Below are 576,716 nucleotides of genomic sequence, written 5' to 3'. Positions count from 1 at the left end.
AGATCAGCTCGTTTCCGGATAAGTTCCTGAGAATCTGGAGAAATCCAAGGTTTGTTCACTCGCTTGGCCGGAAGGAGGCATTTCACTGCTGCTTGGTTCAGGGCTTTTCGAAAATTGTCCCAAGACTGCTCTGTATTCTCGAAATCGCCGCTCTTATCAAGATGTAACTTGACCTCCTGCGTGAATAAGTCACGCGTTGTTTCATCTTGCAGCTTTGCAGAACTGATTCTGGGCGTGAAACATGGCTTTTTAGACAAAAGTTTCATAGATACTTCCGCAATGACCAGTTCAAGATCGGTAATTGTGGTTTTCCCTCTTCTGGTCCTCACCTTCGTCAGACATCCTCTGTATCTCTCTGCAAACAGAATGTGATCCAGCATCTTTTTTCGACAACTCGGATCGGGAGGGTTGTAGGTGTACCGATGCACTTGTCGATGCTGGAACCATGTACCACCTACGAGCAATTTGTGTGAAGTGCAAAATGATAACAACTTTTCCGAGTTTTCATTTTCTTCACCCATTCCAAACGGGCCTCTGCAGCTCATGGTGTCATTCAACTGGTATCCAGGATCTGCATTGTGGTCACCGATGACACAAATACGCTCCCTATGTTTGAAGCTGTAAACTAGGTCTGAAAGTTGACTCCAAAACAAATCCTTCTCTTGGAGACTAGCTTCATTCGTAGGTGCGTAGCAGACAACAACAGCTAGATTGGCTCTCCTCCGAGCCGCGAACTTGACGTAGCAAATACGTTCACTTAGAGCCACTTGTTCTACGATGCTGTTTATCAATGACTTCTTTACAGCAACGCCCACTCCTCCTTGTCTCGACTCTACACCAGACAACCACGAGTCAGACAGGTAGAGCTTGTGGTCTCCGAGATCAATTTCTTGCTCCTGCAATCTCGTCTCCTGCACTCCCAGAATATCCAACTTGTATTGCGCCAGATCCATTTTCAAAGCCTCTAAAGATCCGGCTTGGGTCAGTGTTCTGACGTTTAAAGTACTACTACTACTACTACTACTACTACTACTACTACTACTACTACTACTACTACTACTACTACTACTACTGCTACTACTACTACTACTACTACTACTACTACTACTACTACTACTACTACTACTACTACTACTACTACTACTACTACTACTACTACTTCTACTACTACTACTACTACTACTACTACTACTACTACTACTACTACTACTACTACTACTACTACTACTACTACTACTACTACTTGATAGCAAGGCCAAATGAAAATAAAAATCCCTTATCTCAGGCCACTTGAAAAATTTTTTTTTGTCAAAAATCCGTTTTACAATTGGTAGTAAAGCCGGTAGTAGTAACTTTCAAATGGCTTTTGAGATTAATTTTTTTCAAGTGGCATTGAGATATTTTTTTTCTAACAAAAAATTTTCCAATTTTTTTCACCTTCTCTCCGAAACAAAATTTTTGGTTTTTGCATATTCTCTGAGACCATTCATTATTTTTTGAGTTTAAAGTGCTTACTACTCTTATATAAGATAGTGACTATCTAAAATGTATAGTGACGAAGTTTTAAATTACGAAATGACAACAACAAAATGAAACTTAACAGTGCACAACTAAACATTATTTAAAACTTAACAGAAACCAAACAAAGTGAAACTAAACAGTTTTTTATACAGTTCTTTATTTTTCGCTCAAAATTCGGACTGCGGCTTTCATTTTATTGTAGATTCTAAAATAAGATGCCGAGCTCAAATTAATACCACATTCGATGCATCTGGCTTTGACATCTGCTAGTGACACTGTGCTTCGAACATCCTTGAACAGCATGCATGCTTTTTTTTCTTCCACCGTCCAAGGTGCTGTTCCGGCTTTTGTTCGGAACGTGCTCAACGACTTCACGTATTTAGCTCTTGCATCGGAATTGTCTCCCCCCGTGTTGAATTGAGGGAAGCTCTGTTCTGTATCTCTTGATCAACTCTCTGTTCTGTATCTCTGTTCTGTCTCGTCTCCTCTGTAACCTCCTCTTGTCTCATTGGTGTGTTGCTGTTTGAACAGTTCAAGGAGTTTCGTATCAAGTTGAACCGTCTAACGAATGGCGACTCCTGAACAGAATTGTTTAATGGCGTCTCATTGGATTCTTCTTCCGGTTCACTGTCCGAGTCAACAGCTTCAGCCTCTTCTTCGTCGTCTGATTCGGTTTGAGTCGTACTGAAAAGGTCCTGATCATATATTTTCAAAAGTTCTTCCCTGTCTTTCTCAGATCCTTCTTTCCCAATATAAATATCTTCGGCAGTTTTTTCGCCATGGGCTGTTTGAGCTAAATGAGCTTTGTTCACTCCATCTGATATATCCGCCGAATTCTTAATTTTTTTCCATCGCCTCTCCCAAAACTTTCTTATGGAATTGGCATTAAACCTAACTTGTTTGGGGTTGTCATTGAACGTGTTCTGGAACGCTTCCTGTAGATGCCGGCACATCGATCTTTCAGTCTTATTTTTTTTGAGGCGAATACAAAAACTGGTTCAATCAAGTTCTCCTCTATAAACTTTTCTCGCATATTCCTCAATAAAGGCCTTTGGTCTGGCTGGATGAACAAATGTACCGCCGAGTGTTTACCGGTTTTGTGCCTATCTGTATGAAGACATTTGTTTGTCTTGTCTATTATTCCAAACTCCTCCCAAGTGAGCTGCAGCAGAGGTCCAGATTGAGTGTTCAGCCGAACTTGGAGTATAAAGAAGTTAAAGGCCTGCTGGTCTTTGTAGCTCATACTTTTATTTTTCTGCAGGTTTTCTTTAAGGAGATCAAATATGCTCCTGAATCGGGACCGAACTAAAGCCGGGCTTGGGACTTTAGCCCGCATTTCTTGAGCCACTCCTCTGTAGTCTTTTACTGCTGCAGTTGAGTAGGCCTTTCGGGCAGTTTTAATTGCCGTCTTCATATTCAACTGCTCGTTCTGCATACTAGGAGAAACTCCGTCATTATAGAGATAGTAATAATCGACAAAGTTACTAAACGCTGCCAGGTAATTGAGCATAGTTTGGGGCTTCCATCCTCTACGCTTTTGGAGGTCCAAGGATGCGTCAATTAGGAGTTTTGGATTCTTTAATCCATGTGTCTCACTGTAAAGTATACCCAAAACTTGCTGAAGACCATTTTTGGTTTGCTCACAGTCATTGCCTGCACACTTGGCGAGGCTGTTTTGATGCTCAATAAATTTTCGAACAACTGCCGCATCCTTGTGGCGAACAAGTACGGAAGATTTCAATTTCGCTCGCAAGTCGTCGGGCAAAGAACTAAAACGTACAACAATGTTTAAATTATAACTTATAAATTATAAATTTAAATTATAAATTATGTGTAGGTAAAAAGATATATTTCTTGTTTGTTTTTCTTTTTAAAATAGCAACCTATGTTAAAATTGTTTGATGTGAGTATTTTTACCTTCTACTCGAACAGTTGTCAACCTTCGTCACGCTATTGCAAGCACAGTTTGATTTTTATTTGTGGGTCACAACAGACACAAATCTCCTTTTACAGTCGTGACAGTCGAACGCTCGCTTTGCGTTCCTCGTTCGATAAAAATCCACTAACAGCTGAACGTCTGCATCATCAATATTCTGATGGATTGCCAGGTGACGTTTGATCCGCTTAACATGGGTGAAGCAAATCAAACATTCCACCATGGCATCCATCTTCACTTCTTTTACCCGCTTGCCTGACTTACTTGCTGTCTGAATGTCTCTGTTGTATTCGGATTCAGCGGTTCCAACAACTGGCTCTGTATCCGCTTCGTCACATTCTCCGTCAACTCCATCTACTTGCTCGCCATCCGACTGAAGTTCGCCATCCAACTGTAACTCATGTTCGCCATCGTCATGCACAATAATATTTTCTACACCTGGGTCTGCATCCACAATAATATTGTCTACAACTGGCTCTGCATCCACAATAATATTGTCTACAACTGGCTCTGCATCCACAATAATACTTTCTACAACTGGCTCTGCATCCACAATATTATTTTCTACCACTGGCTCTGCATCCACAATAATATTTTCTACAACTGGCTCCGCATCCACTTCATCACATTCTCATTCGACACTCTGACAGCAGGTAGAACAGAGACATTGTTCGTTTCTGTTGCCAAAATAATCATCCCCATACGACACTGTTATCTCTTCACCTGGAGCAATGCTGGTGATTGTTTCAATTCCAATCACTGTTAGGTTTTTTTCACCCTCCGCTTTGTATCTGGAGTTTGGGTTGCAATCGTGATTGACAAACGAGGCAGGTCCCAACATGATTCTCGAATGTTTGCAATTGGTGGTGGGAGCGAAGACAGAGAAGGTCATATCATCAAGTAAATCGCGTTCATCAATTTTCGCCGTGTAGCCTCTAAGACCAGTAATCAGAACTTTTGGTTTGAACGCATTTCTGGATATAACCGCCATTTCTGTAAACTTGACATTTTGACCAAATTTATTTGTTGGTACAATATCTAAATTCTGGAATGATTCTATATAGGCATCTCTAATCATTGTATGAAGTTTCTGGTTCCTTGGTAGCTTCAGGAAACTTTTGATGTTGTGATGTTCAACTAATTTGTGAGTTTTAATTTCCAAGCTGTCAATGAATGTCTCGGTAATATGTGCGTCGATGTAACCTAATACTTGCCAGAAATGGGGGGAAACGTTTGGTGGAAGGCAATTTTGTGGAGCTTTTCTAACATCAACAATTTTCAACTGAACCAAACCAAAGCTATCGAAATGATTCAGAACAATATTTTGCTCAGCCGATATTTCCACATAGTTTTCGTCCATTTCGTTCAATACTTCTGCTGTTTCCTCCTCATGTAATTGGCATACGTAATCGTTGCTCTGATGTATAATAAAGATATCGGGATTTGTTCGGGCCGATATTTTAGATCGGGTAACCACAACTTTGTCCGGGCGAAACAAATCGTCTGGTTGTGTTTCGTTAGTCCGCTTGCGTTTAGGTGGCTTACCCTTTAAAGATTGGAGTGCAGATTCGTCTTGAATTTTCAAATCTCGGCTCCGCAAGCTTTTAATTAGCTGTGGTTCATCCGTTTTTTTTAGTCTTCTGTTGCGGGTTGACATAACTCAGTTCAAAATTTCAATTAAATTAACGATGAATTTCTCAAGAGTCAATGATGAATTTCTTTATTTTGATTTTAGATGAAGTTTAATGTAGTAGAAACGAAGCTAGAATGATAGAAAAGTTGGCCAGAATAGAGTCAAATTTAGTGAGTTCATCACCTGTTTATTGGTTTAAGTGAGTCTCTGACGCTTTTAAAACAAAATTGACTCATTATCAAACTGAGTCAATTTTTGAATGCCCCTGCACTTATCAATCGTTTTCAATCGGTGATCAATTTCAATCGGTACTTAAAATAAGGGAATGGCTTAAATGAATTTGCAAGTTAATCGAACTTTACAAGGAATAATGTATGCACAATTTTAGAAGTTTTTTTTCATGGTGTGCTTATGAAACTCGAAACTTTTTCCGCCAGATTTTTGAGACGAACACATAGTAGTACCATGACAAGTTTCAATAAAATAGATTAGATTTTGCAGAAGGGAGCTGAGAAACTTTTTTATATCTTTTAAAATGATAGAAATTGATAATAAATATAAAGATATAAATTTATAAAAATTTAATACACAATTTAAAAGTTTTTTGATGGTCTTACTTCTGAAATTCACAAATTTTTTTCCGCCAGATTTTAAAGACGAACACATAGAAGTACCATGACAAGTTTCAATAAAATAGAACAATTTTTGCGGAAGGGAGCTGAGAAACTTTTTTATATCTTTTAAAATGATAGAAATTAATAATAATTATAAGGATAGAAATTTATTCAAATTTACTGCACAGTTTAAAGGTTTTTTGATGGTCTTACTTTCGAAATTCAAAAGTTTTTTTCCGCCAGATTTTAAAGGCGAACACATAGTCGTACCATGACAAGTTTCAATAAAATAGAATAATTTTTGCGGAAAGGAGCTGAGAAACTTTTTTGTATATTTAGATTTAAAATGATAGAAATTAATAATATTTTACAAGGTATATTCTAGAAACCGAATTAACAATTTACATTCGCATTGACGAAAACAGCCTTTTTAGTGATTGCTTTGTTGGCTCGAAACATTGGTTCCAGATTAGAGGACTATTATTGTTGAGATTCATATGTTTCGCATTGTTCTGTTTGATATGTAAGTCATGAGTGTGGGACACTATTACAAATCTCTCTTAATTTGTACATAATCTCCTTTAATCCGCTCGACTGCAATGCTTACTTGTTGCACACGCATTGTTCTAATTGAAACATTGTTGTGGTTTACCAAGTATTAGTCATGGGTGACTTAAATTATAAAACTCTTTTGGCCGACAAAAGCATATATATAAATCATCGTTGTAAAAGCACATATATAAATCATCAGAATACTATTTGTTACTACCTCCTGGAGGATACCACTGATGCATTACAAAACAAGCATTGATAGTTCTTTCGGCTAAATTGTTTATCGTCTACGTGCCTAAACGTTATCGTCTACGTGGTATTTTTGTTCTGCGCTGCCACTTTTCTTTACCGCCATTTTGGTGTCACTAGTTGTTTCATAGTATTAGTGTATGTGTTGCTCAACGCATTTGACTTTTGTGCTCGTCAACAAATCGTTTGAAATTGTTTTGATTTTTGTGTTTCTTTCATTTTCGTTTGTTATTTTCAGATTGATTGATTTGCTATAATGGATACTATCGATGTGACGGAGATATTTACAATGGCGGAGAGTGGTGCTCTGGAGGCCGCGGGATTGCAAAAGGTGCCATTGAGAGAAGATTGGATATTTGAAGACTGCTTCCCCGATGAGCCGTTTGTGCTTAGAGGGGCGGCTGCGAGCGAAATCTTCTCGTGGTCCGACCGTTTAACCCGCGAGTGGAAAGGTGGGGCTTGTGATGGAGATGAGTTTGTTCGAAGGCAGAACGCTTCGAGGGTAACGTTCACATCTGGTGAACAAATTCCTGGGTTCTCTAATTCTCGTACAATATCTTTCGAGCTTGGTACGTCTGTTCTGAAGAAGTTTGCACCCCATCCAAGTTTATATGTTCACAGTACAGCAAGCATTGCCGCGTTGGGAGCTTGGTTCACTCCTCCCCATATCGAGTGGAGCGGTGGCGAATCAGTAGCCGCTCTGATTTCGGGAAAGAAACTTTGGATCTTTTCGACAACACCCCAGTCGACGAAGGAATTTTTTCTGTGGGACAGTTATTCAACGCTATTGTCGAATTTGCGAAGAAGTTTATCGTCACGAACAAAGAGAAGAAAAGGGTTTAATACGAATGAGAATTTATTGTATCATATCGGACAGCCAGGAGATCTTATTGTTCAGCCCGCTTTCGCCATGCACTGTGTGGTAACGAAGCCTCTGATCGATGGAGATCAACCGTTGTGGGCGTTGGTCACAGGATATGAAGGCATTGACATTCGTCTGGAAAACCGTGCTCGTCGTGTGTTTTTCCATTTCGTCCTGGAGAAGAAGCGTTCAGATTTGTTGGCTGAAGCAAAGTATCACAAGTTTGTAGCCCTCGTCAGATTACTGAAAGTTGACGTATATCGAAAAGCTGAAGACAAGTGCAGGAATTCTGGTGACAGTTTAGAGAATATGCTTGATTATTATGAAGAACCGAACTACTTGACGCACATGAGAAAGCTTCTTGAAGCAGGCGACGATGTTGATTCAAGTTTGGAGAATTCAACAGAGACGAACTTCCAGATTGCGAAAGAAAGGAAGAGAGCGAAACTTGACAACTTTGGGCCGCGGGCAAGTAGTTCTACTGACTCAGTTTGGAGTTCTTCTTTGACAGAAATGACACCGACAGAGCGAGAAAGGTGGTCTAGGCTGTCTGGAGTTGTGCAAGACATTGAAAACATTTGACTGTAAAGAACATATAACTTGATGTTGTCGAGGGGACATAGCTGCTTTAGAATTTGTACGAGGTTAGAGTTTGTATGAGGTTGATGGGGTAACATATCTCCAATGTTAACCCATCAACATATGTTACCCCATCTTTTATGATGGGGTAACATATCAGAATTAGAATTTGTATTAGTTTGATGGGGTAACATATCTCTTATGTTAACCCGTCAACTTATCTTAACCCAGGGGACCAATTCAGACTGAACAGACTTAGTTGTGAAAAAAAAATTTTGTATTCTTCAAACGAATACAATTTATCTTAATATATTTGTGTATAAATTTATATTTCAGACTGAACAGACCTAGTTGGGGGTGCTACTACCATTATAGCACCCCCATGTATATATATATATATATATATATATATATATATATATATATATATATATATATATATATATATACATGTGTATATATAGATATATACCCCACAAAGGCTCTTGGAGTTATAACGAGGAATTACAGGAATCCCCCATAAAAATTAGGAAAACGACTGATAGTTCTTAATCTAATACAGTTATTCTAACTAAGAGAATATTATGATATTAGATATTGAATTCAATGAATGACTTTTGGAGTCTAATACAAAAACTCGGAAGGTGCTTTTTCAAAGTTATGTCATCTTTTTACGGATTTTTATCTTTTTTAACATTTTTTACCTTTGAATGCCATCAACAAGAAAACACCAGATGAGCTTTGGAAACACTGTTGAAAACAATTGTTTCCTAGTCAGAGTCCAATGAAAAGGATAAATTATAACAGAATTAAATCATTTCTAGTGTGTCAGTAACAAAAGTAGTGGTACTAAATTGGTATCAGTAACTATTTGTATCAGTCTTTGTTACGCTGTTCATAACTCAATTCATAACTTTTATTCATAATTCAGTTCACACATTTGTGAACTAATGTCAGGGACCACTATACGTGGTCGCAACAATTAGTTAGTCGCAACAACTAGTTAGTCATTCGCACCGCAAAAGTGCATCTAAATCTGCAATTTATACCTGCAATTTCAATTGGTTGAAATAGTGGGTCTACAGAGACATTGCTCCACTGAAATACAATTCGAAAGAGACGGATATTCCACAAACTATGTAATACATAGTTTGTTAATCATGTAAACTTAGAATTGCCTGATTTCATTATTTGACTCTTCTAAACAGTCTCAAATCAGTTTTTTTTGTTACCAATGAGCTAAATTTGGCTCTACCGGACAGAATATTTGATGAAATTGTCATTTTTGGAAAATAAAAAAATTGCTACTACTGAAAAAATTTGATGCCATTTGAAAATTAGAAATTGTAAAATGGATTTTTCACCGAAAAAAAATTTTTTTGAGGCCAAAATAATCATGTTACTACTTTTCCAAAGAATTTCGGGAATCAGAATTTTTTTTGCTCAATGGGCCCAAAAAAAAGAAAAAATTTCATTTTGGCCTCTAGACAAAAATTTATGGCGATGTCCATTTTAAAAGCCATTTTACATCTAAGTAATTTCCCAAATGGCCTGAGATTAATTTTTTTTCTTACTGCAAAATGGCCTTGCGCTCAATACTACTACTACTACTACTACTACTACTACTACTACTACTACTACTACTACTACTACTACTACTACTACTACTACTACTACTACTACTACTACTACTACTACTACCACTACTACTACTACTACTACTCTTACTACTACTACTACTACTAATCTAATCACAATTAAAGTGATTTCACTTTGTATAAGAAGCAAAACATTAAAAAAGATGTTCCGGAATATTGTTTATCGGTAAAACAAAAATTTTTTTCCAATTGGTTTCGATTTTTTTTCCAAATCGTCCAATTCAGAATTTTGAAGTTCTTAGCGGCTTTCTATCGTTTCAGTTACTTTTTGGAACATTTCAATGTTTTGATTCGCTAAAATATAATTTAAGAAATTAGCAACATGACAACTATTGGCTAGTGTTTCAATGTCAACTCCTGGCTACGTTACTGATCGCGGGTGTTCAGCAACGGTTCCTTTGTTCTATATGCAAGGCTTCGAGAGTCATCGGCTTTTCTGTCAAATTGCACTAATCCTTTATATGCCATTCAAGCACGCGTGACGTGCACAACGTTCGCTGACTTGCTGACGTACAAATGAGCCTTTTTTTGATGCTCTGCCATCCGCGTGGTTATATGCCTGCAATTTTGCCCGACATAGGTCGAATTGCATCCACTACATGTTGGTTCGTTAACCACGTTCGATTTTAGATGCTGGTCACAACTAGAGTTTAAATATGGTAAAAAGCATTTTAGTTTCCGTGTTGTGTAGATCACTGCAAGATGCGTTATCTTTTGCAGCTTTTCCCTAAGTCAAATGCTTAATTGGCATCCATATTGTAGGAAAAGTGTGGGTATCTCCTTCTGATTTAGCTTATCGTTTGACCTGCAATCCGCTGTTGTTTTTGCGGGCTTTTTAAAGTCACCTAAAATGTGTGATCAACAATGTTTGACAACCAGTTTTAAAGATATTGATTTGTTTGCCATACTTTTCCATTGATTTTTAGGGCTTCGTCAAATTGATGTAAGTTGCCTGCTGATCAAAGCAAATCTATGGATAGTACCCTCTAAAATACTTCTGTTATGCTGGAGGGAAGCGCAGGTTCGGAAGTGTATAATTGTTCCAGCGTCTGTTGGCGTATGCTACCATTTACAAGAAACTTTTTTGTTTATCAACGTAAGCTGCCGTATCAGGGAAACTGGTATTGTAGTTCAAATTTGTCCTCCTCTTTTCCATGGTGAATGACAAATTTTTATGCAAAATGTTTCCTATTTGAGGCAAATTATTGGGGTTGTCTTTTAATGTGTAAAATATGTCATCTACATATCGTTCAAATAGTTTTGATTTCTAGTTTGTTTATCAATTGGTGAGTTTTCACATTCAAAAATTTTCCAAACAACATCGCCTATTTTTTCTCATTGCTCCTTACTTGTTTTATGACATACTACGTGATACCACTTCTCTCATTTTTCGAACCCGAGGGCTTTGCTATTTCAAACCAATTTTTTTGACAGATGGGACAATTTTGTTTTGATTTTTTTTGTTTCTCCAAAGCTTATCTCATACTCAGTACTAAGTCTTTCTCCAAAAATGTTGTCAGAATTTTGGCCAAAATACTTGACAAAATAACTGCCGTAGAAGTCTCCATTGTCAAACCGTCTCTTTGACACTACCCGTTTCATTTTTTTTAAAATAAACCTTTGTGAGAGCTAGTTTGAGTAGGAGCTTAAGTGTCGATCTTTCAATATCGGGTGGGGTGTTGCTGGAGTAAAGACATCGTAGAGCACTTTCGATGGCCTCCGAGACGGGGACAATGGTGTATAAACTTTTGACATCTAAGGATACAGTTTGCGCATTTGCCTCAAGTGTTTCATATTTTTATCTAGCTATAAGGCTCCAAGTTTCGATAATAGCTCCCGGCACTTTTTCAAAAAGTGGAGTTGAAAAAGTGTTTAAATTGCTGTAAGAGCTTCCAGGAATAGATAAAACAGAGCGCATGGGTGTGTTTTCTTTGTGAATTTTGCCCACTCATAGAGTCGCGCTGGTTGTGCATATTTTTTCCGTAAGATCTTGTTTGTTCATTTCAAGTAAAATTCCGGTAATGTCTTTTTCTATTTTGAGGATAATCTCGTCATTTACTATATTTATCCTCAAAAATTGGGCGCCGTCTGGTATTTTGTTCATTTTAGATTGATTTGTTGTTTTCTTCAAGGCAAAAGAAATCCATTATCCTTATCAAAAGATAAAACTCAAAGTCATTTCTCTTTAACATACTTTGCTATGCGTGATAGTCTTCTATCGGCTGGTGTCTCTTTTAAATTTTCAGCGTACCATTTGGCAGATGCCTCTACCTCACAAAGCTTTTCAACGCAAACACCATATCCTGGCATACTACTCACTGACTTGTTAATGTCTGCCAAAAATGGATTCCACTAACTTTTTCCTTAAATAGGTGTTCTGGCCCGTAAGATAGAAGTTCTTTGACAGATAATTGTAGCTCTATTCCGTCTAAGGTTTTGGACTGCGTCGTCATTTTCTCTTAACGGTCTATCTTGACGATGCGCCAATTTTCCAAGCTTTTGATTCACTCTTTTTGACTTGTTTCTAGTCTCAGGCACGTGCCTCTGGGGGTGCTAATAATATGCGCCCGCTTAGCTGGGGGCACAAACGGAATAGTTCTGAAAAGTTCAATCACTTTCCTCGAGATTGATTTAAATTTTTCTGATTATATTTACTAGTATACTGGCTTTTACCCAGAATTTTTTTTTATCTTCCTTCATTTTCTCAGTTTTTAAGCTCTTATGAGCTCCATTTGACGTCTGTTAGTGAATTCGATGATCTTAATTCGTACTCAGATATAGTTGATTTTAAGCGGGTCTACAATTAGCAAAAGCTCGTGTAATTCGAAATATTAAAGGTAATAATAATGATAATGGTAGTAGTTTTAGTTTAGTAAGCGTTTACTTGTAGACTTCCCTACTTTCTAAAGTCCAAATAGCTCTTTTTTTTGCGTGCGCTCAGTTTTTATAATTTATGTTTTGTTGGCATACAAGTCTGGACCTGGGCCGAGGAATTTGGCCAAAATTATGTAAGATCAGCGGCAACTAGCGTTGACAAGTCGGAAAATTCACTGCAATTTTCTTACATAATTTTGCGTTGAATGCGTTGAATTTAAAGACAAAAATTCAACGCATTCAACGCAAAATTATGTAAGAAAATTGCGGTGATTTTTCCGAATTGTCAACGCTAGTTGCCGCTGATCTTACACATTTAGCGTTGAATTTAGCGTAGATTTTACATATTTACCGTTGAATTTAGCGTAGATCTTACAAATTTAGCGTTGAATTTTGCGTAGATCTTACATATTTAGCGTTGAATTTAGCGTAGATCTTACACATTTAGCGTTGAAATTAGCGTAGATCTTACACATTTAGCCTTGAATTTAGCGTAGATCTTACATATTCAGCATTGAATTTAGCGTAGATCTTACACATTTAGCGTTGAATTTAGCGCAGATCTTACACATTTAGCGTTGAATTTAGCGTAGATCTTACACATTTAGCGTTGAATTTAGCGTAAATCTTACACATTTAGCGTTGAATTTAGCGTAGATCTTACATATTTAGCGTTGAATTTAGCGTAGATCTTACATATTTAGCGTTGAATTTAGCGTAGATCTTACACATTTAGCGTTGAATTTAGCGTAGATCTTACACATTTAGCGTTGAATTTAGCGTAGACTAAGGTCTACGCTAAATTCAACCCGAAATATGTAAGATCTACGCTAGATTCAACGCTAAATATGTAAGATCTACGCTAAAACTCAACGCTAAATATGTAAGGTCTACGCCAAAATTCAACGCAGAATTATGTAAGATCTACGCTAAAATTCAACGCAGAATTATGTAAGATTGGCGTTGAATGCGTTGAATTTATGTAAGATCTACGCTAAATTCAACGCTAAATATGTAAGATCTACGCTAAAAATCAACGCTAAATATGTAAGATCTACGCCAAAACTCAACGCGAAACTATTTAAGTTTAGCGTTGAATGCGTTGAATTTATGTAAGATCTACGCTAAATTCAACGCTAAATATGTAAGATCTACGCTAAAATTCAACGCTAAATATGTAAGATCTACGCCAAAACTCAACGCGAAACTATTTAAGTTTAGCGTTGAATGCGTTGAATTTATGTAAGATCTACGCTAAATTCAACGCTAAATATGTAAGATCTACGCTAAAATTCAACGCTAAATATGTAAGATTAGCGTTGAATGCGTTGAATTTTTGTAAGATCTACGCTCAAGCGTAGATCTTCATAAATTCTACGCATTCAACGCCAATCTTACATAATTTTGCGTTGTTTAGCGTTGACACCTCGGCCCGGGGACTTGCATAGCTATATACTGGGATAACTTAATCAATTTTTCCCGTTTGTGCCCCATTAATTTTGTTAATAGACCAATTGTGGGGCTATGTCAATTTTTGACTCCGGACGATCACTATATTATGTGGACCATTTTCAATGAAGTTGACTGAGCTTCACAATTTGGAATTACTTTTAGGCCAGCTATTTATTGTCCTTTCTTTTTGTTTTTGCATGCTCTAGAATTGCTCCCGGGTAGAATGAGTTAATTATTATGATTTTTCCTCTTTCTAGAGTTAAAAAAAGGCAATTTTAGTAACCATTTTGTTTGTCCTAGTTACATTGTAATTGTTTCACCAGCTAAAAGTTAATATTAACTCACATATCTGTTACCATTTAGACCGATGGACTTGTTCCCCTAATTTTTGAGGAGCTCACCCGATGCAGTTTTAAGTTCTTTTTTATTTTTTTTCTTTTTGCAACATTTTCACGCACCAATTTTTGTCAATCAGTTGTGTCGATGTTGAACTGAAAAACACGCGAGACCTTATGTTCGGAATGCCCTGATGTGAATGTGCTGGACAGGTTCTTTTACCCAACACTCAACTCTCGGTATCAATGAGTGTAAAATTATACTCTGGGTATCAATGAGTGGATTTTTTCGTTTGTGTCCTCCACCCGGCAGACTAGTGCTTGCTATTCACTACGTAAAGGCACGTGCTGCTTAACAAAGGGCTGCGTAATGTAATAGTGGGCACAAACGAAAAAGAACCAAAATCCTAAATAGGCGGGGAATTTGATGCATTAGTGTGGGATTGGAGCCATATTTCCCACAAGAAAAAAACTTTCCGGTCTTTTGTAGAACGCTTGGGAGCGTTTGGCTTACAATCCCGGTTGGACGCTGTTATCATGGCAAGATTTTTCTGTTCACATTAATTCTCCAGAACTTCTGAGTTTAAAGTCAACTGGTGTTTGCTATCTTTTTGCTTAACGAGCAGTACATAGCATTTACTTTCGTTCATTTTCCTCAAAATTTTGCTACATCAATTTTTAGTGGACGCCAGATAGTTTGGCGTTCTTTTGGTTTTGAAGCTACTAATCTGAACTCACCCAGGTTACCCACCTTAGACGAAACTTTGAAAACTTACTAAGACTTATAAGCTGCCGTATAAAACTTACAAAACTTTGTACGGCACCGTATAAGGCCGTAATAAGTTTTCTACGGCACCGTAACCAATTGATGTAATAACTGATTTTTAAATTCTAAATCCCTAAAATCGACTTTAAATCTATCGCTTATCTAATACAACTCACTTTTTCATCACTTTATGACTCTGGGTATAACTTTTTAAATCTCTGAAAAATTACAAAACTTAGTACGGTGCCTTATATGGCCCTATCAAATTTTGTAATTTTTCTAAGGTAAAGTTTTCGAACTTTAATTTGCTCTGCATGTAGCCCTTGTGGTCAAAAAATATACCTCGAAACAGTTCGAAGTTGCAAAAACTTCTTACGCCTCTTCTAAGGTCGTACCGAACACTTTGGAAGTCTAATGATATCTTTTGCAGTTTATGTCATTGATCAAGCAAAAAAAAACGTTCAAATATCCATCAAAAGCGTCAAAACTGAGATTTCGTTCCAAAGAAGACCAATGCTTACGTATTATGTCTCAAAGAAATGATTAGCTGTAAAATGAAGTTCGAAAAAAAAAATTTGCGGTTTAAGTGAATCAGATAAAAGTAGCATTTTTTTAACATGAAACTGTCAGTACCACTTACATAGCTGGTGAATAATTCCCCAACTACAAGCGCAGGGTTTACTAGAAGGAATTGAAAAAATATGTGTTTGATTCGCGTTCTGTTCAATTAAATCTGTTCTGGTCTCAGAAAAAAATTTTTTACTCAAAGTTTGGCTCATTTGAAAGTTCATTTTCGAGTTTTTTGAGCATTCACAACAACTAAAGTCCTCTTGCAGATCTACAGTCAGATTACTTAAACTATAAATACATTTGATCGCTTTAAAAAAGTAAATCAAAATTTTCTTTTTTTCGAAAGTTCTCTATAGTTTTGGCATCTAAATGGCTAATCAACAGTGCAATTTCTGGCCGCTAGGCTTTCACTGCTTGCAATTGAATTTGTTTGTCCTGAAACTTTTTTGTTGAACGGTTATTCAGGATGGATTCCTGAAAAGAATGTCCAATCTCAGATTTTATTGGCTGAGGTGTGCTTTTTGTAATTGAACAGGTTTTTCTGCGTACAATTTGTAGACGTTTTTCCAGACAATTCTCAAGTCCCTTAAGCTAACTATATCACTGATTGCTGGTAATTCAACGTTTTTTCCAATTTATTATTTTTGTCAAATTTCTGTGTATGTTGTTTTGTATCAAAACTGATAAAACACCATAACCTTCATGGTGAGGTTTGAAAGTTTTTTCATCTCATCATGAAGGTTTTACTTAACATGAAACAAAAAAATGGACTGAATTGCCTCGCAGAAACACGCCAGAGGCACCGTTTAACGCCGTCAAGAATGTTTTTCGGCATTTTTAAGCTTTAAAAAAAGCTGAAAAAATGTGGTATAATTGAGGTGTTTGTTAATATCTCTCGAAGTACTGTACAAAATTATTTTGGCAATGTCGCGTTTCGTTGGTCTCTGCTAACTGCAATGAAGCTGGTAGAGAGGTATTCAACTCCAAATTTGAAAAAAGTCAACATTTTTATTTTCATATAGACTTTATCGTCGATAACGTGTTTCAAATACTCGTTTTCGCAAAAATAATTCAACGACCGTTTGAATAGTTCATTTTTAACCCAACAAAAGTGAGTGAACTGGTAAGCACTGAAAAAAGTAAATTAAAAGCATCCAGAGCGTTCTAAATCATGATATATATTATTTTTTTTTGAATTTTAAAACTGTAAAAAATATTTTTCTTAGAGTCCCTTCATTATGAATCATTATTAGGTAGCAAGTACTATAAAAACCAAACTGTTTTAGTTTGTTGAGAATGATAAAACACATAGTTGCTGCAAAATAGTCAATCATTCGTTTTGTGTTCCGATAACAACGTTTTTCACTGATAAAATAGACACCTGACGAAAATCCTAAATGGTCAAATTGCTGAACCTTGTAATCCCTTCTAAACTCATTTTGTAACAGAATGTGACATATGTCGAAAGTTACACAAGCTTGAAGCGCGAAATAGAGCTCAAAATTTGGGAAAAAATGAAATCAGAATGAAAATTTTGTGATTTGTAAAAGTTGCAAACAAGTGAAGGTAAGGTTGATTAAGGATAGTTTTTGAAACTTTTTCAATAGAATCTCGATCCTTATTAAACGCACAAGCAAAACAAATCCAACAGTGCACATATCTTACCATTTAGGACCTCGTTTCGTTGTTTTTTTAATTATAAAACTGGTAAGATATGAAGCAACTTTTTTTCATCCTTAATAATCCAAACAAAAATTTGTATTGCAAGGGAACTCAAACACCAAATTTTCATTTCAGAGCAGTCCTCATAGTGTCAATCAACGTCATACAACTTCATTTTTTGCAGGAACGCAGCACTTGAACTATGCTGCACTTTAAGAACTAAAAAAAATAAGTGAAGATTTAAAAAAAATCCCGTTTTGTTTTTCAATTTGAAATGATGTAGTCGTTCTCGTAATGAGCGTTGTTATTACTTAAAAATTGTGTTATTCACCCGTCTGTTGGGTCCCTGAAGCTATCTCAATCATAGAACAGGTTTTATTATGTTTTTGATGGACATTTTGCATTGCTTCTCTTTAAATTTTTGTCTTTTCAGGTACCGAAAGTCAGGTTACAGTTTATTGTTTCATCGATATCTCCTAAAGTATTGAATCAAATTCAACAAACGAGTTGGCATTTTGTTTCTTTTGATCTGTTCCGGCTAGCCTATTTGTAGTCTTTTTCTTGCGTCTGCTTGTGCAAACAACAATTAGGGTAGAAACTTAAAAAAATATATCATTTTAAGCGTTATTATGATTTTAAGTGGTTTCTATTGTAATGAGGGTTGTTGTTACTTGCAAATTGTGTTATTTAGGCTAGTGTCGGGTCCATGAAGCTATTTGAGTCAATAGTTTTTAGCAATTCAACAATTTTTCTGTTTTCACGATTTCATCAAATTTCTGTGGATGTTGTTTTATGTCAAAACACACAAAACATCATAACCTTCACGGTGAGGTGGGAAATTTTTTCCCACATCACGATGAAGGTTTGCAGTGAACTAGAACGTGGAAGTGGACCAGAATTGCACCCACAAATACGCCGGGAACGCTGTTTCACGTTGTTTTACGTCGGTTCCGGAGATCTTGGGCTTCGATTTTAGCCCAAAAAATGGGGTACAGAACAGTTTTTTGTTAATATCTTCTAAAGTACTGAACCAAATTAAACGGGAGTGGTCGCTCTTTGTTGACACTGAAACCTTCTTGCTTGCAGTGTTTGGTTGGTTTCCCAAATCGGCCTAATCAAAAAGATTAATGTTCAAATTTGAAATAGTTCGAATTTTCGGGCTATTCTGGGTGACCCAAATTTCGGTACAACAAAAAACGCGATTTACCCAACAAGTGTTAGTGTTTTAGAATTCCCAGTTAGTGGGGAGTCTCCCCATATATATTTTGTATGCAGTTTTATGTAGTCCAGATGGTCAATTTTAGCGTTACATGAGAAGTACCTGTCCTATTTGCTCATTTGGTACGGCACATTTATGTTGGAATATCTCCTCGTAGAGTGAACCGATTTTTGATCTGTTTGTTGATTTGAACTCAACTTGAGCCGTACTTGAATCCCTGTAAATAGCGTTTTGTTTCTTTCAGCCGTTTTCGAGAAATTGGCCAGGACACATACCTCCATTTTGAGCTATTCGTGTCCGGTACTTTTGCTGGACCTACATGTTAGACCACTAAAACTAGCTCATTTAGACTCGATAGTTAGTTCGTTAGACTCGTTCGATAATGCTGACCGTCGCCATATATATTTTACACCCCATTTTATGTAGTTCAGAAGGTCAATTTTAGCTCTGAAAGTGGTGTTTCTCTCCTCTATGGTTATTTGGTACGGTACCTTATTTTTGCTATAACTCCTTGAAGAATGCACCGGTTGGGCTCATTTTTTAATATAATATGTATCTCAAGCAGTGCTACAAACGGTATTAAGGGCGTTTGTTTTTGTTCAGTCGTTTTTGAGAAATTACCTTGTAAACTTGACCCCATTTTGAACCCCAGAAGAGCATGACTGCCAGGTCTGATCACCTGGTGACCTCTGAATATCGTCATTAAACTGTCCGAGAATTGGCTGTTTAGACTCCCCTGATAATGGGGATTCTCCCCATATGTGTTTGGTTGTTTTAATCATAATCGTTGATGAAGGTGTTGGGCATTTTGGGTCATCCAAGTCCTTTTTTGGTGCATTTGGCACCAACGGCTCGATCGTTAATAACTCTGCCTACACGAATTTTTTTCCCATTGAGTTGCATAATCAGAGAGCTCGTTATGCGTGCTTTCTTTTGATATAATGAAACCTGAAAAAATATTCACCAGAAGTTGTAAATTTGAGTACGAGCATGGGAAACGTCCCTATTTTCGATCGGACTCGGTCGATTTTTGCTAATAACTCTGTGTATAGAGGGAACTTTTTCTTTTTGTTTAGTGATATGAACAGCTTAGTTCAAGACGGTTTCAATGGTATACATTTCACATAGTGTTGTTTTCAAAAAGTAGTGAAATTAGCCCGCGAGTCGACCGTAATTTGGGTCATTTTGGACGTTTCTGACGTCCGTTCGTGACGTAACTTCATCGTAACTGATTCTCGTATCCATTGCAAAATGCATTTCCATGCTCTCTGAGTTCCATGGCATTGTTCCAGAACTCATGCCAAAATTTGGCGTTGGTCGGTTGGTGTTTTTTGGGGGGGGGTCGTTTAGGGGGTGGCGGTTTGGCGCCGGGGTGGGGGGGGGGGGGAGCGGTCGCTTGGTGGGGGTGGCCGTGCGTCTCGTGTGTTGTCTTTGATGTTCTTTTATGTGTACTAAACAAATGTTTTTTCAGAGTTTGTTTTTGCTTTGCTTCTCTTCTGCTGTCGTCTCCTGCCAGGTGAGTTCTTCCCGCTTCTTTGCTCGCTAGCTTGGCTAGCTGTTGCTTTCTTTCGGTCTGGTTTGCTCTGCACCGCAGAGCTGCGGTTTTCGGACCGGTTTTTTCGGTCCGTGTTCCCACATCGTGGGAATGTGTTCTTGCAAAGCAAGAAGGTTCCTTGAAGCTTTGCGCTCTTCTTGGATTTTCAGTTTTGCGCTTTTTTTGTTTGCTTCCGCTTTTTTTTGGTCTGGTTTGCTGTGCATCGCACAGCTTCGGTTTTTACAGCTTAGGACTTGTTCAAAGTTTTGATATTCTACCTAGGAGTGCAATAGTTCTAGTAGGCTCCGAAAAAGGGCTAATTGTTGATCTAGCTGTTCTGAGAAAAAAGTACTTAATACGTTGTCAAATTTTGAGCTCAAAAGTTATTCTTGTGCGTTTTCATAAAAAGTCTCTTTCCGTATAGTGAAGGACTTGTTCAAATAATTTGAGGGTCCTTGTAGGAGTGTCATAGTCCTAGTAGGTACTGATAGAGGGATAATTGTTGATCTAGCTGGTCTGAGAAAAAAGTACTTAATACGTTGTCAAATTTCGAGCTCAAAAGTTATTCTTGTGGGTTTTCATAAAAAGTCTCTTTCCGTATAGTGAAGGACTTGTTCAAATAATTTGACGGTCTATGTAGGAGTGTCATAGTCCTAGTAGGTTCTGATAGAGGGCTAATTGTTGATCTAGCTGGTCTGAGAAAAAAGTACTTAATACGTTGTCAAATTTCGAGCTCAAAAATTACTCTTGTGCGTTTTCATAAAAAGTCTCTTTCAGTATAAGGAAGGACTTGTTCAAATAATTTGAGGGTCTATGTAGGAGTGTCATAGTCCTAGTAGGTTCTGATAGAGGGATAATTGTTGATCTAGCTGGTCTGAGAAAAAAGTACTTAATACGTTGTCAAATTTCGAGCTCAAAAATTACTCTTGTGCGTTTTCATAAAAAGTCTCTTTCAGTATAGTGATGGACTTGTTCAAATAATTTGAGGGTCTTTGTAGGAGTGTTATAGTCCTAGTAGTTTCTGATAGAGGGCTAATTGTTGATCTAGCTGGTCTGAGAAAAAAGTACTTAATACGTTGTCAGATTTCGAGCTCAAAAATTACTCTTGCGCGTTTTCATAAAAAGTCTCTTTCAGTATAGTGAAGGACTTGTTCAAATGATTTGAGGTTCTATGTAGGAGTGTAATAGTCCTAGTAGGTTCTGATAGATAGATAATTGTTGATCTAGCTGGTCTGAGAAAAAAGTACTTAATACGTTGTCAAATTTCGAGCTCAAAAATTACTCTTGTGCGTTTTCATAAAAAGTCTCTTTCAGTATAGGGAAGGACCTGTTCAAATAATTTGAGGGTCTATGTAGCAGTGTCATAATCCTAGTACGTTCTGATAGAGGGATAATTGTTGATCTAGCTGGTCTGAGAAAAAAGTACTTAATACGTTGTCAAATTTCGAGCTCAAAAATTACTCTTGTGGGTTTTCATAAAGGTCTCTTTCCGTATAGTGAAGGACTTGTTCAAATAATTTGAGGGTCTATGTAGGAGTGTCATAGTCCTAGTAGGTTCTGATAGAGGGCTAATTGTTGATCTAGCTGGTCTGAGAAAAAAGTACTTAATACGTTGTCAAATTTCGAGCTCAAAAATTACTCTTGTGCGTTTTCATAAAAAGTCTCTTTCAGTATAAGGAAGGACTTGTTCAAATAATTTGAGGGTCTATGTAGGAGTGTCATAGTCCTGGTAGGTTCTGATAGAGGGCTAATTGTTGATCTAGGTGGTCTGAGAAAAAAGTACTTAATACGTTGTCAAATTTCGAGCTCAAAAGTTATTCTTGTGCGTTTTCATAAAAAGTCTCTTTTCGTATAGTGAAGGACTTGTTCAATTAGTTTGAGGGTCCATGTAGGAGTGTCATAGTCCTAGTAGGTTCTGATAGAGGGCTAATTGTTGATCTAGCTGGTCTGAGAAAAAAGTACTTAATACGTTGTCAAATTTCGAGCTCAAAAATTACTCTTGTGCGTTTTCATAAAAAGTCTCTTTCAGTATAGTGAAGGACTTGTTCAAATAATTTGAGGGTCTATGTAGGAGTGTCATAGTCCTAGTAGGTTCTGATAGAGGGCTAATTGTTGATCTAGCTGGTCTGAGAAAAAAGTACTTAATACGTTGTCAAATTTCGAGCTCAAAAATTACTCTTGTGCGTTTTCATAAAAAGTCTCTTTCAGTATAGTGAAGGACTTGTTCAAATAATTTGAGGGTCTATGTAGGAGTGTCATAGTCCTAGTAGGTTCTGATAGAGGGCTAATTGTTGATCTAGCTGGTCTGAGAAAAAAGTACTTAATACGTTGTCAAATTTCGAGCTCAAAAGTTATTCTTGTGCGTTTTCATAAAAAGTCTCTTTCCGTATAGTGAAGGACTTGTTCAAATAATTTGAGGGTCTATGTAGGAGTGTCATAGTCCTAGTAGGTTTTGATAGAGGGCTAATTGTTGATCTAGCTGGTCTGAGAAAAAAACACTTAATACGTTGTCAAATTTCCAGCTCAAAAATTACTCTTGTGCGTTTTCATAAATTCATAAAAAGTCTCTTTCAGTATAGTGAAGGACTTGTTCAAATAATTTGAGGGTCTATGTAGGAGTGTCATAGTCCTAGTAGGTTCTGATAGAGGGCTAATTGTTGATCTAGCTGGTCTGAGAAAAAAGTACTTAATACGTTGTCAAATTTCGAGCTCAAAAGTTATTCTTGTGCGTTTTCATAAAAAGTCTCTTTCCGTATAGTGAAGGACTTGTTCAAATAATTTGAGGGTCTATGTAGGAGTGTCATAGTCCTAGTAGGTTCTGATAGAGGGCTAATTGTTGATCTAGCTGGTCTGAGAAAAAAGTACTTAATACGTTGTCAAATTTCGAGCTCAAAAGTTATTCTTGTGCGTTTTCATAAAAAGTCTCTTTCCGTATAGTGAAGGACTTGTTCAAATAATTTGAGGGTCTATGTAGGAGTGTCATAGTCCTAGTAGGTTCTGATAGAGGGCTAATTGTTGATCTAGATGGTCGGAGAAAAAAGTACTTAATACGTTGTCAAATTTCGAGCTCAAAAGTTATTCTTGTGCGTTTTCATAAAAAGTCTCTTTCCGTATAGTGAAGGACTTGTTCAAACAGTTTGAGGGTCCATGTAGGAGTGTCATAGTCCTAGTAGGTTCTGATAGAGGGATAATTGTTGATCTAGCTGGTCTGAGAAAAAAGAACTTAATACGTTGTCAAATTTCGAGCTCAAAAGTTATTCTTGTGCGTTTTCATAAAAAGTCTCTTTCCGTATAGTGAAGGACTTGTTCAAATAGTTTGAGGGTCCATGTAGGAGTGTCATAGTCCTAGTAGGTTCTGATAGAGGGCTAATGGTTGATCTAGGTGGTCTGAGAAAAAAGTACTTAATACGTTGTCAAATTTCGAGCTCAAAAATTACTCTTGTGCGTTTTCATAAATTCATAAAAAGTCTCTTCCAGTATAGTGAAGGACTTGTTCAAATAATTTGAGGGTCTATGTAGGAGTGTCATAGTCCTAGTAGGTTCTGATAGAGGGCTAATTGTTGATCTAGCTGGTCTGAGAAAAAAGTACTTAATACGTTGTCAAATTTCGAGCCCAGAAAAATTACTCTTGTGCGTTTTCATAAAAAGTCTCTTTCAGTATAGTGAAGGACTTGTTCAAATAATTTGAGGGTCTATGTAGGAGTGTCATAGTCCTAGTAGGTTCTGATAGAGGGCTAATTGTTGATCTAGCTGGTCTGAGAAAAAAGTACTTAATACGTTGTCAAATTTCGAGCTCAAAAATTACTCTTGTCCGTTTTCATAAAAAGTCTCTTTCAGTATAGTGAAGGACTTGTTCAAATAATTTGAGGGTCTATGTAGGAGTGTCATAGTCCTAGTAGATTTTGATAGAGGGCTAATTGTTGATCTAGCTGGTCTGAGAAAAAAGTACTTAATACGTTGTCAAATTTCGAGCTCAAAAGTTATTCTTGTGCGTTTTCATAAAAAGTCTCTTTCCGTATAGTGAAAGACTTGTTCAAATAGTTTGAGGGTCCATGTAGGAGTGTCATAGTCCTAGTAGGTTCTGATAGAGGGCTAATTGTTTATCTAGCTGATCTGAGAAAAAAGTACTTAATACGTTGTCAAATTTCGAGCTCAAAAGTTATTCTTGTGCGTTTTCATAAAAAGTCTCTTTCCGTATAGTGAAGGACTTGTTCAAATAATTTGAGGGTCTATGTAGGAGTGTCATAGTCCTAGTAGGTTCTGATAGAGGGCTAATTGTTGATCTAGCTGGTCTGAGAAAAAAGTACTTAATACGTTGTCAAATTTCGAGCTCAAAAGTTATTCTTGTGCGTTTTCATAAAAAGTCTCTTTCCGTATAGTGAAGGACTTGTTCAAATAATTTGAGGGTCTATGTAGGAGTGTCATAGTCCTAGTAGGTTCTGATAGAGGGCTAATTGTTGATCTAGCTGGTCTGAGAAAAAAGTACTTAATACGTTGTCAAATTTCGAGCTCAAAAATTACTCTTGTGCGTTTTCATAAATTCATAAAAAGTCTCTTTCAGTATAGTGAAGGACTTGTTCAAATAATTTGAGGGTCTATGTAGGAGTGTCATAGTTCTAGTAGGTTCTGATAGAGGGCTAATTGTTGATCTAGGTGATCTGAGAAAAAAGTACTTAATACGTTGTCAAATTTCGAGCTCAAAAGTTATTCTTGTGCGTTTTCATAAAAAGTCTCTTTCCGTATAGTGAAGGACTTGTTCAAATAATTTGAGGGTCTATGTAGGAGTGTCATAGTCCTAGTAGGTTCTGATAGAAGGCTAATTGTTGATCTAGCTGGTCTGAAAAAAAAGTACTTAATACGTTGTCAAATTTCGTGCTCAAAAATTACTCTTGTGCGTTTTCATAAATTCATAAAAAGTCTCTTTCAGTATAGTGAAGGACTTGTTCAAATAATTTGAGGGTCTATGTAGGAGTGTCATAGTCCTAGTAGGTTCTGATAGAGGGCTAATTGTTGATCTAGCTGGTCTGAGAAAAAAGTACTTAATACGTTGTCAAATTTCGAGCTCAAAAATTACTCTTGTGCGTTTTCATAAATTCATAAAAAGTCTCTTTCAGTATAGTGAAGGACTTGTTCAAATAATTTGAGGGTCTATGTAGGAGTGTCATAGTTCTAGTAGGTTCTGATAGAGGGCTAATTGTTGATCTAGCTGGTCTGAGAAAAAAGTACTTAATACGTTGTCAAATTTCGAGCTCAAAAATTACTCTTGTCCGTTTTCATAAAAAGTCTCTTTCAGTATAGTGAAGGACTTGTTCAAATAATTTGAGGGTCTATGTAGGAGTGTCATAGTCCTAGTAGATTTTGATAGAGGGCTAATTGTTGATCTAGCTGGTCTGAGAAAAAAGTACGTAATACGTTGTCAAATTTCGACCTCAAAAATTACTCTTGTGCGTTTTCATAAAAAGTCTCTTTCAGTATAGTGAAGGACTTGTTCAAATAGTTTGAGGGTCTATGTAGGAGTGTCATAGTCCTATTAGGTTCTGATAGAGGGCTAATTGTTGATCTAGGTGGTCTGAGAAAAAAATACTTAATACGTTGTCAAATTTCGAGCTCAAAAGTTACTCTTGTGCGTTTTCATAAATTCATAAAAAGTCTCTTTCAGTATAGTGAAGGACTTGTTCAAATAATTTGAGGGTCTATGTAGGAGTGTCATAGTCCTAGTAGGTTCTGATAGAGGGCTAATTGTTGATCTAGGTGGTCTGAGAAAAAAGTACTTAATACGTTGTCAAATTTCGAGCTCAAAAGTTATTCTTGTGCGTTTTCATAAAAAGTCTCTTTCCGTATAGTGAAGGACTTGTTCAAATAGTTTGAGGGTCCATGTAGGAGTGTCATAGTCCTAGTAGGTTCTGATAGAGGGCTAATTGTTGATCTAGCTGGTCTGAGAAAAAAGTACTTAATACGTTGTCAAACTTCGAGCTCAAAAATTACTCTTGTGCGTTTTCATAAAAAGTCTCTTTCAGTATAGTGAAGGACTTGTTCAAATAAATTGAGGGTCTATGTAGGAGTGTCATAGTCCTAGTAGGTTCTGATAGAAGGCTAGTTGTTGATCTAGCTGGTCTGAGAAAAAAGTACTTAATACGTTGTCAAATTTCGAGCTCAAAAATTACTCTTGTGCGTTTTCATAAAAAGTCTCTTTCAGTATAGTGAAGGACTTGTTCAAATAGTTTGAGGGTCTATGTAGGAGTGTCATAGTCCTAGTAGGTTCTGATAGAGGGCTAATTGTTGATCTAGGTGGTCTGAGAAAAAAATACTTAATACGTTGTCAAATTTCGAGCTCAAAAGTTACTCTTGTGCGTTTTCATAAATTCATAAAAAGTCTCTTTCAGTATAGTGAAGGACTTGTTCAAATAATTTGAGGGTCTATGTAGGAGTGTCATAGTCCTAGTAGGTTCTGATAGAGGGCTAATTGTTGATCTAGGTGGTCTGAGAAAAAAGTACTTAATACGTTGTCAAATTTCGAGCTCAAAAGTTATTCTTGTGCGTTTTCATAAAAAGTCTCTTTCCGTATAGTGAAGGACTTGTTCAAATAGTTTGAGGGTCCATGTAGGAGTGTCATAGTCCTAGTAGGTTCTGATAGAGGGCTAATTGTTGATCTAGCTGGTCTGAGAAAAAAGTACTTAATACGTTGTCAAATTTCGAGCTCAAAAATTACTCTTGTGCGTTTTCATAAAAAGTCTCTTTCAGTATAGTGAAGGACTTGTTCAAATAAATTGAGGGTCTATGTAGGAGTGTCATAGTCCTAGTAGGTTCTGATGGAGGGCTAATTGTTGATCTAGCTGGTCTGAGAAAAAAGTACTTAAAACGTTGTCAAATTTCGAGCTCAAAAATTACTCTTGTGCGTTTTCATAAAAAGTCTCTTTCAGTATAGTGAAGGACTTGTTCAAATAATTTGAGGGTCTATGTAGGAGTGTCATAGTCCTAGTAGGTTCTGATAGAGTGCTAATTGTTGATCTAGCTGGTCGGAGAAAAAAGTACTTAATACGTTGTCAAATTTCGAGCTCAAAAGTTATTCTTGTGCGTTTTCATAAAAAGTCTCTTCCAGTATAGTGAAGGACTTGTTCAAATAATTTGAGGGTCTATGTAGAAGTGTCATAGTCCTAGTAGTTTCTGATAGAGGGCTAATTGTTGATCTAGCTGGTCTGAAAAAAAAGTACTTAATACGTTGTCAAATTTCGTGCTCAAAAATTACTCTTGTGCGTTTTCATAAATTCATAAAAAGTCTCTTTCAGTATAGTGAAGGACTTGTTCAAATATTTTGAGGGTCTACGTAGGAGTGTCATAGTCCTAGTAGGTTCTGATAGAGGGCTAATTGTTGATCTAGCTGGTCTGAGAAAAAAGTACGTAATACGTTGTCAAATTTCGACCTCAAAAATTACTCTTGTGCGTTTTCATAAAAAGTCTCTTTCAGTATAGTGAAGGACTTGTTCAAATAGTTTGAGGGTCTATGTAGGAGTGTCATAGTCCTAGTAGGTTCTGATAGAGGGCTAATTGTTGATCTAGGTGGTCTGAGAAAAAAATACTTAATACGTTGTCAAATTTCGAGCTCAAAAGTTACTCTTGTGCGTTTTCATAAATTCATAAAAAGTCTCTTTCAGTATAGTGAAGGACTTGTTCAAATAATTTGAGGGTCTATGTAGGAGTGTCATAGTCCTAGTAGGTTCTGATAGAGGGCTAATTGTTGATCTAGGTGGTTTGAGAAAAAAGTACTTAATACGTTGTCAAATTTCGAGCTCAAAAGTTATTCTTGTGCGTTTTCATAAAAAGTCTCTTTCCGTATAGTGAAGGACTTGTTCAAATAGTTTGAGGGTCCATGTAGGAGTGTCATAGTCCTAATAGGTTCTGATAGAGGGCTAATTGTTGATCTAGCTGGTCTGAGAAAAAAGTACTTAATACGTTGTCAAATTTCGAGCTCAAAAATACTCTTGTGCGTTTTCATAAAAAGTCTCCTTCAGTATAGTGAAGGACTTGTTCAAATAAATTGAGGGTCTATGTAGGAGTGTCATAGTCCTAGTAGGTTCTGATGGAGGGCTAATTGTTGATCTAGCTGGTCTGAGAAAAAAGTACTTAATACGTTGTCAAATTTCGAGCTCAAAAATTACTCTTGTGCGTTTTCATAAAAAGTCTCTTTCAGTATAGTGAAGGACTTGTTCAAATAATTTGAGGGTCTATGTAGGAGTGTCATAGTCCTAGTAGGTTCTGATAGAGTGCTAATTGTTGATCTAGCTGGTCGGAGAAAAAAGTACTTAATACGTTGTCAAATTTCGAGCTCAAAAGTTATTCTTGTGCGTTTTCATAAAAAGTCTCTTCCAGTATAGTGAAGGACTTGTTCAAATAATTTGAGGGTCTATGTAGAAGTGTCATAGTCCTAGTAGTTTCTGATAAAGGGATAATTGTTGATCTAGCTGGTCTGAGAAAAAAGTACTTAATACGTTGTCAAATTTCGAGCTCAAAAATTACTCTTGTGCGTTTTCATAAAAAGTCTCTTTCAGTATAGTGAAGGACTTGTTCAAATATTTTGAGGGTCTATGTAGGAGTGTCATAGTCCTAGTAGGTTCTGATAGAGCGCTAATTGTTGATCTAGCTGGTCTGAGAAAAAGTACTTAATACGTTGTCAAATTTCGAGCTCAAAAATTACACTTGTGCGTTTTCATAAAAAGTCTCTTTCCGTATAGTGAAGGACCTGTTCAAATAAATTGAGGGTCTATGTAGGAGTCTCATAGTCCTAGTAGGTTCTGATAGAGGGCTAATTGTTGATCTAGCTGGTCTGAGAAAAAAGTACTAAATACGTTGTCAAATTTCGAGCTCAAAAATTACTTTTGTGCGTTTTCATAAAAAGTCTCTTTCAGTACAGTGAAGGACTTGTTCAAATAATTTGAGGGTCTATGTAGGAGTGTCATAGTCCTAGTAGGTTCTGATAGAGGGATAATTGTTGATCTAGCTGGTCTGAGAAAAAAGTGCTTAATACGTTGTCAAAATTCGAGCTCAAAAGTTATTCTTGTGCGTTTTCATAAAAAGTCTCTTCCAGTATAGTGAAGGACTTGTTCAAATAATTTGAGGGTCTATGTAGGAGTGTCATAGTCTTAGTAGGTTCTGATAGAGGGATAATTGTTGATCTAGCTGGTCTGAGAAAAAAGTACTTAATACGTTGTCAAATTTCGAGCTCAAAAATTACTCTTGTGCGTTTTCATAAAAAGTCTCTTTCAGTATAGTGAAGGACTTGTTCAAATAATTTGAGGGTCTATGTAGGAGTGTCATAGTCTTAGTAGGTTCTGATAGAGGGATAATTGTTGATCTAGCTGGTCTGAGAAAAAAGTACTTAATACGTTGTCAAATTTCGAGCTCAAAAATTACTCTTGTGCGTTTTCATAAAAAGTCTCTTTCCGTATAGTGAAGGACCTGTTCAAATAAATTGAGGGCCTATGTAGGAGTGTCAAAGTCCTAGTAGGTTCTGATAGAGGGATAATTGTTGATCTAGCTGGTCTGAGAAAAAAGTGCTTAATACGTTGTCAAATTTCGAGCTCAAAAATTACTCTTGTGCGTTTTCATAAAAAGTCTCTTTCAGTATAGTGAAGGACTTAATCAAATAATTTGAGGGTCTATGTAGGAGTGTCATAGTTCTAGTAGGTTCTGATAGAGGGCTAATTGTTGATCTAGCTGGTCTGAGAAAAAAGAACTTAATACGTTGTCAAATTTCGAGCTCAAAAGTTATTCTTGTGCGTTTTCATAAAAAGTCTCTTCCAGTATAGTGAAGGACTTGTTCAAATAATTTGAGGGTCTATGTAGGAGTGTCATAGTTTTAGTAGGTTCTGATAGAGGGATAATTGTTGATCTAGCTGGTCTGAGAAAAAAGTACTTAATACGTTGTCAAATTTCGAGCTCAAAAATTACTCTTGTGCGTTTTCATAAAAAGTCTCTTTCCGTATAGTGAAGGACTTGTTCAAATAAATTGAGGGTCTATGTAGGAGTGTCATAGTTCTAGTAGGTTCTGATAGAGGGCTAATTGTTGATCTAGCTGGTCTGAGAAAAAAGAACTTAATACGTTGTCAAATTTCGAGCTCAAAAGTTATTCTTGTGCGTTTTCATAAAAAGTCTCTTCCAGTATAGTGAAGGACTTGTTCAAATAATTTGAGGGTCTATGTAGGAGTGTCATAGTCTTAGTAGGTTCTGATAGAGGGATAATTGTTGATCTAGCTGGTCTGAGAAAAAAGTACTTAATACGTTTTCAAATTTCGAGCTCAAAAATTACTCTTGTGCGTTTTCATAAAAAGTCTCTTTCCGTATAGTGAAGGACTTGTTCAAATAAATTGAGGGTCTATGTAGGAGTGTCATAGTCCTAGTAGGTTCTGATAGAGGGATAATTGTTGATCTAGCTGGTCTGAGAAAAAAGTGCTTAATACGTTGTCAAATTTCGAGCTCAAAAATTACTCTTGTGCGTTTTCATAAAAAGTCTCTTTCAGTATAGTGAAGGACTTGTTCAAATAATTTGAGGGTCTATGTAGGAGTGTCATAGTCCTAGTAGGTTCTGATAGAGGGCTAATTGTTGATCTAGCTGGTCTGAGAAAAAAGTACTCAATACGTTGTCAAATTTCGAGCTCAAAAATTACTCTTGTGCGTTTTCATAAAAAGTTTCTTTCAGTATAGTGAAGGACTTGTTCAAATAATTTGAGGGTCTTTGTAGGAGTGTCATAGTCCTAGTAGGTTGTGATAGAGGGCTAATTGTTAATCTAGCTGGTCTGAGAAAAAAGAACTTAATACGTTGTCAAATTTCGAGCTCAAAAATTACTCTTGTGCGTTTTCATAAAAAGTCTCTTTCAGTATAGTGAAGGACTTGTTCAAATAATTTCAGGGTCTATGTAGGAGTGTCATAGTCCTAGTAGGTTCTCATAGAGGGCTAATTGTTGATCTAGCTGGTCTGAGAAAAAAGAACTTAATACGTTGTCAAATTTCGAGCTCAAAAGTTATTCTTGTGCGTTTTCATAAAAAGTCTCTTCCAGTATAGTGAAGGACTTGTTCAAATAGTTTGAGGGTCTATGTAGGAGTGTCATAGTCTTAGTAGGTTCTGATAGAGGGATAATTGTTGATCTAGCTGGTCTGAGAAAAAAGTACTTAATACGTTGTCAAATTTCGAGCTCAAAAATTACTCTTGTGCGTTTTCATAAAAAGTCTCTTTCCGTATAGTGAAGGACTTGTTCAAATAAATTGAGGGTCTATGTAGGAGTGTCATAGTCCTAGTAGGTTCTGATAGAGGGATAATTGTTGATCTAGCTGGTCTGAGAAAAAAGTGCTTAATACGTTGTCAAATTTCGAGCTCAAAAATTACTCTTGTGCGTTTTCATAAAAAGTCTCTTTCAGTATAGTGAAGGACTTGTTCAAATAATTTGAGGGTCTATGTAGGAGTGTCATAGTCCTAGTAGGTTCTGATAGAGGGCTAATTGTTGATCTAGCTGGTCTGAGAAAAAAGTACTTAATACGTTGTCAAATTTCGAGCTCAAAAATTACTCTTGTGCGTTTTCATAAAAAGTTTCTTTCAGTATAGTGAAGGACTTGTTCAAATAATTTGAGGGTCTATGTAGGAGTGTCATAGTCCTAGTAGGTTGTGATAGAGGGCTAATTGTTGATCTAGCTGGTCTGAGAAAAAAGAACTTAATACGTTGTCAAATTTCGAGCTCAAAAATTACTCTTGTGCGTTTTCATAAAAAGTCTCTTTCAGTATAGTGAAGGACTTGTTCAAATAATTTCAGGGTCTATGTAGGAGTGTCATAGTCCTAGTAGGTTCTCATAGAGGGATAATTGTTGATCTAGCTGGTCTGAGAAAAAAAGTACTTAATACGTTGTCAAATTTCGAGCTCAAAAATTACTCTTGTGCGTTTTCATAAAAAGTCTCTTTCAGTATAGTGAAGGACTTGTTCAAATAATTTGAGGGTCTATGTAGGAGTGTCATAGTTCTAGTAGGTTCTGATAGAGGGCTAATTGTTGATCTAGCTGATCTGAGAAAAAAGTACTTAATACGTTGTCAACTTTCGAGCTCAAAAATTACTCTTGTGCGTTTTCATAAAAAGTCTCTTTCCGTATAGTGAAGGACTTGTTCAAATAATTTGAGGGCCTATGTAGGAGTGTCATAGTCCTAGTAGGTTCTGATAGAGGGCTAATTGTTGATCTAGCTGGTCTGAGAAAAAAGTACTTAATACGTTGTCAAATTTCGAGCTCAAAAATTACTCTTGTGCGTTTTCATAAAAAGTCTCTTTCAGTATAGTGAAGGACTTGATCAAATAATTTCAGGGTCTATGTAGGAGTGTCATAGTCCTAGTAGGTTCTCATAGAGGGATAATTGTTGATCTAGCTGGTCTGAGAAAAAAGTACTTAATACGTTGTCAAATTTCGAGCTCAAAAATTACTCTTGTGCGTTTTCATAAAAAGTCTTTCAGTATAGTGAAGGACTTGTTCAAATAATTTGAGGGTCTGTGTAGGAGTGTCATAGTCCTAGTAGGTTCTGATAGAGGGCTAATTGTTGATCTAGCTGGTCTGAGAAAAAAGTACTTAATACGTTGTCAAATTTCGAGCTCAAAAATTACTCTTGTGCGTTTTCATAAAGTCTCTTTCAGTATAGTGAAGGACTTGTTCAAATAATTTGAGGGTCTATGTAGGAGTGTTATAGCCCTAGTAGGTTCTGATAGAGGGCTAATTGTTGATCTAGCTGGTCTGAGAAAAAGTACCTAATACGTTGTCAAATTTCGAGCTCCAAAATTACTCTTGTGCGTTTTCATAAAAAGTCTCTTTCCGTATAGTGAAGGACTTGTTCAAATAATTTGAGGGTCTATGTAGGAGTGTCATAGTCCTAGTAGGTTCTGATAGAGGGCTAGTTGTTGATCTAGCTGGTCTGAGAAAAAAGTACTTAATACGTTGTCAAATTTCGAGCTCAAAAATTACTCTTGTGCGTTTTCATAAAAAGTCTCTTTCAGTATAGTGAAGGACTTGTTCAAATAATTTGAGGGTCTATGTAGGAGTGTCATAGTTCTAGTAGGTTCTGATAGAGGGCTAATTGTTGATCTAGCTGATCTGAGAAAAAAGTACTTAATACGTTGTCAAATTTCGAGCTCAAAAATTACTCTTGTGCGTTTTCATAAAAAGTCTCTTTCCGTATAGTGAAGGACTTGTTCAAATAATTTGAGGGTCTGTGTAGGAGTGTCATAGTCCTAGTAGGTTCTGATAGAGGGCTAATTGTTGATCTAGCTGGTCTGAGAAAAAAGTACTTAATACGTTGTCAAATTTCGAGCTCAAAAATTACTCTTGTGCGTTTTCATAAAGTCTCTTTCAGTATAGTGAAGGACTTGTTCAAATAATTTGAGGGTCTATGTAGGAGTGTTATAGCCCTAGTAGGTTCTGATAGAGGGCTAATTGTTGATCTAGCTGGTCTGAGAAAAAGTACCTAATACGTTGTCAAATTTCGAGCTCCAAAATTACTCTTGTGCTTTTTCATAAAAAGTCTCTTTCCGTATAGTGAAGGACTTGTTCAAATAATTTGAGGGTCTATGTAGGAGTGTCATAGTCCTAGTAGGTTCTGATAGAGGGCTAGTTGTTGATCTAGCTGGTCTGAGAAAAAAGTACTTAATACGTTGTCAAATTTCGAGCTCAAAAATTACTCTTGTGCGTTTTCATAAAAAGTCTCTTTCAGTATAGTGAAGGACTTGTTCAAATAATTTGAGGGTCTATGTAGGAGTGTCATAGTTCTAGTAGGTTCTGATAGAGGGCTAATTGTTGATCTAGCTGATCTGAGAAAAAAGTACTTAATACGTTGTCAAATTTCGAGCTCAAAAATTACTCTTGTGCGTTTTCATAAAAAGTCTCTTTCCGTATAGTGAAGGACTTGTTCAAATAATTTGAGGGTCTGTGTAGGAGTGTCATAGTCCTAGTAGGTTCTGATAGAGGGCTAATTGTTGATCTAGCTGGTCTGAGAAAAAAGTACTTAATACGTTGTCAAATTTCGAGCTCAAAAATTACTCTTGTGCGTTTTCATAAAGTCTCTTTCAGTATAGTGAAGGACTTGTTCAAATAATTTGAGGGTCTATGTAGGAGTGTTATAGCCCTAGTAGGTTCTGATAGAGGGCTAATTGTTGATCTAGCTGGTCTGAGAAAAAGTACCTAATACGTTGTCAAATTTCGAGCTCCAAAATTACTCTTGTGCGTTTTCATAAAAAGTCTCTTTCCGTATAGTGAAGGACTTGTTCAAATAATTTGAGGGTCTATGTAGGAGTGTCATAGTCCTAGTAGGTTCTGATAGAGGGCTAGTTGTTGATCTAGCTGGTCTGAGAAAAAAGTACTTAATACGTTGTCAAATTTCGAGCTCAAAAATTACTCTTGTGCGTTTTCATAAAAAGTCTCTTTCAGTATAGTGAAGGACTTGTTCAAATAATTTGAGGGTCTATGTAGGAGTGTCATAGTCCTAGTAGGTTCTGATAGAGGGCTAATTGTTGATCTAGCTGGTCTGAGAAAAAAGTACTTAATACGTTGTCAAATTTCGAGCTCAAAAATTACTCTTGTGCGTTTTCATAAAAAGTCTCTTTCCGTATAGTGAAGGACTTGTTCAAATAATTTGAGGGTCTATGTAGGAGTGTCATAGTCCTAGTAGGTTCTGATAGAGGGCTAATTGTTGATCTAGCTGGTCTGAGAAAAAAGTACTTAATACGTTGTCAAATTTCGAGCTCAAAAATTACTCTTGTGCGTTTTCATAAAGTCTCTTTCAGTATAGTGAAGGACTTGTTCAAATAATTTGAGGGTCTATGTAGGAGTGTTATAGTCCTAGTAGGTTCTGATAGAGGGCTAATTGTTGATCTAGCTGGTCTGAGAAAAAAGTACCTAATACGTTGTCAAATTTCGAGCTCCAAAATTACTCTTGTGCGTTTTCATAAAAAGTCTCTTTCCGTATAGTGAAGGACTTGTTCAAATAATTTGAGGGTCTATGTAGGAGTGTCATAGTCCCAGTAGGTTCTGATAGGGGGCTAATTGTTGATCTAGCTGGTCTGAGAAAAAAGTACTTAATACGTTGTCAAATTTCGAGCTCAAAAATTACTCTTGTGCGTTTTCATAAAAAGTCTCTTTCAGTATAGTGAAGGACTTGTTCAAATAATTTGAGGGTCTATGTAGGAGTGTCATAGTCCTAGTAGGTTCTGATAGAGGGCTAATTGTTGATCTAGCTGGTCTGAGAAAAAAGTACTTAATACGTTGTCAAATTTCGAGCTCAAAAATTACTCTTGTGCGTTTTCATAAAAAGTCTCTTTCCGTATAGTGAAGGACTTGTTCAAATAATTTGAGGGTCTATGTAGGAGTGTCATAGTCCTAGTAGGTTCTGATAGAGGGCTAATTGTTGATCTAGCTGGTCTGAGAAAAAAGTACTTAATACGTTGTCAAATTTCGAGCTCAAAAATTACTCTTGTGCGTTTTCATAAAGTCTCTTTCAGTATAGTGAAGGACTTGTTCAAATAATTTGAGGGTCTATGTAGGAGTGTTATAGTCCTAGTTGTTTCTGATAGAGGGCTAATTGTTGATCTAGCTGGTCTGAGAAAAAAGTACCTAATACGTTGTCAAATTTCGAGCTCCAAAATTACTCTTGTGCGTTTTCATAAAAAGTCTCTTTCCGTATAGTGAAGGACTTGTTCAAATAATTTGAGGGTCTATGTAGGAGTGTCATAGTCCCAGTAGGTTCTGATAGGGGGCTAATTGTTGATCTAGCTGGTCTGAGAAAAAAGTACTTAATACGTTGTCAAATTTCGAGCTCAAAAATTACTCTTGTGCGTTTTCATAAAAAGTCTCTTTCAGTATAGTGAAGGACTTGTTCAAATAATTTGAGGGTCTATGTAGGAGTGTCATAGTCCTAGTAGGTTCTGATAGAGGGCTAGTTGTTGATCTAGCTGGTCTGAGAAAAAAGTACTTAATACGTTGTCAAATTTCGAGCTCAAAAATTACTCTTGTGCGTTTTCATAAAAAGTCTCTTTCAGTATAGTGAAGGACTTGTTCGAATAATTTGAGGGTCTATGTAGGAGTGTCATAGTCCTAGTAGGTTCTGATAGAGGGCTAATTGTTGATCTAGCTGGTCTGAGAAAAAGTACTTAATACGTTGTCAAATTTCGAGCTCAAAAATTACTCTTGTGCGTTTTCATAAAAAGTCTCTTTCAGTATAGTGAAGGACTTGTTCAAATAATTTGAGGGTCTATGTAGGAGTGTCATAGTCCTAGTAGGTTCTGATAGAGGGCTAATTGTAGATCTAGCTGGGCTGAGAAAAAAGTACTTAATACGTTGTCAAATTTCGAGCTCAAAAATTACTCTTGTGCGTTTTCATAAAAAGTCTCTTTCAGTATAGTGAAGGACTTGTTCAAATAATTTGAGGGTCTATGTAGGAGTGTCATAGTCCTAGTAGGTTCTGATAGAGGGCTAATTGTTGATCTAGCTGGTCTGAGAAAAAAGTACTTAATACGTTGTCAAATTTCGAGCTCAAAAGTTATTCTTGTGCGTTTTCATAAAAAGTCTCTTTCAGTATAGTGAAGGACTTGTTCAAATAATTTGAGGGTCTATGTAGGAGTTTCATAGTCCTAGTAGGTTCTGATAGAGGGATAATTGTTGATCTAGCTGGTTTGAGAAAAAGTACTTAATACCTTGTCAAATTTCGAGCTCAAAAATTACTCTTGTGCGTTTTCATAAAAAGTCTCTTTCAGTATAGTGAAGGACTTGTTCAAATAATTTGAGGGTCTATTTAGGAGTGTCATAGTCCTAGTAGGTTCTGATAGAGGGCTAATTGTTGATCTAGCTGGTCTGAGAAAAAAGTACTTAAGACGTTGTGAAATTTCGAGCTCAAAAGTTATTCTTGTGCGTTTTCTTAAAAAGTCTCTTCCAGTATAGTGAAGGACTTGTTCAAATAATTTGAGGGTCTATGTAGGAGTGTCATAGTCCTAGTAGGTTCTGATAGAGGGCTAATTGTTGATCTAGCTGGTCTGAGAAAAAAGTACTTAATACGTTGTCAAATTTCGAGCTCAAAAGTTATTCTTGTGCGTTTTCATAAAAAGTCTCTTTCAGTATAGTGAAGGACTTGTTCAAATAATTTGAGGGTCTATGTAGGAGTTTCATAGTCCTAGTAGGTTCTGATAGAGGGATAATTGTTGATCTAGCTGGTCTGAGAAAAAGTACTTAATACCTTGTCAAATTTCGAGCTCAAAAATTACTCTTGTGCGTTTTCATAAAAAGTCTCTTTCAGTATAGTGAAGGACTTGTTCAAATAATTTGAGGGTCTATTTAGGAATGTCATAGTCCTAGTAGGTTCTGATAGAGGGCTAATTGTTGATCTAGCTGGTCTGAGAAAAAAGTACTTAAGACGTTGTCAAATTTCGAGCTCAAAAGTTATTCTTGTGCGTTTTCTTGAAAAGTCTCTTCCAGTATAGTGAAGGACTTGTTCAAATAATTTGAGGTTCTATGTAGGAGTGTCATAGTCCTAGTAGGTTCTGATAGAGGGATAATTGTTGAATTAGCTGGTCTGAGAAAAAAGTACTTAATACGTTGCCAAATTTCGAGCTAAAAAATTACTCTTGTGCGTTTTCATAAAGTCTCTTTCAGTATAGTGAACGACTTGTTCAAATAATTTGAGGGTCTATGTAGGAGTGTCATAGTCCTAGTAGGTTCTGATAGAGGGATAATTGTTGATCTAGCTGGTCTGAGAAAAAGTACTTAATACCTTGTCAAATTTCGAGCTCAAAAATTACTCTTTGCGTTTTCATAAAAAGTCTCTTTCAGTATAGTGAAGGACTTGTTCAAATAATTTGAGGGTCTATTTAGGAGTGTGATAGTCCTAGTAGGTTCTGATAGAGGGCTAATTGTTGATCTAGCTGGTCTGAGAAAAAAAGTACTTAAGACGTTGTCAAATTTCGAGCTCAAAAGTTATTCTTGTGCGTTTTCTTAAAAAGTCTCTTCCAGTATAGTGAAGGACTTGTTCAAATAATTTGAGGGTCTATGTAGGAGTGTCATAGTCCTAGTAGGTTCTGATAGAGGGATAATTGTTGAATTAGCTGGTCTGAGAAAAAAGTACTTAATACGTTGCCAAATTTCGAGCTCAAAAATTACTCTTGTGCGTTTTCATAAAAAGTCTCTTTCAGTATAGTGAACGACTTGTTCAAATAATTTGAGGGTCTATGTAGTAGTGTCATAGTCCTAGTAGGTTCTGATAGAGGGCTAATTGTTGATCTAGCTGGTCTGAGAAAAAAGTACTTAATACGTTGTCAAATTTCGAGCTCAAAAATTACTCTTGTGCGTTTTCATAAAAAGTCTCTTTCAGTATAGTGAAGGACTTGTTCAAATAATTTGAGGGTCTATGTAGGAGTGTCATAGTCCTAGTAGGTTCTGATAGAGGGCTAATTGTTGATCTAGCTGGTCTGAGAAAAAAGTACTTAATACCTTGTCAAATTTCGAGCTCAAAAATTACTCTTGTGCGTTTTCATAAAAAGTCTCTTTCAGTATAGTGGAGGACTTGTTCAAATAATTTGAGGGTCTATGTAGGAGTGTCATAGTCCTAGTAAGTTCTGATAGAGGGATAATTGTTGATCTAGCTGGTCTGAGAAAAAAGTACTTAATACGTTGTCAAATTTCGAGCTCAAAAATTACTCTTGTGCGTTTTCATAAAGTCTCTTTCAGTATAGTGAAGGACTTGTTCAAATAATTTGAGGGTCTATGTAGTAGTGTCATAGTCCTAGTAGGTTCTGATAGAGGGCTAATTGTTGATCTAGCTGGTCTGAGAAAAAAGTACTTAATACGTTGTCAAATTTCGAGCTCAAAAATTACTCTTGTGCGTTTTCATAAAAAGTCTCTTTCAGTATAGTGAAGGACTTGTTCAAATAATTTGAGGGTCTATGTAGGAGTGTCATAGTCCTAGTAGGTTCTGATAGAGGGCTAATTGTTGATCTAGCTGGTCTGAGAAAAAAGTACTCAATACCTTGTCAAATTTCGAGCTCAAAAATTACTCTTGTGCGTTTTCATAAAAAGTCTCTTTCAGTATAGTGAAGGACTTGTTCAAATAATTTGAGGGTCTATGTAGGAGTGTCATAGTCCTAGTAAGTTCTGATAGAGGGATAATTGTTGATCTAGCTGGTCTGAGAAAAAAGTACTTAATACGTTGTCAAATTTCGAGCTCAAAAATTACTCTTGTGCGTTTTCATAAAGTCTCTTTCAGTATAGTGAAGGACTTGTTCAAATAATTTGAGGGTCTATGTAGGAGTGTAATAGTCCTAGTAGGTTTTGATAGAGGGCTAATTGTTGATCTAGCTGGTCTGAGAAAAAAGTACTTAATACGTTGTCAACTTTCGAGCTCAAAAGTTATTCTTGTGCGTTTTCATAAAGTCTCTTCCAGTATAGTGAAGGACTTGTTCAAATAATTTGAGGGTCTATGTAGGAGTGTCATAGTCCTAGTAGGTTCTGATAGAGGGATAATTGTTGATCTAGCTGGTCTGAGAAAAAAGTACTTAATACGTTGTCAAATTTCGAGCTCAAAAATTACTCTTGTGCGTTTTCATAAAAAGTCTCTTTCAGTATAGGGAAGGACCTGTTCAAATAATTTGAGGGTCTATGTAGCAGTGTCATAGTCCTAGTAGGTTCTGATAGAGGGATAGTTGTTAATCTAGCTGGTCTGAGAAAAAAGTACTTAATACGTTGTCAAATTTCGAGCTCAAAAATTACTCTTGTGCGTTTTCATAAAGTCTCTTTCAGTATAGTGAAGGAGTTGTTCAAATAATTTGAGGGTCTATGTAGGAGTGTCATAGTCCTAGTAGGTTTTGATAGAGGGCTAATTGTTGATCTAGCTGGTCTGAGAAAAAAGTACTTAATACGTTGTCAGATTTCGAGCTCAAAAGTTATTCTTGTGCGTTTTCATAAAGTCTCTTCCAGTATAGTGAAGGACTTGTTCAAATAATTTGAGGGTCTATGTAGGAGTGTCATAGTCCTAGTAGGTTCTGATAGAGGGATAATTGTTGATCTAGCTGGTCTGAGAAAAAAGTACTTAATACGTTGTCAAATTTCGAGCTCAAAAATTACTCTTGTGCGTTTTCATAAAAAGTCTCTTTCAGTATAGTGAAGGACTTGTTCAAATAATTTGAGGGTCTATGTAGGAGAGTCATAGTCCTAGTAAGTTCTGATAGAGGGCTAATTGTTGATATAGCTGGTCTGAGAAAAAAGTACTTAATACGTTGTCACATTTCGAGCTCAAAAATTACTCTTGCGCGTTTTCATAAAAAGTCTCTTTCAGTATAGTGAAGGACTTGTTCAAATAATTTGAGGGTCTATGTAGGAGTGTAATAGTCCTAGTAGGTTCTGATAGAGGGATAATTGTTGATCTAGCTGGTCTGAGAAAAAAGTACTTAATACGTTGTCAAATTTCGCGCTCAAACATTACTCTTGTGCGTTTTCATAAAAAGTCTCTTTCAGTATAGTGAAGGACTTGTTCAAATAATTTGAGGGTCTATGTAGGAGTGTCATTGTCCTAGTAGGTTCTGATAGAGGGCTAATTGTTGATCTAGCTGGTCTGAGAAAAAAGTACTTAATACGTTGTCAGATTTCGAGCTCAAAAATTACTCTTGCGCGTTTTCATAAAAAGTCTCTTTCAGTATAGTGAAGGACTTGTTCAAATAATTTGAGGGTCTATGTAGGAGTGTCATGGTCCTAGTAGGTTCTGATAGAGGGATAATTGTTGATCTAGCTGGTCTGAGAAAAAAGTACTTAATACGTTGTCAAATTTCGAGCTCAAAAATTACTCTTGTGCGTTTTCATAAAAAGTCTCTTTCAGTATAGTGAAGGACTTGTTCAAATAATTTGAGGTTCTATGTAGGAGTGTCATAGTCCTAGTAGGTTCTGATAGAGGGCTATTTGTTGATCTAGCTGGTCTGAGAAAGAAGTACTTAATACGTTGTCAGATTTCGAGCTCAAAAATTACTCTTGCGCGTTTTCATAAAAAGTCTCTTTCAGTATAGTGAAGGACTTGTTCAAATAATTTGAGGGTCTATGTAGGAGTGTAATAGTACTAGTAGGTTCTGACAGAGGGATAATTGTTGATATAGCTGGTCTCAGAAAAAAGTACTTAATACGTCAAATTTCGAGCTCAAAAATTACTCTTGTGCGTTTTCATAAAAAGTCTCTTTCAGTATAGTGAAGGACTTGTTCAAATAATTTGAGGGTCTATGTAGGAGTGTCATAGTCCTAGTAGGTTCTGATAGAGGGATAATTGTTGATATAGCTGGTCTGAGAAAAAAGTACTTAATACGTTGTCAAATTTCGAGCTCAAAAATTACTCTTGTGCGTTTTCATAAAAAGTCTCTTTCAGTATAGTTAAGGACTTGTTCAAATAATTTGAGGGTCTATGTAGGAGTTTCATAGTCCTAGTAGGTTCTGATAGAGGGATAATTGTTGATCTAGGTGGTCTGAGAAAAAATTACTTAATACCTTGTCAAATTTCGAGCTCAAAAATTACTCTTGTGCGTTTTCTTAAAAAGTCTCTTTCAGTATAGTGAAGGACTTGTTCAAATAATTTGAGGGTCTATGTAGGAGTGTCATAGTCCTAGTAGGTTCTGATAGAGGGCTAATTGTTGATCTAGCTGGTCTGAGAAAAAAGTACTTAATACGTTGTCAGATTTCGAGCTCAAAAATTACTCTTGCGCGTTTTCATAAAAAGTCTCTTTCAGTATAGTGAAGGACTTGTTCAAATAATTTGAGGGTCTATGTAGGAGTGTCATAGTCCTAGTAGGTTCTGATAGAGGGATAATTGTTGATCTAGCTGGTCTGAGAAAAAAGTACTTAATACGTTGTCAAATTTCGAGCTCAAAAATTACTCTTGTGCGTTTTCATAAAAAGTCTCTTTCAGTATAGTGAAGGACCTGTTCAAATAATTTGAGGGTCTATGTAGGAGTGTCATAGTCCTAGTAGATTCTGATAGAGGGCTAATTGTTGATCTAGCTGGTCTGAGAAAAAAGTACTTAATACGTTGTCAGATTTCGAGCTCAAAAATTACTCTTGCGCGTTTTCATAAAAAGTCTCTTTCAGTATAGTGAAGGACTTGTTCAAATAATTTGAGGGTCTATGTAGGAGTGTAATAGTCCTAGTAGGTTCTGATAGAGGGATAATTGTTGATATAGCTGGTCTGAGAAAAAAGTACTTAATACGTCAAATTTCGAGCTCAAAAATTACTCTTGTGCGTTTTCATAAAAAGTCTCTTTCAGTATAGTGAAGGACTTGTTCAAATAATTTGAGGGTCTATTTAGGAGTGTCATAGTCCTAGTAGGTTCTGATAGAGGGCTAATTGTTGATCTAGCTGGTCTGAGAAAAAAGTACTTAAGACGTTGTCAAATTTCGAGCTCAAAAGTTATTCTTGTGCGTTTTCTTAAAAAGTCTCTTCCAGTATAGTGAAGGACTTGTTCAAATAATTTGAGGGTCTATGTAGGAGTGTCATAGTCCTAGTAGGTTCTGATAGAGGGATAATTGTTGATCTAGCTGGTCTGAGAAAAAAGTACTTAATACGTTGTCAAATTTCGAGCTCAAAAATTACTCTTGTGCGTTTTCATAAAAAGTCTCTTTCAGTATAGTGAAGGACTTGTTCAAATAATTTGAGGGTCTATGTAGGAGTGTCATAGTCCTATTAGGTTCTGATAGAGGGCTAATTGTTGATCTAGCTGGTCTGAGAAAAAAGTACTTAATACGTTGTCAGATTTCGAGCTCAAAAATTACTCTTGCGCGTTTTCATAAAAAGTCTCTTTCAGTATAGTGAAGGACTTGTTCAAATAATTTGAGGGTCTATGTAGGAGTGTCATAGTCCTAGTAGGTTCTGATAGAGGGCTAATTGTTGATCTAGCTGGTCTGAGAAAAAAGTACTTAATACGTTGTCAAATTTCGAGCTCAAAAATTACTCTTGCGCGTTTTCATAAAAAGTCTCTTTCAGTATAGTGAAGGACTTGTTCAAATAATTTGAGGGTCTATGTAGGAGTGTCATAGTCCTAGTAGGTTCTGATAGAGGGCTAATTGTTGATCTAGCTGGTCTGAGAAAAAAGTACTTAATACGTTGTCAGATTTCGAGCTCAAAAATTACTCTTGCGCGTTTTCATAAAAAGTCTCTTTCAGTATAGTGAAGGACTTGTTCAAATAATTTGAGGGTCTATGTAGGAGTGTAATAGTCCTAGTAGGTTCTGATAGAGAGATAATTGTTGATATAGCTGGTCTGAGAAAAAAGTACTTAATACGTCAAATTTCGAGCTCAAAAATTACTCTTGTGCGTTTTCATAAAAAGTCTCTTTCAGTATAGTGAAGGACTTGTTCAAATAATTTGAGGGTCTATGTAGGAGTGTCATAGTCCTAGTAGGTTCTGATAGAGGGCTAATTGTTGATCTAGCTGGTCTGAGAAAAAAGTACTTAATACGTTGTCAAATTTCGAGCTCAAAAATTACTCTTGTGCGTTTTCATAAAAAGTCTCTTTCAGTATAGTGAAGGACTTGTTCAAATAATTTGAGGGTCTATGTAGGAGTTTCAAAGTCCTAGTAGGTTCTGATAGAGGGATAATTGTTGATCTAGGTGGTCTGAGAAAAAAGTACTTAATACCTTGTCAAATTTCGAGCTCAAAAATTACTCTTGTGCGTTTTCTTAAAAAGTCTCTTTCAGTATAGTGAAGGACTTGTTCAAATAATTTGAGGGTCTATGTAGGAGTGTCATAGTCCTAGTAGGTTCTGATAGAGGGCTAATTGTTGATCTAGCTGTACTGAGAAAAAAGTACTTAATACGTTGTCAGATTTGGAGCTCAAAAATTACTCTTGCGCGTTTTCATAAAAAGTCTCTTTCAGTATAGTGAAGGACTTGTTCAAATAATTTGAGGGTCTATGTAGGAGTGTCATAGTCCTAGTAGGTTCTGATAGAGGGATAATTGTTGATCTAGCTGGTCTGAGAAAAAAGTACTTAATACGTTGTCAAATTTCGAGCTCAAAAATTACTCTTGTGCGTTTTCATAAAAAGTCTCTTTCAGTATAGTGAAGGACTTGTTCAAATAATTTGAGGGTCTATGTAGGAGTGTCATAGTCCTAGTAGGTTCTGATAGAGGGCTAATTGTTGATCTAGCTGGTCTGAGAAAAAAGTACTTAATACGTTGTCAGATTTCGAGCTCAAAAATTACTCTTGCGCGTTTTCATAAAAAGTCTCTTTCAGTATAGTGAAGGACTTGTTCAAATAATTTGAGGGTCTATGTAGGAGTGTAATAGTCCTAGTAGGTTCTGATAGAGGGATAATTGTTGATATAGCTGGTCTGAGAAAAAAGTACTTAATACGTCAAATTTCGAGCTCAAAAATTACTCTTGTGCGTTTTCATAAAAAGTCTCTTTCAGTATAGTGAAGGACTTGTTCAAATAATTTGAGGGTCTATGTAGGAGTGTCATAGTCCTAGTAGGTTCTGATAGAGGGATAATTGTTGATATAGCTGGTCTGAGAAAAAAGTACTTAATACGTTGTCAAATTTCGAGCTCAAAAATTACTCTTGTGCGTTTTCATAAAAAGTCTCTTTCAGTATAGTGAAGGACTTGTTCAAATAATTTGAGGGTCTATGTAGGAGTGTAATAGTCCTAGTAGGTTCTGATAGAGGGATAATTGTTGATCTAGCTGGTCTGAGAAAAAAATACTTAATACGTTGTCAAATTTCGAGCTCAAAAATTACTCTTGTGCGTTTTCATAAAAAGTCTCTTTCAGTATAGTGAAGGACTTGTTCAAATAATTTGAGGGTCTATGTAGGAGTGTCACAGTCCTAGTAGGTTCTGATAGAGGGATAATTGTTGATCTAGCTGGTCTGAGAAAAAAGTACTTAATATGTTGTCAAATTTCGAGCTCAAAAATTACTCTTGTGCGTTTTCATAAAAAGTCTCTTTCAGTATAGTGAAGGACTTGTTCAAATAATTTGAGGGTCTATGTAGGAGTGTCATAGTTCTAGTAGGTTCTGATAGAGGGCTAATTGTTGATCTAGCTGGTCTGAGAAAAAAGTACTTAATACGTTGTCAGATTTCGGCGCGTTTTCATAAAAAGTCTCTTTCAGTATAGTGAAGGACTTGTTCAAATAATTTTAGGGTCTATGTAGGAGTGTCATAGTCCTAGTAGGTTCTGATAGAGGGATAATTGTTGATCTAGCTGGTCTGATAAAAAAGTACTTAATACGTTGTCAAATTTCGAGCTCAAAAATTACTCTTGTGCGTTTTCATAAAAAGTCTTTCAGTATAGTGAAGGACTTGTTCAATTAATTTGAGGGTCTATGTAGGAGTGTCATAGTCCTAGTAGGTTCTGATAGAGGGATAATTGTTGATCTAGCTGGTCTGAGAAAAAGGTACTTAATACGTTGTCCGATTTCGAGCTCAAAAATTACTCTTGCGCGTTTTCATAAAAAGTCTCTTTCAGTATAGTGAAGGACTTGTTCAAATAATTTGAGGGTCTATGTAGGATTGTAATAGTCCTAGTAGGTTCTGATAGAGGGATAATTGTTGATCTAGCTGGTCTGAGAAAAAAAGTACTTAATACGTTGTCAAATTTCGAGCTCAAAAATTACTCTTGTGCGTTTTCATAAAAAGTCTCTTTCAGTATAGTGAAGGACTTGTTCAAATAATTTGAGGGTCTATGTAGGAGTGTCATAGTCCTAGTAGGTTCTGATAAAGGGCTAATTGTTGATCTAGCTGGTCTGAGAAAAAAGTACTTAATACGTTGTCAAATTTCGAGCTCAAAAGTTATTCTTGTGCGTTTTCATAAAAAGTCTCTTCCAGTATAGTGAAGGACTTGTTCAAATAATTTGAGGGTCTATGTAGGAGTGTCATAGTCCTAGTAGGTTCTGATAGAGGGATAATTGTTGATCTAGCTGGTCTGAGAAAAAAGTACTTAATACGTTGTCAAATTTCGAGCTCAAAAATTACTCTTGTGCGTTTTCATAAAAAGTCTCTTTCAGTATAGTGAAGGACTTGTTCAAATAATTTGAGGGTCTATGTAGGAGTGTCATAGTCCTAGTAGGTTCTGATAGAGGGATAATTGTTGATCTAGCTGGTCTGAGAAAAAAGTACTTATTACGTTGTCAAATTTCGAGCTCAAAAATTACTCTTGTGCGTTTTCATAAAAAAGTCTCTTTCAGTATAGTGAAGGACTTGTTCAAATAATTTGAGGGTCTATGTAGGAGTGTCATAGTCCTAGTAGGTTCTGATAGAGGGCTAATTGTTGATCTAGCTGGTCTGAGAAAAAAGTACTTAATACGTTGTCAAATTTCGAGCTCAAAAATTACTCTTGTGCGTTTTCATAAAAAAGTCTCTTTCAGTATAGTGAAGGACTTGTTCAAATAATTTGAGGGTCTATGTAGGAGTGTCGTAGTCCTAGTAGGTTCTGATAGAGGGCTAATTGTTGATCTAGCTGGTCTGAGAAAAAAGTACTTAATACGTTGTCAAATTTCGAGCTCAAAAATTACTCTTGTGCGTTTTAATAAAAAGTCTCTTTCAGTATAGTGAAGGACTTGTTCAAATAATTTGAGGGTCTATGTAGGAGTGACATAGTCCTAGTAGGTTCTGATAGAGGGCTAATTGTTGATCTAGCTGCTCTGAGAAAAAAGTACTTAATACGTTGCCAAATTTCGAGCTCAAAAATTACTCTTGTGCGTTTTAATAAAAAGTCTCCTTCAGTATAGTGAAGGACTTGTTCAAATAATTTGAGGGTCTATGTAGGAGTGACATAGTCCTAGTAGGTTCTGATAGAGGGCTAATTGTTGATCTAGCTGCTCTGAGAAAAAAGTACTTAATACGTTGTCAAATTTCGAGCTCAAAAATTACTCTTGTGCGTTTTAATAAAAAGTCTCTTTCAGTATAGTGAAGGACTTGTTCAAATAATTTGAGGGTCTATGTAGGAGTGACATAGTCCTAGTAGGTTCTGATAGAGGGTTAATTGTTGATCTAGCTGCTCTGAGAAAAAAGTACTTAATACGTTGTCAAATTTCGAGCTCAAAAATTACTCTTGTGCGTTTTCATAAAAAGTCTCTTTCAGCATAATGAAGGACTTGTTCAAAAAATTTGAGGGTCTATGTAGGAGTGTCATAGTCCTAGTAGGTTCTGATGGAGGGATAATTGTTGATCTAGCTGGTCTGAGAAAAAAGTACTTAAAACGTTGTCATATTTCGAGCTCAAAAGTTATTCTTGTGCGTTTTCATAAAGAGTCTCTTTCAGTATAGTGAAGGACTAGTTCAAATAATTTGAGGGTCTATGTAGGAGTGTCATAGTCCTAGTAGGTTCTGATAGAGGGATAATTGTTGTTCTAGCTGGTCTGAGAAAAAAGTACTTAATACGTTGTCAATTTTCGAGCTCAAAAATTACTCTTGTACGTTTTCATAAAAAGTCTCTTTCAGTATAGTGAAAGACTTGTTCAAATAATTTGAGGGTCTATGTAGGAGTGTCATAGTCCTGGTAGGTTCTGATAGAGGGCTAATTGTTGATCTAGCTGGTCTGAGAAAAAAGTACTTAATACGTTGTCAAATTTCGAGCTCAAAAATTACTCTTGTGCGTTTTTATAAAAAGTCTCTTTCAGTATAGTGAAGGATTTGTTCAAATAATTTGAGGGTCTATGTAGGAGTGACATAGTCCTAGTAGGTTCTGATAGAGGGCTAATTGTTGATCTAGCTGCTCTGAGAAAAAAGTACTTAATACGTTGTCAAAGTTCGAGCTCAAAAATTACTCTTGTGCGTTTTCATGAAAGGTCTCTTTCAGTATAGTGAAGGACTTGTCCAAATAATTTGAGGTTCTATGTAGGAGTGTCATAGTCCTAGTAGATTCTGATGGAGGGATAATTGTTGATCTAGCTGGTCTGAGAAAAAAGTACTTAATACGTTGTCAAATTTCGAGCTCAAAAATTACTCTTGTGCGTTTTCATAAAAAGTCTCTTTCAGCATAATGAAGGACTTGTTCAAAAAATTTGAGGGTCTATGTAGGAGTGTCATAGTCCTAGTAGGTTCTGATGGAGGGATAATTGTTGATCTAGCTGGTCTGAGAAAAAAGTACTTAAAACGTTGTCATATTTCGAGCTCAAAAGTTATTCTTGTGCGTTTTCATAAAGAGTCTCTTTCAGTATAGTGAAGGACTAGTTCAAATAATTTGAGGGTCTATGTAGGAGTGTCATAGTCCTAGTAGGTTCTGATAGAGGGATAATTGTTGTTCTAGCTGGTCTGAGAAAAAAGTACTTAATACGTTGTCAATTTTCGAGCTCAAAAATTACTCTTGTACGTTTTCATAAAAAGTCTCTTTCAGTATAGTGAAAGACTTGTTCAAATAATTTGAGGGTCTATGTAGGAGTGTCATAGTCCTGGTAGGTTCTGATAGAGGGCTAATTGTTGATCTAGCTGGTCTGAGAAAAAAGTACTTAATACGTTGTCAAATTTCGAGCTCAAAAATTACTCTTGTGCGTTTTTATAAAAAGTCTCTTTCAGTATAGTGAAGGATTTGTTCAAATAATTTGAGGGTCTATGTAGGAGTGACATAGTCCTAGTAGGTTCTGATAGAGGGCTAATTGTTGATCTAGCTGCTCTGAGAAAAAAGTACTTAATACGTTGTCAAAGTTCGAGCTCAAAAATTACTCTTGTGCGTTTTCATGAAAGGTCTCTTTCAGTATAGTGAAGGACTTGTCCAAATAATTTGAGGTTCTATGTAGGAGTGTCATAGTCCTAGTAGATTGTGATGGAGGGATAATTGTTGATCTAGCTGGTCTGAGAAAAAAGTACTTAATACGTTGTCAAATTTCGAGCTCAAAAGTTATTCTTGTGCGTTTTCATAAAGAGTCTCTTTCAGTATAGTGAAGGACTAGTTCAAATAATTTGAGGGTCTATGTAGGAGTGTCATAGTCCTAGTAGGTTCTGATAGAGGGATAATTGTTGATCTAGCTGGTCTGAGAAAAAAGTACTTAATACGTTGTCAAATTTCGAGCTCAAAAATTACTCTTGTGCGTTTTCATAAAAAGTCTCTTTCAGTACAGTGAAGGACTTGTTCAAATAATTTGAGGGTCTATGTAGGAGTGTCAAAGTCCTAGTAGGTTCTGATGGAGGGATAAATCTTGATCTAGCTGCTCTGAGAAAAAAGTACTTAATACGTTGTCAAATTTCGAGCTCAAAAATTACTCTTGTGCGTTTTCATAAAAAGTCTCTTTCAGTATAGTGAAGGACTTGTTCAAATAATTTGAGGGTCTATGTAGGAGTGTCATAGTCCTAGTAGGTTCTGATGGAGGGATAATTGTTGATCTAGTTGGTCTGAGAAAAAAGTACTTAATACGTTGTCAAATTTCGAGCTCAAAAATTACTCTTGTGCGTTTTCATAAAAAGTCTCTTTCAGTATAGTGCAGGACTTGTTCAAATAATTTGAGGGTCTATGTGGGAGTGACATAGTCCTAGTAGGTTCTGATAGAGGGCTAATTGTTGATCTAGCTGCTCTGAGAAAAAAGTACTTAATACGTTGTCAAATTTCGAGCTCAAAAATTACTCTTGTGCGTTTTCATAAAAAGTCTCTTTCAGTATAGTGAAGGACTTGTCCAAATAATTTGAGGGTCTATGTAGGAGTGTCATAGTCCTAGTAGATTCTGATGGAGGGATAATTGTTGATCTAGCTGGTCTGAGAAAAAGTACTTAATACGTTGTCAAATTTCGAGCTCAAAAGTTATTCATGTGCGTTTTCATAAAGAGTCTCTTTCAGTATAGTGAAGGACTAGTTCAAATAAATTGAGGGTCTATGTAGGAGTGTCATTGTCCTAGTAGGTTCTGATGGAGGGATAATTGTTGATCTAGCTGCTCTGAGAAAAAAGAACTTAATACGTTGTCAAATTTCGAGCTCAAAAATTACTCTTGTGCGTTTTCATAAAAAGTCTCTTTCAGTATAGTGAAGGACTTGTTCAAATAATTTGAGGGTCTATGTAGGAGTGTCATATTCCTAGTAGGTTCTGATGGAGGGATAATTGTTGATCTAGCTGGTCTGAGAAAAAAGTACTTAATACGTTGTCAAATTTCGAGCTCAAAAGTTATTCTTGTACGTTTTCATAAAGAGTCTCTTTCAGTATAGTGAAGGACTAGTTCAAATAATTTGAGGGTCTATGTAGGAGTGTCATAGTCCTAGTAGGTTCTGATAGAGGGATAATTGTTGATCTAGCTGGTCTGAGAAAAAAGTACTTAATACGTTGTCAAATTTCGAGCTCAAAAGTTATTCTTGTGCGTTTTCATAAAAAGTCTCTTTCAGTATAGTGAAGGACTTGTTCAAATAATTTGAGGGTCTATGTAGGAGTGTCATAGTCCTAGTAGGTTCTGATAGAGGGCTAATTGTTGATCTAGCTGGTCTGAGAAAAAAGTACTGAATACGTTGTCTAATTTCGAGCTCAAAAATTACTCTTGTGCTTTTTCATAAAAAGTCTCTTTCAGTATAGTGAAGGACTTGTTCAAATAATTTGAGGTTCTATGTAGGAGTGTCATAGTCCTAGTAGGTTTTGATAGAGGGGTAATTGTTGATCTAGCTGGTCTGAGAAAAAAGTACTTAATACGTTGTCAAATTTCGAGCTCAAAAGTTATTCTTGTGCGTTTTCATAAAGAGTCTCTTTCAGTATAGTGAAGGATTAGTTCAAATAATTTGAGGTTCTATGTAGGAGTGTCAAAGTCCTAGTAGGTTCTGATAGAGGGATAATTGTTGATCTAGCTGGTCTGAGAAAAAAGTACTTCATACGTTGTCAAATTTCGAGCTCAAAAGTTATTCTTGTGCGTTTTCATAAAAAGTCTCTTTCAGTATAGTGAAGGACTTGTGCAAATAATTTGAGGGTCTATGTAGGAGTGTCATAGTCCTAGTAGGTTCTGATAGAGGGCTAATTGTTGATCTAGCTGGTCTGAGAAAAAAGTACTGAATACGTTGTCAAATTTCGAGCTCAAAAATTACTCTTGTGCGTTTTCATAAAAAGTCTCTTTCAGTATAGTGAAGGACTTGTTCAAATAATTTGAGGGTCTATGTAGGAGTGTCATAGTCCTAGTAGGTTCTGATAGAGGGATAATTGTTGATCTAGCTGGTCTGAGAAAAAAGTACTTAATACGTTGTCAAATTTCGAGTTCAAAAGTTATTCTTGTGCGTTTTCATAAAAAGTCTCTTCCAGTATAGTGAAGGACTTGTTCAAATAATTTGAGGGTCTATTTAGGAGTGTCATAGTCCTAGTAGGTTCTGATAGAGGGGTAATTGTTGATCTAGCTGGTCTGAGAAAAAAGTACTTAATACGTTGTCAAATTTCGAGCTCAAAAATTACTCTTGTGCGTTTTCATAAAAAGTCTCTTTCAGTATAGTGAAGGACTTGTTCAAATAATTTGAGGGTCTATGTAGGAGTCATAGTCCTGGTAGGTTCTGATGGAGGGATAATTGTTGATCTAGCTGGTCTGAGAAAAAAGTACTTAATACGTTGTCAGATTTCGAGCTCAAAAATTACTCTTGCGCGTTTTCATAAAAAGTCTCTTCCAGTATAGTGAAGGACTTGTTCAAATAATTTGAGGGTCTATTTAGGAGTGTCATAGTCCTAGTAGGTTCTGATAGAGGGGTAATTGTTGATCTAGCTGGTCTGAGAAAAAAGTACTTAATACGTTGTCAAATTTCGAGCTCAAAAATTACTCTTGTGCGTTTTCATAAAAAGTCTCTTTCAGTATAGTGAAGGACTTGTTCAAATAATTTGAGGGTCTATGTAGGAGTCATAGTCCTGGTAGGTTCTGATGCAGGGATAATTGTTGATCTAGCTGGTCTGAGAAAAAAGTACTTAATACGTTGTCAAATTTCGAGCTCAAAAGTTATTCTTGTACGTTTTCATAAAGAGTCTCTTCCAGTATAGTGAAGGACTAGTTCAAATAATTTGAGGGTCTATGTAGGAGTGTCATAGTCCTAGTAGGTTCTGATAGAGGGATAATTGTTGATCTAGATGGTCTGAGAAAAAAGTACTTAATACGTTGTCAAATTTCGAGCTCAAAAGTTTTTCTTGTGCGTTTTCATAAAAAGTCTCTTTCAGTATAGTGAAGGACTTGTTCAAATAATTCGAGGGTCTATGTAGGAGTGTCATAGTCCTAGTAGGTTCTGATAGAGGGCTAATTGTTGATCTAGCTGGTCTGAGAAAAAAGTACTGAATACGTTGTCAAATTTCGAGCTCAAAAATTACTCTTGTGCGTTTTCATAGAGAGTCTCTTCCAGTATAGTGAAGGACTAGTTCAAATAATTTGAGGGTCTATGTAGGAGTGTCGTAGTCCTAGTAGGTTCTGATAGAGGGATAATTGTTGATCTAGCTGGTCTGAGAAAAAAGTACTTAATACGTTGTCAAATTTCGAGCTCAAAAGTTATTCTTGTGCGTTTTCATAAAAAGTCTCTTTCAGTATAGTGAAGGACTTGTTCAAATAATTTGAGGGTCTATGTAGGAGTGTCATAGTCCTAGTAGGTTCTGATAGAGGGCTAATTGTTGATCTAGCTGGTCTGAGAAAAAAGTACTGAATACGTTGTCAAATTTCGAGCTCAAAAATTACTCTTGTGCGTTTTCATAAAAAGTCTCTTTCAGTATAGTGAAGGACTTGTTCAAATAATTTGAGGTTCTATGTAGGAGTGTCATAGTCCTAGTAGGTTCTGATGGAGGGGTAATTGTTGATCTAGCTGGTCTGAGAAAAAAGTACTTAATACGTTGTCAAATTTCGAGCTCAAAAGTTATTCTTGTGCGTTTTCATAAAGAGTCTCTTTCAGTATAGTGAAGGACTAGTTTAAATAATTTGAGGTTCTATGTAGGAGTGTCATAGTCCTAGTAGGTTCGGATAGAGGGATAATTGTTGATCTAGCTGGTCTGAGAAAAAAGTACTTTATACGTTGTCAAATTTCGAGCTCAAAAGTTATTCTTGTGCGTTTTCATAAAAAGTCTCTTTCAGTATAGTGAAGGACTTGTTCAAATAATTTGAGGGTCTATGTAGGAGTGTCATAGTCCTAGTAGGTTCTGATAGAGGGCTAATTGTTGATCTAGCTGGTCTGAGAAAAAAGTACTGAATACGTTGTCAAATTTCGAGCTCAAAAATTACTCTTGTGCGTTTTCATAAAAAGTCTCTTTCAGTATAGTGAAGGACTTGTTCAAATAATTTGAGGGTCTATGTAGGAGTGTCATAGTCCTAGTAGGTTCTGATAGAGGGATAATTGTTGATCTAGCTGGTCTGAGAAAAAAGTACTTAATACGTTGTCAAATTTCGAGCTCAAAAATTACTCTTGTGCGTTTTCATAAAAAGTCTCTTTCAGTATAGTGAAGGACTTGTTCAAATAATTTGAGGGTCTATGTAGGAGTGTCATAGTCCTAGTAGGTTCTGATGGAGGGATATTTGTTGATCTAGCTGGTCTGAGAAAAAAGTACTTAATACGTTGTCATATTTCGAGCTCAAAAGTTATTCTTGTACGTTTTCATAAAGAGTCTCTTTCAGTATAGTGAAGGACTAGTTCAAATAATTTGAGGGTCTATGTAGGAGTGTCATAGTCCTAGTAGGTTCTGATAGAGGGATAATTGTTGATCTAGCGTGTCTGAGAAAAAAGTACTTAATACGTTGTCAAATTTCGAGCTCAAAAGTTATTCTTGTGCGTTTTCATAAAAAGTCTCTTTCAGTATAGTGAAGGACTTGTTCAAATAATTTGAGGGTCTATGTAGGAGTGTCATAGTCCTAGTAGGTTTTGATAGAGGGCTAATTGTTGATCTAGCTGGTCTGAGAAAAAAGTACTGAATACGTTGTCAAATTTCGAGCTCAAAAATTACTCTTGTGCGTTTTCATAAAAAGTCTCTTTCAGTATAGTGAAGGACTTGTTCAAAAAATTTGAGGGTCTATGTAGGAGTGTCATAGTCCTAGTAGGTTCTGATAGAGGGCTAATTGTTGATCTAGCTGGTCTGAGAAAAAAGTACTTAATACGTTGTCAAATTTCGAGCTCAAAAGTTATTCTTGTGCGTTTTCATAAAAAGTCTCTTCCAGTATAGTGAAGGACATGTTCAAATAATTTGAGGGTCTATGTAGGAGTGTCATAGTCCTAGTAGGTTCTGATAGAGGGTTAATTGTTGATCTAGCTGGTCTGAGAAAAAAGTACTTAATACGTTGTCAAATTTCGAGCTAAAAAATTACTCTTGTGCGTTTTCATAAAAAGTCTCTTTCAGTATAGTGAAGGACTTGTTCAAATAATTTGAGGGTCTATGTAGGAGTGTTATAGTCCTAGTAGGTTCTGATAGAGGGCTAATTGTTGATCTAGCTGGTCTGAGAAGAAAGTACTGAATACGTTGTCAAATTTCGAGCTCAAAAATTACTCTTGTGCGTTTTCATAAAAAGTCTCTTTCAGTATAGTGAAGGACTTGTTCAAATAATTTGAGGGTCTATGTAGGAGTGTCATAGTCCTAGTAGGTTCTGATAGAGGGATAATTGTTGATCTAGCTGGTCTGAGAAAAAAGTACTTAATACGTTGTCAAATTTCGAGCTCAAAAATTACTCTTGTGCGTTTTCATAAAAAGTCTCTTTCAGTATAGTGAAGGACTTGTTCAAATAATTTGAGGGTCTATGTAGGAGTGTCATAGTCCTAGTAGGTTCTGATGGAGGGATATTTGTTGATCTAGCTGGTCTGAGAAAAAAGTACTTAATACGTTGTCATATTTCGAGCTCAAAAGTTATTCTTGTACGTTTTCATAAAGAGTCTCTTTCAGTATAGTGAAGGACTAGTTCAAATAATTTGAGGGTCTATGTAGGAGTGTCATAGTCCTAGTAGGTTCTGATAGAGGGATAATTGTTGATCTAGCGTGTCTGAGAAAAAAGTACTTAATACGTTGTCAAATTTCGAGCTCAAAAGTTATTCTTGTGCGTTTTCATAAAAAGTCTCTTTCAGTATAGTGAAGGACTTGTTCAAATAATTTGAGGGTCTATGTAGGAGTGTCATAGTCCTAGTAGGTTTTGATAGAGGGCTAATTGTTGATCTAGCTGGTCTGAGAAAAAAGTACTGAATACGTTGTCAAATTTCGAGCTCAAAAATTACTCTTGTGCGTTTTCATAAAAAGTCTCTTTCAGTATAGTGAAGGACTTGTTCAAAAAATTTGAGGGTCTATGTAGGAGTGTCATAGTCCTAGTAGGTTCTGATAGAGGGGTAATTGTTGATCTAGCTGGTCTGAGAAAAAAGTACTTAATACGTTGTCAAATTTCGAGCTCAAAAGTTATTCTTGTGCGTTTTCATAAAGAGTCTCTTTCAGTATAGTGAAGGACTAGTTCAAATAATTTGAGGTTCTATGCAGGAGTGTCATAGTCTTAGTAGGTTCTGATAGAGGGATAATTGTTGATCTAGCTGGTCTGAGAAAAAAGTTTTTTATACGTTGTCAAATTTCGAGCTCAAAAGTTATTCTTGTGTGTTTTCATAAAAAGTCTCTTTCAGTATAGTGAAGGACTTGTTCAAATAATTTGAGGGTCTATGCAGGAGTGTCATAATCCTAGTAAATTCTGATAGAGGGCTAATTGTTGATCTAGCTGGTCTGAGAAAAAAGTACTGAATACGTTGTCAAATTTCGAGCTCAAAAATTACTCTTGTGCGTTTTCATAAAAAGTCTCTTTCAGTATAGTGAAGGACTTGTTCAAATAAATTGAGGGTCTATGTAGGAGTGTCATAGTCCTAGTAGGTTCTGATGGAGGGATATTTGTTGATCTAGCTGGTCTGAGAAAAAAGTACTTAATACGTTGTCATATTTCGAGCTCAAAAGTTATTCTTGTACGTTTTCATAAAGAGTCTCTTTCAGTATAGTGAAGGACTAGTTCAAATAATTTGAGGGTCTATGTAGGAGTGTCATAGTCCTAGTAGGTTCTGATAGAGGGATAATTGTTGATATAGCGTGTCTGAGAAAAAAGTACTTAATACTTTGTCATATTTCGAGCTCAAAAGTTATTCTTGTACGTTTTCATAAAGAGTCTCTTTCAGTATAGTGAAGGACTAGTTCAAATAATTTGAGGTTCTATGCAGGAGTGTCATAGTCTTAGTAGGTTCTGATAGAGGGATAATTGTTGATCTAGCTGGTCTGAGAAAAAAGTTTTCTATACGTTGTCAAATTTCGAGCTCAAAAGTTATTCTTGTGTGTTTTCATATAAAGTCTCTTTCAGTATAGTGAAGGACTTGTTCAAATAATTTGAGGGTCTATGCAGGAGTGTCATAATCCTAGTAAATTCTGATAGAGGGCTAATTGTTGATCTAGCTGGTCTGAGAAAAAAGTACTGAATACGTTGTCAAATTTCGAGCTCAAAAATTACTCTTGTGCGTTTTCATAAAAAGTCTCTTTCAGTATAGTGAAGGACTTGTTCAAATAATTTGAGGGTCTATGTAGGAGTGTCATAGTCCTAGTAGGTTCTGATGGAGGGATATTTGTTGATCTAGCTGGTCTGAGAAAAAAGTACTTAATACGTTGTCATATTTCGAGCTCAAAAGTTATTCTTGTACGTTTTCATAAAGAGTCTCTTTCTGTATAATGAAGGACTAGTTCAAATAATTTGAGGGTCTATGTAGGAGTGTCATAGTCCTAGTAGGTTCTGATAGAGGGATAATTGTTGATCTAGCGTGTCTGAGAAAAAAGTACTTAATACGTTGTCAAATTTCGAGCTCAAAAGTTATTCTTGTGCGTTTTCATAAAAAGTCTCTTTCAGTATAGTGAAGGATTTGTTCAAATAATTTGAGGGTCTATGTAGGAGTGTCATAGTCCTAGTAGGTTCTGATAGAGGGCTAATTGTTGATCTAGCTGGTCTGAGAAAAAAGTACTGAATACGTTGTCAAATTTCGAGCTCAAAAATTACTCTTGTGCGTTTTCATAAAAAGTCTCTTTCAGTATAGTGAAGGACTTGTTCAAATAATTTGAGGGTCTATGTAGGAGTGTCATAGTCCTAGTAGGTTCTGATAGAGGGGTATTTGTTGATCTAGCTGGTCTGAGAAAAAAGTACTTAATATGTTGTCAAATTTCGAGCTCAAAAGTTATTCTTGTGCGTTTTCATAAAGAGTCTCTTTCAGTATAGTGAAGGACTAGTTCAAATAATTTGAGGTTCTATGTAGGAGTGTCATAGTCTTAGTAGGTTCTGATAGAGGGATAATTGTTGATCTAGCTGGTCTGAGAAAAAAGTATTTTATACGTTGTCAAATTTCGAGCTCAAAAGTTATTCTTGTGCGTTTTCATAAAAAGTCTCTTTCAGTATAGTGAAGGACTTGTTCAAATAATTTGAGGGTCTATGCAGGAGTGTCATAATCCTAGTAAATTCTGATAGAGGGCTAATTGTTGATCTAGCTGGTCTGAGAAAAAAGTACTGAATACGTTGTCAAATTTCGAGCTCAAAAATTACTCTTGTGCGTTTTCATAAAAAGTCTCTTTCAGTATAGTGAAGGACTTGTTCAAATAATTTGAGGGTCTATGTAGGAGTGTCATAGTCTTAGATAGAGGAATAATTGTTGATCTAGCTGGTCTGAGAAAAAAGTACTTAATACGTTGTCAAATTTCGAGCTCAAAAGTTATTCTTGTGCGTTTTCATAAAAAGTCTCTTCCAGTATAGTGAAGGACTTGTTCAAATAATTTGAGGGTCTATGTAGGAGTGTCATAGTCCTAGTAGGTTCTGATAGAGGGGTAATTGTTGATCTAGCTGGTCTGAGAAAAAAGTACCTAATACGTTGTCAAATTTCGAGCTCAAAAATTACTCTTGTGCGTTTTCATAAAAAGTCTCTTTCAGTATAGTGAAGGACTTGTTCAAATAATTTGAGGGTCTATGTAGGAGTGTCATAGTCCTAGTAGGTTCTGATAGAGGGCTAATTGTTGATCTAGCTGCTCTGGGAAAAAAGAACTTAATACGTTGTCAAATTTCGAGCTCAAAAATTACTCCTGTGCGTTTTCATAAAAAGTCTCTTTCAGTATAATGATGGACTTGTTCAAATAATTTGAGGGTCTATGTAGGAGTCTCATAGTCCTAGTAGGTTCTGATAGAGGGATAATTGTTGATCTAGCTGGTCTGAGAAAAAAGTACTTAATACGTTGTCAAATTTCGAGCTCAAAAATTACTCTTGTGCGTTTTCATAAAAAAGTCTCTTTCAGTATAGTGAAGGACTTGTTCAAATAATTTGAAGGTCTATCTAGGAGCGTCATAGTCCTAGTAGGTTCTGATAGAGGGCTAATTGTTGATCTAGCTGGTCTGAGAAAAAAGTACTTAATACGTTGTCAAATTTCGAGCTCAAAAATTACTCTTGTGCGTTTTCATAAAAAGTCTCTTTCAGTATAGTGAAGGACTTGTTCAAATAATTTGAGGGTCTATGTAGGAGTCATAGTCCTGGTAGGTTCTGATGAAGGGATAATTGTTGATCTAGCTGGTCTGAGAGAAAAGTACTTAATACGTTGTCAAATTTCGAGCTCAAAAGTTATTCTTGTGCGTTTTCATAAAAAGTCTCTTTCAGTATAGTGAAGGACTTGATCAAATAATTTGAGGGTCTATTATGGAGTGTCATAGTCCTAGTAGGTTCTGATGGAGGGATAATTGTTGATCTAGCTGGTCTGAGAGAAAAGTACTTAATACGTTGTCAAATTTCGAGCTCAAAAGTTATTCTTGTGCGTTTTCATAAAAAGTCTCTTTCAGTATAGTGAAGGACTTGATCAAATAATTTGAGGGTCTATTATGGAGTGTCATAGTCCTAGTAGGTTCTGAGAGAGGGATAATTGTTGATCTAGCTGGTCTGAGAAAAAAGTACTTAATACGTTGTCAAATTTCGAGCTCAAAAATTACTCTTGTGCGTTTTCATAAAAAAGTCTCTTTCAGTATAGTGAAGGACTTGTTCAAATAATTTGAAGGTCTATCTAGGAGTGTCATAGTCCTAGTAGGTTCTGATAGAGGGCTAATTGTTGATCTAGCTGGTCTGAGAAAAAAGTACTTAATACGTTGTCAAATTTCGAGCTCAAAAATTACTCTTGTGCGTTTTCATAAAAAGTCTCTTTCAGTATAGTGAAGGACTTGTTCAAATAATTTGAGGGTCTATGTAGGAGTCATAGTCCTGGTAGGTTCTGATGAAGGGATAATTGTTGATCTAGCTGGTCTGAGAGAAAAGTACTTAATACGTTGTCAAATTTCGAGCTCAAAAGTTATTCTTGTGCGTTTTCATAAAAAGTCTCTTTCAGTATAGTGAAGGACTTGATCAAATAATTTGAGGGTCTATTATGGAGTGTCATAGTCCTAGTAGGTTCTGATGGAGGGATAATTGTTGATCAAGCTGGTCTGAGAAAAAAGAACTTAATAGTGTGTCAAATTTTTTAGTTGACCGAACCAGCGGTAAATCTGGGACCACCCAGCCCCGGGTATCAGGGGACACCACCAAGTGTAAACTGGGAACACCACCACAGGTCGAAGTGGGACCTCCCAGCCCCGGGTATCAGGGGTATAGGCTTTAGGGGTTAATTTAGGTTCCAGGTCAAATTAGTTTTTTTTTTGCTTTAGATGTGGAAACGAGTTGGTGTTCCTTTTGCGAGTGACCCGGAGGCTGTTCGACGTAAGAAATTCAAAGAGACGTTTTCGCCAGCACAAATTCAGGGAAAGATTGTTAAAGCCAAAGCTGGTGGTCGCTCTCTAGAATTCATCTACTGCAATTTCTCAAACGAGAAAGAGGTGCACACTGCCATTATAGGTGACTCTATTGTAAATGGAGTTTGTATCGATAGTTGTTCTGTATTCTCCTTGTCTGGAGGAAAAGTCAATGACTTCTACGAACTTTTGCCCACCACGAAGAGCTACAGGAATGTGATTGTTGCCGTTGGAAGCAACAATTTATCTTTGTGGGGTGAAGCTGGGGAAGATCCACATCTTGTGTTGGAGCAAGTTAAAGACCTACTTTCCTCAATTGCGTCACTGGAGCATCGGCCAAACGTTGTCATCTGTACAGTTCTCAAGCGTTTACATGCAAAGCATAGCAATATCAGTGATTTCAATGCCTTAGTTGTGAACTCAAATATGAGGTATCTGAAGCTTCATAGAGAAGTCCAGAGTTCTACTTGTTTTAAAGACGACGGCGTACACTTAAACGACAGAGGCTTGCAGCAGCTAGCATGTGCCTTTAATAAGGGACTGAGAGATCATAAGTTGAAATAAAGCGTCTGTTTTGCCCTTATTATTTGATGTTTGATGCTTCTTTGTTGTTTGAATATTTTTTGATCAATTGAAGCTAAGCACTTTCTCTTAAACCAAACATTTATTTTAAATTTTTTTAGTTCCAAAATTTACTGAAACATAAGTGTTTAAAAAGGTGCATCTCTTGGGAAAGATTGTGGGTCTTGAACCATTTGTAAGTGATCACCTCCGTATCATGAGATTCATTTTTTGGGAGCAAATATTTTATCGGTTCTATTTATCTTCTAATGGAAACAGTTAGAGGGCGGTTTGCCTTCTTCTGTATCCTCTGAACCTCTAAATTTTGGGAGCAAATATTTTATAGGTTCTATTTATCTTCTAATGGAAACAGTTAGAGGGCGGTTTGCCTTTTTCTGTATCCTCTGAACCTATAAATTTTGGGAGCAAATATTTTATAGGTTCTATTTATTTTCTAATGGAAACAGTTAGAGGGCGGTTTGCCTTCTTCTGTATCCTCTGAACCTCTAAATTGAATTAACAATAACTGAATCACATGGATCTGAAGCACCAACTTTAATACTTGTTAATCCTTGATTTTCATAATTCTCCACATGCCCGTCGTGTTTAATAGTCTATCGAAGCTTTCCTTGTGCGCTTTCAATATTTTGAATATTTTAGAGTCAGTATTATTTCTAAATAATACTAATGCTTTGCTGTGACTTTTTATCATATTGGAAATTTGAGGACAGTTTGTCTGCACAACGTAATTCTTTAAGAGACTGCTTTTCGGTTTTTGCATTGAAAGTTGACTTTTGTCAGGCAATTGTTTGATAGAGAAAATCAGTTTGAGGGCGGTTTGCCTTCCTCTGATTTTTTCTAAGTGTTAAGTTAAATCTTTTGTGTGAGCGGGTTGCTCGCACCTGGTACTCAAACTTTTTACGGGTGGTTTGTCTGCACACAGTGTGTCTTAAGGGTAGTCACTCTCATGTTTGTCTGATTTCTCAAAGTGCCAATTTCAATGTTTTGGGTATAAGAAAACAGTAAGAGGGCGGTTTGCCTCCTTCTGGATTCCCTAAAGAGTTAAGTTTAATGTTCTGTGTGAGCGGGTTGCTCGCACACTTTAGTTAGAAAAAAAATATGCAGGCTGTTTGTCTGCGGAAAGTAGTTCTTTAAGGGAATGCTTTGCGATTTGTTTTGTATATTGGGATTTTTTAGACAATTGTGTGCTAGTGAAAAGACGTTTTACCGCTTTCTTTTATCCTCGAAGTGATGAATGTATCTAATTTTTAGTTATCCAGTAGTTTGTCTCCATATTCTGGGCTTAGTTTCCTTTTGCATTGACGTTTCAGTTACTCGAAATGCCAGCATCTTTTTCGCAACCAGCACTTAATCCAAAAAATAGAGAAAACAGGGGCCTAAAAACACGAGATTACGAAGCGTTGGTTCCCGACGGGGATCTACGACGTGCTCTGAAGCTAAGCTGGATTTTCTTTGTAGGTACGATTAGTCCGTGTTCGGGTTAAATCTGAACCACCGTTCATGGCCTCAGGCTTGGGGTTTTTATGATAAAATGAACATAAATAAGCGCACAGTGATCAATATGAAAACTGAGATTGGCTTGCATGATTGCCAGTTCGTGGAGATGTGCCTGGAGAGAGATTACAAAGTACGTTCACTCAGGGCTCTAGATATCATTAACGAGGCGAAGATGAGAAACGAATCAATTGCTGAAATCACCTTATCACTTGAGTTAGTGTTTTTAATTTTACTACTTTGTGGCTCTTTTCCACACTCACAAGTGATAAGTGATGTCATTTTTTGTTTTTGCCACAGAGAGAAGATTGATGAAAACATCCCATCAGAGCGGTCGGTCGGTGATCTGTTTGAGAAGGATCTTGCTAATAGCCAGAATGATCTTACTAGTACTCAAAAGAAGAAGACTAAAGCGGTGACAGAAGTGCCTCAAAATTCTACGTTAAAACGATTCGTTGCGGAACCCGTAGTTCAACTTGGTGTAGAGGAAAGCATTGAGCGAGTTCGGGAGAAAAATGGGGACCTTGCCCTGGAGGAGAATAGTAAAGCATCGGAAAAAATAAATGAGGTTTTATAGATTGTTCTCTCCTTTTTTAAAACTTTTTTTGTGAGCAGCACTTTAATTCATAGCCTTTTCTTTCTTCTGTTCCCTGCTATTTTTCTTGCTGTCAACCATCCATGCTTTTAAGTAACAAAATTTAAAGTGAATATATGCGCAAATTTAGTTCGTAAGCCTATTTCGTTTAGAGTCTTCTTTCGGGTATAAGAGAGATAGTTGAGAACCAAAAGAAATACATGGAGGAGATGGCTGCGAACCAAAAGAGGTTACAGGATCAAATGCTTAAGATTAGGAAAGCTGAAAAACGGGAGTTTCTGAATATATTAGCGGTTCACCTAAAGGTTGACACGTCGGATCAAAAAGAACCTTGCAACAGTTCAAGTGATCCGTCTCTGCCTCCACTGATTTACAAAGGCTTTGATCTAATGTCCATTTACGCTTCTGAGAAGTCTAGTATCTTCGGACGTGAGCTGGCCCGTCGACTTTTTGGCCATGGAAAACAATGCGAGCTAATTCGACTGATCATTGGCAAGCAAACGACCCGAGAATCTTGCCGAATTCCTTGCGATGAGGAAAGATTCAACCTTTTCAAAGGTACCTTTATTTTTGATCCATTAAAATTTACTGTTGAGCTTAACATTTTCAAATGCTCCCAAACATAGTCTAGCAATTATATTAGTCGTGTTGCTCCTTTTGCGATTTTTTGCTTGACCGATTTTTGTCTGACCCATTTGGCTTTCGTCCTCAAAAACGAGATAAACAGTTGGCGGGCATTATGTGCTCTTATAGCTTTTCAGCTCATTACCCTGTAGCCACGCGATTCACAGCAAGTGTTTTTGAGACTTACTTATGGTGCGAAGGGTGATTCTTAGAAGTTAAAGACCCCCCCCAACCACCGTTGCCCACAAGCCCCCCCCCCCGCGGTTGCCTGCTCAGCAGCCCCCAGTACACCCCCATGGCTAGCTACTGAAAAAATCAACCGCTCGCAGGTCATTTGAGAGCATTTCTGCTGACGTTCTTCTGTTTAGAATGTGTCACGAGAAAATATCCGCGGGCTCCCGAGGCGGCTTTTGCTAGTGCACGTGATGCAGCTAATCAGTACGGACTCGATCAAAAAGGAAAGCATGGCATGGAGTTCATAAATGAGATGATAACACAACCCAGAGTTCAAGACACTGACGACGAGCAAGAATCTGAATAGCCACTTCCCCTTTGGCCACTTTCTATGTTCTAACGGCCATCTTTGTACTTTCAAAAACTCTTGTCTTTAAAACTGTCTACATAGAGCGCTAACTGATTAACATGGTTCTGAAGCTTCAACTAATGTTTATTCTTGATTTTCACTAAATGAGTTTTACAATATTCCACATATTATTGCTCGTCTTGTCTAATAGTCTATTGGAGCTTTCCTTTCGCGCTTTCAATGTACTTTAAGTTTTGGAGCAGTAATGCATTGCTGTGACTTTTTAGTTTTGAAAATCTTGTTTCTGCGAAGTGCTTTCATACGTTATGGACTGTTATTGCTTTATTCTGTTATTTGTAAACTTAAAAATTTCTTGTTTCCTTTCGTCCTTGTTCTTCTTAATAGTGATCGCTTAAAAAGTGCTTTGTAAGTCTTGGGTTTACCTTGGCTCAAGTGTTATAGGCCACTGTTTGCTATGGGAGAACAGTTAGGGGGCGGTTTGCCTCCTTCTGTATCCTCTGAAAAGCTAAATTTAACTAACGTTAGCCGATTCACATGGTTCTGAAGCAGCAACTATTTTGTTCATTCTTTATTTTCAATATAATTTTCACAATATTCCACATCTTATTGCTTGACTTGTCTAATAGTCCACCGGAGCATTTCTTTTGCGCTTTCAATATTTTATATATGTTAAAAGCAGTATTATTTCTGAAGAATAGTAATTATCTGCTGTGACTTCTTAGTTCTGGAAACCTGTTGTTTCCCCGAAGCAATTTAAACAATGGAAAGATTTTGCGTTATTCTGATATTTGTAAACTCAAAAAGTTCTTGTTTACTTTTATGTTCGTCGTTATAGTGTGTACCTAATAAAATACTTTGCAAGCCTTTATTTTTTCATCAACTCGAATACTCTGACCTTTACTGCGGAAAATATTCTTTAGATCAAGCGTTATTGGCAACTGTTTGCTTTTGGAAAATAGTTAGAGGGTGGTTTGTTTCCTGAAATTCCTGAATAGTTAATTCTAATGTTCTGTGGGAACAGGTTGCTCGCACTTTGTTATCATATTAGAAATGTGAGGACAGTGTGTCTGCACAAAGTAGTTCTTTAGGAGATTGCTTTTTGGTTTTTGCATTGAAATTTGACTTTTGTCAGGCAATTGTTTGATAGAGAAAATCAGTTTGAGGGCTCGCATCTGGTACTCAAACTTTTTTGCGGTTGGTTTGTCTGCACGCAGTGTGTCTTAAGGGTAGTCACTCTAATGTTTGTCTGATTTCTCAAAGTGCCAATTTCAATATTTTGGGTATAAGAAAACAGTAAGGGGGCGGTTTGCCTCCTTCTGGATTCGTTAAAGAGTTAAATTTAAAGTTCTGTGTTTGTTTTCAAGTTTGAGTTTTTAGCCCACTGTCGTTCCTAGGAAAAATAAGAGGACGGTTTGCCATCTTTTGGACTCCTCAACGTTCTGAGTTTAATAATTTTGTGAGCGGTTTGGTTGCATTTGTTAATCAAACGTTTGTGCGGGCGGTTTGTCTGCACACAGTAGGTCTTTAAGTAGCCCTTTTTATGCTTGTTTTCAAGTTTGAGTATTTAGGCAATTGTGTTCCGCACGTGAGAAAACAATTAGAGGGCGGTTTGCCTTCTTTTGGATTCCTCAACGTGTTAGGTTTAATATTTTGTTTCAGCAGGATGCTAACACCTTGTAATCAAAATCTGCTTGCACCTGTAATCAAAAATTTGTGCGGGCGGTTTGTCTGCACACATTAGGTTTTCAAAGTATTCACTGTCCATTGTGTATTCATGTTTGAGTATTTAGAACATTGTTTGCTCGTGGTAAAACAAATAGAAGGCGGTTTGCTTTGTTTTTGTCTGTGCTAAAGTAAGTATTTTGTGTGAGCGGGTTGCTTGCACCAGGTAATCAAACATTTGTGCGGGCGGTTTGTCTAGCAACAGTAGGTCTTTAGTTTAGTCCTTTTCGTGTTTGTATTCAGCTTTGAGTTTTTAGGCCATTCTGTGCTCTTGGGAAAAAAATTAGAGGGCGGTTTGCCTTCTTTTGGGTTTCTCAATGTATTAGTGTTAATAATTTGATCCTCAAATAGAGCCTCTTCTACATCAATGTTTGCGAATGTTATAAACTTAGAAAAATTGAACTTTTCACCTTGCTTCCTTAACGATTTGAGAAAAATTCGTGTTTCTCAAAATTGTTCTCTACCGTGAACTTTTAAACTTCAATCTAGAAATAGTTTCGTCTGAACGCTTTAAAGTAGGGTTAAAATTTTTCTTTTCTGCCGGTAGAATTTGGGATAAAATGTATCTTGTTTTATACGCAGGCGTTAAATTTCTGGCACCCAAAAGGCCGTAGTTGATTCGTTTTTGTTTTAAGATTGATGAGCGTCTTGAGTAATCACAAAAGGCATCTTCAGCTTTGCCAGATAGATGGTCAGATCTGTCGGCGTTTTGGGTTCTCTAGTCCTGAAATTCAAAATTTCGTTGACCTGATTCCAGACGAATTGTATTGCGAACAGAAAAGAGAAGATCGACATTTAACAAAAATTTTGGTGGTTATGGGCTATGTTACTACGGCAGCGCTTCAATTTCAAAAGGTCAACGACTTAATGTGTATGGCTATTTAGAGTTCATTCCTGAAGCCGAAGAGAGAACTTTTTCTAATTTGTCTGTAATGGCTCCTCGTGAAGGCTCCAAACGTAGCCGAGTAATGGTAGGACCCGCTAGGTTTGTTAATCACTGCTGCAGCTCAAATTGTGAGTACTTGGCAGTTGAGTTAAATGGAAGAAAGGCTGTGCAGATTTCAGCCATTACCGAAATTTTATATGGGACAACTTTGTCGACGTATTATGTTGAGAATTTTTTTTTGGCAAATGCAACAAAGACTGCAAATGTCCTCATGTAGATTTGCATCCTGTTGAAAGTCCTGTTTTGCCATCTGAAATGGAATCAGAAAAACCTTCATTTGAGTTGAGAACACCAGCTCCACGGATTCAGGCAGCAACGGTTCTCAAAATGCGAAATGTTAAGCGCAGGTTGAACCTAAAATATCCTTTAGCGACGGCAAAAACCTGTTATTGCTGATCTCAGGTATTTAAGCGATGAAAACAGTGAAAGTGAAGCAAGTGAAGTGTCAATAATAGAACATCCTACAAGAAGTTCTCCATGTCCCAGTGCCGCTGAAAATGCAGAAAATATCCAGAACAGTCCTCAATTATTTGACAGTGGCGATGATGTGGACGAGGATATAGCGGAAGAGTATATGTCGGACGATAGTTCGGAACAAAACAAGGATTATGAGGAGAAAGAGGTTTATGAAGCATTGGGTGCTGGATCTCAATCTTCATGCGAAAACTTTGTTCACTGTGTGGAGAGTATTATAACCAAGCATGGAACATCTGACAAAGAGGATGTTGAATGGCTGCAGTTAACTCGCTTGGCTTTTCCCAATTTAAGGTACCAGCTTTCAAAACTCTCAAAAGAAGAAACCTTTTGCGTATGGAAAATCACATTGTGAAGAAGAAAAAATGTGCAAACGGGGAATGGCATGTGCTCAATTTCCAAAGCGAGCTCCAGGAAGTTCTGCGTCGCAATATCGTGCATATCGAAAAGTACGAAAACGAAAAGAAGGAAGGTAGTGATTTAATTCTACCAAGAGCACTAAGCAGGGACAATCGAAAACTAATGGTGTTTCTGGTTCTGAACACAGATGGTGTCAAAATTATCAAATCAAAAAATAATTCTCTTTGGCCTATATGGTGCGCTGTTGCAAATCTTCCGCCAATTTTGCGTTCCTCTTTCAACAACATTTTACTCTGCGGTCTGTGGTTTGGTACAGAGAAGCCAGACTGGCCTGATTTTTTGCAGGTAATGCTTTTTTAATGTTTGTTTCATATGCCTTTCATCAAGTAAAACTAGTTGCTTTTCACGGGTTTTGGTATCGTGTTGAAGAGGCAGCAAAATTTGTCGCTCTAATTTTCTCTGATGAAATTTTCACTTGTCATTCAGGCTTTTTCCAAGCTTCAGAATGATCTCATTTTCATATCTGAAAGTCTTTTAATTTTCCATTGCAGGCTGTTGGTGAGCAACTGGCGCAGTTCGAGCTTAAACTGTCTGATGAGACGTTTGTTGTCATTCCAAAGCCAATTCTTATAGTGGCTGATACTCGTGCTAGATATTCTGTACTGAACTGGATATCTTTTAATGGTTATTACGGTTGCTGTTACTGCTATAATTCTGGTACACGAATTGGTAAAACACACTATTATCCCCATCAACCCTATGGTATGCGTTCTATAGAAGATTACAACGCAGATTTGCGAGCTGTTACCACTAATCCGTCACTGAAATCATCACGAGGTGTTAAGGGCCCGAGCTCGTTGTCAAAATTTGTGCCCAATTTACCGTTATCTGCTCCGATAGATTATATGCATCAGGTTGCGCTAGGAGTTGCGCGCGTTGTCCTTGACTTACTTAGAAAAGAGATTAAAGTTCAGATGCGAGAGGAATTGAAAAGAATCGTTAGCAAAATAAAGGTGAGTATCTTTGATAGAACGTTGGAAGTCTTTTAAACAGTAGTGTTCTGTTCAAAAACGTCTTTTGAGAATTGCAGCTTTTAAAATTGTAACTTTGGTTTTTTGGTTTGGAATTTTTAAACATATATATACGCGGATTGTGAATTTTGTTTAGGTTCCGTTTGAAATAAGAAGATGTCCACGATTGCTTACTGACCTGCAAAACTTCAAAGCAAGCGAGTGCAAGGACTGGCTCCTCTACCTTGGTCCTCCTATTTTATACGGTAAAGTGAGCAAGGAGGCCTACACTCGCTTTATGTTGTTGAGTTACTCAATTCGCTTGCTGCTTACGAATTCTTGTTTTTGCGATGAAGCGGAACCTCTGATTAAGAAGTTTCTCAACCTAACTGTGGCCCAATACGATGAATATTGTTTTACAATAAATGTTCACTTCTTGAACCATTTATGCTGGCAAGTCCGGAATTACGGACCTTTGTGGTGCACATCTGCATTCATGTTTGAATCCGCCAACCATCTTCTTAGTAGACCCCTTACTGGTACTGTCAATCACCTGGATCTCATAACTGAACGATATTTAAGGCGAAAAAAATTTCTTTCAACCAAGCTAAAGAAGGATAATTTGGTTGGATTTGCTCAAACATTAGGGAATACAAGCAAAGAATTTATTGAGCGACGCGTTGTGGATGAAACTGCTTTACCTTTGCATTACAACCCTGATGATGACTGTCTTCGATCAACAATGCAAGTAAACTGTTTGAAGTTGGACTCGCTAACGTACTCAACCAATGCAAATGCCTATATAAGCTTTGAGGACTGTTCAGTTCTGAAGTTTGGTGAAATCGTTGTTTTCGAAAAGTCCGAAAACTCTACTTGTCTTGTGAATTTGTTCAATGTAAAGCAAACTATCGGCGTTGAAAAATGTTCAGCTCCACCTGACGTCATTAGCTTTGTCATTGTTGAGTACTCGGGTTATCAACAAGAAGTGTTTGTAAACTCAATAAAAAAACAAATTGGTAAGAATTGATGTCGATGATAAAGTTTGTCTGTCTGTTTTATTGGACCACTTTGAGCATGATTAATTTTGATGTTATCTTTGAATCAATGTTAATTGCGTTCTCTTCTCAATTCAGCAGTTCTTTTAAAGTGAATTTAGGATGTATTTAGGATGAATTTAGGATTATATGCGTAAGGATGTAATGCAAAACTTTGATGGAATCAATGATTTTTTGTACAATTAAGCTTTTCAATTATTATTTTCTCCCGGATCACTTAAGAAAAATCTTTGTTTTTGACGTGTCAATGTTTCCCTTATTCAGTTTGTGGGAAAAAAAGCTTGTTCAGTGCGAAAATTAAGGACCATAATCTATGTAGAATAGGCTCCAGTAAAAGAAAGGCTTCATCTGTCTTTTAAAAAAGTCTTCTCCCGAAACTCTTATAAATTTAGAGGTCTGTTGAATCTTGGATATTTTAGTTTTTTGGCCATTTATGGTGTTCCCTCAACTGTACGGACGTTTTGAATTGCATTTAACGTAAAAGTTCCGTCAATTATCAAATTTTGCAAAAAATGTTAAGATTTTTGAAGAAAAATCGTTTTTTGAAAAAGTGGATTCATTTTTATTTTTTCTCGGTCAAATAGATCAAAATTTTGTAGCCTTTGACCGTTGATCATTAGTCTACCCAGTCTCTACACCTATGAGCTCGACGAAATTGGGTCACAAAGTTGTATTGTATCTTTTTTCTTTGTTTTCATGTTTGCTTTGTTAGGTGTACTGACTCCTCTAATATATAGCCTCTTTTTTGCAAATATATCTCTAAGTTGGGTTTATATCGGCCCCATGACGTTGGTAACCTGTTAGTTATCACTAGTAGACGTGTCTAAGTTTAAAAAGAACCATAATTGGTTTAGAAAAGGCTCCAGTAAAAGAAAGACTCTCTCTATGTTTTGAAAAAGTCTTCACTCGAAAGTCTTCTAAATTTAGAGGCCTGTTGAATCATGGATGTTTTATTTTTTTCGGCGATTTTTGGTGTTCCCTCGACTTTACCCACTATTTGAATTGCAATTAACGTATAAATTCCGTCAATTTTCAAATTTTGCAAATATGTCAGGATTTTTGAAGAGAAATTCTTTTTTGAACAATTTGATTCATTTTTACTCTTTCTCGGTCACCTAGAGTAAAATTTCGTAGTCTTTGACCGTTTATCATTAGTCCACCCGGTCTTTACACCTATGAACACGATGAAAATGGGTCACAAATTTGTATTTTATCTTTTTTCTTTGTTTTAATGTTTGCTTTGTTAGGTGTACTGACTCCTCTAATATATAGCCTCTTTTTTGCAAATATTTGCAGTTGAGTTTATTTGGGCCCTATGACGTTCGGAACCTGTTAGTTATCAATAGTAGACGTGTCTAAGTTGAGAAAGGACCATAATTATTGTAGAAAAGTCTCCAGTAAAAAAAGGCCTTCTCTATGTTTTAAAAAAGTCTTCTCTCGAAATTCTTCTAAATTTAGAATCTTCTTGAATCTGAGATATTTTAGTTTTTTGGCCAATTATGGTGTTCCTTCAACTGTACCCACTATTTGCGCTGCAAATAGCTTAAAAATTCCGCGGAATTTCACAATTTCTGTAAAATGTTAAGATTTTTTAAGGAAAAGTCGATTTTTGAAAAAAAAGTGGTCATTTTTAATTTTTCTCGGCCCCCTATAGCCAAATTTGGGAATGTAAATCTTTAGATGTTTAATCTACTCATTCTTAAAACTAACGGACACCACAGGATTTGATTTTCTAAATAGTATGGTATTTTTTTTTTTTTTGGATTTCCATCTTAGCTTTATTAGGTTTATTGACTCCTCTAAAATATAGCCTCTTTTTTCGCAATTATCTCTCTAAGTGGGACTTATTTCGGCCCTTTGAGGTTCGGAACCTGTTAGTTATCACTAGTAGACGTGTGTTAGTCGAAAAAGGGCCATAATTTATGTAGAAAAGGCTCCAGTAGAAGAAAGGCCTTCTCAATGTTTTAAAAAAAGTCTTCTCTCGAAAGTCTTCTAAATTTAGAGGCCTGTTGAATCTTGGATGTTTTAGTGTTTTCGGCCATTTATGGTGTTCCCTCGACTGTACCCACTATTTGAATTGCATTCAACGTAAAAATTCCGTCAATTTTCAGATTTTGCAAAAAATGTTATGATTTTTGAAGAAAAATCGTTTTTTGAAAAAGTGGAGTCATTTTTACTTTTTCTCGGTCACCTAGAGCAAAATTGCATAACGTTGACCGTTGACCATTAGTCTACCCTGTCTGTACACCTATTAAGACGACGAAAAACGGTCACCAAGTGGTATTACATCTTTGTTCTTTGTTTTCATGTTTGCTTTGTTAGGTGTACTGACTCCTCTAATATATAGCCTCTTTTTTTGCAAATATATCTCTAAGTTGGGTTTATTTTGGCCCTATGACGTTCGGAACCTGTTAGTTATTACTAGTAGATCTGTCTAGTTGAGAAAGGACACTAATTGAGGTTGAAAAGGCTCCAGTAAAAGAAAGGCTTTCTCTATGTTTTAAAAAAGTCTTCTCTCGAAACTCTTCTAAACTTAGAGGTCTGTTGAATCTTGGTTGTTTTACATTTTTTGGCCATTTATGGTGTTCCCTCGACTGTACGGACGTTTTGAATTGCATTTAACGTAAAAGTTCCGTCAATTTTCAAATTTTGCAAAAAATGTTAAGATTTTTGAAGAAAAATCGTTTTTTGAAAAAGCGGATGCATTTTTACTTTTTCTCGGTCACCTAGAGCAAAATCGCGTTACGTTTGACCCTTGATCATTAGTCTACCCAGTCTGTACGCTCAATAGCACGAAGAAATTTGGTCACAAAGTGGTATTATATCTTTTTTCTTTGTTTTCATGTTTGCTTTGTTAGGTGTTTTGACTCCTCTAATATATAGCCCATTATTTTGCGAATATATCTCTAAGTTGAGTTTATTTCGGCCCTTTGACGTTCGGAACCTGTTGGTTGTCACTAGTATACGTGTCTAAGTCGAAAAAACTCATAATTTGTGTAGAAAAGGCTCCAGTAAAAGAAAGACTTCCTCTGTGTTTTAAAAAAGTCTTCTCTCGAAAGTCTTCTAAATTTAGAGGTCTGTTGAATCTTGGATATTTTAATTTTTTCGGCCTTTTATTGTTTTCCCTCGACTGTACCCACTATTTGCATTGCATATAACGAAAAATTTCCGTCAATTTTTAAATTTTGCAAAAAATGTTAGGATTTTTGAAGAAAAATCGTTTTTTGAAAAAGTGAATTCATTTTTATTTTCTTGGTCACCTAGAGCAAAACTCCGTAGCCTTTGACCGTTGACCATTAGTCTACCCAGTCTGTACGCTCAATAGCACGAAGAATTTTGGTCACAAAGTGGTATTATATCTTTTTTGTTTGTTTTTATGTTTACTTTGTTAGGTGCACTGACTCCTCTAATATATAGCCTCTTTTTTTGCAAATATATCTAAGTTGGGTTTATTTCGGCCCCATGACGTTGGTAATCTGTTAGTTATCACTAGTAGACGTTTTTTAGTCGAAAAAAGACCATAATTTGTGTAGAAAAGGCTCCAGTGAAAGAAAGGGTCTCTCTATGTTTTAAAAAAGTCTTCTCTCGAAAGTCTTCTAAATTTAGAGGCCTGTTGAATCTTGGATGTTTTAGTTTTTTTGGCCATTTATGGTGTTCCCTCGACTGTACCCACTATTTGAATTGCATTCAACGTAAAAATTCCGTCAATTTTCAGATTTTGCAAAAAATGTTATGATTTTTGAAGAAAAATCGTTTTTTGAAAAAGTGGATTCATTTTTATTTTTTCTCGGTCAACTAGAGCAAAATTTTGTAGCCTTTGACCGTTGATTATTAGTCTACCCAGTCTCTACACCTATGAGCTCGACGAAATTGGGTCACAAAGTTGTATTATATCTTTTTTCTTTGTTTTCATGTTTGCTTTGTTAGGTGTACTGACTCCTCTAATATATAGCCTCTTTTTTGCAAATTTATCTCTAAGTTGGGTTTATTTTGGCCCTATGACGTTGGGAACCTGTTAGTTATCACTAGTATACGTGTCTAAGTCGAACAAGAACCATAATTTGTGTAGAAAAGGCTCCAGTAAAAGAAAGACTTTCTCTAGGTTTTAAAAAGTCTTCTCTCGAAAATCTTCTTAAATTTAGAGTTATGTTGAATCTCGGATTTTTTCGTTTTTTTGGCCATTTATGGTTTTCCCTTGATTGTATCGAATATTTGAACTTAATTAACGTAAAAATACCGGACATTTTCATATATTGCGAAAAAATGTTAGGATTTTTGAAGATTTTGTTTTATTTTAAATTTGTCTGTTTTGGAGAGAGCTTTTCGAGCCTAGTATTTTTTTAGCTAGTGCTCTGCTCAATTCTCCTATAGCTTTAGTTTGTAACTCCGCCGTAGCCGGTCCCCAGCCCGGATGAGAAAGGAGGAGGGAAACACACCCAGAACATACTGGAAAAGTCTCAAAAGTCGTATTATTCAACTTGACTGGATCCTTTTCCGACAATTTTACAGGTTTTATTTTATATTATAGTTGTCTGTTTTGGAGAGGGCTTTTCGCGCCTAGTTTTTTTAGCTAGTGCTCTGCTCAATTCTCCTATAGCTTTAGTTTGTAACTCCGCCGTAGCCGGTCCCCAGCCCGGGTGAGAAAGGAGGAGGGAAACACACCCAGAACATACTGGAAAAGTCTCAAAAGTCGGGTTATTCAACTTGACTAGAGCCTTTTCCGACAATTTTCCAGCTATTATTTTACCTTAAAAACCTTATTAATCTTGCTACGGCCTTGCTACGGCACCTTATTAGTCTTGATATGGCATTAGCACGGCACCTTATAAATCTTAGTACGGCCGTAGTACGGTGCCGTAGGAAACTTGACAAGACTTAGTAGGTTTTTTTTTCTAAGACTTATACGGTGCCGTAGTAAGGCCTTAGTAAGTTTTCCAAGTCTGGTCAACCTGGGCATCTGCATATCTGAATGCATTACATTGTGTTAAGGTTGTTGTGTAAAGATCTTAAGAGTGAGCCTTAAAAGACACCACCGGTTACTGTGTGTGTGAGAGAGAGAGAGAGAGAGAGAGCGACAGACCACTAATCGCTAGAGTAGTTTCATATATGTAACTATTAACCTTAAAGTATCGTTTTCGCAGCTAAGATAGCTCGCAATTTATTCTAGGAAATTAACTCCAAGTCCTAAATTTTCGACAGTTTTCAAAAGTCTTTTATGTGGTATACTATTGAAAGTTTTATCGAGATTGAGATCTATGTCTCCAGACAGCGTGTTGAGCATTGTGTAAAACTATCTTTAATGTCTCGTATAATTCGTGAATTTTTGATATCTCAAGAAGTTTTGACACATTGTTGAGTAGGATTTTCGGCGATACTCTCCAATCAATGTTTCGTTTTTATCCTTAATTAGCGTATGACCTCAAACATTTTCCAGTGATTCTGCAAAAAATCTTTCATCAAGGCAGACCTAAATTTCAAAATCAACGATTTAGATAATGCTGCCAAATTCGTCAATATTGTGTTGTCTATAATATCAGGATCACATGCCTTATTTGTTAAAGGCTTTCTTCGAAAGTACCTTAGGCAGGGATGACGTTGTAGGCGTTTTCACATGTGCTCAGGGTAGCAATAAGATATTGAATTTGCCAACGTCCAGATTGAACGGATGCGAGTCCGACAAAATAAGAACTTTGTCGGCGCTCGCTTGAAGATATGAAATCACAATCTCCTCAAAAATGACAAAACTTGCCTCTGAAATCATCTATTGGAGGCCCTCCATACAAGTTTTGAATCATCACAAACATTAAACTATTTATGAGTCCGAAAAATTCCAGTTTTCCTTTCCTAGGCAATCGGTCGGTTGAACAGACTTTAACTAAGAACGAGAGAAATTTTCATCACTCAAAAATGCAGACTTTAAGTCATTCCAATTTTCCATAACAAAAGCGCAAAAACAGTCAAGCAACATTTTTTCGTAAACAAAATTTTGTTGCTTCAAACTTATTGCTTCAAACTGCATCAGATCAATGAAAGTGATACCTAAGCATCCCACGCGCTCCTATTAAAATTAGCGTGATATATTATGAGATGTAGGTGGGCCCATAGGCTGGTATTGGGTGCGGTTAGGGGAAACAAAACAAGATAAAGTTTCTAACCTCTAAAAGAATTCGAAATATTGATTCTATGGAGGCAAAGCAATCGATATTGCTGAACCCGTCCGAAAGATCAAAGCACACAATATAGATTTCTTGTTTGTCAATAGGAGAAGGCACTCTTATAAAGTTCGCTGTTTCTTCCAAAACCATTCAGCTCAGAGTGAACGACAATCCGAGCATTTTAATGAAAACATCTTTTGAAAGGAGATCTAGTTTCATCTGGACATCCTTCGTTACGTCGCGTTCTCCAGCGAGACCAAATATTTGATTAACTCCAGCTCTGTTTATGGCACTTAAAATCGAACTGAGCAAGGTTGTAATTTCTGCAGTGGCTCCGGAAAATCCCCTTATGTTGTTCAATGATAAAACGACAGGCTGTCATGCAGCTTGTATTCATTTTGACAATTATGTCTGATCGAAATAGGACTTCTGATCAAAGAAACTGATACTTTAGCACACCACGCGCTATTTCTAAGTAATTACGTGCTAGAATTAGGCAAGTAATTTGAGCCTTAATGTGGTATTGGCTGCGGTGAGTAAAAAACAAACAAATTTTTAATTTTTTCGGGAAAACCAATTATAAAATAGCATTTTCACTGCCAGGACTACCATGTGTCATGGTTGCCACTCTGATGTTTCCGAGTACAAATGCTAATCGGTTGAGAGTTTCTTTGCTTAAGAACTTAGCCAGGCGATGGCACATGCAGGCTTTCTGATGCGTCCACAATTAAAGGCATCTCATTTTTTTCACCTTTCTGAAGTGTTTTTATCAGTGCTGCTTTCAGGTACACTTGATGAATCTTGTATCTCCAAAGGGCTCCTTGCGTTCTCAATTTTGTTCATATTAGTTCGGACTGTCACCAGAAGTTGGCTCACGGGAACACTCAACGGAGCAAAAAATACAATCAGCTCAAATAGTGAAGACGCGGGAGACAGAATCTTCCTCTGGGTTATGAGCGTCTGAACATCTTCGTTGGTGCTTCCACCAATCTAAAGATTTTTGTCAGCAAAATTTCAATGGAGCCCAATTCGATGGTCCCATCTACGTGCCTAAACATCAATTCGATTGGTTTCTCAGACCGATTAGAAGTTGTCCCGTATTGCTGTGTTCAATTTATCGTTTTTGCTCCTCCATTTAAAAAGCATAAAAAAAGTGTTCTGAGAGATGTTGTAGCTGATTGAATATACAACAGCTTATTCAGGTGATTCTAAAGATTTGTTTAAGGTTTGCACATACTTAACTGTGGGGCACGAACGAAATAGATGTGAAAAATGTCATCAATTTCCTCGAGATTGATTTCAAACTTTCTGATTATATTGAATTGTTTACTGGCTTTTACCCAGAAATTTTCATCATCCTTCATGTTCTGTTTTTCAGCTCTTATGAGCACATTTTGACGTCTGATACTGCATTCGGTGATTTTTATTGGATATTATAATTGATTTTTAGCAGGTGTTCAATCATCAGTAGGTCCTGTAATTCGAAATAATACGATAAAGATAGTAGTTGCAGTTTAGTGTTTCCTTACTTTCCGTTGCGTGCGTTCAATTTTTGCACTTTCTGTTGTGTTCCAAAACAAGGCTTGAGATGCATAGCTAATTATTTGCATAACATAACCGATTATTTGCGTTTGTGCCCAATTGATTCTGTCCATAGACCAATTTCGTGGCTATGCCATTTTTAGGCTTCCGACCATCTGTATTCTATGTGGGCCATTTTCAAAAAAGTTGATTGAGCCTTCACTATTTGGTATTCCTTTTGTGCCAGTTGTTTATTGTCATTTCTTTGGTCTTTGCATGCTCTAGAATTGCTACCAGGTAGAATGGGTTTATTATTTTGATTTTTCTTCTTTCTAGAATTAAAAGAGCCTTGTTTAGAATTTTTTTCATTTGTCCTGGTTGACTTGTAACTGTTTAACTACCTAAAAGTTAATATTTACTCACAATTATATTCGCAATGAGACCAATGGACATGTACCCCTAGTTTTTGAGGAGCTCACCGGATACAGTTTTAAGTTGTTTATTATTTTTAACTTTTGCAACATTCTCACCCACCAATTTTCGTCAATCAGTTATTTCGTCAATCGGTTTTCAACTGAAAAGCACGCGTGACGTTATGTTCGGAATGCCTTGATGTGAATATGTAGGACAGGTTCCCGATTAGTATTTTCTTTTATCCAACACTCAACTCTGTGGAAAAATGTACTCTCGGTATCAATGAGTGCATTTTCTTTGTTTGTGTCCTTCTCCCCCCGCAACTTAGGGGGTGCATATCATTTTAACCCCCCGACGAAATTGGAATATTTTTACAATAAGATTCACTACTTAATGGCACGTGCTCTGTAACAAGGGGCTGCATAATGTATTAGTGGGTACAAACGGAAGAGATCCCAAATCCTACGTAGGGCGTTTGGCTGACGTTTGGCTTACAATCCCGGTTGGACGCCATTATCAGGGTTAGATTTTTCAGTACACATTAATTCTCCGGAAGTTTTGAGTTCGACGTCAACTGGTGTTTGCTATCTTTTTGCTTAACGAGCAGAACTTAGCATTTACTTCCGTTCATTTTCCTTGAATTTTTGCGACATCAATTTTCAATGTTCATCAGATAGTTTTGCATTTTTTTTTATTTTGAAGCAATTAATCTGAAATCATCTGCATATCCGAATGCATTACATTATGCTAACGTTGTTTTGTAAAGATATTAAGAGTGAGCCTGAAAAGACACCACTGGTTACGGTGAGGGAGAGAGAGAGAGAGAGAGAGAGAGAGAGAGAGAGAGCGGCACACCACTGGTTACTGTAACAGTTTCATAGATGCAACTATTAACCTTAAAGTAATGTTTTCGTCCGCTACGATAGCTAGCAATTTCTTTTAGGAAGTTGACTCCAATTCCTAAATTTTAGACAGTTTTCAAAACTATTTTATGAGGCTTTATCGAAGTTACATATTGAAAGCTTTATCGAAGTCGAGATCTATGCCTCCTGACACAGTGTTAAGCATTGTGTAAAGTTGTCTTTACCATCTCGCATGGTTCGTGAATTTTTAACTTCTCAAGAAGTTTTGACACATTGCTGAGTAAGATTTTTGGCGATACTATACAATCAGTGTTTCGTTTTTATCCTTAAGTAGCGTATGACCTAAAATACTTTCCAGTGATATGGCAAAAATCTTTCATCAAGGCAGACCTGAATTTCAAAAAACAACGATTCAGATAGTGCTGCCAAATTCTTCAACATTGTAATGCCTTTAATATAAGAACCACATACCTTATTTGTTTCAAGGCTTTCTTCGAAAGTACTTTAGGCAGCGATTGAGTTGTAGGCGTGTTTATTTTGTTCTCCGAGTAGCGACAAGATGTTGAATTTCCCCAAGTCCACATTCCATGTACGGGAGTCCGCCAAATTAGGAATTTGTCGGCACTTACTTGACGAAGTGAAATCACAATCTCCACAAAAATTGCAAAAAAACTTGCCTCTGAAATCTTCGATTGGAGACCCTCCATACAACTTTGAATCATCACAAACATTAAACTATTTATGGGTCGAAAAAATTCCAGTTTTCCTTTCCTAGGCAATTGCTCGGATGAACAGACTTTAATTCAGAACGAGAGCAACTTTGGTCGCTCAAGAATGCAGAATTAAATTCATTCTAATTCTCCAGAACAAAAGCGCAAAAAAAATTCAAGCAACATTTTCTCATAAACAAAACTTCGTTGCTTCAAAATTATTGCTTCAAACTGCATGAGATCAATGAAAGTGAACCTTAAGCATCCGACGCGCTGCTTTTAAAAATTAACTTGATATATTATGAGATATAAGTGGCCCCTAGATTGGTATTGGGTGCGGTTAGGGGAAATGAAACAGGATGAAATTTCTAATTTTTTTGAGAATTCGAAATATTGATCCTATAGAGGAAAAGCAATTGATATTGTTGAACCCATCTTTTAAAACAAATCCGCTCAGAGTTTTTTTTGCATAAAATCCGAGCTCAGGAATGCCGTTTAAGTACTGAGTTAGGTGAAATTGCGAACTGAACCAGACACAATGGTACGTCTTCTCGGTACCCGGGATTTTTTTTGGCACGCTTGACAGATTTGTCCCATGACTGATTGAACTGTAGCACCTCAGGGTACCTATCCCCAATCAATACAGGAATCGAAAGAGCTGGGATAATTTGTGCAATGGCACCTTAGGATACCTTTGCACAAAAGTTCGGTGGCGGGGGTTGAAACAGGTTAATGACCTTACGGTGGCACCTGAAGGTACCTTTTTGCAATCAATGAGGAGTTGAAATAGCAGCATACCAATGATTACCAGGAGCGAGCAGCACATTGGAAGTCCTTTTTTTTGGCACGTTGTCACCTTGGTGTTTCCGGCGTCGTTCAGTTCCTTTATGTAGTTGTTATACACAACTCTACCTTTCAATAGATTCTTGATATTCAGACTGTTGTAATTGAAGTATGTCTTGTCACTGCAGAAATAGCGCTTTCCCGTCACTAAACTGCTGACACCTCGGTATTTCCACTCGACAACTGGCTTAACCTTTGGCAATTTTCTCTCCATTTTCGCTTGCAGAATGTCGTTGACTTCTTTCGCTCCTATTTATTTTCGTCTCTTTCGGGTATTCCCTTGACAAGAACGCTGCTCTTTGTTCTCTTACCAAGAAAGTCAGCTAAATCAATAACTTCTTGGTCAATCTTCTGTTGTGACAAGACGCCTTGGGAATTGGTGGACGGTTTCAACCGATCGAGAAGCTCGCTACTACTTTTGTACGCGTGTTTAAACTGTGTTCCGGGTACGACAAGATGTCGAAGTTCATCGCCTCCAAATTCCGCTAAAAAAACTTCGTCGGCGCTGATTTGAAGCAAAGGAATTGTGATTTCCTCACAAATCACAAAAAAATTGACTCAAATCCTTCCATTTGAGGCCTCCACACAAGTTCTGAATCATCAGAAACATAAAATTATTTGTGGGTGCAAAAACTCCAACCCACAATGTGTTCGAACTAAGTATCTCCAGGTTGACAGTCTGACATCTTAACAACTCAGCTACAGAGGTTCAAGTTGCTTTCGCTAGCAATCGCTTTTTAGAACGAACTTTAATTCAGAAGGAGAGCAACCTAGTTCACTCAAAAATACCGAGCAAGAGTGAGAAAAAGTCCAACACTCTAGAACAAAAGCGAAAACGGTTAAGCAAAAGTTATTTATGAAGGACACATTTACAATAATTGCTTCAAACTTCGTTCAAGGGCAATTGATAATGCCTATCCGAAATGATCTTTTTCGGAAAATTTGTCACCAGTGAAAGTTTCGGAGAATTTTAAGTGGGGCCAATAGAGCGGTATTGGGGGTTGCGGGGAGGGGGCGGGGGGACAAAACAAAATACAATTTCTAAGCTTTTCGACAATTCCAAATATTGAAGCTATTGATGCAAGGCATTCGATATTGCTGGACTCGTCCTAGGGATCAAAGCACAGAATATATTTCTTTGTTTTTCATTAGGAGCTGGTACTTTTATAACCTTCTCATTTTCTTCCGAAACCATTCCGCACACAGTGAACGATGCTCCAAGCATTTTAACGAACACATCGTTTAAAAGGTCATCCAGTTCCTTCTGGTGATGCTCGGTTAGGTTGATTTCTCCAGCCAGGCGGCCATATTTTTAATAAACTCCAGCTCTCTGTGCTGCACTTGCACTTAAATTGCTTTGAACGATGTAAACTCGAACTGAGCAAAGTTGTAAATTCTCCAATGGCTCTGGGAAATCCCGTTGTCGTTCAATGATAAAAGGACAGACTGTCATAGAATTTATATCCGTTTTTACGATTGTGTCTGTTCGAAAAAGGACTTCTGATCAAGGAATGTGATACTTTAACACAGCGGGCGCTATTTCTAAATAATAACGTGCTAGAATTAGGCAATCAAGTTGGCTCCTAATGCAATATTGGGTGCGGTGAGGGGAGACCAAACAAGAAAAGAATTTTGAATTTTTTGAGAATTTCAGATATTAAATTGAACTGCCAGGACTACCATTTCAAGAGAGGTATTCAAAAAATTTTGACTTCATTGCCACTCTGCTTTTTACGAATACAAATGTTAATGGGTTGACAGTTTCGTTGCTTATGCACTAAGCCGGGTGATGGCTCACATAATGTTTTCTGCTGCATCCATAATTAAAGGAATCTCAATTTTTTCACTTTTCTGAAAGGCTTCTATCACTGCAGCTTTGCGGTACACTTGATGAATCTTTTACCTCAAACGGCTCATTGTGATTTCAATTTTGTTTATATTAGTTCAGATTGTCACCAGAAGTTGGCTCAGAGGAACAGTTGGTCCCTTCTAAGTGTCTAAACATCAAATCGATTGGTTTCTCAGATCGATTTGAAGTTGTCCCGTATTGCTGTATTCAAGTTATCGTTTTGCTACTCCGTTTACCAAGCAAAAAAAGTGTTTTTGGAGACAGTGTAGCTGATTGAACATACAATAGCTTCCTCTGGTGTTTCTAAAGATTTGGTAAAAATCGTCCATGTAGAAAAAGATGTGGATTAAATTCAAGGAATAGATTATGCACTATGATTATGCACTATGGCGCTATTGGCTAACAGTGCTATTGGTTTTTCAGAAATTCTGAAAAATGTGCAAGACAACTCATGCCGTAAATCAAGTTCGGCTAGTAGATAGCCGTTCAGGCATACGACTTTATATTACAATGCTGAGTTGCATTTACGGCGGCTTTGTTCCTGTTTGGTTTTTCAGTCTTGCAGTCCAATAATTTTTGCTGATCGTTATCTTTGCACAAAACAAATTCAACTTTCATCAAATTGAAGTTTTTGGTAGGGGAACAGTAATGATGATTTAGTTTCAGTTCGTTTGGTGATCGTTTTTATTGTCTCCATTATTTTTGGTCATTGTTTTTTGTCTACAGCAAAGGTTGCTAACCGAACGTCCAATGTTTAGTCGCGCACCAGCTTCCGCAAAAACGTCTTGTTCAATTTAAAATGAACGATGATAAAAGTTTAGGACTCGAGACATGTCTCTTCTTAGAAACTCAGTTGAAGGGTTGTATAATTGCCTCAAACAAGTGTATCACTTAAACTGGTGCTTTTAATTTCATAAAAACCTATATTGTTTTTAGCTCCATTTTTCTGGATATATTAAGTGTCACACCAGTGTCTTGATTTTAAATGTGCTATTGAACACATTGATCATTGATTGATCCTGTTGCTTCAATAGAGTAATTTAAAAATATCAAGTTCGTTGCCACTGCTCCGAAATGAGATACAAAGTGTTTGACAGGAGCTCGTAAAATCGTTGTTGTTTGTTACTTTTTCTCCGCTTCCTTTGACTGCGTGATTTCCCTCGTTCATTTGATTTTCATAGAGCAGCAACCGTTTGGACCCACTTTTTTGTGCATCCATTGGTATTACACGGTTTGACTTTCAGTTCAGCACATTGATCAATGACATTCATGTTGTTAAATAATTAGCACGTTCGAAACCTATGCATATCATTAGCTAGCGGAAATGAACCGCATAATGTTTGTTTTGTCCAATTGATATCAGCTAGCATTGAAGTTTGATGTTTTTGAAAAGAATCCTTTTTATATCTTTGAGTTACGTTGCTCTTCCTCTTTGCTTTCCCCTTTAAACGCCAATAGCATATCAAATGCCTTGTGCAATGGTGAAGATGTTTCTAGATCATCAATTTGTTTGCGTTCTTTAATTGCTTTCACAAATTTAGGTACAATAACAGAAGATTAAATGAGACTTGCTGAGTTTTGAGGCTTCACTTGATTTGCCATTCAAAAGTTTTCGAGCAGCGCATCTATAATAATATGCGTCTTTCAAATTTACTCTATGGGATGCTCCTGGCAGCACAATAAAGTTTTCTTATCCCATCCCTAAACTTGCAAATTTGGCATTGCCTGTTGAGAGAGAGCTGAATAGGCTTATTTTCGTTTAATTCGGAATCATGAATTCATCAACAGTTGCGATAATCTTGCTAGACTAATTATGCCGCTCTTGCAGGCTTGAAAACTTAGTTCAGTCCAGCGGTTTGGCAAACTGTTGTTGCTCGAATGTCCAATGTTTAGTCGCACACCAGCTTCCGCAAAAACGTCTTGGTCAAATTAAAGTGAACGATGACAAAAGATTAGGACTAGAGACTTGTCTATGTTAGAAACCCAAATGAAGGGTAAGTGAATGAGGACGTTTGAAGACAGAGAATGTAATTCATAGACTAAGAACTCTCCAATGTTGTTATTTTCAACATGTGTTTTAAATCCTGGTCTTTATTAACGAAGCTGATGCTGCATTTCCAGTTCTTTCATGTCCATTGCCGGCTACATATTCTTTCGATCAGAATGTGACAAATCGAAAATTATCGTTGCTTCGATATCGATTTTAAATTTTTCAATTCTTTTTTGAACTCTTTGTTTTGTTGACGATTTTGTTCGGTTTCCCGGTATCTTGATCAGTTGTTTCCACCTTAGGCGAAAGCATTTTTTTGTATGGCTAGAGATATTCATGTCAATGCTACAATTTTCAAATGAAGAGAAATGTTTTGATCTGAGAAATGCTTTGGTTGTGAATTATTTGCAATGGTTCAGTTGTCTGAAGAGTCTACTAACTTCTTTGATAAGTCCTAATTTCTTTTACCGTAGATAGATGGTAATCAGTCATGGTTTCAGTCATTGCAAAATTTGCATTATTCGCTTCTATGATTAAATAACGAGTCCAAGTAATTCATCTACTAAAGAGGTGTCAAAAACCGTTGTAAATATCTTGTACCTGTTGATGGACCCTTTTCAGTTTGCTGGGCCTATCATAGTTTTGAATAATACAATACCCTTCTCGGACGTTTACTCGAGTTTGTTCTGAGGAGGTCTGGAATTGCGTATTCAGATTGCTGCAACTTCCTGATTGAATCACGTTGCTTCATAATATAGGCAGCAGCTTCGAACTTCACTGGTAGCCTTGTTTATCACAAAGTTTGCCTTGTGATTTCATTGCTAACGTTTCGGTTATTCAACTGAGAGCTACTTTGTTTTTTGACATTTTCAATCTGCTCAATAAACTAACTGGACGGTAGTTTACATCCCACGTCTGGCTTAGTGAACGAATGTAACGGCTGCTCTTACTCACTCTTATGACCCAAGTAAGCTTTACAACGCCCCTGCTCGTTTAAGAGATTCAATATGTCCGAAAAATTCTTTCGTGCGCTGTGTAACGATTCATCCTCAATTTCTTCCACTGTTGCATTATGAGTTCGGTTTAAAACTATTTTCTCAGATCAGTTTTTTCAATAACAAATTGAATTTGATTTGCTACAGATCAGACAATGACGGATTTTTATATGTAAAACAGTTTTTTGCTTGTTTTTTGCTGTTTTTTACTCCAATTGTCCTTTTATCCATGTGAATTTAATAAATGTTATAAATCCAGCCATAACTATAATTATGCAAAAAATATAAATGTGACGCACGAGGTAAATGGTTGCTTTAGTACTAAAGAAATTGGAGAGTGTTATTCAAAACTCTCAGTATAGGGTGTTCTTGTTTTTGATTAGATTTTTGGTATTTGTGTAGGACTTTTTTGGTTTTTTTTGGTGCAAAAACAGCAAAAACCGAAGTCAAACCATTACTCTCTTTGTTAGAATCGGACTGTTTTTTTACACATACGCTCTATGAGGAAAATCCTAATTAATATTCAAAATCAAAAACTCAAGGTTCGAGTACTCAAAAAATAGATCATATACACTTGGCACTAGTTAGATAAACACTATTGACCTTTCAGTAGTAAATTTTCAGAAAATTTAGAGTTCATTAAACAAGTTCAGAAGTCATTTTTTGAGTTAGTGAGGTGAGTCACGCCAATGGGTTGAAACCAAAACAAATGATGGAAGTCACCCACACAAATTTTAACGTCAAAGCAATAGAAATAACTGAAATTGAAAAAGTCAATTGCACGAAGTCAGGTGGCAAGAATCTTCGATAGAGACGACGATTTAAAAAAAACACAGCAGTCCAAGTCCTGAAAGACAATCCAAAAAAATGAAACAAAAACTTTGAATTATTGTTCGTGACAGCCAAATCAATTGAACAATGCCAGCCAAAACACAAACAAAATCATCTCAAAAACTTGAGAAGCTAAAGCAATCAAACAGACTAAACCAAAATATACTCAATACTATAACTCTTGAAGCTTTTAGCTTTTACCCCGAAGGCCAAATTCGGTCCTTCTAGATATACCTATTTCAAAAACATGTTCAAAACCAACCTATTCAAGACCTGAAAAAATTCATTTGCGCTTGAAGATTGATTAACTCAGAAATTGACAGAATATTTTTTTAAAAAGAAGCCAACTGCAAATTTTAATTAACTGTTGCTAAAATTTGTGATATTAATATCTTAAGAATTATTTCTCATCTCTGGAGGATATCCAGTAACCCAAATCCACATAAATTATTTCATTAAAATGGAAATTCATTAATTAAATTGTTGAGACCCATTCCATTGCCCCCTAGCAACTATTTAATAGCATACTATCAAACTCTGGATGAGGTTACCTGGCTACTGAGGCAAGAAAAATTGAATAAAGACGAATTTCTTCTCAAAACAAGAAATTTCCAAATTTTATTTAAAAAATTTCTAAAATTCGAAATGTTGAATTGTTGAAAACAATTCCGTTGACACAAACAACTATGCAGTAACTTTTTATCAGAAGATTGAAATATATTGCATGTTTGTGTTTGTAGCACCAAAACATATAGTTCATAAGATGGTCATAACAAGGAATTTTTTCTCGGAGAAGACCTTTATCAAACAAAAATCACAAAAACATAAAAAACTGCACTGTTTTGAGCCCAAAACTCCTGAAAATGACCTTTTAACCTTAAACTAAGGCAATCGCAGCAGGTACACCACTCTAAGCAGTTGAAGGGCAACTAAAGACCACTTTGGGCCTCTACAGAAACTTAATGCCCGCTGGGCTTTACCTATTTATCCCGTTTTGAAAGATCAAAGTCATTCAAAAATTTACGAAAACATCTTAAAAAAACAACGATTTGAATTGCAAAAAAACACGGTGTCCCCAGTAAAAACCGCTATCACTTTATCGCTTCAAAACTTTGAATTACCTACTCTTGTTGTTTTACCCGCTCCAGTATCTTTGTACTCGCGGGTTGAATTACCAGAAGCTGGTACCTTAGCAGTTGAATTGCAGCTCAAGTAATTTGTAGATATACTGTATATTAAAAAAAAAATTACCCTTCACTGGTAATTGCGATACCTTACACAATAACAATTCATTAATCAAGAATAATTACAAAACAAGACACAATAACACGTTATTTACTGCTCAAATGAGTCCAGTTTCGCAAAATTTATAGGAAGAAAGCTGCGGTGTGCGGCTGCTGTTATGGAGTTCGTGTTTTGGTGCTGTTCCAGTCCCCGTTTTTATCTTTTTCCCCACGTGATAATTATAACTGTAATTCCAGCAATTACGTTAAATATGAATATTACAATGACGTAAACAGGCTATGACAAAAATAATGCCCAGGATGAAGTCCGCGACCCAAGGCAGGTATTGGTGATGACCATACCCAAAACAGGCATTGGCCAGACCGACAATACCCAAAGATAGGTATTGGCCAGACCGAGCAGACTTTGGCCACCATTGGCCAGACTGAACAGACATTGGACACCATTGGCCAGACTGACCAGACGTTGTCCAGACCATTGGGCAGACCGAACAGACCTTAGGCCAGACCGTTGTCCAGACCATCGGCCAGACCGTTGTCCAGACCATCGGCCAGACCGTTGTCCAGACCAATGGCCATACCGAACAGACCTAAGGCCAGACCATTGTCCAGACCGTAGGCCAGACAATCCGCCAGACCGTTGTCCAGACCATTGGCCAGACCGAACAGATCCTAGGCCAGACTATTAGCCAGACTCATTTAAACGTGTATAAGCATCCAAAGCATCCAATAAAATTTATAATTTATTCGTTTCATTTTTTGAATGACAAATGAATATGAGATTTTAAAAAGAAACTATTGAAAAAAAACCGTCGATTTAAAGACAAATGCAAATTTCAAAAGAAGGTTAATGAAGTATTCTAATCATCTAGAAGTAGATGTCGTTTACCATTTATGGGCTGCTATTTTGAAAAACAGTCAATACAGCACGCATTTATACAATTTGGCTCTTATTTGGCTGGACCTCTAGGCCTTGAAATTAGGTATTGGCCAGACCGAACAGACCGAAATATGGGTATTGGCCAGACCGAACAGACAGAAATATGGGTATTGGCCAGACCGAACAGACCGAAATATGGGTATTGGCCTGACCGAACAGACCGAAATATGGGTATTGGCCAGACCGAAATATGGGTACTCGCCAGACCGAACAGACTAAAATTGCCATTGGCCAGACGGAAGGCGCGACCCAATTTTTTCCCAGACCATTGTGGACGGTCGCACCGGACCCCCCTGTCCGCGACCCAAGTCGGTCTGGCCAATACCTGTCTTGGGTCGCGGACTTCATCCTGGGTGATAAAGAAGATCTGTTAGATCTGTTTTTTCCTTCTCCAACGCAAGCTCAGCTACAACAGCTTTTGTTATTATATGGTTGATTGAACTTGTAAAGATATGAGAGATAACAGATGTGAAAATACTTAAATAAAGACAACCCTCATTTTACTTTAATACTTAGATGGTAATGTTCAGACCTGCAGTCGGGTAACCGGTAAGTTACCATTTTTGGTGTTGTCTGGTCTTCATTTGTACGCAAAACCACTACTTTAAGGCATCAATAGAGTCCACGCTGTTTTCAAAACTTCAAAAAAGTTAGTTTGATATGTCGAAAAAGGGTTTTTACTTCAAAAAATTGGAGGGTGCTAATTAAATTTCGACATTCAGTATAAAAGAAGCATTGAATGTCAAGTCAACCAAAAATTCACTGGACACAAATTTTCAGATGCAGCACGCAGACTGAACAAAGAACAGCGAGAGAACTATGTTGGCACCAGATTGGCATACAAAATCAAACGCTTTTTTTCAACAACAACTTACGCCAATTTTTTTCAAAGCTGCTTCGGCACACTTTATTAACTACTCTTGCTTAACCTGCGCCTTAGTTTGAGCATATACTCATTCCTCACTCACCAGACATTCCAATATCAAGCGGGTGAAGAATCTTGCCAAGAATAAAGTTTTGAATATGAATTACTGAAAAGAAATTTAATCAATACATGCTCGAATAAAATTTTTAACAGAAATCTTGCAAGGATTTAGAGCTTATATCCTTCTTGTTTGGCATCTTTTGTAATCTCGGCTTGTACCTCCTGCGTGCCGCTTGGTCCTGGCTCCGGGGACTGATGTCCGGATTTATCCAGGCCCGCTAATTGTTCAGATGACTCTTTACTATTGTTGGAGCCACTCGGGTTCTTATTCTTTTTCTTCTTTTTCTTAGGAGATTTTTCTGGCTTTGGTTGCAAATCTTCTGTTGACGGGTTGACTAACTGTCCTTTCTCCCCTCCCACTTCGACATCTGGGAAGTTCTTGGAATAGGCTCCCATGACATCTTTTGCGGCGCTCCGTCTCATTTGCTCACTATTATTTGCACTTGTAACACTATCATGTCGTTTCCTCTTCAGACAACACCACACGACCAGAAGGATTGTAAAGGTGAGCAGAACTGATGATCCAATCACAGCCAGCACTAATATCCCTGCTTTGGCCATACTTTCCGCAAGTGGTGAGTAACAACTCTTATTTTCAGTTGCAACACTTCTATACACTCTTCTGCTAACCAATCGTTCAAACTTTTTTCGGCCAACCGGCTGCCTAATTTCAACAAAATCTTAAAACGTTAAAAAGGAAAAGAGCATAGTTAATATTAAACTGAATCCTTTCGCTATATGAAATGTATGACGACCCTACGTTCAGAAAACCGAGTGAAAAATTTGAACGTTTGCTTCTGTTGGTGTGTTTTTCGAGCGATAATTTTCTGCCGTGTCACAGACTGTTTGAGCCCTTGAATATGTTTCAAAGAGCGGTCATTGTCGAACTGCAATAAAGCAGAGTTTTCTGAGAAAAAATGCGGTTGAAGAAGTGATTGAGTATGTAACTACGTGAAGAAGTTATGATTAATTATCTGTATCGTGTGAAAAACTTGTGAATGGTTTTGACGCTCGCCATTAACAACGTTTACGGCATACAATTCAAAGGATAGTTTGCTTTAGTATATAACTTTCAAGACACACCATCCACCAATCACTCCCTTAAATTAAGAGCCTCCGTAAGTTAATGTTTCTGAAAAGTCTTCTTTCTTGGCGATGCCAAAATGACCATTCAATGGTTATACAAAACATTTTCAATGTCAAAACAAACACTATTTCTTTCGACATGGTATACGGGGGGGGGGGGGTATTAAAAAATTTAATACGGGGGGGGGGGTACTAGAATAATTTGTATGAGATATATCGCAATTTTTTAGGCACCCAAAACGAATATCTCAAATCCCTCAACATTTTTTTTTGGGGGGGGGGGGTTAGAAACGATGGGTGGCAGGGTTGGGTTGGGAGCTCTGGACGTGAGTGGGTCCAAATCGCCAGGTTGAGGACCGTGAATGGCGGGAGGGGGTGGTTGAGGGGTCAAAGTATTAAGATTATGTCTCTTCAAGAGTTTCGGTGAATCGTATACTTAGAGGCTAGTAAGGCAAAAAGTTTAAAGGGCAAGCCAAAGAATTGTTCAAGCGCAAGATTGCATAGAAAAGACGACTCGAGTAGTAAAACTTCGTTTGAGAGCAAATAAAAATTGGGATAACTCTATTCTTCTATAAAACCTGAAAATATTTGCAATTTCAGCCCCTAGCAGTTAGTTAAAGATAATTTCTTAGTTAAAAAGTGAGTCAGCTAACTACACTACAATATACTCCGATTTATAGGACGCCCGACCAAAATTCTAGTTTTAAAATTTTGAACTTCCCCAAAAAAAATTTTGAAAAATTAAACGTTTGCAGAAACAACAATCGTAAAATGAAAATGAATTTTTTTATTGGGTCATCGGCCAGTGTAGTACTTATAATATTCCCGCCAAAAATTGTATAGTTCAGTTTTCTAATAATATCTTTAAGCACAATAGTGGAGCGGAGGAAAAATTCACTTTCGTTATTTTTATATCTCAAAGTAAACTCTTCCCGCAAACAACGGGAGAGGGAGTTAACATATAGATAAAAAAATTAAAAACAAAAGCCTTAGAAGTTTGAAAAATCATCCTTCCTGCTTCTTAATATAAATTAGTAACAGCAAAGATTATATCAATTTTTTTTACTTATTTTGTGGTAACTTTATGATAAAACGGACAATAATAAGTCAATTATCGGTTTATCCGATTTCTCTTCTGGATTTTCACTATCGATCTTTTTAATTTTCGCATTTTTCTTATTTCAGCTATTGCTCAGAAAATCTACTGATTTATCTGAGACAAAAAAATACAACGCCGAAGAGGTACACCCAAATCGTTACAGGCAAATTTGCCCGGTCTGTGTATCTCTTGTTCGTTTTCCCATGTTAATATTTTGAAAGTGCAACAAAATTGCAAAAAACAGATATTTGAAAATATAGATACTTGCGCAACCCGTGTTCGCAAAAGACTCCAAAATTCAAAAAGTGTCCCAAATTGTGCTACAAACTAAGCTGTGCAACCATCTTTTTGCGCCCTATGTATCACGAAACTGTTCGGATCAAGTATCTTTTTTTCGCACACAACAAAACTCGATTTTGCACTGAAGGTGTCTATTTTTCGCACTGAATGTATCCATAATCCGGAATTAAGCCTAATTAAATGCGCATTTTTGAGCATATAAATCTGGTTTAAAACTTTATTTATTGATAGCAATTAGGTGATTAAAAGTTGCTTACAGATTAATAATATGTCATATCGTACAATCGTACAAGGTGCTGAAAAATTATTTACAGTTTAATAAAATACAATATCGTACAATATCGTATTGCACAGCAATCGCGAAACCTGTACGCCAGAGAAGACATGCGACACTTCCTGTTGATGTCATCAAATACTTCATCCGACACCTTGACAATGCTATTCAAGCACGGGCGACTGTAAAGGGAGTTGGTCTCTATTCAAATGGTAAGCTTCTGAGGAAACTATCAATTTGGATTGAGTGGAGCAAGGTAGTGCTCTGCTTGAGACAATTGAACATAATAATTACCAGCTGTTTTAACTTCTGAAAAATTCCTCAGTTATAATTTAGCTGACTGAATTTTCACCTTATGGTTTTTTAATTACCGCACTGACTTTTCAGACTCATCTTTATATTTAAGCATCATTGTTTTGAGATAATTTATTTAAAATACTTTATTTTCTGAAAATCACCGTCTGAATTTGGTGTTATGGAAAAACAAATAACTATCAAATAATATTCTTGATCGTCGCCTAACTACTCCTCATGGAATTTCAGGTTTTTATTTGTATTCAAGCATCATCCTTTTGAGGATATCTTATAGAATTTTGAAAAAAAAATAATTTCTTAAAAATCGCTTAATTTCTATTTAGGGTAAAAGAAAATAAAAATATCATCAAATGAGATTTTTGACCGTCGTCTCTCAACTTAAACGTAAATTTTTCTATCTATATAACGAGAGGTGTGCCTGCAGAAGTCTACCAACTTTTCTTGTTCGTCAATAACAGGATAAGATTGGATAGAGGGAAATTTCGGTCAAAAACAACACGTCAATTGATTTCTGTTTGTTTCTAGCTAAATTTGATTTAGTGAGTGATTTCTGATTGCATTCAACATTTGAAATAGTTAAATTGTGTTTAAACATTTTTTTCGTTTATTTACAGATCTAGAGGTGTTTAATGGTTTGTTTTTGAAAAATCAATCAGTTCCACGTCTGTTTCAGATTTTTATTATTATTTCTGAAAAGTCACTGCATTCCGCAACTTTTGCTTCTTTTTAGAGCCTTGGAGGTGTCCATTAATTCTTGACTTAACAAAATGTTGCGTCCATTTATAAATTTTTAGGTGTCTGTCAATTTCTTTGCGGAAAAATCCCGCCATTCTGTTCTCTCCCTCTCTATATATATAACTCTCACAGATGACAATTTCAGAAGCACTTATTGGAACAGAAACAGATCGATGGCAGTTTATAAACATTAGCAGTTCAACAAAAACATATTATTGGCAGTTTTATTTGATACGCAGGATTTAAATTTTTAAATTTTTAATAACAATTTTAGTTTTAAATAGTTCTGTGCTTTTCCATGAGTTGCCTCACTTCATTTGTTTTGTCCTAAAAATTCCGTCCTGATAATGTATCTGCTGCATTGGCACTTGAAAGGAAAATGGTGTATATCATATATGAAATGACCTGTGAGTAGTCTGAGAAGTCAGTCTAAGTAGTACTGAGAGTATTAGTCACGACGCACTGAGTGAGTAGTAATAATGGCGCATTGTTTGAGTAGTTTGTGCACTGGGAGGTTTCCCTCACTAAAGCAGACTGCATCTCCAGGGGTATCTATTCACTGAACAACGAAAGCAACCCCAATTCAAAACAAATAGGTCTTGTCGTGTCAATAATTCTACCTTTAAATCAATTTCAGAGCTTTAAAGAACTTTTGCATGCTCAATTTATAAAATTTGAAATCACTTCTGCCTGCGCATTCATTAAAGCTTTAAATCAGTGTTACTTGCACAATATCGCGCGTTTATATAGGTTCATTTGCGGATGAGAGATACATTTAATGTGAAAAACAGACACCTAAAATGAGCGAAAACTTCCCACAAGACTTTTCACCTATCTGACTTTCACCGTTCCAATGTATCTCAAGTTTGCAAAAATGGCGAAACCACTTTTGCTAAAAATGAGATACAAAGCTTTTCTCCTAATTTCGATCATTTTGTTCATATATTTTTCAAGCGATTTTGACTAAAGCAGAAAGTTTGGGATATACCTCTGCGGCGTTAGGAAGCTAACTTACAGAAAAGAGTTTTTATGTAAGTTCACAAAATGTAAATAATGGAAAGAGATAGAAAAAATTTGCTTTGTGCAAAAAGTGCGAAAGATAAATAGCGTCAAACAAAAAAGTGTCCTTGGAGTACCATGAATAGTCTGTGGACATAACAGTTTTTAAGATGTACAACCAAGTGTTGCGAAAACCTTTTGCTTCACCATATTGGAATATGGTCCAAAACAATTTATTGGATAAAAAGATAAATAATTTATGGATGGAAAAAAATAACAGTAAGATGCAAACTGACTGTTATTTCAAACAGTAAGATAACATTAAGATGCAAACTGATAGTAAGCTAGATAAAATAACAGGGAGAATGAATGTCGCCCACGAACAAAAAAATTTCATTATAACAATTGACGTTATCAACAACCAAAAGTTCTCGGTATAGTAAGAAAAACATGGGAGGGATTACACATAATTCCTGTCTTAAAAATTTGCACTTAAAAAGGGAATTGAAAAAATGCCTGAAGTTTTAATCGTATCACACTTCCTAGAAGGCAATTTCTAAACAAATTGTAGTTCTTAATTTTTTCATCAACTAATTTAACTAATTTAAACAATAATTACTTAAAAACAAGTTTCGGCTAATATTTCTTTCTCAAATCAAAACAAATTTTTTCTCAGGAACTAAATTGTGCTAACCTGCTAATTTTTAAAAACATTAAACTTGTTCAAAATCTCTGATAAATTGGCTTATACGATTTTTGACGATACCTAAGGAAAACGAATTGACAATAACCAGCTTTGCCGTTCCAAAATTTCAAAAAAGTGCTGCGACATAATAAGTTCCCACAGTGTTATAAAATAAGGTATCAGTAAAAAAATAATTATTGCAGCAATTTCTCTGTCACTGTGAAATGTTTGTTTGCTGTCATTCAGAAGTTCAATTATCCAGAGAACGCATATAACAGGCAAAAAATGAAGTGTGAATTTGCGGCTGAGATCAGCAGTCACAATAAACACAAAAACTGATAGTTTGAACTTGAGAACCTTGAATGACTTGAAAAAGTGGCGAAATGCCTCTCTCTCAATCCAAAAAGGGGTGAGATACAGTTCTCAGTACAATTAGGAAAGATTATTGCAAAAGTATATTAGAACCTACCGAGTATAGTTAAAAAATGTCGAATTAAATGTTGGTAAGTGTTCATGCTAGTCGCCAATTGGCCTTGCGGACCTAGAATATTTTCAGAAAATCTTTAAGTTTCTGACATTCTCAAAGTAGAATAGCAAAACAATCATATTTTGTATACTGATATATGGTAAGACAAGATATAGATGATGAAAGACTCGCGAAAATATTCGATAACCAGTGGTTAAAAATCGCTCAGTTTTAAATAGTCCTGTGTTTGCCCATGAGTTGTCTCACTCCCTTTGGTTTGTCCTAAAGTTTTGGTCCTGATGATGTATCTAGTGCACTGGCACTTGAAAGGAAAAAGGTATATATCATATATGAAATGACCTGTGAGTAGCCTGAGAAGTCAGTCTAAGTAGTACTGAGAGTAGTAGTCATGACGCACTGTGTGAGTAGTAATCATAGCGCACTGTTTGAGTAGTCTGTGCACTGGCAGGTTTCCCTCACTACAGCAGAATGCATCTCCAGGGGTATCCATTCACTGAACAACAAAAACAACTACAATTCAAAACAAATAGGTCTTGTCGTGTCGTTAATTCTACTTTTAAATCAATTTCAGAGCTCTAAAGAACTTTTGCATGCTCAATTTAAAAAACTTGAAATCATTTCTGCCTGCGCATTTATTAAAGCTCTAACATGCACAATATTGCATGCACAATATTGCGCGTTTATTTAGGGTCATTTGCTGATTAGAGATACATTTAATGTGAAAAACAGACACCTAAAATGAGCGAAAACTTCCTTCAAGACTTTTCACTTATTTGAAAGTTTTAATGTATCTCAAGTTCGCAAAAATGGCGCAACCACTTTTGCTAAAAATGAGATACAAAGCTTTTCTCCTAATTTCGATCATTTTGTTCATATATTTTTCGAGCGATTTTGACTAAAGCAGAAAGTTTGGGATATACCTCTGCGGCGTTAAGAAGCTAACTTACAGAAAAGAGTTTTTTATGTAAGTTCACAAAATGTAAATACTGGAAAAAGTGCGAAAGATAAATAGCGTAAAACAAAGAATTGTCCTTGGAGTACCATGAATAGTCACCATGAACTGTGGACATAACAGTTTTTAAGATGTACAACCAAGTTTTGCGACAACCTTTTGCTTCACCATATTGGAATATGGTCCAAAACAATTCACTGGATAAGTAATTTATGGATGGAAAAAAATAACAGTAAGATGCAAAATTTTCGATAGTAAGCTAGATAAAATAACAGGGAGAATGAAAGACGCCCACAAACAAAAAAATTTCATTATAACAATTGACGGGGTATCAACAATCAAGAGTTCTCGATATAGTAAGAAAAACATGGGAGGGATTACAGATGTTTCCCGTTTAAAAAATTTACATTTTTTCAAGGAAATCAAAAAAAGCCTGCAGTTTTAATCATATCAGACTTCCTAGAAGGTAATTTCTAAACACATTGTAGTTCTTATTTTTTTCAGCAACTAATTTAAACAATAATTACATTAAAAAAAATTCGGCTAATATTTGTTTTTCAAATCAAAGTAAGTTTTTCCCAGGAACTAAATTGTGCTATGCTGCTACCTTTTAAAAACAGCAAACTTGTTCAAAATTTCTGATAAATTGGCTTACACGATTTTTGACGATATCTAAGGAAAACGAATTGACAATAACCAGCTATGCCGTTCCAAAATTTCAAAAAGGTGCTGAGACATAATAAGTTCCCACAGTGTTATAAAATAAGGTATCAGTAAAAAAATAATTATTGCAGCAATTTCTCTGTCACTGTGAAATGTTTGTTTGCTGTCATTCAGAAGTTCAATTATCCAGAGAACGCATATAACAGGCAAAAAATGAAGTGTGAATTTGCGGCTGAGATCAGCAGTCACAATAAACACAAAAACTGATAGTTTGAACTTGAGAAACTTGAATGACTTGAAACAGTGGCGAAATGCCTCTCTCTCAATCCAAAAAGGGGTGAGATACAGTTCTCAGTACAATTAGGAAAGATGATTGCAAAAGTATATTAGAACCTACCGAATATAGTTAAAGAATGTCGAATTAAATGTTGGTAAGTGTTCATGCTAGTCGCCAATTGACCTTGCGGACCTAGACTAATTTCAGAAAATCTTTATGTTTCTGACATTCTCAAAGTTGAATAGCAAAACAATCATATTTTATATACTGACATGTGGTGAAACAAGATATAGATGGTGAAAGACTCGCGCAATTATCTGATAACCTGTGGTTAAAAACGGAAAACTCCCTGCTACAAATAATACAAAAGAAACAAGGTAAAACATTAGGTCAAATCTTCAGAAAAAATCTGAAGACTTATATATATATATATATATACATATATATACATATAATTATATATATATATATATATATATATATATATACATATATATATATATACTTTTATAAATATAAATATATATATAAATATATATATATATATATATATATACATATATATATATATATATATATATATATATATATATATATATGTGTGTGTGTGTGTGCGTGTGTGTGTGTGTGTGTGTGTAAATATAAAGAATAAATATATAAGCATAATTATATAATTATAATATAATATACATATAAATTTATAAGTATATTTTAATATAAGTAAAATATACAAATATAGGTATAAATATAAAATTTTGTTGAGTTTTTTGTTCCGACCCCTCTTGAGGAGGGGGAGGAACTATATACTCAACTGGTTTTTTTTGTTCAGTCAATTTTGGCCGATCGATATATTCATCGTAGAGAGTTGAGACTGGTATCATTAGAAAGCTTGTCCACCGTAGAATATGGACTTAAAAAGATTTTTTTGATTTTCGTTTTCAACAGGGAGATATCGAGGTTTAAACTTTTGAGAAAACAGAGTGAATTCCGTTGATTTCATTCACCTTTTTTTGGAATTTTTGACTAAAATTTCGCCAATTTTGATAAAATTTAATAAACTTTTTCATGAAAATGTTGTTGATTTTACGGTTTAAGACAAAATGCATTGTCGATTTCGATCATTTTGTTCATATATTTTTCGAGCGATTTTGACTAAAGCAGAAAGTTTGGGATATACCTCTGCGGCGTTAAGAAGCTAACTTACAGAAAAGAGTTTTTTATGTAAGTTCACAAAATGTAAATACTGGAAAAAGTGCGAAAGATAAATAGCGTAAAACAAAGAATTGTCCTTGGAGTACCATGAATAGTCACCATGAACTGTGGACATAACAGTTTTTAAGATGTACAACCAAGTTTTGCGACAACCTTTTGCTTCACCATATTGGAATATGGTCCAAAACAATTCACTGGATAAGTAATTTATGGATGGAAAAAAATAACAGTAAGATGCAAAATTTTCGATAGTAAGCTAGATAAAATAACAGGGAGAATGAAAGACGCCCACAAACAAAAAAATTTCATTATAACAATTGACGTGGTATCAACAATCAAGAGTTCTCGATATAGTAAGAAAAACATGGGAGGGATTACAGATGTTTCCTGTTTAAAAAATTTACATTTTTTCAAGGAAATCAAAAAAAGCCTGAAGTTTTAATCATATCAGACTTCCTAGAAGGTAATTTCTAAACACATTGTAGTTCTTATTTTTTTCAGCAACTAATTTAAACAATAATTACATTAAAAAAAATTCGGCTAATATTTGTTTTTCAAATCAAAGTAAGTTTTTCCCAGGAACTAAATTGTGCTATGCTGCTACCTTTTAAAAACAGCAAACTTGTTCAAAATTTCTGATAAATTGGCTTACACGATTTTTGACGATATCTAAGGAAAACGAATTGACAATAACCAGCTATGCCGTTCCAAAATTTCAAAAAGGTGCTGAGACATAATAAGTTCCCACAGTGTTATAAAATAAGGTATCAGTAAAAGAATAATTATTGCAGCAATTTATCTGTCACTGTGAAATGTTTGTTTGCTGTCATTCAGAAGTTCAATTATCCAGAGAACGCATATAACAGGCAAAAAATGAAGTGTGAATTTGCGGCTGAGATCAGCAGTCACAATAAACACAAAAACTGATAGTTTGAACTTGAGAAACTTGAATGACTTGAAACAGTGGCGAAATGCCTCTCTCTCAATCCAAAAAGGGGTGAGATACAGTTCTCAGTACAATTAGGAAAGATGATTGCAAAAGTATATTAGAACCTACCGAATATAGTTAAAGAATGTCGAATTAAATGTTGGTAAGTGTTCATGCTAGTCGCCAATTGACCTTGCGGACCTAGACTAATTTCAGAAAATCTTTAAGTTTCTGACATTCTCAAAGTTGAATAGCAAAACAATCATATTTTATATACTGACATGTGGTGAAACAAGATATAGATGGTGAAAGACTCGCGCAATTATCTGATAACCTGTGGTTAAAAACGGAAAACTCCCTGCTACAAATAATACAAAAGAAACAAGGTAAAACATTAGGTCAAATCTTCAGAAAAAATCTGAAGACTTATATATATATATATATATATATATATATATATATATATATACATATATATACATATAATTATATATATATATATATATATATATACATATATATATATATATATATACTTTTATAAATATAAATATATATATAAATATATATATATATATGTGTGTGTGTGTGTGCGTGTGTGTGTGTGTGTGTGTGTGTGTGTGTGTGTGTGTGTGTGTGTGTGTAAATATAAAGAATAAATATATAAGCATAATTATATAATTATAATATAATATACATATAAATTTATAAGTATATTTTAATATAAGTAAAATATACAAATATAGGTATAAATATAAAATTTTGTTGAGTTTTTTGTTCTGACCCCTCTTGAGGAGGGGGAGGAACTATATACTCAACTGGTTTTTTTTGTTCAGTCAATTTTGGCCGATCGATATATTCATCGTAGAGAGTTGAGACTGGTATCATTAGAAAGCTTGTCCACCGTAGAATATGGACTTAAAAAGATTTTTTTGATTTTCGTTTTCGACAGGGAGATATCGAGGTTTAAACTTTTGAGAAAATAGAGTGAATTCCGTTGATTTCATTCACCTTTTTTTGGAATTTTTGACTAAAATTTCGCCAATTTTGATAAAAATTAATAAACTTTTTCATGAAAATGTTGTTGATTTTACGGTTTAAGACAAAATGCATTGTCGATTTTTTTTCATTGCCAATTTTTTATCACAAATTCCGGCTAAAAATTTCACAAAATTCAGACTTTTTCATCAAAAACAGCACGAAATAAGTTCCTTTAGACCACTCTGGTTAAATTTGCAGGAAAAGCACACCCACACACCACTAAAACAACCTTTGTAGACTGAAAAAGGGGCTAATTCCACTTCAACTTCCGCTGAGAGTGCTCTGTAAATGAAACTTTGCCGTTTTTTGCTAACTTTATTGGTTGATTATTAAAAACGCAGCATTTACTTTTGATTTTTTAACAAACAAAATATCTATATCGATGAAATTCCCAAAATTAAAAATTCCTAATGGACAATCAACATTATCAGGACTAGTTCTGTACCAATCTTCGACCGTTACAATCCAAAAATAATTCGGATTGCCATCAGTCGGTTTTTTATAAAAAAAAAGTCGATCTTTTTTATATTAATTAAATAACAGAACATTTCAAATCAAAGCTCACTAGTGATAGGTCCTATTGGCTTCCTAATTAGCTCAAAATTAATTTATCTAGTTGGTTGCTTGAATGCTTTTGGTCGTTTTGACTTTTAAAATACTTGATTTTTAAATAAGAAATGGCTTATTGAACTTTGCCTCCATTTTTCTCTTACTTCGGTCTACTTGTAGCTTAGCGTCAGCAATCAGAGAGTACTCCTTCTTTCTGCTGAATTCAAATTTAGTCTTTATTGCGGTTTTACGCCTTTAAATATGGTGTTCTGGCTTTGATAAAACTAGATTTCACAAATTCTTTTAATCTATAGGTATTTGCCCATTTTTCATGTTTTCTAATTTTGTCATATTATCACGTTATTGTCAGTCCATATATCACATTTTTGCGTTAAAAATAACCCAAATTCATAATATTGAAATCGTTACAGACATAGATTGTGGTTCTTTACCGCTACGACAACACTTTCTCGAAGAATTTAATTGAATTTTTTAATTTTTTTCTTTAACTTTTGTTTTTACTTTCTCTTTTTAGTCGAATTTAATTTCCTGTACAATTACCCGGTTTGATTGGCTTCTGCTGGAAAAGTAGATGAGTCGATGTTCTGATATTAGGAGATACATTATGGCTGTCATGACTTTGAAAACAATTGTTTTCCAAAATTAAAAAAAAAACATTTCAAATTCCTAATTTTGTTCCTTTTATTGTCTGTTTGTTACCTGGTCTCTTTAATTAAAGGTTAAAGATGACATTATTTTTGTCAAGGGAAGGTGTCAAAAGGGATTGGTGTCACAAAATCTAATGTTTTTAAAGAATTCGTTATGAATTTACAGTCTTCGACACGGGTTTTTCACAAAAAAAAAGTAATCTAATTTTTGATTTTTGTCATATTTGACATTCTTTTTATGGACGAAAGACATGTTCTGGATAATTGCAGGTCTCGAGGGCTTCCTTCGGAAGAATAAACGAACCTTTTCAATTTTTTCATTTTGTAATTAACGGCTTTCATGTCTTTGGAAATAAATTTTTTTGATAAAAACAAGTTTTACATAATCTTGCTTTTTTTCCATCTGGTCTAATTGTTACCTAGTTTCATTAATGAGAAGTCACATAATACATTTCAAGGGAAGGTGTAAAAAGGGACTGGTGTCACAAAATCTAATATTTTAAGAGAATTCGTTATGATTTTACTGGCTTCAGCACAGGTTTTTCACAAAAAAAGGAAATTAATTTTTGATTTTTGTCATACTTGACGTTCTTTTTGTAGACGTAAGACATATTCTGGATAATTTTAGGTATCAAGGGCTTCCTTTGGAAGATTGGACGAACTAATTCAACTTTTTCATTTTGTAATTAATGGCTTTCCAGTCTTTGGAAATAAATTTTTTTCGAAAAAAAAACAAGTATTACATAATTTTGCATTTTGTTCTATTTTTTTCCAATTGTTACTTATTTTCATTAATGAGCAGCCACTTAATACATTATCGGTGTTCGACGAAGGTGCAATCGAACATATTTTGGGGGCCAAAGTATGGCTTTAAGGCTTCCAAAGCTTTTTCTGGCAAGTTTTAATTGATTTTTAGTTTGTTTAGTTTGTTGTCTGTTTGTTGCTCTTTTTGTAACTGCATAAAAAATTGAATACCAAGAGTTCTTATTTCCGTTCTATAGAAATATTAGTAATTGTAAACCTATGGGAGATTTTAGTTGATTCCTAATGGTTTTCATTGCTTTGAAATTAATTGTTTTTTTAAAAAAAAATTCACCGACCTAATTAGTTAAATTTAAAGTTTCTGTTCTTTTTTGTCTAATTGTTACCAAGCTTTATTATGAGTTGGTGAATAACCATTGTTTTCTGGTGAATTACAAGTTATTTTGTTTATGTTCAGTTTTATCTGACGCTAATTTGACTTTGTGATTAAGTTTTGTTTTTTAAAACGGACATAAATTTGTTGATGTAATTAATGTTTGTTGTTGTTGTTTGATTTTGCCGTTCGTCTTCGCTCGCTTTCCTAATATCGGCATATCTCATCAATCTAATGCATCATTTTTTACTCCACTGAGTTATTGCTTTGGAGGCCATCTTTTCGTTCATACATTCGTTATTTGAAAAATACTTGAATTTTTGTGTTTTTTTATCTGTTCCTCATTTGGTAAACAATTATGCCAAAATTGTGGATGAGCGGGGTCGGAACATTATGTGCGATCGCACATTACCGAGCCGCCTTGTTTGTACAACAGTTTTATTTCTTTTTCATTTAAACTCTAATATATCTTCGAAGTCAGTGAATATGGTCGATTGAACCTCCGGAGCACCTGACGAAAATTGTGGAAAAATTCAACTCGACGTCACTGCTGGTCTCAGAGCCAAACTGTAGCCACCTTGATGTCAACGATTCTGGCTATGTTGCCCGGAAACCCGTGAGCTTTTTTTCATTTTTTTCCTGTAGCCAGATGCCTCGTGGAGTAAAGACCTTCAGCACACAAATAATGTCGTCCTGACACATGTCCCCAACGCTGCGATGTAATTTTGACCTCATCGTAAGTCCTGGAACGCGCCTTCAACAGTCGGCTCTAGTAGTGGTCAAGCAGTGCCTTCGTCAGCTTGAAGTCTTTGGTAAAGAACCGCTACTGTGTGTTCACAATTAAACTTAGACAGACTTTCTACACAATTTTGGCGCAGAAAGCGACTCAATATGATTAACCATTGGTCAGAGAGGCGACAACCCACTTGGGTCAGTGGGTTTGTACTCATCATAGCGTTCACTTCTGAAACCAATGGCGGGAAAATTGCTGAAGTGAGTTGTCGACTTCCGGTCTCTATGCCGAGGCATCTTTTTAGTGGCTTCATTAATCTCTCCTTGTAGCGGCTGCTCAAGAATCTCAGCAAAACTGATATATCACAGCCCGGTTATCGAGTTTTACGCCAGCCTGGTTCCTCAAAGGGTTCGATTGACTATCAATCTTGTTGAAACAATTAGTCGCTCGGACGTATTAAAGGACTGCAACTTTAACTTGATCGAAGTTAAGAAAATCCTTAGTGAAAATCTATCTTCAATCTCGTGCTGAAGATTGTAAGGCTTCAGCCATTAGCTAGTATTGTTGCTAACGTTTTATGAGAAAGCTCAACTAACTTAGAGCTCGCGAGATCTTAAGATCTAGCAAAGATAAGCAAAAAGACTAAAGCCCAATCTGAGAGCCAACTGCTCTGTATAACAGTTTCTAATGGTTCTAAACACAATTCGGTTTCACTATTCAAAAAATTGGGTTAAACTAAATAATCAAATATTTATCATTCATAACATCATCGCTACTTGGTTCTGATTGGTTAATTTAGATCGTTCCGATTTAGGTCATTGTTTACATAATAAATGTCAAACGGGGCAATATTTCCCTTTATTAATATAAGCACAGAGGGTTATTACGTGGCTCTAAATGCCTCAATGGTACGGTATTTGACCTTTAATGGTCACCTAAAGTATAATAAAAAACAAATTAAGAAATTTAACAAAAAATAACAAAATACCAAAAATTGCCATTTTTGCACCATATAAGTGCTTACAGCCACACTTGTGGGTGTGATGCGATAACGTTCGTTGGGTCTATGAGTAATTTAGAGGCAAGCCTAACTGTAAGCCATAATCTCGGGTTGCTCAGGATTTCGCTTCCAAAAATCGGGGGTGTACAAAACTTCGGTCCCAACTTGTAAAAATTTTCAGTTTTGACCATTTTTAAATTTTGACAAATTCTAAACTTTTTCGGTTTCAAAATTTTTATCGTGCTGTCTGATGGCTTTTGTAGCTGATTTGAATTGGCGCCAACATTGCCGGCCCTGTTTTCGATCTCGGAAACACCATCGTAGAATACTGACGCTAACTTCACGACTGGCCGGTTTAGCTCTCCATGTGCCAATTTGACTCTCGCTGATCTCACAACACAGTCGTTGCCAGTGAAGATCTCAACGATTCGTCCCAGATTATACTCACCGCGTTTCACAGAGTCATCTACTAGCCATACTAAATCTCCTTCTTTCAGATTTCGCACATGTTCTTTTGACCACTTCGATCTCTGGTTCCATTGTGGAAGATACTCACGAGTCCATCTTTTCCAGATCATGTCGGCATATGCTTGAGCCATTTTGAATGATTTTTTTAGGTCGTGGTAGCGTTCACTAGATGGCACGAATGGTGCACTCGCGTTCTCTCGTCCTAGCAAGAAATGATTTGTAGTAAGTGCCGTCAAATCTTCAGGGTGGTCACTTACTGCTGTAAGGGGTCTTGCGTTGAGTGTTTGCTCTACAAGACACATTATTGTGCTTAGTACCTCGTCGTTGGGGCGTCGGTTGTTCACAATTGCAATCACGACCTTCTTGCAACATTGAACCAGTCTTTCTCAGATTCCACCAAAGTGTTGAGCTCCTGGTGGATTGAATTTCCAAACAATCTTTTTCTCTGCTAAGTCACTTTCAATCATAGTTTTGTCCTACTCGTTCATGAATGCTTTCAACTCATTGGCTGCTCCAACCAAGTTCATTCCGTTGTCACTGATGATGGTTTTCGGGTAGCCATGCCTTCCAATGAATCTTGTCACTGCAGCCAGACATGACTCGGTGTCCAGTGACAAGTGAAGAGGCAGCACCATCTCTTCAAATTACGTCGTAGGAACTTAAATTCGAAGGGTTCGAAGTAGTCGACGCCAGTATGGGTGAATGCAAACACATGTTCATCAAGTTGTTCTAGGGCTATGTCTGCCATCGGTGGTTGAATCGTTTTGGCGTTTCTGTGTCTGCATTTGATACATCTAGACTTGATTTTCCTTACGTTTCTCGCCTATTCTGTGCCCTCATGTAGGTTGTCACGATGTGTTTTCTGCAACATAAGTTGTACAACTGATTGTTATGCTGTCAACAAAAATAGTATGTTTTCCATTGTAAATGAGATTCGAATGTTTCCGTCGACCTTTCACTCTAATTGTTCCATCTTCTTCTATGAAGGCTGACAGTTTAGCGATGTTCAATGTTTTCGAGACTTCGTTACTGTTTGCTATTGACTTTGAAACATTCGGGAAGCTTTCTTTTGGACAAATCGAAACAGTATTTGATCGGCTTGATGAGTTTCGTCTGCTTTAAGAGGTCCCCTCTGTTTCGTCTTGAAAATCATGCAGTAGGCAATGAATTTTCTTATTTTGTTGAAAATACTATATCGTCTCCAGTCTAATAGTGGGTCTAAATTGGTTTCTGTAGCTACAGTACTGTTGACTTGCTCAGCTTCAGCTTCGTTCACTTGTCATCACGGCTTTGGCCACTTTTCTTTAACTGTCTGGAGCCATGCCGGCCCCTGTAGCCACCCAGAGTTTTTGAGGATTTCGATGAAAATCCTTCTTGTGCCAATACCTGCTGGGTTTTCGATGCCTTTAACAAGTCTCCATTGATCCATGGAAGAGTTTTCCAATATTTCTGCTGCCCTGTTGGCAACAAACACTTGCTGTTTCTTGTGAGCTGATTGTAATCACTGTAAGACTGTAGATGAAACTGTCCAATGATAGATTTTGTCAATTCTAACATCATGTTCTCTCAATATCTGCCTCCTGAGACGAACTCCGTAAACTGCAGCTTGAAGTTCTAACTTCGGAATCGTCGTGTGTCTGATAGGAGCCACACGGCATTTTCCTATCACATAGGTGAGTTTCAACGTTGCTTCGTCTTGCAGATATGCCACGATGAACATTTTTCTGATGCATCTGTGAAAATGTGTAGTCTCAAGTTTGTAAATCCGTTTTCGAAATAAAGTCGATTTATTGACATCGTCCTTTTTTCTCTCAACTCAGAGCACCAATCACTGAATAGTTTTGAGTGTTCAACTGACAACTCTTTGTCCCATGCTTGTTCCATTGCTGCCCAAATGCTTTTTAGTAGAAACTGTATTCTTATCGTGAAGGTTGAGCATATCCCAACTGGGTGGAACACTGCTGAGACAAAGGATAGGACAATTCTCTGAGTTATTTTTGCTGGAACTTCTTGCTCAGTTCCACAACAGACTATTAGACTGTCCGTGTCTACATTCCAGTTCAGTCCAAGGATTGATGATAATTGCGGCTCGTTCTCGAAAGTTTTCGCAACTTTTGTTGATCTGTCTGCTTCTGGGATTTGCAACTTGACTTCTTTGTCACTCGTTATCCATTTCGTCAAATTGAATCCAACCTTGCTAAGGAGATTTTGAACTTTTTGGCTGATTTGAATTGCTTTTTGGGTGTTGTGACTGACTTGAAGGAGTCGTCCATGTATAGGTTTTGATGAACAGATTTGACAAGATTTTCGTCGTCTTTCGCGTCATCTTTCGCCACTTGATACAAAGCGTAACTTGCACAAGTCGGCAAGCTCTTTGCCCCAAAAAAGTGTCGTGTATACTCGTAGACTTCTATCCTCTGCTCTGGATCTTCTCGCCAGGGAATTGTAAGCATCGGCGGCCATCGCTTGGGACAGCAACTTGAAGAGACATCACTTCTATGTCGGCTGAAAGTGCTATTTGTTGTTCTCGGAAGCAAAAAATAATTCCGATCAGACTCTGCAACAGGTCTGGTCCCCAAAAAAATTGGCCGTTGAGGAATACACCTTATTTGCTGCTATGCATTTTGCTGAGGTATTTTGCTGCTATGCACACACTTCTGAGTTTCTTGGGTTTGTGAGGGTTGATGACAGGATGATGTGGCAAGTACCATTGAAGCCTGTTTCTGGTTTCGTTCAGATCAACCTGTTGAACTCTGCGTACATAACCGATTTTGACGTCAGTGTCGAAAATTTCCTGAAAACGCTGTCGCATCACATCGTCTTTTGTAGGCGTCGTTCTAGGGACTTGAGTTGTCCCAGAGCAGATTAGAAGTTATTTCGTAACTTCACTTCCTCTTTCGCCACAGAAGTCCAAATTCGTATCTTTCCCGTTTAATCGAGTTGTTTACTCCAAAGATTTGATTGCTCTCTGCTCATCTTTCGAATAACCGGTAACATCACAGGTTGAGGCGTAGGATTTGATGTCCCACCATTTACTCAACTGGTTTGCTAACTTGTCCTCTGAGACTGAGGTTGCTGTTGTAGCAAGAGTTGCTGCTTGTTTCACTGGTAGGGGACCACCTATGGCCCATCCTATTTTCAATTTTACTACCCATTGTGAAGTTTTGTTGTCTGAAATTTTGGATTCTAATGGGTGATGGATGTCACAGCAGTCTTGTCCAAGAATTACTTCAACTTCGTTTAGGTTGTAGCTCTGATTTGGCAAGTTCCTCAGGTGTGGGTAGCGATCTTTCAACCCCTGAAGATCTACAATATGGTCACTCATATTCATTCAACAGTTTTTTACACACTACAGGGAGTTCTCCTTGTGTGATCGTTGTTGCTACTGCTGTCGTAGCTCTGAGGCACTTGTTGTAGCCTCTTTCTTTGGGAAGTCACTGTGCAAAAATTTGTTTTGTCGTCGTCCACAATTGGGCACACTGCATGTTCTACATTTGCAATCCTTCGACCGATGGCCAGGTCTCAGGTAGTTGAAAAACAGTCTGATCTTCAGCAAATGTTCGCGTCGTTCATTCAGCATCATTGATTTTAAATTCTCGCAACTCCAGATAGCATGCTGTCCACCATTGAACGGACAATCTGAATTCTTTGGTTTTGTAGAATGATCAGCGTTGGATGCGAAAGTACTGGTTTTTGGTCCCTTGTGGTTTTGACACTTGGAGTTGGTCTGGACGAACAAGACTTCATGTATGAAAGCAGTTGTTTCTAACTAGTCTTTGAAAACAATCATTTTCGCTGCTCGTAGTCGATGGTCCTGTAGATGTGGTAGCCACTGCTCTTTAAGCTACTGGAATCATCGTGTCTAACTGGCGGGTGTTTGTATATGTTCTTGAATTGAAATTCAACAATGACTTTTGGTCTGCCAAAATTTTTTCACAGAATATCACAGGCTTGATAATATGCCTGTGAGCTTAAACACAATCTAGAAATCGCAGCTTTTGCCTGAACAGTGAGGCTAACCTTCAGTATCGCTCAGCCGCTATTGATGCACAATGACATCGAAAAGTTCTCCCCACCCGGGCCACTCTAAGGGGTCACCTGAGAATTCCGTTAGCTTGAGTTTTGGTAATTCTCTGGAAACACCAATCGGTTGGTAAATTACTTGTCGGGTAGCTTGGCTCACTGTTGTTTGGTTTTGACTTTCTGTTGAGAGAGTTGAGCTTGGGACTCTGGCCTCTTTGCCTGTTTTGGAACGTTGACGGTCTTTGTTGCCGGAACGTCGTCTTGGGCAACAGCGTCTGTAGTTCTCTTGCCCTAATTGATTTAGGGATTTCAGGTTTCTTGAGAATACTCGAATCTTGCAGTTGCTTTGAAAAGAGTCCTGCACCCAGCAGGAACAACGGGGTATTTTTTTGGGGTAGGCCCTGAAGAGTTTTTCACCTCTCTCCTGTATGACATTCTTGGGATGGTTGATGACAACATTGGGAGATATTGGTCGACTAGGGCCAACCTGTTGGGCCACTGAATTTACCAAGCCTGCAGTTCTTTCTAGATTGTGTCTTGGTCCAACACTTTCTATGTTGTCTGCTTGTGATCCAGTTGCTTGTGAACTTCCTTTTGTCAATTCAATTTCCATGTGCATTTGCTCTTTGTCGGCTTCAGCTTTCTTTCTTTCGTTTTAAAGCTCTCGTTCATGTTGTCGCAAACGCTGCTCGTCTTCTTGTTGTTGCAACTGACGTAATTATTGTTCATGTTGTTCCTTTCGTCGACATAGTTCAACTTTCTCACGCGCCTGGTCTAACTCAAACCGCCACTCTCGCAGTCATAGCTCTGTTTCTTTCTTAGATCTTAGGTTTTCGAGCTCCATTTCGTCGATCCGTCGCCTTCTCGATGATCGAGAGTTGGCAATACTGGGTTCTTTTTTCTGCTTCCGTGTGTAGCAGAATGCCTTGAAGAGACCTCGACGTTCTCTTCAGCGTTTTCTATTGCTCCATTTCTAGTATCAATTACAGTTCCATTTGGATCTTTATCACCAGCGGATGTGGATGACACTAAGGACGTTTGGTTCCCACAATCCTTGCTGCGCCCGTACAGCTTGATCAGGCCTAGATAGTAACTTCTGCTATCACTCAGATTCACAAACAATTTGTTGCAGTCTTCTTGCTTTGTTTTTTGAATCATTTCTGCGTAATTCTCATTTTGTTTTTTTTAGCTCTTCCATTTGATTACACAATGTCTGATTTTTGGAGTCGTTTAAGTTTTCTGCCGTCAACTTCATTTCCAAAATTGGTAGTTCTTTAAAATTGTTATAGTAGCTTTTACTTATTGGTATGCTCGTAGTGTGTCTTTGCGACAGTCGACGGATTCTGTGCGGAAACGTTCAATGTTTCAACTACCCATCGCAAAATTTTACTATTTTCTTCTATGATACGCTTGGTGTCACTGTCGAAATTTTTGAAATACTTTGGTTTTAATAGTAACCTCTGCTGTTGTCTGTTGTCCTAAAGTTCATCGTAAGTTTCGAAGAAAGATTGATATGCTTTATCTGCAGATACTGCTTTCTTCTGAGCCAAGTGACCTTTCACATCAGCAAGTTGTCCCTCAAATGTTTTGAGTAATTCAATTGCTCACTTTCTAGTCTCTTCAGTTGGCCTGACATATTGTAGTCATCCATTTCCAAGGTCTATCGGGGTTCTTTCCAGCCATCGTAAAGATTTCGTTCTGGTCCACAAATTGAGTCGAAGATTCGTCACTGTTCGTGTTGTTGTCCGGGTCGGCGGACCAAAGGTTGCGGCTGCTAAAAAAAACTCAGCAAAACCGATGTATCACAGCCTGGTTCTCGAATTTTACGCCAGCCTGGTTCTTCACAGGGTTCGATGGTTGACTATCAATCTTGTTGAAACAATTAGTCGCTCGGACGTACTAAATGACTGTAATTTTGATTTTGTTGATTGATGTTAAGGAAATCCTTGGTGATAATCTATCTTCAATCTCGTGCTGAAGTTTGTAAGGCTTCAGCCAGTAGCTATTATTTTTGCTACTTTCTTATGAGAACACTCAACTAACTTAGAACTCGCAAGATCTCAAGATCTAGCAAAGATAAGCAAAAAGATTAAAGTTGTTAAAGAATCAAATTTTAAAGAATCAAATCAGTATAACAGTTTCTAATGGTTCCAAAAATAATTCGGTTTCATTATTCAAATTGGGTTAAAGTAAAAAAATCAAATCAAATATTTATCATCTATAACATAATCGCTACTTGCATCTGATTGGTTAAACAAGAAAGTGATTTAGGTCATTGTTGACATAGTAAATGTCAAATTATGGCAAAATTTACGTTTGTTGACATAAGCAGGGATGGTTATTAATCGGCTCTAAATGCTTCAAAGGTACGGTATTTGACATTTAATGGTCACCTAGAGTATCATAAAATAAATTTTTAATGGTCACCTAAAGTATCACAAAATAAATTTAACAATAAATAACAAATTATCAAAAAATGCCAATTTTGCACCATATAAGTTCTAAGAGCCACACTGTGGGTGTGATGCGATAACGTTCGTTGGGTCCATGACTAGCTAAGAGGTAAACCTAACCGTGTGCCATAACCTCGGGTTGCTCAGGTTTCCCTTTCCAAAAATCGGGGGGTGTACAAAATTTCGGTCCCAACTTGTAAAAATGTTCAGTTTTGACCATTTTTGAGTTTTGACAAATTCTAAGTTTTTTCAGTTTCAAAGGTTATATCTTGCTGTCTGATGACTTTTGTAGCTGATTGGAAGTGGCGCCAACACTCCTGGACTAATCCAAAGTGTGGTACCATTGTGGGAATGAATCTCCAAAGATTTTTTGGACCCATTCTGTTTTGGCCCCAAAGTTTTTTTATGGCCCCCCGTTACAAATTATTTTTTCCAATTAGCACGTTATTATGTAGGAAAATAGCACTTGCGACTTGGGGTTATAAAAAATTTATGCTCACTAAGCTGGGGTGAGCTCAATGAGGAAGTGCCCAAGCATGACTGCTTTGGATCCCTTGGAAAGCTGAGCTTCTGCGATAGGGCAATTTTTGATCTCAGAATGTCCGCTCTCCGGATGCAATTGAAGCAGTACTGCCTCAGGCTCCTGAGGACTCTTCGAGCTCCAATGATGAGGAATGTCTCTTGCAGATGAGCCCTCACCTGTTGCACTCCTCGATGCCCCAGTCCTGGTGTGTTTTTTCAATCGGTGACATTGTGATTTTGTTCCTGCTATGAGGAGCTAAAGAAAATTTGGTGTTCTCGGCCAGTGGTCCTTCGACTAGACTTCCGTCAGTTCTCTGATTGAATCACTGACCAGGAAGGCTGTTATCGGCATGAGTTTGTCCCGGGTCGAGAAAAAATTGGAAAAATATGTAAGATAAGCTGTGAAAAGTTAGTTTTTTCACCGCAAATTTCGTACATAATTTTGCGGTGAAATGCGGTGAAATTATGTAAGTTCACCGCTAGAGTAAGCGGTGATCTTTCAAAAATTCACCTCAATTCACCGCTAAAAAATGTAATTGCACCACCCATACAAGGGTTCGAACCTCGCACCTCCTGCATGTCATCCACTTCTTCTTCCACTACGCCATCTCTCACTAACTGCTAATAGTTTTGTTTTGAATATAAATCAAATTCATTCTACTGGCTGTAAAACATGCGTGGTGAATTTTTGTAACATTTGCGACTTTTAGCGGTGAAATTACATATTTTAGCGGTGAAAAGTGGCAATTTTTTGTACGTTAACCACTTACTCTAGTGGTGAAATTACATAATTTCACCGCTTAGAAAAAAGAGTCAAAAATGAAAGATTAAGGGGTAGTTTTAGTGGCAGGGTAAATCTAACAATTCCTCCCTTACTCCCCATTAATTTCACCGCATTTTTGCTGGTCTCACAAAAATTTAATAATTTTTTCCAAGCGGTGAATTTATGTAAGTTCACCACTAAGTTGAGCGGTGAATTTTTCTAATTTCACCGCATTCACCACTTATCTTACATAGTTTGGACACTTTTTTTCGAAGCGGTGAATTCATGTAATTTCACCGCTAAATTCAGCGGAGAAGTTATGTAATTTCACCGCTACAAGGCGACAAATGTTTTTTTCACCGCATTCACCGCCTGATTTATGTAATTTCACTGCATTCACCGCTTATATTATAAAAATTTCCGCATTCACCGTTTATCTTACATAACTTTTTGTTGAATGGCGGTGACACCTCGACCCGGGGTCTCTTCTGTCCAGACACTGGTCTCTCGATAGTCAGGAAGTAGTCTAAATGGAGAACCTGCTGCTGTGACCACGCGATGAGGGAAGTTTTTGAATCTTTCACATGTTGAATAGTTTGGTTGAGCCAGTTGGTCTTGTTATTTGAGTGCTACTCTTGAATCTGGTGCCAAAGTAAAAATACTTTTCCACATCATTCAGAGGAGATTGCAGCAGTTGAACTGTCGTCTGAGTTTCACAAACAAACAGAGAACGTTTTCTATGATGACATCCATGAGTCCTTGAGTGTCCGTAGTAAGCTGGGTGGTGTGAGCCAGACATTAGTTATTTGCGTTGGGATTAAAGCTTTTGACCCATGATCAGCTGATTTGAGCCTTCCAGTTATGGCAATTCAAGTTATCAGATCTTGAGATCTCGCGAATTTTTGACAAAGGATTCGCAAAATTTATTTTTTACTGTTGTTTGAATTGAGCCCATCAAAATGTGGACGTACTGTCAACCTAAGTTTATATTGAACTTAGCTTAACGGTCTTTTTTTGCAGAAATCACTGCAAGCGCATTTCCAACAATGCTGTCGCCAGTTCAAGCTTTGCGATGCAAAGTTTATTGGTTTGGGCTACTTTTACCCTGCTGATGACGCATTTTGTGTTGATGGTTCCTTTGGGTTGGTTGTTCTGATGTAGGCAATCGCAGCAACGGCCCTATTTGATGCGTCAATGAGCGTTTTGAGAAGATGTTTCCCAATTGCATCTGTAATCAATCACTTGGAAATCTGGAAATATAGCGTGCTATCATGATCATTCAACCTTTGTTCCGCTTCCTGTTGGTAGCTTCTCTTCAATCTTCAAAAATATTCTCTTCCCTCCTTAGTTATTGTTAACAAAAAACAGTGATTTTTGTGTCCATTACTCGATGCGCCCCCGATCGGTGAACTTTGATTAGAGCTACTAAAGTTCATATAACAGTGAATTTGAGATATTGTATGGTACAGCACGTTAGAAGAACCCTAACTAATTGAGTTTCTTTTTTGCCTGGAGTTGTATCCCCAGACAAAATAGGGGAAGATAGCTTCACGTGGCTACAAACCTTATTCTAGCAAGCGCATACCTAGCTTTCCTCTAACTCAATATTTTTTTGTGGCTAGAGCATTGAATTTCAAACTAGCAGGGAGGAGCTAATCTTTCAATTAAATCAAAGGCAGAAAAAAATGATATATATATACATATATATATATATATATATATATATATATATAAATATATATGTGTGATATATATACATATATATATATATATATATATATATATATATATATAAATATATATATATATATATATAATCGTTTAGGTATCGTCGGTATTAATATACATATATTAATATAAAACTGCTGAAAAACTCATTTAAATCTGGGCTTCGAAGTGTGTCATGAAAGTCCCTTAGCAGCACTACACACAATTTTAAATCTAGATTTCGCTGGCAAGCATTCTTCTCAAAAAATCTCTCATTAAAAATGACAGATTAACAATGGGATGGAACTTTTGTGACTGTGGTGTTGCAAACTTAAAAAACTTGAAGATTCAAATGCGGGCATGACAAATGGTTTAAGCTATCAAAAAGATAGGTGCCCCGATGCCTGCAGAAAAACTCCCAATTTTTTTGCGCAATTTTGAGGAAAATGCTGCAAAGATATAAAAGGCTGAACATTTTGCAACTCGATAGTCAGAAAGTGGCCTAAACGGAGAACCTCTTGATGTGACCACGTGATGAGGTAACTATTTGAGTCTTTCATATGTTGAATAGTTTGGTTGAGCCAGTTGTTCTTGTTACTTGAGTGCTACTCTTGACTTTGGTGCCAAAGTAAAAATACTTCTCCACGTCATTCAGAGGATATTGCAGCAGTTCAACTGTCGTCTGAGTTTCATAAACAAACACAGAGAGGAAATTTTCTAGATGACATCCAGGAGTCCTTGAGTATCCGTAGTAAGGTGGGTGGTGTGAGCCAGACATTAGTTATTTGCGTTGGGATTAAATTTTTTATCTTTTGCGCCATGATCAGCTGATTTGAGCCTTCCTGTTATGGCTTTTCAGCTATCAGATCTTGAGATCTCGCGAATTGTGGACAAAGGATTTGCAATATTTATTTTTTTTACTGTTGTTTGAATTGAGCCCATCAAAATGTGGACGTACTGTCAATCTAAGTTTATATTGAACTTAGCTTAACGGTCTTTTTTTGCAGAACACACTGCAAGCTCATTTCCAACAATGCTGTCGCCAGTTCAAGCTTTGTAATGCAAAGTATATTGATTTGGGCTATCTTTACCTAGCTGATGACGTTTCCCAGGCCTAGACCTCGACTTATGAAAAGACTTTAAAAGTCTAGTAGGGGGGGGGGAAATATTGACTATAATTACACGGTCGAGGTTCCTAGTTAAAGTCGAGCTAATATCTTTTCATGGGTCGAGCTTAAGTCTTTTCATAACGAAGAAAGTCCAGCTAAGGTCTTCTCATGGGTCCAGCATTAGTCTTTTAATAACCAGCGAAGTCGAGTTAAGGTCTTTTCATGGGTCCACCATTAGTCTTTTCATTAGTCTGTTTTATTTCAAAATTCAAAACTTTTTAAATTTTTTTCCTGCCTCTGTACATACAGAAGCACAACCGGAGCAAGACTAAATAGTTTTGCACCAGAGCAGTCCAACTTAAGAATCAGTTGGAAATCTGCCAAAAGCCTTAAGAATTTTGTCAAATCTTAAGATAAAGAGTTATAGCAGATCGAGTATATTACCACATTACTTGATTCTATGAAACCAGCTAGCTTATGAGTACTGGTCCTAGTCCCATTAGCCATAGAAAAGTTTCGGCGTTATTCAGTTTGTTTTCCTTCCGAAGATTATGAGCTCTCTTTTTAAAAAAACTAATGAAGGTTTTTGAGGTATTTGTCGTTCTTTTGAATCGTAAAAGGTGCAGGGTCATATATGCTGACTACGTTATATGCAATATTGCACGTAAAACGTTAATGGCAAAAAAGCAGACTTATGAAAAGACTAATGATGGACCCATGAAAAGACTTAAACTCGACTTTGTTTGCAAACATTGTGTCGAGCTTAAGTCCAGCACAAACTTTGGGTCGAGCCAAAGTCTTTTGTAAAATTTTGGGTCCAGCTAAAGTCTTTTGCGAAAAATCTGAGTCGAGCTAAAGTCCAGAATGTCTTTAAGTCCAGCTAAAGTCTTTTCAGAGCTCAAATGAGTCCAGTATGGTCTTTTCATAGCACATTTTGGTCGAGCATTGTCTTTTCATGGGTCGAGGTCTAGACCTGGGTTGTGTGCTGATGGTTCCTTTGGGTTGGTTGTTCTGATGTATACAATCGCAGCAACGGCCCTATTTGATGCGTCAGTGAGCGTTTTGATACGATGTTTCCCAATTGCATCTGTAATCAATCAGTTGGAAATCTGTATATTTAGCGTGCTATCATAATCATTCACCCTTTGTTCGGCTTCTTGTTGGTAGCCTCCCTTCAATCTTCAATAGTATATTCTTCCCTCCTTAACAAAAACATCCAATTCTGATTTGAAAGGTTGGAATCAGTCCAACGGGATGCAGCAAGGATATCGCAATTAACATTACTTGCCTTTGCGTGGAGTCTTTGTCCTTGACATCGCACAGCAAAAACAATGTGTTAGAATCCTATCAGATTTCCACATCTGTTCAAGAATTATATGTCGTTTCATCTCGGATTCGTCACTATGTATGAGCATTTTGAAGATATCAGTCTTAGTACATAAAAATTTGGCTAAGCTTAAACCTCCTGACCCAAGACAATTTCAATGTGATTTGCAAGTTTGCAGGCTTCTTCTCCACTGGGTTTGTCGTTCTGAAATAATGAATTTAGAACTGTTGCATGATTGCCATGGGAATCCTTCTTTGTTGTCACCTGCACATTTTTGGAGGGCACAGATTGTAAATAAGGTTGAACATATTCCTCCAAAGACGAAACGTCTGTTTTTGACTATTTCCAGGCCATTCTTTACAACCGAAAGGGCAGTCAGCCTTGATCATTGGGTTGGACTCCAACTTGCACGGATATTGCTTCAATGTCTGTAGTGAACGCCATTGGGTTTTGTCTTATTAAATGTATAATATTAAATGTCTGAATATGAAGGAATATACTCACTTGCTGATTTACATCTTTGTTGTCGAGAAAACAATGCTAATTTCACGTGCAGTTTATAATGATGTTTTCCAGAACTATTTCGTTTTATACGTGAAAACTTGATGTTGACGTTTGATTGATACCTATGATAAAATGCTAGTAAACATCACATGTCACCGAAAATCACTTATATGTAATGTAAAAGGGCGGTAATAACTGGGTATATAATTCGATCAAGATTTGTGCCTATTGCCACAGTTGTCACACATCAATTTTGATTGAATTATTTGATTACAAGAATTGTCTCTGCGTTCCCATTAACCAATAGGTTATGGGCCCAGAGCTTTTCTGAGATAAGTAATCAGCCCACCCTAAAAATGACACTATGCTGTTTTGTCTCTGTGCTGCATTAGAGGATTGCTGACGCCAATTGGCAAGCGAACGAGAGGACAAGGAGAGACAAGATTTGTTGTCAAGCAGTGGTCAAGAGTCAGAAGGAAAACAAGTGGGTCTGAAGCTCTAGTGTGCTCTAACTACGTTGGAGGACGAGTTTGTGTAGCTGATTAGAGGACTCTGTTTGTGGAGAGCAAGCATCTGTAGCTGATTGTGGACTCTGTTTGTGTGGAGGAGATTGTGTAACTGATTAGAAGACTCCGTTTAAGGAGAGTGAGCTTCTGTAGCTTATTGTAGACTCTGTTTGTGTGGAGGAGATTGTGTAGCTTGTTAGAGGACTCTGTTTGAGGAGAGGGATCATCTGTAGCTGTTTGTGGATTCTGTTTGTGTGGCGAAGCTTGTGTAGCTGACTGAGGGACTCTGTGTGTGGGGCTTTGTCTGTGGAAGCGTGTGGGGCTGTCTTGTGTCGGGTAGATGTTTGTGTAGCAGAACTTTCTACAAGGACTTCTCCGGCTTACTTAGTATTGCTGAAAACAGCTCAGTTTAATTTATTTTTTTTTACCCTCATTTCTCATTGTGCTATCCTCACTGTGCTCATAGTGCTATCTTGTTGCATTTTCAATGTGCTAAAGCTTTTTTCGACTTACACAACGACACACCGATTTGTCGCTTAATAACAAGGCCACCAACAGGCAACACATTTATCTAAACGCTAAAAAAACGGCTAGGAGTTTTGCTCTAAGTGCGAATAAATTTTCACCTTAAACTATAACAAAAGAGCAAATTCTTACGTAGATCAGTACTACCTTTCATTAAAGCAAAGTAACTCAGAGAACATAGGTTAAACTGCTAAAGTTTGGGTTATAACTAGGTAAAAAGGGAAAAACTATAAAAAAAAGAATTTAGAACAAACAGACACGTTAAAATTGAGGTCAGGGATGAGTTCAAAGTCAGAAAGAATAACTTTTAGTGGACTTCGGGATGATTTCGTATATTTTACAGAACAGTTTGAAGCTCGTATGCACTCGTTGAAATTAGAAAAAGTCTCAACTGGCGATGCCACACATGAAGATTATATGCCTAGTCTTAGGAGTGGCGCATCAGAGGAACAAAGAGCACAAGCTGTAAATAAAGGAAGGGAAGAACTAGAGGAGAGGAAAAGGGCATTATGGTACGAACCTGTTCAAGCTTTGGATAAAAAGTCAGTTCTGTTTCTGAGACCACATAAAGGTGATGTTACTAAAGCTTGGGATATACTTTGCAAAAGGTTTAAGAGTTTCGAGAGGCCGCAATTACATAAACTAATATCAGAATTAACTAGCCTTAAGAAGAACTCAAATGAAAGCAAAGTAGACTACTTAACAAGAGCAGAGGACATGAATTACATCTTGACACTGGTGAATGAAGGCTTGAGCGAGAAAATGTTTATTTGAATAATTATGAAGGGACTACCTAAAGAATATGAGAGCTTCACAACACTCGTAAAATTTAGTGAAGTAAAGAAAGTTTTAGAAGAAATTAATCGGGAACCTCTCAACTTTGATAACGAGAATGTTCAAAAGAAAAGTGAGAGTATATTCTAAAATAAGGAACGAAAATGCTTCTATTGTCAAAAGGTCGGACACATAGCTAAGGATTGCCGACTTAAGAGGGCAAATGCAGAACAAATAAGGGGGCAGCCAATAAAGTGTTTTAAATGTGGTGAGCACGGTCACATCTCCAAGTTTTGTAAGAAGCAGGAGCCAGAGAAAAAGTTTGTAAGCAAGAGCAGAAAGTTTAGTAATCAGTCGGGGTCTCAGAGTTTAGCTGAAGATACAAAAGCTGATTGCGAAGAATACTTCTCATTCTTTCAAACCAAAAGTAATAATCCTGCTTGTGAACTAGTGTTAGACTCTGGAGGAATAAGTCATATGATTAAGGATGAAAGTTTATTTTTTGAGATTGACAAAGAATTTACCGGGATAATAACTAACGCAAATAGTAGCACGAGTTCAATTGAAGGACGGGGGACAATTGAGATAGAACAGAGGACTCAAAAGGGTGTGATCGGAAAATAAGAATGTCAAATGCATTACTTGTACCTGATAACTCCAAAAATTTGGTCTCGGTGTCGTAACATAGAACGGCTGATAACGAGGTTTTGTTCGGTAAGGAATTAGAAATAAGAACTAAAAACGGAACAAATTTCCCGTTTGAGGAACATGACAATCTTTTCCTTTGGAAAACAGTCAATTCGACAGGTTCAGAAAACTGTAACTTAGCCAGTGGAGACCGGTTAAGTTTATGGCACAAACGTCTAGGACATAATAATATTGAAGATCTCTTGAAATTAAAGGATCATGCAATAGCACCTAAAATAAGTGAACATGACCTAGGGAATTGTAAGACATGTCAACTGGATAAGTCAAGGAAGCTTCCCGTTCCAAAAGATTCTAGAACAAAAGCCAAAGATGTCTTAAAAAAAGTCAATACTGATATATTAGGGCCTATCAGTCAAGAAGCTGTAGATGGCCATCGATATGCAATCGGTTTCGTAGACAGCTTTAGCAGGTATCCGAAAGTGTACTTCTTAAAGACAAGGGATGATGCAATAGAAAAGGTCAGGCAATTCTTTGCGGATATAGGAAAGCCAGGAACGTTGGTGTACGATGGTGCGGGCGAATTCTATTCGAACGAGATTAAGAAATTATGTATAAAGCAAGGCGTAAGATTAGAGTTTTCAGCACCTTATACACCTGAAGAAAATGGTAAAGTTGAACGTAATTGGGAAACAACAACACCAGTGGCGAGATGCCTAATTGAGCAATCAGGACTTGATAAGACATACTGGCCTTCTGCAATAAACATGTCAAGTGACAATAAAAACTTTTGTTACCATTCGGGGATCAAAAGAACACCATTTGAAGCAATGTATGGACAAAAACCAAACTTAGAATCTTTAAAAAATTTTGGTTGTACTGCTTACGTTCATATTGAGAAATCATTCCGAGGAAAACTAGATAGGGTTTCACAAAAAGTATATTCTTGGGATCATCAGATAACAGCAAAACATATCTTATAGGAGTAAAGGATGAAAAAGGCACATTTAAAGTTAGAAAGTCTAGAAACGTAACTCTCAACGAACAGAAAATGTTCAATAACAACTCATTGAGTGCAGGTTAAACACTTTTAGAACAGGAAGCAGATCTGAATCTAGTAGCATTCTTAAATGAATTAATAAATGATAATGCGTTACCCAAATCAACAGAAGAAGCAATAAAAGACAAAAATTGGTATAAAGACAAAAATTAACAGAGTTTAATTCATTAGTTGAAAACAACGTCTGGGAACTTGTAGATAACCAGGAAACCAAACCTATTGGTAGTCGTTGGCATTTTGCTCTAAAGTCGTTGGCGCGGTCCTAGCGGAGAAATAGTGAGATATAAAGCAAGATTGGTAGCTAAGTGTTTTAGTCAAGTACCAGGCAGAGACTACAACAAGACCTATTCACCGACAATGCGCCTCTCAACTATCAGGATACTTTTAAGTTATGCACTCTGCAATGATTCTGAGCTAAAACAAATGGACATTAAAACTGCATACTTAAATGCCGACATTGATGAGGAGATCTTTATGCAGCAACCCGAAGGTTTTGAAAAACACAATGACCAAGGAAGTCCATTAGTATGTAAGCTAAATAAAAGTTTATATGGATTAAAACAATCTGGTAGGAGTTTTTACCTAACAAAAAACGTTTTCTTGGTGGTTTGGGTTTTGTTCCATCTATTCAAGATGAGTGCCTCTTTATAAAAAAGGACAAAGGAGAAATAGAGGGAATGATCTGTCTTTTGGTAGATGATATGGTTATATTATGAACGCGACAAAACTTTTGCGAAAATTTCAAAAACAAAGTTAGTGGGAAGTTCAAAATAAGTAACCTTGGTGACTTGAGATGGTTCTTAAACATTAAAACAGAAAAGACAGAAAACAAAGTAATGCTAAGTCAAGAGGCTTATATAGACAAACTAATAGAGAAATATAAAATGAGTGACTGTAGGACACCGGAAACACCTCTAGATGTTAGTTCAAAGCTTTCAAAACTTGATTCACCAGAAATAGGAAGCAAAGAATATCAAGAAATGCAGTGTTGTGATTATAGGGGGATAGTAGGAGGTTTAAATTATTTAGCATTGACTACCATACCTGATATTGCACATACAGCTAATATTTTGAGTTTATTTGTAGAAAATCTGGGGAACAAGCATTGGAACGCCGCAAAAGCATGTCTACGCTACTTGAAGGGTACAAAATCTGAAAAACTTATTTAAAGGAAGTGTGATAAATTAGATCTAAAAGGTTTTTCGGATTCGGACTGGGCTGGTAACTTAGATAGCAGAAAAAGTACGAGTGGTTATTGTTTCAAGCTTAACAGTAGCTCAGGAGCAATAAGCGGGGCTAGTAAGTTACAAAAGTGCGTATCGACCTCCACAGCTGAAGCTGAACTCAATGCAGTAGTAGAGGCAAGTAAAGAGGCTGTACACTTAGCAAACCTTTTGAAGGGAATGAATATAGATGTTGAGCAACCTTTACAAGTGTTTGTAGATAATCAAGCATGTATTGCTCTTAGTAAGAATTCCATGAACCACGGCAAGACTAAGCACTTTGCGTTTAAAGTACACTTCATTCGGAACTTAGTCGAGACTAGACTATTAGAGCTCAACTACTTGCCTACCGATCGCATGCCCGCAGACACCCTAACAAAAGCTTTGGGGAAAAAAATTTTTCACTTTTCCGTGATGTTCTCTTAGGTTCTAACACTTAATATGATAGGAGGGCTATTAAATGTATAATATTAATTGTCTGAATATGAAGGAATATACTCACATGCTGATTTACATCTTTGTTGTCGAGAAAACAATGCTAGTTTCACGTGCAGTTTATACTGATGTTTTCCAGAACTTTTTCATTTTATACGTGAATACTTGATGTTGACGTTTGATTGATACCTGTGATAAAATGCTAGTAAACATCACATGTCACCGAAAGTCACTTATATGTAATGTAAAAGGGCGGTAATTACTGGGTATATAATTCGATCAAGATTTGTGCCTATTGCCACAGTTGTCACACATCAATTCTAATTGAATTATTTGATTACAAGATTTGTGTCTGCGTTCCCATTAACCAATATGTCTGAAGCAGAGGAGAAAGCCATGCATGTTGCAGTGAAGTACAGTTCAGCGATGTTTCAGCACGGGTCGTCATGCTCCAGCGATGCTTCATTGAAAGATATGTGCTGGTATATAAAAGCTGCATTTGTCAACCTTAGATTTTTGTCCAGCTCTTGCATGTTGATCATTGGATGCGGAGAAAGTTACCAGACAGGATTTGTTGATAAGGGTCGACAAGGCGGTTGGTCTTTGCTATGAAAATTTTTTCTAGTTCCTTCCTGACTGTCTCAGTGTAGAGTTGGTTCAGATTGTTGTCCCACATCAACCTCTCCTGCAGTTCTTCCCTTTTCTTCATCCCACTCAAGTTCTGCCGTGATCAGTTATTCGGAAGAATGATACATCTCATCCATGGCATGCCTATCTCCTATCTGACCCCCTGTGTATTTCGACATCTTCAAAACCCAGACAGCTTCGTTGTCTTCTGAAGATTTTCTTTTTCAGGAACTTTGGCAGAAGTTTACTCGCTCAAAGGTGCAACACAGTTATAGCAAAGGTTCATCTCGAATCAGCGTGTGTTTATTATGTGATTGAAGAATTTGACTTAACATGTTACTCGACTTCTGATCTCCATTCTGCAAGTACTTTAGGGTATGAGGCCGTTAGTGTCCATCCAAGCGGACTCTTAATCGAGCACCAGTTGGACCTGTTGTGAACTCCAAGAGTTTTTGTTGATTCCCGGTTCTGTTATCTCTTGTGTTCAGGTCTGGAATTTTGGCACTAATGTGCAGCTGCTCGCCACGAAACCATGCCAGTCATGACCTTTACTGTATTCACAGTATGCTCACTGCAAAGAGAAGCTAATGGAGTAGCATCTCTGTTTTTATTTTTTTGTTTGTTTTCACTCGCAAAATCTGAAAAACCATATATTTTCATGGTAAAATGTTTGCTCTAAAGTATGACTGGTAGGGCCTGCAACTGAAATTGAGGTCTAATCCGAGATGAATTTGGCTGACTTCCGAAGGTGTGGGACTGGTGTTGGTCTGTGTTGGGTTGTGGGGCTATCGTTCACTGACTGTTTGACTGTTACATGTTTGTTTTTCTGCTCTGTCAATTGTTGACGATTCTGTTCTGATTCCTGTTGCTTCTTCGTGAATTGTTGTTTGTGCAGTTTTTGGGTTGACAGTTTTAGTTTCCGTAAATTTGATTTTATTTTGAATTGTTTTGTTGCCTCTAGATATGTTTCTGCTGGTTTTAGGTACGACCCCCTGGTTCTTGTTTGTATTCTTTGAGACATGATGCTGTTGCTGCTTTCAATAATTTGATCGACGAAGAAATGAGTCGTGGAGGCCATTGCAACAAACCACGAGACGTCTCATCTTTGACGAACGGGAGGAAACTTTGTTGTGTTTTCGTGCAAGCAGTTAGAGCTGAGATTGAACCTATGCACGCATTTTTGCAGGTCATACAAAGAATTCTGATGGTAGACGGGACATCTGCCAATGTTGTTATTTTTAGTGCACAGTTGGCAGCCCAAGTCCGATGTTTCCTTTCGCAGAGTGATGATCATTGTAGGACTCTGACTTCGTTCAAGAGGATGTCTTCCAAATCTCTTGCATATGAGTCAATCCAATCAGCTAAATAGATATGGTTTGGCTCAGAATGTCGCTAGAGTCCTGTTTGCTCGTTCTTTCTTATAATCTTGGTTGCATTCAGCTTAACGCGGGTAATTTTCAGCACTGCTGATGACCTAAGATCTGCCTCAAATCAATGGAGACGGAAAATCTGAACAACCTCCTCAGAAAAAAAAGCGCTCTCAAATTTATGTGGTTCCTCAAATCGTCGTTTTGTTCACTTCACTAAATGATCAATATACTCTGACTCTCTGTGCTTTAGTCGACCGTGTTAACTCGTTGCCTGCTTCTCTGTGACTGCTGGTGGGTGCCAATGTCATATCCTCTTACTTTTCACATTTGCTCGAGGTCTACCGCTACATTCACATGCTTCCCTAAAACCATTTCTATTGTCTATACTTCCGTTTGAGTCCTCTTGACGACTCTGGAACGGATCTGTAGTGCAGCCATCACTGCCATTTAGTCCAAAACGATGACTCAACCAGTTTGTTGAGAGTTTGTTGAGAACGAAGACAAGTTTGTTGAAGACAACAAGGCTGGAGGCTGCTCATTTGAGTGGTGTCTGGACTTTTTAGTTAGGGGTTGTGTGTTTTTCTTGTTTCAAGGCTACAGTCAGATATTAGTTCTCTGTTTCTACAACTCTGTTCAAAATTGAGAAGCTCCTGAAGTTTATCGGGGCCATCAAAGACAATGTTAACCTGCTGCCTTAGTTGTTGGGTACTCGCCCAGACATGATTGTTCGCAGTTCTATGTCATGGCTAGTACTGTTTCATGAGTGGGCTTGGAGCAGCCCGTTGATGTGTTTAACACAGATTCATAGTCACTTTCTTCCAATCCTAGTGGCATTTATTTCGGCTTGTAATTAATTGTTGCAGTTTTTCTGTGGGTAATGTCTTCGGCAAGGGCTCTCAGTACGTCGGTCTTCATTTGAATGCTTGATGTAGTATTCTAGGTTTCGTTAATATTACTGTTGCTCCATTATTTCTTCTATTGCGTTCCATTCGGCAGTTGTTTGTTTAGAGTTCTTGGTTGAGGGCGTTCTTTTGCTGTTGAAAAGGCGTTAGACTCGATCGCCATTTCGATTTTGTTTGGTCTTTGAGGTTTACAAAACTAATTTACAAACTGCTACTGCACGACAACTGCACTTTTTGAAAGACTTATTTTATTAGGTCAGAGCCTATCCATTTAATGAGGCTGTTTTTATTTGTATTTGGTTTGCCTAATGCTCATGCTAAAGTATCCTTTTTTATACAAAACTCCCACTAAACAGTGATGTTCGTGTCCATTACGCACGATGCGCCCCTTATCGGTGAACTTTGATTAGGGCTACTGAAGTTCACCTATCAGTGAATGTGAAATACTGTATGGTTGAGCGCGTTAGAAGAACCCTAACTAAATGAGGTTCTTTTTTTGTCTGGAACTGTATCCCTTAACAAAATAGGAGAAGATAGCCTCACGTGCCTACAAACCTTATTCTAGCAAGCGCATACCTAGTTTTTCATTAGCTCATTATTGTTTTTGTGGCTTCTGCCTTGAATTTCAAACTAGCCGGGAGGAACTATTCTTTCAATTAAGTCAAAGGCGGAAAAAAATTATATATATATATATATATATATATATATATATATATACCCGGGCTGACCAAAAGTTATAATCATAGAATTTTCATATTATGGACCATTGACTTCATAATTCAAAAAAGTTTTAAAAGATTGGTAAAATTATAACTTTGCCATAAATGAAAGTTCTATGACTAAACTTTTTCATAAATGGAAATTTTATGATTACAACTTTTCCATAACATGGAAGTTCTATGGTTACTACTCTTCCATAACAACAGAAAGGAGGCATTTAAAGAGTCTTGGTTTTTTCGTGAGTCCTCATGAGCTTGTTAAACTACAAGGGAAAACAGTTTTGACTGTTTTTCTTGCAGAATAAGCAAAAATGGAGGCTCTTTTTTTCCAAGACATATAGCTAAAATCTAAAATCCCGGATAAGCCAGGAACATTATAGCACATCATAGAAGAAAGAAACAACGCACAATTAAAATACAGCACATGGGAGAAGGTGCCTGTAAGGGCACAAAGGGATGGATATTTAACAAAAAATCGGTTTTTTTTTAAAAAAATAAAAATTTTAGCCCCCAAAACTTAAACGAAAACGCCAAACAAAAAAAGCTGGTGCCTTACAATCCTTATTGATAGAAGGCACTGCCAAAACAATATGGGTAACATTGAACAACTAATTGACCCAGAAGGTCCCATTATATTTTTTAAATAAAATTGACTTTTTGAGAAACTCTTGACGAAATTGCAGAACTTGAACTTATACATCAATTATGGGAAATTTTCTTATTCCATAGCCAACGTTAGCCTAACACACGATTGTTATGTCAATTTGAGCAACCAAAGCCCAGTAGTAAAGAAATGAGAACAATTTTTACATAAAAAACGGTCGAAAAATCTGCGTTTCCGAACTACACAATTTTTTATGTATGAAAATTTAGGCTTTGACCCAGAAGAAAAATCTCTGGGTGTTTTACCATCCTTATGGATAGGAGGCATCGCCAAAATAGTATGGGTAGTATTGAACAACTAATTGACCCAGAAGGTCCCATTATATTTTTTAAATAAAATTGACTTTTTGAGAAACTCTTGACGAAATTGCAGAACTTGAACTTATACATCAATTATGGGAAATTTTCTTATTCCATAGCCAACGTTAGCCTAACACACGATTGTTATGTCAATTTGAGCAACCAAAGCCCAGTAGTAAAGAAATGAGAGCAATTTTTACATAAAAAAACGGTCGAAAACTCTGCGTGTCCGAACTACACACTACACACTTTTTTATGTATCAAATTTTAAGCATTGACCCAGAAGAAAAATCTCTGGGTGCTTTACCATCCTTATGGATAGGAGGCATCGCCTAAATAGTATGGGTAGTATTGAACAACTAATTGACCCAGAAGGTCCCATTATATTTTTTAAATAAAATTGACTTTTTGAGAAACTCTTGACGAAATTGCAGAACTTGTACTTATACATCAATTATGGGAAATTTTCTTATTCCATAGCCAACGTTAGCCTAACACACGATTGTTATGTCAATTTGAGCAACCAAAGCCCAGTAGTAAAGAAATGAGAGAAATTTTTACATAAAAAACGGTCGAAAAATCTGCGTTTCCGAACTACACACTTTTTTATGTATCAAATTTTAAGCATTGACCCAGAAGAAAAATCTCTGGGTGTTTTACCATCCTTATGGATAGGAGACATCTCCAAAATAGTATGGGTAGTATTGAACAACTAATTGACCCAGAAGGTCCCATTATTTTTTTTAAATAAAATTGACTTTTTGAGAAACTCTTGACGAAATTGCAGAACTTGGACTTATACATCAATTATGGAAAATTTTCTTATTCCACATCCAACGTTAGCCTAACAAACGATTGTCATGTCAATTTCAGCAACCAAAGCCCAGTAGTAAAGAAATGAGAACAATTTTTACATAAAAAACGGTCGAAAAATCTGCGTTTCCGAACTACACAATTTTTTATGTATGAAAATTTAGGCTTTGACCCAGAAGAAAAATCTCTGGGTGTTTTACCATCCTTATGGATAGGAGGCATCGCCAAAATAGTATGGGTAGTATTGAACAGCTCATTGAGACGAAAGGTCCCATTATATTTTTTAAATCAGATTGACTTTTTGAAAAACATTTGACGAAATCGCAAAACTTGATGTTATATACCTTTTCTGGAAAATTTTCTCAATTCATGGCCAGCGTTAGCCTAACGCACGCTTGTTATATCAATTTGAATAGCCTAGACTCCGTAGTAAAGAAATGAGACTACTTTTTACATAAAAAAGTTAGAAAAATTAGCGTTTCCGACCTTCACATGTTTTATGTAAGGATTTTTGAAATATTGACCCAAAAGAGAAATCTTGGGTAGTTATAACATCTGTATGGATAGGATGCACTACCGAAACAGTATGGGAAACATTGAACAACTAATTGACCCAGAAGGTCTTATTACATTTTTTAAATACGATTGACTTTTTGAGAAACAACTGACGAAATCGCAAAACTTGACTTTATAAATTATTCAAAATTTTCTCGATTCATGGCCAACGATAGCCTAACGCACGCTTGTTATATCAATTTTAATAGCCTAGACTCAGTAGTAAAGAAATGAGACTTCTTTTTACATAAAAAACGTTAGAAAAATTAGCGTTTCCGACCTTCACCTGTTTTATGTAAGAATTTTTGAAATATTGACCCGAAAGAAAAATCTCGGGTAGTTATAACATTTGTATGGATAGGGGAAACTACCGAAACACTATGGGGAACATTGAACAACTAATTGACTCAGAAGCTCCTATTACATTTTTTAAATACGATTGGCTTTTTGAGAAACATTTGACGAAATCGCAAAACTTGATGTTATATACCACGTCTGTCAATTTTCTTGATTCATGGCCAACGTTAGCCTAACGCACGCTTGTTATATCAATTTGAGTAGCCTAGACTCAGTAGTAAAGAAATGAGACTACTTTTTACATAAAAAACGTTAGAAAAATTAGCGTTACCGACTTTCACCTGTTTTATGTAAGAATTTTTTAGGTATTGACCCAAAAGCAAAATCTCGGGTAGTTATAACATCTGTATGCATAGGAGGCACTATCAAAACAGTATGGGAATCATTGAACAACTAATTGACTCAGAAGCTCCTATTACATTTTTTAAATAGGATTGGCTTTTTGAGAAACATTTGACGAAATTGCAAAACCTGACTTTATATATAAATTATTCAAAATTTTCTTGATTCATGGCCAACGTTAGCCTAACGCACGCTTGTTCTATCTATTTGATTAGCCTAGACTCAGTAGTAAAGAAATGAGACTACTTTTTACATAAAAAACGACCGAAAAATTAGCGTTTCCGAACTTCACCTGTTTTCTGTAACAATTTTTGAAGTATTGACCCAAAAGAAAAATCTCGGTTTGTAAAACCATTCTCATGGATAGGAAACACTACAAAAACAATATGGGTAACACTGCAAAACTCCTTGACACAGAAGGTCTTATAACATTTTCGAAATACGATTAACTTTTCGAGAAACATTTGACGAAACCGCAAAACTTGACGTTATGTATTACTTAAGAGAAATTTTCTTGATTCATGCTGAACCCTAGCCTAATGCAAGGTCGTCATGTCAGTTTGAGCAGCCTAGACATATCAGAAAAGGAATAAGACTAATTTTCACAAAAAATCCAATTGGAAAATTAGCGTTTCCGACCTACAACTGTTTTATGTACCAATTTTCTAAGCCTTGAAGTAAAAAAAAATCTCGGGTTGTTATACCATCCTTATGGATGGGAGGCCTTATCAAAACACTATGAGTAACAATGAACAACTCTTTGACACAGAAGGTCCTTTTGAATTTTTAAATAAGATTGAATTTTTGAGAAACATTTGACGAAACCACAAGACTTGACGTTATGTATCCCTCATGGGAATTTTTTTTATTAATAACCAACATTAGCAAACGCACGCTTGTCATTCCACTTTGAGCAGCTTAGACTCAGTAGTAAAGAATTGAGTCTCATTTTTACATAAAAAACAATCGAAAAAATCGCGTTATCAGACCTATACCTGTTTTATATTTTACCTGTGTTAACATTTTTTATGCATTGAGCCAACAGAAAAATCTCGTGTTGTTATACCATCCTTATGGATAGGATTCACTGCGAAAAGAGTATGGGTCACATTGCACAACAACTTGACGTAGAAGCTCCTATTATATTTTTTAAATACGGTTGACTTTTAGAGGAAAAATTTGACGAAATCGCAAAAATTGACGTTATATATCTATTATGGAAAAATTCCCCACATCATGGGCAACATTAGCTTAAAGCAAGCTTGTTAAACAAGTTTGGCCAGCATAGACTTAGAAGTGAAGAAATGAGACTAAATTTTACTATAAAAACTAAACAAATTCGCGTTTCCGATCTTCACCTGTTTTAAAAAACAATTTTGAAACTAAAAAATTTCATTGAAACTAAAAGCATTGAAACTAAAAAATTTCGGGTTTTTTAACATCCTTTTGGATAGAACGCACTACCCAAATACGTTGAGTTACATTGAACAAAAAATTGATCAGAAGGCCCATAATATTTTTTAAATATAATTGAATTTTGAGAAACAATTGACGAAATTGCAAATTCTGACGTTATATATCACTTATGGGGAATAAAACTATTCTAAGGCCAACGTTAGCCTAAGATACTCTTTACTTATCACTTTAAGCAGCCTAGATCTATCAGTAAAAAAAGAATAATCATTTTTTACATAAAAGACTGGCGAAAATTTTGCGTTTCTGAATAACAGGTTTCTTATTTACCACTTCTCATTTACCGTTTCTCATTTACCATTTTCTCATTTGCCACTTCTCGAAGTTTTGATCAAACACCAAAACATTCCAAAACCTTTGGATGGAAGATAATAAAAAACCAGAATGTGTTACATTCAACAATTCCCTCAACCAGAGGGCCACATCAGATTTTATATACAATACAAATTTGAGAAAAATTTTAGGAAATTGCAAAACATGACGTTATATATCACTTTTTTTCTATCATAGCCAAATTTATCCTAACGTACGTTTGTGTTATCGCTTGAACCCACCTAGACTCAATGATATATAAATGAGAAGCACTTCTAGATACAAAACGAAGGGCTTCTAGACAAAATTTGCGTTTCTGTACTACACTGTTCTCATTTACCTTTTTAGAGTAGTGACCCCAAATGAAAACTTTCCGGTGTTTTAAAAACAATTGTGGATATTAGAAACTACGAAAACAGTGTGGGTAACATTAAACAACGCCCTCAACCAGAGGGTCACATTACATTTTTCAAATCGGACACGAATTTTGAGGATTATTTGTTGACATTGCAAAGTTAGACGTTGTATCAATTTCTTTCTGTTATAACCCACGTTAACCTAAAGCACGCTTCCGTTATCACTTTGACCCACATAAACTCAATAATACAAAAATGAGAAACGCTTTTACATACAAAACCGACGAAAAGTTTGCGTTTCTGACATACACTTTCTCATTTACCACTTTCAAGTATTGACCTCAAAGCAAAAATTTTCAGTGATTTGCAAATCATATGCATAGAAGGTACATCTAGAACAGCAGGGTCAACATTGAACAACTTTGTCCTGCATCAACCAATACTGAATAAAAAAGAACTTATGACATTTTTTGCGATTAATAACAAAAAAGCGCACAACTAGCTAAAATATTGCGTCAATTATCCTAGACTGAAAACTTAGTTGAAAATTATTTTTGAGAATAATCAATTTCTAAAATTTCATCTCAGAAAATCTTAGTTATTTGCCACAGTCACAAAAAAGTTGTCAATCACTCATGACTTCTACCAAATCTTCGCAATCACAACACACTGACTTTTCACCATTGATGAAAAACTTGGGGACATGACTTCGACATACAGAACACATTGCAAAAACGTTAAATGACAACACTTCGTCAACATCCTGACGGCAAATAGGGCATGTCGGTGTCTGATTGAACAAAAACTGAGTGAAATTTTCGAGCCACTCCTTTATACATCTCTTGCAGGCAGCATGCTCAATGAGGTTATCTTTGTGTAGAGGAAAAACCTCAACTCCAAATTCTTCCAAACAGAATGGGCAGTCGGTGTTACTTGGTGGCATTATGTCTTTCTATGGATCATATGATACTTCCAGTAGTCTGAAAAAAATTGAACGCTGTTTTCACAAGCGTTTAGGATTTTTTGCAATTTTTTTCGAGACAGTAGTAGAGTAGTAGTTCTAATATAACGGATCTTCCAGTAGATAATGAACAAGCCGTGAAGTATTCATAAAAGCCCTTTGACTTCTCATATCTCAAGAAAAACTGTTTGCACAGCTGTGTAACAGGACATGAGAGAAAAATTTATCAAACTTTACAAGGAGAACAATTCCTTTTAAAAAATTTCTAAATTTTACAAATTCCGAACTTTGTCAATATCTCAAAAATTCAATTGAAGGGTTCAAATGTCCATTGTAAGACCTCATGCCACGCTAAATAGACAGCGATTTGAGCACAAAGAGCAAATCAAGAATCTCAACATTGACGAAAGCACATACAACAGCTGCTTTTCAAGAAATTGCACTTTATCCAAAAGAAGAATGAGCACTTAGGTATTTTAATTGTAGATATCTCAAAGTACATCAAACAAAGATAACACCTATAGCTTGAATCTATTTAATCAACTGAACAAAGAGAACAGCAATTTGCAGTATTTTCGTTTCTACATTCGTCGCATATTACTTCACAACAACGGTTGCAGAACGAAAAACCCATATCTCTCGAATGCGGCCAGCGGCAATTTCCACAAGCCACTGTGAGACAGGGTTTTCGGGCATCAGAATTTGCTGCCAGAAAATGCAGTATAAACCATTTTTTTGAATTAATCTGAGCCACCATTCATTCCCAGCAGCTTTGTTCTTTCTCCAAGATTCAGGCATTAGTATTCCGGACTTTACAGCAACACTGTGCGCAGCTTCTCTGACTTCTCGAGGAGTTTTCGCGTACAGAGCAGCAGCAATTATCACCTTGTTTAGTAGGCCGGCAGACAGCACGCACGGTCTCCCCTGTTCTACGTCTGACAAAACATGACGTCTTAAAGTGGATATTGGAACTCCATACATTTTAGATGCCCGTTGTATTGCAACGTTCTTGCGTCTAACGTCGCGGACCGCCAACTTTGAATCCTCGCCTGACTATTTTGCGTGGGTCTTACGAACGTAATCTCGCGGCATATAAAACTGAAAAATGACCGTTTGACAAATTATTTACTAGTCCTATATTCTATGAACCAGAGAAACATCATTATGAAAACTAAGAAAATATAATCCCAAAAAAAGTGTTTGGCTATAACAGAAACACCATTTCAATTAATCACAAGCACACTAGTCGTGTTGGAAGATAGTCAAAAGAGGTACAAAGAAAAGTTTTTCATCTAATTGAATCGGAAGAATTTTTTCAGACACAGAGTCTTGCGGAATATTTAAGATATTCCTTGTTTTCTTGACTTCATAAAATCTGCAAATTTCAGAGCTGCTTTGAGGAGGTTTAAAACTCTTTATCACATCGAAGACATACACAGAAACAAAATCCTGCTTATCGAGTGAATAGAACACGCGAACTTGACCGAAGCATTTTCTTCTATTGGAGATAAAAGAAACAAAGGAGTTCTTAGAGGAGACACAGTACGCGGAGTCAACTGTGAAGAATTCAAACTTTTGGCATGAGTAAAACTCTGCAGCAATATTTTGAAGATCTGTCGGAACTTCATGTACTGGGACTCTGCGTCGCTGGAGCGTTTTTTTTTCTCGAAATTGTCGACAGAGATCATATAACCTGTCTCTTTGAGGGCTCATTTGACATGAGTTTTTATTTCTGATATATCGTTCCACTAATACTTTGAGGTGACTGACGGTTCCAGTACACTTGCATCGCAGAAGATAATTGGCGGATTCGAACATGATAGCCGACGTACACCATAGTGGACCACAGCATTTGACTTGCCAAGCTAAATGGTTCAAGGAGTGAATGTTGGCAGAAAAAACCTTGTCTGTGTAGGCCTCATACGTACAAAAATGGAACTGTTTTATCAACTCATCTGTCAAATCGCAATTTTCCGAGGACAACAACAGCAAACGAATGCAAAACTCAATAGATGAAACCTTTTAAAAATTTTATTCAATGCTCGCATAAAAAACAACTGGTCCAACGTATAAAAGCAAAACTTTTAACTCATTAGCTTTGAAAAACTCCAAATCGTCCAGACTGCGAAGCACTCGTTTGAAATCTGAAGTCAACTGAATTGACGAAACGCAATCGCGGATTTTAACCAGTCCCGACCTGCATGTGTTGTTCCTTACAACGAACAAGAGAGCACGCGTAACACCAAGCAAAACTTGGTGCATATAATCAATTGGGGCCGTTAGGGGTATATCTTCCAACAGATCGGATACTGCACAAGGTCCTTTTATACCTCTAAACGATTCTAGCCCATCTTCTTCCATCAAATACAAATAAGATCTGTATTGTGAAGGTGTACGCATTTTAATTCGTTGATTTGAATAATAACGCCCCTTTTTTCCGTCTCCGATTTGTTTAGTCTCTATCAAACATAAAGTAAAGCCAAAGTACGCATTGAATTGGTTCATGTTTAGTATTGCCGCTTTTGCTGGCAAGTCGACAACTAGAAGCTTGATCTCAAAATTAACCTGCCAAAAACAATTATTCCAATCAAATGTTGAGGTCTCGCAGAATCTTTCCTTGATTTGACCAAAAAAGATCTCCCAATTAGGTTTTCCTCGTCCTAGCCATAATTTTGCCAAAACGATATTCACAAATGTGCAGCGCAAAATTGGTGGTAGATTGAGAACACTGAACCAGAGCGGCCATAGCGAACGCTTTTGGGAGTTTATTATTCTCACGCCGTCTGCATTCATAGCTAAAGCGATTGTAATGACATTGCTTTCACCAAAAGTGGGTGCAATCTTTATGTCTTTGTGAGGATTTCGGGTATTGGAATATTCTATAATTGCACTCATTTTGTTTTTGAGGACCGCTAACAAATCTGATACATAATTCATCGTTAAGACCTCGCCTTCCCCACACGAAGCACCGTTTTTAAAATAGGTGCTACCTTATTAGTTGTCTCTTGTTTGATCGATTTAAATGAGCGCAGTTTGTATTCTGGAAACGCTTTTTGCATAAACTTAAGCCAGTCAGCAAAAGCTGCATCTGACTCACCATGTTGAGCAGCTATTTCATTGACGCAGTAACAAAATTCTCCTGTGACAAAGTGCAGCTTGCTGCAGCAGAAGCATCCAAGTTTTTGTCCGACGACGAATCATCAACACGATCAGGAATGGTGCTGGGAGAGAAACACGGAGGTACGTGATTCAGCTCCCGAACGGGAGAAGACACCAGATTTGGCTCTTGAACATCTTCCGAAAAACTTGTTTCTTCTGAACTACTGGCATGATCTGAGGTATTATCTCCAGAGCTGCTATTGGCAGCAAAGCTACGCATCTCAATGTTGCGCTTTGGTGAAATCTTTCTTCGCTTGACTCGGAGAAAATGTTGCCGCCTTCGGCGAAAACTTGAAGAAATCAAAATAATTCGTTGTCTGAAAACCTCAGTTGGACGCGACGAACAAACTTTAACTTGGTGACTATCTACATGCGCACAAAAGCAACCCTGGTTACCTTCTCCGAAGAAGTGAGGCCCATAGCTGACAGTTATCTCCTCGTTTTTGTTGATAGGCTCTAGTATTTCCAAATGAATGCAACGTCGTGAACTAATTTCTTTCACAGAATACCGACAGTTAGGACGTCAGGAATGATTTGCGAAGCGAGTCAGGCGCAGCATAACACGATCAAACTTGCAAGCGTCCGTTTTCTTAAATATTGAGATATCTTTGAAGCTTGACGATGCATCAGGTGGTATTTTTCCGACAAACCCAACCACTGATGGCAGAAATTTTAATTGATCTCAATTGATCTGATTGAGCATTAATTTGATCTTCTCCCACGTAAAAAAGACCATAACCACCGTATAAATCGCGTTTGAATACAAACTTCTTTTCAATGGCAACACGATATGATTCCCGTATCAGAGAATCGAACTCCATAAGACAAGAGTCAGTCGACAGTGCATCGCGATATTCAGCAGAGGATAACATTTCCACAACGCGCTCAAAAGGATAGCCATCAATTTCAATAATTTCCGTTGTAAATTCTGCATCGGCTTGGGCTAGACTGAAGCATTTCAACATTTCTTAAAAAATGATATGATTAAAGCAACTGCTCGCAAAACCAAAATAACCATTTATTTGTCCCACTAACTACGGTAAAGCACTACACATTTTTAAACATCACGAATACAATCATCATCCGTAAACAGATGTGACAACTTTCGAAACCAATGAACGTTATTAACCAAAACCGACACCTTCCATCACTATGACGAATCATTATTTGGAAAGAAAAGTCAGCATAAAACTGAATTGCATGAAAACTGATTCGCCATTGCTCATAAAACCCAAATCCAAATTTATTGAACAAAATGTATAACTTTAAGCTATAAGATGATAAAAAAGATTGGGGGCGTATCAACCAAACAATAGCAAAGTTGTCACTGTATCGCATTTCCATTCAAAACCTTCAGCTTTATATCAAGGCCCATCTGATTCGCAGCATGCTGTGCATCTTTGTACGCAGCTTCCGGGAATTTAGGGTATTTCCGCCAAACTACCAACTCAAATTTAGCTCTTTCCTCTTCGGGCACTGGAGTCCGGGTATCCTTACGCCGACGATGCGAACCAAGCATCAATTTTTGCAGCATGAACTCGTCACCATTCCCATACATAGCGCAGCCGAGATGTCGCTCAAATTTAGCCGCACTGTGTCCTGCAGATATCTGCATCAGATTTATTCCCTCGTGAATTACTGGCAGATAAACTGTGGTGTTGTCAGCAGAAGGCAGCTCCCCTGTCTTCTGATAAGTAACCAGAGCAAAGAACTCCTAGTTGTTCGCTCTCTACTCTTGTCTTAACTTCTTGAGGCATGACTTATGTTCAGCAACCATTCCTGATAACATCTTTTCAAAGGCTTCAAAGCTACTTTTTCCCAAATGGCGTGCCGTCTGAACAGACGAACTTGATGAAGAGGGCACAAGAGTGCATTCAGCTTCGCAGCTTGAATCTGACTGAACTTCCGATTCTGTCTCATTGTCGGAGGGCCGGTTGTTAAGTTTTTGGGGCCCACTTCTTTTGCAGACAATTTCTTCGTCACTATCCGGGGAAAAAAGACTCGTATTAGCAGACATTGCTTACATGAAAAAGAACAATTACGAATAGAAATAGGATTTTGAGAAAATAAATCACTAACTAAGGTCTTGCTGCTCAAACTCCTGCGTGCTAAATTCTCAAAGGAGAACAATTTGAGCGCTAGATACAATTAGTATTCAACTTAAGACATCAAAACAGTCCCGGATGGAACGCAGAAGTAATAATTAGAACAGAAAAAGATGCATTAGGATAAGAAGCACAAAATTTATGAGCTGAAACACAGATGGAAAAACAAGAAAAGGATATTGAACAATGGCATTAGAGGAAACAGAATAAATGAACCCAACTTCAAGTGTCTGACAGGGAATAGATTTAACACTAAAGGAGACAGCATATGGAGAACAGCAAGTTCAAACAGCGTCAGGAAAATGCTTTTGTTTCATTTCAGTGCCAAACTGGTTGGCCCCAGCTATCGCGCGACTCAAAGTTTCGTCTGTGTCATTGATATAGTTTCTGTTCACGCACTGTATGAAGATGTCTTCAAATTCGCTGTCGCATGCACCCCGGGTGTTTTCTCTATGAACTTTTGGTGCAAGACGTCGATTGATAAACTTGCATTCCTTCTCATTGCCGAAAAGCTCTGCAGCTATGGTCCTTCCGAAAACAGATGGTCCTTCATCCGTCGGTATGAAACGCATCAAATCCTTCCCATTAAACATAAGTGGTTCGGGGTCCGCGCGATTCGCCTTTATGGCTTTCTTCAATTTTTTCAATGATTGCGGCTTACCACCGTCTCCCAGAACCTCCAGCACCCTTTTTCTCAACATCGTATTTTCTTTCATTATTTTCCGCATGTTATCTTCTTGAGCGTCCAGCACTTCTTTGAATTTGCTGGTTACCAGGTCCATAACGTCCGCTATCGTGTAGGTCTCAATGCCTTTGTTCTCATTGGCTGTTGTTTTGATAACATTGCTTGGTGTTGAGCATCTTGACTTTGCGAGGTCGATATGTGGGCTTTGGTAGTCATCTCCGGCCACCCCGATGTCATTGGCGAACTGGATCTTCCTCTTTGCAGCCTTTTGGCCTACCCGTTGTTTAGTTTGGGCAGTTGGATCCTCGTTCTCTTTGTCCCTGTGAAAAAATCGTCATCGAAACCAATGCAATTTTGTCGGTTTATTTTTATTTTTAGCAAAGAAATTTTGAGTACACATGTGCAAAAAAGACTCGGAACAATTTAAAAACCTGCATTTAAATTTTGTTTAGAAAAAATATTTTTAACAACTCACACAGCAGATTTGGATGCCAGCTTTGGCGCATTTTGGACGTCTTCGAGTTCCACGTTCTTAGAGCTTGTTTCACTAAAGAGAAAACAGACCTGCCGTAAGTCAGTTTAAGACCGTTAAACATTTGAAACCCTCCCTAAGATTGACATTACATACTGATAAGTTGGCTTCCAATTGGAAGCAAATTAAAGGTACAAACAGGCAATCAGACAATAACTTCAGCCCTAATACTACAGCTTATTTTTTTGCTTCATAATAGATAAATTGGAAGCAAATTGAAGGTAGAAACAGGCAATCAGAGAATAAGTTTATCCCTAATGCTACAAATCAATTTGGTGGAGAATTTGTGGACTAACGCTATTGAGCTAATGTCTGACAGGCTCTTGTTTGAATTGGCGATTTTCAAAGAGACATCTGCAACAAACTGTTGAACTTCTGCTGCGGGCACCATCTTGACGAAGGAAGCCCTGAACATTCCTGTGTCAGTCGATTTGAAATTAATTTTATGGCCTTTGATCAACGACAGCTTGTCGGCAAGAGAAATCTCTCTCCAAGGATAGTATGAACCATTATGAGCAAGCACGAAGGGATTCGGAACATATTTGTGATAGAAGATCCACCGCAGACCCTGTGCTTTATTTAAAGCACTCGGCGATTCTATAAAATTTCTGATGGGCCTGCAGCCCTTTGTTGAGCGCGGTCCCTCATCAATTAGATCGGCGTTGGTCTTAGAAAGCGACATTATTCCTCTAAAAACGAATATTGATGAAGCAAGAGGTACATCTGATTGAAAATGTGACCATCGAGACTATCGACAATTTATCTAGCTTCAGATGATATTTTTTCATGTAAGTTTTACCTGTCGGTGGAGACAGATGCCAAATCCAAAAAAATAAATACTGTCACTTTGACGAACGATTAACCCTTCAAGTACATCATTTTTTATTTATTAGTCACCTCTCAGACCATCAACTGTTTACCATTAAACTTTCAACACGTTGAATATCAATCAGATAAGATTAACCCGAGGAATCAAATCGAAATAGCCAACAACCGTTTAGCAAAAAGTTGTAAGCCGGTTGAATGACAATCGGATAAGATTTCCTCGAAGAGTCAAATTGAAATCGCTTGCAATTAATTAGAAAACATGGCTATGGATTATGGAGTCAAATTAGTGATTTGAACCTCCAACTATCGGATGGAACAAATGGAGAATTGAACTTAACCTTCGGATAATTTTAAATTGGTGTCATTTCTAAAGTTATATTATAAGGACGGAGCAATACAAGTTTTTGTTTGTTTATAATTCTCTCCAGCTATCAGATGAGACAGTATTACTAATGATTTGAACCTCCAACTATCGGATGGAACAAATAAAGTGTTAGACTTAACCTTTGGGAGAATTTCAAACCGAATGTCATTTCCAAAGTCAATCGCAATATTATCAATGGACGGAGCAACACAAGGTTTTGTTTGTTTATACTTCTCACCAGCTATCGGATGAGACAGTCTTACTAATGATTTGATACTCCAACTATTGGATGGAACAAATAAAGACTTAAACATAACCTTCGCATAATTTTAAATTAGTGTCATTTCTAAAGTTAGTCGCAATATTGTCTATGAACGGAGCAATACGGACGGAGCGATACAAATTTCTGTTTGTTTATACTTCTCTCCAGCTATCGGATGAGACAGTTTTATATATAATTTGAACTTCCAACTATCGGATGGAACAAATAGAGTGTTAAAATTAAACTTTGGGAGAATTTTAAATCGAATGCCATTTGTAAAGTAATTCGCAATATTATCTATGGACGGAGCAATACAAGTTTTTGTTTGTTCATACTTCTCTCCAGCTATCGGATGAGACAGTATTACTAATGTTTTGGACCTCCAACTATCGGATGAAACAAATAAAGAATTAAACTTAACCTTCGGATAATATTAAATTGGTGTCATTTCTAAAGTTAGTCGCAATATTGTCTATGAACGGAGCGATACGGACGGAGCGAAACAAGTTTCTGTTTGTTTATACTTCTCTCCAGCTATCGGATGAGACAGTATTACTAATGATTTGAACCTCCAACTATCGGATGGAATAAATAGAGTGTTAAACTTAACCTTTGGAAGAATTTTAAATCGAATGTCATTTGTAAAATCAGTCGCAATATTACCTATGGACGAAGCAATACAAGTTTTTGTTTGTTTATACTTCTCTCCAGCTATCAGATAAGACAGTATTACTAATGATTTGAACCTCCAACTATCGGATGGAACAAATAGGGTGTTAATCTTTACCTTTGGGAGAATTTTAAATCGAATGTCATTTATAAAGTCAGTCGCAATATTATCTATGGAGGGAGAAATACAAGTTTTCAAATTTTTGTTTGTTCACACTTCTCTCCAGCTATCGGATGAGACAGTATTACTTATGATTTGAACCTCCAACTATCGGATGGAACACAAAAAGAATTAAACTTAACCTTCGGATAATTTTATTTTGGTGTCATTTCTAAAGTCAGTCGCAATATTATCTATGGACGGAGCAATACAAGTTTTTGGTTGTTTATACTTCTTTCCAGCTATCGAATGAGACGGTATTACTAATGATTTGCACCTCCAACTATCGGATAAAACGAATAGAGTGTCAAATTTAACCTTTGGAGAATTTTAAATCGGATTGTTATTTCTAAAATTCTGTCGGAACATTATCTATGAATGGAGCGATGCAAGCTTTTGTTTGTACATACGGCTCTCTGGCTATCGGATGAGACAGTATTTCTACTGATTTTAATTCAAAACTATCGGATGGAACAAATAAAGAATTAAATTCAACCTTTGGATAATTTTAATTTAGAGAGCCATTTTAAAAGCCAGTCACAAATTTATCAATGAACGCAGCGAAACAGGATTTTTTTGCACAAATGTCTCATCAAATACAGGAAGAGACCGTTAGTTGACTGATCTAAACTACTTGTTCAAGAAAACATCTTGGTTGAAAACAGCAAATAAGAAAAGGGTCACAAAAGAAAAACTTCAAAATGAATTAATTTCAATCATAGGAGCTAAATTAATTAACATTTTGCAAATCAAATTTAACCAGATCAGGTCTAGCAACTGGAGCAGTATTGTAATTATTTCCAAGGTCGATTGAAGCTTCTTGGTACCACCATTCTTTCATATGCACACCATCACTAATAAAATCTTCACTATAAGAGAATGTCCGAAAATGCAATTTGAGTTTATTGTCAGCAAGACGGTTGTTTAGAGCTCGGATAACATCAAAACCAGCATCTACTGAGGCAACACGGTTAATGGCTTGCCAGAAAATTAGGCGTATCGAATGCTGGTTACAGAAATTCCTCAACTGTGTAAGCTGGCCTAAGACATTTTTGATCTCCTCTTTGTACGCAATGGGGTCACCAGGCTTGGGCAACAGATTGTTCCCCCCCAACATTACCATGCAGATGTCATGCTTTTTGATCTCCTCCTTTCTTTCAGTCCGCACTCGCACATGCTCGCCACCTTGCGCCAGAATAGTGAAGTTTGGGGGAAATACGAAAACGTCCTCCATTCGCCTTAGGTGTGAATCTCCAATAACAATCACATTCGACATCTTAAAGAAAAAGTTTTATCATAAAAAGTTCTAGCCTACCTAATTTAGAGCCCGAAGGCGCCACCACGACCCGTGTGGCTGGGAGCTTGCTAAGCTCTAAAAATTTACAAATAAAACATACATCAACGGTACATAAAACATCATTGGGGGTTCATCTGCAGACCCAAAATAGACCCCGTGAAGCCCTAAAAACCCTATATAAACTATACATGGGGAGCTTTACCGTTACAAAAGGAGTTCAACACGCCTAATAAGGCACTCAAAATCAGCAATTTTCATCATTTTACAACTAGAAACGCGAAACGTGCCGGTCACAAAAACGTCAAAATGACCGTATGTTTCTAGGCCAATTTCTCGAAAACGACTGAAAGAAACAAAACGCCGTTTACATGGATTAAAGTACAGCTCAGGATGAGTTCAAATCAACAAACAGATCCAAAATTGGTTAACTCTACGACAAGTTATTATCAAAACTAATTACGGTACCAAAGTCCAAAATTGACCTACGCCGACTGACGTTTCGCTAAAATACACACTTATTTCTCAATAACGCCTGAAGGAAACAACACCAAATTTACAAGGATGAAAATACGGCTCATGGTGAACTCAAATCAACAAACAGATCCAAAATCGGTTCACTCTACGAGGAGATATTTCAAAATTAAGGTACCGTACCAATGACCGAAATTGACCCTGTACGACTGACTAATACTACTATATCTACTACTAGTGCAACTGAACTATGCAACAAATATATATGGGGATACTCCCCACTAACTGGACAATCTGAAACACTACAATTAACTGTCGAATGCTGGCATGTGGAAGATTAAAGTGGTCATCAATGTAGTGTTTCTCTCCCCAGGAGGTCAATCTGGGGTCAAGTTTCCCGGTCAATTTCTCAAAAACGGCTGAACAAAAACAAACGCCCTTAGTACCGTTTGTAGCACTGCTTGAGATACGCATCATATTAAAAAATGAGCTCAATCGGTGCACTCGTCAAGGAGTTATAGCAAAAATAATGTACCGTACCAAATCACCCCAGACGAGAGATACAGCACATTCAGAGCTAAAATTGACATTCTGAACTGCACAAAACGACATGTAAAACATATATGGTAACAATTCACATTATCAGGCAAATCTAACGCGCCAACAAACAAGCTTTAAATCGCATTATAGGTGATATGACAGAGCTCTGTATGTACCGGTACCCTGCTTCAGCAGGTAAAAAATTGGGTACCTGTCCTGGCCAATTTCTCGAAAACGGCTGATCGAAACGAAACGAAACCTATATCAAGACAAAGCTTAGCTCAAGCTGGGTTTAACGAAAAATTTTCGTCAAAATTGGTTCATTCTACAACGAGTTATTCCAAAGCAAAGGTACAGTACCAAATGACCAAAAAAGCAGAGTACTCCGGCTGCTGAGCCAAAATTGAAGATCTAAACCTGCGAAAGCGCTATATAAAGTATACATATTCGGAATCTACGTTAGACGGGCTATTCAAAACACTATTTTTGTCACCAGAAGTAACAAATTTCAAAGCTTCAAGGTGGTGTCGGATGGTGTCAACTGCTTCTGGGGCTAAAACTGAAGGCAAGTTTACTGGCTATTTTCCCTAAAACGGCCTAACAAAAATAAACCCCCTTAAAACAGTTTGTAGGACCGCTTGAGATACGCATCATATTAACAAATCGGTGCACTCTAGAAGAAGTTATAGCAAAAAGTAGGTACCCTGACAAATGTCCAAAAAAGCGCGGTGACCTGATTTCAGAGCCAAATTTGACTATCTCAATTCCGTAAAATTCTATAGAAAATATATATGGGGATACTCCCCACTAACTGAGTATTCTGAAACACTAACATTTGTAGGGTAAATGGCGTGCTTTGTTGTACCGAAATTTGGGTCATCCCGAATAGCCCAAAAATTCTACCTATTTCAACTTTGAACATTATTAACTCTTTGATTAGGCCAATTTGGGAAACCAACCGAACACTGCAAGCAAGAGGCGTTCAGTGCTAACAAAATGCGACCACTCCCATTAAATTTGGTCCAGTACTTTAGCAGATATTAACAAAATACTGTTCTGTACCCCATTTTTTGGGCTAAAATCGAAGCCCAAGATCTCCGGAACCGATGTAAAAGAACGTGAAACAGTGTTCCCCGAGCTAATCGAGGTTCGGCGCCAATAGAGCAAAAAATGACCCACTCCAATCCATAAAACCAGATACAAAATATGTATGGGCACACTCCTCAATACAATTAAAATCCAACGAACCCATATATGTAGGGATACTATGTTATTTTGGGGTACGCATATTTGGTGAACACAAAATTGACAAAAAAGCAACACCAACAAGAAATTCCTTAATTCAAAAAAATTGAAAAATTACTATAAACCATTGGTTCAAATAGCTTCATGGACTAAACAGAAGAGTAAATACTACACAATGCAAGTCACAATAACACTGAAGGCAAGAGAAATAACATCTAATCAGGATAACGCAAAGTTCATAAACAAAATCAACACATAAAATTATTAAATTGACGAAAAAAGAAAAATGTAGAATTGCTTGAAACTGTTAGTTCAAATAGCCTCAAAAGTTTCTTCAACTTTCTTCAGGGGAGACTGAATAGCAGCATTTGTATGCATCTGTAGCACCCTGAATTAGTAAAACATCAGACATGCTTCGAAATCACGGATGACATTTTTTGAAAGCTAAAAGTCGAACTAAGCATTTTGTCGGCGCAATAAGTAACGCAAACCAATTAGACAAGCTGGTCCAGCTACTAGTTCTAAAGCACGACCTTTTTAAACCATTTTGGTGACAAAGTTGAGAGAAAACTATCAAAATTGACTCCTAAAATTTTCATTACTCTGAACTTTTGCTCGAACAAATTAATCTGAAAATGCTTCTGTAAAGATCTTCACACGTGTTTTTAACGGTTAATTAGATGCATTGTTTGACGAAGTAGATATACCAGCGTTTAAAATGAATTGGATGGCCACTTTTCACATCCACAGAAGTGTCAGACTATTTGAAAGGAAAAAAAATTTACATAAAAACTCCGAATTTCATAATGAGAAAAGTGATGAAAATCCAGATTAAGGAAAGAAAATAGAAAAAAAGAATTAGAAAATTTAGTGAGCTTTGTGATTAACTCCATAAAGATTTTTTTACTTCCCGGAAACTCTCAGAAACAAAGAAAAATCAAATTATCTACAAAAAATATTCGAAACATTTTTTTTGCCTTTTGAAGTCGAATAAAGTTTCTTCCTCAGCCTAATAGACAAAATTCCGTTTTTCCTAATTCTTTCTAAACTAGTGCTCTTAGGTTGTATTACATGGAGATCATGACGAACATTTTGAATCCATAGTTGAAAAAAAATCATTACAGCATTAAAAACAGATCTACTTTTTTCAATTGTTTGGGACGCGTTCTCGTACAAATTCATTTGAAATGGAATCCAAAAAAACTTTCAGAAGTAATCCTGAATTTTATTTGGCTGTGATTTGAAGCGAGGCAGACAACAATGTTTTTAATATAAATGGGTGTGCTTTTCTTACATCGACAAACCTGTCAGACCACTTGCAGTCCAACGCAAAAAAAAACAAATAAGAAGTTCCAAAGTTCTTCGTGGTAAAATTTGATCCAAAAGCCCACTTTTGAACTAAAACGCAGATTGTGGAGTGGGGCACTGTTACTCTTGATGGTTAATTATTTGCGCGAGACGCTCAGAATTGATTAAAACAAAAACTTAAACAAAACTTGCTGAAGTTTTTTTTTGCAATTGTGAAGTCCATTGAAATTGATATCAGCTTAAAACCAAGAATATGCTTCAAAAACGTCTCATATCTTGACAAAATCTAAGTTTAATAGCAATCAGTCTATTCAAGTAGGAATTTGCTACATTAACTGAAAATTTTGGTGTCCGATTTACCCCCAAAAATTCTTTTTTGGGAGGAAAATTTTTTTCTATATTCCCTCGAGTTTTCATTTTCCCATAAATCTTTTGTGCTATGAGCTAATTGTACACTCCTGGAGATGAACTTGAGTTGAGGATCACGAGTAAAGTGTTTTTGATGGTGACAAAAATAAATGTTCTTATATGGATAAATTTTGTAGGCCAAAACATTGAGATGGTGTGGTTTAATTCTCGATGAGGTGAAACTTTGCTTGATATCAGCTGAAAAACACAAAAATGTGCTTCGAAGAAGTTTGATTCCTCGAAAAAACTCATCGTCAATATCAATTGGTCATTTCAAAAAGGAATTAGCTACATTAACCAAAATTTCGGGTGTCCGATTTACACCAAAAATTCTTTTTGGGAGGTAAATTATTCTTTATTCTATCGAGTTTTCATTTTCCCATAGTTCTTTTGCAGCCAACCAAACAAAAGCAAAGTTGTCACTGTATCGCATTTCCATTCAAAACCTTCAGCTTTATATCAAGGCCCATCTGATTCGCAGCATGCCGTGCATCTTTGTACGCAGCTTCCGGGAATTTAGGGTATTTCCGCCAAACTACCAACTCAAATTTAGCTCTTTCCTCTTCGGGCACTGGAGTCCGGGTATCCTTACGCCGCCGATGCGAACCAAGCATCAATTTTTGCAGCATGAACTCGTCAACATTCCCATACATAGCGCAGCCAAGATGTCGCTCAAATTTAGCCGCACTGTGTCCTGCAGATATCTGCATCAGATTTATTACCTCGTGAATTACCGGCAGATAAACTGTGGTGTTGTCAGCAGAAGGCAGCTCCCCTGTCTTCTGATAAGTAACCAGAGCAAAGAACTCCTAGTTGTTCGCTCTCTACTCTTGTCTTAACTTCTTGAGGCATGACTTATGTTCAGCAACCATTCCTGATAACATCTTTTCAAAGGCTTCAAAGCTACTCTTTCCCAAATGGCGTGCCGTCTGAACAGACGAACTTGATGAAGAGGGCACAAGAGTGCATTCAGCTTCGCAGCTTGAATCTGACTGAGCTTCCGATTCTGTCTCACTGTCGGAGGGCCGGTTGTTAAGTTTTTGGGGCCCACTTCTTTTGCAGACAATTTCTTCGTCACTATCCGGGGAAAAAAGACTCGTATTAGCAGACATTGCTTACATGAAAAAGAACAATTACGAATAGAAACAGGATTTTGGGAAAATAAATCACTAACTAAGGTCTTGCTGCTCAAACTCCTGCGTGCTAAATTCTCAAAGGAGAACAATTTGAGCGCTAGATACAATTAGTATTCAACTTAAGACATCAAAACAATCACGGATGGAACGCAGAAGCAATAATTAGAACAGAAAAAGATGCATTAGGATAAGAAGCACAAAATTTATGAGCTGAAACACAGATGGAAAAACAAGAAAAGAATATTGAACAATGGCATTAGAGGAAACAGAATAAATGAACCCAACTTCAAGTGTCTGACAGGGAATAGATTTAACACTAAAGGAGACAGCATATGGAGAACAGCAAGTTCAAACAGCGTCAGGAAAATGCTTTTGTTTCATTTCAGTGCCAAACTGGTTGGCCCCAGCTATCGCGCGACTCAAAGTTTCGTCTGTGTCATTGATATAGTTTCTGTTCACGCACTGTATGAAGATGTCTTCAAATTCGCTGTCGCATGCACCCCGGGTGTTTTCTCTATGAACTTTTGGTGCAAGACGTCGATTGATAAGCTTGCATTCCTTCTCATTGCCGAAAAGCTCTGCAGCTATGGTCCTTCCGAAAACAGATGGTCCTTCATCCGTCGGTATGAAACGCATCAAATCCTTCCCATTAAACATAAGTGGTTCGGGGTCCGCGCGATTCGCCTTTATGGCTTTCTTCAATTTTTTCAATGATTGCGGCTTATCACCGTCTCCCAGAACCTCCAGCACTCTTTTTCTCAACATCGTATTTTCTTTCATTATTTTCCGCATGTTCTTCTTGAGCGTCCAGCACTTCGTTGAATTTGCTGTTTACCAGGTCCATAACGTCCGTTATCGTGTAGGTCTCAATGCCTTTGTTCTCATTGGCTGTTGTTTTGATAACATTGCTTGGTGTTGAGCATCTTGACTTTGCGAGGTCGATATGTGGGCTTTGGTAGTCATCTCCGGCCACCCCGATGTCATTGGCGAACTGGATCTTCCTCTTTGCAGCCTTTTGGCCTACCCGTTGTTTAGTTTGGGCAGTTGGATCCTCGTTCTTTTTGTCCATGTGAAAAAATCGTCATCGAAACCAATGCAATTTTGTCGGTTTACTTTTATTTTTAGCAAAAAAATTTTGAGTACACATGTGCAAAAAAGACTCGGAACAATTTAAAAACCTGCATTTAAATTTTTTTTAGAAAAAATATTTTTAACAACTCACACAGCAGATTTGGATGCCAGCTTTGGTGCATTTTGGACGTCTTCGAGTTCCACGTTCTTAGAGCTTGTTTCACTAAAGAGAAAACAGACCTGCCGTAAGTCAGTTTAAGACCGTTAAACATTTGAAACCCTCCCTAAGATTGACATTACATACTGATAAGTTGGCTTCCACTTGGAAGCAAATTAAAGGTACAAACAGGCAATCAGACAATAACTTCAGCCCTAATACTACAGCTTATTTTTTTGCTTCATAATAGATAAATTGGAAGCAAATTGAAGGTAGAAACAGGCAATCAGAGAATAGGTTTATCCCTAATGCTACAAATCAATTTGGTGGAGAATTTGTGGACTAACGCTATTGAGCTAATGTCTGACAGGCTCTTGTTTGAATTGGCGATTTTCAAAGAGACATCTGCAACAAACTGTTGAACTTCTGCTGCGGGCACCATCTTGACGAAGGAAGCCCTGAACATTCCTGTGTCAGTCGATTTGAAATTAATTTTATGGCCTTTGATCAACGACAGCTTGTCGGCAAGAGAAATCTCTCTCCAAGGATAGTATGAACCATTATGAGCAAGCACGAAGGGATTCGGAACATATTTGTGATAGAAGATCCACCGCAGACCCTGTGCTTTATTTAAAGCACTCGGCGATTCTATAAAATTTCTGATGGGCCTGCAGCCCTTTATTGAGCGCGGTCCCTCATCAATTAGATCGGCGTTGGTCTTAGAAAGCGACATTATTCCTCTAAAAACGAAGATTGATGAAGCAAGAGGTACATCTGATTGAAAATGTGACCATCGAGACTATCGACAATTTATCTAGCTTCAGATGATATTTTTTCATGTAAGTTTTACCTGTCGGTGGAGACAGATGCCAAATCCAAAAAAATAAATACTGTCACTTTGACGAACGATTAACCCTTCAAGTACATCATTTTTTATTTATTAGTCACCTCTCAGACCATCAACTGTTTACCATTAAACTTTCAACACGTTGAATATCAATCAGATAAGATTAACCCGAGGAATCAAATCGAAATAGCCAACAACCGTTTAGCAAAAAGTTGTAAGCCGGTTGAATGACAATCGGATAAGATTTCCTCGAAGAGTCAAATTGAAATCGCTTGCAATTAATTAGAAAACATGGCTATGGAATTTGGAGTCAAATTAGTGATTTGAACCTCCAACTATCGGATGGAACAAATAGAGAATTGAACTTAACCTTCGGATAATTTTAAATTGGTGTCATTTCTAAAGTTATATTATAAGGACGGAGCAATACAAGTTTCTGTTTGTTTATAATTCTCTCCAGCTATCGGATGAGACAGTATTACTAATGATTTGAACCTCCAACTATCGGATGGAACAAATAGAGTGTTAGACTTAACCTTTGGGAGAATTTCAAACCGAATGTCATTTCCAAAGTCAGTCGTAATATTATCTATGGACGGAACAACACAAGGTTTTGTTTGTTTATACTTCTCACCAGCTATCGGATGAGACAGTATTACTAATGATTTGATACTCCAACTATTGGATGGAACAAATGAAGACTTAAACATAACCTTCGGATAATTTTAAATTAGTGTCATTTCTAAAGTTAGTCGCAATATTGTCTATGAATGGAGCAATACGGACGGAGCGATACAAATTTCTGTTTGTTTATACTTCTCTCCAGCTATCGGATGAGACAGTATTATATATAATTTGAACTTCCAACTATCGGATGGAACAAATAGAGTGTTAAAATTAACCTTTGGGAGAATTTTAAATCGAATGCCATTTGTAAAGTAATTCGCAATATTATCTATGGACGGAGCAATACAAGTTTTTGTTTGTTCATACTTCTCTCCAGCTATTGGATGAGACAGTATTACTAATGTTTTGGAACTCCAACTATCGGATGAAACAAATAAAGAATTAAACTTAACCTTCGGATAATATTAAATTGGTGTCATTTCTAAAGTTAGTCGCATTATTGTCTATGAACGGAGCGATACGGACGGAGCGAAACAAGTTTCTGTTTGTTTATGCTTCTCTCCAGCTATCGGATGAGGCATTATTACTAATGATTTGAACCTCCAACTATCGGATGGAATAAATAGAGTGTTAAACTTAACCTTTGGAAGAATTTTAAATCGAATGTCATTTGTAAAATCAGTCGCAATATTACCTATGGACGAAGCAATACAAGTTTTTGTTTGTTTATACTTCTCTCCAGCTATCGGATGAGACAGTATTACTAATGATTTGAACCTCCAACTATCGGATGGAACAAATAGGGTGTTAAACTTTACCTTTGGGAGAATTTTAAATCGAATGTCATTTATAAAGTCAGTCGCAATATTATCTATGGAGGGAGAAATACAAGTTTTCAAATTTTTGTTTGTTTATACTTCTCTCCAGCTATCGGATGAGACAGTATTACTTATGATTTGAACCTCCAACTATCGGATGGAACACAAAAAGAATTAAACTTAACCTTCGGATAATTTTATTTTGGTGTCATTTCTAAAGTCAGTCGCAATATTATCTATGGACGGAGCAATACAAGTTTTTGGTTGTTTATACTTCTTTCCAGCTATCGAATGAGATAGTATTACTAATGATTTGCACCTCCAACTATCGGATAAAACGAATAGAGTGTCAAATTTAACCTTTGGAGAATTTTAAATCGGATTGTTATTTCTAAAATTCTGTCGGAACATTATCTATGAATGGAGCGATGCAAGCTTTTGTTTGTACATACGGCTCTCTGGCTATCGGATGAGACAGTATTTCTACTGATTTTAGTTCAAAACTATCGGATGGAACAAATAAAGAATTAAATTCAACCTTTGGATAATTTTAGTTTAGAGAGCCATTTTAAAAGCCAGTCACAAATTTATCAATGAACGCAGCGAAACAGGATTTTTTTGCACAAATGTCTCATCAAATACCGGAAGAGACCGTTAGTTGACTGATCTAAACTACTTGTTCAAGAAAACATCTTGGTTGAAAACAGCAAATAAGAAAAGGGTCACAAAAGAAAAACTTCAAAATGAATTAATTTCAATCATAGGAGTTAAATTAATTAACATTTTGCAAATCAAATTTAACCAGATCAGGTCTAGCAACTGGAGCAGTATTGTAATTATTTCCAAGGTCGATTGAAGCTTCTTGGTACCACCATTCTTTCATATGCACACCATCACTAATAAAATCTTCACTATAAGAGAAAGTCCGAAAATGCAATTTGAGTTTATTGTCAGCAAGACGGTTGTTTAGAGCTCGGATAACATCAAAACCAGCATCTACTGAGGCAACACGGTTAATGGCTTGCCAGAAAATTAGGCGTTTCTCTCCTCAGGAGGTCAATCTGGGGTCAAGTTTCCCGGTCAATTTCTCAAAAACGGCTGAACAAAAACAAACGCCCTTAGTACCGTTTGTAGCACTGCTTGAGATACGCATCATATTAAAAAATGAGCCCAATCGGTGCACTCTTCAAGGAGTTATAGCAAAAATAATGTACCGTACCAAATCACCCCAGACGAGAGATACAGCACATTCAGAGCTAAAATTGACATTCTGAACTGCACAAAACGACATGTAAAACATATATGGTAACAATGCACATTATCAGGCAAATCTAACGCGCCAATAAACAAGCTTTAAATCGCATTATAGGTGATATGACAGAGCTCTGTATGTACCGGTACCCTGCTTCAGCAGGTAAAAAATTGGGTACCTGTCCTGGCCAATTTCTCGAAAACGGCTGATCGAAACGAAACGAAACCTATATCAAGACAAAGCTTAGCTCAAGCTGGGTTTAACGAAAAATTTTCGTCAAAATTGGTTCATTCTACAACGAGTTATTCCAAAGTAAAGGTACAGTACCAAATGACCAAAAAAGCAGAGTACTCCGGCTGCTGAGCCAAAATTGAAGATCTAAACCTGCGAAAGCGCTATATAAAGTATACATATTCGGAATCTACGTTAGACGGGCTATTCAAAACACTAATTTTGTCACCAGAAGTAACAAATTTCAAAGCTTCAAGGTGGTGTCGGATGGTGTCAACTGCTCCTGGGGCTAAAACTGAAGGCAAGTTTACTGGCTATTTTCCCTAAAACGGCCTAACAAAAATAAACCCCCTTAAAACAGTTTGTAGGACCGCTTGAGATACGCATCATATTAACCAATGAGCCCAATCGGTGCTCTCTAGAAGAAGTTATAGCAAAAAGTAGGTACCCTGACAAATGTCCAAAAAAGCGCGGTGACCTGATTTCAGAGCCAAATTTGACTATCTCAATTCCGTAAAATTCTATAGAAAATATATATGGGGATACTCCCCACTAACTGAGTATTCTGAAACACTAACATTTGTAGGGTAAATGGCGTGCTTTGTTGTACCGAAATTTGGGTCATCCCGAATAGCCCAAAAATTCTACCTATTTCAACTTTGAACATTAATAACTCTTTGATTAGGCCAATTTGGGAAACCAACCAAACACTGCAAGCAAGAGGCGTTCAGTGCTAACAAAATGCGACCACTCCCATTAAATTTGGTCCAGTACTTTATCAGATATTAACAAAATACTGTTCTGTACCCCATTTTTGGGCTAAAATCGAAGCCCAAGATCTCCGGAACCGATGTAAAAGAACGTGAAACAGTGTTCCCCGAGCTAATCGAGGTTCGGCGCCAATAGAGCAAAAAATGACCCACTCCAATCCATAAAACCAGATACAAAATATGTATGGGCACACTCCTCAATACAATTAAAATCCAACGAACCCATATATGTAGGGATACTATGTTATTTTGGGGTACGCATATTTGGTGAACACAAAATTGACAAAAAAGCAACACCAACAAGAAATTCCTTAATTCAAAAAAATTGAAAAATTACTATAAACCATTGGTTCAAATAGCTTCATGGACTAAACAGAAGAGTAAATACTACACAATGCAAGTCACAATAACACTGAAGGCAAGAGAAATAACATCTAATCAGGATAACGCAAAGTTCATAAACAAAATCAACACATAAAATTATTAAATTGACGAAAAAAGAAAAATGTAGAATTGCTTGAAACTGTTAGTTCAAATAGCCTCAAAAGTTTCTTCAAGTTTCTTCAGGGGAGACTGAATAGCAGCATTTGTATGCATCTGTAGCACCCTGAATTAGTAAAACATCAGACATGCTTCGAAATCTCGGATGACATTTTTTGAAAGCTAAAAGTCGAACTAAGCATTTTGTCGGCGTAATAAGTAACGCAAACCAATTAGACAAGCTGGTCCAGCTACTAGTTCTAAAGCACGACCTTTTTAAACCATTTTGGTGACAAAGTTGAGAGAAAACTATCAAAATTGACTCCTAAAATTTTCATTACTCTGAACTTCTGCTCGAACAAATTAATCTGAAAATGCTTCTGTAAAGATCTTCACACGTGTTTTTAACGGTTAATTAGATGCATTGTTTGACGAAGTAGATATACCAGCGTTTAAAATGAATTGGATGGCAACTTTTCACATCCACAGAAGTGTCAGACTATTTGAAAGGAAAAAAAATTTACATAAAAACTCCGAATTTCATAATGAGAAAAGTGATGAAAATCCACATTATGGAAAGAAAATAGAAAAAAAAATTTAGAAAATTTAGTGAGCGTTGTGATTAACTCCATAAAGATTTTTTTATTTCCCGGAAACTCTCAGAAACAAAGAAAAATCAAATTATCTACAAAAAATATTCGAAACATTTTTTTTGCCTTTTGAAGTCGATTAAAGTTTCTTCCTCAGCCTAATAGACAAAATTCCGTTTTTCCTAATTTTTTCTAAACTAGTGCTCTTAGGTTGTATTACATGGAGATCATGACGAACATTTTGAATCCATAGTTGAAAAAAAATCATTACAGCATGAAAAACAGATCTACTTTTTTCAATTGTTTGGGACGCGTTCTCGTACAAATTCATTTGAAATGGATTCCAAAAAAACTTTCAGATGTATTCCTGAATTTTATTTGGCTGTGATTTGAAGCGAGGCAGACAACAATGTTTTTAATATAAATGGGTGTGCTTTTCTTACATCGACAAACCTGTCAGACCACTTGCAGTCCAACGCAAAAAAAAACAAATAAGAAGTTCCAAAGTTCTTCGTGGTAAAATTTGATCCAAAAGCCCACTTTTGAACTAAAACGCAGATTGTGGAGTGGGGCACTGTTACTCTTGATGGTTAATTATTTGCGCGAGACGCTCAGAATTGATTAAAACAAAAACTTCAACAAAACTTGCCTGAAATATTTTTTTTTGCAATTGTGAAGTCCATTGAAATTGATATCAGCTTAAAACCAAGAATATGCTTCAAAAACGTCTCATATCTTGACAAAATCTAAGTTTAATAGCAATCAGTCTATTCAAGTGGGAATTTGCTACATTAACTGAAAATTTTGGTGTCCGATTTACCCCAAATATTCTTTTTTGGGAGGAAAATTTTTTTCTATATTCCCTCGAGTTTTCATTTTCCCATAAATCTTTTGTGCTATGAGCTAATTGTACACTCCTGGAGATGAACTTGAGTTGAGGATCACGAGTAAAGTGTTTTTGATGGTGACAAAAGTAAATGTTCTTATATGGATAAATTTTGTAGGCCAAAACATTGAGATGGGGTGGTTTAATTCTCGATGAGGTGAAACTTTGCTTGATATCAGCTGAAAAACACAAAAATGTGCTTCGAAGAAGTTTGATTCCTCGAAACAACTCATCGTCAATATCAATTGGTCATTTCAAAAAGGAATTAGCTACATTAACCAAAATTTCGGGTGTCCGATTTACACCAAAAATTCTTTTTGTGAGGTAAATTATTCTTTATTCTATCGAGTTTTCATTTTCCCATAGTTCTTTTGTGCTATTACCTAATTGTACACTCCTGGAGATGAAACTTAGTGGAAGATCACAAGTAAAGCGATTTTGATGGTGACAAAAATAAATGTTCTTATATGGATAAATTTTGTAGGCCAAAACATTGAGATGGGGTGGTTCAATTCTCGATGAGGTGAAACTTTGCTTGATATCAGCTGAAAAACACAAAAAGTGCTTCAAAGAAGTTTGGTTCCTCGAAACAACTCATTGGCAATATCAATTGGTCATTTCAAAAACGCATTAGCTACATTAACCAAATTTTCGGGTGTCCGATTTTCCCCAAAGATTCTTTTCGGGAGGTAATTTATTCTTTATTCTATCGAGTTTTCATTTTCCCACAATTCTTTTGTGCTATGAACTAATTATACACTCCTGGAGATGAAACTTAGTAGAGGATCACAAGTAAAGCGTTTTGATGGTGACAAAAATAAATGTTCTCATATGGATAGATTTTGTAGGCCAAAACATTGAGATGGGCTGGTTCAATTCTCGATGAGGTGAAACTTTGCTTGATATCAGCTGAAAAACACAAAATGTGCTTCAAAGAAGTTTTGTTCCTCGAAACAACTCATTGGCAATATCAATTGATCATTTCAAAAAGGAATTAGCTACATTAACCAAAATTTCGGGTGTCCGATTTACCCCAAAAATTCTTTTTGGGAGGTAACTTATTCTTATTTCTATCGAGTTTTCATTTTCCCATAATTCTTTTTTGCTATGAGCTAATTGTACACTCCAGGAGATGAACCTGAGTGGAGGATCACAAGTAAAGCGTTTTTGATGGTGACAAAAATAAATGTTCTTTTATGGATAAATTTGGTAGGCCAAAACATTGAGATGGGGTGGTTCAATTCTCGATGAGGTGAAACTTTGCTTGATATCAGCTGAAAAACAAAAAATGTGCTTCAATGAAGTTTGATTCCTTGAAACAACTCATTGTCAATATCAATTGGTCATTTCAAAAAGGAATTAGCTACATTAACCAAAATTTCGGGTGTCCGATTTACAACAAAAATTCTTTTTGGGAGGTGAATTGTTCTTTATTCTATCGAGTTTTCATTTTCCCATAGTTCTTTTGTGCTATTACCTAATTGTACACTCCTGGAGATGAAACTTTATGGAAGATCACAAGTAAAGCGATTTTGATGGTGACAAAATTAAATGTTCTTATATGGATAAATTTTGTAGGCCAAAACATAGAGATGGGGTGGTTCAATTCTCGATGAGGTGAAACTTTGCTTGATATCAGCTGAAAAACACAAAATGTGCTTCAAAAAAGTTTGGTTCCTCGAAACAACTCATTGGCAATATCAATTGGTCATTTCAAAAACGAATTAGCTACATTAACCAAAATTTCGGGTGTCCGATTTACCCCAAAAATTCTTTTCGGGAGGTAACTTATTCTTTATTCTATCGAGTTTTCATTTTCCCATAATTCTTTTGTGCTATGAGCTAATTATACACTCCTGGAGATGAAACTTAGTGGAGGATCACAAGTAAAGCGTTTTTGATGGTGACAAAATTAAATGTTCTTATATGGATAAATTTTGTAGGCCAAAACATAGAGATGGGGTGGTTCAATTCTCGATGAGGTGAAACTTTGCTTGATATCAGCTTAAAAACACAAAATGTGCTTCAAAAAAGTTTGGTTCCTCGAAACAACTCATTGGCAATATCAATTGGACATTTCAAAAAGGAATTAGCTACATTAACCAAAATTTCGGTTGTCCGATTTACCTCAAAAATTCTTTTTGGGAGGTAACTTATTCTTTATTCTATCGAGTTTTCATTTTCCCATAATTCTTTTGTGCAATGAGTTAATTGTACACTCCAGGAGATGAACCTGAGTGGAGGATCACAAGTAAAGCGTTTTTGATGGTGACAAAAATAAATTTTCTTATATGGATAAATTTTGTAGGCCAAAACATTGAGATGGGGTGGTTCAATTCTCGATGAGGTGAAACTTTGCTTGGTATCAGCTGAAAAACACAAAATGTACTTCAAAGAAGTTTGGTTCCTCGAAACAACTCATTGGCAATATCAATTGGTCATTTCAAAAAGGAATTAGCTACATTAACCAAAATTTCGGGTGTCCGATTCAACCCAAAAATTCTTTTTGGGAGGTAACTTATTCTTTATTCTATCGAGTTTTCATTTTCCCATAATTCTTTTGTGCTATGAGCTAATTGTACACTCCAGGAGATGAACCTGAGTGGAGGATCACATGTAAAGCGTTTTTGATGGTGACAAAAGTAAATGTTCTTATATGGATAAATTTTGTAGGCCAAAACAATGAGATGGGGTGGTTCAATTCTCGATGAGGTGAAACTTTGCTTGATATCAGCTGAAAAACACAAAATGTGCTTCAAAGAAGTTTGGTTCCTCGAAACAACTCATTGGCAATATCAATTGGTCATTTCAAAAAGGAATTAGCTACATTAACCAAAATTTCGGGTGTCCGATTTAACCCAAAAATTCTTTTTGGGAGGTTACTTATTCTTTATTCTATCGAGTTATCATTTTCCCATAATTCTTTTGTGCTATGCGCTAATTGTATACTCCTTGAGATGAACCTGAGTGGAGGATCACAAGTAAAGCGTTTTTGATGGTGACAAAAATAAATGTTCTTATATGGATAAATTTTGTAGGCCAAAACATTGAGATGGGGTGGTTCAATTCTCGATGAAATGAAACTTTGCTTGATATCAGCTGAAAAACACAAAATGTGCTTCAAAGAAGTTTGGTTCCTCGAAACAACTCATTGGCAATATCAATTGGTCATTTCAAAAAGGAATTAGCTACATTAACCAAAATTTCGGGTGTCCGATTTACCTCAAAAATTCTTTTCGGGAGGTAACTTATTCTTTATTCTATCGAGTTTTCATTCTCCCATAATTCTTTTGTGCTATGAGCTTATTATACACTCCTGGAGATGAAACTTAGTGGAGGATCACAACTAAAGCGTTTTTGATGGCGACAAAAATAAATGTTCTTATATGGATAAATTTTGTAGGCCAAAACATTGAGATGGGGTGGTTCAATTCTCGATGAGGTGAAATTTTGCTTGATATCAGCTGAAAAACACAAAATCTGCTTCAAAGAAGTTTGGTTCCTCGAAACAACTCATTGGCAATATCAATTGGTCATTTCAAAAAGGAATTAGCTACATTAACCAAAATTTCGGGTGTCCGATTTAATCCAAAAATTCTTTTTGGGAGGTAACTTATTCTTTATTCTATCGAGTTATCATTTTCCCATAATTCTTTTGTGCTATAAGCTAATTGTATACTCCTGGAGATGAACCTGAGTGGAGGATCACAAGTAAAGCGTTTTTGATGGTGACAAAAATAAATGTTCTTATATGGATAAATTTTGTAGGCCAAAACATTGAGATGGGGTGGTTCAATTCTCGATGAGGTGAAACTTTGCTTGATATCAGCTGAAAAACACAAAATGTGCTTCAAAGAAGTTTGGTTCCTCGAAACAACTCATTGGCAATATCAATTGGTCATTTCAAAAAGGAATTAGCTGCATTAACTAAAATTTCGGGTGTCCGATTTACCTCAAAAATTCTTTTCGGGAGGTAACTTATTCTTAATTCTATCGAGTTTTCATTTTCCCATAATTCTTTTGTGCTATGAGCTTATTATACACTCCTGGAGATGAAACTTAGTGGATGATCACAAGTAAAGCGTTTTTGATGGTGACAAAAATAAATGTTTATATATGGATAAATTTTGTAGGCCAAAACATTGAGATGGGGTGGTTCAATTCTCGATGAGGTGAAATTTTGCTTGATATCAGCTGAATAACACAAAATCTGCTTCAAAGAAGTTTGGTTCCTCGAAACAACTCATTGGCAATATCAATTGGTCATTTCAAAAAGGAATTAGCTACATTAACCAAAATTTCGGGTGTCCGATTTACCCAAAAAATTCTTTTTGGGAGGTAACTTATTCTTTATTCTATCGAGTTTTCATTTTCCCATAATTCTTTTGTGCTATGAGCTAATTGTACACTCCAGGAGATGAACATGAGTGGAGGATCACATGTAAAGCGTTTTTGATGGTGACAAAGATAAATGTTCTTATATGGATAAATTTTGTAGGCCAAAACATTGAGATGGGGTGGTTCATTTCTCGATGAGGTGAAACTTTGCTTGATATCAGCTGAAAAACACAAAATGTGCTTCAAAGAAGTTTTTTCCTGGAAAAAACTCATTGGCAATATCAATTGGTCATTTCAAAAAGGAATTAGCTACATTAACCAAAATTTCGGGTGTCCGATTTACCTCAAAAATTCTTTTCGGGAGGTAACTTATTCTTTATTCTATCGAGTTTTCATTCTCCCATAATTCTTTTGTGTTATGAGCTTATTATACACTCCTGGAGATGAAACTTAGTGGAGGATCACAAGTAAAGCGTTTTTGATGGCGACAAAAATAAATGTTCTTATATGGATAAATTTTGTAGGCCAAAACATTGAGATGGGGTGGTTCAATTCTCGATGAGGTGAAATTTTGCTTGATATCAGCTGAAAAAAACAAAATCTGCTTCAAAGAAGTTTGGTTCCTCGAAACAACTCATTGGCAATATCAATTGGTCATTTCAAAAAGGAATTAGCTGCATTAACCAAAATTTCGGGTGTTCGATTTACCCCAAAAATTCTTTTTGGGAGGTAACTTATTCTTTATTCTATCGAGTTTTCATTTTCCCATAATTCTTTTGTGCTATGAGCTAATTGTACACTCTAGGAGATGAACCTGAGTGGAGGATCACAAGTAAAGCGTTTTCGATGGTGACAAAAATAAATGTTCTTATATGGATAAGTTTTTGTAGGCCAAAACATTGAGATGGGGTGGTTCAATTCTCGATGAAGTGAAACTTTGCTTGATATCAGCTGAAAAACACAAAATGTGCTTCAAAGAAGTTTGGTTCCTCGAAACAACTCATTGGCAATATCAATTGGTCATTTCAAAAAGGAATTAGCTACATTAACCAAAATTTCGGGTGTCCGATTTAACCCAAAAATTCTTTTTGGGAGGTAACTTATTCTTTATTCTATCGAGTTATCATTTTCCCATAATTCTTTTGTGCTATAAGCTAATTGTATACTCCTGGAGATGAACCTGAGTGGAGGATCACAAGTAAAGCGTTTTTGATGGTGACAAAAATAAATGTTCTTATATGGATAAATTTTGTAGGCCAAAACATTGAGATGGGGTGGTTCAATTCTCGATGAGGTGAAACTTTGCTTGATATCAGCTGAAAAACACAAAATGTGCTTCAAAGAAGTTTGGTTCCTCGAAACAACTCATTGGCAATATCAATTGGTCATTTCAAAAAGGAATTAGCTGCATTAACCAAAATTTCGGGTGTCCGACTTACCTCAAAAATTCTTTTCGTGAGGTAACTTATTCTTAATTCTATCGAGTTTTCATTTTCTCATAGTTCTTTTGTGCTATGAGCTTATTATACACTCCTGGAGATGAAACTTAGTGGATGATCACAAGTAAAGCGTTTTTGATGGTGACAAAAATAAATGTTTATATATGGATAAATTTTGTAGGCCAAAACATTGAGATGGGGTGGTTCAATTCTCGATGAGGTGAAATTTTGCTTGATATCAGCTGAATAACACAAAATCTGCTTCAAAGAAGTTTGGTTCCTCGAAACAACTCATTGGTAATATCAATTGGTCATTTCAAAAAGGAATTAGCTACATTAACCAAAATTTCGGGTGTCCGATTTACCCCAAAAATTCTTTTTGGGAGGTAACTTATTCTTTATTCTATCGAGTTTTCATTTTCCCATAATTCTTTTGTGCTATGAGCTAATTGTACACTCCAGGAGATGAACATGAGTGGAGGATCACATGTAAAGCGTTTTTGATGGTGACAAAAATAAAAATTTCTTATATGGATAAATTTTGTAGGCCAAAACATTGAGATGGGGTGGTTCAATTCTCGATGAGGTGAAACTTTGCTTGATATCAGCTGAAAAACACAAAATGTTCTTCAAAGAAGTTTGGTTCCTCGAAACAACTCATTGGCAATATCAATTGGTCATTTCAAAAAGGAATTAGCTACATTAACCAAAATTTCGGGTGTCCGATTTAACCCAAAAATTCTTTTTGGGAGGTAACTTATTCCTTATTCTATCGAGTTATCATTTTCCCGTAATTCTTTTGTGCTATGAGCTAATTGTATACTCCTGGAGATGAACCTGAGTGGAGGATCACAAGTAAAGCGTTTTTGATGGTGACAAAAATAAATGTTTATATATGGATAAATTTTGTAGGCCAAAACATTGAGATGGGGTGGTTCAATTCTCGATGAGGTGAAATTTTGCTTGATATCAGCTGAATAACACAAAATCTGCTTCAAAGAAGTTTGGTTCCTCGAAACAACTCATTGGTAATATCAATTGGTCATTTCAAAAAGGAATTAGCTACATTAACCAAAATTTCGGGTGTCCGATTTACCCCAAAAATTATTTTTGGGAGGTAACTTATTCTTTATTCTATCGAGTTTTCATTTTCCCATAATTCTTTTGTGCTATGAGCTAATTGTACACTCCAGGAGATGAACATGAGTGGAGGATCACATGTAAAGCGTTTTTGATGGTGACAAAAATAAAAATTTCTTATATGGATAAATTTTGTAGGCCAAAACATTGAGATGGGGTGGTTCAATTCTCGATGAGGTGAAACTTTGCTTGATATCAGCTGAAAAACACAAAATGTTCTTCAAAGAAGTTTGGTTCCTCGAAACAACTCATTGGCAATATCAATTGGTCATTTCAAAAAGGAATTAGCTACATTAACCAAAATTTCGGGTGTCCGATTTAACCCAAAAATTCTTTTTGGGAGGTAACTTATTCCTTATTCTATCGAGTTATCATTTTCCCGTAATTCTTTTGTGCTATGAGCTAATTGTATACTCTTGGAGATGAACCTGAGTGGAGGATTACAAGTAAAGTGTTTTTGATGGTGACAAAAATAAATGTTCTTATATGGATAAATTTTGTAGGCCAAAACATTGAGATGGGGTGGTTCATTTCTCGATGAGGTGAAACTTTACTTGATATCAGCTGAAAAACACAAAATGTGCTTCAAAGAAGTTTGTTTCCTGGAAAAAACTCATTGGCAATATCAATTGGTCATTTCAAAAAGGAATTAGCTACATTAACCAAAATTTCGGGTGTCCGATTTACCCCAAAAATTCTTTTTGGGAGGTCACTTGTTCTTTATTCTATCGAGTTTTCATTTTCCCATGATTCTTTTGTGCTATGAGCTAATTGTAAACTCCTGGAGATGAACCTGAGTGGAGGATCACAAGTAAAGCGTTTTCGATGGTGACAAAAATAAATGTTCTTATATGGATAAGTTTTTGTAGGCCAAAACATTGAGATGGGGTGGTTCAATTCTCGATGAAGTGAAACTTTGCTTGATATCAGCTGAAAAACACAAAATGTGCTTCAAAGAAGTTGGTTCCTCGAAACAAATCATTGGCAATTGCAATTGGTCTTTTCAAAAAAAAAATTAGCTACATTAACCAAAATTTTGGGTGTCCGATTTACCCCAATTTTTTTTTGGAAGAACACTGAAACCATTTTCTATCGAATTTTCCTTGTCCCATACTTTTTTGTGCCATACGCTAACTTTACACCAGTGCACATGAAATTCAAACGCGATCCAAAGATAAAACGTTTTATATGGTGCCAGATATTATTAATATGAGAAAGAGTAACATCGAAAGACAACTTAGTGATTTAATGCTTTCAGTTCGTTATAATGTGAGTTTTTGCTTGTTATCAGTTCCAGATAGGTCTGTTTTGCACCAAAATTTTGAATGGCAAGATAACATTTCTTCTTATGGAAGAAATTAGCTCTTATACGGAAAAAATTGAAGCAAAACTGTTCTATGAAATTCTATGACTACAACTTTTTTCTTGTTGATTGCTAGTTGCGATCTCACTTGATGCGACGGCTTTTCACTGAACAACTCAAGGCATGCGAGGTGCTTTTTAACTTGAAAAAATGTTTTTCACTTTTCTCCAAATTTTTTTCTTTTTCTATGAAGTTCTATGGCTACAACTTTTCCATAATTCTCTGTTCGCTTAAGACTCTATTTTTCAATTTTTTTTTCAAGTTAGTTTTTTGAAACATACTTTTTTCCTCCTTTTCATGATATAAAAAAACTTTGCATAAAAATTTAATTCCATAGAACTCCCTTTTATGAAAGTTCTATGACTAAAACTTTTCATAGACGCCATAATATGAAGTTGTAATTTTATAACTTTTTGAATTATGGGGTCAACTAATTTACAAACTGCTACTGCACAACAACTGCACTTTTTGAAAGACTTATTTTATTAGGTCAGAGCCTATTCATTTAATGAGGTTGTTTTATTTGTATTTGGTTTGCCTAATGCTCATTCTAAAGTATCCTGTTTTATACGAAACTCCCACTAAATAGTGATGTTCGTGTCCATTACGCACGATGCGCCCCTTATCGGCGAACTTTGAATAGAGCTACTGAAGTTCACTTATCAGTGAATCTGAAATACTGTATGGATGAGCGCGTTAGAAGAACCCTAACTAAATGAGGTTCTTTTTTTGTCTGGAACTGTATCCCTTAACAAAATAGGGGAAGATAGCCTCACGTGCCTACAAACCTTATTCTAGCAAGCGCATACCTAGTTTTTCATTAACTCATTATTGTTCTTGTGGCTTCTGCCTTGAATTTCAAACTAGCCGGGAGGAACTATTCTTTCAATTAAGTCAAAGCCGGAAATAAATTTTATATATATATATATATATATATATATATATCCAAATTCGAGAAGCAACTCAATCAATTTCCAAAATGTTTTTATTTTCGAGCCATTTTGAGGAAAATGTTGCAACGAGATAAATGGCTGAACATTTGCGCAATTACACGATTTGTAATTGTTAAAAACCAGAAGTTCATACTATAAATATTGTAAAAGAAAGAAGGTCAAAGATTGAGTGAATTCTTGTGACAAATTGAAGCAGTGCTGAAAAAGCCTAAACAAAAACGGTATAAGCTGCGGAGCAGAAAATAAAAGAAATGGGTTCCTGTACAAAAAGAAAGAACAAATTCGCATTCGATAATAAACTACAGAAAAGCTTTTTGTTCCGACCCCCACTTTAGTGGGGAGGGAGGAACTATATACTCAACTGGGTTTTTTTTGTTCAGTCAATTTTGGCCGACCGATATATTCATCGTAGAGAATTGTGAGTGGTATCATTAAAAAGCCTGTCCAGCGTAGAATACGGAATAAAAAAGATTTTTTCGACTTTCGTGTCTTACAGGGAGTTATCGAGGTTTAAGATTTTGTGAACATTCGACTGTTTTTGTTCACATTTTCAGTAACTTTAGCTAAAATTTGGCAAAATTTCGCTAATATGATTCAAAATAAAGCAAAAATTTTTAACGGCAAAGTGTTGTTGTTACCGTTAGAGATAGAAGAGCGTTGCTGAATTGTTTGATTGATTTTTTTTGGCTAAAATTTTTGATAAAATTTTCAAAATTCAAACTTTCTTCATCAGAAATGGCACAAAATATGCTTTTTTGGTCCACTTTGTTAAAGTTTATCAGATTTAGTGACCTAGAATCTTTAACACAGACTCCCTTGTCTCACAAAGAGCGCTACTTTCAATTAGGCGCCCTATGAAAGTCTTCTGGAGTTAAAAATTTTTTGCAGATTTAACTCGATAATTATACGAAATGCATCCTTGTTTTCAATATTTGAAGAACTCCACTCAACAATTGGTCTAATTCGCAAATATTTGGAACACTTGGTCGCTTTACTGGGTGCGCGATAACGTCAGGGAGATGTTTGATATTATCATGGACTTTTAGAATCGGAGATTTTTTGATTTTTTTTTTGATGCTGCCTTTTTTCAAAATATTTTGCTTATGTTGTTTTAAGGTTAACTACTGACACAATTTTTTATTCACGGTTCCGTCAATGACAGCTCGAATTTACGTAAATTTGAGGCCTAATGTAGGTACAGTTTGTTTTTAGAGAACCAAAGGGTTTTATGGGTTTGAGGAAGAGCTTTACTAAAATTTAACTGAATTCTTGTTTTTTGCCTTCAATTGTTAACCTTTTAGCAGTCTGAATTTTAAGTTCAAAAGATCAAAGATCTAAATTTCCTCCTCAAGAGGTGCAAGTGAACCTTTTCTATTCATTCGGTTGTTACCTAATGTCTCTTATGTTACTGAATGTATTTGTTTTAAGAAAATTTCTGTGATTTTCTGAACTTGTCAGTTTTTTAAATTTTTTTACTCAACATTTTGCTTATTCTCAGTAAGTTCAGATCAACCTTTCCTCCTTATAAGATATAAACTAATTTTGTGGCCGAGGTTTTCTTGCTTTTGTTACAACGAGTTTTCATGCAAAATTTTCTGATTTTTGCGCATAATTGCCCATTTTTGCTGTTGTTTTTGTTTCTTTTGTAAATCGTCGCAGTATTTAACAATCTACCTGAAAAGAATTTTATAACGTTTGAAGTTGAATATAATTTTTGTTTTCATAACACATGGTTTGAAGGGCTGCGACACCGTTCTCTTGCAAAAATTGGTAGAGTTTTTTATTTTTGCCCATTATTTGTTGTTAATTTTTGTTGTCATATGCAAAATATTGTGTAATCAAAGGTCTCAGTGATCAACTCTAGATTAGCAAGTGAACTTAAATAACCGATATCAGTAAACAACTAATGGTTGTTTTGACTTTCGAACCAAATTTCTAAAAAGAAAAATTAATAGTATTCTTCAGCTTATCCCTTATTGTTCTGGTTTGCGTTTTTTTTTCTATTTTACAACGTTGTATCATTATCGTGAATTGGCCTCAAAATTTAGAGCTCTTTTTATTGTTTTGGTTGAATCAAACAATATTTTTTTGTTGTTTTAAAATGATGTCTTCCGGGCTTAGATAATTTGTTTCAGAAGAATTTTGTGAAGTTTAGATACTTTTCAGTTTTTATGGTTCTTTTTGTTGTCATTTTGTGATAGTCGTTTCAGAAAAAATGTAATGACAAACAAAGGAGACGCAAGTGAAGATTTTCGCGGATAATATCTTATGGTTATTTTCGCGGTTAATATCCTATTAAGCGCGAAGATTTTCGCGGTTAATATCTTATGGTTAATCGCGGTTAAATTTAATTGCTTCAAAACTGTGGTTTTGTAAAGTTGTTTGTGAAACCTATTAGTATTAAAATTAGTGAAACAGCTTGTATTTATTGTTATTTTTTAGTCCTATGATTTAGTATCATTAATAAATGTCGCAATTAGTTTTCCAAGTAGATGCAAGACAAATTTTCTACTCTTTTACTGGAAAGCTTTTGTTGGCTATGAATTTCGAAAATATTTGTTTTTATTTAAAAAAGAGATAGACTTTTGTGATCTGCCAGTTTTATTTCTGTTAAATTGTAGCTAATCATCTCTATATACAATTCACATCATTTATCTTTTTGAAATACATTTTGCTATTTATAGTTGTTTTATTTTCCTCAAATGGTTCTTCTTCTTAGATAAACTAGTTTTAATAAAACCAATTTTCATAAAACCCATTTCCGCGAATTTTGCAAATTTGCCCCCTTTTTGTAGGTTTTTGTTTTCTTTTCACAGTATCACAAAATTGGGCGTCATTTGACTTACAAAGGTTGTCACCTGCAAAAAATGCAAACGAAGATTTTTATTGTTTTTAGTGATCAGCTTTATATTTAATTGATTGGGGGGACATCGTTTTCGTGCATAATTTTTCGTGCAAATTTTTCGTTTTTGCCTGTATTTGTCGCTCTTGTGGTAGTGGTATGACATATCCTGGATAATGAAAGGCCTCAGTCGCTCTCTTTTGAGGTATGAAAGACTCTCTCATTGAGTTCATTCGATGCGTAAGGTTTCTAATCAGTTCGAATTTAATTCTTTTTTAAAAAAAGCAATGTTTTAATAAACTTTTGCCGCTTTTGCTCATTTCTAGCCGACTCTCGGCCAAGTCACATTGAGGAAAAATTCCATATTTTGTTCCAAAAAGTACCGGTTGATCTTCTTAGTAAAATTTTTATCTGATGCCATTTTGATTTGGTTATTAGGGGTTTTCTAAAAATGGACAAGGAGTTTTGGTCGTAATTAATATTTGTAACTATTTGATTTTGATTGCCGTCTTTTCTGGTAGTCATATTATGGTAGCCACAGGTCTCATAGTCCCTCTAGAGTAGATTGTTTTATTCCTTTAGTAGTTTGTTGAACTATTTTTTGATATGTTTATTTTTTTTATCCATTCCTATTTGGTAGACAATTAAGTGAAAAAAGTAGATGAGCGGGCTCGGAGCTTAATGTGCGAACGCACATTACCGAGCCTCCTTTTATTTTCCTAAAAAGTTCCTAAAAAGAATTGAATTGAGTTGAACTACGTTAAGTCACCCTTATCTAAATGCATGGACTCTTGACAACATCGTGTTTGTACAAAAGGGAATTATCAACAGAACAACAGTTGTCAGTTGTCGTATGTCCTCAATGAAGTATCTGCCACATAACGCGTGCTGCTTCGCACATACAACTCCTCATGTAAAGCGTTTAGTCAAAGCAATAATTGCTCGGCTTGTCAGTTATTGTTGTCTAATTTAAAAAAATTGGCGGCTTAAAATTTTTCAGTTGCTACACATAGTTTTGCTACACTTCAGATCTCGGTGGTTGATCTTCAAAGCCTATGAGCAGTCGAAGTCAAAAAATTCATTGAGTCAGCTACGTGGAAATTCTATAAACAGCTTAACCTATCTATCTGGGAATTCTATGCAACCTATTTAACTTTCCAATTTGTTCCTTCTGAAGACCATTTTCGATTGAGATATTACACCGAGAGGTGTTTTTGTATTCGTTTTCCGTACTTTTGCATCAACCAAAAGGTATTTGACACTCATGTCCCTGAGAATCTCTCTGTCGGAGTCATTCTCTGTTAGATTCGTACTCCTCATCTGGTGAGATCAATCCAATATTTTGCAACCTGAAGCATACTTCCTTTTAGGTTTTAGGTCAAGGAGTTACGTTTTTGAGGGTATTTTTTGAATCAGTCACTAGTTTTCTTAAATTAAGCTCTTGGCAACCAGCAACACCTTGGAAGCAGCTATCCTAGCACAGTGGAACAAGGAGAGGCCCATGCCAGGAAAGACACCAAAACTTGATATCACATTCAAAAAAGTATTGCTAATAAAGTTGTTGTTCTTCTTGGATCTAATAAGACTCCATTTATAAGTGAAAAGAAATTAATTTCAAACCAGTCAACAGAAAAGAACTAAACAATATATTGATGATATACTAACTCAAAAGCTAGCTGCAGAAAGGTATATACCTTGTTGAGCATTGAAAGTTTTTAAGATGACCATTGGAACCCGTTTGTTGTTTGCTAATAAAGACTGGATAAACACAAACACATTCCCCGCATATGTAACTTCCTGCATAAAAAAGATGAATGTGTAACTCTTATCTGTCAAAAGAAGACAGCCTTAGTCCGGAAACTATGGGACACATTCGGTTACTCAAATATTAGCAAAAATTTTTGAAAGGTTTCTGCTGGTAAAAATGAAGGAACATTTTGATATGAATAAACAATCAAATGTATTTCCAAAGAAAGCTGTGTCATGATACAATAGTTGCTCTTACAAAGAACAGAAATCATTGCGTTGAAGTAAGAAAATTACGTTGAATATAGTCCTGACAAAATATATGAACTTAGCAAGAGCTTTCAACTCAATAACATTTGACATGTGTAAATGGAAAAATGGAAAATTTTATTTTGGATGTAATGCAATCTCTTTATTAAGTTCGTTTCAAATTGCAACAAAAACCTAACAGTTGAATCAAATTGGGCGATAACAACTCATTGAGTTCCACAAATAATTGTGATAGAACATCAAGATATTTTATGTAATTTTTTTCAGTGCAGAAATAGGGAGGATTTCCACCGTATTAGAATTTGCAGGTGATGCAGGAAATCTATGCCACGAAAAAATGAACCGTGAGTAGTATTTAAAACACTAGAGCCGAAAAAATGTTTGAGGAAACTGAACAATATGTGAAAACAAAGACACTAAATCTAAATTTAAAAACAAATTAATGATTTAAAAAAAAACAGTAAACAACCGTCAATTGCGTCGACTTCAAAAGTACTTTTTAAAACCAAGTCATCAACTCAGGTATTTAGGTTTTATTCTTCATAGAGCGTTGACCTACAAAAAATATCCTAATGAAGTTGTCAGTGAATTGGCACTGGCAGTCAGATCAAAATATTTGGCACGCCATCAAATATTTTTAAAGACTAGAGCAAATCAGTTTAGATCACTTGAATTGTCCTATTTAGATTTTAGTGGTATTTTCTGTCAAAATTTGCCATCTTTTTCAATCGAGGTAATAAACAAAAAAAATATATATGTCAAAGATCTTTGCTTTTTCTAACCATAAATGGCACTGCTCATATTTTTTTTGAAAACAAACATTTCCCTACAGAATTTCATTTAGCAGAAAATAAACAAACATATAGGGCGAAAAAAAGTTCAAATTAATTAGGAACAATGAGATTAATCTAAACAAGCGTACAAATGGTTTTTATCCCACAACAAAATGTAAATGAAATTAGTGTGACAATTCAATTTTTAAAAAAGTTTGTTTGGGAATGAAATAAACCTCCTATGTTCGAGTTCTAAGATAGGAAAAAACGAAGAAAAATGTCAGGAACAACTTAAAAGACGAGATGCAAAAAAGACAGGGACGAGTTCCAGTGGAAAAAATTGAAGGCTTTAAAAAATTTTTTATGCTAAATCACAAACATCCGAAGACAACGATTATTTTTGAATAATTTTGAAACATGTAACTCGTTCTTATTCTGACCTAATATTTGAGATTTTTAACGAAAAAGTTCAGCCGATTCTGAAAACGTAATTCATGAATCCTAAAGCTGAGTCAAATACGCTTAAACTATCTACTTACTTGCCTCGAGGACATGGAAAATCGAATTTTGTGATTGAAAGTGAATTTGTGTTTTCTTAGAGTGTTGGGCAATGATACGCGTCAAAATAATATTTGCGCAAACACTGATACTCTTTATGATATTCAAAGACAAGTGTTGTTGTGTTTGATTAGTAAGAAATTGAGCGAGTAAAGGATCTGAGAAGAGTTTAGACGTTTCAGCTTCTAATACCATCAATTTATAGCGATCAATTTGTACTGTTTTGCTTTTTTGTAGAGAGAGGCGTTTTTGATTTTTGAAACCATATCTCTGTGGTCACCTATAACCTATCTATGATGGCTAACCATTGGTCTTAAACTTCAGAAGTTCTAACAAATAAGAGCTCAGGTATGCATGCTATCTTGTTAACTTCACTACTCTAATTACGGATGGTAAATTCAGGACCACAAGTGAGCACTTGGAAGGTCTGCAAAAAAATCTAAATTACTATTGAGGCTCAATCCATGACCTAAAGAGTCTCTCCATAAATGTAGATACGAGTTTCAATATGCTATTGATTTTTTGACAGTTATCGCGAAAACTCTATGTCGAAAATCTTTTGGCACTTGGATGTCAGTGAACAGAAACGGCAGGTGTTTACGCACAAAATCAATTTGTTCATAAAAAGCTATTTCTGTAAACCCAAATTTGGAAAAATTTCGAACAATATTAGTGTTAATGGTAACGTTACAGCAGCATAGGTGGTATAGTTTTTGTTTGAGATCTGTTGAAATATACCAGGATAAACGGATGGCAACTAGACCTTGTTTTATTAATCGAGCAATAACTTGTACAGCTACTTCAAAAGAGCAATGAGTGGTATCAGTATCTGCAAGCCTTCTCAAAAGTCTTGTTTCAAAACTCAATTAAACAGCAGGTTAAGTAACAGAGAACAAAACAAACGCTAAATTAGATAACAAAACCGACTGCGTTGGGCAAATGGCTCTCAAATGACTGGCGAGCAGCTCAAAATGGAGAGCTCAAACGATTGACTTACAAATCATGTAATTATATCCCCTCAAAAGTGTTGGTGAAACGTGTATACGTGAGACTAATGGAGCTATAAGAGCACTGAACACAGACTTGATGCCATGAGCGGGTTTAACCAATTTATCTGTTTCGAGGACGAAAATTCCAATGGTCAGACGAAATATCGCCCAAGTTTAAAATCCCCAAGTTTCATGTTTTTCGTTCTTAAAAAGACAAACATGAAACACTCATTAAATAAGGAAACACACATCACGCAAAATTACGTGGTGAAGTGCCTGTTTCCGAGGAGAATTTTAGTCTAAAATCACGAACATCAGAAGAAACCGATTATTTTTGAATAATTTTGAAACATGTAACTCGTTCTTATTCTGACTTAATATTTGAGATTTTTAACGAAAAAGTTCAGCCGATTCTGAAAACCTAATTCACGATTCCTAAAGCTGAGTCAAATACGCTTAAACTATCTACTTGCTTGCCTCGAGGACTTTGAAAATCGAATTTTGTGATTGAAAGTGAATTTGTGTTTTCTTAGAGTGTTGGGCAATGATACGCGTCAAAATAATTTTTGCGCAAACACTGAAACTCTTTATGATATTCAAAGACAAGTGTTGTTGTGTTTGATTAGTAAGAAATTGAGCGAGTGAAGGATCTGAGAAGAGTTTAGACGTTTCAGCTTCTAATACCATCAATTTATAGCGATCAATTTGTACTGTTTTGCTTTTTTGTAGAGAGAGGCGTTTTTGATTTTTGAAAACATATCTGTGTGGTCACCTATAATCTATCTATGATGGCTAACCATTGGTCTTAAACTTCAGCAGTTCTAACAAATAAGAGCTCAGGTATGCATGCTATCTTGTTAACTTCACTACTCTAATTAGGGATGGTAAATTCAGGACCACAAGTGAGCACTTGGAAAGTCTGCAAGAAAATCTAAATTACTATTGAGGCTCAATCCATGACCTAAAGAGTCTCTCCATAAATGTAGATACGAGTTTCAATATGCTATTGATTTTTTGACAGTTATCGCGAAAACTCTATGTCGAAAATCTTTTGGCACTTGGATGTCAGTGAACAGAAACGGCAGGTGTTTACGCACAAAATCAATTTGTTCATAAAAAGCTATTTCTGTAAACCCAAATTTGGAAAAATTTCGAACAATATTAGTGTTAATGGTAACGTTACAGCAGCATAGGTGGTATAGTTTTTGTTTGAGATCTGTTGAAATATACCAGGATAAACGGATGGCAACTAGACCTTGTTTTATTAATCGAGCAATAACTTGTACAGCTACTTCAAAAGAGCAATGAGTGGTATCAGTATCTGCAAGCCTTCTCAAAAGTCTTGTTTCAAAACTCAATTAAACAGCAGGTTAAGTAACAGAGAACAAAACAAACGCTAAATTAGATAACAAAACCGACTGCGTTGGGCAAATGGCTCTCAAATGACTGGCGAGCAGCTCAAAATGGAGAGCTCAAACGATTGACTTACAAATCATGTAATTATATCCCCTCAAAAGTGTTGGTGAAACGTGTATACGTGAGACTAATGGAGCTATAAGAGCACTGAACACAGACTTGATGCCATGAGCGGGTTTAACCAATTTATCTGTTTCGAGGACGAAAATTCCAATGGTCAGACGAAATATCGCCCAAGTTTAAAATCCCCAAGTTTCATGTTTTTCGTTCTTAAAAAGACAAACATGAAACACTCATTAAATAAGGAAACACACATCACGCAAAATTACGTGGTGAAGTGCCTGTTTCCGAGGAGAATTTTAGTCAGCGTGATTTTCATTCCTTTTGATTCAAAATCAACTGACGCATTGTCATTAAGTTTAATAGGATCTAAAACAGAAACACTGAGGAGCCTACTTACAGAGGAAACCTAGATAAAAGTTGGCCGTAGCACGAGACTCACATAGAACTTTTTGTACTTCATTATGCCTCCAATATTTTAAGCAATTAAGCAAGTTCCTATTTTTCGAACAGAATCTTTATGATCGAACTGGACACAATTCAAAAAGGACTCAGCTTACTGCTGCTTACAGAAAGTTTGCAAAGTTATAACATAACAGAATAACGTCTGGCAAATTGCTCTCAAACGACCCCCGAGCGGTTGGCTTTGTCCGTAGCTAGCCACGGTTAGCGAAGCTAGCTTTAGCTTAAATGGGGCGTGAGGTGAAGGTAATAGACGATGACATCACGCCACATAACAGCATCTGAAGTGCGACATCAAAAAAGAGTTAAGAGAGAGAGAGAGAGAGAGAGAGAGAGAGAGAGAGAGAGAGAGAGAGAGAGAGAGAGAGAGAGAGGTAAAACGCGCACGAGAAAGAGAAGGAGAGAAACCCCAACCGACACACACACACACACAAAGAGAGAGAGAGAGAGAGAGAGAGAGAGAGAGAGAGAGCTAATATTTTCCATGATGATATGCGACTTTGCAACTTCTAGTTTTCTAGCCTTGTTAGTAATTAATTAATATAGAAAAACTGCCAAGTGCAATAATTAAGAGGAAAGTTTCCACATTTCGCAGCGCAAAAATGTTCGAAACCATATTTTGTCTCTCTCGATCTGTCATAAAACCATCTGCAAGACTTAAAAATTTTTGTTGGCCAATAATGATCATTAAACTCAGAAAAGGACAAATATGTTCAAAAATTTTAAAATCAATTGCAAATTTTTAAAAAAATCTTGCTAAAATTCGTGATTTTAATATCTTCAGAATCATTTCTTTATCTCAAGAGACTTTCCAGTATCACTATTCCGAGCCTTACAAAGTTTAACTGGCTCATAAAGATCCACAAACTTGGAACTTGATATTAAATTTTCAAAAATTTGAAAAAAAAATAAATTTTAGCAAAGAATTGCTAAAAATCGTGTCCTTAAAAAATTGATAACCACACCATTAGCTCGTGAAACTATGCCGATGCTTATTATCAAACCTTGTGCCGGAAAAATTGAAATTGAAAAGTATTCAAAAAACTTGAAAAAATTGCATAGATTCCAATACATCTAGAAACCATGCAGTAAACTGTTATCAGACCGTAGAGGAGCTTCCTTGGTTCTTGAGGTCGAGAAACCTAAAAAAATACTTTCAAAATTTTTTTTAAAAAATTGCTAAAATTTGTGATGTTAAACAGTTGAAAACTACTCCATGCCCGGTAAAAATTTTCAGTAACATATTATCTAAGCTTTAAGGAGGTTTTCTGGCCCAATGGGTCCCGAAAAACTTGAATAATGACAATAAATGTCAAAACAATTGATTAAAATTGCAAGTTTTTGCCACTAAAAATGGTAGACACTCGTAATGTAAAAAAGACAAAAACCATTCCTTTACCACTAGCAACTATGCAGTAACTAATTGTCAAACTGTAGAGGAAGCTCCGTGACACCTAGGGCTGAAAAAATTTTTAAAAAATGAAAAATTTTAAAAAGCTTGAAAAAATTGTGAATATTAGTATAAATTTGCGTGTTTTTAGATTACCAAAACATATAGCACTTGAAATTGGTCATAAAAAGTACTTATGTCTTGCACAAGACCTTTATCAACTTCAACCAGCCGCAATTTTAGGTTGGTCCAAAAACAATTCAAAAAATGACGCAAAAAACACGAAGAATTGCAACATTTTGGTCTCAAAAACTCCTAAAAAAGACCTTTTACCCTTAAACTACGGCCCTCCCCGTAGCTTCACCACACAGCAATTGAAGGACTACCAAAAGCCGCGAAGAGCCTCTAATGAAACTTAAAGCCGCCTGGGCGCTACCTGTTGATCCCGTTGTTAAGGAAGAAAAGTCAAATGGGTCAGATGAAAAGTCGGTCAAGCGAAAAATTGCATGAAAAAGACCAAAAGTACCAATATAATTGCTACAAATTTTCAAACTTAATCAAGATTTCACTATAAGCAATGTTGTCATTTTTTCTCATTTTAGAACCATTCAACTGCTTAAAATTTTACTGACTGCAATTAACTCTAGGCATGCAGTTTGTCATGTGAAATTGCTGTTTGTGCATTCACTTTTGTCAGTGACCATAAATTGCTGCTAATATCATTGAGAGCAATTAAGTATTAGAATCTTTAATTTGTAATCCAACCCATCCGCTTTTTAGTGTGAAACATCGGAAATTTGAGAAAAATCAACAGTCCTGGCAAGGACTAAATAAATTATTTCTTTATTTAATGTTTTTGGGCCAAACTTTTTTCATGCCAAGAATTCAATGCCGCCTTTAGGCAATAATGCGAAAATAAACTGGTTTGTTAAAAAACTTTGCCGTTTGACAACTACTTCCGGCAATATTTTCTTCTCATCCACAGTATTGATTAAACTGTAATTCTTTTAGGAATATAAAAACTGAGAAATTTTTCAGCCATAAAAAAGCCAGACACAATTTTTTTAGAAATTCCATTTTCTATTACCTGAAATATATGGAAGATATGCCTAGATTTTCAAAAATGAAATTTTTCTATTAGCAGAAATAGATGGCAGATGTTCTTCTTTTAAACAGATCCCAATTCATGCACCAAAAATTAGCGTCTACAATTGAACAATTTATGGATAGAACTAAATAATAATTCAATTGCTACACAATATGGCTAAAATTGGGGAAACCTTAGCTGTAAGCATGGGAGAAACTTGAAATAAAACTCTACATGACGTTATGCCTCGGAATTTTGTTCAGTTTTGCAGAATAGATCATGATAAAGTGGTAGTAGGAGACAAGTAGCAAAACAATCAGCTTCAGAAACGAAACCACATTGTTACCAAGCACAAAAATCCTGGCATGGAAGCAGTGATAATAAATTGGCTGATTAGCGTAGTAAAAGACTTTTTGCAGAAAAAATTTAAAGTTTTTCTACAAAACTTTATGATTTTTGACGTTCATAAAAATGATTTGTACTGAGAATTGACTTTGGATTTTTTTGCCAACATTGTTTGACGACAATTGTTGAACAATAAGCATAAGAAAATTTTTTAGAAAATGTATTGAAAAAATTTTGAGTAATTTAATTTGGAGAGTAATTTAATTTGCTTTAGTAATTTATTTTGGACTTGTGTATTTTTCTCTTCTATTGGAGACATTCAAGAACAAATTTGCTCTTAAAACTGAGTTCATTAGCATTTAATTGCCATTTTTCTCTGAAGTGTTATCCTACAGCTGTTCATTCCCCTTTCAAGACAAACGGCAAAACAATAACTTGAAAGTTTTCAAAAATTTCTTGAAGACAACATTTTTTTTACCAGAGGCATTGTTTTGCTGAAAACGTACTCAAATATTAATGATTCAAACGGGGCAATTTTACTATTGACGTGTTAACGATGATTATATCCTTATAAATAAACCGAAGGATATCAAGACTTTTTCTATCATTTTTGTCTAAGGAATGTTTGTCTGAAATTGTTGCAATACAAGCCTTACTCAAACCTAAAAGGAGGCATATATTAACAAAGGATGAAAACGGTCGAGTATAAATAACTGAATAAATGACTAAAAAAACAACCAAAGTAGCATGCATGTACTTGCATATGCAATTAGTAAATCAAGTTAACCACAGAACAGCGGTCACGTTGAGCAAACAATTGCAAAGAGTATGGTACAACTCGTGACCAACCATGTAACCAAAAATGCTCTCTACAAAAAAAAGCACGCTACTTGTCGCTGATAGGAATTTAGTTCACTTAGGTCCAGTTTTATATCTATGACTCACGAGCGCAACAGTTGATTCTTTTGTGAGAGAATTGTAGTTATTTAAAGAGTTTTTGTGCAAGAACATTGTTAAGTAGTTGTAGCGAAGGAAACTGCAGAGTTGATTGAAATTGTTGTTTGAAATAATTTTTAGTTTTTAGCCAGAAGCAGAACTACCAGGTGGCAGAAGTTGTTAAGGTTATTTTGCTTAGAAATTCATTTGGCTGATTTTTTGATACTGATAGATAGATAAGTCGAATTGATTTGGTTTAAGTGCGAATCCATAGTTGGTATTAAAAAATTTGCTAGGATTACAATAATTGATGAAATCAACTCTCGGGTCTCAAGTTCTCAAAAAGTCGAGAGAGCAACCATCATGGGGACAAAGAGTACACTCACAAAAACAAGAGGACCCGCCAAACAAGTCTTTCAAAACTTTTGATAGAGTTTTGGGTGCCAGCCAGTCCCTATCTAAAAGCCTTTAAACGGCATAAATACCTTAAAAAATATCAAATGCCAAGTTCCAAAATACCCAATGTGCCAAAACAAACCCAATATTGTACATTGTTATATTTATCAGAGATTTTATTTAGCATAATAATGCTTATGTGAGATAATTTTTCGAAAAATATCTTACTGTTTTAAATGTTAGACTAGCTCATTATACCATGCCTTACGATTATTGTTTAATGCATCAGAAAAATACCAATCGGTCAAAGTTGAGTGAACAAAAACCCAGCTGGCATAAATTCCTTATCCCCATTACATGTTACTCCAAAAATTTTGCCACTTTGTATCTCTGCATCAGTTCATATGAGTCTGGGGTCTCGCTTTCCTCTCCGTGAGCTTCCATATCAGTAGCCGCAGCACTTGGACCAGGTGCATCTGAGCCATAGTCTGGATTAGTGGGCGGTGCTTCTGGTTTTTGTTCGTTTCCCAGGAAACTTTTTGCAGACTTCCTCTCATACTCTGCCTCCCTTCTCTTCAGATCTTTGTTTAAATAATACATGTCTTTAGCATGACGTTTCAGAAAGTGGTAATAAGGGTGCTTCATTTTGCGTTTTCTCATTTCCTCGTAGCTCTCTTCGCCCTCTTTGACTTCATTAGAGTTACTTTGAGTGTTTTTGTTGACACAACACCACGCTATTAAAACAATAGAGACAATGAATAAAAGCATCGATCCAATAGCAGATACTGTAATGATTTCAGCGGTTGAGTCCATTCGGAGTAGACAAAGATATGAAAGGCTGAAATTGGGAATTTACCGATAGAAATTATATATTTTGCAGTTATTTAACTTTACTCTGTAATTGATTCAATGCAATGCAGTGAAGTAAATGAGCACAATCGTGTTAACTTCATTCAAAAATGAACCAACATGGGCGACAAATGTTCAAGCAAAACTCAAGCTGAATAAATGAATAATTTTGATATCAGTTGTGAATACAATTAAATTTGAAAATTTATCACGTGAAAGCAAGCTAGGTGGTATTGTATAGTTAGTGTTATAAATTTGCATTGCAAGCGAACGTTGGAAAAAACCTGCCTGCGACGTGCAAATGATCATCAAAATGTTGATGTCCACATGTTTCAAATTTGAATGTTGACATCAGAAACGTTCCATAGAGATTGCCTCTACTTGGGTGAGCGTGGGTTTTTCGAGAAGTCAAAAACGTTATATATGGCACGGAAAAGCCTTTAGTAGACATGCCTAAATTTATGTTAAGTATTGTACAGCAATTTTGCAGTGATTTGTAATACTCGACTTGTTTGGTAAAGATTATGTCCGGGACGGTCTGGACATAGACACTTTCCGTCTGGGACAGTCTAAACATATCGACTTTCGGTCTGGCACCTCAACCTTGGAAGCTCTTCGAACCGTTACCTAATTCAGTCGAAACTGTGCAATGGTTTGCCGGATATGAAGAAATTGCATTTAAAACATCCAAAACAGTCTCTCTCAGTTGCCCCTTTGGGAAAGTTTGACCATGCGAAATAAATTTTCACTTAATATCATAATTTTTGTTCTGCAGTAAAATCAACGATGTGACCTTTTTCAGAAGAGTTCCAAAGTTTCTGGTCTTTCGGATCAAACTCATAAAATCGTAATAGTTATAAAAATACACATCATTTGACTAGCAACATTGATATAAATAGTAAAAATTAAAATAATCTAGGCGATGTAGAAGATTAAAAACCTTCACAGAAAACATCATATGACAGGACTCACTTTTCCCATAAAAACAAGAAGAGGCCATTTAGTTTTGTGAGACAAATTGAGGAATTTTTAGTTATCCCTTATTGTAACAACAAAATAAAGTGACCACAAAAGTTTAGGACATTTGACATAGAACCATTTTCCAGGTTTACATACTCAATGTACATATTCAACAGAAAGAATAGTCATAAACTTTCAGTTTTCGCTAAAACAGGTTAATGGATTGAATCTAAACCTGAGCAGTTTTTCTAGTTTTTTTGTTGCAAAACGATGCGTCACGTCCACGCTTGATATTTACGATTGTATCTGAGGCTCAATTACAATCATCAGACGCAATCGAAGAAACTGTAGAAAGGGAAAATGCAACTTGAAAAAAATAGTATTTACGTATAGTATTTAAAAAAATAGTATGTACATATTTAAAAAGTATAGTAAAAAGTTATTACGCTGATGGTTTATAATTTTAAACGGTGGCAAATTATGATATCTTCAAATGAATTAATAGTCTAATAATGTCTGTTTTGACTTTAGGGTAGAGCAAAGTATACATCAGTCAACATTGACAGTGTAGTTCATTGACAAGATTCTATTTCGAACTCCCTTCTCTTGGGAGGAGGTAACCAATCTAGAAACTTACATAATTTGATTTGGCTCTCCTTTTAGCGCTAGTCTAATTTGAAGAGAAAGCATCGTCTTTCCCATTGTGTGAAGTGGACATTGCATAGATCCAGCCTCTATTTGGATGAGCATCGTTTCTTGAAAAGTCAGAAGAGATATTTATGACAGGAATACAATCGATTTGTAAATTATGGCTAGTTGTTTAAGTATTTTTTTTTCGGAAACTGAAATAAACTTATGCAAAAATTGGCCTGCCATTGGCGCATATGCAGCTGCTTAATTGGCGTGATTTCAATTCTGAGCACTATTTTGGACAGAATTTGGTTGTGACAAGAATTTACTGCATTATCGAAAGCAGAACTTGGTTTGACATTAACTATGAACGAAAAAATTCACCAGACGGCAATTTGATTTCATCAATGGAACTTTTTTTCAACTTCTGGTCATACAGAAACCGTTGGACAAGCTGGAGACATTGAAGCTGCTTGTGTCCAGTCGTGCAATTCCACTGTACTTCACGCAATCCAAAAACTTTGCATTTTCATCTAACTTATGGTTGACAATTTAAGAGTAGATTTTCTGTAGAGGCCTTCAAGTACTGGGCACTCTGTGGAATACTCATCGCTAAAATTATAAATCAAAAATCGTTGGGTTATGGGTTTTTGCAATCGGAATAAAAGGCGTTTTTAACTAAGTAGAAAAAACAGAGAATTACCAAAATGATATATTAGAGTAGAATTTAGAGATTTACAGGAGAGATATCATTATTAGATCAAGATGGTGATTCGATTTTGGGGATGAAAAAAGGCTCAAAATTCAGCTTTATTAGAAAGCTGTATTATCAGTGCAAGAAAGTCAAGATACAAAACTAATCTTAGCACCATTATTTACAGTGGGGGTCGCAAGGGTTACCCAATATGGTTTGCTTCTGCAAATTTCCAAGAAATCAGTCGCAGGGGTAACATAGATGGTACGCATTTACACTTTTCTGAGAATTCGTTCTCATTTCCGGTGGTATCATAGTCATTCACTACATGGTGGGAAGATTTACATCAAATAATCTCACTCTAAGAATAGTTATCTAGATTCACCAATTTGAACCGAATATTGATTCTAGGCACCATTTCTCAACGATTCATTTATATAATATTTGTGATTAAAATCAATTTGCTCCTGTTTTTGTAATCTGGTAAGTTAAACTTTCTTCCTAATAATTCTCACAAAGTTCATGGCTATAGTTTGGTAGATATTCAACCACCCCCACTCAGACTTGAGCTGATTGCAAACAGTCTATTCCCGTCAAAACAGTTCTGAATGTTTCCACCTTCCAAACGGGTAAAGATTTCGTGAAGATGTTCGCTGCCATTTTTTCAATAGGAACGTAATGAATTGAAATAGTACCATACTCCGTCTTGTCCCGAATGAAGTAAAATTTTGTTTCAATGTGTTTGTTCCTCTTGTGCATGACTCTGTTTTGGCACATTCATTTTGATACAAATCTGGTAGTCCTCTCCAATTGCTATTGGATGTTTCTGTTGGATGCCGAAATCCTGCAGAAGATTTTTCAGATACAATGCTTCTTGACCTGCTGCAGCCATGCCCTGATAATCTGCTTCTGATGAAGAAAGGCAACTTTGGACTGCTTCTTGACACCCCATCTGAGTGCTGCGCCACATCCGTTGAGCTTGGAGTAATAGCCCGTCGTTGATTTTTTGTCCTTCACAACAACAGACCAGTCTGCATCACTTTCCCCCACTAAATCATAATAAGCTTCTTTTGTGTAAGTAAGCTTTAAACCTTTTGAACCTTGAAGATATCATATAAGTCATTTTCAGCACAGCCAGTGTTGATTGGTGGGGGCATTCATGTGTCTGGACAGAATGTTGACTTTGAACATGATGTCTGGCCTCGTCTGTTTCGCTAGATACAGAAGTGATCCAACCAAGCTTCTGTAGATCCTCTGGTCCGCTTCTTCGTTTTACTTTTGTGCGGTCTGAAGTTTCAAATTCAAATCAGCTGAAGTTCGTGATGGTTTGCATAGATTCTTTTGAAACCGCTCAAGCATTGTTTTTATGTAGCGTTCTTGGTCAAATGTGACTTTGCCCTCTTTTCAACTGTTTCCTAAACCCAGAAACCACTGTAAACTCCCTCTGTCTTCCATGTGAAATGTTGCCTCAAAAGCCTTCTTGACATCGGAGATCACTGTCATGTTTCTCGATGCTGCTATTATGTCGTCAACCCAGACCAAGATGAACGTGTGGAACTCTTTCTCTGCTCTCCCGAACAAGCAATGATCGTTGTGCTTTTAGTGAACCCCTGTCTCAGTAGGAAGTTTGCCAGTTCCTAATACCAGTTGTTAGCTTCCTGTTTCAAACAAACAATTGGTTTATTCAGTCAGCATACAAACTTCTCTCCATCTGATCCGTGTTTTACAAACTCCTTAGGCTAATCCAGATACACTTCGTCCCCTCTATTGGTGAGTACAGTAAAGCAATATTGACATCAAACTGGTGCATCACATGGCCCTGCTTCGCAGATAGTTGATGTAGAATCCTGAATGTCTCTGGCTTACAGGTAGGCGCAAAAGTCTCAATGTAGTCCAGTCCTTTCACTTGTTTGAAGCATTTTTCCGCATAGCGTGCTTTGAATTTGTTGACTTGACCACTGGGTCCCAATTTCACTTCGTAGACCCATTTGCCCGGTATGACTTCCCTGTCCGTGGGTGGTCTCATTAGGTTCCAAATCTCGTTGTCTTGGAGTGTCTTGACCTCGTCCTTCTTTGCCCGGTGCCACTGGTCCCAATCGTCACCTTGCTTGGCTTCGCAGACTGTTTTAAGTTCCACATAGTCACCCTCAGGCACAAAAAGATGGATCCTGATTTCTCCAAAAAAATCCGGACCGTTCTCTGCTCGTATCCTCCTCTGCCCTGTCCGCCTGCTCAAGTGCCTCTTCAAGGAAGCCAACTGTCGTTGACTGTGAGAAATCCTCTGTGTCACTGTCTTCCAGTGACTCCAAGTCTCTGAGACTCCATCTTGTTGCAGTAGATTCTTCATCTAGTGCTGCTTCCTCAACATCCGAGGCATCTCGTCTCAGTTTCGTTTCTCAATTGTTCACGCTCTCTATATCATTCCACTCCTCTTTTATTGCAGTAGATGTGCCCTGTTTCTCTTTGCTGCCATTGTCTTGATGACCATCATCTGGATGCCAGATCCCCAGTTGTGGTGGCCCTTCATCTAGTAGGTCGAGCGTCTCTGTGTTGTCAAGGATTGAGCCCACTTCGGATTCCTTGATGATCGCATTTCAAACTGCCATCACGTACACCAGGCATCCATTGTCTCCCTCAGTGTAACCCACAAATTTTCCTTCCAGTGCCTTGGGTTCAAAGTTGCTGACATCTCTGTCCCTCTTCCTCATGAAGACTGTGCAACCATAAATAGATAATTTACTAACTGAAAGCTTAAGTTTGATACCTCGCATCAGCTCAACCGGGCATTTTTCTTCTCCTCGTCTTGCAACCAAGTTCCTGATACTTGTTGCGTGGAGAATTGCTGCTCCCCAAATCATCTTGGGAAGACATGAGTCAATGAGGAAGCATCATGCCATCTGCAGCAAGGGCCTGTTGCACCTATCAGCTAACCCATTCTGTTGTGGCGTCTCCGGTATGGTCTTCTCCTGTAGAATGCCTGCATCTAAACAGTACATCTTGAACTACTCTGAGCGAAACTCCTTCGCATTGTCTTGCTCAGTTTCTTGGGCGTCCCGCACTGAGAATAAACATCTTCAGGCTAGCCAGTGCTTCACTCTTTGCCTTAACCAAGTCCACAAACGCAAACTTCGTGTACTGGTCTGCAAAAAATGCAGAACGGGAACCCTGACAGTGACTCTACTCTGAAAGGTCCTATCACGTTTGTGAACACCCTCTCCAGCTTCTCTTCTGTTTCGGTCTCTGCCACTGTTTGTACTGGAGTCTTTGTGATCTTCACCAATGCGCACACATTGCATACATTAATGAGTTCCCCCAATGTTTCTGGTGCATTCCTGACTTCATCCTCTTGATTCAAATGCCCCAATCTTCTGTTCCACTTCCTTGCACTGTAAAGCTTCACGCTGTTGGAATTCATCTTGAATTCTAGAACGCTGCAGGGCAATTAAAGCAAATTATTTTCTTGTGTTAGTTTTACCCGATTTACCTTCTGGAGTTTCATACAGCTATTTTTTTCTCGAAAGTGAAACTATGTCCCCGCTAAGTGCATCTTGACCCTGATAAGAGGTTTGAAGAATAGTCGGGCACAGACAAAACACCTTTGAGTTCGCACTGGAATTCCCCTTTGTTTGAGGCTTTGTTGATCATCACACAGCCTCTGCCCACCACTCTGGAAGCCTCTCCGTTGGGAATTCAGACCACTGGTTGAATGGGCACAGAGCCCAGGAACGCGTCGATGTTCGTCACTATGTTATCTGTACAACCACTGCCCATCAGCATGCCTGCTGTCTTCCACTGGGTGAGAGCTGCCCAGTGTTCTTTGTCTAGTGAAGCCAATGTTGAACCCATTGCCACTGTGTCGTGTTGGCCTCCCTCTCTTTGTCTCTTGCATGCCCTGTCTAGTTGGCCTTTTTCATCACACTTGCTGCATTGTGCTGTCTCCTTCCTCCTTCAGTCTTTGACAAGGTGTCCAGGCATCCGACACACAAAGCAGTTTCCTTTCTTGCGTCCCATTTTGAAGTCGCGCTTCACTACCGGTGCCACTGAACCACTTTGTCCTTTGTGCCTCTGTGCTGTGCACTGATTGAAGTTCTGCAGCCTTCTCCCTAACTCTGTGAAGTTCGTTGCCGGGTTAAAGCTTTCCTGTATAACAAAGCTTTCATACCTCATTGCAGACCACTGAGGACCCAGGCGTTGAAGAGGGTCTCTGAGATTGCTTCCCCTCCTTCTTGTAGCCTTGTGAGCAACTCCTGTCCTCTGATGAGGAAGCTATCCAGATCCTCGGAATCCTCGAGCTGCAGTTGAGCAAGCGCTGCTACCAAAGTCACCACTGTCGGCGTCTCCACATTCTGAAATCTCTCCTGCAAAAGCTTCCAAGCCTTTGCTTCATCTACGATGTCGTCATCTCCCACACAGTCTTGTCTCATCAGCATGAGGGTTGTTGCGTCTAGAGTTAGTGGCAGACGGCACCACACATTGTTCCGTTTCTCCTTGATGTCGGCAACTTCCTTCTCAAGTGCATCCTTCAGCACCATGTGGTTCTTCTTCTCATCGTTGCTCGCCCCATTGGCTAATGGTGCAGGCTCATTGGGCTGCTCCTCTGTCGCAAGTGATTTGTAGAGTCCCTTCGTCCTCATCATTGCCACAAATCTTGTACTCCAGATTGGAAAGTCCTCTGCCTTTCCCTTGCAGGTCAGCAGCTTCACTGTCTGTTGATCCATCGTAATTTGAGCAGGCAAAACAATTGTGAAAAAGAAAAGTTACTAAGCAGTAAAGGATTATGTTTTTCTACAACAAATTAGTTTTGTTTTAGAAATTAGTTTTATGACTTAGAAAATTGCTGGGCCCATAACCTGTTGGGTTATGGGTTTTCGCAAGCGGAATAAAAGGCGTTTTTAACTAGGTAGAAAAATTATTTTTCTCAAAATGAGAGAATAACAAAAAATGATAATTTACAGTAGAGATCTGATTATTAGATCAAGATGTTGATTTGATTTAAGGGATGAAAAATTCTCAAAAATCAGCTGTATTAGAAAGCTGTATTATTAGTGCAAGAAATTCAAGATACAAAACTAATCTTAGCACCATGATTTACAGTGGGAGTCGCTAGGGTTACCCAATATGGTTTGCTTCCGCAAATTTCCTTGAAATTAGTCGCAGGGGGTACCACAGATGGCATCCTTTTACACGTTTCTAAGAATTCTTTCTTATTCCCGGTGGCATCATAATCATTCAATACATGGTGGGAAGATTTTACATCACCAATTGGAACTAAATATTGCTTCTGAGCACCATTTCTTAACGATTCATTTATATAAACTTTGTGATTAAAATCCATTTGCTCCGGTTTTGGTAATCTGGTAGGTTAAACTTTCTTTCTAATAATTCTCACTAAGTTCATGGCTATAGTTTGGTCGATATTCTAACAAAAATCAATTGACGCTAAAAGAGAAACCCTTGATAGCTATGAATGCTTCCAAGATTTGCCGGAAATAATTGTTTAAATCATTTGATCTAATTTCTCTGGTTGACAATTGCCAAATAAATCATCACCTCAATTACTCGCCTCAATACTTTGTTCATTATTATGGAAAGAGTATAGAACTTTTGGTGCCTTCAAACTGTGTAAATGAACACAAATGCACGTTGAATGTCGTCGAATTAGGTCAACTATCCCAGTATTAGGGGCATTTTTGAATCCTTCTTTTCTAACATGAGGCGAACTATTGTTCATTTGCTATTGAAGCGTATGGACCTGCAAACAATAAATAAAATTCTGAGATAGTTCTCTATCAACACTTGGCATTTTGTTCACTTGTCAAAATTTCACATTTGTCTTTTACATAAGAAGTGTCCTCTTTCTGGTCCACCATTGATTAGGTTCTGTAATGTTTGATTGAGTAGCTCTTCTCAAAGATCATTAAAAATGTAATCTAAATAACGTCCCCTCTATTGGCTAAAACTGACAAAAACATTTAAAAGAAATTTTATAGAAAATTTTAATGACAAGTTCCCAAAAATTGTGACAATAAAATCTTTGTCGTTAGAAACTTTTACACTTAACCAAAGCCAAGCACTAAAAAATTTTTTCGCTCAAAGGGACAAAACACGCAAAAGCGACAGAAGTTTAATAAAAAAGAGAATTGCAAATTTAATCATGACGCCGCAAAGTTTTTGATAATGATGTTTTCAGAATCATTCCATTGTCTCCAGAAACCATGCAGTAACCCATTTTTGAACTCTAAGAATGTTTCATTGACCCCGAAAGATCAAACAAATCAGAGATGACATAAATCTTTTGAAAACAAATTGGAAAAAAAATCGCAAAAATTTCTATCATTTCGGGTGCTTCAATTTGTTCTACCAAATATGTATAGCTCGCAATTGAGACATAAAGAGCAACTATAGCCTGCACCACGGACCTTTTTGGACTTCCAAAAACTTTATTTTGATACCTATTCATGAAAAAGGTACAAAATGATAAAAACAACATGAACAATTGAAACACTTTGGACTCAAAATCTAATCTAAAACAACACAACCGCAACTCCCTGGATTTTATAAACCCACGATCAGCGCAATATAGCTCCACTCAGCTCACTGCTTTGCAGCTAGAATAAAAATTCAATTTATTGCAGTTAATTGACACGTGCTTGATACCACTTCTCAAAAACGGGGTTGTTGGCTTTGGCTCTCAGTTTGGCTCCTAAAAATTTGACAGATTTATTAAAAAAATTCAAAAACTTCAATTGCGTATGCTTAAAAACGCATCACCAAATTATTTGGTGCAAAAAACATAGCAAGAAGATGTCCAGAAATTAGCCGCTCTCGCTTCGATCTGCTGTTTCAAAAAGATAGTAAAAGACACAGACTAAAAAATTCTTTTTGATAAAAAATTGCTGAAATGTTGTTTTTTAATTTAAGAATCTGTTAAACTGATTGATGTTTCTATTACCTGCCCTAAAACGCCATTCAATTAGAGTAGAACGCACTCGCTTCATTTATCTCTCTGAAGTAATGGAAAGAAGAGTCAATTTCAGATTGAAGCACCCATTTTTGAGAGTGAAGTATGTCACAAGCAACCAAAATTTTAATTACTTGAATGAACACATGAACAGTTTGCTAAGAGCCAAAAAATGACGTCACGCACGCAATTAAGTTTGAATTCCATGTACGAATGATGAAAAGGCAAATTTGGAGAGATTGCGACGTCACATAGCCATAACAGAATCCTCATTGACAAAATAAGACAGAGAAAAGACCAATAATAGTCTCAGCTATCACTTTGCGGCTATTTAACCGACATAAATAAGATTTATGGTTTTGAATGGCCAATAATGAGCCTTGAAAAATAAAATTGTGATACCGATCTAATCAAAAACTTACAAAAAGTTGTACGAAAATGTGTGAAAGCGTCTTACGCAGCCCCAGCTACATATATTAAAGCTATTCCTTATATATTAAATGCAACTCTAAAATGAGAATCAGTTAACTTATTCTTAGGAAACAGTTTTGAATAAAACATCAAGAATCAATGAAATTTTCTGTTTTCAAAGTTTTACAAAGCAAAGTAAGAACCTACCTGACGAATATCCAGGAGACGCAATTCTTAGCAATCAAAATTAATCTAACAAACTCCCTTGCCGAACTCCTTGGCATTACTTAAAAAAATAATCAGTGATAAAAACGTCCCATTATCTCGCTGTAGGACAAGGAGAGCAAAAAACCTCGCCATTGATACTTTCATTTTACATAAATTTCTATAAATTGCAAGACATATTCCAACTACTATAATAAATTTGAAAAAATGTCAAGGTGGAATCAGTCATCAATTGAACATTTGGAACAAAATGGAAATGCAAACCTCTACTCTTCATCTTTCATTACACAGAAGTGACGTAAACGTACCTTAAAATCCCGCCAAAAGTATGTGCCTTTTTATTACAGACTAGTCTCAAAGTTATAACTCACTGGATCCCTTCAATCTACGCTTATTGAAGTTTAAAAATTTAAATCTGACAAGGAACACCTATCATTTCATTAAATTTTAATGTTCTATCAATTTCGCTTCAATCGCCACCCATCTTCCTTAATGCTTACAACCTCCTCACACACAAATTTTTTCTCACTAATTAGTCACGTTCATAACGATCAACATTATGGTTCAATGTTACATACGAGCAAATGATTGAGTCTCTTTGCAGGTAAATTAAGGTTGAACCAACAACTTCTTCCCTACCAAAAAGATCTGCTCTATCAGCTTTGTTAGCATTCACTAATTAATAAACAACTGGCACGATGCTATGGCAAATCAGATTGTCCCCATTTGGCTCCTAAAAACTTTGACAGACTTAAAGAAGTTGCAAAAAGTGTAATTGCGTGTGTTTAAAACAGCATTACCAAATTATTCGGCGCGAAAGACATAGCGGGCAGATGTACAGAAACTAGCCGCTATCGCTTCGATCTCTTGATTCAAAAAGATCTAAAAGAAACAGACTAAAAAACTTGTTGTGATAAAAAACTGAGATGTGTGTTTTGAGTGAGAATCTGGTAAACTTTTTGCTGTTTCTATTACCTGCCCTAAAACGCCATTCATTTAGAGTAGAACGCTCTCACTTGACTTATTTCGCTGAATTAATGGAAAGAAGTAATTTCAGATTGAGGAAGCCACTCTTGAGAGTGAGGTATGTCACAAGCAACCAAATATTTAATTACTTGAATGAACAAAAGAAGTCTGCTAAGAGCAAAAAAGACGTTACGCACGTAATTAAGTTCAAATTACATGAACGAATGATCAAAAGGCAAATTTGGAGTGATTGCGACGTCATATAGCCGTAACAGAAACCCCAATGACAAAATAAAAGACAAAGAGAAGGCCAATAATAGTCTCAGCTATCGCTTTGCGGATATTAAACCGACACAAATAAGATATATGGTTTGCAATGGCCATTAATGCTATTGTGATACCTACTTAATCAAAAACTTACAAAAAGTTATACAAAAATGTGCGAAAGTGTCTTACGCAGCCCCAGCTATATATTTTAAAGCTATTCCTGATACATTAAATGCAAAATTAGAAAATGGGAATCAGGTAACTTATTCTTAGGAAATGGTTTTGAATAAAACATCAAGAAACGTTGAAGTTTTTTTTCTCAAAGTTTCACAAAGCAAAGGAAGAACTTAACTGACGAATGTATTAGGACATTCGAATGTAACAGACGCAATTATTAGGAATCAAATTTAATCTTACAAACTCCCTTACTGAACTCCATGGCCTACTTAAAAAACTGATCACTGATAATAACGTCACATTATTTCGTTGTAGGACAATGAGAACAAAAACCCTCGCCAATGATTCTTTCATTTTACCTAAATTTCTATACATTGCAAGACATATTCCAACTACGAATTTAAATTTGAAAAATTGTCAAGCTGAAATCAGTCATCTATTGAACATTTTGAACGAAAAGGGAATCCAAGCCTCTAAGTTATACCTCACTGGATCCCTTCAATCTACGCTTATTGAAGCATTATAAAATCAAATCTGACACTGAAAACATAGCATTTCATTAAGTTTCAATGTTCTATCCATTTTGCTACAATCGCCATCAACTTCCGTAATGTTTACAACCTCCAAATACAAAAATTTAGTCTCACCAATTTTTCACGTTTATAACGATCAACAATATGGTTAGTTATATACGAACAATTGATTGGTTCTCTTTGCACGTAAAATAGGGTTGAACCAACAACTTCTTACCTATCAAAGCGATCTGCTCTGTCAACTTTGTTAGCATTCACTAATTGGTAGACAACTGTCACGATGCAATGGCAAATCAGAGTAACCCAGTTTGGCTCCTAAAAAATTTGATCGACTTAAAGAAGTTGCAAAAAGTCTAATTGTATGTGTTTAGAAATGCATTACTAATTTATTTGGTGCAAAAAACATAGCAAGCAGATGTCCTGAAATTAGCCGCTCTCACTTCGATCGGCTGTTTCAAAAAGATAGTAAAAGACACAGACTAAAAATTCTTTTTTTGATAAAAAAATTGCTGAAATGTTGTTTTTTTAATTTAAGAATCTGTTAAACTGATTGATGTTTCTATTACCTGCCCTAAAACGCCATTCAATTAGAGTAGAACGCACTCGCTTCATTTATCTCTCTGAAGTAATGGAAAGAAAAGTCAATTTCAGATTGAAGAAGCCATTTTTGAGAGTGAAGTATGTCACAAGCAACCAAAAATTTAATTACTTGAATGAACACATGAACAGTTTGCCAAGAGCAAAAAGTGACGTCACGCACGCAATCAAATTTGAATTCCATGTACGAATGATGAAAAGGCAAATTTGGAGAGATTGCGACGTCACATAGCCGTAACAGAATCCTCATTGACAAAATAAGACAGAGAAAAGACCAATAATAGTCTCAGCTATCACTTTTCGGCTATTTAACCGACATAAATAAGATTTATGGTTTTGAATGGCCAATAATGAGCCTTGAAAAATAAAATTGTGATACCGATCTAATCAAAAACTTACAAAAAGTTGTACGAAAATGTGTGAAAGCGTCTTACGCAGCCCCAGCTACATATATTAAAGCTATTCCTTATATTTTGAATGTAACATTAAAATGGGAGGGAATCCGTTAGTTATACTTAGGAAATGGTTTTGAATAAAACATCAAGAAACCTTGAAGTTTTCCTTTCTCAAAGTTTTACAAAGCAAAGGAAGAACTTAACTGACGAATGTCTAGGAGACGCAATTATTAGGAATCAAATTTAATCTTACAAACTCCCTTACTGAACTCCTTGGCCTACTTAAAAACCTGATCAGTGATAATAACGTCACATTATCTCGTTGTAGGACAATGAGAACAAAAACTCTCGCCATTGATACTTTCATTTTATCTAAATTTCTATACATTGCAAGACATATTCCAACTACAAATTTAAATTTGAAAAATTGTCAAGCTGAAATCAGTCATCTATTGAACATTTCCAACAATATGGAAATCCAAGCCTCTACTCTTCATCTTCAATTACACAGAAGTGAGGAGAACTTACCTTAAAATTCCGCCAAAAGTATGTGCCTTTCTTATTACAGACTATTCTCAAAGTTATACCTCACTGGATCCCTTCAATCTACGCTTATTGAAGCATTATAAAATCAAATCTGACAAGGAACACCTAGCATTTCATTAAATTTTGAAGTTCTATCCATTTCGCTACAATCTCCACCCATCTTCCGTAATGTTTACAACCTCCTCATACAAAAATTTAGTCTCACCAATTATTCACGTTTATAACAATCAACAATAAGTTTAGTTATATACGAACAATTGATTGGTTCTCTTTGCACGTAAAATAGGGTTGAACCAACAACTTCTTCCCTATCAAAGCAATCTGCTCTATCAACTTTGTTAGCATTCACTAATTGGTAAACAACTGTCACGATGCAATGGCAAATCAGATTAACCCAATTTGGCTCCTAAAAAATTTGACTTAAAGAATTTGCAAAAAGTGTAACTGTATGTGTTTAGAAATGCATTACTAATTTATTTGGTGCAAAAAACATAGCAAGCAGATGTCCAGAAATTAGCCACTCTCGCTGCGATCTGCTGTTTCAAAAAGATAGTAAAAGACACAGACTAAAAAATTCTTTTTTTGATAAAAAAATTGCTGAAATGTTGTTTTTTTAATTTAAGAATCTGTTAAACTGATTGATGTTTCTATTACCTGCCCTAAAACGCCATTCAATTAGAGTAGAACGCACTCGCTTCATTTATCTCTCTGAAGTAATGGAAAGAAGAGTCAATTTCAGATTGAAGAAGCCTTTTTTGAGAGTGAAGTATGTCACAAGCAACCAAAAATTTAATTACTTGAATGAACACATGAGCAGTTTGCCAAAAGCAAAAAGTGACGTCACGCACGCAATTAAATTTGAATTCCATGTACGAATGATGAAAAGGCAAATTTGGAGAGATTGCGACGTCACAAAGCCGTAACAGAATCCTCATTGACAAAATAAGACAGAGAAAAGACCAATAATAGTCTCAGCTATCACTTTGCGGCTATTTAACCGATATAAATAAGATTTATGGTTTTGAATGGCCAATAATGAGCCTTGAAAAATAAAATTGTGATACCGATCTAATCAAAAACTTACAAAAAGTTGTACGAAAATTTGTGAAAGCGTCTTACGCAGCCCCAGCTACATATATTAAAGCTATTCCTTATATTTTGAATGTAACATTAAAATGGGAGGGAATCCGTTAGTTATTCTTAGGAAATGGTTTTGAATAAAACATCAAGAAACCTTGAAGTTTTCCTTTCTCAAAGTTTTACAAAGCAAAGGAAGAACTTAACTGACGAATGTCTAGGAGACGCAATTATTAGTAATCAAATTTAATCTTACAAACTCCCTTACTGAACTCCTTGGCCTACTTAAAAACCTGATCAGTGATAATAACGTCACATTATCGCGTTGTAGGACAATGAGAACAAAAACTCTCGCCATTGATACTTTCATTTTATCTAAATTTCTATACATTGCAAGACATATTCCAACTACAAATTTAAATTTGAAAAATTGTCAAGCTGAAATCAGTCATCTATTGAACATTTCCAACAATATGGAAATCCAAGCCTCTACTCTTCATCTTCAATTACACAGAAGTGAGGAGAACTTACCTTAAAATTCCGCCAAAAGTATGTGCCTTTCTTATTACAGACTATTCTCAAAGTTATACATCACTGGATCCCTTCGCTTTACGCTTATTGAAGCATATTACGAAATCAAATCCGAAAAAAACCTAGCATTTCATTAAATTTTAATGTTCTTTCCATTTCGCTACATTCGCCACCCATCTTCCGTAATGTTTACAACCTCCTCATACAAAAATTTAGTCTCACCAATTATTCACGTTTATAAAGATCAACATTATGGTTCAATTTTGCATACGAACAATTGATTGATTCTCTTTGCACGTAAAATAAGGTTGAACCAACAACTTCTTCCCTACCAAAAAAATCTGCTCTATCAGCTTTGTTAGCATTCACTAATTGATAAACAACTGGCACGATGCTATGGCGAATCAGATTCTCCTTTTTAAATTTTCTGCCTCTACGATTTCGAAATTGCTGATTAACTAATCAAATGCAACTGACTCTCTACACTACTATCTTCTTTCGACGTTTCCAGTTGGGAAGATTTCTTCAATTTTCCAAAAACAATAGAATTGCGATTAACCACAAACAGTTAACATTCTGCATGGCTTGAAAACCCAATAAACACTATCTCCTTTCTAACGAACGATGCTAATTGATACTTTTCGTGAACTGAATAATCTTTGTTCTGACCTATTGTTTATTGATATTTTCATAATGTAAGACACTGTAATTGAATATTCAAAACCTGACGAATGTTGTGTTGATGAATAATGGACACAAAATTAAAATTCATTCTAACTCAAATTTGGCTTGGCGTTATCAATATCTAATTGACATATCAAGCAGGCGTCAGAAGTTACATTCACCTACTCATTGAAAAATCATTCTATCACGCGGCTGCACTGATCTCAAAGTGAGCAACTCGGTTGCGTGAAAAGCAACGAATTGTAAGCATAAAGTAAATGCGATTAACGTCCGGGAATTGGAACAATAATCAATTTCAGAACCCATATTAAATAAAAATTTAATTTATTGGATTCTTTTGACCCGTGCTTGAGACCACAACATCTCAAAATTGGTGTACATGATTTACTCCTTTTGCAGCTGAGATTAGCAGCAATTTATTTAGTTTCAACTTCATTCCAAGTCGACATTTCGTACCGTTTTCATTTTTAGTTTTAAATGGTCTCGATAATCAAATAGCATGCGTCCTTTTTTTAACTATCAGCGGTCATTTTGCTTTCTAAAAATCATTAATACTAATCACTTAACTAAACATTAATGTAAAGAACAAAACAAAATTATTGAACATCACAAGAAATCATCAAGGCTGCCAAAACAGCCTTTCTGATCAAGTTGATTCAACTTAGTGTTTGAGTTTGATTTCCAGTTCTCGATCCCGAATTTGAGGTTTATCATCAGGAAGCAAAAGCACTACCTCAGATTGAGGAGTTTTTTTGGTTTGATCTGATTTCTCATCAACGACTGTGTGGCTCTGAGTTTTATTCTTTGCTTTTCCAGCGGTGCCCTGTAACCGCTGTCCTTGCTCTGTCGCTTGAGGCGCCGAATCGCTTTCCATCATTTGGTTCACGATAGCTTCCCTTTCACTGTTTTGATTTTGAACGCTGACATTGGCATCATTCGGCTTGGGCTTTGGGTCACGACGACATGGTCCTTTCTTAACGCGATGCCACACAATCAAAGAAACAGCTATAACGACCAGCAAAGTGACCAAGGATATTGGTCCGATTACAGCAAGCAGAGTTATTGAGGCTCGATCCATTAGCTTAACCAGTATTAAAAATTCTCAACTCAGTGTTAACAAAACTCTTCATTCAAAGTTCATTTTCCCATTTTGTTAACCAATTCTTTCAGTCTTGGAACAAAATACCCAATTTGCCAAAACACTCAATATTTATAGAATAATTATCCTCTAGTTCTAACAGAAAATTTGTTCAGCATAAACTCATTAATATCTATCCCAACCAAACACAAGATCAATTTGATTACGTAATTATGACAAAACTTAGTTGAAAACCAATCGCTACCTTGTAATCGAAGTGAACGTAAAACTCAAGAGGGAATAAATTGGGTATGATTGCATCGGGTATTTTCACACATTGTGTACTTCGACATTGCGTAAAATGTCATGCAACCAATTCTGTCAATTGAGCTCCTGATTTATTTTATTTTTTAGCTGACAAAATCCAATTAGGACTTTTTCATCACCTATAGCCTCTCCCATTACTACACAAAGAATCGCTTTTCTTCCTGAATATACTCCACGTTATATAAGCCTCATGATCATGCAAAAAATCTATGCTGGTCATCAAATTACTCATTAAATCCTACTCAAGAATCGCTTCCCCTTTTGCAATAGGGGAGGGAGGCAACTTATGAAAAGATCCACCAGTTATTTTAGAAAATTTCTTTGCTTTACACGGATTCCACCCAGAATTGGTATATTTTTGTCCGCATTTGAAATAAACTTGGAATGTCAGAGTCTTTTAACGAATATGACTCTTTCGTTCAAACAATTCTCAGCAGAATTATTCAGGCAGACTGGATGCTGAAGAAATGATTGCATCTGTTAATAGTGCGAAAAGGGATGAACAAAATTGGTATCTCGCCTGAAAACTTATCTCACAGCTCGCTCATATAAATATTTCACCTCTAATGTGAAAGCATCAACTAATGCAAATATTCAATTGGAGTTATCTACATTAATTAATAAGTAGCTTTTGATAAAATAGATTTCGTATTTGAGCAGCCAAATTAATTCAGGAATTTTGTTTTTAATCAGTTGAAAGTTTGAAAATGAATTTATGAATCACGCAAGTTTATTCAATGTCTAACAATCACGACCCATTCCACATAAAACAATGTCGAAATTATTGTCACCAAGAAGTTTGAAAGAATATTTCTCAATTTACCAGAAATGTGACCAAGCAACAAATGAACCCCGTTCGACATTCCTCGAAGCAGCATAAAGATTACATACGATATCACAAAAATCATAGATTTCTCGGTTGAACTCTGCATGCAACTTTTTTGAAAAGTTTACAAGAATCTTGGAAGAGCTTACAAGAATTTCTTGTAATCTCAAGGCACGATAGATCAACCATGCAATATACTTTAGGCGTGGCTTAAGTATACGTGATTGTTACAACATTCAACAGTTTGGGTGATTAGTCGAACAGAGCATCTCTGAAGTCTGAATCTGAACTTGAGTGTTGTTGGTAGACGAACGGCTTTGCATCTGTCACTGTGAAGCCATCATTTAACTCGGCATTGTCTGTTCTGGTTAGGTTAGCATTCTCCCCGAGTCCGAGTCGAGAACTAAGAGTCGGTGAAGGACTTTTCCGGGTTACCATTAAGTCGTTCTCGCGAGCAAAGCGTAGAAGCTCGTTGTACTGTTTCCGGCTCAGCCATACACACTTGTTTTTGTCAACTCCTTCACGTTGATATGAACCAGTTTTGACAACAATTGTTTCGTCCTAAAATTAATATATTACTTCAATTAAAATATATTAACATAGCCGGCAAATTGCCGGAAAATATCCACCGTTGACGCGCTTGACGTATATCGGGATTAAAACAGAAAGAGAAAAAAGAGAGAAATGGTCAATTTTTTTCTAAGTATCAAAAAGTGTTTTCTTTGGTATGCAGTTTCAGTTATATTCTAAAATTATACTTAATTCAGCTTCTAAACTTAAAGCTATTAAGCTTAATACTAGTGTCAGCTAGCAATTGGTCTACGAAAAATAAATAACCTAATACACAATGAATTATTGACCGGCTTTATCGTTTTATTTCGTTTCTTTTGATTTTGCTCATTTGACATTCCCCATATTTACTAAATTGCGTAATTCAAAGAGTGAAGAATTTTAAACAAATTCGGTTGAAACAATAAGTGAGGTAAGTCACGAGTCAAACGTGAAAATTGTGACTGATGTAAAACGAAATCAAAAGGTAGAGCGAATTAAAAAAAACATAGAAGGACAAGTCCTCACACAACTCAAACGACTAGATCTAAAATGGACAACAAATGGATTTGGAAAATTGCTTAGAAACAGACTGATCAAAAAATGAGAAAAAGCAAAAAAGAAAATCAAATTGCCGCATGCAAACAAAAACCAACCTCGAAGCGAATTTTCGTTCAGACACCGTTTTTCCGCTCTACTTATAAATTGCAGTGAAACAAAATCACGCCGCAAAACGCAAAATCACTAGCTTTTTCGCTCCTTTTCCTGTTTCGGCGTGACCAAAATAATTTCTCCAAGTCAACTTTAAAAAATCAAGAAAATGTGTGAAGAGAACACCAGCGCCCCAACACAATTCAAATTCTTTGAATTGTAAAAAGGAGAGCGCCTAAATAATAACCGTTGAGAGCCTGAAGGCGACTATTAAAAATATGTTCTTAGATGTAGGCAATGAAGTCAATGAAGTCACATGCTGATAGCAAAAAAATCGATATAAATGTTAAATTATTTAAAGCTTCCCTAATGTTGTAGAAGCTATACCTAGCAGCTTTTCAACAGATTCAAGCGGGCCTTCTTTAATAACTGCAAAAGCTCCTTAAATGTCTATCATTTTTAAAAAGGAGATGAATCTAAAACTCAAAAGCCTTTAACTTTAAATTTCTATCGTTATTGGACGCAGAGCAAGAGATTGATGCACAAACAACGTTTCGGTGACAGAGAAAAACTTATTTAAAAATCAGAACTTACAACGCACCAACGAACTAATTCGCCTGTTTCAGTCGAGGGGGTGTTGCATTGCTTCACTAGGGTCGTTAAAAGGCTGCTTTTAGAACCTCGTTTAGATTACTATAAGGACTTAAACTTGAAAAGAAGTAAACATAACCTACAACGTCAGGCGAATTGCTTTCAAACGACTGGCGAGTGGGTAACTATGTCAGTAGCTGGCTGCGGCTTAGGGACGCTAATTTTAGCTTTACCGAGTGTCTATATCAAACAGTTTCGGTGAATTGCATACTTAGAGACTAGTAAACTGTAAGACATTAAGAATGAACAGAAACTTAATAACCTCCGTGCTCTAGCTGTTTGTCCCGTTTTTGAAGCCAAAACGTCAAACGGTCAGAGGAAACAAATGATCAGACTTCGTTTGAGAGCAATTTACAAATTTGTCAGGAATTTCCATTTGAATTAGATGAAAACTGCCGCCTATTCAGCTCAGCTGCTTTAAATTCTGATTGAGAGCAAATTAGATCATGCAAAAATTAAGAAGTAGAAAGTAACTCAAGACAATCACTAATTTGGTTTTCAATTAATTGTACAAGTAACATTTGAATTAGTTATGAGATAATTAGTTACACTGAGTAATGCAGCCTTGATTAGGATAAACACCGAGTGTTTCTCTATGTTTCACATTTTCAATCATTTTAATTTCAGCGACTCGATTGTTAATGCTTGACAACAGGACGGCTACTTTTTTTTCCTTTTCAAATAATGTACAGCTTTCAAGCATTTATTTGCTATGCAAGCACTACGACAGTCCATAATAAAACATATCCAGAAGAATTTAAAAACTACTCGAAGTTACTTTCACCAAAAAAATTTAATAAATTATTAGTTAGCTCCAAATAACTAATATACGACATCAAAGCAGAGAAAAAAAAACAATTTTAAGTCAACTAAAAAACATAACCGACTAACGTCGGGCGAATTGCTCTCAAACGACCGGCGAGCGGTTGGCTTGGTCAGTAGCTAGCCACGGGGGGGGGGGGGGGGCGTGCACCGGGGGCTGATGGGGGCAGCACTGGGTGGGGGGGGGCAAAAGCGCGCTGGGGGGGGGGGTGGAGCCAATAGTGGGGGTGGGGGGTCAACAAAGGGGGGGGGGTGTCAACCTCTAAGAACCGCCCCTCACACCATAAGTATAAGTATAAGTCTCCAAGACAGTTTGAGCTGAAACAGACCTGAAAGGCTCTAAGAGCACATAATGCCCGCTGGGCGCTACCTGTTTATCCCGTTTTTGAGGACGAAAAGTCAAAAGCGTCAGACGAAAAATTGGTCAAGCGAAAAATCGCATTAAAAAAAGACCGACAGGACTAATATAATTGCTACAAAATTCGTTTGAGAGCAATTAATAATTAAACAGTAAATAAACGAAATGAAGAAAGATTCTAAAATATTCAATTTTTTGTTAAATTTTATGAAAATTTTTTTGAACCATAAAGAACTTCATTCAATTCGAAAAAGAATCTGCCTAGAAGCGTTAGGCTCCTGACAATAAAGGCAATAAAAACAATGCAATGGGTAAAATATCGCTAAAATAGCCGAAAAATCCTCAAAAGTTTCAAAAGCTCCAAAATAGTGTTATTATGGTCTACAATAACTTTTCAGACACAGTAAAAAATTTAAAACTAGGAAAAGGAGCTTGAAAAAGACACACATGAAGAAAAAATCGCGCTCTTAGCAAACTTTTTCACGCCTACATTTCTCGTTCAGCTTAAAAAGCAGACATGAACAAAAACCATACTCTCTCTCTCTCTCACACACACACACAGGCACGCCCGCAGAAACACACACACACACACGCACACACACCAGCACAAACGCACACACACACAAGCACAAACACATACACATAAGCACACACACACACATGCACACACACATACACATTCTCTCTCTCCATCCCTCCCTCTCTCTCTCTCTCTCTCTCTCTGTCTTTCTTTCTTTCTTCGTCTGCTTTTCGAACTCATTCACAAAAACAATTTTTTCGAACTTTGTTCACTCTTTGAATTTAAAGTTTTCCAGCTCACTCCCTTATTTTCTAGTCGTAAAAACAGAATACCAGGACGCCTCTTCGAGTCGTAAAAAATAAACATTATTGCCTCAAGAAAACGAATTAACTAAAAACTTCTACGAACAAACAGATGAACTGAAAAGAGATCAGTTAGTCATGCAAATACAATTGTTAGTGGAAAATCAATTGTCTACAGGATCGATAGAAATATAGAACATGTTAATGCTTGGGCAATGCGAGAAACACCAAGTAGCATAGTGGAACTACGGACACTAATCTGGTTTGTAAGGAAATTGGTAAGGGCAAACTCTATGCTATTATGTCATGCATCTATTTTAAGAATTCAAATTTCAAGCGATAAATCTCGTCTCCATCACCAAATGAACCTTGTTGGAAAAAAATAACCAGTTGGAAAAATCGTTTAGCAGATTGTCAAGATATCCAAAAAGCTTAAAAATTCGGAAGAAAAATTAGGTTACAAGAGAAACTTAAAAAGCTTTAGCTCAGCCTGTTAAACGAAGAAGGAAACGAAATCTGTTTTTCCACTTTCTCTAGTTCCTAATTGGTATGCTTCTGGGGATGAAAATGCGCCTTTGCTTCGTTGTTCTTTGCGAATACTGATGCCCCAACTGGTGCAGATGCGTTCGCTTTGCTCAAAAACGCATCTGCAAAATATGTTCGCAATAAAAAAACTGTACCGCCTCAATTGCGTTTAAATTACAAGGGAAAATTGACGCTGTAGGAAAGGCTTTAAACTTAGCAACATTTTCAGTTCCCATCTTGGCTCTTAATAGCAGGCAAAATTTGTTCGCACATAGCAAAACTGAGAAATCCGCAAACTCGTTAGCATTTCAAACTCTTTTTAATGTCTTATATCCATATTAAACACTTATCGCTGGATGGGATTTCTAATTGGCGTCAAATTTCATGCATCAACCATATTTACGCCGCAAAAAAAATTATTTGAACAAGGAGGCTCGGTAATGTGCGTACGCACATAATGTTCCGACCCGGCTCATCCACATTCTTGACTTAATTGGCTACCAAATGATGAAGAGATAGAAAACTGTCAAAACATACACAGCGTTCAATAAACGACCAATGAAATACAAAAAAGTCACGCTAGAGAGCCGATGAAATTTGTTTATAATAGGACTACTAGAAAGGACAATATAAATATCAAATAACAAACATTATTTATAACCAAAACTCGATCTCTATAATAAAAAAAAACATAACAAATCAAACACGCATCAGATTTTAACCAAAACCAAAACAAAACATTTTAACCTATACTTCAAAAGATATGGGATCTGTCCCCAATGCGACTAGTTAACAGGTCGGCAAAGAAGAGCAAATAGGTGTGAAGTTCAGAAATACTTTTCCAATTTTGAAAACAATCAATTTCACAGTTATTAATGTCATTAGATATCATCTGAAATCCCTAAACTGTTCGTTACTATCTACATGGGAAGCAATTGAGACATGTCATTATCCATTGTTCGATTGCGAAAAATTTCAAAGCCAATGGGATCAACGATTATTGTTAAAATTTAAAAAAACCGAGAATCCTTTGAAATGTACAAATATAAAGAATCTAACAATTTTGAAATCTCGTAGTAACAGTAGCAACAAAGCCGAGAAACAAATGTTTGGCCCTAAAAACGTTATAAAGATTAACTTATAGCTCACTGGAAACGGGTTGTGACCTGTGTTTACAGAGACCGAATTACATCGACAGAAAAACTATTTAAAAAAGACGAAGCTGAAAACCCAAATTTTTTTGTTTGAAAACTAATTTTTTCAAAAGTCATAACAGACTAAGGATTACAAGAAAAAGCGATGGATAAAGGTTCAACACCTCAGGTAGCCAATTGGGCCTGTACATAATGAGACTAAGTCACGAGCCCACAAAAAAAAACAAAAACATGAAGAGCCCAAAACTTCAAACAATTTTACGACATGACACTGTTCAAGGCAGTATAATTATAAGATGTTGCCTGCAAGAACTGTAAACCGTCGTTTCCGCTTCATCTTAACATCAACGAGTCTTTCTTATAAACGGACTACTTAGACAGGACAATAACCCAAAAATTGAACACTATAGAAATCTCGAAATATTTTTCTGAAACTAAATGGTCGAAGCAATCAGTCACAACGTAAAACCAAGCATGAAAAACAATGTTTGAAGCAACAAAATTAATTGAGACTTCTAATGAGTGACATTGAGTTACATGGTGACGAAAATAAAGCATAAGGGAGGCAGATGAAAAAATCTCTTTTTAAAAAAATTTAATTTGAAAGTCATTAAAACAAACAGCTAAAAACTGAAATCTTTAGGTAGTTTGAGTTATTGCTCATGGGGAAGCAGTTTATCAACACCGGCTATATGGCGTACAACAACGAAAAGAAAAAGACCAAAATAGGCAAAATAATCAAAAACAATATTTTGCGAGATAACTGAGTTTCAGCCCAAAAAGCGTAAACTATTAAAAAAACAATTAACATAACCAGATACGCTTTTTCCAACGTTTTGTTTTTTAGTAAAGACTTTTCTTTAATTGGACTTGTCAATAATGTGATAATGCGACAAGGAAACAAAATGAGATCATAAAATATGCAATTATGATAAAAAACAAAAGAAAAATTGAAAACGCGTACCAAAGAAACCATTAGTTGAATATAAAACCGTTACCAACACGAATTCATAACTCATACCAAGTCGTTTTCCACCTTTTTACTGAGAGTGCGCCCGAAGTTGAGAGAAATAAGATAAAATAGTGCCAGAGCTTAAAAATTCACCGATATTTTCTCAAAACAGATATATTCAAAGTCATAACAGACATTAGATAACAACTAAAAAAAATAAATTCTTTTGTACATTCTTAAAGCTAACTGGAGCTTTGATTGGGGACAGTAAGTCATTGGGCTTCAAAAAGTATAAGAAATGAGGCATAAAAACAATGAGCTTAACTCTGAAAACATAATATAATCTCTTTGGGTCTCGTTAATTGAGCCCTGATTTGAAACTCTTGGCCGTAATTTACATAAAAAATATTTACATGGCAAAAATTTTTGAAAAAAAGGTCGCGCCCCATTAAAATCTAAAAAATTTTTATCACAAGGATCCATGGTGAGATGAAGATCAGCCCAGATATTGCAGCGCGTCTAAAAACAATCCACTATTGAAAAAGTTAAAAATAGATCAATTCTATACAAGATTTTTTAGTTTGTCAAAAAAAAATTGCAATTTTTATAATTATCGAGTTTAAATTTGCAAAAATATGGCAACATTATAATTCCATAAGACTCTCAAAGCCAGCCGGAGTACAACTAGCTAGCTCTTTTTTGAGCTTAAGAAGAATATGGCCACAGTTTTAAGGTGTATACTAGCAGCAGATTTAAAGCAAGTGTGCTAAAAAAGCCATTTTTTCGAAGAAATTCGAGCCAAAAAACTCGGATTGAACAATTCAGCAACCCTTCTCCACCTTTAGAGATAAAATCAATAACACTACAGTTAACAATTTTAGTAAAATTGACGGAAATTTGGTCAAAATTGACGAAAATTTTGTCAAAAATGTGAATATAAACAGCTGAATTACGACTAATATTCACAAAACTTTAAACCTCGATAACTCCCTACAAAAAGCGAAAAATGAAAAAATCTCTTAATTCCATATTCTACGCTGGACGGGATTTCTAATGATACCACTCACAACTCTCTACGATTATTATATCGATCTGCCAAAATTGTCTGAACAAAAAAAACCCATTTGAGTATATAGTTCCTCCTCCCCCCCCCCTCAAGAGGGGTCGGAACAATAAACTAAAATCTTTAAGGCCAAACTTGGATAAAAGTACCTGTGCAGTATAATTACCTGTGCTTCAATGACAACACCAGGAACATAGTCGCCAGAATTGTCTTCCACAGGAGCTAAAACATGCTCTCCTCTCGAAAGTGGCATTCCTTTTCTTATCGGCCCATACAGATCCTCAATTTTCTGGAAACTCAGATCCGATTTCGAGTCTCGAACAACCATTTTGAATTTCATCTGTGGGTCGAAATCCCAAATTATTCCAATTTGGATCCGTTTAGAAGACTCGCATTTGAAAATGACGGGTTTTGTAACCCAATTGGTAAAAATATTTGTAATATTTGTCATCTCGTTCGCGTATCTGTGAAACGATACTTTGTAGCAGTTTTCCAAACTTACAGTAGCAACTCGACCATCGAAGAACTCAACAATTAAACTGTTGCTCAGGTTGCCTTGGGAAACTTTTGCTGGCCCGAATCGGTCGTCGTCAAAAAATGGGTACTTAGCAAGAACGTAGTCGTCTTTTTTGATGATGTCATCAGCGTCGTTTTCCTCCGAGATCATTTCGAGGCGTGATAATATATCCATGTTGTTGAAATCGTCACGAACAGCGTAGTAGCCTTTGTCCATATCATGAACAACGTGATGTTTGTAATACCACTGATCTTCACTCCATTTTGCCAGAATTTGTTCGCTTTTTTGAAGCTTGGATGCTTTCATGGGCATGCCTGTAGCGTTTATGATATAATCAATGTTGTTGTTACCATTAACACCGGATGTATCAAGACCGTTCGCGGCTCGGATTTGTTGTTGGACCCTGTTCTGATTTTTCTGAACTCGTGTTAGGTTCAGTTCAACCGTGCTCGCCAATAACTCTTGTAAATACTCAGCTCTAGACTGGTCAGTTTGCAATGAAACGAATTGATCTTTAATACCATCCTCAGTTTCGTTCAAGATAACATTCGGGGGTTGGTTCAGATCACGTGAATCGTCGGCTGTTTCGGCAACACCGAACAGCAAGTCGTTCGGTTCAGGGGTTTGGGGTCTGTCATCGACGGGATCGGTTGTGGTAGTCTGCATGACCGCTGCAAGCTCAGGTTCAAGTGTGTCGCCCAAATCCTGGGTTTCGTCGATATCTTCAAAAAAACATGTTTATAGTAAGCATTATAGAAAAATTTATATTGTCCAATAGAGCGATGCTTACAGGAAAATGAATTTATGAATCTTGTAATTATTTCTAAGAAGTCAATAAAAACTACAGTAACTAAAAAATGGAGATCACGTTATTGCAGAAATTCACAAAAATGCTTAAAAATCAATCGTGTGGAATGCTACTACAGCTGGACGATTCTAATTGGCCCCCTATGATCTAATTTGCGGGACATCTGTACAAAACGGCAAAGGTAATTTAGCACCCCGGCAAAAAAGCATCTCAAGAACAGATTTTTAGATAATATTTGCGGTTAACAGGCATTGTGACCTGACCGTCTTTAATAATACGACAAGCCCAAATTCAACGCGGCATTTACTGAATAAGTGCTCTAATCGCATAAACATAGCAGACGGATTGCCAGCAAATAGCCTCAATAGCTTTGTAGATCTGCAGTCTCAAAAAAACAGTAAAAAAGACAGACCAAAAAAATCGTCTTTTCATTGAAGGCTGATATGTTATATTTTGATTAAAAATCTGTACAAGTCTTTGCTGCCTCTATTAGCTGCTCTCAAATAACCTTCATTTAGAGTGACACACCCATTTGAACTTATCTCTTTGAATTAAAGTAAATAAAAGTCAACTTCAAAGTGAGAAAGTCATTTTTGAGAGTGCGGTAAGCCACTTGTGACCAAACCTTTAATCACGGGAATGACGTCACGCACGCACTTCAGTTGAAATTGCATGAACGAATGAGCAAAAAGCAGATTTGAAGTAGTTGTGACGTCATATGTTCTTAACAAAAATCGCGACGACGAAATAAAAAGACATAGCAGGACAAGTCCTGACGTATTATTCAAAGAATTTTTATTGACTAAACAAAAAACTTGAACTAGAACGGACTATGAGTGAATTGGGAAAACCATTTCTAAAAAGTCAGATAAAAAAAACAAAAAAAAACAGAAAATCAGTGTCAAAATGCCGCTAGTGAGAACAAAAAATAACTAGCGAGAAATGTAAATTTGATTTTTACAAAAAACTAGGCCTAGAATGAACTTTAAATGGATTGGGAAAACCATTTGGAAAAAAATCCAATCCGAAAAATTGAAAAACAGTAAAAACCAAAGTGAAATTGCCGCATGTGAACAAAAAACCACTAGCGAGAAAGCGAATTTTTGTTCAAACACCGTTTTCTCACTCTACTTTGAAATTAAAGCAAAAAAATTTCACGCCGCAAAACCACTCATTTTTTCGCTCCACTTCCTGTTTCGGCGTGACCAAAATCACTACTCCAATTTGACTTCAAAAATCATGAAAATGTGTGAACAGATCTTAAAAAAAAGACAACGCCCCAATACAATTCAAATTCTTTGAATTGTAAAAAAGCCAAGAGAAGGCCAATAATAGTCCCAGCTATGGCTGTGCGGCTATTAATAAGGATAAGTTATCTAGAAGCACATTATTGCAGTTTCATGCTGACAAACCCAAACATCCTCATAAGTATCCATGAAGGGCACAGTATGGGCATCAATGATCTCAGATCATCAATGATCTCTCTTCAGTTACCGGATCTATTCTGTCCCCCCCAGCTTAGTGGGAATATATGTTTTATGAACCCCAGGCGCACGTGCATTATTTTTACATAGTAACGTGCTATATAACAGCGCATAATTTTTAACATTAATCTTTTTGATTTCCAACGATCGGGCTCAATAACTGCACTATCTGCAAACCATTCACCTACCGAACAAACCATTCCTGCGTTAATATGGCCAAAAAAGGGCTGTCGACACTTTATTGCGTATTTCTTGAGCACTCTCTGCACAAACTGTTTGCAGAACAGTCCAAAAAATCATTAATGCTCATTAGGTGACTTAACGCAGTCTTCCTTTGCCTGTCGTACTAATAACAATCGAACCGTTCAGTCAACTTCTTTGGCCACCCAGTTCTCTTTTCTAGAAATGTTGAACACTTAGTTGAGAGCATCGAAATTGCTCTGCAATTTGTGATACATTTATACCACTTTATATCATTCCAAAAATTTTCCATCTAGAAGACAGTTTTGTCTTTTTGCACGCCAACTGTACGAGAAATGTGAGCAAAGTTTTGAAGAAAAATTTCAGGCAAACCCTTGAAACTGTTCACAAATCTAGGTGCTAACTTACTTTTGCCGTTCAGTATATTAACTTCCAATTAGAATTAAAATTCTGAAATTCAAATTGATAAATTGCCTCAGAGGTCACTGCCGTTAGTGATAATATAAAAACTTATCAAGGGATAGCTGCTAGCTTCTAAGTCAAAGAACAAAAGAAAATTTGACAGAAAAAAATTAACATGAAAAAATAGGAAAATTCGATTTACTTTTCAAATAGTACAAGTACACATGCAAACAAAAACCGTTGTTTCATGCAATGAAAACCAGTTACCCAACCACAAAATATCGGCCAAGCCTAATGAAGAGAAGGAGAAAAATGAGAAAATTGTGTAAAATTTCTCAATCGTTTTTGTCAAATTGCATAGAAAAAGACAAATTTTTATCAAAAAATAACTTGCATCCTCTGTAGTAAACAGAGTCTAGAGGCATGAGGCTAGCATTCAGTTACTAATAAACTCAATAAAACGATAGAATGCGCCACAAAATGCAAGTCTAAAAATCAGCAAAATAGTTGAAAAACCATAAAAAAAAATCAATAAAAATACAGAAACAATGAAAATCAAAAGGCACCAAAAACCATTCAAAACAAAAACTAAGGCCCCAATAACATCGTAGAAAGTAATTATCAGTCAAAATATTTCAACGGCATTTCAAGCAAATTCTCAGTGCTGGGCTATGTCAAATGAAATAATTGCAAACAAAAAAACTAAGAAAAAACTAAAATCATTAATTTGACAACTAATAAAAGCACAGCTGATTAGAACTATAGGTTTCAGGAAAATAATAGACTGATACATGCCAAATTGAGGAGAATACGAACAGAAACAAACACATAAAACAAAAAGACTAGTTCTTGATTTTCAAAAGTCAAAAAAGAAATTGAAAAAAATATGAATTAGAAAAACAACTACATTTTCTTATTTGGCATATAAGTATATATATTTATCATCTTGTATAGATTAAAATAAAAAACAAATTCAAAGAATGAAACAATAAAATACTTCGCAATAAAATTGTCAAAAATTTCTCAAAACTGCACTCATGAAAATTCTTTTGCAGAACTTCAAACGCAGAACGCCACAAAATCATTCAATTGCCAGTAAAAGAAAATTAGGACCCCTGACACTTATAGAAAGACTTTGCCAATCATTAAATCCAAAAACCAATTAAAGGAACAGAAAAGTTGGACAGAAAACTGACAAAAACGCGCAAGCATTTGTGGACTTCTATAAAAATCCCTCATGCTATCAAGAGGCATTCAAGGCATGAAATATCAAAGGTACACTGTCATTTGCACTGATTTTTTAAAAAGTCTGCTTTACGATCCAAGCAGGAAGAAATTAAAATAAAAAAACAAAAATGAATTAAAAAATTGGAAAATTTGTGCTCATTTGGAATTAAAACGCATTGTTAGACTCTCAAAAACAGTGGATTCAACTTCACAGAGGTTCACATTTTAGTAAAGCATTTATAAAAAATTATTTATCCAAAAAACTACATTATAAGCAAAAAAAACTAGGCCAACTGGACAAAAACCTCTAAAAAGGGTTATCTATATGCGGCATTCTGTCAAAAAACTTCTTAAAGTAGAAAAAGCGATCACTGATCAAAATGCATGCTCAAAAAACTTCTCGCTAAGAAAAAGTAGCTCACACGACAATTTCACTCACTTTCGCTTTTAGGCTAAAACGCTTTCTGAACGGTTAGTACTTCCCGTCAGTCAAAAAAACCTTCAGAACATAGCCGGAATAATTCCGGAGGCGATTCGAAGCGTCGAAACTTCTTAAGTAAACCGTTAAGGCAGCCCAAATCATTAATTTTTTTCTGAAAACGTTTTTCTGCATCACCAGATTTGATTTAATTTATTCGAGAAACATTTAAAATTGATGTCATGCAACAGGTTATAAAGAAGAACTACGGCATATCTCTGTATTTGGTAATGTTAAAAAAGCGGCCAAAATCAATAGTATGGTCAGATATATTGATAGGCTCAGAAAACTGAAAAGGCTAAAAAAATAATAAAATAACTTTTCACATTAGTCTTAAGATATTAGATCTGCACAATCAACTGTGTGACCCAAAGACATTGTGAAATCATAATGCGGATATTATTCTTAGAAAATAAACTGAATTTTTCAAGAAAATACTAAAATTCAGGACTCAGAAAAACGAACTTTTTCGTTTTGAAGTCACAGCAATTCAGACAAAAATCAGATATACTTTTCTTCTGTTGGAGATATATATCTTAGACAAATGAGCACAAACATTAAATTAATTGCTAAAAAGACAAAAATAAACAGAACGATATCCAAAGGCAAAAAATCGTTTAAAACTAAAACCCATCGCCAGGAATGATAGCAGAAAAAAATAGGTAGTCAAGATTTCTAAACACAATTACATCGATTTCTCAGTGCTACATTATATACAATGTAGTTTTTTAAAGGAAATTTTCTACATTGAATGAAGTTTTTTAAATTGCAAATTTAAAAAAATGGAAAAAATTAAGAAAAAGGCTAAACTGATCAAAATCTCAATAAAAACTGATAAAAGCAAGCCATAAAAGTGGAGCCAATGAAACTATACGTCATAGGATAATACTAGAAAGAAACAATCTAGATGTGGGGAACACGGACACATTCTAAAAGGCAGAAGCAAGACTACTACTTATTGACTTTTGAAAAAAAATCAAAATGAGGAAAAAATTGAAGTGGAAAAACAAATACATTTCAATAATAATCATTGGATGCTTCGAAACATTGAAAAGTCATCCTCCTGTATAGATAGTTAAATCTTTTCAAAGAAGTTTTTAGAATGGCACTTCTGCAAAAGTTTTTACTAAATATTAAAGACTTAACACCAAAAAATAACTCAATGACTGATAACACGAAACTAAAATCCCAGTTACCGATAACACAAAACTAACACGAAACTGAAATTGCCATATGCAGTGAGTTTTCAAAAAAATCGCTTTAAGATCCCAAAGTGGAGAAATTAATGAAAAGGCCAAAAATTAGCTTTTAAAAATCTAATAGAAATATGTGACCATTTTGAACTCAAAACGCATTATTAGGCTCTCATAAACGCTGTGGTAAATTTAGGAAGCTAACATATTAATACCGCATAAAAATTGGCTCTACAGAAAAACCAAATTAACAGCAAAAAAATTGGGTCAATTGGACGAAAAAAGGTTATCTATATGCGCCATTCTGTTAAAAACATTTTTCAAAGTCGAACTCATTCAGTGAACGCAGCGCATGATCAAAAACCTTCTTTTGCTCAACAAAAATTAGTTCAGACGGCAATTTTACTCACTTTGCTTTTAGGTCAAAACGCTGCCTGAACGAATGATACTTCCGGTAAAAAAAACCTCAAGAAAACCATAACTCCTCTTCGAGTTTGTAAAAAACCAAGAGAAGGCCAATAATAGCCGCAGCTATCGCTGTGCGGCTATTAAAAAATTTTTGCTATCGTTGGTTTTAAGCCAATACTTTCACAGCGGTCAACAAATAATTCCCATACAAAAATTGTCTTTTGATAAATGAAATGGTCCATAACATGATGCTACAATAATGCTTGCTGAATGAGATGGCATTTAAACACCAAGTGGCGTTATAAACAAAATAGTACCTTCATTATTTTTCTCATAGTTTTCAGTTGCAACATCCTCGGGCTCCTCTCGCGGTTCATTTTGGATCTCAGATACTTGCTGCTCTGTATCATCCGGACCTTCATCCACCTCATTATTATCCCGAAGCTGTCCTTCAAGTCGTGTAGGAGATCTGTCTTGTACCGATCGTTTGAACGTCGACGATGAGCTCCGACTTGACGGCGATTGAGACCGACTTGACTTGGATTTGGAACGAGATCTTGTAGATTTCGATCTGGAAGTGGAGGATTTGGAGCTTCTCCGTGAGTCTTGTTTGTCATCAGCGGAGGGTATTCTAACCTCCTGTGACTTTTTAGAAGCATTTGAACTTGCCTTAGATTTTTCAGATGCCGTCTTTGAACTGCTTCCATGCTTTGATGAAGATTGTTCCTTTTCTTTTTCCTTGGCAGATGTTTCACTTTTTTGGACAGAAACCGTCGTATTTTTTGATGCATCGCTCCGAGAACTCGTTTTGACTGAGGAACTGACGGAGCTTCGCGATTGCACCGATCTTTCATCTTCAGCTCGGACACTTTCTGGTGAAACTACATCTTTTTTCTTCAAACTGCTTTTGGCAGTTTTATGCCTAGAAGTACTCGTTTCGTAAGGCGAAGCAACTGATTTCACTTTCTTTTCTTTAGATCGGTTTAGAATCTGTGTTGGCTTTTGACTACCATATTTGGTAATCTTCATGTTCTGCTCAATTCCCGCCTTTGACTTATTGCGCTGAAGTTCTAAAGATATATTATGCATGTCATGTATGTAACCGGCAGTTTCTTGAAATCTTTGCTGTGAAACTTTGACTATCAGTTTTCGCACAGATGACATCTGTTTTCTGTTCCATAATACAACTGTGTAGAAATGAGGTTGAGGCTCCGACTTTGCTGGAAGGGCCAAAACAATCCCAGGGTGGAATTTCCTCAACAGATCTTTGGGTTTTTGAGCCAAAACAAAGTCTCCAACTTGCAGTTGAGGCCCTGAAATAGCACCTGCTCTCGGAATGATGTGCTTTGTTTCGACATTTGACGTTGATTCGTTAGCAAACCGAACTATCGCAGAGGTCGAAGTATCAGATTCCAAAACAGTAGCTGGGTAATAATACCCGTCAATTTCGTTCCGTGCAATTACGCGGAGTCCTTTACTTTCTTGTAACAAACATTTCTGTGAATTTGTAACCAATTTTGCAGCAACTGGTGGTCTGTGAACTTTCTCGCCATGTGCAGCACCTTGAACACTCGAATTACCGACTCGTCCTACAGGAGAAATGTCGATAATATTTGCCTCACGAGCCGAGAGAGAATTTGCAGGTTTTCGGCGACTTTTACTTTCGGCTGTCGAAGTTTTCGGCCTGGATGACCTGACAAATTTTTCGACCGTTTGCACCTTTTCGTCATCGTGTGAAACAGTCACACTTTCTTCGGTTGGTTCAGAATCAACTTGCACGGTTCTCAGATCTGTTGATTTTTGGATCAATTCGTAGCCAAGTTTTATTTCGTCCAATAGAAGATCAATCTCGCGGTCGTCTATGGGCCAATCATATTCTTCTAACAAGTTCATCATTTTCTCTTTGTTATTGAAAAAAGAAACTGGCCCTTTACCGTCAAAACGTTTCAACTTTACTTCTTCCGATAACGCCTCCCAAACAATTTTGTTCAACTTATGTTTATAAATTCTGATTTGCTTCTCAACTTTTTGTTCATAGCTCTCTAAATTAATAGCAGTAGGATTTACAAACTTGACTTCATCTTTGTTTCCGCTGTTGATGTAGAAATCGGGAAAAATTTCCTCAAAAACTTTCCCAGTAACGTGTTTGTCTAAAACTGGAATGTATTTTGCTGAATGTCGTACGATTGTTGGCTTCAGGGCATCAATCAGTGTTAACTTTTTGGCAATAAGCGAATTAGTTTTGAGCCACTTTTCAACCGAAAATTTTCCTGTTATTTCGGGTTCATTTTCACTTCCCTGCACAACACCGGAAGCCAAATTTTGAGCCATATTTGAAGTTTGTTCAAGTTTCTTCTTAATTTCTTCACGTCTCAACAACTGCAGTTTTGCTGTCTGCGTTAGCTTCTGTTCATCAGCGAACAGTTCTCGATCTTCTTGAAGCATCCACTTGTCCGATTCTCCTTTAACAAGCTTCCGCAAACTTTCTTTTCTAACATCTGATTGACTAGAAGCGCTACTAAGACAACTTAAACTTTTCTGCGCTTTGTAACGCTTTTTCTCCAAAGCTGCTTTTCGACGCAAAGAGATCACCTGCTCGTCTGAGCTCTCGGCGGAACTTCGCCGTGGTAGATCAGGAACTTCTGGTTCTTTATATTTTTCCATCAATTCGCATTCTTGCCTTAAAGTTCTTATAACCCTCTGCACCTGTTTCAACGCTTCGAACTCTTTCTGTAGGAGGACTAAATCTAAGCTGACATGCGGTCGAGGCCCGTCATTTTCAGCATTATACGGCACGTCCTGGTATAAGTGAAATCGGCCTCCCGTTTCGTCAGCTAAGTGATGCAAAAAGTCATTGGCAGCCTTATCAAAGCAATTAAATGATATGGTATGCACCGGAACGGCCGTATGTACGTGGATAAGTTGCAAAATTGCCTTTTCGGGCTGGTCTGGGCGACCATCAGTCAACAAATAAACACCTTGTGTCTTTTTATCCGAAAGGGCAAACTGCAATGCTTCCAGAGTGTTTGTTGAACCACTAGTTGATATTACCCGAGTCCAGGCTTTCGCGGATTGTAAACTTGATGGCGACACTTCCACCATTTTTGACCTCCAAGGAACTATTTGAGAATTGAAACAAACGATATTAAACCATCGCTTATCCCGAATCTGTTCCTCCATGAGCTGGTGCAACTTTCGGACCACCAGTTCCATTTTGGCCTCCATTGAGCTTGAAGTATCAATCAAAATATAAATGCTGTCTTCGCATATTGTACCGAATAATTCACGACTTCCCTCTTTTAAAAAGTTCATGCGCAGTTTTATTTTATCCGACAGAATCTGAGCTCTGTCAATGTAATCGCGGTACACTGAACCAGTCAGCAAAACGTGCCGAATTTCTCCATCTTTCCAAATTATGTGAACAAACTTCCGACAGTACTTAGCGTTCACGAGCACACTTTTCTCCTCAGCTGGCGACTTAAAATCGGGATCCTCTTGGTTTGGTTCTGTCTTAATATCGACAACTCCATTGCAATGTTTAAACACATGGTTGGCTAGAAACGTGTAAAAATCAAGTTTGGAAGCGTTGATTCCATATTTTTTGAGCCATTGCTCAGAACTGAGATAGTTATCGTTGGTAATGATGGTTGTTTCAACCCGTTTCCTCCTCAAAACAGGTGCCAATTTCTGAAGCCTTTCAGCGTGTTCCCGTTCATATGTTTCCCGCATTGTTTTAAGCCGTTCATAGATAGACTCTACATCTGAGATTGTCTGTTTGCATTCCTCCAATTCTGACCAAATAAGGAAGGCGTTTTCGTCCAGAGATGTTCCTGTGAAAGAAAACAATCGAATAATTCAAATTTTAAGGCCGGGGAGAGAACGCAAGATGGTGTTTTACTGAACACTTTTAACCGTAATTGCTGAGTCAAGAGCAAAAATTTAGTCAGCCGCAGAACCTCAAAATCAAAATGAGCAAATGAAAGAAAGGATTCTTGACAATAATATAAGTTATCAAAAGTAACGAGATATCAAAAAGTTTTCAAATTATTGAACACAGCGTTGTCTGATTCGACTTAAATAGAAAAAATGCTTCTACAAATGAGCTGTACCAATGATTTGGAAAACTTTTAAATTAATTTCTGTCTCCGTGTTTCCTTATACATACCAATTCACCTACAATCAATGGCAACAAATGATATCTTTACACTAATGACACAGAAAACAGAACTACGGCTTTAAACCAAAAACAACTTAAAAACGAAGTGAAAATTCAGCCTGTTGGATGAAGGAGAATAAAATGGCACATTTTATATTAATTTAATTCAAAAGCTTGAGTTCATATCAACAAATATATCAAAAACAAGACGGCTCGCAGATTGAACCAAAAAATAAGCTGTCTTTTTTCAGAAGAACAAACGGTAGAAAGATAAGTGTAGTACAATCTGAAAGACACAGAAAAACAATACAAACACACGCACACACACACACACACACACACACACACACACACAGCAAACATTAAACAAACAACACCAACACACAAATACAAATACAAAGCCCAAGACCCAAAAAGCATTTTTTAAAATTTTGATTTTTCAATTGGTCACTGCTCAAGATTCGTCACTGTTCATTTAGTTCTTCTTTGTTTTTTTTCTTCAAAAGTTTAAAGACAGTAAATTTTTCAACATCTCGCGGAAGTGTTATCAGCAAGATTTAAAAGAGTTTTGGTATTGGACCCATTGAAAGCCGCAAATTCAAGCAAATATTAATTAATTTTTCTAATTTTTCTTTATTTCTGTGTTTTTGCACTAGACTGAACTATCTCTCCCATACTAACTATCCCCTTCTCCCTCTCTACCCCTCTCAAATACTACACATATATACCGCAAACCCATAAATACACACACACACAAAAGCGCGCGCATCTACAAATACAAATCTCACCACCGAAAATCTTTTTAAAATTTTTTTTGGCGTCTAATCATTACACAAAATTCATCACCATATATATATATATATATATATATATATATATATATATATATATATATATATAAATATATATATATATATATATATATATATATATGGCTTCAAAGTTTTTTCTCAAAAACTCGGCATGGACTTTTTAAGGCAATTGTATCGGTAATCGTAAATTTGACAGAAAAATCTGAAACGAACTTTTTGAAGGTTTTCGAAATTTTCTAGTCATTTTGGATGTTACATGAACATAAGGACACAATTGATTTCTCAAAAGTCTTATCAGACAGATTTATTTCACAGACGTGTTATCAGCCAGATTTAAAAACACGGCCTTGGCATTGGACATAATTAAATCAGCAATTTGTAGCAAGTTTTTGTGTCCAACATTTGAAGGAAAATTTTCGGTCACACTAAGTCCCTTTCTCTCTCTATCTTTACTACGCACTTACCACAAACATTGAAAAAATAACCACCCATACATACACCCACACAGAACGCAGACAAAAACACGCACACACAAAAACACAAATCTCGCAAAACAAAATATTTTACAATTTATAATTTGCATCTGATCTTTACACCATTCGTCACTGTTCATTTGTGTCTTGATTGATCTTTCTGAAAAAAACAGATGTGGAAATCTTCAGGCATTTGTAGCGGTAATCGTTAATTTGAAACTAAAATTGGAATTGAGCTTTTTGAATTCTTTCGAAATATTTCTGTCATTTTTGATGTTTGAGGAGCATATTCAACCCATTTATTTCTCAAAAACTAGGCAGATACGTTAAAAGCTAGCTTTAATGAACACAATTGGGGTTCTGAATATATTTCGAACCGCAACTTTTACCAAAATTTTCTAACTAAGTGATTATCTAATTTTTTAATATTTCCGACAGTTTTTGCACTCCGTCTCTAGTTGCTTTTAACATGTAGACAACATCGAAAACTGTTCGTAACGTCTTATTTAGTAGCTTTGAGGAACTTTGTTGTTCCAAAAAATTACCGTTTTTGCCTCTTCACTCTTTTCAGTCAGAGTATTTTTTGAACAATCGGGAAAATTTTATCATTTTTATGAGAACAGAAAGAAAAGAAAATTTCTTCTTTCTTTCACAAGAAGCCTTTGTTTTTCCCAAGAGGAGTTTTGCCATCATCGAGGGATTTTGTTTTTCAATTTACAGAAAAGACCAAAGACTAGAAAAGATCAGTTTGAAGAATAATTTCAAGATACAGAGAAGTGAAAAATAATTTTCTCACATTCAAAAAACTGTGAACGTGTGTTAATAATATCAACCTGACAACCATAAACTCAACTTTCAATTTTATCTCTACTCCATTATTCTGGAGAAGATTAGTTCAAACTATCTGCTCTGAAATTATAACGACTACAAACAAGAAGTAAAGGTGTCCTTTTTTTCAAAAATGATTTTGGTTGATTCGATAATCATTTCATGATACTGGTTTTTATAGGTTTCCAAAGTTTCGATAAAACATATTGTTTGCTCTGATTAAATGATAACCCAAAGCACCATAACTTAATTACAAGACTTTATATGTTGAGCGCGTTTCTTTTGATTTTGCTCTTCTACTTCGACCGTATTCACATTACGTAATTCAATGGCTGAAAAATCTATAATCATCACATATCAAACAGTGAGTGAGGTAAGAAGTCAGGAGTTAAATGTGAAAAATGTCACCTAAGTAAAACGAAAATCGTGATCAAAAGGTAAAGAGAAAAAAAGGAGAGCAAAATATGCCGATGAGAGGCTGGCGGCACCTCCTAACAATTAACGTTAAAAACTAGTACATATCTTAGAAATAAAGAAAACATAGTTTCAAAAACAAACGAAACAAATTGCCTGGAGAATACGCGCCGTGCTAAATTTAGTGACGCAAGAAACAAAAGAACAAAATTTGAAATACAATCTAGAGACCTAGGAGTCATAATGAATAAATGCTGACACTCTCCAACTTCAAACAAAAAATACGGAGAAAACAGACAAAATGGAATTTAAAAATTTACGGATGGCAAGTATCCACGTAACAAAACAGGGATAAATGTAAAGTGCTTGCAAATTTCTTCTAAAAAATGAAGCCGGTTGATGTGATGTTCATTTGAATATACTGTTTTTTTACGTTTCCAAGGTTTCGAAAATACTCAAATGGTTTGTTCGGATTAAATGAGAAGAATTTTTGCAAGAACTCTAGAATTTAAAAAAATGTGCTTTTAGTTTTACATTTTCAAAGCTGATTTTCGCTATTTTGAGAGCTCTAAATAGCCTGAAGTCTTTAATTTCTTAAAAACATTTTTGATTCATTGGAAAAATGAATAGTACAATAATTTTGAACCCGAAGAAAACAGAGAGAGGGATTTGATTATTTTTCAAACAAAAATTCAAGAAAACGAAATATTTCACATTTTCGGTCGTATAGTTTAATTTTTCATTTTTAGACTTGAAACTGAACTAAACTTAATGCAAACTTGAAACCAAGATCGTGAAGGCTAAAAAATGGTGTTTGGTTTTTTCTCGGCAATGCGTAAACAAAAAGAGAAAACTTGACTGAAGAAAAAAAGGCCAGCCTCGTATATATATTTCACCATTTTTGAAAAATGTTGGAACAATAAGCACTGTTTCACTCACTGATTAAACGGAATTGAGTATTAATTTTTTCATTCATTGAATTACTTAACATAGTAAATATGGTCAATATAAAAGATTAAAACCAAAAGAAACGCACTTAACACATAAAGCCCGGTCACTAAGTTATAGTGCATCGGGCTATCAGAGTTAATTAGAGCAACTGCTAGCTTCCTTTAGTATCAAGCTTAAAATAATTAAGTTTAGAAGATAAATTAAGTGTAACTTAAGAATCTCACCGAATTTGCACTTTTTGGCAGAAAAACTTCAACTTCAAAAAGAAAAAATTGAGTTGTCCGTAGGTAAAATCTATCTGAAGTTAATTATAGTGAAGTTCATTAGAGTACAACATATTCATTAGAGTGAAATTCAATAGATTTTGTCGCATGTCAAAAATAATATTTCAGGCCCAGTGACAAACTAATGAAGTTCACTCTAAGGAATATGTTGCACTCTCTAATGAACTTCTTCTATCTTCAAATAGATTTTACCTATAAAAATTCAGTTTTATTTTTAAAAAAACTTTTTTAATAGTCAACAAGTGTTCTGAGTTGATGTGCAAAACTGGTTAGATTCTAAAATTACACTTAACTCAGTTTCTAAACTTAATGCTATCAGTATAATACTTATACCATTGATAACCCAATGCACTATAGCTTAATGACTGGATTTAATATGGACTTAATGACAGGGCGTTTCTTTTGATTGGGCGTTCCTTTACTTTGAACGTATTTACTACATTACGTAATTCATTGACTGAAAAATTTATAATCAATTCAATTGAAACAGTGCGTGAGGTAAGAAATCAAGAGTCAAACGTGAAAATCATCATCGAAGTGAAACGAAAATCGTGATAAAAGGGTAAAGAGGAGAAAAGGAGAGCACCTAAAATAAGCCGTTTAGAGGCTGGCGGCAGCTCTTAACAATTAACGTTAAAAGTTAGTAAATATATTTTAGAAATAAAGAAAACAGAATTTCAAAAACAAACGACACAATTTGCCTGGAGAATAAGTGCCGTGCTAAATTTAGTGACGCAAGAAACAAAAGAACAAGATTTGAAATACAAAGATAAGAGACTTAGAAGTCATAATGAATAAATGCTGACACTCTTCACCTTCAACCAACAAATATTGAGAATACAGACAAAAATTGAAATTAAAAAAAAGTTTTACGGAATGCGAATATCCAAGTAACAAAAACTTGGATATGAAGCGTTTGCAAAAAACTCTATTTTTAAAAAGAATACAATTTTCTCGGTACAGATTTCTCCGTCTGTTTTTAGATTTCAACGCGGTCTCAGGTTCACAGCAAAGGTCCTAATTTTTTCAAAATAAAAGAAAAAATAAAACCCTTGAAAAAAGGATCGAAAACTAAATGAGAAAAAGAAAAATACTTTCTGAGCATCCCGTGGACTTAACTTTTAATTCATACTTTGATTTTGAAATCACAACATTGGAAACAAAATTAGCTAACTCAATTTATTAGTAGAATACCACTCAATGAAATCACAATATTTGTATGCCAAATTATGGTTGGGGATTGTCTGAATCAAAGCTGAGCTTCAGGTACAAATTAGACCCATGTGGACGGTGTTTGTTTGATTACAAGTTAGGTTCTCACCTTTAGGTTTGAAAGGGGCTTCCTAAGTTTGTTGAAACCAATCTTGGTTAAATTCATTATCATTATGAAATCACCAAACTAAGCTGAATTTACCTTCAGGTGAGCTGCCATAATAGGAAGTAGTCTTGGCAATCACGTCTTCTTCCGTTTCGTTAATCGAGAAGGCTCGGAATTTTCCACCGTGTTTTGATACCAAGTCATTCAAATCTGCAAATTTATCAACATTTGAATTGTTGTAGCTAACTAAGTCGATCGCCAACTTGGTATCACTCAAAGTTTTCTGCAGTTTCGAAATGTAGTCTTCTGAAATATCGTTTTCGACATACAAAATGACGGAATCGTAGCTATCTTTTGACGCCGCCACCAGCTCAAGTACTGAAACTACGTCAGTTTGGCTAATTTCAGAACTCTCGAGCTTTTCCAACCACAGTAAAGCTTCGGCAACTGATTTCGGGGAGTTTTCTCCAGAATCCGGGTCTGAATTATTGCCCGGAAAACAAACTTTGCCTTCTGATTGTTCAGAGGTGATCAAATTGAAACTTTCTACTGAAGAAAGTTGCTCCTCAATCAGCTTACGAACTTCATTGTAAAACAAATTCCGTCTTTGTGGATCTTGCGACCAAATATCAGTTATAACTAACGGTTTATTGGCTGATATTAAACCGAAGACTCGGTAGCTGCCCGAGGTTATCAATTTCAAACGAGAACTCAGTTCCTCCTTCACAATTTTAAGTCGAGAAACAAACTCCAATAGTCGTTCTTCCGAACCAATAACATTGTAAACTTTCCCATCTCGATCCGCAAACTTCTGGAAAAGTTTCTGGCCATATTTGGCGCAAACGGTTTTGCGGATCTGACCTTCAAACTTTTCAACGTGGTGGAATCCAAGTTGCCGCAGAATGTAGTTGAGATCTAGTTTGCGACCTGAAAGACCTCGCGATTTCAACCACTGATGCGATGGTCTCCGGTCCGCCTTTCCTTCCATGAACTTCAAATTCACGATCAATATATTGAAATTACTTCAAAGAATTTTATTTTAATTCAGAACAAAAAAGTTGAATAAAATTTCAGTTTAATCGCATTTTTGGCAATGTTTGAAACGACTGGAAACGAATAAACCCCGAACTTAAAAAGCAAAAAAGTTTCTAAAGATAATTGCAAAATTGGAAATTTTCTAGCAAAATTGTTGTTTTGGGTTAAAATGATTGTATTTGTAAAGCTTATAACAGGTAGCACACAGAAGTGAAGTTTACTTCCAGCATAGCTAAATAGACGTATTGTAGCAACGCCGAAAAAGGAATAATTTTGAAGAATTTTGGGACTTGTAAAAATTCTGTTTCAGGTTTTGAGCGAGGGAGACAAAGGTACAAGGATGTGAGCACCTATAGCCACTAAATAGGTCTGTAAGGTGAGACTAAACACGAGACTACAAAAGATGTCTTTTAACGCTCAAATGGTAAACAAAAACCGCCTATCTAAATATACCACAGCGGCCGTGTACTTTTTGTATATAGAGCAGTACTCTCAAATTTAGCACGTGCTTTTTGCTCTTAGTACAAAAGAAATCTTCAAATGTAATTTTAATAGTTTGATTGTATTGAAATTGAACGCACTACACAGCAAAGAAAACGCGTGTACATTTTTTTGGATATTATATTTTGGACTACAGAACATTAGGGTTAGTTTCCTATTCACCTACAATCCAATTCGTTATTTTTAAACAAAATTCAGGTCTTTCTCATTATCCCCTCGAATAGAGTTATACCCCTCCAATAATGTTATATTTACGGCAGGGGGTGGCTTTAGATTGACTCCAAAATTTTACTTTGAATGGTCAAGGTTCACTGTAGCCTCACACGTTGTTCTTGTTATAAGTGGTCACATGATAAAATAATAGTAACATGACTTGTAAATCACTTTTTGATAGAAATATATAGCCGCTAATCTAGTGAGAAAACTAAATATTCGTTCAGGGGGAGTGGTATAATGTTATAAACTGAAACTAGAAGCAAAACTAGATATATGATTTAACGCCCAGCTTTTCAAAAGGAAACAAACCTTAAACTTATAGAAATGTCTGATCACGAAGACACGACAAGCACAAAACGTGAATACGAAGCCGCTGCAGATGAACCAGGCGAGAATGCAGCTGAAGGTGGAGAAAAGGTAACTGGACAAGAGTTGGGAGGGGATGAAGCAGCGACAGCTCAACAACCAAAAGAGGAAGAGGCTTCTGGACAAGGAGACGGTGACAATCCAGAGGGTGGAGATGATGCAAATGAAGCAGGAGCTCCAGAACAGGTAAGAATTCAGACGCTCATATTGGATTTAATCTTTATATTCCACAACCCATCGCTCAAGTGCTGCTTTGATACACATACTCACATACTTTGCTATTGCTCAAATAGACACAACTTTACCGGCATGCTCAGTGTCAAAAGTAGGTGAGCACCCAACAAGTGTGCTATATAGCAAAACTCACTTATAATCTTCTCCGTTTCGGCTCCTCCTTCAGTAAGAAATTGTGCCATTATATAGTAAATCGTGTATTAAAATGGCTAGCGAGGGGAGTGGGCGGTCCATGTTAAAATTGAACAATTGACCAAGTGAAAAATGATTAGGTGGTTATGATTGAAATCCGGTCATTTCTACACCCTATTAAGCTGAGATAAGGATCCACTCTGTTTCAGATCCCCCACCCTTATACCGGGGATGAATCTTGCACGCACGCAGTATTTTTGCATGGTCACGTGCTATATAAGAACACCATTTGTTCGACTGATTTATTTGTCGCATCTATTCTGTTTCGCCCCCCCCCAGTGTTTTTATGACTCCCAGTTACAAATTATATGTTGTTATATAGCACGTTACTATGTAGGAAAACAGCACGTGCGCCTGGGGGTCATAAAAGATTTATGCTAACTAAGCTGGGGGGGGGGGGGGCGAAACAGAATAGATCCTATTTGTCTTATAGTTATTTATTTAGATAAAAGGATTTAGATTATTCGTTTATTAGGACTTATTCAGCGCTTACTGCAGTCTTCGGACTGTATTTATTTGTCCCAAACAATGACGGCTTTGTCCCCGCCGTCCCCCCATCCGATCCGCCATGCACTGTGTGTATGGGTTTATGTACAGAACAAGAACGCTTTATCTGCGTTCGATGTAAATCTAAATGTGTTCATGGATCGTGCCTTGGAATTGCTCAGACAACAAGTTGCATTGGAATGATATTTTGGTCTTGTCCGAGTTGTTTGCCAACTTTTACGACAGAGTTATCAGCCCTTGATCGAATATCTGCTCTTGAAGTTAAATTAGAGAAAGTAGACTCGCTGATTTCTGAAGTTCAATCACTGAAGGTGGAGATAAATTCTCTGAAGAAACCAGATAACCCGTATCTTAGGGCTGCTTTCTGAAATCGGACTGACAGTACTGCTAGCGATCGTAATTCAAAGAAACGAAAAGCTGAAGGCAATGTAAATGTGCTTGCCGGCAAAGAGTCTCAAGACAGAAAGCCAAAAGTTTTCAAAACGGGCACAAATATTAATCATCAGACGACAGTCAGAGCAATTAAAAGACCACTGAAAAGACGGCATCTCTACATTGGTCGTTTAAGAAACTCTGTCTCTACGGATGGTATGAGAATATTGCAAGAAAAAGGGAGCTGATCTTCTTTGTATCCGTGAAATGTCTAGGGAAGGTACACGTCTGAAATCTTTCCACTGTCTATTCAAATTCAATAATGATCAAAATGAATCTCCCGAATTCTGGCCCGAAAATGTTTCATTTTTACGATTTTATTTAAATCAGAAAGCGAGGGAACGGCTGGCCTCCTCGAAAATAAGAAATCTTATTAAAGCTAATGATCTTCACCTCATAATTTTAACAGAAACGTGGATCAAAGATAACGCAAATGATGTTTTACCTCCAGCAGTGTTGACCAAATGGCTATCATTACTCAAGTGCAAACAGAAAAGAAAAAAAGTGGCGGAGGTTTAGCGGTGTTCTATGATGGAAATTTACGTGTCGATTATTTTTCAAACAAGTGTTTTACAAACGCGGAGGTGGCTTTTCTTAAAATTACGCTGGGCAAGTCAGTGTATCTTTTGGTTTGTATACACCGTCGACCAAATACCAATGTACGTGTCTTTATAAGTGAATTAAAATCGTTTTTTGAGGGAAGTGCTGTTGTTCAAAAATTTACTTATTGTAGGCGATATCAATATTTCTATGCTGCTATCAAATGATGCGTCAAGAAACTCGATTTCATTTTTGGATGAATTTGGTTTGCAACAGGAAGTTACCGTGCCTACTCACAAAAGTGGTGGAATTTCAGACCAAGTTATTACATCTGAGGAGGTTGAAGAATCAGAACCTCTTGTAAGTTTCGGTACAAGCTCTGATCAATGAGTTGCGCACTTTGACCTTCTGCATAAGCACGAGAATTTAGCTGCAAAGAAGGCCTTCTGCAGAAAATGGCAAAATTTTGAGGTGGTAGCGTTTGCAGAAAGTATTGATGCTTAGACCGACAGAGATAATCCTGAAAATATTTGGAACAGTATTTTAATGAACGAAATCAGCTATGTCGATAAGAACCATCCTCTGAAAACTAAATATGTGAGAAATCATACGTGCCCTTTCTTTGACGATAAGCTAAGAACGATGAAAAGATCTAGAAGAAAGTTTGAAAAAACTTTTCGAAAGAATGGTAATTCCCAAGCCAAAAGCCGGTTTCTTAATGCAGTTTTGGAGTATTTTGAGCTGTTTACCAAAAAGAAAAGTGAATACATCGAAAAATGTGTCGCTAGTGAAAATAAGCGTGTTAGGCATTCTATGCTGCAGCAACTCTTAGGAAAAAATAATGTTGTCCTGCCGCAGTCACTAGGGGAGCCTGAATGTCTAGCAAATAAGTTTAAAGCTTTCTTTGTTAAGAAAATAGCAGCCGTATTAGTTTCAAAACCTCCAAAGAATGCTCTAGAACAGATTGATTCACATACAATAACCCTGGTCAGTTTTCAAGTGTTCGCACTGAGCAAATTGCAATTACTTCTACCAAAAATTTCGAACAGTACGGCACCGAGTGATGTAATACCAACGCGATTATGTAAAATTGTTTTGACAAATTCTCCGGACTACTTCATTGCGTTAATTAATTTACCTCTCCAGACAGGATACTCCCAAATCAGTTCAAACAAGGAGTCGTAAGGCCGCTCATAAAGAAGTCTAACCTTGATCCTGGGTTGTCCAGTTATCGCCCTGTGACAAATCTAAGATTCCTGTCAAAAGTTATTGAAATCCAAAATTTTGTTAGGGTAAAAAATTCGTTTTTCAGATCTTCAAATTATAATCAAGGGTTACTCTAAACTTCATCTGAGTTAAATCAATGTGCTTCATTAATGAGGCATTGGAATTTAAATGTTCAGGAACTTTTTTATGCTAGCAAATGTTAGTGATAATGCAGCTCATTTTATTATACGTTTCTGTTGATTGAGAAAACGTATTGATACACTTTACTTTTCGTTTCTCATTATTTTTCCACTTTCACTTAATACTGTTTCCAATAGACAACCCCGCGAGCGCAAATAGTTAATTGAAACTATTAATGTACAATTTCCAAATTTTGAGTACAATTTCCAAACTTAGGTGGTAGTTGAAAACTGTTTTTATAATTGAATCGCTGTAATGCGCCCAAATTTTCTAATCCATTAATGAAAGCCTTTAGTGAGGATCCTAGGTATCAAGAAGAAGTAAGGTAATCCAATAACATCGACAATATTTTACATTTCATCTCTGATCAACTTTAGGACCAACCATACCAAGTTTGAGCATAAGCTGCTGACGTTGAAAATTAGAAAGCGCAAGCCACTGGAATTTTTTAAAAGTATGCTTTCAAAAGTTTTGATTAAAAACGCATTCATCATTCGGACAGCAGAAATCATTTCTTAAATTGCTCTCGAACAGTTTGAAGAAAAAACCATGCGTGTTAATGGAAAACTTTTGCTTGACCAATTTTGCATTTTTTTAGAGCATTACTTCGTCTTCGCTTCTTTTGTGACCTTTTATTTCTGGAATTTTGCGAACTGAACTGCTCTTATTCAGCAATTAGGCCTAAAGCTAAAACATAGCTGGCAGATTGCCAGAAAACAGCCGCAATAGCTCCGTAGATCTGCAGTCTCAAAAAATATGTAAGAAACAGGTCAAAAAAGAAACTTTTTATTTAACCCTGAGATGTAATAATTTGATCAAGAATTTGTTTAAGGTAATGCTGATTCTAATGCTCTTAAATACAAAGACATCAATGACTTCAATTACAGTGAAAAACACCCACTTGACCTTATCTCTTTGAATTAAAGTAAAGAAAAGTGTATTTCAGAGTGGGGAGAATGAAGTAAGTCAGAGTGTGACCAAAGACTTAAACACGAAAATGAACTCGGTCCACTAACAGTCAAAAATGACGTCACGCACGCAATTCAATTGAAATTGCATGAACGAATGAATAAAAAGCAGACTTGAAGTGATTGCGATGTATCAAAAATCTTGACAAAATAAAACATATCAGGACAACGATTTGAAACAAAAAATGACCTGACAAACAGAACTTTTACAGCGACATGGAACTCATACAGTCAACAAAGCCCCTGACCGATTATGCAAAAACATGAACAAATCTAAAAACAATTTTGAAAAAAATTTTAATGTTTTAAGAATCCTTAAATTAACAATATATTGACCTTACCGGTCCTTAAAATCAAACCATAAAACAAGAACCTTGTGGGTGTCAATGATAGACTAATCAACAAGGAGGCTAAACCTGAAGAAAATTGGCAAAAATTAATTGTGGAAGTCAGTAGCATCAAACTAAAAGAATCCCATAACTACAAGTCAAATCCCTATAGAACAGCATATCATTAAACATAGCAAGCCATGAAGTTTTTTTCAGGAGCTCAAATGGCTGAAAAACGGACGATAGAAACACAAATGACAGCAAGATTCACAAATTCACTTATAGCTTTCAAAAACCAATGGTATCTCAGTTAATAAAAATGTTAGCTAAAAGTTGGAACCAATGAATTGAATAACAGTACACCGCACTGGAAGGCCAATAAGAGTTTGTTATATTTGAGACTGAGCGAAAAGACCACAAAAAAATAAAAACAAAAGATGAAAATATCAATTTTAATTTTTCGGAAAGCAGGTGTCAAATTGTTCAAAACGATCGTTATGCACTCAAGCGACTAATTAGATTCACCATGTATTCATTAAAAACCGATTATGTCTGCTACTAATTAGATTAAGTGATAAAATAACAATTAATACAATAAATATTAACAAAATGCAAAACTCAACTGAAAAAATTCAATTTTCGAAAACGAGCAGCCCAAAAACAGTCAAGAAAAAACAACTAAAAACTCAAAACATTAATTCGATTAATTTAGGCGTCCTGATCACCCAATCACAAATGTCATTAAGGAGACTAAGAGAAAACACAACAAAGTGAATACTGAAAACTGGTAGACGTCAGAAATTCGATATCTATTGAAAACAATGAAGTCGAAGTCCTAGAGAGAATTAGCTTTGAGCTGAATCAATTAAAATGGGCGGATTGGTTCATATGAGCAAACTAAGAGAAATTTCCCCGATGAGATTTAATGATACGACAACAAATAGTACTAAAAATACTGACAAGCATAGCTGGCAGATTGCCAGAAAATAGCCGCAATAGCTTCGTAGATCTGCAGTCTCAAAAAATATATAGGAAACAGACCAAAAAAGAAACTTTTTATTTAACCCTGAGATGTAATAATTTGATCAAGAATTTGTTTAAGGTAATGCTGATTCTAATGCTCTTAAATACAAAGACATCAATGACTTCAATTACAGTGAAAAACACCCACTTGACCTTATCTCTTTGAATTAAAGTAAAGAAAAGTGTATTTCAGAGTGGGGAGAATGAAGTAAGTCAGAGTGTGACCAAAGACTTAAACACGAAAATGAACTCGGTCCACTAACAGTCAAAAATGACGTCACGCACGCAATTCAATTGAAATTGCATGAACGAATGAATAAAAAGCAGACTTGAAGTGATTGCGATGTATCAAAAATCTTGACAAAATAAAACATATCAGGACAACGATTTGAAACAAAAAATGACCTGACAAACAGAACTTTTACAGCGACATGGAACTCATACAGTCAACAAAGCCCCTGACCGATTATGCAAAAACATGAACAAATCTAAAAACAATTTTGAAAAAAATTTTAATGTTTTAAGAATCCTTAAATTAACAATATATTGACCTTACCGGTCCTTAAAATCAAACCATAAAACAAGAACCTTGTGGGTGTCAATGATAGACTAATCAACAAGGAGGCTAAACCTGAAGAAAATTGGCAAAAATTAATTGTGGAAGTCAGTAGCATCAAACTAAAAGAATCCCATAACTACAAGTCAAATCCCTATAGAACAGCATATCATTAAACATAGCAAGCCATGAAGTTTTTTTCAGAAGCTCAAATGGCTGAAAAACGGACGATAGAAACACAAATGACAGCAAGATTCACAAATTCACTTATAGCTTTCAAAAACCAATGGTATCTCAGTTAATAAAAATGTTAGCTAAAAGTTGGAACCAATGAATTGAATAACAGTACACCGCACTGGAAGGCCAATAAGAGTTTGTTATATTTGAGACTGAGCGAAAAGACCACAAAAAAATAAAAACAAAAGATGAAAATATCAATTTTAATTTTTCGGAAAGCAGGTGTCAAATTGTTCAAAACGATCGTTATGCACTCAAGCGACTAATTAGATTCACCATGTATTCATTAAAAACCGATTATGTCTGCTACTAATTAGATTAAGTGATAAAATAACAATTAATACAATAAATATTAACAAAATGCAAAACTCAACTGAAAAAATTCAATTTTCGAAAACGAGCAGCCCAAAAACAGTCAAGAAAAAACAACTAAAAACTCAAAACATTAATTCGATTAATTTAGGCGTCCTGATCACCCAATCACAAATGTCATTAAGGAGACTAAGAGAAAACACAACAAAGTGAATACTGAAAACTGGTAGACGTCAGAAATTCGATATCTATTGAAAACAATGAAGTCGAAGTCCTAGAGAGAATTAGCTTTGAGCTGAATCAATTAAAATGGGCGGATTGGTTCATATGAGCAAACTAAGAGAAATTTCCCCGATGAGATTTAATGATACGACAACAAATAGTACTAAAAATACTGACAAGCATAGCTGGCAGATTGCCAGAAAATAGCCGCAATAGCTTCGTAGATCTGCAGTCTCAAAAAATATATAGGAAACAGACCAAAAAAGAAACTTTTTATTTAACCCTGAGATGTAATAATTTGATCAAGAATTTGTTTAAGGTAATGCTGATTCTAATGCTCTTAAATACAAAGACATCAATGACTTCAATTACAGTGAAAAACACCCACTTGACCTTATCTCTTTGAATTAAAGTAAAGAAAAGTGTATTTCAGAGTGGGGAGAATGAAGTAAGTCAGAGTGTGACCAAAGACTTAAACACGAAAATGAACTCGGTCCACTAACAGTCAAAAATGACGTCACGCACGCAATTCAATTGAAATTGCATGAACGAATGAATAAAAAGCAGACTTGAAGTGATTGCGATGTATCAAAAATCTTGACAAAATAAAACATATCAGGACAACGATTTGAAACAAAAAATGACCTGACAAACAGAACTTTTACAGCGACATGGAACTCATACAGTCAACAAAGCCCCTGACCGATTATGCAAAAACATGAACAAATCTAAAAACAATTTTGAAAAAAATTTTAATGTTTTAAGAATCCTTAAATTAACAATATATTGACCTTACCGGTCCTTAAAATCAAACCATAAAACAAGAACCTTGTGGGTGTCAATGATAGACTAATCAACAAGGAGGCTAAACCTGAAGAAAATTGGCAAAAATTAATTGTGGAAGTCAGTAGCATCAAACTAAAAGAATCCCATAACTACAAGTCAAATCCCTATAGAACAGCATATCATTAAACATAGCAAGCCATGAAGTTTTTTTCAGAAGCTCAAATGGCTGAAAAACGGACGATAGAAACACAAATGACAGCAAGATTCACAAATTCACTTATAGCTTTCAAAAACCAATGGTATCTCAGTTAATAAAAATGTTAGCTAAAAGTTGGAACCAATGAATTGAATAACAGTACACCGCACTGGAAGGCCAATAAGAGTTTGTTATATTTGAGACTGAGCGAAAAGACCACAAAAAAATAAAAACAAAAGATGAAAATATCAATTTTAATTTTTCGGAAAGCAGGTGTCAAATTGTTCAAAACGATCGTTATGCACTCAAGCGACTAATTAGATTCACCATGTATTCATTAAAAACCGATTATGTCTGCTACTAATTAGATTAAGTGATAAAATAACAATTAATACAATAAATATTAACAAAATGCAAAACTCAACTGAAAAAATTCAATTTTCGAAAACGAGCAGCCCAAAAACAGTCAAGAAAAAACAACTAAAAACTCAAAACATTAATTCGATTAATTTAGGCGTCCTGATCACCCAATCACAAATGTCATTAAGGAGACTAAGAGAAAACACAACAAAGCGAATACTGAAAACTGGTAGACGTCAGAAATTCGATATCTATTGAAAACAATGAAGTCGAAGTCCTAGAGAGAATTAGCTTTGAGCTGAATCAATTAAAATGGGCGGATTGGTTCATATGAGCAAACTAAGAGAAATTTCCCCGATGAGATTTAATGATACGACAACAAATAGTACTAAAAATACTGACAAGCATAGCTGGCAGATTGCCAGAAAATAGCCGCAATAGCTTCGTAGATCTGCAGTCTCAAAAAATATATAGGAAACAGACCAAAAAAGAAACTTTTTATTTAACCCTGAGATATTATATTTTGATAAAGAATTTGTTTAAGGTATTGCTGATTCTAATGCTCTGAAATACAGAGAGATCAATGACTTCAATTACAGTGAAAAACACCTATTTGACATTATCTCTTTGAATTAAAGTAAAGAAAAGTGTATTTCAGAGTGAGGAGAATGAGGTACGTCAGAGTGTGACAAAAGACTTAAACACGAAAATGAACTAACTCCACTAACAGTCAAAAATGACGTCACTCACGCAATTCAATTGAAATTGCATGAACAAATGAATAAAAAGCAGACTTGAAGTGATTGCGATGTATCAAAAATCTTGACAAAATAAAACATATCAGGACAACGATTTGAAATAAAAAATGACCGGACAAACAGAACTTTTACAGCGACATGGAACTTTTACAGTCAACAAAGCCCCTGACCAATTATGCACAAACATGAACAAATCTTAAAAACAATTTTGAAAAAAAAAACTTTTTGTGTTTTAAGAATCCTTAAATTAACAATATATTGACCTATGGGTCCTTGAAATCAGTATATTATACAAAAACCTTGTGGGAGTCAATGATAGACATAGACTAATCAAAAAGGAGGCAAAACCTGAAGAAAAAGGGCAAAAATTACTTGTGAAAGTCAGTAGCATTAAACTAAAAGAATCCCACAACTACAAGTCAAATCCCTATAGAACAGCATATCACTGAACATAACAAGCCATGAAAGACTTTTTAGTAGTTCAATTGGCAGAAAAAGGGACGATAGAAACACAAATGACAGCAAGATTCACAAATTCACTTATAGCTTTCAAAAACCAATGTCATCTCAGTTAATGAAAATGTAAGCTAAAATTTGGAGCCAATAAATTGAATAACAGTACACCGAACTGGAAGGCCAATAGGAATTTGTTATTTTTGAGACTGAGCGATAAGACCACAAGAAAAACAAATAAAAAAAGATGAAAAAATCAATTTTAATTATTCGGAAAGCAGGTGTCAAATTGTTTAAAACGATCGTTATGAACACAATCGACTAATTAGATTCACTATGTATTCATTAAAAACCGATCATGTCTGCTAGTAATTAGATTGAGTGATAAAATAACAATTAATACAATAAATGTTAACAAAATGCAAAAACTCAACTCAAAAAATTCAGTGAAACGAACAGCCCAAGTACAGTAAAAAAAAACAACTAAAAACTCAAAACATTAATTCGATTAATGTAGGCGTCCTGATCACCCAATGACAAATGTCATTAAGGAGACTAAGAGAAAACACAACAAAGTGAATAATGAAAACTCGTAGACGTCAGAAATTCGATATCTATTGAAAACAATGAAGTCGAAGACCTTGAGAGAATTAGCTTTGAGCTGAATCAATTAAAATGGGCGGATTGGTTCATATGAGCAAACTATGAGAAATTTCACCAATGAGATTTAACGATAAGACAACAAATAGTACTAAAAATACTAAAAAACATAGCTGGCAGATTGCCAGAAAATAGCCGCAATAGCTTTGTAGATCTGCAGTCTCAAAAAACAGCAACAAAGACAGACCAAAGAAATTTGTCTTTTCATTGAAGACTGATATGTTATATTTTGATTAAAAATCTGTATAAGTTTTTGCTGCCTCTATTAGCTGCTCTCAAATAACCTTTATTTAGAGTGACACACACACAAACCCATTTGACCTCATCTCTTTAAATTAAAGTAAATAAAAGTCAATTTCAAAGTGAAGTCATTTTTGAGTATGAGGTAAGTCAAGTGTGACCAAAAATTTAATCACGCGAATGAACAAAAAAAACTGGCTCCACTAAGAGCAAAAAATGGCGTCACACACGCACTTCAGTGTAAATTACATGAACGAATGAACAAAAAGCAGATTTCAATGTGTCTCATTTTAATAGCGCTTAAGAGAAGAAACACTGAAAACAGCGGTCAAATTTCCACAGTCAAACTCACTTTCAAAAACCTAAAATTTGTTCAAATAACAACTTCTCATTCCAATTTAAAGGTACTTAAAAAGTTATGGTTCTTTGTTCGCTTTTCTGCTCCCTTTACTACTCCAATGTGACTAAAATCGCCACCCTAATTTGACTTCTCGCCGACGTGAAACAGTTGAAGAAAGAACAGATCTTAAACAAGACAGCACACCAATACAATCCAAACCAAGAGAAGGCCAATAATAGTCCCAGATATCGCTTTGCGGCTATTAAACAAAAACGATCTTAAGATCGTATATTTAAAGGCCCGGATAGCCGAGCGGTTACTTCTTCAGTCTATCAAACCCGAGAACCCCTCAATAGTAGGAATATTTTGCACTAAATTTTCCTCAATAGTAGGAATCAAATTTTATCTAGGCTACCGGCGCACATTTGAGAAATAACCTGCCGCAGATTTGACTAAAATCTATCAAACATAGCCGGCAGATAGCCGCGATAGATGCTTGTGCCCTTCCCTGGAGTTAAAACAAGTAAAAAAATAAGATAGACAGATTGACCACAAGCCATTTAAGACCACGAGACCTTTTTGGGTTATATTCGGACGGTCATTTTCAGAAATATACGCTCTATAAGGAAAAAGCCCTAATAGAGCTTTTTCAAAATTAACATTCGAAATCAAAAACTCAAGATAATAATACTCAAGAATTAGGGCATATACGTTTGGCACTACATAGATGCACACTATTGATCTTTAACTAGTAAATGTTCATAAAAATAAAAGTTCATTAAGTGAGTTCAGAAGTCATTCAGAGTTCATTAAGTGAGTTCATTCATGACGTCAAGCACATAAATTTTAACTACAAAGCAGAAGACACTGAAATTGAAAAATAATCATCGATGGAGACGACGAATTAAAAAAACATAGCAGGACAAGTTCTGTAATACAATCCAAAGAATTGAGTGACAAACTTAAAACTGCTGTACCTGAAAAGCAGATTAATTGAACAATGCCAGCCAAAACAGAACAGCAATATCAGTAGTTGAGAAACTAAAATAATCAAACTAAAGAAAAATATAATTGTTGCTAAACCTCTTGAAACTTTTACACTCAAGGCCAAAGTTGATCCAATTAAATATACCCAATAACCCATGCACAAGCCTTGAAAGAGGTTTATTGGCCAATAAAGAGAGAAAAATAGAAATATGACAAATACTAAAAAAATAGCAAAATTTAAAGTAAGTTTCCTAATTTTGCAAAATTAATCCATTTTTCCGTCTCTGAAATCTTCCTAGTTACCCATCTACAAGACCTAAACCAGTTTCTTTGGCCCATAAAGATTAAAAAAATCTTCGAAAATGACAAACAATCTCAGAACAATTTGAAAATGATTGCAAATTTTAATGAAACATTGCCAAAATCTGATAATAATTTCTTCAGAACCATTTCACGGTCACCAGAGGCTATCTAGTAACCGAAACTCAGGCCTTAAAAAATTTAATTGCATAATGAAGATAAATAAACTAAGAACATGACAAAACTTTTCAGAAAATTTGAAAAATATTACACATTTCATCAAAAGATTTGTGGAATTAAAATGTTGAAAACCATTCCATTTCAAATGAAAAAATTTCAATAACCTATTATCAGACCCTAGAAGAGGTTTTCTCGCCCCTGTGGCTAGAAATTTGAAAAAAACTTGAAAGTGCAACTGCTAAAATTCGTGATGTTAAAATGTTGCAAACCACACCATTGCCACCAAAAACTATGCCGTAACATATTATCAATCTTTAGAGGAGGTTCATCGGCCCCTGGCTTGGCAAAACTTGAATGACAATAAATGTCAATTGGAAAAGTTGCAAGTTTTATCAACAAATTGCTAAAATTCGATATGCTAGAATGTTGACAACCATTCTATTACCACCAGAAACTATGCAATAACCAATTATCAAACATTAGAGGACGTTCCCCGGCACGTAGGACTGAAAAAACTCAAAAATTGACAAAATTTTTCAAAAAACTGAAAAAATTAGCACGCAAAAACTTGCGTGCTATGTTTGGAGTACCGAAACATATAGCTCACAAAATGGTCATAAAAATTATTAATGTCTTGCAAAAGACCTTCATCAACTTTAACAAACCTCAATTTGAGTGGTCCAACAAAAACTTCGAAAAATGACGCAATTAGATGCAATGATGCAACATTTTGGGCACAAAAACTAAAAATGACCTTTTAACTGAATTACGGCCTTCCCAGCAGCTTCAAAACCCTAAGCACTTGAAGGATTACTAAACGCGTCTAAGGGCATCTAATGAAACTTGATGCCCGCTGAGCTTTACCAGTTGAAAGCTTAAAGTCATGAAAAAAAGTGTGAAAACAACTTACAAAAAAATACAGAGCACCAGTAAATCCAATTCTTGGATTGTAAAAAACCACGATGTCCCCAATAATATCCGCTATCGCTTTGCGGCTACATCGCTTCGCGAGTTCTGTCAACTTGAACAAGTTTTTTCAAAACTTTGCGTTCATCGACAGTCGATTGCCTGCCACGTCAACTGCTAATTGGCGGGGCAAAATGATAGAGGGGTTAAATGATAGGGGATTAAAATATGCGGGGTTAAATTAATCGTGGCAGAAAGAAGTGAAACCTATTTAGCAAGTGTTTGAAAATGAGATCAAAGGCATTTACTATATTCTTTGACAGCATGCATTTTTACACACTTATACATAAGAAATCCAATTGAAGATACCAGGCAGCTGCTCCTAGATATCAAAAAGTAAAAATAAACAGATTTAAGGTTTCAAAAACGATTAGAATTTGTTTTTAATGACTTTTGAATGGTTTCAATATTTCGATAGTACGATGACTGTGTTGCCACACAGGTGGTGCAATTCATTTTTTTTCTGAAAAAAAAATTTGCAATGAAATAAAAGTAAATTATCTTTTAAGAAAATCTTGTAAATCATTTCTTTTAAGAAAATTCATAATGAGTTAAATTTTCGTAACATCTGACCGTATTCAAACTTGCTTTCCGTTGTTTTCAAAATAATTTTAATTTCAATAATTCCTTCCATATTAGATTTCCCAAGAGTTGTACAAAATTGTGTAAAACCAGGAATTAATGACGCCTGAGCTGCCTTTAATCAGTGCCAAATAAATTAGATCATAGAAAAACAAAGAATAAAAACATAGCCGGCAAATTGTCGGAAAATTCCCGCACATCAGCATTTAAATAGAAAAACATAGCCGGCAGATTGCCGGAATAGCTGCGAAAGAATAGACCTGCGTGCCGTATAATAGAGATAGAAACAGATTCAGATCCAAATTGAAAAAAAATCGACGCCGCTCAAAAAACTAGGTAAAAAACATTATTCAGCGATAAATTAAACATAACCGACTAACGTCAGGCGAATTGCTCTCAAACGACCAGCGAGCGGTTGGCTTCGTCGGTAGCTAGCCACGGGGGGTGCACTGGGGGCTGATGGGGGCAACACTGGGTTGGGAGGGGGAAACAGCGCGGTGGGGATGGGGGTCAACGGGGGGGGGGGTGGGGGGGGGGGGTTCTCAACCTCTCAGAACCGCCCTTCACACCATAAGTATAAGTCTCCAAAACCGTTTGAGCTGAAACAGAGCTGAAAGGCTCTAAGAGCACTTAATGCCCGCTGGGCGCTACCTGTTTATCCCGTTTTTGAGGACGAAAAGTCGAAAGCGTCAGACGAAAAATCGGTCAAGCGAAAAATCGCATAAAAAAAAGACCAACAGGACTAATATAATTGCTACAAACTTCGTTTGAGAGCAATTAATAAAGCTTGTTAAAATTCATTCCACAGAAGCCTCTTATTAGGGACCTTTACTGCACAAATGAGTTCCTTTGACCTAAACAAATTCAAATTAAACTCAAGTTTTAAAGTGCAAAAGTCATTTTATTGAGTGAGGTAAGTCACGTATGATCAAAATTTAATCACGCAAATAACCTAAAAACTTTTGCTAAAGCGAGTGAGAAATGACGTCACGCGCGCAAATGCCGTTAGTGAGAGGAAGAAGTCATTCAGAAAATTTAACTTTTTCAGCTTTGCTGTGTGAACAAATGTAAAACGAAAAAAAGGCGTCAGAAGAAAAAAACCAAGTGCACCGCAATATAGCTTCGCTCAGCTTACAGCTTCGCAGCTATAATAAAAGAAGAGGAGATAGCAATTGACGGAATTCATTTCTAAGTGTCAAAAAGTTTTCTAAATTGCTGTGCAGTTTCAGTGGGATTCTAAAAATATACTTAAGGCAGCTTCTTAACTGCTTGATACTAATACTAATACTAATGTCAGCTAGCAATTCCTCTAATAAACTTTGATAACCTAATGCACTATGACTTAATGACCGGGCCTTATCACGTTTCTTTCGAGTTTGCTCTTCTCACATTGACCTTATTCACTACACATTGCGTAATTCAATGACTGAAAGAATTTAAAATCCATTCAGTTGAAACAATGAGTGAAGTAAGTCATGAGTCAAACGATTCCGGAAATAACTTGAAGACGCTGCTCTTTCAAAAAAACACTGCCCCGGTAATCATTTCGTACATACTTAAACCACTCATGCGAATTAATGTAATATTTGAAGTAAATCCATAAAAACTACTAAAAATAACTCAAAAATTAGAAAAAATTAACATGTTTTTAATATTACAAGGGCACACAAAGCCAAGAATGTTTCTTCATGCAAATAAGACTATAGAAAAGCTCGCAAAACAATTGGCAGATCAGAGTAGACTCAGAAACTTGTCTAAAATTGTACAAATGAAAAACTACAAAAACTAAGAACAACAGTTTAAAATTTCGATAGATTTTCTCATATGTCTCAACACAAAAAGGTTTTATACCAACGATAATGTAATGCCTTGATATCTAAACGCTCCGTAAGTATTAAGCTTCTTTTCGAATCCCACTTAAAGCAATAAAACAAAACAACAGGCGATAAATCACTAAAATTTGCCTAAAAATCAGCAAAATAGCTGTTTTATCCGTATTAACTAAAGCAAGTTGATACCCAGTCGCACGAAAAGACAATAATTTATAACGCCATTAGAAAAATTCTGACCTACTTTTAACCAGCAAAATTTTTGCCGGTTAAAAGTAGGTCATTTGCCTTTTTATGTGAAAACTTTCCACGCATGAAACAGCCCCATTACCATTAACTTGATCTTCGTATTTTTATTTTCATTCGATATTTTAAGTGGAAGGTCGGAACTAGCTGTTCGAAAGCATAGATGAGTGAGCCTTTTTGTCTCGGACCGTTGAAAGCAATGTGTACAGTGAAAAATGCTGGCAGATTGTCAGGAAACAGCTGCGATAACTTCGTAGACCTACAGTCTTATAAGATATTAAAACGTCGAAATTTCAGTTTTTTTTACTAATCAGTGAGATTTCATTTTCATTTAGAAATTTTAGTCGTTCTTTGTTGTTTATATTAGCAGTCCTCAAAAAATCTTCCACTCAATTGACCTCATCTCCTTCAAGTTACAAAAAATCTCTTGAGTGAGGGAGTCATTTTTGAGAGTGAGGTACGTGTGACCAAGAGCTTATCACGAACAAAACTCAGCTCAAACAATAGTGAAAACTGGCACGCACGCAAATTGCACGATTAAATGAACAAAAAGCAGATTTGAATCAGCGTGACCTCATATGCTCGTAAAAAATCTTGAAATAAAAAACCGTCTATCGTAGCTAGTACAAATAAAAATAATTTTTCTTTGACGAATACAAGAAAGTTCTAGATATTCAAAATGTGCACTTACTTTGAAATAGTTTAGGCTCACTTTATAAACTCAATTATGAATTGTTTGAGATAGTTTGCTGTTGCGATAATGTCGTTTCATGTACTTTGACCACGCAGCGCTCTATAAATTAATATTACTATAACTTTACACTGCCTTTCAGTACAGAAAATAAATTTTTAAGTTTTGTAGAACAATACTTTTAAAAAACGATTCAAATAAAATGTTCAAAATATTCAAAATAAAGGGTTACAGAATAGTTGTCTCGATTCACAAAACTTCGAAACGAATTATCAGTAACTTTTACAGCACGTCTGGTTGGAGGAATAACCAATATCTTGAGTCCTGTTTCATAGCATTATACCACAGTGGTTTTCTAATATACAGAAAACCCAGCTGCAACTAATTGCTCAAAACACATGTACTCCGTGCAATAAATGGAAAAGTCTTACCTGAAGTGGATTGAATAGACTGCTAATTTGGCACACCAATGAATCTGAAAACGTTTGAATTATGAAATTATCTACACTGAACAACAGACAAGCATAGGGTAAATTATAAATGTGTTAACTTTGATTTTCTCACTAGTTGAGTTCGTTATTAATGCACCATTTTTTACTTCCAGCAAGCTATCGAGCAAAAAGCGGAACAAAATGCAGAGGAAGGAGAGGCAGCGGAAGCTGATGAACAACAAGCAGAGGGTGAAAACGACGCAGCACTAGCCGGAAACGCGGAGCAAGAAGAGGCCGGAAATGGAGGCGAAGGCGAGGAAAGTGTAGAGAAAGAACCGGGCGAATCTGAAGAGCTGCATAAGGTTCACGAAGAGGAAGACGAAACTGCTCAACCGGAAAATCAAATTGCTGATGATGAGGAATACAAACCTGAGGTTCAAACAGATGAAGTCCCTGACCATAATGCCGAAGTTCCCGCAGCCGATGAAGAGCAAAAAGTAGAACAGAGTGCGGAAACCACTGAGATACCAGCCGATGAAAAAACGCAGCCTGATGACTTTGCCGCTACTGAAGAACAAGTTGCCGATAGCGATACTCAAAAGGCAGAAGAGCCAGAAGATCAAGGTGCTGAAACCGGAGATGCAAACGCAGATCCATCACCTGAAGGTAATGCACAAGAAACAGTTGTTCCGAATCAGGACGAGGCACCATCTATAACCGACACCAAGGGAGAATCCGAAACAGTTCCACTTGATGCAACCAAGGAACTCGAAACTCCAGCCAATCACGTGGAACCCTCCGATAATCACGAGGCGACTCCTGCTGAAGATGCTCCACATGAGATCAGAGTGGCAGAAAAAGACGAAGAAATAGTTCATGCCAAAGGCTTCAGTTTTGGCGAAGAGGCTTTAGACAGCGCACCAGAACAGGAGGAACAAATAGCTGGACCCTCGGATACCCAGGCAGTTGACTCAAATTCAAATCCTCCTCTGACCACGACAACAGGCGGACCATCTACACGTGCTGGCGATAAAGACCAGGAACATTCGACTCAGAAAACGTCCACAGAAAAACAAGTGGTAGCTTCCACAAATGAATCCATCCCAAAGAAACCACCAAAGCAGTTAACGCATTGTCTAAATTTAAATTGGTGCTTTGGAGTGAACAAGTATTGTCCAGCTCTGAACATGTTATACAAACTCAACGCTGATGATCCCGGTCGAGACTCTGTGCTTTACACATGCTCCAACATTGCCGTAATGTACGACTTCAACGAAAACACCCAAACGCTACTTCAAGGACACAGCCACGCTATAACGTGCACGGCTACAAGCGAAGACAAGCGATGGTTAGTGACAGCCGATTCAGGAAAGTTTGCCTCAATTATAATTTGGGATACCTTTACCGATATTCCTGTGCAGACCATCTTCGACCCACATCCAGGCTCTGATGGGTCTGGTGAAGATACAGGTGTATCAGCTATAGCCATCACCAATGATGCCAAGTACATTGCAAGTGTCAGCTCATCGTTGCCTCAAACGGTTAGCATTTGGGATTGGACAACTCACAGTGGAGGTGACGCGACTGCTTCTGTGACACTGAACCTCCCCGATTCCACCAGTCCCCAGAACTTTATTATGTTCAATCCTGCCAACCACTGCCAACTGGTAACAAACAGTCAGGATCAGGTCGTGTTCTACCTCTGGGACGAAGGCGAAAATCTTAACTATCACGACCCTCAAGTTACCGATAAGGATTTCAACCGCTTTGTTGGAACCTTCAGCCAATCAGTTCACGCCCCAGGTAGCAAATGGACTTTTACCGCAACCAGTGCTGGAAACGTCGTAGTATGGGCTCCTGATAAAGCGTTGGACCGACAAGCGTCTAAATCTCCTTCAGCGCTTTACAAACTAAAAGCCTTCAAATTGGTAAAACTTCAAGAGCGCGCGCTTAGTGTGTTGACTACACACGATCAGTATGTAGTAACTGGCGACGTTGTCGGTTGCATCAAATTCTACGATAACCAGCTCAGAATGATAAATTGGTATCAGGACTTCGACCGCATTGGTCCCATCAATTCCATTTCGTTCGCGTATTGTCCCGGATTTCCATTTTCGGTAGTTCGCAACAGCAAAATGCCAACTGATGCCACAATTGAAGCTAACAAGTTCCCGATCAAGGACTTCATTCTCAGCACAATAACGGCCAAGATAGGCAAAGTTCAAAATGACGGAACTGAGTTAATTATGATTTCACAAGAGCATGACGATGCTATCTATGCTCTTGCTGCGCATCCTAAGCGCTCACACATCTGCATGGGAAGTTACGCTGGGTACATTAAAATTTGGGACTATGAGAAGAAAAAAGTTGTCTGTGACCTTAGACTGAAACCAAAACAATTGGTTACGTGTTTGGCCTATGACCCTTCCGGTAAATTTCTTGCCATAGGCTTTGACGATGGCAATGTGCGAGTTTTGGATTCCTTGACGTTGGCCGACGAGCTTAGACAGCCGTTTGCAATGTCTCAGAAAGCTATTACGCACATAAAATTCGCTCACAACTCCAAATACCTTGTAACAGCTGATAAAGACATGTGCGTTGTAGTGTACAAGGCACAATTCACTGAAGGTTCGGCCCCGTTCGTGTTCTTTGGCAAGAACAGAGCACATTACAAGGAAATTACTGAAATCCTGTTCGGAATTGCACTAGAAAGCGATCAGCCGCGGTTAATGTCGATAGGACGCGACCGGGTGTTAGTTGAATACGACCTCGAAAACAGTTCCGAAGATGATGTCCGCATTGCAAGCACAAACAAGATCGAACAAAGTGGCGTTCCTTTATGCTTAGCTTGGTATCCACCAGTTATGAAAGAGGACTTCCTAATAACCGCCAATGATCAGTTCAAACTCAAGTTATTCAACTCAACAACCAAGATGTGTCGCAAAACTGTACTAGGACCAACATACGGGTCACCCTTGACAAAAATAGCAGTTCTTCCGTATCTTGAGGACCCATTTAATGAGCCCAGGTACATCGCATTTGCTACTAATGATAGGATCGGATTGCACAAACTGCCAGTTCTGGGAAACCCTCACGATGCCATGGTAACGGTCGCACACCCGCAAGGAATTGCAGACTTGTGCTGCAGTTACGATTCTAAGTTTGTGTTTACAGCCGGTGGAGTGGACAACACTGTTCAGATGTGGCAGGTATGTTAAGCATAAAAATTGAAGTTCTGCAATCTTTTGCTATCTTATAACCACCTATCACAACTTTATAGAGTAAACAATGTCAACAAATTTTGAATTTCGCACGGTGTGGGGGGGGGGGGTATGCTAGGTTAGGTGACAGGTGATAGGGTAGAAGTGGGGGGATGTTCAGTCAAAGTGATACTATTTAAAACGAGTCAAATCTCCAACCGAAACAGATCTTTCCATATTCAATAAGACTAACCTTCCAACAAAAACTGTAATTAGTGACTGTACATCTTATGTTCCGGAGTGCGGAAGTCAACATGGCTTCTTTCGCTTTTAGGTCAAACTCGTGAACATACTAGCCTGGTAAAAAAAACAGCCGGGAGGCTCCAGAACCGACTTGCAGTAGAACTTGACTATGCCCCAGTCAAGTGCTCACTTAAACAACTAACAAGTTTACTTCATCATAATATTCAATTTGGAACCGAAAACAGAACGACAAAAGCATACTCTGATAACATTTTTCACAAAACTCTTCAAATGAAATTCGAAAGGAAATATTCTTAACGGAAGCATAACGTATAGCAAAGTCAATCTTCGTGCAAAAAAATGGCCCACCAAAAATTGTTCGACACAAATTAAAAGCGATATAAAACGAGACAACAGAATCAAAGAAATGGAAAGGAACTTTTCAATAACTTTATATCTTTAACAACTTTAAATTTTAAAACCGTTTAATTTTTTTTAGAAATTTCCTATGAGTTGCAACGTCCGAAACAAATTTCCACGTAATCAAACTAAATAGTGGCCAGCAGGCAACCCAATAAACAACTGAAATTAAGTAAGGCAAAAGCAAAACCTGAGAAAAACTACGAACCGTTTTAACTTCAGTCAAAACTATCTTCAAGGTCATTTGTCTGTCTTTTGTTCCTAGCAAATTCTATAGAATAAAAAAAGAATTGAGTTGGAAAAAGAATTCTGATACGCACAAAAATTGAAGAAATAAGAAGAACTCAGAAAAATAGACCCAGACAAAACAAAAATTGTACTAAATTGACCGATTTTCTTTCGTAAGATCGACTAAAATAAACACCAATCAAATGAAAAGTCACAACCACCAGCATAAACTCTATCAGAAACCCAAAACCTCCGTGTAAACAGTTAAAAAATGAAAAAAGCCGAAAAAAATCGGCAAAAAACAGCTCATTGCCTTATTTAAAAATCGAATAGATGCTTACAATGGTCGAATACGGACCCAAACGAGTATTCAGTGTCAAATATGTATGAGAAAAACCACTTCAACTGAGAACGTTGAAACTAAAGAACTATTTTAGAAATTTGCAGCTTTCTCCCGCTCTCGCTCCCTCTCTCTCTCTTTCTATTAGTAGTAGTAGTAGTAGTAGTAGTAGTAGTAGTAGTAGTAGTAGTAGTAGTAGTAGTAAAGGCTTTAGGATTTAAACATAAATGAATCCAAGGGTTTGTTAGACCCACATGAGTTCAGTCCAAAGGTAGTTTTAGTTTAGTCTAGTTTTTTCCAGTTATTGCAGTGGTCACATTTGCAAACAATTCGCCAAGTGCATTTGTCCCTCTTGTCATATTTTCTCAGAAAGTAGTCCCAGTAGATTTTGGAGATGGTGTCTTTATTGAGATATTTTCCGTAGCTGGTGTACACTCTGATAATAATATTGTATAATAATTTTGTACGATGGAAGAAGTTTTCATCGGTTTTGTAGAGTCGATTCGTTCCGATCGTCAGTTCTCCTCTTGTATGCTGTCGAGTTTTATCTTCGGTGACTCTAGGTAGATCAACAACAACGTCGTACTCGTTTCTATCCAATGATATCAGAAGCAGGAGATTGTGCATTTCGACATATAAGCTGAGAGGCAGCAGCTTTAGCTGTAGAAGTCGATCTTTGTATTCAAAACTTGCATTCAGTATCCACTTGGTAGCAATTTCCTGCACCCTTTCAAACTTCGCAAGATTCGACTTGTTCGGCTGCCATGCTTGAGAGCAGTAGGTCGACTTTGCTAAGGCCTTTCAATTAAGCTAAAGCTAGCATCTCAACCGTAGATAGCTATTGACGAAGCCAATTGCTCGACAGTCGTTTGAGAGCAATTCGCCCGACGTTAGTCGTTTATGTTTTTTAACTTGTCAGCAAGCTCAAGTTAATCAAATTAATATTTGATTTGACTCTAACTCTCACGCACGCACTAACTCAATCACTCACTCACCACTCGCTCACTCACGAACTCACTCATCACGCACTCTGTTTTTAATTATAATGCATGATCTACCCTTTATCATTGAGCTTTCCTGTTTCTACTTGATTTAGTAGATATTTAAGCCAAGAACGTGGATGAGCAGGGTCGGAACATTATTTGGAAACGTACATTAACAAGTCTCCGTGCAAAAAGAAAATCAAATCAAATATTAATTTGATTAACTTGAGCTTGCTGACAAGTTAAAAAACATAAACGACTAACGTCGGGCGAATTGCTCTCAAACGACTGTCGAGCAATTGGCTTCGTCAATAGCTATCTACGGTTGAGATGCTAGCTTTAGCTTAATTGAAGGGGCGTGGGGTGTTTGGAGCGCATGGAATGGTGGGGGGGGGGGGGGTCCGAGGCTGGGTTACGGGTGGTGAAATGATGTGCAGGCGGTGGGGATTGGTGCGCTGCTGCGAGCGGGGATTTGGAAAAATTAAATGAAATTAATTTGCTAAAGAAAATTTTACAATCAATTAATTTAATTGGCAAAACGCATTAATCAATTATTGCAATAATTGCAATTATTGATCAATTAAAGTTCACTTTCAATCAATAATTGTTTTCGTAGTTTTTTTTTGTCAAATTTTAGTCTCGACTTCACCCAAAATTGTACGCATATGGTTATACCGTTGCAAGCATTCTTTTTTTTCAAAGACGAAAATTATTTCACCCCAAAATCTGTCAAACTACTTACAGTTTGCGACAAAAATTTAGCATGCAAATTTTTTCTCCACTTCCAGGTTTCAGCTGTGGGAGTATGTTGTTTCAAAATTCTGCAATTATTTGACAATTAATTGAGTTGTTCCAATCAATTACTGCAATTAAATTAGAGTCACCAATCAGTTATTTCAATTAATTAATTGTCATTTATTGAAATTCCAATTAATTTTTGCAATTCCAATTAATTCTTCCAATTCCCTGGCTGTGACAGGGGATGAAGTGGAGTGTCAAGGGTCCAACTCTTAAGACCCACCCTTCCCGCCATAAATTTATGTCTTCAAAAAAGTTCCGATTAATCGCATACTTAAAGTCTAGTAGTAGGCCGAAAGGCTTTAAAGAAAACTTAATGTCCTCCGGATGCTACCTGTTTGTTCCGTTTTTGAGGACGAAAAGTCAAAAGGGTCAGTCAAAAATTTGTTATGCGAAAAATCGCATTGAAAAAGGCCACGGGACTAATATACGACTTCTAAGCAATTTAGGGCAATCCCTCCATTCCTTATTTTCTAACCTATCACAGGTTCTCACAAAACGCGTGCCATTAAAAGCTCTATTTTGAGGCCAAGCAACACATTCATAAGGGCTCTGTTCACTTTCCCTTTCCAGTCGATAATATAAAATGAGACGTACCAGGATGAATGAATAACACTTGCCAATAACAAAGTATTTATTTCAGGTGCATTTTCCTGCAATAGAAGCCAGTGCTAAACTTGGAGGCGAAGACCTTATTCCTTTCTATGACCTGATGCAGGGAGGTAGAGAAGGAGAATTATTCAGAGAGCTTGAAGACTACTTTTATTATGCAATGATTCGGTCGCAAGGTGTTAACACAATGAAAAGACGAAACGTCTCTGTAACAATTCCTATAAGCGAGATACCATTTGTGATGCGCGCTCTCGGATTTTATCCTACCGAACAGGAGATTGAAGACATGTTAAACGAAGTCAAATTTTCCAATTACGTTGAGACTGGGAACTACGTTAGCGAAATTGACTTGAACACTTTTATCAAGCTCTTCGTAAACCATCGTCCTGCATTCGGCTTGAACCCTCATTTGATTACAGAATCATTTCAACACCTGGGAGTTGCTGACCAAAAAGGTGAATACCTCATAGATCGAGACGACTTCATCGAAATTCTCCAGAACCGAGGCGAGCAATTAAACGATGCAGAATTATCAGAATTCATTTCGGTTTTGTTGGGCATAAGCCCAGAGGGTTCAGTTTCTGAAATCAAAGATTTTAGAGCTGTGGAGCAAGATCCTGCGCTGTTGGAAAAGTTACCAAATGAAATAACAGCTAACCTATTTTCTAGCACACTGTTAGGGTTTCCACTATCTAGCTTGGGCTCAAAACAGTCCACAGAAGACCCAAAAGAGACCACCGCAAAATTGTCCCATCAACCTTCGGCTAAAAGTGTTCGTCTTGTAACGACCGGAACACAAGCTGAGTAAACTCTACATATTAGCACAAACTGAGGAAGCTTAAATTCAAAACCACCTATGAAATTAAAATTTGACTCCGCAGATCTTATAATAAACTGAATGCGATCAGAGGATCTCTTTTTAATTGCTCTCGAAGCAATTATTTTAAACTTGTTTTTTTGCAAATTTTTCGCTTGACCGTTTTCGTGCTTTTCTTCCAAAATAATCTTTGACTTCTCGGATCTTTTCAGCTTGTGCCCCCCGCTTAGTGGGTGCATATTATTAGACGCACATGTCATATCCTTACATAAGGATTCAACATGTAATGACAAGTCCACTGTAACTGGGGGTTGTATAATATACTGGGGGTGGGCACAAACGGAAAAGATCCGACTTCTCAAGTGAATTTTTCACGCACTTCTGCATTGGTGAGTGATTTAACTTGCTCTCACTCCTAAATAAAGTTTTTTGTTCAAACAAACCCGATTGTTAGAGATTCGATGACAGGGCCATGATAGCCGAGTGGACAATGCCTATGTAGAGGTGCAGGAATCGGTCTCGGGAGGTCGGGGTTCAAACCCTACCTTCGTCTGACGTTTTTTCACCCATAAAGAAAAACTTACGACCCACCTGTCATTCGAGAGCAAATTTTCCGACATTATTATTATTAATTATTATTATATTATAGGTTTAGGCACCATTTAAATACTCAAGTGCTTCAATATCAGAATAAAACAATCAGAATAAAAAAGTTTTCAGTTGCTTCCTATAAGTAAGATCATATGGTATTAGCATCAATTAGGCAATTGCCTATCTCAGGTAGAGGTATCATATTTGATGTACCACAGGCTTCTGTTTTAGGGCCACTGATTTTGACCTTTATATAAATGATTTGCCTCTCTGATGTGAGCAATTAGATCCGTATATGTTCGCAGATGACACAAATCTTCTTTATGAAACCAACTTGGTAAATACTTATGCTTTGAATGATCAGCTCAATCAAATTGCATCATGGTTTGCGGAAAATAAGCTGTTTGAATTCTTCTAAGACAACTAATAAATTTTTCAAGTATTAGTCTTGATATCACTCTAAGCGGTGAAACTTTACATGAGTCTGAATGTGTACATACCTAAGACTTTCTTGATCGTGAATTCAAATTTGATTGTACAAAAATATATTATACAAAAATAGTTGTTAGAAAAGATTTGGACACAAAATTTTGTTCTTAAGCGATTGAGAACGTTTATCACAAATCAATTTTACGTTGTTTATTACGAAACCTATAAACAACCTACCTTGGCGTTTGGTTTGTTACTGTATGGATGCACCACAAAAAATAAACTGAATCAATTATATGTACTTCAGAAAAATTTTCGAATAATTTATTATAAAGGCCGACGCGAACACATCAATGAGCATTCTTCGAAAAGTAAGTATTATTCATATACGAATTTTATTTAAAAGAGATCCTAATTTACAGTTTGATCTATGCTCAGACTTGCAAGGTCACTGAAAAAGGTTCTAGCAATAATACGTTTTGTTTTACAAGATCGAACATAGCAGGTAAACTTAAAGTGCCTAAGATTGAAAATAATGCTAAAAAAACCCACTTACGTACGGACGTCCGGTTTTGTACAATTTTTTGTTGGATCAAATTGCAATACTGCCCTTTAAAATTAATTTATGTGAATTTGCACTTGCACTTGAGACATTAACAGACCGTATAATGAAAACAACAATTATAAATGAAAATGGTTTTGAAAGTCTGTTCACATAATCTATACATGTAAATAAATTATGTGTTAATTATTTACTGCTTCCTCCATGGGAACTCCCATGCAGCCACCTTGGCTTTGGTAGCCACCCCTCGAGTCCACTTCTGTGGTTTATTTTAAATTGTGTAAGATATATTGTTTAAATTTTAATGCATCGGAGAAATTCAATTATTGTTAAAATTAATTCAAATGGCAGTCTGTTCCATTCAATCGGAATTGCTTCGCTGAAGGTTTTTTCTAAAGTTAGTTTTAACCAACACATTTTTGAGGTTATAAAAATACTGGCAAAATGTAAATTTACGATTGCGAGACAAGAGAGCTAAGATAACCCAGAAATCGTTGAGGATGATGAATTAGGCGATCGCCGAATAAATAATTTTGAACAGCACACGTTTCTGCACATATAAAGAAAGTAGCTGCTTGATGAATCTTGAAGTTGGTGTTCTGAGCGACAGTAGAAATATCACCCTGAATGCACAATTCATTATCCGTTGTAACTTCCCAAGAAGTACAGCAGGTAATCCATAATAAGGTGAGTTGCAGTAGCCAAGCCGCGAAAAAATACATAACTCTTACCAACTCTATTAGGACTTCGCTGTCAACTGTGTGTCTGATAGAACAGATCCTCCGTAGCATATAGTAGCAAGCAGATGTAACTGAGCTGATTTGCTCAGAAAATAAAAGTTTGTCATACAAAATGATGCCAAAAAATTTCACAAATGACTCTGAAAATTTGAAATCAATAGGGAGTTTTAGATCGGATGAGTTATTTCAAATTGAACATCTCTTGAGTCACCGTTTCCTTATATACAAAAAAAATAAATGCATCATCCGCACAGAAATGATAGTTTGAATGCAGCTGTTTAAATATGAGCTCTAATGGCAGCAAATAACAGCAGAAAAGAAGGGGGACTAATACCGATCCTTGTGATACCCCGGTTTTTATTGCCACATGGAATACATCTTTTACTAATTCTTTCTGATGTCACCCCCTCAGATAGCTCTTTAGGAAATAGAGAAAATAACTTCGGAATCCAAGGCTAACATCATGAATTGATAGAAGTATATCAATATCCCGTGTATCAAAGGTTGCCGATAGATCAATTTCAATGTAGAAAGTGCTCTTTTTCAGCTCGAAATTAAGTACCATGTTGTTGGTTGCTTCTAGAGGCGTGGTTACTGTTGAATAGAATTTTCTATAAGCTTTTTGAAAAACACAGAATATGACATTGCTCTCAATGTGATCGGTAAATTGTACAAAAGCTGATCTTTCTAACAAATTCAACGTGGAATTGAGTTTTTAAATTGGTCGAGAGTTGCAAAACCCTCAAGACTAAGATTAACCTTTTTAATGTGAGGCTTAGCAATTGCTTTTTAAGAGCGTGTGGGAAAAATCCTCTTTCCAACGAAAAATTATCTTGATTTTCACGAAAATTTTTCACAATGCAAGGTGCACTGTGAAATTTGAAACCAGAGGGGCAATTTTAATGCAATAGTGAAGTATCACCCATACTATCTCTAATTAACAACTCGGCACATATCCAATATCTATCTCATTGATTTGCAATAGAGCATTTAGTTCTTTTGTATTGTTTATCACAGTGCGCGCATTATGTAGGATGCAGTTAAACATTTGATTTTCATAGTTGTCAGAAAAGCTAAATTCAACTCATTTCTCTTCAACGCTTTTCAACCATTCACGAATTGTCTCGCTCATATCGAATCTTGATACGGTAACATTTGCAGGCCAAAATTTTGGTGACTCGAATTTTTTGTAGTCAAATTTAAAACACAAGGAAATGACTTAAAGTGTCATTCCTCTCTTGAAAATTGACGATTATGCAGGAGTTCAATGCCGCTTGTTTCACGTTTTTTTTCCATTTTTTTGACAGATATATTATTATTTTTATTTTTATTATGATCAATATTTCTATTATTATTATTATTATTATTATTATTATTATTATTATTATTATTATTATTATTATTATTATTATTATTATTATTATTATTATTATTATTATTATTATTATTATTATTATTATTATTATTATTATTATGGCTTGGTGACTTTTTCATGGGGAGTATAAGTCCCGGATTTATAATATAGAATTTGCACGAAAGTTTTAGCTCAGGCACAAAAAGATCCAACTACAGAAATTATTTTCAGCCCAGTTTTCTTTGAAAAATTTCCGCATTAATTCTAGAAGTCTTCCTTTCAACTTATTGTTGTCGAAGAAGTTAATTTTCCTTTGGATGATGTTCACCCGAAATTGAGTCTTTGCTCTTCGTATCGATTCTCTGGCAGTATAACCCTAGAACTTCTTCCGGCCCATTGAATAACATAATAGTTGCGCAAGTCAACATCGTGAGACTATACTGCTAAAAAGTTGAAGATTTTTTAGGACTTTTAAGTAGAGTGGTGGCAGTATATTGCTTTGAACAGTTGCTTCTTTGTAACAATTTCTGTTTGTCATCCATTTCATGACAATTTTATTAGACCGCTCTAAAATTTGGTACTCGTTTCGCTTTAGCTCCCAGTATTCAGATGCAAACATTAATGTCGGGCTTATAATAGCTCTATATAAGTGATTTTTAGTTTTCATGTGAATTCTGCAGCTGGTGTTCCTTCGAATAAGATAAAACGCCTTCATTGCTTTTGCTGTTTGATTCCGCACATTTTCTATCCAATTTAGGTTGTCAACTATAGTCAGCCCAAGATCTTTAACGGCCCTCTTCTCGTGGATCAAATTATTTTCTAGAGAGAGTACAACCTCCTCGACACGAATCCCGAAAGCAAATTGTGTAAAAAAGCACTTTTTGTAATTGAAAAGGAGGCAGTTTTGGACACTCCAGTTGTGGAGATTGTTTAGATCAACTTGCAGCTTGTCTAGACTGTCATTATTGGAACAATGGATTAGTTTTAAATCATCTGCAAACAAGAGTGCCAGAGACGAAAAGACTACATTTGGCAGGTCATAAATGTAGAACAGAAAAAAAGATAGGTCCCAGAACAGAGCCTTGAGGAACTCCGCAAGAGACAAGACGGTTCTCAGATTGGTAGCCGTCAACATATACGCTTTGTGTTCTGCCAGTCAGATAATTTTCAATAAGTAAAAAGAGACTTCGTGGTATATTAATCTTTGCAAGCTTCTTCATCAAAACTGAATGCTTTATTTTGTCAAAGGCCTTAGAGAAATCAAACAGCAGTAGGAAACAGAACTTTTCTGATGCACTAAGATTTTCGAAAAGATTGGACAGACTCAAGATAAGCTGCAGGATTACAGACCTCCGCGGTACAAAACCAAAACGACAGGATGTAATGCTGTTCAACAAATGTTCTGAGAAAAACTTAAAGACTAACTTCTCAAAAACTTGGGATATGATGTTGAGCAGTTTGACAGGTCTATAATTTTTTAATTCACTTTTATTATCATCTTTGAAGATTGGTGAGACCAAACCATGCTTCCATGAACCGGGAATACTGTGTAACGTTTCAATATTAATGAAAAGACTTTTAATCGATTTGGAAACAGTTTTTGCAGTTTTCTTAAGAAGAATTGGGGGAATGCCATCTGCGCCTCTACTTTTTGTGACAACCAGCATGTCCAGCTCTTTGGTGATCTCTTTCTCGGTAAAGTTTATTTTCTGTCCACCAACTTCGAAAAGAGGTGGAGCATCAATCTGTTCATAAATTTGTGTTTAATAATTCCGCTTTTTCTTTGCTGTTTTTTGCAACGGAATTCCAGTCAAGATTTACATTTTTTGGTGGGAATTTCTCTTTTTGGAAACTTTTCAAATATTTGAATATTCTAGATCTGTTTCTGCTCGAAATTAGTTCTTCTTCGTATTCTTGTCGGTCTCTTTCTTGCAGGTTAGCACAATGCTTTTCTAGTTCTATTAATTGGGTGGCTAGGTAAGGAGAGATATTCACGCAACGTTCCGATTTACGTCTTAGTGCTTAGTGTCCTGAATTTGTTTAATTTGTGCGATGTTTCAGATGATACCCACGGCGGAAGTTCTTGTCTCCGTCGAGTTCTTCTAGGCGTAGTTTTTTCTATCAGATGAAAGATCCATTTCCATTCGTACCACAAATCTGTGTTTTTATCTATGCTGCTGTAACAGTAGGGGTCAAAGGGATTGTTTGCATTGAGCTCATTTAGGTAATCAAAATCACAATTACAATAGCTATAGTATACTTCTTGTTTCTTTTGAGGCTCTCCTGATGTACCAGTTATTTCAATTTGTATCGGAAAAGGGTCAGAGTAGTCTTCTAAATTGTCTAATCTATTGATTGAAGTTATCAAACCTTCATCATTGGCTAGGACTAAATCTAAACAGGATGACTTGGTTGTGTTGAAACTAATACATTGCTTGAAATTAGCGTCGATAAATTTGTTTACAAAACAGTCTTCATAAGCATCATTTGATTGGTATATGTCCCAATCTATCCCGGGTAAGTTAAAATCACCAGCAAAGAGAATTTTTTGATTAGCGAAAACTGATAGAAGCCAAAAATAGCATCAATATCACTTTGCTGAGATCCATAGGGGCTTCCTTTTGGTGGGTTTTAAATAAGAGCTATTACGGCTGGGTCAGGTTCGTTTAGTTTAATAAGTACCAGGGATTCTTGAATTGCCTCTGAAAGGTGGCGAATATCTACTTCAGTAAAGCTGAAATTGTTTGATACTGCTATCAGACACCCTCCGTGCTTAGATGTTTCGTTCTTTGACTTTCTATCAGCCCTGACTACACTATATTGAGATAGGAGCAGTTCTGAGCTCTTAATATTGCTTGTAAGTCATGTTTCGGTTAGTAGTAACAAACCAAATGAGTGTTTCAAGACAAAGTCAACTAGATTAAGTCGCTTTTGTAGATTAAGTAAGCTTCTAACATTTAGTAGGAGCAGCTTGAGCGAGTCTCTTAGTCAGAAGCTGTCATTTTCAGATCCAGGCTGAGGTATGTATTTTCTTTTCCTACGCTGGACTTCAAGTCTTGAGGCAGGTCCCCTAATGAATTACATGTAAATGCGATCTGCATTTTGGCCGTCTATTCGCGCGCCTCAGATAGCTTCAATTTTATGAGCCCTATCGTTTCTTTAGAGTAGTCATGGGAGACGCCTATCTCTCTGTAGGAAGGATCTGCAGTTTTCAGGTTTTTAAGGGATTTGAAGATTTCTCTTTTCTCAGTTCTGTCTCTCAGTACAATTTTCAGAGGTCTATTTCTTCTGATTTGATCTGTTGGCTAGGGAGGTTGGCCCAACTTTATAGATTCCTGATTTCAAGCAGATTGCAGCTTAGACCGTTTATACAAAAATCAGAGAAAAACTCGATGTCATCTTTTTGTCTATTCTCCGGGCTATCTTTTATGCTTTCCGGTACTCTAAAAAGTACGATGTTTTGTTCACATTTTTCAATCTCAATTTTTTCCTTCTCTTGCTGCTCTAGATTTTCTTGCATTATACTTCGAAAATTTTAGGTGTAGTAAGTTGGTTTAGGCAATGCTGGCTTCCCTTGGTTCTCAATTAAATTATCCAATTTTGCCTCAAAGTTATTCTGGAGAAGTTTTAATTTGATCTCAACCTCTTTTTCAATTGTTATCGGCAGATCCTGTTTTGTAGCACTATTATCCATCATTTTTTCTCAATTTGTGTTACCTTTGAATGAATCTCAAAGTTTTGATCAGTTCCTTTCAATTAAATTTGCTTTCTGCACATTCTTGACAATTTTTGCATAACCAAATTAAACCACTTTGCTTTGTTAGCGAACTTAAAATACTGGCAGCTATACCAGAACACATTCCTGAATGACAAAACATCAAAGGCCTTAGAGAAATCAAACAGCAGTAGGAAACAGAACTTTTCTGATGCACTAAGATTTTCGAAAAGATTAGACAGACTCAAGATAAGCTGCAGGATTACAGACCTCCGCGGTACAAAACCAAAACGACAGGATGTAATGCTGTTCAACAAATGTTCTGAGAAAAACTTAAAGACTAAATTCTCAAAAACTTTGGATATGATGTTGAGCAGTTTGACAGGTCTATAATTTTTTAATTCACTTTTATTATCATCTTTGAAGATTGGTGAGACCAAACTATGCTTCCATGAACCCGGAATACTGTGTAACGTTTCAATATTAATGAACAGACTTTTAATCGATTTGGAAACAGTTTTTGCAGTTTTCTTAAGAAGAATTGGGGGAATGCCATCTGCGCCTCTACTTTTTGTGACAACCAGCATTTCCAGCTCTTTGGTGATCTCTTTCTCGGTAAAGTTTATTTTCTGTCCACCAACTTCGAAAAGAGGTGGAGCATCAATCTGTTCATAAATTTGTGTTTAATAATTCCGCTTTTTCTTTGCTGTTTTTTGCAACGGAATTCCAGTCAAGATTTACAATTTTTGGTGGGAATTTTTCTTTTTGGAAACTTTTCAAATATTTGAATATTCTAGATCTGTTTCTTGAATTGGATTCTTGAATTGCCTCTGAAAGGTGGCGAATATCTACTTCAGTAAAGCTGAAATTGTTTGATACTGCTATCAGACATCCTCCGTGCTTAGATGTTTCGTTCTTTGACTTTCTATCAGCCCTAACTACATATATTGAGATAGGAGCAGTTCTGAGCTCTTGATGTTGCTTGTAAGTCATGTTTCGGTTAGTAGTAACAAACCAAATGAGTGTTTCAAGACAAAGTCAACTAGATTAAGTCGCTTTTGTAGATTAAGTAAGCTTCTAACATTTAGTAGGAGCAGCTTGAGCGAGTCTCTTAGTCAGAAGCTGTCATTTTCAGATCCAGGCTGAGGTATGTATTTTCCTTTCCTACGCTGGACTTCAAGTCTTGAGGCAGGTCCCCTAATGAATTACATGTAAATGCGATCTGCATTTTGGCCGTCTATTCGCGCGCCTCAGATAGCTTCAATTTTATGAGCTCTCTCGTTTCTTTAGAGTAATCATGGGAGACGCCTATTTCTCTGTAGGAAGGATCTGCAGTTTTCAAGTTTTTAAGGGATTTGAAGATTTCTCTTTTCTCAGTTCTGTCTCTCAGTACAATTTTCAGAGGTCTATTTCTTTTGATTTGATCTGTTGGCTAGGGAGGTTGGCCCAACTTTATAGATTCCTGATTTCAAGCAGATTGCAGCTTAGACCGTTTTTAAACAAAAATCAGAGAAAAACTCGATGTCATCTTTTTGTCTATTCTCCGGGCTATCTTTTATGCTTTCCGGTACTCTAAAAAGTACGATGTTTTGTTCACATTTTTCAATCTCAATTTTTTCCTTCTCTTGCTGCTCTAGATTTTCTTGCATTATACTTCGAAAATTTTAGGTGTAGTAAGTTGGTTTAGGCAATGCTGGCTTCCCTTGGTTCTCAATTAAATTATCCAATTTTGCCTCAAAGTTATTCTGGAGAAGTTTTAATTTGATCTCAACCTCTTTTTCAATTGTTATTGGCAGATCCTGTTTTGTAGCACTATTATCCATCATTTTTTCTCAATTTGTGTTACCTTTGAATGAATCTCAAAGTTTTGATCAGTTCCTTTCAATTAAATTTGCTTTCTGCACATTCTTGACAATTCTTGCATAACCAAATTAAACCACTTTGCTTTGATAGCGAAATTAAAATACTGGCAGCTATACCAGAACACATTCCTGAATGACAAAACATCAAAGACATGAGTCCTTACATTCGCTTTTACATTCTCCGCATGGATACTTGGTAGATTGATTTCTAGAGCGTGTGCCTTCAGGCATTGTCGCAAGTACAAATGCTCAAACCTCGCCTCCCCACCAAAAAAGGATCTAAAAGGCTCATTACTTCCTTAAGATCCCTGTTGTTTCTTTTTCTGTCGTTGCTTCTTTGAGGGCTTGTCTTTTTGGGTATATGCCTAAGCTTTTTGAATTGCTTGGGACCAAAATTGTCTACTTCAGCTCTTTTCTTCCAAACCACAAACAGTAGACGAGCTTCCTAAGTTGTCCGATATAGATATGACGACGCTATATCAGTAGGTGCTGGCAAAGTCGTCCGATATAGATATGACGACGCTAGGGAGGTCTTTTAACGCCCGATATTAACGATGTGTTCATTTTGGTACCAGTTTCTAATTCTTTAGAAGGTCTTAGCCTTCGCTGTGTTGCTTCCATAGTCAGATTGTAGGCTTTTTGTTTTTTTGGTACCTGATGCACTTTGGTAACTTGAAGTGCTCTCATTTCGGGTTCTCAGGAGCCCAGTTTGTGCTGCTCTAAGAAACGGAAAGTCATGTTTTTTCATCGTGGCTATTTCATTTCGAAGTGGTGAGGAAACCTCGCGGATAAAAGTATCAATGCATGTTTGAGCTGAAAACTATCTAGCGTGCAGAGGATTAAATTCTTCGAATAACTTAAGCTAAATGAATAAATCAAGCAGACGCAGAGAAACCTCACGCCAAAAGTTGGACAAATTCAAACGAAAATGTTTGTCCAGATACAATTTCTTCCGCCAGAATTTGAAATCCTAAGTGATTGGGGCTACTCAAACAATGTCCGGCCTCGTGTCACTCAGTAAATAACAACAATCCTGCACTGAAACAAGACTAAATAGCCTCCCTGGTGCAAAATGGAGACTATTTATTAAATTTATCACAACAATTGAGCTAAACAATTAATTAGGCTAAACAACTAATGTTGCGATAAACTTAATAATAAGATAAACAATTAATAAAATTCCACGACATTAGTCAGTTTATGTTTACTTTAGGCAACTAATTGGAGAAGTTTAACGTGAAATTTGAGATGGAAACATGTACTCATTTTTGCGCTCAATGTCTGCTTATAATTGATGTTTTGGAACATGGCGGACGACGAAACGTGACCCTTAGCAGACAAAGGCAACGCTACAGTCCTTACCGTACTACCTTAGCGGACCCGGCCACAACCTTCTAACAATATAGAACACAAAAATTAGACACTAAATGTATGTTCTGGTTTAAATGATCAAGACGCAAATGCAAATGCGTTAGTATTATCAAGGCTGACATACGGCTTGGGGAGGAGTATACGAATACTTGCTAGCACTGAGTCATGGCGTTCAGCGGCGGGCTGTTAAACTGGAATCATCGGACCTTTCTGATGATTCTAGACCATCGGATCTCCCCAAGCGCTGTGGCCGTATGTCAGCCTTGATAATACTAGACTTCCTTGTACTTTTTCCTTAAAGTCATTAATGTAGAGTAGGCAAATGAGAGGCCCCACAAAAGGTCCTCGATGAGCATGATTGATTACTGTCCTTTATGAATTAATGTCTAGTTTTAAATATTGCCTTCTGTCAGCAAGAAATTACTCAAACATCTTTACAGCTGCATCTTAAAATCCGCAGGCACGTAGTGCGACCATTGTCCAGACTTTTGTGCGACCTATGATCAGACAATGGTGCGATTTTGCCCTCTGATCAGACTGTAGTGTGACCATTGTCCAGACCATCGTGTGGCACAAGCGTTTCCCAGAAAATACAATTGATGTTTTGGAACATGGCGGACAACGTAACGGGACCCTTAGCAGACAAGGGCAACGCTACAGTCTTTACCGTACATCTTAGCGGACCCGGCCACAACCTTCTAACAATATAGAACACAAAAAATGGACACTAAATGTATAATTGCAAATGCAAATGCGTTAGTATTATCAAGGCTGACATACGGCTTGGGGAGGAGTATACGAATACTTGCTAGCACTGAGTCATGGCGTTCAGCGGCGGGCTGTTAAACTGGAATCATCGGACCTTTCTGATGATTCTAGACCTTTCTGATGATTCTAGCGCTGTGGCCGTATGTCAGCCTTGATAATACTAACGCATTTGCATTTGCAATTATACATTTAGTGTCCATTTTTTGTGTTCTATATTGTTAGAAGGTTGTGGCCGGGTCCGCTAAGATGTACGGTAAAGACTGTAGCGTTGCCCTTGTCTGCTAAGGGTCCCGTTACGTTGTCCGCCATGTTCCAAAACATCAATTGTATGTTCTGGGAAACGCTTGTGCCACACGATGGTCTGGACAATGGTCACACTACAGTCTGATCAGAGGGCAAAATCGCACAATTGTCTGATCATAGGTCGCACAAAAGTCTGGACAATGGTCGCACTACGATCTGATCAGGGACCAAAGTCTGGGCATAAGTTGACCCAAAATCTGACCACAGAGCCTTAGCTGACCATTATTATTTGACTGGAGTTTTTTATCACTGATTTTAATGACTCAAAAAAAAGTTGCAGGCGTTTCAAAATGACTTTCTATTTATGTTTTTATCAATTAGTTTTGTCCTAACCTTAACAAGACTATTAAATTTTAAGTTTTTTAGTATATATGTTTGAATTGAATAAATTAAACAAATAACAACGGATTATAGCATGTATTCAGGAATGGTCTGATCAGAGGGAGCGTTGGTCGCACTTAGGTCGCACGAAATTTTAGATCGCACCAGAGTCGCAAGAAATATTTGGGTCGCACGATAGTCTGATCAGAGGGATTTGGGTCGCACTATGGTCGCACAATTTCTTGGGTCGCACTATGGTCTGATCAGAGGGCTTTGGGTCGCACGATGATCTGATAAGAGGGCAATATCTGGGTAATGGTCTGATCAGAGCTGTCTAGGGTCGCGCACCTAAAGCTTGGAACCAACAGTTTTCCGGTCAAGTAGGTCTGGTTCAGGACAGGGATATGAGAGAACCTGGACTTATGTGTTGACTATAAATGTTGTGTAATGAGAGAGAGAGAGAGAGAGAGAGAGAGAGAGAGAGAGAGTTAGATCTGTTGGATGATTTTTGTAGACGGAGAATTCTCCCAATTTTCTGCAGTGAACCTTAAGCTTCGTTAGTGAGCTCTATTAAAGTACGGTTGAATAACGTTGAATTTTTTTTGTCTCTACTTGGCACAGGTAGACGAGTTTGAAGGTCGTCTGGTTGGGCGGGATGCCACATATATTGTACTGGTTATATTGTACTAGTAAATGACATTCACTGATGAACGATAGGGCTGATTTCAGTTTTTGTGGTTGACAGAAATTTTCAGAACAATTGCCACAATTTCTTCTTAGAAATTCTTGTTGTGAACACTCCTGCCCGGGCCGAGGTTTCATCTTTAATCCAACCCTAATTAGCGGGAAGAGAGTGTAATGCGTATTCTACTCCTATTAATCGGGGAAGAAAGCAAGATAGTAGTACTATAAAATTACACTGTACATACGCTTTTTTCTCTGCTCTTTCAAAACTCCATGCAGTGTAATTTAGTTTGGATAGATAAAAATTGAAATTTCTTCACAGTTTGCTCAGTATGTTTTTTGCACTCTTTTCAAACTCTAAATATCTGCAGTGTTATTTTGCTTTTATCTGTTGTTCAATGAAATTTATACCGCCAAAATTGTTAATTTGTCTCGTAAATCGTTTTTACCAGCATTCATTGTAAAGTATTTTGTTTGAGGTTCTCATCAATGTTCTCCAAAAATACCGGAGCATATTTGTTTTCTTCGAAAAGAGTTTTGTTTTTGATATAAAAACATGTATCATCCGCAAACTGAATGATTTTAAAACTTCCTTGTACTTTTTCCTTAAAGTCATTAATGTAGAGTAGGCAAATGAGAGGCCCCACAAAAGGTCCTTGATGAGCATGGTTGATTACTGTCCTTTATGAATTAATGTCTAGTTTTAAATATTGCCTTCTGTCAGCAAGAAATTACTCAAACATCTTTACAGCTGCATCTTAAAATCCGCAGGCACTTAATTGTCTGAAGAATAGTTGATGCGATATTGAGTGCAACGACAGAAATTACTAATATAAGGCGGACTGCTAAGAAAATACACTTTTTTTCCCACATTATGTTTAGTATAATCAATTTTTACACCTCTCAACGACATTGTTTATTTTTAAGAGTGTACACGTGAAAGAAGACAGACGCCGACGAAGAGACGAATTTTCTCAAGACAAGTGCGCAAGTAAATTCTGCGATTGATTTCAGCTAATTAGTCGGTCCTTTAAAAACAAATTCCACTCTTTTTCCTTGGATAGGTTGAGTTTGTTGATGCAGTTTGATTGGACCAAAAAGTCTCAGTTACTCAGTTACTTAGTTACTCAGTTGGCTGTTAATAGCTATGCATTGGCCGCAAGCGGGACGGCGACGTCCGGTCTTGCTGGCAGGTGAGAAGAATGTTGATTTGCCTTCCATGATATACTGGTCCGTACAAGAAAAGTACAGAAGTTTTTTCGGATGGGCATTGATCTCAGGGGATGTGTTTTGCTGAAAAGTTTCAATCAATACATACCAAATGGTGTCGGGTTATACCAGATTGAGATATTAGCATCGTTCTTCATGTTTGCTTTTTGAGCCCTGAGTAGGTCAATAGTACTGGATTCAGTGCCAAATGTTTATGTATGAGCTGTTGGGTTAGAGCAGGTTGAGGTTTTGAGTAGTCGACTTGAAAAAAGTGTTTATCTATGCGAATAATAATTTCACCTCCAATGATGTGTTGGTAGGAAAAACTTGATTGAATAATCAAAATTGGCAATTCTTGTCGGTTAGACTTAAAATTTGATTTCATTCGGAGGTACATTACTGTGATTTATGGTGGGAGGCCTCAAAGTTTGACAGATAGAGCGTAGTAGGATTTGTAGGTCTCTTTCGGATAGTTACTCAGTTGGCTGTTAATAGCTATGCATTGGCCGCAAGCGGGACGGCGACGTCCGGTCTTGCTGGCAGGTGAGAAGAATTTTGATTTGCCTTCCATGATATACTGGTCCATACAAGAAAAGTTTCTGTTAGCAGCTGCAGCTCCATTGAGATTAAGATATTGCCTTCAACATTCCATAGAATTAGTAATTTTAATCAGTTGGGAGGATTTGGTGTCTGTAGTTAAGTTGAACACACAATAACTTGCACTTTGCTTGTATCGTAGATTCTACCGGGGATCCTAGTGCGAGTGTACGTAGGTCACACCTTGATTTAAATTGCTCCAAGAGCTTGTTTCTTTGTATAATCGGGTTCTAGGTATATACTCTTGAAACCACCAATAGTTTGGATGATGTGCGAAAGAGCGGGAAAGATGTTCGTTCTTTTCGATCGGCATTTTTTTCGTCAGATTTCCCATAATTGGGGGCTGCCGATTTCATAATTGTCATTGTGCAAGTTTTCAGGGAGAATCCAATGGTAGCAAAGAGTTGTTGGATGAAATTATTTTCTTCAATAAAGAGTAGGTCCTTTAGGATGCTTGAAGCGTGCTTCGCGTTGAAGCGTGCTTCGCGTTCTATTTCCACGACTTTAATCTTTCTCAATGAGTCGATTTGTTCGCTTAGTGGAATTCGGTAGGGGGTCTATCGGCTACAGTAGAGTAGGTACAGTTGACAATTCTTAGTTTTTCATCGCGGGTCCTGAGGTCAGATTGCTTTGCGCTGATAGCATGAGTTTCATCAATAACAGATAAGAGCTGAGTCCGGGTCGAGAATTTCGTCAAAATTTATATAAGAAATGCGCTGACAACTGCTGAACAAAATATTTTTCAGTGGATAACTCTTACCTAATAATCCGCTGAATCTGCTGAATTTTCAGCATCGTTCTTACATAATTTCAGCACATTAAGCGGACAATTAGTAAGATTTAACCGCTTAAAAGTTTTTCAGCTGCTGCCAGCGCATTTTTTATATAATTTTCAGTACTTTCAGCACCCATCTTACAATATCAGCACTTACCTTACGCATTTTTAACGCTTTCCTTCAACAAGTTGAGTTTTTTCGAATTTTTTGTTTCTTTATATAGAGAAGCAGTACCGGAGCAAGACTAAACAGCATTGCACCAGAGCTGTTCAATTTACAAACAGTTGGAAATCTGCCAAATGACTTATAAGGTTTGTCGAATCTTAAGATAAAGCAGCTATTTGATTAAACGAAACCAAGTAGTATAATTATTTTCCTTCCGTGTGTGTGATGCTTTTCAGGTGTTCTGTTTTTCAAAAAAATGAATTATCTTTTGAAAAAGCAGCGCATATCATTGATTGATTAGTGGCTCTTCAGAATTGCAAAAGGCGAGAGAGCGTACTTGCCCTATGTTAGAAACAATAGTGAGCAATAAAATTGCATGTAAAAATATGATAGAAAAGCGCTAGACCCACTGAATTTGAAATTTTTACAACGGCTGAAAATATGTAAGGAAGGTGCTGAGAAGCCGCTGTCGTTTTGCAAGGGAAGTGTTGAAAATATGAAGGAAAGGCGCTAAATACGCTGAATTTAAAAATTTCACAATTGCTGAAAAATTATAAGAAAAGTACTGAGACGCTGATGAAGTTTTTGCCAGGGAAGTGTTGAAATTGCGTAAGGAAGGCGCTAAATCCACTGAATTGGAGTTTTTCATAAGTGCTAAAAATATGTAAAATTGCTGAAGTGCTGAATCAAATGCTAATTGTTTGTCAGAAATCAGTTGAAATAAGTTTATTTTTTATTTCAGGGGATTCAGCACCTTTTTTCATTTTTCAGCGCAATCATCAAAAATTTTACATAATCACCGAACATTCAGTGATTTCTTACAAAAATATCCGCTTACAGCTGTTGACCTCTCGACCCGGGATAGTCTCTTTCTTGCTGCATCGTTGAATATCCAGTTTTCGTTTGCCGATTTGTTATTTCTATGTAATTCAGTGTGCTGAGGAAGATCGTTAGGCTTCTCAAAAGAACTTATTCTATACAAATAAACATCTTGTCAGCGAGGTTGGTCAACTGAGATGCAGGTGGCCGTATCGAAGACTGCATTACACAGTTCGTTGGGTTCCTGCATCGGAATCTTGGTTGACAGCAATTTTCAGTTGATTGTTAGGCATGGTTATAGCTAACCTCATTTTTCAGTTTTTTAGTTTCATCAAATGTTTTTTTTGCAACAAGTAATTTAAAATTATAACCATACGGTTAAATATACTTGAAACAAAAAAAACTTCAAATCATTAAAAAAAAAATAAAGTAATAAGCGTCAACAAATTTCTTATAGAATCACATTATAAAATTTTCTTCCAATTGTTTTCCTCCTAAAAAAAAATTTTAAGAGCTCCTACGTTACTATTTAAAAGAATTTTTTCATGTGAGAGCAAGAAAATAATCAGTTCGTTGGGTTCCTGCATCGGAATCTTGGTTGACAGCAATTTTCAGTTGATTGTTAGGCTTGGTTACAGCTAACCTCAATTTTCAGTTTTTTAGTTTCATCAAATGTTTTTTTTGCAACAAGTAAATTAAAATTATAACCATACGGTTAAATATACTTGAAACAAAAAAAACTTCAAATCATTCAAAAAAAATAAAGTAATAAGCGTCAACAAATTTCTTAAAGAATCACTTTATAAAATTTTCTTCCAATCGTTTTCCTCCTAAAAAAAATTTTAAGAGCTCCTACGTTACTATTTAAAGGAATTTTTTCATGTGAGAGCAAGAAACCATTCAACGTTTTCTTAAAAAGGTTTCCATTTTTTGCCAACCGAAGCCACTGTGGTAACTTATTCCATTTTTGTACGCATTGACGAACGATCGAATTCATTCCAAAGCTGTTTTTGGCATTCTGTCTAATTTTGAACTGTTTTGTTCGAGTATTTTGATAAAGATTAAGATACCCGTGAAATATTTCAAAATTTTCTGGCCTGGCTATATCGGAATGAAAATTGATTAGCGACACTTTTGCTATTATTACCTCTGAGGGTCTTGCTCTGGATTAGCAGATCTCTCGCTTTGTCATACTTTTTGCGTAGAAAGCACACCTTTATACCCCAGTTAATCTGTCGGTTAAGGCGTTGAAGATAATAATTGTTCCCAAAGATGATAAATGTTAAAACACAAGTGATTTTAGAAGAAGAATGCGCAAGTTCAGGAGAATTTGGTGTCCTTTTAAGTAAATTGATCTTATAGCATGAGCCATCTTTTTAAGGTTTTATTCAGCTGCTCATCGAAACAAAGGTTCCCGAATACCATGATATCTGCAACTTTTTTCTGTTGTGAGAACTTCGTTTTTGTAAAAAAATAGATCAGAAATCAAAATTATTGCGCGAGAAAAAGATTAATTGGGTGCTGTTTGTATTCAAAGTCAGTTTGTTCATCTCTACATATTCTTCCGTTTTGTGTAAATTTTCCGTGATTTTTCCATATAAGCTACTTTTCTGTCCACAACAGGAATACAATACTGCAATACTGCAAAACAGCAATACTTGTGTCATCTGCAAATTGAATTACTTTTTACCGTTGTGTTTATATTACATGAGAAAACGTTCACATATAAAAGAAAAATGAGTGGTCTTAAAACAGTTCCCTGAGGCACACCGTGATTCACAATTTCAAAATCAGAGAACATGCCCTTAAGTTTTACCTTTTGTCTGCGGTCGCCAAGAAATTAAAACAGTAATTCTTTTGCTTCCCGGGAAAAACCATACATCTCAGTTTTTTAAGGAAAATGTTTTGCGAAATGGAATTAAACGCTTTTGCAAGATCTGGAAAAATAGCAGCAGCTTCTTTGCTTTGATCTAAATTAGAGGAAACAGTTTCAACGAGTTCTAAAACTGCATCTGGCGCTAACTTTTTTTCTGAAATTCAAATTGCTCTTTAATAAAATTTTTATGCTTATCAATGAAATCCATCATCTGGGTCAAAAGGAGGCGCTCAAAAATTCTTGCAAAACTCGGAGTTATAGAATTTGTTTGATAGTTTTTGCTATCTAATATATCACTTTTTTTAAAAAATTGTTACACAGACTAGTTTCATTTTTGTTGGGAAAATTTTCTCCTTAATGCACTCATTTAAGGCAAACTGTAGATGTACGCCTATAGCTAATTTGCAAGACTTTATGAGACGAACTGACACTTCACCACACCAGGTCCCGCTGCTTTGTTATTGTCCGGCGAGTCAATGAATGAGTAAAAATCTTTTCTAGTCACAGTTCTGTCAGTGAATTTAGGTATATTAAGTTTATCAGGGTTTTTACAAGCAATATTCAAACCTTTGAAAACACCTAGATTAGCAATTGATCTATTTAGACAATTGACAATATTTTGTGGTTCCCTTGAAATTTCACCACTCTCTAATCTGATTTCATCAACCTTGACACTTTTTCACTCGGACTGATCTTCTGTTTATTGAATTTCTATTGTTTCTTACTTGTTGGTAGTTTTTGGAAGAAATTCATGCAAAAATCGTTGTGCGCCTCCCTTTATCTCCTATTAACTAAGTTTCTTAAACGCTTAAATTCTTTGTACGTCTCGCTAACAGAACGTTTTTTTCCATTTATTGAACAAAAAATGTTTTTAGGCAATCAAATGCTTCAATTCTTGTGTTAACCAGGGCTTAGCATTCTTAAATTTTCTTCCCTTTTTTAACAGTCTGAATTGATGCGTGTTTCTCAACAATTTTCTCAAAAATTTTGATGAATGAATGAAACATATCGTTGCCGTTCTGACATTGGTACATTCTCCACTATTCGGCAAGGGCAAGATCTCTGTTCAATTTAGAACATGAGAAAAGTCGAAAATTTATTACCGTGATTATGTTGTTACTCTTAGATTTCAATGAGAGGTTGAATTTGAAGGTAACAAGAGAATGGTCGGAGTTAAAAGGAGTTGTGACATTGTAGGCAATTCTCTGATCTTTCGGAATGAAACAGTGATCAATAAGTGTAAATGTTTTTTCAGTACATCTGGTTGCATGCCTTAAATTAACAATTTCTAATCCTGAATTTGACGCAAAATGTCCAGTTTACTTCTGTCTAGTTTAGAAAATTCAAGTTGTAATCCTATCAAAATAACGTTATCTGTAACGCTATATGCCCCCGATAGTTCGGTACTTAACTGATCAGGAAAAATTGTTTGTTTGGGCAATAAGAAACCTTAACAAGTAATTTTTAAGTCAGAGGGTCAGTTATTTCGACCGAAATGGATTAAAAAAACTCTCATCAACCGTTTCAATGCTTGATTTAATACTGGCTGAAAATTTTTTCGGAACAAAAATACCCACCCCTCCGCCCTTTGAAGCCCCTGTTTTGTCTGATCTACTTTTCCCAAAGAAAGTATGCGATGCTGTTAAGCTGTTAAAAGTTTTTTTAAAATTACGATCAGTGTCCAAACAGGTTTCAATTACAGCGACAAACGTATTAATGGGTGCTGTTTACAGAAAGTTTGAAAACTCTTCAAACTTGTTTTTCAGACTTTGACAATTAATAAGGAAAAATAATGGCGATTAGCTTCATGCTCTGTTTTTTAAGTATCTTGAATAATCAATCAAATTTTCCAGTTGAGGCCCTGGGTTCAACTCGATGTCACCTGACAGCATGAGACGTACAATTGAACATGAAACTGACAGTTATAGGAAGAAAACAAAAATGTATGAATCAAAAATGTATGAATTTTACTCAGACAATGTGAAAATGAAAGTGCCGAATGTGAAATTAGAAAATTAAGAAAACCTTGGAAGTTTTTTCTCCGTAGGTTTTACTATTTTAAACGTAGTAGTCGTTTTTTTGAACTACTTTGACGAGAAACGTTAATACAAAGTGTAACCGAGCTTGAATCGAAACATTTGGAACTGTTATTAACAACCCAGAACCTAACAATTTGTCTCATGACAACAAAAAAGGACTTTTTTGCGCATAGCAGAATATGGGCCGAAGTTTTAAAGAACCAGACCGTCTTCAAATAAATAATTTTAAGAATAGGTCTTTTTGTTTAGGTCATAGAGTTGTCCAAATGTAACCCTGATAAGATCCGTTTTTTCCCTGCTTTCCTGTGGGGACTCCGATTTTTCCCGAGAACGCTGATAAGATCTGGGGTTTTCCCCGGTTTTCCTGTTGGGAATCTTATATCCCCCTGAAAGCCTGATAAAATGCAGGAAAAAACCCTGGGTTTTCCTGGTAAGTTTCCCGCTGAAAACCCGAAGCCCCTTGAAACCCTGATAAGATGCAGGAAAAACGCTGGGTTTCCTGGTAAGTTTCCCGCTATTTTCCCGGTTTCCCTGCCAGGAAACACGTTTTCACGGAAACCCTGCCGGGAAATGCGGGATCTTACTCAATCTTTGCATATCTTACGAACACTGGATAGTTTCTCGGTAAGTTTCCCGGGTCTTTCCCTTGTTTTTCCTGGGTATTGCCGGGAAACTTTCCGGGAACTTATTAAGATTTCCGGGAATCGGTGCACTGGGAATACATCCTTTCTCGGAGAAAATCTGATAACACAAACGAAGATTTTCTACTTGGAAAGTTTGGTATGAAATAGGACGCCAAACTGGTCCAACAAAAGTCTGATTTGAAAGCAATAATATTCGATGAATTTGAATGTCAAACGGCAGATATTACCAACGACTCAAATCTTTTTTTTTCACCGCTAAACTTGCAAATCTTACAAAATTTCACTGCTAAATTCAGCGCTAATCTTACAAAAATTCACCGCTATGAACGCATTGAACGCTAAAAGATGCGGGCGCTTTGCGGTGAAAAAAGTTTTTTTTTGTCACCGCTAATCACCGCTAATCTTACATTATTTTTCAACCAAACCTCGACCCGGGTGAGAAAGAAGTAGTTATATTAGGAATGCAGCACGAGTTAGATGATAAACTTTTTGAGAAGTCAGAACTTGCTCAGGAAGTAGATAATCTTTAAGTACTCAATTTGATAATCTTTTAGTACCCAGTAGAGAATGGCGCCCCTTCCGTGTTATTTTTACCACAACAATACTTTTAGATAAGTCTGTTCCAAAAATCAGTTTTATATAGCGCAATTGTGGAACACCGTCCGCAGTCGTGCTTTCATGCGCTGTGCGATCTAATTCGGAAATCACAGGTCAGTTATCGTGGCAAAGTCGCAACAATCGCTCAACAAACAGCCAGTGGGAAGGTCTTGTCGATTTGTATTCCAATCCAATAGGAGGGAGCTGTAGTTAAGTTAAACAGTCGAGACATTCTCGAAACCACAATTCCTGTGGACGCAAAAAAGCGAGGAGTGATATTCGTTCGCTTCACACCAAAAAAAGTTCAGGTAAATTTACCTGAAAAAACACCTGAACTTACCTGAACAGTTCAGGTAGATTTGTCTCACCTGAACCATACCTGAACACACCTGAAAAATACCTGAAATTTACCTGAAAAATTCAGGTATCACTGCCTGAACTTTTACCTGAACTTACCTGAAAATTACCTGAAAAAAACACCGGAACTGTTCAGGAAATTTTAACAGTTCAGGTAAATTTACCTGAAATTTACCTGAAATTTCAGGCAAAAACTACCTGAAATTTCAGGTAAATTTCAGGTAAATTTACCTGAACTGTTAAAATTTCCTGAACAGTTCAGGTGTTTTTTTCAGGTAATTTTCAGGTAAGTTCAGGTAAAAGTTCAGGCAGTGATACCTGAATTTTTCAGGTAAATTTCAGGTATTTTTCAGGTGTGTTCAGGTATGGTTCAGGTGAGACAAATCTACCTGAACTGTTCAGGTAAGTTCAGGTGTTTTTTTCAGGTAAATTTACCTGAATCCTCTATGAGTTCAGGTATTAGTTCCGGAAAAATTCAGGTGCTTTTAGCTCTGTTCAGGTAGACTAACTGTCCGGCAAGACAAAAACAAGTGTAAAAGAACATTGTAAACTGTCGGAAAACTTTTCTCCAGTCAATTTATCAACCGACTATTGAGAAAGCGTATTCCAGTGTACTGTATTTTTAAAGTGAATCTCAGCTCAGTATGCACAGAGTACACACCTTATACAGGACCGCCATCGAGAAGGCGTCCACTAAGGTCCCAAACTATTGGAGTGCCATAAAAGGATGCGCGGAAAGGCCGGATCCTTGAAGGCTCTCACTAAAACAAACGAAAAAGCAAAACGAAACAATACTTGACCAGGTAGTAAAACAACAGTAAACTGACAGAAAAATTTTCTTCAGTCACTTTATGAACCAATTATTTAGAAAACAATCCAGAAAGTTGTATTTTTAAAGTGAATCTCAGCTCAGTATGCACAGAGTACACACCATATACAGGACCACCATCGAGAAGGCGTCCACTAAGGTCCCAAACTATTGGAGTGCCATAAAATGATGCGCGGCAAGGCCGGATCCTCGAAGGCTCTCACTAAAACAAACGAAAAAGCAGAGACCAAACAAAACAACACAGGTGACGACATTAAAACAAATGCAAAATATCAATAAATCGGAAGTTGATTATATAGAGAATGCCGAGAAGAATCAATACTTAATTAGGGGGTCAGAAAGCAATCAGAAATTGTCGAAGATCATTCATGACTTCAGCAGAAACGGCCAAAAAGGCAAACAAATTACCAAAAAACAGTTTAGACAAGAAAAATCAAAATTTGGAAGAAAAAGACCTAGTAAAAGAACTGAACAAAAACAGCAACAGACGCCCTACAAAAGAACAAAAAAAGATACATCTAGGAGAAACATCAATAGGAAAACAAAAACAAATGGAAAAAGAAAACAAGAGAAGATTACAAGGGGAGGAGATTTAAGAACAGGAAATCAACAAGCAAGCTGACAAGAAATTATGCAGAAACAACAACAAAAAACAATGTTCTAAAGAAAATTCAAGCTAAACAACGGATAGAGCTAATGGATAGATTTAAAAACGGGACACGGTAAAGCGAAACTCATACAAAAACAAATTACCCAAACAGGCAAAAAGTAATTAGGAAAACAAAAAACAGGAAAAATTTTTTGACAAAAGAGAACATTTCATTCCAAGTGACCGAGAGAAAGACATTTATAGAATGGGAAAAACATGCGAAAAAAGTAGCGATGGAGATTAATAGAATTGAAGGCTTAGATAAAAATCAAACCACTCAACAGCGAATGACAAAAAAGAAACTTAAGTTTCAACCAAGAGAAAAGAAGCAGAAGCATAACATTCCAAAAACCAAAAGACAAAAACAAAATCTTACAGTACTAGGAAAAAATTGACTCGGATCAAAAACAACGACGGGCAACCACCTAAGTTCACGAATTCCTCATGAAAAGGAACCAGTACAAGGTTAAAAAAGAAGAGTGAACCGGAAGAAACAAAGACTCAACTAACCATGAAAACAGAATCTTGAACAGGTTTGTTAAAACAAACAAGGAACATACCTAGCAACCAGAACCTCGAAACAATAGTTGAAAGAACGAAACACCACACAAAACGCGTCTTAAAACAGCAAGCAACAAAACTTTCGCACAAACAAATGGAATGGCGAAATAAGACAAAATGAGCGACAAAACTTTAGTTCAAGCAATAAAATTAAGTAGCGTCCTGAAAAAAATTCCGGAAAGAACAACAAAATGAAGAGTATTAAAACAAAACATTACTTCGAGAATATTAAAATATTAAAAAGACAGGCAACCGGCTGAGCAGTATCTACGAAAACAATTCCGTCCAAAACTTAACTTCTTGAAGCAAGAAACAATTACTGACAGAACCTAAGGAAGAAACAAAAAGAACCTACCTCGAAACAATAGTTGGAAGAACGAAAGACCACAGAAACAAGTTTTAAGACAGCAAGCAAAAAACTTAATAACAAACAAATGTAATGGCGAAATAAGGCAAAATGAGCAACAAAACTTTAGGTCATGCGATTAAACAAAGTAGCATCCTGTAAAAAAAATTCCGGAAAAAACAACAAGACGAATACAATTATTTTAAAAAAATATTAACTAGAGAAGATTACAATATTAGAAAATTAGGCAACCGGCTGTGAACTATCTACGAAAACAATTCCATTTAAACTTAATTTTTTGAAGCAAGAGACACAAGAAGAAAACACTATAAAAGACATCAAAAAAGCAGACAAAAAGATCAATGACACGCGACAAAGAGGAAACAAGAATAGAAATAACAGGACCAAACACAAAAAATGCAAACGAACTAAATAAAAGCTTACTCCCTGAAAACAGTTTAAAAACCTCCTACTTAAAAACAACAAAATAACAAGGACAAGACGAGAAAATGAGAAACCACAGAAAACAAATAGTAACACATGAACATCGACAAAAACAAAAACACTAAAGCCATGGCTCGACATTTTTTCATCACGTTGCTTTCTGACCCCTTGCGAGGAAAAAAAACTAAATAAAGTCAAACAGATCACAAGTAAAACTCATGCTTTTTGTTTGGTTTCAGTTCAACGAGTTTAAAAATTTGTTTTAATTTAAAAGATTAATGAACAGCACAGGGGTGGTAGAATGTGATTGCGTAGTTCCTGTGCTCAGAAGCCAAGCCTAAATTATGCATACAGTTAAGGTCTAAGTCAGAGGTTTTCTAGTATCAAAGATTAGAAAATGGCAACCTAATAACTGGTCAAGTACAAAAATTAAATCTAAAATTACTTAGGACTTCTGATCACAAGAACTAATAAACAGAATATTCGTTTATTTGGCTCAATATTGCAACACCTTTATTCAAAAATCAACTGAAGGTCGAAAAACCTAACAGTTTAAACCATTCAACACATTTGAGCCAAACCAACTTATACTGAATAAACCAACAACTAAAGGTATTTTCTTTGGTTTTGTGTCTACTAAGCAGGATTTTTTTTAAATAATCAAGCACAACAAAACAATAATAGAAGCACAAATTTAACAGTTACTAATACTATTTTTTTGGTTGAAGCATTAACTAAGCAAATTTTTTTCTGAATAAATAAGCATGCACGCGAATTAACAATAACTAAAAATAAAAAACTACTAATGATATTTTTTTGGTTTTGTGTCCGCTAAGCAAACATTTATGAACAATTCATCAAGCACAGCACGTTGAACTAATAGAACCACAATATTAACATTTACTAAGGCTTTTTGGTCTTGTTTCCGGATAGCAGACTTTTTTAATAAACCAAACACAACACGTAAAACTAACAGAAGCAGAAAATTAATAGTTACTAATGTTTTTTTTTGGTTTTCTGTCTGCTAAGCAAACATTTTTCAAATAACTAATCAAGGAGAACGGATTAAACTAATAGAAATAGAAAACTAAGTTCTTAATGGTGTTTTTGCATTTGAGTTCACTGAGCAAACTTTTAAAAAAATTAATCAAGAAGTACAACTAATAAAGCACAACTTGAACAGTAACTAAGCAAATTATTTTCTGAATAAATAATCATGCACGCACAAGAACTAAAAATAAACAGTTTCTAATAATATTTTTTTGGTTTTTTGGTCCGCTAAGCAAACTTTTTTCGAATAACTAATCAAGGATAACGGATTCAAATAATAGAAGCAGCAGAGTAACAGTTCTTTATGATGTTTTTGCATTTGAGTTCACTGAGCAAACTTTTTAAAAATAATTAATCAAGCACCACAAGTAAAACTAATAAAGCACAACTTGAACAGTAACTGAGCAAATTATTTTCTGAATAGTTTATCATGAACGCGAATTAACAACAACTAAAAACAAACAGTTACTAAAGCTATTTTTTTGGTTTTGTGTCCGGGAAGCAGACTTTTTTTTAATAAAACAAACACAACACATAAAACTAACAGAAGCAGAAAATTACCAAGAGAATAAGAACTTTTAAGTGCTTCTGCTCAGCTATCAGTCAGAAACGGTTACGATGAGACTTGAAATCCAACAATGTGTCACTTCAAAAAATTTGAGCAGGAAATAATTATGACCTCTGAACAGAAGTACTTAAAAGCAGTAAAACACGTGCCTTTGGCTCTTTTTCAAAACGTTTTATTGCAAAGAGACAATTAAAGCTCGTTAAAATCATTAATTTAAAATTACTAATCAGTTTGAGCCAAAGCTACTTGTTAAAGGAGAATTACGCAACTATTAGTTCTTTTTTAACAGATTTTTTGCCATCTTTGACACAGTGACAATCAATTTTTTTTTACCGAAATCATTCAAATGAGCACGATCGTGAGGTAGGAAATGACAGGGATGTATTATTTTGTTTCCATAAAACTTAGCACCTAATTTATTTTTCATTCTCAAATTAAATGACTGCAATCTTGTATGTCTAAACTTTTTTCTCCTTTATCGTTAAGATAAAATTCAGCGTGATCCAAACGTGGTAGCAATTCTAGAAAAAATATATGATGTTCATATGGCAGATGTTCAATCAGGTCAGTGTAGAACTTCAATAGCTTTTCATCACTTGTGGTGTTTAAATCATTATTACCAACGCAAACGATTATATATCTATATTTCACTATCTCAGGGTAACAATCAATTAAATGGCGTGCACATCTACCACCTCTACTTTTGTTAACAACCGGTAAATCCCTAATACAGTCAAGATCATTAAAATCGTCAAAAGCGTTCCGCAAATTTGAATCTCCTATCATTATAACCCTATTAAATAGCACTAAATTCACGTATTTTTGAAGATACCACATGTAGTTTAGCATTGTCACAACATCTTCGTTTTCGTCATTGTCGTAGAAATAGAACTCATATCCATTTCGTTGCACAATTCTTTGAATGTCCATGTCTAAACACACTTTATTGAATAAGTTTAAAAATTTAACAGACCAAAACTTCCAGACCGAAATAAACGACCAAAAGCTACCAGACCGAAATATAAGACAAAAAACTACCAGACCGAAATTCAAGGGCCAACTGAAGGTCGAGAAACCTAACAGCCAACTTTTTCATGAGATTTTGCCGAAGGTCGAAAAAGCTAACGGCCAAATCTGACTGCTGAAGGTCAAAAAACCTAACAAAAATTTATCAATCAGACATGACCGAAGGTCGAAAAACAAAGAGCAACATGTCCCTGGAAAAATTTACCAAACGAACACAATTAGCTGCTAGCCAAACACGTTTTTTGTATGAAAATTTTGAGAAAAAGGAAACTCCTCAATAAAATTTAAAATTAGATGCATAGTTGTTGTACTTCAGTGCTTGCCTAAGGACAACGTGTTCAAAAAAACAATCTACAACAGCGCATTTGTGAAGAGATAAAGGATGAAAATCAAACAATTCGTCGAAAGCAACAATGACGAGTCCTTCACTGTAATTCACAGAAACACAGTAAGAACGAGATGATTCATGATATTCATGAGTTTTTATTTTGAAGCAAGTAAAAAATGTATTAGGTTCAGAAAACAAAACTTTTTGTATTAGTAAAAACTGAGGTACATGAGAGTTTTCATTATCTAGGTCTTTGATTATAACGTCATTGTAGCCGTATTTTGTCCCCATTATGACAGCGCTACTTGATTGCAAGCACTCAGATGATTTAAAAAACTTGCGATACTCTTCGTTTCTCGACATTAAAGATTCACTAAGGGTTTCAGTTTTACAGCCAGGAAACTCATTGACTTTGACAGGCACAGACTCGTTCCACTGATAGTACTCGTTAACTTGGTGTCGCAAAGCAAGACTTTTACAAATATTTTTGAAATTGCAGATATTATGTGTTAGCCGCTTAAAAAACTGATGTTTGCGTTCGTACCTCAAAACACTTTGGTAGAGAAAAGGTCCCGACGATTTGAGAACCCTCGGGTAATGAATTAATTGATGTTGTTTAAACGTTACCGACTCCGTGGGAAAAAGCTGCACGTATTTCTCCAGATGCTCATCTGAAACAACAGAGCAGATTTAAAATAAGATGTATGATCAAAAAACTAACAAACAAGATAACTTACATATTAGGACTCCCAACAGATGATAGTCGGATTCCACGAAAGTCGGGCTAAGCAAAAAAGAAATTAGATCCAAAAAATGAAGCAAGAACTTCCAGACTTCGTTGAAAGGTACAAGGTCATATATCATGAGCGGTAAAAATCGATAAAGAGTAAACATTTGATCGTACTTTTGTTTGAAGTGGCCTCGGGACTTATCTATATTGGTTATCTGATTATTATCGGTAAAATTTTTATAAGGGTCGAAAAATTGACTTTCAAGAACACAAATATGCTTAACGCCGTTTAGTTTGGCGGATGCATCCAATCTACATGACTCAGAACTTCTAAGATCTTTATGGCGTTCTTCAAAAACTGACTTGAATAACGATTGGGGGAGAACGCATTTTTCACAACAGAGTCCTCCGGAAAAACTTTTATTGAAACCAAAAACAGCATGATAAGCTAAATTGTCCGCAACAAAATCAACTCGTCTTAGTGCGACAAATACTGTTTTACCAGACCTAGTAAGAATTTGAATACCGTTTTCTAAAGCCAGTAGATCGTTCCGCAGTACAGTCAAAACTTCTTTAAAACCATAAGTCTCAATATCAAGGTAAGGCACTAGTGCAGCAAGATGGGTCATTCTCATATCCGATAGCAGCCATGGTGGAAGGTTTTTCAAACACCAATAGAAACAACCTATTTTATGTATCGAAGCTCTACTTCCAATTGGGTTAACGGGTTTAACTTCATCAAAGTATAACTGTAAGCTTAAATTGAAGACCTCATCTGATTCACTATGCTTTATCACCAAATCTACGTCACTAAGAGGATTTGTTTCGTTAGCGTTTTCGGACAAATTCAGCTTTCCTAGAGTTTGCATACTATCCAAGATAATCCCATTTTTACTCAGACTTTCAAGCAAGCAACTATAGGACGCCATTATGGAAAAAATTTCGTCATGATAAAAAACAGTGTTTTCAAGAACTTTCGAAATAGATACAAATTGACCGGTCCTCTCAACTTCCTTGTGCGTTGATTTACATTTGCTTAATCTTATCTCATGTTCAACTCCGAAAACAATATCGCACGGCATAACAAACTGCTTTTTCTGTTTCAATAATTTTAAAACCTGATATTCATTTTCAGCCTGGCAGAAATTGAAATCTCCGGCAGCCTTGAGTAGATCTCAAAAAGTAGCACTCGACAAAACGTTTGGACAATCTGATGAGATAATACACAAGCAAAGGTGAACTGTTTTCATTATATCCTCAGTGAAATTTTTAGTGGCACCTAGGTAACGGAAAGCTTGGTTCCACGTTGTTGAAATGTCACCTAACATTCTTAACAAAACATTTTCACCTAGGGAGCCATCAGTTAAACGAGAAATCCTTTCGCTCAGATCAGACTCTTCAACTATTTCAACACAATCATTGCTATAGGGCATACTTGAATCTTCATTAGTCTCAGATTCTGTTTCTGGATCTAGCGGGTCGAGTCTATGTTTGATTAAAGTTCGGTGCTCTTTCCTAGCATGCTTATTTAAATAACTTAAACTACAAAACTCTCTAGGACAGAAAGGACAAGTAAAAGATGAAGCTGAGCCGTGATAGTTACTGAGATGAGAAGTGTAATTACTTAAGCTAAGATTTTGTACTGAACAGTTTTTAAACTTGCAACAAAAGGTACCGTCATAGCTTCCTTGTTGATACTTAGCCTTACACCAACTGTAGACTCTGCTCTGTTTTCCTAAAAAAGATGAAGATATTATTCCAGCAAGACCACTATTACCAGGCTCGTGAAGGGACTCGATAACACATGAAGATTCGGTTGATACATCTGTACTGTTACTACTTTGACTTGACAAAAAATTATCAACCTCTTCACTTCGTGAAACTGCCAATTCTGATTCATGTTTTTTTATATGGTTAACAAAGCTGTTGAAACCAGAAAAAAGACGAAAACATATAACACATTTGAACTCTGCTTCTAAGCGATGATTTACCCGCATGTGCTCAAGGAAATTATGGTTTGTGAGAACAGATTGTTTAGTACAAAACTCGCAATTAAATTGATAAAGGAAACTACAATCCGCATTAATCTGTGAGCTAACATTTTCGTTGTACCTACGAGAAGATCTAACTGGAATTGGCTGACTCTGACTAACTAGAGAAAATGATATATCACCGCCGGCTTTTGTGCAATCACTTTTTTCGTTACTAGAAATCCTTACATCACATAGCGGTGAATAAACTGCTTGACTGTTATCAGATTGATCAATTAACATTTCAACGCGCGCATTACCTGAGCCAGTTCCTGTAGAAACTGCAGCTTGAATATCAGACCTTACAGCGGGCTGTGTGTGCACCTCTTCAGAGTTGCGATCATCAAAAGTGTCAACATGAGTAAAAAAAATTTACCTGAACGGGTGCGTTTTGCAGGGGCAGAAATAATTGTATCCAAAGATTTTGATTTTTGGTCTTCTTTAAATGGGCACAAAAAGAATTCCCTATTTTTTCCAAAATAATTTTTCCCGTACGAAACTGTTATTTCCTCGCCCTCATTAATCTCCCTTAAACTTCTAATAAAAACCACGCCATCTCTACCTTTCGGTGTTTCGTATCTACAGTTAGGGCGGCACGAGTGATTAACAAATGACAGGGGACCTTGCAACGAATATGACTCAGAATTACGATAAAAAACTGAGAAATTTAGTTCAGGTTTATTATCAATATCAGCAGGGCAGTCGGTTACTACACCTGAGAGGCCTAAAATTAGCTTATTAGCAGGAATTAGCTGTTTACTTATTACCTTTATTCCAAGATAACCACGACTTATGTCCTCCTGATAGGTGTTGTCAGCTTCATACTTAACAAACTGTAATGAGGTTTCGTATAGGTTGCGAATGTACTTCAGCACATAGGACCCCTCATCAATTGCTATTCTCTGATCACTTCTTATGGCCCGGTGAACAGCGCGACCATCCCTATCAATGAGTTCCTCTAACAAAATCCAGTCTGCGCTTGCAACCTCGTAGTACTCTTGTACCTTGCACTCGATTTCGTGTGATTCATTCATTTTGTATATCAGCAAAGTGACTCACTTTTCAATATCATGCGAAAGCATCTAAAAATTGTTTAAAAAATTGTCATAAGGCAAAAAAATCGAGATATTAACCTTCACACATAGTGAAATTGATATTTCGAAAAACACAACAAAATGAATGAATAACATAAGGGCATAAGCTATAGAGCGAGTAGCGTTAGCAAAAATCAGACACATGCAAATAAGCACAACACAGGAAGAAAATTTGGAAACTGGATATGCAACTGCTATTTCAATAAAATATCCACTTGAGTTTTAAAAAAACAATCAATAAACTGAAGCAACCGTTTTAGTAGTGTAATAAGACAGTAGTAATCAAGACGACCGTCAGCGTCAGGCTTCCTCGTCAACGGGTTCACCACTTAGCAACCTTGCCAACAAATCTACTTGAGTGGGTACTTTCGCCGCCGGCAGCCTGAAGATAATTATCTGCAGGAACGACCAAAGCACGAATGTTTCCTCTGGATACTTTTTATTGAGCGTATAAAAGATTCTCAAGCCAATGTCTACCGCGCTGAACAAGTCCTTTGCTTCAATTGGTCAGACGGGTGAAACCACAAAGACCTGCAGCAGAAAAACAATCAAATTCATCAAAACTTTTCTGCTTCTTTTGCATAGCAGAACAATGATTTTCAATTTGCACAGCGAAATATATTAGGACATGGGGATAAAAATAGTGTTATCATTTTTCTCATTGCAGATGCAAAGCACACTAAGGGATGGGGCAATAAAATACTCATCTATCTCGAAAAACAAAGAATCTCAGAAAAGAACTATGCAAAACTTTAACCTGGGAAGAAGACTTGAGAATTGCTCCCGTGCTATGTTTCTTCGCCTCCTGCTCAATATTGGAAATCTCCTTAAAAAAAGTTATGTTTAGTTCTGGAACAACTCAACAAAATGTTACACACTAAAAATTACAGAGATATCAACGATGAAGTTATCACGGCACTTGATAACAGCTTCAACAACTGTCGGGCGATTTTTGACACCAGTTGGGAGCTTTGCAGGAGTAATTAAGGGCAGCAATCGCAAGGCTAGCTCACTCTCAGGCACTAAAATTAGGGTAAAATAAGAATACAAAATTTTATAGAAGAAACACTTAACACCCTTACGTTGCTTCAAACGAAGGTCAGATATTTTGTCCCGGCATTCACTTGGAGGATTATCTCTGGCCACTTTCAAAACCTTTGGGACATAGAGCAAGAACAATTTTGCAAAGTTGTCTTTTAGAGCCCGAGGCACCCACAATTTGAACTCAATGTCAAGCTGAAAAAAATTATTTAGAGAACAGGCCAAAAACTTAAACAGGACAAAAAAATAAATAAAACCTGCTCAAATTCGCGCAACTCAAGTCCCACGCAGTAGAGATAGTCCGAATAGTCCAAAGCACCCTTTTGAGAGAGCAGAGTTTGTCTCTCTTCAATTGTTTGCTTCCTCAGAAGCGCATTATCGATCGTTGATCCGCCGAACTTGATCATGAGAGGAGTCAAGTTAACCGGTTCCTCTTCAAGTTCTAACGACCTTTCTTTCCGTGCACGTTTTGGAGGAATAGAAGATCCTACAATAAAGATATTAAAATTCTATTGTTCACATTTGATGCCATGAATCTCAAACTATATAGCGTAGATAAAAAAAAAAACTACAACACCGTCTCTTGTCAAACGAGCCTCTTCTCTCAATTTAGCCTCAGATCTGCGGCTCTTCAGGTTCTCCTCAATCGTCCCAGTTGGTGTGTGTTTTCGATAAACTCCACCTGGCAAACTTTCTTTAAAATACGGCTTGTAAAAGACTGCCTAAACATCGCGAAAAAAATGAGTACAAGTCATATGAAACAAAAATAAAAACAAGGCGAAGAATCTTACAAAGTGACAGTTCTCATCAACTGAAGCGAAGTTTGGAAAAGCCTCAACTGCTATTTTGGCAAACTGAATTTTTAACGCAGTGGAGGGTTTCAGTTTTTCCATTTCCGTTCCGGGAACTCTCTAATAAACAAAGAGATGTACAAAACCTACCAAAATTATAGAAAGCTAAAATATCTACCTTGACGAGTTCGTCCACTAAAAGACGGGTTAGCATCTTTAAGCCATTAACAGACTTCATATCTATGTGAGCAGCCAGTTCTTTCAAAGACTCTGCGTTGAAATCTTGTTCAGGTTCAGTTCGTACAGGAGTACTTTGAGACGAGGAAGCACTTCGACCGAGAGAGAGAGAGGTTGGAGTGTTGGAGCTAACAGGAGTCAAAACCTGAGCTTCATTAGCCAATATCGACTTCATCTCAATTACAGCAGGGAGGGGGAATCCTATTGCCATAAGTTGCTCATCAGTCATGAGCTTGAAGGAGGCAGTAGTCAGGCAAGACTTCACAATCACCTGCTTCAAAATTTCCTTTTGAGAGGATTCAAGGTCCATTTTTTCGAGTAAATTCAACAGAAGCATTTTGTATCTAGAATCGAGGTACCTGTTACTGTCAGGAATAAACAAAAACTCGATTAACAATCTCGAAACGCTGAAGGTCGAAAAACCTAACAGCAACAAACTCATATCACTGAATGTCGTGAAATATAACAATGAAAACTTCAATATCAACAACTTTGACTGAAACAGCGAACTTAAACATCAAGATGACTTAAACAGCAAGATCAAAACAAGATTATCAAGTCGAAGCAATAAACTTCAGGAAACCTAACATATATAATATCTAGCCGCTGAGGTCGAAGAACCTAACAGCAATCAACTTAAATCACTGAAGGTCGTAAAACCTAACAGTGTAAAATTCAGTATCATTAACTCTGTCTCCAAGAGCGAACTTAAACAACAAGATGACTTAAACAACAAAATCATAACAAGATTATCAAGTCGAAGCAATGAACTTCAAGAAACCTAACATTTATCATTTCTAGCCGCTCAAGGTCGAAGAACCTAACAGCAATGAATTTAAATCACTGAAGGTCGTAAAACCTAACAGTGTAAAACTCAGTCTCAATAACTTTGTCTCAGACAGCGAACTTAGACAACAAGATAACAAACTGCAAAATCCAAACAAGATTATCAAGTCGAAGCAATGGATTTCAAGAAACCTAACATATATAATCTCTAGCCGCTGAAGGTCGAAAAACCTAACAGCAATCAAAAATCACTGAAGGTCGCAAAACCTAACAGTGTAAAAATTCAGCATCAACAACTTTGTCTCAAACAGAAAACTGGAACAACAAGATCACCTAAACAACAAAATCAAAACAAGATTATCAAGTCGAAGCAATAAACTTCAGGAAACCTAACATATATAATATCTAGCCGCTGAAGGTCGAAGAACCTAACAGCAATCAACTTAAATCACTGAAGGCCGTAAAACCTAACAGTGTAAAATTCAGTATCATTAACTCTGTCTCCAAGAGCGAACTTAAACAACAAGATGACTCAAACAACAAAATCATAACAAGATTATCAAGTCGAAGCAATGAACTTCAAGAAACCTAAAATTTATCATTTCTAGCCGCTCAAGGTCGAAGAACCTAACAGCAATGAATTTAAATCACTGAAGGTCGTAAAACCTAACAGTGTAAAATTCAGTCTCAATAACTTTGTCTCAGACAGCGAACTTAGACAACAAGATGACAAACTGCAAAATCCAAACAAGATTATCAAGTCGAAGCAATGGATTTCAAGAAACCTAACATATATAATCTCTAGCCGCTGAAGGTCGAAAAACCTAACAGCAATCAAAAATCACTGAAGGTCGCAAAACCTAACAGTGTAAAAATTCAGCATCAACAACTTTGTCTCAAACAGAAAACTTGAACAACAAGATCACCTAAACAACAAAGACAAAACAGGATTATCAAGTCGAAGCAAAGGATTTCAAGAAATATAACACGTATAATCTCTAGCCGCTTAAGGTCGAAAAACCTAACAGCAATCAACTTAAATCACTGAAGGTCGTAAAACCTGACAGTGTAAAAATTCAGTATCAACCACATTGTCTGAAACAGAAAACTTAAACAACAAGATCACCTAAGCAACAAAATCAAAACACAGTTATCAAGTCGAAGCATAGAACTTAAAGAAACCTAACAAAATCTCTAGCAGCTGAAGATCGGAAAACCTAAGAGCAATCAACTTAAATAACTGAAGGTCGTAAAACCTAACAGTGTACAATTCAGTGCCAATAACTCAGTGTACAATCTCAAACAGCGAACTTAGATAACAAGATGACAAACAACAATATCCGAACAAGATTATCCAGTCGAAGCAATGGATTTCAAGAAACCTAAGATATATAATCTCCAGCCGCTGAAGGTCGAAGAACCTAACAGCACTAGTTTTCAACGAGTGAAAGTAAAAACGCTTGTCAATTATTTTTTCAGACGATAGAAATCAAATTGTATTCAAAACAAATGCAGGAAACAATCAATTAAATGATTTACTCATATTTCGAAAGAATTGAAGTCCCGCATGAGTTTGATATTGTTAACAATTGCCACACTAGAGCATTAAATTGCTGACAGATTACATGAACTACACTTATGGAACTTGCTACAAAATATACAGATCACTTTCAAGCATTTCCCGCATAAATTATTAAGATTTTCTCGATAATAACACTCGTCACAGTCTCTACAGAGGAATGTTTCCGAAAAAAAACGTTGGTTGTTTTTTACGAAGACACCGGCGACATCGAATCGTTTAAAGAAATCGAGCATCCACCGTCGCCCCGCGGCTTTATTTTTCACCCAAGACGCAGGAACTTTGATTTTCCAGCTCTTGCTACGTTCAAACGCGAATTCGAGAAATTGTTTCATTGTCCACACACGGAACGAAGCAAAGTAAACCAATTGTTCTTCTTGGTCGTTGTTAAAGACGGGCCGCCGTCCCTGCTTGTTCGATCCATTAAGACAACACCTCCGTAAGCTTGAATAAGGCACTCCTGATTGCAATGATGCCTGACGAATAGAGCAATGGAGGTTTTTCACCAACAACGAGGCCTCAAGAATGGCTTTTCTGGAGTATTTTCTACAACTTTTAGGAGTCATAGATCTAAACAAAGAGACAATTATTACACCCCGGAAGATTGAGACTTCTAAGAGGACTTTTTTTCGACACAAAAAAAGTTATCTCCTACTGGACGCGACAATACTAAAATTTTGGTTTTTCGTGCAATATAAGTTGTCTGCTAAGGCCCACTAATTATTCATTTACCACCTAGAACGATAATTATTTCTGCCTTAGAACCTATTTGTACTTTCCAACTCCTACGTAGTTCCTCAATTGATTTGAATAAGTCCTTCACTATATTGAAAAACACTTTTTGTTAAACTGTAAAAAGATAGTATTTTGAGTGCGAAATCTGACAACGTGTTAAGTACTTCTATCTGAGACCACTTGGAACGATAATTCCTTCTACTTTAGAACCTATTTGGACTTTCCCACGCCTAATTAGGCCTTCAATTGATTTGAATAAGTCCTTCACCATATTGAAAAACACTTTTTGTTAAACTGTAAAAAGATATTATTTTGAGTGCGAAATCTGACAACGTGTTAAGTACTTCTATCTCAGACCACCTAGAACGATAATTCCTTCTGCTTTAGAACCTATTTGGACTTTCCCACTCCTACTTAGGCGGTCAATTGATTTGAATAAGTTCTTCACTATATTGAAAAACACTTTTTGTTAAACTGTAAAAAGATAGTATTTTGAGTGCGAAATCTGACAACGTGTTAAGTAATTCTATCTGAGACCACTTGGAACGATAATTCCTTCTACTTTAGAACCTATTTGGACTTTCCCGCTCCTACTTAGGCGGTCAATTGATTTGAATAAGTCCAGCGCTATATTGAAAAACACTTTTTGTTAAACTGTATAAAGATAGTATTATGAGAGCGAAATCTGACAACGTGTTAAGTACTTCTATCTCAGACAAACTAGAACGATAATTTTTTCGGCTTTAGAACCTATTTGGACTTTCCCACTCCTACTTAGGCGGTCAATTGATTTGAATAAATCCTTCACTATATTGAAAAACACTTTTTGTTAAACTGTATAAAGATAGTATTTTGAGTGCGAAATCTGACAACGTGTTAAGTGCTTCTATCTCAGACCACCTGGAACGATAATTCCTTCTGCTTCAGAACCTATTTGGACTTTCCCACTCCTACTTAGGCAGTCAATTGATTTGAGTAAGTCCTTCATTATATTGAAAAACACTTTTTGTTAAACTGTAAAAAGATAGTATTTTGAGTGCGAAATCTGACAACGTGTTAAGTAATTCTATCTGAGACCACTTGGAACGATAATTCCTTCTACTTTAGAACCTATTTGGACTTTCCCACTCCTACTTAGGCGGTCAATTGATTTGAATAAGTCCTTCGCTATATTGAAAAACACTTTTTTAAACTGTATAAAGATAGTATTATGAGAGCGAATTCTGACAACGTGTCAAGTACTTCTATCTCATACAAACTAGAACGATAATTCTTTCGGCTTTAGAACCTATTTTGACTTTCCCACTCCTACTTAGGCAGTCAATTGATTTGAATAAGTCCTTCACTATATTGAAAAACACTTTTTGTTAAACTGTATAAAGATAGTATTTTGAGTGCGAAATCTGACAACGTGTTAAGTACTTCTATCTCAGACCACCTGGAACAATAATTCCTTCTGCTTTAGAACCTATTTGGACTTTCCCACTCCTACTTAGGCGGTCAATTGATTTGAATAAGTCCTTCGCTATATTGAAAAACACTTTTTGTTAAACTGTATAAAGATAGTATTATGAGAGCGAAATCTGACAACGTGTTAAGTACTTCTATCTCAGACAAACTAGAACGATAATTCTTTCGGCTTTAGAACCTATTTGGACTTTCCCACTCCTACATAGGCGGTCAATTGATTTGAATAAGTCCTTCACTATATTGAAAAACACTTTTTGTTAAACTGTATAAAGATAGTATTTTGAGTGCGAAATCTGACAACGTGTTAAGTGCTTCTATCTCAGACCACCTGGAACGATAATTCCTTCTGCTTTAGAACCTATTTGGACTTTCCCACTCCTACTTAGGCAGTCAATTGATTTGAGTAAAACCTTCATTATATTGAAAAACACTTTTTGTTAAACTGTAAAAAGATAGTATTTTCAGTGCGAAATCTGACAACGTGTTAAGTAATTCTATCTGAGACCACTTGGAACGATAATTCCTTCTACATTAGAACCTATTTGGACTTTCCCACTCCTACTTAGGCGGTCAATTGATTTGAATAAGTCCTTCACTATATTAAAAAACACTTTTTGTTAAACCGTATAAAGATAGTATTTTGAGTGCGAAATCTGACAACGTGTTAAGTGCTTCTATCTCAGACCACCTGGAACGATAATTCCTTCTGCTTTAGAACCTATTTGGACTTTCCCACTCCTACTTAGGCAGTCAATTGATTTGAGTAAAACCTTCATTATATTGAAAAACACTTTTTGTTAAACTGTAAAAAGATAGTATTTTCAGTGCGAAATCTGACAACGTGTTAAGTAATTCTATCTGAGACCACTTGGAACGATAATTCCTTCTACATTAGAACCTATTTGGACTTTCCCACTCTTACTTAGGCGGTCAATTGATTTGAATAAGTCCTTCACTATATTAAAAAACACTTTTTGTTAAACCGTATAAAGATAGTATTTTGAGCGCGAAATCTGACAACGTGTTAAGTTATTCTACCTCAGACCACTTAGAACCATACTTCTTTCTGCTTTAGAACCTATTTGGACTTTCCCACTCCTACTTAGGCGCTCAATATATTTGAATAAGTCCTTCACTATATTGAAAAACACTTTTTGTTAAACTGTATAAATATAGTATTTTGCGTGCGAAATCTGACAACGTGTTTCGTACTTCTATCTCGGACAACCTAGAACGATACTTCTTTCTGCTTTAGAACCTATTTGGACTTTCCCACTCCTACTTAGGCGCTCAATTTATTTGAATAAGTCCTTCATTATATTGAAAAACACTTTTTGTTAAACTGTATAAAGATAGTATTTTGAGTGCGAAATCTGACAACGTGTCAAGTACTTCTATCTCATACAAACTAGAACGATAATTCTTTCGGCTTTAGAACCTATTTGGTTTTTCCCACTCCTACTTAGGCCCTCAATTGATTTGAATAAGTCCTTCACTATACTGAAAAACACTTTTTGTTAAACTGTATAAAGATCGTATTTTGAGTGCGAAATCTGACAACGTGTTAAGTACTTCTATCTCAGACCACCTAGAACGATAATGCCTTCTGCTTTAGAACCTATTTGGACTCTCCCACTCCTACTTAGGCCCTCAATTGATTTGAATAAGTCCTTCACTATACTGAAAACACTTTGTTAAACTGTATAAAGATCGTATTTTGAGTGCGAAATCTGACAACGTGTTAAGTACTTCTATCTCAGACCACCTAGAACGATAATTCATTCTGCTTTAGAACCTATTTGGACTTTCCCACTCCTACTTAGGCCCTCAATTGATTTGAATAAGTCCTTCACTATACTGAAAAACACTTTTTGTTAAACTGTATAAAGATCGTATTTTGAGTGCGAAATCTGACAACGTGTTAAGTACTTCTATCTCAGAACACCTAGAACGATAATTCATTCTGCTTTAGAACCTATTTGCACTTTCCCACTCCTACTTAGGCCCTCAATTGATTTGAATAAGTCCTTCACTATACTGAAAAACAGTTTTTGTTAAACTGTATAAAGATCGTATTTTGAGTGCGAAATCTGACAACGTGTTAAGTACTTCTATCTCAGACCACCTAGAACGATAATTCATTCTGCTTTAGAACCTATTTGGACTTTCCCACTCCTACTTAGGCCCTCAATTGATTTGAATAAGTCCTTCAATATACTGAAAAACACTTTTTGTTAAACTGTATAAAGATCGTATTTTGAGTGCGAAATCTGACAACGTGTTAAGTACTTCTATCTCAGACCACCTAGAACGATAATTCATTCTGCTCTAGAACCTATTTGGACTTTCCCACTCCTACTTAGGCGGTCAATTGATTTGAATAAGTCCTTCACTATACTGAAAAACACTTTTTGTTAAACTGTACAAAAAGATCGTATTTTGAGTGCGAAATCTGACAACGTGTTAAATACTTCTATATCAGACAAACTAGAACAATAATTTTTTCGGCTTTAGAACCTATTTGGACTTTCCCACTCCTACTTAGGCCCTCAATTGATTTGAATAAGTCCTTCACTATACTGAAAAACACTTTTTGTTAAACTGTACAAAAAGATCGTATTTTGAGTGCGAAATCTGACAACGTGTTAAGTACTTCTATCTCAGACCACCTAGAACGATAATTCATTCTGCTTTAGAACTTATTTGGACTTTCCCACTCCTACTTAGGCCCTCAATTGATTTGAATAAGCCCTTCACTATACTGAAAAACACTTTTTGTTAAACTGTATAAAGATCGTATTTTGAGTGCGAAATCTGACAACGTGTTAAGTACTTCTATCTCAGACCACCTAGAACGATAATTCATTCTGCTTTAGAACCTATTTGGACTTTCCCACTCCTACTTACGCCCTCAATTGATTTGAATAAGTCCTTCACTATACTGAAAAACACTTTGTTAAACTGTATAAAGATCGTATTTTGAGTGCGAAATCTGACAACGTGTTAAGTACTTCTATCTCAGACCACCTAGAACGATAATTCATTCTGCTTTAGAACCTATTTGGACTTTCCCACTCCTACTTAGGCCCTCAATTGATTTGAATAAGTCCTTCACTATACTGAAAAACACTTTTTGTTAAACTGTATAAAGATCGTATTTTGAGTGCGAAATCTGACAACGTGTTAAGTACTTCTATCTCAGACCACCTAGAACGATAATTCATTCTGCTTTAGAACCTATTTGGACTTTCCCACTCCTACTTAGGCCCTCAATTGATTTGAATAAGTCCTTAACTATACTGAAAAACACTTTTTGTTAAACTGTATAAAGATCGTATTTGGAGTGCGAAATCTGACAACGTGTTAAGTACTTCGATCTCAGACCACCTAGAAAGATAATTCATTCTGCTGTAGAACCTATTTGGACTTTCCCACTCCTACTTAGGCCCTCAATTGATTTGAATAAGTCCTTCACTATACTGAAAAACACTTTGTTAAACTGTATAAAGATCGTATTTTGAGTGCGAAATCTGACAACGTGTTAAGTACTTCTATCTCAGACCACCTAGGACGATAATTCATTCTGCTTTAGAACTTATTTGGACTTTCCCACTCCTACTTAGGCCCTCAATTGATTTGAATAAGTCCTTCACTATACTGAAAAACACTTTTTGTTAAACTGTATAAAGATCGTATTTTGAGTGCGAAATCTGACAACGTGTTAAGTACTTCTATCTCAGACCACCTAAAACGATAATTCATTCTGCTTTAGAACCTATTTGGACTTTCCCACTCCTACTTAGGCCCTCAATTGATTTGAATAAGTCCTTAACTATACTGAAAAACACTTTTTGTTAAACTGTATAAAGATCGTATTTGGAGTGCGAAATCTGACAACGTGTTAAGTACTTCGATCTCAGACCACATAGAAAGATAATTCATTCTGCTGTAGAACCTATTTGGACTTTCCCACTCCTACTTAGGCCCTCAATTGATTTGAATAAGTCCTTCACTGTACTGAAAAACACTTTGTTAAACTGTATAAAGATCGTATTTTGAGTGCGAAATCTGACAACGTGTTAAGTACTTCTATCTCAGACCACCTAGGACGATAATTCATTCTGCTTTAGAACTTATTTGGACTTTCCCACTCCTACTTAGGCCCTCAATTGATTTGAATAAGTCCTTCACTATACTGAAAAACACTTTTTGTTAAACTGTATAAAGATCGTATTTTGAGTGCGAAATCTGACAACGTGTTAAGTACTTCTATCTCAGACCACCTAGAACGATAATTCATTCTGCTTTAGAACCTATTTAGACTTTCCCACTCCTACTTAGGCCCTCAATTGATTTGAATAAGTCCTTCACTATACTGAAAAACACTTTGTTAAACTGTATAAAGATCGTATTTTGAGTGCGAAATCTGACAACGTGTTAAGTACTTCTATCTCCGACCACCTAGAACGATAATTCATTCTGCTTTAGAACCTATTTGGACTTCCCCACTCCTACTTATGCCCTCAATTGATTTGAATAAGTCCTTCACTATACTGAAAAACACTTTTTGTTAAACTGTATAAAGATCGTATTTTGAGTGCGAAATCTGACAACGTGTTAAGTACTTCTATCTCAGACCACCTAGAACGATAATTCATTCTGCTTTAAAACCTATTTGGACTTTCCCACTCCTACTTAGGCCCTCAATTGATTTGAATAAGTCCTTCACTATACTGAAAAACACTTTTTGTTAAACTGTATAAAGATCGTATTTTGAGTGCGAAATCTGACAACGTGTTAAGTACTTCTATCTCAGACCACCTAGAACGATAATTCATTCTGCTTTAGAACCTATTTGGACTTTCCCACTCCTACTTAGGCCCTCAATTGATTTGAATAAGTCCTTAACTATACTGAAAAACACTTTTTGTTAAACTGTATAAAGATCGTATTTGGAGTGCGAAATCTGACAACGTGTTAAGTACTTCGATCTCAGACCACATAGAAAGATAATTCATTCTGCTGTAGAACCTATTTGGACTTTCCCACTCCTACTTAGGCCCTCAATTGATTTGAATAAGTCCTTCACTATACTGAAAAACACTTTGTTAAACTGTATAAAGATCGTATTTTGAGTGCGAAATCTGACAACGTGTTAAGTACTTCTATCTCAGACCACCTAGGACGATAATTCATTCTGCTTTAGAACTTATTTGGACTTTCCCACTCCTACTTAGGCCCTCAATTGATTTGAATAAGTCCTTCACTATACTGAAAAACACTTTTTGTTAAACTGTATAAAGATCGTATTTTGAGTGCGAAATCTGACAACGTGTTAAGTACTTCTATCTCAGACCACCTAGAACGATAATTCATTCTGCTTTAGAACCTATTTGGACTTTCCCACTCCTACTTAGGCCCTCAATTGATTTGAATAAGTCCTTCACTATACTGAAAAACACTTTGTTAAACTGTATAAAGATCGTATTTTGAGTGCGAAATCTGACAACGTGTTAAGTACTTCTATCTCCGACCACCTAGAACGATAATTCATTCTGCTTTAGAACCTATTTGGACTTTCCCACTCCTACTTAGGCCCTCAAATGATTTGAATAAGTCCTTCACTATACTGAAAAACACTTTTTGTTAAACTGTATAAAGATCGTATTTTGAGTGCGAAATCTGACAACGTGTTAAGTACTTCTATCTCAGACCACCTAGAACGATAATTCATTCTGCTTTAGAACCTATTTGGACTTTCCCACTCCTACTTAGGCCCTCAATTGATTTGAATAAGTCCTTCACTATACTGAAAAACACTTTGTTAAACTGTATAAAGATCGTATTTTGAGTGCGAAATCTGACAACGTGTTAAGTACTTCTATCTCAGACCACCTAGAACGATAATTCATTCTGCTTTAGGACCTATTTGGACTTTCCCACTCCTACTTAGACCCTCAATTGATTTGAATAAGTCCTTCACTATACTGAAAAACACTTTTTGTTAAACTGTATAAAGATCGTATTTTGAGTGCGAAATCTGACAACGTGTTAAGTACTTCTATCTCAGACCACCTAGGACAATAATTCATTCTGCTTTAGAACCTATTTGGACTTTCCCACTCCTACTTAGGCCCTCAATTGATTTGAATAAGTCCTTCACTATACTGAAAAACACTTTTTGTTAAACTGTATAAAGATCGTATTTTGAGTGCGAAATCTGACAACGTGTTAAGTACTTCTATCTCAGACCACCTAGAACGATAATTCATTCTGCTTTAGAACCTATTTGGACTTTCCCACTCCTACTTAGGCCCTCAATTGATTTGAATAAGTCCTTCACTATACTGAAAAACACTGTTTGTTAAACTGTATAAAGATCGTATTTTGAGTGCGAAATCTGACAACGTGTTAAGTACTTCTATCTCAGACCACCTAGAACGATAATTCATTCTGCTTTAGAACCTATTTGGACTTTCCCACTCCTACTTAGGCCCTCAATTGATTTGAATAAGTCCTTCACTATACTGAAAAACACTTTTTGTTAAACTGTATAAAGATCGTATTTTGAGTGCGAAATCTGACAACGTGTTAAGTACTTCTATCTCAGACCACCTAGAACGATAATTCATTCTGCTTTAGAACCTATTTGGACTTTCCCACTCCTACTTAGGCCCTCAATTGATTTGAACAAGTCCTTCACTATACTGAAAAACACTTTTTGTTAAACTGTATAAAGATCGTATTTTGAGTGCGAAATCTGACAACGTGTTAAGTACTTCTATCTCAGACCACCTAGAACGATAATTCATTCTGCTTTAGAACCTATTTGGACTTTCCCACTCCTACTTAGGCCGTCAATTGATTTGAATAAGTCCTTCACTATACTGAAAAACACTTTTTGTTAAACTGTATAAAGATCGTATTTTGAGTGCGAAATCTGACAACGTGTTAAGTACTTCTATCTCAGACCACCTAGAACGATAATTCTTTCTGTTTTAAAACCTATTTGGACTTTCCCACTCCTACTTAGGCCCTCAATTGATTTGAATAAGTCCTTAACTATACTGAAAAACACTTTTTGTTAAACTGTATATAGATCGTATTTGGAGTGCGAAATCTGACAACGTGTTAAGTACTTCTATCTTAGACCACCTAGAAAGATAATTCATTCTGCTTTAGAACCTATTTGGACTTTCCCACTCCTACTTAGGCCCTCAATTGATTTGAATAAGTCCTTCACTATACTGAAAAACACTTTTTGTTAAACTGTATAAAGATCGTATTTTGAGTGCGAAATCTGACAACGTGTTAAGTACTTCTATCTCAGACCACCTAGGACGATAATTCATTCTGCTTTAGAACCTATTTGGACTTCCCAACTCCTACTTAGGCCCTCAATTGATTTGAATAAGTCCTTCACTATACTGAAAAACACTTTTTGTTAAACTGTATAAAGATCGTATTTTGAGTGCGAAATCTGACAACGTGTTAAGTACTTCTATCTCAGACCACCTAGAACGATAATTCATTCTGCTTTAGAACCTATTTGGACTTTCCCACTCCTACTTAGGCCCTCAATTGATTTGAATAAGTCCTTCACTATACTGAAAAACACTTTGTTAAACTGTATAAAGATCGTATTTTGAGTGCGAAATCTGACAACGTGTTAAGTACTTCTATCTCAGACCACCTAGAACGATAATTCATTCTGCTTTAGAACCTATTTGGACTTTCCCACTCCTACTTATGCCCTCAATTGATTTGAATAAGTCCTTCACTATACTGAAAAACACTTTTTGTTAAACTGTATAAAGATCGTATTTTGAGTGCGAAATCTGACAACGTGTTAAGTACTTCTGTCTCAGACCACCTAGAACGATAATTCATTCTGCTTTAGAACCTATTTGGACTTTCCCACTCCTACTTAGGCCCTCAATTGATTTGAATAAGTCCTTCACTATACTGAAAAACACTTTTTGTTATACTGTATAAAGATCGTATTTTGAGAGCGAAATCTGACAACATGTTAAGTACTTCTATCTCAGACCACCTAGAACGATAATTCATTCTGCTTTAGAACCTATTTGGACTTTCCCACTCCTACTTAGGCCCTCAATTGATTTGAATAAGTCCTTCACTATACTGAAAAACACTTTTTGTCAAACTGTATAAAGATCGTATTTTGAGTGCGAAATCTGACAACGTGTTAAGTACTTCTATCTCAGACCACCTAGAACGATAATTCCTTCTGCTTTAGAACCTATTTGGACTTTCCCACTCCTACTTAGGCCCTCAATTGATTTGAATAAGCCCTTCACTATACTGAAAAACACTTTTTGCTAAACTGTATAAAGATCGTATTTTGAGTGCGAAATCTGACAACGTGTTAAGTACTTCTATCTCAGACCACCTAGAACGATAATTCATTCTGCTTTAAAACCTATTTGGACTTTCCCACTCCTACGTAGGCCCTCAATTGATTTGAATAAGTCCGTGACTATACTGAAAAACACTTTTTGTTAAACTGTATAAAGATCGTATTTGGAGTGCGAAATCTGACAACGTGTTAAGTACTTCTATCTTAGACCACCTAGAAAGATAATTCATTCTGCCTTAGAACCTATTTGGACTTTCCCACTCCTACTTAGGCCCTCAATTGATTTGAATAAGTCCTTCACTATACTGAAAAACACTTTTTGTTAAACTGTATAAAGATCGTATTTTGAGTGCGAAATCTGACAACGTGTTAAGTACTTCTATCTCAGACCACCTAGGACGATAATTCATTCTGCTTTAGAACCTATTTGGACTTTCCCACTCCTACTTAGGCCCTCAATTGATTTGAATAAGTCCTTCACAATACTGAAAAACACTTTTTGTTAAACTGTATAAAGATCGTATTTTGAGAGCGAAATCTGACAACATGTTAAGTACTTCTATCTCAGACCACCTAGAACGATAATTCATTCTGCTTTAGAACCTATTTGGACTTTCCCACTCCTACTTAGGCCCTCAATTGATTTGAATAAGTCCTTCACTATACTGAAAAACACTTTTTGTTAAACTGTATAAAGATCGTATTTTGAGTGCGAAATCTGACAACGTGTTAAGTACTTCTATCTCAGACCAACTAGAACGATAATTCATTCTGCTTTAGAACCTATTTGGACTTTCCCACTCCTACTTAGGCCCTCAATTGATTTGAATAAGCCCTTCACTATACTGAAAAACACTTTTTGTTAAACTGTATAAAGATTGTATTTTAGTGCGAAATCTGACAACGTGTTAAGTACTTCTATCTCAGACCACCTAGAACGATAATTCATTCTGCTTTAAAACCTATTTGGACTTTCCCACTCCTACTTAGGCCCTCAATTGATTTGAATAAGTCCTTAACTATACTGAAAAACACTTTTTGTTAAACTGTATAAAGATCGTATTTGGAGTGCGAAATCTGACAACGTGTTAAGTACTTCTATCTTAGACCACCTAGAAAGATAATTCATTCTGCTTTAGAACCTATTTGGACTTTCCCACTCCTACTTAGGCCCTCAATTGATTTGAATAAGTCCTTCACTATACTGCAAAACACTTTTTGTTAAACTGTATAAAGATCGTATTTTGAGTGCGAAATCTGACAACGTGTTAAGTACTTCTATCTCAGACCACCTAGGACGATAATTCATTCTGCTTTAGAACCTATTTGGACTTTCCCACTCCTACTTAGGCCCTCAATTGATTTGAATAAGTCCTTCACTATACTGAAAAACACTTTTTGTTAAACTGTATAAAGATCGTATTTTGAGTGCGAAATCTGACAACGTGTTAAGTACTTCTATCTCAGACCACCTAGAACGATAATTCATTCTGCTTTAGAACCTATTTGGACTTTCCCACTCCTACTTAGGCCCTCAATTGATTTGAATAAGTCCTTCACTATACTGAAAAACACTTTGTTAAACTGTATAAAGATCGTATTTTGAGTGCGAAATCTGACAACGTGTTAAGTACTTCTATCTCAGACCACCTAGAACGATAATTCATTCTGCGTTAGAACCTATTTGGACTTTCCCACTCCTACTTATACCCTCAATTGATTTGAATAAGTCCTTCACTATACTGAAAAACACTTTTTGTTAAACTGTATAAAGATCGTATTTTGAGTGCGAAATCTGACAACGTGTTAAGTACTTCTGTCTCAGACCACCTAGAACGATAATTCATTCTGCTTTAGAACCTATTTGGACTTTCCCACTCCTACTTAGGCCCTCAATTGATTTGAATAAGTCCTTCACTATACTGAAAAACACTTTTTGTTAAACTGTATAAAGATCGTATTTTGAGTGCGAAATCTGACAACGTGTTAAGTACTTCTATCTCAGACCACCTAGAACGATAATTCATTCTGCTTTAGAACCTATTTGGACTTTCCCACTCCTACTTAGGCCCTCAATTGATTTGAATAAGTCCTTCACTATACTGAAAAACACTTTTTGTTAAACTGTATAAAGATCGTATTTTGAGTGCGAAATCTGACAACGTTTTAAGTACTTCTATCTCAGACCACCTAGAACGATAATTCATTCTGCTTTAGACCCTATTTGGACTTTCCCACTCCTACTTAGGCCCTCAATTGATTTGAATAAGCCCTTCACTATACTGAAAAACACTTTTTGTTAAACTGTATAAAGATCGTATTTTGAGTGCGAAATCTGACAACGTGTTAAGTACTTCTATCTCAGACCACCTAGAACGATAATTCATTCTGCTTCAGAACCTATTGGGACTTTCCCACTCCTACTTAGGCCCTCAATTGATTTGAATAAGTCCTTCACTATACTGAAAAACACTTTGTTAAACTGTATAAAGATCGTATTTTGAGTGCGAAATCTGACAACGTGTTAAGTACTTCTATCTCAGACCACCTAGAACAATAATTCATTCTGCTTTAGAACCTATTTGGACTTTCCCACTCCTACTTAGGCCCTCAATTGATTTGAATAAGTCCTTCACTATTCTGAAAAACACTTTTTGTTAAACTGTATAAAGATCGTATTTTGAGTGCGAAATCTGACAACGTGTTAAGTACTTCTATCTCAGACCACCTAGAACGATAATTCATTCTGCTTTAGAACCTATTTGGACTTTCCCACTCCTACTTAGGCCCTCAATTGATTTGAATAAGTCCTTCACTATACTGAAAAACACTTTTTGTTAAACTGTATAAAGATCGTATTTTGAGTGCGAAATCTGACAACGTGTTAAGTACTTCTATCTCAGACCACCTAGCTAGAACGATAATTCATTCTGCTTTAGAGCCTATTTGGACTTTCCCACTCCTACTTAGGCCCTCAATTGATTTGAATAAGTCCTTCACTATACTGAAAAACACTTTTTGTTAAACTGTATAAAGATCGTATTTTGAGTGCGAAATCTGACAACGTGTTAAGTACTTCTATCTCAGACCACCTAGAACGATAATTCATTCTGCTTTAGAACCTATTTGGACTTTCCCACTCCTACTTAGGCCCTCAAATGATTTGAATAAGTCCTTCACTATACTGAAAAACACTTTGTTAAACTGTATAAAGATCGTATTTTGAGTGCGAAATCTGACAACGTGTTAAGTACTTCTATCTCAGACCACCTAGAACGATAATTCATTCTGCATTAGAACCTATTTGGACTTTCCCACTCCTACTTAGGCCCTCAATTGATTTGAATAAGTCCTTCACTATACTGAAAAACACTTTTTTTTAAACTGTATAAAGATCGTATTTTGAGTGCGAAATCTGACAACGTGTTAAGTACTTCTATCTCAGACCACCTAGAACGATAATTCATTCTGCTTTAGAACCTATTTGGACTTTCCCACTCCTACTTAGGCCCTCAATTGATTTGAATAAGTCCTTCACTATACTGAAGAACACTTTTTGTTAAACTGTTTAAAGATCGTATTTTGAGTGCGAAATCTCACAACGTGTTAAGTACTTCTATCTCAGACCACCTAGAACGATAATTCATTCTGCTTTAGAACCTATTTGGACTTTCCCACTCCTACTTAGGCCCTCAATTGATTTGAATAAGTCCTTCAGTATACTGAAAAACACTTTTTGTTAAACTGTATAAAGATCGTATTTTGAGTGCGAAATCTGACAACGTGTTGAGTACTTCTATCTCAGACCACCTAGAACGATAATTCATTCTGCTTTAGAACTTATTTGGACTTTCCCACTCCTACTTAGGCCCTCAATTGATTTGAATAAGTCCTTCACTATACTGAAAAACACTTTTTGTTAAACTGTATAAAGATCGTATTTTGAGTGCGAAATCTGACAACGTGTTAAGTACTTCTATCTCAGACCACCTAGAACGATAATTCATTCTGCTTTAGAACCTATTTGGACTTTCCCACTCCTACTTAGGCCCTCAAATGATTTGAATAAGTCCTTCACTATACTGAAAAACACTTTGTTAAACTGTATAAAGATCGTATTTTGAGTGCGAAATCTGACAACGTGTTAAGTACTTCTATCTCAGACCACCTAGAACGATAATTCATTCTGCATTAGAACCTATTTGGACTTTCCCACTCCTACTTAGGCCCTCAATTGATTTGAATAAGTCCTTCACTATACTGAAAAACACTTTTTGTTAAACTGTATAAAGATCGTATTTTGAGTGCGAAATCTGACAACGTGTTAAGTACTTCTATCTCAGACCACCTAGAACGATAATTCATTCTGCTTTAGAACCTATTTGGACTTTCCCACTCCTACTTAGGCCCTCAATTGATTTGAATAAGTCCTTCACTATACTGAAGAACACTTTTTGTTAAACTGTTTAAAGATCGTATTTTGAGTGCGAAATCTGACAACGTGTTAAGTACTTCTATCTCAGACCACCTAGAACGATAATTCATTCTGCTTTAGAACCTATTTGGACTTTCCCACTCCTACTTAGGCCCTCAATTGATTTGAATAAGTCCTTCAGTATACTGAAAAACACTTTTTGTTAAACTGTATAAAGATCGTATTTTGAGTGCGAAATCTGACAACGTGTTAAGTACTTCTATCTCAGACCACCTAGAACGATAATTCATTCTGCTTTAGAACTTATTTGGACTTTCCCACTCCTACTTAGGCCCTCAATTGATTTGAATAAGTCCTTCACTATACTGAAAAACACTTTTTGTTAAACTGTATAAAGATCGTATTTTGAGTGCGAAATCTGACAACGTGTTAAGTACTTCTATCTCAGACCACCTAGAACGATAATTCATTCTGCTTTAGAACTTATTTGGACTTTCCCACTCCTACTTAGGCCCTCAATTGATTTGAATAAGTCCTTCACTATACTGAAAAACACTTTTTGTTAAACTGTATAAAGATCGTATTTTGAGTGCGAAATCTGACAACGTGTTAAGTACTTCTATCTCAGACAACCTAGAACGATAATCCCTTGGGCTTTAGAATCTATTTGGACTTTCCCACTCCTACTTAGGCGCTCAATTGATTTGAATAAGTCCTTCACTATACTGAAAAACACTTTTTGTTAAACTGTATAAAGATAGTATTTTGAGTGCGAAATCTGACAACGTGTTAAGTACTTCTATCTCAGACCACCTAGAACGATAATTCATTCTGCTTTAGAACCTATTTGGACTTTCCCACTCCTACTTAGGCCCTCAAATGATTTGAATAAGTCCTTCACTATACTGAAAAACACTTTGTTAAACTGTATAAAGATCGTATTTTGAGTGCGAAATCTGACAACGTGTTAAGTACTTCTATCTCAGACCACCTAGAACGATAATTCATTCTGCTTTAGAACCTATTTGGACTTTCCCACTCCTACTTAGGCCCTCAATTGATTTGAATAAGTCCTTCACTATACTGAAAAACACTTTTTGTTAAACTGTATAAAGATCGTATTTTGAGTGCGAAATCTGACAACGTGTTAAGTACTTCTATCTCAGACCACCTAGAACGATAATTCATTCTGCTTTAGAACCTATTTGGACTTTCCCACTCCTACTTAGGCCCTCAATTGATTTGAATAAGCCCTTCACTATACTGAAAAACACTTTTTGTTAAACTGTATAAAGATCGTATTTTGAGTGCGAAATCTGACAACGTGTTAAGTACTTCTATCTCAGACCACCTAGAACGATAATTCATTCTGCTTTAGAACCTATTTGGACTTTCCCACTCCTACTTAGGCCCTCAAATGATTTGAATAAGTCCTTCACTATACTGAAAAACACTTTGTTAAACTGTATAAAGATCGTATTTTGAGTGCGAAATCTGACAACGTGTTAAGTACTTCTATCTCAGACCACCTAGAACGATAATTCATTCTGCATTAGAACCTATTTGGACTTTCCCACTCCTACTTAGGCCCTCAATTGATTTGAATAAGTCCTTCACTATACTGAAAAACACTTTTTGTTAAACTGTATAAAGATCGTATTTTGAGTGCGAAATCTGACAACGTGTTAAGTAATTCTATCTCAGACCACCTAGAACGATAATTCATTCTGCTTTAGAACCTATTTGGACTTTCCCACTCCTACTTAGGCCCTCAATTGATTTGAATAAGTCCTTCACTATACTGAAGAACACTTTTTGTTAAACTGTTTAAAGATCGTATTTTGAGTGCGAAATCTGACAACGTGTTAAGTACTTCTATCTCAGACCACCTAGAACGATAATTCATTCTGCTTTAGAACCTATTTGGACTTTCCCACTCCTACTTAGGCCCTCAATTGATTTGAATAAGTCCTTCAGTATACTGAAAAACACTTTTTGTTAAACTGTATAAAGATCGTATTTTGAGTGCGAAATCTGACAACGTGTTAAGTACTTCTATCTCAGACCACCTAGAACGATAATTCATTCTGCTTTAGAACTTATTTGGACTTTCCCACTCCTACTTAGGCCCTCAAATGATTTGAATAAGTCCTTCACTATACTGAAAAACACTTTGTTAAACTGTATAAAGATCGTATTTTGAGTGCGAAATCTGACAACGTGTTAAGTACTTCTATCTCAGACCACCTAGAACGATAATTCATTCTGCATTAGAACCTATTTGGACTTTCCCACTCCTACTTAGGCCCTCAATTGATTTGAATAAGTCCTTCACTATACTGAAAAACACTTTTTGTTAAACTGTATAAAGATCGTATTTTGAGTGCGAAATCTGACAACGTGTTAAGTACTTCTATCTCAGACCACCTAGAACGATAATTCATTCTGCTTTAGAACCTATTTGGACTTTCCCACTCCTACTTAGGCCCTCAATTGATTTGAATAAGTCCTTCACTATACTGAAGAACACTTTTTGTTAAACTGTTTAAAGATCGTATTTTGAGTGCGAAATCTGACAACGTGTTAAGTACTTCTATCTCAGACCACCTAGAACGATAATTCATTCTGCTTTAGAACCTATTTGGACTTTCCCACTCCTACTTAGGCCCTCAATTGATTTGAATAAGTCCTTCAGTATACTGAAAAACACTTTTTGTTAAACTGTATAAAGATCGTATTTTGAGTGCGAAATCTGACAACGTGTTGAGTACTTCTATCTCAGACCACCTAGAACGATAATTCATTCTGCTTTAGAACTTATTTGGACTTTCCCACTCCTACTTAGGCCCTCAATTGATTTGAATAAGTCCTTCACTATACTGAAAAACACTTTTTGTTAAACTGTATAAAGATCGTATTTTGAGTGCGAAATCTGACAACGTGTTAAGTACTTCTATCTCAGACCACCTAGAACGATAATTCATTCTGCTTTAGAACCTATTTGGACTTTCCCACTCCTACTTAGGCCCTCAATTGATTTGAATAAGCCCTTCACTATACTGAAAAACACTTTTTGTTAAACTGTATAAAGATCGTATTTTGAGTGCGAAATCTGACAACGTGTTAAGTACTTCTATCTCAGACCACCTAGAACGATAATTCATTCTGCTTTAGAACCTATTTGGATTTTCCCACTCCTACTTAGGCCCTCAAATGATTTGAATAAGTCCTTCACTATACTGAAAAACACTTTGTTAAACTGTATAAAGATCGTATTTTGAGTGCGAAATCTGACAACGTGTTAAGTACTTCTATCTCAGACCACCTAGAACGATAATTCATTCTGCATTAGAACCTATTTGGACTTTCCCACTCCTACTTAGGCCCTCAATTGATTTGAATAAGTCCTTCACTATACTGAAAAACACTTTTTGTTAAACTGTATAAAGATCGTATTTTGAGTGCGAAATCTGACAACGTGTTAAGTACTTCTATCTCAGACCACCTAGAACGATAATTCATTCTGCTTTAGAACCTATTTGGACTTTCCCACTCCTACTTAGGCCCTCAATTGATTTGAATAAGTCCTTCACTATACTGAAGAACACTTTTTGTTAAACTGTTTAAAGATCGTATTTTGAGTGCGAAATCTGACAACGTGTTAAGTACTTCTATCTCAGACCACCTAGAACGATAATTCATTCTGCTTTAGAACCTATTTGGACTTTCCCACTCCTACTTAGGCCCTCAATTGATTTGAATAAGTCCTTCAGTATACTGAAAAACACTTTTTGTTAAACTGTATAAAGATCGTATTTTGAGTGCGAAATCTGACAACGTGTTAAGTACTTCTATCTCAGACCACCTAGAACGATAATTCATTCTGCTTTAGAACTTATTTGGACTTTCCCACTCCTACTTAGGCCCTCAATTGATTTGAATAAGTCCTTCACTATACTGAAAAACACTTTTTGTTAAACTGTATAAAGATCGTATTTTGAGTGCGAAATCTGACAACGTGTTAAGTACTTCTATCTCAGACCACCTAGAACGATAATTCATTCTGCTTTAGAACTTATTTGGACTTTCCCACTCCTACTTAGGCCCGCAATTGATTTGAATAAGTCCTTCACTATACTGAAAAACACTTTTTGTTAAACTGTATAAAGATCGTATTTTGAGTGCGAAATCTGACAACGTGTTAAGTACTTCTATCTCAGACAACCTAGAACGATAATCCCTTGGGCTTTAGAACCTATTTGGACTTTCCCACTCCTACTTAGGCGCTCAATTGATTTGAATAAGTCCTTCACTATACTGAAAAACACTTTTTGTTAAACTGTATAAAGATAGTATTTTGAGTGCGAAATCTGACAACGTGTTAAGTACTTCTATCTCAGACCACCTAGAACGATAATTCATTCTGCTTTAGAACCTATTTGGACTTTCCCACTCCTACTTAGGCCCTCAATTGATTTGAATAAGTCCTTCACTATACTGAAAAACACTTTTTGTTAAACTGTATAAAGATCGTATTTTGAGTGCGAAATCTGACAACGTGTTAAGTACTTCTATCTCAGACCACCTAGAACGATAATTCATTCTGCTTTAGAACCTATTTGGACTTTCCCACTCCTACTTAGGCCCTCAATTGATTTGAATAAGTCCTTCACTATACTGAAAAACACTTTTTGTTAAACTGTATAAAGATCGTATTTTGAGTGCGAAATCTGACAACGTGTTAAGTACTTCTATCTCAGACCACCTAGAACGATAATTCATTCTGCTTTAGAACCTATTTGGACTTTCCCACTCCTACTTAGGCCCTCAATTGATTTGAATAAGCCCTTCACTATACTGAAAAACACTTTTTGTTAAACTGTATAAAGATCGTATTTTGAGTGCGAAATCTGACAACGTGTTAAGTACTTCTATCTCAGACCACCTAGAACGATAATTCATTCTGCTTTAGAACCTATTTGGACTTTCCCACTCCTACTTAGGCCCTCAAATGATTTGAATAAGTCCTTCACTATACTGAAAAACACTTTGTTAAACTGTATAAAGATCGTATTTTGAGTGCGAAATCTGACAACGTGTTAAGTACTTCTATCTCAGACCACCTAGAACGATAATTCATACTGCATTAGAACCTATTTGGACTTTCCCACTCCTACTTAGGCCCTCAATTGATTTGAATAAGTCCTTCACTATACTGAAAAACACTTTTTGTTAAACTGTATAAAGATCGTATTTTGAGTGCGAAATCTGACAACGTGTTAAGTACTTCTATCTCAGACCACCTAGAACGATAATTCATTCTGCTTTAGAACCTATTTGGACTTTCCCACTCCTACTTAGGCCCTCAATTGATTTGAATAAGTCCTTCACTATACTGAAGAACACTTTTTGTTAAACTGTTTAAAGATCGTATTTTGAGTGCGAAATCTGACAACGTGTTAAGTACTTCTATCTCAGACCACCTAGAACGATAATTCATTCTGCTTTAGAACCTATTTGGACTTTCCCACTCCTACTTAGGCCCTCAATTGATTTGAATAAGTCCTTCAGTATACTGAAAAACACTTTTTGTTAAACTGTATAAAGATCGTATTTTGAGTGCGAAATCTGACAACGTGTTAAGTACTTCTATCTCAGACCACCTAGAACGATAATTCATTCTGCTTTAGAACTTATTTGGACTTTCCCACTCCTACTTAGGCCCTCAATTGATTTGAATAAGTCCTTCACTATACTGAAAAACACTTTTTGTTAAACTGTATAAAGATCGTATTTTGAGTGCGAAATCTGACAACGTGTTAAGTACTTCTATCTCAGACCACCTAGAACGATAATTCATTCTGCTTTAGAACTTATTTGGACTTTCCCACTCCTACTTAGGCCCTCAATTGATTTGAATAAGTCCTTCACTATACTGAAAAACACTTTTTGTTGAACTGTATAAAGATCGTATTTTGAGTGCGAAATCTGACAACGTGTTAAGTACTTCTATCTCAGACAACCTAGAACGATAATCCCTTGGGCTTCAGAACCTAACTGTACTTTCCCACTCCTACTTAGGCGCTCAATTGATTTGAATAAGTCCTTCACTATTTGAAAAACACTTTTTGTTAAACTGTATAAAGATAGTATTTTGAGTGCGAAATCTGACAACGTGTTAAGTACTTCTATCTCAGACCACCTAGAACGATAATTCATTCTGCTTTAGAACCTATTTGGACTTTCCCACTCCTACTTAGGCCCTCAATTGATTTGAATAAATCCTTCACTATACTGAAAAACACTTTTTGTTAAACTGTATAAAGATCGTATTTTGAGTGCGAAATCTGACAACGTGTTAAGTACTTCTATCTCAGACCACCTAGAACGATAATTCATTCTGCTTTAGAACCTATTTGGACTTTCCCACTCCTACTTAGGCCCTCAATTGATTTGAATAAGTCCTTCACTATACTGAAGAACACTTTTTGTTAAACTGTTTAAAGATCGTATTTTGAGTGCGAAATCTGACAACGTGTTAAGTACTTCTATCTCAGACCACCTAGAACGATAATTCATTCTGCTTTAGAACCTATTTGGACTTTCCCACTCCTACTTAGGCCCTCAATTGATTTGAATAAGTCCTTCACTATACTGAAAAACACTTTTTGTTAAACTGTATAAAGATCGTATTTTGAGTGCGAAATCTGACAACGTGTTAAGTACTTCTATCTCAGACCACCTAGAACGATAATTCATTCTGCTTTAGAACTTATTTGGACTTTCCCACTCCTACTTAGGCCCTCAATTGATTTGAATAAGTCCTTCACTATACTGAAAAACACTTTTTGTTAAACTGTATAAAGATCGTATTTTGAGTGCGAAATCTGACAACGTGTTAAGTACTTCTATCTCAGACCACCTAGAACGATAATTCATTCTGCTTTAGAACTTATTTGGACTTTCCCACTCCTACTTAGGCCCTCAATTGATTTGAATAAGTCCTTCACTATACTGAAAAACACTTTTTGTTAAACTGTATAAAGATAGTATTTTGAGTGCGAAATCTGACAACGTGTTAAGTACTTCTATCTCAGACCACCTAGAACGATAAATCATTCTGCTTTAGAACCTATTTGGACTTTCCCACTCCTACTTAGGCCCTCAAATGATTTGAATAAGTCCTTCACTATACTGAAAAACACTTTTTGTTAAACTGTATAAAGATCGTATTTTGAGTGCGAAATCTGACAACGTGTTAAGTACTTCTATCTCAGACCACCTAGAACGATAATTCATTCTGCTTTAGAACCTATTTGGACTTTCCCACTCCTACTTAGGCCCTCAATTGATTTGAATAAGTCCTTCACTATACTGAAAAACACTTTTTGTTAAACTGTATAAAGATCGTATTTTGAGTGCGAAATCTGACAACGTGTTAAGTACTTCTATCTCAGACCACCCAGAACAATAATTCCTTCTGCTTTAGAACCTATTTATAATTTCCCACTCCTACTTAGGCGCTCAATTGATTTGGATAAGTCCTTCACTATATTGAAAAACACTTTTTGTTAAACTGTATAAAGATAGTATTTTGAGTGCGAAATCTGACAACGTGTTAAGTACTTCTATCTCAGACCACCTAGAACGATAATCCCTTGGGCTTTAGAACCTATTTGTATTTTCCCACTCCTACTTAGGCACTCAATTGATTTGGATAATTCCTTCACTATATTGAAAAACACTTTTTGTTAAACTGTACAAAGATCGTATTTTGAGTGCGAAATCTGACAACGTGTTAAGTACTTCTATCTCAGACCACCTAGAACGATAATCCCTTGGGCTTTAGAACCTATTTGGATTTTCCCACTCCTACTTAGGCGCTCAATTGATTTGAATAAGTCCTTCACTATACTGAAAAACACTTTTTGTTAAACTGTATAAAGATAGTATTTTGAGTGCGAAATCTGACAACGTGTTAAGTACTTCTATCTCAGACCACCTAGAACGATAATTCATTCTGCTTTAGAACCTATTTGGACTTTCCCACTCCTACTTAGGCCCTCAAATGATTTGAATAAGTCCTTCACTATACTGAAAAACACTTTTTGTTAAACTGTATAAAGATCGTATTTTGAGTGCGAAATCTGACAACGTGTTAAGTACTTCTATCTCAGACCAGCTAGAACGATAATTCATTCTGCTTTAGAACCTATTTGGACTTTCCCACTCCTACTTAGGCCCTCAATTGATTTGAATAAGTCCTTCACTATACTGAAAAACACTTTTTGTTAAACTGTATAAAGATCGTATTTTGAGTGCGAAATCTGACAACGTGTTAAGTACTTCTATCTCAGACCACCCAGAACAATAATTCCTTCTGCTTTAGAACCTATTTAAAATTTCCCACTCCTACTTAGGCGCTCAATTGATTTGGATAAGTCCTTCACTATATTGAAAAACACTTTTTGTTAAACTGTATAAAGATAGTATTTTGAGTGCGAAATCTGACAACGTGTTAAGTACTTCTATCTCAGACCACCTAGAACGATAATCCCTTGGGCTTTAGAACCTATTTGTATTTTCCCACTCCTACTTAGGCACTCAATTGATTTGGATAATTCCTTCACTATATTGAAAAACACTTTTTGTTAAACTGTACAAAGATCGTATTTTGAGTGCGAAATCTGACAACGTGTTAAGTACTTCTATCTCAGACCACCTAGAACGATAATCCCTTGGGTTTTAGAACCTATTTGGACTTTCCCACTCCTACTTAGGCGCTCAATTGATTTGAATAAGTCCTTCACTATATTGAAAAACACTTTTTGTTAAACTGTATAAAGATAGTATTTTGAGTGCGAAATCATACATCGTGTTAAGTTCCTTTTTCTCAGACCACCTAGATCGAAAATTAGCTCTGTACAACGCAGGAAAAAACCCACTCAGTGGGTGCACACTAGACTCAAATAATTGCTTAGCCTCACCACAGGAGGCTGAAGAGCACTCGGTGAGTGCTGACACACACGACCTAAATAATTGCTTTGCTTGGTCACAGGCGGTCTTGAGCAAAAGAAAAAACAAAGACACGCACTGCTCAAGCCGTCACTGTGTTGCCCAAGAAAGAGCGCTGCAACGCAGCACTGCTACAAAAAGAAGAAGGCACTCGATGAGTGCTCACAGGACTCAAACAATTGCAGCGCTTCATCACAGGAAGCTCAGAGCAAGCACAAAAAAAAAGCTCAGGCCATCACTGTGAGCGCTGAAAAGCAAAGAGAGCACAACGTGCGAACTCACCGTTTGAGGGTTGAAGACAGCTGTTGTTCCGCCAAACAAGCAAACAAATGCTCTGAAAGAGAGCATTTAGTCTAACATGAAAAGAAACATAAACACAGAAACACACCGAAACGCAACGAAACGCAACGAAAGACGCCCGCAAAACTCGCCCGCACCGCGCGTACGTCCCATCATGAGGTGCACCAAAACCCAGAGGGGGGAGCCGACTAACCGGCGTCTCAACGGGACAGGGGGGGGAGGTGCACCCCATGGGGCGAAACGCCCTCACCTTATAATAATAGTATACATAAGTAATAAGGGGAGAGAAGATTAACCCCTCAACCAATATGGCTGAAAATTGGAGTAGAGTTTTCCCACATTATATGGGGACTACAGTGCTTATACTGGTACCCCAAAACAACATTTTCCCATTTTCCCAAGGAAATTACATGATTTTGTGAATATATTCACGGGGGTTGGGGGGGGGGGGGGGTCACATGCAGAGTGAAAATTGACCCCCTAGATCTCAGAAAACCCTATACAAAATATATATGGGGAGAATCCCCATTACAAATGGAGTTGAACAAGCCTATTCGTGCAGTCAAAGTGATTATTTTCACCATTTCACATGTAGAAACGTGAAACGTACCAGTCACTAAAAGGTCCAAATAACCGTATGTGTCGAGGCCAATTTCTCAAAAGCGGCTGAAAGAAACAAAACGCCATTTACAGGGATTCAAGTAGGGCTCAAGTTGAGTTCAAATCAACAAACAGATCAAAAATCGGTCCACTCTACGAGGAGATATTCCAACATCAAGGTACCGTACCAATTGACTAAAATGACCCATTTGGATGTCCTGTTTTCTGTGCTATAACCAATAACCACTCATACATGAACTATACATAAAATATACATATTCAGAATCTACGTTATACGTGCTGTTCAAATCACTAATTTTTACACGTGCATTTATGAAATTCGGAGTTCAGAAAGTGACCAGACCTGGCAGTCATCGTCTTCTGGGGACAAAATGGGGTCAAGTTCCCTGGCCAATTTCTCTAAAACGGCCGAACGAAAAAACGCCCTTAGTACAGTTTGAAGCACTGCTTGAGATACGCATCATATTAAAAAATGAGCCCAATCGGTGCATTCTTCAAGGAGTTATAGCAAAAATAAGGTACCGTACCAAATGGCCCCAGAAGAGAGATACGCCAGATTCAGAGCTAAAATTGACCTTCTGAACGACATAAAATGGCCTGTAAAATGTATATGGGGACAATCCCCATTACTAAACGAATCTAACGAACCAACTATCGAGTCTAAAACAGCAAATTTTGATGGTGAAACATGTACATACACGAAATGTACCGGACACGAAATGGTAAAAATGGGGGTATGTGTCCTGGCCAATTTCTCAAAAACGGCTGAAAGAAACAAAACGCTATTTACAGGGATTCAAGTACGGCTCAAGCTGAGTTCAAATCATCAAACAGATCAAAAATCGGTTCACTCTACGTGGAGATATTCCAACATAAAGGTACCGTACCAAATGTCAAAAGTGACCAAGTACGGCTCATGTTTCGCTAAAATTCACCACCTGGTCTCCATAAAACTGCATACAAAATATATATGGTAAGACTCCCCACTAACTGAGGATTCTAAAACACTAACATTTATTGGGTAAATCGGGTGTTTTGTTGTACCGAAATTTGGGTCACCCAGAATAGCCCGAAAATTCGACCTATTTCAACTTTGAACATTAATAACTTTTTGATTAGGCCGATTTGGGAAACCAACCAAACACTGCAAGCAAGAGGGGTTCAGTGCTAACAAAATGCGACCACTCCCGTTTAATTTGGTCCAGTACTTTAGCAGATATTAACAAATTACTGTTCTGTACCACATTTATTGGGCCAAAATCGAAGCCCAAGATCTCCGGAACCGACGTAAAACAACGTGAAACAGCGTTCCCGGCGCATTTGTGGGTGTAACTCTGGTCCACTTCCATGTTCTAGGTCACGGCAAACCTTCATGGTGAGGTGGGAAAAAATTTCCCACCTCACCATGAAGGATATGATGTTTTGTGTGTTTTGACACAAAACAACATCCAAAGAAATTTGACGAAATCGTGAAAAAAGGAAAATTGTTGAGTTAACCCCATTTATTGGTACATTTAGCTTCAAGGACTTAAATACTGTCCAGAAAACACAAAAAGCACGCCTAAAAACTTGTTCAATTGCAAAAAACACCACTTCACTCATTCATTTGGTCAAATTACCTATTTTGACTACCAAGTTTAACGTTTCGCTAAAATAAACCATCAAAACTTGTGAAAAAATGGTAAATAATACAAATAGTGATACTTCCCATTAACTGAGCAATCTAAAACACTATAATTTTTAATCTTGACACCAAAAATTTCGACATTATTTCACCGCCGAAATAGCCGAAAACGGCTGATAATCGAGGTTTGGTGCCTACAGAGCCAAAATTGACCCCTTCAATTCCATAAAACCATATAGAAAATGTATATGGGGATAATCCTCACTAACATACAAATTTGACGAACCCATATAAGTAGGGATGCTATGATTTTTTGGGGCACCCAGTTTTGGGGAACACCAATATCACTAAAAAAATGGTGACTTTTTTTCAAATTTACCAGTCAATTACTTTTTCACCATGCCGATTTAGGACAACACATTAACAGCAAATGCAAGGGGATTTTAGCATAAGAAAAATAAGCCTACGTTCGAATAAATTGATAGAGTACTTCAGAAGATTTGAGCAAATTACTGAAAGGTACCCCTTTTTTGAGCTAGAAGCAGAGACAGAGTTCTTCAGAAATCAAGCATAATTGAGTAGAACAGCCAAGCTAACGTGTTTGTGGTAGTAGCTTAGGTCCACATAGTAGTTCTTAGTCACGGCAAGCCCTCATGGGGAGGTGGGAATAAATTCCCAACTCTCCATGAAGGCTATGATGTTTTGAGTGGTTTGAAAAAAAAACAACACACCCACAGAAATCTGTTGAAATTTTCAAAAATGAAAACTTGTTGAATTAACTATTACCACCGCCAACGTTGGCTTCAAGGACAAGAATGTGGTGTAGACAACGCAAATTAATCAGGGAAAAGACGTATCTTTGAAATTTTAACATTCCATCTACAAAGAAAAAAAAACGGCAAGTTTTCGATGAATTGCAACAAAATAACATACAAAATAGCAAGTGCCGATTAACCAATGATAAAGGGGAGCTCGCCCATTACTGACTTTTAAACAATGCGTGTTTGATCACAGAAATTAAAGCAATACTATTGCCGAAATTGCACAATTTCTGAAAAACAACGTTGCTTTTGTTATTTCGTCCAAGAAAATCTTCTTAGAAACCACGCAAGACTGAGTGGCTAATCAATTGAAAGCAGGTTTCCAGATGTCTAAAATGATCTGTTTAGAGGCCTATTTAATCGAAAATCTGATGGTGATCAGCAAAAAAGCCTCCAAAAGATTGAGAGAAATCAGTTGGTTAATAACAGAAGGTACCAAATGGAAAAATTTCTCTGCCGTTTCACGTTTCGCTAAAATACAACATCAAAACGTGTATAGAATTAGTACAATGAGTATATATATATAGATACTCCTCATTAACTGAGCAATATAAGACACTACACTTTATAACCTTGACCCAAAAAATTCAACTTTTCTATGTCACTGCCGAAATAACCGAAATTGGCCGAAAATCGAGGTTCGGCGCATACAGAGCAAAAATTGACCACTCCAACTCCGTAAAACCATATAGAAAACGTACATGGGGATACTCCCCACTAACAAACAAATCCAGCGAACCCTTAAATGTAGGGATGCTATGGTTTTTTGGGGCACCCAATTTTGGGGAACACCAATATCACTAAAAAAATGGTGACTTCTTTTCAAATTTACCAATCAATTACTTTTTTACCAGGCCGAATTAGGGTAATACAATTAAAGAAAATACTAGACGGTTACAATACTAACAAAATAAGCATATGCTGGTAGAGTTTTGCTGAGCACTTGACCACTTATCAACAAAACAACTAATTGTACCTCTATCAATCTGAATCTGAAAGACTTAAAAAAAATGGAAGCTACATTGGGACCATATGTCGTTACCGCTTCTATAATAGTGTAATCTAGTTCTCCAGAGATCTATTTTATGCAGGTATATTAGTTTTTGATTTAATATATAGCGAAGAGTGATTGCATTCAAGTTGATCCACTTTAAAACCACTGCGTTTCCTGTTATTATGATTTAAAGAAATTAAAGTCTTTTTAAACCGTTTTTTTGGAACTTCTGTATTGATATTCAATTCAGACAACCCAAATGGCTCGCAAATTACTTGTACGATTTAGACACATTAGTAGCGCTGAAGAGTGGGAAACCTTTATATTAGGTTAACCGTAGCTTTGCTAAAATTTATAAACGGCAGGAAATAGTTCCATAAGTGTTTGTTTTGTCCTCTATACTTTCCAGAGAGCCCAATTTCGGAAAGATTCACCTAAAATTAACAGGCAAACTTCAGTTCGACGGACAGGGTTTTGAAGCAGTGCTTATGTTGGAAAATGGAATTAGTTCGAATTAAGAAGAATAACAATCTGATTCTGAAAGACTTTAAACAAATGGAAGCTAAATGAGGACCATATGTCGTTACCGGTTCTATATACGTATAATCCCGTTTTCCAGAGATCTACATTATGCAGGAATAATAGTTTTTGATTTAATATATAGGGAAGAGTGATTGCATTCAAGTTGATCCACTTTAAAACCACTGCGTTTCCTGTTGTTATGATTTCAAGAAATTAAAGTCTTTTTAAACAGTTTTTCTGAAACTTCAGGATTGATATTCAATTCAGGCAACCCAAATGGCTTCCAAATTACTTGTTCGATCTAGAAACTTCAGTAGGGCTGAAGAGTGGGAAACCTTTATATTAAACTTAACCGTAGCTTTGCTAAACTTAATAAACGGCAGGAAATAGTTCCATAAATGTTTGTTTTGTCCCCTATACTTTCTAGAGAGCCCAATTTCGGAAAGAGGCACCTAAAAATAACAGGCAAACTTCAGTTTGACGAACAGGGTTTTGAAGCAGTGCTTATGTTGGAAAATGGAATTAGTTCGAATTAAGAAGAATAACAATCTGATTCTGAAAGACTTTAAACAAATGGAAGCTAAATGAGGACCATATGTCGTTACCGGTTCTATATACGTATAATCCCGTTTTCCAGAGATCTACATTATGCAGGAATAATAGTTTTTGATTTAATATACAGGGAAGAGTGATTGCATTCAAGTTGATCCACTTTAAAACCACTGCGTTTCCTGTTGTTATGATTTAAAGAACTTAAAGTCTCTTTAAACAGTTTTTCTGAAACTTCAGGATTGATATTCAATATAGACAACCCAAATGACTTCCAAATTACTTGTTCGATCTAGAAACATAAGTATGGCTGAAGAGTGAGAAACATTTATATTAGGTTATCCGTAGCTTTGCTAAAATTTATAAACGGCAGGAAATAGTTCCATAAGTGTTTGTTTTGTCCTCCATACTTTCCAGAGAGCCCAATTGGGGAAAGACTCACCTAATATTAACAGGCAAACTTCAGTTCGACGGACCGGGTTTTGAAGCAGTGCTTATGTTGGAAAATGGAATTAGTTCGAATTAAGAAGAATAACAATCTGATTCTGAAAGACTTTAAACAAATGGAAGCTAAATGAGGACCATATGTCGTTACCGGTTCTGTATACGTATAGTACAGTTTTTCAGAGATGTATTTTATGTAGGAATAATAGTTTTTGATTTAATATATAGGGAAGAGTGATTGCAGTCAAGTTGATCCACTTAAAAACCACTGCGTTTCCTGTTGTTGTGATTTAAAGAAATTAAAGTCTCTTTGAACCGTTTTTCTGAAACTTCAGAATTGATATTCAATTCAGACAACACAATTGGCTCACAAATTACTTGTTCGATCAGGAAACATCAGTAGGGCTGAAGAGTGGGAAACCTTTATATTAAACTTAACCGTAGCTTTGCTAAAATTAATAAACGGCAGGAAATAGTTCCATAAATGTTTGTTTTGTCCTCTATACTTTCCAGAGAGACCAGTTTCGGAAAGATGCACCTAAAATTAACAGGCAAACTTCAATTCGACGGACAGGATTTTGAAGCAGTGCTTATGTTGGAAAATGGAATTAGTTCGAATTAAGAAGAATAACAATCTGATTCTGAAAGACTTTAAATAAAGGGAAGCTAAATGAGGACCATATGTCGTTACCGGTTCTTTATACGTATAATCCAGTTTTCCAGAGATCTATTTTGTGCAGGAATAATATTTTTTGATTTAATAAATAGGGAAGAGTGATTGCATTCAAGTTGATCCACTTTAAAACCACTGCCTTTCCTGTTGTTATGATTTAAAGAAATTAAAGTCTCTTTAAACCGTTTTTCTGAAACTTCAGGATTGATATTCACTACAGACAACTCAATTGGCTCACAAATTTCTTGTTCGATCTAGAAACATCATTAGGGCTGAAGAGTGGGAAACCTTTATATTAAACTTAACCGTAGCTTTGCTAAAATTAATAAACGGCAGGAAATAGTTCCATAAATGTTTGTTTTGTCCTCTATACTTTCCAGAGAGACCAGTTTCGGAAAGATGCACCTAAAATTAACAGGCAAACTTCAATTCGACGGACAGGATTTTGAAGCAGTGCTTATGTTGGAAATTGGAATTAGTTCGAATTAAGAAGAATAACAATCTGATTCTGAAAGACTTTAAATAAATGGAAGCTAAATGAGGACCATACGTCGTTACCGGTTCTATATACTTACAATCCAGTTTTCCAGAGAGCTACTTTATGCAGGAATAATAGTTTCTGATTTAATATTAGATAAGAGTGATTGCATTCAAATTGATCCACTTTAAAACCACTGTGGTTCCTGTTGTTATGATTTAAAGAAATTAAAGTCTCTTTAAAGCGTTTTTCTGAAACTTCAGGATTGATATTCAATTTAGACAACCCAAATAACTTCCAAATTACTTGTTCGATCTAGAAACATCAGTGGGGCTGAAGAGTGGGAAACCTTTATATTATACTTAACCGTAGATTTGCTAAACTTAATAAACGGCAGGAAATAGTTCCATAAATGTTTGTGTTGTCCTCTATACTTTGTAGAGCCCAATTTCAAAAAGATGCACCTAAAATTAACAGGCAAACTTCAGTTCGACGGAGAGGGTTTTGAAGCAGTGCTTATGTTGGAAAATGGAAATAGTTCGAATTAAGAAGAATAACATTCAAATTCTGAAAGACTGTAAACAAATGGAAGCTAAATGAGGACCATATGTCGTTACCGGTTCTATATACGTATAATCCCGTTTTCCAGAGATCTACATTATGCAGGAATAATAGTTTTTGATTTAATATATAGGGAAGAGTGATTGCATTCAAGTTAATCCACTTTAAAACCACTGCGTTTCCTGTTGTTATGATTTAAAGAAATTAAAGTCTCTTTAAACAGTTTTTCTGAAACTTCAGGATTGATATTCGATATAGACAACCCAAATGACTTCCAAATTACTTGTTCGATCTAGAAACATCAGTGGGGCTGAAGAGTGGGAAACCTTTATATTATACTTAACCGTAGATTTGCTAAACTTAATAAACGGCAGGAAATAGTTCCATAAATGTTTGTTTTGTCCTCTATACTTTGTAGAGCCCAATTTCAAAAAGATACACCTAAAATTAACAGGCAAACTTTAGTTCGACGGACAGGGTTTTGAAGCAGTGATTATGTTGGAAAATGGAAATAGTCCGATATTAAGAAGAATAACAAACTGATTCTGAAAGACTTTAAATAAATGGAAGCTAAATGAGGACCATACGTCGTTACCGTTTCTATATACGTATAATCCAGTTTTCCAGAGAACTTCTTTATGCAGGAATAGTAGTTTTTGACTTATTATATAGGGAAGAGTGTTTGTATTCAAATTGATCCACTTTAAAACCACTGCGTTTCCTGTTGTTATGATTTAAAGAAATTAAAGTCGCTTATAACCGTTTTTCTGAAACTTCAGGATTGATATAAAATTCAGACAACCCAAATGGCTCCCATATTACTTGTTCGATCTAGAAACATCAGTAGAGCTGAAGAGCGGGAAAAATTGATGCTAAACTTTACAGTAACTTTGCAAAATTTAAAATTGAAACACTTTGAAAAAATGCTGGACGCTGCCTAATAAATGTGTTGATGTTTCTCCTAAAGTTTGTATTTGTGTTGTGTTTTAGTTTCTGCTAAACTTTTGTTGTTTCACTGCCGAATGCAATGAAAGTTATTTTCAGGTAACCACACCTGAACTTGTTCAGGTGAAAATTTACCTGAAATTCAGTTCAGGTGTAGTTCAGGTGCTTTTACACCTGAACTTCACCTGAGCTTCTAGTTACCTGAACTTGGTTCAGGTAAACTTACCTGAACTTTTTTAGTGTGTTAGATTGGCGCTGATGGCCTAAATTTCATCATTCACAGATGGAAGCTGAGGTGTATCTTCTTCGTTGAATGGAAGGTTATCCAGTTTTAGATTGGCGATTTGTTCTCTTATGTTTTTCAGGATGCTGATGATGTTGTCAGGGTCGTTAATTTTATCAGCGGCCCGAAACTACAAATGAACTTCCGAGCGGAGCTGGTCAAATGAGATGTATGCATACACATCAAGGCCCACATGCCACATTGTTTGAGCATTCCAGCTGACATTGGCTCTGCATTGGAGTCTTCTTTGCTCTTATTTCTTATTGATTGGGTGGCATGCACTCTAAAAAATTTACAGGTAAATTGATTATAAAATGCAGGTAATTTTACCTAGAATTTGCAAGTAAATTGTTCTTTAATGCAACTTACCTAGAAACTACCTGCAAGCAATCTAAACTACCTGCAATTCTAGGTAAATTTGCCTGCAAAGTACCTAGAAATGGCAGTGTTACCCTCCTAGAATTTTTTTTGCAGGTAAAATTCTAGGAGGGTAACACTGCAATTTCTAGGTACTTTGCAGGCAAATTTACCTAGAATTGCAGGTAGTTTAGATTGCTTGCAGGTAGTTTCTAGGTAAGTTGCATTAAAGAACAATTTACTTGCAAATTCTAGGTAAAATTACCTGCATTTTATAATCAATTTACCTGCAAAATTTATCACCATTCTGATTAGCAAGAAGATTCTGTCGGGTGTGCAAAAAAAACCTGGTATGGCCAGGTTATCAACTTTGCACTTCCCATTATACTGTATTTTTAACGTGGGTCTCAGCTCGCCATGTACATAGTACACGACTTAAACAAAACCACCAGCGGGAAGGCGCCCACAATGTGTCGAACTTGGGATCAAGGACGGGCAGTTTAAAATTTAAAATAAAACATACAGGCACAAATTAAAAGTAGCAAAGATTTAAAATTACATGTGATGCTACATGCTTTACATGCAAAATACATGAAAAAATTTAATTAAGAAGCTCCGGAGAGAGTTACTACCCATCCGAGATCCAATTTCCAAAATAAGAGACATCAAACCTCTTTCTGGAGCAATGGAAAAGAAACAACAGTAAACACTTTAACGTGCAAAATAAATCAGCTCACAGGCCAGCAGAAGAATTTAAGTTGATAGGGTGGTACCCTCTACTCAAGTTCCGTTCCTCTTTCGGCACAATACTGATAGTATTGAAAGCAAGTTATAGGAAGGCATGCTTTTTGACAGGGCGGTGCCCACTAATCAAAAAGCACATTTGCCTACTCTAAAAATTTGTTTTATATTTCATATCTATTTATATTCAGGTTTTCTGTAGGTTTTTTTTCCATATAAATCGAGTCAAGAGTTGTATTATCTAAACTAATTTTTTTCGTTTTTTATAATGATAACAATCGGACATTGAAAACAGCAGATTAACAAAATGAGGAGGCCAACACATTCAAAACACACAATAAGAGCAGATGAGGCAGTTTTGGAATCACAATAAATAGTACTGAAAAGGTTTAAATGCAATCTAATTATTTTTCAACTCAAGCCAATCTTTCACTTGAAACGGCAGAATAAGATGAAGGGAAGCTCCAAAACTTTAACTACAACTAAAATGATTAAGAAACGATAAGAATTCTAAAAACAATATAGTTTGGGAGCAACCACAATGCATAACAGAAAATTGCAGAACAAAGAGATTACCGTTAGATCGCATTCATAAATACTGAGTTATAAATAAGAAACTAGAAATAAGAAATTAGAAATGTACTGAATAGGTTCAAATGTAATCTAAATATTTCTGAACTCAAACTAATCTTTCATTCTAAACGGCAGAATAAGTTGAAGGGAAGCTCCAAAACTTTAACTACAACTAAAATGATTAAGAAATGATAAGAATTCTAAAAACAATATAGTTTGGGTGCAACCACAATGCATAACAGAAAATTGCAGAACAAAGAGATTACAGTTAGATCGCATTCAGAAATACTGAGTTATAAATAAGAAACTAGAAATAAGAAATTAGAAAAGTACTGAATAGGTTCAAATGCAATCAAAATATTTTTGAACTCAAACTAATCTTTCATTCTAAACGGCAGAATAAGATGAAGGGAAGCTCCAAAACTTTAATTCCTACAACTAAAATGATTAAGAAATGATAAGAATTCTTAAAACAATATGGTTTGGGAGCAACCACAATGCATAACCGAAAATTGCAGAACAAAGAGATTAAAGTCAGCATCGCATTTATAAATACTGAGTTATAAATAAGAAATTAGATTATACTAACAATAGCAGCAACCTTTGATTTTATCAGCAGAAATACAAATTGAAGCAAGCGGAAAATTGATATTCAAAAATCAGACGTTCAAGGAGCAGCGTACGAGACAGATGAATTAATACAGCACATTCGGAGAACTAACTAATATTTTTGGCTTTTTTTTCTTTTTATTTAATTTTTTTGCTAAAATGAAATAATAAATCTACATGCAAATATTAAGCATTGAAGTTACATATTAAGTTACATATTGGCTTCATGTAAGTAACACTTTTAAGAACTGCCCTCCAACCTTGTGCAATCTCAAAGTCCTAATACAATGTGTAATCTTAATATCAAGAGCAACATGTCACCTATTAAGTCAGAGATCAGTTCAAAACAAATAAAAATTAGGAAAAGTCAGGCACGCAGGCACGATTGAACATGAAATCACATATTTTACTAAGAAATTTTGCGTATTGGCTTCTACATTTCACTTTCAGATGGTAATTGGGAATTAATCTATTGTTCTGATCGTAAAAAAAACTTATTTTGAGCACTATCACAAGGGCGGGGAAAAGCACTTGCTTTAACAACAGTATTGGGAAAATATTCAGCCTTAAATTCAGTCTTTAATCGTGCATTAAAGTTCTTTAATTTTGATAAAAGTGGCTCTTCAGTTTGATCACCACGTTCAAACAAGTCAACTACACAAAGTATTGGTTTGGGCCACTCAGCAGGCAGATGTTGTTTAAATTGTAAAATATATTGCAACATTTCATCAACGGATTTTTCTCTCAAATCATTACCGCCCAGTAAAATGCAAATATATTTAAAATGTGCTACAGAAGGAAATAACTCTGCTAAATGTGATAATCTACGACCGCCTTGGGAACATATTACAAAACTTTTTATGATAAGTTTTTAAAATATCATAAGACCAGCATGTTTCATAAGTATCTCTTAAATTAGAGTCTCCAATAAACACTACCCTATTATCTAAATCCACGTAACCATTATAAACTTCCCATAATAACTTCACTGCATAATCTGATACTACATGTCCTGGCTGGAGTTTTCCGACTTGAAATTCGTCCTCTTCCACTTGTTGATTTTCCATCTCTGAAGCATTGGTTAACCTCAGAGAAAAATTAATATGTATATATATAAATAAATATTATATATATATATATATATATATATATATCATAAATATATATATATATATATATATATATATATATATAAAATAAATAAAACTACAACAGCAAAAAACAAAACCAAACCGAAACCAGACCTATGGTTCGAAAAACGAAAAACTAAAGAAAAAAAATGCAAGAAAAATACGCAAAACTTTGCTGTTTTATTCACAGCTCACAGAGTCAAATAAACTAGCATAATTGTTGAACACGAGTCTATGACGTAAACAGATATGAGAGAATTGACAACTTTCAAGAAAACAGGAGTGCAGCGAAGGGGGATGGAAATCAAAAACATCTGAACAAGCAACGAACGAAAATTTATGCGCGGAATCTTGCGTTACAGCGTAAGCTCGTGAATGAGAATCATAGAAATGAATTTTCAAATTGACTACAACAAAATAAACATGAGTGTTATTAACAAGAATATGTTTTATTAGACCAAAAACAGGAACATTATCATCAGAAATAGAGATTATGATAGCTTCATTAGAATTACAGCGGGTACCTTTGATTTGAGCATGTTTTGAGATTAAAACATTACAATTTTTAAATTTTTCATCAGCATCGAGGTCTTCACATTTGAAAAACTCTGAAAAATTAACCAACTTAGCACCAGGAAAATCATCCTCCTTCACTGGCAAACCGTTTCGCCAGTCAACAAACTGCGCAATTTGATGTCTCATTGCCAAACTCTTAGTCGAATTTTAAAAATTACAAATGTTGTTTGCCAATTTCTTGAAAAAATGATGTTTTCGTTCATAGCGGAGCACGCTTAGATACAAGAGAGGGCCACAAGATTGAATAACCCTAGGATAATGAACCATGTGGTGTTGTTTGAAAATCATACTGCTGTCCGTAAAAGTTTGTGCAAACAAACTAAGGTGATTGTGAATAAGAACACCAAGAATTGAGATGTCCTCCTCCTCAAAAGCAGGACTCAGCAACATCTCGACAAGATTGAAGTAGTCTAGTATGAAAGCCCAAACCGAGTCACCCTCTGGCACCAAGTCACTCAGCATTAGGGGTAAGAAGCGGAAGAGGGTGTACATCTGATCATTTTTCTCTTAAAGTGACTTGGATGTCTTTTCCTTTATCCTAGAAAACGAAACGCGAAAAACTGCGGATAGAAAACTTTTGCAAGCGTAGCTTGAAATAATAATAACCTTTCTTCAGAAAACTCGGAGGGCTTTCCGTCAACGTCTCGTCCGTAGTTGAACCAATTTATCCGTGAATTAAGATCCTGCAGTGAAAGATAACCTGATTCAAATATAAGGTTATTAAGAACAAATTTCACTGTGTGCATCAATCCTCCTTGAAAAATGTCATGGTGCAGGTCAGCTGTGAAATTATCGTACGGTTCAAAAAAAGATGTTTTAGGCCGGCATAAAGATTTAACACCTGATCCCGTCACACCTACATCATTCAAACAAGAAGCAGCAGACCGGAGCTCTTGTACTTTCTCCTCGAACGTTTCCTTGAACTTAGACTGCGGCACAGTACATTTTTCGCAGCATAGGCCGCCGGAGAAATTTTCATTGAATACAAAAACAGAGTGGTACGCTAAATTGTCCGCAACAAAAGATAGTCTATTTGCTTTTACTGTAAGAGATTTTCCACTTTTTGTTGCGAAGGTAATTCCATTTTCGAGTTTTTTTAAATCATTTGTTATAGCAGCTACTACAGGTGAAAAGCCAAAAGATTTTACGTCAAGGTAAGAAACAAGGGCCACAACAAAGGTAAAACGCAAATCAGAATTCAACCAGGGGGGCAGATTTTTTAGGCACCAATAAAAACAGCCAATTTTATGTATGGTTGCTCTAGAGCCTATCGGATTTGCAGTCTCAAGTTCGTCAAAATACAGTTGAAGAGATACATTCACTGAAATTTCGCCTTCGCACTCAACAATTGTATCGAAATTTATTATTACTTTTGCTTTATCAAGATTAAGGCTACCCTTACACTGATTGATGTCAAAAAGAATTCCACGAGCTGACAGTTTTTTCAAGTAGTTATCATAAGCTAAGCAAACCTGGAAAACATCTTCATGCTGAAAAAGAATTTTTGAGAGAACATCAGTAATCGGAATAAATTGACGTGTTCTTATCGTCTGCTTAAATTTACTTAGACCGTTAACATTTCTAATCTCAGTCTCCTCTCCAAATTTAATATCAACTGGCTCTACAAAATTAGGTTGTTTCTTGAGAAACGAAACCAACTGGTACTGATTACTAGTGTCGCTAACACTGAAGTTTTTAGCGCAACATAGAAGTTTTTGGAAAACCGGTGACTCAATCACCGAAGGTACATCTTTTTCGACCTGCCCTAACGCTAATTGAACTGATTTCATTACTTCCTCTAATGCAGAACAAGCGATTGACGAGAACGAGAGACACTGAGTCCAAGTAGAGGAAGTTTGACAAAGACTTTTGAGTAAAACTTCACGGCCGCAAAATCCATTTGCTATGCATTCTAATTTTCCTAAAATATCAGGTTGCCACTCTAGATCATCCAGGTCTTCGATTTTTTCATCCTCGTCAATTACTGATTGTGGTTTGCTATTCTCGTTTACTTCAAAAGAACCATGCATTTTCCTTACATGTTTTTGCAAATACTTTAGCGATGCGAATTCTCTAGGACAAAAAGGACACAAAAAACTGGACGCCAAAAAATGAAAATCACCCAAGTGTCTGTCATAGTTCCCAAACGTTACACAGTTAAATAAACAACCTTCTTGTTTACATTGGAAATTTTGTTTGCTTTCTAAACTGTAATTGAACTTCTTTTTGGACCACGGATAAAATCTTACAGGCTTAATTTGTGTCTCATCAGATGTGCAATCACTTGAGCTATTTTCGCAATTTTGCGATAACTTACCGGAGTTCGAACTGGGGCAACTGTTAAGAGTTAAAGAGTCAGCACCACTGTTCGTTATTTCAACCAATTCTCTACCAGCACAATTAGTTTTAGTTTTTTGAAACCCAGACCCGACCTGACTGCTGTTAATATTTTCGTTTTGCGACGACGTTAACTTTGCCAGATTTTTCGATGCTAAATCAAAAAAATGATTTTTCAAATGCTCTACAAAACGGGGATAGCTGCCAAAAATGCGCTGACAAAAAGGGCACGTAAACAAAGCTTCCAACTTATGGTTTCTCAGATGAGATATAAATTCGGAGGACGTCTTCAGGACTTCTGCACAAAATTCACAACCTAAGGAGATATTACTCGTTTCATTCTCTTCAAAACCTTCTTGTTGCTCTCTTACTCTTTTTGAAAACCTTTGACTTGATGCAAACCCTGAAGGCACGTCAGAGCTGCATAAAACACCACCGGATGATGTTGCATACTTATCTGTGTCGGATTGCTCCGACAGCAGCCTCTGTTCACCTGAAGCGTTTATGATTGTCCACATCTTCAGTTTTTTAGCAGATTTTTCCGAACCTGAAACACAGCTAGGAACAGCAGAGGATATACCAGCTAATGAAGTTTCGTCCGTTTGACTATTTAATTCAGCGTTGCCAGAAGTTATTTCAATTCGATTGTCAATTTCATCAGACGAGCTGCGGTCTAAACAAGACTGAGTACTTGATCTTTTCAAACCCGACCTAGTTGTTGAACATAATGCATTGAGTTGGAAAATGACATTGAAATCCTTTGAGACATGCTTTTCTTTATGTGGACATAAACACAGCTCGTTGTTTTTCCCAAAATACTCTTTTCCGTAGAAAACAGTTATTTCATCACCTTTTTCAACATCCCTGAGAACATCAAGTACAGCAAGCCCACTATTACCTTTTGGGTCCTTATACCTACAATTAGGAATACAAGAGTGATTAACGAACGACAAAGGTCCTTGCAGAGAATACGAATTTTTCTCCTTAAAGAAGATCGAATAGTTTAATTCTGGAGTGTTATCAATATCTTGAGGGCAAGTTGCTACAACCCCTTTCAGTCCAGGTATTATTTCACCTACTTGAAATCCGCTTTTTGAAATAATTTTGTAGCCACAATAACCTCTACTCTCATCCTCAGAATAGGTTAGTTCTTTTTCGTAGGAAACAAAAGAAAAAGAAGTTAGATACAAATCCTGAAGGAATTTATAGAGACTTGACTTCTTCGATACCACCTTTCTCTGATCAGCTCTGATTGCCCGATGACTCCTCACACCACCCTTATCAAGAAGTTCGTCCAAAAGAAGCCAGTCTACGCTCGCGACTTCATAATAATCCTGAACACTTGTTTCAACTTGCTTGCTCATTTTTGATCTGAAGTCAGTGTTCAACCGCTGTCACCTGGTTTTAGGAATCTTTCACCAATAAAAACAGATTGCCAACTGAAGTAAAAAGTTCTGTACAACCGAAAGTGAAATTGTATAATGATAACAAAAAATACAAGCGATAAATCAATATTATCAGATAACACGTAGTCTCAACACTTAGTTTTTACGATTACCACTTGCGTTGCAATAGAAGTTTCCGAACTCAAGCTATCTGCGAAGACGCGTCACGCAATTTAGCCGCAAAGTCGTCAACTTGAGGCGGCACATATGACACATGTAATTTATAAACCACTATCTGTAAGAAACTCCACACAACGAATGTTTCAGTGGGGAACTTAAGATTCAGTACGTAGAAAAGCTTTATGGCCACATCCACCGCCTGAAAAATGTCCTCACATGGCACTACTCTTTTGGGTCCCACAACGAAGACCTAAATCGACAATTTACCAGCAATTGAAAAATAGTATTTCTACCGACAAAAAACTTGACGTTAAATGGGCAATACCTGGCTGCTTGTGCAGAGTATAGTACCAATACTCTCGTTTTTGCAAGTTTCATCAAGGTTTCCAACATCCTTAAAAACAAGAACTATCAATATTATTAGTCAAAAAAGTGGGTATTTGTGGTACTTAACAACTACCGGAATGTCACGAATAAATTTCGCCACAGCAATTGTTCGCAGTTCCGCATTGGTACTTCTCCTTTCTTTTCCAACAACTTGCTTAACCGGCATTAGAGCAAGAAGTGCTCTCATTGCAAGCACTGGGTCCGAAACTACAACAAAGATCAGCATGAAACAATCGAAACAAAAATAATCAAGTTAGAGAATACAAAGGATCATACATCTTTTGCTTCTCAAAATGAGAATTTTCTCAGCGGCCTCTCTTGGTGGATCATCACAAATTGCCAGTATCTTTGAGACAAATGGCAGGAACAACTTTCCGAAGCCGTCCTTAGGAGCATTCGGTACCCACAATAAGAACTCGTTATCCAGCTTAAAGCAAAACTAATTAAATTGAGAAGATTGGGCAAAATTTAAATGAGAAAAAAACTGCACAAACTTCGCTTTTTGTCTTTAACTCCATTCCAATGTAGTAGAGGTATGTGTCATAATTGACAGTACCAGCCTCTGATAGAAGCCCCTTTCTCGTCTCGAAAGTCTGACGCCTCCTTACTTCGAAATCGAGATCATCTTCTCCGAAGAGACCTTGAAGGACGCTCAAGTCGACAACAACCGTCTCTTGAGTCTGCGAGACTCTTGCTCTCTTAGGTTGCGACGCCGTTCCTGAACATTAGATTATTGAATTTCATGTTGCGCGCGTAAAAATACATTTTACTAACCACTTCTCCTGGCCTCATGACGCTTAGACCTCGCCCGCAGTGACTTAAGATGCTCCTCGATTAGCCCTTTGGCACATTTTGGCTTGCCACTTTCGACATAATACGGCTGGAATAATTGTGCCTTAAACAGATTTTCGGTAGGAAGGAAACTTCACAGATAAAAGATTACAAACATGTGAATTAAACTTATTACACATGGATAGACCGTGTCCAGAGACTTCAGTTCGGGTTTCACTTGTATCGCCAGTTTTGCATAACGCAGTTTGTCCTGGGATGAGGGATTAAGTTTTCTGTCCTCGGGTTGTCGCTATGATAAAAACGGGATTCAAATCAAGAAACGACTGAACATGAAAAAAAATGAAATTCAAAAAACCTTTATCAGCTCTGCCACCAGTATCCGGTTGAATTCATGCTTTCCGGCATAGGTTGATACGTCTACATTCTTGGTCAACTCCCGAAGCTGGTCACTGGTTAGTTCCGGTAGAACGTTTTCCTGGTTTGATGCACCGCTATTGATCGAAATGTCACTTAACGGTGATGAAGTACCACTCGCATCTAGAGACGTTGACGGCAAAGACCTCATACTTGCATTAGTTGGCGTGGAGTTCAACGTTTGCGCCTGCGAGTTCTCAATCAGGGACCGCATCTCGAGGACAGCTGGCCGCGGAAAACCTGCCAGGACAAGTTCTTGGTCTGACAGCAAGGTGAAAGACCTCAACGTCATGCAAGAGTTCTCAATGATAGATCCCAGACGTTCTCGCTGCGCAGCAGTTAGATCCATTTTCGCAAGGACATCAAAGAGTGCCATACCTCTATAACGTTGTCGTTTTACAGACTTTTTAAGTGAACCCATCCTCACTTTTGCAATTACGGAAAAGGGTGGTGCCCACTAACCAGACAAAAATTGCGACTTGTAAAAAACTAAATGATAAAGTAAAACTTATTATATTCGACAGAGTTCGCCAGTAAAAATGGGACGACATTAGCAACCTTTTTGCAGGCAGGGCGGTGCCCACTATCCATACAAACAGGTTGCCAACATATTGATAGAATTGAGCCAATTGTATACATTGGCACCAGTTGGGTGGCGCCCGCTTAGCCATGTCAATTGTTTCAATAGAACAAGTTTCTTAAAAAAGTCGCCCTAAGAGAGCTCTCTGATTCGAGTAAAAAATCGATAGCAACACTTATTATATTCGACAGTTCGCCACTAAAAATGGGAAAAGATTAGCAACCTTTTTGCAGGCAGGGCGGTGCCCACTATCCATACAAACAGGTTGCCAACGTATTGATAGAACTGAGCCAATTGTAAACATTGGCACCAGTTGGGTGGTGCCCGCTTAGCCATGTCAAGTGTTTCAATAGAACAAATTTCTTAAAAAAAGTCGCCCTAAGAGAGCTCTCTGATTCGAGTAAAAAAATCAATAGCAAAACTTATTATATTCGACAGTTCGCCACTAAAAATGGGGGAAAAGATTAGCAACCTTTTTGCAGGCAGGGCGGTGCCCACTATCCATACAAACAGGTTGCCAACGTATTGATAGAATTGAGCAAATGTAAACATTGGCACCAGTTGGGTAGCGCCCACTTAACCATGCGAATTGTCATTTGTTTCAACAGAACGATTTTGTTTCAACAGAACGATTAACTCAATAAGAAGTTGCCAAATATAGATCTAAGATTCAAGTCAAACAAAATCAATAGCTGAATTTAGTATAATCGAAGTTTTTCACTGGAAACGGAAAACGATTGGCAACATTTTTGCAGCCAGGGCGGTGCCCACTAACCTTACAATTATGTTGCCCACGTATTTCCAGAAATCAGTTGCGCAGATCTGCAAATAAATGCAATTAAATCCATAGACTACGAAAATAATTTCAACAATAGAAAGAGCTCCTACGATAAACAAGTTTAGCACAAAAACATTCAGGAATCGAATCAATTTTCAGCACTATAATTACAAAAGTAACAACAGAAAACTGATTAAAGCACATCTCAAATTTCACAGCACATTGACATCTTCGCGAAACAAATTTTGCACGTGCACAAGCAGTAAATTTCGCACAAAAATTTAAAATCTCTCCACTCTCGATTACTTGAGCACCTGATGCAAACAAAGCTATTTTTGCTATAAGATTTTCCTTTCACCAGGAACAGATTTAAATGACTGTATTTTTTCTGAAAATTTCTCATCCATTCCACGTCTACAGTTTTCCACAATTTCCAGTTAGCAGGCAACTTGGCGTTCATATTGCTTCCAAACACAAATGCCTTTTTACGCATTTCTTGAAAAGTGCATCTATGGAAGGACAATGCCTTCATCATCGACTTCTGTTGACGCTCAGTTAAAATTGGTGGCTTTCCTAAACTTTTGACCATTTGCTCAGAATGCCTTCTTCTTAGAGTACTAAAGGGCACATTAAATTTTCTTGCAGCAGTTCGCAATGACAGGTTCTCATCGAGAGATTTTAGAGCACATTCCATTTTATACCCCTGGTATGCTTTCGCCGTTTTCCTCTTGTACACTCGAGTCATTCCTGAAAAAAAAACAGCTATGTTTTGTTGCTTGTTTGCACGCAAACTGTAGTTATTTCCAAAGTTCAAATTCGACTTTTTTCTTGCCTAATTCACAAACACAAACACTTATAATAAGAAAAACAATTGCTAAAAACAAGGCGAAAAATTTCACTATCTTGGAATCCCGACCACTCAAAAGTTCGAAAAAAAAATCATTTGTAGTAGATTTCCACATATGGCACAAATTTTCATCTTTCAAAACCACTAATTGCCTTCTTTTGGGCTCCAATTGATCAAACTATGTTTATTGACAAACATATAGGGGCTTTTAGTCACATTGAGAGCAAAAAAAGTACCAATACATAAGGAATTTGATGAAACAAACATCAACCACGAGAAAAAACGCAACCTCATTCAGGCCAAAAAAGCACCAAGATGAAAACGCATCAGAGGCCTCAGATTTTTTATGCTCCCGTTTCCAGATGTCTACCAAGCATTTGGAACCAGTAACGACCATCAGAAACCAATATATGTTTCTCCAGGAGGTCGAAAAAAAGAACACCAACAGTCCCTCTCGCAAGCAAGAAAAAAATGCACTCATAAATCAAGTTATTTTTCACCAAATTGCGATTTCGAGGTTTTTCTTGATTAATCCACGAACTATAACGTTTGCTAGAACAAACCATTCCAAAAAACCAGGCGAAAAGATTCACTGTCTTGGAATCCCGACCATTCAAAAGTTCGAAAAAAAACTCATTTCTAGTAAATTTCCACATATGGCACAAATTTTCATCTTTCAAAACCACAAATTGCCTTCTTTTGGGCTCCTACTGATCAAACTATGTTTATTGACAAACATATAGGCACTTTTAGTCACATTGAGAGCAAAAAAAGTTCCAATACATAAGAAACTTGATGAAACAAACAGCAAACACGAGAAAAAACGCAACCTGATTCAGGCCAAAAAAGCACCAAAATGAAAACGCATCAGAGGCCTCAGATTTTTTATGCACCCGTTTCCAGATGTCTACCACGCATTTGGAACCAGTAACGACCATCAGAAACCAAAATATGTTTCTCCAGGAGGTCGAAAAAAAGGACACCAACAGCCCCTCTCGCAAGCAAGAAAAATGCACCCAAAAATTAAGTTATTTTTCACCAAATTGCGAATTCGAGGTTTTTCTTGATTAATCCACGAAGTATAACGTTTGCTAGAACAAACCATTCCTAGAAACCAGGCGAAAAGATTCACTGTCGTGGAATCCCCACCACTCAAAAGTTCCAAAAAAAATCACTTCTAGTAAATTTCCACATATGGCACAAATTTTCATCTTTCAAAATCACTAATTGCCTTCTTTTGGGCTCCAACTGATCGAACTATGTTTATTGACAAACATATAGGGGCTTTTAGTCACATTGAGAGCAAAAAAAGTTCCAATACATGAGAACTTTGATGAAACCAACAGCAAACATGAGAAAAAACGCAACCTCATTCAGGCCAAAAAAGCAGCAAGATGAAAACGCATCAGAGGCCTCAGATTTTTTATGCACCCGTTTCCAGATGTCTATCAAGCATTTGGAACCAGTAACGACCATCAGAAACCAATATATGTTTCTCCAGGAGGTCGAAAAAAAGGACACCAACAGTCCCTATCGCAAGCAAGAAAAAAATGCACTCATAAATCAAGTTATTTTTCACCAAATTGCGATTTCGAGGTTTTTCTTGATTAATCCACGAACTATAACGTTTGCTAGAACAAACCATTCTGAAAAACCAGGCGAAAAGATTCACTGTCTTGGAATCCCGACCACTCAAATGTTCGAAAAAAAAATCATTTCTAGTAAATTTCCACATATGGCACAAATTTTTATCTTTCAAAACCACTAATTGCCTTCTTTTGGGCTCCAATTGATCAAACTATGTTTATTGACAAACATATAGGGGCTTTTAGTCACATTGAGAGCAAAAAAAGTACCAATACATAAGGAATTTGATGAAACAAACAGCAACCACGAGAAAAAACGCAACCTCATTCAGGCCAAAAAAGCCCCAAGATGAAAACGCATCAGAGGCCTCAGATTTTTTATGCTCCCGTTTCCAGATGTCTACCAAGCATTTGGAACCAGTAACGACCATCAGAAACCAATATATGTTTCTCCAGGAGGTCGAAAAAAAGAACACCAACAGTCCCTCTCGCAAGCAAGAAAAAAATGCACTCATAAATCAAGTTATTTTTCACCAAATTGCGATTTCGAGGTTTTTCTTGATTAATCCACGAACTATAACGTTTGCTAGAACAAACCATTCCGAAAAACCAGGCGAAAAGATTCACTGTCTTGGAATCCCGACCACTCAAAAGTTCGAAAAAAAACTCATTTCTAGTAAATTTCCACATATGGCACAAATTTTCATCTTTCAAAACCACTAATTGCCTTATTTTGGGCTGCAATTGATCACAACATGTTTACTGACAAACATATAGGGGCTTTTAGTCACATTGAGAGCAAAAAAAATTCCAATACATGAAGAATTTGATGAAACAAACAGCAAACATGAGAAAAACGCAACCTCATTCAGGCCAAAAAAGCACCAAGATGAAAACGCATCAGAGGCCTCAGATTTTTTATGCACCCGTTTACAGATGTCTACCAAGCATTTGAAACCAGTAACAACTATCAAAAACCAAAATATGTTTCTCCAAGAGGTCGAAAAAAAGGACACCAACAGCCCCTCTCGCAAGCAAGAAAAAAAATGCACCCAAAAATTAAGTTATTTTTCACCAAATTGCGAATTCGAGGTTTTTCTTGATTAATCCACGAACTATAACGTTTGCTAGAACAAACCATTCCTAGAAACCAGGCGAAAAGATTCACTGTCTTGGAATCCCGACCACTCAAACGTTCGAAAAAAAAATCATTTCTAGTAAATTTCCACATATGGCACAAATTTTCATCTTTCAAAACCACTAATTGCCTTCTTTTGGGCTCCAACTGATCAAACTATGTTTATTGACAAACATATAGGGGCTTTTAGTCACATTGAGAGCAAAAAAGTTCCAATACATGAGAACTTTGATGAAACCAACAGCAAACATGAGAAAAAACGCAACCTCATTCAGGCCAAAAAAGCAGCAAGATGAAAACGCATCAGAGGCCTCAGATTTTTTATGCACCCATTTCCAGATGTGTACCAAGCATTTGGAACCAGTAACGACCATCAGAAACCAAAATATGTTTCTCCAGGAGGTCGAAAAAAAGGACACCAACAGCCCCTCGCGCAAGCAAGAAAAAATGCACACAAAAATTAAGTTATTTTTCACCAAATTGCGAATTCGAGGTTTTTCTTGATTAATCCACGAACTATAACGTTTGCTAGAACAAAGCATTCCTAGAAACCAGGCGAAAAGATTCACTGTCTTGGAATCCCGCCCACTCAAAAGTTCGAAAAAAAAAATCATTTCTAGAAAATTTCCACATATGGCACAAATTTTCATCTTTCAAAACCACTAATTGCCTTCTTTTGGGCTCCAAATGATCAAACTATGTTTATTGACAAACATATAGGGGCTTTTAGTCACATTGAGAGCAAAAAAAGTTCCAATACATAAGGAATTTGATGAAACAAACAGCAAACACGAGAAAAAACGCAACCTCATTCAGGCCAAAAAGCACCAAGATGAAAACGCATCAGAGGCCTCAGATTTTTTATGCACCCGTTTTCAGATGTCTACCAAGCATTTGGAACCAGTAACGACCATCAGAAACCAATATATGTTTCTCCAGGAGGTCGAAAAAAAGGACACCAACAGTCCCTCTCGCAAGCAAGAAAAAAATGCACCCATAAATCAAGTTATTTTTCACCAAATTGCGAATTCGAGGTTTTTCTTGATTATTTCACGAACTATAACGTTTGCTAGAACAAACCATTCCTAGAAACCAGGCGAAAAGATTCACTGTCTTGGAATCCCGACCACTCAAAAGTTCGAAAAAAAAATCATTTCTAGTAAATTTCCACATATGGCACAAATTTTCATCTTTCAAAACCACTAATTGCCTTCTTTTCGGCTCCAATTGATCAAACTATGTTTATTGACAAACATATAGGTGCTTTTAGTCACATTGAGAGCAAAAAAAGTTCCAATACATAAGGAATTTGATGAAACAAACAGCAAACACGAGAAAAAACGCAACCTCATTCAGGCCAAAAAAGCGCCAAGATGAAAACGCATCAGAGGCCTCAGATTTTTTATGCTCCCGTTTCCAGATGTCTACCAAGCATTTGGAACCAGTAACGACCATCAGAAACCAATATATGGTTCTCCAGGAGGTCGAAAAAAAGGACACCAACAGTCCCTCTCGCAAGCAAGAAAAAATGCACACAAAAATTAAGTTATTTTTCACCAAATTGCGAAATCGAGGTTTTTCTTGATTAATTCACGAACTATAACGTTTGCTAGAACAAACCATTCCTAGAAACCAGGCAAAAAGATTCACTGTCTTGGAATCCCGACCACTCAAAAGTTCGAAAAAAAAATTCATTTCTAGTAAATTTCCACATATGGCACAATTTTTCATCTTTCAAAACCACCAATTGCCTTCTTTTGGGCTCCAACTGATCACACTATATCTATTGACAAACGTATAGGGGAATTTAGTCCCATTGAGAGCAAAAAAAGTTCCAATACATAAAGAATTTGATGAAACAAACAGCAAACATGAGAAAAAACGCAACCTCATTCAGGCCAAAAAAGCACCAAGATTAAAACGCATCAGAGGCCTCAGATTTTTTATGCACCCGTTTCCAGATGTCTACCAAGCATTTGGAACCAGTAACGACCATCAAAAACAAAAATATGTTTCTCCAGGAGGTCGAAAAAAGGACACCAACAGCCCCTCTCGCAAGCAAGAAAAAATGCACCCAAAAATTGAAGTTATTTTTCACCAAATTGCGAATTCGAGGTTTTTCTTGATTAATCCACGAACTATAAAGTTTGCTAGAACAAACCATTTCTAAAATCCAGGCGAAAAAATTCACTGTCTTGGAATCCCGACCACTCAAAAGTTCGAAAAAAAAAATCATTTCTAGTAAATTTCCACATATGGCACAAATTTTCATCTTTCAAAACCACTAATTGCCTTCTTTTGGGCTCCAATTGATCAAACTATGTTTATTGACAAACATATAGGGGCTTTTAGTCACATTGAGAGCAAAAAAGTACCAATACATAAGGAATTTGATGAAACAAACAGCAACCACGAGAAAAAACGCAACCTCATTCAGGCCAAAAAAGCACCAAGATGAAAACGCATCAGAGGCCTCAGATTTTTTATGCACCCGTTTCCAGATGTCTACCACGCATTTGGAACCAGTAACGACCATCAGAAACCAAAATATGTTTCTCCAGGAGGTCGAAAAAAAAGGACACCAACAGCCCCTCTCGCAAGCAAGAAAAAAATGCACCCAAAAATTAAGTTATTTTTCACCAAATTGCGAATTCGAGATTTTTCTTGATTAATCCACGAATTATAACGTTTGCTAGAACAAACCATTCCTAGAAACCAGGCGAAAAGATTCACTGTCTTGGAATCCCGACCACTCAAAAGTTCGAAAAAAAAAATCATTTCTAGTAAATTTCCACATATGGCACAAATTTTCATCTTTCAAAACCACTAATTGCCTTCTTTTGGGCTCCAATTGATCATACTATGTCTATTGACAAACATATAGGGGCTTTTAGTCACATTGAGAGCAAAAAAAGTTACAATACATGAGAAATTTGATGGAACCAACAGCAAACATGAGAAAAAACGCAACCTCATTCAGGCCAAAAAAGCAGCAAGATGAAAACGCATCAGAGGCCTCAGATTTTTTATGCACCCGTTTCCAGATGTCTACCAAGCATTTGGAACCGGTAACGACCATCAGAAACCAATATATGTTTCTCCAGGAGGTCGAAAAAAAGGACACCAACAGTCCCTCTCGCAAGCAAGAAAAAAATGCACCCATAAATCAAGTTATTTTTCACCAAATTGCGAATTCGAGGTTTTTCTTGATTAATTCACGAACTATAACGTTTGCTAGAACAAACCATTTCTAAAAACCAGGCGAAAAAATTCACTGTCTTGGAATCCCGACCACTCAAAAGTTCGAAAAAAAAATCATTTCAAGTAATTTTCCACATATGGCACAAATTTTCATCTTTCAAAACCACTAATTGCCTTCTTTTGGGCTCCAATTGATCATACTATGTCTATTGACAAACATATAGGGGCTTTTAGTCCCATTGAGAGCAAAAAAATTCCAATACATGAAGAATTTGATGAAACAAACAGCAAACATGAGAAAAAACGCAACCTCATTCAGGCCAAAAAAGCACCAAGATGAAAACACATCAGAGGCCTCAGATTTTTTATGCACCCGTTTCCAGATGTCTACCAAGCATTTGGAACCAGTAACGACCATCAGAAACCAATATATGTTTCTCCAGGAGGTCGAAAAGAAGGACACTAACAGCCCCTCTCGCAAGCAAGAAAGAAATGCACCCATAAATCAAGTTATTTTTCACCAAATTGCGAATTCGAGGTTTTTCTTGATTAATCCATGAACTATTACGTTTGCTAGAACAAACCATTCCGAAAAACCAGGCGAAAAATTTCGCTGTCTTGGAATCCCGACATTTCAAAAGTTCGAAAAAAAAATTCATTTCTAGTAAATTTCCATATATCGCACAAAATTTCATCTTTCAAAACCACTAATTGCCTTCTTTTGGGCTCCAACTGATCACACTATGATGTCTATTGACAAACGTATAGGGGCTTTTAGTCCCATTGAGAGCAAAAAAAGTTCCAATACATGAAGAATTTGATGAAACAAACAGCAAACATGAGAAAAAACGCAACCTCATTCAGACCGAAAAAGCACCAAGATGAAAACACATCAGAGGCCTCAGATTTTTTATGCATCCGTTTCTAGATGTCAACCAAGCATTTGGAACCAGTAACGAACATCAGATACCAATATATGTTTCTCCAGGAGGTCGAAAAAAGGACACCAACAGCCCCTCTCGCAAGCAAGAAAAAAATGCACCCATAAATCAAGTTATTTTTCACCAAATTGCGAATTCGAGGTTTTTCTTGATTAATCCACGAACTATTACGTTTGCTGGAACAAACCATTCCAAAAAGCCAGGCGAAAAAATTCGCTGTCTTGGAATCCCGACATTTCAAAAGTTCGAAAAAAAAATTCATTTCTAGTAAATTTCCACATATGGCACAAAATTTCATCTTTCAAAACCACTAAATGCCTTGTTTTGGGCTCCAACTGATCACACTATGTCTATTTACAAACGTATAGGGGCTTTTAGTCCCATTAAGAGCAAAAAAAGTTCCAATACATGAAGAATTTGATGAAACAAACAGCAAACATGAGAAAAAACGCAACCTCATTCAGGCCAAAAAAGCACCAAGATGAAAACACATCAGAGGCCTCCGATTTTTTATGCATCCGGTTCTAGATGTCAACCAAGCATTTGGAACCAGTAACGACCATCAGAAACCAATATATATTTCTCCAGGAGGTCGAAAAAAAGGACACCAACAGTCCCTCTCGCAAGCAAGAAAAAAATGCACCCATAAATCAAGTTATTTTTCACCAAATTAAGAATTCGAGACCTTTCTTGATTAATTCACGAACTATAACGTTTGCTAGAACAAACCATTTCTAAAAACCAGGCGAAAAAATTCACTGTCTTGGAATCCCGACCACTCAAAAGTTCGAAAAAAAAATTCATTTCTAGTAAATTTCCACATATGGCACAAATTTTCATCTTTCAAAACCACTAATTACCTTCTTTTGGGCTCCAACTGATCACACTATAACTATTGACAAACGTATAGAGGCTTTTAGTCCCATTGAGAGCAAAAAAAGTTCCAATACATGAAGAATTTGATGAAACAAACAGCAAACATGAGAAAAAACGCAACCTCATTCAGGCCAAAAAAGCACCAAGATGAAAACACATCAGAGGCCTCAGATTTTTTATGCACCCGTTTTCAGATGTCTACCAAGCATTTGGAACCAGTAACGACCATCAGAAACCAATATATGTTTCTCCAGGAGGTCGAAAAAAAGGACACTAACAGCCCCTCTCGCAAGCAAGAAAAAAATGCACCCATAAATCAAGTTATTTTTCACCAAATTGCGAATTCGAGGTTTTTCTTGATTAATCCACGAACTATAACGTTTGCTAGAACAAAGCATTCCTAAAAACCAGGGGAAAAGATTCACTGTCTTCGAATTCCGACCACTCAAAAGTTCGAAAAAAAATTCATTTCAAGTAATTTTCCACATATGGCACAAATTTTTATCTTTCAAAACCACTAATTGCCTTCTTTTGGGCTCCAATTGATCATACTATGTCTATTGACAAACATATAGAGGCTTTTAGTCCCATTGAGAGCAAAAAAATTTCCAATACATGAAGAATTTGATGAAACAAACAGCAAACATGAGAAAAAACGCAACCTCATTCAGGCCAAAAAAGCACCAAGATGAAAACACATCAGAGGCCTCAGATTTTTTATGCACCCGTTTCCAGATGTCTACCAAGCATTTGGAACCAGTAACGACCATCAGAAACCAATATATGTTTCTCCAGGAGGTAGAAAAAAAGGACACTAACAGCCCCTCTCGCAAGCAAGAAAAAAATGCACCCGTAAATCAAGTTATTTTTCACCAAATTGCGAATTCGAGGTTTTTCTGGATTAATCCACGAACTATAACGTGTGCTAGAACAAACCATTCCTAAAAACCAGGGGAAAAGATTCACTCTTCGAATTCCGACCACTCAAAAGTTCGAAAAAAAAAAATCATTTCTAGTAATTTTCCACATATGGCACAAATTTTCATCTTTCAAAACCACTAATTGCCTTCTTTTGGGCTCCAACTGATCACACTATGTCTATTGACAAACGTATAGGGGCTTTTAGTCCCATTGAGAGCAAAAAAATTTCCAATACATGAAGAATTTGATGAAACAAACAGCAAACATGAGAAAAAACGCAAACTCATTCAGGCCAAAAAAGCACCAAGATGAAAACACATCAGAGGCCTCAGATTTTATATGCACCCGTTTCCAGATGTCTACCAAGCATTTGGAACTAGTAACCACCATCAGAAACCAATATATGTTTCTCCAGGAGGTCGAAAAAAAGGACACCAACAGCCCCTCTCGCAAGCAAGAAAAAAATGCACCCATAAATCAAGTTATTTTTCACCAAATTGCAAATTCGAGGTTTTTCTTGATTAATCCACGAACTATTACGTTTGCTAGAACAAACCATTCCAAAAAACCTGGCGAAAAAAATTCGCTGTCTTGGAATCCCGACATTTCAAAAGTTCGAAAAAAAAATTCATTTCTAGTAAATTTCCACATATGGCACAAAATTTCATCTTTCAAAACCACTAATTGCCTTCTTTTGGGCTCCAACTGATCACACTATATCTATTGACAAACGTATAGGGGCTTTTAGTCCCATTGAGAGCAAGAAAATTTCCAATACATGAAGAATTTGATGAAACAAACAGCAAACATGAGAAAAAACGCAACCTCATTCAGGCCAAAAAAGCACCAAGACGAAAACACATCAGAGGCCTCAGATTTTTTATTCATCCGTTTCTAGATGTCAACCAAGCATTTGGAACCAGTAACGACCATCAGAAACCAAAATATGTTTCTCCAGGAGGTCGAAAAAAAGGACACCAACAGCCCCTCTCGCAAGCAAGAAAAAAATGCACCCATAAATCAAGTTATTTTTCACCAAATTGCGAATTCGAGGTTTTTCTTGATTAATCCACGAACTATTATGTTTGTTAGAACAAACCATTCCAAAAAATCCGGCGAAAAAATTCGCCGTCTTGGAATCCCGACATTTCAAAAGTTCGAAAAAAAATTCATTTCTAGTAAATTTCCACATATGGCACAAAATTTCATCTTTCAAAACCACTAAATGCCTTCTTTTGGGCTCCAACTGATCACACTATATCTATTGACAAACGTATAGGGGCTTTTAGTCCCATTGAGAGCAAAAAAAGTTCCAATACATGAAGAATTTGATGAAACAAACAGCAAACATGAGAAAAAACGCAACCTCATTCAGGCCAAAAAAGCACCAAGATGAAAACACATCAGAGGCCTCAGATTTTTTATTCATCCGTTTCTAGATGTCAACCAAGCATTTGGAACCAGTAACGACCATCAGAAACCAATATATGTTTCTCCAGGAGGTCGAAAAAAAGGACACCAACAGCCCCTCTCGCAAGCAAGAAAAAAATGCACCCATAAATCAAGTTATTTTTCACCAAATTGCGAATTCGAGGTTTTTCTTGATTAATCCACGAACTATTATGTTTGTTAGAACAAACCATTCCAAAAAACCCGGCGAAAAAATTCGCCGTCTTGGAATCCCGACATTTCAAAAGTTCGAAAAAAAATTCATTTCTAGTAAATTTCCACATATGGCACAAAATTTCATCTTTCAAAACCACTAAATGCCTTCTTTTGGGCTCCAACTGATCACACTATGTCTACTGACAAACGTATAGCGGCTTTTAGTCCCATTAAGAGCAAAAAAAGTTCCAATACATGAAGAATTTGATGAAACAAACAGCAAACACGAGAAAAAACGCAAACTCATTCAGGCCAAAAAAGCACCAAGATGAAAACACATCAGAGGCCTCAGATTTTTCATGCATCCGTTTCTAGAAGTCAACCAAGCATTTGGAACCAGTAACGACCATCAGAAACCAATATATGTTTCTCCAGGAGGTCGAAAAAAAGGACACCAACAGTCCCTCTCGCAAGCAAGAAAAAAATGCACCCATAAATCAAGTTATTTTACACCAAATTGCGAATTCGAGGTTTTTCTTGATTAATCCACGAACTATAACGTTTGCTAGAACAAAGCATTCCTAAAAACCAGGGGAAAAGATTCACTGTCTTCGAATTCCGACCACTCAAATGTTCGAAAAAAAATTCATTTCAAGTAATTTTCCACATATGGCACAAATTTTCATCTTTCAAAACCACTAATTGCCTTCTTTTAGGCTCCAATTGATCATACTATGTCTATTGACAAACATATAGAGGCTTTTAGTCCCATTGAGAGCAAAAAAATTTCCAATACATGAAGAATTTGATGAAACAAACAGCAAACATGAGAAAAAACGCAACCTCATTCAGGCCAAAAAAGCACCAAGATAAAAACACATCAGAGGCCTCAGATTTTTTATGCACCCGTGTCCAGATGTCTACCAAGCATTTGGAACCAGTAACCACCATCAGAAACCAACATATGTTTCTCCAGGAGTTCGAAAAAAAGGACACCAACAGCCCCTCTCGCAAGCAAGAAAAAAATGCACCCATAAATCAAGTTATTTTTCACCAAATTGCAAATTCGAGGTTTTTCTTGATTAATCCACGAACTATAACGTTTGATAGAACAAACCATTCCAAAAAACCAGGGGAAAAGATTCACTGTCTTGGAATCCCGACCACTCAAAAGTCCGAAAAAAAATTCATTTCTAGTAAATTTCCACATATGGCACAAAATTTCATCTTTCAAAACCACTAATTGCCTTCTTTTGGGCTCCAATTGATAACACTATGTCTATTGACAAACATATAGGGGCTTTTAGTCCCATTGAGAGCAAAAAAATTTCCAATACAAGAAGAATTTGATGAAACAAACAGCAAACATGAGAAAAAACGCAACCTCATTCAGGCCAAAAAAGCACCAAGATGAAAACACATCAGAGGCCTCAGATTTTTTATGCAACCGTTTCCAGATGTCTACCAAGCATTTGGAACCAGTAACCACCATCAGAAACCAATATATGTTTCTCCAGAAGGTCGAAAAAAAGGACACCAACAGCCCCTCTCGCAAGCAAGAAAAAAATGCACCCATAAATCAAGTTATTTTTTCACCAAATTGCGAATTCGAGGTTTTTCTTGATTAATCCACGAACTATAACGTTTGATAGAACAAACCATTCCAAAAAACCAGGGGAAAAGATTCACTGTCTTGGAATCCCGACCACTCAAAGGTTCGAAAAAAAATTCATTTCTAGTAAATTTCCACATATGGCACAAATTTCATCTTTCAAAACCACTAATTGCCTTCTTTTGGGCTCCAATTGATAACACTATGTGTATTGACAAACGTATAGGGGCTTTTAGTCACATTGAGAGCAAAAAAGTTCCAATACATGAGAAATTTGATGAAACATACAGCAAACATAAGAAAAAACTCGACCTCATTTAGGCCAAAAAAGCACCAAGATGAAAACGCATCAGAGGCCTCAGATATTTTATGCACCCGTTTCCAGATGTCTACCAAGTATTTGGAACCAGAAAAGACCATCAGAAACCAATATATGTTTCTCCAGGAGGTCGAAAAAAAGGACACCAACAGCCCCTCTCCCAAGCAAGAAAAAAAGTGCACCCATAAATTAAGTTATTTTTCACTAAATTGCAAATTCGAGGTTTTTGCTTGATTAATCCACGAACTATAACGTTTGATAGAACAAACCATTCCTAAAAACCAGGGGAAAAGAATCACTGTCTTCGAATTCCGACCACTCAAAAGTTCGAAAAAAAAATTCATTTCAAGTAATTTTCCACATATGGCACAAATTTTCATCTTTCAAAACCACTAATTGCCTTCTTTTGGGCTCCAATTGATCAAACTGTGTCTATTGACAAACGTTTAGGGGCTTTTAGGCATATTGAGAGCAAAAAGGGTCCAATACATGAGAAATTTGATGAAACAAACAGCAAACATGAAAAAAAAATGCAACCTCATTCTGGCCAAAAAAGCACCAAGATGAAAACGCATCAGGGGCCTCAGATTTTTTATGCACCCGTTTCCAGATGTATACCAGGCTTTTGTAGCGACTAACAACTATCAGAAACCAACATATGTTTCTCTAGATGGTCGAAAAAAAGGAAACCGACAGCCACTGCCCCTGGTTACTCATGCCTTCAATGTTAGCGCTCAACCACCTAAAATTCCAGCGCGCTAGCAACGCTGCATGCAGACCGAAAAAATAGCACTCAGTGAGTGTCTACAGGACTCAAATAATTGCTTCGCCTCACTACAGGAGACGAAAAAGCACTCGGTGAATGCTAAGACACACGACCTAAATAATTGCGGCGTCTGATCACAGGAGGCCTTGAGCAAAAGGAAAAACAGAGACGCGCATTGCTCAAGCCGTTACTGTGCGCCCAAAAAACAGCACTGCACTCCATCAGTGCTACAAAAAAGCATGGCACTCGATGAGTGCTCACAGGACTCAAATAATTGCAGCGCTCTATCACAGGAGGCTCTGAGCAAGCACAAAAAAAGCTCATGCCATCACTGTGAGCGCTGAAAAGCAAAGACAGCACAACGTGCGAACTCACTGTTTGAAGATTGAAGTCCGCTGTTGCTGCTGCTGCGCCAAGGCAAACAAACAAAAGCTCTGAAAATAAGCATTTGGTCTAACATGAAAATGAACACATACACAGAGAAACACAGAAACGCGAAGAAACACGCCCGCAAAACGCGCACGCAAAACGCCCTCGCACCGCAAGCACATCCCCATCATGAGGTGCACCAAAACCAAGCGGGGGGGGGAAACCGACTAACCGGCGTCTCAACAGGACAGGGGGGGTGGTGCACCTCATGGGGCGAAACGCCCTCACCTTAGAATAATAGTATATATATATATATATATATATATATATATATATATATATATATATATATAAGTAATAAGAGGAGAGAAGATTAACCACTCAACCAATATGGTTGAAAATTAGAGGAGAGTTCCCCCACTATATATGGGTTCTGATGCAACCTTAATGGGAGCTCAGCTGACCATTTTTAACATTTTCCAAATGAGATTACTGAATTTTGGGCATATTTTGAGGGGGGTGGGGGGGGGGGGGGTCACCCGCAGAGTCAAAATTGACCCCCTATATCTCGGAAAACCCTATACAAAATATATATGGGGAGATTCCCCATTACAAATGGAGTTCAACGAGCCTATTGCTGCAGTCAAATTCATTAATTTCAACATTTCACATGTAGAAACGTGAAACGTACCAGTCACTAAGAGGTAAAAATGACCGTATGTGTCGAGGCCAATTTCTCGAAAACGGCTGAAAGAAACAAAACGCCATTTACAGGGATTCAAGTACGGCTCAAGCTGAGTTCAAATCAAAAAACAAATCAAAAATCGGTTCACTCTACGAGGAGATATTCCAACATCAAGGTACCGTACCAAATGGCCAAAATGACCCATTTCGGTTCCTGTTTCTGTACTATAACCGATAAAGACTCATTATCACTCACTATAACCACCTGTAAGATATATAAAGATATATATGGGGAGACTCCCCACTAACTGAGGATTTCAAAACACAACTTTCATAATATACTTCAAAGCTTCAAGGTGTCACCACTGGTGTCAACCGCTGGTGTCAACCGCTTCAGGGGCTAAAACGAGGGCAAGTTTACTGGCCAATTTCTCTAAACAAAAATAAACCCCCTTAGTACAGTTTGTAGCACTGCTTGGGATACGCATCATATTAAAAAAATGAGCCCAATCGGTGCATTCTTCGAGGAGTTATAGCAAAAATAAGGTACCGTACCAACTGACCCCAGAAGAGAGATACGCCACTTTCAGAGTTAAAATTGACCTTCTGAACTACGGAAAACGCACTATAAAACATATATGAGGAGAATCCTCACTATCAGGGGAGTCTAAAGAACCGATTCGCGGAGCTAAATTCGTCTTTTTTGTTGGTCTAACATGTACATACCCGAAATGTACCCGGACACGAATAGGTAAAAATGGAGGTATGTGTCCTGGCCAATTTCTCGAAAACGGCTGAAAGAAACAAAACGCCATTTACAGGGATTCAAGTACGGCTCACGCTGAGTTCAAATCAACAAACAGATCAAAAATCGGTTAACTCTACGAGAAGATATTTCAACATAAAGGTACCGTACCAAATGGCTAAATAGGACAAGTACGGCGCAGGTTTCGCTAAAATTGACCACCTGGACTACGTAAAACTACATACAAAATATATATGGGGAGACTCCCCACTAACTGGGGATTCTAAATCACTAACACTTGTTGGGTAAATCGCGTGTTTTGTTGTACCGAAATTTGGGTCACCCAGAATGGCCCGAAAATTCGACTTTTTCAAGTTTAATCATTGATAACTTTTTGATTAGGACGATTTGAGAAACCAACCAAACACTGCAAGCAAGAGGGGTTCAGTGCTAACAAAATGCGGCCACTCCCGTTTAATTTGGTCCAGTACTTTAGCAGATATTAACAAAGTACTGTTCTGTACCCCATTTTTTTGGGCTAAAATCGAAGCCCAAGATCTCGGGAACCGACGTAAAACAACGTGAAACAGCGTTCCCGGCGTATTTGTGGATGTAATTCTGGTCCACTTCCATGTTCTAGGTCACGGCAAAACTTCATGGTGAGGTGGGAAAAAATTTCCCACCTCACTATGAAGGTTATGATGTTTTGTGTGTTGTGACATAAAACAACATCCACAGATATTTGATGAAATCGTGAAAAAAGAAAAATTATAGAGTTAACCCCCATAATTGACACAATTGGCTTCCTGATCTTAAATACTGTCCAGAAAACATAAAAAGCCAGCCGGAAAACGTGTTGAATTGCAAAAAACACCACTCAACCATTAAATTTCAGAAAAGATTTGTTTTTCCAAGGTTCGGCCCTTTGCAGAGGAAAAATAGCCCTTTAAACTCCACAAAACCATACAAAAATTTTAACTGGGATACTTTTCATTATCATACGAACCTAATGACCTCATATAGGTAGGGTTACTTTGTTATTTTGGGTACCGAATTTTGTGTGATACCAACATGAACTAAAATTTCAACTTTTTTTTTGAAAATTGACCTTGAATATCTTTTTTACTGCCGCGGTTATAAAAACCACTCACTAGAACAAGCAACCACATTTAGTGGCCAACAATACGAACTCATGATTGTTCAATTTGGTTCAGTAGTTTTGAAGAACTGATTAAACATTTGAGCAACACCTCATTTTTTGTGTGCCTGAGAAACCAATTTTTTTCGCAAACTCTTGCAAATACAACTTGAAACAGTAATGAGACGAATAATGATACAATTATAAAAAAAAGATAGAACCGAAAGCTCTAAAACTGAACGCCAACAGTTGAAATGCATTCTTCCATTGATATATTTTTTAAAATTTTGTTTTAATTAATCTATACAGAATTTTTTCATCGTTCAGATTTTTTCTGCTTCAGTTTTTTTTAAATCTCCAGATTTCTCAAGGAGTACACCAAACTGTTTAATAACTCAGGGCAAATGACATGGTATCTCTATTATTACAGCTTGAACTAGTGTTGTATCTGAATTACATAATTTTTCACAAAAAAATTTTCTGTTTCGAAAAGTTTTGCTAACCAGAGTAATTTATAGTGCCCTCCTACTTGTACTTAATTGCCCAGAAAAGTCATTTCTCGTGATCTGAGAACTCGTTTCTTAATCATTTGCCCACAATTTCTGTTTTAGCCTGTTGTAGTTCATTGTTGTTGTTGCTTCAATATACTTTTCTCGGCATAGAACAAAAAAAAATTAGTTTTGGGGTTGTTCGGATGGTCTTTCAATTAGTCCAAAAACTTACTGCTGCAAATAGAATTTTTTCCAACTCTGAGTCCGTTGATAGCAAGTCAATTGAGAGCTTTTTGATTGTTCTTTATCATGTGAGAGCGTTTTTCAAAACTGCAAGAGAAAATACATAGGAAAAAATTTATTCTGTGAACAAAAACTTCTTCATCACCTTCCTATCTTTCTTTCGATTAACAAAATGACTTTGGCCAGTTTAACCAAATGTCAACAAAGTGCATAAAACTGAATAATCACCAATGACGACCTTTCAGAGTTCTATTTGTAGATTTTGATTGAAATTGTTATGAATTTTTAATCAGACTGACTTAAGTTCTTAATGTTTTTTATGGTTTGATTTTTTTGGAACTTCGCGTTCATCCAACAATTGTCTTAAATGCATTAGTAGTTATGTAAACGTGGTATGGTATCCCTATTTAACGCATTAGAGAGTAATTTTTTCCCTGAATGATCCAAATTACCCCAAAAACCAATTTTCTGCTTCGACAAATTTTTGATAAGCGAATACATTCTATTCATCTCAAAACCGTTTTCATGGCCCAGAACTGTTTCTTGTTGCTCATTTCAGTGTTTTGTTTTTGATTTTGTGCTGATGAACATTCATTTTTTCGTTTTGCAAATCAGATTGCTTTGAATATCGATTCACGACATTGGACATATAAAGTTTGGTGGTGGAGTCGTTGGACAATATCTGATGGTCTTTCACTTTGTCTGATAGGTTACCAATAGCTACTAACATTGTTGTCAATTATAAGAGAGGTCTTTTTGGGTCGATGGATAGCTTTTATATGATCGAAAAATGGTCTTTTTTAAAAGCGCAAGAGAAAAAACAGAGGAAAATATTGGATTTGTGGTCACAACTTTATACGTCATTATCCTTCCACTTTTTTTGCTATAATAATTTCTTTGCTGAACAAGTACAATGTTAAGTTTATGATATTATCACCAAACTCAACTACGACTGGCAACCATGCGCACTTCTCTTCATAGAATATAATGGAAACTGTTCGTAGATTTCAATCAGACTAACTTTAATTTTCAACGTTTTTCGTGGTTTCACACCTTTTCAAACCCCAAGTTCAAACAACGAGAGTCATAAACACATCATTAGTTTTGTTTACGTGGCAAGTTATCCCAGTTTAACACATTAGAGAGTAGACTTTTACCTAAATGATCCAAATTACCCCAAAAACCAATTTTCTGCTTCGAAAAACTTTTGCTAAGCGAATACATTCTTTTCATCTCAAAACTGGTTTCATGGACCAAAACTGTCTTTTTTTTCTCCTTTGAATGTTTTGTTTTCTGATTTTGTGCTTATAAACATTTGTTTTTGCGTTTTCCGAATCAGATTGCTTTGAATAACGATTCTCGACATTGAACATATAAAGTTTGGTTGTGGAGTCGTTGGACAATGTCTGATGGTCCTTCACTTAGTCTGATAGGTTACCGATAGCTACTAACAATGTTGTCAACTAAGAGAGAGATGTTTTTGGGTCGATGGATAGCTTTTTGAAGATCGCAAAATGGTCTTTTTTGAAACCGCAAGAGAAAATACAGAGGAAAATAATGGATCTGTGGTCAGAATTTTCTACATCATTTTCCTTCAAATTTTGGCTATAATAATTTCCTTGCTGAAGAATTACAGTGTCAAGTTTATGAGATGATCACCAAAATCAACTTCCACTGGCAACCATGCGCACTTCTCTTAATAGAATATATTGAAAACTGTTCGTAAATTTCAATCAGACTGACTTTTTTGCAACGTTTTTTGTGGTTTCACACCTTTTCAAACCCCATGTTCAAACAACGAGAGTTATAAACACATTATTAGTTTTGTTTACGTGGCAAGTTATCCCTATTTAACGCATTAGAGAGTAGACTTTTACCTAAATGATCCAAATTACCCCAAAAACCAATTTTCTGCTTCGAAAAAAATTTTCCTAAGCGAATACATTCTATTCATCTCAAAACTGGTTTCATGGCCCAAAACTGTCTCTTGTTTCGAATTTGAACGTTTTGTTATTTGATTTTGTGCTTATAAACATTTATTTTTGCGTTTTGCGAATCAGAATGCTTTGAATAACGATTCTCGACATTGAACATATAAAGTTTGGTTGTGGAGTCGTTGGACAATATCTGATGGTCCTTCACTTAGTCTGATAGGTTACCGAAAGCTACTAACAATTTTGTCAATTTTGATAGACATGTTTTTGGGTCGATGAATAGCTTTTTGAAGATCGCAAAATGGTCTTTTTTGAAACCGCAAGAGAAAATACAGAGGAAAATAATGGATCTGTGGTCAGAGTTTTCTACATCATTTCCTTCCAGTTTTTTGGCTATAATAATTTCTTAGCTGAAAAAGTACATTGTCAAGTCTATGAGATGATCACCAAAATCAACTTTCACTGGCAATCATGCGCACTTCTCTTTATAGAATATATTTAAAACTGTTCGTAGATTTCAATCAGACTGACTTCATCTTTCAAAGTTTTTTGTGGTTTGACACCTTTTCAAACCTCAAGTTCAAACAACGAGAGTCACAAACACATTATTAGTTTTGTTTACGTGGCAAGTTATCCCTATTTAACGCATTAGAGAGTAGACTTTTACCTAAATGATCCAAATTACCGCAATAACCAATTTTCTGCTTCGAAAAAGTTTTGCTAAGCGAATATATTCTATTCGTCTCAAAACTGGTTTCATGGCCCAAAACTGTCTCTTGTTTCTCTTTTGGAAGTTTTGTTTTTGATTTTGTTTTTATAAACAATTATGTTTGCGTTTTGCGAATCAGATTGCTTTGAATAACGATTCTCGACATTGAACATATAAAGTTTGGTTGTGGAGTCGTTGGACAATATCTGATGGTGCTTCACATAGTCTGATGGGTTACCGATAGCTACTCACATTGTTGTCAATTATGACAGAGATATTTTTGAGTCGATGTATAGCTTTTTGAAGATCGCAAAATGGTCTTTTTTGAAACCGCAAGAGAAAATACAGAGGAAAATAATGGATCTGTGGTCAGAGTTTTCTACATCATTTCCTTCCAGTTTTTTGGCTATAATAATTTCTTTGCTGAAAAACTACAGTGTCAAGTTTATGAGATTATCACAAAAATCAGCTTTCACTGGCAACCATGCGCACTTCTCTTTATAGAATATATTTAAAACTGTTCGTAGATTTCAATCAGACTGACTTCATCTTTCAACGTTTTTTGTGGTTTGACACCTTTTCAAACCTCAGCTTCAAACAACGAGAGTCACAAACACATTATTAGTTTTGTTCACGCGGCAAGTTATCCCTATTTAACGCATTAGAGAGTAGAGTTTTACCTAAATTATCCAAATTACCCCAATAACCAATTTTCTGCTTCGAAAAAGTTTTGCTAAGCGAATATATTCTATTCATCTCAAAACTGGTTTCATGGCCCAAAACTGTCTCTTGTTTCTCTTTTGAAAGTTTTGTTTTTTGATTTTGTACTTATAAACATTTATGTTTGCGTTTTGCGAATCAGATTGTTTGAATAACGATTCTCGACATTGAACATATAAAGTTTGGTTGTGGAGTCGTTGGACAATATCTGATGGTGCTGCACATAGTCTAACGATAGCTACTAACAATGTTGTCAATTATGACAGAGATATTTTTGGGTCGATGGATAGCTTTTTGAAGATCGCAAAATGGTCTTTTTTAAAACCGCAAGAGAAAATACAGAGAAAAATAAGTGATCTGTGGTCACAACTTTCTACATCAGTTTCCTTCCACTTTTTTGGCTATAATAATTTCTTTTTTGAGCAAGTACAGTGTCAAGTTTACGACACGATCACCAAATTCAACTTCCACTGGCAACCATGCGCACTTCTCTTTATAGAATATAATGGAAACTGTTCGTAGATTTCAATCAGACTGACTTTTTTTTCAACGTTTTTTGTGGTTTGACACCTTTTCAAACCTCAAGTTCAAACAACGAGAGTCATAAACACATAATTAGTTTTGTTTACGTGGCAAGTTATCCCTATTTAACGCATTAGAGAGTAGACTTTTACCTAAATGATCCAAATTACCCCAAAAACCAATTTTCTGCTTCGAAAAAGTTTTGCTAAGCGAATACATTCTATTCATCTCAAAACTGGTTTCATGGACCAAAACTGTCTCATTTTTCTCCTTTAAATGTTTTGTTTTTTGATTTTGTACTTATAAACATTTATGTTTGCGTTTTGCGAATCAGATTGCTTTGTATAACGATTCTCGACATTGAACATATAAAGTTTGGTTGTGGAGTCGTTGGACAATATCTGATGATGCTTCACATAGTCTGATGTGTTACCGATAGCTACTAACATTGTTGTCAATTATGACAGAGATATTTTTGGGTCGATGGACAGCTTTTTGAAGATCGCAAAATGGTCTTTTTTGAAACCGCAAGAGAAAAATAAGAGGAAAATAATGGATCTGTGGTCAGAGTTTTCTACATCATTTCCTTCCAGTTTTTTGGCTATAATAATTTCTTTGCTCAAAAAGTACAGTGTCAAGTTTATGAGATTATCACAAAATTCAGCTTTCACTGGCAACCATGCGCACTTCTCTTTATAGAATATATTTAAAAATGTTCGTAGATTTCAATCAGACTGACTTCATCTTTCAACGTTTTTTGTGGTTTGACACCTTTTCAAACCTCAGCTTCAAACAACGAGAGTCACAAACACATTATTAGTTTTGTTTACGTGGCAAGTTATCCCTATTTAACGCATTAGGGAGTAGACTTTTACCTAAATGATCCAAATTATCCCAAAAACCAATTTTCTGCTTCGAAAAAGTTTTGCTAAGCGAATACATTCTATTCATCTGAAAACTGGTTTCATGGCCCAAAACTGTCTCTTGTTTCTCTTTTGAAAGTTTTGTTTTTTCATTCTGTTCTTATAAACATTTATGTTTGCGTTTTGCGAATCAGATTGCTTTGAATAACAGTTCTCGACATTGAACATATAATGTTTGGTTGTGGAGTCGTTGGACAATATCTGAGGGTCCTTCACTTAGTCTGATAGGCTACCGATAGCTACTAACATTGTTGTCAATTATGACAGAGAAGTTTTTGGGTCGATGGATAGCTTTTTGAAGATCGCAAAATGGTCTTTTTTGAAACCGCAAGAGAAAATACAGAGGAAAATAATGGATCTGTGGTCAGAATTTTCTACATCATTTTCCTTCAAATTTTGGCTATAATAATTTCCTTGCTGAAGAATTACAGTGTCAATTTTATGAGATGATCACCAAAATCAACTTCCACTGGCAACCATGCGCACTTCTCTTTATAGAATATATTTAAAAATGTTCGTAGATTTCAATCAGACTGACTTCATCTTTCAACGTTTTTTGTGGTTTGACACCTTTTCAAACCTCAGCTTCAAACAACGAGAGTCACAAACACATTATTAGTTTTGTTTACGTGGCAAGTTATCCCTATTTAACGCATTAGGGAGTAGACTTTTACCTAAATGATCCAAATTATCCCAAAAACCAATTTTCTGCTTCGAAAAAGTTTTGCTAAGCGAATACATTCTATTCATCTGAAAACTGGTTTCATGGCCCAAAACTGTCTCTTGTTTCTCTTTTGAAAGTTTTGTTTTTTCATTCTGTTCTTATAAACATTTATGTTTGCGTTTTGCGAATCACATTGCTTTGAATAACAGTTCTCGACATTGAACATATAATGTTTGGTTGTGGAGTCGTTGGACAATATCTGAGGGTCCTTCACTTAGTCTGATAGGCTACCGATAGCTACTAACATTGTTGTCAATTATGACAGAGAAGTTTTTGGGTCGATGGATAGCTTTTTGAAGATCGCAAAATGGTCTTTTTTGAAACCGCAAGAGAAAATACAGAGGAAAATAATGGATCTGTGGTCAGAATTTTCTACATCATTTTCCTTCAAATTTTGGCTATAATAATTTCCTTGCTGAAGAATTACAGTGTCAAGTTTATGAGATGATCACCAAAATCAACTTCCACTGGCAACCATGCGCACTTCTCTTAATAGAATATATTGAAAACTGTTCGTAAATTTCAATCAGACTGACTTTTTTGCAACGTTTTTTGTGGTTTCACACCTTTTCAAACCCCATGTTCAAACAACGAGAGTTATAAACACATTATTAGTTTTGTTTACACGGCAAGTTATCCCTATTTAACGCATTAGAGAGTAGACTTTTACCTAAATGATCCAAATTACCCCAAAAACCAATTTTCTGCTTCGAAAAAGTTTTGCTAAGCGAATACATTCTATTCATCTCAAAACTGGTTTCATGGCCCGAAACTGTTTCTTGTTTCGCATTTGAACGTTTTGTTGTTTCATTTTGTGCTTATAAACGTTTATTTTTGCGTTTTGCGAATCAGATTGCTTTGAATAACTATTCTCGACATTGAACATATAAAGTTTGGTTGTGGAGTCGTTGGACCATATCTGAGGGTCCTTCACTTAGTCTGATAGGCTACCGATAGCTACTAACATTGTTGTCAATTATGACAGAGAAGTTTTTGGTCGATGGATAGCTTTTTGAAGATCGCAAAATGGTCTTTTTTGAAACCGCAAGAGAAAATACAGAGGAAAATAATGGATCTGTGGTCAGAATTTTCTACATCATTTTCCTTCAACTTTTTTGGCTATAATAATTTCCTTGCTGAAGAAGTACAGTGTCAAGTTTATGAGATGATCACCAAAATCAACTTCCACTGGCAACCATGCGCACTTCTCTTAATAGAATATATTGAAAACTGTTCGTAAATTTCAATCAGACTGACTTTTTTGCAACGTTTTTTGTGGTTTCACACCTTTTCAAACCCCAAGTTCAAACAACGAGAGTTATAAACACATTATTAGTTTTGTTTACACGGCAAGTTATCCCTATTTAACGCATTAGAGAGTAGACTTTTACCTAAATGATCCAAATTACCCCAAAAACCAATTTTCTGCTTCGAAAAAGTTTTGCTAAGCGAATACATTCTATTCATCTCAAAACTGGTTTCATGGCCCGAAACTGTTTCTTGTTTCGCATTTGAACGTTTTGTTGTTTCATTTTGTGCTTATAAACGTTTATTTTTGCGTTTTGCGAATCAGATTGCTTTGAATAACTATTCTCGACATTGAACATATAAAGTTTGGTTGTGGAGTCGTTGGACCATATCTGAGGGTCCTTCACTTAGTCTGATAGGCTACCGATAGCTACTAACATTGTTGTCAATTATGACAGAGAAGTTTTTGGGTCGACGGATAGCTTTTTGAAGATCGCAAAATGGTCTTTTTTGAAACCGCAAGAGAAAATACAGAGGAAAATAATGGATCTGTGGTCGGAATTTTCTATATCATTTTCCTTCATTTTTTCGGCTATAATAATTTCTTTGCTGAAGAAGTACAGTGTCAAGTTTATGAGATGATCACCGAAATCAACTTCCACTGGCAACCATGCGCACTTCTCTTTATAGAATATATTGAAAATTGTTCGTAAATTTCAATCAGACTGACTTTTTTGCAACGTTTTTTGTGGTTTCACACCTTTTCAAACCCCAAGTTCAAACAACGAGAGTTATAAACACATTATTAGTTTTGTTTACACGGCAAGTTATCCCTATTTAACGCATTAGAGAGTAGACTTTTACCTAAATGATCCAAATTACCCCAAAAACCAATTTTCTGCTTCGAAAAAGTTTTGCTAAGCGAATACATTCTATTCATCTCAAAACTGGTTTCATGGCCCGAAACTGTTTCTTGTTTCGCATTTGAACGTTTTGTTGTTTCATTTTGTGCTTATAAACGTTTATTTTTTGTTTTGCGAATCAGATTGCTTTGAATAACTATTCTCGACATTGAACATATAAAGTTTGGTTGTGGAGTCGTTGGACAATATCTGAGGGTCCTTCACTTAATCTGATAGGCTACCGATAGCTACTAACATTGTTGTCAATTATGACAGAGAAGTTTTTGGGTCGACGGATAGCTTTTTGAAGATCGCAAAATGGTCTTTTTTGAAACCGCAAGAGAAAATACAGAGGAAAATAATGGATCTGTGGTCAGAAATTTCTACATCATTTTCTTTCATTTTTTTGGCTATAATAATTTCTTTGCTGAAGAAGTACAGTGTCAAGTTTATGAGATGATCACCAAAATCAACTTCCACTTGCAACCATGCGCACTTCTTTTTATAGAATATATTGAAAACTGTTCGTAAATTTCAATCAGACTGACTTTTTTTGCAACGTTTTTTGTGGTTTCACACCTTTTCAAACCCCAAGTTCAAACAACGAGAGCTATAAACACATTGTTAGTTTTGTTTACACGGCAAGTTATCCCTATTTAACGCATTAGAGAGTAGACTTTTACCTAAATGATCCAAATTACCCCAAAAACCAATTTTCTGCTTCGAAAAAGTTTTGCTAAGCGAATACATTCTATTCATCTCAAAACTGGTTTCATGGACCAAAACTGTCTCATTTTCTCCTTTGAATGTTTTGTTTTTGATTTTGTGCTTATAAACATTTATTTTTTTTTTGTTTTGCGAATCAGATTGCTTTGAATAACTATTCTCGACATTGAACATATAAAATTTGGTTGTGGAGTCGTTGGACAATATCTGATGGTCCTTCACATAGTCTGATGGGTTACCGATAGCTACTAACATTGTTGTCAATTATGACAGAGATATTTTTGGGTCGATGGATAGCTTTTTGAAGATCGCAAAATGGTCTTTTTTGAAACCGCAAGAGAAAATACAGAGGAAAATAATGGATATGTGGTCACAATTTCATACAATATGTTCCCGCCCCTTATTATCTGAACAGCCAGTTTCAGCCATGTAAACACAAAATGAAAATTCAAGAGGAGCACGCCAAAACTAGTTACCGACAGCAAGGATTAAAAATGATATAGGGCATATTAGTTTTTGCTGAATTTTTCTAGTTTTCTGCTCGGACTGACTTTGTTTCCTTCTAATCTTCCATTGAGGAATATTATCTAAACTTCAATAAGATTTTTTAAGATGTGTTTTTTTCAATTTTAGCTACATACTTAATATAGTTTTGTTGTTTGAGTTTGCAGGTAAATTCTAGGTAACGTATTCTAGGTAAATTGCACGCATCAATTTTTTGCAGGTAATTTTACAGGTAATGTTACCTGCAATTTTGCTTACCTGCAAACGTTGCAGGTAAAATTACCTAGACATTTTTTAGAGTGTGGCTTATAGCTATCCTCACTTTTTCAGCTCTTTTCAGTTTAATCAAAAGGTTCTCAGATAGATTGGAAAAGGGAGACAGTTTTCCTCCCACTTGCAACAGTCTTGCATGTAGCAGAAATAGTTGTGCAGACATATTCCATAATATATCGCGATTGCTCTTCTGCGTTTTGGGCGGGAAGTCTTTCAGCCCATGCTGGTCATAAAACATCAATTTTTGCCAAAAATTTTGTGTATTTACTAACTTCGCACCAGTTTTTCCGGAATATTCCTTTAATTTTTCTTCATTTTTCGTTATCTCTATTTCAAATAAAAAGTCGGTGTAGAGGTTGAGGCCATAGGTCGTTACCGGAAAAAACTTGAATTGGACCGACGATATGCAGAGTTAAACTTTGTTTTCCGCAAGTCATGTTTTGGAATAAGATTTGAAGCGACTTGATAGCCCAGGTCTATATGTATGTATGTATGTATTTATGTATGTATGTTAGTATGTATTTATGTATGTATGTATGTATGTATGTATGTATGTATGTATGTATGTATGTATGTATGTATGTATGTATGTATGTATGTATGTATGTATGTATGTATGTATGTATGTATGTATGTATGTATGTATGTATGTATGTATGTATGTATGTATGTATGTATGTATGTATGTATGTATTTTTGAATGTATTTATGAATGTATGTATGTATGTGTGTATGAATGTATGTATGTATGTTTGTATGTACGTTTGTATGTACGTATGTATGTATGTATGTATGTACGTATGTATGTATGTATGTATTTATGTATGTATGTATGTATGTATGTATGTATGTATGTATGTATGTATGTATGTATGTATGTATGTATGTATGTATGTATGTATGTATGTATGTATGTATGTATGTATGCATGTATGTATTTATGAATGTATTTATGAATGTATGTATGTATGTGTGTATGAATGTATGTATGTATGTTTGTATGTACGTTTGTATGTACGTATGTATGTATGTATGTATGTACGTATGTATGTATGTATGTATGTATGTAGGTATGTATGTATGTATGTATGTATGTATGTATGTATGTATGTATGTATGTATATATGTATGTATGTATGTATGTATGTATGTATGTATGTATTTATGTATGTATGTATGTATGTATGTATGTATGTATGTATGTATGTATGTAGGTATGTATGTATGTATGTATGTATGTATGTATGTATGTATGTATGTATGTATGTATGTATGTATGTATGTATGTATGTATGTATGTATGTATTTATGTATGTATGTATTTATGTATGTATGTATGTATGTAAGTATGTATGTATGTATGTATGTATGTATGTATGTATGTATGTATGTATGTATGTATGTATGTATGTATGTATGTTAATATGTATGTATGTATGTATGTATGTATGTATATGTGTATGTATGTTTGTATGTTTAGCTAAAGTCTTTTTAGCGACATTGGGTCGAGCTTAAGTCCAGCCTTAACTTTGGGTCGAGCTAAAGTCTTATCGCAAATTTTGGGTCAAGCTAAAGTCTTTTGGGAAAATTTTGGGTCCAGCAAAAGTCTTTTATGACAATTTGAGTCGAGCTAAAGTCCAGCATGTCCTTAAAGTCGAGCTAAAGTCTTTTCATAGCTCAAATGATTCGAGTATGGTCTTTTCATAGCGCATTTTGGTCGAGCATTGTCTTTTCATGAGTCGAGGTCTAGACCTGGGAGGCTTTTTTTAACTAAGTTGTTTTTGTGGTGTCTTGCTGAAAAAAATGAAAAGAAGACTCCAACGCAACAGAATTTGTTAGTGAACTAGATTGTTTTACCTGATAGAAAAATTTTATTAATCTTTTGCTAAACCATCTCATCTCCTGAATTTGATGGATTTTGTCTTTGAGCTGTTCGCATTAAGGTATTTTCTAATGCAGTACAATTTGAATTAGATTTTAAAACGTTGTTGTCAATGTGAATGACTACCGAGTACCAGGTGGTCGACACAGAAATTCACCTGTAAACGATCACGTTTCAACCCGTAGCCTAAATTGGCAACGAAAAGAGTAAAGAGTAAGGTTGATAGTTTTTCATCTTGGGTAACAGAAGTTTTCTGCTTCATTTCGTTCGAGAGCGATTCTTCATCGGAAAATTGCTGAAAATAACTATAGATTGTAAATTCGTTAATATGTTTCCATGTAGTCCCACTCTAACTAGTTTTGGGACCTATTCCGTTTTTGCCCCAGCAGTACGTTATGATCCCCCAGTTATAGAGCCCATGACATTACATAGTAAACTTTTATGTGAAATTATGGCTCGTCTGGGAGTAAAAAAATGCACCCACTAAGCTGGGGAGCACAGACGTAAAAAACTCTTTGTTTTGACCTCCATAGATGCCGCTCGGTAAAATCAAATGCATATTCGTATCCAATATTGAGTGGATGTACGTGGATTTAGTGAACTCCCTGCAAAAAAAGATGGAATAATTGTAAAATATAGTTGTCAAATACGAAGAAACTTTTATAAAACTCGTTTGTAATGCCATATGTCCTCCAGTTTTTCCGATTTTCATGTTTGAGAATTCTTTGATAATTTTCGCAATTGTGATTCGGGTGTTTATGCTCGAATAACACTCCAAACAGGTGAAAGCTAAATTTCGTTACCAGTACTTTGGCTTGCAATGGTTTCTGTGCGGTTGTTTTTGCCCCTTACAGCCCTTGAAGTACGCTTCCCAAGCGTTAATTGCAAATTGTGTACCTCTGAAAGTCACTTTTTTTTATTTCTGTATGTCAAACAACTTTTTTCTAATAGGATCCTGCTCTTACTATTACATATTTTTCTTGACTGATTCGATACAATTTTCTCTCAATTTGACACTTTTTTTTCTGAAAATTCGTTTCATTTCTAAAGTACGCGACATTTCTTGGAACCTATGTCTGTTTTCATCTTTCAATTGCTAGTGAGTCAAGTATAATTCTTTGTTTAACCATTTTTGGATATTCTATTTTAAGAGTTGTCATGGTTTTTAGCTACCAACTAGGGAACACGATGGGGCGTTAAATTTGGAAGTTGAGAGTGAATTTACGAAATTCTTGTCAATTTCTCTTCCTGGAACTTTAGTACTTTAAAATGCATGTACCAGACTGGCAATTTGATTTCTGGTGATACAATTGAAAAAAAATCCTGAGGAACAGAAGTCCTCCTGAACTTGATGGAATTTGATAAAATTTGTTTTTGAGATGTTCACATTATGCTATCTCATAGAGCCTTACAATTTTGAGTTAGATTTAAAAACGCTGTTGTAAATGTGAATGACTGCTGCTACCGAGTAATAGGTTGTCGGCAAAAAAATTTACCTGTAAACGATCACGTTTCAATTCGTGGCCTAAATGGGCAATGAAAAGACTAAAAAGTAAAGTTGATAGTTTCTCACTTTGGAAAACACAAGTTTTCTGCTTCAATTCTTCCGAGAGCGATTCCTCATCTGAGATTTGCCGCAAATTGAATCTATGAATTGGTTGAAATGTTGTTAATTTTTTTCCATGTAGTCCCATTCCAACTAGTTTTTCGTTTTTGCCTCAGCAGTAAGTTATGCTCACCCAGTTATAGAGCACGTATTATTAACTAGTAAATCATTAAGTACAAAATGGCGCGTCTCTTTGAGTGCAAATAATTGCACCCACTATGCTGGAATGGGGGCATAGACAAAAACTATTAGTTTCGACAACAATAGATGCCGATTGATAAAATTAAATGCTTATTCGTATTCAATAATGATTTGATGTGCGAGGTGAACTCCCTGCAAAACAAAGATTTAATAATTCTAAAAATCTTGCTGTCAATTACGAAGAAACTTTTCTTAATGTACCCGTTTGTTATGCCATATGTCCTCCTGCTTTTCCGATGCTTGAGCCTTCTTTGATAATTTTTGCATATGTGATTTGGGTGTTTATGCACGAATAACACTCAAAGCTAACGAAAGAATAATTTGGTTTCCAACACTTCAGCTTGCACTGGTTTCTGTGCGGTTGTTTTTCCTCCTTATAGCCTCTTGAATTGCGCCTCTCAAGCATTAATTGCAAACTCTGTACCTCTGAAAGTCACTTTTTTTGGTTCAGAATGCCCAAAAAATTTTTTTATAGGATCCCATTTTTACTATTACATATCTTTCTTGACTCATTAGATACAATTTTCTCTCAATTTGACACTTTTTTCTGAAAACTTTTGTCTTTTCAAAAAGTCGTGATATTTCTGGGAACCTATGTCTGTTTTCAGCTTTCAATTGCTTGTGCGTCAAGTATAATTCTTTGTTTAACCATTTTTGGATATTCTCTTTTAGCATTTGTCACGTCTTATATTTTCCAAGTTGGGAACACGATGGGTTGTTCAATTTGGAAAATAAGTGAGTTTACGAAATTCTTGTCAGTTTTTTTGTTTCTGGAACTTTAGTACTTTAAAGTCCATGTACAAGACTGGCAATTTGATCTCTGGTGAGAAAATTGAAAAAAATAAGACTCCTGAGTAACAGAAGTTGGTGTACTAGATTATTTTACCTGGAAAAAAATTTTCAAAATAATTTGCTAAACGATCTCTTCTCCTGAATTTGAAGGATTTTGACTTTGAGATGTTCACATTATGCTATGTCAAGGTGCCTTACATAATGATTGGATATGCGAGGTGAAATCCCTGCAAAACAAAGATTGAAGAATTCTAAAATCTTGTTGTCAATTACGAAGAAACTTTTCTTAAAGTACCCGTTTGTTATGCCATATGTCCTCTTGCTTTTCTTAAGCATTAATTGCAAACTCTGTACCTCTGAAAGTCACTTTTTTTGGTTCAGTATGCCCAAAAAATTTTTTATAGGATCCCGTTTTTACTATTACATATCTTTCTTGACTCATTAGATACAAATTTCTCTCAATTTGACACTTTTTTTCTGAAAACTTTTGTCTTTTCAAAAAGTCGTGATATTTCTTGGAACCTATGTCTGTTTTCAGCTTTCAATTGCTTGTGCGTCAAGTATAATTCTTTGTTTAACCATTTTTGGATATTCTCTTTTAGCATTTGTCACGTCTTATATTTTCCAAGTTGGGAACACGATGGGTTGTTTAATTTGGAAAATAAGTGAGTTTACGAAATTCTTGTCAGTTTTTTTGTTTCTGGAACTTTAGTACTTTAAAGTCCATGTACAAGACCGGCAATTTGATCTCTGGTGAGAAAATTGAAAAAAATAAGACTCCTGATTAACAGAAGTTGGTGTACTAGATTATTTTACCTGGAAATAAATTTTCAAAATAATTTGCTAAACGATCTCTTCTCCTGAATTTGAAGGATTTTGACTTTGAGATGTTCACATTATGCTATGTCAAGGTGCCTTACAATTTTGAGTTAGATTTAAAATTGTTGATGTAAATGTGAATGACGGCTGCTAGCGAGTACTAGGTGGTCGGCAAAGAAATTTACCCCTATAAATCATCACGTTTCAACTCGTGGCCTAAATCGGTAATGAAAAGAATCAAAAATGAACTTGGTATTTTGTCACTTTGGGAAACACAAGTTTTCTGCTTCAATTCGTCCGAGAGCGATTCCTCATCTGAGATTTGCCGCCAATTGTATCTTTGAACTTATTGAATTTTTGTTAATTTTTTTCCATGTAGTCCGATTACAACTAGTTTTCCGTTTTTGCTTCAGCAGTAAGTTATGCTCACCAAGTTATAGAGTGCGTATTATTAACTAGCAAATCATTAAGTTAAAAATGATGCGTCTCTTTGAGTGCAAATGAATGCACCCACTATGCTGCAGTGGGGGCACAGACAAAAAACTATTAGTTTCGACAACAATTGATGCCGATTGATAAAATTAAATGCTTATTCGTATTCAATAATGATTGGATGTGCGAGGTTAACTCCCTGCAAAACAAAGATTGAAGAATTCTAAAATCTTGTTGTCAATTACGAAGAAACTTTTCTTAAAGTACCCGTTTGTTATGCCATTTGTCCTCTTGCTTTTCCGATGCTTGAGCCTTCTTTGATAACTTTTGCAAATGTGATTTGGGTGTTTATGCTCGAATAACACTCAAAGCTAATGAAAGAATAATTTGGTTTCCAACACTTCAGCTTGCACTGGTTTCTCTGCGGTTGTTTTCCCCCCTTATATCCTCTTGAAGAACGCCTCCCAGGCATTAATTACAAACTGTGCACCTCTGAAAGTCATTTTTTTTTGTTTCAGTATGTCCAAAAGTTTTTTATTTTTATAGTATCCTGCTTTTACTATAACATATTTTTCATGACTCATTAGATACCATTTTCTCTCAATTTGACACTTTTTTTGAAAATTCGTTTCTTTTCAAAAAATCGTGATATTTCTTGGAACCTATTTCTGTTTTCAGTTTTCAATTGCTTGTGCGTCAAGCATAATTCTTTGTTTAACCACTTTTGGACATTCTCTTTTAACAGTTGTCATGGCTTATAGCTACCAATTTGGGAACACCATGGGTTGTTAAAGTTGGAAAATGAGTGAATTTACGAAATTTTTGTCAGTGTTTTGTTCCTGGAACTTTAATACTTTAAAGTCCATGTACAAGACTGGCAATTTGATCTCTGGTGAGAAAATTGAAAAAGTGACTCCTGAGTAACAGAAGTTGATGTACTAGATTGTTTTACCAGGAAAAACATTTTCGAAATATTTTTCTAAACGATTTCTTCTCTTAAATTTGATGGAGTTTGAGTTTGAGATGTTCACATTATGCTATTTAGAGGTGCCTTACAATTTTGAGTTAGATTTAAAATTGTTGATGTAAATGTGAATGACGGCTGCTAGCGAGTACTAGGTGGTCGGCAAAGAAATTTACCCCTATAAATCATCACGTTTCAACTCGTGGCCTAAATCGGTAATGAAAAGAATCAAAAATGAACTTGATATTTGGTCACTTTGGGAAACACAAGTTTTCTGCTTCAATTCGTCCGAGAGCGATTCCTCATCTGAGATTTGCCGCCAATTGTATCTTTGAACTTATTGAATTTTTGTTAATTTTTTTCCATGTAGTCCGATTACAACTAGTTTTCCGTTTTTGCTTCAGCAGTAATTTATGCTCACCAAGTTATAGAGTGCGTATTATTAACTAGCAAATCATTAAGTTAAAAATGATGCGTCTCTTTGAGTGCAAATAAATGCACCCACTATGCTGCAGTGGGGGCACAGACAAAAAACTCTTAGTTTCGACATCAATAGATGCCGGTTGATAAAGTCGAATGCTTATTCGTATTCAATAATGATGGGTTGTGCGAAGTGAACTCCCTGCAAAACAAAGATTGAATAGTTGTAAAATCTTGCTGTCAATTACGAAAAACTTTTCATAATATACTCGTTTGTTATGTCATATGACCTCCTGTTTTTCCGATGCTTGAGCCTTCTTTGATAATTTTTGCAATTGTCATTTGAGTGTTTATGCTCGAATAACACCCAAAGCTAATGAAAGGTTAAATTGGTTTCGAACACTTCAGCTTGCACTGGTTTCTGTGAGGTTGTTTTTGCCCCCTTATAGCTTCTTGAAGTACGCCTCTCAAGCATTAATTGCAAATTGTGTACTTGTGAAAGTCACTTTTTTGTTTCAGTATGTTCAAAAACTTTTTTTTCTTATAGGATCCTGCTTGTACTATTACATATTTTTCATGACCGATTGGATACAGATTTCTCTCATTTTGACCCTTTTTTTCGACAAATTCGTTTCCTTCCTAAAAAACGTGATACTTTTTGGAATCTATGTCTGTTTTCAGCTTTCAATTGCTTGTGCGTCAAGTATAATTCTTTGTTTAACCATTTTTGGATATTCTCTTTTAGCATTTGTCACGTCTTATATTTTCCAAGTTGGGAACATGATGGGTTGCTAAATTTGGAAAATAAGTGAGTTTACGAAATTCTTGTCAGTTTTTTTTTCTGGAACTTTAGTACTTTAAAGTCCATGCACCAGACTGGCAATTTGATCTCTGGTGAGAAAATTGAAAAAAAGACTCTTCAGTAACAGAATTTGGTGTACTAGATTGTTTTACCTGGAAAAAATTTTCAAAATATTTTGCTATACGATCTCTTCTCCTGAATTAGAGGGATTTTGTTTTTGAGATGTTCACATTTTGCTATTTCAAGGCGCCTTACAATTTTGAGTTAGATTTAAAATTGTTGTTGTAAATAAGAATGACTGCGGCTAGCAAGTACTAGGTGGACGGCAAAAAAATTTACCTGTAAACAATCACGTTTCAACTCGTGGCCTAAATCGGCAATGAATAGAGTAAAGAGTAAAGTTGATAGTTTGTCACTTTGGGACACACAAATTTTTTGTTTCAATTCGTCCGAGAGAGATTCCTTATCTGAGATTTGCCGCAAATTGTATCTATGAATATTTTGAATTCTCGTTAACATTGTTCCATTTAGTCCGATTACAACTAGTTTTCCGTTTTTGCCTCAGCAGTAAGTTATGCTCACCAAATTATAGAGCGCGTATTATTTATAAGTAAATTATTATGTACAAATTGCGCGTCTCTGTGAGTGCAAATAATTGCACCCATTATGCTGGAGTGGGGGCACAGACAAAACACTCTTAGTTTCGACATCGATAGATGCCGATTGATAAAATCAAATGCTTATTCGTATTCAATAATGATTGGATGTGCGAGGTGAACTCCCTGCAAAACAAAGATTTAATAATTCTAAAATCTTGTTGTCAATTACGAAGAAACTTTTCTTAATGTACCCGTTTGTTATGCCATATGTCCTCCTGATTTTCCGATGCTTGAGCCTTCTTTGATTGCTTTTGCAAATGTGATTTGGGTCTTTATGCTCAAATAACACTCAAAGCTAATGAAAAATTAATTTGGTTTCCAACACTTCAGCTTGCACTGTTTTCTCTGCAGTTGTTTTAGCCCCCTTATAACCTTTTGGAGTACGCTTCGCTTCCCAAGCGTTAATTGCACATTGTATTCCTCTGGAAATCACTTTGTTTATTTCAGCCAGTCCAAAATTTTTTCTTCTTATTGGATCTTGCCTTTACGATTACATATTTTCTCGACTAATTCGATATTTCCATTTTCTCCCAATTTGACACTATTTTCTGAACGTTTGTTTCTTTTTTATAAAACGTGATCTTTCTTGGAACCTATATTTGTTTTCAGCTTTCAATTGCTTGTGATATTTGCGCGTAGACGCTGGAAATGAAAGCACAAACGGAATTGTTAGACTTCATATGCGGTCTCTGTAAAGCCAAAAAAATAAAGAAGCTAAAGCAGCAAAAAAAAGTTATGAGAATGCCTCGGATAAATTAGAAAAGTAACTCAGTCACTAGATATTGTATAGGAAGCAAACCAGTCCAGCTCTAATGCAGTCTCAGCAAAGCTGAGTTTCGCCGAAGTTGTTATTGGTAGGAACCAAGAACAGCATGAAAAGAAAAGTGCTCAAAGTGTCAGGTTCTCGTCGTGACAAAGCCAGACGGAGAGAACACTGAAGCATCTGACAATTGTCTTGATTCTGAAACTGTAGAATCCCAGAAAATAAACAGGAGATTTGAATATCAAAAAATTGGTCAACAAAATATAGAAGGCAAACAGCTGCTCCGAATAAAATGCGAGAGAGAAAAAACGAAATGGTATCTTCTAAAGATGGCCGAGGCCTTAAAAGAAAATGAACGATATTTTAAAACCCGATCTAACAAAAACCGATTGAGAAAATGAAAGAAAATGGTGACAGAATTAAAAAAGAAAAGAGTGCTGAAAGTCCATGTACAGTCTGACAATTTTATTTCTATTGAGAATATTGAAGAAAAGTCTCCCGAGTTACAGAAGTTGGTTAACTCGATTGTTTTACCTGGAAAAAAATTTATAAATTTTTGCTAAACGATCTCTTCTCCTCATTTTGATCGATTTTGCCTTTGAGATGTTCACATTAAGCTATTTCATAGTGCCTTAAAATTTTGAAATGGATTTAAAAACGTTGTTGTAAATGTAAGTGAGTGCTGCTACTAAGTACTAGGTTGTCGGCAAAAATTTAACCTTAAACGATCACGTTTCAATTCGTGGTCTAAATCGGCAATGAAAAAACTAAAAAGTAAAGTTGATAGTTTTATGCTTCAATTCTTCCGAGAGCGATTCCTCATCGGAGATTTGCCACAAATTGTATCTATGAACTGATTGAAATGTTGTTAATATTTTCCATGTAGTCTAATTCCAACTAGTTTTCCGTTCTGCCTCAGCAGTAAGTTATGCTCACCCAGTTATAGAGCGCGTATTATTAACTAGTAAATCCTTATGTAAAAAATGGCGCGTCTCTTTGAGTGCAAATAATTGCACCCACTATGCTGTTGTGGAAACACAGACAAAAAACTCTTAGTTTCAACATCAATAGATGCCAATTGATATCAAATGCTTATTCGTACTCAATAATGATTGGATGTAAGAATTAATTCCCTGCAAAACAAAGATTGAATAAATTTAAGATCTTGTTGTCAATTACGAAGAATCTTTTATTGATATACCCGTTTGTTATGCCATATGTCCTCCTGTTTTTCCGATGCTTGGGTCTTCTTTGATAATTTTTGCGAATGTGATTTGGGTGTTCATGCTCGAATAACACTCAAAGCTAATGAAAGATTAATTTCGTTTCCAACATTTCAGCTTGCACTGGTTTCTGTGCTGTTGTTTCCCCCTTTTAGACTCTTGAAGGACGCTTCCCAAGCATTAATTGCAAATTGTGTACCTCTGAAAGTCACTTTTTTTGTTTCAGTATGTCCAAAATTTTATTTCTTACAGGATCTCTCTTTTACTATTACATTTTTTTTTGACTGATTCCATAAAATTTTCTCTCATTTTGAAACTTTTTTCTGAAAATTCGTTTCATTTCTAAAAAACGTACTATTTCTCGAAACCTATGTCTGTTTTCAGCTTTCAATTGCTCGTGCGTCAAGTATAATTCTTTGTTTACTCATTTTTGTACTTGAAAGTCCATGTACAGACTGACAATTTGATTTCTATTGAGAAAATTGAAGAAAAGACTCCTGAGTAACAGAAGTTCGTTTACTCGATTGTTTTACCTGGAAAAAATTTAAAATATTTTGCTGAACGATCTCTTCTCCTCATTTTGATCGATTCTGTCTGTGAGATGTTCACATTAAGCTATTTCATAGTGCCTTAAAATTTTGAAATAGATTTAAAATTGTTACTGTAAATGTGAATGACTGCTGCTAGCGAGTACTAGGTGGTCGGCAAGGAAATTTACCCCTATAAATCATCACGTTTCATCTCGTGGCCTAACTCTGCAATGAAAAAACCAAAGAGTAAAGTTGATAATTTGTCACTCTGGGAACCCAAGTTTTCTGTTTCAATTCGTCCGAGAGCGATTCCTCATCTGAGATTTGCCATGAATTGTATCTATGAACTGATTGAAATGTCAATATTTTTACATTTAGTGCCATTCCAACTAGTTTTCCGTTTTTGCCTCAGCAGTAAGTTATGCTGACCCAGTTATAAAGCGCGTATTATTAAATAGTAAATCATTATGTTAGAAATGGCGCGTCTCTGTGACTGCAAATAATTGCACCCACTATGCTGGAGTGGGGGCACAGACAAAAAACTCTTAGTTTCGACATCAAAAGATGTTGGTTGACAAAAATCAAATGCTTTTCTGTATTCAATAATGAATGGATGTGCGAAGTGAACTCCCTGCAAAATAAAGATTGAAAAATTGTAAAATCTTGTTGTCAATTACGAAGAAATTTTTCTTAATATACCCGTTTGTTATGCCATATGTCTTCCTGTTTTTCCGATGCTTGAGAGCCCTCTTTGGTTATTTTTGCAAATGCGATCTGGGCGGTTTTGCTGGAATAACACCCATAGCTAAAGAAAGATTATTTTGGTTTCAAACAATTCAGGTTGCACTGGCTTCTGTGCGGTTGTTTTTCCTCCTTATAGCCTCTTGAAGTACGCCTCCCAAGCATTAATTGCAAACTCTGTACCTCTGAAAGTCACTTTTTTTTGGTTCAGTATGTCCAATTTTTTTTTCTTATAAGATCCTGCTTTTACTATTACATATTTTGTTGACTAATTCCATAAAATTTTCTCTCATTTTGACACTTTTTTCTGAAAATTCGTTTCATTTCTAAAAAACGTAATTTTTCTCGAAGCCTATGTCTGTTTGCAGCTTTCAATTGCTCGTGCGTCAAGTACAATTCTTTGTTTAACCATTTTTGGATATTCTCTTTTAACATTTGTCATGTCTTACAGCTTCCAAGTTGGGAACATGATGGGTTGCTAAATTTGGAAAATAAGTGAGTTTACGAAATTCTTGTCAGTTTTTTGTTTCTGGAACTTTAGTACTTTAAAGTCCATGCACCAGACTGGCAATTTGATCTCTGGTGAGAAAATTGAAAAAAAGACTCCTCAGTAACTAGATTGTTTTACATGGAAAAAAAATTTCAAAATATTTTGCTAAACGATCTCTTCTCCTGAATTTGATGGTTTTATTTTTGAGATGTTCACATTAAGCTATTTCATAGTGCCTTAAAATTTTGAAATAGATTTAAAATTGTTACTGTAAATGTGAATGACTGCTGCTAGCGAGTACTAGGTGGTCGGCAAGGAAATTTACCCCTATAAATCATCACGTTTCATCTCGTGGCCTAACTCTGCAATGAAAAAACCAAAGAGTAAAGTTGATAAATTGTCACTCTGGGAAACCCAAGTTTTCTGTTTTAATTCGTCCGAGAGCGATTCCTTATCTGAGATTTGCCGCAAATTGTATCTATGAATATTTTGAATTCTCGTTAACATTGTTCCATGTAGTCCGATTACAACTAGTTTTCCGTTTTTGCCTCAGCAGTAAGTTATGCTCATCAAATCATAGAGCGCGTATTATTTATAAGTAAATCATTATGTACAAATTGCGCGTCTCTGTGAGTGCAAATAATTGCACCCATTATGCTGGAGTGGGGGCACAGACAAAACACTCTTAGTTTCGACATCGATAGATGCCAATTGATAAAATCAAATGCTTATTCGTATTCAATAAAGATTGGATGTGCGAAGTGAACTCCCTGCAAAACAAAGATTTAATAATTCTAAAATCTTGTTGTCAATTACGAAGAAACTTTTCTTAATGTACCCGTTTGTTATGTCATTTGTCCTCCTGTTTTTCCGATGCTTGAGCCTTCTTTGATAACTTTTGCAATTGTGATTTGGGTGTTTATGCTCGAATAACACCCAAAGCTAATGAAAGGTTAAATTGGTTTCCAACACTTCAGCTTGCACTGGTTTCTGTGAGGTTGTTTTTGCCCCCTTATAGCCTCTTGAAGTACGCCTCCCAAGCATTAATTGCAAATTGTGTACCTCTGAAAGTCACTTTTTTTTGTTTCAGTTTGTCCAAAATTTTATTTCTTATAGGATCCTGCTTTTACTATTACATTTTTTTTTGACTGATTCCATAAAATTTTCTCACATTTTGACACTTTTTTCTGAAAATTCGTTTCATTTCTAAAAAAACGTAATATTTTTCGAAACCTATGTCTGTTTTCAGCTTTCAATTGCTCGTGCGTCAAGTATAATTCTTTGTTTACCCATTTTTGTACTTCAAAGTCCATGTACAGACTGACAATTTGATTTCTATTGAGAAAATTGAAGAAAAGACTCCTGAGTAACATAAGTTCGTTTACTCGATTGTTTTACCTGGAAAAAAATTTAAAATATTTTGCTGAACGATCTCTTCTCCTCATTTTGATCGATTCTGTCTTTGAGATGTTCACATTAAGCTATTTCATAGTGCCTTAAAATTTTGAAATAGATTTAAAAACGTTGTTGTAAATGTGAGTGAGTGCTGCTACCAAGTACTAGGTGGTCGGCAAAGAAATTTACCTGTAAACGATCAAGTTTCAACTCTTGGCCTAAACCGGCAATGAAAAGACTAAAGAGTAAATGTGATAGTTTGTCACTTTGGGAAACACAAGTTTTTTATTCAATTCGTCCGAGAGTGATTCCTCATCTGAGATTTGCCATGAATTGTATCTATGAACTGATTGAAATGTCAATATTTTTCCATTTAGTGCCATTCCAACTAGTTTTCCGTTTTTGCCTCAGCAGTAAGTTATGCTGACCCAGTTATAAAGCGCGTATTATTAAATAGTAAATCATTATGTAAGAAATTGCGCGTCTCTGTGACTGCAAATAGTTGCACCCACTATGCTGGAGTGGGGGCACAGACAAAAAACTCTTAGTTTCGACATCAAAAGATGTTGGTTGACAAAAATCAAATGCTTTTCTGTATTCAATAATGAATGGATGTGCGAAGTGAACTCCCTGCTAAACAAAGATTGAAAAATTGTAAAATCTTGTTGTCAATTACGAAGAAAATTTTCTGAAAATACAGGTTTTTTATGCCATATTCCCTCCTGTTTTTCCAATAATTGAGCCTTCTTTGATAATTTTTGCAATTGTGATTTGGGTGTTTATGCTCGAATAACACCCAAAAATACTGAAAGGTTAATTTGGTTTCGAACACTTCAGCTTGCACTGGTTTCTGTAAGGTTGTTTTTGCCCCCTTATAGCCTCTTGAAGTACGCCTCTCAAGCATTAATCTCAAATTGTGTACCTCTGAAAGTCACTTTTTTTTGTTTCAGTATGTCTAAATTTTTTTTTATAAGATCGTGCTTTTACTATTATATATTTTTCTTGACTGATTAGATACAATTTTCTATCAATTTGACACTTTTTTTCTGAAAATTCGTTTTGTTTTCTAAAAAACGTTATATTTCTCGGAACCTATGCCTGTTTTCAGCTTTCAATTGCTTTTGCGTCAAGTATAATTCTTTGTTCAACCATTTCTGGATATTCTATTTTAACAGTTGTCATGGCTTATAGCTACCAAGTTGGGAACCAAGTTGGGAAATGAATGAGTTAATTTACGAAATTCTTGTCAGTTTTTTGTTCCTGGCACTTTGGTACTTTAAAGTCCCTGCACCAGACTGGCAATTTGATCTCTGGTGAGAAAATTAAAAAAAACTCCTGAGTAACAGAAGTTGGTGTACTAGATTGTTTTACATGGAAAAAAATTTTCAAAATATTTTGCTAAACGATCTCTTCTCCTGAATTTGATGGATTTTGACTTTGAGAAGTTCACATTATGCTATTTCAAGGCGCCTTACAATTTTGAATTAGATTTAAAATTGTTGTTGTAAAGATGAATGACTGCTGCTACCGAGTACAAGATTGTCGGCAAAAATTTAACTTCAAACGATCACAATTCAATTCGTGGTCTAAATCGGCAATGAAAAGACTGAAATGTAAAGTTGATAGTTTTCTGCTTCAAATCTTCTGAGAGCGATTCCTCATCGTAGATTTGCCACAAATTGTATCTATGAACAGATTGAAATGTTGTTAATATTTTTCCATGTAGTCCCATTCCGAATAGTTTTCCGTTTTGCCTCAGCAGTAAGTTATGCTCACCCAGTTATAGAGCGCGTATTATTAAATAGTAAATCCTTATGTAAAAAATGGCGCGTCTTTTGAGTGCAAGTAATAGCACCCACTATGCTGTTGTGGAAACACAGACAAAAAACTCTTAGTTTCGACATCAATAGATGCCGATTGATAACAAGTGCTTATTCGTATTCAATAATGATTGGATGTAAGAATTGAATTCCCTGCAAAACAAAGATTGAATAACTTTAAGATCTTGTTGTCAATTACGAAGAAACTTTTATTGATATACCCGTTTGTTATGCCATATGTCCTCCTGCTTTTCCGAAGCTTGAGTTTTCTTTGATAATTTTTGCAAATATGATTTGGGTGTTCATGCTCGAATAACACTCAAAGCTAATGAAAGATTATTTTTGGTTCCAACATTCCAGCTTGCACTGGTTTCTTTGCGATTGTTTTCCCCCTTATAGATTCTTGAAGTACGCCTCCCAAGCATTAATTGCAAATTGTGTACCTCTGAAAGTCAATTTTTTTGTTTCAGTATGTCCAAATTTTTATTATTTATAAGATCCTGCTTTTACTATTACATATTTTTTTTGACTAATTCCATAAAATTTTCTCTCATTTTGACACTTTTTTCTGAAAATTCGTTTCATTTCCAAAAAACGTAATTTTTCTCGAAACCTATGTCTGTTTTCAGCTTTCAATTGCTCGTGCGTCAAGTATAATTCTTTGTTTACCCCGTTTATGTACTTGAAAGTCCATGTACAGAGTGACAATTTGATTTCTATTGAGAAAATTGAAGAAAAGACTCCCGAGTAACAGAAGTTGGTTTACTCGATTTTTTTACCTGGAAAAAAATTTAAAATATTTTGCTGAACGATCTCTTCTCCTCATTTTGATCGATTCTGTCTTTGAGATGTTCATATTAAGCTATTTCATAGTGCCTTAAAATTTTGAAATAGATTTAAAAACGTTGTTGTAAATGTGAGTGAGTGCTGCTACCAAGTACTAGGTGGTCGGCAAAGAAATTTACCTGTAAACGATCAAGTTTCAACTCTTGGCCGAAACCGGCAATGAAAAGACTAAAGAGTAAATGTGATAGTTTGTCACTTTGGGAAACACAAGTTTTTTATTCAATTCGTCCGAGAGTGATTCCATATCTGAGATTTGCCGCAAATTGTATCTATGAACTGATTGAAATGTTGCTGACATTTTTCCATGTAGTTCCATCCGAACTAGTTTTCCGTTTTTATCCCAGCAATAAATTACGCTCCCACAGTTATAGAGCGCGTATTATTAAATAGTAAATCGTCATGTTAAAAAATGGCGTTTTTACCTGGAAGAAAATTTAAAATATTTTGCTGAACGATCTCTTCTCCTCATTTTGATCGAGTCTGTCTTTGAGATGTTCACATTAAGCTATTTCATAGTGCCTTAAAATTTTGAAATAGATTTAAAATTGTTACTGTAAATGTGAATGACTGCTGCTAGCGAGTACTAGGTGGTCGGCAAGGAAATTTACCCCTATAAATCATCACGTTTCATCTCGTGACCTAACTCTGCAATGAAAAAACCAAAGAGTAAAGTTGATAATTTGTCACTCTGGGAAACCCAAGTTTTCTGTTTCAATTCGTCCGAGAGCGATTCCTCATCTGAGATTTGCCATGAATTGTATCTATGAACTGATTGAAATGTCAATGTTTTTACATTTAGTGCCATTCCAACTAGTTTTCCGTTTTTGCCTCAGCAGTAAGTTATGCTGACCCAGTTATAAAGCGCGTATTATTAAATAGTAAATCATTATGTTAGAAATGGCGCGTCTCTGTGAGCGCAAACAATTGCACCCAGTATGCTGGAATGGGGGCACAGACAAAAAAAAACTATTGGCTCCGACATCAATAGATTTCGGTTGATAAAATCAAATGCTTATTCGTATTCAATAATGATTGGATGTGCTAAATGAACTCCCAGCAAAACAAAGATTGAATAGTTGTAAAATCTTGCTGTCAATTACGAAGAAACTTTTCTTAATATACTCGTTTTATATGCCATATATCCTCCAGTTTTTCCGACTTTCATGTTTGAGCCTGCTTTTGATAAATTTTGCCATTGTGATTTGGGTGTTTATGCTCTAATAACAACCCAAGCTAAAGAAAGATTAATTTGGTTTCCAACACTTCAGCTTGCACTGTTTTCTGTGCAGTTGTTTTAGCCCTCTTATAACCCCTTGGAGTACGCTTCGCTTCCCAAGCGTTAATTGCACATTGTATTTCTCTGGAAATCACTTTTTTTCTTTCAGCCAGTCCAAAATTTTTTTCTTCTTATTGGATCTTGCTTTTACGATTACATATTTTCTCGACTAATTCGATATTTCCATTTTCTCCCAATTTCACACTTTCCCAATTTCTTCCCAAAAAGTAACTCAGTCACTAGATAATGTATAGGAAGCAAACCAGTTCAGCTCTAATGCAGTCTCAGCAAAGCTGAGTTTCGCCGATGTTGTTATTGGTGTCAACCAGGAACAGCATGAAAAGAAAAGTGCTCAAAGAGTCAGGTTCTCCTCGTGACAAAGCCAGACGGAGAGAACACTGAAGCATCTGACAATCGTCTTGATTCTGAAACTGTAGAATCCCAGAACGTAAACAGGAAATCTGAATGTCAAAAAATTGGTCAACAAAATATAGAAGGCAAAAAGCTGCTCATAATAAAATGCGAGACAGAAAAAACGAAATGGGATCTTCTAAAGATGGCCAAGTTTTTAAAAGAAAATGAACGATATTTTAAAACCCGATCTAACAAAAACCGATTTTAATTTTTTAAATAATCTTCATTGCGCTAACGACGGTAAAAAAATTAAGTTAAAATTTCATCGCGGTAAAATCGTTATCGATTTGTGTTTCATAAGCAAGGAACACCTAGAAGACTTTAACGTGACAAAGAACATCAATTCATTCTTAACAAAACAAAAAGAGATTTCTTGCTGCTTTGAGCTAAAAGGCAGACAAGATAAAGTTGAATGCAGATAGAAGCAAGTGCTTAAATTCTATGTTGAACAAATGAATGAACGAATGAAATGTTTTCAAAATTCACACGATAGCAACACAATGGACTCATCGTATGACGAAATCTCCTGTGTTCTTTATGAACTGGCAATTGTTCTGCCTGAAGAAAAATCAACAAACTGGTTCAAAATGGAAAGATATTTATTGCATAAGCAGTTCAAAGCTGGATAAAGACAAAGACATGAAGGCGATTCGAATTGTTGTAAAATGAAAAGAGATTTTAAGAAACTTTGCAGAAAACACAAAATGATGCATGAAATAGATGCACAAAATTTTTTAATCAGAAAAACGTAGTCGGAAAGGAATTAATTTTGCAAAATTCTGAAATCAAAGAAAGTTTTATCAAAGTACCCGGAATTACAGTTCCAAATTAAGAATGATAATCTCAATGTCTCTTTAAAGCTGAGAGCGATATATATAGGATAAATTTATAGATTAGCAAGCCTTAGGAAACCACGATGAATGTTTTTCAAACTGGAAATGTGCCAAACGTTTGAAAAATCCATAAACACCGGAAGAAATTACAGAGGAAGCTTTAAAGTCATAAAATAGTAAATCAGCGTGACCAGATGGAATAACTGGCACTTCTCTTAAAAGAGCAAAGATGCCTGTTCCTTTTTATAACTTATATTTTGCGGAGCATAATGTATCTCAAATTTGGAAATTCTCAGACATTAAACTGCTTTACAAAGGCAAAGGGAGCAAAACAGAACCAAGTTTCCACAGAGGTATTAGCCGGTTATGTTGGATGTAAATGTTGTTCAAGGGTATCATCTACCAGCACCTGCGAACATGGGTCGGGCGAAATCTAAAATTACCATCAAGCAAATATGGTTTCAGACGTAAAATATCGATAATCGACGCAAATTTGCAAAAAAGCAGTCTAGCATAACATCAGCTGCAATGGCAAATACAATGCCTGCTGCATTGACTACGAAGAAGCATTCAATTTCGTAAATGGGATCCCGCTGCTTGCAAAGCTGATAAAACTGGGGCTCTACGGGAAAATGCTGCACACAATACAATCAGTGCTAAAATGCAATTTTCAGCAGATCCCTGATGGAGAATTCCTTTCAAATGAGATTGAAAGGAAAATAGGAGTAGACCAAGGGAAAAATTCTCGCCAGTTTCATTTAGATTATTCAGAGCTAATTTATATTTTCAGTTGAAGTGCATGGGGCTAAATATTAGTTTTTATGCTGATGACTTATTAATTGAGAGCCATAACCGACGCCAACTACAACAAAGTTTGAATAAACTCAAACGTAATGTAGCAGGAGCAAATAGAAAACCGATGTAAACAAGACAAAATGCATAAAATTTAGAAGAGGTGGCCATTTAGCTGCGATGAAAAATTCTTTACATCGAAAAGTGAAGTTGAAATTACTAACACCTTCTGTTATCTAGATGTATTTATATCAAGCTCGTTATCCCCCAGACATCATGTAAAACATCTAATGAACAAAGATTATCAGTCAGTAGTATAGTAGCCGCCCGTGCGCAATCTTTGGCTAATTGAACGTGGTACTTTATTAAAATGCAAAGTTAGAAGTTGAATTTTTAAGTAGATCAATGTGAAGAAATGTTGGTTCAATTAAATCAGGATTTAATAAAATAGTTAGCTCTTATAATAAGTTTGGTGTTCAATGAATGAATTTAATCCTCGCTTTGTTCCATAGCCAATATCAGTTTTATCATCGTTGTAAAATAACAAAGTCAACAAAGATCTGTCAGTTTCGCTGATTTGGCCCGAAGCCCGAATTTTGTCTAATCAAAAGTCCATTTTCTTTTCTGAGACCTATCAACCTTGTCACAGCCATAAATCAGGTATTAAATCAAGTTTTAAACGAAATATTTAACATTGAAACCCAAGGTTTTTAGTACTTGTTTTTTTATATACGTGTGAGAGTCATAGTAGCTTCAATTAACAAGAAACTACAGTCAACTTCAACTCAGCTGTACAACTTTTCAATTCAATAGATTTTCCAGCCTCAACTTACGGACTAGAGAGGTAGGTCCATAAACTTTTTGAAATCGAAATAAAACAGCATTATCGAAAAATAAAAGCCGTTCTTAGGAAAAGCTACAGAGGAGAAAGCAAGTACAACTCAACCACAACGCTTTTAAATAAGTTGTTGTTTCAAGATCTACACGGATTAAAAAACTGTCGTCCGTCAAAACACAGGAAAGTAATTGCCAAGTTCTATGCCAATGGACTGCACAATATTTTTTGTTGTACGGAAGGTTGTTACCAATGGGAGGAAAACCTATATGTGTGCAGATTTTGCGAAAGAACTATTATCAACCGATCATATCCCTTATTGTAGTCACTTTTTAAATTTGACATCTTTACAAAAGCTCTTAAACAATTCAATTTAATGTTCATTTCTGAGTCCGTAAATAATTTGGACAATTTGTCAGTGTGATCTGATGCTTAATTCAATCTTCTTCTTCTTCAACTTATAGTACCCTCAGCATTTCGGCATTTTTTTGGTTAGTTCGATTGAATGTTTCATTTTGGAAAACAATGAGCTGTTAAAATTGGAAATTAAGAGTGAAATTAGAGTGAACCTTAGCTGTTTTTTCTTCCGGGAGTTTTAGTACCTTAGAGTCCGTGTACCTTACTAGCTACCTCAATTCCACCCGCTTCGCCTTTTCGTCTGTCCAAGAAGAAGAATGAATTAAGCATCAGATCACACTGACAAATTGCCAAATTATTTACAGATTCAAGGATAAGCATAAAATTTAATTGTTTAAGAGTGTAGGAGATTATAGAATTTTTGTAAATTGTCAAGTTTAAAAAGTGACTACAAAAAAAATATGGTCTGCCGATAAAACAGTTCTTTCGCAAAATCTGCACACATATAGGTTTTCTTCCCATTGGTAACAACGTTCCATACAACAAAAATTATTGTGCAATCAATTGGCATAGAACTTGGCAATTATTCTACTATGTTTTGGCGTGCAGTCTTTTATTCCGTGTATATCATGAAACATCAATTTGTTTAAAAGCTTCGTGGTTGAGGTGTACTTGCTTATTCCGCACCAACTTTTCCAAAAAATGGCTTCTGTTTTCCGAAAATGTTGTTTTATTTCTATTTCAAAAAGTTCATCGACGTACGTCTCTAATCCGTAAGTTGAGGCTGAAAAAACAATTGAATTGAGGAGTTGCTGTGCTGAGTTGAAGTTGACTTTATGCAGATAGAGTTTTTGGTTTATTGAAGCTACTGACTGATAGGTTTTTTTCATTAGATGCTTTAGATGATGACTGGGAGATAAAATGCTCGAAAAAATTACACCTAGATAACAGAAGGTGTTAGTAAATTCAACCTCTCTTTTCGATATATAGAATTTTCTATCGACAGCTAAACGGCCACCTCTTCTGAAATTTATGCATTTTGTCTTGTTTACATTTATTTTCAAATAATTCCTGTCCCCATAGGTGTTCAGATTGTTCAAACTTTGTTGTAGTTGGCATTGGCTGTGGCTGACAGTTTGCGTCTGAAATCATATTGGCTTGGTGGTGAAATTTAATTTCGCTCGACCCCATGTTTGCAAACGATGGTAAATGATACCCGTGAACAACTTGTATATGCAACATAACAGGCTAATGCCTCGGTAGGAACTTGGTTCTGTTTTGCTCCCTTTGCCTTTTTACAGTGGTTTAATATATTTTGACTTCCAAATTTGGGGTACAATATGCTCCGAAATGCAGAGAATAAATAAATGGAATACGTATCTTTGCATTTGCTGAAAACCTAATTCAATACTGGTGTTGGTTATTCCATCTGGGCCCGCTACTTTACCAGCTTTTAACTTTGAAGCTTCCTCAGTAATTTCTTCCAGTGTTATTGGATCAATCAAATGTCTGGTATATTTCCAGTTTGAAAAACAATAACCGTGGTTTCCTAAGATTTGCTCGTCTAAAAGTTTATCCGATGTTTCGCCCTCAGCTTTAAATAGACATTCGAAATATGATTCCCAAATTGGAAATGTAATTCCGGATACTTTTGTTAAAAGTTCCTTTTATTTCATAATTTTCCAGTATTCTCGCTTTTCCGATTACGCTTTTCTGATTCTGAAACTTTCGCGGTCTATTTCATGCATCATTTTGAGTTTTCTGAAGAGTTTCTTAAAGCCTCTTTTCATTTTAAAATATTCAGAATCTGCTTTATGTCTCTGTCTGTGTCCAGTTTTCAACTGCTTATGCAATAAGTACAGTTCTCTTTTGAACCATTTCGGTTATTTCCTTTCATGCCGCACGGTTGCCGATTCATGAATACCCTTGGCAAATTTGTCGTACGATGTGTCCAATTTGCTATCGTGTGGATTTTGAACGCTTTTCATTCGTTTGTTCAATTGTACAACATCAGATTTACGCATTTGCTTCTTTCTGCTTTCAGCTATATCTTGTCTGCCTTTTAGATCAAAGCAGCAAGAAACCAGTTTGTGTTTTGTAAAAAATGAATCGTTGATCTTTATCTCATTAAAAAGTTCTAGAAGTTCCCTGCTTACGATAAATAAATCGATGATTTTTACAGTACTGAAATTCGTACGTTACCTCTTTAATGTTGTTAACACAATGAAGATTCCAATTAATTCGTTGAGTGGGTTGCTTCTTTTCGATGAGTCGAGTCTGCAATTGAAGTCACCGCCCAGGATCATCCGTGCTTTGCCTTGACTGCATTGAAAAGCTTCGGTAAGTGCTTGATATATTGTCTCTAAATCCGTTTTTGGTGGAAAATATGCTACAATAATAAATTTGAGCAAATCATTAAAACAAAATATGATAGCATGGAAAACCATTTCTGGATGTGATCATTCTGTCGTGAAAATGATCAGCCTGACTTTAACCATTCGTCCGAAACTAAAGTTTTTCTAAGATATGTCGACAATTTTGTGAGAACAGATAGAGGTGACACAAAAAACTGTTAGATGCGGTCAATAACCTGCATCCAAATCTCCAATTTACACTAGAAACAACAAATGATAAAAACAGTTTACCATTTCTGGACATGTCAATTTACGTACAACCAGAGGGGAAAATTTTTTGCACATGGTTTCAAAAACCATCTGATACTGGAACAATTCTGAACTATCGTAGCTGTGCACCCCTACAACATAAGAAAACCATAATACACCGTCTGTTCCGAGCCACCAGCAATTGGGAAGCGTTCCATAAAGCATTGACAAAAAATGAAGAAATTTGGGAACTTAATCAGTATCCTAGGCATTGGGTAGGGAATATTGTCAAGGATACAATTAACCAGCTGCGAATGAAAGAAAAAAGAAAAGGACATAGATTTAACGCGGGTGTAGCCGTAAAACAACAAGAAAATACTGAGAAACAACAATTTGTGTTACAGTACAGAGGCAGCATCTCTAATGAATTTGTAAAGAAGTTGAACAAAATTCATCCTGTACAGACGATTTTCACCACTCGGAAGCTTAAGAGCTGTTTACCTAGCCTCAAGTCTAGCTTTGATAAGGATCTCAAATCCCACGTGGTTAATGAACTCACTTGTATTGGAGTAAAATCCATCTATGTAGGGCACACATGCCAACATATTACCACAAGGGTTGCAGAGCATGCCAGGGCGGACTCACCAATGGGAGTACGTGCAATCGAGTGCAACGGTGATAAAACAGTTTTCCAGTGGAAGATATTAGGCCAATGCAGAGACCAATCTAAGTTAGTGGCACTAGAGGCGCTCTATATAAGAGCACTGAAACCAGCCATCAACACGCGCGACGAATACCGAACACAAGAATTGACACTGAAAGCTTTGTTTGGAGATGAAAATCCAACTTGAAAGACACGTTACGAAACAAAAAATTCAACTTTACAATTGAACAAAACCAAAGTAAATTTAAAGCAATATATGTAGGTTTTTAATAAAAAACATGTAGATATGCATCTTCTACATCAAATCGAAAGTATTTTTACTCAGAAGTAAAAATTATGTAGATACGGTTGTAGATATGTAAAAATTCGTTTTAATTTTTTTTTGAATGATTGATTTTAGTGATTTGCATTTTATTTTTTAGCATTTTGTATTGTTTATAACCTGACGATGAACTCAGAGTTCGAAAACGTTCGTTAGAAAGTTTTAAATTGACAATCCTTTTTTAAAATCTTAATTATAATTAGGCTGAGTTCTTTGATCTGCAGTGCTAATAATTTATTGTTCTGAAGGAGAACATTGCATGTAATTCTCAATTGTTTACTCAATGCAATTGCTAAGCGGCTTTGCGGCCGCCCCTTCCCGCTTTTTTGCCTTTGTGCAGAAGCATGTGAAACCAGGTATTTGGACTGAATTTACCTGAGTGTTTCTGTTAATAGCAAGATATCGTATGCGATTGCTTCACTTGTGCACTTGTTCCTTTAGCACTCTCCACGTTCCATAAACAAATTGTTAGTCACGATCCTGTTTTCAACGATTTGATTGCCTTTAATTTTGTACTTGGTGGAAGTATTCAGCAGTCTTTTCTTTTTTAATTCTGCCACCATTTTCTTTCTATTTTTCGTTCGGTTTTTGTTAGATCGGGTTGTGTAAAAACGTACTTGGGATCTTTTCCGTTTGTGCCCCCCAGTACGTTATGCGCCCCCCAGTTACAGAGCACGTGCCATTACATAGTAAATTATTATGTAAAAATATTGCACGTGCGTCTGGGGGGTGCAAATAATATGCGCCCACTAAGCTGGGGGGCACAAACGGAAAAGATCCCGTACTTGAATCGATCATTTTCTTTTAAGGCCTTCGCCATCTTTAGAAGGTCCCATTTCATTTTTACTGGCTCGCACTCTATTCGGAGCAGCTGTTTGCCTTCTGTATTCTGTTTGCCAATTCTTTGACATTCAAATTTCATGTTTACGTTCAGGGATTCTGCAATTTCGGAAACACGACGATTGTCAGATGCTTTAGTGTTCTCGCTGTCTGGCTTTGTCCCGAGAAGGACCAGGTTCTTTGAGCGCTTTTTCTGTTCAAACTGTTCTTGGTTTACGCCACTGACAACTTCGGCGAAGCTCAGTTTAGACTGCATTAGAGCTGGACTAAAAGAAGGAGAAGATTGAATTAAGCATCAGATCACACTGACAAATTGTTCAAATTATTTAAAGATTCAGAAAATAAACATTAAACTTAATTGTTTAAGAATTTATAGAACTTTTGTAAAGGTGTCAATTTTAAAAAGTGACTACAATAAAGAATATGGTCGGTTGATAAAAGGGTTCTTTCGCAAAATCTGCACACATATAGGTTTTCCTCCCATTGGTAACAACCTTCCGTACAACAAAAAATATTGTGCAGTCCTTTGGCATAGAACTTGGCAATTACTCTCCTGTGTTTTGACGGGCAGTCTTTTAATCCATGTAGAGCCGGACTGTTTTGTTTCTTTTATCTTTGTCCGATTTGTGGGATCTGAAAATTTCGTTTTACCGGCCTCATGACCAAAATTCTTAGCGAAATGTCTTGTCTTGAAGCGACTGCTGATTCTCCAAACTACACGTTCTAGCAAACTGAGCTGGTTAACAATATCTAAAAGAGGAAATGTGGATACTACTATAACTTGACTTCTAGGTCTTTTAGATGCTAAATGGATAGAATTAATGTTTGATTGTAAAAATTGTAAATCATTTCAGGTTAAAATAATGGACGATGAGATTGGAGTGATATCAAAAGTTTATTTCGGATGGCTGAACAGTGCTCTTCACTTGCAGCCTAAAATTAATAGTTTTCAGCAGCTTAGTGATGGCAGTGTTGTATTAAGTTTAGTCAAATTTTATGACGAAACATACAATTTTTGCAGAGCTGAAAACCTTTCTCAAGTAATTGATATTGTGAAGGCGTTTTTTCTGTCACGAAATATTGAATGTTCTTTCGACGAAGAAAGTACTGATGTTATGTTCATGGATATACTTTGGACGTTCATGTTAAATTTTACTTTTTGTCCTGGTGATGAACTGAAACCTGAGGATAAGTGCATTGAACTGGGAAGATGTCTGTTAATGGAATGGTTGCAGATAGTTTGTCCCAGCAGTTGTCATATGGATGCTGACGAAGAATTGTCTGCTTACTTCAAGGAGAATCGTTATATTATTGAGGTAATTGAAGCTGTGTTTTCAACGAATTTGACTCTCCCATCTGGATCACTGCATAAGGAAATATTTTGTGCTCTAGTGTTAGTTGAGGAAGCATTTGGAATCAGTAAAGACATAATTGAAATCAAATTATTGATAGACGGAGAATGCCCAGAGTTTGCGCTTATTACGTATCTTGCATTACTGAAAACCAAATACATGGATGATACCGAACAAAGCAGCGGCAAGAGCGCACATATTGTCCACGAGATTATAGCTGAACAGCCATCTAAAGAGAGCCTTGAATTTGAAGAGGCTCATTCAACAGAAAAGCGTAATGAAAAGGGATGTGCTGTTATGTCCAATAGCTCTGAGGGCAAAGAGATGGCTTATCCTTTGTCCGGGTCAGTTGTATCGATAACCACACCTTCTGAGAGTGGATTTTACTCGTGTTCGGTAACGAGTCATGAGGCTGCTGCAACAGGAAGACCAGCCACCGACATGGGAGAAACATTTATGGCAAGTACCCCAAGAAAAGAAATACCACCGGAAGCCGCCTCTTTTGTTGGTGGAAAAACATGGGACGACTTTCTGCATGGTAATTTTGATGAAACGATAGAACATGGAACTAAAGGAATCAGCGATGTTACGCCATCTTCATGTAAACTCAGTAATCGGAGAAACGGACAGGTGACGCAAGATCACAACTTACAGCACACTATGAAAAGCGAAGAGATCTCGATGCATACAGGGAAGATAAATGGGTCTCTGAACACAACTGATGCGCAAGTTACGATCATCAAGCAACCTGAGGAAAATGAAAGCATTGCTCAACTACAGGTGACAAACAGTCTTGCAGAAGGGAAAACTGACAGCTGTCTTCTAAAACATGAACTTCTAAATGTCAGACCAGATGATATTGTTACGGCACAACTGACACCGACCGTTTCCACGAATTCTGATAACCATTCGAACAGCAATCGAGACAGTCCTCCTTATTGTGAGACGCCCGTTTTATTTGGAGTCGATACTAAGCAGATATGCTCCCGATCTCCAGAGGATCCTCTCATGAAGCTCTTAGATAACATAGCTTCTAAAGGCAGTACACTTAAAGAGGCACTCGATCAGTCGCTACTTAACGAAACATTGCACGCTGAAACAAAAACTTACGACTTTGACGAGAAGGTTAAGTTAATGCAAAGAGTAACCGAGCTTGAATCGAAAAATTTGGAACTAACATTAACAATCGAGAACCTATCAGCTTCACTAAATGACAACGAATCAAGACTTGCTCGCGAATCGCAGAAAGTGGGCAGAATTTCTAAAGAATCAGACCGTCTACTCGATGTGAATAGATCCTTTCGTGAAGAAAATCTGAAGATGGAAGAAAGGATTATCTACTTGGAAAATATTGGTATGAAGAAGGACGCCGAACTGGTCCAACTAAAGTCTGACTTCAAAGCAAAATTTGAGGAATATGAACGTCAAACGGTATGTACTACCAGTAACGACCCAAGTTTTGTCGATGTTGATGAGAAAGAAGCACTTATATTAGGTATGCAGCACGAGTTAGATGAAATTCTTTTTGAGAAGTCAAAACTGGCTCAGGAATTAGATAATCTTCGAGATTTATTAAAGCAACGAGAAGTACCGCATGACAAACTCCATGGGGATGTCGGAGGACAGAGTAAAAGCTCGCAGCTGGAATACAACACGCAGTCCAAAATTGCAGAGTTGCATAAAACAGTGTGCAGGTTAGAAAAATCATTACTTGAATCTCATCAGCGAAACGAAATTTTGAATGAAAAACTAGATTTTATGAACTTTTCTGCAAACAGTCACTATCATTTGACACCTAAGTACGGATGTTTTCGTATGGAAAGCGGGTTGACTGAACGAAATAGTGCTCTGAATAGAAGTTTCCCGGGAATTAGCATGTCGACTCAGTACCCTGTTGCAAAACAACCGCAAACTATACCTCCGTGTTATCATTGCAATGTGAAAAGTGAAGTAAGTGAAACGCCGGGGCAGAACAATTTTTCAGAGTTTCAGTATTTTGATAGATCCGTCTACGAATCAACACTGCCTTCAAATTCAAACGCAGAAAGATTGAACGTTTCTGACGAGTTTTTGCTCTGTCCTACGCCATATCGACAGACGCTGCATCCAATATCATGCGAACCTGATTGCAAGTGTGGCTTTCAGTCGCATATTGTGAGGCCTTCCTCCGATGTTCACAGAAATTACCAAGAGCGGAATAGTTGTCATCCAATAAGAAGTCAAATATCAACCAAAATTAGCGAAAGTTTTTGTGACAAACCTTGTTGCCGAAGTGAATACGCGGTAGAAAATACCATCCGAGATTTGAGCAGAGCTGACCTTGAAATACCGATTTCTGGAGACTCAATTAGTTTCCAGAAACGCGCAAGTCAGTCCCAATTGTTCAAGGAAAAATCCGATCATCCAGAGAAAGCTGCGAGCTGCCATGTAGAAAGCAAGCCAGAACCAACTTCAAATTTAATTTCCCAAAGCACGCGAAATCTTATCGACCAGATTTTGGCTAAATATTCGCGTCAAGAATTAAGTAAGACACAACAATTGCCTCCTGAAAGCCCAAATAAATGCGTCATATCAATTGAAAAACCGACAGATGTCACTCCCTCTGCCGAATTTAATAGTTCTGATTATCTGTCGTTGCGCAAAGCTACTCATCAGTTGCGAGACCAACTTAGTGGTGGTGAGCCAACAGAAATTAAAGAAAAAGCTAACGGTGACTTGCCTGTAACTGTTAAATCGTTTGAAGAGTATTTGCTGTCTCCTCCAAAAGAAAATAATGAACAGGTGGCTCCGAACAGCAGCGATGATTTAAGACCTTTCCTGAGTCGCTCATTGGCTTCAGCGGGTGTCTTTCTGAACGATGTTAACACAGATCTCCAAAATAAATCAATGCTCTCCTCCGTGCGAAGCAGTGATGGAGAAACTGTAGCTCCTAAGAACAGCAAATTTAGAGCCCTTTTCAGCGGAATGGACAAACCAGATCAACCATATCATCTCCATACGTCAAATTTGTTGCAGGAACCTCACGGAGCTTACGAAACGAGCAGTAAAGTTGCGAAAATTGGTCAGAGATTAAGAGAGGGTTTAAAGAGAACGGAATATGGTTTTGGGGATAACAATCAACCTGGCCAAGCTTCAACAAAAGTCGAGGTTTCAGATGGACAACAGAAGAATTCCGGGAATGGACCTCAACCGATAGAGATACCAAACTTCCAAAGAAATGGTCTTCTAAACATTGAAGATGAAATTCTGAGCCGGTACAAACGGGAACTTAGACTTATCGATGATCCAAAGGATGGGAAAGTGAACTCAGTTGTCCCAACTTTTCGGGATTCGTTTGCTGAGAATATTGGAGCAATTCGCGATCAAAGCGAAGTATACAGGTCGAAAATACAACCACCGAAAGATCTGTTTCCCCAGGATTCCAAAAAAGTTGCCCGTCAACAGCATGTTGAACCACATGGACCCTCGCCTTTTGCAGACGATGGGAACGAGACTGTTCTATCTCAAACAAGCGATAGTAAGCTAATAAAAGGTTACCTTAATGAACTTGACCAGAAATATGGAAAGCCTCAAATTCGACAAAATCAAGAACAAGACCGAACTGAACAATCTAGCCAGAAAAATATTGTAAGGAGTTCAACGCCAACAACACATATAGTTACAAAGAAGGAGAACAATGTGCCACCTCATTTGGACGTTTCATATATTTCCACAGCATCAAACTCGGTTAATAGAAATGCACAAAATTCAGTTTCGGTTCAATTTTATGACGAAGCCGCTGTGTCTAGCAATGCGAAAGCCGGTACTTTTCCAATGCAAACGACTTCAGCTGGTATTGACAAAGGTTCATATAGTAGTGCTAATGGAAAGTTTATTCATCCATCTGTGCTATTTACCTGAGATTAGCCCAAAATTAAAAACCTGCCTTGTTGCTCTGCTGACTTGGAAAAAATACTACTTCCCTTAGGTAAATATTTACTTTTTGATAGCTATGTATGTAAAATGTTTTATAGTTTGTTCATATATCATTATCACTGATTGTAAATAGTTTTCAATTAGTTGAGATTAATTTGACTTGTAAATAAGATTCAACATTTCATTCACATTTTAAACTCTAATCATCTTTTATGAAATTAGCCGAAGAAAATGGTGAGATTAGAAGCAGTTCTAGTGGTATAGAAAAACAAATTTGTTGTTTAAAATGCTCTAAAATGTACCGCAGAAGTCTACTGTATGGTTCTTAAAGAAATAAAACGCCAAATTGTTCACGTGAACAAACAAATCAATGAATTAACTTATCAAGTGGATTAACTTCCTTACGAGAAATTGATTCAGTTCAACTGTTCTTTTTTCAGTTGAGTTAGTTTGAAATCGTTTCTTCTAATGGATTCGTTGGATTCTAGTAACAGTTCCAGCAGTCGTAATGGATCCAATAGTAGCAGTTCAGGCGGTGCATCTACCCCAGGTGGAGCGTCGGTTGTCGCCACAATACCCTCAAATATGACTCAAGAACAGGCCGCTCAAAACATGCCGCCATCTGCTCCCATTGCTGTCCAACAGCCCCCGAACAACGTTGCAAACGTGCAAGGAATACCCGCAGATTTCGCCCGGGTTCACCAACCTGGCTCTCCGCCACCGTTTACCATGGCAAATACCGGCGGAGTGGTTCCTGCTATGACAACTATGATCAATCAGGGCGGAGTTAACGGGATGGTGCATCCTGGAGTAGCCGGAGTCAAAGTCATGACTGCACAACCTACTAACTTGCAACCTCAGTATCTCACAGGCGCCGGTGATCCTTTAGATCCAAAACATACTGCAATTTTGAATTCCGTTTTGAGCCCTATCGGTGGGATGAGCGCAATGACCGTGAATTACAACGATGCAACTGAGGCCAACAAGATGTTTATTGGAGGGTTATCCTGGAATACAAATGACAGCATGTTATACCGACACTTTTCTCAATTTGGTGATGTCGTGGAGCACTGTGTGATGAGAGATGCAGCTACGAACAGATCCAGAGGATTTGGTTTTGTGAAGTTTGCTGATGCCGATTCAGTTGAACGTGTAAGTAACTTGAGACCTTGCAACGACACAATAAAATAACCTCAAATAGCAAAGAACTAGACTTCTCAATTTGACTCATGTACAGCCCTCATTTTGATTCAAAACTATATTTTTTTAATGTCTATGTCAAGTATAGTTACTGAGAAAAGCTAAAATTTTAGATTGTCAATTTTTGCGTAAAAATAGCAGCTATTGGTCTCCGCGTAGTTAAAAAGCCAGATAAATAATTTATTTGTGCTCTGTCTTTTCCTTAGCGGCAAATCTGTAAGCTGAGCGGAGCTCTTAGTTTTTGTTTCATCGTCTGACGCTCTATTTAAACGCCGCAAAACTCAAAAGACCTGTTTTGTTCGCATGTTCATTCCGCTCTTTCACTGCTCTTCTGCTTTTTATGAGCGTGACCTCAAATCTTAATTTAATTGGAAGCGAGTTTTAACTGAAACCTTTTGTCCTTTTTCGAGTGTTAGTAATATTTTAATAGTTTTTTTTTCAAGCCTTTAATGGTTTTGTCGTTTTCGCCTGTGTTGCAGGATAGTTGTTTCCTCGATTTTGTTTTTGAAGACAAGCATTAAGAAAATAAATATTTTAGCAAATGATTTTGCAATTTTTTTCATGTGATCAATAATTCTCCTGTTCCCTGAGTTCAAGCAGGAGATAGTGTGTCTTTTGGGCATGAAACTCGCGTTAAATTGAGCATCCTAAAATAATTTTTTTCTGAGATGTAATAGCTAAAGATTAATTAATTGCTGTCAAACGAAGTTTGTAGCGATTATATTAGTCCTGTCAGTCTTTTTTATGTGATTTTTGCTTGACCGATTTTTGATCTATTAGAGCAACTCTTTGCTCGTTATGTTGATTCTATGTCAACACCATTATAGTGAGAGTAAAGTTTGGGACCTTTATTAGGACCCCACAATATCTTAATTGATTGCAATCCTGTGCTCTCCACTGAGCCAACTGGTTCACATTGCGAGAGTCTTACTATGCTCTCTTATATTGAGCTGTCATTTCAAGCTCCATCTTATGATCACTACTTACTAGAATGTGTACTCTAACATGATCTGACCCATTTGACTTATCGTCCTCAAAAACGGGATAAAGAGGTAGCGCGCAGCGGGCGTTAAGTGCTCTTAGAGCCTTTCAGCTCACTAGTATCCAAGTATTTGACTCAGAAACTTTTGGAGACGGGAGGTGTGAAGGGCGGTTCTTTAAGGTTGACGCCCCCCACAACACCTCCTCGCACATCAGCCCACCTCTCACTTCACCCCCCCCCCAATCCCCACACCGGCACGGCGTTCAGGCCGCAAGGGCACCGTGCAGCCAAAAACCCCGCTCCTACCCCCCCCCCCCCCCCCCCCGAAGATGCACTCCCGCTGCGCTCACCTCGGTCCCCTTCAATTAAGCTAAAGTTAGCCTCACTAAACCGTGGCTAGCTATTTACGAAGACAACCGCTCGCTGGTCGTTTGAAAAAAATTCGCCCTACGTTAGTCGGTTGTTTTTCTTTGTTTGTACCATATGCATAGATATTTCTGCTGTGTTGTATTAAAATCCATAATTTTGTTAATTGAAGTGTGGTCTACTAATACTTCTATAATTTGGTTTTGACAGCTGCGGGAACCTTCAGCGAATCTCGAGCATTTTTGGTAGTAGCAGTCTTTTTTGATGATTTGCTGCTTAGTTCAGTTGCTTTTTTATTCTCTAAATTTGTTAATCTGATTTTCGTCTGTTTTTCTGTTCGTAATATTCAATTGGTTTGCTGATCTCGTCAAGGATCTTCAGCCAAGTTTTGATGTGGATTTTATTTCAGGACATGCACAGAATTTTGTTCTCTTATCTAAAGAGTTGATAAATGTTTTTCATTGTTTGAAATACTAACAGAGTTCGCATATTTATAGGATTGAAAATATCAATGCATTTCCGTTAATTTTAAGGCTCTACGATTAAAGTAATACTCATTGATTATGCGGTCGGCTTTATAATAGCTCATAGAGAGCAATCAAGCGTATTCGGATGTATTATAGTTTTTTCTACCTTAGGTGCTGGCTCATCAACAGCACGTGATTGACGAGAAGATTGTGGATCCGAAACGTGCTGTTCCGAAGTACCAGAGCAAGCTGATAAACAAGACGAAGAAAGTATTTCTGGGCGGATTGCATCCTGACACCACAAATGAGGATGTGCAGATGCACTTCAGTCGATTCGGGGAGGTCGAAGAAGTGATGCTAATGTATGACAGAACCACTCTGCGTCTGAGAGGATTTGGATTTGTAAAGGTTAGAAAATGTCTGAAAAATAGGTTGTTTCGCCTTCACTTTTTATTTTCGGAGAGAATTGACTGGCTTTTTGAAGTTTTTTGATCAGTTTCTCTGTGTTTTACAAAAGTTTACTTTCTAAGCAAAAAATGTGGATGATGTAAAATTGGCTGGATGCGGCTTTTAGGTCTTTGCCAGTCATAGTTTTCGAAAACATGATGCTATCCTCGTAAGATAGCAATGCAATATAACGATAAACCCTGTAAATTTACCATATCAAACTAGAGGTGTATTTTTGATAACATGATGTCCAATTCTTTCCGAACCAACTTAATTTTTTTATTGGTTGCGGCTTCAGCATTTGTTTGTTGCTTTTTTGTGTTGTATTGGTAGTTTTTGATGGAAAGATGAAGCTGCACTAATATCTGATCTTCGCAATTATTGTTAGTGTTTTTGATAGCGCAATAATGCGTTTTAAGGGCAAAATTTGCGCATATTTTAATTTTCAATTCGATTCAATAAGGTAAGATTTTCAATTCGATTTTAAAAATGTCATCGATTTTTGTTATCGGTGTTTATAGGGAGTACTGTGTTTAAATCATGCCTGAAGTCTCAGTTTTAAACGTTGTAAACGTTGACGTTTTTGTAAAAAAAAAATTGTACAACACGATTTTGTCTGATTTACTCGGGTGAGTCTTTCTATGCATCGTAGGGGACTTTCGTATTATAATCATTTCATTTTTTGGTGTTTGACTCTCAATAAAAATTTCATTGGGAATTTTGGCAATTGTTTGATATTGGTGATATATTCATGGTGAAATATATCCTTTTTTGAATCTTTTTATCAGTTGTTACAGGTTTGTTATAGCACGAAGGTGGCTAGATAAATTTACGAACATTTGAGTTGAAATTGGGAAAGTACTTATGAGTTCTTTGTCGATATTGGAAATAATGATGATGCCGTAGTATTTTCGAAAAAATTACGTAAGATTGTAGGTTTTTACTTTTTTGTTTTTTGCATGTATTTCTGGATGAATTGTTGCCATTATATTTAGTTTTGCTGTTCCTTTTTAGAAAATTTCTAAATTTTTGCCTTTTCTCGGTCCTTGTTTTCTACTGTCCATTTAGTATAATGCCGTTCCGAAAATCACGGATATTTATGACAAAGTACGGATCATTAGCTAGCAATTTTAGAATTTAGGCCAGTTTTTGGAATTAAATAATTTTATGCTTTTCCTTTGTCTTTCCTGATGAATCTGGTTTTTTAGTAGATTGGTGATTTTGATAATGGAGATATCTTTGATAATGGAACTGACCATTAAGTTTCTTGAATTGCTTTGACGCTATAATCGACAGTTTATTCTCTTGGGTTTTCGAAAGCGAATTACGTGCGGCAATTTGACTTGTTTTACCAGTTGAACTAATGCTTTCGAAAGGTCACATATTTTCTAACGCATAGTTGTGTTTATTGCATTCATCACTTAATGGCGCAAATGACTCACACTGTTTTATAAAAATATCTGATTTGTTTTACCTTTGACCGTATTTGTAGTTCCTTCTGTTCTGTTTGTTATTCTCAATAATGACTGGTCTCAACGATTTTTTTAATGAGGCGAAATGGAAGCTATGTAATCGATTCAATTGATATCAATAGCTTTAACTACGTGGTCGCAATTTTTCAAAAAATTTTAGTGGATTTTCTTGCCCAGTTTTGTAGTTCTGCTGGTTATTTTATCTTCTCAGTAATGATCTCGTAGTTTGCTAATTAAGTTTAAATGAATTGATTTAACGGTTTGAGTTCATAGCTGGTGTTTTTCGTGATTTTGTCCATATTTGTTTTCATAATTTATGAGCGATTTGTGACTTTTGTGTGTTTGTTTTTGTCTCTTATCAATCATTATCTCTCAATATCATTAATGACGGGTCTCATTGGCTGCAACTTAGGCTGAAATTATTTGAATTGATAGTTTCAGTTTATAGCTAATTCTTTCTATAACTTTGACTCGATTAGTTTTCAAAAGTTCTTTAGCCGCATTTAATTGTTCATTTAGTTTTAATAGTTTAATCGCATTAATAACAAATTTGCAAAAAATTTATTGGATATTCAAGTTTTGGCAGTTTTTAATTGCTCTTGAACGAAGTTCATAGCAATTATTGTAAACGTGTGTGTCTTTTTTATGCAAAATTTTTGCCTGACAATTTTGACTTTTCGAGTGACTTTTACGCCCTTGACTTTCTGCGTTTCGCGTGATCTAAAATTCGCTCACAATTTCGAGCAGCTGAACTCAGTTGGCGGCAATTTAATACTAAAAGTCAAATGAGAGGTGCGCTGAAACTAGTGCCATTTTCTTTAAATCTTAGTAGTTTTAATCTTAAATCTTAATCTTAATAATTTTAAGCCCACTTTTGAACTTCTTAGTCTCATTTAGGCTCCCCTCCCTCCCCCAACTGAAGCAGGCTGCAATTGATTAGAGCTCCCACTAGTCGTTCGAGAGCAATTCTTGCGACGTTTAGTCGGTAATGTTTGTTCCTTCTCTTGTCTTGTCGCTTCGTCTCTTAAATAGCAGTTCTCGTTGGCCTTGTGCTTTGTTGACTCCTTGTTTGATATTGCTTGAAAAATGTTGATTGTCACATAATTAGTTAATTCGGTTCTTTGGGTTGAAATTCATGACATACCTGCTAATTTTTAAAATTTAATTTTCAAATCTTTCACCTTCCTTCCCTTTTAATTCATTCAAGTTTAACTTTTGACTTAGTCACTATTTCTACTGAATTTAATTTTAAATTTGGTCAGCAAAATCCCGCAAATCTATTAAAGGTGAAAAAGCGAACTTCAAACAATCTGGTTAGGCCAATAAAGCGCGGTCACTAAGTGTTAATGCTTAAAGATTTAGAGCATTAGGCTATGAAATTTCCTCAGAGCATACTGCTAATTGCCGTTAGTAATAAGCTTTTGTCTTCCAATTTACAGGCTAATATCACCTTAGTTGTCGGGTCTAATGATACTTAAGACAAAATTTGAACACATGACAAACTGATTAAATTTTGTTTATCGGCAAATTTTCTCAATTTTTCCCTTTTTCACTTTAACTCACACGTTGTTGTGGTCAACGGCTGCTATTTTACGGAATCTAGCGGCTATGTTTTAAAATTCAGATTTCTCTTATATCTGTTTTCCCGATGTATCTTTTGATTTGTAGAGTTAGTTGTAGAATTGTGAATTCATGGGAGCGCGTCTTTCGTGACATTTATTAGTGCGATTAGTTTTCTTAGCCCGCTTAGTAATTTCGGCCTTTTCGAGATTTTTTTAATAATACAAGCTTTTGCAATATCCGGAGAATTTGCTGTTAAGAAGTAGTTCTGTTATTTTGTTTGGTTTCCTAATGATGTTCTGTTTACGGCAGCTGTTGGGTTAAATTTCATCAGATACTCTGGTGAGGCAAAAAAAACAGCTGTTTGAAGACGAAGCACAATGGTTTCGGCTTTATTCGCTTGTTTGTTGTTTGGAAAGACCCGGGGCTTCGGCTGTCTTCTGGAAGTCTTCCGGCTGCGTTATTATTTCGTTAAATTTTTTACTACATTAGACGCCAACTCTCACTTCAACTCTGCTTTTTGTTCCTTCATTCTTTCAGTTTTGGCTGAATTTCGTGCAAAACTTATTTCAAGTCGTTAGGAAGCGGGTTTGAGAATTCATTTGCGTGGTTAAATTTTTGTGACGCCTCACTCAAAAAAATGATTTTTAATAGCCGCACAGCGATAGCTGGGGCTATTATTGGCCTTCTCTTGGTTTTTTACAATTCAAAGAATTTGAATTGTATTGGGGCGCTGTCTGTGTGAACAGATCTTAAAAAAAAAGACAGCGCCCCAATACAATTCAAATTCTTTGAATTGTAAAAAACCAAGAGAAGGCCAATAATAGCCCCAGCTATCGCTGTGCGGCTATTAAAAATCATTTTTTTGAGTGAGGCGTAACAAAAATTTAACCACGCAAATGAATTATCAAACCCGCTTCCTAACGACTTGAAATAAGTTTTGCACGAAATTCAGCCAAAACTGAAAGAATGAAGGAACAAAAAGCAGAGTTGAAGTGAGAGTTGGCGTCTAATGTAGTAAAAAATTTAACGAAATAATAACGCAGCCGGAAGACTTCCAGAAGACAGCCGAAGCCCCGGGTCTTTCCAAACAACAAACAAGCGAATAAAGCCGAAACCATTGTGCTTCGTCTTCAAACAGCTTTTTTTTAAGATCTGTTCACACATTTTCATGATTTTTGAAGTCAAATTGGAGTAGTGATTTTGGTCACGCCGAAACAGGAAATGGAGCGAAAAAGCGAGTGGTTTTGCGGCGTGAATTGTTTTCGCTCTAATTTTAAAGTAGAGTGAGAAAACGGTGTTTGAACAAAAATTCGGTTTCTCGGTAGTGATTTTTTGTTCAAATGCGGAAATTTCACTCTGATTTTTACTGTTTTTTCAATTTTTTGGATCGAATTTTTTTCTAAATGGTTTTTCCAATCCATTCACAGCTCATTCTAGGCCTAATTTTGTTTGAATTAAATTTTCTCGCTAGTGGTTTTTTTCCTTCACATGCGGCATTTTGACATTGATTTTCTGTTTTTTTTAAATTTTTTTGATGTGATTTTCTTAAAAATGGTTTTCTCAATTCACTCATAGTCCATTTTAGGTCTAATTGTTCTGTTTAGTCAATGAAAATTCTTTGAATTGTACGTCAGGACTTGTCCTGCTATGTTTTTTTATTTCGTCGTCATGATTTTTGTTACGACCATATGACGTCACAGCCACTTTTTGTTCATTCGTTCATGCAATTTCAACTGAATTGCATGTGTGACGTCATTTTTCGCTCTTAGTGGAGCGAGTTTTTTCGTTCATGCGCGTGATTAAATTTTTGGTCACACTTGACTTACCTCACTCTCAAAAATGACTTCCTCACTTTGAAATTGACTTTTATTTACTTTAATTCAAAGAGATAAGGTCAAATGGGTGTGTGTCACTCTAAATGAAGGTTATTCGAGAGCAGCTAATAGAGGCAGCAATAACTTAAACAGATTTTTAATCAAAATATAACAGATCAGCCTTCAATGAAAAGACGAATTTTTTTGGTCTGTCTTTTTTGCTGTTTTTTTAGACTGCCGATCAACGAATCTATTGCGGCTATTTTCTGGCAATCTTCCAGCTATGTTCATATTGATTTTTGTATACTTTAATTGAAGGCGATAAGACCAGCTGAGTATATGCAACGCTAATTGAAGTTTTTTAATATAGCTAATCGCTGGCTTTGGAAGTCAATGTACAGAACGCAATAGTTTCATAAGAGGTATTAATAGCCGTCCTCGTCTTCTCAGCAAGCTATTATTGCGCTCCTATTAATCTTTTTTGCCGTCGAATAAAAATTTGTTTTGCTTTACCTCATTTTGCCGCTTTTTGGACATTTTTCCTGAAATCGTTTTGACTTTTCTAAACTAGTTTCAATCTTCTCTCCCTCTGCTCAAAGTGTTTTTAAACATTAGCTGCTCAGCAAAGCAATCTAAAATGAACTGCGTCATTAAAACGAAATCACGAATCATAACAGGACAAGTCCTTAATTACAGTCCAAAGAATTGAATTAACTAATGGCTTGAGAATTAATATCTGTATGACAAAAAAACATTACACCTGTAAGCGCACGATTAAACAATCTAGAGACAATTAGAAATTTTCGTTTTCTAAGATCTAGGGTTTTGCGAAACGAAATAATTTCAAAACTTTATGAAAATACTGACCCTGCGCGCCCTTGGAATGAGTACAGAATACAACAACTTAGTGGGAATGACTGATAACTCATGGAGCAAATTTGAGGAAATTGGAAGAAATTAGAAGGTACGCACAATATGGTTTGAGCTCCCAGTAGTCGTTCGAGAGCAATGCTTCTGACGTCGACGTTAGCCTGTTATGTTTTGTTGTTAATGAAAGCTGTAGAGCAAGCTTTTGTGGAATGGGTGGATGGTGTGGATTCTGTTGTTGTGCTTAGTAGTTCTATTTTTGCTGATTTGTGAAGAATTCGGGAAAAAATTAGCATATAAATTTAATGGGTGATGTGGGTCAAGCAAATGCGAAATATTCTTGCTTTGCATAGTGCAGAAAATTTGTCTTTGTTAGTCAAGTTGCATTACAATTATTCATGCAGTGGAATACTCGGGTGGTGATGTTTAGGCTTCTAAATTTGTCATTTATTAGAAGATAAATTTTGTTTCAGTTCGCTTTGGAAGAGGCTGCTGAAAATGCATGTCGAGAACATTACCACGAAATCAAAGGGAAAATGGTGGAAGCGAAGAAGGCTCAGCCTAAAGAGGCCATGTCCAATACACAACTCAAGAAATGGTCATACGGTGCAGTTCCCATGGGCACTCAAGATCCAACACTGCCCTATTACATCAACAGTCAGAGGAACCCGATGTTCGGCAACGGCTCAATGGCGAATCCATTCAGTACGGGGCTCGCTCAGTTCCCGTACTCACCAGTTATGAATTATGCTGGAAGTCCAACTTTCCAAGTTGGATCACCCTTGGCAGGCCACTTGGCTGCAGAAAGAACTGGAACGCCGACTGGGCTGTTCTTCGGTGAGTTGATGTCGTCTCCGTTTAACGGACAACTTCCGACCCGCCCAACAACTATGAGTCCATCGCCGCTCGATACACTTACACGTGAGAACTTCCTGAACTCTCTGCCTTATATTGGAACCGGATCGCCGCGAGGTCCAGGAATCACAAGTCCGCCGCTGACAACTGGTTTGGATCCCCCTCATGAGTTCAGTGCTGGAATACTTGCAACGAGTCCGCAAAATACAGGATTTCAATTCGGATCTCCGTTTGGCTTCTCTGCGGTGCCACCCGCGATGGTCGCTGCTTACCAGGGTGGCTACAGCAACCAGTAGAGGTCAAATCGGATCTAAAGCATCAACGTGATTGAGAATTCAAAGGAATGATATTATGTATCGGGCATGTTGAACATCTTAAAAGTAAAACTTGTGTGAAAACTGGACTTCCCTCGAGAGAGGAAGGTAGAAAAAGGACCACCAGAGTCGTAACAACAAACTAAATGTATATTTCGAGTAGTAATGGACAACAGATTAACTGTTAACCGGGGAAGCTTTGACATTTCTTAATTGAAAATGTCAAGCTAGCGCGGAATCAGCCATGGATGACCTATCAATTGTTTGAATTCTGTTGATTTGATAACTGAATCACCGCTCATCTGTCGTCTTTATTATCATTACTATTATTTGTTTATTATTTACACGTGTATCTAGTATAGACAAACAGAAGTAGTTATAGAATAGATATTACTTAATTACTACATAACATAGATGGTAGATAACCCACAACTTAGAAGAAAGCAGTATTTCATTCATTTTCTCCCGATGTTATGTCTAACATGATAACTCGTTGACCCTTAATTGTTTCTGTATCAATTATGTTTCGTTTGATTTGATTACTCGAGCTTAGTTGCTACACTCAACCGTGTTTGATTGATAATAGTACACCGTTTACACTTAAATTATAGCTTTTAGTGTAGAGATTACGAAAAGATCTGTTGCAAGATTATGATCAGTACGATCTCGTTCAAAACGCTTATTCTCAGTTTAATTTGCAAATTTATTATTCGGAACGGCACCGATTTCCAAAATTTCTGAGTATAACAATTTCAGTACAGGAAATCGATGCCGGTTGGATGCGTTTTCATTAAATAATCGTTTATATTCCTTGATTTTTCTGTATAATCGTACACCACATTCTGGGTTGTATTTACTTTATAATGTTGTAAACTTAAGCATGTTTAAAAGTTATAAATTACAAAGCCTCAAAAATGGAATTTGCCTCACTAGATTTTTAAGAGTCACCGAGTGTTTCTTCGTTGATTTGATATGCAATTCATTTTTTTATTACGTGAGGTGAAATCTGCCCAAAAATATCAAATTGTTCATCATTTTGATTACTAAAAATGTGCTAGCTGTGTTCAAATGTCTTACTATTCTTGCTTTTTATTTGTCATTTCGAAGTACCGAATTGTGATTATGTAGGCTTTTTTTGGTCCTTAATTGCACCTATTTTCCCCCTTTGCTTGACCTATTATTAAGATGACTTAGTTTCTGATGTGATCATATGTGCATTTACTCCTTTGCATTGCCACGCCAAACAACCAATCACTTTTTTAATGAGACCTTCCCCCTGTTCCTACTCCGTAATAGAGAAATAGAAATAGTCCCGAAGTGCTATAGTGTATTTTGTTCAATCGGAAGTTGCTTTTCTACAAATTTAGCTCTGATACTTTTGAAAAAGTTTAGAAGTAGTTATAGTTGGTAGCAATAGTGTAGTACAATAGGATAATACATGCATAGAAGTTAGTTTGTTTAGATGTAAACTTACTTACTTTACTTATGATAATTGACTCGAAGTAGTGAACTAGTTAGAGCAGTATAGTAGTAAAAGGCCTTGATGGTAACAGAGGCGTCTTAAGGTACGTCTCTCTAAAACAACACCCACCCACCCTCCACTCACAAACACCACCTCCATCCCCACCCCTCAGATTCACCTATTTTCTTTTTCACGTGTCTTTGTCAAGAGTATTTGTCTTCTCATTTTGAAATTAACCCTAATTCAATTGCACTCACTACTGTCAAATTTAATCACAAAATTCAATCCAAATTTTGATGAATGAAGTCACTCTTTCCACGTGCCCTCGACCCTTAAACAAGCTGTATGCAACCTCTACATTATTTCAGATCCCGTGCCGCACCTAAATTTCAGATCAGATAGATCCAAACTTTCAAAAATATTTGTTTGTTCCCAACTTTCATTTTGTGTGAAATCATTTATTTTCAAACCGTAGTTGTCAAGAATCTATTTCTATATATGCAACATTTTCTTCAACTTAAGTTAAAAATTTTAATGTGGCGATGTAGTTTCCTGTTTTGTGATGCGCATTGTTTTGTGCAATTTTACAAGTTTATTTTGAAGCTTGCATTAGAAATGATTACGCGTTCTATACATCGTAAACGCTCAAAATACTCCTTAAAAAGTTTGAGAATCTTAAGCCACGCCTGAAGTCATTCATCCACTTCTAGCAAAGCGGATATTCCATGAAGCCCCTTCTAGCAATGCTCTGGGATCTGCCGCTATAAAGCTTGTGTCAGTTTACTAGTTTACTTGTGATATTAGCGTTCATAAGATTTCAATGAGTACTATTCGACTATTTCCTAAAACTAAAAATAAACAAACTTTCATGATAATAATTTTCATTGAAAAACGAGGTTGAGCGTTTATGATTTTGGTTTGATTGTATTATTTTCAATTAATTGAAATACAACGTGAAAACATTTCCTGGAAGTCTTGCTTAAATTGCATGAAAATTTGCATCAAAGCGAACTTGTTTTGAGCTCTTTTCAAGCGTTTCAGGTCGCAAGGGATGGTTCCATCTACAGCAGCCAGAAAATCGAATGCATTGATTGTCGAATTCTGATCAGCTTCTACCAATATGGTTGTCAAATTTCAGCAGAAATGAGCAACCATTGAATGAATTGATCTGATATTTTTCACATAAGTTTTGCCTGTTTCGGATATCAAAGCATTCGAAATTCTGACTGCTAAAATGCAATGGCTGTATTGAAGCGTGCGAATTTGAAGGATCAGTGATGCGATGTATGCAACAATTGGAAGATTCGACAAGAGCTCAAGATAAGATCTAAACAATATTCCATGAAGCAGAAAAATCCACCTCATTTTTGATACGTGAAATACCAAATGGTTAAAATTGATGACATGTAGTCGCAATTGGAAGAACATAAATTGCTCGTGGTAAAAACAATTCTCACGGGGATACTTAAATCATCAGGCAGTGATCTCCCCAAGTTATTGAGATTTTTAAAGCTTAGAATAAATCGATAAGTGTATAATCAGCCATATATTTAACTTGCTTATCATTGTGTACGTAGTTATGCGATTAGAAAATATTAGTTGCTATTTATTCTAACTCTAAGATAGCTTTTCTGGGTTGCCGAAGCAGCCTGAAAATTTCCAGCTAGTAAAGATCTTGAAGGTTATGAGTTGCTTCGGTCCTTTTTTGTTGAATATGAAATGTATCTCTATCCTTTGTTGAGTGTGATCTCTTTTTAATATTTTGCCATCGTGGCTGATGTAGTTTTTACTGTTTACTTGACAAACGAACATACCCACATTCACACATACTTCTCAGTTGTAGACTAGACTTAGATTTAGTTGGGCCAAGCAGTTAGTGATAATTGATCCCTCATTTAGTTGTTGCTAGGTTGAATTTTGTAGCTACAATTTTAGCCGAGTCGCCCTGTGCTCAAAAATTAAATCAATTTAATTTTAATCTGAGCAAAATTCAAAAATTGTTTATCCGAGACAGTCTATCATCGTTCTAAAGATAAATTCAGTTTAAATTGAAAATTTTTGAGTAAGCGGATTGGTGACTCTTGATTTGAATGTCGATAATAAAATATTGATTGATGTTGTGAAATAATGGTACAATTAGTTGACTATGGCGATTGTGTTGAGCTGAGCTGAGCTGAAGTGAAGCTGTGTGACATAGCTCGCTCCTGAATTTCATTACCTGTAGTTCTTTCTGTCTCTCTCTTAGAAGATCCTGCTGAAATTCAATTCAAGGAAAGGGTGCTATAATTGATTGTAGTTAAAGGTAGACATAGTAGTTAAGCGTAGCCTAAGAGTTCAGATAGCAGTAGACATCCCGATGCTGATCTCAACGTACCTCATCTCAGCCCCTCCCCTCCTATTCAAAGGTTGATTATCGCCAACGTAACAGACTTGAGAAAGGTTCAATGGAAAAGAAACCGGTGATGGCGCAACAATAGTTATTCTTAAAAGATACTTACACTTGATCCATAAATGATGAACTTTTATCAGCAGGAAACATCATTAAAAATGTTTTTCAACCAGAGGAGGGATGGGGATTGAAATCAGCTTCGTTTAATTAGTGCTGTAGTTGAGCCGTAGTGTTGTTTACTTTGGGTTTAGTTAGTCACTAAAATGTACCCCGACCATCATTGAGGGTGAAGCTTCAGTTGATATATGAACAAATCAACAACTTCGAGACTTTTTGTCTTCATCTCTGCTTTCCACTGCTGAATTAGTTATTAGTCCAATAGCGAGTTAGATAGAGCGATTAGCTGATTTAATTTACTGTAGTTTTGATGGAAATTTTCTTGTAGTTCAGTTTACGTTACTGCAAATGAACCAAATCACCATTTCACAAAGTGAACCGTAGAAAACAGCCCCATGTTGCCGACGTTGCAGTGAGACTTGTTATAACATAGTCTGTCTGATAACATAGTCTGAAGTTAATGTAACTGAGGGTTCAGCCCATTTTATAAACCCCCTTTTTGGTTTGTTAGTCATCCCATTCTGGGTTTAATTTCTCTCCTTACAGCAGCAAGCAAAAGTTGATGCTTAAAACTTAGATAATGACATTTTGTTGAATATATGGAAGCTTTTGATAGTTGATGTAGTTTATACTTTATGCCCACATTTTGATTTGACCCAAATTTTTAGTCATCGTAGAGACAAAAGTTGTCGACATTTAAAACAAAAGTTGTTGAGCAATACTGTAGTTGTACTATAATTTATTCAAACTTAGTTGACTATTTTTCATTCTCCTTGTTTATTAATTGGAAATGGCTCTTGTTTATACACGTGCTAATAATGCAAATAGCTGAAACTAAACAAACATCAAACGTCAGAACACGATAGCTGTGATTGATTGAATGTATGTATGTAACTCCTACTCTTCTCTCGCTCTCTTTCTTTCTCTTTTGTTCTAGATGAAATACAATTATTTGGTTGCTTGGAATTATAACTCTTCTTAACACTACATCGTTTTCATCCAAGGTCTTAGAAAAGGAAGAATTTTCCGCCGTTTCCTCTTCCTTTTCCAAGGTAGATAATAATACTATGTAATTTATTTTTACGCGCCCTTTGTGATCCTGACTAATTGCAATGGCTAGTGTTACTTGCGAACCAATGCCGCAATTGCAAAGATGTATTTTTTTCTTGCCAAAATTTATGCATCCCTGCTTTTAAACCTGTTTTTGGAGATCGCTGTTTGAGTATGTTCTACTGAAGTCTGGTGTTTGGAACCGTAAAAGATAGCTACCTTGTAATGTTTCAATGTAATAGCTACTTTGTTTAAATGTAATTGTATTGATATGATGTCGATATATTATCGTCTATTTACGGTAATGCGTGGTATATCAGGAAAGACCCAGGCTTTAGGTTCGATACAATCTGCTGTACAATCTGCAAAATTGCTGTTTTTTTTCATGCGTTGAGGACAATCTTGTAGTTTTGAGGTAAGGTCTTGAGTTTGTGCCGTGAGATTTTATTTGGAGTCGTTCCCGGAAGGCTGTTTTCAAAGTTCGTTCCTAGCCATTTCGAGGATAATTTTCAGTAAACTGTAATTCAGGACTTGTCCGGCGTTGTTTATGATTGCGTGAAGATAGTTTGGATCTGTGAGGTTACGCTCAGTTCAAAGCTTTCCTGTTCAGTTAGTTTTGTGTTGTCTGAAATCACTGTTTCCACATCTATCGATAAGTGATTTATTGTTCTTCGTGATTTATTGTCAGTTGTGACGTACCCCCTCTCAATATCTTTTCTCCTTCTCTTCTTAAACTGACTTCGGCTAACTCTAATGGGAGAAGTCAGCATCAGATACTGATATTTCACTAATTGACAGTTATTCGAGGGCAGCTTCACATTACATAAATCTAAATTAACTCAACGTCATCTCAGTTACCAGCAAAACCGTTTTGTTCTAATTTTTGACGTCCTCACTCATCTCATTGGTATTTTGTCTCAGAAGCTGCGGCAGCTATTTTCTGGCAATCTGCAAGTTATGTTATAAATTTTAAACGCTGGAGTTAAGTTTATATAGAAAGATCTCAAGCTGTTGCGCTCAATCTGGCTTAAGTACGGCAGTTTAATACAGGAAATGAAAAACATAAGGTTATTTTTATTTGAAACCAATTGAGCCTGCGTATATTTGGCTTCTGCTATTGATGTTTTCGGACGGTGATACTGCAGGTTTTGAGGTGTTTAATAGTGGTTTAATGAGGTTTCTTTCAGTAGGTAAAACTATTGGTAAAATATTTTAAACAATGGTTGGCGCAATTTGATTGCATAGCGATCACGCGCTATTGGAGTTCTGTTCTGTGTAGTAACTGGAATTTGAACTGCTTCTAGGCGATCAATGTACGGAGAATTTCATATTAAGAATAATGAGTCATTTATCGTTAGTGTGTTCATAATTGCTTGCATTTTCGGACGTAGAAACCAAATCTCGTTTTCCACGTGCTGCGGGTACTTTTTGTCTCCCAATAATTTTTCTGTGGTTACAGAATCTTTGAAAACAGTTTTAAGAATTTGGGACAGAATAGCCCTAATTATTGTTAATTTACCAATATCGTAACAATTTTTTATCACGGAAATGTGATCTGTTTTTTTTTTAACTAAAATGCTCTCTTTTGCAGCTATTTGGTTCCTAATTTAGCGCAGAAAGTTGACAAAACCAACCCAAAGTTCTTAAATCACTTTTATCGCAAATTTGTTACTACAACCATGATACAAGTGAATGTTTGCCGTTGTATTTATGCAAATTTGAATGCAGAGTAAAACAAAGATGATTTTATACTTTCAGACAATTGTTGTTTTTGAACGTCTTTGACACCTCAGTTCCAGAGCCTCATTTCCACCCTACTCAACCTAAGCAATGGCCGCACAAGAGAGCAAGAAAATGATCTCCTTCTCTTTCACAATTCCCAAAAAAGACTTGCTCGCTCATGTACAGCAGACACCAGGAGCACCAGCACCAGAGTCGCCAGAGTACCTCATTGTGGATCAGAACGGCCAAAACTGCACTGGAACATTCAAATTGGGTAATTGCCACTCCTGTTACTGCTCTACATATGCCTCAAATTTTTTTGAATGTAATACTTTCCTGTTCGCAGGTTATCTAATTACCCCAAAATGATTTCTGGGGTAAAATGGCGCCATATTTGATACTAATCGAACATGTTGAGTCTGGTAAGCAGAGGTGCTAAATGCGTAGCACTCATCTGAACAAATTTAGGCATCTGATAGGGGTGCAAATTATGTGCCCTGAAACTATCATGCGTTTTCTAAAAATAAATTATTTAATACAGGTGGATCGGGTTCTCAGGCAGCCGGTGGAGTCAAACTGGAACCGGTAACCTCTTGGGGAGCCTCCGACCAGACTGCAACTCAAGGTCCAGGAGTGAAAGCAGAGCCCATGGACCACAATGACTCCGGATATGCAGAGGGTGCAATGCCAGGTGCGCCTGCTATCAAATCGGAGCCCCATTTTGATATGACGGCTGCCACCTCTGTAAGTTGTGGAACTATTTCAAATAATTTTAATTTTTCATGATCCGAATTCGGCAGGCACACATGTAGTGGGTTATAATTATACATATGCTACTGAATTGTCGGCAGTTTTCTGCAAGCATTCAAGATGATCTGTTGAACGAAAGTCAAAAGAAGAAAAAGTCGGTGGTTTTTAATAGCCGCAGAGATTGGTGGGGTTATTAGGGCCGTTTGGACCTAATGGCGAAAGTTAGTTGAATGGCCGTGTGAACTATTTTTTTCTCAGTGATTTTTTTGTTGTGCAGCGTTGAGTGACTGACTTCTCGACTTTGAGAAAATGGAGCATTTAGATAACCCATGTTAGCAGTTTTTTCGTCCATATGGTTCATTTTTTTGCTTGAAGTTCGGGTTTTTTAGAACTGTTTTTTGATTGCGGCTGCATCATTGATTAATCCTCTCGAATCGACAATGCAGTGTTAAATGCGTTTCAAATGCAAAATTGGCTCATATTTCCCAATTTTCAAAACTTTTTCAAAAATTTCATTGTTTGCATCTTTGGGTTGAATTTTTGTGTAATTAGTGCGTATCAGAACATCTTTTGACGATTCATACATCGATTTTTAAGAGCCAATTTTTGTTACTCTTACGGCCATTTGACCCATTTTAACTGTTTTTCTCTTCATTTTTATATGAATTCTTGTGAAGGGTTTTGTCACAACCTATAGCTTTATTCGCGCTGCCTTTATTAGTTTATTGAACGAAAATAAAGAATTAAGCGTTTTTCAAATTTTTCACTGCAGTGGATTTGAGTTAATGCTGCTAGGACTAACCTTATATTTTTAATAGATCTTAACGGAATTGTTTAATTGCTCTGCAAAATTTCTTGGGGCTAAATTTTGGCAATGAACAATTCTTTTTCGTTTTTCAACTCAGTCAGTTCCTAAAAGTATTACCCGCAGTTTGTAGAGCAGAAATTTTAAAACCGGTGTTTTGCTGACACTCGTCAAATTGGTGATTTTTTGGAGCTGATCAATTTTAGTCCATCTTAAAAATTTAAGCTGTTTAACTCTGTTAGATATATTCTAATATCGAAAAATTTCGCGGTTGCAAGATTTCTGACTGTTTTCTCTCAAATGCTCGACTTAGCTTTATATCTGAGCGGGTTTTTGGTTTGGTTTCTGAATGACGTCGTAACTGTTTGAATGATGTTAACTGAAAAACTGCTTTGTTTTGAAAGGTCCGACGATTTGAGTCGCTCACGGAAAGATCTGTTCACAATTCCTATTTTTTTCTTGTAAATGAGGTAAGAGTAGTTTAAGGGCGTGATTTTAAAGTAAAGTGACCTGTTGTTTCAACTAATTCTTAGCAGCCGCAAAGCGATAGCTGGGGCTATTATTGGCCTTCTCTCGGTTTTCTCAATTCAACGAATTTTAATTGTGTTTCGATGTCTTTTTTACGACTCAAACAGTATTTTTTCAAGACTTTTGTTACGACCTCATAATCACTTCAAATCTGCTTTTTGTTCATTCTTTCATGCAATGTCAACTGAATTACATGCGTGACGTCATTTTTTCACTCGTAGTTTTTTTTGTTTATTGGCGTGATAAGTTTTTGGTCCCACGTGACTTACCTCACTCTCAAAACTGGCTTCCTCCCTCTGAAATTGATTTTTTCTTTGCTTCAATGAGTTAAGGTGACCTGTTGTTTCAACTAATTTTTAGCAGCCGAAAAGCGATAGCTGGGGCTATTATTGGGCTTCTCTTGGTTTTCTCAATTCAAAGAATTTTAGTTGTTTCGATGACTTTTTACGACTCCAGCAGGAGTATTTTGTCGTCAAGATTTTTGTTACAACCTCAATCACTTCAAATCTGCTTTTTGTTCATTCTTTCATGCAATGTCAACTGAATTTTATGCGTGACGTCATTTTTCAATCTAAGTGTAGATTTTTTTGTTGGTGTGATTAAGTATTTTGTCCGTGACTTGCCTCACTCTCAGAACTGGCTTCCTCCCTCTGAATTTGATTTTTTTCTTTGCTAAGGTGAAATTACTACGTGTCAGTCTAATAGAAGAGTGTTTGAGGACCTGCTATTTTTTGGCAATGTGCCAGCTATGTTTTGTTTTTCAGAGCCAATTTTTGTTACTCTTACAGCCATTTGACCCATTTTAACTGTTTCTCTTCATTGTTTTAAGTTTTTGGCGCTTTTTGTTTTCAAGTGACATTTATACACAAGTGACTTTTAATGTTCTCTTGCCGAGTCACTGCAATGAAAAGTCTCAATGCCTCCTTATTGATGCATGTTTAATTTACTTTAACTGATTTGAAGTGATTTCCAACGGTTTTAAGGATTTAGACATCACTTGTTTCAAAAAAGGTCCAGCGATTTTTCGTCTTTTTCTCCTTTTTTTTTGTTCTTATGGTTCTGTCAATTAGTTTCGTTTTTACAGCTCTTATGACCTCTCATATTAATGTAGCTTGGATCAAGCGTATAGACTTTCTTTTCTAAAGGTTCTCGACTTGTTTTCATAAAAATTTTGAGTGAATTTTTCTTTAATGTTATTTCACTGAGTAATTAATGTTAGGTGACATTGGCTCTTTGTTCACTTTTAGGCACATTTTTTAATGGCCGTCCGTCAGGCTCTTAACGGCTCTTTTTTAGGCGCTCTCCTTTATTTTTTTACCTTTTGATCAGGTTTTTCGTTTTGCATCAGTCACGATTTTCACGTTGACTTCTGATTTACCTCACTCTCAGTTAAAACTCAATGGATTTCAAATTCGTTCATGCATTGATTTACGTGATGGTGAATAGGGCCGATGTCAAAAGAGGAAACTCAAAAAGAAACGGGATAAACCGATAAAGACCAGTCATAGTGCGTTAGGTTATCACAGGTCATCAGAGCGTTTGCTACGCTTGCTTTTTATTGTATAGCTTATTGTTTAGAAGCTGAATTGTTAAATTTTAGAATCTAACTGAAACTGCACACCAAAGGAGAACGCTTTTTGACACGTCAAGCGGGTCAAAGTCAGCTAATTTCCGGCAATCTCTTGGCTCTAATTCATTTAAAGCTAAGTGTTTCAACGACTTTTTCAAACGACTTGGTTATCCACTTGTTCTCAATTTTCATGATTGACTTTCATATTGCCAATTTTGTTCTCTCTTATAGACTCACTAGTGATAGGTGTCATTGGCTCTCCAATAAGTCCTTTGCATCTTCATTTTTTCTGTTCAAATCTAACGCTTTTATGATTTTGCGCGTTTATAAATAGTAGTATTTGAAGTTCTGAAGTCGGTAGTCCCAATAATGACAAGTATATTTCATTTCCAATGAGGCTTAATTGAAATAATTTAAAATTTAGTGCTGATGGTTGGACAGCGTTTGTTGGCATTTTTGATTGTTGCCTGCCTTCGTTTTTCTTTTCGTGGGCACAGTAGTTTTTTGAGATGTTTGTTGTGTTTTTGATTAGTGCAAAAGATGTTTAAGAGTTCGAGTTTTTTAAAACTTTTTTGATTAATAGCCGCGGTCAGCCTCTCAACGGCTATTATTTTGACGCTCTCCTTTTATTCACTTTACCTTTTGATCAGGGTTTTACATCACGTTTTACATAAGTCAATGTTTCCGCGTTTGCCTTCGGACTTAAATCACACCATTCCACTTTATTGGATTTATAATCCTTTCCCGCATTAAATTGCGCAATGTAGTGAGTACGGTCATTGTCAAAAGAGCAAAATAAAAAAAAACTGGATAAAAGGAAAGTCCGTTCATTAAGTCATAGTGCATTAGGATATCAAAGTCCGTTAGAGCAATTGCTAGCTGACATTAGTATTGAGCGTAATTGCTTTCAGTTAAGACTCGGAATTAAATAATTTAGAATCTAACTAAAACTGGACACCAATTTAGAACACTTTCTGAAACTAAGGGAAAAAGTCTGTCACTTTTTGTTCAATCGTTAATGCAGTTTCAACTGATTTTCGTGCGTGACATCTTTTTTCCCTCTTAGTGCAGAGTGTTTTTTTACAATCCAAGAGTTGGATTGTTTGGTGTTCTGTCTTTTTGTTATTTTTTAAGATGTTTTTACATCTTTTTATGACTTTTGAGCTTTCAAAACGGGATAAACAGGTAAATCTCAGCGGGCATTAATTTGCACTGAAGGCCCTTAGCCGCGTATAGTAGTTCTCCAAGTGCTTAGAGTAGTGAAGCTTCTGGGAATGCCGTAGTTTAAAGTTAAGAGGTTTATTTTAGAAGGCTTTGTGCCCAAAATGTTTTTGTTTCCTCATTTTTCGATTTGTGTTTGGACCAGTCTAAAATTGAGGTTTTAAAAGTTGATAAAGGTCTTTTGCGTGACATAATTACCATTTATGATCATTTTAAGAGCTCTATGTTTTCGAACTGAAAACATGAACACGCAAATTTATACTAACTTTTAATAGCCGCGTCAGCAATTCCAGGCGGCTATTATTGCGCTCCTAATTTTTTCGTCTAACAGATTTTTGTTTCGTCTTACCCTGACTTCTTGGAATTGACATTTTCAATGACTTCAGTGACTTCTACTGCTTTGCAATTAAAATTAGTGTTCGTGACGTCATTTCTGCTTTTAAGTCAATTGCGTTACTTACCTCACTCACAAAACTGACTTCTGAACTCACTTATGAACTTTAAATTTTATGAACATTTACTAATTAAAGGTCAATAGTGTGCATTTAAGTAGTGACAAACTAATTCCTGAGTACTTGTCTTGAGTTTTAAAATCGAATATTATTTTTGAAAAAGCTCCACTAGGGCTTTTTCCTTGTAGAGCAAATGTGTCATAAAAATCGAATCTAACCCAAAAAGTCTACTGGTGTATTTAAAAGCTGGTGGTCGATCTCTCAACCTTATTTCTTTAGTTGTTGCAATTCATGGTAGGCCACAAGCGTCTATCGCGGCTATTTTTCCGGCAATCTGCTGGCTATTTTTACATTGTTTTTCAAGTTTTTTGAAAATGTGGAGGACGATTGTTAATACTTTCCTAAAATCTTATTTTAAGTAGCACTTTTAGAGAAGCATGCAGCGCAAAATTGATTCACAATATGTCGACATATTGCGTTTGTAAATTTAAGAAAACAGAGTACGCTTTCGCTTGAAATCCTTAAATGTATTTGCATTATTCTCATGATAATCTACATTGTTAACCACCAATTCGTGACGTCAGGTTTGCAGGGAAGTGACGTATTGGATTTATATTGACAGGTTTGGGTTCACCCAATCAACTGTTGAGAATTGACATGTACAACAAGAGTAAAGAGATATAGATAGAACCGAATACACAACCTCGGAGTAGCGGAAAACTAAAAGTTTGTGTGTTAAATTGATTAAGTTTGCGGATTGTTGCCATCTCACTTGGGCAGTAAAGTACTGTGTCTTGCTAGCGTGAAAATTCTAATTTATGTTCCCATCAATTTCGTTTTGAAAATTTAAGTAACTTGAGAGAAAGGAAATCAAAGAACCTCTGATATCTAAACATATACACGAAAGTCATTTGACCAGAGGAGCGATTTCTAATCAGTTCGTTGAAAGTAATAGGCGCTGAAAGATAGATTTACAGTTCAGATTTGAATTTTCTAAACCAAAAATCTAGATGCTACGTTGTCTCTACAGTTTCGGCCCCTGTGACTACTGAAGGACCTCTGTTTTTACCTATAATTCAAGTCCGCTTTTGGCAAAAGACGGATTTTCCTCTGTGAATTATGTGTGTTTTGCAACTGAATGCCCCCTTAGATACATTTATAAACATAAACAGTGAGCAACCTATAGGGATACGAAATTTCCAGTTCTGAATGACCCCAATTGATTGGATTACTTGTAGTTCCAAGAATTGAACCATTGAATTGATTTTCTTCAGCAAAGCTGACCGATTAGTTATTTTTGACTAATAATGCAACGCTAAATGCGGCGGTAATATACGGTATAGCGGATATAAAGTTACAAAAGCGAACTGCACAACTTTGTTTCTCGACAGCTTGTAAAACGCTAATAATAGCGAACTGAGTGGTATAAAACGTTCCTTGCCATTGATAGGAAAGCAGCCGTTACAAATGTTTATCATTTATTGAATTTTTTCAGTGTCAAGGAAGCTCAGCTTGGCTTTGATATACTGCATACTTTTTAGTGGAAATGAAATGGTTTTAAGCATTTTAACATCACAAATTTGGACAATTTTTTTTGAAACTTGCAATTCTGTCAAATTTTTCAACATTTATTGTCATTATGTAATTTCCAGCCCCAGGAGCCAGGAAACCTCCTATTGGTGTGATAAGTTACTGAAAAATTTTAATAACCGTAGAATGATTTATAAAAGTTGCAATTTTTCAAATTTTGGAAGTTTGTCAATTTTTAGGTCCTTTGTCAATTTTTAGGTCCTCAAAGCCTCAAGGGCCAGGGAACCTCCTCTAGTGTTTGATAATGGGTTACTGCATATTTCCTAGAGGTAATGGATTGGTTGTTAATATTTTAATAACACGAGTTTTAGCACGAGTTGTCAAATTTTCTGGAAATTGTTAGCTTGTTTCTAATTTATTGATCTTCAAGGCTATAAATAGTGATACTGGATAGTCTCTAGAGACAACTAAATGGCTTTGAAGATATTAACATAACGAAATTTAGCAAGATTTTGATTTGAAATTGTTTTTTGATTTGTTGATATTTTTGTTGATTTTCTGAGTTTAACCATCTTTACTGGCCAAGAAAAGTTTTGTCTTCCAGATGGTCTAAACGACAGAACTCCAGCGACAAAAAAAGAGTTCAAACTTTTATTTTGCAAAAATTAAAAACTTTAAATTTTCCTTTTCTGGTTTTTTTGATGCATTTGTCATCTTTCTCGTTTGTATTTTTGTGGATAATAAAGCTGGCAAGGTTTATGCGTGAGTTAATGGGCATCTTGAATTGTAACATGTTTGGCCTTCAGGGTAAAAGCTTTGAGAGTTTGAGCAATGAATAATTTTTTTGTTTTGTAATCATTATTATTGTTTCATAACTTTTGAGATCGTCTCTTTGGCTGGGAATGTTCAATTGATATGCTGGTCAGGTACACTATATCTCTGTTTTTCATTCAATTCTTTGGATTGTGTCCAGGACTTCTCCTGCTATGTTTTTAACAATTCAAAGAATTTGAATTGTATTGGGGCGCTGTGTTTTTTTTAAGATGTGTTCACACATTTTTCAATGACTTTGATCTTTCAAAACGGGATAATCAGGTAAAGCCCAGCGGGCATTAAGTTTCATTAGAGGCCCAAAGAGCGCATTGGTAATCATTCAAGTGCTTAGAGTGGTACAGCTGCTGGGATGTCTTTAACTGAAGGTTAAAAGGTCGTTTTTAGGAGTTTTTGGGCTCAAAATGCTGCAATTTTTCATGTTTTTTGTGATTTTTTTTGTTTGATTAGTCTTAAGTTGAAGTTTTTAAAAGTTGACGAAGGCCTTTTTCGAGACAAATTTACTTTTTATGACTATTTTATGAGCTATATGTTTTGGTAATACAAACACAAACACGCAAAATGATACTAATTTTTGCAATTTTTTTTGAAGTTTTTTGAAATTTTTTGTCATTTTTTGAGTTTTTTCAGCTTCAGGGGCCAAGGAATCTCCTTTGAGGTTTGATAATAGGGCAATGCTTAGTTTCTAGTAACAACGAATTGGTTTTCAACATTTTAATGTCTAAATTTTTAGCACATTTTTGATAAAATTCGCAATTTTTTTCAGGGTTTTCTAACTTTTTTGTCGGTATTTCGTATTTGTCAATTCTCAAGTATCAAAAAACCTATTCCACGGTCTGATGAAAGTTACTGCATGGTTGTTAGTTTCAATGGATTTGTTTTCAACATTTTAACGTTCCGAATGTTAGAAATTTCTTGATAAAATTTTCAATTTTTTTTTAAGTTTTTCCAAAACATTTGTCTTTTAGTCAGTTTTTCTCACATCAGTAGCCAGCTAACCTCATCCAAGGTTTGATAGTATGTTATTAAATAGTTGCTAGGGGGCAAGTGAATGGTTTTCTACATTTTTATTTGAAAGAATTTCTATTGTTTGAAATTTGAAATTGCTAAAAATTATTGCCTATCGGTCTTTGAGCCCATGAATTTTTGAAGGCTTGGAATTGGGTTACGGGATGGCGTCTAATAGCCTCTAGATACACAGAAACGATTCTGAAGATTTTAATATCACGATTTTCCGTAACATTTCATTAAAATTTGCAATTGATTTTTTTTTTTGAATTTTTCGGTCATTTTCGAGTTAATCGATGTTCAAGGGCCAATGAATTTCTTTCAGTTATTGGCCCTTGAAGATATAATACTGGACCGATTTCAGAAACAAAAATTGGTTTGGAACATATTTTTGAAATAGGTATAATTAAAGAGATCAAATTTTGCCTTAGGGGTAAAAGCTTCTAGAGTTTTAGCAATGAGTATATTTTTGTTCAGTTTTTTTGATTGTTTTAATTTCTCAGTTTTTTGGAGATGATTTTGTTTCTGTTTTCGCTGGCATTGTTCACGTGATGTGCTGGTCAGGAAGAGTACTTCTAAGTTTTTCCATTCAATTCTTGGAGTTGTATTTCAGGACTTGTCCTGCTATGTTTTTTCATTCGCGTGATTAAATTTTTGTTCGCTCGTGACTTACCTCCTCTCAGTGACTTCCTCACTCTGAAATTGACTTTTCTTTTAATTGAAAGAGATAAGGTCAAATGAATGCGTGCGACTCTAATTAAAGGGCATTGGAGGGTAGCTAAAAGAAGCGACTATAAGTTAAAAGATTCTTTCTCAAAATATAACATCTCAGCATTTTTTTGAAACCGAAGATCCACAAGGCTATTTCGGCCGTTTTTGGGCAATCTGCCAGCTATGTTTAAAATTTCCCTTTTTATTTTGTTTGAAAAGTGGGAATTTTCTTTGCAAAAGCTCGTATGCGAGAGACTACTTGTTTATGTTCATCCTGTTTTGTTTGGAGTATCTAGTTTTTGGAGTATTATCATATCTTTGCCATCACTTAATGATCACAATTTATTTCGCGGCATGTTTAAGGAATACAACCCAGTTTTAATCTCATTTGTGCAGCAAAACGTTTCCATGAATGGCGGGTTTGAAATGGTTAATGTATCCATTTGACATAATGGAGAGAGCTCATCATTTATTTGACTGTTTCAGACTCCAGTGAAGACTGCCTCTGATGGTGTTGTGTTTGATCAAATCAGTGGTAAGCACAAATGTGCAACATGTGCCAAACTATTCGCTAGCAAGGCAGGGGCCACCAAACATGTCCAAAGCCAGCACAGGTCCTAAGCCAGGAAGAAAAGCCTTAAATGTTTTAGACTTTGCTCAGCTTTAGAAGTAGTTGGCACTGATAGAGCTTGATCTGCGATCTATAATTGCAAACAAATTGTTACTGGAACTCGAGTAGAACCGCAAAGACATTTGTGGCGCTGTTTTAGATGATTTGTGTTTTGATACTTCTTGATTTTACTGTATTTGATGCCTTTGTTTTGAGACTAGGCGAGAATCTGTTTCCAAGTGTAACTGCTCATCTGGGAAAAACATGATTTGATTTTATTTATTAGAACTCACGTGAATTCACATTTAGGTTTACTTTCTATTGTTGTATGCTGGCTACGTTGTTTATAGGTTAATTGCAGCTGTGCTGAGTTGAAGTAGATGTTGTATAATGAATTCAATCTTTGTCTCATGAACTCTCATTTCATCTGTTTTGTTCCGATCCACCTTAGTGGGGAGGAACTATATGCTCAGCTGAATTTTTTGTTTAGTGAATTTTGGCCCGTCGATATTTTCTTCGTAGAGAGTTGTGAGTGGTATCATTAGAAAGCCCGTCTAGCGTGGAATATATAACTGAAACGATTTTTTTCATTTTCCACAGAGTTATGGAGGTTTAAAGTTTTGTAAACATTTGACTGATTACGTTGTTTTGGTTAATGTTTTCTGTATTTTGGCTCAAAATTTTGTCAATTTTTCTAAAAATATGTTAAAATTGTTAACGATAATGTTATTGGATTACGTTAAGCAATTGCTGAAATGTTTGAACCAACTTTCGGCTGAAATTGTAGCTATTTTTTCAAAATTCATTTTTTATCAAAATGGCACAAAATATGCTTCTTGAGAGCAATTTGTTTAAACTTGCTGTAATTACCAAACTAAAAATTGATGAAGCAATCTTCTTATTTCCTAAGGGGGGTAATTTACTTCTCCTATGATGAGAGTTTTTTTGAAAAAAATTGTTTTTAACATTTCATCAGAACAAAATTCATTTTAAATCTATTGACGTTTTTTAGTACTATTATCTGACTCACTAACATTTGGAACAATTACTTAATTTCAATGGACGAGCAGCAATGGCAAGGCTAGATTTGGTCTAATCATGGATTGTTACAATCCTAAAATTTTTAGCATTATATTTGTGTCTTTTCACCGTTTTGACGTTTGTTTTTATATTACTTACTGACCAGGATGATGTGCAATCACATACTGATTACTGATATATCCCCTTTAATTGCAAATGAGGCGCAATGAACATATTGTAATTGCAGTGACAAACTCACGGTTTTTTGGCTTCGATATTGTCGTTGACTAATCGCGTTGAAGGAAGGAGAATTTTAACGTATCTTTTTTTGGAGAACACATTTTGTTTTGAAGATCTTCGACGCTGTTTTCTTGCAAAATTTATGTTTTGCTGGTATTTGTTGTTTATGTAGTCGTATGATATTCTGCATAATTACAGGTCTCAATATATTCACATGGCATTATAAGTGAACCTATTTAAGGATTTAATTTCATAACTAAGGCGTTTTGACGACTTTCAATTTTATTGTTTTCAACAAAAATAAGCGTTTTTAATTGCTCCCTGATGAAGTTTTTGAAGCAACCATAGTAGTAGTGTGGTCTTTTATGCGGTTTTTCGGTTGATCGATTTTTCTTCTGGCACATGACTTTTCGTCCACAAAAGTAGGATGAACAGGCAACGCCGGGAGGAGGGCATCAACTTCTCCTAAAAGCATTACGATTTACCAGTCTCTAAGAATGCGATTCATCAAAACTTGAGAAAAGTTCACGGGGTGAAGGAGGTTCTTAGTATTGAACCCCCCATCAGGCACCCACCCACTCGACCCCTCTCCAGTCCATCCTCCTCCACCTCCCTTGCCCCCATCGCTGAACCCCCGCCGGCCCCACTCCTCTTACGTTATGTCGGATTTTTTAGCGGGATTTTTATAATTCTAATAATAATTTTTATTATTACTATTATTATTATTTTTATGCCTTTTAACTTTGCCCACTTTTGTACTTTTTGTCTACTTGTTACCAAGTCCCATTAAGTACAGGTCCCATATCTGATATATGAAAGTACCAGTTAATTTGTTTAATTTAGGTTTTATCTGATGCTATCGGCCCGGCCCTCTAAGAGTTATCGGCGCTCTGATGACGCACTATTTAATTTGTTTGTCTGAGTTTAAAATCTTTTACACCAATTTGAGGTTTTGAAATTTTTCCTTCTCTTACTCATTCGGTAGACAATTAAGTCAAAATGTAGATACGCGGGGTCGGAAAATTATGTGCAAACGCACATTATCGATCTAAATTGTATCTCTTGTATCGATTTAAATTGGGTATGGAAACGACCGACTTTTAGCGATTTGTTAACAAATTCGATGAAAGTTATTTCGAATGGCATTTTCTAACCTTGAATTTTAGAGTTTAGAGTGTTAAGTTCTACCCTTCAGTGGACTTGGACAATAATAACCAAAGGCAAACCCTAGCTATGTTAAAATTTTTGTAAATAAATCATTGAGTTACTGAGTATTACTTACTAATCAATCAAACCCAAGTCTAGCGATAAGATCTAAGCTCTGTGGTTTTTGCTGCAGCATTTTTTAGAAGCTGTGGGTATTTTAACTGACGTGTAGTTGAGTCTTCAGGTGCATTTGTGCTGACGATTATTTCTGACAATTCAAGTTCTGAACTTTATCATATTACTGACATGGCTGGACGACAACTATGCATATCTTTTACCGTCGAGAAGAAGACCCTGCTGACCCCGACGCCAGCTGGTGCTGAGTACCTGATAATGACCAAGGATGGTTCACAATGCCAAGGAAAATTCAAGTTCGATGGCAAAATAGACGCCCCTGCTAGTACAGAAGCGTCTGTTAAGGCAGAACCAGGGCTTGAGATGACAGAAACGCAAATGCCTCTAGACTTACCTGTCAAGGATGAACCTATGGATGCAAACCCCGCTGATGACTCAGGCTTTATTGAAGGTAAATTTTTAATAGCAGCCGTCAGCCTCTCAACGGCTATTGTTAGTCGCTCTCCTTTTTGCGACTCGAAGAGGAGTTATGGTGATCTATTTTTAATAGCCGCCGTCAGCCTCTCTGCGGCTATTATTTTGGCGCTCTCCTTTTCTCCTTTTTTTTTACAACTGGAAGAGGGGTATTGGGTTTCTATCGGTCTTTTTACAGTTCAAAGAAATGTTTATGTAACGTCCTAAAGTACGTTTTATATAGTAATCGATATATCTTTTCCCCTAATTTTACTGATCGCCTTATTTAGTGCTATAATCTGAAGGCCATATATAGACCTCATTTTTCTGCGTTATTAAGATGAGAAAATGTATTTACTATATTAACATCCTGTAAACTTTCTCAAGTATATTTGTTCTAAAAACCATTTAATTATCTTTTGTTATTAATAGCCGCCTCATCTTCTCAGCCGGCTATTATAGCGCTCCTATTTTTTTTTTTACTTCGTCGAATAAAAAAATGTTTCGCTTTACCTCATTTTGCCGCTTTTTCAACATTTTGCATGAAATCTTTTTGACTTCTCTAGGCTAGTTTCTCTTTTCTCTCATTCTGCTAAAAGTGATTTTGAGCATCAGTTGCTCAGCAAAGCAATTCAAAATGAACAGAGTCAGTATAAAAATTGAAGTCAGAAATAGAAACGGGATAAACCCATAAAGCCCAATTTTAGATGCCCGCTATTTGAACGTCGTACCTATAAGTCTTAGTTACCATCTCTAATGCTTATTGGTATTGATAGTAGACCCTGTAGCCTCTCTATAAGAAGCAGAAGTACGTTATGTTCAACTACGAAATGCCATCAAAATAAATCGGACTTCAAAATTTTTTTGTACAAAAATCTTTTTTTTTCAATATCTTCTGTTCTTTCAATCCCAATCATGCTTATTGGAATCATGCTTATCATCTTCATTTTGAATTGCTCAGCAAAGCAATTCAAAATGAACAGAGTCAGTATAAAAATTGAAGTCAGAAATAGAAACGGGATAAACCCATAAAGCCCAATTTTAGATGCCCGCTATTTGAACGTCGTACCTATAAGTCTTAGTTACCATCTCTAATGCTTATTGGTATTGATAGTAGACCCTGTAGCCTCTCTATAAGAAGCAGAAGTACGTTATGTTCAACTACGAAATGCCATCAAAATAAATCGGACTTCAAAATTTTTTTGTACAAAAATCTTTTTTTTTCAATATCTTCTGTTCTTTCAATCCCAATCATGCTTTTTGGAATCAACGGCGGCTATTTTCCGGCAATCTGCCGGCTATGTTTCGATTTACTTACCCATAACAGAGGAATTTGTGGTAGTGCTAACCGGTATTTATATTTACAATGTACACTTTACTATGTTCATCTTATTTGCCTGGCACGTGTCAGCACGCGCCAGAAGTTCTATTTATCTTGTGTTAATCTTGATGTATTTGTATAAGTGATTACTCAAATGTAAATACGGCTCTCAGGTCTTAAAAAGTAATAATTTAAGCGACACAACCAAGATTGTCAAGTTGAAAATCAGCAGACAAATAATTCAGTCTTAGATTGAAATCTTTTTCTCTGGTGACAAAACTAATAGCTGTCGACCCTGCTCCGGAGCAATATTGAAACCCTTCAGCAAGCAGTTGCAGCATTAGCGCTTCCAGGAGATGGAGGAGCAGGGGACAGAGCAGAGCACGCACGCTTCGATGGAGAAACAGCCGCACGAGCTGCTAGATTGCAAGCAGCGGAGGACAACAAGAACGAACAAGTGAAACGAATGGTCGTTAAAGCCATGCCGGGATGGCTGCGATCAAAATTGATGGAACAACCACCAGCCACGCTTGTTACCAATCTCTGCACCACTGCTCGAAAACAGATGACAATTAGACATGTGCAAAAAAGATGACTATCCTGAAGATGGGTTCAATAAAATCAATAACGCCGTTTCCGAAAATTTGATAAATGCGCTCTCTAAATTGAACCAGACGCAAGATTCACTTGACAAAAAGCTTCAAACAATTGACGACCGCATCACGGCGGCACAGATAGAAACAACAACACAAAGAGATGTAACCCACTCTCCCCAGCAATCATTTAATAGGCAGGGGCAATTCCCCGCGGCGCCCTATACGCCCAAAAATAACTATGCAAGTCAAAATAACTATGCAAGTCAAAATAACTATGCAAGTCAAATGTATCAAAACTCTTACAGAGGAAATAATCTTAGAGGTCGAAACTTCTATTTTAGAAATCCGAGACCCCGGTTCCCGAACACTAATGCTCAAGTGTTTTATCCTCGAAATTTCACAACTCAGTCACAATTCCGCATGCCCACCAGCCCATATATGCCTGTGACTAGTTCCAGCGGTACCTTCTGTTATACATGTGTTTATCCAAATCACCGATCAAGTCAATGTTCTCAGAGAGGTAGAACTAATAATAGAGGAACCTCATTTCCATTTAATCGGCAATCAAAAAACTAATAAAGCCACCCTTAACGCCCAAAGGTCGCAAACAGTCTACGAAATCTATAGAGCAGCCTACCAAACTATTCAATCTTTACAATATAAACCCAAATATGCGATCATCCCTTCTTCCCTATGTCAAAGTTAAATTTAATAACAGAATGAGCCGTCGAGTACTAATTGACACCGGCGCTTCTGCAAATGTCATAAGCAACAGATTGCTTCAAGAAATTACTGAAACTGACAAAAACGCAGTCAAATTGAAGCAACCAGATTGTACTTCAGTCAAAATGGCTGGAGGACAACTAGTCAGAATAGAGAAACAGGCCGAAATTAAAACTAACAGAGTTTGTTGAAGACTTCCTTGTCCTTTCCTCAACAAACTCGGTCATCCTTGGCAACCCTTTCTTTGTCAAGCATGATATTTTAATTAGCCCAAAACAAGCCCTTATTCAATTCCCCGATTTGCAGTTCAAATTAATGAAATCAAGCCTGTAAACGAAAAACGACGATCAGTAAGACATAAGAAAATTCCCATTTACACAAACAAGAAGCACACGATACAGCCCAAAGAGCAGATCTTCCTGGAATACTATCTATCAGACAAAGCCGATCAGTTTGAGAACAAAAATGGAGTAATCACTTCTAATGAAATTCTCGAAAAAGAAACAGAAATTACATTAACTTCTTCGCTAAGTACAGTAGGAAAGAATATTACATTATACGTCTCTGCCCTAAACGTAACTGAGCACCCTCTCACAATCAATAGCCGAAAAGAGGCAGGCAGATTCTCAATCCTTTCAACCGAGCAAGCCGACCAATTGATAAAAATTGACCCACAACTGATAACGTTAGCAAAATCAAGATGATTATTTTGCGGAATTGAACCAGCTTATCTAAGATTTCACTCAACACAAACCAGGCCAAACTAGGAGACCCCCTCCGGAATATAGTAAACTATGGTATCCGACACAGAAACTTGCGAGGACCCAAGTAATTTGCCGCTCTTACAACAAGAAATTTATGAACAAATATTAAATTTCTAAAAGTTGGAGAAGGTTGATCCACGAAGTAATGAGGAAGACCGACAAATTTTTCTCAGTAAATTAACTGGGAAAATTCGCCATTAAACCAGAAGCAAATCGAAGAATGTGAGCATTTATTAATTGAATATTGTGACATTTTCGCCAAACGCCGATTTGACCATGGATACAATACGGAACTGAAAATAAAGTTAACTCCAGAGCATGACTTACCCGTATATGTACAAGGACCACCAACCCCAATCCATCTGTGTGACGAACTACATATTGAATTAGCATTAATGCACTACTATGGACTTAAAACAACTTTGTCATAGTCTAATTACAGTAGTCCATTATTTGCTCATAGAAAAGAGTCAGGCAAGCTGCGAATTTTAATTGATCTGAGAAGAGTCAACCACCTACTGAAAAAGGACTACCACAGCACAAACTTCCCCATCTCAAACATGGCTGATGCAAAACGCGGCCCCCCACAGAAGTGATACTGGCAGCACTCATAATGTTCAACGCTGGGTCATCCACAAAATTAACCTTTTCTTGAGGTAATGCAAAATAAAAGAAATTGTCACCGTATCCATGATCTTCTCCACTATTTTCGGCACCAATTACTCCTCCTTCAGTTCTAACGAAATCCTTGACGTCAACCAGACCACCGTTCCATTCTTCCATTAAATCTTGATTCCATGAGTATATGTGCTCAGCAGCCGGCCCCCTCAGATAAAATGGTTCAGTTGGAAAACTCACCCTCGTTAATTTCCCACTTCTCTTGAGGCTACAACTTACGGAAACCAAATTTCTCAAACTTCCCTTCTCTTGCCAGTTTCAATAACCAGGAGCATTTGTCATTAAAGTTAGTCATTTTCAACTGGAATGAAGCAACTCTTGTTAATTCATGCCAAATGTTTATAGCACTGAGAAAAAGCAATTAATACATTAGGTTACAAAACGAAATGAACAATCCTTGAGGCAGATTCTGCCAGACAACTCAGAAATAGAACATGCAGTTAACAAATTGAAGGACCTGTTCTATTACACGCTTACACAAAACAACGCCATTAAACCAGAAGCAAATCGAAGAATGTGAGCATTTATTAATTGAATATTGTGACATTTTCGCCAAATGCCGATTTGACCATGGATACAATACGGAACTGAAAATAAAGTTAACTCCAGAGCATGACTTACCCGTATATGTACAAGGACCACCAACCCCAATCCATCTGTGTGACGAACTACATATTGAATTAGCATTAATGCACTACTATGGACTTAAAACAACTTTGTCATAGTCTAGTTACAGTAGTCCATTATTTGCTCATAGAAAAGAGTCAGGCAAGCTGCGAATTTTAATTGATCTGAGAAGAGTCAACCACCTACTGAAAAAGGACTACCACAGCACAAACTTCCCCATCTCAAACATGGCCGATGCAAAACGCGGCCCCCCACAGAAGTGATACTGGCAGCACTCATAATGTTCAACGCTGGGTGAGCCACAAAATTAACCTTTTCTTAAGGTAATTCAAAAGAAATTGTATTTGAGTCACCGTATCCATGATCTCCACTATTTTTGGCACCAATAACTCCTCCTTCAGTTCTAACAAAATCCTTGACGTCAACCATAGCACCGTTCCATTCTTCCATTAAATCTTGATTCCATGAGTATATGTGCTCAGCAGCCGGCCCCCTCAGATAAAATGGTTCAGTTGGAAAACTATCACCCTCGTTAACTTCCCACTTCTCTTGAGGCTGCAACTTACGGAAACCAAATTTCTCAAACTTCCCTTCTCTGGCCAGTTTCAATAACCAGGAGCATTTGTCAATAAAGTTAGTCATTTTCAACTGGAATGAAGCAACTCTTGTTAATTCATGCCAAATGTTAATAGCACTGAGAAAAAGCAATTAATACATTAGGTTACCAAACGAAATGAACAATCCGTGAGGCAGATTCTGCCAGACAACTCAGAAATAGAACATGCAGTTAACAAATTACTTGAAGGACCTGTTCTATTGCACGCTTACACAAAACAACGCCATTAAACCAGAAGCAAATCGAAGAATGTGAGCATTTATTAATTGAATATTGTGACATTTTCGCCAAACGCCGATTTGACGTTGGATACAATACGGAACTGAAAATAAAGTCAACTCCAGAGCATGACTTACCCGTATAATGTGGCTAGCCTGATGGTACACAAACAATAAATCTGCTCAAATGAACATGCGATGCAATTTTCATAAATTCATTACCGCTAACACTTCTGCTTGAATTAGAAACTGAATTAAAACTGAATAACTGACATGAACCTCAGAAGTTAAAATAAACGAGGAAGATAATCTCTGCATGCCATAAAGCCCTCAGAAAACCAGTCGAACCGCTCCCTCATTCTTTGTCTGTATCTCAGACCACTTATAACACAAATAAATATAGATAATAACAAACATATTAAGCTGAGCACTAACTGAGCAGGATCTGATTCATTCTGAATTAAATCTTCAGATTTGCACTGCGGTATTATGCCACTTGTCCAAACACCCAGCTTGCCATAAAAAGTGCCATTGGGGCAACATGTAAGGGTCGAATTTGAAACGGTCACGTTGAAACACAGATCAAAATCTAGAAAACTCGAAAACACTTAGCCCTACTTGCTTAGCATTATTAGCCGCAAGTGGCGCAACTTCGACCCGTGTTGCTGGGAAATGGTGCCGTAAGAACCTAATTATTTGCCCCCTGGCTCAGGTTGAGCGCTGCCTCGACCCGTGCAGCTGGGAGAAACTAGTTTAATTACAAATCAAACATCAACATCACCATAATTGGAAATCTGTATGTAAAATGCTAGAGCAATTATTTACCATAAAATGAACATCAACTCAGTATGGTAATGTTAACAATTGAGACAAGTATTAGTAGAACAACACAGCGGGTCTCTATTGAACGTCACTTGGTTTAAATTTCGACTTACAGTACACATTACTTTTCTCACGATGAAAACAATAATTTGTTCATTTCTTTCTCTTTTCTTCTTAGTTTCTGAAATTATTAATACAGAGACCCCAACTAAATATGAAGCGCTAACTAAAGGAATTCTTTTTCACAAAGAATCACAGATTCTACTCGCAGAGAAGTTCGTTAACGATGATTTCCTAGTTCCTTTCCCGCAATACGATTTTGTTATGAAACAACAAATCGAAGATATGCTCGAAAAACTAGCAACTATGTGGACACAACCGTCAATTTTGTGCCCAGTAAACTTCTCAGAGCGAATGAAATAGCTAAAGATTCCGAATGAAATAGTATATCGAATGAAATAGCTAAAGTTTCCGAAATCCAGCAGGAAATGCAAAATAACCAAAATAAAAACTGGAAAGTAGTACAAAATCAATTCGACATTTTCGAGAAATTTTTCCTTTTTACTAGATTATACACAAATGCTCTTCTCAAATCAGCAATTAAATTTCAACTTCAATACTGTAGCTTCATTGTTATCAATTTTATACGCCGACATCAAAAGCTATCGTTCAGCTTTATATGCCTATAGTATAAACTTGCTAAACTCTATACCCATTCTGTTAGATAAACGATTACCAATGTCTTTAGTTTCCCGCGAATCATTATTAGCTGTCTTAGATTCAGTTCATGATAGCTAGAAACACTCAACAGATCGTTTGTCACGGGCAATACCCATGAAGGATCTCATGTCGTATTATGCCAAACTGGTTTACGAAATTGCCACCGTTGAACAAGGATTACTTTTGACTCTAGCAGTTCCTCTAGCATCCCGTCAAACTTCATTTTACGTCTACAGTGCACACGTCATCCCAAGGCCTCAACAGGATCCTAAAGAAGCCCTTCAATGGATCATCGAAGGTCCATAGTTGGCAATTTCGCAGGATTCCATGGAGACGACTACATTGACCCAACAACAGCTCGATAACTGTCTAGGATCTTCAACTTATCGTATCTGCCACGAAACAATAAAGACTCATCTAGCACAATCGTCTTGCTTAGCAACACTTTTCACACGACAGTTGTTGCACTTTCTGTATGCCAAACAGAAAAGGTACTGCTCCCATTGACTGAAACTGCCAGAAATCTCGGTTACGGGATTTGGCTAATCATGAGCGCAAAACCATATGCGTGGAGAGAATACAATTTGAACGATGCCTCGTTACCGACCAGTGAAGAGAAGGAGGGATGTCGACTCTGCATAATAACTCTCCAATGCGGAATCCAATTGATCAGCAAACACATCAAAATCCGACCGGACCTCTCGAGTTGCCAAACAATTCCAGCCACTCGAATCGATGTTAAACTTGCTGACCCTCTTCAACACCTGATTTCATCGTTACCCGAAATTGAGAAACTCCTTTACTTTACGTCGAAAACGGATGCTAACATTGAATTGTTTCAACAATTGAGAGTAGAAATGATCATCACAACTGATACTCTTAAACGAGCCGATTTAGACAAAATAGCAGCCCCTTTGGTCCACAAAATGCAACTACTGAAGCCTTCCCTTGTTGATAAGTTAGAGTCTTATGTTCCAATAAAGCTTTCCCCTTACTCTGCCTTTTACAGTCTTCATTGGAAATCTTCTTCACATTCTAGTAATGTATCTGTATCATAAGATCAATTTTTTCCAACGAATAACCCCCAATTTTATGAAATTCTCCGATGGAAAAATCCCTCTCGAACCAGTAGTTTCGGTTGCAAGCAGTGAGTTGACAAAGATACAGTCCCTTGACCACAAAATAGAAAATTTGATGACTATTGTTGGAGAGACAAACATTGATAACGATATAGATTCACGTCTCCTGAAAATTGAGGAGGAAATTCAATACCTTGACAATGAAATATGCGCTCTTAAAACAATGACCGATCACAAAGTTGACATCTCTGCAACTACACAAAAGCCCCATTTGCCGATTAGACTATAAAAATCGACAATTTCTATACGCTCCAACCGAGTGAAGCCCGAATTTCTTCAGCAATTTAATAACGACTCTATGGAAACTGACGAAAACGCGACAGAAACTTAAGGGTGGCTCCTTATTAATATCTTTATCTGTGTATTTTATCAAAAAATTTATATCTAATTTTTTCATTAAACGTGGGTTGTGTAAAGTACGTTTTATATAGTAATCGATATCTTTTCCCGCAATTTTACTGATCGCCTTATTTAGTGCTATATTTGCTATAATCTCAAGGCCATATATAGACTTCATTTTTCTGCCTTATTAAGATGAGAAAATGTATTTACTTTATTAACATCCTGTAAAACTTTCTCAAGTATATTTTTTCTAAAAACCATTTAATTATCTTTTGTTATTCGATTTACTTACCCATAACAGAGGAATTTGTGATAGTGCTAACCGGTATTTATATTTACAATGTACACTTTACTGTGTTCATCTTATTTGCCTGGCACGTGTCAGCACGCGCCAGAAGTTCTATTTATCTTGTGTTAATCTTGATGTATTTGTATAAGTGATTACTCAAATGTAAATACGGCCCTCAGGTCTTAAAAAGTAATAATTTAAGCGACAACCAAGATTGTCAAATTGCAAATCAGCAGACGAGTAATTTAGTCTTAGATTGAAATCTTTTTCTCTAGTGACAAAACTTATAGCTGTCGGCCCTGCTCCGGAGCAATATTGAAACCGCTCAGGCCCTGAACAATTAATCATGCGAAAACAATAATTTAAGCAATAAAAGCCATGTTACTAAGTAGTTAATTAAATTAGCGAGAATCATTACTTCAACAAATTTAACACAATAATATAGCCGGACAAAGGTATATTACAGTTTACTACAATTCAATGAATTTGAATTGTATTGGGGGCGCTGTTTTTTTGTAAGAATCTGTTCACTCATTTTTATGATTTTTGAAGTCAAATTAGAGTGATGATTTTAGTCACACCGAAACAAGAAGTGGAGGGAAAAAGCAAGTTGTTTTGGCTGCTTGAATTTTTTTTTGCTCTAATTTTAAAGTAAAGTGAGAAAATGATGTTTGAAAAAAATTTCGATAGTTAACATGCGACATTTTAAATTTGATTTTTATAGTTGATATTATTCTTGATAGGATTTTTTCTGAATTGTTTTTCAAATCAATTCATAGTTCATTTTAGGTCTAATTTTTGGTTTAGTCAATCAAAAATCCTTGACTTGTTGGCCAGGACTTGTTCTGCTGTAGAAGGCAATGCTTCATGTGAAAACTAAGCATTTAGGTCAAACGGTTGAATGAATTGGGGAGCAGAAAGAAAAGTGGTTTTGTTTTCTGGCCATGTTGTATTTTGAGAGAGAGTGGGAAAAGTAGATGTGAAAATTTTTTTGCCAAGCGAGTGAAATTTTTTGATCACTTGGGGCTTTTTAGAAAAAGTTTTTTTAATTTACTTTTAAGGGTGAAGTAGTGTGTCAGCCATATTAAGAAGTAGTTGCCGGTTGGGAGTTTTTTTCTAAATCATATATTTGAGTTTTGTACGCTTTTTAGTGATATTTGTAGTACTCTTTTTAAAATTTTTAGTGTCTCGGATAATTTTGTTCGAAATTGGTATTCATGTGGGTTTCAATGCGCTTTTAATTTTGTTGTTTTCATTTTAATCTGCTTTTTAAGAAACCAGGCTAAATGTTAAATTTTATTTTTGCTTAATTTTTCTGTTTTGGATTGACTAATTAGTTTTCTGCCTTTCAGATTTTTTTTTCATCCAATTGTTTAACTAAGGTTGTTTGTAGGGTTTTCAAAACAATTAAAAGTTTGATAGCACATGTTTTTGTAAAATTAAGTCAATTCTGCAGTTTTTTTGTTTTTTTTACTTCTTGCTCTGGTCTTAAGTGTTTTCCAGTGCCTTTGGGTGACGTGTGGTTGCTCAACGAATCAACAGGAACTGAGTTTTAAAAGTGGGTTGAAATTGAGATTCATTTTTCGAGAGTCTACAATTTTTTGAGAACGTTTGTAAAAAAAAAACTTTACAGAGTTCTTATATTTTCTCATGAAGTTTTTTTGCTGCTTTTCTGTGAGGTGTATCGACTGATAGTTGTTTTGTAATATTGTCCGTCATCTTCTGAGCCCGCTATTATGGTGGACTTAATTTTTATCGAATGGAAATCTGTTTGTTTGCTTTCTTTCTCAGCTTGTTCAACATTTTTAGTGATCTTTTTGACATCTTCAGGTTTTTTGTTCTCTCGTTCTGATCACAGTGCTTTTAAGCAAATGTTGCTCGGAGATTCAATGTCGGAAAACAAAATCAAAATTAGAAAGGGGATGCCAGCTACTTTAACTTTCTCTTTTTTTTACCAGTTATATGCAGTTATACTTCCAGTCAATTCCGGAGTCTTCCGGCTATGTTTTTTTTTAAATCTGTTCACACATTTTCATGATTTTTTAAAGTCAAATTGAAGTGACAATTTTGGTCACGCCGAAACAGGAAGTTGAGCCAAAAAGCGTGGTTTTGCAGCGTGAAATTGTTTCGCTCTAATTTTAAAGTATTGAGAAAATGTTTAAACCAAAATTTTTATCGCTAGTGGTTTTTTGTTCTAATGCGGCATTTTGCATTGATTACTATTTTTTCTCATTTTTCATCTGATTTTTTAAAAATAGTTTTCCTAATCCAATCATTGTCCCTTGTACTTCTAGTTTTTTAGTCAGTGAAAAATCTTTGAATTGTTGACCAGAACTTGTCCTGCTATGTTTTTTTTTTCATTTCGTCAACAGGATTTTAGTTATGACAGTATGACGTCACAAGCACTTCAAATCTGCTTTTCATTCGTTCATGCAATTTAAACTGAATTTTGTGCGTGACGTCATTTTTCACTCTTATTGGGGCTATTTCTTTGTGCATTCGTGTGATTAATTGTCTGGTCACACGCACGTGGCTTACCTCACTCTCAAAAATGACTTTCTCGCTCTGAAATTGACTTTTTGTTACTTTAATTCAAAGAGATAAGGTCAAGTAAGTGCATGTCGCTCTAATTGAAGGGTATTCGATGGTAGCTAATAGAAGCAGCAATAACTTAACAGATTCTCACTGAAAATATAAGAAAGCTGAAAATAAAATTTTTCGATGGCTTACTGCTCTCACTAACTGCATATGCGCGCCTGACGACATTTCTCGCTCTCTAGGATAAGTTTTTAAGTTAAGTTATTAGATTTTGATCATACGTGACGTACCTCACTCAATAAAATGACTTTTGCACTTTAAAACTTAATTTGAATTAAGTTAAGGTCAAATGATCTCATATGTGCAGTAAAGGCCCTAATAAATGGCTTTCCCGCAGTGAACTCAGTACTATATGGCGGCACGGAAGTCTATTTTGCAGCTATTCCGGCAATTGCTGGCTGTTTACTAGTTACCTAATCGTGATGCAATCACGATTAGGACTGGCGAAGCGATAGTGAGGCTATTATTGATTGGACTGGCGAAGCGATATCGGACTGGCGAAACAATAGTGAGGCTATTATTGATTTCATGGTTTTTTAATAACCGCCTTAATCCTCTCAGCTGGTTGTTATTGCGGCCCTAATTTTTCTTTTTAGAATTCAAAGAATTTGAATTGTATTAGTGCGCTACTTTTGGAGATCTGTTCACACTATTTTCGACACTTTCCTGTCAATGAGAAGGCAAATTGGAGTACTGATTATAATCACGCTGGAGTAGTAAAAGGAGCGAAAAGCAGGTTTTATGCCGTGACATTTTTCAAACTGCTTGAAAGTGAAGTGCGAAATTGGTGTAAAAACTGATTTTTGGTCGTTGAGAGCAAATTTTGCTTCACGTGCGGTAATTTGGCGTCTGATTTTGCTTGTTTGATTTCCTGTACGAATACTTCAGGTTGTTTTATCCCCTCACTTGCTTCCACTTATTTTAAACCACTTGTTAAAATTTCCAATTGTTTTAACGCCTCTGAAGGCAACTAATGGCTTTCAAAGACTGGGCTCTATTTTTCGTAAAACAAAATTGATTTTTTCGACCTTCTTTTTTCGGGGGTTATTTCGTCATATTTTTGACTGTTCTCAATGGCTCTCTATTTCTCAATGGTATTTTCAAAATTTAGGTTGGTTTTTTGTTCTGTCGTTTAGATTTATGATTTCTCTCATTTTCTCTTTATAGTCATAACTGAATCCACTTAAATTTTTGTAATTGCTCTCAAACAAAGTTTGTAGCAATTAAATTAGTCCTGTCGGTCTTTTATGCAATTTTTCCCTTGATCGATTGTCTCTTCTATTCAATTTTTCGCTCGGCCGATTTACCAACTGAGCCATCTGACTTTCGTCTTCAGAAACGGAATAGAGGTAGCTTCCAGTTCGCACTAAGTTTTCATAGAGCCCACTAGTCTTAAATTATGCGATTAACAGAAATTGTTTTATATACTTATACTTATGGTGTGAAAGGCGGTTCTTGGAAATTGATCCCCAGCTACCGCCCCCACATCAGTCACCCACTTTTGCACCCCTGCTGAGCTCGCCTTACGCGCCTTCAATTAATCGGAAGCTAGCCTCACTAAACCTTTGCTAATGACGCCAACAGCTCGACGGTCGTTTGAGGGCAGTTCGTCCGAAATTAGTCGGTTATTAATAGCCGCGAAGCGATAGCTGAGGCTATTATTGGTCTTTTTTTCGTTGTCGCGGTTTTGGTTACGACCATATGAGGTCACAGCCACTTCAAATCTGCTTTTTGTTCATTCGTTCATGCAATTTTAACTGAATTGCGTGTGTGACGTCATTTTTTACTCTCAGTGGAGCGAGTTTTTTTGTGCATTCGCGTGAAGTTTTAATTCACACGTGACTTACCTCACTCTCAAAAATGATTTCCTCACTTTGTCTTTTGTTTACTTTAATTCGAAGAGATATGGTCAAGAGAATATGTGTCACTCTAAATGAAGGTTATTTGAGAGCAGCTAATAGAGGCAGCAATAACTTATTCGTAATCGAAATATAACATCTCAGCCCTTATTGAAAAGAAAAAATTTCTTTTTTCCTTTTTTTTGTTTCAATCCCGATGTGCGTGTAGCGCGTCAACGGCGGCTAGTTTCCGGCAATCTGTCGGCTATGTTGTTTTATTTACTAATTTTTTTTTGAATTTGACCTCACTTTTGTCCGAAAGTTAAGATCTGATTTTTGACTACTTTTTTGCTACTTTTGTTTAGCGGTTCCCCAATTTTTTTCATTTAAGTCGATGTGTGCTTTCTATCTATGTTTAGTGGATGTCAAAAAGATTGAAGTTCTAATTACGTGATTCAATGGCTTTGATGTCAGTTGTTTTCAGTGACATCGTAAAAACGTTTTTGCAAATTGGTTGTTACCCGTAACTTTGTCTTTCAATGATTCTCTACAAAGTTGAATTTTGCTGTCTGAACTCACATTGAGTAATGGTTTCTGACTTTGTTGGACATTATGAATTCGATAACTCAATTTTGGTTTAAAATGAAATAATGTTTCTGCAGTGTTTTGTTTACTTTCGTCGACCTTCGTATATTATTTGTTTTTTAATCAGAGGTTGCTCTTTTAAGGATAATAATGATAGTGTTTTCTTGAGTTGTTCAATTCTTTGAATTGTAATTCAGTTTTGATTGCATTACTGCAGTTTTTTAATTCGTCGAATAAAAGTTTGCCGTTTAATCTTGAAGTGCTCAATTGAAATTAGGGACCTTTTTCGTTTGTGCACCCCCAGCTTAGTGGGTGCATATTTTTTGCACCCCCCAGACGCACGTGCCATATTTTTGCATGATGATTTACTATGTAATGGCACGTGCTCTGTAACTGGGGGGAGCATAACGTACTGGGGGGGGGGGGGGGGGGGCACAAACGGCAATGATCCGAAATTAGAAATGCTGCCTTCATTTGTAGTTCTGCTGTCACTTTTTCAGTCATAAGAACTGTTTTAAGCCATTAGAACTGCTTGGAATATTTTCTGACTAATAAAATATAAGGTATGTTGTCTTGGCTTTTTGGCATGTATTTATATAGTTTTTTTTATTTATTTTACGACACTGAATTTCAAAATTTTTCTGGTTTCTGCCATATTCTCTATAGTTTTGTCTAGTAGTTATTGATTCTCACGCACTTGCTGTACTGTGTACTCATTCTAAGGACTTTATTAGTCAATTAGATTTTTTATTCATCTTAGCGCATATTGGGTCGTGGGCTTTTTTTGACTGTTTGTCTGACTTCGATTTGGTGTGAATTTTTTTTAATTGTCAGACGGTTACTAAATTTAAGTATATGGATTGTAATTCAGGGCTCCGTCCTACTGCTTTTTTACTTAGTCGAATTAAAATTTGTTTAAACTTGCCGTAAGTCAGAGCTTGTTCAACATTTTGCGTGAATTCTTTTTGGCTTCTCTAAGCTAGTTTTGTTCTTCCATTTAAACACTTTCTTAGCAATCTAAAATGAACGGAGCCCTAAATACGAGATAAGAAATAGAAACTGGGTCAAACACATTAAGCGCAATTTCAGATGCCCTCTACTTGAACTTTTTTTCTTAAGTCTTAGTTACATCTCTAATGTGTATTCACTTGTTAATAGACCCTGTAATTTGTTATTAAGGAACAAGAGTTTGTTTAACTACAAAATGAAAGTAAAAATACTTCGCACTCTAAAATGTTCTAAAAATGGCCGCTGTTTTCCGGCAAAATGCTGGCTCTATTCTTTTTCTTTTAATTGCGATATTCGTAGAGCGAATCAACGGTGGCTATTTCCCGGTGATGGTTTGAAGTTTTTCGCCCCTACTGGTGAAGGATTTGAACCCTAATTTTTAAGTCATTTTCCTTAACGAAATAAATAATGTATTTCGGTATGACGCGGTTTTTTCTATGAAATTTAAAATTGAGAAATTTATAATTTTCAATTTCTTGCAGTTTTCTATTTTTAAGAAGTTGGGAATGTTTTAACTTTTTATGGCTTGGCTAATATTTTTTGAGCATTTTCAGATTCTTTGTTGCAGCTTTTTTGTCAGTGTTTTGTCTTCTCTTTTATTGGGAATGAACTGCTACTACTGTTCATGGGCATTTTATTTTACAAACATTGAGAAAACTTGTTTTTGCCGATTTATTGCGTTTCTTAATTTCTTACCCTATAAGACGTTCGATGTATTTCGTGCTTAATTACTGTTGTCCAATAACGAGAGATAGCCTATCGTTGTTGTTTGTACTTGTGATATCGAAAGATTTAATTGAATTACCCTATTTTTTAATGGCTCTCGAAGTTGTAGACGTGGCTTTTTATGCATTTTCTATAAGTGCTGGACCGTTTTCGGGTTACTTTTTCATATTTTGAATTTTGACTGATTTGATTTTCGTGCGTTCAAAAATTAAATTTAATGCTAAAACAAAGATGATTTTGAGAAAAGGCAGTACATAGCCCTTGTAGCGTAGTGGTTATTGTGATCGACTCTGAACCGGGAGGTGGCGGGTTCGAACCGCTCCTTAATCAGAAATGTTCGAACTTTAAAAATTTCCCTGGCTTCGCCAGTCGTTCGTAGTCAATGCGTACCACGTCGGTTCAATTTTTTGTGGCATTTTTTTGTCGACCGAAGGCGCAACAGTTAGTCACTTAGCTAATTTTCATGTCAAATAGCTAGGTTTTCGTTGAAGACGACTCGTCGACTTGTTTCGGGATTCTGGCGACTATGTTTTTTAAATCAGTTGAGTTTTAAACGAAACGGGATGTAAAAGTCAATGCCGCGCACGTATAAAACGTGTTTAGGTCAATCTCCTGAACAAAAGTTACAGGCAGAGAGAAAAAGGATTGCTTTCAGTTCATACTTTTTTCTGACAGGACGACAGAATAGTGGGTGCGAAAAACATTTTGATCTAGAGGGTCGAAAATAAGGAAACACATAAAATTTCATCTAAATCATTATCTTGACATCTCATCAATTCGAAGAGTAGTTGACGTTTATAATGCTCTTAGTTGAGTTATGGTTATCAATTTTTCAATAGAGATTTTGAATTTTGTTTGTACTATTGTGAATACTTAATCTCAAGCGAAGTCGGAAGTATCAGTTGTAGTATAGTGGGTCTCTTCCTTCAATTTTCAACAGAAACTGGTTAAACTGGCAAAGCCCGAGGGCATTAAGTTCAAGTAGATCTCTATTGGAGCATTACTAAGTGTTTGGTTGATTGTCGAGGGAGTCTACTGGCATCCTTTTCTTTATTGCCGTGGAGTTGTTTATCGGCCTAACACAGTTTTTTTGGTAAGCGTTGGTTTCTTTGGAGGATTTTGTAAGGTTGAAATGCCCGAGATTTCTCATTGTTCTCGAATGAAGTTTGAAACAGTTATTGAAAACGTGTCTTTTTGGGCAAAATTGTGGCTTGCCTGTTTTGTTCTAGAACATTCTTTCTATTCCACTTCTCGGCTGATTTCACTTTTGATATTTGCGTGAGCTTAATTGCTCTTAATCAGCAATTAAGTCTGATGCGATTGAAAGATAACTAGCACATTATCTTTGCCTCTGAATCAAATTGCCCCGCTTGTCGTTCGAGAGCAGTTTGTCCGATGCTAGTCGGTTTTGTGTTTTCTATCGAAGTTATCTTCCATGATAGATGTGTCCGTATGCTTTCTGATATTAAGATTGTATCGCAACATTTTAATTAACTCGTCTTCATTATAGGTCAGAGTGACGATAACAACAATCACCTTATCGTGAACGAAGTACAACCAACTGCCGAAGTCGGCGATGAGAGCCATGAAGTAGCTGCAGAAATGGATCCAGTAAAACCAGAGCCTATGGATTCGGCCTCAGCAGTTTCAGGAAATTCGGCAGCCGTTATTGCTGCAACAGATGGGTCTGGAAAGTTTAGCTGCTCCGTTTGCCAGAAGCAATTTGCATCGAAGGCTGGTGCAATGAAGCATCATAAGATACAGCACACAAACCTGCAAATGTCAGTTTAAGCGGCACACGAACCTGCAAATTTCAGCTTAAGATATAGGAGTTCAGATTTAAACATCAAAAGTTGGTTAACATGGAAGCTAGTTGTATTAAGCGTTACCATGAATCACTGAGTTTTTTAGCAGCTGTTTTTGTTGACTTACACTTTCTATCAAAAAGTTTTCAAGTCACTGTCAAATAGATAGTCTTTGTCTTTATTATTTACTTAAATTTGTTGTTTGAAATTTATGTTGGCCTTAAAATTTAGTCTTGCCTATCAGCAGCTTTTTTTAAATGAAATCATTCATTTGTAATCAACTGTTTGATATGAGATCCAAAAACTCTGAAGTTGGAAATTTTTGCCCTTGAGTGTTTCAATGGTTATTAATTTTATTGGTTATTAATTACAGATTCGTTAGCCAAATATAGCATATCAGCAATTAATAAAAGGAATATTAATGTCTTTCCATCTCTTAACCTTTTTGATACTGTAGATCTACAACGCTATCGTGGGTATTTTCTGGCAGTTTGGCAGCTGTTTGTGTGGGGGTATTTCATACAAATACTTCTCGAATTGTAGTCATGTGTGTCTTCTTTCGGCTGCAACAGAATCGAGCCAAGGTCAGTTTTTCGAGAGCAATTCGCCCGACATCAGGTGTTCATGTTTAGCTTTGACATAAAGCGCTATAATTTGGTCAGCGTGTCTTTAAATTTTTAATTATTTAACATTTCATATTATCTGGGTTATTTTTGGCTGCAGTAAAAATCTTCATAATTTTTGATGTAATCAATCAAATCAAATCGACAAAAAAATGCTCAAAAAATCAATTTTGATAGAACCATACGCTCTGAACAAGAAGGGTCTAAAGGAAGACGACATCTTTCAGTAGAAAGCATTTCAGACCCCTTAATTTTTTTGTTTCGGACAGAAAGACGAATTTAAAATAAATTGTTTTGAATTGTAAAATTAGTTTCCTGAAAACAAACAGCCAGAACAATTGAAGTGCGAATGGTTTTAAATTGCTTCAATTAAAATTTCAAAATATCCATCAAAAAGAAGGAAAACAGAGCAAAATAGAGATATCATGTCAGAACAAAATTTAAAATGTAAAATATTCTGTTTTGACAAAGAAAGGTCGTTTCTAAGCAGGCAATCTCCATGAGCTTATACCAATCTGAAACAATTTTTGTTACCCGTTCTGCCTCAGTGTGATAAGCCGTTTTTCTATTTGATATACCGCCTCAATTTTCTGTTTTCAAAAAGTCAATTTTTATAGAACCATAAGATAACAATTCATAATGGTCACATAGAAAAAACATCTCTCATGATGTGAAGAAGAAGGCTGATATATAAATTATTTAGATTGAGTAATTTTTAGTAAATTGTCAAAGTCTCATACGCATCTGTTGACAATTATAATTGACAATTAATAGAAATCGTTTTAATTGACAATTAATAGAAAAAATTGTTTCACAACTATTGTAACTTCTGCAGCCACATTTACCATTTTTTTACTAAGCCGTTCGTGGTAAAAACATCAGAGTATGAAAAACCGTTAACTTTGAATCAGAATTAATCAATTTGATTAATAGCCGCCCTCATCTTCTCAGCCGGCTATTATAGCGCTCCTATTTTTTTTTTTACTTCGTCGAATAAAAAAATGTTTCGCTTTACCTCATTTTGCCGCCTTTTCAACATTTTGCGTGAAATCTTTTTGACGTCTCTAGGCTAGTTTCTCTCTTCTCTCATTCTGCTAAAAGTGATTTTGAACATCAGTTGCTCAGCAAAGCAATTCAAAATGAACAGAGTTAGTACAAAAATGGATGTCAGAAATAGAAACGGGATAAACCCATAAAGCCCAATTTTAGATGCCCGCTATTTGAACGTCGTTCCTATAAGTCTTATTTACCATCTCTAATGCTTATTGTTATTGATAGGAGCCCCTGTAGCCTCTCTCTAAGAAACAAGTATGTTCAACTACGAAATGCCTTCAAAATAAATCGGACTTAAAAAAATGTTTTTGTACAAAAATCTTTCTTTTTCAATATCTTCTGTTATTTCAATCCCAATCATGCTTATTGGAATCAACGGCGGCTATTTTCCGGCAATCTGCCGGGTATGTTTTTGGATGGCTAAAAAAGATCTCTTAATTCTCAAAGAGTAATAGAAAAAGTTTGATCAAGCACTATCAAAATTTTCAATGAAAAAAATCGAACTTAGTGCTCGTGCTTCATTACAGCACAATATAGGTAAACAGAACGAGCGAGGCTTCTTGTTGCGTATTTTAATAGCCGCTTTGCCACCAGGGGCTTCTGCACCCGACAGACGAGGAGCGGGAAGTGCTGGTCTCACGGTAATTAAACTCATTGCTTTTTTTTTTACAAGACATTGTCTCTTTATCACCTCTATCAAAGCTGAGCAGTTTTATGGCTTGTTGTCTCGCGACCAGTTAATCAAATGTAAAAAGTGGTTATTTAAGGTTTGGTTTTGGATCCGTTTAGGTTCCCCACTTTATAAATTCTGTGTTTTTCAACGGAAATTATCTGACAGTCCAAAAAGCATTGGCAAAAAGCTGGCGTTCAAAACCTTTTTAATAGCCGCAAAGCGATAGCTGGAGCTATTATTGGCCTTCTCTTGGTTTTTGTTGCGCGATTTTCGTTACGACCATATGACTTCTCAACCACTTCGAATCTTCGTTTTGTTCATTCGTTCATGGAATTTCAACTGAAGTGGGTACGTGACGTCGTTTTTTGCTCTTAGTGGAGCGAGTTTTTTTGTTCATTCGCGTGATTAAATTTTTGGTCACACTTGATTTTCCTCACTCTCAAAAATGACTTCCTCACTTTGAAATTGACTTCTATTTACTTTAATTCAAAGAGATAAGGTCAAAAGGGTGTGTGTCACTCTAAATGAAGGTTATCTGAGTGCAGCTAATAGAGGCAGCAAAAATTTAAACAGACCTTTAATCAAAAAATAACATATCAGCCTTCAATGAAAAGACGAATTTTTTGGTCTCTTTTTTTTACTGTTTTTCGAGACTGGAGATCTACGAAGCTATTGCGGCTATTTTCTGACAATCTGCCAGCTGTGTTTTTGATTTCTATCGTCTCATATTTTTTATGTCCTACCGGTATCGCATCTCTCTTAGGCCTATGTTATTTGTTCTGGAGTAGTCTTTTGCATCTATGTTCTTATGATCATTCAAGCATTCCGTCAGTTTTCAAAGATTTATGTTGTTTTAATGTCCTACTATTTTGATATCCAAGTTTGAAATCAAGAAAGAAAAACTTTGTCAAATCAAATGGCTCCTTTGACCTAATATCAATATACAATTACGGTTTGCTCATGTCTGAAAATTTACAATTCTTTCCCATTGAAATAAAAAACAAAGAGTTCTCATATCGTTGGATTGAGAAATTTTTGTTCAATTCATTTAAGGTTAACAGTTCATTTCAGCATAACAAAGATCGATGTATTGTTGACGGGTCTACTCATCCCACCGATTCATTGAACCTCACACATCAACCCCATGACATTTAACCCCTCTATCATTTCACCTCGCCAATTAACAGTCGTCATTGCATGCATGTTTTGTCACAATTAAGCGGATAACTTAATCCCATGTTCGACTGTGATCGTTTCATGTCTAGTCCCAAACTTTTTGTCAGTCTTCTAGATAGCTTTTTTTCAGGAAATCATAAAGTTGTAGTGAAAGTTTTCAATTAACGTTAGTTAAATTTTCCAAACTTCTGTTTTGTAGGTTTTGTTCCAAATTTCTTAAGTTTCAAACTTTTCAATTATTTTAAGCGTTTGTTTATTAAATTTAAGCTGAAACTTTATCTAATCTTCAGAGACATTCGAGAACGGGACTTTCGCCCAAGTGTGATCTCTGTTGTGAAATGATTGTTGTGTAATTGAGTGATTAACTCGTGATATTATTGGCTGCTGAGGCATGGCCATGGCACGAAAGGCATGGCTAAGAAACTATTTTGCTAATTTATCAGTCCGATTTATATTTGAAAAATTTAATTGAATGAAATGACAGCGGGGTGAATAAATTGGTGTGAAATGAATGGTGCAAAAGCTGGTTACCATTGTAGATAAAGCTCCAATTGGGTCTGAAACGTGTTAACCACCATTACGCAAGATCACTCAAAACTATCCCGCAAAAGTGTTTTTGTCATTAGTCTTGCTGACGTTTATAATTGAATTAATTTGTCTGCGGAGTTGCGAGATCAATATTCACCATGCAACCAACAAAAAGCCAATCTCTTTTAGCTGCAATAGCTGAGCGGGCTCATATTGACCTTTTTTGTAGTTGATCAAAATGAGTACGGTTTACTTAAATTGGAGGTGATATCTGGACCATAACCTTTCCTTACGTAAATAATTAATCTATCTATGTGCTTAAATACTAATAGTTAAGTGGTAATGCAAAATGTAAATGATTTTTGGCACGTCATTAGAAATTTATAATGCCACAAGTTTTATATTAGAAAAATAATTGAATTGTTGACATTATTTTGGCGAAACAAACAATTGCTTAATTTAGACAAAACGCAATTTATGGGCTTGAAAGAACCTAATGAAAGAATAGATGATATTATTTGACCATCTGTTACTTAGGTTTTTAGGAATACGCTAGGGGAATACATTCCTCGGTAACAGTGCGTCAAAGTTTTGCGCTGCAATTTGCAAGTACTGCCGCGAATTTACTACTGACATCTCTGCTCTCTGTTGATCAGTTAGGCTTAATGAAGCTAAAAAACAAAACAAGTTGAGTGGTCAAGCATAACGGTTTGCCACAGGGAACGTGCTAGTTGTGGGTCAAAAAGAGCACATTTTAATTGCATGCGTAAAAAAAGTTTTAAAATATAGCTATACGCAAAATTTGCGATTTGACTAAAAACGCTGAAAAACTTATTTCTCCAGCTGCTAAGATGGCTGTTAGTAAACGCCAATAAATCTGCCTCCTTCCTATTTACGCCGAATCTAAATATCTAGATCTGTCTGCTTATCCGATGGACTACATAGGCTGACTATTTACCGAAAGACGCCAGTATCTTCCGAGTGGCCAAACATTTCAATAAAAGAACTGTTTGTTTTGAGTAAACATCAAGAGTATATATGTAAGAGTATATTTTAAGGAAGTTGGTTTTTAATCGATAAGTGCGCTTGGAGGGAACACGAGTTTTGAAAATGGATATTTCTTACAGAGTTACCGTAGAGACTTGGACTGAGGGCTCCACATATAGTTTGGACCATGAGTGGATTTGATTTTTTTTTACATTTTAATCTTCTTGCTTCGTGCAAATTTCCTGCTTCCACTTCTTTTCTCTGGCAGGTCAAAGAGATCGAAAACTAGCTCGAAAAGGACAAATTATATGATTTTTAATAACCGCGAAGCGATAGCTGAGGCTATTATTGGCCTTCTCTTGTTTTTTTTCATTTCAAAGAATTTGAATTGTACTGGTGCGCTGTCAGTAGTAAAGGAAAGTGACTAGAACCTCAACGGGGGGTCAAATTTTGCGACGCGCATCTACAACGGGGGGGGGGGGGGTGGTGGACACTTCAAACCTCAACGGGGTGGCGAGGACAATTTTTGCCCCCCCCCCCTTGTAGATGTGCGTTACAAAAATTGACCCCCCCCCCCCCCCGTTGAGGTTCTAGTCACTTTCCTTTACTACTGTCTTTTTCCGCGAGATCTGTTCACACATTTTCATGATTTTTGGAGTAGTCTCATCCAGTCAAATTGGAGTAGTGATTTTGGTCACGCCGAAGCAGAAAATGGAGCGAAAAAGCGAGTGATTTTTCGGCGTGAATTTTTTTCACTCTAATTTTAAAGTAGAGAGAAAACGGTGGTTGAACAAAAATTCGCTTTCTCGCTAATAATTTTTTGTTCACATGCGGCAATTTCGCTTTGAGTTTTACTGGTTTTTTTTTGATTTTTGGATCGGATTTTTTTTCTGAATTGTTTTCCCAATCCATACATAGTTCATTCTAGGCCTAGTTTTTTGTTAAGTAAATGACAATTCTTTTAATTGTACTTCAAGACTTGTCCTGCTAAGTTTTTTTAATTCCTCGTCAAGATTTTTGTTACGACCATATGACGTCATAACCACTTCAAATCTGCTTTTTGTTCGTTCTTTCATGCAATTTCAACTGAATTGCGTTCGTGACGTCTTTTTTCACTCTTAATGGAGCGATTGGATCTTTTCCGTTTGTGCCCCCCAGCTTAGTGGGCGCATATTATTTGCACCCCCCAGACGCACGTGCAACATTTTTGCATAGTGATTTACTATGTAATGGCACGTGCTCTGTAACGGGGGGGGGGGGCGCATAACGTACTGGGGGGGGGGGGGGGGGGGCACAAACGGAAAAGATCCGAGCGATTTTTGTTGTTCATTCGCGTGATCAAATAATTTTGGTCAAACGTGACTTTCTCGGCCCCACCCTGAAATTGACTTTTTAAATTTAATTCAAAGATAAGGTTAAATGAGTGCTTGTCACTCTAATTGAAGGTTGTTGAAGAGCATCTATTAGAAACAGCAATAAGTTATACCGATTCTTAATCAAAGTTTAACATCTCAGCCCTTAATGAAAAGAATAAGTTTCTTGGTCTGTCTTTTTTTACTTCCTTTTTTGGGACTACAGATCTATGAAGCTATTGCGGCTATTTCTGGCAATTTGCCAGGTATATTTATTAAATAAAGACCTGATTGAAATTCCGATTGACTAGTTTATGAACGATATATTGTTTTTGACTAAAGGTAAAGCTAGAGGCGGTATTTTTCCTATTTTAATGCATCTTATGTTCCAAACTCACTACGAACTGTACACGAAAAAAAAGTAATGCATCGACCATGTTGCGTATAAATGGAAAATCAGATGTTCGTTTTCTGAGCTTTGTGTATTATATTTCACGGAATAGGTAATTTTTCGAGGATACAGATTATTTTTTAGATAAAGATTTTTGTGCAATGGCTCATTAAACTCTTTTTTCAAGCACAGCCGACGGTTTTACTTAATATTGTTTTCGTCTCACTGAAATTGCTTGGTTGATTGTTTCGGAATTTCAAAGTTTATTAATTGGTTTTAAACGATATTTGTAGCAATTATATTTATCCTGCGGCCTCAATTATAATTTTTCGCTCGACTGATTTTTCGTGTCAGCTTTTCTTAACTTATTGTACTCAAAAATGGGATAAGCACATAAAGACTGGAGGGCATTAGGTGTCCGAGCAGCCCTCTTAGAGCTTACGCCTTAGCAGTCTCTCAATATGCAATTAACCGAAACTGTTTTTAGGAGACTATTTCATGGTGTGAAGGGCGCTTCTTAATCGTTAAAGTTTTGCTCAAATTGTTTCAGTGCGCTTTTGCCAATCTTGAACACATTTCATGATCTGAATGGCGCTTTAGGCAATACAGAAAAGCAGCCTTCTCAATTTTGTGTTTTTGATGGAAATTTTGTAAAATTGCATAAGCAGCGAAACAGTCCTCATTGACCTTGTTTGGTGGCTCTGAACTTAAGATTAATGGTAGTTTTTAACTTTTATTGCAACAACTGACAATCTTCTTGTGGGAAATTTCGGATTTTGCTAATATTACGGATAGAGTTTGAGCTAATCAGTCATTACGCCGCCAATCCTACATTTTGAGCAAGCAAATTTGACTGCTGAAGTCAGCGTTGTCCGCTCTCCCATGTTTTAAGATAGGGCTTTTTTAGTGTTTCGATGGAAACTATTCAAATTTGCTCAAATTTGAAGGACTGTCACAAATGTCCGCGATTGAGGAATTTGATGGCGCGCGAGACAGGCGGACAGATTTTAGTCAATGTCATCCGCAGAATTACGTCCCTAATTTTCCCTCTAAGGTAAATACTTTCCGCGGTTTAAACGTTACTAATTTTCGCATTTGATGTGTTTGTGACTATTGTCCTGGTCGCTATTGTCCGCAACTTTGATGTCACTTGTAAATGAACGGAATTTTGTAACAATTATCTGCTGCTTTTCTTGTCGCTGTTGTTCACAATTTAACCAATTGTATACAACGCGAAATGAAGTGATAAAAGATTACCACGCGTGTTGGCAAATGCGGACTCCGCTGAATATAGAGGATTGGCGACGTAATGGTGCACTAAATTGTGGCGGTTACAGCAGTTTTTTTTCGAAAAATTTGAAATTATCAATATAGGAGATGACCGTTGTTTTGATTCCAGGGTTTCAATGAAATTATATGTTGCAAATTCTTTACGAGTCTTGTCTAGCCGAATTAAGTAAACCTTCCATATATTGGGCAATTCTTGGACCAATTAAATATCAATAATTGAGCTGCCGGAGACTTATCAATTCTTCATGTATTTCCCATGATCTTTCCAACCACGAAATATTAATTATTTTTTAGATTGTTGAGGGGTGAAATATAGTACAAATTGTAGAAGTTTATCGCTTCCTGATGTATAAGTGTAACTGTTTGAAAAGATATTGAATTGAGGGTTTATTTTTTAATAGCATGTTCTAGTTTTTTGTTACAATTTTCTAGATTTTGGTATCTAGTGACCTTTTCCTTATCCATGTCTTGTGACGTTTTTGGGACAGTGCTTGAAGAAGTGTTTCTGAAATGTTTCTAGAACCCAATTTTTGCATTTCATCTGCTTAGTTGATTTATTGCTGTCAAACGGTGGTCTGAGCAATTATATCAATGCTGCTGGTTTTTTGAAGCAACTTTTCATCTGACCCATGTGAAATTTCGTCGAGATAAAGGGGTAAAGCTCTAAGGCTTCAAACAATCGTGGCGTTCTGTTCGAGTTACGTGCACAATTGGCCGGAACTTTTGAAGAAGCTTAAACGCGCCGTTTAAGGTCGATATTGAAAACACGCTCTCCACATTTCTTGCTACCGCCAATTTTTCTCCCTGCGGCAACAACCATCTGCGAGACAAGCCTATCCAAATGCATTCTAGGGACCAGAGAGACCGGGCTTGCCTGATCCTGCCGCAAAAACCCGTTTCTCGCACTCTGTACAGTGTGTATGGATCCTGGGAGCGGTTGCTCGCTCGTAGTTCTGCCGCTTAGAGGCGTCCATACTTGAGAACCAGTTTTCAAGCAGTCTTCAACCAGTTTTCGTCACACGAGGCTGACACTAAATGATACTTGCGTGAAACAACACACAAACAATAAAGCAATTAAATCACAAAGAATACAAAAATGCGCTCAAAATTCCATCGGCACACGGTCCATACTTAGTTGAACAAAGACAGCAAGCAACTAGGTACACCTCAACCAATGATAGCAGAAGATGAAGAACAAATGCTGCCACGAATTGCACGTATCTGATTGGCAGAACTGATAACTGGATACTCGCCCCTGCTAGAATCTTAACCTGAGTAGGGTCTGTGACAATGTTGATAACCGCTCTCCGAAATGTGATGTAGCACCACGTTACGTAAACCACATTTTCAGTAAGAACCCCACTGACCTGAAAGTGATTGACCTGTGGGAAAGACCAGTTGAGGTAGCCAAATGGCTGGACTTAATACCATCAGTGCTACACGACCAAACTGCACAGAATAATCCGCCATCCTAGCCGCTTTCCCCTGATGTTGACGATGCGCCTCCTGTTCCCCCTAACCCGGGGACCGCATGTCTTTCGCCATGGCGTAGTTGCAGAAAGGTCGACGTTGTGGATAGCAAGTTGTGGATAGGCAGTCACCCACTACTACTAATATTTCTATTGTTATTATTATTATTATTATTTTTATTATTATTATTATTATTATTTTTATTATTATTATTATTTTTATGATACCAATGCAACTAGGGTACCAGTTAAAAACGGCAATAAGCGCCTGTATCCAGCCAAAATTGACTGCGAATTGCAGCTGCGTGCGACAACTTCAACAAGCCTACCCAAGCTTAAGCTAGCCACTACAAAGACCAGCCTCTCAATTTAAGGCCGGCCACTACCGGGGCCAATTTAAGATGTTCTATTCCAAAGTTGGGCGCATAATTTAGTCAAAATTATCAGTAATATAAAAAGTTTCACTTTTTTAGCAGTTCATTTGATGTTTGAGCTCCCAATCTAATTTCTTACTTTACGCAATCGATTTGGTGCATGCAACACATCTTTCCTCAAAATGGTTTTCTACTGATTTATTTTTATATTCATTTTGTCCCATACTGTACGCGGCCCTGAATCGTAGTCAACTAACTCGTCGCGCTATATCATGCTCATATTTGAAAAAAATGTGTGGATCAGAACATTCGATAATATTTTGCATTTCAGATGCATTGTGTTGCTTATGCTGATTGACTTTGATATAAATCGTGTTTGATTTGCCCAGTGAGTCGATATCCTTGCGAAGAGATGCCAGGCGGGAAGTCTGGAAAGTCGGCTACGGGAAAGGTAAAGAGGCCGGGCATTTCGAGGTCTCACAGAGCGGGTTTGCAGTTCCCAGTAGGTCGAATCCACAGATTCCTAAAGTCCATGATGACGTCACAGGGTAGGGTGGGGGCAACAGCTGCGGTGTACAGTGCCGCTATTTTAGGCTAGTTGTTATTATTGTAACCACTGGGTAAAAAGCTTTTGCCTACCAATTTTTTTGCTTTAAAAGTCTTTGAAATTTGAACGTTTCTCTAGCAACCAATACCATTTTGTAGTCATTGTTCTCATAGTCAAAGATGATGTATCGCGAGATCTTCTGTTTATTTGGGACTATTTTTCTTTTTTATAGAATATCTGACAGCTGAAGTGCTTGAGCTGGCTGGCAATGCGAGTAAGGATCTCAAGGTAAAGAGAATCACGCCGAGGCACCTGCAGCTGGCGATAAGAGGAGATGAGGAGCTTGACACGCTGATCAAAGCCACGATTGCGGGTGGCGGAGTTATCCCACACATCCACAAGTCCCTCATTGGAAAGAAACCACCAAATATGAAATAAATTTAGTGCCCTTCTCATTTCATTTTGCCCTGCACGTTTTCCGACCTAACGAGCGAGAGAAAAGTTTTTTGGGTGCATTGTTTCTTGTGAACACATCTATTTATTTATTTGATAGCAAACATCGCATTTTTCACGTCGAGGTGAAAGTTATTTGTATGTTGTGCTGAAAATTTTTTTTGCATAAATATTGTTTAAGTTAAGTGGAAGAAAGGTAGTGTCCGTTGACGAATTAAGACTTTTTCCTTAAATATGGTATGCAATCACAATTAGCGAAGTAAATGCTTTGTCTTCACGAGATTAAATGCAAAAAACTGAAAACGGGCGTGATGAATTGATAAAACAATGGGAATAGTTTTAGAGCAGTTGACGTTATATTTGACTGAAACTTTCATTATTTATTAGCGTTGTTTATTTTGTTTATTTTAATTTGTTTGTGTTTGAACCAATATTCACACCAGGCTAAAAGAAGTTTCCAGAGACGATTTTTGTAATGCGTTGTTATCAAAGTGTCAGGTCCTAGGTCTAATTTTGATGTGACCACCGATGTAATTCATTGAGAGAGCTTTTTTTACGTCAGACGCGAAATACTTTAACCGGACGGTTTCCTAAATATTATTTGGAGCAGTAATATAGCTTTCGGCACTATTTCAGCCAAATTTGAACAAATTTCTTGTTTGTCGGAGCAATCTAATGAGGTAGATAAGACAAGGAGGCTCTAAAATGTGCGTTCGCACATAAAGTTCCGACCCCGCTCATCTACATTTTTCACTTAATTGTCTACCAAATGAGGAAGAGAAAAAAACATATAAACATATTCAGCAAACTACTAAATGAAAAAGCAATCTACCTTAGAGGGTCTATGAGACCTGTGACTACCATAATATGACTAACAAAAAAAGATCTGATTAAAAAAATTGCACGAGAACAATGTCCCAGCCAATTAAACATAAAGCTGTTCACTGAAAACATTTTAAATCATTGATTGCGTTTTTGTTTCAAATGACAAGAGGACCGCCCGTCATTGTGATACCGTGAAACGAAAACAAAAACCTAGAAAAAAGGTGCAAAATCACAAATATTTTATGAAAAATGGGTGTACCAAGAACAAGGACAATTTGAGGAAAATAAAACTGCTATGAAGAGCAAAATGCAGATCAGTGGATAACGGATGTTGAGTTGTCTATGGAGATGCTAAGCTACAAGTTAAATAGAAATGAGATTGGCAAATCTCAAACATCCATTGTCTTAGAAGACAATCTTTTTCAAAATTCATAGCCAACGTAAGCTTTCGACTAAAAGAGTAGACAGTTTATCTTGCAACTTCATTAAAAATTAAAAGCGACTGTTATTAGTAAGACCAAGTCATAAGACTACAAAATCACATTCAAACACAAAATTAAATACAAGCTGAACTTAAAAAAAATTCCAACGACTTAACGGAACCAGTGTCGTAGCCATTAAATTTATAAAAATTTTAACGCGAGATTATAATATACTCATTTGCGTCTCTTTTGATCATCATCAACTCTTTTTATGAAACGACTATAACAAAAAGAAAACAATAATAACCACAAAAATAGAAAGGTATCTAAATTTCACAATTTTTCTGAAACAATTTAAGCCCTGAAGACATCAGTCAAAACGTTTCAGCCACAGAAAATTTATCGTTTGGTTCTGCGAAACATTAGAGAGACCTCTCAGTAATAAGTCTAAATTACGAAATTGAATCAACATTGTAAAATACGAAAAAACACGCAAAGCAGAACAAAAAGGGATAATTGAAGATTACTTTCTCTTATTTTAAAAATTGAATTTGAACGTCAATAAAACCATTAGCTGTATACCGATATCGGTAACTAAGTTCAATTATGTATCTATAGTTGGACAGTGAGACCATTAATTACCCAATATTTGGCATACGATAACAAAAATTAAAAACAAATAGAGGCCAAAATCTGCGAGAGAACGGTGTCGCAGCCCTTAAAATGATATCTTATGAAAATAATAAATGTTCCGTTACAAATTTTTTGAAGCTTTTTCCAGTTAGATTGTTAAGTAATATGACAATTTACCAAAGAATCAATAACAACAGCAAAAATAGGATATTATGCACAAAAAATCAAAAAAGATTGAAAACTCGTACTAAAAGCAAGAAAACGTTCTGTTAAAACACTCCGGCACAAAATTAGGTTCTATTCTATAGGGAAGGAAGTTTGACCTGTATTTTGAGAACAAGCAAAAAGGTGGCTGAAATGAGTTTAAAAGTTTGCAACTTCAAAAAAGCACTGAAATGTTCTTAAAAGATTTTTTTTAATGACATAGGCGACATTAGGTAACAACCGAATGCATGGTACAGTTTCACCTACACCTCTTGAGGAAGCTGTTTGGATCTTTGAGTGGTTAGACTTAGTAATCAGACTGCAAAAAGAATAAAAATTGAAAGCAAAACACAAGAGTTCAGTTGAAGTTTACTAAAACTCTTTCTTAAAGCCATAAAAAGCTGAAGGTTCTTTGAAAACAAACTCTATCTACATTCGGCAATATTTTTACGTAAATTGGAGCTGTCCTTAAGGGAGCCGTGGATGAAAAACTTTTTCAGTAACTTACATTGAAAAAACAACAGCAAAATATATTGAAAAAAGGCATCACCAAAATAAAAATTAAAAAGTATCTGATTGCAAGAAACCATGATAACCAATCTTTCCATGGTTTTTGCCGAGCGCCCAACAAACCCGGCAAGTTTTCCAAGTGTTTGGTCTTCAAAAACCGCAAAATTGAAATTCTAGAGACTTTCCTAGGGCGCCTAATTTCAACTTGTGCTCTTTTGGAGGTTAAAAAGTCTTTGTCAAGGATTCCACGTCACTACGTCTGGCAAAGTAGACCAAAAAAGCACATTTTGTGCCATTTTTGATGAAAAAAGTTCGAATTTTGAAAATGATATCAAAAATTTTAACAAAAAAACTTTAATCAGACAATTCAGCAACGCTCCTCTCTCTTTAAGGGTAACAATAACACTATAGCGTTAGAAATTTTAACTTTCAACTTATTTTAAATCATATTAGCAAAATTGTGCCAAATTGTAGCAAAAATCACTGAATAGAAACTTTCGAATATTCACCAAAATTGAATTCTCGATAACTCCCTGTAAAAAACGAAATTCGAAATCTTTTTGTCCATTTTCTAGGATGTATGTGCTATTTAATGATTCCACTAACAACTCTATCCGTTGAATATATCGATCGGCCAAAATTGTGTAAACAAAAAAAAACCAGGTTGAGTATATAGTTCCTCCCTACCCACTAAAGTGGGGTTCGGAACAAATACCTATAGAAGGCACAAGTTGCATTTACAGGGAACAATAATAAGCGAATTTGAAGCTCTGTGTGTGTGAATTCTTTTCAATTACCGTTTTTGATTACTACAGATTACCCTGTAGTGTTTCGCTGAACTTTTCGTTAAAAACTGCGTACAGAAACAACTGGTTTTTTGATTGTCTCCAAGAGATAATGAGGCTATGATTGGTCTCTTCCTATTTTTTTTAATTCGAGAAGAGGAGTTTTGGAGGCGTGCCTTTGTTTAATCAAATTTTTGTGGAGTGAGTTTGATACAGAAATGGGCGCACGTGGTTTACTTTAGTGATTTAACTGTTGACGAAATTTAAAGAGGGGAGCAAAGAAAGGGTGGATTTTATTAATACCCTTTTTTAGGGAGAGAAATTGAGTTGTGAAGAATTTTCCTGTTGCTGAATTTTCAAGCGTTTTTTTTTCTTTAATTTTAAATAACGTTTTTGCTGAAAAGTTTCAAGTAGGCGCGAGCATTAATATCAAAGATGTTTTGAATGCGTTTTGAAGTCTATAATTGCCGCACAGCGATAGCTGGGGCTATTATTGGCCTTCTTTATTTTTTTTTTCATTTCGTCAAGATTTTGGTTACAACCATATGACGTCACAATCACTTCAAATCTGCTTTTTGTTCATTCTTTCTTGCATTTTTGACTGAATTGTGTATGTGACGTCATTTTCACTCTTATTAGAGCAATTTTTTTGTTCATTCGCGTGATTAATTGTTTGGTCACACGGCTTACCTCACTCTAAAAAATGACTTCCTCATTCTGAAATTAACTTTTCGTTACTCTATTTAAAAGAGATAAGGTCAAGTGAGTGCGTGTCGCTCTAATTGAAGGTTGTTTGAGAACAGCTAATAGAAATAATATTAACTTTAATCAAAATGGTTCCTAATCAAAATGTAACATCTCAGCTTTTAATTAAATGATTTTTTTATAGCTGCGAAGCTGTGAGCTGAGTGAAGCTATATTGCGGTGCTCTTCGTTCTTTGCAATACAAACAATTTGAATTGTATTGGGGCGCTGTCTTTTTTCAAGATCTGTTCACACATTGTCTTGATTTTTGAAGTCAAATTGGAGTATTGATTTTGGTCACGCCGAAACAGGAAGTGGAGCGAAAAAGCTAGTGGTTTTGCGGCGTGAAGTTTTTTCGCTCTAATTTTAAAGTAGTGATATAATGGTGTCGGAACAAAATTTTGCTTCTCGCTATTGTTTTTTGTTCACATGGGACAATTTCAATTCAATTTTTTCGATTTTTTTTTAATTTTTCAAATGGTTTTCCTAATCCATTCATAGTCCATTCAGACCTAGTGTTTTTTAGACCAAATTTCCTCTTCTCGCTAGTGGTTTTTTGTTCAATTGTGGCATTTTGACATTGTTTTTCAGTTTTATTTTAATATTTTTGGAAAGTGTCAGACGACTAAATAGATTATGATCATATGTGACTTACCTCACTTAATAAATTAACATTTGCACTTTCAAATTTGAGTTTATTCTGAATTAGTTTAAGATCAGAGGAAATCATATCTGTAACAAAGGTCCCTAAGAACCTGAAAAGGCTTCTGCGCAACGAATTCTAATGAATAAGTTAAATTAATTTAGCGCTGAATTTTTTTACATAGCTTCTTGAGTAGCGTTAACTTATATCTGTATGTTTCTATCTCTATCATAAGGCACGGAAGTCTATTCCTTCGCACATATTCCGGCAAGCTGACGGCTATGTCTGATCTTTTCCCTTTTATATCCTTTTGATTCTGCTGCCAGCTGTTCGACGATTGGAACGGGTTTTGAGCTAATTCGGTTTTCCAGTTTTGAGCAGATTTTTAATTTACGGCGATTTTTCAAGAAGTAATTGTTTTGCATTTTTTCGAAGCACAATAGATGCATATAGCTCACCACCATGATTAATTACAATTTAATTGAGCGTTTGTTGGCATAAAGTATTCTGGATGAGAATTTTGACAAAAAATGTAACTACTTTCGCCAGTTTTTTTCAAGTTTTTATAATTAGAGAAGTTAGGGTAGCGTTTAAAGCTTGCATGGTATCGTGTCTGCACTGTGCTTTTGCGTTGTTACTTTTTTGTTTTATGTTGAATTTAATAAGTCATTCAAATTAGTTATATAATTTTTTTCATTGTTATTTGACTTAATATCGCTTCTAAATGTTTTGCTCATTTTTTATGGCAGATAGTTCTGGCGAAGATTGGAGTTTTGCTGAGAAGAAGTTTTCGAATCGTTTCAGATTTCGTCGTTTCCCTATTTTCACACGCCAAGAAGTTTGATTCTTTCTGATAACTTTGATCGCTCATCAGAACTTCTGTGCGTGATGCCATTGGTTACTCTCTCTGTATGATTTTTCCAGCCGGTGTGACTATTTTTTGGAAACTTATATGATTTACCTCTCAAGTAATTGGCATCTGTACTCTGAGGTCGACCAAATTAGAAATACCTCGAAGCTTATCGAAACTGTTGAAATCAAAGTTTTCAATTAATTATTTGGCTAATTTGTTTTGTCTTTAATCAATTCAATCTTTTTTAACTAAGGGACTGAACGGTCTATCTCGCTGCTATTTTCGGGCAATCTTTTTTTTAAATCTGAAACATGTAAATTAAACTAACCACTTGGTTAATGTTACATTTTAGAAATTTATTAATCAAACATTATTATTTTCTAATTACCAACAAACTAAGGTTCGGTTTTCTTAAAACAGTTCAATAAAAAATATGTTTGAATCCTGCAACCCTTCTGTCTATTTGAACTATTTCATGTCGTTTAAGCATTTCCGCTGTAACTTTTTGTTTAAATTTGGTCTTCGACGTTTTTTTTCTAATTTTAAGTGGAATTGTGTTCCATTTCCGAATTACGAACAATTGAACCATTCCTCCATTTTGACTTACATTTTTGTTCTAAGAAAAGGTTATGGGCTCGTTTGTTTGCAATAATTGGCACGTTTTCTAAAAATCTGAAATGTTTTTTTGAGCGATTTCTTGTTTGTTCGAGAATATTGAAAAACCTATTTAGACACCCGTGTTATTTGGAGCTCTGCTGGAAGAATTTTAGTCCAGAAGTAGATCTCATGAAGCGTCCTATTTGGTTTTCATAAAGCAAACTTTTATGCCCCAGTTTATCTGTTTGTTAATTCTGTCAACGGAGTAAGTTGGTAATTTTATAAAAAAAAATCGCACTAAAATCTAAATGAGACAAAACTAGAGATTTAAAAAGATTTATTCTTGTTTTTAACGGTACCTGATAACGAACCAAATATAGTGATCTGATTGCTGAAGCCATTTTACTAATAACCTTATTTAGTTGATTTTGGTATGTCAGTTCCCTATTAGTTATTACACCTAAATATCTACATTTTTCAGATGCTTCGAATCGGTGTCCCTTGAAATCGACCGTTTCAATGATGGGCAATTTTTCATTCCTGAACACCATTAACTCCGTTTTTCCTCATTCAAGGTTAACCTGTTTTATTTCATATTTTGATCTGTCTTGTTTAATGTATCTTCAGCTATTAGCTGCAAATTTGCTTCATTCTTTGCATGACATGCAAAGTATAAAAATTAAAGGCCCTAAGACAGTTCCCTGAGAAGCACCGTGATTTATGACAACCCAATCTGATTTTACTATCCCATTTTTTACACACTGTTTTCTATCACAAAGGGAGGAGTTTAAGAAGTTTCTTGCATTTTCTCCAATTCCATACCTTTTTGTTTTGTTCATAAAACATCTATGGGTATTGAGTTGAAAGCCTTTGCTAAGTCGAAGAAAACTCGTTTTCGTCAATGCATTGGTTTTTTTTTCAGTTAATGAAATGATAGTATCGAGACAGCACATATGCTTTTAAAATCCGAATTGATTCTTGTTAATCAGACCATTAAGAGTTAGGTGGTGAGTTAGTTGTTCAAGTATTAATCGCTCAAAAATTTTTGCTGGAGTTGGTGTGACTGATATGGGTCGATAGTTTTCTGGTTCTATTCGGTCTCCTTTCTTATAAACAGTTGTAACATGGGCTGTTTTCTAAATATAAGGAGACGTGTTTTTGTGAATACATTCATTGACGACAAATGTTAAATGAGTTCCAATAGACAGTTTACTATCTTTTAGCGCCCATGCTGGTATATAGCCCGGTCCGGGCGATTTATGCTTGGGTAGATTATCAATAACATTATACAATTCTTTTCTTGTGACTGGTCGGAAGCTAAATTCCGGTCCCTCAAATGTTAGGGAAGAATGATTTGGAGAAACGTCTTTGGCTTTGTATAATCCGAGCCTCGCAAAACAGTTAAGAATATTGGCATGCTTTCTGTCATCCTCAACAAAATGACTACCTCCCTTAATTTGTCAATTTTTTTCTATTTGACTGTTGGAGTTGATCCTGTTTTTGATTAATTTCCATTGTTCTCTTGAAGTTGGTAGCTGCTGGAAAAAGTTCTTTGTATAATCGTCTCCAGCTTTTTTCAGTTTTTTATTCTCTGAATTGCGTAAAGATTTGTAAATATTATAAATCTCTGGTTTTGGGCTTTTCTTCCACGCATTAAAAAGACGGTGTTCTTCATTTATGAGACCACGTAATTCCTTTGTCAACCATTGCTTTTGTTGTTTTTTGGTAATACTTTCTACGAACTTCAAGGGCGCATGACAACTCAGTATATTTTTTAGCAAATGTCGATAAATTTCAAAAACATATCGTTAGGCTCATTTATCTGGTACATAGGAGACCAATCTTGCAGCGCAATATGACGATTGAAATTTGATCTTTTATATTTGTTGGTATTTCGTATCAAAAACTGTCTCTTCTTGTCACTGTGATCTCCCTTTAATGATTACTGATATACTATTGGGAAGTGATCAACTCCAAGAGTCGACTCTCGAACATTGGCTTCAAAAAATTGGTTGGTCGAGATAAAACAGTGATCATTTAACGAATATTTTTCACCATTTGTCCATGTTGCCTCCGTTTCATTAACGTAACATAGCCCATTGTTTGCTGTGACAATATCGAGTGACTGTCTACCTTTTGCGCCTAACAAGTTTATATTGTAATCTCCGAATAAAATTAGATTATCTGTATACGAATACCCATTTGAGATTTCTACAGTCATTTTATCCAGAAAAAAGCTAGAAATTTTTACATTGGGGCAGTATGTTACATTAATGAGTAGTTTTTGTGTTAAAGGCTTATCATTTTCAATCCACATTTACTCAAAAAAAACTTCTCTTGTGTTCAAATCATTCTCATTTTTACTGTAAGCTGTTTGGGAGCCCAGATACCTACCCCTCCACCTATCTGTACATTAGTTAATGATGATCTTGGTTGTTGAACAAAGTGATGACTATTGCACGGATAAAACTCGGGAATGTCAGTTTCGGTAACAACTAGGAATGAAGTTTCATCAAGTTTTTTCAAGAAACGAGACAGTTGTTCATGTTTTTTACTGAGGCTTCTACAATTCATATACCAAAACTTGAGAAACTCCGAGTTTCTCCCACGCCCAGCATTGTACTTTTCAATTGTTGTTATATCCAAATTTGATGGAACTGAGTTTCTTTCAATGTCACTACATTTTTGTAGATATTTTGTTAAATATTCCGAACCATAGAAAAAAATTTTTGATCTGCACGATATCACGGCAGTTAGGTTTTTCAAGTTTACATTAATTCGAGTGACTTTCGAGAAACTCAATCTTTTCTAGAAAAAAACTTAATCAAAATTAAAACCAAGATAAAAATCCACACACATCCCGAATAAAACATTCTTAATGATTTCTAAGCGTATCAGAATTCAATACGATTGTTGAAATTATTCCATCCATCCCTCATGGGTACAAAAAGATCTTTGCGCTTTGGTGGAAGTTGTCTTAGAGACATCGTTTGTTGAACAATTGTAACCAATCGTTTTCAATTGATTTCTCAGAGTCGCTACCATTTTGAATTCCATCTAAATTAGGGTGAACACCATCATTCCTTATATCTCTGTTTTCCACGTCGTAATTCAGGACATTTACTTTACACGACTGAAATTCACCATTAAGTTGATCGGTTATATTATTGACGTCCTTGTTGTTATCATTAATTTCTTTGTTATTCACATCTCTTCCATACAGACCATTCTTTGCATTCGGTATTTTGCAAATGGCAACCTTATGTGGCTTGAATTTTGTGATACATTTGCCAACCAGGTCACCATTTTGCTCTGCTGCTTTTTTTCCGTCAGTACCCTGATCAATAGTGTTATGCCCAAGGTGAAATATAAGGCTTTCCGACTTTGTTCCTGTTGAATACGAATCAATGGTACTGTTGACGTCATGAATGGTTGCAGATGGGTAGAGTGTATAGCTCTTTCGCTACTGATATCGCTTTGTTTTACAAATTTGAACGTGTTGTCAGAAATAACTAATTTTTTTGCAAAACTAGGTGCAAATTGCAAATTTGGGGGAAAACTTTTTGCTAGCAGTCAGACGCTTAACGTTCATTGCCATCCATACCATCAATAATTTTTGTCGGCATTTTGTCATTTTGAGCTCTCAAGTGAATGATTTCCGACGTTGGCTGATCATATAATCTTTTTTCGTTGTCTAAGGCTGCTCGAAGTTTTTTTTTGTTGTTCAATTAACGCAGCTTTTTCTTTATATAATTCTACATATTTCCTGACCTCATCTATTTCACATTGTTGCAAACTACTACTAAGTGATGTTCTTTTATTTTCTCTTATTTTCAAAATTTCTTGTATCAATTTTTCTCTATTGCATTTTGCTAGTGCAGTTGTCTCCATTTTGATGTCGGATACTTTGGGTTTTTATGACAAAGTCTTAGGTAAACATAGCAAAAAAAAGATGTTGACCTGAAAAGAAAGAAAAATAAACTGGTTTGATCTCACCGGCTGACGAAAAACAATAAGTCAAGATAGCTCCAGTAACGTTTTCAGATTCCAAGTAGATTACCCAATCAATTGTCGATAAAACTGTTTTCCAAAAAAAGAATTTATCTTGCTTGATAATATGAGGATTTTTGAAGAAGTCTATACTATAGCAGTTGAGAAGAGTAAAGTTTTTCAAAACATCGCTTGTGTTTTAAGAAAAATACACGCCGCCGACCTCCAACTTCTACCGGATATATTTCAGCACTGATATATACGTTACTATTTGAACTAAAGTTCTGCTTTCAATTAAAATTTGAGGTCGCTGGTACGAAAAATTCCGTAAAATTGTGACGATTTCTGGCTTTCACCAGGACTTCGGCTTCTGCCTTTGAAAGCAGTGTTTATATTACACAGCACGATGTCACAAAAGACAATTGAAGCTATCTGAATGTTGAAAAAAAATTAGTTCACTGTTTATATTAATATAAACTAATTATAAACTTAGTATTGAAGTCCCGATTGACTTTGTTTTAAAACTATTCTTCGACGAATCCTTGCTGTTTCAAGTCGTTTTTCGAGAGATTGTTTTGATTTTTTCGCGAAAGGCACTTCTAAATTATTGGCTTCTGTCCTGCAGTACAACTCTATAAACGTAAGGTGATATTGAATCATTAAATGCTGCTTTGACCCGGAAGAAATCGTTCCTTTCTTGCTCCGTTCATGTTCGTTTGTGGAGAAATTTAGCGCTTTGGAATTCAAGCTAAACAGAAATGAGGAACTCTTGTTTAAGAAAAGTTCTTGATTTTAAATATTTCTGGCTAGTCATAAAATCTAACGACTCCGAGTATATTGAATTTACCATTTACGACTGGACAAATAGTGTCTTCAATTTGAAGTTAATTTTGTGGTCATGCGGAATATTAAGATTTTTTTGATATAATTGAGTGAACAATTTTGTTTCCAATGGTTTCCAAGTACTATATTGCCGTTGCTCACTATAGTCCAGAAATAACTGTTTTGGGCATCAAATCTTTTACCATTTGAACTGAGATTCTGGTTTAGTCATTTTAGTCGTGGACATTTCGTAAAATTACTACCTTATTGGGCAAATTGTGCGATGCTTTGCACAGCACAAATTTGATCTAATTATGGAAGGTATCTAGTTATCGGTTTATTATGTAGCACTTGTGATGTTGGTTCGAAATCTGGATTTTTCGGCGTCATGAAAACATCGTTCCAAATAATGTTGTTTTCAAATTGTGATTCCTTAAGAATTGCTTGTCATTTTTGTTTCCAGACAAAGTCTTGTTTCAATTATTTGCTTTTGTTGGCTGACTTCATAAACACTTTGAATGACTAACACTGTTTCGGCCCCTAAGAAACCGTCCTTGCATACAAGTTAATCATTGTGATTTTTGTGGAAAATTTCTGCTGTGATTCAATCGACTGTACTGTTTCCAATAGTGTATTTAATTTCCTCCAATAAACACCTTTTGAGGCTCGAGATGAACATATGTTCTCTCCGTAATGATATGTGAATAAAGTCTGCCTATTGTAGAGCTCTAAGTTTAAGCAAAGATTTGCTATTTTGAGAGAGTTTATTAATTAGTAGTAATATGTGAGCAGATCAGGGGGGGGGGGTAAAAGGAAGTACCTATGTATTAACATTAGGTATAGCCCAATTTCCCTCAAATCCCAAAGAAGTACCTCACAGCTTGATACCCACGCTGTTCACACGAGGGGGATTAGCAAGTTAATCCCTTAATATTAAATTAGGCCATTTACTCATTCCCATATTGCACTTTAATAATGTAAATTTCTAAAGACGTACCTCACAGCATGATACCCACGCTGTTCACACGAAGGGGATTAGCAAGATAGTGCCTTAACAGCAAATCAGTCAGGTCATTGACCCCCTACCATATTACAGTTTACTAATGTAAATTTTCAAAAGTGTACCTCACAGCATGTCACCCAAGCTGTTCACACGAAGGGGATTAGCAAGATAGTGATTTCACAACAAATTAATAAGGTCATCGACCCTCTACAAAATAACACTTTAATAACGTAAATTTCCAAAGATGTACCTCCTCACAGCATGATACCCACGCTGTTCACACGAGGGGGATTAGCAAGTTAATCCCTTAATATTAAATTAGGCCATTTACTCATTCCCATATTGCACTTTAATAATGTAAATTTCTAAAGACGTACCTCACAGCATGATACCCACGCTGTTCACACGAAGGGGATTAGCAAGATAGTGCCTTAACAGCAAATCAGTCAAGTCATTGACCCCCTACCATATTACAGTTTACTAATGTAAATTTTCAAAAGTGTACCTCACAGCATGTCACCCAAGCTGTTCACACGAAGGGGATTAGCAAGATAGTGATTTCACAACAAATTAATAAGGTCATCGACCCTCTACAAAATAACACTTTAATAACGTAAATTTCCAAAGATGTACCTCCTCACAGCATGATAACCAAGCTGTTCACACGAAGGGGATTAGCAAGATAATCCTTCAATAATAATTTAGGATGACTCATTTACAGTTACATACGACTTTTCAAAAATGTACCTCACAGCATGACACCAAGCTGTTCACACAAAGGGGGATTAGCTAGGTAATGTTTTAATGTTAAAATAGATAGGATGACTCATTTACACTTATGTACAGCTTACGTGATTTTCAAAAATGTACCTCACAGTAAGATACCCAAGCTCTTCAAATTAAAGGGATTAGCAAGATAGTGTCTTAACAACAAACTAATAAGGTCATTTACCCACCCATTCGCATATTAACAAAAAAGTACAATTTTTTATTTTTGATTTTTAGATTTTTGTACAATTTTAATCAATTTTATGTTTGAAATAGTGTTTCACTGTGTCGTTTTAAACTGAAGTTCCAATTTTCCGATTTCAGAAAAAGTTGTATTATTGTTTTGAAAATGTCTTTCTTATTTTTTTATTTTTAACCAATCACATAATCTGTCAGATCTGATTTTGGAATGTTGATGCTGAAAAACATTTACGATTCATTTTGTCTTTTGTCTTGGATGAACATCAGTAGCCTAAAAAAAAATGCAAAATACTCCAATTCTTCCTTTACTTCCTTCAACATCTTTTCTTTCCACTTTTCATTCAGATTTAGATTACGCTCCTATCACGGAAGCATCAATATTTAAAACGGTAGTAACCGATAACAATTTGGAATTATCTTTTGAGGTGGATTGCACTAGAGTAACAATTAAAACTCAGACAACTAGCTTGACACTTCCGAAGGATTTGTGGAGAACTTTAGAGGCAGCTAGACATCATAACCTCCACCTAGCCGAAGAAAAAGTCAACAATTCATTGCTTTCTCTCCAAACTTATTTTCAAACCATTGAAAGAATTCCAAAAGAACAAGGGTTTCACCCGTTGAAAGACAGCAAAGGAATTATGTTCCCGTACTCTCGTGACATAAATCACTACGGTGTTTGGTGGGTAGAAGACATGTTCTCCAAGCATGCTGACTCATTTTCTAAAAAACCAGAAGCCTTCAATCTGCCCGATTTCAAAGACCTTATTCTTCCTCCGATCCAGGAAACTGACAATGAAGAGACTCAATCATCTCATCAAAATATTCCTTTCTCGAACTATAAGTGTTCTCCAATAGAATAGAGAGATAACTCGCTTTTGTTCGATGCTAAATTCACCCTCACGTGACTAAATATAGAAAACTCATCTTTGGCATCACGTGATGTTACTAAAAATAGAAGTGACATAACTATTACGTCATGATGCACGCTCTATTTTCATTGGTTACGAATTATTTTATAACATCTCATTGGATACGAAGTTTATTTTTCGCAACTGTTCTCGTTCTTACTTAAATTTCATTGGTTCAAGATATCCAGCCCTTTCTTAAAGACAATTCATTCATTTGTTTCTTTGCGATTTCAATATTCAGTTACCCTTGTAGACCCAAATTTTCTGCTTTAAAAACTTTAAATAATTCACATTCTCATTTCACAGATGGATCAAAGCTCTGTCTCTCCTAACTCCAAAAAACCATTCTCCTTTCCCATCCGTAAACGAGATTACAAAGGAAAACCAGTTGTTCCCTCACCACAATTGGAATACCACAATGAGAGCATGTTTTCTCTATTTAAAGACAACAACGATAAAAAAGACAACACCGACTCAAAACCAAATGAGGAGCACGATGGAAGAAACAACTGTTGGTCCTTTCAAGAATACGGGAACCGGAAGTTTCAAATCAGCATCCCAGAGGAAACAATCAACACAAACTCTAACTGGACTCACTTGAAAGTATTTCGCGAAAATGTGGAAAGTGAATATGTTCTGCATCAATTTCTGATGCTATCGGCCAGAGAATTGAAGCTTGTTATTGAAAAGATACCTGAGATGATAAAAGAAGCACTACTGTTCGAACCTACTGTAGGTACTGCGAAGCTGGTGATTGACGAAACTGTGTTCCAACCAACTGATGTTGAGGAAAAAGCAAAATTTGATGTGTTCTGGGAGGTGAGTGAGACTGCTCGACGGAAGGTGTGTGTGACTAGAATATTTTTCCAAGATGATCCGAATCGATGTTATTTCACAATCAAGCTGTTCACACGAGGGACTGAAAAGGACAGTTTTAGAAGGAAATGCTTTCTTTCGGTCAGAATTGGCGAGATGGAGAAACTACACAGAATGAGCGATGAAATTATTTCAGTGCTGAACAAAGTCAAAAACCAAAAAAGATCGCAAAGTGCATAAAAGTTATTGAAAATTTTTATATTGTATGTTGTGATGTTTGTCTTTAATCACTTTTTAAAATTTAATGTTCCAGTACAGTTGCTTGATATGAACATTGAGGAAATTGTAGCGTTAGAGAAAGAAATCAGTAAACTTTTTGTTGGAAATACAAAACGCAAAAATTATTTTTTGGCTGTCTGTCGAAGCTTGAACAAAAATTTAGATCTGGATAAAATCAACAGAGAAGCTCCGTTTGGGGGACTAATAGGAGTTGGTGACTCAAAGTTAGAAAAACTTCTCAATTGGTCAAAAATTTTTCGATTACATGCTACATTTCATGATGCCGCAGGATACCTGAAAACAAATCTAAATATTGGTCCTGGATATTGTTACATGGTTCCATTTTTTAATTCTATATTGAATTTTTGTTTCTTGGGACATATAACAGGTCTTGCATATTGTTGTTTTTTGAAAATGTCACCACGATTCCAATTTATCAAAGTGTGAATCATTATTTCCTAAAGACGAACAAAAATCAGTTGCTCTCTAATGACAGATCATCTCAATCACGCATCTGACTTTATTTTTGATAATAACAATCAAGAAAGACCTCCTTGGAAAATCTGTGGTCGCACTTGCTCTCGAACAGCTTTTTTGTCAATATTTCAGTGCTTAGTTGTATTAGTACTGCTTCTGTTTTCAATTATTAATCTTATTTTTGCTAGAACTTGTGACGAGCGAACAGTTTGGATTGCTATTCTTTCAAGTGCCGTTGGTTATATACTTCCTAATCCCAGAACATAAAATGAACAAAATCATTTCAACAAACGAACGAATTTTGATGTATCTTGTTGGTCCTTCCGGATCTGGAAAAACTGTTTTTATCAATGATATGCTACGAATGAAAACTTTTCAACCATCATTTGATCGAATTTTATACTTTTATAAGCACTTTCAGCCAATTTACGACACAATGATGCAATCAATTGCAGATATAGAATTCATTCAGGGAGTTGACTTTGATTTAATCGATAACTTACCCGCTGACGGTACTAAATATTTACTTATATTCGATGATTCATTGGACATTCTTTCCTAGTCGGAAAAATTCAACGGAATTGCGACAGCCGGTAGACATCGAAACCTAAATTGTGTATATATCAAGCATAATCTCTTCCACAAAAACAAAACTGGACGTGATGCCGAGCTGCAGACTACTCACATTGTTTTGTTCAAATCACCGAGAGATGTGCAGCAGATTGATATCTTGGGAAGACAGCTAGGTCTCGGAAGACAACTAAAAGATTGGTATGATGATGCAACAGAAGAACCATATGGTCATCTTATGATTGATTTGAGACCATCTACACCTGATTTGTTGAGATACTGTTCAAATGTAACATCATTTCCCTCAGAATTCTTTGTACCGAACAGTCGTGCTCGTATTACTGATATTAATGATAAACGCACAGAACTATTATACTCTGAAGCTCTTTCGGAATCTCAGCAAGAAATTTCAACCAGCTTTCCTTCTAAATTGTCCTAAAGAGTTCATCAGATTTCTCTGTGAGTGTATTGTAAACTTGATTGAAGGAAACCTCACAGGAGTAAGAAAAAATCAGTTTGTTCGCTTCCAAAAACAACTTAGAAAGCTCACGTCAAAATCAACAACCCTCAATTCCAGAAGACTTATTTTGGGCTCGAAAGCTGGAATAAAAATATTAGGGTACATATATCAACCTTGTATGAACAAATTTTCAACTTTCTTCAATGAGTGAGGTCAAAAAGTTTGTTCTTGTTCCAAAAGAACTGTGGGAGACCAGAAAAAGGAAATTACCGGAACCCTCCTGCGAGATCTATAAAAAGGAAGAAACTGTTTTCCCAGTTATCAAAAAAGTGAAAGAAGAAGTTAGTTCCGAAAAAACCGAGCGTCCACCTAAAGAACTTAAGACAGACCTGGAATTTCACTATAAGAACTATCCTGAGACATTGAAAACTTTGAAAGAGATTTACGAAAACAAACGGTTAAAAATTTCACTTTCCAATACAATTATTGTTGACAACGTTGACACAGGAGTTGATATAAAAACATTCCTTCATTCAATTAAATTGAAGAACGCTCCAGTTGATCCAAACTATTTCCTTATTCTTAAAGTTCTAAATCTGAGACCACATCTGGTTAAAAACAACATTTTGAGGACACAGTATGGCTCAGACTGGTTCAATTACAGTTTCAGATAGAATCAAATTGCAGAAGTTGTATAAAGGGAAGGGACCAACAGCTTTCGGTTCTATCAATAACCTAACAAAATCAAGTGGAATCAGTCGCGAGAGAGTTACCGATTTTTTACAGTCAAAAGACTCTTATACGAAGTACAAAGGAATCAGACGAAAATTTCCCCGGCTAAATGCGCATGCTCGCTATATTGATGAGATTTGGTGCTTGGATCTTGCACAAATGGATAAACTATCACAATGGAACCGAGGTATCAACTTTTTACTCGTTACTGTCGATGTTTTTTCTCGATTCTTGCGAGTAGAAGCATTACGAAGCAAAAGACCAGAGGGTGTGAAAGCAGCTTTTATCAAAATGTGTTCGAAAAAGAACGAACTCAATTTCCCAAAAAAGTTATGGCTAGATCAAGGAAAAGAGTTTTTTGGAGATATGGCCAATTTCTGCGAGGATGTGGGAGTCAAATATTATCACACTTATAGTGAAACAAAAGTAGCTTTTGGCGAGAGAGCTATACGAACCCTGAAAAACTTAATTTACCGCTACCTGGAGGAAAAGGACACATTATCTTACATCAGAGACCTGCAAATGTTTGTTGACATCATCAACTCTAGAATAAATCGAAGTATTGGTTTGGCACCCAAAAATGTAGTCAATGCTGACTTTTTGACTGTCATGTACAAGCGGATGAAACTACGAAAAAACAAGAAGCCTAATTTTAAAGTAGGTGATAAAGTTCGGTTGGTATTAGTAGGGCACAATTTTCAAAAAGGATATAAGCCTCACTATACACATGAAATTTTCCTAATTCGAAAAATAAACACTTTGGCTCCTTTCCCGACTTACTTTGTTGTTGATCAGAAAGGAGAAAACATTGATGGAATCTTTTACGAGCAAGAATTGTCAAAAGTTAAATAATCATTTTTCAATTAGTCGCGCTAGAAAATGGACGGTTACAATCTGCCTTATTTTAAAGGAGTCCCTCGTCAGAGAGGGCGTGGCTTTGGAGCATTGGCTAGAACAGTCGCTAGAACAACTCTCCCAATTCTCAAGAAATACGTTTTACCTGCAGCAAAAAAAATTGGACGAGATGTAATCGAGTCAGCCATTCCCGAAATTGGAGGTGTTTTATCAGGACAGACTTCAATTAAAAAAGCAGTAAAGAAGACTGCGAAATCAACAATACGAAAACAGGTTGGTGGTGGTATGAAAAAGAGGAAAAACACGAGACAAAGTATCGTTCGGCAAAAAATTCGGAAAGACTTTCTGAAGAACCTTGACTAATCATTTTCCCAAACAAACGTCACAGAGTACAGTCAAACATCATGAATTCGTTTTATCTTGAATTAGTATCCAACGCTTCTTCTCAAGTTTATCCTCAAAATACAATGGCTTCATTCACTAATTTTCTTCCCGACAAAATTGAACTGGATGGATCTTGGGAAGTAGCTTTAGTCGAAGTATCATATCCCGGTATATGTTATAACGTTGAAGGAGGATTGATGACCTTTCACTACGATGAGAAATTTAAGCATGTCTTTGCCATTCCACCAGCAGTTTTTAACTCTATGGATGAATTTGTAAAGAGTCTTACAGATATTCCCAAAAAAGCACGACATCCCAAAAACTTAGATCCTCAATTTTCCATCAACATCGACAAAAAAAGTCGAAGACTAACTTTTTGCAATAGAGAATCTCAAAATGTATCATTCAGCAAAAGTTTGGCTGCTAACTTGGGCGTTGAAGCTGACAAACCTGTTATGCCTTATTCGAAAAGATCATACAACACTAAATCCTGGGCAACGGCAGATCTCCCTTTTGATATTACTGGAACACATACAGTTTTACTCTACTTGGATATAGTTGAACCCAATTCAGTCGGTGATGTGAAATGTCCTCTTCTACGCTCCTTTCCATTCAAACACCGAGAGTTCCACAATGATGAGATTTTTAAGAGATCGCAGGTTCTGAGTTATCGCAGTTTCGAACACTTGAGATTCCATAAAGTAATCAAATCGAACTTCCACAGTATCCATGTAGAGTTAAGAAACGCTGCTGGACAGCTTGTTCCCTTCTTCCCTATTGGTCAAGTTCAACTTACTTTATTATTTCAGAAAAAAACTTGATCATTTCCTCAATTATCATTATAAAAAACGGTCGGCTAAAATGAATTCCTTGTCTCACTCTATGCTCGACTTTTTTGGGAAAGTTCCAATTTTAGATCCAATTCTTTGGTCCAATGAACAACAAATATTTCCAACAAATTCCTTAAACGAATCAACAATCGAATTTCAATTGGAAACTGATCGTAATATTTTCACTGACTTGCGATCTACTCGATTATTCATCAGAGGAAGGGTTATTAAAGGCGATCGAACACGTTTGGATAATGCCGAAGAAACATTATTGGTAAACAATGCTCTTCATTCACTTTTCTCTAATTGCGAAGTCTATCTAAACAATGAACAAGTTCACAGTGCCAATTCTCTTTATGCTCACCAAGCTTTTGTCTCTGCTGAATTTTCAGGAACAAAAGGTACCAAGGAGAGCTTATCCCAATGCCAAGGATATCGATACGAGATTGAACCGAACGATTTTACAAAAAGAGCCTTTACAGATACTGTTTTTCAAAAAGATAAAGATGAATTTACTTTTTACGGTCCGTTGGCAATAGGTCTATTTGCTTGTGAAACTTTACTTCTCCCAAATGTCAACCTCAGACTGAAATTGATCCGATCATCTCCAGCGTTCTATATGATCGATACTGGTGGGCTGAACTCTGAGGCTATAATTTTGGAAGCTTGCCTTTTTACTAGACAGGTAGCGATCTCAGATAACTGGATGAGAAGTTTCAAAAGCAGACTGCTTCGAGAACCTGCCATATTTTACTATAATGAAGAACTTCCAAAGACGTTTATTATTCCCGCTGGACAGAACCAGTTTATACAAGAAAATATATTTTCAAACAAACCAATTCGAATGATTGATATTGCTATGAATCTGAATAATGAGTTCAGTGGAACATACAACACGAATCCGTTCCATTTTCGTAAATTTGGTCTTCGACAAGTTAAAATTGTGCGTGGGAATCAAACTATTGTAAACTTGAAAACAGAAAATCACGTGAGAGCTTATGCTGAAACAATGAAAGCACTCAAATTTGATGATGACGGTCCTAACATTCAATACAAGGATTTTGAAAATCATTTTCATTTATTTTTCGATCTCACTTCAACACAGGAGGCCAATGTCGAAATGCATTTTCCTGATGTAGTTGGAGCAGGAATTCGTTTGGAGCTCTACTTTGCTAACAATTTGACCAATACTGTAGAATTATTTGTTAGTGGTGAACGTATAAGCTCAATTGCAATTGATAAGGAGGGATCAGTCACCAAAAATGGATAATCAACAACTCTTAAATGTTGTCAACAGGTTCCCACACCTAAAGTTCAAATATCTCGGTTCCTTCCCTGCAGATCTTCGACCGAAAAATTTACCTACAAACACGTTTTGTATAATCAACACAGATCCATCTACTCAACCGGGCTCCCACTGGATTTTGCTTGCAAATAAAAATGGAAAGTTGTTCTACGGTGATTCGATGGGAGAAGTTTTGGAAAAATATGGCATCAGGACAAGAGCAAACTTTGGTTCATTAGTACAGGAGAAACTCCAAGATTCAGAATTGTGTGGTTTATATGCTATTTATTTTGCACATGTGCTATTTTCTAAAGTTTCGTCTAAATATTTAAATGATTTTCATATATTGACGTTCTTTGCTGATGTTTTGTAAGTTTTGAAAACCAAAATTTGAAGTGTTTAAACAATAATTCGTAAAATGCTGCAAATGGTTTTCAAAACTTTAAAAGTTTGTAAATTTTGTATTTAATTATTTGTATTTGTAATTGTATCTAATTCATTTATTTCAAAAAAAAGGTCTTTTGTTAAAGAGATTTTGGTAGGAAAACTGTGAATTAAAGTAAAGAGGCGATTTAAATATAAGATTAATGAAAACGAGCTATAAATCTAAAGGAGTAGTGTGAATACCATCTTCACAGACTTTACGCTTGGGATAAAAATATGAAAGTCCCACTTTCTTTAGTTCATAGGTACAAACTTTCTTGTTGTCAACAACTCTGAAGCCACGATTTGTTGAATAAACTCGCTCCTCATCGAACAGAACTTTTCTATACTTGTTTAGGGGCTCCTCAATGTTGCTCTTGTTGAGTCCTTTACTTGATAGTTTAACTGTGTCTGTTTCCTCATCGTAACAGCAGTATGTCTTTGAACAAAGAGCAATCATTTCAGAGCATCTAAATTCTTCCTTAAAAAGTCCAGGAGTTCTCTTGTCAAAGGCAGCATGTTTTTTGCAACATTCTCGTGGGAAGAAATTGCTGCTGGAGTTTGCTGCAAAGTTATCATTGCAGTCGCTCTGTCTCATCCAGTACCACACTGATTGCATTTCTGGTCGAATGATGTCGTCAATTTTTTCCTCGCTAAGGGCCATGTAGAGACTGTCGGTATCCATTTCAATGAGTTCGTACTTGTTCTTATCACAGAAAGGGGTGAAGAAGTTGTATTTAAGTTGTAGCATGGTGAGTTTGGCGTACTGGAGGATGAAGAAGCCTACAATTATTGGTTCTTTATGATCGATACGCGACTTGCTCATTTCTATCTCATATATCTGCTCTGGTAGCTCATTCATAGTCTTGAAAAACCTATTGTTAATAAATTTGTCCACCTGTGATCCTTTCACGTACTTGGTATTCGTATGTCGACTACGGTCCATGATCTGATATCCATACGAACTGTTTCCAATCAGCTTCATTGTCTCCGCAACGACTGTTGACTCCCTATTCTGGTCTCCTTCGCGGCGGGCATCGACAACATTCTGAACAAATGTCTCAAAGCAGCGTCGGGGAGTGTATTGAAGAAACCAAAAGACGTCTTTTAGGATCACACCTTTTTCTAGATAAAATAACAAAAGTGGTGTAATAACTGGTCCTCGTTCAAGCTTGAAACTGGAAATGAGCATTTTTCTGGGTCTGGATAGTAATTTGTTGCGTTCTGCAAACTCTTTCATATGGTCCCCAATATCATCTCGTCCCACTTCACAATTCTTGAAAATTGGAGGAAAGTCTTCAAAGTAAGGATACATTTCCTCTGGAACTTGAAGACTACAATCGACGACACCAAACAGTTCTCCACGTTTAATTTTCTCAATGAGCGAGTGCTTGTTCATCGCTGGTTGGAAGGGATAATTTGACTTGAGAAAGTCTTTAACCCCATTTGTGTTTTCGCTCCTCCACTTCTTCCATTGACACTCCCAGATCTCTTCAACATTCAACCCCAATCCCTTCAGGTACTCTCTTCTATCATTGTCACGTTCTCTCCGCTTCAAGCCGCTTTCAATGTCCTCGAAGAGAAGTGGTTTTTCCTCTTGACACGGACAAAAATGAAAGAAGCAACCCATCGCTTCAAAGACCGTGTTGCAATGGTTACAAAACCCATCAACTAAATAAGGACCGAGCTTCTTTTGTTTCTTGTGTGTGAACTGGGTTTGTATTTTACAATTGGGGTGAACCTGTTGGAAGTAGTCCATGACCTGCTGTTCAAAGTAGCTTCTCCAGTTCCTGTTTGGATGAAATTTTGCAGTCTCTTCATTGTACTCCCATTTTGTATAGGGTCCTGTTGGCATCTCTTTTGTCATGGAAAAAGGGTACAACTGACTGGCATCTATTCCGACAATTGACTTGCAAACGTTTTCTGACTCTCGTATTTTTGTTTCACCAACTTTTGCATACCTTGTAAAGATAATTGAGGGTCCCCCAGTCAACCATTTCCGAATGTAATTATCATATTCTTTATCTTTCTCACAAAACGGAAAGAAAGCTGCATCTGTTGACGAATGAAGGAACCTGTTTGCCAAGTTGGGAAGAGTGTAGCCCAATTTTAACATGTCTACTTGTCTGGAGTGGTAAAAACTGATCATTTTGTCCATAGCTTCAAGTGTAGGTTCGACATCTTTGTTATTGTACCACATGAGGAAGTCGCGAAACGTCTGCATTCCTTCTCTTTTCCAAATATTTTGGAGCTCCAAGTAATTTTCTTCAGCATTTTGTGGAACTTTCTTCAGTCTCAACTTCTTCAAAATTGCCTCCTCTTGCATTCCACCGTTCTTCAATTGCACGAACTTATCGTAATCGACCGAAAGAACGTTGTGGTTCTTCAACTTGCTCCAAAAGCTGTCGATTGGTGGCAATTGGGATACATTCAACTTCTCAATACTGTCGAACCATTCATAGGGGAAGAAACCTTTTTCTTCACTCGCTCCATAGGCTTTTAGGAAGTTATCCAGGGTTGTAGCTCCTCCCAGGAAGTTTAAAATGTCCAGAAACTGTAGACCAAGAAAATTCATGCCAATATATTTATTCCCCATTCGAATCACTTTGGGAACAACGTTTCTTTCTATTAGGAGATGATGCAGAAGATACTCTTTGATTAAGTTCAAATCGTACCTCGAACTGTTGAACCCAAACACAGGAATGGTGCTGTAATAGTTCTCAAAATCTTGTCTCAAATTTGATAACATCTTGAGCTCACATCTCAGTCTCTGTATTTCAAGGTCTTCCTCTTCCTCTCCGTCAGGTTCCGCCTCGTTGTCCAATAAGTCTTCCGCTCCGGTAGGTACCTTCTTGTCTTTCACTGGAACTAATTGTCGTACTGCCCAATATTTTTCTTCCAATTCTAGCACGAAATCATGGAGTTTTTCCCTCATTAGAAGCATGCTTTTCTCTGCTATATTAGTCAAGCTGGATACAAAATCACGGATTAGTTGAGGCGGATCTTCGTTGCAAATAAAAATTGGTGCGGAGATTAGATTCGAGGATATTGACACACTAATGGGGACATGTTTTCCTATCCAAGAAGTCAATTCTGTGTTTCTGAGTGTATTGTCGGGGACTGTTATTGACTCGAAATCGAATACGATAAGGTTAGAAAACAATCTCAGCTCCTGTGGTACATTAATGTTTACATCTTCCAGACGTTCAAAAATAGTTTCAGATAACTGATAGGCTCCTGTTGGATATTTGTGTTGCGTGTTTTCGGAGCAGTTTTGCATGTGCCGCAATAGGTTGAAGGATCTGTCGAAAAACTGATCGCATACGTAGCATCGGAACTTTTTGAGGAATTTGTTGATGTCTGCTGTCCAACAAATGTGATTTTCATATCTCAGTAATGAAGTTGTCTTTGAACGTTTCATCGAGGAGCGGCGAGTAAGTTCAGCAAACATATCCGATTGTTCGTCAAAAATTATGGAGTAAACTTGAATATTTCTGTCAACTAGAGCCTCAAGAACAGGAATATCGTCTTCATGTATTCCTGGAAAGGTTTCGTCATCTCTCCTTGTCGCTGAGAGGAAATTCTGCATCAATTTCATTGTATTTTGTTGTAGCTCATTGCTGCCATGTAATTCATAGGCCAGTGCACGGAACATACACAAATTGTCCTGGTAAGGTTTGTTTTCGCAATCCGAAACAAAACACTTAACAAGCTTGTTCTTGAGCAGAACAGACGGAATGTTTTGAGCGATACAGCCTAGAGGAACGCCACTGAGGAGAAATACAAAGAAAGTGACATTTGTAACGCAATAAAACTTCCATTTTGTGTCTGGACGTTGATTGATTAGATTTGGTAAAATTTCATCTTCTCTCAGCTTTGATTTAATATAATTGAGATCTGAGTCATCAGCGAGAACCATAGGATTTAGGAATACGGGGTTGTTATCTGCTGCGTAGTAGTAGCGAAACTCTTCAGGATTTTGCACACTTTGCAGCACGAATCCAAAGGAAATATTGATTTTAGCTGAACTGGGTAACTCGTTGTAAACACAATCCAACTTGTCGATCAATGTTTCATGGTTGATCTCCATTATTTTGAAGTTGTGAACTTTCTTCCTGGACAATTCGAGAACCGAGTCACGCAAAAAATGTTGAACGGTTTGAAGTTCACTATAAAGAGCTGGAGAGTCTCCATAGATAGATAAGTCAACATCATAAGCCACTGGAACAGAATGCTGGTAATTGTTTCGTTTATGATGAAGAAGTTGATAATATGTGGAGAACGTTGAATTGCAGCTGCTGCATGAAAACTTCTTCTTTTGAATAAGAGATGGAGCATGTTTAGAAGCAATGTGACGCTGCAGCTTCTGGTCGTCTGGAAATGACTGGGAGCATTGTTGACATCTTTTTGCGTGAAGCTTCTGATGTCTGCTCATATTGGATTTCATAATAAGCTTACTGCATGAAGAACACTGTTCTTTTGGGTTAGAATTTCTGGGCATTTTCGCTGAAAATAAAAAATAATGTTGGATTGGAAGTGAGAAAGGAGGAGTAAAAACAATTGTTAAAATGAAAGTTGCGATGGAATAAAATATTTTTCAGAAGTTTTAATGATTTTTGTACTCAACTGCACTCAATTCTAGAAATCAGAAAATGAAAACAAAACGGAAATGAAATGTCCTTTATCAAATATGACGTAATTATGACGACATAATGACGTAATTGCGACGACAAAATGACGTAGCTATAACGATATAATGACGTAATTGTGACGACAAAAGGACGTAATTATGACGACATAATGACGTAAATATGATGTCATTATGACGTAATTATGAAAACGCTACGACGTAATTGTGACGTGCTATGATGTTATTGTGATGTTATGATTAATTTTGACTATAAAATAGTGACTAATTGTCTAATCACGCAAGAATTTTATGATTTTCAATGGTTCTTTTAATTCAATAATTAGGTATATATTCCTACCTCAAAAACATGTTTAAATTAAAGTAAACTTACCAGTTTTCTTTTTTTTTTGGATTTAAAGTTGAAGTGAAGTGTTGTATTATCTACGATAGGGGAAAGTTTTGGCTGGCTAAAATGGTCCAGTTTAAATACAGGAAGAACGGAAGATTTCTATTAATTAAATTTAGTTGCTTACCCGCTTCAACACTGCAAGTGTTCAACTTGAAACTGGCAACAAGGAGAAAGAAACAAAGACTATCTGAAAAAAAGAGATAAATTTAACTATAATTTTGATCAACTGATTTTTAGAAGTTGTTTGAAATAATAAATAGAAGTAGTGGTTTGGGAATAGGAGTAGAGGCTTAATAAAAGCGAACATACCAGTTTGTTTTTGGATTTGGAAGCGAACTGAAGTGTTGCAATATCTACTGTTGGGGGAAACTTTGGCTGGCTAAAATGGTTCAGTTTTAATACAGGAACAAATCAAGATTTCTTTTAGTAAAATTTGTTTGCTTACCCACTGCAAGTGTTCAACTTGAAACTGTCAACAAGGAGAAAGAAACAAAGTCTATCTGAAAACTGTCAACTTGAAACTGTCAACAAGGAGAAAGAAACAAAATCTATCTGAAAACAAAAAGATAAATTGAAACTGTCAACAACGAGAAAGAAACAACGTCTATCTGAAAACAGTAAATTAAATAAGAATTTGACCAACTGATTTTTAGAATTTGTTTTGAAATAATGAATAGGAGTAATGGCGAATGAATGAGTAATCCAAACTAATTTGTTATTGAGGGATTATATTGCTAATCCCTTTCGTGAGAACAGCTTGGGTATCATGCTGTGCGGTACATTTTTGAAAATCACGTAAGTCGTACATAACTGTGAGTCATCATATCTAATGTAATATTTAAACATTTTATAGCTAATCCCTTTAGTGTGAACAGCTTGGTTGTCACGCTGTGAGGTACATTTTTGAAAATTTACATTATTAAAGTGCACTACGGTAGGGGGTCAATGGCCTTACTGATTCATTGTTAAGGTACTATCTTGCTAATCCTTTTTAGTGTTAACGGCTTGGGTGTCATGCTGTGAGGTACACTTTTGGAACTTTACATTATTAAAATTTAATATGGTAGGGGTCAATGTCCTGCTATCTTGCTAATCTTGCTAATCTCCTTCGTTTGAACAGCTTGGGTGTCATGCTGTGAGGTACGTCTTTGGAAATTTACATTATTAAAGTTTAATATGGTTGGGGGTAAATGACCTTATTAATTTGATGTTAAGGCACTGCTAATCCCCTTCGTGTGAACAGCTTGGGTATCATGCTGTGAGGTACACTTTTGAAAATCACGTAAACCGTACGTAAGTGTAAATGAGTCATCCTACCTAATTTAATATTAAAACATTACCTAGCTAATCCCCTCGTGTGAACAGCGTGGGTATCATGCTGTGAGGTACATTTTTGAAAATCGCGTAAACCGTACGTAAGTGTAAATGAGTCATCCTACCTAATTTAATATTAAAACATTACCTAGCTAATTCCCTCGTGTGAACAGCGTGGGTATCATGCTGTGAGGTACATTTTTGAAAATCGCGTATAACTTACGTAACTGTAGATGAGTCATCCTACCTAATTTAATATTAAAACATTACCTAGCTAATCCCCTCGTGTGAACAGCGTGGGTATCATGCTGTGAGGTACATTTTTGAAAATCGCGTATAACTTACGTAACTGTAGATGAGTCATCCTACCTAATTTAATATTAAAACATTATCCTGCTAATCCCCTTCGTGTGAACAGCGTGGGTATCATGCTGTGAGGTACACTACTGAAAATTTACATTAGTAAAGTGTAATATGGGAAAGGGTAAATGACCTTACTGATTTGTTGTTAAGACTATCTTGCTAATCCCCTTTGAGAGAACAACTTGGGTATCATGCTGTGAGGTACGTCTTTAGAAATTTACATTATTAAAGTGCAATATGGGAATGAGTAAATGGCCTAATTTAATATTAAGGGATTAACTTGCTAATCCCCCTCGTGTGAACAGCGTGGGTATCAAGCTGTGAGGTACTTCTTTGGGATTTGAGGGAAATTGGGCTATACCTAATGTTAATACATAGGTACTTCCTTTTACCCCCCCCCCCCCCTGATCTGCTCACATATTACTACTTTAATTTGAACAAAAACAAATGCGAAAACTGAGTTCACGGATTTAGATGGAGACAGCATTTATTAGTTGTCGCGGGGCTGTTACTATGCCGAGCGTGTTCCAGCTTTAGTTAAACTGTTGCTCGTTACTTATAATGTAAGAAATGGCTTTCATTCATGAGAAGCTAGTTTTTCAGTTGGACATATTTGATTTTAATCCTTGAAACCTCAAAACAGAAAAATCCTCAAAATGTCGATGAATCCCCATGTTGGTGACTACAACCTAGGCGCGCAAGGTGGAAGAATAGTTTCATTCTCGTTCAAAATTGAGAAGAGTCAACTGATGACTCCCAAGCAGACAGACTATGTATTGGTGAGTCAAGATGGTCAACATTGTGGAGGAAGTGCCAAGTTCAATGGAGTCACCTCTGATACAGGCATGGGTTACGTGGAACCTCAAATGGCGTCTTCTAATGTCATATGTGAAACTGCCCATGATTACCAGTACCAGCAGGGTGGGTCAGCCGCTGCAGCAACTTCATGGGGAAACTATTCAAGGTTGGACCATGTTAATCTCTAAGAAGGCTTTCGCTCGTATGTAGCTGAGTATACATATTAAGTTCGATCAATTGTCTATAATCGAAGAATCCTATGGTGCAAATAGAGTATAATGAGTAATTAGAATGTAGGGAAAGTACCTGCTGGGGGTATTCTATTAGTATTATCATTATCGGCCGCTATTATGATCACCGGTAAGGTTATAAACTTGTAAGAACTAGGACACCTAGTCCCTAATATCGACATTGGTGATGATACTTGATTGAGTAGCATTTACTCAGACGTTGACGGTAGCTATGAAAATTGATATTGTACATTAAAAGTCAGGCATCCAAAAGAGGATTACAAGTATTTAAGTATTTTCTAGCGTATATATATTTCTATTCAATCCGAAGAAGCGAAACATTTAAAGGCTTAAATTAAAATAGGCTCCAGAAGTTTTCCTCTACAAAGTCTATTGTAAGTGTATTTGGGTTGATCTGAAAACAGGTTACTTGGCTATCTTTTTCTGAATTTATTGAGGCAATAATTTTTCAAGCGTGAAATCAATTTTTTAAATCGAAATAAAGGTTACTGTTTTCAGCGGTAACACTGCCCAATGATTTGCTGAACTTTGCTTTTTAGCAGCCATGTTAAACCGGAGCCAAGTCAAGATGATCAGTCATGGCACCAATATGGGTCCTCACAGGTCCACCTGAACGATTCTGGCTTTGCAGAGTCGGATCCAAACATGTTTGTGAACCAGCCTGACGCAATCGTTCCCAAAGCTGAACCACATCATTGAAACTGCCTCGTTTTTGGCGAAATTTTTATTGAATTCATTTTCTCAATACCCAGTAATGTTAGCTTCCGCAGATGCACAGTTCGCTGATTGGTTGCCACCGATCGGCTTATAAAATGATGAAATTTGATTTTGGTGAATGTAGCAGCTATGCATGATTAATGGTGGATAAATGTTTAAAACTGTTGTAGTTTTATTAACACGTTCATAAAAATAGTTCTCTGCAAATATAACGTTTTGGTAAATTTTGGATGCAAGTGAACGTTGAAGAGCTGGCACATCCGAAATCCCAGATCATCCAGTATTTTCATATTATTTATTTCAAAAATATTTTGGTTTTTCTATGCCACGCTCTCAAAGTTCTTAATTTTAAATGAATTGGTTTCTAAAACTCTTCGCTTCTGCGATATATTTTACCTGAAAACTTACTGTTTTGAAAAAAATTGGCGGGATTGATAAAGACCTAACAATGTTAGTAATCTATGCTAATAGCTGCGATGCGATAGCTGATCGAAGTTAACACGGTATTTTCTATGTTCATTTTTTTGAGCATAACTAAATCGAAAAGATATTGTTAATAGCTGCCGTGATCTCATCGGGCTATTATAGCGCTGCTACTTTTTAACAATTCAAATAATTTCGATTACATTGGTGCTGTCTTTTTTGTAATAAGTGGTAACATATTTTTGATTACTTTCTTTCAAAACAGGTAAACACCAGTGGGCAATAAATTTCAGTAGAAGCCCTAAGCTGGCTTTAGTAGCATTCCGAGTGCTTAGTGTGCTGAAGCTGCTGGAAAGGTCTACGTTAAATGTGAAAAGATTTTTTTATGTTTTGAGTCCAAAATATTGCCGTTTTTTTTCGCAGTTTTTTTGGTAGCGCAAAATTGGTTTTGAGGATATTTAAATTAAGAACTGTACCCAATTATTACTAATTTGAGCTAATTTCACGTTTTGAAGTTTGTCGGTTTTTGCCTTTATTTGTGTATCTTCGAAACTGCAAGTTACTCATTAATTTTTTTCTGGTTCTGCAATAAATGAGTTGTTTTTGAAGTCTGATGCGTTGAAAACATTTGATCTGCATTAAGTTTTACAATTTTAATAGCTGCGAAGCGATAGCTGCTATTAGTGGAGACATCGTCGTTTTTTTTGAAACTCGAAGAGGAGTATTGGTTTTAAGGTTTTTTTTTACCTAATAGTGGAAGAGTAAAATTGCCATGTGAACTAACTTTCTGAGCGAGAAAAGTTTTTTGTTCATGCGTTGCATTCAGTGAATGACTTTTTGAGTTTGAAAAGAGTTTTTGAGAGATTGGCGCATACAGATGAGTTTTTAGCCGTGTTGTACATTTGGCTCAAATTTTTTTATTGGAATTTGGTTTTTTGTAGAAGTTAATGTTGATTGATGCCGCATGAATATGCAACCATCTGAAATCGATACCACAATGTTTTTGAGAGCTTAATAATGCGTTTAAAGGCGCAAATTCGCCCATTTTTCTCAATTTTATTTGGTCAATTTTTAGAGTTTTTCATCTTCTTTTAGTTTCGGCTCTTTGAGCTGACTTTTTAAAAACAAATAACTAATTATCTGTGTCTTTTTAAAAATTTCTGTATTGGATACCTCTTGATTAGAGTTTCCAGTTTAGTTTTTTGATTTTTCAAAAATTGCGAATTAGTTTTTAATCTTTTTCTCAATGTATCTATTCTATTATGTTTCTTTCTAGCATTCTCATAAGACCTATAGTTTTATTCACCCTGCCTTTATTAAATTGAAAATTATCGATTTGAAATAATAATTGTCTTTTTCCTTTGAATTAAATTTTTTTGTTTGCTTTTGATTTTATTTAACATAAAATGGAACTAATGTTTTGCTAGCTTGACTTTTACCATTTTTGGACAATACTCTTTCTGCGAATATTCTTTTCTCGGTTTTGCTAACATACGAATTTATGCGTTTGATTATTGCTCTTTCTCGTTAGTCTTCATGATTAATTTCGATTTGATTAATTTTTTGTCAGTTTTTAGTTTTATCGCGTTCATTGTCATTGCGTTCGAGGCAAATAATGATTATAGTTAAAGCGACAGTTAATTTAGTTACCAACTGATTACTCTCTTTGGTGTAGAATAGTGTTTCGATTGAGAGTAGTTACGGAAGTTGGATAATTTTCTTGTAACAATTTTTGGCCATTTCTGGCAATATTCAAATTTTTCTTCCAAAAAGTCTTGGGAGCCTAATATGACTTGACTTTTGCTGCTCGTGTACTTTGATTTTCAATTGCGTACAAAAATGTTGGCTTATTTTATATATAGGAGAAATGTAATTTTTTTGTTCAGTTGGTTTTGTGGGCTATCTTCATTTTTTACTGATTTTTTTTTATTTTTTTTATAGTAAGAATCAGTTGATTTAAACGGCAATTCTTTCACGAAGACGGCACTTTGTTGTTTCCGGAATTATTCTGGCTATGTTTTTTAATTCGTCGCCTCCATCGATGATTCTTGCGACCTGACTTCTTGGAATTGACGTTCAAAGCAGGTTTTTCTACTGCTTTGCAGTTAAATTTTGTAAGCGTGACGTCGTTTGTTCTGCTTTTATGTCAATTGCGTGAATTACTTCACTAAAAAATTGACTTCTGAACTCGCTTAATGAACTTTTAAGTTTATGAACACCAACTAGTTAAAGGTCAATAGTGTGCATCTAAGTTGTGCCAGACGTATATGACCTAATTCTTGAGTATTAGAGTCTGGAGTGTTTTATTTCTAATATTTTTGAAAAAGCTACACTAGGGTTTTTTCTTTTAGAGCGTATGCGTCTCATACAAATGACAGTCAGAGCCTAACCAAAAAGTCCAGTGGTCTATTAAAAGACTGGTGGTTAATCTGTCTATCATATTTCTTTAGTTGTTTCAATTCATGGAAGGCCACAAGTGGCTATTTTCCGGCTATCTGCCGGCTATGTTTTCATATTTCCGTAGTTTTTTTTGACATTTTTGATTTCTTTGGGTTTTTGTGGTCAGGCAAGCCTGGTCATTTTCAGCTTTACAATTTTGGTCCGAAGAATGTGAAAGACATTTTTTATGGTTTTTATTGCATCTGCTGTTCTCTTATATACTGAGTCGCTTCGATAACACGTATTGTTATCGCTTTCTTGATTTTTTTCTTAAAATATTTGCAGTGTTATTCAATACGGCGATATCAATAAAATATAAATCTAAATGCTTTTCCTGAAAAAATTATCATCTCGTTAGCTCCTATTGTTCCATATGTCAGCCGTGCTAAACAGGCAAAGGGGTTTTAAAGTTTTTATATTTTTTGTAGCTGCAAAGCTGTTAGCTGAGCGGAGTTTTATTGCGGTGCTCTTGGTTTTTTCCGTTTCGCCGTCTAACGCTCTTTTTCGTTATACATTTGTTTACACAGGAAGGAGAGTTTTTTATTTGGTTAGTCTTTGTTGAAGTTTTAAATTTGTTGAAGAGCTTTCGCGATAAAAAATTACTTGTTTTTACCATTTTGTGAGCTAAATGTTTTGATACTACAAATACGCAGTTTTTTTTAATTTTTGGAGTTTTCCAGCCTCAGGGGGCAGGGAATCTACTTTAAGGTTTGATGATAGGGCACTGCATTGTTTCTACTGACAAAGGAATTGTTTTCAAACCTTTAATGTCTCGAATATTAGCATTTTTGATAAATTTTGCAATATTAAAAGTTTGCAACATTTTTGTTCATTTTTTCTTGCCTAAGTAGTTAGGTAATCTCCTCCAGGTTTTGATAGTATTTTATTACATTGTTACTAGGGCAATGAAATGGTTTTCAGCAATTTAATAGAACGAATTTTTCAAGTTTTCAAAAATTATCTATCGATCTTTGAGCCAATGAATTTTCAAGGCTTGGATTTGGGTTACTGGATAGCCTCTAGAAACACAGAATTGGTTCTGATGATATGAATATCACAATTTTCAGCAACACTTTTTGCAAAAAATTTGCAATTGATTTCAATTTTTTTTTTGAATTGTTCTGTTATTTTCTTAATTAATCGATCCTTAAGGTCCTATGAATTTTGTTTCGGATATAATACTGGACCGATTTCAGATACAAAAATTGGTTTTAAACCTATTTTTGAAATAGGTATGTTTCAAGGGAGCAAATTCTGCCTTCGGGGAAAAGCCTCAATAGTTTCAGCATTGAGTGTATTGTTTAGTTTGTTTGTTTGTTTCAACTTTTTGAGATGATTTTCTTTGCGTTTTGGCTGGCATTGTTCAATTGATCTGCTGGTTCGGTAAAGTACTTTTAGGTTTTTCATTTAATGCTTTGGATTGTTTTTCAGTACATGTCCTGCTATGATTTTTTAATTCTTCGTCTCCATCGATGATTTTTGCGACCTGAGTTGGAAGTGACTTTTTCAATTTCAGTGATTTCTACTGCTTTGAATTTATATGTGTGACGTCACTTGTCCTGCGTTTAGGTCAATTGCGTGACTTCTGAGGATTGCGTGACTTCATCATTCAAAAAGATGACTTCTGAACTCGCTTTATGAACATCAACTAGTTAAAGGTCAATAGTATGCATTTTATTTCGAATAATTTTGAAAAAGCTCCACTAGGGTTTAAAATATAAGTCTAAATGCTTTTTTTCCTGAAAAAAATTATGTCGTTAGCTCCTATTATTCCATTTGTCAGCCGTGATACTCAGGCAAAGGTTTTTATAGTTTTGGTTTTTTCACTCAATAAAATGACTTTTGTACTATAAAACTCAAGTGTAATTTTAATTAGTTAATTGTCAAAATATGTACAGTAAAGGTACCTAATAAAAGGCTTCTGCGGAATGAATTAACTTTATTAATTTATCGCTGAATGTTTTCTACCTAGCTTTTTGACCGGCGTCGTTTTTTTTCAGTTAAGGTCTGTATCTGTTTCTATCTCTATTATACGGCACGGAAGTCTTTTCGTTCTTAGTTATTCCGGCAATCTGCTGGCTGTTTTTTATTTCGTCAGCAAGTTTTTTGTTACGACGGTATGAGGTCACAATCACTTAAAATCTGCTTTTTCATTTGTTTATTAATAGCCGCCTCATCTTCTCAGCCGGCTTTTATAGCGCTCCTATTTTTTTTTTACTTCGTCGAATAAAAAAATTTTTCGCTTTACCTCATTTTGCCGCTTTTTCAACATTTTGCGTGATATCTTTTTGACTTCTCTAGACTAGTTTCTCTCTTCTCTCATTCTGCTAAAAGTGATTTTGAACATCAGTTGCTCAGCAAAGCAATTCAAAATGAACAGAGTCAGTATAAAAAATTGAAGTCAGAAGTAGAAACGGGATAAACCCATAAAGCCCAATTTTAGATGCCCGCTATTTGAACGTCGTTACTATAAGTCTTAGTTACCATCTCTAATGCTTATTGGTATTGATAGTAGCCCCTGTAGCCTCTCTCTAAGAAACAGAAGTACGTTATCTTCAACTACGAAATGCCATCAAAATAAATCGGACTTAAAAAATGTTATTGTACAAAAATCTTTTTTTTTCAATATCTTCTATTCTTTCAATCCCAATCGTGCTTATTGGAATCAACGGCGGCTATTTTCCGGCAATCTGCCGGGTATATTTGAGTTTGAATTGCGTGGTTAACGTCAGTCTGTTTTTATGAGCTCAAGCGGTCAATAAAATCTTATCATGATATTAGTACTGCATCTTCGCGTAAATTTTTATGTTGCAGCGCTGGTTTTGAAGATGTTGCCACGAAAAAGCTTTGGTCTTCTAGTTTGTTAATGCTATTGATTGTTTTGTCTGCCTCTGATTGCCTCTTATATACACTATGGTACCAAAGAGCTACGTACAGAATGGTTTCTGCTTTTAATGCATGATTCGTGTGTGAAATTTAGAAGTTCTGAAAAGGTGTGAAATTTAGAAGTTTTAAGAGAAATTTCATTCTCACTTTCTCCGCTTAAACAGAAAAGATGGTTAAACAGCTTGGTTCTTTCACCGTTTACCAAGTCCGGAAAAAAATTCGAAAAGAAGTTAGTTAATGATTCAAAAGATCCTAGAACTTCTCTGGAACGTACCAGAGTTCGCCATAACGCTTTCGCTTGCGACAATAAAATTTCCAGAGCAACAGTTACGCTACGAGATGTCGGATTTTCATGGTCTAAAATATAAAAGCAATTCAACTTGAAATGAAGATCTTGTGCACAGTGTGCATACAAATGTTACTTGAAAAATAACAGTTTCGAGGCCCAAAAATCGAGCGGAAGACCCCCAAAATTGTCAAAAAACCAGAAAAGTTTGTTACCGATGTTTCGAAAGATCCTAAAACCTCACTGGAGCGCATTAGAGTGGCTCATAACGCTTTCTCTTGGTACGATAAATTTTGCAGAGGTACAGTTAGATGAATTCTCAAAAAATATGGTATTTCAAGAAATTCTGTAAAAAAATCAGTTATTGGTTTCAATGGCTTTAGCAATATTTTTCGAAAATCTGGGAAATTAGGTTTTTAATATGGTTGGTACTCAGGCTTCTAATTTTTCTTTAAAATGTAATTCAGTACTTGCACCGGCGTGGTGTTTAATTCCTCTTCTTCCCTAATTTGCTTTGACCATTCGATCACGCGTCAATAAGTTTCAGTGCGACTTTTCTATGTGATTTCTACCACTCGGGAATTTTTTTGAATCCATGACGCCCTTAATTAGTGTTTCAGTATAGGTCTTTAGTTCAATGATGTGAAATCATACATGGCTTACCTCACTCATTAAGCTGACTTTGAGCTTACTTAGTAAGTCTTATTTCATAATGTAATTCTGAATTGAACAGAGGTCACCCAAGCTTTAGAAGGAAGTTTTACTGGAAGTGGGTTATTTTCTAACTATCGGGTCTCAGCGATTTATTCAGCGGCTTCTGTTTGGCAATCTGCCGTCTTCTAAATTTCGCCCTAACTCGAAGTTATTATAATGTTTTGCGATCCATACGCAACCCGCAAATCCTTCCGGAGTGACGTTCCTCAGGAAAGAGTCCTTTCTAAGATTCTGCCAGGGTTTGTACTGTTTCGTTATCCCTTTGTTTTGTAATTGAAAGGTCTTCTTCTTTTCAATTTTTTACAGTTTTTCTTGCCTACACAGCTAGGTGACCTCCTCCAGGGTTTGATAGTATTGTATTATATTGTTGCTAGAGGACAATGAAATGGTTTTCAGCAATTTAATAGAACGAATTTTTTTTGAACTTTTTTCCAAAAATTAGTCTATCGATCTTTGAGCCAATGAAATTTTTGAAGGCTTGGAATTGGATTACTGGATAGCCTCTAGAGAGACACAGAAAAGGCTCTGAAGATAATAATATCACTAATATTTATAAATTTAAATTTTGAGCAATAATTCGTTAAAATTTGCAATTGATTTCAATTTTTTTTGAATTTTTCTGTCGTTTTCTGAGTTATCGATCTTCAAGGGCCTATGAATTTTTTTCAGGTCTTGCAGATATAATACAGGACCGATTTCAGAGACAAAAATTGGTTTTAAGCATATTTGTGAATCAAGTTTATTTAAAGGGATCAAATTCTGCCTTCGGGGTAAAAGCTTCAAGAGTTTTAGCAATGAGTGTTTTTGTTGAGTTTGTTTGATTATTTTAGTTTCAACTTTTCGAGATGATTTTGTTTACGTTTTGGCTAGCATTGTTCAATTGATCTGCTGGTCGGGTAAATTACTTCTAAGTTTTTCATTCAGGATTTTTTTTTCAGGACATGTCCTGCTATGATTTTTAAATTCGTCGTCTCCATCGATGAGTTTTGCGACCTGAGTTGCAAGTGACTTTTTTACTTCAGTGATTCCTACTGCTTTGAATTTATATGCGTGACGTCACTTGTCCTGCGTTTAGGTCAATTGCGTGACTTCTGAAAGATGACTTCTGAAGATTGCGTGACTTCATCATTCAAAAAGATCACTTCTGAACTCGTTTAAATGAACTTTATATTTATGAACATTTACTAGTTAAAGGTCAATATTGCGCATCTAAGTAGTGTCAAACGTATATGCCCTAATTACTGAGTATTAGGGTCTTAGATTTTGATTTTAAACTTTAATTTTGGAAAAGCTCCTCTAGGGATTTTCCTTATAGAGCGTATGTGTCTTATAAAAATGACACTCGGAATCTAACCAAAAAGTCTAGTGGTGTATTAAAGGACTGGTGGTCAATCTGTCTAGCTTATTTCTTTTGTTGTTTCAATTCGAAGACCACACGCGTCTATTGTGACCGTTTTCCGGCAAGGTACCTGCTACGTTTCTTTGTGTAATGTTCTTTCAAATTATTCTAAGTTTTCCAAAGGAACTGGTAATTTTGTATCTAGTTTTTATCCTCTTTTCACTCGACATTTTTTTAAACTGCCCTGCATTTGTTTTTAGCTGTTGCTGTTAGTCGTCTCATGCAGCTCCTACAGATTCCCTTTAAGTGTTGTAATTGATTTGTGTAGTTTAATCTAAATTAGTTTTCTAAAGTAAGTGAAGTTTTCTTAAAAAATTGTTCTTGTTTCTAATTTTTGCGTTCTTTTCATTGACGGGCTGTCGCTTTGTTAATGATTGGTAGTTACTCTGGATTATAATCAGGCAGCGCTTAGTTTTTATGGGTTTTTGCTTGAATTGAGTTCTCTTTATTTTTCCTAGTTTATTGTTGGTTTGCAAACTTCGAGTCCGTCGGAGATGAGGTTTGCTATTTAATTTTGCTTAATTCTTTGTTTGCTCCTTTTCAAGTTGTTTCTAACTTATGTTCTGTAGAAGTCTGGTTTACTGTCTAATGTCTTAGTGTTAACGTTTACTTTCTACGCTGTTATGGCTCTCAATGAGTTTGATGAGACTATTTTTCTAAGAGGTGGGACGTGAGATTTATGTCTATCATCATATTTGCTTTAGTCAATGCTCTGTTTAATATTAGAGGCTGTTCGTTTTTGGTCTGTTTTGGTGAATGTTCTGTTGACTTTGGAAATTTTGATTTCTTTGGAGTTTAGTTCAGGACTAGTCATGCTAAGTTTTTTCAATTCGTCGTCTGCTCTCTTTTTGATACGAGCATTTGATTACGCGCCAAGAAATCAAAGTTGATTGACAGCATTTGTGTTTCAAAAGATTTTTGAGGTTGGACCACATTTTTGTCCTATTTAATTCCTTAGTAGTTTTTGATGTAAAATAGATGGCGAGTATTTCCTAAATGTGTTTTTGAAAAGTGGTTTGAGATGTAACTTGTTTATGTAGTTCGAGCAAAAAAATTGACTCAAACATTTTCTACAAGCTCAAAGAATTGAGATTTTTTAAATCCTTAGTTTTTTTGAAAACGGGTTCTTTTTTTTGTTTTCGTCGAGGCGTTTTGAGAGACCTTACGGGTATGTTTTTTTTAGAATTCATGAATTGAATTTTATTGGGGCGCTGTCTTTAACAATTGATTATACATTTTCATGATTTGAAGTCAAATTGAAGTTATGATCTTGGTCACGCCGAAACGGGAAGTGGAGTGAAAAAGGGAATGGTTTTTGCGATGTGAAATGTTTCCACTCAGTATTCAATTCGCCTTCTCGCTAGTGGTTTTTTGTTCGTGTGGCAATTTAGCTCTGATTTTTACTGCGTTGTTGATTTTTAATGGGATATTCTAAAGGCTATTTCCAATCCATTCATTTACCGTTTTTAAAATCATTGAAAATTATTGGAATTGTATGTCGAGAACTCGTGTTTTTCAATCCGAAGAGTTTGGATGGTTTTGTTGCGTTGTCTTTTTTTAAAAAAATATGTCACTTTTTCGGCTTTTTGATTCCAATGAGAAGTCGATTTAGAGTGGTAATTTTAGTCACGCTGATGTAATAGAAGGGGCGAAACAGCGAGTAAGTTTGAGGCGTGATTTTTTTCAAACTACTTTTAAATTTAATGGAGGAATTGGTGTTCGAGTTAATTAATAGCCGCGTCAGAAATTCCAGGCGGCTATTATTGCGCTCCTATTTTTTTTACTTCGTCTAACAGATTTTATTATTTGTCTTACCCTGCGTCCCGCGTTTTTGTTTTTTTTAGGTCAATTGTGTGACTTACCACACTCAATAAAATGACTTCTGAACTCAAATGTGTACATGTAGGTAGTGCCAAACATATATGCCCCAATTCTTGATTATCAGTCTTCAGTGTTTGATTTCGAATATTAATTTTCAAAAGCACTATTAGGGCTTTCTCCTTATAGAGCTTATATGTCTCATAAAAAATGAGAGTCCGAATCTAACCCAAAAAGTCGAGTGGTCTATTAAAGGACTGGTGGTCATAGCCACAAGCATCTATCGCGGTTTTTTTCCGGCAATATGCCGACTGTTTTTCGTTTTGTGGGAGGGAACTCACGTGCTCCTATTTGACTTGTTTTCAGTGCTTCTTCTCTTGAGTGCTATTTCTTGATGCATATGTTCTAGTTGTACCCACTTGCAACTGCTTGATTTCATCACGGGTAGTTAATGCTTTTTATGACTTTGACACTAATTCTTCCCAAGAAGTTTTATCATTTTTTAGAGGTTTGCGAGTTGTTATTGTTCATTTGGTTGTCTGTTCTTATTTTTGACAGGTTTATCGGTTTCTCAGTATTCTTAATGTAATCTAACTAATCGCTTCAGTGCGTAACTTGTGTACAAAAGTAGTTGCGGGTTTTTGTGAGATTTGTATCTTTGTCTCATTTATGAAATTTATCATTGGTTGCTATTCAAGAATAAGAGTACCTAAGTACTTGGCTTGAGATCTTAGGAAGCGTTTTTTATTTGAACATAATTTTGTTTCAAAAATGAAAGTTGATTTTTTGTTTGTTTTTGCATTCTTATTGCTTAGTCTCAAGAACAGTTCTCATTGACCTTCTAGAGTGGTGCAATTTTGGTCGGCGTATTAGCTCCAACTTTTAACTCGCGTTTTCTTTTATTGAGATACCGGTTGTTCTCGAAGTGTTCAATTGAATTTTAAAATCCTGCTTTAATTTGTTCTGCAATTTTGCCTTCATGTGTAGTTGTCCCGTTTTTCAGTCATAAAAATTGTTCTAAGCCTTTAGAAATGCCTAGAATTTTTTCTTGGACTATTAAATTTTTACGTATGCTGTATTTTAAGGTTTTGGCATATATTTAAAGTTTGTTTCTTTTACGTCACGGACTTTCAAAAATATTTGATTTCTGACATATTCTTTAGTTTTTTTGCCTCGTATGTCTTTGATTCCCACACACTTGCTGTATTGTTTACTTTTTCTAGGCATTTTATTTGTCAATTATCAGATTTTTTGTCCATTTTGCGCATATCGGGTTGCGGTCTTATTATGACCTTGTTTGATATTGGTGTGAATTTTTTAATTGTCAGATGATTACTAAATTGAATTATTTGGATTGTAATGCAGAACTTCTATGTTTTTTTTACTTCGTCGAATAAAATTTAGTTTACATTTACCGTAAATATTTACCTATTCAATATTTTGCTCGAATTCTTTTTGTCTTCTAAGCTAGTTTTTTCTCGGCTCGTTCTGCTCAAAGAGCTTTTAAGCAGCAGCTGCTCATCAAAGCAATCTGAAATGAACAGAGTCATAAATAGGAAATCAAAAATAGAAACGGGATAAAAACCATAAAGCGCATTATTTGGTTCAAGCTACTTGAACTTCGGTCTTGTAAGTCTTGATTACCATCTCTTTTGTAAAGACATTTACAAGATAAAGGAATTATTTGGCACTTTTCATTCTCGTTTTTAAGCCATCTCGAGTTTTTTTGTGAACATTCCTTTTTGTGTCCAGAATCAGAAAATAAACGTTTTCTTGATGGCCAGAATAAGAATTTTTGAAACCTTTCGAATAAAATTTCCAGACTTGATTTTTTTCCGCGACACCTCGCAATCTCAAAACAGCAAATTTGTTCAGTAATTTCTGTCTACAGTATCAGTCACTACCTTCAGTGCGGTTTTTGTGCGATTACCTTACAGTACACTGTGCGGTTACCGTACAGTACACTGTGATATGCATTGACTATGTATCTAATCAACTAAATAAGCGAGAAACTTCGCGGATTCAGCTGCTCTTCGTTTCATGGTTTCACCGACTATTTGATAATCCTGAGACCTTTTACTGGTCACCCAATTACACATTCTTGATCTTGCGTTGAGTTTTGCAGTTGCGTTATGAGAGTGAAACAACAGACGGCCAGGAAGTCTGGCTCGGGTCGGCTGCCACGATTGTACACCAGTTCTAAATTGGACCAGATGAGACAATATTCTCGGTCAGCCAACGTGCGAAGGAAACGGAAAGCGCCTCTTTTGACACTCAAAAAGCCAAGGTCATTTATCAGTTTCCTTTATTTGTGCCTTCGAAGGAGCTCAAATTCTTTCCCGAATCGGGTGGTTTTGTAGATTTTTGCTAGAAGTTTTTTTGGCTCCTTGCTGTTTTGAAAATGGTTTCTCATTTTGTTGTCTACGTGCGTTTTTTGACGCTATCTAGCACATACGTATCATTCAACGATCATAGTTTTTTTCACCGAAAGAAAGGAAGCTTAGGCTTGGAGCGTTTTGGGGAAGTTTTTTCTGAAGTTAGCTATCCAGTGCTTTTCCTGAAACTTTGAGGAGTGCTGGCACTGACTGAAAAGATCTGCATGTGATTGATATGAGTAGGGTTTTGAGTTGCGTTGTTGTCAATTAGTAAATCCAAATGGTATTGTTACGCCATCGCTTATTATGCGGAAAAGAAACAAAATACTACCATTTAATTCCTGTTCCGAGTGTTGAGTTAGCTTTCAGAATTTTATTTGCTCGGATGGAGCGAAATAATTTTCGAGAGTTCAAATCCTCAAAGTTTTTGGCCAATGGGAAAGAGGAGCAGAAGTTTCCGGGCTTTATCCCTAAAATCTCCACCGAGACTAAATCTACTCTGCTTGTTAACGAAACCGAAAATTCTAAAAAGCCTGATCTAATTAAAACAACATATAAAAACGCGCTGCTCAAATTTTTACCACCTCCTCCTAAAAGACCTGAAGAAATTGATCTGAACAACAACGCAATTGCAGTGACGGCCCAGAAATCTGACCCAATTTTGGATATTTTGCGTGACGAGCTGAGCGACAGTGACCCAGCTGAAAAAGTTCAAGTTAGAGAACCTCGGTTTAAATGCAGTTCACCACGAAAAAGAGTACCACCGCCGAACTCTTTACCCATGCCTGCTGCAAATGTTGCAAACGTCTTGAACCTCTCAAATAAGCATGGGTTGCTCCCGAAGAAGATAAAAGTTCCTGTCCGAGATATACTAAAGAACGTAGGCGCCCAGAATACGGAGTTAGGTTTCAGTAATTTGTTGGTGAAGCGTACTACACATGAAGATGAAAAGGTCACAGCTTTGAAGAACACTGTTTTAAAAGATTTAAATGGAAATCACTTGGATTCTGATGATGACGACTTTACGGAAATTGATGACGTAATCAATGAGATAATCAAGGGAGAATCTGACAATGAAGACGATGAGTTGAATTTTAAATCGGCTTCACAATGTGGACAAAACGTGCGGGAGTCGCCGGTACGAGACATTGATTATAGTGAAGTGATACTCTTCCGCAAGGCATTGGGGCAGCTTGTAGTCAAACCAAAAGAAGATATTATGAACAACTTCATTGGGATCTTTTTCCTTTTCTCCCTCTGTGCCTTTTTGAGAAACCGTTTTGTTATCGCATATGTTGTCCATTAGTTTTACAATTGTAGCATAATGGTTTAGACTATGAGGGGGGGGGGGGGGGTGGTGTTTGAGGCGTGGCGAACGAGGAAGTAAATTGGTCAAAATGTACTAAGCTGAAAATACTCAAAAAGGAAATATTTCCTTTCCATAGCACAATTGCCAGAACTACAACCGGGTGTGAACCTTCTAGAAGCCATGGAAGAGCCAGTCTTTCTAGAAGATGAAGATACCTTTGAAATGAAGAAAAGCATTTACAGCAATAGAGCAAAGTCAATTCGTAAAAGCGATCTGGGAAAAAGTAAATTGTATTCTGAAGTTTGCAAACAATCGAGACATGATAAAGCACAAGCCAAAATTAAAACAAAATTCAGACCCTAATAGAAAAGAACTTGAACGCTTTATTACAGGAGACAGATTGCAGAGTTGTGAAGAAACTTAGATATAGTCATGTTGATGAAAAAACTAACTGGTTTTTCGTATGTGCCTCTGCTCTGTTCTTTCGAGTGAAAAGTAGGTTTAATTTGTGTAATCATAGATATTTATTTATACTTAAATGTTGAGCTCGTAGAACTACTGTTTTTATATTAATTCCGATTCTCATCTCTTATTTGGAACGTCGTTAGAAAAAGAAATGACCTCAAGTTAATTTAATTGATTGGTGCAACAAAACGAGCGTAATATTCGAGCAAAATCAACAAGTTTACTTTTTTGAAATGAATGAAAACCAACAGCTGCCTATTAATACTTCCAAATAATTGGAACTGGCCAGCATTTCCATAAGACACCTTATAGATTAGGACTGATCTAGGATCGATCATCTGTGCAGACTGATCTAGAGATGTTTTTAGGGTCAGTTGCAGGTCCACATATGTACAAATAATTTCTAGCAAATTTCAAGTTAATAAAAAATGGACTTCTATGGCGAAACTCTCTGGAAATCGCTTTAAATTAAATGTTTCGACCATTCAGCAAGGCTGTTGTTGGTCTGGTTATTTTAACAATCCGAAGAGTTTGGATTGTATGGGTGCGCCGACTCTTTTTAAGATCTGTTCGCGCTTTTTGATGTCAATGAGAAGTCAACTGTGTGGTGATTTTATCCACATTGGAGAAGTAAAGGGAGCGATAAAGCAAAGCCAATAGGTTTGAAGTTGAGTTTTTTTATTTCCTTTAGTTGTTGCTATATCACGTTTGATAATAATTACGCTTTTTCGTACTTGGACATTTGTTTCCAAATACTATTAGCCAATTGTTGAGTTTTATGTGTAGTTGTTGTACTTTTTGTCATCTTATTCCTAATTTTTCCAGTTCATAGCTAACGCTTTCTTTGAGTTTGGAACAAGTAGTTATTTTTTCAAAGTTATCTAAAAATTCGAGTATTTTCCCAATTTTCATCCCGTTCATTTAGTTGTGTAATAACTTATTGATTTCTGACAATTGTCATCACTTGCTAATGGGGCCTAACGAATATAGTTAATGACTTGAATTCATGGTAGTGGTTTGTATTACATTTAAACTATCACAAAATTGTTACTGGATTTTTGAGCGTTGCCCGTATTTTGTGGTCTTTTCACTTAGTCTGATTAAGTTTTTATGGCCTTCGAATTCCTCATCATTTTTGTCAATTTATTGGCTTCAGCTTTCATAAAGAAATTTTTTTTAAAGATTTTGTTTATTGCAAATATAGGATCTTGTGCGTTGTAGACTGTCATAGTCTGATGTTGATGGGAAGATGATTTTCAGATTTGTGGTGAATTCAAATTTTAATCGTAATTCAGGAATTGCGCTGCTATTTTTTTTAAATTCGTTGTCTTCCCTACTTTTCTGTTACGAGCATTTGATCACGCGGCAAGAAATCAAAATTTTTCGGGGAATTCTACCACTCAGCAACTGAATTTGTTTGCATCAGTTTTAACTTTGAATATTAGAGCCAAACTATAACGCTGCTGTCATCCTCGCTGCGTTGAAACTCCTAAACCTTCACATAAAATTAATTCATGCACACAATAAACGAAGCAAGCAATCATTCTTGGTTAAAACTGCAGAGATCAAGCAAAGGCTTTTGTTTAAAATCAAAGAAAGAATGCACGCATCGTTGTTTGAAATTATTAGTTTTATGAAACCAGGGCAAATTCTTACTACTCGAATGCAATAACACACCTGGTATATGAGTTGGTGACAGGAAGGAAGGCAACTTCATCAACATTCAATCTTTCTAGAAGACAGAGACGAGCTGAAACAACACGCCGGCTGTATCTGTAACAGGTCAGCTTCCCTAATTCCTACAACATGGAAAAAACAAGGAATTTTCACGTGCTACACAGAAGTCACAGCAAGAGTTTGTTGTAAATCTTTTTTTCGTCATATCTCTCAGTGCAGTAAATTGATATAATGCTTAAACAGCTTGATGAACGCTCTTCAACCACAATTGGTTTTAATCATTCCTAACAGTCATAGGTTATGTTGCTTGTGAGATCATCAATGAATCACGAATTGATGAAACTGATTTCATTGGAACATAACTCAGCAGCCAAAGGCCATAAAGCCAAGAGACCCCATCACAGCTGATTTTTTTACTTGGTTATCTCTACATTATCGCAATCCTAAGCTAAAAACCTCTGCGCAGAGAAAAACTTTTCTCCGTAACTCATCTTAAGTCTAATTTCACTAGAAAACCGTTAAAGTTAACAAAAATCAAAGTAAACAGAACACTTTCAACTAACTTAAAATGGCACAAGCACAAATCAGACTTAAACCTTATGGTGGATTAGATAACGAATTTTAGAGAGTTTGAAAGACTTGAGGAGCAAAATGGAAGTAGCTGCAATTGCAGGAGCGCAACACGCAAATTTTTTGCAACTCCACTTGAAAGACGGAGCACTTCGTTGCTTTCAAACTTTACCCGAGGCTTCAAGAAACTATTTAGAACTTAGTTTAACTGCACTCAGAAATCACTTCTGCAATCCCCATCTTCAAGAACTACATGTTATAAAATTAGAAAGTATTAAATTTGATCCGAAAACCGACTCCCCTGAACACTTTCTGGTAACGTTACAAAATATGGCAGTGCGAGCGTACCCAGATCCAATTCCTAAAGTCTATCCCAACGGAGCAAATCAAACTGGGATCGATGCAGTTGACGCACGAAATGCGCAAGCATTGCTGTTTGCCCAACAGGAGAGAGCACCACATTAAACGGATCTTTAAAAAATGCATGCCTAGCTGGTTAAGAGCCACGCTTCTAGAGCAAGCTGATAATACAGCCATAGAAGATTTATGCCTCCTTGCGCGTAAACAACTGACTATTCACAACCTGTTTTTAAAATGGATGATTACACCGATGGAGCATTTAACGAAGTGAGTAGTACGATCACAGAAAATTTGGTTAATGCTCTATCAAAAATAACTCAGAAACAGGAAGCCATGGAGAATAAAATGAATGCTCTCGCAAAACAATTCGATGAGAAAAATCAAAGACAAGAAGATAGCTACCAAAACACAGGCTAACAACAAAATCGAGGATACGGTCGCGGAAACTACAGAGGAAACAGAGGCCGAATTGGCTATCGTAATAGTTTTTACTGAGGTAGAGGGCAAAATTATTCAATCAAATAATTCCAACTAACATCATTTACACCAGCACCAACACAGGCATCTTATCAAAGTACAGATCAAAGCCCAAGTACAGAATTCAGTGGTCAAACACCCATACAAGTCATACCCCAGAGCAAAGTTCTAGTCATGTAGCAACTACACAGTACGCTAAGGTCGTTTGCTTTAAATGTGCTTACCCTAACCACTTAGCGAATGAATGCGCTTTAGGCATCAGTAAACTATTGGAGTCACAAGTTCCAAACAAGATCATAAGTCATGCATCGTCTTTTTCTACTCAGTTCGGACAAAAATTGATACTAAAGATAATTCAGAAAATGCGCTTTGCGCGACTATTCCATTAGAGGGAGAATATTCATCTTATGTCCACGTTATCTTTGACGGCAAAATTCGCCGCCGTGCCTTGATTGGCACAGGTTCTTGCGCGAATGCAAGACCTCAAGTCTTGTTCGAACACAGAACACCAAGCTTGAATTTGTTGAACCGGTTTTTGAAAATGTCAAACTTGCATCTGGTTCACCTGTTTCTGTTTCCCATGATGTTAGAATTCACTTTGAGATAGCCAAGCATAAGGTTTCTGACAATTTTATTGTTCTTCCAACCATGAACACTGTATTTATTAGCAATCCCTTCTTTAACAAATATTCTATATGGATCTGTACCTCACAGTTTGTTAAAACTACCAGAAATAACTCCAATTGAATGAAACCAAGCCGAAAAACCAAAAAAGCACTTTTTTGAAAAAGCCAAAGAACATTCCAATTTTTATTACTAAAAAACACTCTCCGCCGATGCCGATTCTCATAAAATTTTAGAATGCACATTGAGAGAAAACTCTGATCAAATTTCAGAATGCAGCGGTGTAGTTATATCTATTGAACAATTTGAAAAAACAGCTGAAATAGCGCTTACTTCACTCAGCACAATTGATAAAAAAAATACTAATATCTGCAATAAATATTTCTGATCACTATGTTCATACTAAAGCCGATATTTTAATAGCCTCATTCAAAGTTTTGAATCAATCTCAGGCGGATAGACTTTTTAATATCGACCCTCAGCTAAGTGCTTTAGCAAAAATAAGAGACCCAAATAAACTAAAAAATGGTCTCCATCAATTAGTGCAATTGGATCTCTTAAGTAAGAAAAGTCGCCCCAGTCCTGAGTATGACAAACTCTGGTTTCCGACTCCAGAAACCTGTAGTAGTCCAGAAAATCTACCTCCGTTGCACAGAGAAATTTGTGAGCAGCTAAAACACTCTCAAAGTCTCTAAAAAATTGACCCGAAAATTGATTGTGAACAGAAGGAAAAGTGCAAAAATTCAAGTGGGAAAAATCAGTTCTTACGTCAGAGCAAAAGGTCGAAGTTGAAAATTTACATGCGGAATTTTCCGACATATCTGCTAACATCGTTTCGATGTAGGTTATAATATAGAGCTCAAAATTAAACGAACACCGGAGCTTGACATGCCTGTTTACGTTCAAAGTCCTATTACGCCCCTACATTTGAGAGGTGAACTCATTGATGAATTAGCTCTGATACACTATTTCAATCTTGTGACAACTCTTTCTCATTCCAAATATAGTAGTCCTGTTTGCTCAGTGATAGTCATGAGGCAAACTTAGAATATTGATTGACCTGAGAAGAAGTAAACCAAAAAACACTCACTTTCCAATCTAAAACAGGACTGATGCCTCAAACCACTTCGCCGGAAAAACGCTGTTTACAAACCTAAATTTATGGCAGATGACCTTTCAGTTCAACATTTGGCCTTTAATTTCGCTTCACGAAGTTACGCCTATAAATGCCTAGCACAAGGTCTAAGTAAATCTGTCACAGGCTTCAGTTCCTTTAAAAGGCATTATTTAGATCCATGACTAACAGCAAATATTTGTACACAATATATGGATGACATTGGTAGTGCTGTTAAAAAATTTGAAGACCTTATCCCACGACTCACAAAATTTTTTGAATGTGTTAGAAACTCAGGATTGAAACTTTCTCCTAACAAATGTGAATTTATTACGCAGAAAGTAACGTTTTTGGGCAAAATAATTACCATATTTTAAGTTAATAAGAAAACACCGGTCACAACTACACTGAACTATCAGATAGCAGCGCCAGCAGTCGCTGCACCGGGACCAGCACCACCACCAGCTGCACCTCTTCCAGTTGTTCGTCCGCCTCCACCGGTTGCTCCAAGACAACCGCTAGAACCGGAAGAACTTCATTTTCCTGAACCTCCAAACATGCTTTTGGAGTCAGTGATTTTGAAATTGAGGCTCAAGAAAACCAAGATCTAGGAGAAAAAAGTTAGCCAATGGTCAATTCAGGAGGAACGCAAGAAGAAACAGATTTTCCTTTCGCCAACTTTCCGGAACCTTTTGAGCATCATGGCCAACCTCCAATGATCAATCAACAGATATCTCCGAGGATAAGACATGAAAGTACACTTGAAACACCTATTTTGCAACGAAATGTAAATAGAGGAGTTACATTTCATCCAGACTCTACGAAAATACCAAAACCAGCCGTATTTTCATCGAACAGAAAAGTTATTAGAATTCCGTCAAAGGATGGAAAGATAGTTATCCCCTTTTCAAACTTATCAAGAGACGAAAAGCGCCAAAAAATAGTAGAATCATCAAGAGACAGCAAAGAGATAAGCTTATCAACAAGGACCCTCACGCGCTACAAAACTTGACTTGAAAAGAAGCCAAGAGGTTATTGAAAGCGGAAAAGACACCTTCAAGTTCATCAACACAATTAACACCTAAAACGACGACAAAAACACAATCACCAGAAACAACCTTCATCATTGTATGATTTAGTTTTAGGAGCAAAGCGTAGAACCAGGCTAAACAAACCAGAAGATCAACAAAGGAACGATGGTCAACTGAAAGCTTTGTATAATAGTGAAACAAAGTTTTACTTATCTAGAAGTAATATTTCAGAAGCTGTGTTCAATTGTACAATCTGTTTCAGTTGAAAACCCCTCTGAGCTGATAGAGTAAATAGTGCCCTGTAATTAACTTGTAATAACCATTGATTTAGTAGAAGGATCCTTAATTTTATGCTCTGCGAAAAACGGGAAAGATTTGTTTACAATTTAGTGACGAAAATTTCAAAAAACGCTAAAGCGTCTTACTTCAATCTTCAAAAATGCTTGTATAACCTCAGTAAGCACATTGATGAGCAAAACGTTGACAAACTGGCTTTGCCGCAATTAGAATGTTCAAACGAAGGCTTATAGAATGGTCACAAGTGTTCAAAATCATAACTGAGACTTTTAAAAAATCAAATGTTGAGCTTTACTTTCATGTTGCATAGATAAATTTGCAATGAATTGTACAATCCGCAATGCATGTAACAAAATGGATTTAGGTAGGACTCTTTCTTGACCCTAGTCTTCGGAAAAACGGAAGAAAACGTGATTTTGGTGAAAAAAGCGGAAAGTTTTGTGGACAATTATTACTAAAATATCCGATAAAAACAGACAACCCAGACTTAAAACACGTTGCATTTTTAGCGGCTAGTTTTCCGGCTGAATAGAACTAGCCAAAGCACAGTCACTAAGGAAATTAATCAGAAGTCCGGAGAAAAGTGCAAAAAACCAAAAATGCCAAAAAAATCGAAATTCAAAAATTTAAGTTCAAAAAATTAATTTAGAGCCCTAAAAATTTTGGTTGGGGTGCATTCTGAACCATATCCAATGCATTCATGCGTATTAGAACTCACACTGTTGACTTTCACTTTTCGACTTTACCTCGAACGGCATTTTTTTGAGAAAATAGATTAAAAGTTGAATTTGAACAAGTTTAATTCATTTATTACAGCAGTAGAACAAATCCCGGATACAAACACTCTTCACAAAAGCACCAGTAATCAGATTTACGCTTGAATAGAATGTTTGAATCTGATTTTAACATTTTGATTCAGTTCAATGAAAATTCGCGCAAACCACCTTTTTTCTCAGTTATCAGAGCGCAGCCTCTTTATGGGCGCGCGGAAGAATCTTACCATTGGCCCAGGTAGAATCAAAGATTTTAACCTTGCTAAATAAGAAAGTAGATCAAATTGTGAAAACTGCATGAAGCTAAAACTCAACATTGAAAACTAACTCTCCGAAGGAACATATAAAATTGGTTCACATTGGTATCTGTTGGCGCCACTTCAAATCAGCTACAAAAGCCATCAGATAGCGAGAAATAAATTTTGAAACTGAAAAAACTTGAAATTTGTCAAAACCCAAAAATGGTCAAAACTAGTTCGGACCGAAAATCTGCACCCCCCCCCCCCGATTTTTGGAAGGCAAAATCCGAGAAAGGCGAGGTTACGGCACACAGTTAGGGTTACCTCTAAGCTACTCATGGAACCAACGAACGTTATTGCATCAGACCCACAAGTGTGGCTATTAGCACTTAAATGGTGCAAAATTGGCATTTTTCGATTTTTTGTTTTTATTGTTAAATTTCTTATGTTGTTTATTTTATGATACTCTAGGTGACCATTAGAGGTCAAATACCGTACATTCGAGGCATTCGCAGCCATGTAATAACCTTCTGTGTTTATGGCAATAAAAGTAAATTTTGCAGTAATTTGACATTTTCTATGTAAACAATGACCTAAATCATTTTCTTGATTAACCAATCAGAGACAAGTAGCAATGATGTTATAAATGATAATTGTTTGGTTATTTACTTTTACCCATTTGGTTGAATAGTGAAACCATATTGTTTTTAGAACTGATAGAAACTGTTACAAAGAGCAGTTGGCTCTCATATTGACAAAATTTGATTCTTCATCAATTTTGGTCTTTTATTCTAAGTTTTGCTAGATCTTAAGATCACCCGGCGTTATAAGTTAGTTGAGCTTTCTTAAGAAAAAGTTAGCAACAGTACTAGCATTTGGTTGAAGCCTTACAATCTTCAGCACGAGATTGGACATAGGTTATCACTAAGGATTTTCTTAACTTCAATCAACAAAACTAAAGTTAAAGTCCTTTAATACGCCCGAGCGACTTATTATTTCTGCGAGATCGTTAGTCAATCGAACCCTGTGAAGAACCAGGCCGGCGTAAAACTCTAGAACCAGGCTGTGATATATCGGTTCCGCTGAGATTCTTGAGCAGCCGCAACATGTAGTCCGCCGACCCGGATAACAACAATAGCAGTGACACGAACAGCAACGAATCTTCGATTCGAGCTGGTGGACCAAAACACAACCAACAACGATGGCGAGCAAAAGTCCCAACAGACACTGGACGACGGCTGATTGGAAGGCGAGTGGTCAACTCAAGACGTTAGAGAAAGAGCAAGCTGACCTTCTCAAGTCCTTCTCCAGACACCTTCACGAGATAGAAGGCTACCTGACACAAAACAAAACAATGAAGGCCGAAGGTGCTTATCGATGTTTCTTCGAGACGTACGACAACTTGGAAGACAACCGACAACAGCAGAGGTTACTATTAAAACCAAAGTATTTTGAAAACTTTGACAATGACACCAAGCGTATGTTAGAAGAAAAGAGTAAAGTTTTGCGATGGGTAGTTGACAAAGTACCAGATCTCCGAGACATGGAAGATTGTCGCGCAGTAGTCGTCGACTACCGGAAAGATACATTGAAAGGGTACAAATTATTGGAAGATTCTGTTCCAATCGAGAACGAATTGTTAAAACGAAAAGAAATTGAAAGCAGAAAATTTAAGCAACTCCGAAAAACAGATACTGTGTAATCAGGCGGAACGGTTATTAGAAAAGCTAGATGAAATTTGCGCAGAATCTCTTCGAATAATGAAGACAGAAGCTTGTCCCCAAGGGTTTGTGAATTTCAGTAATGGTAGAAATTACTATCTAACCTTGATCAAGCAGTACGGGCACAATAAGGATTGTGGAAACCAAACGTCCCTGGTAGCATCAACAAGTTGCAAAAATGATGCAAACAAGACGGTAGTTGTCAACGATACAGACGCATCGAACCCAAGGGGAGAAGTTGTTGAGATTTCATCTCAGAGATCTGCTACCATCAGGAGTGGAAAAAAACTAGTGTTGCACAGTCGCGCTCGTCGAGACAACGTGAATTCGATCGAATGGAAATTGAAAACCTGATAGCTAAGCAAGAAGCAGAGCAACAGCTGAGAGATCAGGAAATTCAAATCGGAAAAGAACGAGATGCCATGAAGCTGCAAGAGCAAGAACTACGTCTGCGACAGCAAGAGCAGAAATTGCGTCTGCGATAGCTCGACAACGAACGAAAGAAAGCAGAAGCAGAGGAGCAGCAACGACATCTCCAGATCGAGCTAACCAAAGGAAGTTCAAGAGCATCTGGATCAGTGGTAGACGACACAGAAAGTGTACGATCAAGAACAAAGACAAGAATAACGCCAAGTTGGCTGAAAACAGTGGCCGAGCACTCTGGACCTAGCCGACCATTATCTCCAGACTGTGTTGTCGACCCTCCCAAGAATGGCACACAAGACATAGGCGACAAGCGTTTCAGCGCCTATCCGAAAACAACCCCGCTATTTCAACCGGGTGCAGGACTTTTGTTAGCGCCATTGACTGAGCCAAGCATTCTCAAGAAACCAGAAATCCGTAAATCAATCAGAGTAACCGATCTGCAAACCCAGTTGACGAAGACGACGTTTCAGCACCAAGGAACGTCAGCAGCCCAAAACAAATTCAGGAGTCAGAGTCCCATTAACAAGAGCCGAAGCAGATCCACCGAGAGCAGCAACAGGAGCACAGTGAACCAAACTACTCCCCAAGTTATATACCAACCGGTACCGAGCGGTGGTTCCAGTGGCCTGCCCAAACTAAAGCTAACTGAGTTTTCAGGAGATCCTCTAGAGTGGTCAGGTCTTTTTCATGTGGTTGTTCATCAGAAGCCAATCAGCAATACTGAAAAGATGCAATACCTCAAGACCAGCCTCACGGGTCAAGCAAAAGCAGCAATACCGGGAATGCGATTCAGCTCACAATCATACTATAATGCTTGGGACATACTCTGCGAGAAGTACGGCAAATCATATGTAATCGTAAATGCCCAATTTTAAGAAAATACACACTCATCCTCCAGTGCGGCACGACGATTCTGCAAGCATCGTCAAATTTGCAAATTTTGGTTACAAATGTGGTGAACACGTTGAACGAACTTGGATACACATCAGGTTTAGAATCAGAAGGAGGGCTGAGATCAACAACGAGAAAATTTTCTCCGCAACTGAGAGAGCAGTGGCTGCAGTACCTTCAAGATTGCCGACTACTGAGAGCAAACTTGATCGTCTTCAAAGAATGGCTTGCCTCCAAAGCACTCCATGAGAATTTATTAGCACAGACAAACTCGTCGTTTGACAGAAACAAATTTCAAAGCCGCGATAAGCCGATGGCGAGTACTTTTGCTTCAAACGCTGAAAACTCAAGCAACCTAGCAACTCCGAGCAAAACCAAGCAACCTAGCAACTCCTTCAAACGCTGAAAACCTAGCAACTCCGAATGTCCCCTCAAGGACGGAAAACACCCTTTTTGGACTTGTGAGAAGTTCAAATCAATGAAAGTACTGGAACGACGAGAACATGTTCAGAAGTTCCGACTGTGTTTCAAATGTTTGAGACCCGGCCACATGTCGAAGGACTGCAAAAGCCAACTGCGGAAAAAGGCACAACAGATTTTTGCATAGTGACCCTGCAAAGAAAGAAACCACAGCGAGTGTCTCAGATGCTACAACAGCAGTAGCAACCAACATCACACAAGGAGGACTCCCAGTGGTGAGAATCAAACTGACTAACAGACTTAAACCTAAATGTGCTAGCAATGTGTCATTCGGGATCCTCAATCTCATTTGTGGACAAATCAGTGGTGTCAAAACTCCAACTCAAAGGCCGAAAAGCATTTCTATCAGTAGCAGGGATCCATGGATCACAGGATGTAAAGACTGAAATAGTGCCGATAGCTGTGTCAGCCCATGAGAAGTCTTGACCATTGACAACAGTGCAATTCTACATAAACGAAAAACTGAAATGGGGTGACCAGATTGTGGAGCTGCAAGAGTTGAAAGACCGCTATCCACATTTGAGGAACTTGCCAAATCAGAACTACAATCTAAACGAGGTTCAAGTGATTCTTGGACAAGATTGTAACGACATTCATCACCCTTTTGAGCTCAAGAAGTCGGAAGAAAAATCCGCACCATGGGCAGTGAAATCAAAGATTTGTTGGGCCTTATGTGGACCCCTACCAGCGAAGCAAGCAGCAACTCTTGCAACCACAGCAACACCAATTGCAGATGACAAATTTGCAAACCAGTTGAGTAAGTGGTGGGATATCGAGTCCTACGCCTCAAACTGCGATGTGACAGGTCATTCAAAAGACGAACAACGAGCAATCAAGACGTTGGAACAAAGGACCCAATTCAACGGTGAAAGATACGAAGTTGGACTTCTGTGGCGAGAGGAAGAAGTGAAGTTGCCGAACAACTTCTACTCTGCAATGGGGCAGCTCAAGTCCCTAGAACGACGCCTACAGAAAGACGAAACGCTACGAAGGCGCTATCAGGTAACCATTGACACGGGTGTCAACGCTGGATACGTTCGGAAAGTTGATCATACAGAACTCAATGAAACCCGAAACAGGCTGCAATGGTATTTGCCACATCATCCTGTCATTAACCCGCATAAACCTGGAAAAGTCAGAGTATGCAACGCAGCAGCAAAGTATCAAGGCGTAGCTCTAAGCGACAAACTTTTATCTGGACCAGACCTGCTACAGATTCTGGTCGGAATAATTTTTCGCTTCGGAGAACACCAAATAGCTCTATCAGCCGACATAGAAGTGATGTTTCTACAAATTGCTGTCCCAAGCGACGATAGCCGATGCCTACGATTTCTCCGGCGAAAACATTCAGAGCAGATGATGGGAGTATACGAGTACACACGACACGTTTTTTGGGCGAAAAGCTCGCCGACTTGTGCAAATTACGCTTTGCACCAAGTGGCGAAAGATAACGCAGTCAACGACGAAAGTTTCGTCAAAATGGTTCAGCGAAATTTCTACATGGACGACTTCCTGAAGTCAGTCCGAACCCCTCAAGAAGCAATCGAAATCTACCAGAAAGTCAGACAATCACATCAAAGGTGGATTCAATTTGACGAAATGGATAACAAGTGACGGTTAAGTCAAGTCACAAATCCCAGAGGCAGACAGATCAATGATAGTTGTGAAGACTTTCGAAGCAGAACCACAATCATCCTCAATACTTGGATTAAGTTGGAACGTGAACGCAGATAGTCTCATCGCCTGTGGTGGAACTGAGCGAAAAGTTCCAGCAAAAATAACGCAGAGAATCGTTTGTCTCAGCGGTGTTCGACCCGCTTGGAATATGTTCACCCTACACCATACGAATGCGATTTCTACTCAAAAGTATTTGGGCAGGAATGGGACAAGAATGGGACAAAGAGTTGTCAGCAGAACACACAAAACTGTTCAGTGATTGGTGCTCTGAGTTGAGAGAACTAAGAACGATGTCAATAAACCGACTTTATTTTTAAAACGAATGCACAAACCTGAGACTTAACGTCTTTATCGATGCATCAGAGGAAGCAATGTGCATTGTGGCATATCTGCAAGATGAAGAAACGCTAAAACTGATATATGTAATAGGGAAATGTTGTGTGGCACCCATCAGACACATGACGATACCGAAGTTAGAACTCCAAGCCGCAGTTTACGGAGTTCGGCTCAGAAAGCAGATTCTAAACGAGCATGATGTCAAAATTGACCAAATCTTTCATTGGACCGATTCATCAACGGCCCTACAGTGGCTACAGGCAGCGCACAAGAAACAACAAGTGTTCGTTGAGAACAGAGCAGCGGAGATACTGGAAAACTCATCGATGGATCAATGAAGACACGTCAAAGGTGTCGAAAACCCTGCCGATATAGGAACCCGAGGAATGTCCATCGAAGGACTCCGAGAGTCTGTATGGTTAAACGGGCCGGCATGGCTACAAAAGGATGAAGATGATTGGCCAAAGCCGTGGTGCCAAGAGAACGAAGTTGAAGCTGAGCAGGCTATCAGTACTGTGGCAACAGAAACACAAGTCGACCAGACATTTGACTGGAAACGCTAATGCAGCTTCAATAAAATCAGAAACTTCATTGCCTATTGCATGAGGTTCAAGAGGGACGAAGGAGAAGGGACCCCTCAAAGCAGAAGAGATCATCAAGCAGAACAAATATTGTTTCGATTTGTTCAAACCGAAAGCTTCCCGAATGTTTCAAAGTCGATAGCAAACAGCACATAAATCTCGGAAAACATTGAACATCGCCAAATTGTCACCCTTCATAGAAGAAGATGGAACAATTCGAGTGAAAGGTTGACTCGCTTACAATGCCAAACACCCAATACTATTGACAGCAAAGCATCCAGTAGTACAACTTCTGTTGGAGAGAGCACATCGTGACAACCTACACGAAGGCACAGAATACGTGAGAAACAGGCTCCAACAAAAGTGCTGGATCATTGGAATAAGAAATGCATTACGAAAAATCAAGTCGAGATGTATCAAATGCAGACTTAGGAACGCCAACCCAATCCACCCACCGATGGCTGACCTACCACGAGAGCGACTTGATGAGCTTGTTTTCCCGTTCACCCATACCGGACTCGATTACTTCGGACCCATAGAAGTGAAATTCCTACGACGTACCTTGAAGAGATGGTGCTGCCTCTTCGCTTGTCTAACAACAAGAGCAGTACACATCGAAGTTGCACAGTCATTGAACACCGAGTCATTCCTAGCTGCAGTGACCAGATTCATCGCAAGACGTGGCCACCCAAGTACCATCATTAGCGACAATGGCACAAACTTCGTTGGAGCAGCCAAGGAACTGAAAGCATTCATGGACGAATGGGACAAAGCTAAGATTGAAAGCGACTTAGCTCAGAGAAAGATTGTTTGGAAGTTCAACCCCCCCTGGAGCGCCACACTTGAGTGGAATCTGGGAAAGACTGGTTCAAAGTTGCAAGAAGGTCATGATTGCAATCTTGGACAACCGAAGACTTAGGTACTCAGCGCAGCAATGTGTCTTGTGGAGCAAACTCTCAACGCAAGACCACTGACAGCAGTAAGTGATGACCCTGAAGATTTGAGGGCACTCACACCAAATCATTTCTTGCTAGGACGAGTGAACGCGAGTGCACCATTCATGCCATCCAGTGAACGCTACAATGACATGAAAAAATCTTTCAAAACGGCTCAAGCATATGCCGACGTGATCTGGAAAAGATGGACTCGCGAATATCTTCCACAGTGGAACAGGAGATCGAAGTGGTCAAAAGAACATGTGCGGAACCTGAAAGAAGGCGAGTTAGTGTGGCTAGTAGATGACTCTGTGAAACGCTGTGAGTACAAACTTGGACGAATCATTGAGATCTTCACTGGCAACAACGGAGTTGTGAGATCAGCAAGAGTCAAAATGGCACATCGAGAACTAAACCGGCCAGTCGTGAAGTTAGCGCCAGTATTCTACGATGGTGTTTCCGAGATCGAAAACAGGGCCGGCGATGTTGGCGCCACTTCAAATCAGCTACAAAAGCCATCAGATAGCGAGAAATAACTTTTGAAGCTGATAAAACTTGAAATTTGTCAAAACTCAAAAATGGTCAAAACTAATTCGCACCGAAAATCTGCACCCCCCCCCCCCCGATTTTTGGAAGGCAAAATCCGAGAAACGCGAGGTTACGGCACACAGTTAGGGTTACCTCTAAGCTACTCATGGAACCAACGAACGTTATTGCATCAGACCCACAAGTGTGGCTAATAGCACTTAAATGGTGCAAAATTGGCATTTTTCGATTTTTTGTCTTTATTGTTAAATTCCTTATGTTGTTTATTTTATGATACTCTAGGTGACCATTAAAGGTCAAATACCGTACATTCCAGGCATTCACAGCCACGTAATAACCATCTGTGTTTATGTCAATAAAATCAAATATTGCAGTAATTTGACATTTACTATGTAAACAATGACCTAAATCATTTTCTTGATTAACCAATCAGAGACAAGTAGCAATGATGTTATAAATGATAAATGTTTAGTTATTTACTTTAACCCAATTGTTTGAGTTTTGAAACCATTTTGTTTTTAGAACCGATAGAAACTGTTACAAAGAGCAGTTGGCTCTCAGATTGACAAAATTTGATTCTTCATCAATTTTGGTCTTTTATTCTAAGTTTTTCTAGATCTTAAGATCTCCCGGCGTCATAAGTTAGTTGAGCTTTGTTAACGAAAAGTTAGCAACAGTACTAGCTTTGGGCTGAAGCCTTACAAACTTCAGCACGAGATTGGACATAGGTTATCACTAAGGATTTTCTTTACTTCAATCAACAAAACTAAAGTTAAAGTCCTTTAATACGCCCGAGCGACTTATTATTTCTGCGAGATCGTTAGTCAATCGAACCCTGTGAAGAACCAGGCCGGCGTAAAATTCGAGAACCAGGCTGTGATATCGGTTCCGCTGAGATTCTTGAGCAGCCGCAAGTATCCTTGCTGCTTTCCTACTCGTATATGCTCAGACATAAGCGAAAAAGCAGCTCCTCGATTTCAGGACTTGGGAGAATGATAATTTCGAACCCATGTATCATTTGCGTTTTTATACTTATAATAGAAACAGAGGTCTTCCAAGCAAATGAGCCGCTCCCAGAAACTGAAACAATACATACAAGCTTTCGCCAATGAGCCAATAGATGAAAAAATTTATGTATCCACAAAACTGTTAATTACCCAGTGGTACCCTACTGCAGAGGAGGAATCACGGCTTTTGATAATTTCAAAAGGAGTGCAGATATAGTTCAATTTTTTTCTCTACACAACTCGGCAAAAGCTGACTCAAAGTAAACCTGTCCAAATTCGACGTCGACGCGATTAGACATAAGACTTCAACCTGCCTTTATACTGACGATGAGCAAACACGAAGAGATAGAGTAAGAAGAGATGACCATGTAGGTATATTAGCGGTAGCGGGCATCGGATTTTTGGATCAGGACTTCTGATGGGAGGATCGGGACAATGTGGTCTTACCGGAGTTTTTGGCTCATGTCAAGATCAAGCCAAAACCAATGCTGCTAATATCGAACATCTGAGCTCTTGTTACAACAGTTTTAACGGACTATGTTTCAAAGACGAAAAATCTTCTTAGTTAGAAACATACTTCCAGACATCGAGAAAGCTCAGAAGCAAATGACACACAAAACAGAAATTGGCAGATTATTGAAGAACAGTTTGAAACAATCAATGAGAACTTCCATAGCATGCGCGATTACACGCAGCTTAGTTTTGCAACCAACAGCTGAACTTCAATTTTGATACAACGGCTTCCCTGCTAACGCTCTTGTATGCGGATGTCAAAAGCTACAGATGATCTCTCTATACTTACATGACGAATGTACTCAACTCCATACCAATCTTACTCTCCCAATGTCTTTGGTTCCTAAAAAATTCTTTTCTCGCTGTTCTTGAATTTGTTGAAGATGAGCTAGTGTTGTCCGGAAGTGGGCTATCACTAGCAATTCCAGCAAATTTAGACTTACTCTCTTACTGTGACGCCAAACTACTAAGAGATGTCGTTACGGTAACAGAAGGATTAATTTTAACCCTCTCCATACCATTGGCATCTCGACAAACAGTCTTTTCAACATACAGCGCCAGAGTTATCCCAATGCCACAAGACGAACCTCGGATGGCTATCAAATGGGCTATTGAAAGCCCATACTCAGCAATCTCTGAGGACCGGACATAGTCGATAACATTGTCTCAGACTCAATTCGAAAGCTGCCTTGGCTCTTCTAAATACCGAATTTTTCATGAACCTCTTGCGTCCCAATCTAATCAAGCATCATGCTTGGCTACGCTTTTTCTTAGTTCTTCGCTTAGAGCTGCAGAAAGTTGACACTGAGTTTGTCTATCACAAGTTCAAGCAGAGAATTTAGGGAACGGTATCTGACTTATAACGTCAGCTAATGACGCTTATAGGATGAGAGTACAGCGTGGAATCACAACATAAAGCTTGGAATCATCTGATACCCGGATGCAAAATCTGTATTTTGACAGTGGAGTGTGACTACCAAGTTATTGTTGGAGATAACATTAAAATTGGGAAGTTGTGATAGATTCCTGCTAAGTTCATTGACGTGCAACTACCAGACCCCTTAGCATATCTGATAGCAGAAGTTCCCAAAGTTGAGGAGCTGTCATATTTCGAACCGTCGCAGGAGTAAATTTGTTGCGTAAAGTTTGAGCCGAACTAATCAGAAGCCGAAAAGTCAAGACTAGTGAAGATCTTGCAGCTATAGCTAAACCCTTTACAACGGACATGACTCTACTCAAGCCAACGCTCAAATCTCAACCGAATGAATATGTACCAATCAAACTTTCTCTTTCTTTGACTGTCATTGTGTTCATTTTGAATTTGGCTCTTCATTTCCTTTTCATGTGGGCATATCATCGATTCAAAGTTATTCGAAAGCATCTGCCACCGTTTCTGAATCATGAAACTACTCAGCTACGACCATGCTTGGTAATACGATCTGATGACGCTGATGAGATTCATGAAATCCACAAAAAATGGAAACATCAGTTTGAAATTTTAACCATTGATGAAAACGGACTAGCAACCTTCAAGACGAGCAAGAAGCACTCGATCATTGTCTACCAAGGCAGCACTGGAACTTCCAGTCGTTTCTGAAACTCATTATTCTCATATACAAAGTTCATCTAACCTTTGATGCAGTTTAATTGTAAAATATTGTTTTACTGCCACTTGACGAAAGCATCAAAGAAGAAAATTATTGTTAGCCCTTCTATTCGAGGACAAACTGATTCAGAAGCCGTCTGTTTCATCAAATTGGAGTCAATTTTGTATTCTATTCAATTCAGAATTTTCAACTTCATATATTCAACATTGGACTTGAATTTTGTGGAAATTTTCTCATGGACGTCAACAGATGATGGACAAAAAATTATTAGTCCGGAAGGTTTCTCCAACGACGGGAGAGTGACGTGCTGAGTAAAATTTCGATTTATTAAAATACAAACTAATCATGTTAACTTAAACTTTTAAAGTAAATATCAGCACGCCCCATCAAGTTTAACTTTGAATATTATAGACAAGCTATAACGCTCTTTAAAACAATTCGACAAGCTATTGATTAAAGATTTTCCATTCTATTTTCTCTTACTTCTTTAATTTAACTTATATTGAAAGAACTCTTTTGCTATCAAGTGCAAATTCCTGCTACTCGAATGCAATAACACACCTGGTATATGAGTTTGTGTGATATCTTTTTTATCGTATTTGAACTACCTCACTCCATTGCTTGAAATTGGATTTGAAAATTAGATGAGAATTGGAGGGTCGTGGAATATATCGCGCCTTTTATCGGGCAATCTGCCGGCTTTTCTCAGTTTTCGGCTATTTGTGAAAAATATCTGACATTTTAAACGCTCTTTTGGTAATTTTGACGCGTTTTTGTTATCTTGGGTTGAAAAAATCTTGAATGACATCAGCTTCTTGACTTTAAGTATTTTTTAGAAACAGTTTCTTAAATTGTGCACCAAAAACTTTTTATGTTTGTAGCACAATCAACTAGCAGTATAACTTTAAACCAGATTCGTTTTTTTCTGCTTGACATCTTGTTCTGATTTTTATTCTACTTCTGTTGTGAGACATGTGTTCAGCGGGCTCAGCAATTGACTGTGCATGCCAGGAGTCGTCACCAAATCAGTTGTTCTAGGTTGTTTAAAAGTCAGTTTAAATTTCGCAAAACTGGCATTTCCAATGAATATTTCATTGATCATTAAAAGCAATGCCTTGGTGTCTCTAATTCGGTAAGAAGGAATTTGACATCAGTGTCTCCTATTTTGAATCGCACTTGTCTGTGGTCTTAGTGGTACTTAATGTAGGTTGTCTAAGCGGTCCTTTTTATGGATATTGATCATTAATCTGCCCGCTACGTTATTTTCCGTAATGAATATTAATTGGTGTATCTAGATACGGTAAACAAATTAGGCTTTTGTGTGGATTTTTGGAAACAATTGTATGATTGAAAACTGGTATGATTGGTAACAATGGAGCGCATTTTATAACGGCAATGGCAAGTTATTTAAACTGTTTTATGTAACTAATTTAATATCGTAGTACTATTTTCTATATACGAAAAATAGAATAGGACATAATTTTCAATCCTTTCCAATTTAAAATGGCTTTCTTTTTAATTAGTGTTTTGGAAAAAATTTAAGTGTTTTAATTTGACTGGAATATAATGGACCCTACCTAGTGTTGAGGGGAACTGATTAATTTTGGAGGGCAACCGACGTAACCGCTCCTCGAAGACAGTGGGCCCTACAAGAGATCCGAAGGTATCAGAGATCAACGGAGCTTCTCATTCCCAAATTGCCATTCCAACGAGTAGTCCGCGAGATAACTCTCAAATTGACTGGAGGTTCTGACATTGAGCTTGTAAAAATCAGCTTATAAGACGTTAGAATAGATTTTTTCCTTGAAAAAGTGTTGGAAATGGTTTTTTTGGTTACTCTCATTCGTATTAATAACATCATAAGCAAGAAGGCATAACAAGTGCCTGTGTTCGGAAATATATCTTCAAGTTCTGTGTAATTGAATAATACAAAACGATTCAGTGTGTACTTGAAATTATTGTACGTAAATTAAACGCATTTTACACCCATAGCACAATATCAGAATCTCTCAACGTGTAGTAGCCGATATCAAGTACCAAACAGCGGCTCTCGGAGCATTGCACGAGGCTGCAGAAGCATACTTAGTGGGTCTTTTTGAGGACACGAACTTGTGCTGTGTGCACGCGAGACGAGTTACCATCATGCCAAGAGATATAGTTCTGGCGAGAAGGATCAGAGGCGACATCTATGATTTGATGACATGAACCAACGAAGAGTTGTCTATAAATTGTCCCTTGAACCTGTGGCCATTATTCACACTTCAAAGATAGTTGACAGCAGAGAATCTTCTACATGTACAGAATCTTATTCCAATCGAACATTTTCTAATTAGAAAACTGTTCTCAATGGCTTCTTTCAAGTGTCGACATGAAAGCTTAATGTTTCGAATTTTGTAATTTAGCTGAAAAGCAGTTTTGTTATTTTTAAATTAAAAATTATAGTTAATTTAAAGAAATTAATTAACCCTGTTGATAATCCTTTTGATAAAAACGAGGAGTTTGACCCCGCCTGAAAATGTTAAAGCATGTGAGTTTATTGGAGTTGTCATGGTGAAGAGAGTTTTAAACACCGTATAGCGTAGTAATTCTGCAGAGGGGCAATTCATACAAGCCAGCAATCGTAACGGAATTTGTAGTTGGGCAGTTATGTTTCAGATTGTTGTTTGTATTTGCAATATTAGATCTAGCACTATGAACCCCGCAGCTCTAACAGCATCCAACCAGCCACAGCCTCAGCCACCACAACAGGCGCAACAACAGCAGTTCTCACATAGCATAGTGCCACCCACGGCAGTGTCCGCTTTGCCACCAGGGGCTTCTGCACCCGACAGACGAGGAGCGGGAAGTGCTGGTCTCACGGTAATTAAACTCATTGCTTTTTTTTCAAGACATTCTTGTCTCTTTATCACCTCTATCAAAGTTAAGCAGTTTTATGGCTTGTTGTCTCGCGACCAGTTAATCAAATGTAAAAAGTGGTTATTTAAGGTTTGGTTTTGGATCCGTTTAGGTTCCCCACTTTATAAATTCTGTGTTTTTCAACGGAAATTATCTGACAGTCCAAAAAGCATTGGCAAAAAGCTGGCGTTCAAAACCTTTTTTTTTGCAGCAACGCTATCGAGCCAAAAAGCTACTTTTGCCAAAAAAGTCAAAGAACCTGATGTAGAACATCAACTTCCATTTAATTGTTTTCAATCTCAGAAGACGAGTGCTGCTCAAATTATATTGGCCCTTTTTCAAGCAATCTTATTCCAATTCTTTGATTAACTCAAACAATACGAACACAAACTGCACGAATGAGATAGGTTGCGTCAGTGAATGGATGCACCATTTTGATCAGAAGCGCCTCCTTTTATTCTTTAAGCTACCTTTTTTGCAGCTTTTAAGCTTTTCTGTTCTCAGAAAACAAGAAAAAATCTCTTAGTTTTGAATTTTTTACGCTATTTCTCAAGCGTTGACACATCGTGCTTGTTAGCGCAAATCATGCTGTACCTAGCCTTTTGTTGAATATGATCACTGGGAGCTTTGAGTTCTTAGGTACCTACGCTCGGGCCGGGCATCGCGGTGGGGTCTGGAGCTGGAACAGGAATGCCAACTGAAATAGTGAGCCACGAACTTGTGTACAAATGGATTGAAGATTTAGGATGTTCAGAAACTAGAGAAAACAGTCTTCTAGAGCTGAGGTAGGTGTTGAAATACGCACGTACTTTTACAATATAGCTAGCTATATTTGGAGACTAAGATCAGAGCAAAAGTCTCGTGAACTTGGTTTTACGATTTGACGAAAGCTGTGTTGAACTGCTGTGTGAAATGGTGTGGGGCAGTTTGGTTGTCCTTTCAGCGTTTGCTCACCCGAGATTGCTGAGACTGAAACTTTCTAATGACTGCTACTATTCTTGCTAGTTCTTGAGCTCCGTTTTTATCTTATAACTCGGTACAAGTACTGCAATTGTCATGGAATCAATCAAAATAATTTAGGGACTGAAAGGGATAGAGAACGTCTGAATGTCGTTACAAAATTGGAACGATTGCAATTTTATTGTTAAGTAATGGCCTAACAAATCAACAAGCAAATTCAACAGTTTCAAAGTTGTTGATTTGAGATAAGAACCGCATCAAGTATCTATCTAAAGTAAAATGAACATTCCACAGTACGCTATAAATAGGCATTTTCCTGTTAATTCCTAAATTTTTAGTAAGAAGCGGGAGCAAGTACCAGAGTTGGCTCCTATGCTGTGGCACTCTTTCGGAACAGTGGCTGCTCTTTTGCAGGAGATCACAAACATTTACACACTCATTTACCCTCCAATTATGACAGTAAGTGTATTGAATTATATGATCTTACTCTATTGTCAAAGGCTGATAGGCTCAAGTAATGCTCAATTGAATATACGAACATTGGTCTTGAATATACGGACTCATAATTTGGAAGCGGAATTTATAGTTTCGACCACACTTATTCGAATAATTTGCTGCCCCACTTAGACCGCCGCCCTCTGCTCTAACGGCTCTGGTTGACGAAGATTAATTTCGGACAAACTTCTGATATTTCAGACAATTTTCCTATTTGATTGGCAAGCAAAAGTGTTTGATAACTTGCCGCTTTTTCACAGTAGTTTTCCAATTTTAATACATTCGGTTAAAGTGGTTTTTGTCATAAACAAACTTTAGTCCCTAACGAGTAATTTTTCGTTATTACAGTTTCGAAGCTGTAAGCTGAGCGAAGCTATATTGCGGTGCGCTTAGTTGTTTGTTTCGTTGTCTGACGCTCATTTTTGTGTTACCTTTGTTCTACAACGTTCTTTCGCTTTACTTCTGCAGTGACTTCTTCACGCTTGATTTGCTTTTTTTTTGCGTGAACTAAATTGCTCTCATTCAGAATTTACGCGAGTTGCTAAACCAAATTCATTTGCCAGATAACCGGCGGGAAGGGCCAAATAGCGCCGAGTGGTTAATGATTCTGATTCTTACGCCTGGGACCGGGGTTTGAACCTCTCCGTTGTCAATAATTTCTACCCTTCAAATTAAAGATGGACGACATTTTTTTCCAACTCATTTCTGTAACTGTTTCTATCTGTTTTACGGCAGGCGAGTCTTTCGCAGCTATTCTGACAGTCTGTGGGCTATGTTTTTATAGATGCGAGCTGAGCGCAGCTTTAGTACTGCGATTCTGTTTTTTGCTTCGCTGTCTGATGCTCTTTTTCGTTTTACATTTTCCGCGCCGCAAACTTCGAAAGAGCAATTTTGTTCTTTTCATGCCTTTTTGGACATTAGGTTCTCCTAGAGCCTTACGCCTTACCCCTCTAAGAATGCGATTCACCACAACTGTTTTGAGGCGCAATTTTAAGGTGTAAAGGGCGTTTCTTAATCTCCCCCAACACAACCAACTACCCTCCATCACTTGGTGGTTGGACCCTACTCCACATCGCTTGACCCCACACCACTCCGCTCAGGCCAACTCACAAATGCTAGCTTCTCTAAGCCTTAGCTGGGTACTAACGAAGCGAACCGCTCACCGATCGTTTGATAGCAATTCGCCCGACTCTAGTCGGTTCTGTTAGTTTTTCACGTGCAATTGTTCATTCAGCTTTTCTGATTGATTGGTTCTTGAAGTTTTTAATGCACTGTTTTAATGTGATCATGGCTGCTTCTTAGCGTTCTAATGTTTTTTGTAGATAATAGAAGCTGTTTTTTTGTATAGTACTCTTTTTGTGGTTTTTGAGTGTAACGTTTTTCGGTTGTTCGGAATTGAATGATTGTTCGGATTTGAATGGAATGGAAAGCTATTTGATTTTTGCTGGTGTTGGGAAAATTTTTACTGTTCCAACATTTTTGGCATTGAAATTTAAGATAAAAGTAAACGGAGAAATTGGTTTTGCAATTTGTTTTTGTGACGAGTAATTATGTACAGATTCAAGCCTTTAAAAATAACGATTTCAGCTTTGATGCAATTTTTTTAACCACAGGTGGACCGAACGCTAGGCAGATGATTCCTGTTTAATATTATTTTGAGATTTTTATAAATTTTCACTGTCTCCGTTTTCTGCCGTTTAAAAACTATTGCAACAAGTAATTTGTGTCTGTATCACACAATTTTTTGAAAATAGAAAATTTCGGGCAATGTAGAGGTCTCAAATTAGCCAAAAAATCAACTTTGATAATGTGAAACTAAAAGCTGAATATTGTAATATTCTCTATTTTCTGGAGTTGCAAACAATTGTAATCTCCTCAGAAAAACCATTTGCGTATTTCCAAATTTGCAGACGTAAAAAAAAACTGGTTTCATGGAAGGAACATCAAATCAACCAAACCCGATTTGAATAGTTAACATGGAATCTCTTTTTATTTCTATTTCCTGTGTTGTCAGCGCCGAACTAACATCCTCTAGTATATTGCAATACCGAAGAAGAGTTTATTGAGCACCAGTTTCAAAAACTTAATACAAATGTTCACTATGCTCATCGAATTAATCTTCTCATGACTGTGGTCGTTTCTGTGAATTGAACAACTAAATAGTTTTTGATTGTAAAGGCCGCATATAAATGACAATGAGTGTTTATGGAAGATGAAAAAAGTCTTTTCATCAGTTCTCAAAAAAATTAAAATTTTCAATTTCTTTAAAAAATACTCAGAAGGCCAAAAAAGGGGACCTCTTTTGAGAAACATTTTTCTTCAATACTACTAAATAAGAGCCAGTTTTTAGCGTTCCTTTACATGTTGGACACAAGAGATGCAGACTGTAAAAACTGTCAGAAATCTTAACAAATGGAAAAGTTACTAATTTTCTACAGGTACGGTTTGAGATGTTCAAGACCAAATTTCTGAAATAGACTTTAAATTTGCGCAAAACCTAAATTTTGTTTCATAATATCGCTTGTAACACATTTGCGAGATTTTTAAAAGGATAATTTTTTCATTGTGCTTCTTTAACATCAAACTGAGAAAAAAATTCGAAAAACTTCATTTCAGTTTGTGCCAAAATAACATTTAGCACACCACCAATCAGCATGTTTTGTGTAGAAAAAATTAAGATGATCTAATTGAATTTGACGAACCTTGAGTGAAGATCGGTTGCCAATAAGAAAAATTTCGAACATTTTTTTTGGTGGTGTTTGTATTTGTGTGATTTTCTTTGTGTGAAATGTGTGTGCTGTGTGTTTGTATGTTTTGTCTTTGTCTGTGTCCTTTTGAATTGTACTATTACTTATCCATCTAGAGTGTGCTAAGCAGTTTTTTGGCTGCCACAAAGGTACGACATATTTGTTGTTCAAACCGTAATGGTAATTTTCTACAATGCATATAAGTTGCTTTCGGATTCTCCTAACGATTTCTCTGACAGAAATGAATGGTTGTTTCTGCAACCTTGAGGGTGAAGTTGGGACATACTGTGCTACGCGCAGACTCGTGCGAGTCATCTTGTTTGATTGTATTTGCAACGCTCTATAGCTGAGTTTGAAGGGTTTGTCATTGCCAGACTTTTCAATTTTTTAAAATTTATTTGCATCTGAGACTGATTCAATTGTCGTTAGGTGTGTACACATTTAAATTTTAGAACTCACTAATAGGTTCTTTTTTCAAAACTTCAAATATAGGATATTTTGTGTTATGATTTTTTTCAGTTTTTTTAGTTCCATTTGAATTTTCTCATTTGTTTTAGAGTTATTTGTTTAGCCAAAGAGAAGTCCAACTTGATTGCTGAAATCGGTCACGCCAAGCAGGAGGTTCTGCGGCAAAAGCTATCTGCTTAGCGGTGGGAATTTTTTGACCTCAAGTACGAGGTAGAAAAGAAATAGTTTCCAATTAAATGTTTAGATGTGAAGATTTTTTAAGCACGTGCTTCAGTTTTGTTCTTACCAAGGTTTTTTTTGTATTTTAATTGGATTATTTGAACAAAGCACGTTTCTTTGGAAATAATTGTCGAACTAAATTCCTGGGAAATCTAAACTCTGCCCCATTTTAAACTGCCGTCATCTACTCAAAGGGTTATTTTTGGAGCTCTTTTACGTGACTCGTAGTGATTTTGAAGTGTCAGCCTCCTCTTTGATGCTTCTTTATTAGCTGTTCTTGAAGAATGTTCGTACAATTGTTATATAGAACGATTATGCAGAGAAACTGTTGGGAGTATACAAAAGCAACTTACATGCTTTGGAGAAAATGGCTTGAACTATTCGAACCAAAAAACATGCCGTTTTTTTCGGTGGACAAAAACGGAAGCTTCAACAAATTCGAAGGTACTTATAGTACATATTGAAAGACACAGACGCAGAAAAACCATAAACACAAACCACACATTACCCAAACAAATACGAACCCCAACACCAAAAAACTTTTATAATTTTGTTTTTGGCAATGGGTCAATACTCAAGGTTCGCCACTTTTAATTTATATTATGATTGTTTTTTGTGGAAAACCAGTTAATGACTTTTTGAGGCAATGGTATCGGCAACTGTTATTTTGACACAAAACTTTGATATAACTTTTTTAGGATCAGCATAATGGGACAATGTAAAATCTCGCAGATGTGTTCAACGATATTTAACCACACACAGTTTTAGTTTTCGACATTTTATTGTAATTTTTAGCAAATAATAAGTAATTTCTCTAATTCTGTCATGATTTCTTACAGTGTTTGGACTCTTCTTCAATTTGTCTAAAGTTTGAAGGAACTATCTCTCTAACACTTTGTAGGCATTTGATATTTACTCAAGGGTGTTCACCGTTCATTTATGCTTTGATCGTTTTTCTGGAAAACTAGATGTGCTCTTCTTGTGGCTATTTGTCGGTAATCGTAAAAATGACGCTAAAATCTGGAAAGAACTTTCGAAATATTTTGTCATTTTTGAGGTTTCTTGAGAATAATGGGACAGTTAATTTTAAAACTATGGCAGCTGTGTTGAGTGTGGCCTCGAAGATATCTGAAACCGCTATTTTCAGCAAATTTTTCCAAATTAAGCAGTTTTTCTCACTTAATTTTTGACAGTTTTTGCGCTCTGCCTCTAGTTATGTCTAACATGTAAAGGAACGTTGAAAGCTTTTATTTGGTCTTATGTAGTAGCGTTAAAGAAAATTGGTTATCAGCTAGTTTTGGCTATTTCACTCGTTTAAGTATGAGTTTTTAAAGAAATAGAAAAATTTAAAAATTTTTATGTGCACTGAAAAAGAAAGCACATTTCTTCTTTCAAAAGCTTTTCGGTTTCTTTCAAAAGAGCTTTTCGTTGTTCATATGAGGAGTTTTGCAAATACAGAAATGAGAAATCTTAAAAATTAGAAAAGTTATTAATTTTTTTCTACAGTTACGGTTTGAGATGTTCAAGACCAAATTTCTGAAATATACTTTAAATTTGTGCAAAACCTAAATTTTGTTTCATAATATCGCTTGTAACACATTTGCGAGATTTTTAAAAGGATAATTTTTTCATTGTGCTTCTATAACATCAAACTGAGAAAAAAAATTCGAAAAACTTCATTTCAGTTTGTGCCAAAATTACATTTAGCACACCACCAATCAGCACGTTTTGTGTAGAAAAAATTAAGTTGATCTAATTGAACTTGACGAACCTTTAGTGGAGATCGGTTGCCAATAAGAAAAATTTCGAAAATTTTTTTTGGTGGTGTTTGTATTTGTGTGATTTTCTTTGTGTGAAATGTGTGTGCTGTGTGTGTTTGTATGTTTCGGCTTTGTCTGTGTCCTTTTGAATTGTACTATTACTCATCCATCTAGAGTGTGCTAAGGAGTTTTGTTGGCTGCCTCAAAGCTACGTCATATTTGTGGTTCAAACCGTAATGGTAATTTTCTCCAATGCATATAAGTTGCTTTCGGATACTCCTAACGGTTTCTCTGACAGAAATGAATGGTTGTGCTTGTGGTTTCACAGTTTTAAGGTTGGTTTTTGCTATTTTGGAGGCTCTAAATCTCATTGAAGTCATCAGTTTTTACAAAAATCTTTTTGATACGGAAAAATGGTTTGTTTAATAATAATTAACGAGCAGAAGACAGCGAAACGGATAGAAAAACAACAAAATGGCGATGTTTTATTTCGATTTTTCCTTCCCCTTTTTCATTTTTTGTTTTTCTGTATATAAATCAAAACTAGACCCTGAGGTCTTTAAAATGGTGTTTTTCTTTCTCTAAGATGCGTAAGCAAAAGGTGAAAATTTGCAAAAAGCGCTCAGGAGATCTGCCATTAAAAAGACTACGAGAAAAAAAAACAAACAAGAAAATAGTTAAAAACAATTTTCACTGCAAAAACTCAATATCTAAATTTAAAAGCACCTAGTAACAACGTCAAAATGCAATCAGATAAAACCTCAACTACCCAAATTTACTTTTTCCTAAATATACACTTGATGGAAATCTTCCTTAATGAGACCAGTTAAGATGTCGACAAAAAGAGAAAATAATCGCGCGAAATTCAATTAAAATTTTTTTAAACCAAATGATTTCCAAAGTCTCAGAAATCATTAGGTTTTAACAAAATAATGCTTGATGAGTTTTTTATATAGTTACTATCAATCCAATGGGCCCTTTCTTTGGTTAGACTAAGCCATAGTAACGGACTAGAGATGAAGAAAATTTCAAACTTTGCGAAAACACATTACTGAAGCCATTGAGATCATTAGCTAATATCTGAATATTATGTATTTTTGTATTTTTATTTCAATTTTCATATATTCTAAATCAGCTAAAATTATACTAAAAGAATAAGTAAGTTCATTTGGGCCACATTTGAAAATCATTGAGATCCGATATTAGGCCAATGTGCCAAAAGAAGAGAAGAAAACACAAATACACCACTAACATAACTTATAAAAACTCATTTTGCCAAACAAACAAACCAGTTACGCCATAATATCAGTAGGCATGCTAATATTTGGATGGAACCTCTCAATGATGCGAATAATTTACAAGTTGACGAAAAGAAGACAAAAACTTGAAAAATCATAGAAAAGGTACTATATCAAAAACCCTGACTATTCGCTGTAACCTGACTGTTTTGGTTAACATCGTTCATTCAATCCTCAATTACAAGCTTATGAGACCGTTCAGCATTGTGCGCCTACCAAAAGAATAAAAAACGGGCAAAAACAGCGAATTGAAAAAATGGAGCGAGAAAACTATCGAAGCCATTAAAAAAATACTTTTCAGTAAAAACTTTTCTATTTTCCAATAATTTTTTAACTGCAATGGGATTCTTCTTTTTTTTAACAATGTGACTTCGAAAAGTCAACAAATATAAACAAAAACTTTAAAACCGCGAAACTTTTGAGAAGTCCCATAGTATCAACGCCATTAAATTCAATAGCTTTCAACGGATGCTAATAAATACGCTAAGTTATGCCTCGATGGGACAACATGAATGTTTGTCATCCATAAGTCATCAATAAGACATTAAAATAAGTCGTTGACTATGAAAACAACAGCAAATAGAGCAATATCACAACAAAAACAAGACTCCAAAAATTTAGTTAAACCTCATGAAGAAAATCAAAATGGTCTGAACAAAAAACCCATTTGAGTATATAGTTCCTCCCCCCACAAGTGGGGTCGGAACAATGTAAGTGCGGGCTAAATTTGAAAAACTTCTTGACACTCTCAAACTGGGCACTCAATTTGTTTTTCTTAGCTTTGAAATTAGGTCAGTTAATTCGTTAAAAGAAAACCGCAAGTTTAAAATACCTGATAATTCTGCTGATTTTCATTATTTGTATTCATATTTTCTTGGTTATCTTTGGTGATCGAAAATTGAAAATAAAGTTACTAAGTGGTTTGATGCGACCCTTTCTGCAAAATTTGGCTTGTTTTGTTTTGAAAAGAGCAACTGGCGCAAAGTCTGCCACTTTGGCTGATTTATTATTTGTCAAGCACTGATCTTAAAACTTTTTTCCGCTTACTGCTATACGGCTTTGTTGGATTTCGGCGATTTCGAATCGTTTTTGTTTTTGCTGACATATCTCATTGCAGTCTGTTTTAGTTTTATTTTTGCAACCATGAAAAATTCCAACTAACTCCCCCACTGAATTAATTTGCCGCGCCTGTCGTTCGAGAGACATTCGTCCGACGTTAGTCGGTTTCTTTTTAAAAAATTTATCATTCTGTATATGTACTCCCTGGTGAACTTGAAACTTTTTGCGTCTCCTTTGGGCAAATCCTCAGATCACTGCGAGCTTGCTAGTTTTTTAACTAATTTTTTTAAGGTCAAGGATGTCTTATGTTATTACTGATATATTGCTTTCTGCTCTCATGTTTATGATGTTGACAGGCTCACCAAAGCAATCGCGTGTGCAATGCATTAGCCCTTCTTCAGTGCGTTGCCTCACATCCAGAGACCAGATCGCCTTTTTTACATGGTATGACATTTTGGTGCATTAGTTCATTAATGTTTACTCAAGTTTGTGATCCATTAAAATACTGATTAGAATCTTGAAAGAAATTTGCAAGAAATTTGCTACATCTGATTGACCAGAATTTAGAGAACCACTCAAAATTTTGTATCCCCTTTTAGCCCAAATCCCCTTGTATCTCTACCCTTTTCTTCACACATCCAGCAAGACCAGACCCTTCGAATACCTCCGTCTAACAAGTTTGGGTGTGATTGGGGCATTGGTGAAGACAGACGAGCCAGAGGTGATCAACTTCTTGCTCACCACCGAGATCATTCCTCTTTGCTTACGTATTATGGAAAACGGATCGGAGCTGTCTAAAACGGTACGAAACATTTTTAATGGCTCTTCAACGAAGTTCATAGCAATTATTGTAAACGTGTGTCTTTTTTATGCAAAATTTTCTCTTGACCGTTTTGACTTTTCGAGTGACTTTTATGTTTATGCCCTTGACTTTTTGCGTTTCGCGTGATCAAAAATGCTCTCTCAATCACAAATTTAAGCAGCTGAACTCATTTGGCGGCAGTTTAATACTGAAAGTCAAATGAAAAATGCGCCGAAACTGGTGCCATTTTCACTTTAAATCTTAATAGTGGTATATGTTAACCTCTAATGTGGTTATTTGAAGACCACTATTGAACTTATAGTCTCCAAGAGCAATTTTTCCAACGTTTAATTGGTTATATTTAAAAATCAGTATCTATGGAGTAAATGGAGTTTCTGAACCAAGAGGTTAAAGTTTACATGCCTTCAGAATAATCTAAATAATTTATTATAGCTGCGAAGCTGTAAGCTGAGCGTAGCTATATTGCGGTGCTCTTGGTTTTTTTCGTTTCGTCGTCTGACGCTTCATTTTCGTTTTACATTTGTTCTAGAACATTCTGTCTCGTCACTGCTTAAATGGCTTTTTCGCGCTTGATTTCACGCTTTCTGCTTGACCTAAATTGAGGTTATTCAGAAACAGAATCTGTTCCTAAAACAAAGTTGATTGTAAGAAAACAGACGGTGCGACAGCCGAGTGGTTAAGGCGGCTGGCTGTTAATCCGGAGATCGCCGGTTCGAGACGCGGCAGGGAAAATTTTTTTGCACCCAAAAACAACCTCCTTTGAAATAAACTTTAAGTTTTATAGGCGGCGGCGATAACTATTATCAACTCACTTCTGTATCTTTTTCCATCTGTATTTTACGGCACGCAAGTGTTTTTCGCAGCTATTCCGGCAATCTGCCGGCTATGTTTGAAATAATCACAACTATACATTATTCTATTAATGATCTTCTGGTTATTGATTGATATTACCCATTTAACTGTTGGCTGATATATAAAAAATAAGAACCGAATGAACCTTATTGTCTGTTTTTTTGGTGTATTTTGACGCTGACATTGCAAGAACTCTATTTAAGTTCTTTTGAAAAGTATTTTTTTTCCTTTCGCTCTTAAATTAAAATATAATTTATTACACTTCTTTGTATGCTGTTCAAAAACAAAGATATTTTACTCTGCTAAGTATGCTTTTGCATTCTTACAAGCAGCTGTTTTGTCCGGTTTTTTCTACTGTAATTGTAGGTGGTTTGCACGTTTTTGATAACGCACCATCATACATATATATTCAGAGCTCTCTGGGAATAAGTTAGAAAGCTAAAAATTTTACAAAACAGTTGAAAGACGACCGTAAATGAAAAATGAATTACGTCGAGTTTTTGGATTAACCAGTGGACTCTTGGATGTCTTCTCTTGGATTTTTTTTCCCGTCTGATCAAACAACTCATCGAGAAAGTTTTCCAGCAGCCACAGTGACGTTAGTTTTGTATCAGTTTATTAATATCCGCAAAGCAATAGCTGGGTCTATTATAGGCCTTCTCTTTGATTTTTGCAAGTAAATTGGACCACGGTCTTTTACGACGTGAAGAGGAGTAATAGTGGTCATCTATTTATTTAGTTGCTCTCAAAGTTTGTCACAAAAATATTAGTCCTGTGGTTTCGCAATTTTCCGCTGAACCGATTTTTTGTCTGATCATTTGACTTTTTGTCCTCAAAAACGGGATAAACAAGTATTGACCGGAGGGCGTTAGCTTCTTTTACAACCTTTCGACTGGCAAGACGTTAATTGTGGTATTTACGGAAACTGTTTTTGGAGACATAAATTCATGGTACGAATCGAGGTTCTTAAGAGTTTGACCCCCCCCCCCCACCCCCCGTGTCCCGCCATCACTCCCCTCCCCCCGTGCGCTACCCCCTTCCCGCCGCAGCGCTCACCCCACAATACCTAATTAAGCTAAAGCTAACCTCCTTATACCGTCGCTAACTACTGACAAAGCCAACCGCTCGCCATTTGTTTGAGAGCAATTCTACCGAAGTTAGTTGTTTGTTTTTTAATTTAATTTAATTTTCTCTCGAGAGAGAAGTTCGAAGCAATTAATCTAAACGTGTGGTTCTAAACGTCTTTTTATGCAGAATTTTCTCTTGACTGTTTTGGCTTCGAAAACGTTCTCAAATGACTTAACTTCATTTTTGAGTCAAGGAGCAAGGTTCGAGTTTCAACCTGGGCGGATTTTGTGATGCGATGTCATACAGGACTGTTTTCACTGAAATAAATGATTCACTTTTGTAAAGTTTTCAGGTTTTGTGGTTTCCTCGTTTTAGTTGTTGTTCAGTGTGTCTCGGAAAGAGAAGGGGTGGGTCACTGATGGAGCAGATTTTTCAAAGGGGTTTTGCAACGAATTGTTCTGAAAGACCAGTTTAGCATGTTCTATTTATTTAAATTTTTGTTCACTAAGTGAATATTCTGTTCGAGTCTGTTGCAGAGTATTCACTGTTCACTTATTTTCATAGTTTTTGAAGTCAAATTGAAGTAGTGATTTCGGGTCAAGACGAAGCAGGAAGTGGAGTGCAATGCGAATGGTTTTGCAGCGCGCTTCTTCTGCATTTTTAATAGCCGCCCTCATCTTATCAGCCGGCTATTAAAGCACTCCAATTTTTACTTAGTCGAATAAAAAAATGTATCGCTTTACCTCATTTTGCCGCTTTTTCAACATTTCTCTCTTCTCTCATTCTGCTAAAAGTGATTTTGAACATCAGTTGCTCAGCAAAGCAATTCAAAATGAACAGTCAGTATAAAAAAATGAAGTCAGAAGTAGAAACGAGATAAACCCATAAAGCCCAATTTTAGATGCCCGCTATTTGAACGTCGTTCCTATTAAGTCTTAGTTACCATCTCTAATGCTTATTGGTATTGACAGTGGCCCCTGTAGCCTCTCTCTAAGAAACAGAAGTACGTTATGTTCAACTGATGCCATCAAAATAAATCGGACTTAAAAATGTTTTTGTATAAAAATCTTTTTTTTTCAATATCTATTCTTTCAATCCCAATCATGCTTATTGGAATCAACGGCGGCTATTTTCCGGCAATCTGCCGGGTATGTTTAAAGTAGAGTGAGAAAACGGTGTTTTATCGGATTTTCACAATTTGATTGGTTTCCCAATTTACTCTTAGTCGTCCGTTCTTGGTCTAGTTTTTTTAAGTCAATGAAATTTCTTTGAGTTGTAGGCCAGGACTTGTCCTGCTATATTTTCTCGTCAAGATATTTGTTATGACCATACGACGTTACGCTCAATTTAAATCTGCTCTTTGCTCATTCATTCATGCAGTTTTCCACACTTAATGAAGCGAGTTTTTTTGTTCATTTGCGTGAGTGTTTGGTCGGACGTGAGTCCTCCCTCAAAAATGACGTTCCTCTCTTTCAAAATGACTTCTTTACTTTTTTAACTGCGTGGGTTCAACTGCGTGGGTGTCACTCTAATTGAGGGTTATTTGAGAGCAGATAATAGAAGTAGCAATAACAGCATTACATCTCAGCAGTACAAAAAGAAATGAAAGGAATATTAGCTTTTTTGATTTTATATTTTAAAACTCCAGATCTACAAAGCTATCGCGGCTATTTTGTTTCAATCTGCCAGCTATGTTTCTAAATGTATCTGAATTGCAACACAATGTTAACTGTTCCGCGTGAATCCAGAAGCCAGGTAGAAATGACTAGTGGAGTAAGCATGACAAAAGTTCGCTATTCCCGGCAAAAATTTTGAAAAAAAATTGGCATGAAACCATTCACAGCAGCAGATAACACTTAAAAAAGACGGGAAAGAAACATTGGCTTGGCCGACGACTTTTTAGGAGCTCTTTTTACTATTCAAAGAAGTTGAATTCTGAGAATTTAATGAAGATAAATCGAAATTTGTATTTTTTGCCAGACAGGCTAACGAGAAAAATGCTTAAGGCCTTAGTATTTATTTTTCCTAAATTTTTTTGAGTCATTATTTACGTGACGAAATAACAAATGTCAAATAAAATTGGTCAACGTCAACATGTCAATCTCAAAACGGAGAGCCTGTTGTGTAAAGTAATTTTATTAATAATTTCTAAGTAATTGCTCTCAAACGAAGTTTGTAGCAATTATATTAGTCCTGTCAGTCTTTTTTATGCGATTTTTCGCTTGACCGAATTTTTGTCTGACGCTTTTGAGTTTTTCTCCTCAAAAACGGGATAAAGAGGTAGCGCCCAGTGGGCATTAAGTGCTCTTAGAGCCTTTCAGCTGTGTTTCAGCTCAAACTGTTTCGGAGACTTATTTTTATAGTGTGAAGGGCGGTTCTTAGAGATTGAAGACAACACCACTGTTGCCCACCCACCTACCTCCCTAGCAGCCCCCCCCCACCCACCCACGTGGCTACTTTCGAACAGCCGATCGCTAAAAACACGCAATTTTATACAAGCTTTTTGAAAATTTTGGCATTTAAGTTCTAGGTGTCAAGGAACCTCCTCTAGGGTTTTTATAATAAATTACTGCCTAGTTTCTAGTGGCAGTGGAATGGTTTCAACATTTTAACATCACAAATTTTAACAATTTTTTTGACAAAACGTGCAAATTTTTTATTTTTTGACACTTATTTCAAATTTTTCCCTTCTTTCCAGACGCAGGGGCCAGAAAACGTCCTTAGGGGTGTGATAATAAGTTACTGAAAGTTGCCATAAAATTTTAGCAATTTTTGTGATAAAACTTTTTTCAAGTTCTTTGAAATTGTTTGTCTTTTTTTAGGTTTCTTCAGCCTCAAGAGGCACATAATTTCCTCTAACCGCTGTCCTGTCCAACAAACTTCTCATGGCATGAGGTCCAGTACCCGGGTTGAAATTTCTTTGATTTCATACAAGGATCATATATGATTTCATACTGTCCATACTTGATTTCTTAGTACGATCCTTGCATGAAACCAAAGAAAACCAAGAACTCATATATGATCCTAGTACGAATACCAAGAATCATACATCTATTTTTTAAAAATCTTTACCCATTTATGATTTTTGTCTTTATTCGGTAGGGCGTCACATATAAGATACCCCGGCATCACATTGTGATCCGCCAAAAGACCCTAACGTACAATATAAATTGCAAGTTGGGCACAAAATAAAAGAGTAAGTCCAAACAAATAACAAAATTTTTGACATACTCTGAAGCCAGTTTATACTTATAAATGCTCATTTATAAAAAAAATTAATCAAGAAAAGAGATGCATATCACGTCAAATTCGTTTTCTGTATACGTTTAACCCAAAAAGTTATTCTTTTAGCGCACACAAAGAGTTAAATGTGGATTGCAAATGCGATATAATAATTTAATAAGTCCTCTGACTACATTATACGAGAATTTGTGGCACCAGTCAATGTATTATGTGTCTTATATGACCTTGTATGAAATCCAAGAAATTGTTTCAACTTCAATGGAAAATAAAAATTATACAGTTTTTAGTCTTTGAACTTTTTTGTATGATCCTTGTATGATTTCTAGGAAATCATATATGGTCCTTGTATGACTACCAAGAATTCATACAAATCATATATGACCTAGTATGATTACCAAGAATCATATATGACCTTGTACGAAATCAAAGAAAGTTGTATGATCGTTGACCCGGGTACCAGCAATTCTTTCTACAGCAATAAAATGAATTATAATTAGGAAAAGTCTTCTCCAATCATTGTCCAATTAATTTACCCTATGGCAATCTTATGTCGCTTTTTTTACTTTGACCGAGTTCACCATAGGTTCTGTTGACAAGAATAATTTCAATTCTGACGTGCCTCTCTTCATGACACTTTGTTTAAAGCTCACGCTCTACACCTTTTTCTGATCAAGCTCTTGAAAGGTAGTTTCGGGGAAATGAAGAAACTGTTAGAGGCAACCTTACATCTAAAATGCATTCTTTTCTCGATAGGAATTGACGATCATCATCATAGACACAGACCAGAGTATTACCGAGTAGGTTAAAAGACCGTTCCAGAAATCGGATATAGCTTTTGATTGGTTGATAAAAATAGAAAATGGAAAAATATTACACGCAGTAAAATTGTTCTTACCACTACCACACCTCCGTTCAGTCGCTTGTATTAAGCACCCCTATTAATCAGAACGTTCTTACCTCGTACCCCGCACTTGGAAAAAGTTAGCAAAATATTCAATAACATTCGTACTAGAAGGATAATAACTCTTAGAGCAAAACTTCCTTGAAAGGGGTTTTGCAACGAATTGTTCTGAAAGACCAGTTTAGCATGTTCTATTTATTTAAATTTTTGTTCACTAAGTGAATATTCTGTTCGAGTCTGTTGCAGAGTATTCACTGTTCACTTATTTTCATAGTTTTTGAAGTCAAATTGAAGTAGTGATTTCGGGTCAAGACGAAGCAGGAAGTGGAGTGCAATGCGAATGGTTTTGCAGCGCGCTTCTTCTGCATTTTTAATAGCCGCCCTCATCTTATCAGCCGGCTATTAAAGCACTCCAATTTTTACTTAGTCGAATAAAAAAATGTATCGCTTTACCTCATTTTGCCGCTTTTTCAACATTTCTCTCTTCTCTCATTCTGCTAAAAGTGATTTTGAACATCAGTTGCTCAGCAAAGCAATTCAAAATGAACAGAGTCAGTATAAAAAATTGAAGTCAGAAGTAGAAACGAGATAAACCCATAAAGCCCAATTTTAGATGCCCGCTATTTGAACGTCGTTCCTATTAAGTCTTAGTTACCATCTCTAATGCTTATTGGTATTGACAGTGGCCCCTGTAGCCTCTCTCTAAGAAACAGAAGTACGTTATGTTCAACTGATGCCATCAAAATAAATCGGACTTAAAAATGTTTTTGTATAAAAATCTTTTTTTTTTTTCAATATCTATTCTTTCAATCCCAATCATGCTTATTGGAATCAACGGCGGCTATTTTCCGGCAATCTGCCGGGTATGTTTAAAGTAGAGTGAGAAAACGGTGTTTTATCGGATTTTCACAATTTGATTGGTTTCCCAATTTACTCTTAGTCGTCCGTTCTTGGTCTAGTTTTTTTTAAGTCAATGAAATTTCTTTGAGTTGTAGGCCAGGACTTGTCCTGCTATATTTTCTCGTCAAGATATTTGTTATGACCATACGACGTTACGCTCAATTTAAATCTGCTCTTTGCTCATTCATTCATGCAGTTTTCCACACTTAATGAAGCGAGTTTTTTTGTTCATTTGCGTGAGTGTTTGGTCGGACGTGAGTCCTCCCTCAAAAATGACGTTCCTCTCTTTCAAAATGACTTCTTTACTTTTTTAACTGCGTGGGTTCAACTGCGTGGGTGTCACTCTAATTGAGGGTTATTTGAGAGCAGATAATAGAAGTAGCAATAACAGCATTACATCTCAGCAGTACAAAAAGAAATGAAAGGAATATTAGCTTTTTTGATTTTATATTTTAAAACTCCAGATCTACAAAGCTATCGCGGCTATTTTGTTTCAATCTGCCAGCTATGTTTCTAAATGTATCTGAATTGCAACACAATGTTAACTGTTCCGCGTGAATCCAGAAGCCAGGTAGAAATGACTAGTGGAGTAAGCATGACAAAAGTTCGCTATTCCCGGCAAAAATTTTGAAAAAAAATTGGCATGAAACCATTCACAGCAGCAGATAACACTTAAAAAAGACGGGAAAGAAACATTGGCTTGGCCGACGACTTTTTAGGAGCTCTTTTTACTATTCAAAGAAGTTGAATTCTGAGAATTTAATGAAGATAAATCGAAATTTGTATTTTTTGCCAGACAGGCTAACGAGAAAAATGCTTAAGGCCTTAGTATTTATTTTTCCTAAATTTTTTTGAGTCATTATTTACGTGACGAAATAACAAATGTCAAATAAAATTGGTCAACGTCAACATGTCAATCTCAAAACGGAGAGCCTGTTGTGTAAAGTAATTTTATTAATAATTTCTAAGTAATTGCTCTCAAACGAAGTTTGTAGCAATTATATTAGTCCTGTCAGTCTTTTTTATGCGATTTTTCGCTTGACCGAATTTTTGTCTGACGCTTTTGAGTTTTTCTCCTCAAAAACGGGATAAAGAGGTAGCGCCCAGTGGGCATTAAGTGCTCTTAGAGCCTTTCAGCTGTGTTTCAGCTCAAACTGTTTCGGAGACTTATTTTTATAGTGTGAAGGGCGGTTCTTAGAGATTGAAGACAACACCACTGTTGCCCACCCACCTACCTCCCTAGCAGCCCCCCCCCACCCACCCACGTGGCTACTTTCGAACAGCCGATCGCTAAAAACACGCAATTTTATACAAGCTTTTTGAAAATTTTGGCATTTAAGTTCTAGGTGTCAAGGAACCTCCTCTAGGGTTTTTATAATAAATTACTGCCTAGTTTCTAGTGGCAGTGGAATGGTTTCAACATTTTAACATCACAAATTTTAACAATTTTTTTGACAAAACGTGCAAATTTTTTATTTTTTGACACTTATTTCAAATTTTTCCCTTCTTTCCAGACGCAGGGGCCAGAAAACGTCCTTAGGGGTGTGATAATAAGTTACTGAAAGTTGCCATAAAATTTTAGCAATTTTTGTGATAAAACTTTTTTCAAGTTCTTTGAAATTGTTTGTCTTTTTTTAGGTTTCTTCAGCCTCAAGAGGCACATAATTTCCTCTAACCGCTGTCCTGTCCAACAAACTTCTCATGGCATGAGGTCCAGTACCCGGGTTGAAATTTCTTTGATTTCATACAAGGATCATATATGATTTCATACTGTCCATACTTGATTTCTTAGTACGATCCTTGCATGAAACCAAAGAAAACCAAGAACTCATATATGATCCTAGTACGAATACCAAGAATCATACATCTATTTTTTAAAAATCTTTACCCATTTATGATTTTTGTTTTTATTCGGTAGGGCGTCACATATAAGATACCCCGGCATCACATTGTGATCCGCCAAAAGACCCTAACGTACAATATAAATTGCAAGTTGGGCACAAAATAAAAGAGTAAGTCCAAACAAATAACAAAATTTTTGACATACTCTGAAGCCAGTTTATACTTATAAATGCTCATTTATAAAAAAAATTAATCAAGAAAAGAGATGCATATCACGTCAAATTCGTTTTCTGAATACGTTTAACCCAAAAAGTTATTCTTTTAGCGCACACAAAGAGTTAAATGTGGATTGCAAATGCGATATAATAATTTAATAAGTCCTCTGACTACATTATACGAGAATTTGTGGCACCAGTCAATGTATTATGTGTCTTATATGACCTTGTATGAAATCCAAGAAATTGTTTCAACTTCAATGGAAAATAAAAATTATACAGTTTTTAGTCTTTGAACTTTTTTGTATGATCCTTGTATGATTTCTAGGAAATCATATATGGTCCTTGTATGACTACCAAGAATTCATACAAATCATATATGACCTAGTATGATTACCAAGAATCATATATGACCTTGTACGAAATCAAAGAAAGTTGTATGATCGTTGACCCGGGTACCAGCAATTCTTTCTACAGCAATAAAATGAATTATAATTAGGAAAAGTCTTCTCCAATCATTGTCCAATTAATTTACCCTATGGCAATCTTATGTCGCTTTTTTTACTTTGACCGAGTTCACCATAGGTTCTGTTGACAAGAATAATTTCAATTCTGACGTGCCTCTCTTCATGACACTTTGTTTAAAGCTCACGCTCTACACCTTTTTCTGATCAAGCTCTTGAAAGGTAGTTTCGGGGAAATGAAGAAACTGTTAGAGGCAACCTTACATCTAAAATGCATTCTTTTCTCGATAGGAATTGACGATCATCATCATAGACACAGACCAGAGTATTACCGAGTAGGTTAAAAGACCGTTCCAGAAATCGGATATAGCTTTTGATTCGTTGATAAAAATAGAAAATGGAAAAATATTACACGCAGTAAAATTATTCTTACCACTACCACACCTCCGTTCAGTCGCTTGTATTAAGCACCCCTATTAATCAGAACGTTCTTACCTCGTACCCCGCACTTGGAAAAAGTTAGCAAAATATTCAATAACATTCGTACTAGAAGGATAATAACTCTTAGAGCAAAACTTCCTTGAAGAAGGGATGCCACATGGCGACAGAGATTCGGAACGCTTTTTCTGCATAGATAAACTCTCAGCATACTTCTACACAACAAAGACCCTCCCTTTGATTCAATTAAAATTCTGACACTCATATTAAAATGCTACTAATTATTAATAGCCGCATTGCAAGAGTTGAAACTATATGACCATCACCCGCCGGCATTCAAGTTAACGTCGCCTTCGACGACAATTCAGAAGAAGTTAAATTCATTGACTCCGGATTACAACCACTGTACAACTTAGCAATCTTTACACGGAATTCAACTGGATTCTACAACACCATGCCTCAAAACCTAAACAAACAACAGTAAGTTTCTTTAAGTATCCAATCAAACCACCCAATGTTTTCTGAAAACAGCCTACAGAGAACAATTTCTTACTACATTTCCTGATTTAACTTTTCTCACACAAACAAAAACAAAAAACGATGGCAGAACCGAGCCCTCCGCATGTCCACCTGCGACGTTTCTCTTGATTACCAAATGAAAATTGGGACCAATTTGAAGGCCTCGTTCGAGCCAGCATTGCCGTGTCAAGCATACCTGAAGCCCATCACCAACGAGCACTATACCTTCACCTTTATCTTGATGGAAATACACTTAACTTTTATCTCCGGCTGCCGGAAGCTACGCGAAACGACCTGGACAACTCCTTGCAAGAACTACGCAACCGCTATGCAGGTGCAGACCAAAGAAGAAATTTCGAGCTTGACCTACAGTCACTAAAATTTGATCCCATAAAAGAAGAGCCAGACGAATTTCTCACCGACCTACAACGGCTCGCAAATCTTGCAATAGTAGACGATGACGACGCAGGCATAGATCGCACAGACGAAAGGTCACAAAGAATCTCTGTGCAATCTATACAAGGCATGCCATTCAGGTACAAGAAAGTGCTTCTGAAAGAGAATGACAGCATTGCACTCAACGAGCTGTGCGCAATAATAAAAAAGAGTTCGAATCGACCAAATACATCCAGAACCATCGCACACCACAGCATTCAACGCACTTAATGCATTAAGCAACCCAGCAGTTGTCCAAGCTCTATAAAACATTATGGCTGCAGGAATCGTATCAATGCAAGTATCACAATCACCAAACCAAAAATATTGGCATTCTCAAGCCAGTCAAACTTCAACAACTACGGTAGAGAAAGAACTTTCAGTGCGCAAAACAGGCCACGACAATTTAACTTTGAAAACGGACAAAACACTGAACGTGCGCAGTACCCATACCAAAGGTGCCGAGGGCGAGGAGCGTATAGGAGACAAAACCGAGGAAGCTTCTCAAGAACCAGGAGCTTTTATAATCGGAACGAACAAAGACTGTTTTACAATAAAAGAGAAAGATGCCCAACGCCATTCCGAACATTCTGTCGGACATGTGCGAGCAATCGGCACACTGCCTGAGAATGTCCTCAGCGACAACCAGCATAGAGAGAACGTTTTGCTTGTACCTTTACAATTCGAATCCATTTTTTATCAAAGGCATCGACGATACAGGAGCATTCAGCAGTGCGCTGTCACAAAAACAATTTGACAAAATAAAAAGTATAATCAACATGGAAATAAACAAATAAGCTCCACCAGATATTAGTGTTCCTACAGCATTCTTACACCAATCGCCGATACTATTCACTGTTAAACTCAATTTCAAAATTGGACATATAACACTGGATGAAGAATTTTTGAAAATCTTCCACACTTTCTCGGTCTACCGTTTTTCCAGAGACACAAAATTATCCTTTACCCCCCACAACCGACTGCTGCATTGCCTGGAATTCACATTTCCGTTGAATACAATGAAAATGAGGGGACAAGGGAAACAAAAACGGCTGAAGGCTAGGAAAAAATAGCCCTGAAGACAAAAGAATACATCCTTCATCCTGGAAAAGAGCAGCAATTGCAACCAGAAGACTAAATTAATACAGCAGAACAAATCGGCATCGTTGAGCCAATTCCAAAGTTCGAAAAACTTGGTACCGCTCTCGCTGAGGATTTGGACAAACTAAACAACAACAGACTAACCCAGCTTGCAACAGAAGTTCCAGTAAAAGTCAGAGACGGTTCAATCGTTGCAACATTTACAATTATTACACCGGAGCAGGCACGATATCTAATACCACTAGAAACAAAACTATTTCAAACTGTAAACGAGAACAAGAGATCAAAACAAATAGCAAAGCTGATCAATGAAGCTGCCAGAGGAAAGCTCAATCACATAGCAATAACGCACGAAAATCAATTGTTGTTTCCCACTCCAGAAACCCACAGCAGCTCACAACTAGTGGGAGTCGAAAAACGTATTTACGACGAACTAACAAATTTCAAACAACTCGGGGCAATACGGCCCTCGGCAAATCAAAAGGAGCACAAGGCCTTCTAAAATTCGTTTGACTGGAAGGACAGCGTACTCACTGAAGCCATAATAAACGTATCGAATTAAGAGGTTTGTTTATGATTTTGTTTTCATTTTAGGCTGATTTTGGTAGTGGTTGGAAGGGTTCTGGAAATTCATTTGAATTTTATGCTATTTAAGAGGTTTTTCATGTATTTTGCTGATTATTGGGCTAATTTTAGCAATTTTGTATCGATTGTTTTGTTTAGCTGCCTCGAATGGGTATTGAACAGACCCATTTTATTTGAGCAGTTTTTAAATAACAAGTGCCTACAGTTTTGTGGTTATGAAGAATCCTTTTGTTGAGAAATATGACAAATGGCGGAAATTGAAACTTTTTCCTAATTGTTTTTGCAGTTTTTTTATTATGACATGCCTATGATTTTGCGAGCATCTGAATTTCTTATTGGCTGATGGCAATTTTTGTTTTCTATTTTTGTGCTTTTGTTGTTTTAAAAATTTAACATATCAGTTTTTTAGTCCAAGTTGTTTGTAAGAGCTTGTTTTTTCATGATTTGACTGCAAGTTTTTTTTATAAAATTGTCATAATTGGTTCTTCTTTTTTTAATCTGTTTACCCATTTTGCATGATTTTTGAAGTCAAATTGGAGTAGTGATTTTTGGTCTCGCTGAAACAGGAAGTGGAGCAAAGAAACGAGTGGTTTTGCGGCGTGAATTTTTGCTCTAATTTTAAAGTAGAGTGAGAAAATAATGTTGGAACTAAAATTCGCTTTCTAGCTAGTGGTTTTTTGTTTCATGTGGCAATTTTACTTTGATTTTTACTGTTTTTTTATTTTTTGGCTTGGATTGTGTGCGAAATGGTGTTCCCAGTATTTTCAGAGTTCATTCCAATTTTTTGTTTGAACCAAATTTCCAATTCTCGCTATTGTTTTTTTTGCATTTTTTTCGTTTTATTTTTTCGACAATTTTTAGCCTTTTATGACTTCCATACTGTTTTGCGAGCATCTGGATACCCTGTTAGCTCAACGGAATTTTTGTTTGGATTTATGTGCTTTTGTGATTTTTAAAAAAATATAATGTTTTCCAGATTTTTAGTCCAAGTTGATTGTAAGAGCTTATTCTTTCATGATTTGACTGCAAGTATTTTTAAAGAATTCTCATAACCGGTACTTGAACAAAAAGTTCAAGTAGAGCGGTACTTGAACAAAAATTTGCTTTCTAGCTCTAGTGGTTTTTTGTTACCATGCGGCTATTTCACTTTCACTGTTTTTAATTTTTGACTTGGATTTTTTTCTAAATGGTGTTCCCAATTCTTTAAGAATTCCTGCTAGCCCTACTTTTTTTGTTTGAACCAAATTTCCACTTCTCGCTAGTTTCTTTGTTCACATGCGGAAGTTTGACATTGATTTTTTTTTATCTGATTTTTTTAGAAATGGTTTTTCCAATTTACTCATAGTCCGTTCTAGCTAGTTCTTTGGATAGTCAATGAAAAATTCTTTGATTTGTACTTCAGAGCTTGTCCTGCTATGTTTTTTTATTTGGTCGTCCAGATTTTTGTTACAACCATATGACGTCACAATCACTTCAAATCTGCTTTTTGTTCATTCGTTCTTGCAATTTCAACTGAATTGCGTGCGTGACGTCATTTTCCATTCTTATTTGAGCAAGTTTTTTCATTCGCGTGATTAAGTTTTTGGTCACACGTGACTTACCTCACTCTCAAAAATGACTTCCTCGCTTTGAAATTGACTTCACTTTAATTCATAGAGATAAGGTCAAATGGGTGTGTGTCACTCTAAATGAAGGTTATTTGAGATCAACTAATTGAGGTGAATGCTCTTAACGCTAATTTGACGTAGCCCAAGTATGCATCCTTCGAATGATCATTTTGGGGTCAAACTTGTAACGGCTACTTGTGACTTCAAGCATTTGATACTCTGCCTAATTCGTAATCGAATCGCCTGTGCAATTGACATGGTTTTTAACGAGAAATGCTTATGAAAACGAAAAATGACACTGATGATAAAAGCATATCCCTTACGTGGGCTCTTAAAACGTAGCTCTAACCTTGTGGGCTATAAGTTTTGCATATATATGTTTTGGTTGCCTATCTAGACTTCTCCAAAGACCTTTACTGCTTTAATTTCAGTTTGTTACTCGACAAATTGTCATCATTTGTCTTCAATTTGAGAAACCTTTGAGATCATTTTCAATGGGTAGAACACAGCGTGTCAGAATTGATGAAAATTTGTCCGAAGCTGTTGACATATCAGGTGGTGCACCCAAGGGTAACGTCCTTGGACCGCTTTTGTTACTCTTGTATATAGATATGCTTTCTTCATCTTTAAGTTCTACCTGTTTCGGCGACGATAAATACCCTTTCCTCTAGTGTCGATGCTTTTTCTAACTGTCAGAACGATTTTAATTTGCTTTCTGATGGGTGCGAAGAAAATCGGTTGAATTTAAATAACAGGAAATCTCTGGGTGCTCAATTAGTAAAAGGTTTTAATTATACGTCTGATCTTGGGGTTGAATATTGTCAAATTTAAAATGGTATTTCAATAAGTATCCCGTGCGAGAATTTTCTTCACTTTAATTCAAAGAGATAAGGTCAAGTGAATGCTCTTAACGCTAATTTGACGTAGCCCAAGTATGCATCCTTCAAATGATCTTTTTGGGGTCAAACTTGTAACGGCTACTTGTGACTTCAAGCATTTGATACTCTGCCTAATTCGTAATCGAATCGCCTGTGCAATTGACCTGGTTTTTAACGAGAAATGCTTATGAAAACGAAAAATGACAATGATGATAAAAGCATATCCCTTACGTGGGCTCTTAAAACGTACCTCTAACCTTGTGGGCTATAAGTTTTGCATATATATATTTTGGTTGCCTATCTAGACTTCTCCAAAGTCCTTTACTGCTTTAATTTCAGTTTGTTACTCGACAAATTGTCATCATTTGTCTTCAATTTGAGAAACCTTTGAGATCATTTTCAATGGGTAGAACACAGCGTGTCAGAATTGATGAAAATTTGTCCGAAGCTGTTGACACATCAAGTGGTGCACCCAAGGGTAACGTCCTTGGACCGCTTTTGTTACTCTTGTATATAGATATGCTTTCTTCATCTTTAAGTTCTACCTGTTTCGGTGACGATAAATAACGTTTCCTCTAGTGTCGATGCTTTTTCTAACTGTCAGAACGATTTTAATTTGCTTTCTGATGGGTGCGAAGAAAATCGGTTGAATTTAAATAACAGGAAATCTCTGGGTGCTCAATTAGTAAAAGGTTTTAATTGTACGTCTGATCTTGGGGTTGAATATTGTCAAATTTAAAATGGTATTTCAATAATTATCCCGTGCGAGAATTTTCTTCACTTTAATTCAAAGAGATAAGGTCAAGTGAATGCTCTTAACGCTAATTTGACGTAGCCCAAGTATGCATCCTTCGAATGATCATTTTGGGGTCAAACTTGTAACGGCTACTTGTGACTTCAAGCATTTGATACTCTGCCTAATTCGTAATCGAATCGCCTGTGCAATTGACATGGTTTTTAACGAGAAATGCTTATGAAAACGAAAAATGACACTGATGATAAAAGCATATCCCTTACGTGGGCTCTTAAAACGTAGCTCTAACCTTGTGGGCTATAAGTTTTGCATATATATGTTTTGGTTGCCTATCTAGACTTCTCCAAAGACCTTTACTGCTTTAATTTCAGTTTGTTACTCGACAAATTGTCATCATTTGTCTTCAATTTGAGAAACCTTTGAGATCATTTTCAATGGGTAGAACACAGCGTGTCAGAATTGATGAAAATTTGTCCGAGGCTGTTGACATATCAAGTGGTGCACCCAAGGGTAACGTCCTTGGACCGCTTTTGTTACTCTTGTATATAGATATGCTTTCTTCATCTTTAAGTTCTACCTGTTTCGGTGACGATAAATAACCTTTCCTCTAGTGTCGATGCTTTTTCTAACTGTCAGAACGATTTTAATTTGCTTTCTGATGGGTGCGAAGAAAATCGGTTGAATTTAAATAACAGGAAATCTCTGGGTGCTCAATTAGTAAAAGCTTTTAATTGTACGTCTGATCTTGGGGTTGAATATTGCCAAATTTAAAATGGTATTTCAATAATTATCCCGTGCGAGAATTTTCTTCACTTTAATTCAAAGAGATAAGGTCAAGTGAATGCTCTTAACGCTAATTTGACGTAGCCCAAGTATGCATCCTTCAAATGATCATTTTGGGGTCAAACTTGTAACGGCTACTTGTGACTTCAAGCATTTGATACTCTGCCTAATTCGTAATCGAATCGCCTGTGCAATTGACATGGTTTTTAACGAGAAATGTTTATGAAAACGAAAAATGACAATGATGATAAAAGCATATCCCTTACGTGGGCTCTTAAAACGTAGCTCTAACCTTGTGGGCTATAAGTTTTGCATATATATGTTTTGGTTGCCTATCTAGACTTCTCCAAAGACCTTTACTGCTTTAATTTCAGTTTGTTACTCGACAAATTGTAATCATTTGTCTTCAATTTGAGAAACCTTTGAGATCATTTTCAATGGGTAGAACACAGCGTGTCAGAATTGATGAAAATTTGTCCGAAGCTGTTGACATATCAAGTGGTGCACCCAAGGGTAACGTCCTTGGACCGCTTTTGTTACTCTTGTATATAGATATGCTTTCTTCATCTGCAAGTTCTACCTGTTTCGGTGACGATAAATAACCTTTCCTCTAGTGTCGATGCTTTTTCTAACTGTCAGAACGATTTTAATTTGCTTTCTGATGGGTGCGAAGAAAATCGGTTGAATTTAAATAACAGGAAATCTCTGGGTGCTCAATTAGTAAAAGGTTTTAATTGTACGTCTGATCTTGGGGTTGAATATTGTCAAATTTAAAATGGTATTTCCATAATTATCCCGTGCGAGAATTTTCTTCACTTTAATTCAAAGAGATAAGGTCAAGTGAATGCTCTTAACGCTAATTTGACGTAGCCCAAGTATGCATCCTTCAAATGATCATTTTGGGGTCAAACTTGTAACGGCTACTTGTGACTTCAAGCATTTGATACTCTGCCTAATTCGTAATCGAATCGCCTGTGCAATTGACATGGTTTTTAACGAGAAATGCTTATGAAAACGAAAAATGACAATGATGATAAAAGCATATCCCTTACGTGGGCTCTTAAAACGTACCTCTAACCTTGTGCGCTATAAGTTTTGCATATATATATTTTGGTTGCCTATCTAGACTTCTCCAAAGTCCTTTACTGCTTTAATTTCAGTTTGTTACTCGACAAATTGTCATCATTTGTCTTCAATTTGAGAAACCTTTGAGATCATTTTCAATGGGTAGAACACAGCGTGTCAGAATTGATGAAAATTTGTCCGAAGCTGTTGACACATCAAGTGGTGCACCCAAGGGTAACGTCCTTGGACCGCTTTTGTTACTCTTGTATATAGATATGCTTTCTTCATCTTTAAGTTCTACCTGTTTCGGTGACGATAAATAACGTTTCCTCTAGTGTCGATGCTTTTTCTAACTGTCAGAACGATTTTAATTTGCTTTCTGATGGGTGCGAAGAAAATCGGTTGAATTTAAATAACAGGAAATATCTGGGTGCTCAATTAGTAAAAGGCTTCAATTGTACGTCTGATCTTGGGGTTGAATATTGTCAAATTTAAAATTGTATTTCCATAATTATCCCGTGCGAGAATTTTTTTTTTGTAATTGAGGCACAATGCAACATAATAGTCTGCCAAGCGGAGTTAAGTTGAACTTGTTTTGTTTTTTGAGTTTTATCGACTCTTCTATATGGACTAGTCAATCTTTTGATGAGTGCGGTGTTTTTAATCTACTTCGAACTCGAACACCAACCAATTCAAAATTTGTTAAGACATTCTTTCACAAACTTCGTGACTATTTATGATGTTAATCTATCCTGCACTTGTCAATAAAGTGTCACTGATCAATTTGCAGATCTGAGCTATTTGCATTGTCTTAAATAAGATTTTTTCTAGTTAAAAGCTTCATTAGTCACTTTCCGAACAGCCCCTTTTTATTCTGCTGAAACTCAGTAGTAAATTCAAGTCTATCACTACTACTGCTTTTATTTGCTCTGTTAACTATGCTATTCTCGTTTTGTTTTAACCCGTCAAAGATAGTTGAAGTCTTCTGGTTCTGCTACTACTATGGACATCCCAAAACATGGCTCAAAGCTTCGTTTCATAATTGCAAGAGATGCAGATGCCACCTTTTTGGCACAATTTCAACCGGATAACTAACTATCTTCAGTAGTTCCTAGAGAAATTTGAATCCAAATTTGACTCCCTTTTTAGGAGTCAACTGTTACGCTCTAACTTAAAGATGGTTTAATGGGTGTTTCAAGTATTAATGTACGGGGTAATTAACTAATTTAATCGTCGTTTTACAAGGAGTGAAATGGTTGTTTCGTAGTGCGATTTTAGCTGATTTTTTTACAATATAATTAGCTAGTAATTGCGTTTTATTAGAGCGGTTTGGGATGCGCCGTTATCCACTTTTTGCCGTGTGTTTTGGGTGGAAATCAATAACATTCTGTCTATATCTAACTTATGGGAATTCACAAAAGTTCCAGTTCAGTTCTGAATTAATTAAAGTCAAGAGCTAGAAATAAGGTCCACCCTGTAACACTAAATAGTTTCTGCTGAACAGTAAAATTATAAACTGGATCATTTTGAGTAAACTATGATTTCTTAAAGTTGGTGACTTGAAGAGGTCTAACAAGATGCTGGAAAATTTGAAGCAATTTCTGAGAAAAAAATGTTACAGCTGAGACCATATCTCAAACCTTATTGTGTTGTGCCCTTAAGGAGCATGAATGTAATGGTCCTCAGTGTGCTTCTGCATCATATCAATTGATTTTTTAATTGTCTTATTAATTTGTTGATGTACCCGAGGGTGATTGTAGATGTATGTATCTGGAAGCTGAGTGCCTTAGTTCGTTTCAGGTGGCAACATTTATCCTGCAAAAGATCCTTCTAGACGAGACTGGCCTCAACTACATTTGCCAGACTTACGACAGATTCTCACACGTTGCCCTCATACTAGTTAGTTGAACTAACTGTTAGGCCAACGCAAAAACATTAAAAACACGCATTAATGTTTGTGTGCTTACATTATAAGCAAAGTTCCATTACCGTATACGTCTTGATTTCAAAACTTCGCTGCATAATTAAATTGTAAATGCCGTTTGTATATAATTGTATATGTGTGAAATGCAACCAATATGCTATAACATGTATAAGTGGGGGGTGCAAATGGACGGGGGGGGGGGGGGGGGGGGCAATAACAGCAAAAAAAAGCCGACGAGACTTATTTAATGCAGTTGACAAGCAAATAATTGATCGCTCAGTTTTAGTGCGTTAATTACTTTGGCATTAACGTTTTATGTTTGCAGGGCAAGATGGTTATGGCGCTGGCGAAGGAGCCTTCGCAAAGACTATTGAAACACGTGATCAGGTGCTACCTCAGGTTGAGTGACAATCCCAGGGCCCGAGAGGCGCTCCGATCCTGCCTGCCCGAACAGCTCAAAGACCAGACTTTCTTCCAGGTCCACATATATAAAATTAGCTTCTTCAACTATCAGAGTTGAAGAAATTCATGAATTGTGATTGTTTTTAAAAGATTAAATGAGACATTTTGTACGATATATGCCAATTAAATGGCAAATTTTAATGAGGAATTTTTAATCTTAGGTTCAAAAATTTATTAATAATATATCTCCATACGTTCCCTTTTGTACAAATACGAGAGTAAAAGTAAGTTTATACAAAAGTTACATTTTATCAGTTCTCCTTTACGCGTCAAATGTTTGGTTCTCGAATTGGCCAAATTGCAGAAAATTAGAAAAGATGCAAAGACGAGCGCTCAAATGGGCTTTGAATAAGAAATTTTTTACAGATAGTGACTACAATCAGAGCCTCATTTACAACAATTTGTTGCCAATCAGTTTTCTTTTGGTTCGAAATGATCTTATGCTGAACAAAATTTACAACTGTGATACTGCCCTCAAGTTGATGATTATTGGAAAGTTTTCAAGGGACCACGGAGTAACCGTTCTGCAGCAAAACAATGACATCTCAACCTTTGACTCGACATGTCCAACAGTATTATTTCGGAAACAGTTGAACTCTTTTGAAATAAACGACTGTGAACTTTGACTACTATCAGTATCCCGTAAATTGGTTCTGTCTTTGTAACTAATTAACAAAGTGATTCCGGTATCGCGGGTGCCAAGTCAATTTAATAATAATAATAATACAACTATTTGCTCGTAATATTAAATGCTACCAAGCGAACGATGTAGTCTTTTCTGTAACTTTTCCTTCTCATCTTGGTGGCTTTTTCTCGCTTGACTTTTTATTCCTCTTGCTGTCATTCAGTGTGTTGAGCAGCTGAATTCAGTTAGCGATAGTTCGCAATTTAAAAATTGATTTGAAGTTGCACCGTAAGGTCATTCGTATTTCTGAAGCGATTGATGTACTTAAGCGGTTTAAAATAACTCTTAAAAACGACATTTGAAGCCCCATTAGTTAAGATCTGAGCCCTGACCCTCAAGCTGAAGCAGGCTGCAATTGGCTCCAAACGCATGCTAATTGAGAACAATTCGTTGGACGTTATTCTGTTACATTAAGCTAATTGCAATCGAGATTATTCGTTGCCATATAGTTTTAATGTGAATTTGCTGCTGTCTTTCAGGCGTGCTTAAAGGACGAGCCGAATACAAAGCGCTGGCAGGCACAGCTGATCCGGAATGTAGAGACCCCCAACAACGCAGCTGGTCCTGCTGGAGATGGAAGTTTACATGGCAACAACTGATAATGCTTTTAATTCTCTTCCTTTCACGATTTCCGTTATTGTGTGTGTGAACGAAGAGACAAATTATATAAAAACTTGATATTGATCTGATTGAGATACTATTATAATTACTTGTTGTCTTAGTTTTTATAAACAGTGTTCGGCTTGTCCGTTATTAAATGTTTTATGACCGCTAAATGTTTTGAACAAGATTTTAGCCATAATACAGTGAATTCGAGAAAATTAAATCATGTGGGTACCCACCAAATTTGATATACTATTCTTTTTTTGTCCTATAGCATCATTGTTAATCTTCCCAAAAATTTCGGAAGTAATTTATCACGCTATTCACAATTGAAATCCTTGTACAAAAGAAATCTACACTATATGCAGAAATTGCTCATATTTCTGTCTTGATTCACTCGGGTCGAGGTGTCACCGCTATACATCGCTAAGAGATGTAAGATTTGCGGTGAATTTGAGTAGAAAGTGTACGATTTGCGCTCAATGTGATGAATGCGGTGAAAAAAACTTATAAGCGGTGAAAATTTTTTTCACCGCTAAAAATTGCAATTCTTACAAAAATTCACCGCTAAAGTTTCACTAATAGAATAGCTGTATTTAAAAAATGCAAGCATCGCGCTGAATAACAAGCAACCTCGTAATATTAGAAAAGATATAATACTATGATGTACGTCGAACATGCTGTCGATCGAGGATCACTATATGGATAGATAATCAGCTTATGGGTAAAAGATGTTTTGTTTTTTTTTGACCATATCTGAGTATATTTGTTTTTGTACTTTATAACTTAGAAGAATCATAAAATATTGATCTGAACAATTTTTCGATTTCGCCGAAATTTAGATTTGACAATAGGTGTTTTGGAGCGGCCAGTGCGTGAAATTAATTGAGGAAATTGTTTCGTTATTCGAAGTTTGAATAAACTGCAGTCGGACATCCTAAATTATAGAAATAACAATTTTGCTTATTGTTGAGCGAAGTTGAAATAATAATTACTAAATTTTTCCGTTTTGACGTAACGCAGTGTACTGAAAATTTTTCAAACGATTTTCGAGTAACTTTCCTGCATGACTTGATTTTTGCGAGTTAATTTACTTAAAAGTGTAAGCAAATGTTCGCCGAAATCTATTTCACTTTAAAAACTTTTATGGTCTGAAGAAAGCTTTCCAGGCTACTACCACTAATAATTCTACTGGGCACCGTCCCCGATGAAGAAGGTGGGAATAAAATAGAGCCCTCGTCATTCGAGAGCAATTCGACCGGCCTTGGTCTGCTTAAGTCTTTTTTTTGTACTCTTAATATGTTGATTGAATTTCTCTTTTACCTCCAAATTAAGCCCAATAGTAAGATTTGTTCATGTAATAAGGCTTTTTGGTTATGGAGGCCCTTAAGCGATTTCAAAAAGATTTATTTTTAACCACTTTTCTTTTTCTGTTGAGTGTACGCAAAATTGATTTAAAATTATAATTCTAGAATTACAAAAATTAGTTGTCAGAGAAATGAAGAATGTTTTTTTCTCAAAAAAGCTCAATTTTTATTTGATGGATACTAGATTGAAGCACGTGGGGAGTACCATCAAAACGTGTACACCAAATTTGAATTTCAATGGACCTAAATTATTTACTTGATCGTAGAATGCATGGTACTAAGTTGGGTCCATTTTATATACTACATTGTAGTAAACTATATTGTACATAAACTTGTAATACTACATTGTACAAGTTTTAAATAGTTTCCATAAAGTGACTAAAAACTTAAAGGATAAGTTTGTGCAGCATTTGGTGTTCCCTACTGAACGAGAACCACAACTTCGGTTGCATGTTTGACGTCCCTTGCGCAACCTGAATAATCAAGAAACTGTTTGCTTTTCACTTTAGCAGTGAGGTGAGTTATTTCAACGTTGTTTTTCGTGACTGCAAAGACTTCTCATATGGAAGAATCAGCAATAAGAACTGTTTTTCTAAGTAGTTGTATTGTGATCTGGTCATTATCGCAACGTCAAAACAACGATTTTTGATTAACAACTGAATAATTGGTCTCAACGTTTTTTTTTGCGGAAAGGAGACTGGAAGATCAGTTTAAAGCGTGTCCCCGCCCCCCCCCTCTGTTGCAACGTTTTTGATTGCGCATAAACTGCGCTCCATCACAACTAATGAATTAGAGAGAGTATTTATTTGACAAAAGCTTCAAAAAGTCAGCGAAAGTGATACACCTGTCAAAAGGAATAACTGCCTCGATACACGTCTGAGTGAACCACTTGGTAGGAGGGATCAGATAACTTGTTTAGTCATTATTGTTATTTCCAATTTATATCGCTTTGAAGCACAAGATGACCAACTTTGAAAATATTTAATGGGGCCACGAGTAAGAAACAAATCAACGCTTCCGCCATTGAGATATTTGGGAGAGCACTCGATCAGAAAACTGCGAGTTTTTGCGAAAAGAGCCAACCTTGTTGACTGGCTAGCTAACAAGACTGATTTGAGACACTTTGGTATATAAGGTAAAATAGTCTGGTATTATATGAACAAAAGTCAAAAATGAAAACATGCAAAAATTCAAATTACGAATCAACGAAAATAAATTTTGAAGCATGACCTTCAACACTCCGCGAGAAAAAGGGTGAGCTTTATCCATAGGGCTTAATCTGAATACTATGGTGGTAAATTAAAATTTAGGAAAGACTTGAGTTTGTCATTTTTATGGAAACTTTTGTGTACTGGCTTCTGGTTTTTGTGCTGAAAGCTGCTTTGAGTGCTCGGCACTCGGTATACTGCTTATCACTTCTTTTTGAACGAATCGTTTTGTTGTGTGTGATGTCAGTTATTGTTCTGAGTTAAAACTCGCTATTTTGTGGTTGCATTGCATACTAAATGGATATTTAGTAAATTTGTACAATCCTCCCAGCTGACAAAAAAATGGGCAAATTGGATATTGGATGATTGGTTTCCAGGAGTTTAATAAATGAACCATCTGGTAAAGATGTTAATAGTGGGTTATTTTGCGTTTGTTGTTTTTTTTAGTGCTGAGCTTTTCTACATGTGTTGCTTTAAGAATGTCAAATAATTGTGGTTGCCCGTGGGCGCCATATTGACATTTCGTTACCATTTCGAAAGGCCAAAGACCCCTGGGCTTAAACTCAATTACAGTTCAAACTAAGTTGTTTTCTCTGAGGGGCTCAAATTTTTCTCTCCACTTCGGTATGCATAATAGGTCTGAAGTGTGCTCTAACCGAAGTCTTGCAGAAGTGGTCCAAAAGCCTTTGAGTGTAATTGAAGTCATCCTTCTCAAGGTTTTCATTTTCATTGTGAGAGGAGCTAAGGCTAAGTGAGGTAGTCTGAGAATGAAATGGTCAACGGTTAGGCTTCTTCATTGTAGATAGCTGAAGTGTTCTTTTTACTGTTAAATTAATCGCTCCCTTACAATTCCAATACCTTGATTAACGGTTAGTTCTTGTTTCAAAATAGGTTTAGATGTGATAATTTTTGAGAAAAGTAATTATTGTCAATGTTGATATTTTCCCTATTCAAGACTTTCTCAGAAGCTGTGAATTTTTGATGACAAAGATTATAGGCTCTGGTTATCTTCTTACTGATCTTCGTCTGATTGCAAATAATTAACTGTTGGTGTCTACACAATGGCGAACCTATAAGCGCACTGCACTAAACACGTAGAATGCAAATGTAGTGTTTCACAAGCTTGTGAGAATTAAGTTCAACGTAGGGTCCTAGATAGTCTACTCCTACATTGAAAAATGCGTACATTTTGAAATGGCCGTCAGTAAAACAAAGTTGTAGGAGATCAGACTTAATCGATGGTACATACTGAGCTCTTCATCTTCGTCACGTGGAACAATTCTGACTGAGTCTTCTTAGGTATCGCCAGACGTTTATGATCAGGAAACTTTTCAGTTTTTCCTGAGCTAAGTGTATCAGTTTTCGCTGGGCTCTAACAATTCCACGTTCGCCTGATTGAATTAGAGATATGCTTTCTATTTTTCCAGTTTTCCAATGCGCATTCATTTTGGTTTTTTTCCAGTGCTGTTATTTTGTGGAATCGTTATCAGGTAATGTTGGGCGTCGGTCTCGCTTCTTCTAAAGAGTCGTTTCCAAGTTAAAAATTTTGTTGGTGGTACGGCAGGTTTTACACTTTTAGGTTTTAATGCGTTGGTTGTTGGCAATTTCTTTGATCGAAGCTCCATTTTTAGTGTACGATTAAAAAAAACTTTGATCATTGTAGCCATTTTTCTTCGTTGTGCTGGTTTAAAACTCTGGTTTCATCGTCTGTAGGATTTGTTTTTCCAGGTATGTTTTTCCTACCCTCTGCATTTGGGTGTTTCTAATTTCTTTTGATAAGGTTTTCTACAGAAACGTTTTTTCGTTTATTTGATTTCAAGAATCCTAAATTCGCAGTACTATCAATCAGGAAATGAACAGAGAAAATTAATGTATTTTCAGTTGTTAAAACACTGGCTATAGCGGCACTTAGTGTCGCTGCCTCTGAGTACACCTAAGTTTTGTAGGACTTGTTTGCTTTATTGGTGCTACTAGGGATTTGCTAATGACTGTCCACGATCAGTGTTCTTTCATTGGTAGTGGTTCTTTATGTGAATAACAGCTGCGATTGCTATATTTGTCCCATCTGTGAAGCTATGCAACTGCTAACTAGTGAGTGGGCCGCATACGAGGCACCTTTTGTTGTATTATGTGGCATGCTGTTGAAATAGTAACACAACTGATGTAAGTTGCTTTGAAATTCGACTCAAAATTCTTCATCTCGTTTTTTGCATCAAGGGAGCTTCGAATTCGTTTTGCAAATGTTACCGCGCCTTGTGGGTCAAAACGTGAAGCTGCTTTTGACAAGAGCTATTTTTTCTGTGTTGGCTCAAAAAGTGAGGGCCGAAATGGTCTTCCACAATTGAAGCTGTCATAAATGATATCCCAAATTTAACCCAGAACTCGTTGTCACTATTTTAAGATCTTCAAAGGTGTCAATTGATGAAAAAAATTAATAATTAATGACGTATTTTGTTAAAATGAATTCCCCTTTTTAGCGTTTTTTTTATGCATGTTTGTCTGTTAAATTGCTTTCTCTGTTGTCTTGGAACTCTGTAAGCAGTTTTTACATGTTCAAATTACTCAGTATTGAATGATTGGCTGCAGATGATGTGTTGATTATCTGTGGCACATTTTTAAGTACATATTTAGAAAAAGAAAGTGAGCAGGTTGCTAAAGATATTTGCGTTTTGTGTTTGGTACAAAATAATGCCGAAAGAAAATACAAACACAAAAGCCGAATATTTGCAGCAACCTGTTACCTTTCTTTTTCTATGTACTTAAAAATGTGCCACAGATAACCAACAGACATCATTTGCAGCCAATCATTCAATACTGAAAATTTGTACATATGAAAGCTGCTTACAGAATTCCAACACAACAGAGGAAGCAATCTAACAGACAAACATGCATCAAGGAAACGCTACAAAGGGAGAATTAAAATTAACTTTTACGTCAGCTTTTGTTAAAAATTTCCCTTCAATTGACACATTTGAAAATAATGAATGAGTGACAATGAGTATTGGGTTAAACTTGGGATATCAATTATGAGAGCTTCAACTGTGGAGAACCAATTGGGCCTTCTTTTTTGAGCGAACACACCAAAAATAGCTCTTGTTAAAAGCAGTTTCACTTTTTGATCCACAAGTGGTGGTAACATTTCCAATTCGAATTCGAAGCTTCGGCATTGTTTTGTACCAAAGAAAGACTTATGCATAGTGGTCTTCTTCTCTTATTGCTCTCTGCCAAAAATGGTTTCTGCATCTCGTGTAATTTCTATGGCAAACTCAAAAGCGTTGTAGAGATCCTACTCAACTGAAGAGAAGACCTGGTGCCGTTAGAAGCACTTCAATAAAGGTATGACAGTTGTAGGTGGATGCTGCGTTTGTTACGCGAAGTTTTTTTCCTTCTGTTTATGCTTCACTTGATGTTGTGAAGATACCACCACTGGTTGCTTGTTTGTTTTTTAGCTTCTCGATTTTCTTCGTCAGTGTAACTTTTTAAAATGTGCTTTGATATTACGCTATTTTAAATTTCGGCTAATGGTTTGGCCTGGTTGAGGCGTTTTTCTGTTCATCGCAGTTCGGCGTCAGCTGGAAAGTAAATGGTAAGTGTATGCCTTCTTTCTAAGGTTATCCAATGACAAATATCTGTCCAATGTCTCTGAAATTTTGCACGAATTTCTTGTCTTCTTGGATCAGAACAAGAAGAAGTTTTTGTTATGTTCACTTCCCCCGAAGTTTTAAAATTGTTGGAGCATGGTTTCGTCCAATTTTTCTACTGATGTCACTCTCTTGACAAGGTTATGTTGCCATTGAAAGTCTTCAATGTATTGTGCGCCTGAAAGCGCTAAATAGTTTGCCTATATTTGTTTGGGACTTGTCTTATTATTGTCCATCCTAGTTGAGTGAAAACTCTTTAGGGTGATTCTGGTGGCCCAATCATATCCTTTAGTGGAACTGATGCTTTTAAAACATCGGCTTCTATCAGAATACTTGCTGCCTCTGATGTGCGGGAAATCGATATCGTTTAATTCAGTGAATTCGTTACAAATGCTGTTGAGCATCTTTATTAAAAGAAGTTGCAAACATTGTTAGGTTAATGATAAGTTTGCTGCTGTGCCCGGCTTCTATCCTCAGAAATTTTCTGCAATTTTTTAAATGTTCTTAGTGCAGCAAAGCTACGGTAATTATAATTTGCGTGTTTTCACTTCCAATCTCCAGAAGAGCGTATGTCTCTATTGAAATAATCTGCAAAATCAATTACAAGTTTTGCTTGCAATTGAACGTGAGGTCGAATCCAACTGCAGTTCTGGTTGTTTCTACCAGTGTAGTTCTGTTGTCTGTTATTGCTGCTTGACAAAACTCACGGTTTTCGGTCTGTTGGTTACTGCTGCCGTTGAGCAGATATTCTCCAATTTGGCTGTTCCTGCTAAATTTTTGCTGTCCTCGGAAACTAATATTGTCCGTGACAGCTGCTGTTATTGCAGTTTTTACACTTTGAGTTGTTGCTGTTGCTAATGTTGCAGCTGTTGTTGATGTATATAATTCTGCAGCCTTGTCTGTTGAATCTCTGTGATCCCTTTGTGTTGTATGTTTGGATTGTAGTTGGAGCTACTCTTGTTTGAAATTTTGCTCCAAAACGAGCTGGAGTTATTTTCACTAAACTGGCTCGTTCTGACTAATTTGATTGGTTTCGTTCTTGATTGTTTATCTTTCGTATACATTTTCCCTCAGGATCTAACGACGCTTTCCTCAACTATATTTTCGCCATCAAAGCGGAAAATTCCTTTTCTTAGTTGGTACTTTGTTGATGCCACGAGGACGTTCTCTTCCCTTAAACGAATTGATCTGATTGCTAGCATTCTTTCACATACTCGCCATACTTTGTCTATCTAATCTCTAAAACGCTGTAGCCAAATTTCGAACGAACAAATTCATTTTGGATGACATGTTTGCTCCACTTGACTGCCATTGTCAAAAATTTTTGTTTCTGTCTATTTTCAGAAGAGCGGATGGTTGCAGGTTGGTTGTAAACTGTTGAAAAAAAAACGTTTGCCCCAATTGTCTAAGAAAAGCTGCGAAAAAATGAATCGGTCCGGATTGTCCGTTGAAAGCTTTGGCCATCAATCAAATCTCTGGAGATGTGGTGCTGTGACAGGTAGTTATCTAAATCTCGTGAGTTCCATTATCGCAATATTGTGAAAATCTCCTTTGCATTGTTATCCAAAAAACGCTTTTTGCACGCTCTCTGAAGGTCTTTTGTAGATAGGCAAATTTCGTCGGAAAGGGAAACATTGTCATTAATTGTTGGTATCAAATAAAATCATTCCGCATATGCCTCCTATGTTTTCAACTCCGTCGATGTTTATGTGCTTGTATCTCTAAGTTGGTGGATATTACAAATTGTTTGAATATTCGATTGTTGAATTTCCTATTTGGTTTTCTGTTGGCTATGTTGCATATTCGACGTAAATTCGGGGTTGTACGAATTTGGAGCTGTCATCGGATCCTTCAGTCCTGTTTGTGATTTCTTCTATCACGTGAGACTGGTTATGGCGGTGCCTAGTTTATTTTTGGATATATGTCAGCTGGATCTGCTGATGCAGTTTGGCAGCTAAAGGGTATCTCTCTGACCATGATATTTTCATTGGACTTTTGTGTTGTAATTACTCTCGGTGATTTGTGCTGTCTCCTAATTTTCAAAATTTGTGGCTTTAAAGTGCAAGCTTTTTGGAGGTTTTGCAGGTGGCATATGTGTTAGTTGGACTGGTACTTTATCACTGTCATTCTTGTTGAAGCTGTCCTGGGCTAACTTTAGCACTAAAAATGGTCTTGAACGTCTGAGGTGTTTTTTCGGCAATCAAAATTTAGAGTTTTTTCTGAGTTTTGAATGGTTGATGTTGTTGGATTGTTTTGTTGGACTTTACTAACTGAACTTGGTTAGTTGTTTATTCTGCCAATTGGTTTCAATGCTCTTCTGTTGACGATTGATTTTTCTGTGGAAGAAGTCGGGCTGTCGTATATTTTTTTTGCGCAATACCTTCGTTATATAGTTTTTCACTGCAGTTCTGTTCTGTTAGTTTTTAGTTGTTGCGCTGAACTCTGCAGTTTTTTCCTCAATTTGGGCCAAGCCTCAATTTCTTGCTTTTGTTTCAATCTATATGATTCTTTTTCTTTTGAATGACTGTTAGAAGATTAATCGGTGTTTTTTTAAGTTCATTGGTTGGTATCTATCAGTATTCGAGCCTTGTTAGCGACAATCAACTCGAATTAACAAAACGGAAGAGAGTAAATCTTTATTCAAAGATTACGAATCGAATAGGATCCAAGAAACGACTCTCTATGCAATCTATAGCTTGTGTATAACGTACGACACAAAAAAAGTTCACTTATCGACGTCAACAGAAATAATTCAAATTTACACTGCCGGCAAAAAAGCTAGACTGGACCTGTTAGCCGTTTGCTAGCCAATATCGGTCAGTTCAGTTCTTGTATGATGTAATTTGGCCTTGCTTTTGCCTTAAACATAAACCATTCACAGCGTTTTGTTACTCTATTAATTTTATATTCAAGTCGTCGTAGTCTAAATTGGGCTAGTTTGGCCCAAAACTGCTTTCTAACAGTCCGTTGCTCAAGGTACATGTATTAGAATACTGATTTTGCTTTGCCAATATGGCCTTAATTGGGGGCTCGAACCAGCGACACTTCGATCCAGAGTACAGTGCGTTACGTCTGCGCTATGCCGTCCTGGTTGCATGCTTTTCAATTCAAATATTTAAACGTGTGCCAACATACGCTGCTTAGTTTATATATACACGCTTACTTTGCATTTACAACATTCTCCGGCCCCGAAAGTGTTGTTTCTAAAGCAGGTATTAGTTTTACAATCAGTCGGATATACTTATCAACATTTGTCTTTATCTCAGCCGAAGGAGCAAAGCCATCTCTGCCATAATGGAGGATTCGATGCGGCCCATGGGGAAGTGTACACGGGGAGTCAATTCATCGGCTACCCATACAGGATCCCCAGATTTAAGCTCTGATTTTGCTGGAGAGGGCCATTTACAGCGACCATAGGGTTTCGGAAGTTTGGGCTTATGTTCACCTATCCAACTTTTCCAAATTGAGTCATTGTAGCACTGAGCTTGCACGTATCTCCTGCGGTGGTCGAAATCCGCTTCCGCCAAAAGCGAAGGCACAGTGCTTGATCTGTTTTCGAGAAGGAAGTGTTTAGGTGCAATTTTGCCCAAAATCTTCATTCAAAAGGTGGCCGTGTTTTTACTTCTCTACGACTGCAATTAATGTATGGCAACCTTTTTTGAAGAACAACTTTAGTGCGTTGAAAAGGCTCTGATAAATTTGAAAAAATTGTCGGTAAAAATGGAACACCCCAAGGCACAGTTTTATGACCTTTTATTTTTCTTTCTACAAACGATTTCTCGCAAAAATCAAAGGTGACTTTGAGATTGTGCAATTTTCAAACGACACTAGTATATTATCTCAATATGAACACTGAGAAAAAATTGCGAACAAAATTATTAGTTTTTAAATAGAGAGAGACAGATAATTAAATTTGAACCAATTGGCTTTGATTGCTTCTAAAACAGGGCTAATTTTTAGAACGGAATTAGAACCGAAGATTAAATTTACATTGTATGTAATAGGGTCTGCAGAGAGCTGTCTTGTTTTAGGTACACATTTTGACCAAAAATGGCCATTTGAAGTACATTAAAACCAAGTTTTTAAAATATGGGGATTGCTATTCGCTCACTATATATAGTAAGAAATCATATACTTTTGAAAATAAGGCTACAAGTTTCCAAATCTTCAGACATCTCTCATTTTTATTGGGTGGTGAATTAAAAAATTTGCCAGCAATTCGCTCACTATATATAGTAAGAAATCATATACTTTTGAAAATAAGGCTACAAATTTCCAAATCTTCAGACATCTCTCATATTTATTGGGTGGTTAATTATAAAATTTGTCAGCAGAGAATATACAGCCTAAAACAGATTAATTGAGCCATAGAAGTGTGCTGTAAATAGCGGGAAGATTATCATGGCATCGACATTCTCTCAAATCACATCTACCGGCTGAATTATTTATTTCGATATCCAGTCTGACCCAAAGTTCACACAAATTTGAGTCAATGTGGTACATCAGAAAATTTTGAAATTGTTTAATTTGCCTACAAATACCACAGAACAAACGGACAAAACAGCTGATGATAAGAACGGAAACCATTATAAGCAGAGTACAAGATCTCTGATTTTGACGAGAATCCAAGAGTGGGAGAATAGGTTACGTTTTAATGTAAGCACCTGATTATGTAATTGCGGCTATTAGGTATACTAATTAGTGAATTAATAGCTGCTGAGTACACAGTTATTAGCTTTTTCGTACAATTAGTACAATTAAAAACGGTAAGACAACGAGTGAAAGACTGGCAACTGTTGAAATCAAGTTTTGCTTCCATTTCATTATAAAATCTTGCGCTAGGCTATGTTTTTCATTAATATTTTTGAAGCTATTATTTTCTCAAGCAAGAAAGGCTGCACAAAAAGACTTTTTTTTTCGAAAATGTAATTGCGAAAAATTTTGGCTTGGCGAACATATACTTTCGTTCACGTGCATTTTTTTATTACAACTCTAGTTTTAAAGCAACGCTCCATTTTTTCACATAATTTAACAAACTAGTGCGTTTTTGAGAACATTTTTGAGCATTTTACTCTTTGTTTTACTTTCAGATATCGTTTGATTTCTTTTGTGTCATTTACTTGTTTCAGACTTTCTGAAAATTTATCTACTCCAATTTTAACAATTTATGAACAGCTTTGAGGTTGCATAGATTTCGTTCGCAACTCTGGTTAGCTTTTTAGTTTATTGGTTGAACTTAGTTGTTTCTGTTCGAAAAATTGATTATCTTGAGTCAAATTTCTCACTTTTTTGGATGGTTTGAAATCTTTTGGAATATATAACAAACAAAGTGTGTTGATGTTAATCGTTTAGCAGATACAAAAGTTGTATCAAACAAAAAAAAATTTTCGTTTGTTTTTCGGCAAAACTTGAAATAATTAATTTCTTAATATTCAAACAATTTCATTTGAGTGGCCGAATATTGCTTTAATCAAGTATTCATTTGATGCAACTTCAGAGTCTTCCGGCTATTGAATGTAAGGAATTGAGTCTTCTTGATATTTTTTTACAGGTTTCGTTTAGATTTGAAGTCAAATTTTAATAGTGGTTCTGGTCACAACAACAGAGGAAATGGCTCAAGAAATGAGTGTGATTTAATCGCATTTACCGTATAATTTTTCAATAGTATGTAAACGATTTATGAAGGAAAATTCGCTTTCACTGTTGTATTTTCAGGTGCGGTAGCTTACTTCTGTTTTTACAGTTTAATCGAATTTTTTTCCATTTCTAGTTCTGCTTTCTTTATAGTTGAGTCACTGAAAACTCCATCCATGGTAGTTCAGGACTCCTACTGCTAAGTTATTCAAGTCTATCAATTTCCTGTAACGTTTTTTTCTTTTCTGTCAAAGTTATATTTCTCTTTGTTTCACAGTTGAAAGAAATTTACACACAGCAAAAAGAACAAATTCAAAAACAAGACAAAATAGTAAGACCCGGTCATCAGGTCATGGTGTGTAATGCTATAGTGGGTGATTAGAGTGTTTGGTAGCTAGCATCGACATGAATCCTGAAAACCTTGGTTTTAACGCCCAATTAAGTATAATTTTTTGTTGTAACTGAAACTGCACACCAAGTTGGAACATAGATAGAAAAAAATTTTGCTCAGCTCAAAAAGAATCTAAATCTGCATTTTCTTTTACAATACAAGGATTTTGATTGTTTTGGGGGTTTGTCTTCTTTAAGAAGTTTTTCGAGCGTTTTTCTGACGTTCAAAACGGAATAAAGAGGTAAATCTCGGCGGGAATTAAGTTGCAAAAGGCCATAGTCTGGTTTTAGTGGTGTTAATTTGGTGAAGTTGCTGAGAAAGCTTAAATGCAAGGTGAAAAGATCACTTTCAAAGTTTTTGACCACAAAATTGTGATGTTTTTCTTGTTTTATGTGCTTTTGTTTAGATTTTTCTTAATCCGGACTTCAATTGAAGTTTTTTCAGCTTCTAATTAGTCTTGCGCAAGCTCCAAAAGTTCTTCATAACTGTGTTTTGAGGTATTTGTTTTGTGTCATTTTTTTTTCAGTTTTACGATCTCTGTAGGACAACGGATTGCTTCAAGTTGTTAGATAGTTTTTAGTGACAATTTAACGTTAATATTACACATTTTTGCATTTTTATTATAATTTGCAATTTTTTCAACTTCTTTTGAATTATTTAATTTTTCTTTCTTTTGTGTTTATTGACCCTCATGGGCAAGTGATACCTTTTTAGATTCTAAATTTGGTTACTGGATAGTTCTTGGAGATGATGCAATCGCTCTGATGATATTAATATATCGAAGTTTGTCCACATTTCATTGATATTTGCTATTGTTTTCGAATTTTAAAAAATTTTCGTTTTCTGAGTTTATGGATCTTTATGGGCTACCGAAAATTTTTTAAGTCTTACAGATGGGTTGATGGACAGATTGAACAGACAAAACAGTTGTTTTGAATATATTAGTGTCTCAAAGCCTTAAAACTTTCAATAAGTTTTGCTTTTTCAATTTTTAATACCTTTTTTTCATATGACATGAGTCTTTCTATCTTTAATGGCCAATAAACCCATTTTGAGGCTTGTGCATTTGTTAATGGGTATTTTTGAATGGATCAATTTTGGTCTTCGGGTTGAGGGTGAAAATTTCAAGAGTTTATGTTTGTTTCTGTATTTGGTTTCTCAACTTTTGAGACTGTTTGATTTCTTGGCTGGTACTGCCTAATTGATCTGCTGGATCTTTCAGGATGTAAATTGCTTTTTTCTTTCAATTCCAATAGCTGTCAAGTCAGTCAACAGCGTTTTTCACGAACATTTGCTGGCTGTTTCTGTTTGGTTTGGTCGTGTCAGTTTTTGCTGAAAAAATTTTTTTTGCGATCTTGAGGTTAAGCAATGAAAGAAACGGAGGTTGTTTTGTTACAGAAAAGGAAAATTGTGAGACGTAGAAAAGTTAATTTAAAGCTCATGAATAATTTTCTACATTTAAATGGCTCTTTTGTTTTACTTTTCTCCGCTTAAATTTTTGTTAAATTCCTAATTATGTCAAAGTAAATTGAAAAAAAAAACAATTAGTATTTTTTTTAAAAGTATTCATTTTAGAAAGGGAAATTTTGAAAACCTGTGTGGCATATTGAAGTTCAAGCCGATGTTACTGATTTCACATAAAAATTAGACGATACAATTTTTGATCTGACTTGCGCGTTAATAACAGAAAGAAAATTATTTCGTCCTGTTGTTTCTCAACAATTTTTTTCAAAAAATGTTGGAAAATATTATTTCTCATAATTCTGTTTTGACGAATTTTCTCTCCAAATGCTCATTGTTTTAACGACCTAATATTTAGCAAAATTTTGCAGTCAGGATGAGTAATGCAAACCCCGCAAAAAACATTCTTTTTTGTTTCATAATAATTAACTAAATTGACAAAAAAAGTTGCAGTTATAGTAGACTAAGCGTACTGTTTTGGAACGAAAAATCTATTACAAATTAATTAAATGAAATATTGTGGTCCCAATTAGTAATACTCAATAGTTAAATACAAGAAGGTTTATGTTTTTGATTTTTCAAATCTTAGCATCCTCTTGTCTCCAATGTCTTGTTGTCTCTGCTTCTTTATCTTTCAACTTCCGCGTTTCCGTTTTGAGAAAAATTGTGCTTGGGATATGTTGGTGTTGATATTTCCTCTGAATACCTGGACTCTGGAATTTCAAGAACACATCTCGAATTTTCAATGTGGTCATAACACAATAATTATTAAATAATATCTTTGTTGCTTTGAGAAAAACGGTTTTGCTGTAATTCAAAATGATTGTTTTTCGCTAAAAACCTCTCATAATAAATTGCTTTTAAATTTCCCAGAAAAGAGACAGAAATTGAGGAGCAATTCAAGCTAGCAGAGAAATAATACATTAAAATAAAGTAGGAAAATCATGCAAAAGTTAAAAAAAATTTAGTATAATTAAATGTTTTGAGTAGGCTGTGATTGCGGGAATGATTCGTTTGACGCTACAAAAATTATTTCAGTTTCAGACAAAAACAATGAAATTGAAACTGTGTGCAAGAAATTATTATAGCTACAAAGGTGACGTACAACTATGCCGACGTGTAACTGGGCGGTCATAAGACAGTTTATTCAATTTTTCAATCAATAAGTTTCTAAACCAATCAGATCTTTTGAAACAAAGTTAGCTCAAAAATTCTGAAGCAATCACAATGAAGTAGTGAGATTTTGGATTTTATTAATTACTAGAATAAGATAATTAGAGCGAAAAAAGCTTAAAACAAATCGTAATCACGGTCGGGCGGCGCTCCAGTAGATCTTCAGGCATGTATCTACACGCATGTAGATCTTCGCGCAATATTGCATATAACGTAGTCAGCATGCATGCTCCTTCTCCTTTTACGATTCAAATAACCACAAATCACTCAATAACCTGCATTAATGTTTAAGAAAAGATAGCTCATAACTTTGAAAGGGAAAACAAATTGAATAACGCCGAAATTTTGTTATGGCTAATGGGACTAGGACCAATGCACTTATGCTAGCTGCTTCGGATTGAATTCATTTGATCAAATTATTTGAATTGCCGGCTACCCAGGATGAAGTCCGCGACTCAAGACATGTATGGGCAAGACCGACTTGGGTCGCGGACAGGGGGTTCAGACAGAACAGACCCGAATTCAGGTATGGGCCAGGCAGAAGAGACCTTGGTCACCCTGAGTCAGACCGAACAGACCCAAGGCCAACACTGGACCAGGCAAAACCCACCAAAGATCAAACCTGGGCCAGACAGAAAAGACTCAGTACATGGGCCAGACCGAACAGACCCAAGGCCAACACTGGGCCAGACCGAATAGACCCAAGACCAACACTGGGCCAGACCAAACAGACCAAAGACCAACACTGGGCCGGACCGAAAAGACTCAGTACCTGGGCGAGATCGAAAAGACCCAAGACCAACCCTGGGCCAGACCAAACAGACCCAAAACCAACACTGGGCCACACCGAAGAGACCAAATACCAACACTGGGCCGGACCGAAAAGACTCAGTACAAGGGCCAGAACGAACAGACCCAAGGCTAATACCGGGCCAGACCGAAAAGACTCAGTTCATGGGCCAGAACGCACAGACCCAAGGCCAACACTGGGCCAGACCGAACAGACCCAAGACCAACACTGGGCCACACCGAAGAGACCAAAGACCAACACGGGGCCGGACCGAAAAGACTCAGTACCTGGGCGAGATCGAAAAGACCCAAGACCAACCCTGGGCCAGACCAAACAGACCCAAAACCAACACTGGGCCAGACCGAACAGACCCAAGACAAACACTGGGCCAGACCGAAAAGACTCAGTACATGGGCCAGAACGAACAGACCCAAGGCCAACACTGGGCCAGATCGAACAGACCCAAGACCAACCCTGGGCCACACCGAAGAGACCAAAGACCAACACTGGGCTGGACCGAAAAGACTCAGTACCTGGGCGAGATCGAACAGACCCAAGACCAACCCTGGGCCAGACCGAACAGACCCAAAACCAACACTGGGCCAGACCGAAAAGACTCAGTACCTAGGCCAGACCGAACAGACCCAAGACCTGGGCCAGAGGTATAATATATTCAGTTTGCATTACCCTTTTGCTTTAATATATTCATTTCATAAAAACTGATGTTTGCACTATTTAGTTCATCTAAGGAAAAACCAATTAGGAAAGTATTGCCAAAGAAAACAAAACCCAACTGTTGACAACAAATTTTATTTAGCAAATCATTTAGCGTATTTTTCTGACTCAATGAATGAGTTTAGACATCTTTTCATAAGAGAATTCGTGGTCTCCAGTTTAGCAAAAGGAGACCGAGGATTGGATGTGGACCAGACCAAACAGACTGAAGCCTGGGTAGGGACCAGTTGAAACAGACCGACAATTGGGAATGGGCCAGCCGAAACAGACCGAAGATTGGATATGGGCCAGAGTGAACAGACCCGCAATTGGGTATGGGCCAGACGAAACAGACCGAAGATTGGACATGGACCAGACGAAACAGACCGATGTTTGGGTATTCGCCAGACCGAACATACCGAAGATTGGGTGTGGACCAGACGAAACAGACCGATGTTTGGGTATTGGTCAAGCTGAACAGACCGAAGAATGGGTATGGATCAGACGAAACAGACCAATGTTTGGGTATGGGCCAGACCGAACATACCCAATTCAGGTATGGGCCAGACAGAACAGACCAAATTTCGGTATGGGCCAGACGGAGCGGCGCCACCGAAAATTTATCCAGACTATAAGCTTGATCGCACGGGACCCCCCTGTCCGCGACACAGGTCCGTCTGGCCAATACTTGTCTTGGGTCGCGGACTTCATTCTGGGTAAATTTCTCATTTTTGATGTCAACGAAATAACCTGTCATGACTTTTCAACTGAATGCTAGATCTCAATCTTCGAATTATCAATTCTTGACGCGAATTGCTGACTTGCAGGGAAAGTTTGGAATTTACCTATCCTAAGTTTAGACAGGCAATTGTTTACACGTTGAGCGGCTGAAGTGGTTAATATTTAAAAACAAATATATATTTAATAATAATAAAGACTACTAATCGGCTCTAATGAGACGTATAGGTTGTTGTTCGAGAGCAGTCAAAGATCTTATGGCCCCTGCTGTTTAACCGGATCTTGTTGATTTATTTCTATCCCGTGCATGGCCTATCAGTACCTTTCGAACACGTCTCAACTGGGTGGTACTTGATGTGGTTATTTTTGCGCTCAGCAATCTAATAGTGATCCATCTTGGAATTCTTAAAATTTGAACCAATTATCGAATCATAAATTTTAGCGTCTGCATCCTGTAAAAAAGTTGTCAGTTCCTTTTCAGGCTTTGACGTCGGTGGTGTGTGTGGCATTAATAGAATTGCATGGAGCGCACGCATTCACGCAGAGAAACCTGTTCTCGCGGCAGTTGCTTAATTGAAATAGAGGTTCGGGTTCATCTTCCGCATCCGAGGACTGGATACCATTAGAAAACACCACAGGAGGGGGGGGGCGACGCCAGCAGAAACGACCGCAGAATGGGAATGGGTGCCTGCAGATACCACCACAGGATTGGAATGGATGCCAGCACAAACGACCACAGGAGGGCAGGCGATGCCGGCAAAAACCACCGCAGAATGAGAATGGATGCCAGCAGAAACGACCACAGGATGTGAATGGTAGCCTGCAGAAACAACCTCAGGATGGGAATGGATGCCAGCATAAATGACCACAGGAGGGGAGACGATGCCAGCAGAAACAACCCCAGGAAGGGAATGGATGCAGCAGAAACGAGCACAGAATGGAAATGATGCCAGCAGAAATGACCACAGGAGGGGAGGCGATGCCAGCAAAAACCAACACAGGATGTGAGGCAACGCCAGCAGAAACAACCACAGGATGGGAAGGGATGCCAGCGAAAACCAACACAGGAGGTGAGGCGATGCCAGCAGAAACAACCCCAGAATGGGAATGGATGCCAGCAGAAACTACCACAGAATAGGAATGGATGCCAGCAGAAGCGACCACAGGATGGGAAGGGTTGTCAGCAGAAACGGCCACAAGATGGGAAGGGATGCCAGCAGAAACCAACACTGGAGGTGAGGCGATGCCAGCAGAAACCACCCCAGGATGGGAATAGATGCCAGCAGAAACGACCACAGAATGGGAATGGATGCCAGCAGAAATGACCACAGGAGGGGAGGCGATGCCAGTAGAAACCAATACAGGATATGAGACGACGCCAGCAGAAACGACCACAGAATGGGAAGGGTTGCCAGCAGAAACGACCACTTGATGGGAAGGGATGCCAGCAGAAACCAACATAGGAGGTGAGGCGATGCCAGCAGAAACTACCCCGGGATGGGAATGGATGCCAGCAGAAACTACCACAGAATGGGACAGGATGCCAAAAGAAATGGTCAAAGGAGAGGAGGCGATGCCAGCAGAAACCAACATAGGATGGGAGGCGACGCCAACGGAAACGACCACAGGATGGGAATGTTTGCCAGCAAAAACGACCACAGGATGGGAATGGATGCCAGCATAAATGACCACAGGAGGGGAGGCGATGCCAGCAGAAAAAACCCCAGGAAGGGAATGGATGCAGCAGAAACGACCACAGAATGGAAATGATGCCAGCAGAAATGACCACAGGAGGTGAGGCGATGCCAGCAAAAACCAACACAGGATGTGAGGCAACGCCAGCAGAAACAACCACAGGATGGGAAGGGATGCCAGCGAAAACCAACACAGGAGGTGAGGCGATGCCAGCAGAAACAACCCCAGAATGGGAATGGATTCCAGCAGAAACGACCACAGAATAGGAATGGATGCCAGCAGAAGCGACCACAGGATGGGAAGGGTTGTCAGCAGAAACGGCCACAAGATGGGAAGGGATGCCAGCAGAAACCAACACTGGAGGTGAGGCGATGCCAGCAGAAACCACCCCAGGATGGGAATAGATGCCAGCAGAAACGACCACAGAATGGGAATGGATGCCAGCAGCAACTACCAGAAGATGGGAATGGATGCCAGCAGAAATTACCACAGGAGGGGAGGCGATGCCAGTCGAAACCAATACAGGATATGAGGCGACGCCAGCAGAAACGACCACAGGATGGGAAGGGTTGCCAGCAGAAACGACCACATGATGGGAAGGGATGCCAGCAGAAACCAACACAGGAGGTGAGGCGATGCCAGCAGAAACAACCCCGGGATGGGAATGGATGCCAGCAGAAACTACCACAGAATGGGAAAGGATGCCAAAAGAAATGATCAAAGGAGAGGAGGCGTTGCCAGCAGAAACCAACATAGGATGGGAGGCGACGCCAACGGAAACCACCACAGGATGGGAAGGGATGCCGGCAGAAACTACCAGAAGATAGGAATGGATGCAAGCAGAAGTGACCACAGGAGGGGAGGCGATGCCAGCAGAAACCAACACAGGATGGGAGGCGATGCCAGCAGAAACGACCCCAGGATGGGAAGGGGTGCCAGCAAAAACCGACACAGGAGGTGAGGCAATGCCAGCAGAAACAACCCCAGAATGGAAATGGATGCCAGCAGAAACGACCACAGGATGGGAATGGTTGCCAGCAGAAATTACCACAGGAGGAGAGGCGATGCTAGCAGAAACCTACACAGGATGTGAGGCGACGCCAGCAGAAACGACCCCAGGATGGGAAGGGGTGCCAGCAAAAACCAACACAGGAGGTGAGGCAATGCCAGCAGAAACAACCCCAGAATGGGAATGGACGCCAGCAGAAACGACCACAGGATGGGAATGGTTGCCAGCAGAAATTACCACAGAATGGGAATGGTTGGCAGCAGAAACGACCACAGGAGGGGAGGCGATGCCAGCAGAAACCAACAAAGGTAGGGAAGCGACGCCAGCAGAAACGACCACAGGATGGGAAGTGGTGACAGCAAAAACCAACACAGGAGGTGAGGCAATGCCAGCAGAAACAACCCCAGAATGGGAATGGATGCCAGCAGAAACGACCACAGGATGGGAATGGTTGCCAGCTGAAATTACCACAGAATGGGAATGGTTGGCAGCAGAAACGACCACAGGATGGGAGGCGATGCCAGCAGAAACGACCCAGGATGGGAAGGGGTGCCAGCAAAAACCAACACAGGAGGTGAGGCAATGCCAGCAGAAACAACCCCAGAATGGGAATGGATGCCAGCAGAAACGACCACAGGATGGGAATGGTTGCCAGCAGAAATTACCACAGGAGGAGAGGCGATGCTAGCAGAAACCTACACAGGATGTGAGGCGAAGCCAGCAGAAACGACCACAAGATGGGAAAGGGTGCCAGCAAAAACCAACACAGGAGCTGAGGCAATGCCAGCAGAAACAACCCCAGAATGGGAATGGACGCCAGCAGAAACTACCACAGGATGGAAATGGTTGCCAGCAGAAATTACCACAGAATGGGAATGATTGGCAGCAGAAACGACCACAGGAGGGGAAGGGGTGACAGCAAAAATCAACACAGGAGGTGAGGCGATGCCAGCAGAAACAACCCCAGAATGGTAATGGATTCCAGCAGACGACCACAGCATGGGAATGGTTGCCAGAAGAAACGACTGCAGGATGGGAATGGATGCCATCAGAAATTATCCCAGAAGGGGAGGCGATGCCAGCAGAAACCAAACAGGATGGAAAGCGACGCCAGCAGAAACGACCACAGGATGGGAGGGGTTGCCAGCAGAAACGACCACATGATGGGAAGGGATGCCAGCAGAAACCAACACAGGAGGTGAGGCGAAGCCAGCAGAAACGACCACAAGATGGGAAAGGGTGCCAGCAAAAACCAACACAGGAGCTGAGGCAATGCCAGCAGAAACAACCCCAGAATGGGAATGGACGCCAGCAGAAACTACCACAGGATGGAAATGGTTGCCAGCAGAAATTACCACAGAATGGGAATGGTTGGCAGCAGAAACGACCACAGGAGGGGAACGGGTGACAGCAAAAATCAACACAGGAGGTGAGGCGATGCCAGCAGAAACAACCCCAGAATGGTAATGGATTCCAGCAGACGACCACAGCATGGGAATGGTTGCCAGAAGAAACGACTGCAGGATGGGAATGGATGCCATCAGAAATTATACCAGAAGGGGAGGCGATGCCAGCAGAAACCAAACAGGATGGGAAGCGACGCCAGCAGAAACGACCACAGGATGGGAGGGGTTGCCAGCAGAAACGACCACATGATGGGAAGGGATGCCAGCAGAAACCAACACAGGAGGTGAGGCGATGCCAGCAGAAACAACCCCGGGATGGGAATGGATGCCAGCAGAAACTACCACAGAATGGGAAAGGATGCCAAAAGAAATGGCCAAAGGAGAGGAGGCGATGCCAGCAGAAACCAACATAGGATGGGAGGCGACGCCAACGGAAACCACCACAGGATGGGAAGGGATGCCGGCAGAAACTACCAGAAGATGGGAATGGATGCCAGCAGAAGTGACCACAGGAGGGGAGGTGATGCCAGCAGAAACCAACACAGGATGGGAGGCGATGCCAGCAGAAACCAACAAAGGCAGGGAAGCGACGCCAGCAGAAACGACCACAGGATGGGAAGGGTTGACAGCAAAAACCAACACAGGAGGTGAGGCGATGCCAGCAGAAACAAACCCAGAATGGTAAAGGATTCCAGCAGACGACCACAGCATGGGAATGGTTGCCAGAAGAAACGACTGCAGGATGGGAATGGATGCCATCAGAAATTATCACAGAAGGGGAGGCGATGCCAGCAGAAACCAAACAGGATGGGAAGCGACGCCAGCAGAAACGACCACAAGATGGGAAGGGTTGCCAGCAGAAACGACCACATGATGGGAAGGGATGCCAGCAGAAACCAACACAGGAGGTGAGGCGATGCCAGCAGAAACGACCCCGGGATGGGAATGGATGCCAGCAGAAACTACCACAGAATGGGAAAGGATGCCAAAAGAAATGGCCAAAGGAGGGGAGGCGATGCCAGCAGAAACCAAAATAGGATGGGAGGCGACGCCAACGGAAACCACCACAGGATGGGAAGGGATGCCGGCAGAAACTACCAGAAGATGGGAATGGATGCCAGCAGAAGTGACCACAGGAGGGGAGGCGATGCCAGCAGAAACCAACACAGGATGGGAGGCGATGCCAGCAGAAACGACCCCAGGATGGGAAGGGGTGCCAGCAAAAACCAACACAGTAGGTGAGGCAAAGCCAGCAGAAACAACCCCAGAATGGGAATGGATGCCAGCAGAAACGACCACAGAATGGGAATGGTTGTCAGAAGAAATTACCAGAGAATGGGAATGGTTGGTAGCAGAAACGACCACAGGATGTGAGGCGACGCCAGCAGAAACGACCCCAGGATGGGAAGGGGTGCCAGCAAAAACCAACACAGGAGGTGAGGCAATGCCAGCAAAAACAACCCCAGAATGGGAATGGATGCCAGTAGAAACGACCACAGGATGGGAATGGTTGCCAGCAGAAATTACCACAGAATGGGAATGGTTGGTAGCAGAAACGACCACAGGAGGGGAGGCGATGCCAGCAGAGACCATCAAAGGAAGGGAAGCCACGCCAGCAGAAACGACCACAGGATGGGAAGGGGTGAGAGCAAAAACCAACACAGGAGGTGAGGCGATGCCTGCAGAAACAACCCCAGAATGGTAATGGATTCCAGCAGAAACGACCACAGCATGGGAACGGTTGCCAGAAGAAACGACTGCAGGATGGGAATGGATGCCATCAGAAATTATCACAGAAGGGGAGGCGATGCCAGCAGAAACCAAACAGGATTGGAAGCGACGCCAGCAGTAACGACCACAGGATGGGAAGGGGTGCCAGCAAAAACCAACACAGGAGGTGAGGCGATGCCAGCAGAAACAACCCCAGAATGGGAATGGATGCCAGCAGAAACGACCACAGGATGGAAATGGCTGCCAGAAGAAACGACTACAGGATGGGAATTGATGCCAGCACAAATGATCACAGGAGGGGGGGCGATGCCAGCAGAAATCAACAGAGGATGGGAATTGACGCCAGCAGAACCGACCACAGGATGGGAATGGATGCCAGCATAAATGACCACAGTAGGGGAGGCCATGCCAGCAGAAACCAACACAGAATTGAGGCGACGCTAGCAGAAACGACTACAGGATAGGAAAGGGTGCCAGCAGAAACTACCAGAATATGGGAATGGATGCCAGCAGAAACGACCACAGGATGGGAGTGGTTGTCAGCAGAAATTACCACAGAATGGGAATGGTTGGTAGCAGAAACGACCACAGGATGTGGGGCGACGCCAGCAGAAACGACCCCAGGATGGGAAGGGGTGCCAGCAAAAACCAACACAGGAGGTGAGGCAATGCCAGCAGAAACAACCCCAGAATGGGTATGGATGCCAGCAGAAACGACCACAGGATGGGAATGGTTGCCAGCAGAAATTACCACAGAATGGGAATGCTTGGTAGCAGAAACGACCACAGGAGGGGAGGCGATGCCAGCAGAAACCAACAAAGGAAGGGAAGCGACGCCAGCAGAAACGACCACAGGATGGGAAGGGGTGAGAGCAGAAACCAAGACAGGAGGTGAGGCGATGCCAGCAGAAACAACCCCAGAATGGTAATGGATTCCAGCAGAAACGACCACAGCATGAGAATGGTTGCCAGAAGAAACGACTGCAGGATGGCAAGGGATGCCATCAGAAATTATCACAGAAGGGGAGGCGATGCCAGCAGAAACCAAACAGGATGGGAAGCGACGCCAGCAGAAACGACCACAGGATGGGAAGGGGTGCCAGCAAAAACCAACACAGGAGGTGAGGCGATGCCAGCAGAAACAACCCCAGAATGGGAATGGATGCCAGCAGAAACGACAACGGGATGGGAATGGCTGCCAGAAGAAACGACTACAGGATGGCAATTGATGCCAGCACAAATGATCACAGGAGGGGAGGCGATGCCAGCAGAAATCAACAGAGGATGGGAATGGACGCCAGCAGAACCGACCACAGGATGGGAATGGATGCCAGCATAAATGACCACAGTAGGGGAGGCCATGCCAGCAGAAACCAACACAGAATAGGAGGCGACGCCGGCAGAAACCACTACAGGATAGGAAAGGGTGCCAGCAGAAACTACCAGAATATGGGAATGGATGCCAGCAGAAATGAAAACTGGATGGGAGGCGACGCCAGTACAAACCACCACAGGTTGGGAATTGATGCCAGCAAAAACGACCACTGGATAGGAATGGATGCCAGCAGAAATGACCACAGTAGGGGAGGCGATGCCAGCAGAAATCAACACACGATGGTAGGCGACGCCAGCAGAAACGACCACAGGACGGTAAGGGATGCCAGCAGAAACGAACACAGGAGGTGAGGCGATGCCAGTAGAAACAACATCAGGATGTGAATGGATGCCAGCAGAAACGACCACAGGATGGGAATGGTTGCCAGCGAAAAAGACCACAGGATGGGAATGGTTGGCAGCAGAAACGACCACATGAGGGGGCGATGCCAGCAGAAACCAACACAGGATAGGAGGCGACGCCAGCAGAAACGACTACAAGATAGGAAAGGGTGCCAGTAGAAACTACCAGAAGGTGGGAATGGATGCCAGCAGAAGTAACCACAGGAGGGGAGGCGATGCCAGCAGAAATCAACACACGATGGTAGGCGACGCCAGCAGAAACGACCACAGGACGGTAAGGGATGCCAGCAGAAACCAACACAGAAGGTGAGGCGATGCCAGTAGAAACAACATTAGGATGTGAATGGATGCCAGCAGAAACGACCACAGGATGGGAATGGTTGCCAGCAAAAACGACCACAGGATGGGAATGGTTGGCAGCAGAAACGACCACAGGAGGGGGCGATGCCAGCAGAAACCAACACAGGATGTGAATGGATGCCAGCAGAAACGTCCACAGGATGGGAATGGATGCCAGTAGAAATGACCACAGGAGGTGAGGCGATGCCAGCAGAAACTAACACATGATTGAAGGCGACGCCAGTAGAAATGACCACAGGGTGGGAAGGGATGCCAGTAGAAACCAACATATTAGGTGAGGCGATACCAGCAGAAACAACACCAGGATGGGAATGGATGCCAGTAGAAATGACCACAGGAGGTGAGGCGATGCCAGCAGAAACAACCCCAGAATGGGAATGGATGCCAGCAAAAACTACCACAGAATAGGAATGGATGCCAGCAGAAACGACCACAGAATGGGAACGGATGTCAGCAGAAACTACCAGAATATGCACAAATGTACCTTCCACATCCCAGTTCTGAATGCCAGCTGAAACGACTGTAGACTGAAAGGTTTTGATTTCTGTTTATCTGGACTAGATTCCAATAGAAACGATAGTTTGACTGATTTCTACATTCCTTAACTATTATTCCTTAAATAATTATCGGAGGATTTTTGATTGCTTGAAGCATTGATTTGATGTTAGGGATCCATGACAAATGACTGGATGTCTTGATTTGCCAACGGCTCATCTAAATTAACCCAAGAATTTCGTATACAAGAACCTATATCTGGCATTAAAGATATATCACCTTGTCTTTCAAGTTGCGTTTTTACTACTCGCAGCAATCAGCTTTTTGTCCACGAATGTCAATGCCATGCGTTTTGAGGTTTCTTATATTTTGCTGTCAAGTCTCTTCCTATGTTGATGTGGAATTTATAATGGAGGTTCAACGAAACTACGTGACATTGAAGCTTTGATATTGGGTGGTTAATTAGTTTGCAGAGTTTGGGAGCTAATCTTGAGAATTTTGACTATGTAACAAAAGGAACAATTTTGAGCGATGTAGGTTGGCTTGGAATATATTTTTATGTGTTATGTAATCAAAAGAGAGACTAACGCAAATTATTTGAATTGCCGGCTAAATTTCTCCTTTTTGTTGCCGAATAAGTTTCTTGTCAGCCAATACGGCATCCACCTCTCCCAGCCTTATTTGAACACTTTTAACTATTTTCAAGTGATAGTTAACTATTTTAATGGATTAATACTATATATATATATATATATATATATATATATATATATATATATATATATATATATATATATATATATATACGTATATATATATATATATATATATATATATATATATATAATCGCTCCATGCGTTGACTTTTCAACTGAATGCTAGATCTCAATTTTCAAATTGGAATTCTTGACGCGAATTGCTGACTTGGAGGGAAAATTTGGACTTTAACTATCCTGTGTTTAGACAGGCAATCGTTTACACGTTGATCAGCTGAAGCGAGTAATGTTTTAAAAAAAATTTTTTTCTTATTAATAAAGACCTTTATTATGTCACTTGTGTAGCGCCGTTGATTAAAAAATGACTGGTACAGAATTTTTTTAGCAGAAAATATGCTTCATCTCACTGGACTATTCGGCTCTGACGAGACGTATAGGTTCTTGGCTGAATGCAGTCAAAGAATTTATGTCCCCTGCTGTTTAACCGGATCTTGTTGATTTAATTTTATCCCGTGCATGGCCTAACAGTACCTCTCGAACAAGTCTCAACTGGGGGTAACTTGATGTGGTCATTTTTGCGCTCAGCAATCTAATAGTGATCCATCTTGGAATTCTTGAAATATGAACCAATTATCGAATCATAAATTTTAGCGTCTGCATGTATAAAAGTTTGTCATTACTTTTTCAGGCTTTGACGTCGGTGGTGTTTGTGGCATTAATAGAATTGCATGGAGCGCACGCATTCACTCAGAGAAATCTGTTCTCGCGGCAGTTGCTTAATTCAGCTAGAGGTTCGGGTTCATCTTCCGCATCCGAGGACTGGATACCATTAGAAATCACCACAGGAGGGCGATGCGGGCCGATGCCAGCAGAAACGCCCTGGGCGAGGAATTTGGCCAAAATTATGTAAGATCAGCGGAAAAGACAAGTCGGAAAAATAAGCGCAATTTTCTTACATAATGTTGAGTTGAATGCGTTGAATTTGAAGGCAAAAATTCAACGCATTCAACGCAAAATTATGTAAGAAAATTGCAGTGAGTTTTCCGACTTGTCAACGCTAGTTGCCACTGATCTTACATTTTTAGCGTTGAATTTAGCGTAGATCTTACATATTTAGCATTGAATTTAGCGTAGATCTTACATAATTAGCGTTGAATTTATCGTAGATCTTACATATTTTTGCGTTGAGTTTTTGCGTTGAATTTTTGGCGTTGAATTTTTGCTTCCACTTGAACTATTAACCTCCAGTTGCGTATGGGACTCGAACCGCTGACCTTCTGTTTGCTTGTCGCCTCTTCTACAATTGTGCCACAGTACCTTGTTTTCCTTAAAAGCCGCAGTTCTTATAAAGCGTAGATCTTAAATATTTTGCGTTGAATTTAGCGTAGATCTTACATATTTTGCGTTGATTTTGCGTTGTATTTAACTTAGCATATTCAACGCATTTACCATGTGAGGCATACTGGGAAAATTTTAAATTTTTTAAAAAGTTTTGAGAAAAATCTGAATACCTAAAATGGTCTGAAATGGTTTTTGCACCGTAAGAGAGCATTCAAAGGTTATTTTTTGCTGACTTCATTTTTCTCACTTGTGCAGTATAGGGATCGAAACAGTAAAGAAATTAATTTTTCGAAAAAAAACTTGAAAAATAAGAAATCGTAACATGGTCCGAATTGGATTTTGCACTATAACAGAGCACCAAAAATGATTTTTTCTGACTTCACTTTTCTCACCTGTGCAGTATAGGGGTTCCAAAAAGTAAAATTCATTTTTTGAAAAAAAACTTGAAAAATTTGAAATCGTAACATGGTCTGAATTGAATTTTGCGCTATAAAAGAGCACTAAAAATGATTTTTTTCCGACCTCAAGTTTCTCACCTTTGCAATATAGGGTTCGAAACAGTGAAAAAAATTGATTTTTTGAAAAAAAAACGTGAAAACGTTCTGAAATCGTAAAATGGTATGATATGGATTTTGCGCTATAAAAGAGCACTAAAAAGTTATTTTTTCCTGACTTATCTTTTCTCACCTGTGCAGTATAGGGGATCGAAACAGTTAGATTAATTTTTTGAAAAAAAAACTTGAAAAAGTTCTGAAATCGTAAAATGTCGGAAATGGATTTTGCGCTATACAAGAGCATTAAAAAAAGATTTTTTGCTGACTTCATTTTTCTCACCTGTGCAGTATAGGGAGTCGAAACAGTAAAATTAATTTTTTGATAAAAAACTTGAAAACTTCTCACCTGTGAAGTATAGGGGGTCGAAGCAATAAAAAAAATTAATTTTTTGAAAAAAAAACTTGAAAAATTTGAAATCGTTAAATGGTCTGAGTTGGGTTTTGCACTAAAATAGAGCACTTCAAAGTGATTTTTTCTGACTTCACTTTTCTCACCTGTGCAGCATAGGGGATCGAAGCAGTAAACAAAATAATTTTTTGAAAAAATTGAAAAACTTGAAATCGTAACATGGTCTGAATTGGATTTTGCACTAGAAAAGAGCACTAAAAATTATTTTTTTTCTGACCTCATGTTTCTCGCCAGTGAAGTATAGGGGTCGAAACAGTGAAAAAATTGACTTTTTGAAAAAAAACTTTTGAAATCGTAAAGTGGTCTCAAATGGAATGGAAAGATTAGCGTTGAAGGCGTTGAATTTATGTAAGATCAACGCTAAATTCAACGCTAAGTCTGTAAGATCTACGCTAAAATTCAACGCTAAATATATAAGATCTACGCCAAAACTCAACGAAAAATTATGTAAGATTAGCGTTGAATGCGTTGAATTTATGTAACATCAAGGCTGAATTCAACGCTAAATATGTAAGATCTACGTCAAAATTCAACCCAATATTATGTAAGACTAGCGTTGAATGCGTTGATTTTATGTAAGATCAACGCTTAAATTCAACGCTAAATGTGTAAGATCTACGCCAAAATTCAACCCAAAATTATGTAAGACTAGCGTTGAATGCGTTGATTTTATGTAAGATCAACGCTTAAATTCAACGCTATATTTGTAAGATTTACGCTAAAATTCAACGCTAAATATGTAAGATATACGCCAAAATTCAACGAAAAATTATGTGAGATTAACGTTGAATGCGTTGAATTTATATAACATCAACGCTAAATTCAACGCTAAATATGTAAGATCTACGCTAAAATTCGAGGCTAAATATGTAAGATCTACGCCAAAATTCAACAAAAAATTATGTAAGATTAACGTTGAATGCGTTGAATTTATATAACATCAACGCTAAATTCAACGCTAAATATGTAAGATCTACGCTAAAATTCGAGGCTAAATATGTAAGATCTACGCCAAAATTCAACGCAAAATTATGTAAGATTAGCGTTGAATGCGTTGAATTTATGTAAGATCAACGCTTAAATTCAACGCTAAACATGTAAGATCTACGCTAAATTCAACGCTAAATATGTAAGATCTATGCCGAAATTCAACGAAAAATTATGTAAGATTAACGTTGAATGCGCTGAATTTATGTAACATCAACGCTAAATTCAACGCTAAATATGTAAGATCTACGCTAAAATTCAAGGCTAAATATGTAAGATCTACGCCAAAATTCAACGCAAAATTATGTAAGATTAGAGTTGAATGCGTTGAGTTTATGTAAGATCAACGCTTAAATTCAACGCTAAATATGTAAGATCAACGCTAAAATTCAACGCTAAATATGTAACATCTACGCCAGAATTCATCGAAAAATTATGTAAGATTAGCGTTGAATGCGTTGAATTTATGTAAGATCAACGCTAAGTTTCAACGCTAAATATGTAAGATCTACGCCAGAAATCAACGGAAAAATATGTAAGATTAGCGTTGAATGCGTTGAATTTATGTAACATCAACGCTAAATTCAACGCTAAATATGTAATATCTACGCTAAAATTCAACGCTAAATATGTAAGATCTACGCCAGAATTCATCGAAAAACTATGTAAGATTTGCGTTGAATGCGTTGAATTTATGTAACATCAACGCTAAATTCAACGCTAAATATTTAAGATCAACGCCTAAATTCAACGCTAAATATGTAAGATCAACGCTAAAATTCAACGCTAAATATGTAAGATCTACGCCAGAAATCATTGAAAAATTATGTAAGATTAGCGTTGAATGCCTTGAATTTATGCAACATCAACGCTAAATTCAACGCTATATATGTGAGATATAGGCGAAAATTCTAGGCTAAATATATAAGATCTACTCCAGAATTCAACGCAAAATTATGTAGGATTTGCGTTGAATGCGTTGAACTTATGTAAGATCAACGCTTAAATTCAACGCTAAATATGTAAGATCTGCGCCAAAATTCAACGAAAAAATATGTAAGAGTAGCGTTGAATAGGTTGAATTTATGTAAGATCAACGCTTTAATTCAACGCTAAATATGTAAGATCAACGCTAAAATTCAACGCAAAATTATGTAAGATTAGCGTTGAAAGCGTTGAATTTATGTAAGATCAACGCTTAAATTCAACGCTAAATATGTAAGATCTACTCCAAAATTCAACGAAAAATTATGTAAGATTAGCGTTGAATGCGTTGAATTTATGTAAGATCAACGCTTTAATTCAACGCTAAATATGTAAGATCAACGCTAAAATTCAACGCAAAATTATGGAAGATTAGCGTTGAATGCGTTGAATTTATGTAAGATCAACGCTTAAATTCAACGCTAAACATGTAAGATCTACGCTAATTCAACGCTAAATATGTAAGATCTACGCCAAAATTCAACGAAAAATTATGTAAGATTAGCGTTGAATGCGTTGAATTTATGTAACCTCAACGCTAAATTCAACGCTAAATATGTAAGATCTACGCTAAAATTCAAGGCTAAATATGTAAGATCTACGCCAAAACTCAACGCAAAATTATGTAAGATTAGCGTTGAATGCGTTGAATTTATGTAAGATCAACGCTTAAATTCAACGCTAAATATGTAAGATCAACGCTAAAATTCAACGCTAAATATGTGAGATCTACGCCAGAATTCAACGGAAAAATATGTAAGATTAGCGTTGAATGCGTTGAATTTATGTAACATCAACGCTAAATTCAACGAAAAATATATAAGATCTACGCTAAAATTCAACGCTAAATATGTAAGATCTATGCCAGAATTCATCGAAAAACTATGTAAGATTAGCGTTGAATGCGTTGAATTTATGTAAGATCAACGCTAAGTTTCAACGCTAAATATGTAAGATCTACGCCAGAATTCAACGGAAAAATATGTAAGATTAGCGTTGAATGCGTTGAATTTATGTAACATCAACGCTAAATTCAACGCTAAATATGTAAGATCTACGCTAAAATTCAACGCTAAATATGTAAGATCTACGCCAGAATTCATCGAAAAACTATGTAAGATTAGCTTTGAATGCGTTGAATTTATGTAACATCAACGCTAAATTCAACGCTAAATATTTAAGATCAACGCTTAAATTCAACGCTAAATATGTAAGATCAACGCTAAAATTCAACGCTAAATATGTAAGATCTACGCCAGAAATCATTGAAAAATTATGTAAGATTAGCGTTGAATGCCTTGATTTTATGCAACATCAACGCTAAATTCAACGCTATATATGTGAGATATACGCGAAAATTCTAGGCTAAATATGTAAGATCTACGCCAAAATTCAACGCAAAATTATGTAGGATTAGCGTTGAATGCGTTGAACTTATGTAAGATCAACGCTTAAATTCAACGCTAAATATGTAAGATCTGCGCTAAAATTCAACGCTAAATATGTAAGATCTACGCCAAAATTCAACGAAAAAATATGTAAGACTAGCGTTGAATAGGTTGAATTTATGTAAGATCAACGCTTTAATTCAACGCTAAATATGAAAGATCAACGCTAAAATTCAACGCAAAATTATGTAAGATTAGCGTTGAATGCGTTGAAATTATGTAAGATCAACGCTTAAATTCAACGCTAAATATGTAAGATCTACGCCAAAATTCAACGCAAAATTATGTAAGATTAGCGTTGAATGCGTTGAATTTATGTAAGATCAACGCTTAAATTCAACGCTAAACATGTAAGATCTACGCTAAATTCAACGCTAAATATGTAAGATCTACGCCAAAAATTCAACGAAAAATTATGTAAGATTAGCGTTGAATGCGTTGAATTTATGTAACATCAACGCTAAATTCAACGCTAAATATGTAAGATCTACGCTAAAATTCAAGGCTAAATATGTAAGATCTACGCCAAAGTTCAACGCAAAATTATGTAAGATTAGCGTTGAATGCGTTGAATTTATGTAAGATCAACGCTTAAATTCAATGCTAAATTTGTAAGATCAACGCTAAAATTCAACGCTAAATATGTAAGATCTACGCCAGAATTCATCGAAAAATTATGTAAGATTAGCGTTGAATGAGTTGAATTTATGTAAGATCAACGCTAAATTCAACGCTAAATATGTAAGATCTACGCTAAAATTCAACGCTAAATATGTAAGATCTACGCCAAAATTCAACGCAAAATTATGTAAGATTAGCGTTGAATGCGTTGAATTTATGTAAGATCAACGCTTAAATTCAATGCTAAATTTGTAAGATCAACGCTAAAATTCAACGCTAAATATGTAAGATCTACGCCAGAATTCAAGGCTAAATATGTAAGATCTACGCCAAAGTTCAACGCAAAATTATGTAAGATAAGCGTTGAATGCGTTGAATTTATGTAAGATCAACGCTTAAATTCAATGCTAAATTTGTAAGATCAACGCTAAAATTCAACGCTAAATATGTAAGATCTACGCCTGAATTCATCGAAAAATTATGTAAGATTAGCGTTGAATGCGTTGAATTTATGTAAGATCAACGCTTAAATTCAATGCTAAATTTGTAAGATCAACGCTAAAATTCAACGCTAAATATGTAAGATCTACGCCAGAATTCATCGAAAAATTATGTAAGATTAGCGTTGAATGCGTTGAATTTATGTAACATCAACGCTAAATTCAACGCTAAATATGTAAGATCTACGCTAAAATTCAACGCTAAATATGTAAGATCTACGCCAGAATTCATCGAAAAATTATGTAAGATTAGCGTTGAATGCGTTGAATTTATGTAACATCAACGCTAAATTCAACGCTAAATATGTAAGATCAATGCTTAAATTCAACGCTAAATATGTAAGATCAACGCTAAAATTCAACGCTAAATATGTAAGATCTACGCCAGAAATCATTGAAAAATTATGTAAGATTAGCGTTGAATGCGTTGAATTTATGTAACATCAACGCTAAATTCAACGCTAAATATGTAAGATCTACGCTAAAATTCAAGACTAAATATGTAAGATCTACGCCAAAATTCAACGCAAAATTATGTAAGATTAGCGTTGAATGCGTTGAATTTATGTAACATCAACGCTAAATTCAACGCTAAATATGTAAGATCTACGCTAAAATTCAACGCTAAATATGTAAGATCTACGCCAGAATTCATCGAAAAATTATGTAAGATTAGCGTTGAATGCGTTGAATTTATGTAACATCAACGCTAAATTCAACGCTAAATATGTAAGATCAACGCTTAAATTCAACGCTAAATATGTAAGATCAACGCTAAAATTCAACGCTAAATGTGTAAGATCTACGCCAGAAATCATTGAAAAATTATGTAAGATTAGCGTTGAATGCCTTGAATTTATGCAACATCAACGCTAAATTCAACGCTATATATGTGAGATATACGCGAAAATTCTAGGCTAAATATGTAAGATCTACGCCAAGATTCAACGCAAAATTATGTAGGATTAGCGTTGAGTGCGTTGAACTTATGTAAGATCAACGCTTAAATTCAACGCTAAATATGTAAGATCTGCGCTAAAATTCAACGCTAAATATGTAAGATCTACGCCAAAATTCAACGAAAAAATATGTAAGAGTAGCGTTGAATATGTTGAATTTATGTAACATCAACGGTAAATTCAACGCTAAATATGTAAGATCTACGCTAAAATTCAAGGCTAAATATGTAAGATCTACGCCAAAATTCATCGAAAAATTATGTAAGATTAGCGTTGAATGCGTTGAATTTATGTAACATCAACGCTAAATTCAACGCTAAATATGTAAGATCAACGCTTAAATTCAACGCTAAATATGTAAGATCAACGCTAAAATTCAACGCTAAATGTGTAAGATCTACGCCAGAAATCATTGAAAAATTATGTAAGATTAGCGTTGAATGCCTTGAATTTATGCAACATCAACGCTAAATTCAACGCTATATATGTGAGATATACGCGAAAATTCTAGGCTAAATATGTAAGATCTACGCCAAAATTCAACGCAAAATTATGTAGGATTAGCGTTGAGTGCGTTGAACTTATGTAAGATCAACGCTTAAATTCAACGCTAAATATGTAAGATCTGCGCTAAAATTCAACGCTAAATATGTAAGATCTACGCCAAAATTCAACGAAAAAATATGTAAGAGTAGCGTTGAATATGTTGAATTTATGTAACATCAACGGTAAATTCAACGCTAAATATGTAAGATCTACGCTAAAATTCAAGGCTAAATATGTAAGATCTACGCCAAAATTCAACGCAAAATTATGTAAGATTAGCGTTGAATGCGTTGAATTTATGTAAGATCAACGCTTTAATTCAACGCTAATTATGTAAGATCAACGCTAAAATTCAACGCTAAATATGTAAGACCTACGCCAAATATCAACGAAAAATTATGTAAGATTAGCGTTGAATGCGTTGAATTTATGTAACATCAACGGTAAATTCAACGCTAAATATGTAAGATCTACGCTAAAATTCAAGGCTAAATATGTAAGATCTACGCCAAAATTCATCGAAAATTTATGTAAGATTAGCGTTGAATGCGTTGAATTTATCTAAGATGAACGCTAAGTTTCAACGCTAAAATAAGTAAGATCTACGCCAGAATTCAACGCAAAATTATGCAAGATTAGCGTTGAATGCGTTGAATTTATGTAAGATCAACGCTAAATTCAACGCTAAATACGTAAAATGTACGCCAAAATTCAACGCAAAATCATGTAAGATTAGCGTTGAACGCGTTGAATTTATGTAAGATCAACGCTAAATTCAACGCTAAATATGTAAGATCTACGCTAAAATTTAACGCAAAAATATGTAAGATTAGCGTTCAATGCGCTGAATTTATGTAAGATCAACGCTAAACTCAACGCTAAATATGTAAGATCTACGCTAAAATTTAACGCTAAATATGTAAGATCTACGCCAAAATTCAACGCAAAATTATGTAAGATTAGCGTTGAATGCGTTGAATTTATGTAAGATCAACGCTTTAATTCAACGCCAAATATGTAAGATCAACGCTAAAATTCAACGCTAAATATGTAAGACCTACGCCAAAATTCAACGAAAAATTATGTAAGATTAGCGTTGAATGCGTTGAATTTATGTAACATCAACGGTAAATTCAACGCTAAATATGTAAGATCTACGCTAAAATTAAAGGCTAAATATGTAAGATCTACGCCAAAATTCATCGAAAATTTATGTAAGATTAGCGTTGAATGCGTTGAATTTATGTAAGATGAACGCTTAGTTTCAACGCTAAATAAGTAAGATCTACGCCAGAATCAAACGCAAAATTATGCAAGATTAGCGTTGAATGCGTTGAATTTATGTAAGATCAACGCTAAATTCAACGCTAAATATGTAAGATCTACGCTAAAATTTAACGCAAAATTATGTAAAATTAGCGTTCAATGCGCTGAATTTATGTAAGATCAACGCTAAACTCAACGCTAAATATGTAAGATCTACGCTAAAATTTAACGCAAAATTATGTAAGATTAGCGTTCAATGCGCTGAATTTATGTAAGATCAACGCTAAACTCAACGCTAAATATGTAAGATCTACGCTAAAATTTAACGCTAAATATGTAAGATCTACGCAAAAATTCAACGCAAAATTATGTAAGATTAGCGTTGAATGCGTTAATTTTATGTAAGATCAACGCTAAAATTCAAAGCTAAATATGTAAGATCTACGCCAAAAATAAACGGAAAATTATGTAAGATAAGCGTTGAATGCATTGAATTTATGTAAGATCAACGCTAAAGTTCAATGCTAAATATGTAGGATCTACGCCAAAATTCAACGCAAAATTATGAAAGATTAGCGTTCAATGCGCTGAATTTATGTAAGATCAACGCTAAACTCAACGCTAAATATGTAACATCTATGCTAAAATTTAACGCTAAATATGTAAGATCTACGCAAAAATTCAAAGCAAAATTATGTAAGATTAGCGTTGAATGCGTTAATTTTATGTAAGATCAACGCTAAAATTCAAAGCTAAACATGTAAGATCTACGCCAAAATTCAAAGAAAAATTTTGTAAGATTAGCGTTGAATGCGTTAAATTATTGTAAGATCAACGCTAAAATTCAACGCTAAATTTGAAAGATCTACGCCAAAATTTAACGCAAAATTATGTAAGATTAGCGTTGAATGAGTTGAATTTATGTAGGATCAACGCTAAAATTAAACTCTAAATATGTAGATCAACGCCAAAATTCAACGCAAATTTATGTAAGATTAGCGTTCAATGCTTTGAATTTATGTAAGGATCAACGCTAAAATTCAACGCTAAATTTGTAAGATCTACGCCAAAATTTAACGCGAAATTATGTAAGATTAGCGTTGAATGCGTTGAATTTATGTAAGATCAACGCTAAAATTAAACTCTAAATATGTAGATCTACGCCAAAATTCAACGCAAAATTATGTAATATTAGCGTTCAAGGCGTTGAATTTATGTAAGATCAACGCTAAATTCAACGCTAAATTTGTAAGATCTACGCCAAAATTCAACGCAAAATTATGTAAGATTATCGTTGAATGCGTTGAATTTATTTAAGATCAACGCTAAATTCAACGCTAAATATGTAAGATCTACGCCAAAATTCAACGCAAAATTATGTAAGATTAGCGTTGAATGCGTTGAATTTAAGTAAGATCAACGCTAAAGTTCAACGCTAAATATGTAAGATCTATGCCAAAATTCAACGCAAAATTATCTAAGATGAGAGTTGAATGCGTTGAATTTATGTAAGATCAACGCTAAATTCAACGCTATATATGTAAGATCTACGCTAAAATTCGAGGCTAAATATGTAAGATCCACGCCAAAATTCAACGCAAAATTTTGTAAGTTTAGCGTTGAATGCGTTGAATTGATGTAAGGTCAACGCTTTAATTCAACTCTAAATATGTAAGATAAACGCTAAAATTCAACGCTAAATATGTAAGATCTACGCCACAATTCATCGAAAAATTATATAAGATTAGCAGCGTTGAATGCGTTGAATTTATGCAAGATGAACGCTAAGTTTCAACGCTAAATATGTAAGATCTACGCCAGAATTCAACGCAAAATTATGCAAGATTAACGTTGAATGCGTTGAATTTATGTAAGATCAACGCTAAAATTCAACGCTAAATATATAAGATCTACGTCAAAATTCAACGCAAAATTATGCAAGATTAGCGTTGAATGCGTTGAATTTATGTAAGATCAACGCTATATTCAACGCTAAATACGTAAAATGTACGCCAAATTCAATGCAAAATCATGTAAGATTAGCGTTGAATGCGTTGAATTTATGTAAGATCAACGCTAAATTCAACGCTAAATATGTAAGATCTACGCCAAGAATCAACGGAAAATTATGTAAGATTAGCGTTGAATGCATTGAATTTATGTAAGATCAACGCTAAAATTCAATGCTAAATATGTAAGATCTACGCCAAAATTCAACGCAAAATTATGTATGATTAGCGTTCAATGCGTTGAATTTATGTAAGATCAACGCTAAACTCAACGCTAAATATGTAAGATCTACGCTAAAATTTAACGCTAAATATGTAAGATCTACGCCAAAAATCAACGCAAAATTATGTAAGATTAGCGTTGAATGCGTTAATTTTATGTAAGATCAACGCTAAAATTCAAAGCTAAAATATGTAAGATCTACGCTAGAATTCAACGAAAAATTATGTAAGATTAGCGTTGAATGCGTTAATTTTATGTAAGATCAACGCTAAAATTCAAAGCTAAATATGTAAGATCTACGCTAAAATTCAACGAAAAATTATGTAAGATTAGCGTTGAATGCGTTAATTTTATGTAACATCAACGCTAAAATTCAAAGCTAAATATGTAAGATCTACGCTAAAATTCAACGAAAAATTATGTAAGATAGCGTTGAATGCGTTAATTTTATGTAACATCAACGCTAAAATTCAAAGCTAAATAAGTAAGATCAACGCTAAAATTAAACTCTAAATATGTAGATCAACGCCAAAATTCAACGCAAATTTATGTAAGATTAGCGTTCAATGCTTTGAATTTATGTAAGATCAACGCTAAAATTCAACGCTAAATTTGTAAGATCTACGCCAAAATTTAACGCGAAATTATGTAAGATTAGCGTTGAATGCGTTGAATTTATGTAAGATCAACGCTAAAATTAAACTCTAAATATGTAGATCTACGCCAAAATTCAACGCAAAATTATGTAATATTAGCGTTGAAGGCGTTGAATTTATGTAAGATCAACGCTAAAATTCAACGCTAAATATATAAGATCTACGTCAAAATTCAACGCAAAATTATGCAAGATTAGCGTTGAATGCGTTGAATTTATGTAAGATCAACGCTATATTCAACGCTAAATACGTAAAATGTACGCCAAATTCAATGCAAAATCATGTAAGATTAGCGTTGAATGCGTTGAATTTATGTAAGATCAACGCTAAATTCAACGCTAAATATGTAAGATCTACGCCAAGAATCAACGGAAAATTATGTAAGATTAGCGTTGAATGCATTGAATTTATGTAAGATCAACGCTAAAATTCAATGCTAAATATGTAAGATCTACGCCAAAATTCAACGCAAAATTATGTATGATTAGCGTTCAATGCGTTGAATTTATGTAAGATCAACGCTAAACTCAACGCTAAATATGTAAGATCTACGCTAAAATTTAACGCTAAATATGTAAGATCTACGCCAAAAATCAACGCAAAATTATGTAAGATTAGCGTTGAATGCGTTAATTTTATGTAAGATCAACGCTAAAATTCAAAGCTAAATATGTAAGATCTACGCTAGAATTCAACGAAAAAATTATGTAAGATTAGCGTTGAATGCGTTAATTTTATGTAAGATCAACGCTAAAATTCAAAGCTAAATATGTAAGATCTACGCTAAAATTCAACGAAAAATTATGTAAGATTAGCGTTGAATGCGTTAATTTTATGTAACATCAACGCTAAAATTCAAAGCTAAATATGTAAGATCTACGCTAAAATTCAACGAAAAATTATGTAAGATTAGCGTTGAATGCGTTAATTTTATGTAACATCAACGCTAAAATTCAAAGCTAAATAAGTAAGATCAACGCTAAAATTAAACTCTAAATATGTAGATCAACGCCAAAATTCAACGCAAATTTATGTAAGATTAGCGTTCAATGCTTTGAATTTATGTAAGATCAACGCTAAAATTCAACGCTAAATTTGTAAGATCTACGCCAAAATTTAACGCGAAATTATGTAAGATTAGCGTTGAATGCGTTGATTTATGTAAGATCAACGCTAAAATTAAACTCTAAATATGTAGATCTACGCCAAAATTCAACGCAAAATTATGTAATATTAGCGTTGAAGGCGTTGAATTTATGTAAGATCAACGCTAAATTCAACGCTAAATTTGTAAGATCTACGCCAAAATTCAACGCAAAATTATGTAAGATTATCGTTGAATGCGTTGAATTTATTTAAGATCAACGCTAATTCAACGCTAAATATGTAAGATCTACGCCAAAATTCAACGCAAAATTATGTAAGATTAGCGTTGAATGCGTTGAATT

The 576,716-nt window shown here is 36.5% G+C and overlaps 11 protein-coding genes across 16 annotated transcripts; 8 read left to right on the top strand and 3 right to left on the bottom strand.

The window, feature by feature from the left end:
* Positions 1-88,445: 88,445 nt before the first annotated feature.
* Positions 88,446-89,336, bottom strand: LOC142337056 (uncharacterized). Of its 4 annotated transcripts, none has more exons than XM_075386117.1 (2): positions 89,210-89,336; positions 88,446-89,045 (listed from the first exon to the last, which is right to left on the bottom strand). In XM_075386117.1, the coding sequence occupies exon 2, from the start codon at positions 88,979-88,981 to the stop codon at positions 88,529-88,531; it is 453 nt and encodes a 150-aa protein (XP_075242232.1). In that variant the 5' UTR covers positions 88,982-89,045; positions 89,210-89,336; the 3' UTR covers positions 88,446-88,528. The 4 variants fall into 4 exon arrangements, with proteins under 4 accessions (XP_075242232.1, XP_075242233.1, XP_075242234.1 ...); XM_075386118.1 differs by having other exon boundaries at positions 88,446-89,042; XM_075386119.1 differs by having other exon boundaries at positions 88,446-89,039.
* A 27,048-nt stretch (positions 89,337-116,384) lies between these two features.
* On the top strand, positions 116,385-536,672 carry LOC142336187 (CCR4-NOT transcription complex subunit 9-like). Its single transcript, XM_075384823.1, has 9 exons — positions 116,385-116,394; positions 505,105-505,310; positions 505,986-506,131; positions 506,645-506,765; positions 514,709-514,796; positions 514,952-515,154; positions 534,626-534,724; positions 535,075-535,227; positions 536,376-536,672. Exons 2-9 carry the CDS (start codon positions 505,143-505,145, stop codon positions 536,493-536,495), a joined length of 1,098 nt encoding a protein of 365 aa, XP_075240938.1. The 5' UTR covers positions 116,385-116,394; positions 505,105-505,142; the 3' UTR covers positions 536,496-536,672.
* Positions 195,536-238,198, bottom strand: LOC142336185 (von Willebrand factor A domain-containing protein 3B-like). Of its 2 annotated transcripts, none has more exons than XM_075384819.1 (4): positions 219,085-220,474; positions 210,070-213,582; positions 203,201-204,273; positions 195,536-196,048 (listed from the first exon to the last, which is right to left on the bottom strand). In XM_075384819.1, exons 1-4 carry the CDS (start codon positions 219,974-219,976, stop codon positions 195,740-195,742), a joined length of 5,787 nt encoding a protein of 1,928 aa, XP_075240934.1. In that variant the 5' UTR covers positions 219,977-220,474; the 3' UTR covers positions 195,536-195,739. The 2 variants fall into 2 exon arrangements, with proteins under 2 accessions (XP_075240934.1, XP_075240935.1); XM_075384820.1 differs by lacking the exon at positions 219,085-220,474 and adding an exon at positions 238,071-238,198 and having other exon boundaries at positions 195,537-196,048.
* On the top strand, positions 220,518-245,844 carry LOC142336186 (cilia- and flagella-associated protein 251-like). 2 transcript variants are annotated; one of them, XM_075384821.1, is made up of 4 exons: positions 220,518-220,669; positions 221,063-221,292; positions 238,244-241,279; positions 244,926-245,844. In XM_075384821.1, the coding sequence occupies exons 2-4, from the start codon at positions 221,065-221,067 to the stop codon at positions 245,700-245,702; spliced, it is 4,041 nt and encodes a 1,346-aa protein (XP_075240936.1). In that variant the 5' UTR covers positions 220,518-220,669; positions 221,063-221,064; the 3' UTR covers positions 245,703-245,844. The 2 variants fall into 2 exon arrangements, with proteins under 2 accessions (XP_075240936.1, XP_075240937.1); XM_075384822.1 differs by lacking the exon at positions 244,926-245,844 and adding an exon at positions 241,605-241,886.
* LOC142336184 (RNA-binding protein Musashi homolog 1-like) lies at positions 382,944-394,836 on the top strand. The gene is made up of 3 exons (XM_075384818.1): positions 382,944-383,675; positions 385,710-385,946; positions 392,175-394,836. Exons 1-3 carry the CDS (start codon positions 382,992-382,994, stop codon positions 392,850-392,852), a joined length of 1,599 nt encoding a protein of 532 aa, XP_075240933.1. The 5' UTR covers positions 382,944-382,991; the 3' UTR covers positions 392,853-394,836.
* On the top strand, positions 399,626-410,041 carry LOC142337055 (uncharacterized). The gene is made up of 3 exons (XM_075386116.1): positions 399,626-399,884; positions 400,152-400,354; positions 409,503-410,041. The coding sequence occupies exons 1-3, from the start codon at positions 399,719-399,721 to the stop codon at positions 409,635-409,637; spliced, it is 504 nt and encodes a 167-aa protein (XP_075242231.1). The 5' UTR covers positions 399,626-399,718; the 3' UTR covers positions 409,638-410,041.
* On the top strand, positions 411,884-430,278 carry LOC142337054 (uncharacterized). The gene is made up of 2 exons (XM_075386114.1): positions 411,884-412,618; positions 429,741-430,278. Exons 1-2 carry the CDS (start codon positions 412,339-412,341, stop codon positions 430,019-430,021), a joined length of 561 nt encoding a protein of 186 aa, XP_075242229.1. The 5' UTR covers positions 411,884-412,338; the 3' UTR covers positions 430,022-430,278.
* LOC142337053 (histone H2A.Z-like) lies at positions 440,276-441,418 on the top strand. Its single transcript, XM_075386113.1, has 2 exons — positions 440,276-440,544; positions 440,731-441,418. The coding sequence occupies exons 1-2, from the start codon at positions 440,364-440,366 to the stop codon at positions 440,934-440,936; spliced, it is 387 nt and encodes a 128-aa protein (XP_075242228.1). The 5' UTR covers positions 440,276-440,363; the 3' UTR covers positions 440,937-441,418.
* On the bottom strand, positions 462,149-465,571 carry LOC142336629 (uncharacterized). The gene has a single exon (XM_075385538.1). It carries the CDS (start codon positions 465,569-465,571, stop codon positions 462,149-462,151), a length of 3,423 nt encoding a protein of 1,140 aa, XP_075241653.1.
* Positions 469,124-470,948, top strand: LOC142337052 (uncharacterized). Its single transcript, XM_075386112.1, has 2 exons — positions 469,124-469,653; positions 470,278-470,948. The coding sequence occupies exons 1-2, from the start codon at positions 469,346-469,348 to the stop codon at positions 470,435-470,437; spliced, it is 468 nt and encodes a 155-aa protein (XP_075242227.1). The 5' UTR covers positions 469,124-469,345; the 3' UTR covers positions 470,438-470,948.
* LOC142336188 (histone H3-like) lies at positions 482,386-504,929 on the top strand. Its single transcript, XM_075384824.1, has 3 exons — positions 482,386-482,707; positions 504,061-504,197; positions 504,472-504,929. The coding sequence occupies exons 1-3, from the start codon at positions 482,553-482,555 to the stop codon at positions 504,654-504,656; spliced, it is 477 nt and encodes a 158-aa protein (XP_075240939.1). The 5' UTR covers positions 482,386-482,552; the 3' UTR covers positions 504,657-504,929.
* Positions 536,673-576,716: the final 40,044 nt, after the last annotated feature.

This window comes from Convolutriloba macropyga, chromosome 3 (genome assembly GCF_964194025.1).
Source record: "Convolutriloba macropyga chromosome 3, txConMacr16.3, whole genome shotgun sequence".
Taxonomy (NCBI): domain Eukaryota; kingdom Metazoa; phylum Xenacoelomorpha; order Acoela; family Convolutidae; genus Convolutriloba; species Convolutriloba macropyga.
The sequence above is the reverse complement of the archived record's forward strand: the minus strand, read 5'-3'. Positions and strand labels throughout refer to the sequence as shown.

Coding starts and splice junctions, on each gene's coding strand:
- LOC142337056 (XM_075386117.1), bottom strand. CDS start 88,981: ATGGCCAAAGCAGGGATATTAGTGCTGGCTGTGATTGGATCATCAGTT.
- LOC142336185 (XM_075384819.1), bottom strand. CDS start 219,976: ATGGAAGGAAAGGCGGACCGGAGACCATCGCATCAGTGGTTGAAATCG. Junction 213,583..219,084: donor TTATGGCAGCTCACCTGAAG/GTAAATTCAGCT, acceptor TTTCTTTCACAG/GAACATCTCTGGACGAAAAC. Junction 196,049..203,200: donor GTGTTGTCATTGAAGCACAG/GTAATTATACTG, acceptor TATTAATTTTAG/GACGAAACAATTGTTGTCAA.
- LOC142336186 (XM_075384821.1), top strand. CDS start 221,065: ATGTCTGATCACGAAGACACGACAAGCACAAAACGTGAATACGAAGCC. Junction 221,293..238,243: donor AAGCAGGAGCTCCAGAACAG/GTAAGAATTCAG, acceptor TTTTACTTCCAG/CAAGCTATCGAGCAAAAAGC. Junction 241,280..244,925: donor ACACTGTTCAGATGTGGCAG/GTATGTTAAGCA, acceptor TATTTATTTCAG/GTGCATTTTCCTGCAATAGA.
- LOC142336184 (XM_075384818.1), top strand. CDS start 382,992: ATGGATTCGTTGGATTCTAGTAACAGTTCCAGCAGTCGTAATGGATCC. Junction 383,676..385,709: donor ATGCCGATTCAGTTGAACGT/GTAAGTAACTTG, acceptor TTTCTACCTTAG/GTGCTGGCTCATCAACAGCA. Junction 385,947..392,174: donor GAGGATTTGGATTTGTAAAG/GTTAGAAAATGT, acceptor ATTTTGTTTCAG/TTCGCTTTGGAAGAGGCTGC.
- LOC142337055 (XM_075386116.1), top strand. CDS start 399,719: ATGGCCGCACAAGAGAGCAAGAAAATGATCTCCTTCTCTTTCACAATT. Junction 399,885..400,151: donor CACTGGAACATTCAAATTGG/GTAATTGCCACT, acceptor TATTTAATACAG/GTGGATCGGGTTCTCAGGCA. Junction 400,355..409,502: donor ATATGACGGCTGCCACCTCT/GTAAGTTGTGGA, acceptor TGACTGTTTCAG/ACTCCAGTGAAGACTGCCTC.
- LOC142337054 (XM_075386114.1), top strand. CDS start 412,339: ATGGCTGGACGACAACTATGCATATCTTTTACCGTCGAGAAGAAGACC. Junction 412,619..429,740: donor TGACTCAGGCTTTATTGAAG/GTAAATTTTTAA, acceptor TCTTCATTATAG/GTCAGAGTGACGATAACAAC.
- LOC142337053 (XM_075386113.1), top strand. CDS start 440,364: ATGCCAGGCGGGAAGTCTGGAAAGTCGGCTACGGGAAAGGTAAAGAGG. Junction 440,545..440,730: donor GTACAGTGCCGCTATTTTAG/GCTAGTTGTTAT, acceptor TCTTTTTTATAG/AATATCTGACAGCTGAAGTG.
- LOC142336629 (XM_075385538.1), bottom strand. CDS start 465,571: ATGAAATTGATGCAGAATTTCCTCTCAGCGACAAGGAGAGATGACGAA.
- LOC142337052 (XM_075386112.1), top strand. CDS start 469,346: ATGTCGATGAATCCCCATGTTGGTGACTACAACCTAGGCGCGCAAGGT. Junction 469,654..470,277: donor TCATGGGGAAACTATTCAAG/GTTGGACCATGT, acceptor TTTGCTTTTTAG/CAGCCATGTTAAACCGGAGC.
- LOC142336188 (XM_075384824.1), top strand. CDS start 482,553: ATGAGAGTGAAACAACAGACGGCCAGGAAGTCTGGCTCGGGTCGGCTG. Junction 482,708..504,060: donor TTGACACTCAAAAAGCCAAG/GTCATTTATCAG, acceptor TTAATTTTGGAG/GGCAACCGACGTAACCGCTC. Junction 504,198..504,471: donor AACTCTCAAATTGACTGGAG/GTTCTGACATTG, acceptor CTCAACGTGTAG/TAGCCGATATCAAGTACCAA.
- LOC142336187 (XM_075384823.1), top strand. CDS start 505,143: ATGAACCCCGCAGCTCTAACAGCATCCAACCAGCCACAGCCTCAGCCA. Junction 514,797..514,951: donor CAGATCGCCTTTTTTACATG/GTATGACATTTT, acceptor ATCCCCTTTTAG/CCCAAATCCCCTTGTATCTC. Junction 535,228..536,375: donor AAGACCAGACTTTCTTCCAG/GTCCACATATAT, acceptor GCTGTCTTTCAG/GCGTGCTTAAAGGACGAGCC.